Source organism: Diabrotica undecimpunctata, chromosome 4 (genome assembly GCF_040954645.1).
Source record: "Diabrotica undecimpunctata isolate CICGRU chromosome 4, icDiaUnde3, whole genome shotgun sequence".
In the NCBI taxonomy this organism is placed as follows: Eukaryota; Metazoa; Arthropoda; class Insecta; order Coleoptera; family Chrysomelidae; genus Diabrotica; species Diabrotica undecimpunctata.
Genome location: NC_092806.1, coordinates 162,524,763 through 163,014,612, shown reverse-complemented (window position 1 = coordinate 163,014,612; position 489,850 = coordinate 162,524,763). Strand labels below are relative to the sequence as shown.

At 32.6% G+C, this 489,850-nt stretch overlaps 5 protein-coding genes across 11 annotated transcripts; 3 read left to right on the top strand and 2 right to left on the bottom strand.

The window, feature by feature from the left end:
- Positions 1–12,003: 12,003 nt before the first annotated feature.
- Positions 12,004–237,047, top strand: unc-13-4A (BAI1 associated protein 3). Its single transcript, XM_072530868.1, has 18 exons — positions 12,004–12,135; positions 45,158–45,260; positions 53,346–53,639; positions 85,735–85,951; positions 123,675–123,870; positions 132,745–133,075; positions 163,028–163,229; positions 174,062–174,338; positions 174,397–174,582; positions 178,397–178,509; positions 178,659–178,867; positions 200,364–200,640; positions 209,383–209,707; positions 209,766–210,064; positions 210,154–210,489; positions 220,387–220,553; positions 221,807–222,012; positions 225,558–237,047. The coding sequence occupies exons 2-18, from the start codon at positions 45,187–45,189 to the stop codon at positions 225,650–225,652; spliced, it is 3,804 nt and encodes a 1,267-aa protein (XP_072386969.1). The 5' UTR covers positions 12,004–12,135; positions 45,158–45,186; the 3' UTR covers positions 225,653–237,047.
- A 1,514-nt stretch (positions 237,048–238,561) lies between these two features.
- On the bottom strand, positions 238,562–290,777 carry LOC140440394 (twisted gastrulation protein homolog 1-like). 2 transcript variants are annotated; one of them, XM_072530867.1, is made up of 6 exons: positions 290,681–290,777; positions 290,470–290,560; positions 246,904–247,127; positions 242,205–242,405; positions 241,368–241,572; positions 238,562–239,564 (listed from the first exon to the last, which is right to left on the bottom strand). In XM_072530867.1, the coding sequence occupies exons 3-6, from the start codon at positions 247,115–247,117 to the stop codon at positions 239,438–239,440; spliced, it is 747 nt and encodes a 248-aa protein (XP_072386968.1). In that variant the 5' UTR covers positions 247,118–247,127; positions 290,470–290,560; positions 290,681–290,777; the 3' UTR covers positions 238,562–239,437. The 2 variants fall into 2 exon arrangements, with proteins under 2 accessions (XP_072386968.1, XP_072386967.1); XM_072530866.1 differs by lacking the exons at positions 290,470–290,560; positions 290,681–290,777 and adding an exon at positions 253,498–253,725.
- Positions 272,089–285,400, top strand: LOC140438556 (uncharacterized). Of its 4 annotated transcripts, none has more exons than XM_072528219.1 (4): positions 272,089–272,454; positions 272,522–272,584; positions 277,755–278,173; positions 284,966–285,400. In XM_072528219.1, exons 2-4 carry the CDS (start codon positions 272,524–272,526, stop codon positions 285,101–285,103), a joined length of 618 nt encoding a protein of 205 aa, XP_072384320.1. In that variant the 5' UTR covers positions 272,089–272,454; positions 272,522–272,523; the 3' UTR covers positions 285,104–285,400. The 4 variants fall into 4 exon arrangements, with proteins under 4 accessions (XP_072384320.1, XP_072384319.1, XP_072384318.1 ...); XM_072528217.1 differs by having other exon boundaries at positions 272,091–272,454; positions 277,752–278,173; XM_072528218.1 differs by having other exon boundaries at positions 272,089–272,584.
- A 54,025-nt stretch (positions 290,778–344,802) lies between the features above and the next one.
- LOC140440392 (uncharacterized) lies at positions 344,803–361,164 on the top strand. The gene is made up of 2 exons (XM_072530865.1): positions 344,803–345,872; positions 355,952–361,164. The coding sequence occupies exons 1-2, from the start codon at positions 345,059–345,061 to the stop codon at positions 356,212–356,214; spliced, it is 1,077 nt and encodes a 358-aa protein (XP_072386966.1). The 5' UTR covers positions 344,803–345,058; the 3' UTR covers positions 356,215–361,164.
- Positions 361,165–373,065: 11,901 nt separating this feature from the next.
- LOC140438555 (NADH-cytochrome b5 reductase 2-like) lies at positions 373,066–386,707 on the bottom strand. 3 transcript variants are annotated; one of them, XM_072528213.1, is made up of 6 exons: positions 386,567–386,707; positions 385,542–385,667; positions 384,942–385,060; positions 384,157–384,355; positions 373,328–373,525; positions 373,066–373,268 (listed from the first exon to the last, which is right to left on the bottom strand). In XM_072528213.1, exons 1-6 carry the CDS (start codon positions 386,616–386,618, stop codon positions 373,096–373,098), a joined length of 867 nt encoding a protein of 288 aa, XP_072384314.1. In that variant the 5' UTR covers positions 386,619–386,707; the 3' UTR covers positions 373,066–373,095. The 3 variants fall into 3 exon arrangements, with proteins under 3 accessions (XP_072384314.1, XP_072384315.1, XP_072384316.1); XM_072528214.1 differs by having other exon boundaries at positions 373,069–373,268; positions 386,557–386,674; XM_072528215.1 differs by having other exon boundaries at positions 373,069–373,268; positions 386,473–386,568.
- Positions 386,708–489,850: the final 103,143 nt, after the last annotated feature.

Here is a 489,850-nt window from a genome sequence, read left to right as displayed (position 1 = left end):
GTCGTTAAGTTTCGAGAAGTATCTACCATAAACAAATAGGATAGTCACAAATCAACACAGCTGCTGCTACCTGGTTTAGAAACAACTTTATAATGACATGCAGATAAGAAATTATACAATAATTTGGTGGTGACTACTAGTAATAATTGGTTCACCTCAACGGAATATTTATTTCCTTAAAATATAAAAATATTTTCAAATAAAAACTTTTTTATAATGATCTATTTGATCATGGTAATCTCCCTTTTTTTTTAGAAACAAATGTAATTAAACCTCCTTCAAGAAATCCCAAGACCTTTGTAGGTCGTTACCAAAATGGCTAACAATACGGCGTTTTCCCTTTCCACTTGGGGATTTTAATCCTGTCGGTAAACCGTCTAGGAAAGCTTGTAGTTAGTTTTTCACATTTAAATCCTGCCAAATTTTTGTCACAGTATGTACTTCATTCAATTATGTTTTCTTCCATCTCTACGAGATTCTGCTATTGGTTTCAGATACTTTCTGTGCCATAAAATGATTTCTTATTTTTCAATAAGGGTACTATTCCTTTTTATCTTTAAATGAATAAAATTCATTTCACGTAAAGTACATAACAAAACACGTCTTAATATTTTTGGAATATTTTCATTAGATCAAAGAAAAGAAGCATTTTTTTATGTTTGGTAATTACTTTTTGAAATAAAATTTATGTACTGCACCATGAATGGCATGTACTCGAACAATGGCGTTGTTTTCAGTTACACCGCCTTAATCTGCGACGAAATTGTTCATCTAAGATATTATTTACCGTTAGAGAAAGATATAAACTACAACATTGAAGATAACTTCCAAGTTGAATCATACACTGTGACAACGTTACATTTTCCCTAGAACCCAATCTTTGCTAATACATTTGAACAATTTAAAAATAGATCAGTCAAATTATTGAAATGTATTTCATATAAAATGAAATCTCTTTTATCCGAACGTATATTCTTTAAACATTTAGAAAAAGAAGGTTTTTGTCATTTTTTAAAAGATTAAACAAATTTTGCAATAATCCACTAATTTGTCTATAAAACAATTTTCTGCTTTTATCTGAACAAAAATATTTTTTTCTAAAGAGTAAACGTCCAATTTTACTGGCCTATAAAATACGATTAAAACATGAGTCACTCTCTACAATTGTGGTACTTCACTTTAGTTATGGTTTTTTTAGATGTTTGTGGGGAATTGATATCTAGATATCTAGATCTCCTATTTGACAGTTTAATTGCGTGTTTCGTTTTTATATAGAGTTGGTTTTCATACAGTTGGAAGTCTTTGGACATTTTTAAGTATTTAAAATTTTTGATGTTTTTAATTACTATTGCTTCCCCGGTTACTCGTTATGTCCTACTTTCAATGTTAGCTACATCTTTATTACTTTATATTCTGTTCTTATAATATGTTAGTGCTAGATATTAATTTTTTTTCATCTTTCGATGGCATTTCGATGTTCTTCTAGTCTTACCTGTATTCTTCGATTGGTATGTCCAATATACGATTTCTCACAGTAACCACAAGGGATCTTATATACTCATTAAACTACCAACGTAATATTTATTTTTTCAGATAGTAATATTGGTGAAATTTTTTTGTCGATTAAATAGTGTCTATTTTATTTTATCTTATAACTCTACTGATTTTATCTGTCGTGCCCTTAATATATCATATTTTATCTGTCGTATTTAATTTTTGTTAAAAAATTTTAATTTTAAATTGAACATTTTGTATATTAATGTATTGTTTGTTTTTCCTACCTTTTCTTATCTTGCGTGTTAACATAATTGAGTAACAGGTCCCATAAAACTTAATTAACCACAAATTATCCAAACTTTATTCAGACGCCGGTTATTAAGACTTGTTATTCACTTCTATAATTCCTAATAAAAAATTGATTGGTTTCGCTTCTACAGACTTTATTACCGCCATAATAATAATTTGTTTGTCGTGAATATTTCCAACCAAAGCCAACTGTTGATCATAACCCCGACGGAAAATATTTCCTCAAGCGTGTTTCCACAAGGCAAAGAAAATTTGATAGCGTAATAAAATACAAATATCTCAATTCCTAACGAAATTTAAGTCGATATAAATTTAAACAAGAAAACAAGCTAATATAAAGATACTAATAACAAAAAAGTATTTTCGGCACTCTTAAAATATAACGACGAATTTATTCAAGGTTAAATTTTTGGAAGCACTTTTTTACTGCTGCTTAACTTATATTTGATGTTTTTCCTAACAAAGAAGAACTAACAAAGAGTGGGAGTTTATTTTTGACTATGTGTTCTTAGTCAATCATGTTTGAATTCGATACTCGCCTAACTTCTCTTCTTGTTTACTCTTATCTTTTTGGCGTCTGGCATCACTGCCACCGTAGGATAACGTAGGATGGTATGACCAGATGCTGTCAATTGATATTTAGCTATTAGATTGCAAGCTATGAACATAACGTTTTGTTGTAACCTATTTTTAAGAAGTTATTATTCTTTTAACCTTCTTAGAGTGTAGTTAAAGTTCCAGATACGAAGAAACACGGAAATAATCTTATCCTTGTCGTGTACCTTACACCCTATAACCTACCAACCCTTATAAATTTACTTTTACTTCACACCTTTTGAAGGAGCGTTCTAAATTTCCTTTTCCTTTCGTTTTGTAATACATAAATTGTATAAAATAATATTTTGTAATTAAAATTAAATAAAAAATAATTTTATCTTACTTAAGTCTGTACCTACTATTTTGTCAATATTTTCTTTCTTTCTTTCTTACCGACTATTTACGTTTTCTAGTGTTTCGTGTAGAATTTATTCGAACTGATCTTTCTTTGCTCCCTTACTATCATCGGGGTGGGCATATACTCCTCTTCCTTTTATTTTCATATCTACACTAATTATTCTTTCATTTGTGGTTATCCAATCTTTGACATTTTAACAAGAAGTTCAAAGATAAAGACGTCCCAGAATGTGATGGAGAGATAAAATCCAAGCAGATCTCCGGAAAATGAACATTTCATTTGATCCTGGGTTGATGGAAGACCAAACAAATTGGAAAAAAGTTGTACAGTCAGCCAAGACCCACCCAGGGTTGTAGCGCTACGTGATGATGAATTCTTGACATATTTTATATATTTTTTTCTTATTGCTACAGAGACTCCTCTTTTTGTCCATTGGTTTTTATTTAATCTACTATAGCAATGAACAGATTCATCTATTATTTCATTTCCTGTCTTTCACATCTAATTTTGATGCCTTGGCTCATCAAAGTTTTTATTGAAAATTAAAACAAACTGCAGAAATTAATTATTCAATTATTCTAAAAAACGATAAATTGAATAAAACTTTGGAAAAAATTAATATAGTTGATAATTTTACTTGATATGCAAAATAGTTCACTTTTACCATTCCGTCCCATATACACGGTAAAACGGGATTTTCTTTTCTAATAGTTTTTATTGAATAGAGTCACAAGAATAGCATGGATTAAAACTATAAGTAGTAAGAAATAACTTTTATTAATATTACCCCTAACATAATTTCTAATTGACATATAATTCACAGATTAGCAGGTAAAGAGGGGACACCAGACGAATTACTGAAATATTGTGGAGCAGCAATGGCATAACAATTAACAGCATTAATTAATAAAATTATAAAACACAATAAAATACCGAAAGAATGAAGAACGAGCGTACTAATTCTAGTATTCAAAAAAGGAGATAAAAACAGTCAGAAAACTACAGAGTATAAATATTGTTAAATACTATGCTGAAATTTACTAAAATTTTACAAGTGCTAATAAATCAGAGGATAAGTTTAGCAGATGAACAACAAATACCTGGGAATTACAATGTCTCGCTATGGAGACCTGAACAAAGAAGTGAGAGATCAAGAATAACTCTATATTTCGAAACAAACACATTAACACTGATATGAAATCAAAAATTTATAAAGCCAGTGTAAGACCAATAATGAAATGTGGCTCAGAAACAAAACCTAACACAGCCAGAACGTAAAGGCTACTGGAGACTGTAGAAATGAGAGTACTGAGAAGAATTATAGGAAATACGCTGAGAGATCGAAAGAGAAGTAAAGATATTAGAAGAAAATGTAACGTACAGTGTATAAATGGAGGAGACTCGTGTCGTCAAAATTGTAAGAGATAAATCACCAATCGGCAGAAGAAGTATCGGACGACCGCGCAAAAGATGGAGTGACAAGCTTCCATAAAGGTATTAATCCGCCAATAACCAAGCAAAATTTCTTATAAAGAGGAAAAAGAAGATTCACAGATTAAAATTGATTCATCATTCTCGCTATCTACGTCTACACAAGAATTATGACCCAACTGTAGCACGATGAGCATGCTGCCCATTCTTCATGGGAAGTTGAATAAAAGTCTTGACAGTATAAATACTGGGCATCATCTTCAGTGTCACTGGAATCAGTCTATTTTCTTGTCTTTCAGACCTTTACTTAACAACACCCTCTTCTTTTTAACCGCTTTATTTGCTTTGCTTCCTTGGTTCTTGAAGCTAACTTTTCTTTTCAGTCTGGCATAAATATGGCATCCACGAACACTGAGGAAGAATAGGTAGGTGTCCACTATTAGATTCTGCTTTTTTAGAGTTTGTTCCGATGAGTTCAGAACTCATCTTAGCTTACTCAGCTTACTTAGGTACGCAGTTAAGAAATTGCCTACAAAGTCTTCTTTCTATAGTCCGATAAGCTTATTACCCTGGATGTTCAGGATATTTGAGACTCCTGCTAAATAGAATAAGCGAAACTGCACCATTCGAGAACATCAGTTTGGTTTCCGTCAAAAATATTCAACAATTCAACAGTGTTATAGAATAGTAAATAAAATCAAGAAAAGTTTAGAAGAAAAGACTATGTGTGCTTCAGTATTTCTCGATATTCAGTAGGTTTTTGATAAAGTCTGGCACAACGTACATATACATAATATATAGTATCCTAACCTTATCCTAAAGTCCTATATTAACGAACGTTCGTTCCAAGTACGTCACACAGTCGTCACAGTGGAGACTTTAGCCGATGATACAGTCGTTTTAGTTTCAAATAAAGATTCAGACGTAGCATCTGAAAAGCTGCAAAATTAGTTGCATACATTAGAGAATTGGTTAAAAAAATGAAAAATTAAAGTCAATAACGAAAAATCAGTTTAAATTACATTTACAACAAGTGAACGCACTTGTACACAAGTTAGTCTAAAAAATGCTCACATTCCTGCTAGAGACGTTGTGAACAATCTTCGGTTTCATTGGGACCGAAAGCTCACCTAGAAACAACGCATTAACTCCAAAAAACTTAGCTCAATATAAAATTAAAACAAATAAATTGGTTACTTGGCAGAAAGTCACAACTGTCATTGGAGAACAAAATACTGCTTTATTAAGTCATACTAAAATCAATATGGAGCAAGTACAAAAATTCTTCCATCTTCCAATTACCTTCCAATTAAAAATATTGCGTATGATAGCTAACGCCCCTTGGTATGTGAGCAATGCAACCATCAACAATGACCTAGGAGCATCAACCGTAAAAGATGTCATATCACTTCACGCCAACAAGCCAAAATTCTTAATTGAACGCACTACAGCCAAATTATTAGTGAATTATATCAGCCACCAATGGAGGAACGAAGACTGAAGAGGACTTGGTTAGAAGACTTGGTTACATAGGTGAAAATGGAGAACTGTCGCTGGACGGTACTCAAATCCAGTCAATATTTTCATCACATTTACCAATTACTCAATGTACTGTTTATGAGTAGATTCTAAATATGCATTAAAAAAATAATTAAGAAGATAATTAAATGAAAAGAAAGCTAACTTAAATTTTAAATAGTCTATAATAACCTCATTAATAGAAAATTGACAAAGATTTTGTTATACAGCGCGTTCAAAAAATACGTGCAAATATGTATAAAACATTAATTATTTAACTAATATCGAATTCAACGTGTAAATTAGAAAATTTGATTTCTGCGTTAAGATTTCCATAAGCAGATTTCCATCGTAAATTTAAGAACCTATTTTTTCGCCTAAAAAATAAAAGGTAATATTTTTAAACTCAAACCGCAATGAATAATAATGTGAGCACGTAGGCCGAAGAAAACTACGTTTAAAAACTTTTTAACCTAAACTTAAAATCATTACTTGGTGAGTACTTTGGAATTTATACACGTTTCCAGGACATTTCATTAATATGCAGATGCCCCAACTTTGAAGTATAAATTCTAATTTGGAGTCGAAGCTCGACAACTGACATTGGGTCTTATTGATGGGGAATTTCATTTATTTCCATTGAGAGGGCAAAATAGGACGATAAACAAGAAATCACTTAAACTTATACAGGTAGTATTAAACGTTTGATGTTGATTAGTACATTTTTAGTAGTAGTAGTACTAGTAGTAATAGTAGTAGTAATAGGAATAGTAGCATTTTGTAATAATTCGGTTGCGAAATTATTTTACATAGTTCCTGTAGTTAAATTGGTCATTTTTTTTAGTTCGCTCAAAAAAATATTACAATTGGACTAAAAATCAAAATATACACCCCACCTTTGGGCAACTGTGAGCCTGTATGGGGCACATATATTTGTATGGGGACAAACTTGACGTTCAAACAAACATATATATATATATATATATATATATATATATATATATATATATATATATATATATATATACATACTTATAATTCATATTTTGATTACAAATTAAAAAGCTTCGCCGTATACCGTTCCAGCCCGGCCACTGGAAAACAAAAATATAAGCTAAAAATCCCAACACCTTGGACACCGAATGGACAAGAACTCAGCAGCGAAAACGGACAATGAATATAGGATCAATAATATAGAAAATAATAATATAGGAAATATCAAGAAACTTTTACAGAATTAAAACAATGAAAACTGGGCATACAGGTAGGGGAAGACAGGCAGGAATGGATTGGTGAGGCAGATGAGATTTGTAATTTTTCACGCTTGTATTATGGTGCCATTTACGCTGTTTGGTAGTAATCTACGCTCCAATGTAGTTCTGTAACTGGAGCTCACCATTGCTCACTGTCAAGCAAAGGTAGTATTTATAACGTATCTACTTGTGGATTTCAGTTGTGCTTTACATCCTATTCTGTACAACAACCAAGCATTCGTCACACATATATCAACAATATAGCCAAAAATTGCAAGGAACCATTGTTTAACTTTGTGTGGAGACTTGTAAGATCCCAATAATGCATTAGCCATAACTACGCCTCTCATATGTTTATTGTACTGTTTTACAATGGAAGGGAATGCAACATCTATTTTTGTTTTTGAAATTTTACTGTACCTTTTTACTGCATCTACTGATTCTATTCCTAACAATAAAACTTGATTGTCAACTCATTTTACGACTACTTGTTTCTAATGGACATCCACCAACTCTGTTACTTTATAATGTTCCCAAGCTATATAGACCCATTTTTTCCTTTAATTATATAAAAAGTGGTAAGCCTGCAAAATAATTGTCGAAAAAATCTGTTGACTTACTAAGAATGTGTATTGAAGTTTTGTGTTTGTAGCTTGACATGGATAAAAAAATCGGTTGCCTGTAAAGTCGGTTTTACGGGCGAAGATTTTACGTGACAACGTCTTTTTCTCGGTAGAATATTTATTGATATGAATATGTATTATTAAATTGCACAATAGGAACAAGGAATTGAATGAAAATAAGAATTGCACAAATTTTAACTGTAGAAATATATTTTGTTTACTAAAACATTGTACATGTAAACTTAAACTTAACTAATTTCTATTTGAGTGATTTTGTTGAGGATAGGACGATGATAGGAGAAATAGCATCGCACCAGCGGACCGATCATGTTTGAGTGGGAGAGAGACGCAAGGCATTCGCCGGTCCGGCGGGCCTCTCTCTCGTTCGGTGACTCATCGTAACAGACGTGAGCGGGCGTTACACTTTTTCATGAGTGACTCCGAACCACAACCTAATTTAAGACGTTGTCACGTCAAAAATTTATAACACCATTTATGTGGCTTGCTTTTCATATACTGACGTAAATTTCCAGCGTGTGTTCCTTTGTAAGCTACCATAGTTTTATCAATGGAGTATTCATTTTTAGTTTGTAACCTTTTAAAATTTTCTCTAACTTTTTCTAAAAGCGGACGTATTTTGAAAAACCTATCTGTTGTAGTTTGTGTTATATGTTTATTCTTACTGAACTGAATAAATCTTCTCAGAAGTTTAAAAGGTTTAATTGACATCAGGCTTGTTCGATACATGTTACACTGGCCCAATAATCTTCATAGGAAAGAAGTAGTATACAAATATGTAGTAGTTTCATTAACTTTATTTGAGCTTCACTTTATTTGAGTAGTATACAAATATGTCTGCTCAATGATGTAGTCTAAAATATCTAGAGAGAACAGTTTGGTAAAATACTCCAATGGAGGAAATAGTTCCTCATTTATTTCAGGAGCAAACTGTCAGACAAAATGGCAGACGAGAAAAAGACAATGGCCCTCAACTCACAGAAAACCTAATATTATTCAGGTCTAAGCTCCAACAAGTGACAAGTCAGACGAAGAAATCGAAATATTTTATAACAACACAGATGAAATAATGCTACTGACAAAAAGAGGTGAGATAACGACGATCATGGGTGACTTTAACGCTAAAATTGCTCTTGGTACTAAAGGAGACTACATAGGTACCAGGAATAATAGAGGAGATAGACTTGTACAATTCTGCGTAGAAAATAATCTGTTAATAGCCAATACCTTCTTCAAACAACATCCTAGAAGGCTATACACATGGAAATCACCTGCAGACAGAAAAGACAGAATTGTTAAAAATTAAATTGACTTCATTTTGCTCAATAACACTTTTAAGAGTGTATACAATCTACGAAAACATACCCTGGAACTGATATACATATCGATCACAAATGGATTTTAGATTAAAATGATTTCTCAAAGTCAAAAAGAAAACAGTGACAAGAAAAATAGACATCACACAACTGAAGAACCCTGAACAGAAAAAAGAAATAAGTATCAAACTTGAGGAAGAAATAAAAACGATCGAAAACTTGGTACAGACAGACATTGAAGTAACATGGACTTCTCTAAAAACAAAGATACGAGAAGAAGACATCGGGTTCATAAAACACAACAAAAAACAAGAATTGATAACGCAAGAGATCATGGACCTCATGGACGTAAGACGAAAACATAAAACAAGCCCAATAGAAAAAAATGCAGGGAGAAGAAAGAAAACTGGATGTCAACAAAATGTCTAGAAATCGAACAACTTTAGAGAAAATACGACACCTTTAATATTTATAAAAAAGTAAAAGAAATGGCAGGTAGACGCAAAAAGAGAAAAACAACAATATTAAAAAATAATAACGAAATAATTATGAGTACAAAAGACAAACTAGAGAGATGAAAAGAATACATACAAACTCTTTTTGACGACAATAGACCTTGTTCTCCACCATATATGATAATCGAATAAGTCAAAAACGCCCAGAAATAACCAAAGAAGAAGTGATCCACGCAGTAAAATCTCAGAAAGATGGAAAAGCCACCGGTCCAGACAATATCAATGTCGAAATACTAAAAACTAATTGCAGATATCGAAAGTAAAAGCGTAGACTTAATAACAGCACTGTTCAATAAGATATATTACCTTATCCGTGGTCCAGTATTGTTTGTCTGTTAAAATAAATGTCTTGACGGACCCCTAGACGAGAAGCGAGTGTCCTTGTATTTTCCTTCGACGTGTTCTTCTATTAATTATTCGTCTATTTCGTTTTAGGGATATCGCTGTGCATTTGTCTGAGAGAAATAATCTGTACTTATCTGTCTATACTTTTTTAAGGAATATATTATAACCTTTCGAGACTGGCTGAATGACGAAAGTCAATGCCACAAAAAAAAAAAAAAAATAAGATATATGACACAGGTGACCAATAGACTGGCTAAAATCAACATTCGTAGCATTACCAAAAAAATCGAATTCCTCACAATGCGATGATTATCGAATATTAAGCTTGATGTCTCATGTCCTTAAAACTTTTCTCAGAATTATCCATACACGAATTTACAAGAAGTGCGAGTTTCAGATGAGCGACACTCAATTCGGATTTCGAAACGGATTGGGAAAACGAGAGGTTCTTTTTGCTTTAAATGTATTAACGCAACGATGCAGAGACATGAATGTAGATGTATATACATGTTTTATTGACTATCGAAAAGCATTTGACTACTTTAACCATCAAAAGATAATCTAAATTCTGAGAACATCAGGAGTTGACGAACAAGACTTGCGAATTATCTCAGAACTATACTGGCACCAAACGGCAACAATTGAAATAGAGCACACAACATCCGAAGATATACAAATCCGACGAGAAGTGAGACAGGGTTGCGTCTTATCACCGCTAATGTTTAATTTGTATTCGGAGTCTTTATTCAGAGAAGCATTAGGCGAGGTCCAAGGCGGAATTAAGATTAACGGAATCAGCATAGACAACATCATATATGCTGATGATACCGTCTTAATAGCAAGCAACGCACAAGAACTAGAAAATATAATAAATGCGGTAGTTCACGACAGCGAAATGTTCGGTTTACATCTAAATGGTTCCAAAACTAAAACTTTAGTATTTTCAAAGACACCAATAAACGTACATGTGTGTGCCAAGGGTCAAATAATAGAACATGTAAATTCCATAAAATATTTGGGAGCAAATATCAATAGTCAGTGTAATCCAAAAGCAAGGAAAGCATTCATCAACAGGAAAGCATTTCTTACAAGATCAGACCTTAGTCTGCAGCTTAGAATCCGAATGATCAGATGTTACGTTTTTTCTATCTTACTGTATGGCTGTGAAAGTTGAACAATGGACTCAAATAGAAAAAAGAATAGATGCCTTTGAGATGACAGACGAAGGTTGAAAATTCCATGGGTACAAAGAGTTACTAATGTTAAGGTACTTCGTCGCATGTGTAAACAAAAAGAATTACTAAGAATAATCAAAGAGAGGAAAATACAATACTTGGGTCATGTGTTAAGAGGCGTAAAATACGAATTACTTCAAGTTATACTGGAAGGAAAGTACAAAGGAAGGGCAAAAGATCAGTAGGAAGACGCCAGAACTCGTGGCTGAAAGACCTGAGGAGATGGTTCGACCGCTCATCCCCAGAAATCTTGCGCAGCAGTTTCCAAAACTACAATTGCCATTTGGATCGCGAACCTTCGAAAGGAGACGGCGCCATGAGAAGAAGATCCAAGAGGCGTCAAGAGACCAAGAAGACGTCCAAATTTAAGATGGGTCTATGACATAAGAAAATAAGCCGGTACTACATGTCACAGAAAAGCGAATATTAGACAATCGTGGGCAGAAATGAAGAAAAGAAGAGGGATGATGATATATAACGATTCACTATAATGAGTCAATGTAATCTACATTATTTATGATAGAACTTAATCAGAAGGTAGCTCGTCTAGGGCTACAGTAGACAAGAACGCTGAAATATACTATACATGACAATCTCTCAAGTTGTCTCATATAAACCTAACAATATATCTTTCTAAACTAGAACAATAAAAAAAGATTTTAGTTGGTTTAACCGCTAAAAACATTAACTAATTTAGCTAATTTTGTCGTAGTGATCCAACGAGGAGGAATTCATCGATAGGGTAATAATACACCATTCGTTACGTTTCAATCCGGAAAAATGGCTATTGAAAAATGTCATAAAGAGGAGAACATGACAATAATATTTCTCGCATGAAGTAAAAGGATTGTGCGTAAACAATATTACACGCGGGGGGGCCTGAGGGATCTCAAGACGCCAATCAATGATCTGCGCATTTGTGCGTTTGCGCGTCGCACCTGTTTTATATTAGCGCCCATTCGTTTGGCGCTCACTGTTCACTGTGTGTACGTCGCGACGGGATGTGATTGAGTGTTGCCTACTTTCCGCTTGTTGCGATCGTCATCTACTACGAACTTGTTTATAGCTTTATCTTTCTCGATTTTTGACAGAACACCAACAAAACATTGAATGTTTTAAGGTAAGGGACGTTCGACCTTGTAGATATTACAAATTTTTAGCTTATTCGACCGATTTCAACATTATTTTTGATTCCAAATAATTATTATAATGTGCAAAATGATTAAGTAAAATCTTTGAATAAAAATAATATCAAATAATATTAAAATAACAACAAGTAATGACAATTTATAATAAATAAATAAATGATATATGTCAAAACAATTAGCGCTACCTGTGGAGCTCTGTAAACTAGTAAATTATTGTCAATATTAGTTGTAATATATATATATATTAATATATATATATATATATATATATATATATATATATATATATATATATATATATATATATATATATATATATATATATATATATATATATATATATATTGTGAAAAAATAAGGATTTTGTGAAAAAAATATCGGTTCCAGTGTTTAACGAAGCAAATAAATCTTGCTACTTCATTCTTTATTAAAGACGTTTCTTCAATAAAACTTATTAAAGATGATTCAATCGCACTATTAGTGTTTTTTGGATTCTGTTTGTATTCCATATCTGAAAGTATTTTGTTCGTTTTTTTATACTTCTGTTATCTACAAATTTTATATAAAAGATGACTGTTCTGTCTTTTTTAAAACAAATCAACCTTTAATTTCATGGCCCCTGGGTTAAAACTATGCTTCACTATACCATCTTTTTATAGCTGAATATCTTTATGCACTGATGACGTGTAGACATTGATATACGAAACGTCTTTAATAAAGAATAAAGTAGCAAGATCCTTTTTCCAAATTGTGACCAACAACTCTCCCACAAGAATTATTGTAAACTATCAAAATTGATGGTCGTTGGTAACCGATGGTAAGGTCTCGTTTTATGCTGTGGATACGTACCACAGAAAAGCGCTTCTAAAAAAATCGCGTAAAAAAGACATTACTTGCCTTAAAAAAACAGGGATCCGTTCCATACCCTTCTAAAATTACTTAAAACCAAGACAAAAACAAAAAAGTTTGCACAAATTAAAAGAAATAGGTTGCGTTCTCGTTCTGTGTTCTTCATTCCTTTTCTGATAATGTAATCAGTAATTAAACTTTGCGACGATGACGCTAGTAATTTTTTATGTATCTCACAATATCCTGACATGCAGTTCTGCAGCTCACGTTGTAATTTAAAGGATCGTTGAGAATTGAGGTCAGAACAAGTAATGCAATTCAATTACCTAGGAGTAGAGATCACTAGTGACAGGGATATAAGAACAGAGACCACAAGGCAAGCATCAAAAGCGTCAAGAGTAAGTGGTTGCCTCCGAGAAACCATATCGAGAAACAAATATCTGACCACGGAAAGCAAAATGAAAGTATACAAGACAACAGTAAGACCAATCATTACATATGCAGCGGAGACACGGACCGATACAAGAAAGACGAAACAACAATATCGAAATGAAAGTATCAAGATCAATAGCGGGCATATCATTAAGAGACAGACAAACCAACAAAAGTATAAGCGAACAATGCAAAATTTAAAATATTAACAGGTGGATAAAAACAAGAAAAAAAAATGGAACGAACGTGCAAACCGAATGGGACCAGATAGATTAGCAAAATTCTGTAAAAACAACAAGCCGTATAGTAGAAGACCCGTTGGAAGGCCGCCAAAAAGGTAAAAAGATAATGTACAGTCAACAACGACTAAAATAGAATAAGAGGCACACAAACAGGAGTAATATTAGTCGCGCGAAAAAGAAGAAGAATAAGAAAATGAATTTCTAATTTAATGCAAAATTTACGACCTTCTCGAATTAATTTGGCAGTGAGAGGATTTGATTTTTCTTCCTCATCATTATAATCTTCTAGCCATCTAAAGTTAGATCTAAAGTTTGCCTGATTCCCTTTAGAATTTTACACTTTTCTGTCCACTTCCCATTGATAAGGATGGTCGCTGTCAATTAATTTTTTTGAATAATGCTGACATTGCGGCTGTCAACTCCTGTATCTTTTAATATTCTAATTAACTTATCATGATGTATAATATCAAATGCCTTCTCATAATCAATAAAAATGGCAAAGACATCTTAACATTGATCTTGACATTTCTTTAGCGAAACATTCAGTGCAAAAAGTGCTTCTCTAGTTCTCATTCCATTTCTAACTCTAAACTGCGTTTCATGTTGGTCTTCTTTACACTTATTCCCTAATCTGTTGTAGATGATACATAAGAATAACTTTAAAATGTGAACATAAGACTTATAAGTCTATAGTCTCCATAGTGTATCGGATTTTGTTTTTTTTTTTTGTAAAATTATAAATTCAGACCTTAACCAATCTGCTTACCATAATCTGTTTTGCTCTCAGAAATGTTGATATTCCTATTCCTTTAGCAAACTTTTTATTATTTTTCTTTATCCTCTTTAGTTATTATTACGATCTTCAAACTAGTTATCCTTTCTTATCCTACAGTTTTACAGAATTTTCCTTTTTCCTTCCTCGGTATTGAAATATGTACAGATAAATTTAATAATATAGTTCGAGTATTTTTGTGAAATCTTAAACTACTTTCACTTTATTGCTTTGCTTGATACTCTTTTGTATACAATGCTAATTAAAAGTACGTTCCCCCTCGTATCTTTTGAACGGTTATTGTTACATTAGTGTGTATATTCAGTCATAATAATTTTGTTTGAGTTTAAGCTCATTTTGATAAATAAATTAAATAAATACTAAAATTGTAGCTTCTCATTTAATTAATAAATATTTAACAACCAGTTCTTATAGTAAGTGTTGAAAATGTGTTCTATCTACTTCCTGACAGTAATACATCCTTTTCTTACTCTTGCCGTAATTATTCAAATGTGTCGGGGTAAATTGCCCTACATTCTTCAACAATTCGTATTTTTAAAATATCAATATTGTCGGTTGCTGTAGCATAAACTTTAGATTTCAAGTATCTCCACAGAAAAAATCTAATGATGTAAGGTCCGGTGACCGAGCTGGCCATTCTATCGTACCTCGTCGTCCAAATCATCTACCACGATATTCCTCATCTAGATAACGTCTAACTGCACCGTAATGGTGTGCAGGAGCACCATCTTGTCGAAACATTATTTCCAAGTTGACGAATTCATCTGGATTATTGTCCAGAATTTCAAGTAAATATTAACGGTTCAATTACATCTCTAGATACACTTCACCGATTAAGTTAGTATTGAGAAAAACAGGCCCAACTATGTGGTATTTTCTACCTTCATTATTTTTCCCGAAAGGTTATATTCGGTAGTTAATTTTTTATAACTTTCTATATCTTTTTATTTTTAAGCGTTTTTTATTGTCTGAAATAATTTAAAATACTATGTATTTATATTTTCTTTATATCGAAAAATTTGGAAAAATTATATGGACCCTTTTTATCAGTTCGTGTTTGTACTAGTTTTTATTTATTAAAATGTTTGTATAAACCAAAAGATATCTCCTAAATGCTTTGCATTAATTTACCACATAGAGATTTAGGTATTTGAATTCCAGAACAAGCATTATGGTAATTTGACTTGTCTCCATGGCGACAAAGAAGAATAGAAAGCCAAACTCCAAAACTTTGAAATTATTTGAATGCTTACAATGGCACCTGTCGTATCATGAAATATAATACAGGAAAATTGTTTTATTTAACCTATATGTGGTTGACGGTGGTGCCTGGTTATTTTAGGTTAAAACTGATCAAATATTTTATAAAATTAAAAAGGGATAATTTCCAGGAGTTGGCTGTATAACATATAGTTAAAAAACTCAAACATATAATTAAAACACCTCAGTTGTTATTGGTATATTTAATTGAAAATTAAATTTCAAAATACAAAAAAATCAAATTTAGAATGTTTTCGAACTAATCAGTCCATTTTCAGTGAATAGGCTGAGTGAGTACTTGTAGTGAGTACTTACAGTGAGTACTTACTACTTACAGTGAGTACTTGCAGAATAGGCTCAGAACCAAATAGTGGTTGAATTTCAATGGATTAAACCATACTTAAAATTGTTAAATTATCTGGCTATATGACAATGGACTTGAATTACCTACAGGGAACATAAGTCCCTAGACTAGAGTCTACCACAACCCTTGTTGGCCTATAATATCTGTAATTTGAATTCATTGTTAGTGAGGAAACATAATGATAATTGACCTTAAGAGACCCATTAAGATTTTAGGACAATCTTGATTAGCTCTTTTAGATAGGAGCTCGAACAATTTCGAGATAGGTTGACATTCATTAGACTTACTGAAAACTGCTGAGATGCCCATTTCGTCCGTGCAAGTATCTACTGCAGATGGTACAGTTCAGTCTATTACAGGTAAATTTGAAACTGGAATCACAGAATAGAGTTGGCATTTAACTTTACAGTAATTTAACTATACATAAAAATAAATTACTTTCCTAAACAAACAGGTTCAAATGTTACAGAATTTAGCATCTCTCTGCTATTATCATTAATTATTTTTTTTAAATTTTCCAAATTTGTTCTATAATGTTTTCCACGTCTATTAATTTTGTTATAGAAATAGAACCATTTTTTTTAGCTCTAAGATATTTACTACTTTATTTCTTTATCAAAACTTGTCATTTATGTTGTTTTTCAACGACTTTAATATATTTTTTAAAATCTTTATAAGCCCTGTCACTCTGTTTAATTTGTTTCAACAACTCATAATCAAACCAAGGTAATTTTGATTAAAACTGATATTTGAGCAAGCATTTTGGACGTAAAAAGTTGATCATGAGCATGCTACGGCTCAAATCACCTACTAGTTATATATTGTTTTATTTTAAAAACTGTATTACGAAAATTGTCAGAACATTATAGAGCGGATGATGTTTATCTAGTTATTTCGACTCGGATAAGTGTTTTAACTATCAAAAGTTCTGGATAGATTATTGGAAACTTTCTATAATGAGAAGCAGAGAAATGTTGAACTATAGATTTAGTTCTATATCAAAAATAATTTGTTTTGTTTTGTGATAAATGTGTGTAAGAGATATCCTCCTTTGCAAGTTCACGGAAACTCAAATTAACACGTTGAATATCTTATTTATCGCATTTTAACATATTGTTTATCCGACGAAATAAACTTGGTTAAAATGGCTTAAACCTTATAGAAACTTATTGGAGTTTATAAGTTAAACAATCTTATAACTTTCCATAGAATCTTTAAGAGGCTTATTAAAATCTAAGGGATAAATTTGGTAAACGTATTTCTCTATTTTGTTTTAGAGACATGGCATAATCAATAGCACTACAAATTGTATGCTAATGCATTTTTGTTTGTGTATATTGTATATTTGATGGAATCATCTTTGCCTATAGTTAATATTAAGATAGATGAAACAGATGAAACTCACTTTATAGTTCGGGGACAGCGGTCGAAGTTCGTCAGCAAGTGTGACAATGAAAACCTTACACATGTATTGATTAAACCGTAAAACATCCAGTCAAAAAAATGGAATGAAATGGTTGAATCTTTGATACCGATCGAAGGCATGATGAACAGCCAAAAATACAAATCCATGTTGGAACGGCGTTTGAACACAGAACTCCAAAAATGTCAGCCCCAAAGAGGAGTGATTCGTCAACAGGACTCGGCTCACTGTCAAAGTCAAGTCAAAGCAAATGATGGAATTTTTTGAAAATAAGCATATTAATGTTTTAGATTGACCTGTTAATTCACCAGACGTCAACCCCATTGAAAGTTTATGTGCAAAGCTAGATTGGTCATTCATTTTTGGTTTCGAGATGAAAGGATATCTCGAAACTGTAATAATCTCGTAGAATCTATGCCAAAAAGGGTAAAAGCAGTAATTGTAGCCAAAGAGGGATATATTTCTTACTAAAAGATGTAAGTTTTGTCAAAATATAATTTTTTTCTAAATAAACTGACAAATTGACAAACTGATAAATCTAACTTGTTTCAATAAAACAGCCTATAATTCCATTAATTCGCACAGTACTGTAATTAGATCTATTTGTTTTCTGTTACTCTCTGATATATTTATTTTTGATATTTTGAGACTTTTAAAATTTTTTTGAGTATGACTTTGTTGTCAGCTATTACAGGATTGTAGTATGAGCCGATATATGCACTACGCTATGTCGGAACACTGTTTTTAAATCGCTTATTTCTATCTGATTTCTGATTATGTGAGGTAGATAATCTCTTGGTCAATTCCATGTATAAAGCTTTCTCTTGTGTAATTGAAACCAGGTATTTGTTATTATTATATCATGTTCTTGAGAGAACTGGTAAACCCTATCCCCTCGTTCATTGCTCTCTGCTAGTCCGTATTCACCTACCAAGTCAGATCTTAGGTATACATTTTCCACTTTTCGCAATAAAATCACCAAGAATATACGTAACTTCATTTCCTTTTAGTCTTTTATGTGTGTTTTAATTAACTATAAAAATATTTTATTTTATTGTCGTATATTTTTTTTTATTCTTGTCGTTTTTAGATATTCTAGTGAAAATACGAAGCGCCGGTAAAAAAATTGACAGAAAATGTCATAGTACTAAATTTGAAATCTTATATTTGAAATCACAAAAAAACTTAAATTGTAACACTTTGTGTTCCCACTTATTCCTCGGGGTGTAAACTACAGACTGTATGGCTCGTCCAGCATGCCATAGCATGGAGGGTAGAGTGCACGTCATTTTTTACAATTACTTTTTACATTACTTTTGGATTGATTGTTAAAAAATCTATTAATATATTTCAATAAATCTGTGTCAAGATCTTCTACAAAAAGATTTCTCGTAAAGATTTTTATATATAATTTTTTCTAAAAAAAATCCACAAATCTTTTACGAACTGAAACTGGCTCATAACTCTGGAACTAAGTTTTTGCCCTCCTTATAAACGACTCCTTTACAATAGCGTAATTAAAAAACCATAAGACTTCCGTTGGAGTTTTAAGTAAGGCGAAACTTTTGGAAGCTTTTAGATATAATACATTTAATTCTCTTGGGACGACCCTAAATAAATGTAAATAAAATTACAAAATGGTGACAGCCAAATTTCATTTGTAGATTCTAACTTAACCTATTTGTATGGGATACACGTGATGGAAGGAAGGGATTGTGTTGAATAAATTTGCGTAACTACGGTTTTACTATATAAAAGGCTACGCTAAGTTATACGTTAAATAAAAGTGTATAAAAGGTCTATAAAGGTCTATTTTTTTTTGTGACAGTTAATGAAACAAATGCTTTTTTAGGGTTTAAGCGTATGACTAGTCATCAGCGTATCTCATTATTTGCATTGACCTATTAAAGAAAATTGCCTTTTATAATACCTCTACATCTTATCTTTTCCAGGTATATGTCTTTCGAAAAATCACCTTTTACTCGCACTTTACAGACAACTTCACCTATTATTCCTATTACAAACTTTTATCGAGCCTATAAAGTTAATCCATTACTTCGCTGTCAAAGATTGATTTAAAGTTAACAAAGGAGAAAATTTTATTTTGAATTCGTTTATGTGCAGGAATATCTGGTCTATTGTAGATATACATGGTCCAAAACTACTATTATAATAATAGAATCATACTAAAAATATGTTATGATATTTTGATGATAAAATTTGCTATTAAATTACTGAAATATTTCATCGTGTGTAGTTTGGATTTAAAAGAAAAGTTTTTAATTAAGTAAATTAAAAAATCATTACCAAAACATTAATTTAGTATATTTCTACAAACATAACTTGACCAACTAACTTTGCAAACTTCCTCAAACTCTGCGGCAGACACGCTCACGGCGTAAACGCTGTCAAAAACCTCCGTCGATAGTACAGTGGGCAGCTTCTATTTATAGATAATACCCTAATCCCTACCTAGTTTATATAGCAAAAGTTGATTGTCTAAGTTTTTGCCAAAGAAAAGTTTTGACGTGTTTCGGTAGGTATCGCACAACTGCCAATATCTAAATTTCCTGTTTTAGTAAATTTCTTACTAAATATTATTTAGTTAAAACAAAAATGTTTTGGTACATACAAAAAAAAATTTAAAAATAATAAACTGTTCTCTCTTGTTTTTCTTTATTCTTTCATTAAATCTACGATTTAGAATAAACAACAATTAAAAAGTTGGTTTCCTGTTTTATTTAATTCCTTACTAAATATTATTTAGTTAAAACAAAAATGTTTTGGTACATACAAAAAAAATTTAAAAATAATAAACTGTTCTCTCTTGTTTTTCTTTATTCTTTCATTAAATCTACGATTTAGAATAAACAACAATTAAAAAATTGGAAGTCATATTCAAAAATAAATTGTTTAAACATTAATTAAACAGTTTGCTTTGTTATGTATAACAATTTTACTTGGATGAAAGTTTAAACACGGTAAATCTGGCATTAAAACAGATCGTTAGAGTTTAATGTAAAAAAGTGCAAGGGACAAAGAAAATTTAATAAAGGAAAAGTTTATCAGTAGTTTCGAAACAAATAGATGGAAATGAAAACTCTTCCAACAAGCTGTTTTAAGCACTTATGTCAATCTAATAGACCGAGTCTAGTGTTATAATGGACCGAGCTGTTGAAAAGCCATAAAAGTCTCATGAGCCTGATAATATCTATGCAAAAGTGAGTCACGTAGTTATATGATAATGTAATAAAATATTTAACATACTTACCTATATAATAAAACATACGATTCTGGTTAAATACCAGATGGCTAAAACCAATGTTTATCCCACAAGCTAGATACATATCTAAAAAGAACAAGAAACAATCTTGGCAAGAATTTATGTCTTCTATTAATACCAATATGCCTATAAGCACCATATTGAAAAATGTTAGAAAAATATCTGCAAGCAGTACACATAAAAGGATTCCATTCCTATGGAAAAATAAACAGATAGTTACATCTAATAACGACATATCAGACCTACTAGTAAAACAGTTTGAAATGAATTCCAGCAATAACAACTTTTCTAAGAAGTTTATTAATACCAAGACGATTTCGGAAAATTAATTAATAGATTCTGGTTACACTGAAGATAATCCTCTTAATATAACATTTACCATGGAAGAGCTTAATCACTCTTTAAGTACCTGCAAAAAATCTGCACAGAACCAAACGATATTCCTGTTACTTTCTTACATAATCTACTAGATAATGGAAAAAAATATCGTTTTAACCTATACAACAGAATTTGGACAATAACAAGTATCACGAACTGATCCTGATTCCTATAGGCCAATTTCTCTTACCAATACAATGTGCAAAATCTTAGAAAAAATGGTGGAATATATACTAAGATGTTTTTTGGAAAATAATAAATGAATAATCAATGAACAAAGTGGCCTTCACAGAAACGGATCCACCATAGATAATTTAATAGACCTAGAGTCCGAAATACATGAATCATATTGCTGTCTTTTTCGATAAAACGAAAGCGTTTGACATGGCTTAGAGAAACGATATTTTTAACACTAGAACTTCTAACCTAGACATTGGGGTAGCAAAGGTAACATTCTATATTTTATTCATAATTTTCTTAACAGGAGAAAATTTAAGGTTAAGATAAATGGTACAATATCCAGCACTAAGGGCCAAACAAATGGAACACCTCAAGGATCCGTTATTAGCTTAACCCTATTCTTAGTACCGATAAACAAACTATTTGTTAAAACTTGTTAAAGCGAGATTATACGCTGATGATTTGATTACATATTCAAGAGGAAAAATATTTTTAACTTAAAATCTGCAATAAATCACCTAAAGCTGTAGGATTAAAATTTTCTACAACCAAAACCAAATGTATTTTATTTTCAAAAAACGGCACTCTACAAATCCAGATCATCAGTTATATGGAAACAATATAACTTATGTGGAACATATTTACAAATCACTAGTACAGTCAAAACTCGGTATGAATCAGCTGTATACTTATCTGCAAAAAAGACTCTTCTTCTCAACTAGAAGTCATACAAAATACAGCACTAAGACACTACACTAGACTACACTACAGGAGCATTTTGTACTAGCCCCATAAAAAGTCTACAATGTTTAACCAGGGAACCACCTTTAAATTTTATAAGAATGTACTTGTCATTAACATACGCATCATCCACAGGTGAGATAAAATCGCATTCCACTTTCCATCATACTATCGCTGAACGTTTTAAAGTAACATATAAACAAAAAAGGACGAAATCTCCTTTTTACGAGAGAATCATAAGATATCTCTCTTCTATCTACAGTCACACCTTCTCCTGGATTATTCCTCCTGCAATATGTAATCTAACTCTTTGTAAATACAATAAGCTTAAGACCTTCCATGCAACAATTATTTAATCATTTTACAACATATTTGCCTCTTTGCCAAAACATTGTCATAACTATTAATGGTGTAAAATTAGCAGTTATAACTCCGAACGTTGTATTACAGTTTTGATTATCTTCCAGTTGCAGTATCAACTCTGTAGAACTATACTGAATTCTGGACGCCCTCATTTATATACGTATCCAAAAAATTTCAAATTCTGTCGTAACTACCGACTCTCCTAGTGCATTACATAAGATAGAGCAGTTATATACAAGTAATGCCATAGGTATTTTAATAAAAGAATAATTACAAACTTACTGCCTCGTACGTACTACGTATATATATATATATATATATATATATATATATATATATATATATATATATATATATATATATATATATATATATATGTATATATATATATATATATATATATATATATATATATAGAGTGTCTCTTCAGTGTTAGTGAAATTAGTGCCTGTTTCCGACTACAAATCGTTCCTTGAAGAAAAAATGACAAATGAAGAGAAAAACAAATGAAATCTTTCATAATCAACTCTATACATCGCGAAGCCCTCAACCGAATCTTGGTGCGAGATAAATTTAAATCGCCATCTATTTGTTAACCTAACCCGTTTACGTATAGGTCATTGCAAACGAACTCACAGCAACTTAATCTTCAAATTAAATCGCCTTATTTGTGATTTATATAACTGCGACATTAATGTAATACACATCTTAATGGAGTGTCCTGAATATATTAGTGAAAGACAAAAACACGCACTACCTAACAATATAAAAGAAGTCCTAGGAGTAGATTGTAAATTTACAAAAATATGTTTAATTACTGGAAAGATATTAATGGTACTTAACAAAACTATCAAAAATAAAATAGACTATTCAAACAATAAAAAAATATTTGAAAAAGTTACAACAATAAATAACATACCAACTGGTAGTGACCATCGTATAGTTGGGGCGAAAACACAAAAAAATACAGTGGAAGGATCTTTGAAACAAATAAACAACACTAATAGATGTCTTTAAAGTTAGAATAAATGAAGAAGTATTACAGAAGGTCTTAGAGAGTAATTTCGAATTAGATCCTCCGCATAATTAGAACCAAATTGAGGACGTTAACAACAACATAAATCAGAACCTTTTCGAAGCCGAACTACAGGTCGCAAAAAAGCATGAACTAAAGAAGACAAAATAAACAACGAAACCAAACAACTAATGAAGGAAATTGTACAACTATGAGCGGAAAACAAACGCCACACTCAAGAATACGTACTTATAACTAAATAAAACGATAATACCTAACGAAAAAACTAACGACTTAAATAAAAACGAATAGAACTAAAATGTAACATCAAAAAATGGAACGAGAATTTAATGGAGCAAGTCATACAAAATAATAAAAGCTTAAATGTCTAAGATCAACACCGGGTATTCAGAAAATTATTAAAATGAAAGACACTAATAATAAGGAAGAAAGGGACGAATATAAAATAACAACGATAGTTGAAGACAAAAGAAGTTATTAGAGACCTCGGTCTTCTAAAAGAAGAAGAATGGATTCCCCTTCCGACGTAAATTAACAAAAATTTTTACATCGACCCATTTTTTTACGAAGGACTTAAAATCCATATTAAAAAGCATATTTTCAAAGCAAATAAAATTATTTGTCGAGAAAACATATGTAAATATTCTCATCTCTGTACAATAATAAAATCCCTTGCAAAGAGATAATACCGCATCTTGTTTAAAACATTTCCAAAAGGAATTTTAAGCTCTCCTCGTCCCAGTGGTATTTATTCTGTCTGCGAGAGTATGCTCACGTATTCGAACAAGCGAAAGCATTCTGCACTTTGTCCCCAAGCTTAACTATTTTTAAGTTGTTTAAAAATTTATGTAGAAATCGTCAAGTATAAGATTAAGGTAAGTCTGTGTGAATGAAACACGTGAAACATTTCCTGTCGAAATATTTACGAAATTTGTGATAGTCCATTTCAGAAGTTTTAACGTAGATGAAGTGTAACCACAGAATAAAAGACTTATAGGACACTCATGAATCAACGATCAAGAACTTTCTTATTTACTATACCTTGGCGTATTTGAAATATATTAATTCAAAAACAAATATTATTTCATGGCAGTGTAATTACACAAAATAAGATTAAATAAGACCTGTACCGCTGTTTGACGTTTTATTATTTAAGTTCTTCTTCTTCTTGTAGTGCCTATCCGTTTAGAATATTGGTGACCATCATGGCAATCTGTATTTTGCAAACTGCTGTTCTAAAAAGATTTGTGGTTGTTGTGTTCAACCACGGACGTAGACTCTTCAGCCAGGAAATACTTCATCTTCTTCTTCTTCTTCTTTCTCTTTATTGGCAATTCTGCTTGTTCATTGGCGGATGCTATGGAAAGTTGTCATTCCATCTTTTACGTGGTGTCACTCCATTTTGACGACACGCGTATCCTCCATTCTGCTTATGTGGTTATTCCATTCTTTATTTCTATTTTGTGCCCATTTTTCGATCTGTCAGCGTATTCTTGTAATTTTTCTCAGTACTTTCATCTCTGCCGTTTCCAGTAGTCTTTGCGTTGTGGCTGTGTGGAGACATTTCTGAGGCATATGTCATTATTGGTCTTACACTGGCTCTATAAATTCTTGACTTCATCTCAGTGTTAATGGGTCTGTTTATTTCAGTGTTATTTTGTCTGAAGTGTGTAATTTATTTAATAATAAATATCCAGAAATATCCATCACGCAGTCAATAGTAAGTAAGATTGAAAAGAAATTTCGAGAAACTGGTACGGTTGAAAATGCACGCAGATCAGGTCGTCCCTCTGTAAATTATATTACAACATTAGATGTTCTACTTGCTTTTGAAGAAGATGCGCACACTTCTGTTCGTAAGGTTAGTAGTAATCTCGATGTTTGCAAAACAACGGTACACAAAGTACGTAAAAGTAAGTCAAGTAATTAAAAGGCAGAGGATAATCCAGATAAAAGAATACAATTTTGCGAAATAATGATGGATAACAACCACCGAAACCCTCTCTTGGTTCAAAATATTACTTTTTCTGATTAGGCTACATTCAAATTAAATGGCGAGGTCAACCGTCAGAATTGTAGATACTGGGCAAAAGAAAACTCCAACTGGATGCGGGAACATCATACACAATACCCGCAAAAGGTAAACGTGTGGGCTGGCATTGTAAGAAATAAAATCATTGGACCCTACTATTTCGAAGGTAATTTAAACAGGCCAGCATACCTTCAGTTTTGAAGTGGGTATCTCTTACCTACTTTAGTTATTTATTCTCCAGTACAATTAATCTTGGAGGTTTTGATAAAAGTTTATGGTTTTAACAGGATGGTGCGCCTCCGCATTATGCTTTAGATGTTCGAAGGTATATACCTAAACGAAATTTTTCGAACAGGTGGATTGGAAGACGTGGACATATTGAATGGTCAGCGAGGTCGCCAGACCTCAATTCTTTGGGTTATTTTATGTGGAGTCATTTAAAGAATGTTGTTTATAAAACGAAACCCGCAAATATTGAAGACTTAAAAACAAGAATTCGTAAAGAAATAAACAATATTTCTCAAGAAAGCATAAAAAAGGTTCTACAAGAATTTATACAACGTTTGGATTACTGTCAAATACAACAGGGGCTACAATTCGAACATTTAAGATTAAGTCATGTAATAATTAGTGGGTTACTTTCAAGTTATTTATTATAATTTATTTTTAATTTATTAATATTATAAATCAATAAAAATTAATTTTCTAAGCTCATATCTTTCAAATTGTATCCGTTAAATACCCAGTGTTATACTTTTTTGGAATCAGCTAATTTTTATCGATCTAAAAATGTCCTAAAATACAGGGTGTTATATTTAAAAAAAGAACCGATGACGTCATCACTGTAATGTGTATCACTTTCTATAATGAAATTTTATTCTAAAATGTAGAACATTAAATTTAAATATCGACGTGTTTTAGGTTTTTTTAAAAAGGTTTTTCATTTAGGAAATATATCAAATTTATTTCATACTTTATGGACATACTGCATAAATACGTGGTAATTTTCTGTTTTTACCATTCCTTATATACCAGTCCTATTTTCTTAGTTTCAGTTATTGCCAGTATATCTAGTCCTGGTACATAAATTACTATTACTTAATGGTTACAGATGGTGTTTACTATAAATATCATCACTTTTTTTAGTCTAAAATTTCGCTCCTATTTCTACTCAGACTTATTACCTGATATTTATCTGAAAATTTGAATTATGTTTTAAAATTTTTTAATTTCCTCTTGGTCAAAAATATTCTTTTTCGCCGAGAAATCGAATCTTTTCGTTCGCCTTGACAATTAAAATTTGACGAATTCGAAATAACTCATTTTTTCGCCTTCTTCCGCTTCTATCGAATAAAAGATTAAATTTGTAATCAAATATAAGGGATGAGAGAAATGCGAATAGGGCAATGATCGACTCAATTTACAAGTAATAATATCCATTTTCTTAAAATTTATAAATTTTATCGGTATCAGTTGTTAGTATCTCCTAAAATTAGTTAATATAAAGACATACAAGTCAAACAGACAATACAAAAAATAGTAAAAAAAATACAAGGCTTGTTTGATGGGAAAAATTCCTGTCGACAGCTTTCACTTGACTTTACGATCTAATTATACGCTCGGGTGTGGTCAGACTTTGCTAAAGACTAGGAAAACCGGAGACTGTAATTGTGTTTCGGGAAATGAGCTCGTCCGAATGCAGTCAGGGGTTAATTCAAAGAAAGAGTTTCAAAGCGAGAACGGCCATCGAGCTCTCAGCGACACCTGCTAATCATGGAATGGACTGCAAATATTTACCGTCATGAAATTGAAACGAGACTTTTGTTGCCTTGGACACTCTATTATTCTCAATTTAATTAGGTAGGTTTTATAATATAGAGAGACTGTATAGTATATTTCAGCGTTAAAAGCAAAAGTTAATATAAATTTATTTTCGGGTTAATATTTCTATCCATGTGCTTTCTGTGGTTTTCAAAAACCATTGTTTTGACGACATTTCGGCAACGTCGCACTTTTCATTGTCAAGTGATCAGGTATTTACGCTTCTTGCGGTTAGTTTAATTAAACCTTAAGCTTAAGTTAATACTAATACAAAAATTAATATTAAACTCAACAGGCTTCGGGGTTGAACCGCGTTGAGATTTGGACATCCTCTGTATGTCTTCTTCATAGCTTCCGAGATCTTAGTCTTTCGAACTCCCAGACACTACTACGCTGATCACTAATCAATGCATTACTGCTACTGGGAACAGCGGACGATTCATTTATACCATCGATGGTGACGTGGTTTGGGTGGACGTTGGCGTGGGGGTTGGCGTGAGAATTGACGCCAGGGTTAGCGCTATGGTTCTGGAGCTTTCTGGATCAGGCTGCACAAGGAATTTCATAAACGCCGTGTTGTTCATTTGGAATGTTGTTAATTGATCAGAGAAGAATGAAAGTTTTTGTTGGGAGGTAAATATTGTCTTTATTCCTCTTGATTTAAGAATTTTGTATGATAAGGCTCTGAGTATTTAGGTTGAGATTGAATGGGAGATTGATGTCTGTGGATGTAATTTTTGTGTTATTGTCTCTACATCTTCGTAAAAATTTGACTGAATTTTGACAATGTGCCAGTTTCATGTAAAGAATTTCCAATCTCCCAAAATTTTGAATAACGCTGGGCCCATAACGGTTTCATAATTTTGTTCTGAAGCTATTTTCTTGTCTCATTTTAAAGAAGATACTATTTTACTGGGAATTAGCCACAATTGAAGGTTAAAATAATTTTATTGACGTTTCAATTTTCACTTCGGAAATCGTTCTCAAAATACAAATATTCAATTCAATGTTTTCAGAATGTTTAGAGTTTAGAGTTGTGTATAGGATCGTTTTTAAAGAAGAAACGATATCGAAACTGACTAGAATGTTTGTCAGTGAGATCAGGCATCGTGAAGTTTGATAAAATAAAAAGAATTTTTGACGAAGGATGAAGCATTTTCGGCGAGAGTTTGTAGATTTTTGGTCAAGTACTTGGCCAATGGTTGTGTATAGCAGTTGTATGCACTGTCAATGGGACGTAGAAAAAAATCGAGTTTGTAAATTTTGGGTTATTCGAGGTGTTTTAGAAGACTTTTCACGAGAAATTATGGATTGTTTTATATCCGCAGAAAGAAAAGTTTTATTGATAATGGCTTCTGTTGTTTTCTCTAGATGGGTTGTTGGATTATTAGGAAAATTTAAAAGATAATTAGTGTAAGAAAAAGTGTTTAGGATGGCGGTAACATTTCCTTTATTTGCAGGAAGAATGACTAGGTTGAGACTTGACTGAAGTTGTTTCAGGGCTTTTTTCTCGGATTGGCTAATGTTCAGAGTAGGGGGCGTTGAGTTTTTTAAGAACTCTAGCAATGTCTTATGCAGTTGTTTCAGTATCTTCGAAAGTTATGGTGGAAAAAATATTTGAGATGACCAGTCTTGTGTCAGGAGTACTTGGACATCTTACTTTAACTACTGAATTGTTGATAAATATAAATGTATCAGATAAATGGATATGCCATCAGCAATATATTGACGATTTCATTATTAAAGAGGTAAATACAAAGACTGTTATTGGAGATGCGGGAAGCAAATAATATATTTTCTGGTTCTATTACATTTTCTATTCCCCTATAATATATTCGTTTATTTTCACTTCATTGATAGAAATGGTTAAAAAATTTATTAATAATTACATTCAACTTACGTAGTCTTTTAATTTCAATATTGCCGTATTACTTAAAAAAAATGTTATCGGTGGAAATGGTTTACGCCACTGACCTGTTTATATTTCAGAATATGAGTTTGGGAGCAGGTCAAGTGCGTTTCAAATAAAAAACGATTCTCCTTTCTCCTATCCACTTTTTCCATGGTGTTTATCCCGATGGGGTCGTAAAAGTTCGAAAAATGCTGAAAAATTGTTTGGACCTAACCGTTTGATCATGATTTTCTTTTGGAAAAAGACGTAATGGCCTAAATACGTCTTATACAAAAGGTATTAAAAATAAATTCAAGCACTGAGGCTTGAGTTTTTATATTCGGGATTTAAGTTTGTTATTATTTGAGCAGTTTTGTTTGTAATTTTAATATCTATAAATTTTATTCTTTATTTATTATATTTTTATACTTCTATACGTATTCAAGAACTTTGGAATATGCTATACACATCTATCTTCCTAATGTTCCGAAAAACCGCAGAGCATACAATCCAATAGATCGTATCTGCCGTTTCTTTCCCCTTTATTTTTATTTTTACCTTTTTATCCTGCGCGGTAGACCTTTCATGAATTATTTTTTGATATTGCGATTTTTTTGGATGGATTTGGGTTAAATGGCTGAAATAAGAGTAGGGTACGAATTGAATTTTTTATGTTCACTCAATTGGACCACTTCTTGGGGTAGATTTTATTAAACTATTTAAGTGATAAAAATAATATTATGCTAGCAACACATTATACATATTTTCTCTTGGCTCTATGTTTCTCTCTCTCTCTCTATATATATATATATATATATATATATATATATATATATATTAGAGAGAGAGAGAGAGAGAGAGATTTAAGTTGAAAGAATGTGTTTCACATTTGTCGATGAATGAAAGTCGATATCGACATCGTATAGTCGTTTCAAATATCGCTCTATATATTCGTAGATGCGTCTTTTACAATTTTCTAACGGTTTATCGAACATGAATAAAATGCTTGTTCTAATATTTTCATAGCCGAAGCAGACTACATCTAAAATTCGACACCGAGCGTTCAAACTCAAACTCAATAAGGATAAATGCCCTAAAAATATTGTAACATTTTATATATAAAGTCTGCCAATGCGAATAGAATATATCCAAACCACTAAAATTATATATTTATTCTAAAAGCATTTTACCAGAAGGTAAACTAAATCATAAAATAGAAAATTATATAGACTTACACAAAAATTCAAACGTCCAGTTAGTATCGATAATTTTTATTTAGATTTATAAAGAATAAACGTTCAATTGTATGTGGAAAATTACATTGTCAACTAAAGATATTTTAATTATCTTTTTTTAATATTATTATTTAATAATATTAATAATTTTAATAATCATTGGTGGGATGAGAAATGTACATATAACATAAAAAAAAACGATCAGAAGCCTTGAAAGCGTATCGAATGCAAAGTAACCATAAAAATTACATAAACTGTAAAAATATAGTAACCCGAACCAGACGGTTATTTAAAATAAGAAAAAAAGTAGTTATATAATTTTTTTAAATAGTCTGAACAAAAGCACACCTCTCTTAAAAATATGGACTACCGTCAGATCAATTTCCAGTAACTGTCAGTATAACAAATAAACCTCTACTTTCTAAAGATCTTATTAAACAGATGCTGGACCAACTTGCACCTTCATCTGCCTCCGGTAATGTTGTTGGTAGAAAGAAAGATTTTTTTATTTTAATACTAGTATAGATTCCATGTCAAAACCTTTTACTCCTTCAGATTCAGATTCAGATTTTGCACTGAAAAAAGCGGAAATACAGCCCCCGGTTTAGACGGTTTTACTTATATAATATTGGACAAATTGCCGTGAAATGCCAAAGATGTTCTCTTACAAATTTTTAATAGTTGGTGGTTGAAACAAGAATATTACGATACTTTAAATAATATTCATCATATGCCCTTTACTCAAATTTAACTACCCAGAACTTCCATCCTCTTATAAACCCATTTCTTTATAATCATGTGTGACAAAAAAAAGGTTAATAAAATTTAGATTAGAACATTTTATTGAAATTAGTTCAGCTTTTTCCTACTCACACTAAGGATTTCGTAGAGGTCGAGGTATCATTGATGCTCTTATACATTTAGTTACGGATATTTAACTCTGTTTTTGAAAAAACGAATTTACGGTATGTTTGTTTCTAGATTTAAAGGGTGCATATGACGTGGTTGCTTTGGATATATTATATTTAAAAATGGTGGCGTATGGTATTGATAAAAGATGATTTGTAAATATAATAAATTTGTATGTGACTAGAAAAATATACTCACGGGGCCATAGAAATGTATTAAACGGTCCAAAAATATTATATAACGGTCTCGAATCTAAAACTTAGCTATAGTAATATATATAAGTGATTAAAACAAATGGGTTTTAGTATATTACAAACAATCTTCGATTTCACTAGGCGAAGACAAAAAGTCACAGGCAAATGCCAGATAGATGATTATATTTTTCACTTGGCAGAAAGGTATAAGTATCTAGGCATGATCTTAGATGAAAATAACTTTTGTGGTCCAGCCATATAAAGTGTGTAAAACAAAAGTGCGAGCGTGGAATTAACCTTTTGCGTTTCGTTTCTAAGAAAGATGGGGTGCAGATCAATATATCTCTTTATTGTTTTATAGATCCTACATACGATCCATTCTGGTTTATGGTTGTATTTTTTACGGTTCAACATGCAGAACAAATCTATTAACTTCTGAAAGAATAGAATTTATATTAATAAAAATTTATCTAGGAGCTATGATGTTTTCACCAAACTAAGCAGTTCTAGCAGAAGCTCAAGAGCCGCCTTTACACATACGTAGGCAAATGTTAGCCAACAAACGTCTAATAACATACATACCGTTTAATACAACTATGGTTTACAAAATCGGTTTACTTTTGACAGAAACTTAACAAAATCGTACATAAAAATTCTCCTCCTCTTGCAGAATCTTTTATCGATACGAATTCGTTTATATTACAGCCACAAAAATTTCCTTTTTACGAACAAGACTTTGATGTTCTGCCATAAAAACATAGAAATGGTTCTGCAACCGTTAAAATTCCCCTTTTATTCAGACTGCCAATTTTAACTAATATTTAAATCCATACTAAGCAAATTAGGGGAAGATTTAACAATAATTTATACAGATGGATTGAAAACTATTAAAAGTACTGTTTTAGCTTTTTTTAGTTAAACAGCAATTATGTTAAGAAATATCAAATTCCTGAATGTTGCTCTATTTTTACAGCCGAGGCTGTTGCTATAAAGAAAGCACTAACTTGGTGTGTCACTAATTATTGTGAGAACATCGTAATAGTATCAGATTCTCAGGCAGTATTACAAGCTCTGTGGCAAAAAGATTCTTGTCTAATGCCATCTCAGCTATTGAATAAAAACGTAATCCGAGCAAGCCTTCGAATTAGCCTTCCTTTTGTCACTTCTACAAGATTATTTGTACTCGTTCAAAAAAATGGCTTTTAAGATGATCCTGTATATTATCCAAATCTTTAAATTCGATAGTGGATGTTGACTAGGCGTTTGGTTATTGAACTAAACTTCTGCTTGCAGAGTTTGGAAAGCGGGGAGACCATGAGAATGGTAGCAAATAAACGTCTTTAAACTTCAGTTTAAAGGAAAATAGTTTTTAAAATGATTGCAATGTATGATAAATTACTGTATTGGATATTAGAAGTCGGTATTTATGCAATTATAATAAGATTTTTTCGCAGGAAATATTTATATATTAGAAAATAGGTCAAAAGTAAAGTTTTGGCATAAATCATCTTCATAAAGTGGCTGCTTAGAGATTTTGTACAATTCTACAAATCTGTTGAAAATGTAAAGAAATTTACCATTTTCTTATCTCACCATCGCGAACTTTTATGCAGACAAATTTGAACCCTAATTGAAATAAATCTGACTGGCAGGGCGTCAGAAAAAATCCATTAAAATAACTGTCACGTTCTGCAATGTACTAACTCAGGACTTCCAACACTTTAAGAGCTTGGATTAATGAAAGGTTAGCACGCGACGAGCCAACAATCTCACTTAATAAACAGAAGTTTGACAGCGAGAGTTAAGTTATGGTTTAAATTTTTTTATATTTAAATTTTTTACCTTAATTTTACAATGTTTTAATTTTAGTAAAATATTTTTGTTTGAAAATGATTTAGACTTTTCAACTGTTTATAATATACGGCTTATTCTCATTTGTGGAAACGTTTTTGTACATCATTTGGAAGTTTTTTTGACCAAAGTTATTTTTTCTCCAAATGTGTATTTTTATGTTCCCTTTTGTAGTTACAACTTCCCATAATCCGTTATTATATCGCTTAAACTTTTCAAACAAAAAAATACTTCACGCTGAAAATCACATATGGAGTGCTCTTTAACACGCTGAGCCTGTTTTATCTTTTACACTTTTGGCGCGAGCTTTTACCCCCCGGGTGAACGTTTTCGCACCCTACTCAGTCCCAAGAGAGCAATGTTTTTTGCTTTTTGATGTGGTCTGTTTAAAAATGTCTGATTATTTTTAGAAAATCTATATTTAAAGAAAATTCAGGTTTTTTGTTTTTTCAGTTTTTAAATTTTTTAACAAATTTACCTCTGGATGTGAACCATATCCAAAATGGGAACATTTGATAAAAAAGTTTAATGTTTAAAAATTATACTCTACATAGCAATATTGTTCTGAAGCTATTTTCTTGTGGCATTTTAAAGTAATTACTATTTAAATGGGAATAAGCCACAATTAAAGGTTAAAGTACGTTTATTGACGTTTTAATTTCCACTTCGGATTTTTACAGTTATCAGTTCAAAAATTACCTATATTAAAGTGTGACCAAAAGAGATGTTAGTAAAACATTTTAAGTAGAGCTTTCGTATTTATACTTTAAAATAGATTTCTAAAGCAGCACATATTAAATATGGCTTTTTCGAAATAGCAGTCACAGTTAACAATTCGAAGAGTCCATTTATGTGACGAGGAGTGACCGTAATACAACATGCCAACTTTTTCAATTTTATTAAAATCTATAAAAATAATAAGTAAATAATAAATTTACTTTATTTAAAAGAAAAGACAGTTAAGATTTGATTTCACGTACAGTGCGTTTGTATATCCGCTTATACGTATTTCATCCTAAAAGGAATCTTCGGAACGGCTATTCACAACCGCTCTGAACGTGAAAACAATCTTTTCTGTCATAATAGAAGCAACATTAAAATGGCTAAATGGATAAATCACGAAACGAAATCCGAAGATTTCTAATTGTTGAAACCAAATTCAGATTTCTGCTTTAATCTGTGCCTTCTAAGAATTGCAAGGCAAAACAGACGTTAATAAATATGTAATTAGAGACATGGGGATCTAAAATTCCATTCCACAACATATCTCCTCAACTAAGCAAAAATCCTTAGCGAAATTGGTTTTTAGTACTCATAAAGAGTATACCGAAATAAAAGGAAAGACAGTTAAGATTTGATTTCACACACAGTACTTTATTTAATTTGAAATATATTATTTAAATTTCAAAAATACAGAAAACGTAGTATGAAACTTCGCGCTAGCCAACAGTACCACTTTTTTTTGTAATGGGAATTGTCGTTGGAGATGCGGTATACTAAATGATGATCGGTGTTTGGCAGTCCTGATCTAGGTCAACTCGCTAACTCACACAGTGTTGACACCCACTCTTTTCATTTGGCTCACAACGTTATGAGATTTCCCTGACATAAAGACTGACTTAACTTTTTAGGTTTTAATTTTGAGTTTGTGACTTTTATTTCGTTTGACTTTCGGGTAACTTTCAGCAGTCTAATGACAACAATTTAAATAATATAATATAGGTCGTCGTCTACCAAACGTTTTATACTTGTTTATATATAAATATTTATCACGACTCCGTCCAAATGTCACCTTTCAAGCTAATTTTATGCAATTTACTAGTTTTAAAAGCTTTATTTAATGATAGCGTATCACGCAAACCAAAGTTTATGTTCTAAACCGATTAAGTGAATAATCAAGGTATAAATATAAATGACGCTAAATCTTGGCAGCAAGTTCTTAAAAAGGGTTCAGGGATAATTTATAGGCACGCATAACATTGTGTGAAAGAACGCTTATACTTTTTTATTTCAACAAAAATATTAACGTTTAAATTATTTTCGTCGAAAATATGGATATATCGTGTTAAGTTTCGTCTGATAAAGATAAGAGATGTATGATATAATATTTTGTTTGTGTGGTATTTCATGTAATATAATCCTTTTCTTTTAGATTTTGTTCTTGCACGCAATCTTGTATATTAACATCATTTTGTTTGTTTTTCTTATATCCTGGTTTTTATTCTCTTTAATAATTGACTTTCTTTTGTTTTATAAAGCCTTGTGTTAGGTTTTAATAGATTTGGTTTGTTTGAGACAATATTTTTCAAGCTCTTATATTTCCAAAAGTATATTCAAAGGTCACTGTTATATTTTAAATTGGTCTCTGATTAAATTGATCATGTATTTATCTATAGTAAGATGCATGCACGCCATACTCTATCTGTTAGTGATGATGGAGCCTAATTATATTATCTGACCACTTCGTACCGTGCTAAATTTCTTATCTCTGTTTGCTTGTTTCTATCATATTTTTAGACCATATTCCGTACTCATCGTGTCCAATTTATTCATACATTGTTTCAGTTCTTCTGCAGAAACGCCAATATAATCATGCCATATCTTAGGTTTTTGATTTTTCTTCTTATTATTATTATTTTACCTTGTTGTTCTTTAAAAAGTTGACGCCTAATGTGTTTACTGTATATATTGAATATAATGGAAATATATACATATTTAGCCACTTTCCGGTATTCCAGAGTTTGTTGCAGATTCTGTGTTACTTCAATCCCTACCTCTTCCATTTCTTTAAGTGCTCAACTGTATTTTATTTTCCCCTACTGATTTTCTGAATTTTAGCTTTTCTGTTGCTGCCTCAATTTCTGATTTCAGTATTCGTGTTTTTTTTCGTAGCTTATTTCATTCTTTTCTCTTTATTACTATCTGGTCTGGCTAGTTGCTAGAGAATATTATTTCGCAATATTGTTTCCACACCGCTGCGAATTTTCACTGTTATATATATATATATATATATATATATATATATATATATATATATATATATATATATATATACAGCAAGGTCTCTTTTTATGCGGATTATTTATTTGTATTTCATCCAAAAATTTGTATTATAAACACGCCCCTTCGTGAGAATTAAAACAAATATTTATTTGATAGAAAAATCGTGTTATAATAAAAATAAAATTAGTGATCGGCTACCACCAGAAGCAATAGCCCCCAAAATCATTACTTTAACTGTGCTGTGTACATGCCTCCCCGATAGCTCGCCATTATCTACGGTGGCATTCTCGACCATCATGCATTTCTAAAAAAATCACGATTCATCATTGAATGTTACACTATGCCTAATGCTGCAGTTCTTTGCGCCAATTCAAACGTTGATGTCAGTGGTTGGCAGTCAAAGGAAGCATTAGTTGTGGGCGGAATGAAACCAGCCCAAAACAAAGGCTCGAATGCGACGGTATATGTACGCATACTAACAGGTCTACCTTCTACTACAAATCATTGGTTAGCGATTTAGTGCTTAGTAGCAAAACGGTCACGCAAAGCCAGTAGTCTAAATCGCCTATCTTGAAGCTATGTGTTACGCCTCGGTTGATCAGTTGCTCGTGTTTCTCTACCTTCATTTGTCCACACACGCATAACCGTTATTGCCCTACATATAAGACGACGGCCAATTTCGCGATACGGCAAACCCATATCTCTATAGGCAACAATGCTACCTCCGTCGGCTGTTAGCTAAATCGCTAACATGAGGGTCAAAAATTTGGATGTCTTCGAACTCAAGAAATTTTCTTACACTAAATTCTTACAATTAAAATGAGGGATAATTTAAAATTTCTGGACTAGCCAGTCTTCATAAAAAAAAATTAAAGATAAAACTTCATTTTTACAAAAAGTGTAACAGATCAAATATTGATACTGTATCATATCATGCTTTAAATATAGTTATTTTGTTGTTAAAAAGTTAAGTTCTTTCTGAGAAGTAACACTTCTAATATCACTGACTATGATATGATATAAATCATGTTCTTATACTTTTCAACCCAAAACTGCACTCGATTTTTAAATATGACTGTGGCAATATACCAACATGGAAGCTTTAATAATTAGATTGTTCCCAAAATGTCCATGTTTCCGACATTTCCGATATCTTTAATAAAATAATCCCAAATGAAAGAACATCCTTGTTCTTTCCGAATCGTTTTCGTGTACCTAATTTAATAGCTGTTGTCCGCCTCAAAACTTATTAGGTTAATAAAAAAAGTTTTGAACAATAATTAGATTAGAGAGAACAAAAAAAGTTTTTCTGCCAGTAAGTTCTAGATACCGTGAAAACGAAGTTTGGTTTTAAAAATTGTTTTACTCTTGAAAGGATGTTTTCAAGAAATTTTAAATATTTTTTTTTAATTCGAAAACAATTTTTTCCTGACATAAGCAAATCTGTAAATGGTTTTAATAAAGTTCTAAACAAGAACAATTTTAGAAATTAAGAATTAAGTTAATTAAGAAGTACTTATTCAAGATAATCTTTAGAAAAGATCAGATTACCTAAAATATAAAATTAATAAGGTAAATATATGACATTTTATAATGACATACATATCAAACAATTATTTTGCCTTGAAGTAAACTGTTTACCTGTTTTTCTGAACTGTCAAGCATTAAATTCTAGTATTAATTACATAAAATGGTTGCATTTTCCCCCTGTGGTTATCTTTTGTGAATGTATTACTAGCTTTGCTGCCAAGTATTGAAAAAGACATTCAAGTGTTGGAAATATAAATTTTTCCATTCTTGTATTCTTGTTAAAGAATATTCGTGAAAATTTTTTGTATAAACATTTGTTATTTCTTAAAAATGGTTATTTTTCACCTGACATCTTTTCGTCGCTATCCTGAGAAACTTATGACCTCAAAGATTAGCGCCAAATCTATTTAATAAATCTTAAAAAATAGATTTACTTTTCAGTTTACCACATCTTAAGATTCTTTAACAATTAATTTTTAACTTTCAAAAATGCCGAAAATTGTATGGAGCATGTACTTTACAATATTGATTAATGTTAAACTTTAACAGTAATAAATATAATAACCTATTGCTAAAATCCTTTTTTTTGTACAATAATTATTATGTTTGTAAAATGTAAATGATTATTATGTTATAATAATTAAGGCCTAACACGCCTGATGCCTAATATTACTATAAATAATAATTTCACTCTGCGTGAGTTCGAGTTGTAAAATGTAATCTTAAAGCTTTACTAAAAAAGAAAGAAGTAAATAAATTGCATACTAAAGATACAAGCCTCAAGTTTCTCTGGGTCGAAGCAGCAAACAAAAATACTAAAGCAGCTGTAAACGACAACAATATTACCCCAATCTGTATGGATCTAAAAAGCTACTTCATAAAGTATCTGTTCAAGAACTGGAAAAATAAATGGAAATTCACACCATCAAAGCTTTAGGAGATAAACAATAAGATTGGACCATAAAACCACCCGAGGTATCCAGACGAAAGCAAATAATTATTTCCCGTTTACGACTTGGATATACCCAGTTTTCTCATAACAATTGATAGTTCAACAAAAAATGCAATGAAACATTTATATTTAGACAACTCAGAGATTTCTACGACAGTTTTCCAAAGTAAAATCATTAAATGCATCCAGGCGTTTAATTTGACGGTGTTCACTTAAAAACGATCCTACTCAGGTAAATTATTGTGATGGGAGGAGAATTCAAGGAAGCGCGGATATGAACCAACCGAGAATCGCTAATTAGGAAACGATTGTTAAACACCGAGATTCATTGGAACAAAAACTTTTCCGGGTCAATACCCAAATTGAACCGGTCAATCTTTATAAGTTGAGATACACATGGAAAAATAAAAATGAAGAGTTAATATGATATTGTTGTAACTATAAAGCTTCTTGTGATGTTATTATGTTGATTTTTTTCTTCATTCCAGAGATAAGACTAAGAACTAGGGACGTCCCATAACTTTACATTTTTTTTATAATTTTATAATAAATTCCTCACTAGCATCTAAAAGAATAATTTCAAAGTCCACAATTTTTACAAATAGAACAAATATTCAGTTTTGTTTTAGTTTGCAGTATATTGTGGATGTCTAGTTTGTTCTTATTATTTTTAGGTGTTTTGTGTGTTCTAGAAGTATATTAGTAAAAAGGCTAATGATTTCAAAACAAACACAAATGATAAAGAGCACACCATATTTTCTGCAAAAATTAGGAAAAAAAAAATTACAACCACAACAGTTGTTGTGAACTGTTTCCTTTCTACAATATAAGTAGAGAACCAGACGTTGGAACTGGATTAGTATGACGACTTGGATTAAATAATCCGTTGTCGAAACAATTTTTAATTTAAAGTGGTAATAAGAAATGTTTTTTTTTATTTAGCTTTACGTGTCTTGACAGCGTAGGTCACTGACAAAATATAACTTTATTACATTACATTACAAGAATATACAGTAACATTACAATCGATAAAGAAATACATTAAATACTTTAAAAATATGCGTTAAATTATTAATTATCAAATTATAAACTACGTTTCTTCTTCTAAATTTCTTGATAAAGTCTGGTTTCATAGAGGAAATTAATAAGGTTTTGGAATTGATTTGCGAGCTGAGAATATTTTGTAGGTTTCGACTAAAAGATTCTTTTTTTATTGTTGTTGAAATAGGGACAGTATATGACAATATGTTTAACACATAGAATATTACCATAGTGTGTACATGTAGGTGGATCTTGGAAATCATTAAATGTTTATGAGTTAGTCTTGTATGGCTGATTTAAGTCGGCGAATTAAGATTTTGTTTTTTCGTGCCATGGAAGGAAACTCAAACTTTTTAACGCTGGGATGGATATCACGAAGCTTGGAAGGGATTTTATTCCAGTGAACATACTTTTTGAGAGAATAGATATACTAAAGGGTCTGTACATAATATTGCTTTTATATTCTAGTGATATTAAGTTTGTAGCTTGGAGGATAGAGAATAATTTAGCAGTACGTATGCAGCAGAAGAGCGGAAAATTACAAGATATGATTAAATCTGCGTTTGAAGTTACAGCACATTCAACAGCTATAGGACTCTTAGAAGCATCCGTGTATACAATTTAGCATTTAATTCTTGAAAGATTTGCCTTACAGAATTAAGAAATTTTAAATCTGATTGGATAGCTGACATATAAATCAAACTGAAGTAGTCTATTTTAGAACGAATAAGAGATCTATAAATCTAAAGCAAGGAGTCTTCATCTGCACCCCAATGATGATTAGACAAAGTTTTTAATATGTTAAGTATACTGTCGAATGTGAGTCCTAAAATCCATATACTCTTTATTGCAGGTAGACAAGTACCATTTATGATAATTTTAGGATTTGTAATACTGGCTGTTCTGCGAGAAAACTTAAAGATTTTTGACTTTTCAACAATAAAGGTAAATCCATGTACTGAAGTCCATTTAAGCAATTTGTCAGTAGAATTCTGAAGCAGTTTTCAAGTGGCAACAGTATCTTTGTCTCGGCAGAAAAATATTAAATCATCTGCATAGAGTGCAAAATTGATTGGAAGCTCAATTTTTTTTACATATATCGTTTAAAACAAGTATAAAGAGTGTAGGGCTTAATACCGACCCTTGGGGAACACCATCAGTTTGTTTGAAAATCCTAGAGATTTTGTCATTTTCTCTTACGTTAAAGGTTCTATTTGTTAAAAATTTATTAATAAATAAAGATATATTTCCAGATATACTGTACTTTAGTTTAGCTATAATAAGAGGCCTATACAGAGTATCGAATGCTTTTTTGATATCAAACGAAACAGCTATTAGGTCTTGTTTGCACTGAAAGGCGTTAATGATTGATGGTTGGAGAATTGCTAGATTGTCTGCTGTACTTCGATATGATCTAAAACCTGATTGTGCTGAATTTATTATTTTATATTTTTCTAGGAACCACAGGAGTCTTTTTTTGATCATTTTCTGCATAAGTTTGCACATTGTACATGTGAGAGAAATTTGTCTGTAGGAATTTGGATCAGTTGAAGGTTTGCCATGTTTTTTAACAGGAATAATTATGGATTTTTTGCCACAAATTTGGAAATTTTGATCCATATTAAATTGTAAATTTAAAGCAGTTTGGCTAGACTAGACCTTGAAAGATTTTTAATAAAGATAAAGAAAATGTTATTTGGAACTGCAGCTGAATTTTTGCAACAGTACAGTATGTGATAATTCTTTTGATGTAAACGGCATTTATAGAGAAATTTGATCGGATTTTCTGCTCAGATAAACTAGAGTTTAGATTAGTAGACATGGGAAGCTGCCAATTTGAAGAGTAAGTCTATTTGTTGCTTTAAGAAATGTTTGATGAGTTTAAAAGCACGTTATTTTATGTTGCACTATTACAAAAATACTTTGTTACAAACCGTATTTAACTAAGATAAATTATGTTCTTACTTTTCTTTTATATACGAAGATAATTTTATGTAGTACGCGAACAAATTGCAAAATGATTGAAATTACACTGTGATGTTAGCGAGACAAGTGTCCGAGTTGCAATGCGATTATATAAATGCTAAAGTGCCAGGATGTATGTCTTACATGAAACTCGAGAACAGAATTAGTCAAATGCCGCCCCAAACCAATAATTTATAGGAAAAAGCAAAGAATCGTCAATCCCACCGGTTTTAACGTATTTAACAAATTTTAACGTATTTTCATACAGTGGGTTATAATTACAGAAATATGCCAGTTTTACCATATATTGACGAAGAAAATGCATAATATAAAACAATTAAACTTAAATATTTATTACCCTTCTAAGAATTCCGAATACAGTAAACTAACTTACTTCTTGATAAATATTATTACCTATTTTTTAATAAATTTGCAAGCAGTTTAGATACGAGGAAGAAACATTTTATGATCAAGTGTGGTAGAAATGAAAGCTTTTTCGCTAGTTTTTAAATTAAGACAAGAAATTTTAGTGCAAGCATGATATAGAAGCGTGTTTTTCGTATTTTAATTAATAATTGTAACGGAAAGAATAAAGAATTTTGATGGTGTGTTAAGACTTTAACAAGAATGTTAGATAGTTTTTTTCTTGTACTTAATTATAGTGTATTTTTATGTATGAGAGAGTAATAAAACAATAAATTATGTATGCAAATCCCTAAACTGTTGATACGGGTGACTCAATGAAAAACAGATATTTGTCAACAAGTTTACAGAAGTATATAGGAAAACATTTTTAAATTGAGTATGACCACCAGGTATAAAGGTTGAAGCAGAATAGAATACAATAGTTGTGATGAGTACTAATCCCTAAATAAGGTTGCCAGTGTCGGAGTGATGGAGGTTAACAGGTACTAATGAATTTGCAAGAAATGTAAGATGTTTATTTTATTGGTTATATATATCCAATAAAAGTTTAATAAGTACCTACCTATTTGCAAAATAAAGTTTAATTCTTTAGATAAAATAAAACGTTTTATTTTATCTGAAATGAGTGCATTCCACGAAGTAAGGGTTTCAACAATCAAACATTTAATTCTTTAATTCCAGGAATCTACGACAGTAATTGACTAGATAATTACCTTCTAAACTTATTCCACAGAAAATGTGATAGTGGGTTTTTCCATTTTGTATATAGGAAGGTCCAAGTGGCGTATTCAAAATTCTTAACAGTTCACTAAAAGTAGGTACTTCAGTTGCAAGGTGCAGTTTATTGTGTATACTAGTGTTATGGAAAATTTGGAAGTGCCGTGTAAACGCCGAAAAATTGGTCCTCTAACAGTTAATGAAAAAACATTAATATTTAATTGTTTTAAATCATTTACAGACAAACTTTTATGTGAAAGTGTTGATGAGACCGTTGAGTTAGTTAGCAGTACACTTGGTGTTGGGAAATCTACGATTTACAGAGTTATTAAAGAAGAGAAATGTGGTACTTTTCAAATGCCACGTAATGCTCCAGGGAAACCAAAATTTCAAATAGAATATCATTTTAAAGAAGGACTTCGACGGAAAGTGCATGAATTCTTCTTTAGACAAGAATTTCCAACATTGGATAAAGTTCTTGTCTCAGTTTGAGATGATAAGGATTACCCAGAAATGAGTCGAAGTACGTTATGGAAACTTTTAAAAGAAATAGGCTTCCGCTGGAAAAAGAATCCCAGAAAGTCTATTTTATTAGAAAGAAGCGATATTGTCATATGGAGAAGACATTTTCTAAGAACCATAAAGGAAATGAGAAACCAAAAAAGAAAAATATTTTATCTTGATGAAACATGGATCAACGAGGGTCATACACCAAATAAATTTTGGCAGGATGAAACTGTTACAAGTCAAAGGCACGCTTTTGTAAATAACTTATCTACTGGTTTAAACCCACCATCAGGAAAGGGACGCAGGCTGATAATAATACACATTGGCAGTTCAGACGGTTTTGTTGAAGGTGGTTTATTAACTTTTGAATCAACTCGTACCGGTGACTACCATGAAGACATGAACGCTGATGTCTTTCAAGAATGGTTCGAACAAATGATAGATCTTCTTCCTAAGAACTGTGTAATAGTAATGGATAATGCAAGTTATCACTCCAGACTTATAGAAGGACTGCCCACAACCAAGTGGTTAAAAAAAGACTTGCAGAATTGGCTGAGTTCAAAAAATATTACGTACCATCCCGGATCTATAAGAAAGGAACTTTATTCGTTGTGTGCCCTTCATAAAGAAAAATTTAAAAAATACGAAATTGATGAAATTGTCAAAAATCGTGGAATGACAGTACTTAGATCCCCACCATATCATTGTGAATTAAACCCGATTGAACTGGTATGGGCACAGATAAAGAGTGAAGTTTCAAGAAAAAATACCACTTTTAAAATTCATGATGTTAAACAGTTGTTTTTGGAGGCCGTAAATAATGTAAAACCTGAAAACTGGGAAAAGGCAGTAAATCACACTATTAAAGAAGAGAAAAAAATGTGGAAGCTGAACAATATTACTGATAAAATGATCGAGCCAGTTATTATAAATCTTGGTTCTGAAAGTTCATCTTCTGAATCTGATTTGGATTTGTAACAAGTAGCTGTAAGTTTTATATTAATATTTTTATTCATCTATTTAACATACCTTAGACGGTTTTAAAAACTCTTTTTCTCTTTTGTAATTTTTAAAAATTAAAAAAAATGTGAATTTTTTAAAACCCTTTTTAATGTAGGCCAGTCAGTTCTAATATAGTGTGTGATAAAAGAGGTCACTTTTGTTTACATACACATAACACTTTATAACACTGAAATAATTCATTTATTTTTTACAATTATTCAAAGTAATTTTTCAATTAATCTTGAGCACGCCCATGGAGTGGTCGGAGCTACCAGTTAAAATTATGGTAATTACTCTCTCGTTCATAAAAATAAACTATAGTTCTAATCTTACTATTTTATCGTAATCCCAACTATCAAAAATGTTTTACTCTATGTTTGTATTATAAGTCAATAATAAACTATTTGTTCTTAATTTAAAAACAACTATATAAACAAACTATATACATATATTTTGTAAAATATATCTCGTAACATCATATTTTTTTTCTAATTTTAATGCTACGGATTTTAACGTTATATAACATAAGTCCGAAATTATCTGCATAGTTTGACAAATTCAATTTTGTTTGCAGGTTTTGGAATTTTCATCAGAAACAACACCATGAGTTTTCTGAATTCCTTGCAGGAATACGTGAGCAACAGCGTAGCCGGGTTGACTTTAAAAAGTCCAAAAAGGTGAGTCGTTTTATCGTTTTTTTATTTGTAAATTAATTGTCAATTTTTCGCAATTATGAAAAACACAAAATTAGATTAGAATACCAATAATGACGAATAGTAGTTAATTGTTTAATTAAATTGTAAATAGTAATAGATTGTAAATAAAGGAAATGGTTTAATTTGTTAAAGGAAATTGTTAAAGGAAATTGTTAAATAGAATTACTCGAAATATAAAAGATTTGCTTGGAATACTATTTGAAAATTTGTTTTTCTCTAGGAAATTATTTCTTTTTTTTTAAGCATAATGTTTCTTGCTCTTCTATTAAAAGTGAGAGTTAGTTCCTGGTGTATTTATCGATTTTTTTATTGTTTTATTTAATTGCATAGATCATTAATGAAATTTTGAGAAATGAACAAATCACTGGAATTATTTACTCCTATTTACACTTTTTAATCTATCGATTGGAATGTGCCTATCGACGAAAAAAGCATAAATAAAAAAACATCATTTATGTTATAATACCATAAAAACACTAGTAGAGAAGCAACAGTAATAATAAAAAATTAATTGACGATGAATCATTAAAAATTGTAAAGAATCACAAATATCCTCAAAAAAACTTGTTATTGGGGTATATTTTATCATTTTATTTTGCGAAAAACAAAAATTAATACGGTGTTTTGAGAGAAAAACATGTTCCCAAATAGGAACATTGGCATAATATATAGGTCACAACTATATAACAAAGTAATGTCATTGCAGTAAAAACATATTATATTCCATACATAATAACAAAACTCAAAAAATTTAATTTAAAACTATAAACCTGAGGTTACAAAATAAACATTTTCAATTTGGTTAGCAAGCTTTATAATATTTACCATAACAAAAATTTTTATGTTCACACTTTTTATATCATTCTAAACGTGTGTTTCTTTGGCATAGGTACTGTACAGTACATCTTTGTTATTATGTACTTCTTGAAATATGATTTATTCTATCAAATCGTATATCTTAATATGCATATCTTCTGCAGTAGTCATTGCCTAATTGTTCGTCGCCTACTCTTGGTGGCGTGGAAGCTTGAACTTGAACTCCAACCTTCCTCTTTTTCCATGTACTTTAAGCCGATATATTTTCTATCTCGGAAGATTCATAATCATGAGTTTCTACTTCACCAGTTACTTCGTCTGGTCTACATAAGGAATATCAAACACCTGATCGTTCATAATATCCACTGGTTCTGCAGATCTTAAAGCTTGTACGTCGTTTAGTGCACTTTTCCGAAATCTGTGCCTTTTATAGATATGATCTAAGTGTATAAATATATATCTAAGTAGGTACTTATACATTTTTTTACTGCCGCCAACTTGCCATAAAAACTTTTTGGATCCAAAAAAATATTAACTTCTCTACTGAAACGTAACTAAAACTCAACATTTTTATAAACACCACGTGTTTTCTTCAAACAAGTTTGTGGCGACTAATCCAAGCTGTTACAATTGTGCGTGGGCACTCTGTAGAGAACTTTGAATAACAGTGTATCGCTGCTGCCAACGTTCCCATTTTATGAACAATGAATACTGAAAGGTACATAAAGGTGTTTTTTGTAAATATTTATTTTATATGACGCGGGTTTTAGATGAAACCTGTAAATAAAGAAAACATCTCAGCTAAAATAAAGCAAGAATGGGAAATACAGAAAGCATATTTATTAAAATATTTCTAAATATTTCAATCACTTTAAAATCCAACATATTTTTTATCGTGTTCCCAAAATGGAAACGTTGGCATTTAAAAGGTTAACACGAGCGATTGCGAAAGCCGTTCTGATGAGGCCTATTAGGCCGAAATACGTATAAGCGGATGCGCAAGCGCCCTGTACATAAAATCAAATCTTATATCTTTTCCTTTTTTAAAAAATGTATGTTTAATTTTACAAAATATTGTTACCAATAATAAACCAATATTTACAAAGAGTAAAGTTACCAATCTAAAGGTATTTGGCTTTTTCTGTCCACCATCTTATATAAAAGAGAGCCTTTTAAAAATAACGTCGTATATCTTTACTATTCCAAATTTTTTACTTCTGCCACCTATCGCTATAAGGAAAACAATTTTAGTTCAATAAATCAAGTCTTTGTGCGTTCCCTTCGCTCTCCACAGGTAATCACTCATTTTATTTTCCCAAATCTCTTTTATCCTCTGGCAACCTCGAACGGAAATTTCCGCCGGCTTCGGAGCATAAGTTAAAAGCCGACTACCTACAACTAATTGTCGACTTGATGTGGAATTCTTGTTTATTTGAAATGTTTCTTGACGTAAACTTAATAATGATAAATAGTTGCTTTTAGATAATGAAAAACGTCAACTTGTTTAACTAATTGAGTTGAAAGTGTCATAAAAATTTCAGAACGGATTTCCAAAAATTATCAAATTTTGAGTTTGATTCAATATTGAAATATTGAATCTAAATATTGAAATATGATAACATAATAATATTGTGTGGAAGACTCCACGATGTTTTTTATTTCTAATTCTTTAATTAAAGATCCATGAAACTGTCATTTCAAATACACATTGTGGCATCAATTTAACTTAGTTTTCTTTATTGTTTAAATAACCACATGAGACATTTACTTTGGTGAATGACTTGAACTTAAAAGACTAATTGGTATATCGCTTTCTATTGACATCTCTCTCTATTTTGTCGTTTTCCTATTATTGAGGATAGTCATTTCTTCCAATACTCCTAAGGAATTTTTTCCAAAGATCTCTATCTACAGCAGCTCGAAGGATTACGCAGAATAAGTGACCCGCTGAATTCTGAATTTGGTCGACCCTCCGATTGGACCGTCATCTAGATCTCCCTCCTGGAACGTTTCAAGAAACAATTTATTTCTTTCAATTATCTCTTCTGCGAACCACGCAGAGAACTGTAGAATTCAGACATGCTTTAGACATTTTTTTTAATGTCAAGTTATATAAAAAATGAAAACGTTCAGGTTTCCAGTTTTTAATTAACTTTTTAACTGTTTCTGGCATATTTACTAACCTCATCTTGATATTTTAAGAGATAAATATGTCTTTAGAAACTTTAGTTAGGCGATTCATCGCATTTTTTGCCATAACAATCCGTTTCCGCAATTTCCATCGTTGTACTAGATCCGAGTTAGTTGAATCTGTTTATTATCTAATATTTCAGAGCAATTGGTTACTCAGCTGAATAGTGTTGAACCTGGCAGAGCCCTTAGGCCAGACAAAGTTCACATCGAGCTGATTAAACTTATAGATGAAGACAATTTAAACGTAATTTAAACTGCCCTCTCAAATGTGGTGAGATACCTACAGAATGGCTACTATCGACCTTTGTTCCTCTACCAAAAACCAAGAATTCCAAACACTGTAATGACTATAGATTAATTAGCTTAATGTCAAACTATTCAAAATATTTATAAAGGTTAGACATGTAAGAATATTCAGAAAGTATGAAGCGGATATGAGTAATAGACAGCTTGGCTTTCGTAATGGCTTTCACAACTCTTGCTCAAAAATATCAAGACAAAGCAGAATATAACATTCTCATGGAATATCTAAAACGAAACGAACTCGAGAAAAATGATATTAACATAGGGAAAAATCTCTGTTGCCAACAGGCTATGTTAACAGATGGAAATACCACTCATGCGCATCAGATAACGTTGGGAGTTATTCAACTATCTACATTTAGCCATACGGCTCACACTCCCTCTAAGGGGAAAATTCACTCATCCCAGATACCTACGGTAACAAAAAGATTGAGCTCTGGTGGGACTCTTTCCATGTTATCGAGTCCTAGGTGACTTGGTACGTCGGTGTAACCCCCAAAAATTCTCGCACGCATCTGGACATCGAAAGTAGCACAGCTTTCTGCATGATCTTATTTAGATGTTCATTTAGACCTAGCTTTTTTTATGTTTTCGAGGAGGTTATTCGGAATGACTCCAGTGGTAGAAAGGTGTTAGAAAGAATAATAGGTATCGTCTGGGTACTTTTAATTCTCCATTGTCTCCTTATTTGTACTTCCAGATCTCTGTACTTGGCGATGTACTTTTCATTGTACTTAACACGCAGATTATTGTTATTAGGTATCGCTATATCGATTAGTGTTGCTTGCCTCGTTAGTTTAGTAACCAGCGCGAGATCTGGTCTATTAGGTGCTACAGTTTGGTCTGTGGGCACAGTGCGATCCCAGTATAGCTTATTGTTGTTATTCTTAAGCATACTCTCAGGAATGTATTGATAATATGGGAGGTGGTTTGTTTTTAGAAGTCCCAGTTTAAAAGTTATCTCTTGATGGAGGATCTGCCCTACTGAGTCATGCCGTTCCTTATATTCAGTTGCAGCAAAGTCCTGGCAGCCTCCTGTAAGATGTTGGATGGTTTATGGTTTATGCCATATCGGCATTTGTCGTTTTGGACTTGAAGGTCTTTGACGATATATTTCAGGTAATTTTTGGTTAGTACAACCTGATCCTGAATGAGAAGTCATGAACCTTCTGTTTCAGGGAACATCTTTCCTGATGTCGACGCTATATTGTCGACATAGTTTTGACTGCCTTCATTCGGATGTCGCCCGTGCAGAGGTTTACCCATCCAGATACGCATTTTTTCGTTCTTAGTAAGATGGTTTATGCGCATATCTTGTTCTCTCAGCTTGATCGGTGTTGTGTCAACTACTGCACAAATCGCGCGGTATGAGAGTAGATGTCTCCGCCTGAACCTGAAAATAAGTAATAAACGACATGAAAAAGGTCTTCGAGTAAGTAGACCGGTCTTTTTGTACCATCATCATTCTTGTTGCACACTCGAGAGTCTTACACCAACGTTTCTCACAGTTTCGCGCTGACCGTGACCATCTGCTAACGCTGCCACAATTCTTGTCTTCCCAAAACAAAACGAACAAGACTTAGGCTCATTGTAATACACACCCAATGACAGTACAATACAAGCAATATAAAATTGACGCTGAAACCACAGAAACAAAAATTATGCTAATTGTTTTTAGGAATTAGGGTAAGGGGCCTTATTTACCTCAAATGCTTATAGAAATAACAACAACAACAAAATAAATTGTAATTATGGGGTGATCCTAAATTTAATCTCGGCAGTGTATTTTATATAACAGTGAAGACATTTCACATACTCTTTGATAGATAATTTTTGTGAAATTTAAAAAAACATTAATAACGCTCTCACTTCGACTGAAAGTCAATCTAGAAGTAGATTTGTGGGCACACGCCAAGAAAATTAAAACATACTTTACAATTTTAAGATAACCAGCCAGTATTATTTAGCTTACACAACGTAAATGAAATCAATAGCTGCATTCGAAACGTTATCTGAATTTACAAATGTTTGAACACGGTTTCGGTAAACTGATTAGATAAAACTAATTAACTTCAATGTGGGCTAATACTGACAATTCACTTTGAATACCTAAAATGTTTACTGACAACTATGTCAATACGTACCTTTCAGAATATACTCTATAAGCTGTATCGCTTATCTTTATATCAATACATCTTCGATTATATAGGTATATATTATGTCGTCTGTAATAACAGCTTGTTTTTAATAACGTTGACGATAATTGACACGAGAATCTAAATTTCGATAAAGCTTGATATTTTGCAGCACAAAACAAAAACGTCGTTTGTAACAGAGAAATCATTAATTTACGAAATGTCATTATAATAATGTTTAATACTGACTGTTGTACATCTTTATTACTTCCTTGTATAATGATAATATATTTTAAAGTGCTTGACATTAAAAAGTTCTTTAAATATAGAATAATGGTGTAGTGTAATAGCTTTTGTGACATAAAATTAGTGTTAATAAATGTTAAAAGAATGTTAAAATTTATTGAATTATCTCAATGTTTTCATCCGATTCTAATTTTTGATGGACAAACCAACAAACGCGTAATCTTTCTCTTACTTCTTTATCCGTTTGACGATCAACGATTTAGAAAACGGATGCCATAACTTTTTTTATTAACTTTCCTACTGCATCGGAGTTACTTAATATTTCGGTCAACAGTTGTGAACTTAATGTAATTGGATAGAAAGTTTTGAAACCATTTGCAAAGCCTTCGAGGGAATAACCCGTCAGGAAATTGCGAGACTCTAGGAAACACTTGATTAAAGGCCGAACATAACAAGGCCAGAAACTTGATCGTCGAAGTATTGCGATGCTCTTCTCAAACTTCTGTGATTAAAAAATGATTAAAAGATTCTCCGGAATAATCGCTTTCGAGGATTGTTTCTGGACTGTTCGATAATCCATTCTAAATAACGATTTGTATGCTGTATAAATTTTCTATGTCCAAATTGTATTAATATACGTTTTTAAAAATATTTTTAAAGAAACCTGACATTATTTAAAAATGAAAATATTACGATAGGTAATTTGTTATCTTATTTAAGTAAAATTTAAATTTCCAAATGGAAGGAGTCATAATTATTGGTTCGATTTTTAAAAGTCTGTCAATATTTAATATATAAGAGTCTATCAATGCGAGAAAACAAAAAATATTCTTCAAATCGGTACGTGGAACAAAAAATAATCAAAGAACTTTATGAGAAGAATATTGATATCTGTTCACTTAAAAGACAAAAAAACTACTTAACCCTTTAAGTATTGATTTCATTGTAGCTAAATAAAACTGTTTAAGAATGACTTTAATGATATTCGTTGATACCTAGAAACCTAACAAAGTGATTGATTTTTTACATTGTTGCGTGTCCTTGTATCCTTAGAAACGACATGAGACATATATGTCCCATAATTGTTGAATGGTGGGATACATAAATCCCGTCAGTAAAGAAATAAACATATTCAAAATAAAAAAAAGTACATTACACAAAAAAAACCTTACTTCTTATGAATAATGTGGTAAAAATAAACTTTTGCATAGATGCACATTGCACACAGATAGTCGTAGTTCGAGTTTCTGATTTATTTTGTGAACATCTAAAGCACCTTCTCCTTGTAGGTATTTGTTGTGACACATGGTCTCCAACGTTGATCATCTGTTTTTGCAGTTTAGATATTCTTCCAGAACGGCCACTTATTCATCTTTTTACATTTGATTTTGATCTTCAATTAGCTGTTCTGCTAGTGGCGCCAGAAAATTCAAAAGTAAAAATTTTTGATTATCTTGTATACATCATTTATGCAAATCCTTGTTAATAATCCAAGAATTTACAATAGCGTACATAACTAATCTATAAAAAACTTTTCTCCACCATTTCGCAGATTTTCGGTCCATATCATATGAGCTAACGTTTTGATCGGCGAGATCTACTCACCTCATTAAATTATTGTAAAAAATAATTGCTCTAAACAAGTAAACTCAGTTTTTTTTTCAGTTTTCAGCTTTTTGTTAATAATTCCAACAGTTGTACTGTGACAATTGGACATCAGCATCATTTCTTTCGTATTTTTCCATTTAGTCGCTAATATTCCTTCGTATGAAATTAAATACCCCATATCACCCCTTAACATTTTGTTATTTTAAAATTTGCCTACGTTTACTTGATTGGCGATATAGGTTCCTAAACATAAAAAATTTAGGGTATTTATAGTAGTGAAAAATCTATCAAAGCATAGACACACATCTGGTGACCGTGTTTTGATGTTAACTAGAATTTCAACAACTCGTTTTCCTAGAGTTTTAGTAGTTGGTATGGATTCTTTTCCCGAGTAAAGTACTGGCCTCATAGGAAGATACTGCTTCAGGTCAGATCAACAAAAATTGTTTGTAGGGTTGATAATTTACAAGATACAGTGCAAAAACCCTTTGTCTCCTTTTCCCAAGATGGATGCCAAAGTTAAGGGTGATAACCCCATAAACTTGAAATAGAATTATAGCATGATTTTTATGGTTCACAAAAAAGTAATATAAGAGCTTTATAAGAGTGGAAATGAAGAAATTAATAAACTCGAAAAACTTTTTATTCTCTTTAAATAAGAGAATTTTGTTTTTTTTTTTTTTCGAAATAATATTCAAGTTCCTCTATTTTATATTCCATATACTCAAAGTTTCCTTTGTTTCAGATTTTCGCTCTCTCGAACCGAAACAGCAGCCGAAGCTGCAGCTGTACCGTCGGGTTCCCGAAGCAACTCAGCAGATGGCAACGCTCCAGGTTTTCCGAAAGTTATTCCTACTCCGGGTGCCGTCGCCCTCGTCCAACGTCGCAAAAGTAATCTGGAGTGTCCGATTCCCGTAAGCCCTTCGCGTCGACCGGGCTCGTTTCGGCAAAAATCACCGCGTGCTACTCCCGATAAGCAAATCACGTTTTGCTGCAGAAGAACCAGTTGGCCGGAGGTTGACGTTAACGTTAAATCTGGGTAAGTTATATACATATATACCAAAAAAAGGACATCCCAATATACCAGAATCATGGAAAATTTATTTCTTTTGTTTGCATTATGGTGTATTCACATGCAGCCAGAATCATTAATTTATTATTTTAAAAGAAGGATTTAGGAGACCGGATCTGATTTCCGAACCACATAGTGTGTTTAGTTTCAGCTCCAATAAATTCGCACTTTTATACTAGTATTTTCACCATAGTAAATAAAAAAAAGTGATATACCTGTCTATTAAAGTTAGGCGTAAAACGTGAGTAAAAGAATATTAATTAGATTGAATTAATATATTTATTTTGGAAGTCGATCTAAACAAAATAGTCATATCAACACAACACCGGACTGGTTTTTTATTAACAATTAATAACAATTAATTTATATTTAAATGGGAATAAGCCACAATTAAAGGTTAAAATACGTTTATTTACGTTTCAATTTCCACTTCGGAAATCGTTCTCAAAATACAAACATTAGTAAATTAAACAAATTTTGTTTTTTGTTACTTAGTGAAAAATTCTTCTAATAATTTAACTTTATCTGACTCATCTATATTGACAATTCGGACATACCTTATACATTTTAAAGTAGACGACTTTAAAATGATATTGCCAATATTGTTGAGTTGCGTTCCTGGGACGACTTTACTTATAAGTAGACTTCGGCAAATATGCAAATAAAAATGTAGAAAATATGCACATAAATATGCACGTGTTTACCCGAAAATATGCAAATATTTTACAAAATATGCATACAAATAAATAAAAAAATCGTAAAATAGTAACAATTTTATTTAAAAAAAAAGTGTACATAACTAAATATTTCCTACTATTCGTTAAGATTTACATTTATTTTAAGTAACTACATCATTTTTAAGTATGAATAAACTTATTTAGAATTATGGTAACAATAAATGACCAAGTGGTGTTCAAAATTTTCTAACAAAAACTTGTGGCTTCTGTCTGAGTACATATATTTATATATGGAAAAACTTCGTTCAACATCAACTGATGTAACGGGAGCATTTTTCAAACTAACCAAAACATTTGGTTCTAAATTAATTGTTTCCGAAATATTTCCAGCTAGAACACTGACTACTTCAGAAAGAATATGGTAACCTTTATTTTTTTCCATAGTAGCTTCAAATTTTTTTAAAATATCTTTTCCAATATTACCTCTAACGTTCCGACAACATGACGCAAATTCTTTTATTAATGCTGTACTTTCGAACAATGACAGTTTTGGTGATTCTAACTGAGTAATTGTTTTTTGAACAAAACTAAAATTTGATTTTATAAATGAAAGTTCTTGTTGAAGCAAGTTACTCTGAAAAGTTTGTTTAGAATCCAAAAGAGATTGGGAACTTTCATTTGTTAACGTATCAATTATGTTCTTTATTTTAACAAAATGATGTGCATAAAAATTAGCTGCTTCTAACCATGTTCCCCATCGCGTTAAAATAGTTTGTGGTGGAAGAGGAATGTTAGGTAGCATTTCTTTATAAAGTTGAATTCTTATATGAGATTTAAGAAATACTTTTTTGACACTGACAACTTTTTTCGTATTTCCTCTGCAACTCTGTTTAATCCATGCGCTACACAAGTAACATGTATTAAATCTGGGAAAAATATTTTTAAATTTTGTCCTGCTTTCACCATATAAGGAGCAGCATCCGATAAAATAAGCAGTGATTTATTAGAAGGAACAGTTGTCGGAAGAAAAAAAGTTGCTAATGTTTCTTGTATAAAACGCGAAATTGTTAAAGCATTTGTTTTCTCAAGTTGCTGGCATGAAATAAGATGAAATTTTGGTAAGGTATCTTCTTTAAGAACACCAATCAATAAATGAGCAATATACTTTCCTGAGGAATCAGTGGTTTCGTCTACAGATATGTAAAAATAATTATCTGCAATTTCTTCCTTAATATTAATTAACACCGACGAGTATAGCCCGTTCACATTATTTCTTCTTAGAGACCGATCACTTGGAACATTAAGTTTGCAATATTTTTTTAGAAACGAACTAAAATTTACATTTGCTAATTTTGAAAGCGGTATGTTTGCAGACACTAATGCGCGACACAAGTCTTCATTAAAAGTTTCTTGCTCATCTAATTTTTTTGAAGTAGATTGGAAACATTTAGCCATTGAAGTTTGATGTTTTCCTCCTATTTTTCCTTTTTTTGCAATGAGTGAAGCAGTTCTCACATGTTGGTCTATCTGAAATTTCTTCTCACATGCTATCTATAAATAAAAATAAAAACATTTATTTTAACCCAACCTTTAAAATATAAAAATATACAAGGTGTTTTTGGTTAATCAAATAACTGGTTTGGAAAAAAAAACACTCGCTAAGTGTTTTAAATGCAGTATTAATCCACAAATTAGTTTTTGTTGCTAACCATTAGTACATCATATAACTTATTTTAAAATTCAACAAAAGTTTTTTTTTTGTTAATTCAATTACAATAAAAATAATTGTGTTTTAGAATAGCTGACTTCATAAAAAAAAGTAAAGGTGAAAAATTTTTCTAAATACACACCATTGTATTGTACCATGGACAATTTTTTCTCACTAAAGGAAGCTATTTTTCATTTAAAAACAACCTGCGAGTACTAAATGTCAAGTAAATACGTTTATTCTTTTTAAAGTTATTGTTGCTATTAACTAAAAGAATATAATTTTTTTTAATTTTAACACCCTGTATCTCGAAAAGTAAATAAGTTTGACCCCTCATTAACTATATCGTTTTGTTCAATTTTTCGAGAAGTATCTACAGTCAAACGTTGTAAGTGCCATTTGGAAACACCCTGTATGTATGAAATATTAGATATTTAATAGAAAATATTAGATACTTACAATTTTGCCACAGACTGAACAGTAGATTTTTCCCATATCCATAGACAGCTCTTTATAAGGTTTAATCCAAGTTGAAGCACTGGTTGTTTTAGGCATTATAAAATCACAATCTTACTTTTTGTTACGCACAACGAGTGTTTACGCTTTGAATATCAAAACAAAAATGATTTACAAATCTGAGCATCAAATTAGAAATGTTTAGGTACCTAATTCAATAAACTGGGAGATTTTGGAAAATCCCTAAATTAGGAACAAAACTATTAGCCGTTTACCTGCTGTTAAGATACAATAAATTATAGATAGATTTGGGGATTAGATCATAAAATGCAAATGAGCGAACCCTTAGCGATTATCCAATAACTGGATGCCTCAGTGACCGAGACTTTCTAAGAATGTTGAGGGCTACTTAAATTGATCTTCTTTAAAATTGTAAATGTTTTGTACCTGTAGAGATTACGTACTTAGATCATTTCTTGATTAAAATGACTACAAAATTTTATACAAGAATTGAAATAAATTGGTATGAAAATTTTCAAATACAGTATAAAAATCTGAACTTTTATGCACTTTATGCAAACTTTTATACAAATATGCCAAAATATGAAATATTTGCATAAAATATGCACAATATGCAAAATATGCAATATGCATATTTGCCGAAGTCTACTTATAAGATAATTCATTCGATTACATGAAATCAACTTTAACTTGAGAATATCCGTCAGAAAAGATCATAACATGTAATTCGTCTTTAAAAAGACAAATATATGCCATGATGACAGTAAAATTCTCCTGTTAGTGATTCCATAGTAAATTATGAGGGAAAAACCAGGAAAAAAACCTCATAATACTATGCCGACATGGTAAGTATTTGATCGTGCATTTAGTTTACCTTCAATAAACACCAAATTCCGATTTTATATGTTTGTTATTTAAAAAACATAAATGATGTATTCTCTTTACTGACTTACCAATACTGATATTTTTCTTTTAATAACTTCCTCTTTCAATATGGGTAACCAGATCCTACTACATTCTGCTGAGGAATTCGCGACACAATTGGTCTCATTTAGCATAATTAGAGCCGCTTCTTTGATTTTTCTCTTTTTACCATCCGTTTCTTTTAGGACTATATTTGAATCATTCAGAATATAGTAGAATGTAGTAGGATCTGGTTACCCATATTGAAAGAGGAAGTTATTAAAAGAAAAATACCAGTATTGGTAAGTCAGTAACGTATAGAGAATACATCATTTATGTTTTTTAAATAACAAACATATAAAATCGGAATTTGGTGTTTATTGAAGGTAAACTAAATGCACGATCAAATACTTACCATGTCGGGATAGTATTATGAGGTTTTTTTCCTGGTTTTTCCCTCATAATTTACTATGGAATCACTAACAGGAGAATTTTACTGTCATCATGGCATGTATTTGTCTTTTTAAAGACGAATTACATGTTATGATCTTTTCTGACGGATATTCTCAAGTTAAAGTTGATTTCATGTAATCGAATGAACTATCTTATAAGTAAAGTCGTCCCAGGAACGCAACTCAACAATATTGGCAATATCATTTTAAAGTCGTCTACTTTAAAATGTATAAGGTATGTCTGAATTGTCAATATAGATGAGTCAGATAAAATTAAATTATTAGAAGAATTTTTCACTAAGTAACAAAAAACAAAATTTGTTTAATTTACTAATGTTTGTATTTTGAGAACGATTTCCGAAGTGGAAATTGAAACGTCAATAAACGTATTTTAACCTTTAATTGTGGCTTATTCCCATTTAAATATAAATTAATTTAAAATGCCACAAGAAAATAGCTTCAGAACAAAATTAATAACAATATCAATAATACCTATAATAATAATAATTAATACTTCTCAAAGTAATCCAATGTACTCTTCTGTTGTATCTCAACAAACCAGTCCAAAACCATCATATTGTGAAAATGGCAATCGCAACATGTAATTTTGTGAATGGATACTACTTCATGCAGTTTATTATCTAGCTAAGTCGTCGCTAACGAATGCTTCTATCTTCTATTAATTGTTAAATCGGTTTTTTGTTTCTCCACGATTTTATTGGCATAGGTTTACATTCGTGATAATTCTCTGTTGCAATAATGGTATATTTATTTTTAATTGAAAGTTTAGAATTTACTTTGTTTTTTTGTTTTTAGACTATAACCTAATTTCTACAAAATTAACATAAATAAAAACGTTCCGAGAATTTCGCTCTGCCATTATATAATATTAAACTAAACCACTGAACTAATTTACTTGGCTAAATTACTGGACTGTGTTAATCAAATAATTCGGGAAACCGTCTCTCTGGATACACTTATTAGGAAGTGTTTGAACAAAGTCTCCAATGGCTATGAATATGGGTTTAATACCAGGAAATAACACGAAAATGATTGCTGTCTTATCAGGTTACATAAAATATGCAAATTGTTTTGAAGTTCCACTTACCTTTCGGTAGTTTTCAAGGAATCAGGAATCAGGGTGTAAAAATATATTTCATGAGCACAATTTAGTAGTTGGATATCTATATCAAAATAAGTTAGGAAAAATAATCTATAAAATTGATTTATTTACAAAATATACATAATAGTATTATTCAGAGAAAAATGACTGTCAAAATAACTATTTTTAAGTTAAGTTCCAAAAAACAAAAAAAATTTTATTTCATATAGTTTTGGTAACGCCCCACAAATAGTTTGGCTTTTTTTTCACCCATTTTGTTATTAATTGAAGGGCTTAATGTGAAACAATGACAAGCCACACATGAGTTCAAAAAGAGTTAATGCTATGCTCGGTTATAGTAATAGAGTAATAGTATAACAAACCACTAAAAATTTATTTACGCCCTTCTTTAATATATGACGCGATAAACCTATGGTAACACTATTGCATAGGTCTAATTTATTTAATATCTAATCTACATAATGACAAGCCACATCAAAATGGCGAACATGGGTGGAAGCGATTCAGATATTTCTGTGAGTTTTGACGATTCTAGCAAGAAAAATACTGAAGTTAAGTCGACGTTTGATGACAGTGACCGTGATCCTGACTATGTACAATCTAGAAGTGACTCAAATTATGAAAATGGTTATACTTGTTATACTATTGCATTTTGTTGTAGGATAATGAACAAGGTCCGCCAAGAAAAAGAACAAAACCAAACACACCCGAAAAAACTCCAACAAGTCGATGGAGACAAAGGAATAAACACTGTTATTCAAGAAGAAAAATTAGACGAAATTTAGGACAACCACATATTATGTAGACGTCAAAACAAAAAAAAAATTGTGCCTGGTCGAGAATTGGGACCTGAGGTTTTAGACCATGCACAAATTTTTACAAAGAATAATTTTTTTCGTAAAATCTATAATAAAAAATTTTCCCATATGATGCCGACATAATTGGACACACTCTAAATGAAACTTTTATTTAATAGATTTATTCAACATTATTATGATAAATCAATCGGTAATAAGTAGCTGAAATCGAAACTAACTTGTAAGCTTACTAATGAATAATAAAAGATAATACAACTACAACTTTATATTTTTCCTAGAAGAGCACTTATACGGATTATATTGTTATTATATAAAATAAGTGAATATTTATCGTCTGCTCGGGTAACAAAGGCTCAAGGTGATATTTCTTAGTGAATAATACATGTTATGGTGTAGTTCAGCAGAATTTAGCAGAACAAAAACAAAATATACAAACCTTCCCTAAAAAATCAAAGAATAGTTGTCCAAGTGTATCCATAAAGAGTTATAAACTTATTATTTTAAAAAGTAGAATTCATCCATCAGAATAAATTAGTAATTTGTAAGTAAAATTAACATCAGGATATTTGTACAGAATTCAAATTTCTTTTTGTTTAAGTAATAATTAATTAGAGCAAATTTCACATTAAATTAAATAAATCTGATAACAAAATTAAAGATTCTTTTTTTTGGCAATCAGATAAGAAAGTTTGTACATGATAAAGGTTACTAGAACATTTGATCTTTTTATATGTTTTATAGTATAATAAATAAATGGTTTTTATTCTCCTTGATTTCCTGAATAAAACAAGCAACTGATAAATACTAGAAGACACCAAATAAAGGTAATTGATATGATAAATGAGCCCTGAGAATTTTGAATTATTGCATAATTTATTTTATTGTTGATTAGCTTAAACTTAATTTTGTTTACTTGTTACTGCAGGCTATGGCTTCCCATCTTTCAACCCACTCGTTCCACTCTTCAGAACACAATTCAAAAGAATCTACCCATCGATATGGTTTATCTACCTAAACGCTTCCGTATAATCTATTGTCTTGAATGTTGAATTTTTGTATACAAAGATTTCTACTTAAGCATTCAAAGAATTTACAGATAATCTCTCTACCTTTTGGAATTTTCAACAAAAACCATTAAAAAAAAACATTATTATTAACAGTAAAGTGCAATGAGAATATTAATCAATAATTTCCTAAGAATCTGACAGACTATCTGTTCCAAACAGAAAATTTAAAGAAACTGTACTGATTTTGCTAAAAAAAAGGTAAATTTCTCGTAGACAGGTAAAAAAATATGGATGTTTAGCTATAAAATTGCAATGCCTAAACGCTCTTTTTCGGTTTAATTAAATCAATCTACCTGAAAGCATCAACTTAACGTTTTCCCAGCTAAATCGATATTCGTCTTTGAGAGAAAATGCTGGGAAAATTTACATAAAGACAAAATGAGAAATCACAGATTTTATATAACGGCTTATCTAAAATCGTAAATATTAAGAAGATTTTCTTAAAGATATTATTTTTAATTTGTCTTATTTGTCTTAAGACATTTATTTATTTAAAATATTTAGTACCGTAAATGTTATTTCCATAGCTAAATGCTAAATACTTATTTGTTTGTAGTGGTGGTAACAAATTCTTAAGGAAAATTAGAGTTCACTGTAAATAAGGTAGTAACACTGGGAATTGAAAGGATTTTAGAGATCAAATATCTGTCGACTGGACTAATAAGAATTATAAGTATATTATGAAAGGTTAATTTACATTTTACGGTAAAAATCAATAAATCAATGAATAATATTAGATGGATTAGATTATGTAGTAAATAAATGTGTTACCTACATGATTATTTTTATGATTCTCATGAGATGAATACAATGCATTCCTATCATTGACCGACAACTATGAGGTTTCCATAACCTATAGCATGAAATTTTAGTTTTGAGTTTTGGCAACAAATGTAAGGCATTTGAAACATGTAAAATGTAAAACTTTAAATTCTGCGTTTTCAGTCATATTTCAAATGCCTCATATTTGTTAACAAAAATCAAAATTGAGTTTTCATGTTATAGGTTTTGAAGACTGATCTCCAAAAATGAAAATTTCACTACAACCGATTTATAAAAATAATAAACTTTATTAACTTCAAGAGAACCGTAAAATTTGGCAAAAATCGCGCAAAGTTTATTTATTAAACAGCTTTATAGAAACTGACTTCATTTGCGAAAAAATACAAAAACTTTATACAAAAGGTGAACTCTTTACCTTTAAAACACATCTTTATTTTTGTCAATAGGTCACTTGAATCAAAAGATATCGAATTTTTACCGTCGATCTGACATGCAACATCGACGGTCGCTTCAAGCGTTGTCTCTAAGAGAACGGTTCATTCTACACAAAAAATGCTTGTAAACATTTTTATTTAAAATTATCTTAGCTACGTTTTTTATTTAAATCATTATTTTCTACGGTGTACAGATTCTTGATAAATTGATTTTTTTGCGTTTCTACTTCCGTGCGAGTGGGGTTTTAGGGGAAAGCCCGGGGGTGAAAGTGGTAAACTTTTTTGCATCTTTTTTGGGTCCCAAAAAGAATAAACTTGGCAAAATTTAGCTTGTTGGTATCATTTTTAGAGGTTCAGTGGCATTTTCGTCTCTGACGACTGGAGTAATAAGTGTTAAGGGAAGCTTACATATTGGAATTTTAGTCTACAAATAGTCACAATATCATTTCTTGTAAAATCTTAATCTTGGTGCCACAAAACTATCGGAATAATTGGATGTAATAGTGTGTATCGTGTAAGGTTATTAGAAAAATAGGTTTTTCAATGCAATTCCTATTTTCCCTTAAAGGTACTCTAGATATCAATAAATATTCTTGAGCTCTTAAATTGTGTTTGATATGCTGTCCAGTTGTAATGCTTTTTTTGGCTAAGGAATCTGCAATTTCATTGCGACGAAGTCCTAGATGAGCTTTCACCAAAGTGAATTTTAATTCGTATTGACTTTTTTTATTTAAAAACTCTCACTTCTAATTCTCTAATAGAAGAAGAATTTATATCAGAAGCCATTACATTAATTGGGTTAGCGATGCATAAGGGCAGATAAGGAATCACTCAAAAGTGTATTTTTTTTTTTAACTTGCAGCCAAACAGAGTCTTAGGGAAGTATTTTAAACGATTTCTAATCGTTTTGGGGTGTAAAAACTAGCTGATCTATATAACATACATCCGTAGTCCAGGATGGTCCTTATAACAAGTTTATAAAAAGTTAAACACGATTGTGGATCTGCTCCCCACCAGCTTCTCCTTATGAATTTAAAAAAAATTTATACCTTATAAATATTTTGATTCTATACTTTGTATAAATGGTCAATTCTAAGGTAAGTTACCTTATTTGATACTGGATACCATAAAGTATCATTTACACTTATCAATATTCAGTAGGTTATGTCTCGTAAAGATGGAACATTCGATTTTTGAGGCGTTAAGGAAAAACCTAACCATTCAAATTTCAAAGTAGTTAGCTATTTATATGACGTGAGACAAAGTTAGTGACAAAATTATCACCACACTATATACTATTATAAATATGTTGTCCATCGTGTACTACCTAACATTACTACACTTAGGTATATTCAAACTGACACTGCCTGGAATATCCATACAAACAAAATTATAAATTAAACAGCAGAAGTCTAGCAACAAACTGTTACTTACTATAAAGCAATATTTTAAACGATTGTAATTTGTCAACATTGGTTTTTTATCATTTTTTGTCTGATTAATTATTTCAATTTATTGGGAGTATAATTTTATATTTCTTATATTTTTACAGAATAAAAACATTGGAGACTTTATTTCTTAAAAGACGTTCTTTTCGAATTTTTATATCATGTTCTTGACCTTTCCTCGTATCCTTCCTTACTTCGTCAAAGACTTTCATACCCTTTACAAATCCCTTGAAAATCTTTTTGGTCATATCCAAATTTCCCAGAAACCAGTTATTTTTTTAAAATACTGCTTCGTCTCTCGCTGAGTTATTGAGATGTGAAGATAGGAATATCGTCTTTGGCATTCATGTTATTATAGAGGTCCGATTGATTTTAGAATATAAAAAGGTTAAGCTGCAGTCTTTGCTCCCCCACTGTCTTTGGATTTATGAACGGTATATATTATATATGATTTAAGATGTACTTATTTGTTTCAGAAGTTGTTTGTGTTCTTCTGTTTAAACGCATAATGGAATTTTGGATATAATTTATATACTACATCGCATTATACGGGGATTTTTCTAAAACCACTAAATCTAAAATAAATAGCCAATTTTCTTTAAAATAGAATAAAATTTTTGCTCTACTTCGTATAGCCGTAAAAAAAGTGGTTCATTATTAAATTTATGACTCTTAAGAGTAGCTCAAATAGTAGATGCATAAAAGTTCTCCCGCGTTCTCCCTTTTTAGAGTATAGTATTACAGCTATTATAATAGCCACATGTTTTCAAACAGTCACTAATTCATAAAATCTCACACTTATAGCAACCAGAAGTTCTCAACTATTTTTTTACATTAAAAGATGACCAGTGATAAGAATTTTTTTCATTTTGAATTAGAGCACTGATTAGAATCCCTATTGTAACGTTGTGTTAAGTTGTAAATCTACCTTAACATTAGTACCATGTGAAATAGAAAAAGCTGAGAAGTGAAAATATGGACAGACGTGGACAGCTTACAGACACTTATCTTATACTCCTATGGTTCTTAAGATGTAATTATTAGTTTGTCTTTAATAAGTAATATATATTGTTATGGTTTAAATTTATTATAATAAATTAATAATAAAATAAATAATAAAAAATTTAATTCACCGACCGGTAAAGTCGTTTCACCCTATAATGAGGAAAATTAGATTTGTAAGTTTCAAATATTTGAATGAGTAATGGTTTTTCTAATTTAGTAGAAAGTAGGCAGATAGGAGATAGATATTTGTGAGCTAATATACGAAAACAATAGAGGAATTCTCATAAACGATTAATGTTAATAGCCCAAAGACAGCAATTTTAGAATATAAGATTTAAGTCTTTTGTTTACAAAGAAATTGGACAAAGAATTAGAAAGTTTTGTGGTCAGGGATAAGTATACAATAACCGAAGTAGTATTAGCTGTATTGTCTCTAGAAACTTGAAAACAAAGAAAATATCTTATTTATGTAAAATTTGGAAATACTAAGGTTATGTGATATCATAATAGCATTGAACTTGTGTTTTAAAAGCCACAGAATTTGATTGGTCGAAAGGGATGGCTTGGTATGTAGGATGTGTGTGTCTGATTGGTGAAAACAAGGAGGGATTGAAGTGAAGAAAGTCAGGTTTTGCCTGATAAAGGGAAGATTACTGTGATTTAAACGTCGGAAGAAGCAAGTTGTTTTTGTTTTATATGCTGCAGTAAAAGTTAGCAGAGTTCTTGTTAAATAATAATTGTGAAAGGTGTATTGTGTCTATGGAGCGAGCCCAAGGATTGATAGCAGTGAACTGAACTACATTCTGTAATAAACAAAGAGGTCTATAGTATATTTGGTACGAGTCGATTAAGTGAAAAACCTTTCGACTAGAAAGAAATTGGGTTCCTGTGAGATATGAGTTTGGTCCAGAAGCTTTTGGAGAGACTATTGCGGCGATAAAAGTAAAAGATGCTGTCGAACAGGCAGCTAAACTAAAATGGAAATGGGCTGGACATAATAAACGTCTTAAGGATGGCCGATGGAATAAAGAAATCGGGAATTGGCGGCCATATGAAGCTAAAAGATCACGAGGAAGACCGCAAATGCGCTGGAGCGATGATATTAAAAGAACTGCAGGACCAATGTGGAAACGTCTTAAAAACAACAGAGATGAATGGCGAGAATTAGGAGAGGATTTGTTTGATTTGTTGGATTCATTTGTTGAATGCCATCGCTTTTATCTATTCTTCCTTTATATAAGTGCTCACTTTTTCCGGCAGATAATTTATTCTAACTTGCATATTGTTGCGAAAGCTTTGTTAAGTTTAAAACGTCTACGTCAGTTATAAGTTACAAAAATTTATAAAAATACCCTTTTGTCTAATTAATGCTTTGTCCGAGTCTCTGTATCATACCTATACAAGATTCATGCATTTGGAAACCATCACAGATAGCTTTATGCATTGTAGCGAGTCTCAAGATTTACTTTTTAGTGCAATTTCAAAAAACTGTAACTATTTTGAAGCATTAAATTTATTGATCTTTATCTAATTTAAATGTTTACCTTTAGAATTAGTGTGTTGAGTTGTATACGATTTGTTTTTTGGAGATTAGCTATTCACGTTCAACATTTCAAGCTACGAAACCATTATCGTATTGTTCTCTAGTTTCAGCAGAACTAATATTCCCTTTTGTGGATTGATAAATACCCTTCTGTTTGTTTTGAAGCCTTTGTTTTATTTTCCATATACATATGAAGAGAATTTGCAAGCGCGATTCTAATCATCATTACACTATAATTTTAATAACTTTCATTGTTATAGTGAATAAAAAACTTTATGCTGTTGTGTCCTTTCAGCCTAGCTCTAAGGTATATTCAGAGCAATGTAAATTTCGTTATGACTGCTATTAAAAATATATAGAGAAATCCAGGTACAAACAATCATACTTTGCTCAGTAATCTTAAGAAAGTATCTTGAGAGATTTCGCAATGTGTACTCATACTTCTTTAATTTTACCAGGTGACTGGTTACCCTTTTTGTAGACTCGGGATATTAAGGAACTGCTGGTTATAAATAAATAAATGTGTCCTTTTTTGTGTAATTTCAACCATTTAGCTGTGCTTGTTATTAATACTAGAAAGCAGAAGGTCAAATTTAGCATGTGTTGTGATTTGAAGTTATTGTAGTGTTTTTATTTAAGGCAAACTGTAATTTGTTCTCAATGTTTAAACAATGAAACTAAAAAATAAAATTAGATTCTATCGTCTAGAGTTAATAGATATAATTTCTTTAAACTGGGTTTTACACTTCCAGGATAGAATCAAATTGAAACATTTTTGAAGATTTTTTTTAATTCTTCATTTCCTTTATTTTGGGTTTGTAACTCTTAAAAGTCCACAAAGCAATTAGAATAAGATATAAAGCACAAATTAACATAACATTATTCACATATTACCTTTGGCACGCCTAGGCATCCTGGTTTCTTGCAACGACTGTGCTTTTCTGAAAATTTAGTCCAAAAGCCTATTTCGTCTTTCCGTATGTTTTTCTCCGGTAGAAAAGCGATATGTCCTCTTTTCCTTTTCTGATCTATTTCTTGTTATATTATAGATTGACTGGGCCTTCCCCTTTTTTTTGAGCCTCTCTTTACCCTCTTGACAAAGACAAATGGCAATAGATGTTTTGAAATATAAACATTTAGTTCATAGTTTTTTCTTATAATAAGTAACTGTGTTTTTTTCTAAAAAGTAACCAAGCATTCACAACTTTTAAATTAAATATATGGAACACAATGTGGAGGTTCCACTTTTTATAATGAATCTTAGTTCTATATAAAGCCATTAACGAGTCCATTAAGTCCACTCCGCCCATACATTTATTTTAAAACGTTACAATGTTAGGACATTCCACAAGAATGATTTCTTTCTTTGCTTTGTCCCATCTTTGAACTTAACTTGTAGGATACGTGGTTACAAATGAACTCAGTAAATGCACCGGCTTGTTGTCGTACTATTTGACTGCTCTAAGGGGTTATTTCTTCTTTCTTGTAGACAAGTTCTTCAAAACTCTCCCTTTCTTTCTTTTTCATATCTTTGTCGGTAAAGAAATTACATCCTATCAATCTGTTAGGACACACCGTACCTACAGTTTGAATACCCAACTTGTCCAGTTTAATTTGCAATTGTTCTTCTTGTAGTTCCTCCTCCTATCGGAGGTTGGCTATCATCACAGCTATCCGTACCTTATTGGCGGCTGCTTTGAAAAGATCTACTAAGCTGCAACTATACCACTCTCTTAGCCAGAAAATTCTTCGTCTTCCTATGAATCTTTTACCCTTGATTTTACCTTGCACTGTGAGCCTTAATATCTCATATTTTGTACTTCTGGTAATGTGGCCTAAATATTGCAGCTTTCTTGTTTCGATGAGCTTTATGACCTCGCAATCCTTTTGTAGCCTTCTTAACACTTCTGCATTTGTAACTCGTTGGTTTCATGGTATTTTCAAAATCCTTTCATTGCACCACAACTCAAATGATTCCAACTTCTTTATATTATCCACTTTTAGTGTCCAGCTTTACATTCCATACCACAAAGTCGAGAACACGTAGCATATTAAGGCTCTTATCCTCAGCTCCAGAATAAGGTCTCGATTAACAAACATTGTTTTCATTTTTATAAATGCTTGTCTTGCAAGCTTGTCCTTATTTCTAGGTCATTGTTTTCATTTACCCAGGTTTCCAGATATTTGTAGTTATTCACTCTTTCTACTTGTTTTCCCTCGATATCTAGCCTTCCTACTGTATGTTGCTTAGAAATAATCATGCACTTGGTTTTCTTAACGTTCATTTGTAGTCCATATTTTATACTGACATACCTATTCATCAAATATGACCTTGTGACCTTGGCATGTTCAGTGGAAGACAGCTGTCTGTAACCTTATAGAAACAACGGACGTTTACGGAAATATAATGTTTAGAAAGTATTTTATGACTCTTATTCAATATGTAACTTAAGAATTACAAGGGGAAATACAGGGTTGATCTGTTTATAGCTCTCGAGATAGAATACGGTAATTCATACCCTGCTACTAGGTCTTTCTTAGGGTCAGCATTATCAACTATCAAATACAACTTTAACAATTATTTACGTCGATGATAGATGGTGATTTTTTGGCTCTTCGCAGTTCATAAAGCTTTTACAGCGTTTGTGTCTTGATTGACCGAAAAATAGGTATTTTGAATCTGTTAGTTGTTCATTTATACCGTTTATATAACCGTCTTTCTTGTAAGGTGAGCAATGCCAACTAAATAACAAATTTTATTTACACGGTGGTGGTGGATTTTGGATATGACGATATTCATATCTTGAAGTTTAAATCTGTATCTGTTCTATGGTATTGTAAATTTTTTTAGCTATTTAGTGTATCACTCATCTAACTCAACTGCTTTGGCAACTTCTGAACTCAACAATGAGATTGCAAGTTCCCGAAAGAAAAATATAAGAAAAGCAGCTTCCGAAAAGAAAATCTTAGTTGGAGACTTTTAGACAAGACACGTCCGTGAAAGAGACGATTAAAGTTGATATAACTTAAGATGTCATATTACTAACATATATAAAATTTAATTAAAAAAAAACATCCTCTCTTAGGGATAAAAGTATTGAGAATGTATTGAGAAATACAGTTTTAAATTTTGAAAATTAGAAAAAATACATATCCATCCCATTAATATTATTAAAACATCAATAAACTAATAATAAATCTTCCCAAATATCCTCCCACTATTTAATATTTTAACTGTACCAGATGCGCCAAAAAGACCATAAATAATTATAATTACCATGGTTTTCTAATTGTTCTCTAAAGTTACGGAAATTAAGATGAAGTAAATGTGAACATTAATCATTTTGTTCATCGAGAATTTCTAAACAGTAATTGTTAAGGGGAAAATCATTCGCGGTGGAATAGTTAATATATATTTTATGATTAATTGGGTAATTTTTTAAAGACAATACTGTTAAAATATATTATGAGCTGTTACTGTAAATGTGTGTTACTAAAATGTTTTACAATTTAGACAAACAACTTTAATTAGAGTATATATTAGGTATAAATAATTGGAGTCAGAATTTAATCCATATTTATTATTTCAGTGTTAAAGTATATACTATGAAACACTTTATATTGTATAAAATATAATAAAGAAAAATATGCAGTAGCAAGCCAGAAAATGATTAAAATACCGATGATAAAATCACAAGAGAGAAGCTAAAAGATGATTTGGCAAAAACCAAAAGTATCAAGGAATCGATTTATTATAAGTAAACAATAAATAGTCAATAACAAACCATGTAGAAATTCTTAGAAACAATAGCGGAAACATTCAAGTTAACATCCACAAATTCTAACCGTGATAAAAATTTCTTAACATATATAAAGAACAAAATGAAAGTATCCCCATTTATATAGTTAACAATTTATTTATTTATTTATTTATCGTATGGCAATTACATCACATTTAGAACAAATACACAAACACTAGTAATATAGGTATTTAACAAACTTTAAATAGTTACAAACAAACATCAAGTGTATTAATATAATCAATTGACTCTGAAGTTGCTAACAGGAAGTCTTCAGGGCTACCATTATACGATCTTGAGGGACACTCTTCAATAATGTGGTCGATGGTTTGGTTCTCCCCACAGTCACATTGAGGAGACGGGTTCTTTCCCCATTTATGTAGCATGTATGCACATCTGCCATGTCTGGTTCGGATCCTATTTAGAGTGGACCATGTTTTGCGTGGAAGATCAAAACCTGGTGGCTTGTGGGTAATGCAGGGCATGTTATTTTGCCATTCGTTCCATTCTTGGGACCATGTATTCGTGATGTTGAACTCCTCATGTATCATTCTTGCAATTTTCATTGGTGGTTTTCTAGAACGGAGACGGGTATTTCGTGCATCCTCTGTATATTGGTGGATCGGTAGGTTTATATTGTTCATGATCTTTTTGTATTTACGTGTAGGTGCGTCGACTTAATTGTGCCAGCTATCATCCTCATAGTGCTGTGCAGCTGATTGTCGACCTTTTTACGTGTGGACTGTGTAGCCAGACTGGAGCACAATATTCAGCGGTCGAGAAAACAAGGGCTAAGGCAGTAGAGCGGAGAGTGAAAGCCGATGCTTCCCAGGTGGTACCGCAGAGCTTCTGTATAATGTTATTTCTTGTACTCAACTTTTGGGCAGTTTTTGTTAAATGCTCTTTAAATGATAGTGTTCTGTCTAGTGTTACGCCCAGGTGTAATCGATATAAAGAACCGCTATTTTGTGACGCGACCCATGACGCATTTTCCTTGTGGCGCTGGTTCCGTGGCGCTGGTCTCAGCATTTTACTTTAGAGAAAAAGTATTACAACGGCAGTGTAGTAGCTTCGCTTCAATATAGACCTTGAGATGGAAAAAGAGCAAGGAAACGCATAATGAAGTAGCTCTGACTTCAAAAAGATCGTGGCTAACACTAACAAACAACAACTAGGAATGTAAACACTTAAGGGAGGCCTGTGTTTAGTTTTGGACGCAAAAAGACTAAAGAAAATAGAAAAAGACTCCAAAACTCACAATGGCTTGAACTAAAAGACAATAAGTAAAACCATTTTACTTATTTAAAATTATTTGCATTCCCGTGAATTATATTATGATACCTACTTCTATGAGAATATTTTTGACAGGAGAATGTTATTGCTTGTAAATGTTTATTTATGTTTATAAATCAAACACAGAATAATAAATTTTTAATTTATTATACAAATTTATTAAATTAAACGATCTGTTATGGTGCTGAATTGCTTTATTTTTTCAACATGCAACTCAACGCACCAACTGCAACACTTCAAATCAATAGAAAATATTAAACAACGATGCAGACAAAAGAAATGACGTTGTATACTGAAGGGGCGTACAATTTCATAAATCATATATTGAATTCCTGCCTGTTGCATAGATTATAAATGTTTCAGTTGGTTTAATATATTATTCATTGGTTGATGATATCGTTATAGTGGGCAGAAATATGATTAAGCCGGCGTCTACTGAGGAAGATGTACCAAGTTGTTTATGCATTTATTGTGTTAAAAAAGTAAAAAATGGGCTAAAATGTATCAATTGCACCTTATTAGCTTACTGTAGCTGTACAAAAACAATGAAAAATATAAAAATTTATTGACGAAGGCACAATATTCAACTAATTGATTCGTATCTGTTAAATCGTGATCAGTATATTCACTTCAACCAGTGTGACTTTCAAAAACAATCTCTGATGTATGGTATCCCTGAAGACTCAGCTTTGGGTCCGATATTATTTCTCAATTATATTAATTACCTAGTATAGTCTCAAAATGAAGGATTTAACACTGTTTTATTTGCAAAAACAACACGAATTAGAAAATCGGATATAAAAAAGAGTACGAAGATAGCTACTTAGCCTGAAAATCAAAACGTGAAACGTTTTCAATGAAAAAAAAAATTTATAAACATTACGTTGAGACAACGGAAAAAAGTATAAGCCGATCTGCACAATAAAATAAAATACGCTAATATATAATATAAACGAGTCAATCTAAAATAGTCGATCTCGTTTTGGTTTACACGTGTTTGGGATCTGGGAGAGCATTGTAACATAACGGAAAACCAGCAGCAATATATATGTACCGGGCTTTTAAACAGACAATCCATTTTACTGTAATTCCCTTGTGATTCTATTCGCATGACTCTGGAAATTGTAACAAGTGTTACATCAGGCACCTGTGCTGCTGCTATCTGCTGAACTCGATTCTAACAAAAATAAAAATTAATGAACGAGGAAATAAAAACTGATTTTTTCGCATTTGTTTTCACAAAAACAAGTATTGTTTTTTGATTGGTGTATTGGTCTAGTGATTGTATTATTGTCAAATAATGGAAAATTGTATTGGATAATCGAAAAAAATGAATGTATATTCATTGAAACAAATAGTGTATCTCATTCGACATTTTCACAAAAGTAATATGGCAAGTAATTTTTTTCTTCTTTTTTAAATTATCTTTGTTTGCTATTATTGTTCAACATAAAAACGACCGTTAAAGATTGTTTTTAGTCGTGCTACTACCTGCATTGCGATAAAATTAAAGTAATGACGAACCAAGCAAAAAATCTCACAATAACAGTAATTCAACCAAACATAAATTATTATTTATTTCAGATATATATTACACATTTTAAAGTAGACGGCTTTAAAATGATATTGCCAATATTGTCGAGTTGCGCTCCTGGGACGACCTTCGATTACATGAAATCAACTTTAACTTGAGAATATCCGTCCTTTTTTTCTTTTTTCTTTTTTCCCTTTCCTTTTCTTAACTTTCTCTTTTAATATGGGTAACCAGATCCTGTTGCATTCTGCCGAAGAATTTGCAACACAATTAGTCTCATTTAGAATAATTAGAGCAGCTTCTTTGATTTTTCTCTTTTTACCATCTGTTTCTTTTAGAACTATACTTAAATTGTTCCATTGAACCCTATGATCATTATCCCATGAGTGTTTACATATTTGACATCTATTAAATTCTTTATTTTTAATATAAGATTGATGTTCATTTACTCTAACATTTAATAGTCTTGATGTTTTACCTTAATAAAATTGATCTCATTCACAAGGTATTTTATAAACACAATTATTTGTTCTTTCTTGTTCATTGTTAGGTTTAGTTTTAGACAAAATAGATCTCCATGTGTTTGTTCTTTAAATAGTGTCTCTGATAATCCTTTTATTTATGATATTGTTATATTCCTTGTGTATGCTGTATGATCTCGTTCTAGGTTGTTCTGTTTTATTCGGTCGATTGTTGAAAATTCCTTATTTTTAAACTATAAAGGCTAATAATTTTTTAATAAAACATATATTAACACATGTTTCTCCTCTTAGAACTATTTTCGTTAGAACAATTAATTCTGGTTCTTATAAGGATTTAATGATAATATAATAATAGGGCCTACGGTATACAAGGAAGGTAACATGGCCAGTGCTACGCTTCAACCGTCTATTATTACCCCTGGTTTTACCCAAGGTACTCATTTTTATTCAGGCTGAGTCGACCTGGGGCCTATAGACATTTTTAAAATGTCTAGATGTTCTTGCCGGCGGTGGGATTCGAACCCCGGACCACCGGCTTGCGAGGCAAACATCCTACCGCTTGCGCTACGCAGGCCCGCTGGGATTTAATGATTCCCTTTTTAATATTGATGTGATTTGATTTGTAATTTAGATATCTGTTGGTATGTGTTGGCTTTATAGACACCTGAGTCTAAAATCCATATCATTCTTAGAGATTAAAACATCCAGGAAAGGTAGTGTGTTATTATATTCCTTTTCCATGTTAAATATTATTGTCTCTTCTTTATCATTTACATCATTCAGGAATGTGGCTGACAACTCTGATCCATGGGGCCTTATTGAAAATACATCATCTACATATCTCCATCATACTGTGGGTTTTAAATTGTGTTTAGAGATAATATTGATTTCAAAATATTCCTTAATTATATCAGCCAATAATAGAGATAAACGAGCCCAATGCTAGACCAAAATTTAGTTTATAGAATTCATTATTTAGTTAAAAATAGGTATCATCAGTACATAATATCAATTACACCATTATAACTGATATATTTAGTCTTGTTTTAGTTGACAACGTACCATTATTCTCCAATTTTGTAGATTATATTTAAACTCTTATTTATTGGCACATTTGTAAATAAAGTATTTATTTTAAAACTTACTAAAATATTATTTGAATTACGTTCTAAATTCCATAATTTATTTAAAAAATGTTGTTTATTTTTTGTAAATGTGTAATTTTAATTTGCAAATGGTTGTAGAATATTTAATAAAAATTTTGACAGTTCACTATAAGAAGAATTCATGGTACTACAAATACCTCTAAGCGGTGTATTCGTTTTATGAACTTACGGTACTCCATAAAAATGAGGTGTCTTACTGTTATGAGGAATAATTAATCTTCTTTGAGGATTTGTTAAATAATGTTTAAACTTTAATAAAGCTCTGTACTGTTTTCCAAAGGCTTCGTTGGATCCTTTGTTAATTTTGTAAAAGGTCCGTTTGTTATTAGATCTTTAGTTTTGTTTTTATATTGAATTTTATTCATTATCCCAGTTCTACCCTTGTCTGCTGGTAGGATAATGATAGAGTGGTCATTTTTTTTAAGTTTTTGCAAAAAGGGAATAGGTAGAAAGAGGAAGTCATGGCTGCGAAATATTCGAGACTGGACAAACATGACTGTAGACGAATTATTCCACGTTGCAAAAGACAGAGAAGCTTTTAAAAATGTGGTCGCCAACCTCCGTTAATGGGGACGGCATAGGAAGAAGAGAAGTTTCTGACAGATATTCTTGTTTCTCAGCAATATTGGCAATATCATTTTAAAGTCGTCTACTTTAAAATGTATAATATATTATGTCTGAATTGTCAATACGAGTGAGTCAGATAAAATTAAGTTATTAGAAGAATTTTTCATCAAGTAACAAAAAACAAAACTTGTTTAATTTAATAATTTTTTGCATTTTGAGAATTATTTCCGAAGTGGAAATTGAAACGTCAATGAACTTATTTTAAATTTAAATTGTGGCTTATTCTCAATAAAAATAGTAAGCAAGCATAATTTAAGTAAATGATTATAAATTTAACAGTTTTCACAAAAAGAGGCAAGTGCCGAATACAAATAACAAGTATGAGAACGATTAAAGAAAAGGGCAAAGTGTAAATTGATATTTTTATAAGTTTCTTTCTAACAAAATTACAAACTTCTTTTTTTCCATTAAAATATATCTGTTTTAGTGTGCCGTTCTTTTATTGTGCCTTCGATGTAGCAATTAAGTCTTCAATCGAATATAAAAACAAACAGACCAACAGCAAGCGCACTGTTGCTGTCACTTAATCACACTAAAGTGGATGTGAACAAACAACAAATAAAAAATGGATCGAACGCAACCTGTTGCAGTCCTTGTAAAATATAGAGGAGGTTCTCTAAGCATGAATGTAAAGAATGTATCAAAAGAATGATGGCCTTTATTATTCCGTCGGCCGGGTCAGTAGTCAGAAGATTAATGTGATTCTGAGATAGCAGTCATCGCAAAAAATGTCGTAGGGTCTTTTTACATGGTTTAGTAATTTTTGTTATATTAGTTTAAGAAGTTATGTTCTATTAAGCAAATAATTAATTAGTAAATTAAAATTTTATTATTCAATTTTCGTTTTTAATTCAAGTCGTGCTTCTTCTGATTTTTAATATACATTTCTAAACAAACTTTATTATAATAGCATATTTATTGTATTAATATATCAATGTTACAGCTTCAAAAAATTTACCCAATTCAGAGAAGAATTCTTCGTATTGTTGTCTAATCGCGAATGTTCTTAAACTGCTTTCTACTAATTCCTCTGCTGCCCTCACTTTTACCTTTTATGATAAGCTGAAGGATTCTGTTCCGATCTCCTCTAATAACATTCCCTAGGTATGAAATGTTTCTTATTTGAATAGTTTTCAATCACTTACAAACGGTATTTGCTCTATTTAACACAACTTTATTGGTCTACACCACTGTCCAGGTTAATCGGAGCATTTTTCTGTGCAACCGGATTTCAAACGCCTCTAAGCGATTAATCGCATCACCCTTTAGAGTATAGGTCTCGATGCCATGAACACACTGACCAAATATAGCATTTGATCACTCTTTAACGTAATTTTAAGTTTAAGCTGTGTTTACAGAAGAATGATTTTATTTTTTGAAACGTTGGGCGAGCTGCTTCAATTCTTCATTGGCTCTCTTTACTTGGTTGTAGTTGTTCTGTAATGTAGCATCCCATATAGTAAATAAAATAACTCTCTTAATGTTTTGTTAATTTATCTGTACGGAATTTATCATTAGAATGGCGACTAAAAATCATAAATTTTGTCTTAGAAGCATTCAATTTTCAATAACTCTGGAATGACCTGGAGACTATCGCATAAGATAATAGTATCGTCAGCGTGTCTAAAAATATTAATAAATGTAAAACAGCGGGAATAGAATTCATCACTCTCTAACGCCTCTTTAAATGTAACATTGGTTGGTTAATCCTCAATCGACTCGTGTGCTTGCTTTCTGGTTCCAATACAAGTTGTGTATGATACATACTATCAGTGCCTTTGGTTTTTAATATGTTTAAAAGCATTCCATGGTTTACCCTATCGAAAATCTTTTCATAATCGATGAAAGCCACATACCTAAATATTCTAATGTTGATAGCAGCATTTTTGAAGAGGTACATTTAATTTAAAATGTAATTAACCTGTATTCTTTGTCTCTTTTTGCCCTCTGCTTCTTTAGAATAGCTATAACTATAAATACAGACTTTCCTCGGGTATTTCACCAGTAGTATACACGTCATTAAAAAAGTTAATTAGAGCAATGAAGTGGTTTTCCTGTATTATATTTAAAAGTTCAGCTGAGATCCTGTCTGGTTCAGTTACTTTCCTGGTTTTAGCTGATTTTATTGCATAAAGAATTTAAGATTTTAAAATTTTAGCTTATTCTTGATTTGTATTGCTCAGTGCTTGGAACAATTAAATTATAACAATCAATAATAACTTTTCCTGCATTATCTACTAGAGTATTGATGTTTTTGTTATTACGCAGTCCAGCCACTTTACGAACTTTCTTGTGCATATTGAACATCCTATGTTTCTTTTATAATTTCTTTATTTCTGATCATCGATCCGTCAACTATTTTTTCTGCTTTATTCGTCTGCTTTGTCTTTTTATTGATTTTTTTGTTCTACAAGGTCTATTATTTCTTCTGTCATCCCTTTTTGTTTTTTGAATCTATTATTTATACTATGTTCTAGAATCTTGGTCATATTATAACAACAATTGTATAAGTGGGCTTTTGTGGTAAGCACAAATTTAACAAAAATGAGGGGCTGGTTTTCAATACTGAAAATGACACTACCGCAGAGATAAACCGCAGAATTTGCACGGCTAATAGATGCTATTTTGGGCTTAATCTCCTTTTTAAATCTACAGTTATATCAAGAAATACAAAAGTAAAACTCTACAAAACAATAATACGCCCAGTCCTAACATATGGTTCAGAAACCTGGACTTTAACAAAAAGCAATGAAAACATGTTAGGATGTTTCGAAAGAAAAATACTAAGGCGCATCTATGGAGCGGTAAATGAAAATGGTGTCTGGAGAAGACGATACAACTTCGAACTCTATAGGATATACCAGGAACCAGATATCGTAAAACACATAAAGATAGGACGTCTGAGGTGGGTAGGCCATGTTATGCGGATGGAGCAAACCGACCCAGCTAGAAAAACGCTCCTTGATAGACCTATTGGTCAAAGAAGAAGAGGAAGACCCAGAACAAGATTCCTAGATAACATCGATGAAGACATGAGAAATATGGAAATACGTGCTTGGCGGAGGAAGGCGATGGATAGGGACGACTGGAGAAAAATTCTTGGGGAGGCTAGGACCCACACAGGGTTGTAAAGCCAAAATGATGATGATGATGAGGGGCTGGTGGATGCAGTGGTCAATATAACAAAAATGACAGAGATGTGCTCACAATACAATACTGTAAGACTTAATGCCGCTTGGCTAGCAAGCTATGCCAAAGGATGACCAATTAAACTCAGGAAGTATTCGGCCAATTTGCATGCCTCTAAAAGACAGTTGCCTGAAAACGAATATGAACAACTGATAGAATTAGGGCTAAGTAAACAAGGAAAGAGTTCTGAAATAAAGAACGAACTAAAAAGATAATTGTGGGCACCAGGAAAGTATCAAGCTTACTTCCCAAAGTATATTATATTGCTGTAATGGTTGCTTTAATTAATTTATGAAAATATGAGAAAAAATACAAAACAAAGCAATTTAATCCCTACTTTTTTATGGAAAAATATGCAATTTACAATTAATGTTATCTATAATACCATTCACCTATTATGTGCAGTCTAAACCTAACTTTAAATATATTGACATCCTTATTTTTATAAACTATAAACCATTGTATGTAAGTCTTAGCATTAAATTATACCATCATAAAAAAAAATAAATCACTAGCTTTGAAAGTACAACCTAATCGCATACTAGAAAATATTTTTACATTTCGGCATTTGATTAAAAAATATCACATGTGAAACGAGAAACTAATCTGATAAATTAGTCCTCTGACACAATATTTATAAAAAAAATAACCCTCTAGTTAGATGTGTACACAAATAACTTACAAAGAGATCTGAAGGGGTATTACAGCATCCCGTGGTAAATAATTATGTTTAATTAAAATTATATTAAAGAATTATTGTGACTAATATTATGACTATTAATATTATGCAATTCAAGTAGGTAAATATGACAAAAAATTTAATGTGACAAGAACAAACAGATCCTACAGTCGATTTCTCACCTCTAGTCGGGACTGCACTGGAATAAATTCTCACCCAAATACACCAATACTTAATTGAAAGGAAAAAATACACCTCGTTATTTTTATGTATATTTAAATTTAAATATATATTTATTTATATATAAATCGTAATTTACGTAACTAAAAGTTGAAAATCTGCGTTTTTTAAGCTTATTTTAAATTTCTTAATTAATTAAACTTAATTGGACGTAATTGAAACTTTTAATAATAGATCTACTTATTTTCACAAAGAACCAGACACTTTTTAATCGTTAACAATTGGATATCTATAAAATTGTTAATTTCTCATAGCCTACTTTGTGCTTGATTATTAAACTAGGCAGAAAGTGAGGATTTATTGATGAAAAATATGGCTAGTTGTTAAATTACCTAACTTTTTAATTATCCAACATAAGCGAAGGAATCAACAAACAAAATTTCAAGAAAATTTGAGACTATTGTTAAGTTATAACTTCAGTATTTTATAAATCCTAGAATATTACACAGGGTGTTTCAAACTTTTAGATTAAAAAATAGTCTGATTAGTACACCAGGTATGCAATGACAATTTAACTGTCCAGCAAAAATATTATTACAGCCATATTGTTAAAGGATCAGGCCATAACATATTAAAAAGTCACTTAATCGGGTAACAGGTTTAGGAAATTCAAGACATCAAAAATGTCCCATTTTTAAGGTGGTGCGGTAATTTTGCTGTTTATTGTATATATTTTAGCGAGTCTAAAGTTTTAAATAAATATTCCAATTAATAATTCATTCATCTATGTAGGTTCTACGAAATTTCTATATAATCAGCAACTAACTTGAAATAGTATAATATGGTTTGATTACGGTTTGATTGAGTTCATTCAAATCACGCTAATTAGTAGATGTTCCAGTTTATAAACATCGCCTGTTTCTAATTATAAAATTAATAAGGAATAAATGTATGACTAATTTACAGCAGAGGCTACCTATGAATTACATCAAAATCCTTTACAGTCGTGATATTTTTTCCGGTTTCTTCTTTTTCTAATAAATGCAGATTCATTATTAGATGTTAGCGAACATTATGAACATTCTTATTCTGTCTCTAGTGGTACCGGTAGATAAAAGGTGTGTAATATTTATTTGAAACCACTTTATCAAGTTTGTTAACCAGAAGATTCTTCTTCTTCTAGAATTTCTTTTGTTATATATTTTTTCTTGGATTATTAGTTTGAATGTTTCATATATGTTTTCATTTGACATTACGTAACCTAAATATTCGGATTACGTTTATGAACTGTTTAAAGATTTAAAGTAATAAGATTTCCACGTTTTAATATAGTTATCTTCTTAATACATCTTAATTAAATAAATGGTCCTATACAACCAAATTTTAAAAACATTTAATTTTTATATGCTGTACGCCCCTCTCGTTTGTCCTGAAATGTATCGCTTTTATTATTTATTTATTTATTTATTTCATGGGATAACTCCATTAACAGTTTAAATTACAATATACAATATCACAGTTAGGATTCAAAACCTGAAATTACTTATAATATAAAATCAATACAAGAAGATTTTTAAAAACGGACCTAAAAATCCTACATACTAAAAGAAACAAACAAAATATAACAAGAACAAAATTCAACAGTGCCAATATACATATCACAAAGCAAGAGATCTTTTTAACCGAGTTAAAGTTATATTGAAAATATCAAAAGCAAGAACATTTAATAGCTTATGACACACCATGACGGTTTTTAAGTTAGGGTAAACATAATTGAAGTCCGATAGGGAAATAATCATGATTTTTAGTAGTTGTGTGAACATGGTAAGCACAATATCTTTAAACTTTATGCTGGACTCTTTCTAACGTATTAATATTTTTCTGAAAATAGCGTGACCAAATAACTGAACAGTATTCCAAAATAGTTCTAACTAATCAACAATATATTAATCTTGTTGGATCAATGAAGAAATACTTGCAATTCCTAGTAACGAAATCAAAAGGCCTAGATACCTTTATTTGTAGAAAAATATATCACAATTCATAAGTATGATCGTCCAAGTTCAGCTCATGAGTCAATTCTTTCTACAAATGATTTCTCTCCTATAACAAAATATGACTTTCTGTTAAATAAAGTCTTTTTTGAGTTTTCATTAATTTATAACAAGAATCTTAATCTATACATTCTTTGCATTCATAGATCACCTGATTCTTCCACAGAACTATTTTTTCAGAACCTGCTTAATTTGTTAAACAACCTGCCCAATAAAAGCAGAAAAATTGTATGCGGTCACTTGAATATTAATTACGCTGTTGCCTGTGCTACCCAATTATCCTTGGTCAATATATTCGAATAATTTCCTCCTATAAGAATTACTAAAACAACATCTACCATAATTGATTATATTGTCTCAGATTTCTCACTCCTTGATGAACGTGAGGTATATCAAGCACTAAACAATAATCTTTACACTGCCACTGTTTTTGTGGCTATCCCAAAGCTTTTGATTGTGTTAATCACGTCAATTTTATATAAAAAAACTAAATTTTGACGGAATTCGAGGTATTTCTTTCAATAATTCCAATCTTACTTAAGGAATAGGAAACAACTGGTTAGAGCAAATGATACTGACTCTAGTCAAAAAAACTATGTGGAGCACCACCAGGTTCCGTATTGTGTCCTGTAATTTTCCTTATCTTTATAAATGACATCACTAACTTAAAAATTGATGGACAAATTTTTCTTTTTGCTGATGATACCAGTATCACATGGAGGCACTCTAATATTCCAACTCTTCATGCAACTATAACTTCTGATCTACTTACAGTAAAAACCTGGTGCGACTCTTATTTACAGCTATTAGCATTATCCTATCAAGAAGCTCTTTAACCCTTGCTTCTTAATAACAGCCAGATCAGTATCGTTGATTCCGTAAAATTTCTTGGTATTTTTATAGACAGCAACCCTAAATGGTCTCAGTAAGAAACTAGCCTCAGTCTGCTATGCAATAAGATCTGTTTAGAAGAAAATCAATTTAGCATTTTCCAAAATAACATATTATTTCTTTGTTCGAGTCTTATCTTGGATATGGTTTCTTAACGAATAACTAAGAAATTACAGTAGGTTTATATACAAGTAACCAAAGTATTTTTATATATATATTTGGGTGTCACATGCAGCAACTTATTAGTTCGTAAGGTTTTATTATGCAATTTGCTTTCTTTCTTTCTTTCTCCCCTTCCTTTTACCCTATCAGGGTGTCGGATTTGGGCTAGCTATTTTAATTTCCATTTACCCACCTCTTCCATTCTTTTCTGTTTCCTGCCATTATTTAAGTTCTTCTATTTGTTCTACCCATATATCCATTAGTTTCTGCATTTTATTCTCGGAATCTGCTAATAGTATGTCGTCTGCATACATTAAGGACTCTATTGTTACCGGTTGTAATCTGCGGTAACCTATTATTGTCTGTAGTTGATTAGTTCTGACTCTAGTGTTTCTTATAAATTCGTTCATTACTATTATGAATAGCAAAGGGCTGAGACTATCTCCTTGTTTAATACCTCTCTTCCAATTAAATGCTTCCGATGTTTCCCCTGTTATTTGTACCCTTCCTTTTACCTCTTTGTAAGTACTTTCTATAATGTGTATCAATGCATTAGGTACGTTTATTTTCCTCAAGTATTTCCCTATAATATGTCTTTCTATCGTGTCAAATGCTGCTCTTAGTTCTATGAATGCTAATACTAGGTTTTCCCCCGTATCTATGCTTCTATCTATTAGGTTTCTAATGATATATATGTTGTCATTTGTCTGTCTTCCCGGTCTAAATGCCGTTTGTTCTTCTCCCAATACCATTTCTACTTCTTGTCTCAGTCTCTTCTCTATTATTTTCGTATATATTTTAAAGCATACCGATGACAGACATATTGCTCTATAGTTGTCGCAGTTTACATGTTCTCCTTTTTTGTATATTGGCACGATGATATTGTTCTGCCAGTCTTTAGGGATTGTTTGTTTTTTCCACGCCTCTTTATATATTTTCCATAGCCAGTTTATTCCTTCTTCTCCCATGTATTTTACCATTTCCGGTTCAATTTCATCATCTCCACCTGCCTTGCCTATTTTTATATTTGATAATCCTTCTATTACTTCTTCTCTACTTCTTTGCTCTGGCTCTGTGTTTCCTTCGCCTTCATTGATTATATTGTCTTCCTTTATCACTTCGGTATCAAATTTTTTCTCATAATATTCTTTCCATACCTTAGCTATTTGTTCTGGGCTTATTTGTATTTGGTTTGCAATTTGCAATTTATTTAAATTTTGCCATGGATTGTAAATTGTATTATCTTTTATTTCTTTTATTTTGTCATATTGACGATTTATGTAATTTTAGTAAATTTTAAAATATTATTGTTATTTTTCTGACTTTTCGTAAATTTGTTACAATCAAATTGTACAATTTTCAGTGACAATATTTCTATTCTATTCTATTTTATTATTGAAACAGTGTTTATGTGGTCACAAAAAGTAAGCTTCTCATTGAAAATATCACCCAAATCCTGAATAGAAAAAATATAATTCAGTGGCTGATTAATAATAGTATAGCTTATTTCTATTTGACTGAATTTACAAGAAAAACTTATAAAACAACATTTTTTTTCTAATTTTATGTGATTAACAAATATCTTAAAAAGAACTCGAAAAGTGCGGCTACCTTGAGGAACTCCAGATACCACCGAGATATTATCAGACAGATGACAACCTACCTTGACACTTTGACTTTTACCAGATGTAGAGTTTTTAATCCATTCAATAACCCTGACATAAATTACTACATTACTGAAACCTATATTAATTAATTTGTCCAAAAGTATTTAGTGATGTACATGGTCAAATGCTTTGAAAAAATATGTATATATTGCATCTACCTGTTTACGACCTTTAATTGGATCTAATATATCAGATTGATAGCAAACCAAGTTTGTTGTAGTAAAGCTTTTGCTATGAAAACCATGCTGTGATTGAGATACACAACACGTGTTTTTTATTTTAATTTTAATTTTAACACTGTCTCAATGGTTTAGCAATCTTCGTATTTCTCGTATTTCTCAATTCATCGTTTAAATTTTCTCTAATCTTTATTTGAAAAGTTTACTTGAACACCTTCTTTTAATTTTTTTTTGTTTCAATTTAAAATTGGTTACTACTTACGATTAAAGGTATTTTTATTAAAATTCCATTCATTTGTTTATCCATTAGGTTTTCTTTTAGATTTTGAAAAAATTATTTGCTGAAATTTAGCCATTATAATTGTAGTTTGGTGAGCTATTTATATTATAAAATACTATTTTAAAATTAAAAGAATGTAATTTAGTGGATAACTATACATAAAACGTTGTGTACATTTCACTTCTGGTAATTAGATCCGTTTTAATTGCAAATGCTACTTTAAAACCCTGAGTTGTTTTTAATCAACTCTGATTTCATCAGCCGACCATATGCCAATATTTTCCAAACCCTCGACATAGTTGCCAGTATACACCTACGCCTCGTTGGGTCCGACGTAATGAAATTTTTACTGAAACCCAGTTATTTTGACCCTCACATTTACTTTTTGCTCTGTTTTTAGAGAAGCCCTGCTAAAATATAATTTTGAAATACCTGAGACCTGCATTAGTTACAAAGTGAGTTGTTTATGGTTTATCTCCAAAACAAAAATGACATATTTAGACTACATATATAACAAAAATAACTTACATTAAAGTAAATCTATGTAGTAGGATCATTTAATATAATGTCCATATAGCTCATACATTTAAAATGTGCTTGAGTGTATCAAGTGAGAAGTGTTTTAGGAGAATACGAAGAATATCCGTATTCAGTCTTGACTTATCTTAGAGGTAAAGAGGCACAGTATTTTGCTGTTAAGTGATAATTTTTTAAACTGTCCAAATATATTATCAACATATTATTTGTCATACAATGTTTGTCGTAGAAACATAGTTTTTTACAATGCAAGATAAACAATACAACAAAGCTTTGTAGCTATAAACAAAAAGTCAATATTTATTTATAGTGAGATTCTGTGTGAAATATTACGTTATTTTGTAGTTTTAAAGTTTATTTGTCTTTTGTTGAAGTTCAACAGCCAACTTCCATGAAGCTTCTTTATGTAAATTAAATAGAACGTTTCTTTGTTATAATAGTAAGTTATAGTTCTAACTTTCACAAGTTTGCACTGAACTCTCCTTATTAAAGGTAAACATTTTGCATTTAAAAGAAGCAAGTGCTATATATCTAACTCTTTCATAAGTTATTACTATACTATTATAAATAAATAAAGTGTCTTTGCTTTTAAAAATCTGTGTTTCCTGTCTGTTTCCTTTGACTGAACTTAATCTATTAGTCGAATTGAAATTACTCGTATAAGATGGTTTCAACTGGATAAACCACAAGTCTCGTTATTTCAACTTTAGCAACAATTTTACGAAGGATTATTTATAGATTCATTAAAAGTTTCTAAATTCATTTATTAGAAATAGATAGAAGATAGTGGTGGATGGATGGCTGACGATGGTAAAACGTCTTATCACTACTAATGTATGAATAATTACAACAAACAATATATATTTTGTTCGTTGTTAATTAGTTTTTTTGTTTTTATTTTCAGAATTCAAGAAACTGATTGTTCGTACTTCGAAAGTTTTACCGCTCTAGCCTGGGAACAAGAAAACCAAAGATTAAATCTACTGAAACTGTCCGATGCCTCAACATCTGAAGTCCCAGTTCCCGAACCTGACCTGGGAATCTCACCGATTGACTATAATCTATCTCACGACGAAAAGCAGAAGCTCTATGTCGAGATGCTTTACACCATCGCAAATACGGTAAGTGTTGTTTTAATTTTTTTTTTTGTTAAAATAAAAGAGTTTATACAACTTTCGAACATACATCACTATTATATATGTGAAATGTATAATTAAACTCTTAATTTGCCTTTTATTTATAAATAGAATGTTCAAAATATATTTAACAGTTCCTGTGAATAAAACGTATAATTTTTTAAATCTGAACCTGAACCAACTTTATTAAAGATGCTTAAAAAAGGCGATAAAAATTTGCTGTTTTACTTTTTCCAAGCAATGTTCACTTTGATCCGCAATAATACAATAAGAAAAGGTTTTTAAGAAATATTGCATCCCGGGTAGAAATAAAGAGCAAAATTCCAGTGAGTGGAATAGCTGATGTACTAAAAGATTATAAAGAGGCCTATAAAAAGGCGCAATAAAATGAGAGCTTACAGTAAAATGGCTTTTTTCTTTAATTAGGATTAAAGAAATACGAGATTTTAAAGCAAATGGTTTAAATATAGTATAGTACGTATTTTTTAATATTTTTAAAAATCACGCTACAGAGGTAAGTTGTACAAGTAGTGCTCTTAGCGTTTTACGTAGTACTCAAGCTTTATTAAATTAGTATGATATTTATTATGTCATAATAATTATAACAAGAATCTTAATCTTAACATTATAAGCATTTATAGATCACAATTTATACGATCCACAATTATTAATGCAGGACTATCTGATCATAAAGCAGTATATAAAAAGTTTAACACTCTTAACAAACCATCCTCGAATACCCAACATTTAGGTAGGATTTTTTCCGCTCATAACTTTCGTAAATTCCAAAATTTGTGCTTGACTTCTGGGTGACACATTCCCTCTGAGAACGTGGACTATACTTTCAGTGATTTTTTAGATAGGCTTATTTGTATTTCTAATAGGGCATTTCCTTTAATTACAATTAAGTCAAAACATCACAAACCCTGGACTACCAAAGGTATCCGCATATCAGCCAAGAATATGCGTTCACTACTGTACATCAAGAAATCTACTACCAACGTCTTTGTCACTGAATATATCTTAAAAGTACAGATCAACCTATCTAAAACTTATCAAAACAGCTATAAAAATATACTATCAAAATCGTCTGGAAAGCTCTAAAAATGTTGCAAAAGAAATTTGGTCTATCATAAACGATCTTCTAAATAAACCTAAGACAGCTCAAACATTTTCTCTTCCAAACCCTGAAAATCTAAATGAATACTTCATTAATGTGAGTAAAAATATAACACCAGCTATTTTGCCACAACAAGATCCTATTTCCTATCTCCCAATTCAAAAAAGGTCTCGAATTTATTTATTCATTCTATATATATATATATATATATATATATATATATATATATATATATATATATATATATATATATATATATATATAACTGTTTTGGATGGGTTGGAGTCAATAAAAGGGCTATTGGTTAACTATTTTTTATTCTCGAGCTTTCAATTGTGTTTACAATTATTATCAAGAGCTAAAAAAGACAAAATACTTACAAGGTTGAACTAAAAAGAAAAAACAATTTTTGTTAACTTACCAAATAAAAATTAGTTTAGTAAGTAAAAAATTACTGCTAATACATCTTCAAAATATTTAATATAAAAATGTTTTAATCCAATAAATGTTTCTCCGAAAATTTTATAATTTTGAAAACATTTTTTTTAATACAAAAATAATTGAATTTATAAATAAGTTCAAATAGCAAGCAATTACAAATAGCCTCAATGTCATTAATCAATCAGAAGACCTTTTTGTTAAAGTGTAGATCTAATGGAATGACATTGACGCTATTTGTAATTGGTTGCTATTTGAACTTATTTATAAATTCAATTATTTTTGTATTAAAAAAAAATGTTTTCAAAATTATAAAATTTTCGGAGAAACATTTATTGGATTAAAACATTTTTATATTAAATATTTTGAAGATGTATTAGCAGTAATTTTTTACTTACTAAACTAATTTTTATTTGGTAAGTTAACAAAAATTGTTTTTTCTTTTTAGTTCAACCTTGTAAGTATTTTGTCTTTTTTAGCTCTTGATAATAATTGTAAACACAATTGAAAGCTCGAGAATAAAAAATAGTTAAACAATAGCCCTTTTATTGACTCCAACCCATCCAAAACAGTTATATATTTGTTCCAAACGAGTCACAAGTACTTCTTTTTTCTTATTCTTGTATATATATATCATCATCATCATCATCATGTGCAGCTTTATCAACCGTTTCCAATTACGGTGCAGCCTCCCTTATTTCAAAGTTATTCTATGTTCTTATTATTATATAGAATATATATAAAGCTAGAAATGTATTCTTTGACTATAATATTTTACAAAAAAATCAACCGCAAAATGCAAACATACATATATGACTCGAGAAAAGTTGTTGCCTTTTCTGGTATATCATTTCCGTAGCAGCCAGTGTCGTAATCGATTCTATATTTCCGCATTCGTGTTTGACAAATTATTTTATATATATGACAAAAACATTGTGTGCTTTAAAATCCAGAGACGCAATGACAAATATCTACTTTTTTATTATCAAAAATATCTGTAAATGACCAAAACGATATCTAGGGTGGATATAAACTCTGATCATTGTTTATTGGTAGTCGAATTGAGGGTAAAACAAAAGAAACTGAAATACAACATAATCATTCACGATGGACGAAAAATTATTGATTCAGAGGTGAGAACTCAATCATGAACACGACTGTTGGAACAATTTAGAAATTAAGTGAAAATTAGATTAAATGGAATAAAATTGAAGTATCAAATGGGAAAAAATTTAGAACAGAGATAGGTCTATCAAAAATCAATTACAGAGAACAATCAGAGAAGCAAAATTATAAGGCAAAGATGAAACAAGCAAATTTTAGATTCCCCGTTTCTCTCTTTACATCTTTAGCAACGTCTGTTTTGCCTTGCAATTCTTAGAAGGCACAGAATATAGCAAAAATCTGGATTTTGGTTTCGTCAATAGAAATCTTTGGATTTCTACTTTCGTGATTTATTATTAGTTGTCGCTATAGCGATAAAGCCATTTTACTGTTGTTTCCTTTTCGACAGGAAAGATTGTTTTCACGTTCAGAGCTTCTATAAATTGTCGCTCTCATGAGTCCTGTTAGGATAAAATTCGTCATGTTAGGATACCAACTCGCAAAGGATTTTTGCTTAGTTGAGAAGATATGTTGTGGAATGCAATGTCAGATTCTTCATTTCTCTCTTTACATCTTTAGCAACGTCAGTTTTGCCTTGCAATTTTTAGAATGAGCAGATTAAAGCAAAAGTAGTATAATAAAGTAGTAGTATAATATTTAAGTATATTATATAGTTGACAGATTTTTACCATTTAAGTTAAAGTTGGGTCTTAGTATATATTATGAAACTGAAATTTACACCTAAAGTAGATTTTTAATTTATTTAATGTTTACTTTAAATTGATTATGATATCGGGAAACAAACGATTTATATTAGGATGGTATGACATTTATGACTTTTGACATCTATGATGAATTTTGACGTTCGAGAATTGTTACAAATCGAATTTTAGTATCCGTCTTTTATTTTTCTGTATGTTTTACTATCTTTTATTGGCAGATATACTTTTTATTTTTTACTTTTCATTTAATGTCTGTAATTTGTTAGTTATTTTTTATATAGTTTTTAATTTAAATCTGTTTAGAGTAAATATATGATTACTATAAACGAATTGATCGAAAGTAGTGAATCGATGTGAAGGCCCACTGTTGTATGACACTACCATCGAGCAAAAAGACAAAAGAGGGAATGTAAAGGTAGTGGGGGCAAAAATATTGTTAGACAGGAAGTGCCATCTTGAGAGGCCAAATTAAACAAGGAAAGAGAGTCTTTCTTTGTTTAAGAAATCAAATTTAGTTGGGTTATGTTATTATTTGTCCCAACTGTCACATGAAATCTTATTTATATTGAAGTTTTTTAACAATTGTTTCACATTTTAGACTGTTATCGTTAATATTTAATTAAAATTTTCTCGTCTAAGACACATTCTGAAAACTATTTTATAGCTACTGTTAATAAGTGTCGGAAAATTTAAATTTGGCGCATTCGCATTTCCGGATATGTCCGCCATCAGAGGCCACTTTTTTGGTCGCCTTTTCATAACGATTAGATTTCCTCTTTTGTCTTTTTGCTCGATGGACACTACTCGTGACGACGCCATCTTGTGGCTCTACTTCCGTGATGCTCGCCTCGGCATTTTATTATAAAGAAAAAATTTTAGAAGCTTTGCTTAAGACAGACAGATTTGTTGTATAAAAGAAGTACCAGAAAGTAACAACAAAATTGTATAACGAAAACACCACCAACATAGCAGTTATTAAGCTTTTTGTAAAAAATATTTTTTTATTAAATTATTTTAGTTACGGTATGAATAAAATTCTATTTATAGTCATCGTTCTTACGGTTTAATGTTGCAAATAATGATTTTAATTAAGGCAGCCTTAAAGTTAATAGGCTAGAATTGTCGGCATATTTAACAGACTGGTTGGTAAAGTGCTAAACTAAGCCTGTAATACTATTTCCCTTTTACTCAGATTAAATAGTGGGAATAGAGGGTATCGCTTCGTCACAAAACCGGATTAAATCCTAGTGTGAAAATTTTAACATTGTGTTATTTGCCGGTTACTATTTATTATAATTTCATATTTATGTAAGAAACTTCTGATAAAGTACTGTAATTAGTTAACTAATGTTATTGCTTTTTTTGTTAATTATTTAATTTTACTTCTCTCGGCAGTAGTTTTATCTATTAGGATATTTAAGGTTTGTAAATACTTTGAGAGCAAGATTTCATTTAAAAAGTTAATGAGATATCAATATACTTTAGAACTAAATAATTTTTTTAATTAAACTTCTTCTAATGCCATACATTTTTTCAAAAATTTAAACGATTGGCAAAATTATACTAAGAACAGTCCTGTAAACCATTTCGAAACTGACAACGTTATCGGTTACATGATTTCCACGTTGAAAAAGTGAAAAAAACATTGAGATATATTTCCTAAAGGAAAGGTTAACATAGGAACTCGGTGTTTGAAATCTACCCGATGTGTGCTATCGAGTCAGCAGGTGTTGAGAGAAATATCGGATGTGTTCGTTACTTTTTATATAAATGTGTTTTATATCGAAGTAAATTATTGATATACGTCTTTCAGCGTGTTCAGCAAGTTTTCTACTGTTGATGTAATGTTTATAAAATATAATTACGTTACGCGATTTTAAGTTAAAAATTATTTATTACAATCTATGGTATGACCGTTTAGTGACTCTATGACTACACAAGGACGGCTTGTTTTTATTAAAGTAAAATAATTAATTATAAAAGTCGATGCAATATTATTTGAAGTCAAACAAAAATACTTTTTCTACCGAAGGACCAGGCTTGAAAAAAGCGACATAAAAGTATGACGTCTGGCATTCATATTAGTTTTCTGTAGATATTTTCTTGTGACATCTTAATGCAATTTACTATTTTTGTTGGGAATATGCCACAATTTTACTTTAAAATTAACGTTTCGATTTCCTTAACGTTTCGATTTCCTCTTCGGAAATTTCCGAAGTGTAGATCTAAACGTCAAATAAATTTAATTTCAAAGTGAAATTGTGGCTTATTCTTCCCACTATTGACTTCAAATTCACAATATATAAAGTGTTCAGTATTTTAAAATTGGTGGGTGGAACAATTCTTGTGCGTCCGCCATTTTATTGTGTTTGGCTTCTGCGACATCTGTTTTTAGCTGTTCAATAATAAAATTATTAGTGAATACAGTGGAAATTACTCCTAAGAAGTATTTATTTAATTATCTAAATTTATTATGTAAATAATCAGTTATTCTCCACGAGCGGCAAAAACTATAAATTTATATCATTATCACTGTACTACCCGTAAACAGGTGGTAAATCCCGATGCACGTCATTATCTAGGTCAGAGATCTAAGTAGAATAATTTACTTTTAGCCATTTAATCCAATACTGAGTGGTATATCACAACAACTAAATGGTTTTCTTTCTTCAATTGAATACATAGAGAGGTCAAAGTCACATATTCTTCTGAAAAGAATTAAATTTGAGATAGCTTAAGGCATTTATTTTAAATGTGAAGAATATGAAATTGGTTAATAAAAAAATGATTGGGATCTAGAAGGTGAAATGCGTAAGTACAATCTGTTATCCTATTAATAAAAGCCCTTTTGTATTCTGTCATCTGTTTCTTAAAGGTTCTACCTGTTTGACCGATGTAAATTTTTGTTTAGTTGCCTAATCTATGAAAGATGCTTTGATAGGCTGTCAGTTTATATTGTATGAGATGTGATGATGAATGGTGTCAGAATGGATAGGTTTATGGGTCACGGAAAACTCATGTTTCTTTTCAAGTCCGTTAATGATAAAATCTAGAAAATTTATGAATAGATTCTGTTCTGTTTCTATTGTAAATTCAATATGACTATGGAGTGAATTATTATAAGATAAGAATTGGTGAAGTTGTCTATTAGTTCCTGTAAAGTATACCAGTATATCGTCCATGTATCTCCACGAATATAAAACTGTTTAAATACGGGTTGATTTGAAATCTTTGTTTCTAGACGATCTATAAAAATATCTGATAGTAATGAGCTTAGAGGATTACCCATAATAACTCCTGCACTATTATTTGTATATACTATTTGATTATTAAACTGAAAGTAGTCTTGATTTAGATAAACTTCAAAGATCTAAAATTGGATATAACAATTGAATTTATTATACTATGGCCTAAAAGGTTTTCTACTAAAACAAAAGTTTCTGAGGGGGGAATACTAGGAAAAAGTTTTTCTTTAAGTTTACATTAATAGAAATCTTTAAATAAAATTTCTACGAGTATCTAATAAAATAAGTCTAGTGGTTATAGTTCAATGTACTTGGCTAAACGATTCTAAGACAGAACAGACCTACGACTCAAATATTTTATGTTGGTATTATGTGGCGTTTCTTACCATGGCGCGGATGACGTGAATCGGGATTTAAACTGTACCAAATATATACCCTTTTGACTCAGTATGCAAACTTCTAGAAAATTCCCAAAAGAGTTCTGACTAGATTTTTCAAAAAATTCCAAATGCAAGAACAACGTATGCCAGATATTTTGAGATATTTTGCATTCTTGGATTTTCCAAAAGAATTGAAGTGAAGCCTAAAAATTTTAAATACAAATTACTTGAAATTATAAGCTGTGGATTCAGCATCCTTGGACTGGATTTATTTACCAGGTCAGTAGCTTGACGCAAAAAAATTTGTATATTTTTAGACATTTTTTTCGTTTTTTGATATGTATCGTTAAGCCACTAGTAAAAAGGTCTTTGTTTTAATTTCGTTTGATATAATAACATACACATCGGAAACGCTAATAAACTACAGCATTATTTCTTTCTAAAACTACACACATGTTTTAAATTAAATTCGTCGCTATTTTGACGATATTGTGAATTGAGGTGTATCAAACCGAAATGTAAAATTTTTCATGTCTCATTCTCAATGGTGGCGGAAGAGGAGAGAGGAAGTTCAATTCTATTCAATGCAAATACACTGGAAATTGGTTGTGGAATGAATGCAGCAATGCGTCGTCAGTTCAATTTTAATACTGTAAAGTTTAGCGGAGCAATAACAGGAAACTATTATTTCGCGAGTCGTGATTGCTGTACGTAGTTATTTAGTGCTAGAGCTGGATATTTATGTCATCGACAGTACTTGTAAACATATTTTCTTTTTAATAAAGCAAATAAATGAGGGCAAATAGGTTTAATTTACTGTGTAGCTGTTATTTGTAGTTCAATGGAAATTTTTATTTTAACTAACATTCCCGTATATTTTCCCATTTTTAAACAATTTTGTTTTTTATTTTTTTTTTTTAACAATCTCTATTGGAATTTGTTTTTCAGTTAATCTAAAATGATATTTTGAAAACTTGTGGATGCTACACACAAAGAATCTGCTTAAAAACATGTTTTCGTTATATAGAGTTTTTTAAAGAAGTATTACGCGACAATAATCACATAAAACACCGCAGCGTCACATCAGCTAATAACCCGTCAACCAGAATAACGACTAACCAAGAAATTTGAGTTGAGTTTTTCGGAATGAAAATCGTCTGCAAACCAACAGCGGCATTAAAGAAAATTGCTGTGTTTGTCACAACTGTTTCTGTATTCATTCGGGACAATAATGCGGCTTAATAAAGAGTTCATTTTCAGAGAAAGATATTGTTCCATTCGAAAAAAGTAATTTAAGCCCTCTTTTAAAAGCGAACAACATTTGCGGGAAACAATATCGTCGCGTTGGTCGTCTCGAAACTTTAAAAATGGTCTGAAAGGGAATTTGCATATTTTAACAAAGTAGAATAATATGTGCTCTATTTGGTTTGAATTGAGTAAGTGCTAAATATGTAAAAGTAAGTAGGTTCAACACAAAGCTTCTCTCCATCCACAGGTTAATAAAACATTAAATATAAGTATTTTATTAAAGACTGAAAAGTATTTCCACATTTGCTTATTGATTTTTTTATAATATATACTGTATGTATTTTTTCCTGATTCTTTGTAGTAATGACATAGAATCTCTTACAATTAATATATTGTTCATCCCTTTTGCATTTTTGTGTAGTATCGCTTGGTAAATTGCATAGAGTTTTCCTGTTAATATCGTTGCAGTATCTGAAATTCTGTGTTTGAGAATCTGTGCGTTAATTATTGCCACTTCGACTCCATTTTCAGTTTTACATGCGTATGTATAGTTTACTGTGTAATCAGAATAGAAGTTAATTAAATCTCTGAAGATTTTTATGATAGGATTAGAGTTGGTGCAATGTTTTTTTAATTGTAATAGACGGTAATTGACTGTTAGAATTTTTATAATCCAGAGCGAAGATGAAGATATGTTTTTTATTGATGTGAGGGTGTGAATTGCTTCCAGTTAAGTAGGTTCGTTGTATAATACATTATGCGGGAATATGCGAAATTGAACTTTAAAGAGTCGTTAGCCATGGATATGTCTAAAATGTTATTTATTGGAATTATTTTATTTATATTTATGCTAGACGTGTAATTAAGGATTAATAGCTGCCTACGAAGCTCTAGCGTGGGTTCATCTATTTCAGCTTGTATGCTATTTATCGGAGTTGTTCTGTACGCTCCAAGTATAATCCTTAGGAAGGTGTCATGTAACGCATCCAATTAAGCATCTGTATAACATAAGTAGTGTTTTATCATCGGCACTTCAAGTTTTGTGAGCTAGGTACTTTAACAAGTTAAGGTCATATCGACATAAAACTAACTGCTGGATACGACTTTTCCAATTTTACTATTAATCAAATTTCATTCCTAGAATTTTTATTTTGTTTGTATAGAAAAGATTTTGGTTTTCAAGGATTAGGTTCGGTTTTTCTCGATATGTCTTTTTGAAACTATTATACATTTAGTTTTATTAGAGCAAAACCTAAAATCGGTGCTTAGGGACCAATTTACTAGTTTATTTAAATGTTCTTGTAATATTGACGCCATACGATTAACGTTTTTGCATTTGATGTAGGTCATCAGCATATAGTCTTGCCCGAATAGGTTTCGCAATGATTTTTATTATATTGGTTATTGCTAATAAAAATTTAGTAGGGCTAATAATCGATCCTTGTGGGAGTCCGTTTATTTGTTCTCTAAGATAGGATATAGCTTCATTCGCTTGACTTGAAATGTTCTTTGAGTTAAAGAATTATTTATTTAGGCCAAAATATTTCCTTAATATCCCATTTTTTTAGGATAGTTAATATACGGGATTTCCATATTGTATTAAATGTTTTAATTATGTTAAAGTAAATTGCCATACATTTTTGATTATTTTTAAAAGCTTCGTGAACTTCGAGCGTTTTCTAGATCTATAATGTTTTCGTTTGTAGATCTGCATGGTCTAAAGCCAACTTGCTCGATAGTAAGTTAATAATTTTGTTCTAGGTTCCACATTAGTATTTTGTTGACTATTTTTTCCATAAGTTTACATGGAGAACATGTTAATGATATAGATATGAATTTCTGCCTGGATTCTTGTTTGAAAAAAATAAATTAGCCATTCAGTTGTTTTTAATGACGTAAAATAGTCACAATGACGACTATATTTTTAAAAATGTCATATTTTTGCTATACTTACTTTTTTACTACAAAGTTATTACTCCAAAAATACAAAATACAATACAAAAATAAATAACCGATGTATTTTGTACATCGCAAGAGAGCTTTTTTGATGATCAGCCGCATAAAAACCAATTTACTAGAATTCTCCATACGCATCAGAGACATGGACCCTAAGTAAACCAGACGAATCCTTTCTATCGATTTCTGGAAAAAAGCTACTACGCAACATATTCGGAGCATAGATATAACTGTAAACTGTAAAATATTTACAATCATAAGTTTGGTAGAAAAAATATTACAACAATATTTAAAGGAAACCGTCTACAAAGACATGTAGCTCGAACAAGCTCAACAAGATTTTAACGGCGCTGACGGTGGGAATAAGAAGACAAGGCTGAAAAAAGCTGAGGTGAATAGACGGGGATACACTGAGACTGAGAAGATCGGTGTTGCCAACTGAAAAATTCAAACAAGAGACACAGAAGAATAAAGCAGAAAAGTCGAGATTCTTTCTGTAGTACCGTGATGATGATGAATTGGTGTTAATAAATAATAAATGTTAATATCCCGTGGTTTAATCTGATTTACACGACAAAGTTAAATACTTTTATTTTTTAAACAGATGTTTTACTTGCAATATAAGACATATGAGAGATGCCAAGAAATACTAAAATTAAAAAAATTACTTAATATACCTACTCTTTAATGTATCGATATCATCTATCATCGTTCGTCAAATATTTTGAAATTTGCGACTTAAAATTTATATTTTAGAAATAGATATTATGGAAAAGCCATCTGTTCTACACGTGTTAAATATAAAACGTGCTTTAATGTACCACACAATTAATCAATGTTTGTGGTGACTACATTAAACGCATTGCACTTTGTACTTTAAAACTTTTATGTACACCGTAGAATGATTTATTACTAATTGTACCAACTGTATATTATGTAGCTCGCCTTTTTAATGTAAAATCGAAATTGGCAGTGGCGATAGTGTTATTGTATTTCTCGAACGGCATATAAATTTTAACACGCAACACCTTGTTTTTCTTATTTATTGATAAAATTAAGTTTGTGCTACCACAATTATGCCACATATTCCTAAAAATAATTTCCGCGGGAGTTATATGTGCTTTCTATAGTTTTCCGGGTTTGACTCCGCATTGATTAATTTTGGTTTTGATACGAAACATACGAACCAGAAGCCAAGAGGCTTCTTGTGATTGGTCCTGTCCGTGTGTAGGTAGGCAGGGTCCTACTAGTCGGTCTTGTGGTCTGATGTACTTTTGACTTTTTCTTTAATACCATTTTCCATGTTGTTGGAAGCCTTTGAGCATCATCTCTTTGGTTTAGACTGTTGGGATTTATCTTCTATTTCTATTGATTCTCTGATTTCGCGTTTTATTTTAATTTCAATGTTAGCTAACATCGTAGTTTGGTTCAAGTTTATTGTATGTCCTGTGTTTGAGTGAGACATGTTGAGCAAGGGACGAGATTTTTTCTTTTCTTTCGATGGCATTACGATGTTCTTCTCGTCTAACATTGATCTTCCGTTGGTCTGTCCGATATACGTTTTGTCACAGTCCCCACATGGAATCTCGTATACTCCAACAATATTTTTGTTTTTTGGCGGATGGTAAAATGGTTGAGATTTTTCTGTCAGTATTAAATATCGTTTCTATTTTATGTTTTTTTATTTTCTCTGTTGTACCCTTTACATATGGTAGAATGGCTTTTGCAATCGGTTTTTCGTCTTCTGTTGGATCCTTAATTTGTGGATCGTAGAGCTAGCTATAGATATTGGATCGTAGATCTAGCATCGGCTAACAATATGCTTGTAAAGTCTACTATGTTCCAACATAAAAACATTCATAAACAGACTTGGGTCTCTAATGACCACTCCACGCGGAACCAAATTGACCGCGTAATTATCGATGCTAGACATGGAAGTAATGTGCTGGATGTAAGAAGCCTCAGGGAAGCAGATGGAGATACAGACCATCACCTAGTAAGAACAAAAATTAATTACGCAGTCAGCAGAACTAATAATACGGAAAAGTAGGAAGACGACAAGGAAATGGTTGGATAAAGAAATGTCGAGAAAAATTACACGACAGACAGATAAAGCGAAACATTATGCTTCAACAAGGAACCGCAGAAAGTAAAGAAAACTATGCAACTTCATGCTGAGAAACAAAAAAAATAATTAGAGAGAAAAAAAGGAAGTACGAACAACAGAAATATAAAGAAATGGAAAGAAATAGGCAACAGTCAAATAGTCGAGCATTTTACAAATCAGTGTCAAACGAAAAAAAGGCTTCAGATCTAGATGCGCATATGTACTCAGAAGAAATGATGAATTAATAATAAATGAAAAATAACTGCTCCAAACATGGCAAGAATATTTCAAGACTTTACCAAACATACATCAAGAGGAAGATCATGGAGAAAATATATATTTTGGGGTGGACCTACCGGTAGAGGACCCCAAAATAGATCAAACGTTGCAGGCAATTAACAAATTGAAGAACGGAAAAGCTCCAGGCTCTGACAATATACTGGCTGAATTCCTTAAGTACGAAGGAGAAACTCTACATAGACAAATTCACAAACTAATATCACTTAATGGCACGAAAGTGTAATAATCCCCATCCATAAAAAGGGAGACAAAACCCAGTGCTCTAATTATAGAGGCATTTCCCTACTTATACATAGATCAGATCTTTACGCTAAGACAGCTGCTTGAAAAAGGATGGGAATTCAATAGAACTATCCATAAAATCTTCATAGATTTCCGGCAAATCTTCATAGAATTCCGATTCAATTTCAGCTCTCGGTCAACATCATCTTCAGACAGGTTACAAAATTGATTTTGAAAACTCCAGAACCATAGCCCCCATCCGCTTTTATAAACCAAGAATTATCCGAGAAGGCATAGAAATATAAAAAAGACCAAATTGCCTTAATAAAAGAGATGACGCCATACGGTTACCTTCTACATGGAGACCTCTCATAAACAAAATATCGCCCCCTCCATCCTCGAATCAAAATCCCACTGTCGGACTAAATGAACTAAATGAAAATGAACTAAAAAACTCAAATTGCTACACAGAAAAAATAAATAAACGGAGATATCGCAGGTCGGGAAATATTCGGTTCATAAAAAAAGAACTTCTTTACACAATTGCTGATCATGAAACAAGCAACAATAGTATTACTGGTCACTAATCTAATAAACTTATTAGCCAACTTGTTTCTGTCTCTCCAAATACTGTCCACACTTTCCCAGAAATATCATCTGATCCAGGTACTTTCTTTCTTTATTTTTTTTTAAGTGCGTGAACCCCTTCCTGGTTTGTTATTTTGATGGCCATTGCTTTTACTGTCTCCATGAACTCAATTGGTTTTCTGTCAAGTTCGTCATTGAATAAACTGTTAAATGACTTTCTCCATTTCTTTTTGACATCCTTTAAACTGTTTTTTTATTATTATTTTTATCTCAAATACATCTAACCTAGAGATGCAAGGTTAAAAAATATTTTAAATGAATTTAAAAATATAACTTTAGAAAAATTTTAAATTCAAAATAAGGTATATGTAGATGCAAATAAGAAATATTGAGTATGTACTAAAATACGAAGGACAAAATGTTCAATCACCGAACTCATAAAATAATTTTTGAAGAAAACCCTGACTAAAAAACGGCCTCACAAAAGAAAAGTAATAAAACCTTCTTCCATTAAATTATCCAAATTCAAAATGATAAACTTTTATTAGTCTGACCTATTTATTGCGCCATAAAAACAATGCCGTGAAACGGTTCACGGGTTGCCCTCTCTACATCTACCCCATGTTCCATGTTTGTCTAAGACCTTATCCTTCCTTCATAAATAACTATTATTGTTAGTGTCAACTCGTTTACGAGACATTACGATGTATAACTAGGAGCAGAAACCTCATAAATTTTGACAAATTTTCACGAAGCCGTAGGATATATTTTAAGATCCATTTTCTTGGGAACTCCAATCTCGACCTATTGTGCAAACTTCCTTGCGACACTGTGTGAAACAATTAATAATAAACGAGATGCCTCTACTCTTTAGTCCCTCATGTAATTTTCCCACGGCATTAGCATACGAAGAGGTAAATTTTAGTAAAGTCGATATATAGTCAACATAGTAAACTGTATACTAGGGGACAATTAATTTTATAGATTAAAATTAAGTGGAAATAATACTTTTATAAATCAATTTATATACCAGGGCATTAGGATATTTTATAAATAAATAAATAAATCATCTCTCTCTGTCTCTCCATCTGTCTTTATTACTTTTTCTGATACTGTATCTGTCTCTATCTAGTATCTGGATCTCTGTCTTCATTTTTTTTATTTGTCTCTCCTTATACACTCTTTCTCAATTATTTTCGCTCTCCTTCAAATAAAATAGTGCTCATCACACAATTTATATATTAATTTCAAAAGCCAAAAAATAACAGCTATTTAACTGTGCTATGATCTATCCCTTCCCAAAAACTTAAAATGACCGGCTAATCGCCTAGACCATATCCTGAGGGTATAATTTTAACCCTATTTACCCTTTTTATCGGATTATAAATCATTTTAACATACTTACACAAGCTTAAGGTGAAGGTATGTTTAACGATAATGGCACACCACTTTGCATAAGTAGCCGGTAAAAAATGTTTCAGGCTAATGTTGTACACGAACGGCAAGGGTGATACAATTCTCATTACTCCACTTACTCTTCAAGTTTTCGCTTTGTAAACGTTGCCGTTTGAAGCGAGAGTTGTTAGCATTGCAAAAGTAAACGTCGTTGATTTTTTAAGTAGCTTTTACTTAAAGAACTGTTTTCGTAAATAGAAATTTGAACGAATCAAAAACAGCGTGTTTTTAACACGGACTAACCAAAGGTTTTTTTTGTGGACTAACCAAAAGCCACATCAAAAGAGAATTCCGTACTTATATGCTTTTAATTATGTACTTTAGAAAGGAACTACAAGGTAAAAGGATTTCATATAGTCAATGACCACAAATATGAAAAAACCGCGAAGTGCTTTTTTCTACTGTCTTAAGTATATACAGTTTAATTGAAAAAAATTTCTTACCTTAAAAATTGTCATAGTAGAAGGTTATAGATCTTATTTAAAGAAATATAAGGTTGTTTAAAGTTTTGTACTTTTAACGATTTTTGCAGCTGTTTTTCAAATTTCTCATTATAACTCTTTTTGTATATTTATTTATATGCATGACTGAAAAAAAAAGAAAGCTTATTTTCTGTACTTAGCTATTGAAAATTAGCCTAAAATAGCCTATTGAAAATTTTCTAGGACTAACGATAACCAAGATATGGTTCGTCAAATTGTAACGCTTGTAACCATTTGTATATAACTAAATGTAGTAGTTCCCGAGAATGAAGTTTACTTGTAGTCATTCAAGGGAGGAAAAGTCACTTTACTCCCATGTTATACATATGATTTTTCCACCTCCCTCAAATAACAAGTGATTTTTTTATTTTTAAATAATTTATTTATACAACTAACAAAACTTATTAGAGAACTAAAACTGACAAGAACGTACAGTATAACTGTATTTTCATAATTTTATTCTACATATGTTTAATTTGTGGTTGGGCAATTGTGTATATTAATGTTAAATGTGCAATTTTAAGCAGTGGTTATTTAAATAGCACTAGATGTGAGAGCTAGAGGCAACGCAGTTTTCATAATTTTTTTACTAACACTTTTATTATACACTTGGTATCCCCGAAAGTACTCGTATTTAACTGCCATTATACCATCGCCAGAAAAAAGATAAGAGAAGCCAAAGAGAAACAAAAAACAGAACAATGTCAAGAAATCGAGGAGTATTAAAGTCGATATCATAACTTAAATATCCATCAAAAGGTTAAGGAATTAGCTAGAAAATTTTAAAAAGGCGTCAACGGAAAAATAACAGATGGTGAACGCAATCTTGCCATAACCAAAGAAGCTAAAAAGAAAGTATGGGAAGAATACTTGGAGAAACTTTTTCTCGACCTTAGAATAATACAAGAACCCATCATTGAAGAAAATTCAGGTCCTGAAATCCTACCAGAAGAAATAACAGCAGGCGTCAGACAAATGAAGAAGGCACCGGGATTTGATGAAATTCCTGCAGAACTGCTTAAGCTATTAGGTGCAGGATTTGTGAACTCCGTTGGTACGAGAGAAGCTTTATTTAGCGTGCAGGTATTGTTTCAGAAATGTAGAGATGTCACCTGTGATGTTTTTGCATGCCTGATTTTGACTACAATAAGGCTTTCGATAGAGTCGGACATGAACAAATGATGAAAGTAGTGAAGAGGACCGGGATTGACGAAAGAGACCTAAAAATAATAGCTAACCTGTATTGGAATTCATCAGCGGTGCTCCGAACATATGGAGAATACAGATCAGCTCAAAATCTAAAGGGGAGTAAATTTTTGTGAAGAGGCTCTAAAAGATATTGATGAAGACATCTTAATAAATGGAGTTAAGCTCAATAACCTGCGGTATGCGGATGATACAATAATGTTTTCCAATACCATAGAAGGACTGCAAAACTTGATGAACAAAATAACGAAAACGAGTAGAACATTTGAACTGGATATAAACACCAGCAAAACCAAGCTAATGATTATCAGCAAGGAAAACATAGCTGGAGCAAATATGTATGTAAACCAAATGAGAATTGAACGTGTCTCATAGTGCAACTACTTGGGAACTATAATCAATGAGTCGTGGGACAATACCCAAAAAATTAAATCATCAGAAAGGCAAAAAATGTATTATTAACTATGAGCTCTGTGTTCAAGAGCCATGACCTCACCCTAGAATAAAAAATAAGGCTCCTTAAATGTAAGTGTACTGAGTGCTTCTCTAAGGAGTAGAAACGTGGACATTGAAGGCGAAAACTCTACCAAATCTTCAGGCGTTTGAGCTGATACCATGGCCAGACAAAGTCACCAATGAAGAAGTACTACGGAGGATGAAAATAACCGCGAATTTAGTCAACATCGTGTAGGGCCATAAGCTGCAGTACTTAAGAGTTAAAATGAGAAATCAAGGATATGAGCTACTCCAATGCATTTTGCAAGGAAAAATTAAAGGGAAAAGGGCCCCAGGACGAAGAAGAATATCCTGGCTTGCTAACCTGAGAGCATGATATAGAAAGACCTCAACACAGCTATTCCGTATAGCAACCAACAAAGTCATCATAGCCAGAATGATCGACAATTTTCGGAACGGACAGGCACTCTAAGAAGAAGAAGAATTCCATAATTTGGTCTGAAATTTGTTGCTTTTTTGCAAGATATACTCTATATACCCTTCAGAGATATTCGTAAAGAAAGTAAACTTACCGAGGTTCTTCTGAAACTATGCCCGACATAATTTATGGTATTAGGCAGCTTTAAAAATTCTGCAATTGTTGTAGGAATTCTAGCAATAGAATTTTTTTTAACCAGTTGTTTAATACATTTTACTGCTCTATAGCAGACAAATAAACGCGACTGATCCATTTTATGACGTAACAATATATGCTTCCTATAAATGTCAAAAAAAATTATTTTTAACTTTAAAGGCTGACATTTTGATAGAAAATTTAATTTTAAACAACTTTTCGGTAGATGTATATGTGCGAAAATTTCATAAAATTCACTTAAATGTAAATGTACCTTAGTGTATAGAGGCGAATTCACCAATTTTTCAAAAAAGCTTCGTGGTTTTTTTATGTTTGGGAGTCCATTGACCATATATAAAACAATAATTCCCCTTAACGTTACTTTCTAAAGTACATAATTTATAGCCTTCTATAATATAAACAAGAAAGCACCAAAAAGTGTATTTATCAAATACCTTTCCTACGACTGTCAAACTGTTTTATCATCATTATAAACTAGTCAAAAAAAACTATTTATCCTAAAAAAAAAAAGTCGAAATAACGGAAATTATCATGATGGCGTTTGTCTTCGTTATATTCAAGTGAAAATAACCACATTTGTATATTCTGCCCCCTTTGTCGGTTTCAAAGGAAGCCGGATATGTCGACTATTATGTATACATTTATATCATTTTATCTTTTGGTGAGTACACAAAGACCCTAATGTCCTGTAACTCATTTAGACGAGTCGACACGAAAAGAAAATACACGAAAGTTTTTTTATAAAAACAATGTGTAATATTAATGTAACGTAAAAAATGCCTTAAATGGAGCTATTATTTGTTTATTTTCTAACGCGTTATTAAATATTTATCCAACCATATATAGGGGAATATCGTGTAATTTGGACCGCTTAAGAAGAAATTACGGTATATTAAACGTTTTCCATAACAACATATTATTTTTTTGCATGTTCTACTTTTCTGTCCTAATCAATATTACATCCCAGAATGGAGAAAATAGTTGTATTGCATAAAAACATAAATGAAAACTCAATGTATAGTTTGGACTTTCGCCATGCAAATTGATTTTGTTTGTTGTGTAATTAGATTTTACTGGTTTTCAATACAAAAATAATTAATACGAGAAAAAACGCTATACATATAAAATAAAATTTTAATAATTCTTAATTTATATTTATAGCAAAATATGAAGTATAAAGAGGACTAAAACAGAGAGATCCGCTTTCCACAATACTGTTTAATTTCTTGCTGTAGTCAATAATAAGAGAGAGTGGAATAGGAACGAAAGGTATGATTTATGACAACAGAAGCCAGGTCCTAGCCTTTGCGGACGATGTAGTGTTAATGGCAAGAGTTAAAAAGGAAACTCCTGAGGATTTTCAAACTTTTGAAGCAAAGACTAAACAGTATGGACTGATTATTAACAAACAAAAAACAAGGTATATAAAAATGGGGCAGAATATATATGAACGCACACAACTGAAGGCTACCACAAACAACCATAAAGACAACAACAAAGAGTAAAGAGTATTGCTTCAAAAAGGTGAGAGAGTTTGAGTATCTAGGAGTAACCCTAACAAGTAAATGAGAAGAAAGCCAACAAATTGAGAAGCGGATTTCAAGAGAAGCGAAATTGAGCCTATATCGAACAGTGATCCAACCCACGGTCCAGTACAAATGCGAAACATGGGTGATAAACAAAAATCAAGAAAACATACTGAAAATCTGAGAACGGAGTGTTTTAAGTTAGATATTCGGGAGGGTAAAAGACCATGAACACGTTTGGAGGAGATGAACAAATGAAGAGATGAAGAGATCGGCGATCAGTACGGGAAACTAGAAATTAACCAGGTCGTCAGAACAAAAAGACTTAGATGGTAAGGCCATCTTGCAAGAATGGCAGATGAAAGGTGGGCAAAGGACTAGCTGCTGAGAGGGAAAGGAAAGAAGGGAAGAGGAAGACCATGAAAAAGTGGCTAGAAGCGTGTAAGGAAGACCTACAAACAATCGGGATATCAAACTGGAGAACTGCGGCCATGGACAGAAGAAAATGGAGGAAAACAGTGGAAATATTTCAAGTTATAGGCCTCTAGGGCCTGTTGAGCTGTATATTTATATATATAATTTATATTAAAAACATGTCTTGATGGACCCCTAGAGGAGAAATAAATGACCCCGTATATTTTGTGATCGTATTTTCTTTTATTAATTGTCGGGTAAATTTGTATTTGGGATAGAATTGTGTATTTGTCTTATTAGAGGATCTATTGCAATTGGCTAAATGACTAACGTCTATACCATTAAAAAACATTATGTTTTGGCGGTTATCGCAGTAATAATAGTTAACATCGGTTTTATTGGCACATGTTTCATGTACGTACCTATCCCTTACATGTTTTGCACCTAATCTAATCTACTTCTAGTTTTCTCCACAAAATTGGCAATAAGTGTCTTTACTGTGTCATATTTGTAGTATACCGCTTTTTTTATCCGTTTTTTTTTTGTTTTTCCTTTTCTTGTGGATGTACTTGTTGCTGTTCTTCTCCTTTGTTGTTGCTTTGGTTTATTTGTATTTGTTTTTTAAGTTTGTTAAATTTCTAACTGTTCTTTATAGGGTGTTGCAGTTAGAACTACACGTAACGAAGTAGTTCTCTTTGCTTTTTTGATTGTGTAATTATCTACAACGGTAATATTATCACTTTTAATCATAAAATGGTAAATAATAATTTTTTGACAGTTTTTTTTTTGGACCCCATAACTTTTTTTTGTTATTTTACAATAAAATGACATAAGAGAAATATTATAAAGGGTTTTTCAAAGAATAATTTTTACTACAAATTTGTTTAATTTTAATAATTACTCTGGATTTTACAGCACTCCAAAGTTGACCAGGTTCTTGAATACTCGCCGTCTTGGAATAAGGGGTGCAAAGGGTTTTCGCGCTGTATCTCGTAAACTATTTCTATAAAAAAAATTATTAGACATTATTTGTAGAAAATAAAATTTTCTACAATTTTATATCTATTTCATTTTATCGTAAAATGAAAAATAAAAAAGGAATTAACAAAAATAACTAAACATTTTTGAAGAAATTTTCTTGTGGGCATTTTAACTTTTTTTCTGGTCGTTTAACAATAAAAAGACATCGAAACAATATTATAGAGGGTTTTTCAACACATAATTTTTACTACAAATTTAATTCAATTAATTTCTTTGGGTTTTACAGCACTCCGAAGTTGACCAGGTTTTTGAATACTCGTAAGAATACGATAAAAATGAACCATTAGGCTTAGTTTTTTATTATATATTTTTTATTCATATAATTTATCATTTTGTTAACTTTCCTATGTTATTATTAAATTTTTATCGACCTTTTTTCCAAAAACCTATAAGGTAGACTCTTGAGGTGCGTTTTTTTAAGTGGTATCTTAATATAATATTGAGCATAATTATATATTTAAAAAGTTGTTTTCCAGTTATCCAGCAGTCATTTTCGAATTTTTCAAATTAGTCGATTAATTTTGATGTGTCCATGATCTTACTGCAGGTTTCAACAGAACAATTAATGCATAATGCACAGCATTTGATTTGATTTGATTTTCGGCAACTACATATACCTCCACAATTTTCTTTGCATCTACAGAAATTTAAGTTAAGAAGTTCGGGACTGCTGAAGTTTTGAAGGATTGGTATTCAAATTTTTCTTTTTCCAAACCCAATCTTCAAATCGCAGTGTTTCCTGGTGATAAATTCTCAGACTGTGGAAAGGATCTGCATCTTGTGTTAGCGGAAGTTAAATATACTTTTGATCACTGTCTTGGAGAATCGGTTGTATCTCATACTGTCAGAGAATCATCTTTATTTTCAAAATATAAACAGACCAAAAAATGTTCCCCAACGACAGTGAACAAAGATGGCTCAGCTTTCTTACTGAGAAATAATTCTGTTTCCCTAGCAAACTCAGGATGTTTCTGTAAAATTTTGATAAATTTAAGTTTGCCAATAAATATTTTATAAACTTCGTAAATAATTCATTTATAATAGATTTTATATAAAAAAACCAAATTATCATATTCAATTATTTCGAAAAATAATGTTGGTTTATGTAATGTTTTAAAAATAAATAACACCAAATAAATTAGGTTTTGTTTTACCCGTATAAAATTGAAATAAGATTTAGCTTCTGGGTAAAAAATAAACAATGTATTTCAAACGTTAAAGTTTAGATGTACGTCATGTCTATATATTCCGGAACGTAACGGTATATTAATTTGTTTATGGATATTTTAAACTGACTTATGCCATATAAAAGCAAAATGGACTTGCCATTTGTAACTAATTTGTAAACTTTCACCTCATGTTTTTTGTTTTTTAAATTCGATGTCCAATCTATTGAAAAATGGCCTCGAAAAACGTTAAAATCAGCTTTTTGGGTATTTTTAATTGTTTATTTGTATTTTACGTTTAAAGTAAGTATTTTACAAAAAACACACAAGAATAACTTTTGTCTTGAGAATAACTCAAATTATTAAAAGAAGTCTAATATAAAAAAATTATTATGAAGAAGTAAATCATAAATATTTGATTTAAAATAAAAATTACCTCAAGTATCACTAAAAAAAATAAAAAACTGAAAATAAAATTGTTTAAACAAATAAAATAACAAATTTAACAAATTAATTATTTAAATAATACATATTCGTAATATACACAAAAAGTGCATGCAAATTAAAAAAAAACGTAGAAATCCATAAACAAGAACCATTGATACAGTTAATAGCGCCTTCCCCCTCTAACGTTATTTTGAGTTTTAAAGCTGGCAGATTTTGAGGACCACATTTTTGAAGCTTTGTAAAGCATTCCATTAAAATTAAAACTTTTTTGAGTTTTGCACGTTAAAACTTCAAAGTATCTCTTAGTTGGTACAAACAAAGCTGCTATCAGTTTTAAAAGAAGTGATTAACTTCGTCCCTAATTGTCCTAGGTTAACTTTTTTTTACTTTTAAATTTGTAAAAAAAGCAGGCTTTCTTAATATAAAAAAACAATTTTTTACAGGCAATGGTTAAAAAGTTGTTGCTATTGTTTATAAGCAAAAAATGGAAGTGTTTTTGCAATATTTTAAAATTATTTTTATTTAAATTTTTTTTAAATAATATTAATAGAATAAATCTTCTTCTTTCAGAAGCTACCCGTATAATTACTATAACTACATAATTTTCTGACTTTATTGTTGAAAAAAAAAATTATTTGGGATAAACAAATTAAATAACTTTTAAACTATTTGACGGATCAATTTGAAATTTCAATTTTACTTTAAGCACCACAAGACCCAACATTATGTGTAATATAAAGGTGATAAGTTTATTTTTCAAAAAGTACCATTTATAAAAACCGAAATTTTGACATATTTTGTAACTTTCTTAGCAACAAATAAGGATAGGAACGTTAAAAAAACGCTATTTTGCAGGTTTATATATGACTTTATAAGTTTCTTACTCTCAAATTCTTTTCAAATGCTTTACTTTTTGCTGATGGACGAAAAAAGCAAAAATTTTTCGTTTTTAGACCTGAATTTGTTAATTACTAATTAAGTCCAAAAATTTGACTGTATGAAAGATACAGGTCCTTGTTGTAGAGGTCCGTACTACTTAAAACAACTGTCGTTTGCCTGGAGGGACGAGTGCTACGAAAATTCCGCGTATTTCCCTGGGCTAATAAATTTATATATACATCGGTATCTACATACATATACTAGAGAGTTGCTTCATGTTTGCAAATAACATCGAAATGAAATTTAATGTGAATGTGAATATATAGAAGTGCAGTTAATTAATAACGTATTTGTAGAAATTTAATAATTCTCCAAACATTAAATTCTGTTAAAACTTTGTTTTAAACTAGAAGCTATTTCAATATATAGCTTATTGGAATGGAAAATATGCATTATAAGTTATAAAATAGCTGCGTTTGTATTTTGTATGATGTTTAAACTAAATCAAACATCTTAATGACTCATGACGAAACTAAAAACGAGTTTCAGAAAATTTTACGAATAAAAAACAGTTAAATCTTACTGAATTGCAATACCTTGGAGATTAAGTTGTGCTATTTACTACATCAGATAGATAATAAAATATTTGTAATATCGAAGCGGTCCATTTAAATAACTGACTTGATAAAGCGAACATCAAAAGGCACGTAAAGGTCATAAATTTCCCTTTGGAAATCCAAGGCATCTTGGGTACCCTCATTCTGATTTTGATACGTAGTTAGTGGCCCGTTATCCTTCCGAAGAGAATTAGAGGAAACTTCCTACCAATTACAGTTGAAATCCCACGGAATGACATGCCCGATTATTGGAACATTCCTTTAGTATTGGCGGTAAATGACGCTACAATTAGCCATGAACGTGGATGTACTTTATATTTCTGTCTCAAATGATTAAATGATTTTACAACAATGTTTAGCTATTATTTGGTTTTAATGTGGGTTACTGTAAGATAAATACGCAATATCCACAAATCCAAAATCTTATAAAATTACCCCCAGTAATCACAAGCTTCTCACATTGTTAAATCAATTTCAGCCCGCGAATCATTAGAGGAGAAACGTTTAACACCGGATTAGCACTATACGGATAGAACGAAAGACACTTTCAAAAGTAAAAATGCTCTTTGTACTAGAGTGATATACACTCCGATGGCTCTAAATAAAAATACAGCTTGCAAAACATACCGGTTTACGTACCAACAAAATAAAAGACAGCCACATATTTTATATCTTACGTACCTAGTAGAGGAGAAAAGTTCATAATACTCGATATATACTGACAGAAAATAGAAACAGAAATAAAACAACCGATGTAAGAGTGAAACATAGACCCGAAATAAACAGCGATTATTATCTGATAGTAGCAATAATAAAAGAGGAAATAAAAATCTCTCTCTTTAATCTGGACCCCCCTGGTAATCATGATGTCGTGTATTTTCCGTCTCAAAAGATCTCTGTTTCTGGTCATATCTCTTAACTCATGCATAGATTCTTTGCATGTTCCTATAATTTGATCGATCCATCATATTGGGATCTTGCTCGTGATCTTTGACCTTCTACTTTTCCTTGGATAATAAGTATTTCCATGTTTTCTGTTTTTGCTCTTCTAAAAGTATTTTAATTGTTGGAAATAGACTTTGCTAAACAGCTGTTTGCTGACTTTAAGCTCATTTAGAATTAAATTATTTGTCCTGTGGTCTGTCCAAGGAATTCGTAACATTCATCTCTAACAGAAAATTTCAGTGGCGCCTTTCTTCCTTTTTTCCGCTTGCCGTAGGGTCCGAGACTCACATCCGTATGTCAGTATAGGGAATATTAAGAATTTGATCAACCTCGTTGTGAAATTTGAGAGTCCATCCATATTTTGGCCATCTTTCCTACGGCGACTTTCGCTAAATCACGTTTACATCTACGATTAGTTTCTTTCTGTAGTGACCCTGTGTTTGTGATGAATGATCTCGGATATAAGTGTGAGCTTACAACCTCAAACCGGTAATCGTGGTTATGTGTGGATGATTTTTATTTAGTATATCCACTATTATGATCTTTCTCTTTGATATGTTTAACTGCAGACCAAATATTTAAACCAATCGTATGAAATCAATTAACTAGCCTTAACTATTTGCAAGAAGGGCTGTGTCGTCTGCAAAACGTAGGTTATTTATTTTTCGGTCATTTATTGAGATTCCCTTTTCCCTCCCTTCAAGCGCTCTTCTCATAATATGCTCCTTACATATATCAAATAATTAAAGAGACAGTATACATCCTTGTCTGACACTTTGTTGTGCATGTAATTGGTTTGAGAATGTGTCAAGCACTTTAACTGTTCCAATAATGTGTTCGTATAATTCAGTTATAAGCGAAATTAAAATAAAAAATTATTGAGATAAAAATAACAAATTAAAAATAAAATGAAACTGGCATAACAAAACAGTATAAAATGATAAAATCATACCAATTAAAAAGAAAATAATAGCAAAGAAATATGCTGAAGCAATTAATGAAGGAATAGAAATAAGAAACTACAACAAACAAAATATGGAGAAAATATTTACGTAAGAGAACAGGTGAAAACTATAAACTGAATAAAGAGTATATGAAAATAGTAAAAAATGTAATATTTAAAGTAAAACAACGGTGCTGGAAAGAATTTGGAGGCAAACTAGAAGAAGGTAGTAGGAGCAACCAAAAACTATTCTATAAAGTTATAAAAGTTCTAAGAGGTAATCAAAACAAAGAAGTAGCGTCGATAAAGAACGAAAATGGAAACCTATTAATAGAAGAAAAGGCAATAATAAAGAGATGAGATCATTTTTAAAATTTTTACAGCTGGAAACAACAATCACTACAGATTCTCACAAAGAAAAAGCGATAATGAGGAATATGACATTACAAGAAACATTACATATATGAGTATAAAAGTCACAGGTAACAAAAGGAAACAAAAACTGGAATTTGCTCAATATAGCATGGAAAGAGAAAGAAGTACCTACAGACTGGGAAATAGGTTTGATTGTACCTATTCAGAAGAATAGCGATAATAAAAATTGTAATAACTATCGAGGAATCACCCTGCTTACCACAGTTACGAAAAAATTACAAAATTACGGCCAAGGTCAAATGTATGTGAAAGTCTGAAAAGAAGATATATACCGGATAAAAAGAGTTATTCAATCAATATACAAAAACACTAAAAATCGCATAGTAAGTTAAAATATGATATCAGACGAGTTCACAACTATAGAGGGTGTAAAACGAGGGAAAAGTTTAAGTTCTTTATTATTTATTACATTTATGGATAATATCATAAAAGACATAAAAATAAAATATATACTTCTACATATGAGGTACCGAAACCTACAAAAAAACGAAGATGTCATATTGTGTGTATCTAAATAATGTGGAAATACTAGCAATGATAAAAGAAGTGATCCAAAGAAGTGTAAAAATATGGAACAAACTATCAAACAAATTGGGTATGAACATAAACAAGGAGAAATCAACAGTAAATGTCATAGCAAATGATAGAGTGGATATGTAAGTCCAGATTGAAGAAATATAAATTAAACAGGTGAAAATATTTGAATACTTTAAGTGACAATTGAGGAAACTAGCAGGTAAGAATTAGAGATAAACAAAAGGATATATAAATCAAATAGATTATATCAGACACTAGGAAGAACACTTATCAACATGAAAGAAGCAACGAAACAAACTAACAAAGTGTATATAGGTCTATAATATACATCAATTCTTACGTATGGATGTAAGTCCTAGGTACTAAGTAAGCAACAGCAAAGTAAGATACAGACAGCAGAGATGATATGTTTACAAAGGGTACATGGAGTAACTAGAAGAAATCGAGTAAAAAAGTGGCATAAGATAATAATATCTCGAAGAGATTTATACATAGTTGAAATGTGAATGAAATCTTAGAAAGCACCTTTAAATAATTAAAACGGGTTAATACAGGAATTAGCATCAATAGATAGTACCTAAACTGTCTCATATCCACTGATGGCATTGTTTTAATAGTCAATAATACACATGAGTTAATAGTTAAGTCAAGAGGCGGAAAGTGTAAATTTAAAAATAAATTTAAAAGTAAAACAAAGCAAATTTTCAGTAAAGAAGCTAATAAGTATCTATTCAGGGCCCAATAATAGAAAACTTATTAAGAAAAGTTAGAAAAGTTATTAAGTTATATATTGAGCTGTACTTGTTTTTTTAGCGTTAGATTTTACAAATTGTGCTGCTTAGTACAATACGAAGTAACTTAGATGCGTCTCAATATTAAAATCCATTTTTTTTCAATACAATGTTAAATAGTACCTAGAAACCGAAATATTAGATAATTTGACATACTTCAATTCCAAAACGTGCTGTATTCAAAAAAGGTTACCATTTTTATAAATTATTACAATGGAAATTATTTTCTAATTCAAGGTAACATTTAATTTAGAAAATTCGAAAAATCATTGAGTTGTAAATAAAAGAGGCTCTGTTTAATTATCTATGGATGTCGTAGAAATAGAGCATGTTTTTTAACTGCACGTGAGAAACTCTACAAATGGTGACATTATCGACCAATACTATAATTCGACCAATGCTTCAATTGTAGTTCGAAAAAACCAAGAAATACCAGTCTCTAATTGAATTTATGTAAAAATTGTGAGATTGTATAAAGTATTAACAACTACTGTTGGGAGAAGTGTAGGACACGGTAACAAATTAGATTTGGGAGCAAGATTAGACCAGGGCTCAATCAGTCTTATTAGAATAGAAGAAAATTAAGGGTGGTATTTAACGTATGAGGATAATGTTTATTTAGAAAGCTTACATTATAAAATAGATCACAAGAAACAAAAAGCATACTAAATAATAAATAAACATAAAAACTCACTGAAGTAGATCTACTATAAAAGTCAAGTACCCCTTGTGCATGAGACTTATATATTCAAACAAGAAAATTTTAACAAATGTCCAAATATAAATAGTTAGTTAAATATGAGCACTTACAAAAATACATTAATTTTAATTTTAATACAGCATGTGACACAAAATGTGAGTACATGATATAAACTGCAGAGTAAATTCACGAAATGTTTTCTAATACTGTTCTCTGCGTGACTTCATAGGATATAATTCTTCGCTTACTAAGTTCTCCATCTATATAAACGTTGTTGCCTATTTAAAAAATAAATTTATAGGATATTATCTAAACGCCTTTTAATATCATATTTTATAAGTTTATTTAATAATATTTTATGTGAAACAGTGTTTGTATAAGTGCATAATAAATAAATCCAGATTCTATAAGTGCCTAATGAATAAATCAAAGTCTTGAACAGTGAAGATGCGATTATTAAGAATACTTAACGTGACTAATTAGAGCAAAAATTAATTAGAACAAGACTGTGTGTAGCAACTAAGCTAAATTTATAGAGGATAGACTAAAGTGTTAACAACGATGAAGTGATTATCATCCAATATATCGAACTATTTCAGAGGCTTCGATGGACTGGTCATCGAAGGTGGGAGCACGAAGTGACAGGCTAGACGGAGAACCTGGAGAAGATCGGCGCGGGATCGACAAGGTTGGTGGCATAGTTTGGAAGAGACTAAGTCTTGATTGGGCTGTAGCGCCATTGGAGAGAGAGATATCGAATTATTTATGAAGTTTCTGGATAAGGTTGGAGAGGATAACTGAAGAAGTCTTGTGGAGAGAAGGTTAAACAAGACATCTCTATCAGAAGACTTGTTATGACCAATACTGGGCTGATGCAATTTAGAAATATATACATACATAAAGATAAAAACGATAAGTACAATAAATCGGAAACATTTCTCTTGCTTATACTTTTTGTATGCTTGTTTTAAATCAAAATGTTTAAACGCTGCTATTTAACTTGTAGCCCAGTCTATCCCTATATATTTTTTTCCTTCCCTTATTTCATAAACCGAGGAAAGTTCTAACTAGATTCCTGCTGGTCTCTAATTACATGACGAGCTTTAATTTTAGGTATAGCAGAATTAATGGCTTGATAAGATGAGTTTATTGCATTAGAGCTAATAATAAAGCACAAACGTCCATTATAAAACGAGTATATTACCATAATTTTGCTATAACAATATGCTCTTGGGTAAATGCATATTTAACATTTTATTAACACTATTAGCGTTAAATAAATATGGGTAGTTACTACTAATGTATGATAATGCATGCAATATAACAATATCCTGATAGGCAATCGATACGTTTACGTAGATGCGTAACTTGATGAAAGTGACATTATAACTAAAAACACTAAACAAGATTCTGTTTAAATATTGATTAATTATTTATTTTATTTTATTCTAGACATATAATACCAGTATAATTTTTTGAATGTAACATACCGATTAAATATTTTCTTTCATAAGTCTATATAATGGCATTTCAAAAGAATCAACAATTTCCAGTAAGGAGTTGTAAAGCTACATAATTGGCAATTAGCGTTGATCGTTGCAATATTCGTGAAATAAAAATAAAACTGAAGAAAGATATTGGACAATGTAACAAGCAGTTTGTCACATTAAACTGTTGTTTAAAATAGTTGCTTAATTGTTGTTCGTTCGATATTACTTGATATATTTTTTTTTATTTACATTTACGTGCTCAGAAACTATGGCTACTCGTATGGAATCGATTACAAACAGCATTACAAGGGGTATAGTAGCATTAATAAGTTGTCATATAAAATATTTTATGAGTTTATGATACAACAATATTTTTCTGTAAACTGAAGAACTCTGTGTATCTGGTTGAGATCACTGAGAATCCTACATATTGTTAAAATTCGGTTTATCAGATAAGCCGGACATTTGATGCCATTAGGAAGCTGTGTGTTAGTTTGCTGTGGCCTATACAGATTCTTCGTATAATTGTAAAGTTTTGTTTAGATAGTCCCGTAGGGCCAGTGTTTATTGGCTGGAGAATGAGGGCTGGATTTCACGTAATTATGTATTTAAGGAGCTCCAGTGGATTTGCCATAATCTCCTGACGAATCTATATGCTTTTGTTTTTAAATCTTTGCAAATTTGAATGTAAGTTGTTGATGTGGTATCTCTTGAACCCGTTTTAACATGCTGATCTAAGAGTTCGTTGCTGGGTACCAATGTGATATGGAATCCATATAAAGGTAATTTTAGTGTTTAATGTAGAAAGGTAGTGGTAAGGTGATATTTTGGACAAGGGTATGAACGGTAGATAATTCCTAAATTCATAAAATGGAAGTTAGAGAGTTTGTACAAATGGCAATATTTGTTTCCGGAGGTTTATATGCTTTGCAGTCTATAGGACACTATGCAGTATGTACGCTGCACAACAGAGAAATAAAACAATTACAGATAAGATTGTTCTTAGAGTTGACTGAACAGCCAACCCTCAAATTACTTTTGATACATGATCAAAGTGATTATTGTGTATAATTTCAAAAAATGCGTTCTTTAGGTGTGTCGTATTTATTAAATTTTGTTAAACGTGTGTTAGTTTTAGTGAGTGTTGATATATTTAAACATCAGCTGTGCCAATAAATATAAAATGGTATCTTGTATTATTATATAATATAAATTGTATCATTTTGCAATTGTTTGTCCAAAAATTAACAGAAATCTAGTACATAAAATGTATTACAAGTCAACGTTTTAATTTCCCAAGTCAGACTCCATATAAAGTTCTAAACAAAACCTTTTGCCATATTAAATTTTATATTTCAAATTAACAAAACTCATGAATCATAAAATATCCTGTTACGAGATTACCAGGTCGATTTCTACAAACTTTTTATCAAGTCATAATTGAAGCAGTAAATGTGTCTGGTTTAAAAGCTTCAACAACACAAGCCCGACTCTTTTGTGGAGCAAACCGTATGCAAATTCCAAAGTGGATTGAACGAACAGTTTGTTACTCTGTATTATTGCTTTTGTTGCTCGTAGAGAGTCGTTTAGAGCTATATTAAAACTAAAGGCGGTGTCTAAATGCAACTAGTGAAATTCTGTTTATATATTAATTATTCTTTGTGTGGTATCGGTAAACATTGAAGTAAATACTGCTTTTATAGCAAGAGTAATCTTATTGAGAGCTTGAGCTTTCTAACTGAATCAAATAAAAGGAAAAATAAAAGAAGTTCTTTATTCACTTACTAGTATTTGTTACACTTTGAAGACACACTTAGAAACTATAGAGCTGTGTAAAATTTAGAAATCCAGTAATCTAAGATATAATATTATGTTATTTATATATCATCATTAAGTATATCTGTTTTTATTCTTCAAAAAATCACATAATGCTCCCATACTCATAATTACGACATTTATATACCTCGGCATGTTAGTAATGTTATGAAAATATAATTCTAAAATTTGGTGGAATATTTAGTAACTTGATATACAAAAAATTGTTGGCGAATCCACCATTTTTGTACATTTTAACTCACAATTTCTGACTTTCTTCTTGACCCTTTAATTAATGATTTTATTGTAGCTAAATAAAACTGTTTAAAATCACTTTAATGATATTCGTTGATACCTAAAATCCTAACAAAGTGATTGATTTTTATTTCATTTTTCACTCAGTAAAGAACCAAACTTATATTCAAAATAAACAGTTCTTATGAATGATGTGGCAAAAAACAAGCTGTACAAATAGGCGTAGTTCGAGGTTCTGATTTATTTTGTTACTCCTCCTAGTAAGTATTTGTTGTTACAAATGGTGTCCAACGTTGACCATCTGTTTCTATGTTTGGAGATTCGTCCAGAATGGTCACTTATTCATTTTTTACATTTATTTGCTTTCGATCTTCCTAATTTAGCTAGTGGTGCTAGTAGCACTAGAAAATTCAAAAGTAAAAATTTTGTGTTCCATTATTGTACACTTTTTTTTGCAAATTCTTGTATATAATCCAAGAATTTACAATAGCGTAAATAACTAATCTATACAAAACTGTTCTTCGCCATTTCGCATATTTTTGGTCCATATAATATTATGTGGTAACGTTTTAATCGGCGAAATCTACTTATTTCCACAGTTGTACTGTGATAATTAGACATCAGCATCACTTCTTTTATATCTTTCCATTTAGTCGCTAAAATTCTTTCGAATAAAAGTAAAAACTTTATATCATCCCTTTACATTTTATAATTTTTATATTTCGCTATGTTTATCCGATTGGCCATATAGGTTGCCAAACATAGAAAATTAAGGGTGTTTAGTAAGTTGAACTAAGTGAAAAATCTATCTTTTTACTGGCTTCATAGAAAGATACAACTTCAGGGCAGATCTTCCTTTGAAGTTCTTGAAGTCATTGATTCGTCGATGGACTGATGGGAACTCTCAGTCCTCGCCTTTACAAAAGTTTATTTCAAACAAGAAACCACTTCATCGATGTAGTATGTTTTTGATATATTACCATCTCGTTCAGGATTATTCTAGTTGGACTTAGATAGCAGAAATAAACAGCGATGTCTTGAAATAGATTTTTTTATGAGGGTATTCGAAAGTGATTCGTTTTGTGACCAGTAGTGTGAGATAGATGATATAGATACTTTATTTTAACACATAACTATAGTACAACCAATCACTGTCATCATTTCCTACATATCTGTTTTTTCGGTGTTTAATTTTTTACTTCTGTTTTTGGAAGTGGTGCTATTTTTTGGTTTGTAAATCAAGCAATATGCATAAATAAACTACACGGAAAAAATTTAAGAAAAATATTAACAAGACGGGAACCTTTATCAATATTTAGTATTGTTATCCCATTTCTTTGGGTATAAATTTCTTTTTTGAGACAATGTTTGTATTTGGTATATTCCATTGTGCAGTATTCAATCCTTTCAGACTCATCTTTAGATATTTCCGCGTTATCAGAACTTTCTTCGTCGAAAGCAGTGCACCCACACGGTTAGAAGTATTCTCAGGTACTTCATCAGAATCTGAGGCAGCATAAGGTTCTTCCTCGGATTCATTTTCAGAAATATTTGAGAGGTTTTTAATTTTTCTTGAAGCTCTTTTTGTGTTAGAAAACGTCTACGTGCCATATTAGGGCAAAAACAATATCAAAAATAATTATTATATATTACTCACCTGTATTAATCATCCAAATGGGCTTTAGGGACAAACAGATGCCAGCAGATTTTTTGAAATCCGCTGGGACATATATGTTTCCACAGTAATAAAAGAGTTAAACATCCAGTAACTTGTAAAAAAAATGTTGGCGTATCCATCTTTTTGGACATTTTAACACCTACAATAATTTCTGATATTTTTCTTAAACCTTTGCTTTTATAATAGTCTGCTATAACTACCTACTTTGAATTCTTTAACTATTGTCTCTTTGTTCGTAGAATTTAAGTACGCAGATGGCATTAATTTCGATATTCGCGCATTTTTGAATACCCTATTTCAATGTTATCGTTAAAAAAATCTAGTATTATTACTTAACAGGGAAAATAGCATATAGTGTATCTGTTTATTTGTATACTATTTAATTAGTTGTATTTTCCAAACTAATTACCCTCTTTTAACCCCTTTTACTTTAATTAAAAATTCGTACATTGTCCGACCTCCCTTTGCCGTTACTATTTTTATTAGACCACTGATTATCTGCCTCTAATTAAAACGGCGGCATTGACACGTCCCACTGATCCCATTGAGCTACTGATTGAACTCTGTCACTCAATAAGAAAGCAAACTTGAGGCTCAATAATGGGCCTCTAACCGATTTTCTCGGGCGTGCAATTCAATGAGTTAACGATCTGTTAAGCTTACGATACGACTTTAGGCTGGCTCCTGAACAGACTTTCACAAAAACCTGTCAGCATCTTAATCATATCTGTAGGTAGTTCTCTGTAGTACTTTAATGTTAAAAATTTACTTTAATAGAGTATATCTACATAAATATGTTGTCGAGAATGATAATTTTAATGTGGTAGTAGAATTGCATACAGCATCAAATTGCTAAATTTTAAGTTCTTGAAAACATAAAAATAAATAAATAAAAATACTATACCTATATAGCTCTTGTTTTACTAGAACCAACAACTCATTGTTTATTTTAATTGTTGTGTAATATGGTTTTAGCATGGTTCTAATTAATATTCGTTTTATAAGGTATAAAACAGATGAATTATTTTTGTTTCTAGGGGAATTAGGATTTTTTTCGACGAGCCTTTTTTTGTAAAAAAATATACCACAATTAATATGATCATCCAAATTCAGCTCTTGGTGGTACCCTAATTCTTTTTACAAATAATAATTTCTCTCCTATAATATGATAATTTTTTAGTTTTCATTGGTTTATAACAAGAATCTTAATCTGTACATTCTTTTCGATTATAGATCACCTGATTCTTCCACGGAACTATTTTTTCACACGACGACCAACCCAATAAGAGCAGAAAGAGTCTATGCGGTGACTTGAATATTAATTACGCTATTGCTTATGCCACCAAATTATCCTTGGTCAATATATTCAAATCGTATGGTTTCACAATGCTCACAATGCTTTTAATTCTCCTACAATTATATTATCCTAGATTTCTCACCCGTTGATATACGCTCTGCAATTATTAATGCAGGACTATCTGATCATGAAGCAGTGTATACTAAGTTTAACACTCTTAACAAACAATTCTCGAAAACCCACGTTTAGGTAGGATTTTTTCCGCTCAGAACTTTCGTAAATTCCAAAATTTGTGCTTGACTTCTGGGTGGCACTTTCCCTTTAGAGACGTGGACTATAATTTCAGTAATTTTTTAAAAAGGCGTGTCTGTATTTTCAACAAGGCATTTCCTTCAATTACAATTTAGTCAAAACATCACAAATCCTGGACTACCAAAGGTATCCGCTTATCAGCTAAGAATATGCGTTCACTACTGTACATCAAGAAATTGACTACAAACGTCTTTGTCACTCATTATATATCCAAACTTATCAAAACAGCTAAAAAATATATTATCACAATCATCTGGGAAGCTCTAAAAATGTTGTAAGAGAAACTGTATCCAAAATAAACGATCTTTGAAATAAAACTACCATAGCTCAAATATTTTCTCTTCCAAACCCTGAAAATCTAAATGAATACTTCTGCTGAAAAAAAATATAACATCTGCTATTTTGCCACAACAAGATACTATTTTCTATCTCCCCAATTTAAAAACGGTCTCGAATTCATTATTTATAAGACCGGTTGATGAATCTAAACTGATCCAAACAATCAGTAGTATCAAAAGCAAATATTTCTGTAGTACTGAGGGACTATCCATAAAAATTTTCTTAAATCTCCCAAAAAATGTGTTGGAAGAACCCTCCCCTGATGGAAGAACAACTAGTCAGACTGATCACATCTTAATAGATTCAAAACACGGAACGGACAGAACAAACTGCAGAAGTTATAGAGGCGCAAACATAGACTCAGACCATTGTTTAGTGATCTCAACACTAAGGGCTATAATTTCTAATTCCAACAAAAAAAATAGATAGAAAGAAATGGAATGTACAGAAGCTGAGAGATGCAACTGTTGCAACACAGTACTGGGAAAATATTACCAATAGGATAAGGAATCAAAGTCTAAGCGAAGAAGACCAGAGAGATATAGACTTCCACTGGAACAGGATAAAGGAATATATTAAGTCAGCAGCACAAGATGAAATAAGAACAGACTGGTACCCGAAAAAATCACTGGTTTGACGATGAATGCAAAGACGCAATACAGAAAAAAATTGAAGCCTATGCAAGAATGCCTACCCGCCGAACTAGAACAAGTATGGAGAGTTACCACAGACAAAGAGAAGAGAAGAAAAGAAAATACACATAATGAAGAAACGAAACCACTTAAAAAAGGAACTTCAATATATAGAAAACCTCAACAAATAAAAAGAATTCAGAACATTCTAAAGGAGAGTTAACATCAACAGAAAAGAATTCAAGGTAAAGACAAATCAATGTAGAAGTTTCAATGACGATCCATTAACAACAAGAACATACTTACTAAACCGATGGACAAAATATTTTACTCAGATACTTAATATAGAGGAAGAAGAAGTAAACCCGGAAGACGAAAGCTGAGGTAAGCGGAGCAGACGAGAGGGAGGAGGATCCACCAACGATCCTGGAAGTTAAAGACGCTGTAAACAAACTAGCCTGAAACAAATCACCCAGAATAGATAATCTCCTAGCGGAATTATATAAAGAAGGTGGCCACGATATCATAATAGCGCTACAGCAGCTTATAAAAGAAATATGGATACAGAAGTCGCTTCCCAGTGATTGGAATATTGGAATACTTTGCACCATACACAAAAAGCAAGATAGATAGAAAGAATTGAAAACTATTGCTTGTAGTTTGGATAGATAGATTGGTTCTTGTTATTTACTGGCTTCAGCTGAGTAAGATAAAGGTAGTAAAACTAAAATTGCGCTGGTTTTTGTACGTAGATCGATTTCATAAGACGACTTAGCGCAAAAGTTTAGCGATTCTCCAAAATTGACTTATTTGTTGTGAAAGTTGTACAACAGACTAAAATATCATTTTGTTTACGTCCTAAGCTTAAATTGGAGAAAGTCAAAAAGTGAGTGAAGTGATTGTAGATGGTAATTTATTGAAACCTCCGTCGCATGGTGACGGGCAAAATCATTAGTTCTAAATAAATTGACATTCTCACCACTACAATATCGATGCATAAACATTTTTTATGGAATATTTCTTTTATTAATTTACAAGTTATTTTGCTAAATACATAAATATGTATCAATAAAATATTGGCCAATTTTTATCCACTTTTGGATATTTTCCTGATCTATTTTACAGTAACAATAATGAAAAGAAATCAAAGTAAAAAATTAATTAAGATTTTTCAATTTCAACTGAGTCTTTAGTACATTCAGTGATTTAAATTTGTATTTGTGGCGATGAGTCAAAATTAAGTTTGATTTTAATAAAATAGAATCAATTTATCTTGGTAGCTCACTCTATCAGTAGCCTCGTTAATATACTGTGCCGATAACCTCGTGAATATAATTTGAATTTAAATGAATCCATGTAACAGATCGCTTAAAATTAGGTGAGAGGTCCCGTAGAGCCAAATAGAAAGATCAAATTTTATTAACTGCTATTAATACTATGAAAAGGGGGAACTGGTAAGATTGGTAACAGATCGTTTTAACGTTAAGTGTATTTTTCTATATTCAATTTTAAAACGTTTTTATTGGAAGTAAAAATAATATGTGAAAAGAAAAGTTCTCGAGAATTGTTCAAAAATAAGTGTTGAATTAAAGTTGTTTTTAAGTCTGCTAAACTTTACAAAATGCAGACCCTTTTAATGTTATAGACACCCTCGTAAGCCGAGGTTCCGAAAAGGTCCATTCAAAACAACAAATTTCCCTTACTCTGCCAATTGCTACGTGACATAAACCTTTACAAGCGAAATCTACCCAATATAATCTAATAAATTTGTAACGTTTTATTGCAGGTTGGCGCCCCTGCCCCAGGAGGTCAATACGCACATTTTAAAGAGGATCTCTATCTTTATGGGCAAAGGGCATTTGGCATGCCTCCTGATAGGCACTATCATATGCTGAATGTGGCCGGGGAGGAACAACCCCCGATCGTCGTCCTTAGTGTTGTCGTTATTGAAGCCGAGGGACTAGAAGCGAAGGATGCCAATGGTGAGTGAAATAATTTAAATATAAAAATCACTCACGTATAGTAATGGACATTCTATATCTAATGCAGCATGTTCATCAGTCTTAGTCTGTACGAATTACATTTTTATTTTTTTTTTTTTGCTTTAGTTTGCCTTGAAAATAATCATTTCCTAAATAATTTCTAATAGATAAATTTGAAATAGAGGGCCAAATGAAAGGAATGAAAAATAATAAACCATTTGGATGACTTTATATATTGTGCAATAAAAATGATAAAACTTAAAGAAAAATCAATTAATATACTCTAATTAATCAAACCATCACACTAATGCACCTGATTATTAAAAATCTGTACCAGTCCAATATAGCAGTATGACAATTTAAGACCGAGAGGGGTTTTAGACAAGAATGCGTGTTGTCACCTGACATTCAATATTTATGGTAAACATGTCATAAAAATGGCTTTAGATGGATGGGCCGGTGGAGTAACAGTTGTTGGCAGGAAAATTTCCAATTTGTGATTTGCTGATGACACTACCTTTATAGCAGTAAATGACCAAGAAATATTTCTCCTGCTAAAAGTTGAGTACGAAAGTAATAAGGTTGGTCTGAAAATTATAAAGCTAAAACAAAAATATTGGTGGTCGACAGATTCCACACTATTCAACTGACTAACAAGTTACAGGAATACCAGATAGTGGACAGTTTTGTCTATCTTGGGTCTAGTATAACTGATAATGAGTCGCCTAAATAAAGTTTGGAAAGACAGATACATCTCTCAAAATATCAACATAAGACTGGTGAATGCCCTTGTATTCTCAATATTTTTATACTGGGCAGAGAATTGGACTCTTCGCGGACGTGAAAGCCAAAAAATTGATTCCTTTGAGATGCGGTGCTGAGAAAGAATGCTGCGCATACCTTGGACAGCTCATAGGACAAACGTTTTTATTCTAAACCAACTAGAGATTAAAAAAAGGCTGTCCACAATATGTCTGCAACGTATTCTGCAAATTTTTGATCATGTGATTCGCAGAGGTGACGATAGTGTGCAGAGATTAATTGCTTTTGGAAACGTTCCGGGGAGAAGATCAAGAAGACGATCACCAAATAGATGGTCCCACCAAATTAAGATCATTCTGCGAAGCTCTCGGAGCAACCGATGGAGAAAAATTGTTGGGAATATTGGAAGAAATTGCGCTCCTCAGTAATGGGGAGAGAGAGAGAATTAATAAAATATTCGACCTTATTCACTTTACATGTGCAGGTCAAACAACTAAGTAGATGTGGTGAATCTTGTACCCCATCTACACAAGGTATTGTAATCAGCAAAACCGCGATTTATATTTCTTCATATTGGTTCTACACTTATATACTTCAACTCGCAGGCCATTGAGACGCTCTTTACAAAGGGTAGGAAATGTTGCTATCGTCTGGTAGCTCCTCTCGAAGATTGAGATGGCAAAGAACAGCTTCTTTTTATTTGGCAAGACAAGTTCTGTCTGGTGTATCCTGCAGATATGTTGATCTAACGAGAAAGCTTTTTGTCGATTTAACTCTTTATGCTAAATCTAGAGTTTTTTTCTTTCTTTTCAAATTCCTAGCTACTTATCTTCGAATTTCAGGTGATACCTACGATAGAATAGACCTTACATAAGGGTGTGGGTCTCACACATCCACTGATGACTCTTACTGATTCATTGACAGCTACGTCTATGTGTCGAGCGAGTGCTGATGCTTTCCATACTGATGAGGCATATTTGGCAGCAAAAATATAGAGTGCAAGCGTCCACGTTTTATAAGCTTGCCGAAAAGATTGTTTCTGTGTGTCAGTTTGCCTTTTAGTTTTGAAAACAATGTTTTCCTAATGAAAACGTGCGATCCAAAGTAAATCGTAGGTATTTAATAGAAGTACAGTGTTCAAAGGTTATATTATTTCATTGATTGATTAGTTTTCTGCAGGCGTCTCTGTTCCGAAGCATACCTAAATTTTTTCGGGGTTTGTCTTAAGATAGTAGGTTTTAACTTCGACAAAATTTTTTGCTTGTACAACAATAGTTGTATTGTCTGCATATACGAAAGTCCTAGTATCTACTGGTATGGAGTGGTCGATTGTGTAAATGTTATGCAATGTAGTTGCCATTGTGCTACCTTGAGCGAGACCATTCTTTTGAGTTCTTCATGTACTGTTTAGATACGCGGATGATACGGTGGTATTCGCTGACAGTTATAAAGCCCTCCAGGAGTTAATGAATAGAATCACAGAAGTGAGTCAGAAATATGGACTTTCACTGAACATTAAGAAAACAACATCTCTAAAAAGGAACATCAAATTGAAAAAATCAGTGTGAGTAGTCATCCAATAGAAAGAGTAAAAACATACACCTACCTTGGTACGAACGTCAATGAAAACGGGGACCATTCCCTGGAAATAAATTCTTGGATAGAAAGAGCAAGGCTAAGCTATTCAAATGCCACGATTTATCAGTATACATAAAATTCAGGTTACTACGATGTGATATCTTTTCTATACTGTTGTACGGAGTTGAGTCGTGGAGTCTGACACACGCTATCTATAAGAAAATTGAGGCTTTCGAAATGTGGCTTTATCGTAGAATACTGAAAATATCCTACCACATTCCTAACCAGGACGTTTTATTAAGAATGCAAAAAAAGAGTTGTTAACCACAATAAAAAGAGCCAAAATTTAATATCTCGGTCTCGTCAATGGGTTGTTGCAATTGATTTTTCAAGGAATAGTAGAAGGAAAACGAAGACCAGGAAGGCGAAGAATTTTCTGACTAAAAAATCTACGTAAGTGGTTTAACACAATAACCACAAATCTTTTCAGAGCTGCAGTTTGCAAAATACAGCTCTATCAACTGTATAAGGAAACACCCCTGTCAGACTTCATTAGAATACAAAGATTGCAATGGGCCGGACATGTGATACGAATGGGAGAGGATAGGCTACCAAAACGAGCACTGAACGCCAGAATACAGGGAAAGAGACCAGTTGGAAAGCCAAGAAAGCGCTGGGAAGACACAGTAAGCAGCGACGCACAAGCACTTTTAGGAGTCCGTGTATGGAGAAGAGCAGCCACAGACAGACAAGGGTGGAGGCAAAAAATAAAGGAGGCCAAGGCTCATTTTGGGCTGTAGTGCCGTAGAAGAAGAAGTTTGCAAAATACAGATTACCATGATAGTCGCCAACATCCAAAACGGAAAGGCACTATAAAAAGAAGAAGAAACTAGACCAGTTCTTATTATTTTCTCGAGCTGTTCTAGTATAAAAAAATAAACGTTCTGCGTGCTATAGAAGGCGAGATATTGCATATTTTTCCAACGCGCTTAAATTTGAAGTTCCATTCTAAAAAATCAGCTGTACCTATTCACGGATTAATCATAAGCTACCCATTATATACCTTTTAGAATTTTCAAATAGCTATAAAAGATTTTTACCTAAAATCAATGAGTTTTTCATAGATAGACTGAAATATTAACCATTTTTAATATCAAAAATAACAGGAACTAACAGCAACTTAATAAGTCTTAGATTGAGGTTATGACGCTCATTTGCTCTTTGGTATATGATCGTTAACATATTGTTTAATATTATATGGGTCTATTTTGTCCGCCATACTTTCCTCTTATCTCCATATACGTGTATATAATATGAAATTATTGTAGTTCTTGAAACTAGTTATACATTTTTAAGTGGAATAATACTTGAGGGAGAAAAATTAATCTTAGTTTTCGCTACACATTCCGCTGAGATAATTCGTACCAATTTGACGGGGTCTCTTATCTCTACATAATATTATTTTAAATTTAGTTTTAGAACTTGTTTTCGTTATGAGATTATTTGAAATTTATGTGCAATACGTACACCACGGAATTACATCCAATTTATATTGATATTGCAATGCATTCTAAACATCGTAAACAAAGCAATTTCATATAGCTATATGATAAAAGGTAAAATCTGCTTTATTAACGTGTTTGTGAAATATTTTTGAAGCTAAGCTTCTACACTGGCATTGTATTTTAATTTTTTCTCTATAGTGAACTGCTGAAGCAAGCGTCACGGAACTAGCAGCACAAGATGCAGTCATCACGAATAGCGTCATGCAATAGCAGATCTTCATATCTGACATAACAAAAATAACAAAATAACCCAAACAGCTAATAACACGATTAAATGCATTTCCTAACACAAAAATTGCTCCTGTTCTTGTAGATACTAAAAGTACATGTAATTTAATCGAAAAGATAGTAAAACCTCTGCCTATATGTATCTATATAACGTTAACTATAAATTGTAACAGAAAATGTATGATAATTGTATTTTAATCTGAAGATTCTCGAAGAAGATTTTCCGGCCAAGTTAGAATTAAAAGGATAGGCCGTTGTTTAAAAGAGCTAAAGAGTTAAAAAAGATTTTACGATTGATGAAATATTCCTTTTTTTTTAATATCACTTTAGCATCATCGGCTTATAATTAATGAAATGAAATACCGTTCAAAAATTCTTCGTTTATAAGAAATTTTTTTTATCAAATTAATCAACTTTTTTAATGCCATCGATACCTTTTTGTGATAACTCTCAAAGTAAAAGTAGAGTGTGCCTTATTGAGAAGTTAAGATAAATTTTGATTAAGCTTTTTCTGCCTCGTAAGACAAGAATTTATGTTAATTCCGGAAATTATTAAAAAAATTAATATTTTAAAGTAAGTTAAAGCTATTATTTTAGGAAAACTTTATTCGCTATTCTAATATTTTTTAAAATTTACCCTTGTGTGTTAGTATTATCAGTAGGTCATCTGTGCTATTCCGAATATCAGAATAAGTAATTCAATTCAACGGAGTTACATTTTTGCTGGATGCGCAAATATAGTAGAGAGAGGCGCCTGTTTATTTTTTTTTTATTCTTTTTTGTCAAATCTTCTAAATATTATATTCGCCTGGATCTATATTTTTTTTTCTTTATACAAGCAATGTTGATGATTGGTGACTTGTTGCCACTATGGAAGATTGTCACTGCATCTCTTGAGCGGTCTACTGATACTTCTTCTATTACTTGGTGATGTATGCCTTGCTATTTTAACAACCCTTGTATCCACCATTCTACTGATGTGATCGTTTTAATCTTTTTTATATTTACTATCCACTCATTTTATTATTCCTTCTTATCTTCTTCCTTTAATAATGCTCTTTACGACTTTATCCATAAAGACCGTTTGATATTCCATTTTACATTAGATTAGGGCTCGATTTAGTTTTACAGGATATCTGGTAGCTACCGCATTATCAAAAGGACTTTCCAGACAAATTGCTCTCTGATACTGTTGACGTATATCCATTTGTAGAAAGAAAACGTTTTAAACAAAACTGCAGGTACTATATGAAAGAGAAGAACTGACAACCATTTCTGAAGCTATTCATCTTTTATAATTACTTTCAAATGGAGAAATAGAAATGATATCTACTTTCCAGTAAACTGTTAGGCTGTTGAAAGTTTTAGTGACTATGCCTATGTTAACATCCGAATTTGAAAGATGCTTCTCTTTGTTGAAGATGATAAAAACTTTTTTACGCAACTCGATGAAAAAAGAAAGCCTAAGTGCATTGGGAATGTTATCAGCTGAAAAAGTTTTTCTTAACAACATTGAAGAATTTAATAAACGAGTTTTATATACCAAATACCAAATTTAATAAACCAAATATTTGATAGCCAAGATGTTCCTGTTTAATATTTTATTCATAGTTTAGTAGCCTATATCTAATTTTAAAGCCTCTTATCTACTTAATACTCATTTTTTATTTATTCTCGCATTTAGAGATCTTACAGGTTTCAATTTTTTCAAATTTTTAATCAATTGTTTTTTTTTATTTTCTGCTTCGTTTAATCTTAGAATTTAATACACGTAAGATTAACTTGTGAAACGAATTAGTAGTTTTTATGTTCCAACGTAACAAACGTTTCGCTGGTCTTGATTCCACGAACCTTACCTTTATGTTTGTTGGTGTATGAACGAACCGTTCGTTTTCATAGTTGACAATCCAATCATTTAATACTCACATCGTCCTCAAAGTGTTCTATAAATAGAAAATAAAGGTTCGAGACGGCAATCCCAGTAAACCCGAAAATTGATATTGCTGTCGTCATAGTCGTCTTTGTGAATTCGTCTGAACGAAAACAATTACAGTTTTATAGTTTTGTCGACTCTATCTTCTGTGCCAAGATCCTCTCCTAGATCTTTATGTGACGGTCCTATACGTAGGATTATAGTCCAGTAAATTTGGTTTTAATGCGACGATTTTATGGTTCGTTTATAGTACAAAGCGCAAATTATTTCTGGTTTATTTACCTGTAAAATGCTTTAATTTGAGTAGGTAATTAACTACACAATAGTGGTTAATGGTTTTATTCCTATAATTAAATTAATATTACATTTCCATAATTTTAACAATGTGTGATTTGTTTCTTAAGTATTGTTCCACTTAACAATTAGTTTCAAGTAAAGAAGAAATACCAATGGATTTAAATAAATAAACATTTAAAATGAGGTATAGAGCTGATACCATGAATAAATTATCTTCAGATTTGCCATATTAGAGAAAGGATCTGGTTTAACTGAGCCAGGAGATTGTTAACTAAAAATTTTTAAATTTAAAACATTTAAAAAAATTTAAAACAATTTTTCTTAACATTTTGGCACTATGTCTCTTATAGAGGCTGGCGCTAGCATATTAAACTATTCCAATTTTTATCATCGTTGAAACCATTCTTGCTGTTGGGTGTTTATCTACATCATCTATCCATTTTATTCGTGGGCTTTCTGTTTAAGCTTTTTTATTGCTATTGATTTAGGCATGCACACCAATTGATTTGACCAACTTCACTAGCCAACAAGCTCCAGAGCCCCACAATTACTATGAAAACGCTGAAGGGTATTGACAGGACCATATGGATAGCCGCGCGAAAATTCTGTCCCTCAACCGTAGGTACGCCGACGCATATAAACATGCTCCCACTAAAGAGAGTGCTCTGAGTATGATCAGGAGAGTGAAGGAGAGTAACAAAATTGATTAGCTCAGCGACTGAAGCTACAGCTACTCTCTCTACCATAATATATGGCACATGAGTTGAGCCAGAAGTTAAAAGCTCTATTATAGCGGTAACGGTCTTTGTCAGGGCTCTTTACACTTCAAAAGCTCTGCCTGGATTAGCAATCCACAGCGCTACTAGTCGGGGAGAGATTATATCAAGGTAATTTAGTTAAGAGGAAATCTACTGCCAACTAGAATCATCCCGTCAAACCCACCACATGAGCGATCTTAATATTTGAGGTAGAGCCAAAAACAAGATACACGGATGAGACTTTTAAAATACCTGACCTTGTCGCCCAGCAGGGTAATTGTCGCAGATATTGCGATCAGCTGAGAAAGTCCTGATATGGCTGCCGCAAATAAAACAGCGCTACACACTGAGACAACATTCCTTCAGACCATGCAAACTTGATATCCTGGGAAAACTTTTTGCGTGGCACCTTCAATCGTTGAAGCTCGCGGAACATGATGTCAGTCAAATTCTCGTATCCTAAGAATTCTTAACCTTTTACAGTTTGAAGTCCGCAATTTTATCACTAAGGCATTCAAGGCAGCATTCATATTCATAGTCATTTTATGAGGTCTTAGCGTAAGTGGCTTATGAGAATTTTTACTTTAAGTGCAAATACCGGCTTCTTTTCTATCACGGTATCTATGCTCTTCTAGGTAGGGTTTTATCTTATGATCTATTGTATTTTATAAATGTTCTGTGAATGTCCTTTTTACACTTACTTATTTCTTTTTTATTACATTTTGCTAAGCACGAGGATTTGTCGTGCGACGGTAGTATCTGCAGAGGGGATGGTGGAAACTCGTGAAACAGCAGAAAGAGGCCAGATCGATAGACAAGGGTTTAGTTAAGTGATAAACGAAGCAACCCAACCGGATATACCCAGTCTGCAAAATAAAAGAGGTTATGGATACACTCTGATACTCAGTTTTTATTTTAGTTACATTATTAGGTTCTGCATACAGCACCGTTTCTCTTTATAAGTTGTGAATTTGTGCATATACGATATTGGTCTTGAAGTTTACTTGAAAAACTGTTGATTGCTTAAGACTGCAAAATACCTCAATACTTGATGTGCAAAGTGGATGCTTCCTATCATAACATATGGATATCAAACCTGGATCCTAATTAAGGCAAACTAGAACGGACAATGGAAAGTGGAATGTTAGGTAGACGACTGTTAGATAGAAAGAGGAAAGACAGGGTAAGATCAAAAACAAAAGTTGAGGATTTCAAAAAAAAATTGTTAAACTGAAATGCTAGACAAAAGACCAACATTGGAACGCCATAATACAACACTGAAGACCTTGCAAAGATTATGAACAAGAGGAAGACCACAGATGAGAGTATTATAAATTTTATTTTGTATCTTTGGAATACGAGTTTTGATGCAATTAATATATTTATTTTTAACAAAATTTAATTTAACCAAAGTTTTAGAACTTTTAATGTTGTGGCCTGTCCAAATCCTTGTTAGTGGTCTAAGACTTTGTTTATTATTTTGTTTTAAATACCATTGCCTGTTTAGATACATTTAATAAGAAATTCTAAGAAGTGATCTTTAAATATTTAAATCGACACAATACTTTGTCTTCTTTAGTGTATATTTTAATACTCAACAATCATGTAAAAGCTACTAATCTATTGTCTTTTTTAAATCAGTATAATTTAACGATTGTAGAATAATATAATTTTGTCCATCTGAAGAACAATGTGTACACAATCTATTGTAAGTTATAGTTTAAATTAAAATCGACATTAATTGTTGTTTTAGGATTCAGCGATCCGTATTGCATGTTGGGCATCCAACCGAGAGCGGCTCCATCATCTCCCCAACCGTCAACCTCCAGCCGGACGCTTTCTGACGTCGGCTGCGGCTTAAGCAACGATAATCCCCTATCGGTGAATCAGGGAGTCGGCACGAGTGGCAGCGGCAACGAAAAGCTGCGGAAGCACCACAGCTTCAAGCTGAGCTTCAAAAGAAAAGATGGCAGGGTCCGAGAACAAAGGGACAGTATCGGCGGTGCACTGCCCGCGAAATTCATCCGAGCGACTTCAGTCAAACCGCATACCCTCAATCCCAAGTGGAACGAGAAGTTTAGATTGTAAGTAATTTTTTAAATAATATTATTTTAATGTTTTTGATATGTACTGAATGATAAAATTATTATAGATGTAACGCATGAAATTGTAACGTGTTATATGATTGTTCGATAATCTGTAGTTTAACATTGAATAGGGGTTCAATAACAATATGGAACAATATTTCAAATTTCCAATGCATTTAAATAAGCCAATAAATCAATGTACTCCAAATAATTTTTTTTAGCACTGATTATCAGTATCAGTATGTATCAGAATATCAGTAACAATATTGGCCAGGTTTTCATATATGTCGACTTTTTTTCCGAAACCCGAATTGAGAACTATGAATCAGTTTATTAGATTCCAAAAAAAAATTCTAGTCGTTATTGTGATCATTCTTTTGTATGTTTTTAAAACACATGATGCTAAAAAATGGCCATATATGACGATGCTTGATTCTTGGGTTACCTGGCATAAATATGGGAACTAAAATGTAGTTTTTCCATTGCAAAGGTATATCAACTTTATTTAACCAAATCGCAGATTTAAAAGCAAAAGGTTTTCTGATATAGGAATATTAAACAACATAAAAATAATGTATATTATCAAAAACTGGAGCGGTATTGGCAGATTTTTTAAATGCCATGTCTCGTTCTTGAAGTGAAAACTGATTTGTGAGATAATGACTACTAATATCATGTTCTATTATATCTACACAATTAAGAAAGGTTGGATCAGGAGATACAAATGGATGTGAAATTCAGCACGCCATTCATCATGATCTGATTGATTTTGATTAGAATATTTTTGATTTTTAAAGTTAATTACCTTTTCCATATATGTATTCTTTAGAGGGTAGCGATCTATTGAGACATTTACAATAATTTTCCCAACTATCTTTTATTATTTGTTTTTGATATAGCATCAGTTCTTTTATACTCTGAAAAATTATCTAGTGTGGGATTGTTCATAGATTTATGCAAACTGTTTTTTCACTTCTGTACTAAATATTGACATTTTTTATTACACCATTGTTTATTTTTATTTGAACACCGATTTGATTTAAATTTAGGTGTAGAAAGGTTATCTCTGTTTTCCAGTATTCTTATAAAAGAACTTTAATCACCAACTTCTGTTTTACTAAATTGTTCTTGAGACTTCATATAATGTAGATCCCAGTTTGTCTTTTTTATATTATATTTTTTACAAGATAGTAATTTATTAATTTTGGATGCCATATATATTTGTGTAATAGTAGTAAATGTTGTATGCAGGGGGAGATTTTAAAATAATGGAATGATTGATTACAAGTAGGTAGGAGAACAGAGATCTTTAATTCCGTATACAAAAGTTTTGATTTAATAATGATGGCCGTTCCACCGCCACTGCGGTTTAAACGGTCATCCCTCACAATATTGTAACCTGGAAGATTATTATATTTATTATTATGTAAATCTAGTTTCTGACAAGCAAGCCATAATAATGTTTTGATTATTTAACAAATATTGTATATTTTTTCTATTTGAATTTGCCGATTTAAGGTTCCAAAAAATTAATATATTTTTGGTTGATAAAACTATTTGAAAAATGACGTTTAAAATTTTAATGGAATTGTGCGCTGACAACTTTAGGATAGGGAGATAAAGGATAAGATCTTTTACTTATTTTGTCAAATTGTGTAATTGTGCTTGAGAATATGAATGTAAGTTTGATCGTTGAGAAATGGATCGCGTATTGGATTGGTAGGATATTTTTTGTGAAAAGGACTTGGACGATGTAGACGGTAATTGAATATTAACTGAATCTAATGATGAACTTTGTTCTAAATTAGAATTAACTGTTTTATTATCGACTGCATTTAAAGGTTAATGCTTGGATACAATATCTGCATAACTTTTTTTAAGTATACTACTACTGGCATCCTTGAAGAAACAATTTGACTGGGACATCATTTGTTTGATTTGTTCTTTTCTGTTGTATTCTGGGCATACATTAAAATTGTTTGTAAAATGGTTTCCATTAGACGAAAAACATTTTAACGTAAATTCGTCTGATGAGCAGGTAATTGTGTCATGATAAACGGAAAAACTTAATTCTGAATTAGAACTAGACTCAACTATCTTTTCCTTTGATACAATATTATGTTTTTTATTTTTTAAATCCTTAGTATGCTGATTTAATGAAGGAGAATATATAATTAAATTTAAATGATTTGAACCACTTATCTGATTTCCAAGATCTAAATTGTCTGAAGGATCTGGGAGTGACGGGGGTTTCCCCCATTATCCACTTCCGTATGGATGCACTAATCTTTCACAATTCCCTTATAACTGTAACTACATATAATTCATTTTTTAAATAGTTAATATTGTCTACTAAAATGATTGATTGTACGAAACTTTAACAAGACACGTGTAGGCACGGTAACTGTTCACGCACGAATGTGATTAAAATATTTGAAATGATGAATTACAATAAAAGCAATTGGAAGTCTTGTTCTTTTTTTTACCTTTTTATAAATATTTCAGTTAATTATGTAAATATTGATGATGGTTTTATACACCTATCAATATATCGATCTATAAAGTCATATTATTTTAGACTACTAAACAATCCGAGCCATCTCTGTATAAACCCACGTGTCTATAAAAAGATTCTCGTAATTAAGTTAACACATGTTTAAGTTTTAATTTATACTTTAATAAATTTTGATATTTAACATACTCGTTCATAAAGGCACTCCACGTATAACACTCCTGTTGATAACCTGTTAAACCGCTTGGATATTGTCCTCGAAATCGATTTGAAACAAGCTGTTTTGCATTCTGCTACACACAATAGGGCCCTTTTCTCGCTAAACCTCGCTCCAGTCAACACTCCATTCATTCTCATATGCCTTTTGTTTTGTGCTTTGAGAATTTTCAGAGATCCTTCGAAGGATCTGCTTTAGCCTGTCTATTTGTGTATATTTATGGCAGCTTTAGTTCCGTTTCTCAGAACCGTAATGTACACCACTTTTGAGCCCTATTAACTGCACATGTTTCCGCTAGTTTTAATGAGAATGTAGGAACGTATCATTAGTATTGTGTAGGGAAATACAAAACAATATACTTAACAAGCGTATTATTTTACTAGTTAATAGAAAAAATAAGATTGAACGTACGCTTATGATGTAATAAGGTAACTGTATCTTTTATCGATCACTTAAGGTTTTGTTTACAAGCAGATTTAATAATAAGACGAATACATTTTTTTTTTGTCTTTCTATGATTTTTAAAGATAACTTTTGGTCTATTTGATTCAGCTAGTAATCTAGAAAAAATAATATAATTGCACTTTAATTCCTTATAAATGTTTTAATAATTATGTACAATATTTATTATAATGCTCCCTTCACCGACCAGCTTAAAAAACACTCACTTATTACCGGCCGATCTTTTCGCTATTACCAACCACAATTACTTAATTACCGGACAGTTTAGTCCTATCAGCGACCTATTCAGGTGACTACTTATTTAAGAAAGTAGTTATTTATTTAAAAATAACCCTAATAATATTATTTTAAAAATCATCCGATGTGCCAACTGTAGGAGTAATTTTTTCACTACCATTTTATTTGTTTTATTTATTTATTTTTTCAGGCCACAATAAAGCTTTTTTGAAAGGAGTTGCGATATTTTTAAGAAGAGGAGGAATATTTTCCAAGGGCGTCTTCGGTTACTTTTTTTTTCTTTTCTGAAACTTCATCCCCAATAGTTTTTTCTTCTGGTGAGGTATTATACTGCTCTAAAAATAGAAGTTCAATCATTGATAAAAGAGGGTCACTTGTTCAGTTACTAAATGGAAACAGAGTATCTTCCGAAACAATGGAGCTGTCACATTCTGCTTGCTGTACTAAAGTACCATCAGATTGTGCTAGCATGATTTGTCCTTGGTTCCAAATAGAACTATATATTTCTATTTCTATTTAAAATCTCATTATATTTTGGCATATTTGCTTCTAGAGTAACATCATGGGTAGTATTATTTTCATATTAAATGTCTAGTGTTTCGTTTTTACCTCTTCTCCATGAATAGAATAGTATAAAATTATTCTAGAAGTGGTCTGTCAATTCTCTTTTCTGTTTTAATTAAAAATGAACTCTTCTTTAAAACACTTGCTATTTCTTATTGCAATTTTGATTCAACTTAAGTAAGTAGTTTGGTGTAGTCAAAGCCATTCTGATCATATGCAAACAGTCCAAAAGTTCTGAAATCATTTATTATTGTATTCTTGGTAACGGTATCCCTAATACATTTGTCCCTTCTCTTTTAGTTTTTTGGTATTATTTGGTATAACTGGAAAGTTTAAGAAGGCGAAAAATAGCAACATCTAGTGGTTGCAACCGATGTGTAGATTTAGGCAGAAGAGAAATCAGTATAATACCCTTAGTTTTGCAGAACCCGATGACGACCTGAAAGTCTTTAAATTTATTTGCTCATTCTAGACGGCGAACAAGTTCTACAACATATCCCAATGGTTGATTTTTTTACAGAAAAACCAACAGTTTCTAAATATAAAATCCAATTTACTATTGTTGTGTTGTGTTTACTTTGTTCTTCAGCTGCAAACAGGACACAGTGGGCTCCACTTTTAGAACATTTTTCATATTTGTTATGAATTTTATTAACTGGACAACTTAGAACGAAACATATTAAGTTAAACTTACAAAAAATTTCCATGAAGAACAAGTTGCAGATATAATGATCAAATCTCTAACGAAAATATGATTCCAGATCCTTTGCAAGATGAGGCTGATGTAGATGTGAAAAACCTTTTAATTAGGGAAATGATGAAATTTAGTATTAATAGGAATTTTAACTTTGTATTCGTATTATTGTAAGGTCACTGTCAAGTTAGTGTGATATATAACAGTTTTGTATATATAATAAAATCATCACCATTGAAAAAACACATTTCGCCTATTTTATCTTCAATAAATATATAATTCACAAAATTTTAGAAACGATGGAAATTAATACTAATGCCCGAAACATAGAAAACATTGCAATAAGTTACCAAAAAAAGCTTTTTCAATACGTTAATGTGGAGGTTAACCAATAATTCTTAGCCAATAACTGATCAAAATTCTCAATAAGAAGGAAAATTTTTAGTCGATATTATAGTAACAATGAAAATCAGAATATACCTATTAAACGTAATGTAATTTATTTATTGGAATTTAAGGAACAGTTAAAAACATTACACCTATTAAGAAGTAGTTCTGTTTTTTGTATCTAGCTGTCACCCTGTAATTTTTTATATTTACATTTATACATAACACACAAAAACTTCGGAAACTTGTTAAAATTACAGAAAGCGAAATAAATTACGAAAGCATTTTTGTTTCACACGAAAAGTTCGATAAACACACAAACCACACAAGCACGTAAAATAGAGGACGAGGACATTAGAAGAACCTTTTTCCTTCCACTTGTAGGTTGAGTATCTGCAGTTGAACGACGTGTTACATTACTCGAAAAATATTTGATCAATCTGAAAAAATACAGCGGCGAAAATATTGAGTTAAAGATAAAGTTTTACTCTACAAAAAAAATTCATATATTCAGTATTAAAAAAGAGCATCATTAAATATTTGTATAGTAGCTTAAAAGCATAATAACTAAAAATCGTGAGTTTGATTTAGAAATGCGGTAAAGGTTTTAGTGTTTTACCTAGATAATATTTACAATATTTATTTTAAAAATTTATTTTTATATATACCCATTTTCTATATAGACAAGCAATCACTCTAATCAAAAAATGAAAAATATGTTAAGAAGACTACATTAAAAAATGGGATATCAATGAAGGTGCATTCCAAGGTGTTTAACGCCTTCACCTTGTGAAATTGCTTTGTTATTCAGGTAATATTTTGCAACATATTGTAAATATGTTATGTTATGATTTGGATTTATTGACCTTTATGTGCCATTTCTTTGTCCACTTTTCAATGTCCCTAATAGGGCTTTCAAGAGATTCGGTAGCTGTTGTAGGATTATTATCTGTGACTAGCATAGCAGTGTCATCTGCGAATATTGTAGTCGTTACATTTTCATTTGTTGGTATGTCGTTCGTAAATATCAATAGTAATGTAGGACCCAGAGCACTACCTTGAGGGACTCCAGATCGTATAGGGTAAGATTTTGATGTTTCCGATTCAATAAAAGACTCTCGTTCATTTTTATTTTGAAAAGCAAAACTTCATGCTAAGATTTATCAAATGCCTGGCTGTACAAAAAGGGGTGTATGTATGTGAAGTTATTATTATAATTTAAAAGTATGAAAACTGTATTAAATAGGACTGGTTCAAAATATTTAGGAGAGGTAGTAAAGGGTGATACAGATAATAGCCAAATCAAGTTTATAAAGTCTTGTCAATATTGCTGTTACACACACTCGCGGTATTTATAGGTTTCCTATCAAAAAAAAAATTTTGTAAAATTTTAATCGAAATTTTAAATTGCAAAATATTAATCAGTGAAAGTGGATAAATTATCAAACTAAGACCAAGTTTTAATAATATTGATATATTTTTTTACCACTATAATATAAAGTTGTAGATATCAAGGTTCTTTTAATAAACTTCAGTCGACAGTTTGTACAATAAAGATTCTCTTGTGTTTTTTTTTTATTTTTATCCCTTTGCAATCGAAGTAAACTCACATATAAAATAGTTTATAACATATAGTTAAAACCGCCATATCCCGATGTCATTTAATCCCGCAATAACATTGTAAGCGTACGAAACACATCGACGCGTTTTAAAATGCATTGTAAACCTCAGTTTACAGCAGTTGGTTATTGGAATTGGATCGTGAATTATTTTGTACAACGTTGTTATGGTTGGGTAGTTAATATACATACCTAAACAAGGGTAACATCTGTTCAATGTATTCATTTTTTTAATGAACAATATGAACATCAATCGGAGTATTTTACATATCACTATGTATTATTTGAGTTCAAGTATTTATATAATATATGAATTTAATCTTTAATGTAATATTTATTTTAATTTTGTCATTTTTCGCACCAAAAACTAGAGATTCTTTCTTCGTTATTGGTTGTTGATGTCCGTTTAAATGCCAGTAATGCATTGGTTATTGATCAGTGTAGTAGTTTCTGGGGGCTCGGAAGACTTGGACCTCGGAAGCCCTGAAGAAGAAGTCTCCCACTAAATGAGCTTTGAAGTCTGAATTTTTTTTTTTTATTTAAATTAACGTGCAAGTGACATCTATGGTCATTAGCACGAGTTACGATTTACATGGTAATATCATATTAATTACAAAATATTGTAGTTAACATTTAACATAAAGAGAAAATAATAAAAACTTATAATATAACATTTATATTCTGTTGAGCCGTTGACTTTTCTCGAGGAATTTGATAACCTTGTTGATTTGGTCTGTGCTGTTTAGGACCTCTTTGAAGTTAGTGCTGATATCGAGCTGTTGGCTTATTTTGGCATAAAAAGGGCATTCGATAAGTATATGCCTCATTCGGAGAGTCGTATTGCAGTTCTGACATTTTGGTTGTGGAGATGATGTCATCAAGTAGCGATGAGTTAGACGGGTATGTCCTATACGCAATACGCAATTTCATGCAGCGCTGAAGTAACATTATTCCAGTAAATCTGCCAGGTGGATAGATTCAGCTTCTTCATTCTAGCTTTGAGATCGTTGCAAATTTGTATATTGTATATGCGGCTTTTTTGGCAAGGCAATCAGCTTTTTCGTTACCACTAATACCAACATGGGAGGGTACCCATATCAAAGTGATTGTATGTTGGTTTATAAGCAGCTGATATGTGTCATGAATATCTTGGACGATAGGATGGTTGGTGGATATAGCATTAATGGAGTGTATAGAGGAAAGTGAATCAGAGCATATGGCTATGTGTGTATTTGGATATTGTTGGGCATATTTGAAAGCATGTGAGATATCTAGTAGTTCACCAGTGTGGATGCTACACCAAGGAGAAATTTTAGATAGTTCGATAGGCTGTTGTACAGTGGTTACAGAATATCCAACACCACTTTCAGTCTTTGACGCGTCAGTGTAAAGAACTATGTTATATTTATTTTTGTTTATAAGTTCTAGAAAGAGAATTCTTAATGTACTAATACTGGTATTTTTCTTGTTAAACTTGGTAAGGGAAATATCATGATGTGGGAGTATGTTGGTCCAATAGAGATTATTGGAAAATGGTAGAGTTCTGGTTTCAGACAAATTTATATCTTTTAGTAACGGTTGTAGAAGACTAGGAATAGGATTTATAATTAAGTTAGATGAAGGGTTGTTATGGGGATGGTGTGATGATGTAATTAAATGATATACTGCACTTGGACGGATTGGAAGAAATTGCAGCAGCTTAGGAGAGAAGAAGGTTTTCTCGCCTAAGCCATAGAGGAGGTTCATTAGCTTCACAGTAAAGACTTTCCGCCGGACTAGAACGGAATGCTCCAAGACATAGACGAATAGCTGTGTTGTGTACTGTATTTAGTTCATGAATTTGAAATAAGTAAGTTCTTAATAAATCTTTCGGCTAAGGTTGTAAAAATACAAGATTTTCCTTGTAATCCTTAATTTAATATATACCCCATTATATCTATAACGAAAGGTAAATTCCATAGTCTTCATTTTTTCACAAGGAGCATTTATTTGGCAATTCCTTGTTTTTTTTTTAATCGCAAAACACATTCTCAAATTCAAAAATTTTGCCTATACATTCCCTTTGGACAACCATTGAATACTACAGTAAAGGAGGATATCGCATTCCTTTTCCGTTTCTTCCTGAAAAAGTTTTCGAAATCGTCATCGATTGATAGCTCCAGCATGTCTTCTATTGAGAAACTACGATGCAGGCTCAATCACCGAGAATATATTCTTGGTGGATTATACAGTGGAATTTTAAATTTTTCTTCCTAAAAAGATTTTAAATAGCTTTGTAAATCCTTCGATGTGAACAATCATACAAACCGACTCACAATTTCGGACGCTCTCTTTGCTATCGCCTATAACCTTTTTCACTTGATCCAAGATATCCTGACCTGTTGTGGCGACCAGTTTTTCTCAAATCTAATAGCTCCTAATCAGCAAAAAAACGTCGCCTAAAACATCGATATTGATACATCCAAAGCGCGGCTAAATCATGAAACAAATTCATTATTTTGGAAACAATTTATTTTAGACAAAAATCCTGAAATAGGTCGATTTTTAATTTTAACTGCCAATTGTTTTAATAATGTGCGGAAATGAAAATGTCACCAGTTTTGACATTTTTTCTTCACCGTTCATTCACCGTTCATTTTTTTTTAATTGAAATGTGGGTCTTGTAATATTTCATTTGAAATGTCTTTTATTAATGTATCTAGTAGTATCATACATAACTGACTAATGCTTATACAGAAAAATATAAAGTATTTTAATTTAATCAGAGAATAATCTTTTAATAAACGAACTGTAATAATAAATTAATTATTACATAATACTTTTGAGCTAAATTTAATGCTATAAATGTCATAGATTGAAATATGATGTATTGTCACTGAAAATTGTACAATTTTATGGACAAAGCTTACAAAAAGTCAGAAAAATAATAATAACAATTTAAAATTTACTAAAATTACATAAATCGTCAAAATCACAAAATAAAACATAATAAAATATACAATCCATTGCAAAATTTAACTAAATTGCAAATTGCATAATAAAACCTTACAAACTAATAAGTTTAAGTTGCTGCATGGGATACCCAAATATATATAAAAATACTTTAGTTACTTGTATCTAAATGTACTGTGATTTCTTAGTTATTCGTTAAGAAACTCTTCCACTAAATAATATGATCTTTCAGATAGATAGGCTTTTGTCAATTTACGGAAAGTAGTTGCAAAGGGAGATGGTTGTATACTTTTTTTGCCGAACATAATATAGATTTCTTTACTAACTCAGTGGACGGGATCGGGAAATACTCATAGGTTGAATTTCTGGTGGAGTAGTCATGATTAGCTCTTGCTGTAAAAACATGTATGTATGAAAAGATACTGTATGGCTCCTTTTTGCAATTTAAAAATAACATCATATTGGGCAGCTGTACTAGAACCCCAAAAAGAAAGGCCATATCGAAGATGAGACTCGAACAAAGAAAAATATGATGCTAAATTGATTTCCTTCGAAACAGATCTTATTGCATAGCAGGCTGAGGCTACTTTCTTACTTAATAAATTGAAACGAAGGGGCCATTTAAGGTTGCTGTCTATAAAAATGCCAAGAAATTTTACAGAATCAACGATACTGATCTGGCTGTAATTAAGAAGCAAGAGTTGAAGAGCTCCTATATAAGATAATGCTACTGTCTTATCCACGTTAAAAAAAAGTAAATTAGAGTCGGACCAGGTTTTTATTTTAAGTAGATCAGTCATCTACCATTGTCTTCTTCAAATAAGTGTAACATTACGAATAATTTCCGGAGTAATGTCCGGAGTTTATTTTGTCTCTAATTCGGTTTTGCAACTCCTGTAGATTTTGCCGTTTATCTACATAAACCTTTGATGTTAAATAATTCCATAGAAAAAATCAAAAGTTGTGAGATCTGGAGATCTTGGTGGCCACTCTATTAGTCCTCGTCTACCAATCCACCTCCTAGGATAACACTGGTTTAATATAGCGAATATCACGTGCATAATGCGGGGGTGCAGCATCTTGTTGTAACCAGATACTATCATCTGGGAAGTGAAGTTAGGATTGTTGACATTTGGAAACATATTAGTTATTAGTATAACTTTTGTTTGCATAAATTGCACATAACCTTTCCCTGTAAGATTTGCTCCACAAAAATAAGGACCAGTATTCCTGCTTAAATTTCTGATGGTGATGAGTATGATCTTATGAATCCAGTGAGGATTATCCTTACTCCGGTACTTGCAATTTTGACTATTGACTGAACCATTGAGGCAAAATGAAGCCTCATCAGAAATCATATTTTTTTTAATAAAACGTGGGTTACTGTGACATAAATCCTGCAAAATATCATAAAACTTCAAACGTGATCGGGATCATCTTCGCTGAATTCTGGATGCAACGAAATTTTGTACTTTTTGTCTTTCAGAACATGTAATACCGACCGTTGAGATATGCCTGTGTAATTTGACGTCTTTTTGATGAGGATATCTTCAACGCTTAATACAACATTAATTTTCACGTTTTACTGATACCTTATTACTAAATTGTTTCTATATCACAATGTTTCAATAATTTATTTAAGATGCAGAAGATATTTATATCCAAGATAAAGTTGCAGGTAATGATATAGAACGTTAAAATATACTAGACACAAGAATATTAGGGCATACACGTGAATATTATAATATTCAGTATATTAATCTGCTTGCAAAGAAAACAATGGTTACATAAAAATCGTACGTTTTGAATAATTTTTCATTTTAAGCCACATTTAATTTTTTCTATAACCATATACGACCTCCTCCGCGCTTTTAATATAAGCCTCACCAACATTATACTGAACTAGATTATCATTTTTTGTATAATTTCGCATTGTGTTTTTAAAAAGAATCGGCTTATCTCACACTTTGGTAGATTTTCTTTATTATGCGACATGCCGTTCTTGTCTGCACACAAATCCTTTTAATTAGACCAGTAATCTCGGTAGCTTTGTGCACCAGAAGAGGATTATTTGATTGTATATACAGAGTGTCACGAGGTTTGTCACAAGTTATTATTCAAATGAAAACAGTTTACGTTATCAATAAATTGCAAATAAGAAGGGAAACACAAATGATTTATATGGCCTACTTTTTACTTTAGAAGTACTGTAATAGTTAATTAATGATTTAACCGTTTCCTAAGGATTTTAAATGGTGTCGTTTCTATGTCGCACATTATGTTATGAATTATTCAGAAAAATAAAAAGCACAACCTTCACATTTTATAGTAAATTGGTGTTTTTACGACTCGTATTAAGTGATACTTAGAGTTACAGTGAAAAATGTTGACAATATATTATTGTCACGCACCGACGGAAACTTTTGAACTGCGCTTAAGGTTTGATTTTCTTTAGAGAAAAAAAAGTACAGTGACGTGCGATGGTGTTTTTTGATGTGTATTAATTATTATCCAGCTCAGCAGTTCAGCCGATGCTGGTAAGTCTGGCATTGTGAAGAACTGATCTTATAGCTGAAGCCAAATTGGGATATCAATCTTTGGACTAACCTGGACTCTTTAAGAAACAAAAACAGCAATCGTTAATATGATTGGTAAGTAATCGGCATACTACTTTTTTCCCTCTCGTTTATTATACCAATAACACGCTACAGCTAACACAGCCTACATGGGGAGTGGGGAGTCCATTACTTTTTCGCAATTTCTGGAAATAAACCACCTTATAAATTATGTACTTAAATTTCTCCACAAATACAGCATAATTTTGAAACCACAATAAGTTTCACTTGATATTTTCGTTATTAACAAAACTGTTTGCCTTCATAGAACTTATTGGAAACTCAAAATAAGAAATAGTTAGATGATAACTTCAGTAATAATAATTTACTTATCCTCCCTCTTAAATAGGTCGGGAACATTAATTTCGTTGGTCACCTACATATTATTTAGTTCTGTTAGTGCTTTCGTTTCACGATGACTTTGGCTATCGAACAAAAGACCAAAATTCTCGAGTGGATATAGTAGGGAACTAGCTACCGTTTCATTACATTTCATTTTAAAACAGTTCAGTATTGGCAAATCTACCATTACGGGCATTAAGAAGAACAAAGAATAGATCGAAAAGTTCGTCAACGAAACGGAAAGTGGTCTAGGGAAGAGGAAAACCATCAAACCCGCCCGAATATCCGAAGGTGGAAAGTGCGTTATCCATGTGGTTCTTACAACAGCGGAGAAAGCATTTTTCGATTAGTAGTAAAATGTTCTGTGAAACAGCCCGTCATTTCTATCGTGAAATGTCACCAAATCACTAAGCTTTTAGCGCATGAAAGGGTTGGTTGGACAACTTCAAACGATGTCATGGAGTAAGATATCTCAAAATTACTGGTAAGAATAATGCCGACGGCATCGAACCCTTCCAAACTGCATTTGAAGAACTTGTGATTAAAAACAATTTGACACCTGAGCAAATGTCCAATGCAGATAAAAGTGGGTTTTTTGGTGCATGTTACTAGACCACACATGGTGTTATCTCAAGAAAAGAACGCGGCTGGTCAAAAATTTATGAAAGAAAGAATCACCTATACGCCTGCAAATGCTTAAGGGACTCACAAACATCGTTTGCTTGTTGTGGGGACGGCTAACAAGTCTCGTGCATTCAAGTCTGTTGATCTACCCGTATGCTATCGAGGGCAACAAAGTGCATGAGAGTGACAAGAGATCTGTTCTTGGATTGGTTCAAAACTGAATTCATCCCTGATGTTCGTCGTCATCTCGCACGTGTGATCCTACCTCAGGAGGCAGTATTGCTGCTGGACAACTGCCCTGGTCATCCATCCTCTGATGAACTTTGTAGTGAAGATTGTACAATGTTTGCCATGTTCTTACCACCCAACACGACAGCTATGATTCAACCAATGGACCAGAATGTCATCCAGAACACAAAACTGCGTTATCGAAAAGCTTTACTCTTTAACATTCTTGCTGATAAACAAAGTAGAACGGATCTGGTAGTAGCTATAAAGAAAGTTAATCTCAAGGACGTCATTTTAAATTTGGCAAACTGTTGGTCATTCATTTCACAACTTTTGATTCAACTTGAGCCCAAACTTAGTGGCTGTTGATGACTCTTTATCCAACGAAAAAGACATTATTTTAAGCCTCCTTGCCGCTCATCTGGCTCAAGATAACACGAGAATAATTACTGAATCTGAGGTTCGAGAAGGAGCATCAGGTGGCTGTGACAAAGAAATTGACACCCAAGAAATGCTCAAGGATGAAGAAATTGTAAGGGTCCTTCAAAATGAAGAAACGGAAGAGGAGGATGTCGATGATGAACCACCTTCTTCAAAAACTTCTGCTGTTGAAGCTGTTAAAGCCCTGAAGACGGCTAGAAGCCGTTGGGCAGAAGACAACCTCAACAGCAGCGAGTAGATCATGATGCTGATGCGTATAAGAGACTGGCGTCCAGAAAAAAATTACATAATATATAGATAATAATATGTATTTATTAAATATATTGTGTATATATATATATATATATATATATATATATATATATATATATATCTGTATAATATAATATTTCATTAATATACATAAAGCATTTTCAGTAATTTCCATTGTGTTTTTGCAGTTTTTCTTCTCCCGATAAAAAAGTCATAGGTAATCCCAACGATGCGATCATCCGAACAACCCATTTCCCCGATTTCGTTCGTATTAACGCGCTCGTACTGTATACTAAAATTTAGTCGTTTTTTACAGACTCACCCTGGTCTATGAATGAAATATTCTATTTAATGTTATTAACAATATATTTTAAGATTATACTATTGTAGATGTATTATGTATGATTAAACAAAACATCTTTTATAAATGAATCCACATAAATACTTTTGCTGATTGTCCCAAACCGTGTGCCACTGAATTAGTAAAAGTTATTGCGTATGAAAGGGTATGGAATTTCTCAGAATTGGAGAATGTGAAGAATTATGTCAAAGCTAGCGACCCTACTATCCACTTTACTGAACCGACAGGAATAACTTTCAAGAATTTAATAATTCCTCTTCTACGTTGTGAACAGTTGTATAAAAAAAACCTTTAAAAGAGAAAACGCTTTTATGAAAATGGTAAATTTTACCAAGAAAAAACTGTTAAACTAACGTGTTTTATATACACCGGCACGTCGTAGATGATTTTTATTAAAAATTTAAGAGCAGAGGGATACGGTATCGTAAGAGTTTTTGAACTTTTTCGTTCTCCCACATCGACATTTAAAAAACAAATATATAAAAGAACAAAATTATAATGTTATCATATTAGTAAATTTATAATTATTGCCTTTTACTAATTATCATTTTATACTTAATTCCTTAAGTGAATTATTGGCACTAATAAAATTGGTACCGTTGTCATTATATATAGTGTGTGGATTGCCTCGGCGAGAAATAAATCGTTTAAACGTTGCCAAAAAACCGTTAAAGGATAACTCCCTAACTAACTCTAAATGAATGGCTTTTGTAGGCTTGCAAACAAAAATTTCAAAATAACAAGTGTTCGGGCCTTGCGTAGGCCCACTTAGAGGCCCTAATAAACAGAGGACCTGTAAAATCTACACCTACGGTGTAAAAACGAGTGAAATTCTAACTTTATCCAATGGGAATGGAGACATAGGTTGTGAAGCGGCTTGTGCGTTGAATCTATAACATGTAATGCATTTTTTGATAATGCTTTTAACATATTTGAACGCACTTAAATATCGTAGGAGTAAATTGCCTAACACATTTTGAGAACCACTGTGTCTACAGTGTTCCTTTTTAATGAGCAAAGAAACAACATGATCATTTATTAGTTATGATGAATTTATTAGTAAAATCCATATTTGCATTTTGTAAGCGTCCTCCAACACGTACAATTCCAGAGGAGTCTAAAAAAGGATTAAGAGGGAGCAATTTCTTGTCTATAACGAGATCTTTTTCTAATAAGCGTGCTATATCTTTTGCAAATATTGTTTCTGAATAGTTTTAATAATTAAATTATGAGTGCTATCATGATCACTTTACGTGTAAAATTACCCTCAATTTTTTCAGGTTTTATATTATATTTATGAACCTAAATACGAAAGCGACTGCGTTTTTTAATTTTGAAAATTTAGAAAATCTTTTATATCCAATTATTTGGTGAATGATTAACAAAACTAATGACAACAATAACAATAATAAAATATATCTACCAGAATGTCACAACTAGCGTAAGACTACCCGAACAAGAAATAAATAAATTCTGTATTCAGCGAGGAGTACAAAAAGAAGACACCGTCTCTCCAAAGTTATTCACGATGCCTTTAGAACAAACATGTAAGAAGGTAGATCTGAACGAGCATAGTATCAACATAAATGGAGAGAAGCTCAGTCATTTGAGATTTGCAAATGACATGGTCCTTATAGTAATATGATGATGCAATAATAATATTTGAAAAATTATATCACGCTTCCTTGGAGGTCAAACTAAAGATTAATATGAATAAGACGCAAATAATGACTAATCTGGTACTAAATCGATATATTGCTCTTGATGGAAGGGATATTGTGCAGATAGCATCGTATAAGTACTTAGGACATAAAATTCAGTTGGGCAGATATAACCAGCCATGTGAGATCCCACGTCGCATAGGATTGGCCTGGGCAGCGTTTGATAAATTAAACTATGGTATTTAAATCGGACCTACCCATATGCCTCAAAAGGAAAATCTTTGATAAATATGTGTTATCTGTACTCACTTATGTAGCGGAAACATTAACACTCACGAAAAAAGTAGTGAATAAGATTCGCGTGACTCAGAGAGACCAAATCCCAAACGAAGAAATACGTCGTAGAACAAAAACAACAGACACCATCGAAAAAATCGCGTAGCTAAATTGGAATTGGGCAGGACACATTACCAGATTATCAGACAATTGATGGACAAAACGTATTGTCGAGTGAAGGCCAAGACAAGAAGCACTAAGGAGCAGAGCACGCCCACCAACCAGATAAACTGACGACCTGAAACGTGTTAGCACTAACTGGATGTAAGTCGCACAAGACAGAGACAGATGGAAAGAACTGAATGAGACCTTTTCAGGTTCTATTTGTTTGTATAAAATTTATGTCCTACGAAGAAGGCCAAATTACGAACAAAGACTTTCTTTAGCAGGATTACAAATTTTTCAAGCTTGTTGACTTCGTGCTGACTTAATTATCACCTTCCAAATTTTAGAGTATGGATTGTTTGTTTTACTTGTTTATTTTAGATGACCACACCAGACTACGTGGACATAGTTTAAAGTTTAAAAGAAAGGATCCTTTTCATCGATAAGGCGCCAAAATTTTCTGTGTAATCGTATTTTTAGTATCATTTTAGTATATGGAACAGTCTCCCAACGAAAATTATAAACTCTCTATCTATAAATGCATTTAAAATCCAACCAGATTATTATTTGTTTGTAAACTGAACAGTATTGTGTACAATCTACCAGTCTGTAGTTTATTTGCGCAACTGATTATTTTGTAATGTATTATTTCATTTTTCTTGTAAATGGGCTTAAGGGTCTTAATGATTCGAGCCCTTATCACTATGTAATAATAATATATTAATTGTGTTTTTGATTTCTTTTTTGTATAGTCTCTTTACACTTAACCATTCTCTCTTTGTTTTTTGTTTTTTTTTTGCCTATTATCTTTCTTACTGCGTTAATTACTTTGGTTTTGATTTCTTCCCAATATTTTTCGGTGTCTACGCTGCTTGTATTTGTTTCTGTTATTTCTGCCTTATGGTTTTGTTTGATATCTTGTTATCTCAATTTTTGTATAACTAGTTGTTCTGTTGTTTGTTTCTCTTTGTCTCCTTGTTTCTCTAAGTTATGCGTTACAAAAAACTACAGCTTCTAAAATAAGTCAAAATAGTTAATTACGAGATCTGATAATGCAAATGACGAACTTTTTTCAGTGTACAATCTGCTACGTAAATTCAACTTTTATGCCTGTACACCATTAAAGGTTTTATGTCAAAGGGAGCATGTTTATTACATTTCCGTGTCAAATATAATTTACAGTCCATAAAGCAAGGCAAATTGAAACCCTGATTAAAAACTGTCCCATTATAAAACAATCATTGGTTTAATAATGTTCTGGATATTAATTATCCAATGTACTCATTCAAAATAAAAGTGTAGGTATGGCATAAAAACATACACATAAAATCCGTTGCTCTACAAAAAGCAACGCTCTTCTTCTTTCTTTTCATTAGAAGGTTTCGGCATTGTTGGTTGTAGGATATTTTTTATCTCGATGAATGACACTCTTTTCTTATTGTAAATTTAAAATGTTTTATACGACTTCACCTCTACAGTTTTAGTTCATTTGATCCGTTTGGTAAACGTCATTTTATGATATTTTATATCTAAATATAGATATATCTGTTAGAAAGGAATAACACCAGCTAAAACTTGGGCAAATATAATAGAACAACAAGAACCAAAAGAAAAAGCAATTACACAGCGGTGTATACAAACTTAAATGTGGCGACTGTCCAAAAACTTACATAGGTCAAACTGGTAGAACTTTTATCAAACGTATAGCAGAACATGAAATGGCTTTCAATAAAGGAAAAACAGATTCTACGTACGCACTCACAGTCTAGACCATAATCATTCTTTTAATGACGAATTTCAAATTCTTCCCATTCAAAATAAAGGCCTTAAGCTATCTTTATTAGAATCTATGGAAATTAACAAATTAAAAACATAATTTATAATTCTGACATAATTCTGATCCGTTCTGATGTTAATCCGTTTGTATCCATTTGATTATCTTTAACACTTTATGAAAGTACTATAAATAGTCTGACAATAGTTGCAACACACCGAGCGTGGCAATACGTGACGCAGATGCCATTGTTTGTCAATTCTCTCCAGCGTAGCTTGCAACTCGTGTGCATATTGTTTTGTATTCTGGGTGTTTAGAATACTTTACTATTATACTATTCGTATACTATTTTTTGTGAATTTAGCAAACATTGCATGTTTGTTACACCAGTGGTACCAGAACATCATGGAAAAAGCCAAAGACATCTCACCAAGTAAAATAGCGGAAACAAAAACTTTATTATTGAACTATAATCAGTCCAACAGAAAAATAGCATTAATTTCTAAAGTTTCAAAGGCAACTATGGACCGTATAAAGAAAAAACTTGACGAAAATTTGGATTTGACTACTCCACGGCACAGACAAAAATGTGGTCAAAAAAAAATCACGAGATGAAAAAAACAATCGAGATAAACCTTGGAAGGATTTTAACGAAAATAATGCATGAGTCTGACACCAGTAATTTACCAATGACTGCTCGTCGGTGAATAATGGATCTGGAGTTTTCAACCTGTCGGCTTGCAAAAAAGCCGCTACTCACACCAGCAATTAAGAAAAATAGAGTTCAATCGGCTAAAGATCACAAAGATTCTACCATTGATGATTGAAATCAGGTAAATAACATTACTCAACATTGTTTTTTTTTTTTATATGTAGTTTACAATTGATCAATTTGTCCACGATTTTAAATTAATAATAATATTCCAGGTTTGTTTTTCGGACGAATCTACCGTGTAGATCCTCATGGATAGAGCTGAATTTATGAGGAGCAGACCTGGGGAAAAATATAAAGCTACTTGTATTGTAAGGACGGTAAAGCATAAAAATTATACCCCTTGACTACAGTCAAGGAATTGGTAGACCGTAACATTGTCGAAGGAACAATGCGGTAGAACCAGTACTTAAGAGTATTGCAAACAAAAATGCTTTCCCAGGCCCAGGTCCTCAATAAACGTTTTACGTTTATGCATGACTCGGCGTCCTATCACAAGGCAAAAACTGTTACAAAATTCCTTGCTGACAAACAGACAAGTGCCCTGGCCACTCGCCAGATTTTAATCCAATAAAAAATCTTTGGAAGCTCATGACGAAAGAAATTTCTGATGAAATTATAATTACAAAGCGTCAATTCATCGAGCGCTTAATAGAAGTATGGCACAGAAGTGGAACAATTCCACAAAATTGTCAGAAATGCGTAGAAAGTATGTCAAGAAGGTGCCACGCAGTCATTGCTTCAAAGGATGACACTACCAAGTATTAGGCTTAAGCCATAATTTTAAATGTTTTTATGTAAACACTCGTTCCTTTTTTAATATTTGTAAACTTTATAACATTCTTAATCACAGTAAAATAGAACTAAGCACATATATATGTTTTATAGCTCAATTACATACCATTTTTAAACAAAAAGTAAAATTTTATGGGGTGGCTCTAATAATTTGATCACCCGCTGTATGTTTTACATTAAATAAAATCTAACAACGAATTATTCGTCTTTAAAAAACTGCCCTAGTTGTATTTCCCTATATTAGCCAAATTCGCAGACTCATCTTAATAAAATAACAATATCGACCAAGAACAATCAATTAGAGCAAAAGGCGGGAGAAAGCGAAAGGCAAGAAATGTTTGGCTTTCAGATACCCAAACGTAATTAAAATATTCTCAGTAGCTGGAAGACCGAAATTAAGTCCATATATATCTTTCGGATTTTCATAGCTTACAAGCCAATTATACTAAATGCAATTTACCTCCCTACCGCAGAACCTTATCAGAATATATATTAGTTTTCCCACATCCTTTGAGAATTCTTTTTCGTCACGAGGCAGAAATACCGGCTATGGTCTACGTAAAAAGCGGCTCGACTTCATATAAGCCAATATAACTTATTGATCACGTTTGCTATTCATTTACAATTTACTTTTACTATATCTTAAATAATTTTATGGCTTTTTAAAACAATTTGCAAATGACGTACTGAGTATACAATAATGTCAAATACCTAATGATAAATAATTCTGGGAATAACTACCAAAGCTATAACTATGACAGTTTGAAAGGGTATAACTTTCTTTTGATGGTATATAATAATATACTCTACCATGAAAGTTAGAGATCATAACCCTTTAAAGCTTTCTTGAGGATAGTTAAATAACCTTAAACCGGTTTTAAAGTATCATCCTTTATAGACGAGTTTAGCCTTTTTACGAGAGCTTTGTATCTCAAATATATTACTATAAGAATTAGTAGGAGTTGTAGAAGGGAAGTTTAGATAATCCTCTTTTATTTTGATAATTTATTTCTTATCAATATCAATACTCCTAGTCGTCAGAGGAAAATGGCAGTGAACCTGTAAAAATGATACAAAGAAACAAACTGAATTTTGCAGAGAATGGTAATTTTGGGACCCTAAAAAATGATGGAAAAAGTTTAGGAAGAGACAAAAATTAAAATGCGTTTTAAAGATAAAGAGTGTAGCTGTTAAATAAATAAACGTTGCGCGATTTTTGCTATTTTTTAATATTCTCATGAGATCAATAAAATTTGTTACTTTCGTTGACCAGTCACTATGGAATTTATATTGTTAGAGCTTAATCTTCAAAACTTATAGCATGAAATTTCGATTTTGACTTTTGGCAATAAATTAGAGGCATTTTAAATTTGACTAAAAAATACTGAATTTAAACTTTCCATTAAAATCGATCTAAAATGTTTAAAACTGCTTTTTTTTCGATTGCACAAGTACTTTTTTGGAAACTACAAAACTTCGGCTACAAACTCCATCCAATAACGTCTTCGTGGGAAGTATTTCCCGTAATGTTAGATCGTTTGTAATGTGAAAGTTTAAATTAACCGTTTTTAGGCATATTTCAAATGCCTCATATGTGTTGCCAAAACTGAAAATCGAAATTTCATGTTACAGGGTTAGAAGATTAGGCTCAAATAAACAGCTCGATGAAAACTGACTTCATTTGCAATATTAAAATGCATTTTGTTTTTTGTCGATAGGACACTCTGATAAAAAGATATCGAATTTTTACCGTCGATTTAATACAAATTTTATTTGGAAGGTTGAAAACCCTTAACGATTTCTGGTCGATATATGAACTACTTGACTTTCTAACAGTTTCAGTTCAGTTTTGAACATTTCAATCACGATTATGTCTACAGAAATGGTTTGCTATTTAACCTGTGCGCCTCTAATGTACCAGCTGTGTTCTGTTTTGTTCTTTCAAGTGCTGATTGTTATGAAAAAACTATTATTTAGGTAAGTTTTAATTATTTTATCATATTTGTATATACAGAACATTATCACATTGTGTAAAGTAAACGGAATGCAACTTATTAGTGATAAATACTACAAAATATTGTTAGATCTCAAAATTTTTAGGTGATGAGTGCTTTTATTTTTGTTTTAATTTTAAAATGAGTAGTGTTAGTGAAATGTTTTAAGTATATTTTTATTAAGTAAACATTACGTGTATGAAATAAAATCCTAAATTAGTATATACATTTTCGGCTAAGATGTTATTCCATGTTACATCCAGTTCATATCGCCAACCAGTTAGTCCATTTTAAACTGGCTATTATTTATTTTGTCTGTATAATATTGATAGCAATTATTATAACAAAATATTAATTATAAAGTAATGCTAAAAGCAGTAAAATTTTTGTTATAGTAAATGAAATTTCTGTTTCAAAATGTCCAGAATCAGGATTGAACAACTACAAGAACTAGATTCCAATCAACTTTATAAATGGATTGATGGTATAACTGATGACCAAGCCATATACTTAGAAGATGGTGGTAAAAGTGATGCGGAGGATGCTGGAACATACAATATAACAAATGATACATGCACAAGCTCCAATGTGGACGCTCCGTCATGTAAGAATGAATTTATTGGTAGTAGACATAACTACTTACTGATGTTCATTTTATTAGCTTCAGGCAATAGTAACTCTGAAAGTATTCTTTTGCCTGATAGTTCACGACCTAGTTATGAGTTTGAGGAAGCTACAGCATTTGACTCTGATGATACTGATTACGAGATGCCACTAGATGATGACGACGATGGTGATAATATTTCTATTGATGACAATTTCCTTAGGTTGACTCTTCGATGTACATCTTCCACCAACTATTTGGTCAAAATATGTTGCTACACAATTTTTCGAGTAGGGAACGAAGAGGTGGTGTAGCGTCAACATTTCGTAAAATCACAACAAGATTGAAGGACGAATAAGGTATCTACTGATCCTATATTTTGAAGTTCCATGGTTGGTGAACATTTCCTGTAAAAGGTACCTCTCGGCGATATGCTTTCTGTAGCACAGAGAAGAAACGAGATCCATCTCACATGATATGCAAAAAATGTGGTGTTGCCCTTTGTTTGGAATGTTTTCCATCTTTTCATTTATAATTATTGTTTCTTACGAATAAAAAGTGGCATAAAATGGTATTTTTATTTAGTAACGCAATTCCTTTAACTAATTCAACAAGCTTTTGATATTTCAACAAGTGAAATTTTTCAAGTCATTGAAATATTTCGTAAATCGATTTTTTCCGTTCTCGCTCATAGGGACATTTCGGGGGGTATCTAAGAGTGTAAAATTTTTTTGCATCTTTTTGGGTTTCTAAAATTGGCATTCTCAGCAAAATTCAGCTTGTTTGTTTAGTTTTTAGAGATCAAATCTCTAACGACTGGACTACAAACGTCATAAAAAGTTCTATAAATAACTAATGTATCTAAATTAACTACTGTAACAGCCACACCGCTCCATGGCTGAATACCACCGAAGTTGCCATGACAGTGTCCACCGAGAGTGAACGGTGACAAGAGACAGATATATATGTTTGTTGTTGTAAGATGTAGGTTAAATTGTAATACATGGTTTTCCTTTTAATAAAATCGTGTAAATCAATATTCACAGTCATTACCTAACTATTTTAACTAATACCCACATCACAACTGGCACCCAACTTGGGCAAAATAGTTTAAAGTGTAGTTCGTACTGTGAAAATCGTAAAGTTTCATTGTGAACAGGAAAAAGTGTTTTTGCTCCCGCCATTGTAAGGTGATTAGTGGACATTTTCACTTAGTTTAGTGCTTCACAACAATAATAAATCTACTGTGTATGTGACTGCTGTGGAAACTCCGCACAGACCATCCAAAAACATCCTGTGGGAATATCAATCTTCCACTACAGACCATTCAAAACATCCTGTGGGAATATCAATCTTCCACTAGGCCATTCAGAAACATCCTGTGGGAATATCAAGCTTCCATTCAAGGGTATTTACAAGAAATAAGCAACAGAAACTGTAAGCCTTTAATTTTTATTACTATTTTTGTGTTAAACTTGCAATCACGGCAACAAACGATAAACACAGTTATTCGCTTAGGTCGACGACGGTTTTTAGTTCAAGCGAATCAACATCAGCAGAAATGTCTTCGGTAAATTTAACAAGCGAACAGTTTCAAGCCTTATTAAATACAATAGCAAGGCCTATTTCGGACTCAGGTAGTTTAGCAAAATGCGCTTCTCGCTTCGATGGATCAAAGGGGGCTGATGTAAAAGCTTTTATAGATGCGGTCGAGATCTATAAAGAGTGCACCCACGTGTCTGACGCGAACGCATTAAAGGGTATACCCATGCTGCTAGACGGTTTCGCCGCCACGTGGTTTCAAGGTGTTAAAAATACGGTAAACACGTGGGCCAGCGCCATTAATTTATTACGATCGACTTTTGGACATCAAAAACCAGCCTACAGAGTGTATCGGGAACTGTTTTCGACGGAACAAGATGCTAAAACTCCGTGTGACATTTTTGTATGCAAAGCGCGCGCGATAATAGCTCAGTTACCGGCAGATACATTAACCGAAGCCACTCAATTAGATATGGTATACGGTTTGTTGCATAGGAGAATACGTGAAAAAGTAGCACGTGATAAGATCAATACATTTAGCGAACTCTTAAAAGAAGCGAGGCAAACTGAAGAATCGTATGAAAATCCGGAAATAAACATTAAAAACGAAAACGAATCAAAACGGGTACGGTGTAGCTTTTGCAAAAATCCAGGTCACGTGAAGGATGAATGTCGAAAATTGGCCGCAGTCAGAACCAGGGAAGCAGATTCTCGAAAATCTTCGGTTGAGCCCAAACCTAATCCTCCTCTAGTAACTTCTCGTACTAGCCCTAAACCAACCTTTCCTACTTCGAATCAGATTTCGTGTTATGGATGTAAGACTCCTGGATTCATTAAGAGTAATTGTCCAAAATGTAAATCATCCAGTAAATCCTCAGCAGTATCTGAATTTATGCTTGCTGAAACAGTTAATGTCGACCAACAGTTTGCTACAAACCTATCAACTAAACCCATTGTTCAGGTCACTATTGAAGGTCATATAGGTCATTGTTATCTTGATTCGGGAGCACAGTGCAGTATTGCTGGCTCTCAGCTAAGAGATATCCTCTTGAAGGATGAGGTACCCTTTTCCACAAAAAGTGTAGACATGACCCTAGCGGATGGTAGGACTACTTCTACTACTGTTTTGGTCTTTGATTTAGTTGTTATCTTACAAAACCGCTCTCATAGCATTTCCTTAATTTCTGTGCCCACACACACAAATAGTCGTACCTTACTGGGGGCAGACTTCTTAAGAAAAGCTAACATCATTCTAGACATTCCTAATGACTCATGGTTTTATGGTGATTTCCCTAATATCCCCTACTCATTTGCTCCAGATCCAGCTCAGGTCAGCTCTCCTTGCCAGGTCAATAGCGTTACTCTTGCTCATTTAGAACTACGAGTAGATGAAGGAATTTCTCTATCCTTAGAAGAAAGATCCAATCTTAACAACATTGTTAAGGAAAATTCTGATTTATTCGTATATAATATAGACCCTACTCCATATGCTGAACACCCCATTGTATTGGTTGATGATGTACCAATATCTGTTCCACCTTACCGTATGTCAGAGCCCAAAAGGCAATTACTGCGTCAGGAGCTAGATAAACTTTTGGCTCAAGGCATAATCGAAGAGTGTGAGTCCCCATATGCTTCACCCATGGTACTTGTGCCTAAGAGAGATGGAGGTATCAGATTAACAGTAGACTATCGACGCTTAAACGCAATAACACGTGCAGATAAGTACCCTCTGCCACGTATTGAAGATATTTTGCATGCAGCAAAGGAAACCCGATTTATGACTACCCTGACTTAAAATATGGTTATCATCAAATCTCTGTACGAACAGCTGATCGTGACAAAACAGCCTTCGTGTGTCCATTTGGCACCTTTCGTTACACACGCATGCCCTTTGGTATGTGTAACAGTCCCGCTAGTTTCCAAAGGATGATTGATAAATTTCGTGCTGGTCTTCAAAATCTGAATATCCTAGCTTATTTAGATGATCTGATAATATTATCCCCATCCTTCTCTGATCACATAGACGATTTGAAACAAGTATTCAACCGGATGCGCCTATTTAAATTATGTCTAAATAGAGCAAAATGTTCATTCGCCTGTGAGGAAGTCCTATATCTCGGACACATCCTTTCACCTTTGGGTATCCGGCCAAGTGAAAATAAAGTATCTGCCATATTAAACATGACACCACCCCTAAATGTTACTCAACTGCTAAAATTCCTGCAAACATGCTCATGGTTCCGTATATTCATCGAAAATTTCTCCCATGTTGCTAAACCTTTGTCAAATTTAACCAAGAAAAATGTGAAATGGACCTGGGGAGCAGAACAACAAGAGGCCTTTGAATGTCTGAAACAATTATTGTGTTCCGCCCCAATCCTACGACAAGCTGACTGCAATTTACCTTATATACTTCGTACAGATGCTAGCAATTATGCTTTGGGGGCATGTCTTCTCCAGGGGGAGAAAGAGAACGAACGACCTGTAGAGTATGCTTCGAGACTTCTGACTCCTGCTGAACAAAACTATAGCACTACAGAACGAGAAGCTCTCGCTGTGGTTTGGGCAGTGAAGAAATTTCGAGGATACTTAGAAGGCGCTACTACAATAGTGCAAAGTGATCACCAAGCCTTAAAATGGCTAATGACCTTAAAGTCCCCTACTGGACGGTTAGCTCGATGGGCTTTAGAGCTTATGCCATATGACCTAAAAATAGAATATATCACAGGAAGAAAAAATGTAATCGCAGATACTCTATCAAGGCCTCCCATGGCAGAAGTTCCCATCATAGCTGAAGTTCATCTAGTAAGAGTAGATTTTCCAACTCTTAGTGTTGCTGATGTTCGAGAAGAGCAGCTTAATGATCCAGATGTTGCCAAGATTATTAGATGTTTAGAAGATCCCTCTTCTGACACAAGCGTAGATTTCAAGAGGTGGGCAGAAAGAGGATATATCATGAACAATGGGATATTATACCGTTATACTCCTGAAGTAGATGAAGAAGAGCCCCAATTGGTAGCGGCTAGTACACGTATTCCTCACATACTGCATGAGTACCATGATTCCGCTACTGCTGGTCATTATGGAGTGGAGAAGACATATCAAAGAATAATAAAACGCTACTATTGGCCTGGAATGAAGAAAATTATCTCTGACCATGTAAGTAAATGTCTTGAGTGCCAACGCTATAAAGTCTCTAACCTCAAACCCGCTGGTCTCCTACAAACCCCTGTTCAGTCCCAGAGGTTTGAAATGCTATCTATTGATTTATTTGGGCCTTTGCCCCTCTCTCCTCAAGGTTATACATGGATTCTGGTAGTGGAAGACACTGCTAGTCGTTGGGTAGAATTATTCCCGTTAGAATCTGCTACTGCCGCTGCCTGCGCCAAGTGTTTCATAGACAACATAATCTTACGATACGGAATCCCTCGTCGAGTCGTCAGTGACAACGGTACTCAGTTCGTGAGTGCGGTAATGCAGCAAGTGGCGCATTGCTTTGGGTACCAACAGAACCTTATACCTGTATACCACCCGGAAGCTAACCCCGTCGAACGAAAAAATAGAGACATTAAAACTCAGTTAGCTATTCTAACAAATAATGACCATTCGTCTTGGTCTGAAAAGTTACCCGCTATACGGTTCGCGATGAACACTGTGAAGTGCGACTCAACCGGTTTCACTCCTGCGTACCTCACGTTCGGTCGCAAGTTACGAACTCCTGATGATGCAAATCGTGATTTTCGAAGCATCATAGCTAAGGACAACTTCGTGCCACAAATCACGCCCTATCTAATAACTTTGTGTAAAGCTCTTAGTGAAGCCAGCGAGACACATGAACAATCCCAAGATAGACGTAAGAAGTATAAAGACTGCCACCGCCGCTCGGTTTCGTTCGAAGTAGGTGATATTGTGCTAGTCGATTCGCATACACTAAGTGACGCGTCTAAGTCCATAACTTCGAAGTTCGCGCCGCGTCGTGACGGACCCTACAAGGTGACCAAAATGCTGTCCCCTACAACCTATGAAGATCCGTGCCCTGCTCCAGTTCAACCTCTCCGTAGAAGAGGTCGTCCAGTGAAATCCTCAGAAGCCGACCCTCCTGCTCCACTGGTCTCCTGCCCAGAGTCTTTGACCCTTGGGTTAGACGATAGCGAAATGGGCCCCCCTGTTGGAGATGACCTTGCTCAAATTGAAGCTGAATCTGAACCTGACCCTATTGCCAGACGTAGACAACCCCGACCAAAACGTTGTCATTGCTGTCCTGTAGAGCTCTATTCCTGCTTAGACTCTGTTGCCCCACCCGCGAGTCGCCAGGGTGGTGCAAAGGAGGAGGATGTAACAGCCACACCGCTCCATGGCTGAATACCACCGAAGTTGCCATGACAGTGTCCACCGAGAGTGAACGGTGACAAGAGACAGATATATATGTTTGTTGTTGTAAGATGTAGGTTAAATTGTAATACATGGTTTTCCTTTTAATAAAATCGTGTAAATCAATATTCACAGTCATTACCTAACTATTTTAACTAATACCCACATCACACTACTAACTTGCAATTACTACTAATTAACTATCAATCTGTAGGTTCACGTTACTCTATTGAAATGATTATTAATTTTCAATTTGAATTCAATTTCAATTTTAATCAATCATCGTTAGCTGTTATCTTTATGGACTAGAATAGTTTGGTTTTTTAGAAAAGGTTTATAGGGGAATTATTTTATGCAGCATCGAAAACAATTAGTAGCAGTTGTAGAAGAGGAATTTAAATGATTTATTTAAATGGCATTTACTGTTGTGGAATTCATATTTTTTGCACTGTGGCATCTATGGGTTACTATGTCTTGTTAATAGGCAAAGTAACATACATAATTCTGTATAATGGGTTGCCTGTACTTAACTGTCATATTTTTACTGTTTGATTTGATTGTTTTTATCAGTTCATCAGTTGTTCAACAAAAAAAATTCAGTTAAGTATTTTACAAATTTTTTACTAAAGTGCAGGAACAGGTTGTTGGCTGCATTTTACATTAAATAATTATCAATTCGAAACCAAATTATACTTTCCAGGTCATAGGTATATAAATAAAAATTAAGTTGTTACTGTTGGTTAATTTCAAATTGCTTAATTATTTACTAGCATTATTATTAAAATCTCAATTGAAAAAGAATCTACAGATGTTGAAAATAGAAGGAAACAACTGACACGAAATGAGTTTATCTACAAACACAATAATAATATTTCAATTATAAAAGGTTTGAAAGGGGTTGCTTATAATTGATAAATATTGAAAAGGAAATGAATGAACAGGCAGAGCACAATATAATTACAAGTAAGTAACAATATTGCTTTAACTATTTGTTGAATAATATTAGATGGACAAGTCCTAAATCTGATATGATCTGCATGTATTTTTGGTTCTTTTAACTAAGATAAGAAGCAGATTTTTGGTGATACTGGAAAAAGGTGCACAATAGAAACACCTTGTACTTACATATATATACATCTAAGAAGTTTTACAAACTAACTAAAAGAAATATCACAACTAATACATGCCAATAGGTGCTCATGATTGTGTTGGGGGCAAGTTGTACATAGACTACATGCAAAATTTGTAACTCTTGCATTCTGTACCATAAGGAACTTACCTTACAAAACACAATTGATTATCAATTTTATCTTCACAATTTGAATGATGACATTATGATATGCTTTACCTATGAAGAAATGGATGTCAAAAGTCCAAATGAGATTTTTTATTTATACCTAATTAATATTTAAACCTCGACAAAACAGATATTGATAAAAGTAAAATGATATATATTTTTATTTTTTCTAATCGAATTTGTCTAATACTACATCAGTTTTTTGTTTAAATCATAGTTATAGTGACTATTCTATCTGTTTGTTACAGTGACATTGATGACATATCAACAGATTCAATACATTTGGATATATGGGATCATGATGATGAAAGTTCAGTACTGGAAGCTGTCAGCAAGTTAAATGAGATCCGAGGAGTAAGAGGCCTAGGTAGATTCTTTAAACAAGTTTGCCAATCAGCAAGACAAAGTTCTCAGGACGATTTTCTAGGATGTGTAACGATTCCAATACAGGTGAGTTATACTTTGAACATAATTTTACTGAACATCTTTTTTTATATAGATCTTTTGTTGATTTTATGTTTTCTATAAGATTCGTGCATAAAATCAATGATGTCAAGGGTAATAAAAATGTTTAAACGTGACTGTGAGCCCCGTTATGCCCATATTGTTTTTATATAGGTGTCCTCTTATGTGTTTATTTGGTTTATTTCCATGTTTATTTGGTATATGTTCATCTTTGTTAGGTATTAACGATATCATTGTAAAATGTTTCTTAATATTTACCATCATAATACCGAGTTCACTTCTTTATACAGTTGTCTCTTGTAATTATTACATTGCTGGTAATATGTTAAAACTTTTTTATTTATTTGTCAGTTTGTCAAGTTTTGTATGTACCTATGTTTGTTTTGCTAATGATCTTTGTATCTTTGCGATTGTATCACTCTTTAGTTTTGCACTAAAGTGGTACCTCGATATACAAGTGACCTAATAAACTATTGTTTTAAGATATGAGTCACTGTGCAAGCAATATTTACAAATAGGATTTTAAGAGAAAAACTGCAAGAAAAAGTTATCAGTGTGGGCACATCTGTAGGTGTGGGACACCAGGAAAAGGGAAAACCTGGTGTTTGACCTTTCTATTAAAAAATATCTACAGGAAACAACCTACTTATGCAAGTCCTTCTCATCCTCAACAATGCCCCTGCTCACCCACCAAATCTCTAGTGATTTCTAATTTTAAGAAATTGTCACCACCACCACCACACACCAAGCATATTTTTTGGTGCACCTTTTAGGTGATGAAGAACACAAATCTTACCCTTCGAGAGTTCTAGAAGGACCACTTTAACATTGTGATATGCCTGAATAATTGATCAGGCCTGTCTGGGTGTTACAACAAGGATCTTAACCTCTGCATGGAAGAAGCTGTGACCTGAGGTTGTAGCTGCAAGGGAATTTTAATATGAAGTGTCAGTCGTAGGAGAGATTGTTTCTTTGGGAAACTGCATGTTACTTGCGTCTGTATAAGAGAGATGTGAATGAACTTGTCGAGGAAAAGTCTCAGGAGCTGACAGCCGAGTAGTTACATGATCTACACTTGCAGCAGCATACAGTGGTTCAATGAAAAATTGGTTTTGAAGGGGGGCCAAATATGGAGGAGGATATCTACAAGAGATATAAATATGAAATCATTCTCTTAAGAATGTGAAAGAAAGTTGTAGAGTTCGTGGATAAAAATCACCTCGAAAAAGTTACAATATCCTGAAAAGGTCGGAAGAAACAAATCGCCTTGGACAGTCTTTTTAAATGATTTGCAGGTGAAAATGAGCAAAGCGTGATGAAAAAGCAAAGACCAGTAATGAAAATTAAGCACTTCCGTAATCACTTCACTGTTTCTTTTATTATGTTTTTATAGAATATGCATTTGTTATTCATAGATAAATGTTTCTTCTTGAAAACACTTAACAAAAACAACTGAGGTGGTGTTTTGGGAGCAGGAAAGAATAAATGGCATTTCAATGGGAAACAATTTGACCATAAGAGCAAGGTTACGGAACAAATTAAACTCGTATGTCGATGTACCAATGTGTTTGAACATTTATAATTGTCCAGATTTATGGAACATACAATATTGTCCTTAATTTACAATGTTTACTATGATTTTGTTATAAAATCTTTGGATTATTTCTAAAGTGCTTCATTTCGGGCATTTTTAACTTAAGAAAATATATTTATTTATTTTAATCTGTATAATAAACATAAAAAAACAACATCCGTTCCTTCAAATTGAATTTTAAAATATGCAAAGAAAGAAAATATAAAATTATTATAGCCGCTACGACGACGTAAATTATAAGGAAGAGGGTAAAAGAAAATGGAGAAAAAAATTAAGTGCGTGACATAGAAAAGTTTAGGTGTTGTGAATAACGCCCTTCAAATTTTACATTCAAATTTAAGAGACGCTTCAGAGTTTGAGGATTTTTTTACTGTACGTAGAAGCGAAGAACCCTGTTTATGGTATATATGTGCATATATCTCCACATGTGAGTATGTATCAGGCGGGAAATAAATCTAGATACGAGGGGAGTTTGATAGTTACGTGATTAGAGATGTTAAAATGTCCATTTTGAGGTTTATCATTTGTACTAGACGCCATTCTTAAATGTAGCCTCACAGTTTTTATCCATTAAAAACTAGAAGGTGGATTACAATCGCTTTGAGTTAAGTCTTCCAAAATAATTCTATAAAATGGTTTCTGTAGAAGATTCAATATTCGTATTTCAACAACCCATTAGCCCCGAGAAAAGAAAATTCTTTTTATATGTAATAATTTAATTTAAAACTATGTGAAAACAACTTATTTTTCATAAATTTAATCCGAAATAGTTTCAAACATGAAATACAAAACCCCAAGGTTCATTTTTCGCACCTCTTTCTTTTGTCCTCAGGTACCGAGATAATCCAATGATCCTTGCGGTCAAACCTGACGCTATCAGACACTCGAAAATCACTTTTTGATGTTCTTCCTACTTTTCCAGTTCTTTAAGCGAGGACTTTATATATCGTAAGTTGGTTTAAAAATTGAATGACTCGTAGAAATTTTCTGAGTTTGTCTAAATATACTCTTACCAGTTTAAATACTTCTTCTAAACTCTAAGATGCTAATATTCTTCCCTGATTCCGACATATCATCCAAGAATTTTGGAGAACTGCGTTGATGAGTTACGTAAATATTGGCTAGTACCATTTTTTGGAAAGTCGACTCGATAACTGAAAAAAATTACCCATATATTTTCGTTTATAGAAATATTGCTCTTTATTTCTTACCAAGCTGTAGATCAGTCTTCCTAGATCAAATATAAGATTCCTCCCATGCTGTTATTATACTGCGAAAGAAGATATGGCCTAGGTACTTCTTGGTATAGTCCTGTTTTTTTTAGTATGGTTCTACATTTTTGACCGGCTGAATACCGGTCTTCTTATTCAATGTCGAACAAAATTTTCCTCGTGCCCTCTTTTCCATCGTCTTTTTGGAAACAAGTGGATAATTTCTAGGAATTCTATCTATCTATATTCTTATCCCTCACAGTACCCGTAACCTCGTATCCATTAGTTTTCAACGAAAAACTTGTATCTTAGATATTCTTTGTCACTCAATACTTCGATCATATGTACCATGGGAGCTGTAGGTTTTCCTAAATAATTCATTAGATATAAGGATTTTTCTCCAATATACTTCAATGTTTATCAAATATCCACTATAGGTATATTCATACATTACACCTTATGACCAACATTCTTTCCTCTGATAAACTCTTTGCATCTATGGTGCCCAAAGTAGCGTATTATCGCTAAAAGCTGTATTTTCATCTGGAACAAAATGATCTATGAACAATTTTTTTAACATATCTGTAATGGGTCTGAGTTTTGTCATTTTCTCATTTTTATCTATATTATTATTGTCTGCAAAATGGATAAAACGACAAATTTTTAGAAACCTGTCCCGTCTCAGGGTTCGATTGATCTCAGACACTATCATTTCTAGCAACTCGTCAGAAATTACTATTCGGGGATTTGCTCGTCAGAAATTACTATTCAGGGATTTGTAGTAGTTTTTATCTGATTAGAACTATTTACGTTTTGCAAATAGTTATCATAACTAGCTTCTAGGTCTTGATTGTATAGCTGGTTCCTAAAAAAACTGATACGACTCAAAAGCGTATTTTGTAGAAAATTGAGTAGTGTATTTTGAAGGATAAATACTTATTATTACATAATGTCACTATCACTGCCAAATCTTAAAATTTATCTGATAACTTATTCTGTTCAACCTCAAAAAAATGGCTCCACATGCTAGCAAAGAAGTAAAAGCAAGAATTGTAACGAAATTAGAGGATGGTTGGTCACTATCTGCCGTAGCGAACTATTTTAACGTAAGCAAAACAACAGTTTTTAATGTTAATAAAAAATGGAGAGAACAAGAAACTCTCGAAAGAAAGCAAGGTTTTGGAAAACCAAAAATAGAAGAGAATCATTTTGAAGATACGAAAACTGCAAGAATTATGTCACAGTTTCCGGGAAGAAAGACAACAACTTGGCGCAGAATTAAAGCATCGCATCTTAGGTACCGAACTGCAGCAAAAAAAACAAGCTCTTACACCACAGCAGAAGCAATCAAGACTTATATTTGCTTTAAACCATCAGCTACAAAATAAAGATTTTTGGGACAGGTTAATAAATGTAGAAAATTTTTCAATCTTCTAAAAAGATCAAAATTGGGGTGTAGGTATAGACCAGATAATAATAGATTTATTCCTCTATATGTTGATAGATATCGAACAGCTGGTCATTTTAGTGCCAATGTGTGGCGATGGATTTCATCTAGAGGAATGGGAATGGTATGACGTATTGATGGCAGGTTTGTTGGGCAGACTTATCTGAATATTCTAGAAAGCATCATGTTCCCCAGTGTAGAACAGTTGTATCCAGAAAATAATTTTATCCTTCAAACAGGTTTGTCTCTGATCCTTCAAATGTTTTACTGCCTCTGATAATGCCCAGTTATCTTTTAATTTGGTTACAATTCTTGCTTTAATAAATTGTTAAGTCGTTTGTTTTATTCCTTTATAATAATAACAACAACAACAACCCTATTTTCTATTAATTACTATTTAACTGGGAATAAGCCACAATTAAAGGTTAAAATACGTTTATTGACGTTTCAATTTCCACTTCGGAAATCGTTCTCAAAATACAAACATTAGTTTGTAATTTTAATTACTAATGTTTGTATTTAGAGAACGATTTCCGAAGTGGAAATTGAAACGTCAATAAACGTATTTTAACCTTTAATTGTGGCTTATTCCCAGTTAAATAGTAATTAATTTAAAATGCCACAAGAAAATAGCTTCAGAACAACCCTATTTTCTGTAAAAACTATCATTTATATACTCTTTTTAAAATACAGGAATTCAAAATAATATCAAAATTTATGCCTTAATAATTATTACAATTTATGAATTAACATAAATATGTAATCAGTTGTTTGTTGTTTGTTTGTTTATTTTATTATTTGTCGGTCATAATAAATATAATATAATGTCAGACCAGTCAAATACATTGCTCAAAATGATCAAATCTTACTAAGAGTCGTATCAGTTTTTTAGGAACCAGCTGTACATCTCTTATACGTTCAGAGTCTGCAAATACAACTTCTGCACCTGCACGAAGTTGACGAGCATTCAAGTTATTCGTCTAACCACCTTCGTCTTCGTCACCTGAGTCCTCATCCGTAAGGAAATTTGATTCAGGCGGCTCAAAAAAAATGTCTGTTACATCATCTTCATATGCCAAATCTAAAGTTTCCTTTACTGTCAGTCCACTACAATTAAGAAATATAAGTTTTGACTACATAACCGCCGAGTGGGTCCATATGGGTACAGCAATATTTACATGAATTTTTAACTGGGATGTACACTACGTTATATTTTAAGATCTTTTAATATATGAAAAATTGATTTGATCTTAGTATTCCCAAAAAAGGTACTGAAAATATAGTTACATAAATCGGATGTTCAGTATCAAACATTTTTTACTATAAAACGATTTTTTAACTTCCTTCTATTGAGAAATACAACACTGATGAGTATTCATCAATGCGGGTTCAGACAAGTATAAATAAAGTATTCATGCGGTAAACGTAATATTGGTTGCCTACTTTAATATTATTTTATTGTATTGAACGATACTTTTATAGCCCAAGATCCCACTGCATGCTATTACAAACATGGAATAAGAACTGAGTGTGGTAGTGTAAATTTTCATCTCTCGCTTTCATTGCATTTCAATCACGTTGCTTAAGCTAAGTGCCTTTCTAGCTAAAATAAACCTTAAAGCTAATATATGAAGGCAACGAAATGGCAGAAATATAAAATATGACCCTATAATTAAGTAACAAACTCTGTTTTTTTTGCCAAAATATAATCTTTCGTTTGAAGGCCCCCTGTATAACTCACTTTAAATGTCCTAACTGATAATTCAATTGGACTAGCTAAATAAGCGAAAGCCTGTTAATGAAAGATAACGGCATTTAATATATTTTGGGCATTTGATAATATATGCAACATATGAAATATACAATGTAAAATATTTGTTAATATTACCCAGTCAATAAACGCATTATAAAATTTAAAGAGATTTGGATATTTCGATATAAACATTAGTGGATAATTAAAACAGTATGATGTTGGTTAAACAAGGGAGAGATATGCCATGAAAAGAACTACTTCAAAAACTGGAGGTGCTCTATTTCATTTTTCTGTTTGAATAGTAATCTTATTCAAAAACGTTTCGATCTTTGTTATGTATTGGCAATCATATGACTGCTTTGACTGTGATTACATTTCCCAAATTATCTATAATTCATTTAATGGGAATAAACCATAATGTTATTTACTAGTAAGTACTTATCAAAAACAAGGATTTTTAATTAAAATTGTGTTTTATTGCCATTCTATAGAATAGAATATAGGCTATTGTTCCCGAATTACAATCCATACACTCTAGGAATCGATTAATTTTTGCTCGACAACATCAACGATGGGATATACAGGATTTGAGCCAAATTCTGTTTACTGATGAATCGCGGTTCTTTTTGAAGTCTGGTGATGGCCAAGAGAGGGTTTGGAAATAGAGGAATGAAAGATATGTCCAGAATAGAAAGAAAGTTGGGCGGTGGTGATGTCATGGTTTGGGCTGGAATCTTATTTGAAGTTCGAACTGAACTTATTTTTATCAATGGCCCCCTGAATGCTCACCGGTATATAGACAATGTTTTGGCAAAAGCAGTTGTTCTGTTTGGTCCATTCATTGGGGACAATTTCGTCTTTATGCATGATAATGCACGTCCGCATACTGTATTAATAGTGACAAATTACTTTGGGGAAATAGGAATTAACACTCTAGAATGGCCAGCCTGCAGCCCTGATCTATATATCATCGAAAATCTTTGGGATAAACTTCATCGTAGAGTTAGAAGTCAACCAGGCCAGCCAGAAAGTCTTGCAGGACTCCAATACAGGCTTCGTGAAAAATATGAACGTATTCCTCAAGTTTTTATTCAAAATTTTTTCCTTTCCCTGCCAAATAGTATGCAAACGGTTATTGATGTTTTAGGGCATAATATCCGATATTAAACAATTTTTTTAAGTTAACTCGTAATTTTTATTGTTCATAATTCGTTTCGATATTACACTATTTTCTTTTGTAGCCTTCTAATTAAATAAATTATGCTAAGGAATCAAGCAGTAATGGCCATTTTTTGTTTTAAAAATAAAAGAGGTTGAGTATACAGTATGAAACAGTGCATAAAACTTCCAATGAATTGTTATTTTTGGAAATTTATAGGCTGGAAACTTTTTTTGCCGGTCAGTGTAAAATAAAATACACTTACCATAAAATTTAAACTCCAATATAAAATTAGTTGTGAAAACAACTGTTTGTATAATTTCTAAATGCAAAAAGAGGACAAAAAAACAGCAAAAATCCAACAAACTGACAGCCACAAGTAAGCAGAATCGTCAGAAATTGTACTTAAAATTTTAAAAAGGTCCCCAAGCGTCATTTTTGTACATATTATATCTCTTTTCGATATACTAGAGAGTTCATAAAAATAATATGTGTCTTAACTTAATAACAGGCGGTAGCTGATTTGTCTTTAGTTTTATGTGTGGAAGACAATGATGCTAGATAAAAAGTATATGTTTTATCTCGCCAACTGTATAAAATGACATTATCAATATTTTTGAGTGGTGTTCCTGGGACTTTATTGGAAGATAGTTGATTCGATTACATGAATAACTTAAGAATAGTTGTCAGTAAAATCATAGCATGTGATACGTTTTTAAAAAGACAACCGCATGCGATGATGACAGTAAAATTCTCCTGTTAGTGATCCCATAGTAAAATTCTGTTTCAAAAGTTATATTCTTCCTTGTTCGGTTATATAGTACGTCATTCATAGAATTTATAACTTGTATTATATTATTTATTTATTTCCAACATTTTTCCTGCACTAAAACATCACCTGTCCCGTAAAAATTGAGGTCATAACCTTATGTCCTCCCATTGACATTTCTCTGTTGGTTTTTTTATCATAAAACCATCGACATCGTGTCGTTGTCTTACATTTCTATCCGGCCTAGCAGCGAGTCGGTTTTGGTGGCGAACTATAACGTGATTTATTAGAACTTATGTTCGTCTGTTCACCGAGATTGAACTCTCGACAGCGATTTTGTGGGATAGCACTACATATCCCATTCAGCACGGGGAATAGAGGAAGGATTTGCGATTTGATTGCGACGATACGATGGAAATAGCTTCGTGAGTTTAAGGAGATATTTGAATTTTAAATATTGAAAGAAATTGTTTGTGAATAAGAGAAAAGTTAAAATTTAAACAAAAATGTGAAAGGATCTTTTTGTCATGCATTGCATTTGGTTTTTAAAAGTCTTTAGGTACAATTTCCATGAAAATTTAACCTGGATTAAATATTAATTATCTAATATACCTTTAATAACTGTTTCTTTAATTAAATCCGTTGTCTTGGTTGCTGTATATTCTTGTACTTGTTCCTACTCTATTTTTATGTCTACTTCCATTTTCTCTCTCTCTCTCTCTCTCTCTCTCTCTCGACAAAGAGCTCTAAATCATTGTATGTCTTGTTTTCAATAGTTTTGAATATAACTGTTTTATAAGGTTCTTTCATTTAGCTGTCTTTTTCAACATTTTCGTCTTTACGCAGCGCTAATTGCAGGTACTAGTATTCAGTTGTACAACTTACTAACATATACTTTGTTTTCTTAATATATGTTACTAGTGATTTTGCTCCTGACCATGCGTCGGGGTATCCAATCAATTGCCATCTACACTCACTTCACTCAATTTTTTTCTGATTTCCTCCAATTTAAGGCTAAGACGAAAACAAAGTGATATTTTAGTCTGTTGACAACTTTCATAAAAAGTAAATCACTTTTGGAGAACTGCTGAACTTCTGCGTAAAGTCGTCTTATAAAATGGATCTACGTACAAAAACCAGTTCAATTCCAGTTTGGCAATTCGTTTGTTATGCGGAATGGAATGTTCGGATAAATTTCCGAGGTCAGACAAGAGTTGAGACTCACCTCGTTGACCCCTTCACTCGACACTGAGGGGTAGGCAGATTGAGACCTCAGTGCCGTTTGACGGTTCTTGTATTTATACAGAATACGATACTGGTACGTCACGAGTGAGGGGAGTAGGCAGATTCAGAGCGCGAACTCGAACAGAACCGTATCTCAATTTAAAATGGCTCCAAAATAGGTGCCGAAACGTCGAGCACTAAATTCTCAACGCGGTTCTTCCCGAGAACTCAGTAATTTTCATAAGTCTAATTAATTAATGAACACTCAACTTTTTATCAGATATAGCGACTAAACTACTTTTTTTTTTCATAATACCATCATTTTGATTCGCACCCAAAAAAAACGTTATTTGCTACACATGGTACATTAATAATATCGACTATTCATTTTCCTTTTACTTCATTCATCTTTTATTTTAACAAATTGTCTGCATATACTCCTTGAAGTTCTCGTTCTCTGTTCGAAAACTCACAACAGCAATCATTATCACTGTCTCTTTCTCTTTATGTCGTTAGTTTTTAGTACAGGCGTTAGTATTTTACTCCAGTCGATAAACAGTTTAGGTACATCTCTCCAAGGGGACTTTTATCTCTGTCCTTGACATGTATTAAATATTTAGAACAGCTTACACGGGACTGAAGAAGATGGGTTTTATATATATGTAGGTCAGAAACAATGTAAAATGTACAAATGGCATTTTTAACTGAATGAAACAGCTAGTGCTCCAAATTTGATTTACAATAAAAAATGCAGGTGTGCATACATAATTTTGTTGACTTTGTATGAGATTTTCGTAAAAGATGAAAAGTTGCTTTGGAGTAAAAAATATATATAATCGTATTATTCAATGTATGACCTTGCGGTGTAGAGAATACATAGGATGATAATATACAGTAGATCTGCTGAATCTTTGCACACATTGTTTTTATGTGTATTAGAGGAAATAAACTAAAACGTGTGAGCCAAACTTATGTCGGTTATAAGAATTAAAAAATGGCTAAAATTATAATAAACATAATAAGACTAGATCTTATCAAACTAAATTGAAAAAAATGTACGTACAAAAATTAACACTACAAAATTCAAGTAAAGAAACCTAGAGCTAAGATTAATACCATTACAGGAATTAATATTAAAGTCAACAGTCTTTCGGGTTGAACCGCGATAATCATTGCGCCGAGCTTTCGACATCCTCTTCGATGTCTTCTTCAGGGCTTCCGAGGTCTCAGTCTCTCGAGCCTCCAGACACTACTACACTGATCACTAATCAATGTATTACTGTGATTTTTTAAACGTTTTTGTCTCCATTTGATTTTCTTCTCAAGCATAACGTAGAATATTGTAGGAATTTAGGACCTTAGAAACAGCGCAGATTTTAGGACCTTTACTACGCCAATCGTCTGTTTATTTTCGATTCCCTCCTCTAATGATCACCCACTGGTCCGTTGTGTGATTTCCTAAACCAAAAACCTGTTCGATTGTTCGATAATCAGTTTAGAATCCTGCTTCGGGATGTGGTGTCATCATCCTGACTCAACAGAAAAATTGGTGGGCCAGGATCTTTGACTGATTTAAGTAAAGGTACTACTTTTCTACAAATATTCTAAATATTCTACTAGAGCATCTTCAAATTGTAAGAAATATTTTTCATTGTTTCAGGATATCCCTTCAACCGGCTTGGAGGGTTGGTTCAGACTGGAGGCCCGCTCCCAACGCAGTTCCGTCCAGGGCCGTATCAAGTTAAAACTGTGGCTCTCTACCAGAGAAACACGTGGCTCAAGTGAAGACGACAATTGGACAGAAGTCACTCAGCACGAAAACTTGACCGTAGTTTTTATAAACTACGAACTAAAAAACTGGGGTAGAGAGTCGTGGCTTTGGGGCGGAGATTTGCCTGGATTAGCGTTGACCATTTTACATCAACATGCTGTACAAGGTAAGATTCTAATATTTATCCTAAAGTTATTTACTTATATGATTAATTCTTTCCACAGGTGATTTAAACGATCTGCAAATAGCGATGTCGAGGTTTGCTGCGGCGTCCAGAGTGTATATGAAACATCCGCTAGATCCAAGATGGATGCTGCAATTAATGATGAATATTGAGACACATTGGCCTCATTATTCATTGAACAAGGAAGAAGAAATGTGGTTGGCTGAGCGGTTTACATCGATGCAAGGTAAGATATACATTTTACAAAATTAATATTTAAAAGTTTAATTTGACATTTTTATAACTCATTTAATTGAATAAAAGTTCGATTAAACTATTTTTACTATTAATATTAGAGTATTCACGCAAGTTATTAATTAATTTTTGTTTTAATTCGTTTTCGATTCGTAATTGAATCGTTATGATAAAGTTAATAAAGTTTTTAAATGACTATGTATCCATAATGTTACAACCGATCACAAAGTGATTAAAAGTACACTGCAATATTCATGCTCGGACTCAGATTAGTTGCCTCTACTACATAATCGTGTCATCGTAATTACAGTCACTGAATTAAATAGTTTTACCAACGCGTATATAATACGATTGATTAGTGTAGTCAGGTCGAGATTAACCGTGATTTAGAGCATACAAGACGTAACAGAGCCAGTAAACACAAAGGGCCAATCTCTGCGGCTAAATTTCCTTTCTATTAAGACTAGTTACGATAGTCAGTTTCAAATCAGTGCAGAATAACTCACATTGTTGTAAGTATTTTATGATAAATTCGGAGTTGTATCTTTTGATGGTATTCGTTAGTCGATTATATTCAAAAATTAAGCGACTTGTTCATAAAATCTCTTCCTACCAGGCTAATTGATGAAGCTAATCAACGTACTTTATTTGATTAACATTTCAGTAGACGCAGTTGAATTTTGTGTATCAGTAGTCGCACACGGTCTACTACACCGGTCATAAAAATAGTCCTCTGGATGCATTTTGTTTAAATTTCAATAAAATAATCTATTGTTTGCAGTTTTATTTAACATTTTTTATTATTATTGATATATTTTGTTTATTTAAAATGTTTATTTACGTAGCATAAAATATAGTTCACAATTTTTGTAATAGTTTGATTTATTCTCTTTTTTACTAAACAAATTACAATTAATTTAAAATTAGAATATAACATATCAGTCTTCAAGAACTATCTTAAACAAAAAATAAAACATTATTTCACTAAGAGTTATCATAAAAAAATATAATAAAATTAAGCAGGAATATTGTTACAGTCATCGCCCGGGGTTCTTTGAACTGGCACGACATATTTATCCAAATGACAGATCTCCTTATTGTCTTGGGTATATATACATTTTAGCTTTGATTCTTCTGTTGGTTGTACATAAGGCTAAATGCTAAATTTTTGAAAACTTCTCGTCGGGTTTTTGTGGAATTTGGAATGTTACAATAATTGTAAATAAGAAAGGTATTTATTGCTGTAACATTTAAAAAGCTGTACAAAACAACCACAGGCCAGCTTCTACTACAACGTGCCACATCATATTGTGCGCATAATTTATCTACGGTATTAACACTGCTTTTTGTGCTGTTATATCCTAATATAATTTTCTGTTTTCCAGTTACAGGATCAACGTCGTCCCCGTATGGTGCATAGTGAAATATAACAGAACGTTTTTGTTTTTGGTTTATGTGACACTAGTGTTCCTCTTGAACCAAATTAAAATATACTAGAGCCGATAGGTCGTCCTTGATTGTTAGAGAAAAATGCAGGAATTTCTCTTCTATTTACTTTTATTGTTCCCAAGAGAGTTAAACCATTTTCCTTCAAGCTTATACCAAGATCAACGCTGGTGTACCAATTTTCGGTGGTAACATTTCTCTTGATGTCCGATAGAGATGTTGAGATGTGTCTCTCAAGATCCGTAGAGATGTTGAGAGGCCCGTTCCGTCACTGTCTTGGTACTAGTGTCTAGATATTATGGACTACCTTTTTTGTCAAGGTATACTTCTATGTTACTGGTATAAAATAACTTCGTATCAGACAGTGCAAATATTTTTATACCGTATCTATTGGGTTTGCTTGGTATGTATTGGCGAAACGAGCACCGTCCTCTAAAAGTCTCCAACTTTTTGTCCACGATTACGTATTGCGAATGAGAGAAATATTTTTCTGATTTTTGTTCACTTTGGTAATAAGATCTCTTATTGGCGCTATTTATCCAAACTAACTATATCATGCCTTGTATTGATATAATCAGTTCGCATGTACCTTAGTAAATTTCTTAATGGTGTTCATTGTTATTCGGAAAACCTCTATACCAGTGCCGTCCATTTTTCGCAAGTCTGTTGTATTAAGATGACTTGCCTTTCTTACGCCTGCAAGATATAAGAGACCTAAAGGACCACGAATTTCATCAATGTTTGTTGGGTATATATCTCGATCGCGGCTGAACTTCTGCTTTTCTGCTTCTATTTTTGTATTGGTCTCATTAACAAGTATTTGCAGCATGTCAGTATCAAATATATTGTTCCCGATATCTAATATATCGGTTTTCTCTCTGACATATTGTTTTGAACCCGGAAGCTGCACAACAATATTTTCACGAGTTTTGGCGTTCTTAGAAAATATGCCTAGCCTATTTTGTTTTATTATCTTTGCCCAAAAAATATGGACCAATGGCAAAATCTGTCTCATCATCTAATTTCTCATTTTCCTGTTCTATATCGCTTCCCTCCCAGTTTACTTCTACATGATCTTCGCCCGATTCCTCTTCACCATCATACTCATCACCCATCGAAACATCTTCAAAAAGTACTAATAATCTTTTTTGCTCTTTTTCATAATCCATAATATCTGAAAAATAAAGTTTTATTATAAAACAATTACAAGTCACAGAATTCTATTACTTCTCTAGACGTCCACGGTCCACTGCACCGGTTTTTTACAAATTACAAACAGTTTGAGCATCAACACTACAATGATACACAGTCGATAAAAGTACCTTTCAAAAGAAGGTACAGAGCCGGATAAACTTAAAAGCTTCCGATTGGTTTTAGAATTGACCCTCATTGACTCCCACCGGTCTCCTAGACAAGCTGCGTATACTGAAAGGTTAAATCTTAATCCTGTGTATACGTGTAGATTTCCTGTCTCGTTTTTGACAAGTGAAATATAATTTTCAGAGTGTTTTGTCAACGTTTATTTTGGCTTATATCAGTTATTTTAAAATAACATTCCCACAAATGTGGAAGAGATAGGTTATGTTTGAAATAAAATATTTTGTATATATAATATTTTGAAACGATTTCCGAAGTGTAAATTGAAACGCAAATAAACTTATTTTAAACTTAAATTGTTGCTTAGTCCCAATTAAAATAGTAATTGCTTTAATATGCCACAAGAAAATAAAAATAATAGTATTATTTGTTTCATCTTATTACTCGTATTTTTTTGAGTTACATCAAGTTTGCTTCATTTTCGGATTTTAAAATACTTATTTAGTGCAATTTTTCTATTCTCAGATAGCGACTTTTGCCATTCTTTGTCCATCGAAAGTTGATTAAACGCATTAGTGAATCCAAAACTGTATCTATAAGATCGTTGGAAAATATTTGGTTAATTTTGTGCCCACTGAAACCAAAAAAATTCTTATAGTTCGCTTCAGATAATTGCTAATTTGAAATTTTTGTTTTGAACATTTTATTATGTTCATATTAATGATATCTGATTTGTTAAAAGTTGGCAATCATATTGCAGTTTTTCGTATTGTAATACTGGTTGACTATCGACTTGTTTTATATGACAGAAGGAAAAAAATTGTTTTTTGTCCTGTGAAGTTTTTATGATTGAATTTAAGCAAAACCAGTTTTTATAGTTTATTTTATACCAGTCGGTTCACAGCAATTTGCAGTACAGACTGAATTTTATTATATGATTAATTATTTCCCTGTAGAAAGGTTATAAAAGTGCAAATTAACAGGTATACCGAATCATTGTATTTAAATAAGAAAAGTAATAATTCACCTTGTTTGATTTTCAGAGAGATGGCTGCGACAAATACGGCACCATCGTCAATTATTTCCTGCTCTGCATTCGGCGTCTTTAACGAGACTAGAGCATCTTCTAAGATGTTTAGCTTATATGTCGAATATGGTAAGTGAAGTTTGTGTTTTAGTCTTTGTGGACCATTTTAAAACGTTGGAAGAATTATAATTTTTTGGAACTCGTTTGCATTTACATAACTTTTTACTTTTGGCTTTTAAAGTTATCAATACTTCCTATTTTCTACTTTTAATTTGCAGAAAGCTTTTTGGAAGGTCTGTCCATTCAACAAAGAAATTCGGGGTGATATTGTAGCTTCGCTTAGAAAAGGCACTCCTGAATGGTTCAGGTCCTTAAAGTTTTCTGTGATTGCTTCGGACGAATACGATCCTACGTTTGTGGACTTCTGTGCCGAACTCTACATCCAACTCAGACAAGCTTTGTCCCATTATCACCCGATCTTTGAGGGGTAAGTAGAACTTTTTATACAAATGTCGATTGCATGAGATGGGTTAGATCAATATGTTTTGTTTTTAACGTGTATATTCGATTCCTTGCAGTTTTAAATTCTTATTTATTGATTTTATTTTGAATTTGGATAATTATGGTGTGTTAAAATCGAACAATTATTATTTATGTAGTCTTTAGGCATTATAAGATCACTTGCATAAGTTGTTTTGTTTTATTTCTATACCATGTTTTTTTTCGGAGCCTCGACATACCTTGTCCTTATTAATATCCATTTTTTGTAATATGTACACCATTCTTCATGTGTGTGTGTGAGAATATGGCTTGAAAGCAGGTCCCTTAGTCACATACATTTATTTGTTATTTTGTAGCATGATATATTATAGTTTATTTTTATGAACGAGAGAGTAATTAGCATAATTTTAACTGGTAGCTCCGACCACTCCATGGGCGTGCTCAAGATTAATTGAAAAATTACTTTGAATAATTGTAAAAAATAAATGAATTATTTCAGTGTTATAAAGTGTTATGTGTATGTAAACAAAAGTGACCTCTTTTATCACACACTATATTAGAACTGACTGGCGTACATTAAAAAGGGTTTTAAAAAATTCACATTTTTTTTAATTTTTAAAAATTACAAAAGAGAAAAAGAGTTTTTAAAACCGTCTAAGGTATGTTAAATAGATGAATAAAAATATTAATATAAAACTTACAGCTACTTGTTACAAATCCAAATCAGATTCAGAAGATGAACTTTCAGAACCAAGATTTATAATAACTGGCTCGATCATTTTATCAGTAATATTGTCCAGCTTCCACATTTTTTCCTCTTCTTTAATAGTGTGATTTACTGCCTTTTCCCAGTTTTCAGGTTTTACATTATTTACGGCCTCCAAAAACAACTGTTTAACATCATGAATTTTAAAAGTGGTATTTTTTCTTGAAACTTCACTCTTTATCTGTGCCCATACCAGTTCAATCGGGTTTAATTCACAATGATATGGTAGGGATCTAAGTACTGTCATTCCACGATTTTTGGCAATTTCATCAATTTCGTATTTTTTAAATTTTTCTTTATGAAGGGCACACAACGAATAAAGTTCCTTTCTTATAGATCCGGGATGGTACGTAATATTTTTTGAACTCAGCCAATTCTGCAAGTCTTTTTTTAACCACTTGGTTGTGGGCAGTCCTTCTATAAGTCTGGAGTGATAACTTGCATTATCCATTACTATTACACAGTTCTTAGGAAGAAGATCTATCATTTGTTCGAACCATTGTTGAAAGACATCAGCGTTCATGTCTTCATGGTAGTTACCGGTACGAGTTGATTCAAAAGTTAATAAACCACCTTCAACAAAACCGTCTGAACTGCCAATGTGTACTATTATCAGCCTGCGTCCCTTTCCTGATGGTGGGTTTAAACCAGTAGATAAGTTATGATAGAAACCATATGACAATATCGCTTCTTTCTAATAAAATAGACTTTCTGGGATTCTTTTTCCAGCGGAAGCCTATTTCTTTTAAAAGTTTCCATAACGTACTTCGACTCATTTCTGGGTAATCCTTATCATCTCGAACTGAGACAAGAACTTTATCCAATGTTGGAAATTCTTGTCTAAAGAAGAATTCATGCACTTTCCGTCGAAGTCCTTCTTTAAAATGATATTCTATTTGAAATTTTGGTTTCCCTGGAGCATTACGTGGCATTTGAAAACTACCACATTTCTCTTCTTTAATAACTCTGTAAATCGTAGATTTCCCAACACCAAGTGTACTGCTAACTAACTCAACGGTCTCATCAACACTTTCACATAAACGTTTGTCTGTAAATGATTTAAAACAATTAAATATTAATGTTTTTTCATTAACTGTTAAAGGACCAATTTTTCGGCGTTTACACGGCACTTCCAAATTTTCCATAACACTAGTATACACAATAAACTGCACCTTGCAACTGAAGTACCTACTTTTAGTGAACTGTTAAGAATTTTGAATACGCCACTTGGACCTTCCTATATACAAAATAGAAAAACCCAGTACCACATTTTCTGTGGAATAAGTTTAGAAGGTAATTATCTAGTCAATTACTGTCGTAGATTCCTGGAATTAAAGAATTAAATGTTTGATTGTTGAAACCCTTACTTCGTGGAATGCACTCATTTCAGATAAAATAAAACGTTTTATTTTATCTAAAGAATTAAACTTTATTTTGCAAATAGGCAAAGAATTAAACTTTATTTTGCAAATAGATAAAATAAAACGTTTTATTTTATCTAAAGAATTAAACTTTATTTTGCAAATAGGTAGGTACTTATTAAACTTTTATTGGTTATATATAACCAATAAAATAAACATCTTACATTTCTTGCAAATTCATTAGTACCTGTTAACCTCCATCACTCCGACACTGGCAACCTTATTTAAGGATTAGTAACTCTCACAACTATTGTATTCTATTCTGCTTCAACCTTTATACCTGGTGGTCATACTCAATTTAAAATTGTTTTCCTATATACTTCTGTAAACTTGTTGACAAATATCTGTTTTTCATTGAGTCACCCGTATCAACAGTTTAGGGATTTGCATACATAATTTATTGTTTTATTACTCTCTCATACATAAAAATACACTAAAGTTTTGTTTATATTTATCACCTTTTCATTTAAATGGCAATATTTATTTCTTTCAAATAGTCAATCAGTAATTTCATTATCACTCAAACTTAGTAAATACTCTTACTTATACTAATTGGAAAACATATTGTAATATAAAGTGGTCTGTATTTCTCTCGTTAATTTTGCATCCCAGGAAAATATAGTTCAAATCTCAAATAGAAACATTATCACACAAGCAAACTGGTGAATTTACTATTCCTAATTTATGCAGATAACACAGAAAAAACAAAAATAATGATGCAGACGAAAAGAAATATAATCCCATAAAACATTATACATGAAGATGACATTGAAACGGTTGGAAAGTTTACATACCTGGGAGTAGAAATATATGCCGACGGATCAAAAAATGGAGAAATACGGAAGAGAATAACGCAGGCAAACAGAGCTTATTTTGCCCTCTCCCATATATTTCGGTCTAAAAATGTCCACCGAAATACAATAGCATGCTGTTTGATTTTTAGAATCATCTGTTTAAATTACTGTGTAATCCACAAAGTCACTCAGTATAGATTTTAATAAAATAGTGTTTAATTGATTTAATTCTGTATATTTAGGAATTATGATTCCGTCATTCCTCAGATCTTCATGCTATTTCGATATGCATATGTCTGTTTTAATCATACCATACAATCTTACTTATATGGTATTTTAAACGTTTTTTACTTGGCTATATAACGGATGTTTTAAAAATTTGGTATTTAATTACTTTTAATATCAGAATCATGTGGTCATATCTTTTAATATTAAAGTTTGCCCGGTTGAATGGTCTGGTTATTAGTTTCCTTTAAGTCGTCATTGATGCAAGTGCAAGATTCAAGTTCACTTTGCCATAGTCGCATTTGTCCTCTTTTGTATAAATATTGTCATATTTTTAAATTTGCCGGCTACTTATGAATCGTATTCAAGATTTTGCTCTTGACGGGTATCTTTGCTGACGAGATATGGGATCACGTGAGTCACACACTTTTTTTTTCTCAATCTCAGAAATTACTTTCTTTCTGATGTTGAAAAAAGTAATTTCTATTAGAGCGAATATCTTGTAAATCGTGATTGTGAGCCTTACTAAGTAAATGTTGTAGTATTTCTCCTATTATTAAATCAAATCCCGGAGCTTTTTTGGGAATGATATTGCTTTGGATAACTTTGTTTACTTTGTTTGGGGCGGTAGGATTTATTATTCCTTGATCAGTATTGCTCGCATCGTGTTCAGTACTCTGATCATCATCGTTTTGGGCGTGATTATTTTCCATTTCGTGATTTTAGAATACATTCTATAAGTATTAAGCGAATCATCTAATCTTAAGTAAAATACTCTAAATTTTGTTTGTTAAGTATTAAGAGCGTAGGCGCAAAATTTCGGGCCAATGCTTTTTAAATGCATTCTTTTTTTTTTAACTGAGAAAACTAATAAGTATTTTTTAAAAATTTAAACGCAGAATGAAAGAATACATTATTACTGAGGGCCTAAAGTCTCTGAAAACTTCTATAATGTTTATTTTAATAAGTTACAGAGCGCCTACGCTCTTAATACATGTATACCAAGTATTCTGTACGATAAACCCTACTTGTAATATATTTTGTTTGTTTCCTTGTCTTTTCAAAAATAATACATCGGTAATTAGATTATTTTTTTTTATTTGTATTTGTTTTGTTGCTTTGATAAAATGCCCTTAAAAATAACAGTAATCCTCTTAACACAAGTTTTCGTTAATTAAATCACAACACGCTGTATAAGCCTCAACCATAGTATTGTATTTTTCCCACCAAATTATATTAGTACAATTCGGCATTTCCTAGGATCCCTTTAAAGCCAATATTGAAATCAGGCATCCCTACAATGCCGAATTTAGTCGGAAACGAGCATATTTGTCTAGAATCCGTAAGGGAGCTTCTGCTAACTCGATTAGTGGGTACCGAAAAGTCGCCACGTGATAATATTCCCATCAGTTCGTCATCAGTTCCCCGAATTTATATTATATGTAAATTGATTTATTCGATTCCCTTCTAATGTTCAATTTGTTGTTTTGATTAAATGAATATTATTTATCAATTATTGTTTAGAATATTTTCCTATTGTAAATAAATCTGAGGCTACAATACAGTTACTTATTTAATGAAGTAGTGTTACGTTAATTGTTGAGTGTAATATAGTCGTCAGGAAACACTAAGCGTTACAAAATAATGTATTCTGCTTCTGGTTTTGTATAGTTTTTTCTCCATAAAGAAATTCTGTCTACGAAATATTAATAACTGAGCAAGAATCACTCCAGAATATATGTGAAACCTTTGACAAGATCAGAGAAGAACATCTAATAGAAAATAAAGAGAAGATGAAAAGTTGGATAAATGACAACATACTACAACTCCTGGAGAAAGAAGAAAATCAAAGAATAATAAAAGAATGTATAAACATATTAAGAGACAAATAAGAACCGAAATACGAAAGGCCAAAAAATTGGTTAAAATCACAGTTTGAAGAGATAGAGTTGTTCGAACAAGAACACGATAAATTTAATATGCATAAAAAGGTAAAACAAGCAACTGGTCTTCAAAAATCCAACACAGCTGGCAAACGGCAAGATCAGGAACTCTTTGATGATAATAGGTCCGAACAACCCCCGTTCTACATATATAATGACCACTTACAAATCACATCATATGAAGTGGAAAAAGCAATATCACAACTAAAAGATGGCAAAGCTCCTGGACCTGACAATGCATATGCTGAACTATAAAGCTATTTAACACCGACGGTACTCAACGACTAACAAAAATATTCAATGACGTATATTTACATGGAGTAATACCAAGATTATGGCTGAAGTCAACGTTTATTGCTCTACCAAAGAAAACAAAATCCTTATCGTGCAATTATTTCCGAACCAGCAGCTTATTTAAGTTTAGTTATTTCTAAAAATCACATATCAAAGGATATATAGACTATGCGAAGAAAAAATCAGCCGTACATAGTTTGGTTTTCGGAACGCAAAGGGTACGAGAAAGGCTCTCTTTAGCGTACAAGCTTTATTTCAACGATATAGAGATGTAAATTGCGATATTTATGCTTGCTTCATTGATTACCATAAAGCGTTCGATGCAGTAAAATACGAAAAGCTTAACAAATATTGGAATACACAGCTGTGATCTAAGAATTATTAGCAATCTTTACTGGAATCAAACATCTTCTATCCTTACAGAGGCAGGAGATTCCAATGATATCAAAACCAAACGTGGAATGTATACTATCATCCTTACTGTTTAACATATACTCTGAGGAAATCTTTCAAGAAGCACTAGAGGATGTTGAAGCCGGAATTAGAATTAACGGAGAATGTATCAATAACATCAGATACGCGGATGACACGGTGGTATTCGCTGACAGTTATGAAGCCCTCCAGGAGTTAATGATTAGAATCACAGAAATGAGTCAGAGATATGGACTTTCACTGAACATTAAGAAAACAAAATGTGTGATGATCTCTAAGAAGGAACAGCAAATTGAAAGAAACAGTGTGTATGGTCTATCAATAGAAAGAGTAAAAACATACACCTACCTTGGTACGAACGTCAATAAAAATTGGGACCATTCCCTAGAAATAAAATCTAGGATAGAGAAAGCAAGATCTGCATTTCAAAAAATGGCTAAACTATTCAAATGCCATGATTTATCAGTACCCATAAAAATCAAGTTAATACTATGTTATATCTTTTCTACATATACTGTTGTACAGAGTTGAGTCGTGGACTCTGACAGACGTTACCTGCAAGAAAATGGAGACGTTCGAAATGTGGCTTTATCGTCGAATCCTGAAGATATCCTATACCGATCACGTTACTAACTAGGACGTTTTATTCAGAATGCAAAAAGGAAAATAGTTGTTAACCACAATAAAAACAGCCAAAATCGAATACGTCGGTCACATCATGAGGAACAGCGAAAGATATGGGCTGCTGCAATTAATTCTACAAGGAAAAGTAGAAGGAAAACGAGGACCAGAAAGGCGAAGAATTTCCTGGCTGAAAAATATACGTGCAAACACAAATCTTTTCAGAGCAGCAGTTTGCAAAATACAGATTGTCATGATGGTCGCCAACATTCGAAACGGATAGGCACTACAAGAAGAAAAAGAGCAAGAAAGAAAAATCTTGCTCATATAATACAAATTCCATGTAGATTAAACGTTTTCAAGAGCTTGAATCAATTGTAGCTGTGGTAACATATTATATAATAAGCAGAAAATTACACCTGTTGTTGCTGAACAATGTTTAAGTAAGATTTTCAAGATCTGTTTGGGAAGATAAGGTATTAGATCAACATTTGCCTTACAATGTAATTACTATGTGTTTGGTCCAATAAAATAGTCAGTAAAAGGGCATGTGATCGGAATACAGAGATGAAGGTTGTTATTTGGATTTGCCCTTGTAGTCTACAAGCCCATGGGAGATTTCTAATGGGTCATTTAACACAGAATTAATCACATATAACATAATACTACAATATGTAATAACAACTTTAGAAACTATGCCGTCAATTCTTATGTGAGTCGCAGGTAAGAAAAACTTACCACTCAAGGGGGTAAGTTTTTTTTTGGCCAAACATTTTTGTACGGCATTAATAAACTTACGAATGTAAAAAATTTGAAAAATTTTTATTTTCGGAAAAATGTTTCCCCATTTTCTGTAATTTCCTACAGTACTGCATTCATACACAAAATTTCGAATCGGTATATAGATTAATTTTTTTGCAATACCGTACATTTTGGCTGGGACAGGGGTGAGAAATCTAAGGCGCAACCCTTAATTTGAACCCTCACGCTTTATGTACCGTTGGCACTTAATATGATTTGTTTGTAACTGTCATCTAAAATATCAAAAAATCTATTTAAAGAAAACTTTGCTATTGTGTTTAGAAGGAAACATGCCGGAGAATTCTAATATCCATTAAGTACTTAAAAAAATGCCCAGCTGTTTCCATTTCCATCAAATCAATCAGTTGTCCGGAGAACAGAGCCGGATTTATCTGTAAATATATACACATATATATATATATATATATATATATATATATATATATATATATATATATATATATGTATATAATAGCTGAACTTTTTTGGAGAATCGCATAAGTCGTCTTATGAAATCGATATATGATGAGCTCAAATCGATGAAATATTTTCAAAAGAAGGTTAGATCGCACTGTAAGAGATTTTCCTCTTCCTTACAGATCCTCCATTATAAATCCTCATCCTCATTACAGATCCTTCAGAACAGAACGAAAGTTCCAGGACTTCAAAGTTATCGAACAGGTCCTGGACTTTTCAGCATGCCATGTAATGTGGATTGTGTTGACTGAGCTAGACAACTGATTAAGTTGCAATGTAACACTAATCAACTAATATAGCTACACCGCCGCGGGCTCTTTTATTTTGGTGTCCTTCACTGTATATCATTGAGTAATCGTGCAAATTTGTACTCCTTGGAAGTTTTTTTCGTTTCAGTTATGACGGCAGTGTTTGTTTTACGAATTTTTATGTTATCTGTAATTTCTTGTTCGTTTTATCCTAATCCTCTACAATTCCAAGTAGCTATCTTTAATCTATCCGTTATTGCAGCTCGTTTATTCGTAAATTTTTAGTAAAAGCAATTTTATTAATTTTAATATCCCACTGCAAGCAATAGCAGCTTCCGACTTGTCTGATTCTTGAAATGAAATTGGTCTTGATGAACAAAATGTTTGTTTAGTATAAATCCTGGCGAATAGAGAGCGGTCCGCTGCTCACTTGCTAAACTCATTACAGCAAAATGTTAACACAAAGATTACAACTTTGTAACAAGTCCAAGCAGTTTCTAAAAGAGCTTGGGATTAAACGAGAACTAGTTTCTAAAGCAGCTGATGTTAATTGAAGTTTGTAGAACACTTAACAATACATTTTTAGAATTATAACTTTGACAATAGTTTTCTAGTTAATCCATTAACACATATGTAGAATTATTCAATAAGTGTGTGGTATAACAACGAAAATATAATCTCTTTTTTAATACAAAATAGTTTTTTAACAGTAGGTTCATCTAAAATATTTATTGAGAAGATATATTTCAAATTATATATTATAGCAATATTTTCATTCTGGTTCTCACAATAGATAAATATAATAGCGACCAATTTAGAATTAGACAAAAATATTTTCTCTGAGCACTTTGCAAATACACAAATACATGGAGAAAAATCCTGAATACATTTTCTGATATCGTTTTTATTTTCAAAAATTTAATCAATCAGCAACCATGCTAAAACCTATAAATATATATATTTAAATCAGGTAATAAATGTTTAATGTGTTATATTCACACTTCATCTATCTATATGTCACTTTGATATTTAGTTTTATTTTCTTTGATATTATATTTTAAATGCTATGAACGCTCTTTCGAATTTCGAATTTTTCTTCCTAAACAGTTCCAAAAATGATGAGTCGTAAAATTGTCTTAGGTAAATTAATTCGCTCGAAAATCATAAATCATCTCGCTTCAAGCTACGGCGCAAACTGATTTTGGGAGTTTATTACAGTTAGTCAATAAGTCAGATTTTTTAGCAAATATTTGAGGCTAGAGATGTGTCGTTATTACAGTGAGTAAGGTTTATGTTATATACCGAAATACTCACGGAATGAATTAAGAAAACCGCTCCTTAAATTTGGAAAAACAGTTGAGAGAACTAAAATAAGGAAAAAATTGGTACAGTAGGCGGTACTTTAGACTAGCGCGAAGCTTCATGCTATGTTTTCTCTATTGTTAAATTTAAATAATATGTTTAAAATTGAATAAAGTAGTTTTATTTATTTATTATTGTTATAGATTTTAATAAAATTGATAGTGTACGTGTTGTATTACAGTCACCACTCGTCACATAAATGGACTCTTCGAATTTTTTTACTGTGACTACTATTTCGGAAAAGTCCGTATTTAATTTGTGCTGATTTAGAAATCTCTCCCAAAGTATAAATATGAAAGTTCAACTTAAAATGATTTACTAATAACTCTTTTTGTCACACTTTAATACAATTTTTGAACTAATAATTGTAAAAATAGGACATTATATTTATATAAAATAAATTTAAAATGAGTGAAGTGTATAGAATAAAAAGTAAAACCCGATTTCGTAATGACAATTTATAAACCAAACTTTAACTAACGTTCACTTTAGATTAAAGTACACTTTAGTGTCACACCCAGTTTCATAGCAGCTCTTTTTACTATTAAAAGTAAACTTAGGCGTTTAAAGTAGTAGGTTGGTAATTGTTTTTCTATCAATTTTGCTTTATTTTTGTCGAAATAACATTTTTTTTGGTTGTATATTAATTTGTCTGTAAAATTGTTAATTGTTATTAATTATGTCTGTATTAAAAAGAAGTAGCTCTTTAAATATCACAAAAATGGTAACTGATTTATTGAGGAAGTATATAAATATAAATCAATAAAATATAGAAACCAAGAAAAAATATTAACGAAAACTGGAAGTTTTAAATGAAGAGAATAGTCGATAAGAGGACAATGAAGAGAGAGAAAGGCCAACCATGAAAGATATTAAGCAACAATTATTGAAAATCAAAATATTAAAAATTAGATTATAATTAAAACAAAAATTTGCTTAAGAAAATTTATATTAAATAAGTAAATTTAAACTATACACAAATTTTAAGAACACAGTACAGAAATTGCTGAACTAATATATTTATGATTAATGTATGTACAATTATAAAAATGCAAATTGCTGAAATATAAGTATTATTATATCCTATAAAATTTATCTAGATAGAGGTGAAAGTAAGTACATTGTAAATTGCCTCAGAAACAAAATAATTGGTTTAGTAGAAATTTTTTTTTTTTAGAAATTGTAAATCAAGTTCTGCAAAATGTTGTCGAGTACATAATTCACAATAATGTTCCCTCAATTCCACCTTAAAATTTAGGAAATTGTTTTCTTTTTTCCTTTTTATGGCTTTAATTAAAAGGTTTTCTTGTTGATTTGGATTATGATGAAACAAGTATCCATTTTCTATGGTGATGTTATGAAATACTGATGTTGCTATTACATTCATAGTCACTTTCAAATTTAATTCCATTCGATTTTAAAAAATTGGAAATCGTCCTTTCCATACCCTGTGTTGCCTTTCCACAGCATTCCTAGTTCATATGGGAGATTCATTATAAAGATTCTCTGCTTCTGTTCTAGCATGTTGTCTAGCTGTGTCATCAAATATGATTTCAAACTGTAGCCACACTGATCAACTATAAAAAAATAGTACAAATCTAACAAAGTCTATAGCTTCAAACCTTTGTATGCCACTATTATTAAATGCTGTTTGATCATGTACAGAATTTCGCATTTAACAATATTTCTAATTTTTAAACTAGTCAACTACCGATATTTGCATAGCGAGAGTAGTGAATCGATGAGAAGATTCCATGACGCTACTCGTGACGGTATTTCCGTGACGCTCGCCCCAGCATTTCACTATATAGAAAAAAGTAAAATACAACGCCAGTATAAAAGCTTCGCTTCAAAAATTACGTAACGGAGAAATAGCGACTGTAGATCAATCTTTCACGCTGAAATCTTCGCGACCTTAGTCCGTACTCAAGAAATAGTTTATATGGCTTGCCTTAACAGGACCATTTGTATGTACTCTTAACAATCAAGTATCCCTAAAGTCCCTAGAAATACCCAAGTATACGTGCCGAAGAGCTATGAGAGGTTCACTCTGGATGATACGGAGTGGTACAATGGAGTCGCTGTGAGAAGAGGGTCTACCATTTATCTTTTTCTAACCATAATATTCGTAAGGACTTGTATTTTTTATTAAAATGCTTTATTGTATCCCGTATTTATATATAAATGATTTTCTTGATCTTTGAGGTAGTGAATGTTGGTCTTTTGCTTCAGTGGAGAGGGTCTTTCCATTTCAGCTTCCTGAATTTTTCTTTTGTCGGCTTTTATAATAATCTATTTTAATGGCTTTGGTAATCTTCACAACTTAAGTTGTATAAATATGCCGCCGAACAGACGGCATTTAATCTTAATTTTAACATTCTATAAATGCGATCGAAAAGTAGCTTGCTAAATTATTATGTATTTTAAATTTTTTTCATCTTCACGTTGCAACAGGAACTACAATCATGAAATCCCGTTATTTCCTTCTCTATTTGTGGAACCGAGAAATTTAATCTAGTCGAGTGATGTTAAATTTCCTAATGCGTTAAAATGTGTATTCCTTCTTTTAATCTCTAAATCTCTAGTATTGCCGAGGTACTCAATAAACACGAATTTTGTTGAAGTTCGTGGCTGTTTAATTGGAAATTCCCTCCAGCTGCGTCATATTTGAGTTTTCTTGTCAATTTAGGAGGTCTATAAAATTGTATTTGATGTTTAAGGGTTTAAATTAAAAACAAGTTAATCACTTTTGAGTAGTTTGGTAGCTGATTAAAAACACTAACGGGAGAAATATAATAAACTAGAAGGAACTAACAATTGATTTCAAATATTTTTGATGATCATTTAAGTCCATTAAATGTTTTATGTCTATAATGATACATTTTTGGAAGCCTTACTGCGGGCTATATGGAATAGTAAATCTCTAGAGATATTTTCATAATTTCTTTAGACTATGCGTTGAACAGTATTGGCGACAATATATACAGGGATGAGTGCCTTAAGAACCGGCAAAATAACGCAAACGATAGAAAACATAATACGTTGTTAAATAAAAAGAGTTGAAAGTAGTAGAGGTGAGAAATTATCGATTTTTTTTTTAACCTATTCTCTATCCTTCCATTGTTGGATGTAGGTCTCCCCCAGTTCTCTCCATCTTTCCCTATCTTAAGCTGTTCTCTGCCATGTGGGACCTCCTTGTTTCCTGATGTCATCTTTCCACGTCATCTGTGGTCTGCCTCTTGATCTCTTTGCATTGTATGGACGCCACTTTCCGATGGCATTGTTCCATCGTCCGTCTTGGAGACGTTCATTATGTCCAGCCCATTTCCATTTCAGTTTTGCTGCTTGTTCTATTGCGTCTACTGTCTTTGTTCTGGTTCCGATCCACTGGTTACGTTTTCTATCTTTAAGTGATATACCCAACATTTGTCTCTCCATCGCTCTTTGTGCCTTCCTTATCCTATCCAAATTGGCCTGTGTAAATGTCCATGTCTGTGCTCCGTAGGTGAGCACCGGTATTATACAGGAGTTATATACCTTGCTTCGTAAGTATAGAGTGATTGTTTGATTTTTTAGAACGTAAGAAAGTTTGCCGAACGCTGCCCATCCCATTCTTACTCATCTCGATATTTCGGCTGTTTGGTTTTCTCTGTTAGCTCTGAGAATCGAGAAATTATCGGTATTAACCTATAATTTACTTTACATTACATTAGAATTATCGAAAATTTCCCACCTTTAGAACTTAGCTTATGAGCTGGTTGACTTCAGTCATAGTAATACGTATCACGTAATGTAAGTAAAACAGTTTAAGTAGGAGTATTTTTTTATCCAAAATTAAAATATTGATCATTAATAAACTATGATTTGAGACGTCGCATTCTTCAACACATAATTAATTATCAAATTACTACTAATTAAACTGTTTACTTACATTTGCTTTATTGCCATCAATCAGTTTTTACTTTATGCGAAATTTAAAAAATGTAAATATTCGACGTCATACTTGTAATATTATGACTGAAATCAGCTAACGTCTAAAGGTGGGAAACTATCGATAGTCCTAATGTAATTTAATGTAAATTAGAGGTTTCTATCGATAATTTCCCACCTCTACTACTTTCATCTCTTTTTATTTCACAACGTGTTATGTTTTCTATCTTTTGCGTTATTTTGCCGGTTCTTAACTCATCACTGTATATTTCTGCTACGTGTTCTATTTTTTCTTTAACTTATTATTGAGCTACTTATTCTCTTTTTTGCCATTGTAGAACCCATGCTGTTGATGAATTTAAAAAAGGCTCCCTTGGATTATGTTTTCGTACTTTTTCGCTGACGTCCTAAGGATGGCGCGCCCATTATAATAGAAGATGAAACATTGTTTGTAGCTGTTAGTGTTTATGTTTCACAAATTAATTAACCTAATTAGATAACATTGTTTTAAACAAAATTATTTTGATTTAAAGTTTATTTTTAAAGTTGAAGTTGGTAAAATAACAATGTAAAATAACATGTAGTTAGTTAATTAGTGAAATGATCCAGTGGCGGGTAAAACTTTTTAAAAAAATTACCGTTTTATTAATAATTTATTATTTATTTGTCTTGTTGTTTTATTGGCATCATAAATACGTCTGAGCTTATGTGTATACAAATAAGTACTCATTTGTCATCCATTTCATAAAAAACCTATTGTCATTCTATGGCTCTGTGATTTTTTTCTGGGGTATTATAACTTTATAGTTATTCTTCAACATTTATTATTGAAAATTTTTTTCTTTATTGTATCAAATGCAGATTTTAAGTCTATGAATGTTAGTTAATTAACCTAATTAGATAACATTGTTTTAAACAAAATTATTTTGATTTAAAGTTTATTTTTAAAGTTGAAGTTGGTAAAATAACAATGTAAAATAACATGTAGTTAGTTAATTAGTGAAATGATCCAGTGGCGGGTAAAACTTTTTAAAAAAATTACCGTTTTATTAATAATTTATTATTTATTTGTCTTGTTGTTTTATTGGCATCATAAATACGTCTGAGCTTATGTGTATACAAATAAGTACTCATTTGTCATCCATTTCATAAAAAACCTATTGTCATTCTATGGCTCTGTGATTTTTTTCTGGGGTATTATAACTTTATAGTTATTCTTCAACATTTATTATTGAAAATTTTTTTCTTTATTGTATCAAATGCAGATTTTAAGTCTATGAATGTTAGTTAATTAACCTAATTAGATAACATTGTTTTAAACAAAATTATTTTGATTTAAAGTTTATTTTTAAAGTTGAAGTTGGTAAAATAACAATGTAAAATAACATGTAGTTAGTTAATTAGTGAAATGATCCAGTGGCGGGTAAAACTTTTTAAAAAAATTACCGTTTTATTAATAATTTATTATTTATTTGTCTTGTTGTTTTATTGGCATCATAAATACGTCTGAGCTTATGTGTATACAAATAAGTACTCATTTGTCATCCATTTCATAAAAAAACCTATTGTCATTCTATGGCTCTGTGATTTTTTTCTGGGGTATTATAACTTTATAGTTCTTCTTCAACATTTATTATTGAAAATTTTTTTCTTTATTGTATCAAATGCAGATTTTAAGTCTATGAATGTTAGTACTAGTTTTTCCCCTGACTCCATTTTTCTTCCTGTTATGTTTCTCATTTCAGTACAAAAATATCATCCGTTGTCTGTCTCTTCTCGGTTTTTCTCAATTTTGGCTCTTAATTTATTTAAGAATCACAGCACTGGAATATACACACAACAATTGCCTGCGGTTGTAAAAAAGACTATCATTATTGGTTCAACTAAAGCAATTCAATCATCGATGTATAAATAAGAAATTTACATTGTCGAAATAAACAATATCATGAAGAAAAATACTATAAAAAAAGTAAAATATGTATATCAAAAACTTATTGTCGATAGTTTATCTATATTTATCAATTTTCAATAGCTTCCATTGTAAACACATTCTTTGGGAAATAAAGATCATTATAAAGTCAGTAGGAGAAGCGAATCAGTTATAATCCCCATTGTCCACGCAAAGCAAACATGTCTCTTTGTCGATTTGGGTACTGGCCATTCGACCAAAAACTTCTGGCAAAAACTATGAAAGCTCAGTTCTATTTCATTTTCACAAGCGGATGAAAGTATCTGCATCATGGAGCCGTTACCAGTATCTGTCGTGAATTTCAAACAAGGTGTCACTCTGGGGTGTGCAATTAAAACGTGTGGTGTTAAATGTATGGAACTATCATCTGAACTTATGGTGACAGCTTGACTATTACTGTGAAAAAGTTTCGAAAATGTGCGGTGTGACTGCAAAATTTATGACATCCACGAAGAGGACCTGCAAGGCGAACTGAAACCGATACAAAAAAGGAAGAAAAAAAAGTCTAGTCCAATTCACGCGAAAATACTTACGATGAGAAAGTGAAATCTCGGACAAGGCAAATTGTCACATGTATTTTTTTTTTAACACCACCAACCATCGACAGCATAATGACCAGAGTAAAGGATGATGAAGACCTACTAGATTTTTCAAAAACCACGTTTCGTACGCTACAAAATGACGTGAGTTTTGAGTATGGTAAAAGAGGTCGAGATTCGATAATGATGGAAAAAGAAAGATATATCCTGGAGACACAAGTACCTCAGACAAATAAAAAATTGAGGAAAAAAGATAATGTAAATCTTGTTTATATCGATGAGTCTTGGACTAACGTCGGAGCTTCAGTCGAAATGAAATGGATTAACACAACGATCAAGAATCCACGAGATGCCCTCATAAAATGATCTCTACTGGATTGAAAGCTCCAACCCAAAGAGGTCCTCCGTTTGTTCTTCTTAATGCTGGAAGCGAAACTGGTTTTGTGGCACGGGCAGAATTAACTTTCTTGACCAAGAAGGAAACCGCTGATTACCACGACGAAATGGACGGGGATCTATATGAAGAATGGTTTAAGAAGACGTTAATTCTAAACTTGTCAAAAGACAAAGAAAACGTTGTCGGTTTCGGAACAAAAAACAAATCAAAGATTAGCTGACCGAAAAGAAAATTTTCTTTGAGGAAGATTGCCTAAAAAGTGAATTACTGGATACTGCGGCCGCATTTAGAGATGAGTACGACGAGTACAAAATTGAAACAATTGCGGAAAAATATGGCGTTAAGATTTTGAGACTGTCCCCTTGGAATAGTGTGGAGTCAAGTGAAAAGGTATGTGGCTTTAAACAACGTCGATTTTAAAGAAAAACGGTAGAACGGTTGATAAAAGAATTTAGTATTAATTAACGAAAAATATCTCAGATTTAATGCTGAGTGGTATGTCTATAATTTTTTTTTAAACATATCACTTTAAAGTTCTCCCAGTTGATCCATTTTTTAATGTGCTAACTGTGTTTAATATTTAAAACATTCATTAACCTCATGTGAACTCGAACTAGCACGTTGATTATGTATAAATATTGGATCGATATTAATCGTGAAATGTAAACAACGTAATATTAACGAAATAGTGACCACAATCCGGAAAATATTTTGTTTTTGTTTTCATATTGTGAGCAAACGAATAGATTAAAAGTGTAATTTATTCTCATCAGATATTACAGCCGCAGATTTAAAGATCCACGGTCCCTACTCTAAAATTCCCCCTTATGTGTAAAAGTTTTTTTATGTAAATTTGTAATGGATTAATCTTTTTTGGAGATAATTAATATGAAATTTTGCAATAGCCTAAAAAACTCGGGCAGTGTTTAATGCCAAATATAACTGGATATTAACGCTAACATTAAGTACGCTCCTGCTCTAACCTAATTAGAAATGATTCCGCCAACAAAGTTTTGAGATAATTTTAAATGAAGTCAATTTGGGTGCCTAACGAACAAATAAGCTCATAGGATAATTATTTTACTCTCCATCGTTGGATATAAGTTAGTCTTGTTAATTAAATATCATCATATTGTTATTGCGAGAAAATTTAAATTGGTAATTTAATAATTATTTTTAATTAACGAATCATTTATTATTTGAGTCGAGAAACAAAAAGCTTCATTAAAGTGAGGACTTGACATTCAATGGGAACCAATGTGTAGGAAGTTGTTACAATTTTAGACAAATTAAGAAATCGAGGAAATAATAAAATGTGTTAGAAGCGATAAAAAGTCCACAGCAATTTAAAAAAATATATGTAACATTCAAATAAGAATAAAAATAACATGGCCATAGTAACTTTTTATTTCCCAACATAGGAAGAGGTGGAGATAAAAATGTTTTGATAACGTGAAAGCAATAATGTATTATACATCGAAGATACTGATAGGAGACGCGTGTGAAATGGTGAAATTTACAAGCCAATAAAGGGTGACAAAACAAACATGAACACTCCAATTATAGAGGATTAAGTCTAATTAAATTGGTTATATGTGAGAATTATGAGCAGCTATTTTACAATTTCAGTTCATCTAGTAATGGTATTAAAGTGGTTCTACTTTGAATAACACACAACCTGGAGATTGACTTCAAATTCACAAGTTTGAATAGTTGATGTTGATTGAGGACAATATTAGTCGGGTGCTATAGCAGGTTCTTCGTCATCAGATATTTCTTCTATTCTAGTTTATTGTGCGATATTTTACGAAATCTGTTAAAATCTATATCAATGTAACTTCTTTTGCTACTAATTGATGATGAAGCTGTTGATAAGTCTACATCATTATTTCCATCGATATCTAAATTGTTTACTTGTAAAAGAAATATGAAAATACAGAAATTTAGCCTTCAGTGCCTTATAACTAGGCCGCCGATTATATGTAAGTTACATATTTTTACATATATTACATATTTACAGATTTTTTGAAAAAAGTTTATTTTACTCTGCAATTGAAAACCCGAAAACCATTAAGATGTAATTATGCAGGGCCTGTGTTTATTTGTAGGTACTATTTACCTGAGCTCTTAACAATTTTTAATCTCCGAAAATTGAGTTGACCAACTTGGATGGCTTTAACCAGAAATAATCATTAACTGAACTATTATTTATTTTTCATTTATAATTTGAATAGACTTACAGCTTCCAGAACGAATCGTGGCCGATGACAAAAACGCTGTCCTCGGTCGTACACCCACCTAACTTTCAAGCAAACAGTATTGCTTTCCTGGACTTTAGTTCAGCGCTGCTCTTAGTTGAGTGTAAACGTATTTAACAAATTGTTAAGAAAATGCCTAAAGTGAAATGTAATGTGCTGTAGATTAAACCACACGCAGATCTTCAAATGGAAGGTGAAAATGTGTTCTGCACGGCATGTTAAAAAATTGTTAGTAACTTTTAATGAAACAAAAGTTTGCATTTCGTTTATTTTTAATTCGCGTATTTATTAAACATACATCACTCTAAACAGTTATTTAATTTCTTCTTGCTTCAAATTAACATTGATACAAAATTTCATGTGCATCAGCATGTCAAAACAGCCAAACATACTGCAATTATAAAAAGGATTAGAAATGGAGAAAAAAAGTCAACTATCATTGAAAAACTGTTTTAATTCGGGTTCATTAAACACAGAGAAAACACAGTTTAATGAAGATCTGTGCAAGGCAATGGTTGCTTCTAACATTCCATTAAAAAAATTGAATAACGTTTAATCTAAGATCGTTTTTGGAAAAATATTGCAAGTTTAATATTCCGGATGAATCCAGTGAACAACATTAAGTGTCAACTCTATATATAAATCAACAATGATCCAAATACGATAATTACTTTTATGGTATGGTGGACGAAACTACAGACGCCTGTGGAAGATATATTGTTCATTTGCTAATTGGCGCACTAGGGGAAGATGGTCCAGGAAACTAATTTTTAATATCTTCAAAACAACTTAAAAAAGCCAACAATTTGACCGTGACCGATGCATTCAAGACACTTTGACAAACTTCTTTTTGCCTGATGCCGTTCCATTAAATAAATTTGTGATTTTCTTATCGGATGCTGCCCCATATATGGTTAAGGTGGGGAAAATTTAAAAATATTTTATCAGAATCTTTTTCGTATTACTTGTTTAGCTCATGGAGTTAACAGAGTTGCAGAGATTATCAGAGTCCAATTTCCTCGTGTGAACGAATTAATTAACAATGTAAAGAAGGTCTTCCTTAAGGCTCCTTTGCGATTTCAATTATACTCGTGAGGCTTCGCGACGTACCGCTACTTCCCCAACCTGTATTAACTCGATGGGGGACTTGGCCAAGTGCAGCTATTTTTTACGCTGAAAATTATGATAGTATAAAGGACGTAATAAACGACATATCAGACTCTTCACATGATGTCGTATTATCAAAAACAATTTTCGATAATAAGAAGGTGGTAAAATCTTCGTAAGTAAGGGAGGCGTGGCTGACCACCCGTTTAAGGTGGTGTTTTACGGACTTTATTCCCACTTCCCACAATCACCTTGATGTGGAGGTCTATAAATTATGAAATTTTATTGTATTCCACCACGAGCTAAATCAGTTTCGATATGAAGGGCGTTATAAGTTGTGCAATTAATATTCCGACAAATTACAAGTGCTATAATGAAGAAAGACTCTCGTTTTAAAGAAGTTATTATATTTTAGGCGTTTATTTTACGGTAATTTTAACGGTATAACAATAACAAGAGTAATTACAAAAGCTATTCTACATCAGCTATTAATGTATACATGCCGTTAAGTGGGTGATCGACGTGCGAGCCATAATACCGCGGATTTAAGAACGACGGTTTTACTCGCGACTCGTTGGTGGTGATCGACTAGCGAGCAAAACAGACATTGTCAACCGTTTACAGCTAACATGTCGTGTTCAACTGAAAGTGAAGTTTTATGTTACCTCGCTATAGCATACTACGAAATTACAAAAAAAAGAGACGGCCCTAGAGACGTTGGGTATTTAAAAGTTTTAACATATGCAGTAAGTCGAGTTGTTTTGTTTGTGTATTCTGGCGATGTACATTTCCATAAACAAACAGTCTCGTAAACAATATATAAATTCTAATAAAAAGTGCAAAATCTAATAAAAAGGTACAAAAATCCGGATATATAAGACCATAATACGACCAGAAATCGCGTATGGAAGCGAAACATGGACGCTAACAAAAAGAGTAATAAATAAATTGCTGGTGTGGGAACGTAAAATTCTTCGAATTATATATGGCCCTTGCAGAGACAGCGTGACAAACGAATGGAGGGGCAGATACAATAACGAGCTAGAGTCTCTATTCGGAAAAGAAAATCTAGTCAGATATATAAAGGCCAATAGACTCAGATGGGCAGGGCATGTGATACGCAGTAACGACAATCGCCTTATAAACAATGTGTTCTGGAAAGGTCAGAAGGAAGAAGGTCTGTAGGACGACCTAGAAAAAGCTGGAAAGATGCAGTCAAAGAATATCTAGAGAAAATGGGAGTGCGACAATGGGAATTACTGGCACAGGACCGACAAACATGGAAGGCAATAGTAAACGCAGCAAAGACTCACGAAGAGTTGTAGCGCCATTGACGATTATGATGATAATAAAAAGTCGTGGCTGAAAGTTCGCATATCCATGATTAAAAACTGATCTTTTCACTTCTCGTGAAAACGTCGCTGAAAACTGCCGGTTTTGCTCGCCAGTAGTGACACACGCGAGGTTTTAAATGACAAGGCAAGTAAAAAATAAAACAAACTGACGAGCCACAAGCCAAGCTCGTCGGCATATAAAACCGCGGTACTGCAGTGATACACTGGCGAGCTTTATCGACGAGCCACAAAACCGCGGTTTTACTCGCCTGTCGATCAGAGCCTTTAGACTGTCTCTAAATTGAAATGTAAATAAAAAATGGTCAAAACTAATTTTAGCACATACGATGGCCTGCTTTAACGGTATATAAGTAAGTAAAACATAAATATTTTTAATTCATAGTTAATTACCAGAACAATCAGCCGCCGCACTATATCTTAAAGCAGAACTATCAAAACCTACAAATCTGAGTGTTCTACTATCTTTTTTACCGCAACTGTACAGGAAAACACGGCATGTGTTCTTTATTTTATCCAAATATTTTATTACAATTTTTGTTTCAGAACAAACGGCATACCGTATTTCAGCGTAGTGTTCAAGCAAATGGACAGTCTCATAGCTGAAGAAGTCGTGGCGTTTCTACACCAAAATGAACATCCGGACACTGCTTATAATCGGCTGATTTTCTCCGTATATCTGGAAGTCAAGGATTTGGCTTCATTTAGCCAACATCTTCCCGTGGGAGGTGACCATAAGCTACTTTTGTCGCACTGTCATGATTGGTTCGAGCCAGCAGTTAGTTGTTGGCTTACGTCTTGTCGAGGAAGAGCTCTTCAAAGGGTAAGTTGGTATTTTTAATATAATGTCATAATTTTATATTCAAAATAATATGTTAATAAAATTAGCGATCTCAGCCAAAAGTAGCCCAAGAAAGAGAAAGAAGAAAACAAGTTTCTATGGATAGGATCGTGGATATTAAAAAATACGAAAAAAGTCAAGATTCAAAATATATCTGTTAAAAAATGGCTTGTGGTAAAGTCCTGTAAACTATTAGTTATGAAAATAACTGTTCTTATAATAAAAATAACTTCGGAAATTTCACAAATTGTAGTAAAGTAGTTTAAGTAAATATTTCAATGTAATTTATCTAGCTATCTTTTGAAAAATGCACGATCCTACTATAGAAAATGTGTAGGATCAAAAGAGTAACAAATTTAAAAGAAATTTTCAATCTTTAGTTTCTCATATGTTTTCATTTATTTGACATCTAAACAATTATTAGTATCCGTCAATATTAAGATGGATATCAACTTATATTAAAAATAATTTCCCTTAATCAGTTTTTCGTACATTAAGTGTACGGATTTTCGTCCGTCTTTATATTTTTGATTATACGTTACAATATTGTGTTTCTGTATAAGCACAATTTATCAGTGTGTATAATGTTTATTTACATATAAAGATTTATACGTGCAGATGGATGTTTGTGGTTATTTTACTATTAATGTAAGGGTAAAATCTATTTTTGGTCCGCAACCCTTGCTCTGAAATGATTAATAGAAATGAGAGGATGACTTAATGAGTCTGTTTCGTAAAATATAACGAAAAGGCATTCGGTAATAATAAAGTCCCCAGTTTTCATTTAACTGTTTTACATTGATGTTGGTAGTTTTCCTATATACAAGTCGCTAGACCTCAAAACCTTTTTGTTCATGCAAATTCATGTTTTACCATTTTTTTTCCTAGCTTCTCTCTAAGGCGTCGTTATTCGCATCATGTTTTTGTTAGTTTTTGGTAGGGTTGGTCTGTATCTGTAGACTAGAGAGGGCGAGTTAAGTCCCACAGCACTTGGGCCACCACTGTGCATCCTCCCAGGGACCTGTCATCTTTAGCTCATTGTCCATCCTGCCATTTCTAGCAAGGTGGACAAGTCACCAGGGGACATCTTCCTTATGTGGGCAGGTGTGGTCCAGGGCTCACCGAACGCTTACTCTCGTATTAACGATAACTCCGGGCATTGACATAGGACATGTTCAACAGTTTCGTCTTTTCGTTCACACTTCCTACATAGAGGTGTATCTACTAGCCCCAGTATGTGGAGGTGTTAGTTGACAATTACCAGTTAAAAAACCAACTGTCAAGCGTAGGTTTTTCTTGGCCATTCCCAAATACTTCTTTGATTCTGACTTTTCAAGGTTACTTAGTGTTATCTTTGTAAATCTTCATCCTTGTCCTGCTTCCTACATTTTCACGGTTTGGATGTGGGAGTGAAATTTGACCATTTCCGCGATTGTTGTATGCATTGACCAACCAAAAAGATTCCCAGGTCCTAAGTCCCCAGTTGCCTTTATTCCTACTGTGTCCTTTAATCCAACAAAGGATGATTTTATTACCATCCGAAGCTTGAGAGTGACTTGTAACATTTCATTACTAAGCCTGATGTGACACGTGGTCTATTCAAGGTCAGTAGCGCCTGTCTGCTATCTGTGCAGATTATTATAGTTTTCCCGGCTATACCTTTTTGGGTTATCTCTTTTGCGACTATGGAGATACCAGTTCTGTCTTAACTACGCTGGAATTTTTGCTCTCCAAGCAGCTCTTTATTTTTGTTTGCAGACTTTCTTAAACGCTCTGAGGTTTGATTGATAAGAGTCTCAATCCTCTTTGAGTTTGGTGCGTTTTGCTCTATTAAAAGTTGTTCTGGCTGTCTTCCTAAGGTGTTTCAGTTTAGTGCACCACCAAACAGGATTTTTTATAAGCACAGCTTATTTTGTTTTGGTTAGATACCGTATACCTTTTCAATTTTGTATTACTTTCTGGAGTTAAAGCCTTTTCATTCCGCAGAACATCTTCTAAGAGTCGGTTGTAGAGTTTTACATCCATCCTCCTAGGGTCGCGAAATTTAATAAAGCTTTTATGTTAGCCAGCGGTGGTCAGACATAGAGATGTCGTCCTATACCTACCAGTTCTCAATTTGATTCAATATTTTAGCTGTTGCTAGCGTGATGTCTGTGACTGTTTGGCTACGAAGAATAATATATGTAGCTCGGTGGCTCTATATAAGATATACAAATCTTTTCTAATAATATAGTTATAAAGAGGCTTACCGCATTGTTATCTCTGTTGCCCCAGCCTAGATGGTGGGAGTTCCAATCGCAGCCGATAATGAGTTCTTCCTTCTAACTGAGACAATGGTCTACCAAATGCTAGTATTAACTCTTTATTTTTGACCTTTCCCCATGGACATTTTACTTTAATCGCAGTTACGTCTGAGGTGCAAAACTGCGCCATGGGGTAGGCTTTGATTTTCCTGGGAACATATATGGCTGTTCTCGGTTATTGATTGCTTGGTAAGCTGAAAATTTGACCAATTAGCCTGCTAAAACCAGTTATTTTGGTCTTAATTATCCAAGGTATTAGTGTTGGTGTTTCAGCTACGGATGTCGGCACTCATAAGGAAGTACTTACTGATTAAGAGCTTGTATTGTCAAGACATATCAGCAACTAAGTTATAAAAGTTTCTCGAAGTTATCTATCCTAAAATAGGACAAGAATATGTCTTTCTTCTTATGTTGGGAGAGTATTTTGAGCCTTAGCAATATTTAACACCTTTACAGACAGATCTGATCGTCTTCCATAGTGTGATGAGGTGTAATATTTCGAGCCTTACATAATATTGGAAAATTTAGTAAGTAATAGATTATTAGTATTAAATAATATAGAATACTATTTAATACTTATTTTGGTCAAAATTGTGCATTATACAAATATCTACTATTGTTTATATTGTTTTATATTTGTAAATGTAAAGTGTCATGATTATTAAAGCCTCCCTTTTGCTGAGTAAGTACTAGGGTCAGTTGATCAGAATCAGCTTAGATTTCGTCATGTCAAGATGTGTTGTTACTTCCCCGTAACTAACATTGAAAAGACAGCATGTGTTCGTAAATAATACATTGTCTTCCAGCATTATTACAAAACGTTTTTGGTTTTTCTCTTTTTGTGTTCTATTCAATGAATAGCAATGCGTATCAAGTATCTTAATCCAATTATTGCGGACACTCTTAAAAAGAAAAATCTCCCTATCATAAATTTGTAATCACATAGATACATTTTCCATGAAGATTATTATCAACAGACTAAATCCCAAGCTAGGTATATACCAAATACTTGAGCAACCATGATTTAGGTCAGAATATGATACTAATGATCAGTTACAAATCCAATAGTATCTTATATAAACCACTAGTCCTTATATTTGTGGAAATATAATTCAAATTATAACTCTTCAAATGTGGAAAATACAAGTACGTGAAAAAATGGAAAGTTTCGAACTTGGATTTGAGGTTCGAATCTGTTTGTAAATGCCCCTTTGTCCGCTTCTTGTCGTTCGACGATAATAGGTTTAATAAAATTGAAGTTGTGGAGTAAAAGTGTTGATTTATTGACAGCTACTGGTAATTACACAATATGATGTTCGTTAGGTAACTACTTATGATTGACTATACTCAAATGAACTCAAATCCCCAATTTATAATCTCACAAATATTTCATACCTAAGCATCGAGGTTAATGCTTCCTATCATACCATACCAACAAACTTTGCTTACACTACAATTTAATCTACGCCTTAATTGCGACACTTAGGAAGTTCAATTAGAAAATATATTATTCAGCAATTTATTTAGTTGTAGGTAAATGAACTAATTATTAAAATATTATACGAAGTGGTTTTACAATGTCACTTATAAACGGTGAAACTATAATAGATTAAGAAGTTAAGAATAATGTGAAATTACAAATTAAGGGGTTAATTTGTGATTGAACAAATGCCTTAATCAAAAATTTTTCAATTAGAATGTCCTGTCTGTACTTATATACGTTGTAGAAACCGTAACACCTAATCTAGAAACATAGTTACTAAGTTTGTTCTATATCTTTAATAGATCTCATTCGAAATAAAAAAATCTTAGAAATAAAGTACAGGACTCTGGAAATATTACTTTCAAGTGAAATTGGGCAGAATATGGTGGAACAATGGAGCATGATAGCTCGAGAAGATGGCTTTAGAAATGTTCGATGATTTGCGACGTATACCTACAAACTGATCTAAAAAGTAATTATTTAACTAATAAACTAAAAGGTTATATTCGAGTCTTAACTAGAACCAAAATTATTTGAGTGATATTTGAAAAGTTGCAGTCTTACTAAAACACTCTAATCCAGTTTAAAATCAGTATTTTAATGAGGACTAATGATGTCTCGAGAAGTTTGGATAGTCGGAAATCGGCTTGAAATTTTTCAGCGACAACAAAATCTTGTCGGTCTGGAGCAGCAGCTAAAGTGTGCATAAGAATAATCGAAGAGGAGAGTAATTTTACTTTGTAATTTCTTTAATATCTTGAGTAATTACTAGTCTAAGGTGCTGCGACTTTATTAAGATTGATGTTTCATAAATCCATAGTGATAAATCACTTACTTTTGACAATTTTACCGAAGGTAAAAATATAAAATTAACAAAAGTTATAATGAATTTTATAAAATTTTATTTAAAAATAATATATTTTTATTATACTACATACTATTACTACTATTATAAAAGAGACACCTAAATCATTATCTATAATTCATTTTATCTCAAAATATTACGCTGCAATAAGTTTTACAGTTCGATAAAAGAGGGCGTTGCTATTAGCCCAAAGTTTGTTTTGTTATGTTGGTAAACTCTTCATATGAACGTATATGAAGTTTCATTTTAATATGTCAGTTCATTCTTTGTTTACAAGACATTTTATCTAACAATAAAACACTGAAAACTGTTGTTTTCAATACTTCCACAAAATTTATTATAATTTATTATCACTACAGCTGTTTTGGCAGAGTGCCTTTCTGAAGTGATTAATTTTTAGTATGCATTTACACTTTATAGTATTCAAATGAATAAGTTGGGAAGGGGAGAACTGTTTGTCTCAAGTTGGGCCTTCAGAATTATGTCTGTATTTTTTAATTTGTTAATTTCCATAGATTCTAATAAAGATAGCTTATAAGGCATTTATTTTAAATGTGAAGAATTTGAAATTGGTCATTTAACAAATAAATATGGCCTAGAAGGTGAAGTACATACGTGAATCTGTTTTTCTATTATTGAAAGCTCTTTTGTGTTCTGCTATAAGTTTGTTAAAAGTTTTACCAGTTTGACCGATGTAAGTTTTTGGGCAGTTGCCACATTTAAGTTTGTATATACTACTGTGTAAGTGCTTTTTCTTTTGGCTCTTGTTGTTGTTAATATATTTGCCTAAGATGTTGTTTGTTCTAAATGCTGGTGTTATTCCTTTCTTTTTTATGCGTTTGGCTGTTTTTGTTGACTTGCCTGTATATGTAATAAAGCAGAAGGTACTGGGTTTTTTCTCTGGTAGTTGAAATAGTATTTCTGCTTTATTTCTTAACTCAGTCGAGTACTATAAACTAATTCACTAAGAATTTTTGTCTTGTTGAACGACGTAGATTCCCTTGTCGACTAATTCATCAATTTGTCTGCTTTGTATTTTGTAGAAAACTACGCTGGTAAAAATTTTAATTTAGTTTCGCCAAGTAGAAAATCCTAGGATTTCTAATGTCTTTATTAGATGGCGTTGTAACGTCTGTATATAATTATTTTATAATTTTCATAATTTTAACATATAATTTTATTTTATTAATTACCCACAGTTAGACTGCAGTGTCGGTCTTAGGGTGCGCAGTGATGCGGCACAGTGGTAGGTGTGTGGTAGTTTGGCAATATACTGAGAAATCAGGACTGTACGCGCTTCGTTTCAAGAATCTTTACTCATTAATTTAACTGAGTTAAATAAGAGAGTAAACAAAAAAAAAACAAATATTCTATAAAAAATGACTGTATCAATAAAATTTCTAATACCTAGTAAATACTTATATACATATATACAAAAAAATGCAAGTAGTTTACTCTTGCTTATATTTAATTAATACTAATCGCAATCCATATCTAAATCGTCCTCATCCTCTGAATCATCTCCTACTTCCTTCTACTTTCTTGATGTGGTTCACATAATTATGCCTTTGCTCTTTAGATACGCGTTGGTAAGCTTCTTTTATCGACCATTCTACCGTTTTTTCTTTAAAATCGATGTTGTTTGAAGCCGCATACCTTTTCACTTGACTCCACATTATCTTAATCGTGTTCGGCTCGCAATAGTAAGGCGGCAGTCTCAAAATCATAACGTCATATTTTTCCGCAATTGTTTCAATTTTGTGCTTGTCGTACTGTCTCTAAATGCGGCCCCAGTATCCAGTAATTCACTGTTTAGGTAATCTTCCTCGAAGAAAATGTTCTTTTCGATTAGCCAATCCTTGATTTGCTTTTTGCTCCACAATTTTTACGGGAAATCAAATTTGCGGGAGTGTTGTGACGCGTTATCTAAAACGACAACGTTTTCTTTGTCTTTCGGCAAGTTTGGAATTAACGTCTTCTCAAACCATTCTCCGTACAGATCCCTATCCATTTCTTTGTGGTATTTAGCGGTTCTCTTCTTGCCTAAGACTTTTAAAAAACCAGTTTTGCTTCCAGCATGAAGAATAAACCGAGGAACTATTAGGGTTTAAGAGCCCTTCTATGAAGGTATCTCGTGGATTTTTGATCATTGTGTCTCTCCATTCTTTTTTGACTGAAGCACCCACGTTAATCCAAGACTCATCCGTATAAACAAGGTTTACATTATCCTTCTTCCTCAATATTTTTATTTGTCTGAGGTACTTGTGTCTCCAGGATATGATATCTTTTCTTTCCATCATTATGGAATCTCGACCTCTTTTACCATATTCAAAACTCACGTCATTTTGAAGCGTACGGAACGTAGTTTTTGAAAAAGCTGGTAGGTCCTCATCATATTTCACTCTGGTTATTATGCTGTCTACGATTGGTGGTATTTTTTCGAAAAAAAATCATGTACAATTTTTCTTATTTGAGATTTCACTCCCTCATCGTAAGTATTTTCACTGAATGAATTGGACTGGAAATTGTTTTTCTTCCTTTTTTGTACCGCTTTTAGTTCACCTTGCTCGGCCTCTTCTTCATAAATTTTGCGAATACTCATCGCACATTTTCGAAACTTTTTCGAATAGTCAAACTGTCATCATTTTTTGGTTTAACCAAGTTCAGATGATAGTTCAATACATATTATAACACCACACATTTTACTTGCACACTAAGAGTCATTCCTTGTTTGAAATTAACGACAGACACTGGCAACGGCTGCATGATGTGGGTACTTTCATCCGCTTGCGAAAATGAGCTTAGCACATAGTTTTTATCAAGAAGTTTTTGGTCTAATGGCCAGTACCCAAATCGACAGTAGACATGTTTGCTTTTCGAGGACAATAAGGATTAAAATTTATTCGCTTCTCCTAATGACTTTATAATGATCTTTATTTCTCAAAGAATGTGTTTACAATGGAAGCTATTGAAAATTGATAAATATAGATAAGCTATCGATAATGAGTTTTTGATATATTATTTTACTTTTTTTATAGTATTTTTCTTCGTGTTAATGTTTAGTTCGAGAATGTAACTATCTTATTTATACATTGATGATTGAATCATGCTTTAGTTGAAACAATAATGATAGTCTTTTATACAACCTAGGCAATTATTCTGTGCGCGTATATTCCAGTGCTATGATTCTTAAATCCGGTCTTAATGCGCCGATCGGTACAAACCGGCAACTTGGTCGGCCGTTCTCCCGTAAGAAATACATTGTCTATCTTACCTGCACTGAATTCTAACTGTGGCTTCTACTATAGAGAGATTTAATTTCGATTTAGAGCCTCTGTTTATATCGCTTTGATGAGACCTAATATTGTTGAAATATGTATAATCGGATCGCAAATGTCCTGCATTGAAATTAAATATAAAACCGTCTTTTTGCATTACCTATTTTGTTTTTCTTAGTTTCAAATTTTTTACTACAACACTTTATACTTGTTTAAAAAGGTATCCAATAAAATTCCATTCCAATCTATAATACCCACATCTACATTACTGTTTTCCACTTTTTTCCTAACAAAATAACGATTTAAAATATTTTCCCGTAAACCATTATTCAGTAGCTAATGGAAACGTCAATGGAAACTAATGAAAGTATTACAATACGTGTTCCATTTCCAACAAATGTTTTCCGTTCCAATAACGATGTATTCTCTCAACACCTCGCCCTATTCGGTATATTCAAAATTGTTCAGAGCTAATGCCGGTTTGATTCAGATTTAAATGCTTTATCTTGGGTATTAATCTTAACTAATTTGACCAAAATTCATTAGATCCTACTGGATATCGGGCCGTATAATACAATTTGCCCATAGAAAAGGATTTCGGGTTAGAAAGAGATTTCATTAAACGTATTCATTTGCTGAACCGAAAACTTTCCAAATTTGCTGTTACTTTTGATACATGATACTTTTCGGACTCAATGTAGTAACAAACATACTACATTTTGAGTCTGAGTTTTTTTTTATTAACTTTTACTCGTAAATGTTTTCGAAAATGTTGCAATCTCTTTTTAATTTCAGGTTCGAACAGCGGTAATGATCCAAAAAATTTGCGACGGAGAAAAATTCGTTCGACATAGTTCGTCGTCTGTGGATATTGTAACAATGTTTTGTCAATTAAGAGAATTTTGGCGTTACCTACAGTGGCCTAAAGCACAGTCAATACTGTTAGTATCCCAATTGTTGGACTGCATTTGCTCTGCGGCCTTACTTTACGCCGATACCATATACCAAGGACTGATGGAGACTGGATATTTTGATAAACTGGGACCTTTTAGAATTAGCGACGAATTGTGCATATCTGTGAATAATCTCGAATACGTTTATCACTTCGTTTCATTGTTAGGTAAGTGCTTACGAGTTGAAAAGCAAAGTGTACTCTTATGTCGTTCTGTTTGTTTCAGAAAACTATTTCGATTTTCTTACTCTACAATCGTTAACGAGCGATACGCAGTTTTCTCCTTTAACCACCCAACTAAGCAGTACGTTGAGCCAATTCCAAGTCAGAATACGGGACATCATTAGGAGAGCTGGTCTACAAATGCAAGAGACTTTAAGAAAGGCAATGTTCCATGTGGCGTGGTCACCGGATACTTTACCAACAGATCAAGCTGTCGAACCATTGTTCGACTTCCTTAGAGGACATCTGATAGCACTGAATGTGGCTTTGTTAGCGCAGAATTTCCAAAAAATTCTCCAAGAGGTAAATATTTCAGGATAATTTTATACTATATTTTTTACTATTTAACTTGATTGATATATTGCCATCGAATCTCTTTACGATATTTACAGATTTGGGACTTCACCCTCGTTGAATTTAACCATCAAATGGAGAGCGGAGTCAACAGCGACGAACTTCCCGCCATGTTCCACGAGAGACTTCACGCTGCCTTGGAGCTCATCGTAGAATTCTTTCACGCAGACGGCCAAGGCATCAGCATGGACCTTATACGATCTCCGTTTTATCAACAGGTTGAAGAAAAACTGCAGTATCATAGAACCGATACAGAGACTTTAATAGAAATGTTCTACAGTCAACGACTACAGGAACAGATTACCATACAGACCAGTCCGTATGGCTCTTTAGCAGTAAGAGCATATTTCAATCACGATTCGCTGTGCGTTGAGGTAAGTAGATTGAGATTTTAATTACCTACATAAACCTAAATTAAATAAAATAAATATACATAGACTGTTGCGTTTGGATTTAATTCGAGTCTCTGACCATTCTCGAACACGTGTTCCTGGGTCTACCCGTCGCCAGAGAGACTTGTAAGAAGACTGGAACTAAATCAAAATGCACCGACTGGTATAACAAATAGTGTAAAATAATTACCAGAGTATGCTTTTAGCGACCTCTAACGAAGACAGACTCTGCAAAAGGTTCGAGAACAGTCCTATTGGGTAAACAATGAAGATGGTGCCGGAAATGTGAACTGTGTGCAACCAGTATTGGTCGAGTTGGTGAAAAGAGGGCACCCATGAAACAATAATAATGTTGGTAGTTCTATGGAAAGAGTAGAAATCGACATTGCAGGTCAATTACCAGAAACGGATGATGGAAATAAATATATTATGCTGGTACCTATATATTATTTTACCAAATGGTCTAGAGACTATCCGATACAAAATCAACAAACTGCTACCGTTACAGTACTTGTTAAAGAATTCTCATTCAGATAGAATGGTCGAGAAGATGAACCGAGCAATGGGTAAAGTGTAACCTGTCCAAAGTTGTAGATCAAAGAAATTGGGACCAGCACATTCATTTATTCCTAATGGCCTACTGCTCGACGTAAATGAAACTACAGGCCAGACTCCAACCTGCCTGATGTTGGGTTGTGAAGTTCGTTTACCCTGCGACCTAGAGTTTGGCTGCGGACCTACCGAAGAACATGTTGCAAGCGAAGAATATGTTGAACGAATTGTTAAGAATGAACAATATTCATGAACTTGCCCGACAACACTTCCAGTTAGCCAGTGTCCTGAACCAAAGATCAATATTATTCTCAATGCAAGAATGAAATCTTTGAAATAAGTGAATTTGTCTGGCTTTATAATCCACAACGTCGTCGAGGCATTTCTCCTAAAACATAAAGACATGGGAAAGGTCCGTATGAAATTAAAAAGAGAATAAATGACGTAATATGCCGAATTAAGAAGTTGCCAAAAGGTAAACCAAAAGTTGTTCACCATAAATCGTCTTGCACCTTATGCTGGCCCAAATGAAACAAAAGAAGCACGAACCATTAAACATGAGATCAAAGATGAACCAAGACCAAGCTTTACGGAATTCATGTCTAATTACGCAGAAAGAAAGACGGCTAGATTCGGCGTGACCACAGAAGTCGAGCATGATCTATTTAGTGTTCCGGAAAACGTCTCTCTAGCCCACTGTATTGCCCAATACGTGGAGAAGACTAAAGTTGAAAGTGTACCGCGATTAGAAGATGGTCCTCGATCTTTGCTGTAGGAGGAAGACCACAGATGAGATGACTAGACGACATAAAAAGAATGACCGGAACAACTTGGAAGTATGTTGCTCAGAATAGAGATCGATGAAAGGAGTTAGGAGAGGCCTATGTCCAAAAATGGACGATAGAAGGCTAAAAAGAATATATATCATCTACACCTGCAGATTTCCCGTTTTGTAGCCTGTTCATACCATTATTGAGTTTTTTTAGTGTAAATGGAGTTCCTAAGTGGTTTGTTCTCTGATTCAGCCTTCTTCTAGTATTTGGGTCTTTATATTGGTTCTTAGTTCTTCCATTCATAAGTAGTTGAGTAGCGACTTGGTTTGCTGTAAACTTGCAAGGTGGCTTATGTTTCTTAGGATCACCGCTTTCATGCTATCTTGCTACTATGTGTCATGTCCATTTTTTCGGATTTTGATCTTTCCGACTTGACACAGCTGTTGGAGTAGGGCCGTTTCTCAGATGCATAGAGGATTTTGTATGTTCTCATTACTTCTTTCGACTCATTGTTTATCACCGAACATATTGTTGTCTACGTCCCCTAGGGATAACTTTCCTAGGCACGTTATTTATTAATTCTAAAAATTTTCCTAGTTTTATGGTTTTGCTTCAAGACTTAGCAGCTCAAATTTTAACATGTCTACAGACTTTTCCCTGTTTACCTCTTTGAAGTTATATCCCCTTCTAAACAGCAAAGGAGAGAAATCAATGAATCATTTTAATTCAGGAAGAATAGAGAAAGTAGTTCTATATACTCGAGTTAAGAAATACCATAAATCGGTAACAATCGCTATGTATCTTTGTAATAAAAGAGATAAATATGTAAACAAACATTAATCTGCGAATCAGATTTTTTTGCAATGCAAAAGAAAAACAGTTGACATGGTTATCTTATTTCTATGTTATAAACAATTTCTTTGAATATATACTGATCCGCGGTCTATACTGTACTCAGAATATTTAGCTAAATTTTAATAACGAAAATTGTTACCTGCATAATATGCGTTTATTTTCTTTCCTCTAGTTCTTCTTGCAAACTTCCAAGTCTGTTTATTTAGAGAACAAATTTAATAAACATTTTAAAATTGTGCTGGCTCCCGCCTTTCTTGTATGGTTGGCACTCGATGTGCACTACAAAGTTTTTAATTGGCTTGCAACTCGGCTAAAACTAGAAATGGGGGGAAATTTGTTTCCCAACAAAACAAAAAAAATGCGACTAGTTAAAGCGAAAATACATGAGATAATATGTTGATATATCGTGATGATATAAGACGGTGATATAAAATGGAAAGGTAAAAATACAGGTGTAATCTAAAGCTTTTACAGTACTTTACCAATATATGGTCGAGCTGTCAGAGTGCCGTTAATAAGAACTAGAGCTGGTCTGCTTCTCAAACTTTTAGCACCCCATACCATAATGCTTAATTATCTTGCTGTATGACGCTCAACAGCCAAGTTTATATTTCGTCTCTCACCTCGAAAACGTCTTACCCTTACGCCCATCAGAGCCACCCAAACAAAACCTAGATTCATCTCTGAATCAGACAGAATTCCATAGACCATTCTAATTTTGCCGAGCTTTACACCATTAGCGTCGTGCCTTATGCTGTGGCGTTAAAGTTAACACCAAAATCGGACAGTAAGCTCTCAGTTTCATTTCAAGTAATCTTTCATTAACTGTTCTTCTTAAGACTACCTTTCCTGTAGCTGCAACTGAATCATCTCTTACTTGATGTACACTATCCCGTCTATTTCTGAGAGCAAGTAGTCTAGTATAGCGCAAATCGCGAATATTCTAGGGCGCCCAGATCATCCACGATGCCGATAAGTCTCATCATTGGACCACCAACTCAAAACTCTTAACAACGTTTATGGATTAGCTTCAACTCTTCGTGAAATTTTCCTTAAACCAAAACCTTTTATTCCTACAATACGTCCTTTTTCGAAGTCGCTTAAATCCTTAAATGATGAAAATTGCCAACGACCGTGAACTCTTGGCATTTTAAATGTTTTGGAAAAGAAAAAAACTTGATATTGTCAATTAAAAACCCATTAACTTTTTTCTCTGCTGTTTCTGATTCAATACCTTTCAGTACGATTTCCTAAGAGTATGCGTTAAATAATAGAGGTGACTATATATATCCTTGTTTGATATATATAGTCACTTTCCGCATAATTTTGACTTCTTCGTATTTCACGCCTAATTTTAACTAATGTTGTATCTTGTCCGTACATGTTTTTGCTTCTAACAATTTCCAAAATGCTTATTAAATCAAAAATGAAATAGATACACTAAACAATATAATATTTAAACGTAGACAAAATTGAATTTTCAAACGAATCGAATAAATGTCACAACGTAATTTTGTTAAATCCATGGAGTGAACAAATCACAAAACATCACTGAATAATTTAGCAGGTCGTGACATTTCATATGAAACAAACAATACCAAAATTACAATTCGTTCATACCGGGCCCAGTTGATGACAAGCAAATGACATACGCTTCAATTATCGCTCCCCATAAATCATCTGTGGGGGAGAGAAACCGAATTTACTGCTATTTATACCAAAACCGCAAATTTTTACAATTTGCGTAACGACTGATATTTCTCCTTTGTATTTTTATCCGGAGTTTAATAAATAGTAAAATAAATATTTTTTTACTCGCATATATTATTATGTCCTGTGTAATTTCGATCACTGCAGTAGAATGATAGATCTGTGTTTATATGTCCATGAGCTTTACCAATACTACAAAATACATTTGACATTAACTGACAATATTATTGTTTTGATGTCATTTTTCCTCTGGATTTAACGTAATTATGAAAAAATCAACGTATGTTAACATAAGTGAATGCATACCCAGGGTTTAGTGAAATTTTTTTATTGTTGAAAATAAATAAAAAACCATAAGGGAAATGTTTTTAATAAATATTAATAAAAATGCCATATTAATTAATATGGCAACTTATAAAAACATGCCGAGTATAATTTGTTCTTCGACGTATTATTTTATTATTATAATCGACTTAAACTGCAAATTCCATAGGTGGGCCAACTGATATGTGAATGGCCTCGTAGGGGAAAGCCCGGGGAAAAAAGTGGTAAACTTTTTTGGATCTTTTTTAGCGTCCTAAAAATTAATTAATGTAGTATTAATGTTACTGTGTAAATTTTAGCATAGAAATGAAAAAAATACTGGAGAAAACTGCAGAAAAAAACGAAAGTACAGATGGTGGGTCCGTCTATGGATATCACGTCGAAGTATGTTAGGGGCATCTAATAGTTTAAAATAAGAGTCAGCTCTTAAAATCTCATCAAAAGTCAGATATTGGCATGAGAGATGCCATTATCAGCTCGTGTAAAAAGGCAAGTGATATTAAGATTTTTGGCTTCTGGAAATCCATTTGCACATTTATAGTACACATTAAAAGTTTTTTTACTGTGTCCAATATAACCTCAACCATTTTACTTAGAGCATTATCCTTTCATTCCTATCTTTATATGACGGAAGTTTGCAGTTCCATAGGCAACGATATTCTTTGTATTTACATCTCTAAAAACTTTTTTGTTTCCTCTGTCGACCATTTTATTGATGTTTTTGAGCATTTAACTTTTGACATTGTAGAAAAAATTACAAAAACAACGCTTTAAAAACGCAAACTGGCGCCAAGAAATACAACTCTACTTTTTACTTTGCTGGCGCATGGATTAGTGGCGCCAGTTGATTTGAATTGTTTTCATGTGCCAATAAAGTGGCGAAAACTCGGTGCATGTGGAAACCCACGTTGAGTAACAGATTCGCTTCCAATTATAAACTATGTACTATGTTAACCTTTTCGTTTTTCTGGACAGGGTCCGAATTATCGTCGGCTAAACCATTCGACATTGAATCATATGCAAGTCGGCCGCCTGTCTGATCGACATATTATTACTTTGCTTGACAATATTTTTCAGTGTCCTTATTTGTACCAACTGCTTTTACAACCCTTTCGTGTATTTTGGCAAAAGTAATTAATAGTTCTCAACTTTATGCTGCCAACGTCATAAATTTCGATATATTGCAGAGAATATCCGATTTTATGTATTTACAAAGTTATGTTTTACTAGCGAGTTAAATTCCGTAATTGTACCAGTATTAAAATAAATGATTTTACTCTGCAGCGTTATATTTACGAATGGTACATCCTCAGCAAGCCGGCAGGCGTAACCAACGCGCATTCAACCTTGAAATACAAAACGAAATTTGCCAGTCCGTACATTTTATATACCTACAACAACAAAGTCCTGAACAATAATATTTTAGCGATTTATTTTGTGCCTTACTAAACTGAATGTAGTTTCAATTTATTGCTTTACACTGCTATGAAAACCCTGCAAACCCACAAAAAATAACTGCGGACGAACAAAGATTACTAAAATCTCCGAATAAATACAAAATTAGCGAAGAAGATAAACAGTTGCAGATAGATCAACTGTTAACACTTAGTTTATACATTATGTCAAAATAAATTCACCTAATTTTCCATCGACACGCTACACACCCCGTTTTATAAAAAAAATATTTTATTTTCCGATCGATTTCTCTCCTTTTATTATATTTTTCACATTTTGTAAACGCGAAATCGAACACCCGTGTCGTTCAATTTAGAGGAAATTCAATGTATTTAAAAAACATCACACGCGGAATGAACAAACAATCGTTTCACATCATTAGTGCCATTATATCGACTGCGTAGACTATTACAGTAACAACCCACTTGGCTTTGTTCGACAAAACTGCCCTCTTGCAACGTACAATCAGCAATTGGCAACGAGAAAAGCACTTTTAAATCACTTTTAAATGCTTACAGAAAATATCTCTACTGTTGTAAATTTAAATTCATTTTTTATTGATTACTACAATATTTTACTTTTAAATTTGCAACAATTATTTCAAGTTGTTATGGCAAGCAGGGTAAATACGTATTTTTTTTAAAGTCGGTACAAAGACAATATTTTTTTAGTATGTCAAACGTGGTGAGTTCCAAAAAGGTCTGCAAAATAAATTCGCAATTCTTTAATTAAGTTTAAATAGATATAAGTATATTTAAATATCGTTAGATTATTAATTGCCCTATTATCCCTTCTAACGGAAATTAAAAAATTTAGTATACAGGGTGAGTTTTTAGTGCGACATCGGTCAATAATTCCGTTGTGGTACAAAATATCCAAAAAATTTATTTAGAAAAAATGTAAGCAATGATATTCTCCATACTTGGAAAATATGTGCAATTCTACAGGGTGATTAATAACAACGTGGTATAGCAAACATACAATTTTTTAAATGGGACACCCTATCTATTTTTTCATATTTATATTACTCTCATAATTCTTGTTCTTACAATATTGGGTTTTTCATTACTATACAGAGTATTTAACAAGTTATGACCATTTTTATTTCGAAATCATTAGGAAATCAACACCATATATCTAAAGAAGTAGTTCATAAACAATTATTTATTTTATATAATAAAGTAAACAATATATTGTAGTTTTTAAATTAGGTTTAATTGACATCATTGACTAAAATTTGTATACAAAACAAAATTACGATTTTCTCAATTTTTTTTTTAAATGGATCACCCTGTATTTTATTCTTTAGAAATATTCTATTTATGATACTCTTTTATTTTTATTAAGCATTCTCTATACTTAAACTTTATTTAGTAGAAATAAGTATTAAGTATTGAGTGATAATATAACAAAATTATTTGTATTCAATAAGTAACTAACAAAAACTATAAACCATAGTAATATGTAATGAATGTAACAATTAATGTGATATTAAGTAAATAAGTCTAAAGTAAATGTTCAAAATGTCTACCTTCAACGTCTATAGAAGTTTATAACCGATATTCAAATAACCTAGCCACATTTTTTAAAATTTATTTAACCCCACATGAAAAAACAGTTGGTACTCTTCTGCCTATCAAAAGTTATTATTTAGATGATTGTGAATAGGAGCACTGTGGTGAACTACAGCACCGTCGTGTAAAAACCACATTTTTGTTGAATATTAAGCAGTACATTTTGCAATAGTATTGGCAAATGATTATTTAGAAAATCCAGATATATGGCACCGTTCACACGACCGTCAAAAAAATGAGGGCCAATCATATAATCACCAACAATGCCACCCCAAGGCCCAAACATTTATAGAGCACCTAGTTTGACTATGAGAGTTAACAAAATAGGGATTGCTTGATGCATAGTAATGAAAATTATGCCGATTCACCGTTCCATTTTGTGAAATGTAGCCTCATCTCCAAAAAGCACATAATCGAAAAAAATCTGTCTCTTTGCACTTGCTGGTGAGACCATTGACAAAAAGCTAATCTGCGTTGATAATCATCGACTGTCAATTATTGATGTAACTGTATGCGGTGAGGATGCAGATTATGATTACGAATGATTTCTGCTACCGAAGTTTGACTATGTTATGTTAACGTGAAATTTCACGAGTGCTGATGTGGGGATCTTCAGTAGTAGCTATCAGTACATCATATTCCTTTTCTTCACTTAGAACAGTTTTGGTTCTCTCATATATTTTTTCCATATACAACTGACCCAGTGCGAAAAAAACGATCCGTTAATTTTGCAAAAGCTGTTGTGTTTGGCTTCCTCCGTTCAGGATATCTTCTGTGATATATTCTGGATGCAAGTAAGCAATTTCTCGAACTTTCTTCTAATAGAGAGATTGTATCTGTTGACTCTTCTACAGAAAAATTCATTTTTAACAATAAAGACAAGCCACATGGACCCATTAAAAAGTTAATAATATGAAAACTGTCATTTTCAAAGCTTACTATTTTACCTTTGCAACTGCCACAAATGGGCTTTTACTTATTAATAACTGCGCGTCACAATCGACAGTTAGGAATGTTTTATTAAAAATTCCTGGCTTAGAATACTGTTGATATAACAATCTAAAAATTGTTACATCAATTGTATATTGTTTTTCTTTCTGTTTTGTTTGAGTTATTTATTCAATAAAAATAATCTTGTTATATTATTATACAAAACATATTATCTTGTAGGAATTTTAGCAATCTTTTGTTTCATTAAGGAAATATGATCTTTGCATAATATCACATTTATTGATACATTCATTGCATATTGTTATGGTTTATATTTTTTGTTAGTTACTTATTGAATAAAAGTAATTTTGTTTTGTAGTTCATCCTGTATACAAATTTTAGTCAATGATGTCAATTAAACTTAATTTAAAAACTAGAATATATTGTTTACTTTATTATATAAAATAAATAATTGTTTATGAACTACTTCTTTATATATATGGTGTTGATTTCATAGGGATTTCGAAATAAAAATGGTCATAACTTGTTAAATGCTCTGTATAGTAATGCAAAAGCCAATACTATAGTAACAAGAATTATGAGAAGAATACAAATTTGAAAAAATATATAGGGTGTCGCATTTAAAAAATTGTATGTTTGCTATACTGCGTAGTTATTAATCACCCTGTAGAATTCCACATATTTTCCCATGTATGGAAAATATCGTTGCCTACATTTTTTCTAAATAAGTTTTTTTTTGATATTAAATACCATAATGGAATTATCGACCAATGCCTCACTAAAACCTCACCCTATATAGTAAACTTATGAGCTTGTGACTTAACATCCAGAGAAGAAAATGTTCTGGACAACTTCTTAATGTTTTCGCACCCTTTTAGTCCACGTCTACGTTTTCCATGTCTACCACTTCTTACTACTACGTCTACTAAATTTTCTTGCATTTTTCGTACAATAATAAAAGAAAATCCCTTTTCTTTCGAATTTTCATTATATTACTTCATGTTTCACATATATTTCATTATTTTCGATACTGACGTGACAAGATTTTTGCACAAACTCTTTAGATTTTCGCCCACGCGAAATGCCATTCTATACGTGAGTGGTGTACAAGAACAGCAATTCATAGGCGTCGCAATAAATGCAACGGTAGTTATCAACATTTAAGAAATATTTTTAGATTTATTTTATGGAAAATCCTATTGATAATGATATTTGACATTGGTAAAAGATATTTCGCGTTCTTCCTTCATTTTTATATAAACTGAATTGTCTATTGTCAACTACTGTTAATTTGTTATTAAATAATATATATGTTTTCCCTTTCCTACAAACGTCTAATTATTTTATGATGTATCGACAATTTATCGTATATCACCTAGTATGTTTATCTGTCATTTATGCTGGTTCTAGTAGAACTTTCATTTCTAAGCGTTTTTCTAACAGTGAACTAAGGACTTTTTAGCATTCTTCGGTAACAAAAGTCAATATGAAATCGACACTCCTTGTACGTTCGAATTATAAAATGTAATTGAATTGAAGATTGTAATCTAATTTCGGGAGATATATATGAGATAATTAATCTCGTATGCGAACCAGTACCCTGCAACTTAGATTGAAAATATATTACGTTTCTGCATGTCTACATTTTTCGAATTTTGTATATCAATATTGTTGAATTGTTTCAGGTGCTACACGCCAGAGACATCATTCCCCTCGACCCCAATGGCTACAGTGACCCCTTTGTCATTATAGAACTATTGCCGCACAGAATGTTTCCGCTCTGCAGCACTCAACAGACCAACGTCCATAAAAAGACGCTTAACCCCAATTTTGACGAATGTTTTGAGTTTAGGTGAGTAATACAAAAGTGTTCATACGTTTCGAAACTTTTTACACCGAGGTGCAACTATAATTTGTATAAAATTGGAAGATTTTCAGCAGCAAGTTGTGTTATTCGATGGACTCGAGTGAATTTAAAAATATATATGACTTTACTGTATATTGTATGGGCGTGTTTTGTTAGCTTATACCGAACGTAGAGAAGGAACGAACTGCGGAAGAAAGAAATAAATATATTTTTTTGTCTGAACTTAGGTATAACATTTGATAATTATTAATTCACATAAATCTGATTTACACAAATACTAATTTTGTGTCAAATGGAAAAATCGTTTTCTATTTTGGTTCACACTTAAACGGTGAATAAATTTATTGGAAGTGTAGCTTTCCTGTCGCAGGCTACGGACGGAACGGTGGATTGCACTGTGGTGTAGAAAAATAAAACCGACTGTAAAAACTGTAACGACTGTAACGACCCATCGCGCGACCACATACTACGTGGAGTAGTAAATGTAATGCCATACGTGTTTATTAATAAAATAAAATTTACTGTTTTTGATGGGAATACGCCACAATTTAAATTTATAAAATGTTTATTTTTATATAAGTATTTTATAAAATAAAATACCATCGAATCGAATAGATTATTAAATCCTTTAAACAATGTCTCAATAAATTGCAAGCATTCGAAATGTGGATATATCGAAGAATGCTGAGAATCTCCTGGACAGACAGAATAACCAATGAAGAAGTACTAAGAAGAATAGAGAACAGCAGGGAGATACTGGATTCCATCAAAATAAGAAAACTACGATATCTGGGTCATATAACACGTGGTGACAGGTGCTCATGAATTCCTAAAACTAATAATGCAGGGATCCCTCTGGCCAATAGGGTCCCTCTTCTGCGACCTCTTGAATATGAAATTGGTTTTTAAAGTGCCGGTATTCAAATGTTTGTGGGAACTTATTTAAAATTAAAACGTAGTTAAGGCGAGGTCAACTTCGACAACTACGCTGCTAATTCCTCTTTCAGATGATTCGGCAAAAACCTTAAGAAGCAAATAGCTTTTGGTCGCTGTCACGTCATCAGCCAGGGCTTATCAAATAAATTTTTATTTTTAAAGGAGAAATATGCTACAATCTTAGTTCTACTGAGATCGATCCAGTTTCTTTTAATTGTTCACAAATAGTTAACTTTTTGAACTCCTTTAAGCTGTACTATGTTTAATTCTTCCTATTAATTATTTTTAAATTTGTGTTTTAGCGTATCCTTAGAACAATGCCGGCGTCCGGATACTATGATAGGTTTCACAGTGATGGATCATGATGTTATAACTGCCAATGATTTCGCCGGAGAGGCATTTTTATCCTTAGGTAATATACCAGGAGTAGCAGATATCGGGACTGGTGTGGAAAATTTCCATGGACTGAAACCCGTCGAACTGATTTTAATGCAACAACACCAAAGAAGTAAGTTCTCTCTATTTTGGATAATTTGTTTCCAAATTCAAACAATTTTTATTCATTTTATTCTTTAATGGTGACTTCTTTACAGCTCTTAGTCTAAAAGCATTAGTTATCTTTTTATATTGTTCTTCGTTGTTACTATTTCTTTCTAGATTACAACAAAATTCACTCCACGCAAATAATTTAAACAATATTCGCCATACTTCGAGATTGTTTTCCTATTACGTCCCCTTACTTAATGGTAATGGTTCGTAGGTCGTTGTTGGCTAGAGCTGTCGTCAATATTTCCGCGAAAAAAATTTTCCCTACATCTTATAAAAGGTTTGTGTATACAACTTTCACCCCGAACTATCCTCTACTTTTATTTGTCAGAAGAAGAGGATAAATATTTAATCCTACATCCTAATCCTAACATGGTAAAAATTGCTACTTTGAAGGCATGCTCAAATTGTACCGTCAAAACTGCAATAGCAGCCATGAACACAAGAATTCGAGATTAGTTATTAACCGAGTGTACTACAGCTCTCCAAAAAGTCCACATCTCCGAGAAAATGGAAATTTAATTACAGTCAACCAAGAAGTGTGTTTTATTTACTAAATCAGTTTCTTATTAGTACACGGTATAAACGACACTTCACAGCTTGATCACCAAGTTCCAGACAGTCATTGCTGATGACGCCTTCTGCAATACAGTTACAAGATTACTCGTTTTTCGTTGTAAGTTAATTTTTTATCTTACAACTTACAAAAACTTACAAAAATTTAATCTGCAAGTTCACAGGGCTTCCTCTTTCTCCTCGTTCAACGTACTTTCCTCCCGGTTCGATCTTTGTCCAAAGAAAATTATCTCTTATTGAAATAAAATATTGGCAATCAAATGCTGCTGACAAATTTTCAAATCTGGTGGCCTCTCAAAAAGATATCGACAGCCTCGCCTCAGATAATTTGTTGTATTAAAAAAACTTAGAGTTTGTTTGAAAATATCTACTTTTTACTGCGTGGCTGCTACCAAAAACTTACTTAGGTACAATCACTTACAAATAATGTTTAATATTAAGAGCGTAGGTGCAAAATTTCATGCCAGTGCTTTTTAAATGCATTCATTTTTTTCGAATCCTGAGAAAGCTAACAAATATTTCTGAATAATTTAAACACATAATGAAAGATTACATTATTACCGAGGGTCGAAAGTCCCTTAGAATAAACAAAAAATTGTTTTGAATGAGATATTTGAAATTAAAAATTACACTAAATTTTCTCTTTTTTTTTTTCACCCCTGTTACTTATTAAAATAAACATTATAGAAGATTTCAGGAACTTTAGGCCCTCAGTAATAATGTAATCTTTCATTCTGCGTTTAAATTTTTTAAAAATACTTATTAGTTTTCTCAGGATTCGAAAAAAATGAATGCATTTAAAAAGCATTGGCCCGAAATTTTGCTCTTAAAATTTGCAATTAAATACGCTCTTAAGAAGAAACCAAAACCATATTTTAATGTTCAATGTCATTATTCCGTAAAAACTATTATACTGATTTTGTTCTTTCAAATCTATTTATAATTGATCGTTCGTGGAATCATTTTTACTTTGTAAGTACATTTGTACTTACAAAATTAAAATATTGTACTTACATAACTATATAATTTTAATAAGTTAAGTTTTAATGTTTTGTCAATTTAAAAATTTAATGGATTAATCTCAAGTTTTTAAACTAGTTTTATACAATGTTATTTAATTCTAATTTCATTGTATTTACTAATACCATATTTTAGCATATCCTGATGAAGCAAATAAATTTTGCGAAAGCTTGATTAAAGAACAAACAGTTTCACTTTCCCGCCCTATTAATGACTGCATCCTCAAAATAAAACGTTATTTTATATTATATATATATATATATATATATATATATATATATATATATATATATATATATATATATATATATATATATATATATATATATACGAGATAATTGTAATTCCCGATCTCCTCCGACACCACGACAGAAATCAGAAAATCGTTGAGTACGTCATTCGAAGTTTGTTTATTACGTACACTCCATCTAATTTAAATACCGTTGCACGTCATTATCATTGACAGAGATCGAAGTTGACATAGTTGTCAAAGTATAAAAAAATCCTGAATCCATTTTAAATCAAATAGGTCACAATTATTGCAAAAGTGCAAACAACAAAACAAATTAATATTTAATGTAAATAAATAGAAACAAAACAAAAGTTAAAAAATAATCTTGGTATAACAATTTGAGCATCTTGTATGCGTCGTATGAAGATGTAAAATGGAATACTTAAACAAAAACAACACTTTTTTCATTACTTATTAATTTCTAGTCAACACCGCAACTGTCAAATAAGTGTTACCATTTTATGCCAAAATATCACCTTCGTTCGATTACAGTTACAGTGTGTTCCGAACAAATGTTCTTCATAAAAACGCTTTATAATGCATTTATACAAATTAAATGAAACATATTATTGTGTATTTCTTTAAGTTAACATTAATAGAAATCTTTTCTACGCGTATATAATAAAATATATATAGTGGGTGTAATGCCAGTGTACTCGGCAAAGTGATTCTAAAAAAGAACACACCTACCGCCTAAATATTTCGTGTTGGTATCATGTAACCTCACGGACTATGATGCGGATGACGTGCAACGGTTTGTAAATTAGATGAAGTATATGTCCGGTTCATTTCTTAAGTAGTAGCAGTACATAAATTCGATAAAAATACACTGACCTTTGTAAAGCGGTGAATTTGTATCGGTTTTAAATAGTGTGAACAATTTGTTGTAAGTTGAATTAAAAATAAAAGCGCATTTGTTTAAAAAGATAAAACAAAAAATATACTTTTATTGAATATAGAAAATAATTTCTAATAATATATGAAATAATTCTTTATGGTCCACAGAAATGATTTAAATGTATAACCTTTTATGACTGAACAGTATCCCAATCTGTCATAAAAGCTGTCACTTTCCTGGTAACACTTCTTGATTGTGACATTTTCTGCAATTTTCGAGGCAATAACAACTCTCACAATTTTTAACAATATCATGAATTGACTGTACGCAAGGAATTGGTCTCCTCTCAAAGAAACACAGAAAATAAATCTACACACTTTTATCCAGAATTGCCACCACAAAACTATTTTACTATTTGAACTTTTTCTGCCGGCGTATAAACAGACATGTTTACAAACAAATTATTGGCGACGGGTCAACGAAGCAGATTCGTAGAAAGTCGACGGCGCGCATTGTTGCCATTTATAGGGTGTATATCTAATTTAAAACTTAACGTGCTGTAGATTATTGTCCAGGAAATAAATTATACCTATACAAATACAACAGTAAACAATCAAGAGACAGATAAACAAGTACAAACTGTGTTTATCACTCTATGACAATTTAATTGAAACGTATTTATTATGATGAATTATTAAAATTTTAATAAAAATAAAGGTGTAGGAGACACATATACCTTCTGTTATTGTATGTTATATTTATTTCGAACTATATGTTTTAGATCATCCAATTTTGCAAATATTGGAATACAGATCCGGCGACAAAGTCGCTGCCGAATTCGTCAAGAAGCAAAAGCAGCGATTTGCCGTCAAATAAACAACTACTTCATATCTACAACTATCCTAATAAATGTGATGAATGTGTATTTCCCAGCACTGAAATAAATGTATATGTCTATATAAATCTAATTGTATAAAAATATGTATTTACGTAAAAACCGAGAAATGTTTTCGATGAGATATACACAAAGAAATCAAAAATATAACTTTAAATTATAAATAAATAAATGTGGGATAGTTAAAACGATAAAACTTGCTTTGAATTTTAGCTCCACCAGAGGATGTACGTTTTTATAAATAACATTTAACATTAATGAAAAATTTTAATGAGAAAATGGTTTATCCATTAAAATATGATATGTACATCTTTAATATAAACGCCAGAACTGTATGCAACACGTAGTACAAAAATGAGTATTTATGTGTTTTACGTGTTGTCTACCGTGTTGTGCAGCAATGTTTTAGTCCAGGAAACGAAGTTTCCACCTCACAATTTTTTCGGAAAAGATCGATTTACTTGAAAATTTGGAAATACGTAGTAGATGTCCGTATTTAAAAGGGTTAAAATAGTCAACAAGTATAGTTAGTGTATCAGACAATCATTATTTAATTCATCTGAACAAAATTTCACTTTTTTAAGCTTTTTTAAAGATTTTGGCAATAAGGGATAGTTTTCACCCTTAAAGTATAAAAAGTTCCCGCCGGCACAATATATATTTTGTAGAAGAGGGTAAGTTGAACTTAATCCTAAATTTTTATGCAAATCGGTCTTTTCCGAAAACATTTGTGGGGTTTTGTCCTACTTAAACTTGTTTACTGGACTATTTTATTCTACTACTAATGCGATTAGATGAAATCATTTTTTTTTTTAACTAAAGCATGAAACCGTTAATAAGAAGTCGATTAAAAATTTTGCTACGTTTATATTTCCTAAAAAATTTCACTTTTGATTGATTTAAAAATTGCAACCCTCTGTATCTCAGCAACTAAGTCTTTAAAATTAAAAATCCACAATACAGCACTGTGGTTTTATACAATACCATTTGAGTGTCAAAAATATACAAGTTATATATTTTTGACGCTCAAATGGTATTGTAAGAATTAAAACTATTTATGTACCTGCGTATTTAAAATCAAAATATAAATAACATTTAAAATCCCTCTGTATCTCAGCAACTAAGTCTTGGTTAAAAATCCACAATGTAGCACTGTATTGTATATTTTTGACGCCCAAATGGTATTGAAAGAATTAAAACTTTGTATGTACCCGCATATTTAAAATCAAAATATAAATGACATTTAAAATTAATGAAATACTTAACGAGAGAAAAATATTTTTTGTAAATAAAACAGATCACCGAAAACATTTCCGGAAATGCGAAACAAATAATTGAATCGTTAGTCTAACAAGTTAGTAGAAATACTTTTATTTGGATTTTATATGAATCAAACACTGCATATTTTAAGCGTATGAAAATCAAAACAAATATTTTGTATCAACATCAAAATGACTGCCAATCTCTTATAAAAAATCACCTGTGTAGTCACAGCGAAAGAGTTGTTGGTGAAGTTTTCCAAATTTTTATGAGAGTATTCAAATATTTTAGAGGTTGAAATAAGTTGATTGACGTTTCAATCTCTACTTCGGAAATCGTTCTCAAAATACAGTATACGAAGTGGAGATTGAAACGTCAATAAACTTAGTAGTCATACCATTTTCCTGCAGTTGTACCAAGTCTGACCTTATATTAAAGATTGTTTATTACTAGACTATGAATATGCTCTAGCTGAAAAGGGTGCGACATGTCAGGAGAAGGTTTTAGAACGAAAATTCGACATTAATTGTATAACCTTTTATTGCTAATATATAAATAAGTGTCGTCATCATATATACGACAAATTCTTTGGTAATTAAATTCCATAATTAAACAATGCCTATGCAATTAATAAAAAAAATTCGGCAATTGAAAAATTCAGGGCAACTGTTTAAGGGTCGTAAAATGGCCACACCCTATCTCAGTCGTTCTGCAGACGGACTTAGATCTACTGATGTTGTGGGTGTAGACTACATAATATATTTAACAGACATTAGACTGCTCATAGAATTAGACTGGTCATAGTTGAAAGAGTATAGATGCCCGACCTTAGACTTCGTCTTTTCTCAAGTCTTTTAGCCACGAGTTCTGGAGTCTTCCTACTGATCTTTTGCTCTCTCTCCAGTTCCTTCTAATATGATTTTTCATCTCCCAACACATGAACGAAGTATTGTATTTTGCTCTCTTTGGTTACGCTTAGTAATTCTTTTTGTTTGCTCATACGCCGAAGTACCTTATGGTTGGTAACTTTTTGTACCCATGGAATTCTCAGCATCCGTGTATATATATATATATATATATATATATATATATATATATATATATATATATATATATATATATATATATACATTACAAAGGCATCTATTCTTTTTTCTGTTTCAGAGTCCATTGTCCAACTTCCACAACCATACAGTAAGACAGAGAAAACATCTGATCATTCGAATGAGCTCTAGACTAAGGTCTGATCTTGTAAAAATTTTTTTCATGTTCTTGAGTGTTTTCCTGGCGTGTTCGATTCTTGATACGTGTAGAATTTTTTTTCATTATTTCATCTATATTGTTATAAATTTTTCAATTTCTTGCTCTGACTTGTCATTTGTTGGGGCGTAGACCTGGGTACTATTTAGGTTTCTGTGGGTAAGTTCAACATTGCTACTCTATCATTTAAAGAGATGAAGTCTGTGACTAACTGAACTTTAGTTATGTTACAATATGCCGATTGGAATGGAAAAAATAATTTTCGTTAGTTTTAGGTTGAGTACTCGACTTACCGTTACCAACATCATTCCCCTGCACTTCAAGAAGCTGTCTGAAAAAGTAGCGAGACTTTGACATCTACTCTTACACGTGTCTTTAATACCCGTACCACGATTAATTCATACAATACTCTCACTGGCATACAACTTTAAAAAGAATAGTAACAAATAGAGTCGCTGGCAATTATTTCGTCAAACTCAATGTACAAAATACGTATCTACTAATTTGTTAGAAAAATACTTATAAGTGTGTATATATGTATTTCTACCTGCACATCTAGACCTTACTTTGAACAAACATTACGAATTTTTTTTTTAAACTTTCTATATAAACGACTGTATAGTCCCTAAGACCTTTACGACTGCAACAAAAATATAAAATAAATATTTTCATCGCTTACCAAGTACTCTCTCAGATATATATGCCGAATTTAAACGAGCCTGTCAATTTTTTCAAAGTAAGGGGTCCACCAAATACAGGGATTTTCTTACCAAATCCGCATCATGTCATCAATCGGCTTTCTCAACGTTATTTACGCTTTTATAGATTTTTTCAAACATTTCTTTTATTCCAACGTAAGTGACAAATGTTAACGTCATGAGTTTTGCAGTAGTGAAAGTAAAAAAATTATATTACCACAAAGGGACAATTATAATTCTCGTTTTTAATAGTGTATGTAGTTAATAGTTTAATAGTATTGAAAATACAACAAGTTGGTAGTTTCATATAAATGTCGTTTATCACGTGGAGCGGAATTGGTGGGAAGAATAAATTGTATTTAAAAGAAATACACAGCTGTTGCGACAAATTGAATATATTTTATTAGATAAAATATATTAAAATTATAATTATTGATAAATCTATATATAATACGGAATGATATATTTTGAATGAATGGGCTTTATTGAATGTGGGGACCCCTCGGTAATAATTATTAAATTTTGTCCACTATAGGGTCGGTGCTTTATCCATTAAAATATAACAAAATAGCCGGTATAAACTCCGGAATTGTATGCAACTAGTGATATACAAATGAGTATTTATGTGTATTACGCGTTGTCTACCAAAACGAAAATATAATAAAGTAGCCCTTGTCAGTATAAACGCCGGAACTGTATGCAACAGGTAATACACAAATGAGTATTTATGTGTATTACGTGTTGCCTACCATACTACACTTTGCAATGTATATCGGTGCAGCAAGGATTAATTTCTATTATTGATGCAATAACACCGATGCTGACACGAAAGATTTACTTGCAGGTTTATATATGAAATTCCGTATTAACTTCACGAGAAGTAAAGTGTGACTTTACATTGATAAAATATAAGTAAAAAAAATATACATGTCATAATAAATTTACAATAAGATATTTTAAAAATTTTTGCAATTAATTAATTTCTTAGTTGCAAGCTGCGCATGAGCTATATAAGTACTGCAAAACTGGGATGTAGATATAGTATCCACCTATTCAATTCTTTGAGTGTTATGTCCTTCTGAAACATTGAAAACCAATATATTTTGTCTACTGTTCAATACCCTTGACGCATTTTGTGGAGCCACTAGGTTCTTGTTCTGCCTTTTCCACGTTTGCCTTCAAGTTAACCGTTGATTATTTATGCTGCAGTATATTTATTTAATATTTTGCACATGGCCAAACTACTATAATTTTCTGTTCTTAATGTTATTAATTTAGTTTTGATTATTAATTTAGCTTAATAAATACTGATTTTACATTTTTAGCATTCCTCTGCCTACATTTTGAAAGTTTCGTATTTCACTTCAAAGGAAATTGCATTTGTTCTGATACGCCTTGCCTGATACTTTTTAGAATACTATTGGCAATGGAATTAACGTTTCTAATAGTGTAAATTGTTTAAAACAAAAAGTTCTATGTAGGACTATATTCATACGATTCTATGAACTAAATTAAAAATAATATCATTAATAGGTATGTACAATACATCCTATCGCATAGATGTATAGTACATCCTATTTCCTTCGACCACCTTTATTTTAAAATTTTCCATTATCAAAAATCTTCAATTATCATTGGTATACCCCTTCGCCAAGCTGTTTACGCACTAATGTCCTATTTGGTAAATTATTTTAACTTTATTTATAGCATCATCAGTCTTCCTTCGTTCACACTGTAAATTCGTTCATTCTAATTTTTTTTTTTTTTTATTTAATACTCAGTTATTTGTAGCTTCGATTTTGTGTGTGATTTATATTTAGGGAGAATATTCATTTGTTCCGGAATTTTAATGGAGTATGTAAAAAATTATTTTTGTATATATATATAAATCATCATCATTCTGCCTTTACAACCCTGCGTGGGTAATAGCCTCCTCAAGAATTTCTCTCTAGTAGTCTCTATCCATCGCCTTTCTCCTTCGTATTTCCATATTTCTCATGTCTTCATCGATGTTATTATAAAACCTTGTTCTGGGTCTCTCTTCTTCTCTGACCAATGGGTCTATCAAGGAGCGTTTTTCTAGCTGGGTCATTTTGTTCTATCCGCATTACATGCCCTATCCACCTCAGACGTGCTATTTTAATATGTTTTGCGATATCAGGTTCCTGGTGTATTCTCTAAAGTTCGAAGTTGTATCGTTTTCTTTACACTCCATTGTCATTCACTGCTCTATAGATTCGCCGTAGTACTTTTCTTTCGAAACATCTCAACATGTTTTCATTATTGTGTGTCCAGGTCTCTGAATCATTTTCTGAATCTGTTAGGACTGGGCGTATTATTGTTTTGTAGACTTTTATTTTTGTATATCTCAATATAATTGTGGATATAAGTATAAGAGTGAGCCCAAAATAGCATCTGTTGGTCTTAATGGTTATTGGTATTATTTTTAGTTTTAAGAAGCGCTCCAAGTTCAATAATTTTTTTAGATGTGGGAGCGTTTTCTTCTTCGTCTCTTTCATCTCTTATCAGGATATATATTCGGGAGAGAGAGAGAGAGAGAGAGAGAGAGAGAGAGAGAGAGAGAGAGAGAGAGAGAGAGAGAGGACAGGTAACACTCATTTAATAAACCTTTGAAAAGTGAAGCTTGTTTCGATGTGATCGCTATGCTTTGTGGCTGTGCCATTACTACCTCTCGCAGGGTTACCAGGTGTACTGATTTTTCAGTAGATCTACTGATTTCAACTTCAATTTACTGATTTACTGAAACACTATTTCGATCTACTAAAAATTATGTAATGATAAAATCATGTTTAAAAAGCGATCATTATGTCAGTGTTCAATTATAAATTTTGAAAATTGATATATATCCATTATTCTCAATCTACTGAAGAAATAAAATATGACCTGGCAACCTTTCTGGTACGGGTTTAGGGTTCAGTCCCTTTTTTTTCCTTGTCTGAGGAATCCCAAGTTGTAGACAACACACGATACACTTTTTACATTAGGTGTTGCATACAAAGTAGTTCACATTTAATCACTAATTTATAAAACATATATAATTGCATTGTTTTCAGATTTTTTGAGTACGTGACACCGCTTTATTATAAACTTTATAAACAATTTGAATGTTGGTCGTCGTGGAACTGTCGTTACATTCATTATGAATTTGCTTTTATTTTCTGTGATGTTTCGGACGATTTGTGACGAAACTTCTACCAACAGAGAGTTTATATTTATGTTCGCCTGATTTTTTATGTTGACCTAAAGAAACGTTTGCTTTTTTTTTGAATACGCCTTATTTACTACTTACTCATCCGTGGCTTTACACAGCATATTCTGCTAGTCGTTTACCACATCCCATTCGCCATTTCTTCTTGTCATATATATTTTCTTCAGTGCCCCTTCATTTTCCATTGCCCGTTCTACTGTAATCTGGGCCGTCCTCTTTTCCTCCTGTTTTATTTCCTTTGGTAAGTTCTCGGCGGTATTCTTGTCTCGTGCATCCTTTGCATATATCTATACCAGAGTAATTTCTGCTTTTCTATTTCGTCTTTTAGTTTGTCTGCTTCATATTCATTAATTCCATAATTCTTTCAATTTGCAATTTGTCTATTAGTGGTAATCTACAGCTTATTATCCAGAACATAATTTTCGCTGCATTTATTCTGTATCCATTTCGTTTATTTGTCATTCACGTCTCTGATTCATACAATAAAGAGATTTCTACTATAATTTTAAAATTTTGATCTTTAGTTTTGTTTGTAATAGCGTCTCTCCATATAACCGAATGTAAGTGTCGTGTTATTGTCTTTCCTTTCTTTATTATATTTATTATATCCGTTTCATCTGATCATCCTGTAATTGTTAAAATTACCTCCAAATATTTGTATTCATTTATTTGTTTTATTGAGATGTTATTTATATCCAGATCTTCTGAGGTGTTTCAGCTTTTTTTATCTAGTTGTTCTAGTTTTATCATATCCATTTTTACATTCAAGACTGTAGTTTTCGTTCATCTTTAGCTTAACATAATATTTTATTACGGAAATAGTCCAATTGGCAAACAGCCAATGCACTAAGGCACTCATTTTTAAAATTGTAAAGAAGCCAGTCGTTAACTGCAGAAAAATTGCAGATATTTCTAAAAGCTTCCATCGCTTTGTTATCGTTATCTAGTTTTTTATTGATTTCTTTTTACCATATTTTTATTTAATGTCAATTTATATATCGTTGTTTATTTAATTGTATTGCTTTAAGTAAATCCAAAAGTAAAATTAGCACAAATTATATAAATTATTCCTATAATTTTACTATTTTTAGGTTAATGAAGTAAAATCTTTTTGAGTAGACTTCCTTTAATCTAAATGCCTTCGTGTTAGTCAAGACGTAATACATATTTGTATATTTATGTGTATTACTGGTTGTCTAGCGTGTTCGTTTAACTGTTGCAAGGTTCCTATATAGTAGGAAATATAGACCAAAAAATATTATATGCAACACCTAATACACGTATTTCTACTTACTTGTATTACTTGGTGCCTACTATGATAGTTTAAGTTTTAAAAATGTATTTGAGGGTATGAATAATGATAAAGCACTGTTGTTTCTATTAAATACAAGAACATGTTTGTTGAACAATATTTATTCCTTGTAATATACCGCAACATGAACACCCTAGAGCCATATATAAGTATCTTTTTATTTTTGCTACTGCAACTTTTGTGCATTTCTTCCTAGCTTTAACTATAATAATGAAGTTGATTCGTTATTGTAAAGCATGTAATATAAACAATCTGTAATTACCAATTCCTACACTTTTCTACAAAAAAGACGGAATTAGAAACTTTAGAGAGTATTATATGTTTGCCTATTGTATTTACATGAATTATATGAGTATTTTTTTAGCTCTATTCCAATCACAAAAGATATTTGATAGTTAAAAATTTCCTGTTGAAAGGCTTTTTAATAAAATTATTACATATCTTAACAGAAAAGAATATTTCTTAAATATCTATTTAGTTTTTGAATATAAGTACTAATAATATTGTGTACAATTGGGATCTTGAAAATTCAATAAATAATGACTAGAATGTTATGCCAATACTTGATTTAAAATCTTCATGTGGTTGGACATAGTATATAAATTGTTAAATATGGTTGTTTGTGTGTTTTATATTGGCCAGTTTTACAATTGATACATCTGTCTGAATCTGCTTCATTTGCACTTGAGCAAAATTTTATTTTATGCGGATATTATATTCGGAATATTACTTACTATCAGAACAATCTGGCTTTAGAATAGGTGAGCGGTGCTCTCGTAAAAAGATGCTTAGAAACGGAATATACCGACTACATTCTTTTGCATTTCTACCCCACCAAACCTTTTTTTATTCGATAAAGATTTTAAAGCTTTTTATAGAATTGGAACTGATTTAGTAGTTTTTTAGATAAAATTCCCAAAAATTATCAAGTAAGGTATTTTTTAAACAAAATGTTGCAAATAACTCTGGGAAGCATTTTTCGAAAAATTACCAAGAGGGGAAAAGTATTGACTTCGATGAGATACGTCTAAAAAAATTTTATTCGAAACGATTTGGGAAAACGGCTCATTTGGAAAAATAAAAAAAAATACATTTGAACTTGAACAAATAGAATCGAATAAAAATGATTTGGGGCGGAAGAACTACAAAAAAAATTAGTAGGTTTATACTCTGCGTATAGGGGTAAACCGCTCACCTATAAAAATTAAATTTAGAAAACAAATTTGTTTTTTAGTGATAGAAAGTTTTTATGATAGAAACTACGTACACTTGAAACATTGATAACAGTGATTAATAATTTCTAATATATTTGACAGTTACAATAATACACATAAAATATTGCTCAATCTGCAGATTAGCCAAACAGTCAGATATAATTTTTTGATACATAATTTTACTGTACTTTGACTGAAATAGTTTATTATCTTACCCAGGTGTAAACTTAGTTCTACATTTATATATGAATAGTTCAGGGCATTGGACGTGGTTTATTAAAGCATGTAAATATTCATATTCAGATCAGATATGAACACTTTCTACTGTAATATGGGTTTTTATGAGTGTTTCAATAAGGCAGCAATCGAGCAAAGATGTATTCGGTCATCCACCAAAACTGTCAAAGCTTGAAGCTCTTGTCCAGTGTTTGAATAAAACCATAAATCAAAAACTTTGTTTAAAAACAACTTAAAAGTTTTCAAAATTACAAATTTTAATTAGCTACATCTTTGAGCTTCCACTTGTTTGAATTTTATTAATTAATTTGATGAAATGTTGAACTGTTTGGCCCGACACTGCAATAAAGAACTGTAAGTTGCCTATATTTGGCGCAAGTCATTAATAAATATGTCACCTGAATAGCCAGTTTAATTAATTTTAAAAACTCAAGTATGTTTGTATTTTCATTAATGTTTTAGTCATTTTGCCTTCTTGAAATAATTGTAATCGGTACAAAGTCGTCACAGTTTGGGCATGCTTTATTTATTTATTGATCACATAAAAATCACAGATAATACTGGTTTTTAAGGGAGACTCCTATATTTTGCAGATCTTTTTAGCTCAATATTACATCGTTTTCGAGAGTTACGTATGTTAATATTATTTCTTAAAGTCTGATTAGAGTCTGAAGTTTTTGTCCAGATTTAAATATTTATGCTCTGAACTATCCAGTACATGGAGTATAGGTTTTCACGGCCGGTATCTCATAATGATACGTTATTTTCCGGGCTTATATGCCGTGATGTAAAATTATTTTTCTTCTTAAAGTTTCTCAGGAGGCTAAAGTAGACATTATTAAAGACAATGCGGGAACAATTAAGCCCGGAAACGTGTCTAATGATTAAATACATATTTAAAGATTATTTATATTTTGTAGGATACTCTAGAAGATCTGTATATGAAAATTATGGCAATCATTCTCTAAAATATGTGTAAGATGTAGTTTTAGCTTTTACATTTCTTCTCAGAATTATCCTAAATGTACCAAATAACTCAGTCCGTGCTGTTGCTTGCGGTTTTTCTTACTTTTTTTGAATACTTGTTTATTCTATCGAGCTTAATGTACTGTATGTCAATTCAAATAAACAACAAGAGATTTCTCATAGGCTAGATCAAATTTTAAAGTTTTAAATCACTGTGTTGATGCAAATCATATAAAATGTATCCTATATAAATATTATTTTCAATTATTAACATTTACTATCTATGTCTTTTTTCTTCTCTCAGTCCATTTTTAGTTTCTTGATTACTATTACTGTGTCCATACTGTCTACCCAAAGACCTTTTTTGTCCTTTAACTTTACTCTACTTATATTAGGGCTTTTCTTCTTTATAAATCGTAAAATATCGGTAAAAGAAAATCAATTTAATGGGAACATTTATATGATTTACATTTACATGTGTAATTTTTAAGCGATGTTGGTATGGTTTTTATAAGGTGGTCTATTATAATGGAATAAAGAACTCTTTAGGTATCTCCTGCGTTAAATGCAGTGATTAGAATTAGTTTCCCATTTTTATTAAGATTTTTTAGACTTAAATATATTTTTTGTTAGTTTTTCTATTTATCCGTCAATGTAAATTGCATATTTTTAACTCTGTATTCCAAATAGCGCGTTTTACCAATTCTTTCATTAATTTTCGTAAAGGTATATTCCAAAAAGTCAAAGTAAATAATACTTGTCTGCTTACTTTCGACCAATGAACGTCATTTGTAAATAATATAGAAAGAATAAAGAGTATCTTAAAAGATTTTATGTGAATTTTTGTAATTTTAGAAAAATTTGGTTTAAAGTTTATATAATATATAAAAGGAGGAATGTTTTTTGTCATTAAAATTAAATAATCTGTTTAAGTATACAATTATAAAGTGTATATGTGAACATTCAGTTCATGTCCAGTAAAATATTTCTTATTTTTTTTTATTTTAAAACGTTTGACTATGTTTTTCCTAAGACTAGAAAAAATGGAAACGTTTTAAGAGAACTGTAATTTGCTTGTGCCATTGTATTAATAGACCACACGGTATAAAAATAATGTACTGATAAAATTTGATTTAGTCAATACTATAATGGATGTGATAAATCGATATTCTTATTGTCTCCCCTGCAATAAAAAACTGTAAAACCAGAAAATTGTTTTATTCTAAATTTCCATTTAAGAACTGTTTGTTGGCAATTCTTAAAATTTTTACTAGCGTCATTACGGCAAAACCTACGAACTAAGTAGTTCAGCAATTCTTCGAAAGGGAACATTCGTTAAATTTTTACTAGCGCCTCTGCCGCAAAACCTATGAACTATGTAGTTCAGCAAGTCTCCGATAGGGGCGCTATAAAAAACTTTTACTTACGCCACTGCGGCAAAACCTATCAACTATGTACTTCAGCAAGTCTCCGAAAGGGGGCGTTGTAGAAATTTTTACTAGCGCCACTGCGGCAAACCATACGAACTACGTAGTTCAGCAATTCTCCTAAAGAGGGCGCTTAAAAAAAATTTACTAGCGCCACTGCGGCAAACCTATGAACTATGGAGTTCAACAATTCTCCTAAAGGGGGCGCTATAAAAAACTTTTACTAGCGCCACTGCTGCAAAACCTATGAACTATGTACTTCAGCAAGTCTCCGAAAGGGGGCGCTGTAGAAATTTTTACTAGCGCCACTGCGGCAAACCATACGAACTACGTAGTTCAGCAATTCTCCTAAAGAGGGCGCTTAAAAAAATTTACTAGCGCCACTGCGGCAAACCTATGAACTATGGAGTTCAGCAATTCTCCTAAAGAGGGCGCTAAAAAAAAATTTACTAGCGCCACTGCGGCAAACCTATGAACTATGGAGTTCAGCAATTCTCCTAAAGGGGGCGCTATAAAAAACTTTTACTAGCGCCACTGCTGCAAAACCTATGAACTATGTACTTCAGCAAGTCTCCGAAAGGGGGCGCTGTAGAAATTTTTACTAGCGCCACTGCGGCAAACCATACGAACTATGTAGTTCAGCAATCCTCCTAAAGAGGGCACTTAAAAAAAATTTACTAGCGCCACTGCGGCCAAACATACGAACTACGTAGTTCAGCAATTCTCCTAAAGAGGGCGCTTAAAAAAATTTACTAGCGCCACTGCGGCAAACCTATGAACTATGGAGTTCAGCAATTCTCCTAAAGAGGGCGCTAAAAAAAAATTTACTAGCGCCACTGCGGCAAACCTATGAACTATGGAGTTCAGCAATTCTCCTAAAGGGGGCGCTATAAAAAACTTTTACTAGCGCCACTGCGGCAAAACCTATGAACTATGTAGTTCGGCAAGTCTCCGAAAGGGGGCGATGTAAAAAAATTTTTACTAGCGCCACTGCGGCCAAACATACGAACTACGTAGTTCAGCAATTCTCCTAAAGAGGGCGCTTAAAATTTTTAATACGCTATAACTTTAAACTCGATTCATACAAGTGATACAATTATTGTACTAATTTTAAGCACTATTTTATTGTTTTATAAAAAATGTTACGAAATCGTTTTTGCCTCTCCTGTAAAATGGATTTAGCATGTTTAAGTTTACACTTTAAGGTGGCGCTGTGATACTTCTGCCTTCATAAGGATTTTAAAATAGAGGATCTTTTACCAGTTAAAACGTATTAAATAAAACATCTTTTTATTTTTAAAATATTTTTAGTTATCAAATACAAATCTAGAACTTTACAGTTCCCGTTAGTACTTACAAAAAGTAATACAATTTGTTATGGACGGCTGTAATTTTAATATATAAACAACTAATTACATTATATTTAACATATAATTAATAATAGATAACTTATTATTTAAAATATATAGAGAATATCATAATTATACGAATCCTCCGGAATCGGTTTTTGGATTTATGAAAATATGCTGTATATGATTTACGTAAATTAATGCTATTTACTATTTTTATTGGGAGTAAGCTGGGAATTTTACAAGAAACAAGAATTCATTTAACTGTACTCAATTGCCAAAGTAATAATTGAATCTAAAATAAATTAAAATGATGCACAATGTTGTCAACAGTCATAAGTGTCTAAAGCAGTAATAAAATCAATACAAGCCAGTTCACCTCATAACTAAATATAGTATAAATATTTTAGGCATCTAAAATTAGTTATATCATATTATTGTACATATATAAATACCTGTTGCACACAAAATTAACCTGAAAGTCAATATACCTCATTGTTTTCTTAATTCTATTTAATATTAAATCTGCATTAGTTTCTATGGATTAGTTTTATCTTATAAAAAAAAAACAACTTACGTATTTCCTAGCTATTAGTTAATAAATTAAAATTATAGATTAGTCTAACGTTAACTTCAATATGCTGGGATAACAATAATTAAAAAGGAGACATACCACTTTAAAAAAAAAGCCGAATTGGTTGATGATATTAAAGAACTAGCTTTAAAAAAACCATTATCGTACAATGTTGGCTAAAGTAACACTGAACACGGATATAAACGATAAGCTTAAAAAGCTAAACTATTCCTACAACTATCAAAGATTTGGACTGTTGTGTAGATCATCGTCTTCGTCATCGTCATCGTGCTCGCCGTAATCGTAGTCATCCTCGTTATCATCGCTGTCCTGTTTACTTTCTTCGCTTTGAGGACATTCAGAGCATCTAAAACATTAAAAAGTAGTTAACAAAAGTTTGATTCTTTGAACTCAGAAAGGCATGCACAGTAACACATAAGCCGTTAACTACATATTTCTCAGCCTTTATTGCTCTTATACTCTCTTTTAAATTTCAATTTACAGACTTTCACGCATTTTTAACAAACTGCCTTTTACTGTATTTTCTTTTGTATAACAGCTAATAATATATACAGAATGGTTTTGTTGTCAATATGAAATCTGCACACCAAATCTGTTACACCATGAAAAGCAAAGTTATTAAAAGAAAATGATGAACTTCAATTCAATAAAGTCCTGTTTAGTCTTTAATAATTACAACATAGTAATTTATGAAAAATATTGAAAATGAAAAGAAGGAAAATTAATGAAAAATAAGAGACCAATAGATAAATATAGAATGAATTTATTTTGCGAATTGCCCCAAATGTATGCAACTTACATTACTAGAGAACCTACTAACTACTAACCAAAGTATATTATTTTTGGCAATAATTACAGGACGGCTTTAGAACTAGAAATGAAGCTGGAGATGACATGCTTGAATTAGCAACAAGATTAGATATGGTGATTGTTGACACAGGCTTTCAAAAGAGAGAAACTACGTAAACAAGAGAGCGGAATGGTTCATGGTTCATTCGCTTACCAGTGAGATCACAACATAGTGCATGATTTTGTTGTCAATACTTGTAAAAATGTTAATGATATTTGAAAACATATTTTGAATTGTTACCATTTAACTAAATATAGGGAATTCAATGCTTCATTTTATCACGGTAAGGATAGGAATTTGGCAAAAGTCTTAAAAAAAAGTAGAGTGCCGGATTAGTTTGAGGAAAAAATATGGTAAATGGCTCGTAGGAAGCGGACAGCAAAGTTGTGGTACGAGTGGGAGAGGAAGTGCTATGACAGTAATCTGGTAGAGGGTCCCCTAGGGACACATAAACTTGGTGGTGGAACGGTGAAGTGCAAGGGAGAAGAAAGAGGCTAGAAAGGGGTATGAGAGATCTAAAAGAGAGGAAGATAAGAAAACAAGGTAGCAAAACACCTACCTATTTAATCTTGTTGTGGATGTACTGACAGAGAAAGTAAGAGAGTGGCTCTTGGTCAATGCTCTTTGCGAATAATATCGTGTTAGTAAAGAAGACATGTTAAAGTAGAAATTTGACAATTGGAGAAGGGCTATTGAAGAAGGAAGACTTAAGATTAGCAGGTCGAAAACGGAGTATATGTGGTTGAGAGTAATGGAAATGGTTGACATCGAATTACGTAAGGAAAAATAGGACGAGTAGGAGAATTTAAGTATAGGACAGGATGCAGACTAGTTGGTTTAACTGAAAGCGAATGAGTGGTGTACTCTGTGATCGAAAAATTAGGGAAGAGCTAAAAGGAAAGATATACAAGAGTGTGGTGAGGCCTGCGTTGATGTATGGTGGTGAAGTGTGGCCTGTAAGAAAAATTCAAGAAAAGAAGATGAAAGTAACGAATGAAAATTTGGTGGATATTGAGTAAGATTAAAAGGGACAAGATCAGGAATGGAGTGATTAGGGGTGAGTCGGGGTGACTAAAGTCTCGAGAAAGGTTCAAGAACAAAGATTTGGTCATGTCAGATGTAGAAATAAGAATTATATGATACGAAGGATAGAGTTGTTAGAAGTTGAAGGAAGGAGAGGTAGAGGAATACTAAGGAGAAGATGGAAGGACTGTGTGGCAGAGGACTTAAGAAAAAAAGGAAAAGCGATACCTGGAAAGGGAAAACCTGAGGAAGAAGAAGAAGAATGTTATCGCTTACCTGCTTTCGTTGATACCGTACTTGATACAGTATTCTCCTACACACTCGCAGCAGCCATCGTGGAACCATCGGTAGCTAGAGGCACCCATCGACTGGCAACTAGTCTTGCACTTCCTCCAGCTCATACATTGCGCCCAAAAAGCAACTGTACAGTTAACCGTTATGGTGTTCTGCTTGGCTGGGTCCACTTCTTGCTCGACACTTACTAAAAATCACAAGTTATTTACTCTAGGTGAAATCTCTAAGTCTAGTAAAGTTACGTTTGACAATGCGTGACGATAATATACTCTTAACGTCTAGAGTAGTCGTATGTATTTAACAAAACATGTTTGTGTACCGCCTACTCGAGGTATTCTTTGTGTGTTGAACGAAGAATACCTACCAACCTACTACCTACTGATGAAATGAAGAAAATGATGGAAGCAATTGATGTACTGTCTGATAGACGCACTCCTAAGATCAGCATAATATATAAGGCATAGAAAGTTAGATAATTAAAAAATAGGACGAACGTTTAGCAGAAATGAGTAGAATGACAAAAAAGAAAGCTATTAATGCTAAAATGATCATCAACCAATGCTAAGAGGAGCAGGGTCAAGTTGCCGAAGGAAGTACAAAAAAATACAAGGAAAAGGTGGCCCCAATAGCTAGTTTTAAAGTCGCTGTGACCTTTTGAGTGGCAAAATATACAACTGCTAGATGAAAACATACTACAAATTCTTAAACTGATGTTATATCTTAAAGAAATTTGCATTTTTTCCTAATCTGACTCTTTTTTATACATTAATTTGCAAAATTATCAATATTTGAAACTTCAGTAATAATTTATATACTTACACATCGATATTTTGATTTCCTTCTTGGGTTCGTAATAATTCAGTTCCATGTCTATGGGAAACGATTTCGAATCCCATCTTTTGTAAGTGTCCGGAAAGTCGGTTAGGAGAGAAAACAGTTGGGGGACTCCTTCATCGAATTCTTCCACGTGCGATTTTCGGCTCAAATCCGTCGCTGTATCGTTGGGTTTGGGGCATATGTCTAAAAACAACAATACGTCGTTAGTAGTGACTAAACTTTTAAGAATTGTGGAAAGAATTATTTGGAAACTGATCAAAATTAATAAATTTTTTATAATTCTGTATAGGCTTGTAAACAAAAATTTATATAGTTTGCATAATGTGCATACAACTTGAGGCATATATATTGAAACGATCAATAAACAATTCTAAAAACACAATCTTACTTTTGTTTGTATATTAATCGCTTCCAGAACTTTTATTAAGTAGTAAAATTATACAGAAATGCTACAGTAAAATATTTAGAAAGCAAAAATATTCTTCGCTCGGATATCCAGATAATACAGTTTAATAAAATTGGGAAAATGTCTTTAATGTAACTGATTTCATTATATTTGACCAGCCCCGTAAGACGTACATAAAAACCTACTTTAAAATGGTAATTTATAACAGCCATAATTCAGTTGTAATCAATTTTAATCTCAAGAGATTTCTGAAAGTTTAAATAGAAAAAATAGTAATAAAAATAGGCATCCCAGCACTAAAAACTGTGCACAATAAAGAAACAAGTAAGTAGCAAGACAGAGAAAGAAATAAAGACCATGCAATTATATATCGAAATGAAGAAGCTAAAGAAATATCGAATGTTTTAAAAACAAGAATGATTTAAAATCCAGAAGAAAACATAGAAATAAAATGAATAACGCAAGACATCATTAACCTAAAGCATGAAGAACGAAAGCACAAAACCAACCCAACTGAATAGAAGAAAGTCAATAAAATCATTAAGAAAAAGTGCAGCGAAGCTAAATCGGATGTAAACAAAACAAAATGTTAAAAATCGAACACCTTCAGGAAATATACGACACTTTTATCGTTTACAAGAAAATAAAATAAATATCAGGCAGACACAGAAAGCCGCAAGAAGAAAGAAGAGATTATTCATGCATTAAACATACAGAAAATAGAAGTTATAACTAGAGATCAGTATTCAATTCAAGATATATCTCAGGTAAAATATCACCAGGCTAAAGTAGTCATAATAATACCCAAAAAAACGCAAAAATCCAAACATCAGATAGAAAACGCTTAATTTGGATTTAGAAATGAACTGAGAACACAAGTTCTTTTTCCGTAAATATATTAACATGTTTAGGCATGAATGAGGATATATAGCATGTCTTATAAGGCTACAGAAAGGCGTTTGATTGCGTTAACATCAGACAACAATTGAAATTCTAAAAACAATGGGCTCGATAAACAAGGCTATTTATACAGACACTAGGAAGACGTTACTATAATATAAAATTCAAACATACAGATTGGGATTCGGTTTCCGGTACATATGTTGTGTCCAATGAGTACCACCAAATAGAAACCTTATCGGAAGATGACTAGTCAGTCGGGGCTGTGTCTTGTCCTCGTTCCTGTTTAATCTGTGCTCAGGAATCCCTATTTAGTTAAGCATTGGACGTAAAGACGATTTCCTTTTTGGAAAAGTACCACTTCGAGCATAATATGTCAAATTTTCTAGTCATTCGGAACTCATTATTTTAAATCAGGCACCAAAATTGGTGAGGGCGGGGCTTATACTCTCCTTCAAGTCATTCTGCAAGGACAAATCTTTGGAAAGTGAGGTCCAGGAAGAAGAAGAACATCTTGGTTAAAGAACCTCAGAATCTGGTTCAATACAACATTTGTGCAGCTTTTCCGCGCTGATGCAGATAAGATAAAGACTGCCATGATGATCGCCAACATTCGTAACGGATAGGACATCAATAAGAAGAAGACCAAAATTTGCGGAACAAATATGTTAAATTAAACTCGTTGAGTACACTATGATTTTGTTTAGCGATAATCCCACTATACCAGCTACTGAATCTCACTGACTATAGTTTTAGCATGCGAAATAACAATGCTGTGTGAAAGAGTTTATACTATCTCTTTATGGATGATTTCGAATTGATCGCAAAATGACCATCCTTAAGAGGTACTGTATAAAGAACGTTATAATTTTCTGCCATAAAATTGTGCTAATGTGCATTTGAAATATGTGTAGGACTGACTAATATAACCACCAAGTAATAAAATGCTATCAAAAAAGAATGACGAATAACGGATATAAAAATCCCTTTAAATATCTTCGATTTGACACGTCGTGTGGTATCTTCTATAAGTGACTCATTGGAATTATATTACTCTAATACATAATTATATTGTAGTTGAAGACACTACATGAATACATATCACGCCACAGGATTACTATTAATTACTAGTCATAATATTAATAATTATTAAACGAGTAACCTGACACGTAGATTTAATTTTTTTTGACGGATTTTACATCATATCCATAGTTCCAGACATTTGACTAAACTATATAACGAAAACTTCTTTCATCTGAATCTAAAAAACCCTTCGTAAATCAATGTTTTAACGGTGTTTTGTTTGAAACTTAAAGGGGGTGTCCTCCTAGGGGACACGTACCCTTTCACTTGACTCCACACCATTTCTATTGGTTTCAGTTAACAATGATAAGGCGGCAAGTCTTAAGATGTGGACTACGCAGTATTGATCAACGATTGACCAAATGAAAGTTTAAGTATTGAACTATCAATATACATTAAAAAAAAAAACAGAAAAATTTTTTTACAAATCAAAACCCTTTCGTAAAATTACGGTTATTTTTGATTTATAAACATTTAGAATAACTTTTAAACTATTGCTCAAAGATAAAATATTTTTTACATTCGAAAAGCTGACATTTTTACAAGAATTTAAAAAACAAAGTTGTTCTACGATAATTTGGGACAATGTTTTTTTTTTAATTCACACCTAATTTGTTTATACCAATTAAGGAACTCAATTTTCGGCATTTGAAAGAAAGGGATTCGTAGTTTTTGTACAAAAAGTTGTACAAACATTGCACTACAATACGATCCTCTGTGAATTGTCAAAAATTTCAAATGGTGCATTTTTGACCTTAAATTGTTAATAATTTAAAAGCTCCATCAAATACACTGCAGGAAACATAAAGCTTTTGGTTATCGAGGTCCATAAAACTTATCAGATAGTCGGCCGGGTCAAAATCCTCAATAGAGTACTTTTTTACCTCGTTTCTCTGGACTATAAGGAAACACTCTTCAAAACTGCAGACATATTCTAGTCTATACTAATTAATACCACATTAGATTAAATTCAATTAAAAACTTCCTCTTGCAATTTATGTGCTAGAAGAAATACAAAGATGGTAAAGGTATCTGGCGCGTACACTATAATGTAACTGCTACATGATCAAACAAAAAGAATTTGAGACGAAAAATAAATATTCGCATAAAGAAAAATTAAGAAAAGAATATTAGAATTTTCAAACCCAATTTTTTTTATTATCTATATTCTTTTATTATGTATGTATTAAATTATACAGAAGATGAAGGGTCGATATAAAAAATCATAGAGACTAAAAGACAGAGCTAAAAAACAGGTTTAACCCTTTAAGTATCTCTGGTATTTACTCTTATACCACACATTTTCACCAGAGTAAATTTACAAATCAGATTTCCACCTATACCTGTATTTTAATAAGTAATGCATAGATGGCTCTGATTTCGGAACGTTTATTCAACTTGTAAACATTGTAGTGGTACAACATTTGTACCAGTGGATTCTAGTGTGCTTCTTTTTTGCAATTAGCACGTGGCTGAATGTGTTTTGTTATTTTTTCCTCAAAATTTGAGCATCGAGGAGTGCTATAAAAGGTAAGTGTTTTTTAGTACTAATATACGGATATTATATAATAGTTTCAGAATAAAAAATATATATCAAAAGTAAAGAAAATTGAAAACTATTTTGAATATGATATTTTAGAAAAATGTAACCTCAAACTTTCCTCTAAAATAAAAAATATTTATAACCATCACAAATATGCTAAATTGGTTTCGTATACTGTGTTGGTCATTTTTGTACATTTTCATCATACATTATGAACCAATCTATTTGCACTCAGCAAATATTTTCCACAATACCCCAACATGCATGTTTTTTTCAGATGTCCGAAAACTATTCTGATATACAGTATTGGAAGAGGGGCCTTACAACTGAACAGTTAGCATGCAATAACGGATGAACGTAAAAATATTTCGTATGGTGCAAAAAACATTTCGGGACAGAATTGAATGGAGAAGATTTGCCAACCGAATGGACAGAAATATATAGAACGATTTTGGAATGTCATTGTCAAGGCCAAGTTTGACTCAAAGCCAAATCTAGACATTCGCACATTACAAACGTCTCTGGAAAATATTGTAATGCCAGACCTGTAATGCAATCAAGAATGATGCAATCTTCCCTGTCAATGGAAAGAACAAACCTGCCAGATGGTTTTAGAGAAAAAACCCAGATAAAACTTTGAAAATATTTAGTATAGTAGCAGTATTACTCATAAATAAGAATGGTACAAATAGTTATTTGTAAAAAAATAGAAATAACTTCTAAGAATAAAATATGTAAACAAAACTTACCAACACAAGAACAACATTCGCTGTATAGATAACTCAGACAATTGATACATTCTTTGCAGCACGTACAATTCTTCAAGTCGCAGTTGCAGGATTTCGTTAGTAGACATTTGCTGACGACACTACCACAGACGGCCTCGTTGCAGCTTTCTCCTGTGTCTATTAGGAGGAACAGGGATGCCGTTAGCAAAGCTAGCGGTACAAATTGGGTTAACATGGCGAATTTGCTGAAAAAGAAAATTTATGTTATATATTTCGTCAATAAAATAAAATTTAAATGGCAAATAATTTTGTAGTAAAAACAAGATTTTTGAACCTCACAATGATACGACGACAAATTAGAATAGAAAAAGAAAAAATAAAGAAACAAAATAATGATAATTATGTATAACAGAATGTCCACTTTACTCGTATGAACGAAGTATCAACAACATTCCTAAAGGACCAAGTCAGCCTAAAAATGTATTGAACTTTAACATAAAAAAATATGACTTTCTGTTTAATGAAGCCTTTTTTGAATTTTTATTGGTTTATATCAAGAATCTTAATCTATACATTATTCGCATAGATCACCTGATTCTCTTCCACGGCTTTTTATAAAAAGGGTAATATAGTGATCAGGACACGTACATAGATTGTATACCGAAACATTTTTAAAACTCATTTAAGAGAAGATTCTCGCAGAGAAAAGAACAGTGGAGCGTCCTAGAACACAATGGAAAGTTAACATGCAATCAAGTTGATAAACAATAATCACCTCATCGATTTCAGATTCATGGAAAACCGACGCGATGATGATGATAGTAAAAGCAAGGAAATGTTGAACAATTTAAGTATGGGGTCATAAAACTACCTGTCGGCTACACCATGAATATTATCGGATCCTATTATGTGAAGAAACCAAAATATCCGAAAATCAGTGTACGGTAGATCATTCTAATCTAAGGTAAAAAGAATCAAGCGTTAGAGATAAATAAATTTTCATCTCAGAATCGAATTGCATCATTGCTTAGTGATAGTTTGTTATCTATACTCATTGGTGCTGGCTAAAGCATATTGGCTAAATTGATAATCACTTACTTAATACGAACAAAAACCAAATTGAAGTAGGTGGTAGTAGGTGGTTACAATTATGTTGATGCAATGTAAGTCTCTACCCATATTACCCTACTGGCATCATATGAAAACTTATATTAACAAATACTGAAACTTACTAATCACGATGATTGTAAATAGTATACTATAATTATAATCTGGCAGAAAACGTATAAACAGAAAGTGCAACTATTGCAAAATATTTCAATTTGCGTTGTTCTTTGATGAAATCAAATATAGATAAAGTTATTAGTTTTTTGTTCACGTATATTTTGTTTTGACGAAGAAGTGATACTATTATGACACATGTCTATCATCGATTTTTGCTTACTTACATATTGATAAAGTATGTTGAATTTTGCGCATTATGAATTACTTGATTATACTACAAGATTACTGTTACGATAATTGACGAGTGTGTTAACAAATAACACATCAAGCATAAAGGTGTTAGGTTCAATCTTGAAGGCATTTCTTTTCGAAAATACGAATACCTACATTTCTGGGGCTCGAAAATATAAAAATTGTCTACATCAGATGACTGTCCACTAGTATTCTTATTAATGCTGGTTAAAATAGTCTAGATTTAAAAGAACTTGTTGGTTGAAAATCAACTAAAATTGCAAAAGAATATTTGCAGGAAAACGTATCCAAAAAGGTATCTATCGTACAAAAAATTCAATTAATAGGATCGACACCCTTGTCCCCCGGCAACCATTTTGAAAAAAGGGGGGGCAATGGGTTTTCGCGCTCTATCTCGTAAACTAACTACCCTACAGAGAATTACTTCTATTACTTCTAATCGTAAAATGGAAAATAAAAAAGTTATTAACAAAAATAACTAAAAATTTTTAAACAAATTTTCTGTTGGGCAATATTAACACTAAACACTAAATCAATGTTATAGAGGGTTCTTTAACGAATAATGTTTACTACAAATTTGTTTAATTATAGCACAGTTAGTTTTACCGCACTCCGAAGTTGACAGTGTTCTTGACGTTTTTAAAGGGTATCCCCAGGCTTAATTTACTGTCAATTTCCAGGCGAGATAATATTGAGCATAATTATAGATTTAAAAAGTTGTTTTCCAGCTATTGTTTTTTCATTTTGTTTGATGGTCCAGGCTGCGGCTCAGAATCTAATTCAGTATCGAAGGTGAATGTTTGCGAAAGAACGGTAATTAAAATTGGCGTCATTGTGGGTAATTCATCTTCGAATTTTCCGATTAATTTCCATGATGTTACTGCAGGAACACCATGAAGTTTCACTAGAACAATTGGGGCACACTCTAGAGCATTTGAGGCCTAGTTTTCAGCAACCACGCATACTTCCACAGTTTCCCTTGCATCTGCAGAAAATTAATTTCAGAAGTTCGGGTGGTGCTGAAGTTTTGAAAATTTTGATTGATATCCAAATTTTTCCATGCTTTTTTCAGCCCTAATCTTTAGGATCGCAGTGTTTCCTGGTGATAAACTCTACCACTGTGGAAACGAGCTTACATCTTGTGTTGGCGGAAGCGATGATGAAGTTAAATATATTTTTGGTCACTGGCTTGGCGAATCCTTTGTATCTCATGCTGTTAAAAATCATCTTTATTTCCACCATACAAAGAGACGAAAAAACTTTCGCCAATTATAGTGAGCAAACATGGATCAGCTTTCTCACTGAGAAATAATGCTGTTCCGCTAGCTAACTCAGGATGTTACTGTAAAATTTGATGGATTTAGGTTTGCCGATCTTTTAAGCTACTAATGTTCTGTCGCATTCTGAAAAAGCAAAAACGTATCCAGTAAAGGATCTACGATCTAATGTATTGCTTGACCAATCGGCATCTACAATACCTTGCAATTCTAAAGCATCTTTTGAGTAAATCAGAAAATAATTAATAGTGTTTTTTAAATACCTCAATAATCTGCAAGATAGTGAAAGATGTAGAAATCGACATATAGTATAGTGACCCAACTCGAAGTATTATTGTGTTATCTTTTGAACCAACAAAACTCTATGAAGTAAGCTGCGATTTATAGCCCGCAAATATATTTTTCTTGTCAATTTTGGTATTTGATAGATATGTAGTATGAACATCACCAGACGGAAAGCCCAAGAAAAACAAGTTCTAACCACCCAAAAATAGTGCAAAGAACTTGCTTATTACAAAGACAGGAAGGATAAACAAAAAATATATATATTTTGTTAACCTCCTGTACCGACTTACGCAGTTATTCAGTTTGATGAGATATTTTTGGAGTTTGTTATTCAACATACCTTCAAACAGTATTAATCACTAACAGTTTTCGTATACCTGCTTCTATTTTTACTTAGTGTATTAGAATCAAAATTAACTTCCATTTTATTTAATTTTAAAATATTTCAGTGGCAAATAGTTACTAAATACAGTAAATGCATAATCAATTATTTAGATTTGTTGAATTTACAATTCTCAAATTCCACTAGTAGGCAAAACAAAAATTGGAAGAAGTGAACACCCAACTAAAGAGTCGGAAATATTCATTTTCGACATGATATTATTATAGCAACACAAGCAATAGATTATCCAGTAACGAAGAATAACATCATGAATGGTCTCCAAAACTGACAAAATCTTGTATTCGTCTTTAAACGATATATATGTCGAGAGAATATATAATGTCATTTAAAGGAAGTTAAGATTGGTACAATGTAAACTGTCAATTGTATTCACTTTTGGAACAATATAAAGTTAATCTCAACTATATACTCAACTAAATTAAATAAATTGAATTAAATGCTTTCCATTTTCGTGAAAATTAATTGGCAACGGTAGTCTCGTTAGACAATTTACCAGTTTGTTTATAAGTGCATAATTTTACACATACCCTAAACATTGAAGTATAAACAGGTGTTGCTGATAAGTTTATACGATGATAATTACAGAAAACAGAAGAAAGTGCTCTTTAATTTACACAAAAAGTCAATACCAAAACACTTTTACATGATTGTAGTCAGAAACATGTCTATGATTTCTTGTTTGTTGATTACCAACACGCTTTCAATAGCATAAGAAATTGACGTGCAAAATTCTTAAAACTATCTACAAAAAAAAAGAAATCTTCGAAAAATTTTGCACTAATTCGACTTCGTTTAGAAGAAACTCATATTTTAGTAAAAAAAATGAGACAAGAAGGTCTCGATTATATTTTTCTGCTTTTAACACTCCTACAATATAAAGTTGTGATCTTTTGCAATAAAATTTATGCCAACATGCATTTCCAAATCTATTATAGGATATAAGTATACAGGCAAAACATAATAAAATCAAGAGAAGACTTACAAACACACCAACAGTTGTTGGCATGGTGGTATTCAATGACAGTTATCAAGCCCTCCAGGAGTTATGAATAAAATCACAGAAATGAGTCAGAGATATGGACTTTCGCTAAACATTAAGAAAATAAAATGTATGATTTCTAAAGGTGCGTTTTCACCAAAAAAACATCTACACACAAACATTAGCAAACATTTGCTATTGTTTGCCAACACATGTTTGGCACAGTTTGTTAAAAACAAGAACTCGAGAATTTGAGTAAGTTTGCAAACATTTGCAATCGTTCCGTCTTGTTTGTACAAAAAGGCTCCGAGAACAAGATAAGTTATATGTGCGACTAGTTTTATAATCATGTTTGAGTTAGTAAAAAACGAGAATATAAAAAAAGAAGAAATCGTAGATTTTGGATCTCAAATTTTTTAAAAAGAAGAAGTTTAATAGAACTTCTAAATGATTCGTCCACATTATTTCTGTTGCTATTTCACACCAGGCGTCGAATTTTTTAAATTTATTGTAGTATAGCTTGTGACGGGCATTCCATATTTCTAGTTTCTTTTGTAAAATTCAATTAATTCTAAACATTTCTCATTATCCCATTCCATTTTTTTGTAAAAAAACAAATAAGTCTCTACTAATTACTAATCACTCTGCGAAAACAAACTATTCCTTTCTACTATGACAGACTATAAAACCTAGTGTCTCCACCAAACACGCACGAACAACGAATCCCTTTGAAGTGCCGACAGCCGACGGAACCTTGCCAAAGAATTGCAAACGTTTGGGAGCATTCTGAAATCTGTCTACACCAACCAAATAAAATTGTTTGCTAACAGTTGCAATCATTTGCAAACGTTTGCAAACATTTTGCGCGTTTGGTGAAAACGCAATTTAAAAAGCAACAGCGAATTGAAAGAATCAGTGTGAATGGTTAACCAATAGAAAAAGTAAAAACATACACCTATCTTGGTACGAACGTCAATGAAGATTGGGACCATTCCCTAGAAATAAAATGTAGGATAGAGAAAGCAAGATCTGCATTTCAAAAAATGGCTAAACTATTCAAATGCCATGATTTATCAGTACCCATAAAATCAGGTTACTACGACGTTATATCTTTCCTATACTGTTGTACGGAGTTGAGTCATGGACTCTCACAGACGCTACCTGCAAGAAAATTGAGGCTTTATCGTGGAATCCTAAAGATATCCTGTACCGACCACGTTACTAACTAAGACGTTTTATTAAGAATATAAAAAGAAAAAAGCTATTAACCACAATAAAAACAGCCAAAATTGAACGGTCACATTATGAGGAACAGCGAAAGATATGGGTTGCTGCAATTAATTCTACAAGGAAAAGCAGAAGGAAAACGAGGACCAGGATGGCGAAGGATTTCTTGGCTGAAAAATCTACGTACGTAGTTCAACACAACAACCACAAATCTTTTCAGAGCCGCAGTTTGCAAAATACAGATTACCATGATGGTCACGAACATCCGAAACGGATAGGCACTACAAGATGAAGTGTTAATGAGTATCGTGTCCATAAAAACAGCTGTCTTAGAAGCGCGCAATAAAAGAAAACTAAAAGCGAGGAAATTGCATATTTATAGCTTTCATCATAAAGAAAAAAAAAACATAAAAAGCCGAAATTTTTAGTCAAAAGATGGTGAATTTGAAAACGTTAATTAGTTGAATACATAATAGATTGTGATTGTCCTATGAAATATTGATGCATAACACAAAAACACATTAAATATCCCTAATAAATACACGAACTAATATAGAAAAAAAAATAAACAAAAAAATTTAGCCATATAAACCACAAAAAATCCGCAGCAAATTTAAACCCAATTAGCACTCATCATAAAATTTAAATTATATTTATTCTACAGTTATTTGTTCGCAGAACAGGTACGAGAAACATAAGCAGGTGCAACATTACCATATTCAAATCTCTCAATAATAATATTCATTAGATAATAAATAATTACAAGACGACACTTTCTATCTAATTAAATAAAAGACATGATCTTAAAAACAGACATTCACAGTTCATGTTTTCGGCATGTACTCGGCAAACTTCATTAACTCAGTTCACAATTATGTTTTTTAAGTAAACTATATTTTGTTTTTAACAACCGAAAGCATAAACAGTGGCAGTCTCTCTATAACTTTACGATTCTCAAGGTTACTCACGTTGTTTTAAAGATGGAGGTACCTTGAAGGTACCCACTGTTTACCTACATCGGTCACACAATAATTACTAAAACATATTACCAAATGCACTTCTTGTCTTCTATGTTTTAGAACCCGTTATGACACTTCGATTGTACTGAAACACGAAATCTATAGAGAGGTTGTTGATGAAGAATAATCCAGCAGAGGCGTGGAGATTAATAGACGTAACGTAAATGAATGATCGTTGTGCAGCCGCATCCCCTCCCAGAAATGCTTAAAATAAGTGGGTAACTATACGGAGAGAAGGTGAAATGTTCTTGGTGATGTTACGGGGTGATTATGTTTATGAAGCAGATGGGTTGATTTAATTTCATTTATTAATGATTTTTATTGACAGTTATACGAGAATTATTCTATAACATCAACTAAGTAGCCTAAAAAAGAACACGCAAATGTTTTCCCTAAAAACTACATGTCAAAGCATATTTTGTTGATTTCCCCTTAAATTTATACATTTTCTTATCATATTTGTGGGTACATGTGGGCCAATTCAAGATAGGATATGAAGCAATACATAGAGGACTAGGCTTTGCAATTAGAAATGATGCTGGAGATGATTAGCTGGAATTAGCATCAGCATTAGATAGGCCGATTGTTGGTACATTCTTTCAATAGAGAAACTTAACTTATCCCATACAAAACTGAAGATATACATGAGTGTAGGGACTGTAAAGTAATAGTGTAAATTGAAGTAAAAAAGCAAAATGTCGGAGAGGATCACAAAAAATCAAGTGGTAGATGTTCAAAAATGATAAAGAAGGTTTATTTAGTGCAAAAATAGTAGAAAAAATTTGCTGAAACATGGTAGGAAGTCCTAATAAAATTTGGAGCAATATGGCCAGTATTACTAGAGATACTGTTATTGAAATATTTTAAAAACATTCAAGAAAGAAGTTCAAGAATAAAAAGATCTGGTGCACCTATTGCAATTAAAATCAAAGTTCCACTAAATAGATAATAGATAAATGGTAAATAAATAATAATTAAAATAAAGATAGTAGCAAGAGACCTATAGTAATGGAACTTAAAAGAACATAAATAATGAAGCAATCCAAAGACTAGAAGGAACGGACAGTTACTTAAGTAAAAATTACTCCAGGGAGATATAAGACCAGTGAGGAATACTTAAACAACACTTAAGGAAAGCAAGAAAAAAAAGGGTCAGAAAACTTCGCTAAATAATAATAAGCTAAACATAGAACATAAAACATATACTGTAGAAAGCTTAGAATATAGGAGAAAGCAAACACAAAGCGGTATTATGAATAGTAAAATACCTCAAGAAACACGTAAATAAAGAACATGTACTGACAGATCACCAGTAGGTAACGAAAATTATTTAGAAAACATGGCGAAAATTACCAAGACCACAAAAAATACTGCTGCGAAGACAAAAAACTGGGATTATATAAGTTTTATTTAAACATCCTTTATAAAAGGTATATAATAAAGGATACCCTTTTGGCCTACATCAGCTAGAACATTTTCGGACTAAAAACTCGATCATCATTGTATTATATCCAGGTATACTTGAGTCAAGCCAGTAAATTTCTGGGTAAAAACCCTTTAAAAAGTTACAAAATTTGATTTGTTAGATTATTGTTGAAAATGTGTTGTAGTAAAAAGTATTTAACAGATACCTTAACATCACAACATATTTTTAATAATAATGAAACACAAAACAAATTTTGTAACTTTTTAAGGGTTTTTACGCAGATATTTACTGGCTTGACTCATGTATATCTGGTAATAATTCACTGAAGATAAACTTTTTAGTCCGAAAACGTCCTGTGATGTAGCCCGAAAGAGTCATTTTTTTTATTGTTTTTTAAAGTATTTTTATTAATATGTAACATTTTTTACAGCTTATGGGTAAATATATCTATTTTCATGATTTTTGTGTTTTCTGGCGTATTCTTTTCGATATCTTTGAGAGAAATCTTTGTTTAGTTTATTTAAACTTCAGTTCCTTTATGAATTTCAGGGTAAAACTCATTGGCGCCAGCTGAAATATATAAAGACGGTGGCCATGATACCATAATGGCATTACAGCAGTTTATAAAAGAAATATGAACACAGAATCCCTCCCTAGTGATTGGAATATTGGAATACTTTGCACCATACACAAAAAAGGAGATATTTTTTATTAATCTAACCACAGGAATTATACTTCTAAATGCAGCGTATAAAATATTCTCTACAGTACTATGGCACCAAATGCAGAACGGATAATAGGAAAATACCAGGCAGGTGGTAAATCGATAATTCATCAGATTGCACCCCTGAAACAAATTTTGGAAAACATAGCTCATCCGACAAAAATTCAATTCACAGAGAAAACAATTTAGGACTACCAGCAAGGATTCAGGGAAGGCAGATCCACTACAGATGCGATCAAAAACTGAAAAACCAATGGGAAGACCTATAGAGGTCTTGAGAGGTATCAATATCCTTAAAATAAACAACTGAAGGAATCTATGCACAGATCAAGACAAGTGGAAGAAAATTGTAACGAACACCAAGTCATACAACTTTGACAATACACAAGAAGAATTCAGAGTGATTCACTGCAATAAGCGGATCAAAGAGCTCTAAGTAAGGGCGGCAAATATTCGATCAATAATAAAAAGCCTTGATTAACATGTGGTTATTGAACAAATACTATTTGATAACTATTTTTATTTTTTAATTTATAGATTACAGAAAAGATGTATGATAGAGTACAGAAAAAAATCACAAAATCTTAGAATGCCTACCTGAGTATGAATTTTATTACAGTCAAAGGCATTAATTTTTTGGCGCTCGCCAGTCGCAAGAGTCCAAGTCTCTGTCCCGTATAGAAATATTAAGAATACAAGGGCATTCACCAGTCTCATTATTAGTCAGATGAATAGCATGTTGAATAGTGTGGAAACTGTCGTCCACCATTATTTTTGTCTTAGTTTTATTGATTTCATCAGTACCGAGTATTAATAAATTGACCTCATGGCTTAATGTTAATGTAAATAAATTTCCGTATTTTCCGTTAATATACATAGTAAATACGTATTTACTATGTATATTACGTATTTATTTATGTATTATTACGTATTTTCTCAACAACCTCAATAGTTTTTTTTTATAAAATCACCCTGTAAAGAGCACTCAGTTATACAAAACATTTCAAGTACCTTTTACAACCTCTACAAGAAAATTCTTGTATTTTTTTCTATTGAAAAGATCCAACTGACTTTACAACTTAACTGACTTTATGAATGATAACACAGACTTAGATGCTGGCGCTAAATGAGTCATCATCGATTCGACTTGCTTTGATTGAGTCCAGGTATCAAATTTCGGCATTGGACAGGTAAGTTTATATGCTCCTTCTAGGTATTCGACAAAATTAAATAAAATGGCTTTGTTCCTTGGTGGTCGCTTAAGAACTTCCTCGGACCTCGGACCGATGAAGTGCATTCTTATGTACAGCGGCGGGTGTAAAGCTTGGCAGACGTATTGATTATCTTAATGTACCTATATAACAAGGGGTGAATATAAAAAAATGAAGTCATTGTGCACAAGTAAATGAAACTAAAATGACGTAATCCAGAGTGTTACTTCAAATATAGGAAAAAAGTGCCATTGAATTTTTTAGTGATAAATGATTGGCGAGAACATAAATTGTCGTACAAGAAAAGAAAAGAAGATCTAAACGGTTATACATGTTTTGCAAAACATATCTTACTTTAGAATTGATCATATAACAATGCAAAATCTTATGGAGACCTCACAGAATCACATCAAATTAGTCAATTTATTTATACATTTTAGACATTAGACATTTTTGTATTATTAGAATATGTAAAGCAGCATGGGTGGCGTTTTAATATCCAAAACTGACGATGCTTTATTTACAATAATTTGGTATGATTTAAGTGATGAAAAGGACGTAAAGATCCACGGTACCAATTATAATATATTGTTTATACTGCATATTATGTAAAACTAAATATTTATGACTTTTTCCTTAACCGTAAAATTGCTTATTTACGTCTAAAGAGATTATTATATACTGGAATTCTTTTTATCAATTAAATATTACACATTACATCATAATTATAAGTTTTCTTCCAGAACATCAAAAAACATCTAAATGTTATGACCTGTTCAAATAATATAAATCATATTTTTCAACTTTATTTAAATAATATCAACAAAACATTTTGTGTTAACTTCTATTTTAAGTCAGAGTACTAATCAAAGAGTGTACACAACAATCTTCTACATAAATATCGCAAAAGTCGGTCTAATACATATTTTGATCAAAAGTTTGCGTCAGTCGATGAGGTTGAATATTACTGACGTGGAGGAATTTGTATGGTAGTCGAACTAAATATACTGTGATTTATGGAAAATTTGATTTAGGCAAACGATCAAGCAGAACTAGTAGTCTGGAAGATCTCTTTTTAGTTATTCGTAACAATAATCAACCGATATACAACGGTCTGTAAAATCTATACAGTTTACATAATAATAACAAAAGCTCTAAAAAATATTGGGAAAGAAGATTAATAAAATCATCAAGTCACAAAGATTATTAAAAATGCATAACAGATAAAGTTATAGATCAAAAATGAGAAACTATATAGAGAACAAAAAACAGGAGAATCTTAGATGAGATGGAGCGAAAAGCTGAAGAAACATGTTAAAAGAAGAAGTTTTACTTAATTTTGCACATAAAAAAACTCTTATTAGTCATTTATAATCAAACAAATAAAAATATACAGTACATGATAAGTGGCATTACAATTTAATAATCAATCAAATTGAATCACTACTTATTTAAATCCCCCTCTCTGAACTAATACAATCCTAAATTATTTTTATTATTCTAAAACTGAGACGGTTCCCAATAAAAAGACGATCAGTAGGAAGACCACGAAAAGGAACGACAACTTACTAGAGGCACATTGAAAAACAGACAGAGTCATGTCTACATCAAAAGAAGAAGAAGATAAACGAAATTATATTTTAGTCATATATGTTTGTCTTTTGTTATTTTCGAGTATTTTAATAAGATATATACTATATATATTCTCCTATATAAACCCATATAAACGTATTAATAATAATAATATTTCACTCTCTAGTAATTTTAAGAAAACTTCGTCGATGGAAGACTTTATCACTCAGACACCTGAGAGCCTCATTAAAAAAATGGAGTAAAGAAGAAGAAGGGGATTTACTAGGTCCATTTCAGTAATCGGGTAGAAATGTCTTATTATTATAATTATTTAGATCATATATTTTTACTATTCATAAATTGCTCTGAGAGCATAAGTACTTGGGCAAGATGTAATAAAGAACAGTGCTCAATATCTGCCTTTTATTTGAGTAAAGTTCATATATTCGAGCATTTAACCATATATTATTTAATAAAAAAAACTGTCGTAAAATTTCAGTACTTTTCAGTACTCTTTAGTACCATTAATAGACTCTGCGGAAAAGTAATAAAATATAAAATTAAAAGGAACACGAAAAAATCGAATTTGGAGCGGTTAGATCAGACGTGTACGAACTCATCACTTTATAGCATCCCATAAAATTATTAGACCATCTGAGATATAGCAAACTGATCACCGGCATCCTTGAGATCGGTAAACTCATGACCAGCATTTTTGCTCCAAGGCATATTACCTTTAAATCGCTTACCTAAATTGCTTTAAAATTTAACTGATATATTTATATCGGGTGTATCCCTGTGAGTGTCCTATTTGACGGATCTGCCAATCTAAATGGATTTGAAATCTCAAAATCAGCCGCATTGGTTTTTAACAGTGAACTTCCTTATTTTATTTGCATTCGGACCTTAACGGTTTACAACCATTTACCTTCCACGGGGTGCAGGTAGGCCAGTGATCAGTTTGGAAATCTCTCCGGGTCTAGTTTAACATCCCTGCTTTTATTGCGGCGATGAGTTTGTACTATCTACGAGGGCATTTATACTAATTGGTGGTGAGTTCCCGTGTATCCATTAGCGCCCAACCATTTACCCTGTAACACACTCTATTTGAAAGAAGATGGCTTAGACTAAATAATTAAATGTGATATATATATATATATATATATATATATATATATATATATATATATATATATATATATATATATATATATATATATATATATATTGTTATGCTATTTAAATTGTATTATATTGCTTACTTAGGAAAAATCCTGTCTATATTTATTAAATGAACTAATCTCCAATTAATCACAATAAATCAGCATTAATTAATTACAATCTCAGGCTATTTAAATTGTACGATTTACCTTTGATCGTGGATTCAAAATATTTTCCAATTGGCGTCCTAATCGGGATAGGTAATATGACCTGAATAAAATACATAGAATTTCAACTGAACTATATGTGAGATGTTCTTTATTTTAATGAAATTTTATACAACAATCAATCCTGTAATATTTGCAATATACTAACTTTAAATATATGATAAGTTGTTTTCTATCATGGACCCAAATGTTATTTTACATTGATTTTTAATATGTGTTATAACTAAGCTCTTTTTATAATTCCTTTTTTTTTTAAGTGATCGCAAAATTAACTGTCTCTATTATTTATTCAATTTATTTAATTAATAAATGAAAATCACACTCCGGCTCTAAATGAAATTTGACTGACCTTTCCTTCTCTGCCGTTGCAATTCTATGGCCACGCCACAACAAAAAAAAATCCTTTCTCTGCTTCTGCTCCTATTGTGGTCCAGATGACGTACACCTTTCTCCTATCTGTCCTTGTATCTCCAAATGTTTCCGGCTTCGTCTGCTATTAATATTCTTAGGCCCTTTGGTTTTCTATCTCTCTGTACCCCGTTCCTCACACTGGTCAGCTTTTACACCGCAATTAAACACACCCGGTAAATTACGTCTTCGGGACTTCAAACAAACACAAATCACAAAGCTCCTTCCTTCTTGGACGACGAAAACTGACTACCAACCTTTTTTTCTCTCTCCTATCTCATAGCCAAAATCAACCTCCTTGCATTCAAAATTTGACCAATAAAAATCATCCACCTCTTGTGATGTATATCGTTACCACCCAACTCTCTCTATAAAACGTCATTCGGGTAATTCCAGAAAACAAACTTCTTTAATTATTCTAACTAAATCTATCTGCTTTACAAATATTTCTTACTAATAGCTACAAACGATACCTGTTTCTCAATTCAATGTCTTTTGTTAATAAACTTTTACCGATATAATCTTTCGGGGAGAAAACCACCGCAAATCCCGGTCTATTGTTCAACACTCTCTATATACACTTTTATTCCGGGTAAAACCATTCCACAATCACCGACTTATTTAAATTTCTTATCGATAATATTTGAAAGTCTTGTCTCTGAGGCCTAATTAACAATTCTTCGAACAACTTAAAATACATATTTTGTCTTATACAGGATGTTTGAAAATTCATATGCCCGTGTCTTTATGAAATATCAATAATTTTAATTTTTATTTAAGTAATAAAATTTGTATATCGGTTTTTTATTGCTTATGGACATTCAAAAGTACAACAAATCCCCGCCTTTGTAATCGATAAAATTTATCAATTTATGCAACTAAATTTTCTCGAGGCAAAATAAACGCACTTCCTGTATGCTATCTGTACTTATGCTACGTATTATCCTATCCTACTATCTACTTTATACAAATTTAAATCTTCATTCGTGATATTTATATACATCATGGATATTATAAATACCTCTGATCTTTTCAGAATCCATATGTTTCAACTCATAGCTGTTTACTCCATCTTCGTTGTTTACTATGTATGGCCCTTCGAAAACAGGCATCAATTTTGCGCAAATACCGGTCTGAAGATTTGACACTCTTAATGCTCTTACCATTACTTTGTCACCCTTTTGGAAAGTTACTGGTCTTCGTTTCCTATTATGACCCTGTCTCTGGATGTATTTCTCATTGCTTCTTCTTAATCTCCTCTGAACGGTTTCTATAACCTGTCGATACTCTCTTTGTTCTGGATCTTCCCACGGTATTATCGGCATGACGCCTTTCATGATGTATTCTGGTGTTTCTTTCGTTACTGTACTTGGCATGGAATTTAGGTACATCTCTATTTCTCCCAATTTTCTGTCCCATCGCCGATGTTGACCATCCGTTGCAATACGAAGAAATTTCGTTACCTCTTGTATAAATCGCTCAGAAGGATTACTTTGGGGATGCCTGATGCTTACAAAGTTCGTCTCGATTCCCCGTTCTCTAAGCTGTCCCTTGAAACGATCATTTCGGAAGTACGTTGCATTGTCTAGTAAAATTTTTCTTGGGGTTCCTACCGTAGCGATGAAATTGTCTATTTTTCTCAATATTTCTTCCCCTTTTGTGGTGCGGCAACTATATAATTTTACGTATTTTGAGAACACATCCACCATCACCAGAATATGCTTGTTCCTTTGCGTGGTCACAATTAGATCGCTTAACATGTCGATGGCTATAATGTCCAGGTTGTTCCGGGATACAATGCTCTTTGCAATATTTTCGTTTTTAAAATTCCTGCTCTTGTATTTCTGGCATACTTCGCATTTCTGTGTGATCTCTTTTGCAATGCGGTAATCTTGTCGACTGATGTAGTTTTCCCTAAATACAAGCCATACCTTTCTACTGCCAATATGTCCATTTTCCTCGTGTAGTTTCTTGATGATTCTTTCTGCCAATGTCGGTGTCACTAAATATAATTCCTTTCCGTCTATTCTCTTAAAAAATATCTCGTTTTCTAGCTCTGCTCTTCTCTTTTCTCTTTCTTCTAGGCCTTCCTGGTCGGTCCTTATCTCATTTAACGAAAATATCCCTTCGTCTTGTGTCAGTATATTCAATCCCACATGTAATGTAATTGTCTCCTTTTTTCCTGTATCTTCGTCCCGTGTTAAAGCGTCAGCTATTATGTTGTCTTTCCCTTTGATGTATCGAAATTGGAAATCATACTCTTGTAAGAGCAGAATGCCTCTGTGTATTCTGTTATTTACCAATCGATTCTTCATGATGTGTATCAATGCTGCATGATCCGTTTCGATGGTGAATTTAGCTCCCAATAAGTAAAACCTTAATTTGTTTACGCAAAATAGTACACTGGCGAATTCCAACTCGGTGACACTGTATTTTCTCTCATGTGTTTTAGTCACTCGAGATATAAAACATATCGGAACCTCTTGGCCGTTTTGTATTTGCGACAACACTCCTGCAAATTTCTGTATCGACGCATCCGTACGGAGTATAAACGGCAAATTGTAAATAGGGTGATATATTTTGGTTCCTTTAGCAAATTCTTGTTTCAATATTTTGAAAGCTTCCTCCTGTTCTTCTTTCCAATTCCATTTTGTCCCTTTCTTTAACAATTTTATTAAAGGAATTTCTTTTTGGCTTAAATCGGGAATTAATTTCTTGAAATAATTTATCGTACCGAGAAACCCTCGCAATGTTTTTAGATTTGTTGGTCTTGGGTATTCGTCGATGAGCTTTACTCTGTCCTCGGCTAGACTTACAGTTTCGGTGTCAAGTTTGAAACCCAAATAAATCACTTCCTTTTGAAAAAATTGACATTTTTCAATGTTTAGTTTTAATCCCGCTGTGTCCAATTCTTTCAAAATTATTTTGATATGTTCCACATGACTCTGCATATCTTGTGAAAAAATTAATAAATCGTCGATGTAATGGACGATGAACTCTTCATGGTGATTCAAAATGGTATGCAAAGCTCGTACAAGTGCTGCACAGGCGCTTTGTAATCCAAACGGAACTACCTTAAATCGGTATACTATACCATCAATTGAAAAGGCAGTGTAGTTTCTACACTTTTCAGCCAAAGGTATTAACCAAAAACTATGCTTTAGATCAATTTTTGAGAAAATATGTGATCCCGTGATCCTTCCAAAAATGGCCTCGATATTTAACGGTGATTCATATTGTGATACTGTGTGTTGGTTGATATTTCGGGCATCTAAACAGAGTCTTAACTCTCCACTGCTCTTCTTCACTATCACAATTGGGTTAATATAGGGTGAGTCACATCTCTCAATGATTTGATCTTCCAACATTTTTTTGATTTCTTGCTTTACTTCTTGCCGATACTTATAAGGAATTGGATAAGTCTTCGATCGAAAATTTCTCAAGTTTTTCACCTCAAATGAGTGCTCGTATTTTGTGGCCACTCGGTTTTCCTCATTTATCAGCGTTTCATAGTCTCTTAAAATTATACGCAAATCATTTTCTTTGCCTTCTCCACATATCAATTTTTTGTCTCTCCCATCAAATTTTTCGCACATATTCACCGTGTACTCCGTGTCTTCTTCAAACACCACTGTCTCCATTGTGTCCTCTTCATTTTCCTTTGTGTTTTTTTTTGTTGGGCTCGTCTCTTCTTTTGAGGAATCCCAAGTTTTGCTTTTATTTCTTGTCAAAATTTTTCCATCTTCTTCTCCTGAGCTCGTCTCATCTTTTGAGGAATCCCAGGTTTTTTTTTCTTTGATCTTTTTCAGACCTTTTCCCCTCTTTCTTCCTTTTCCTTTCTTCGTCGCCAGGTTCATTTCCACCGTTTGTTCTTTCTCTGATTCGTCCGTAATTTGTTTCTCTTGTTCCTTATCCTGTTCTTCTTCTTTTTCCTTGGTTATTTATAAAAGGCACTGGGTGTATTTTCCTTATATCCCCGCCAAATCGTACTTTTACGTCTTCTGTGCTATGTACGATGACTTCCTTTCTTTCTACTCCTCTTATCTCCATCTCTGCAATTTGTTTAAATCTCCTTTCCGTTTCTTTCCGGTCTTCTTGTAGCGCATTTTCAAATTTTATTTCTATCTGTTCTAATTCCCTTTTTTGCATACTCTGAATATCCTTCATTTTAGTTTCGATTTCTTCTCTCTGCAATTCTATTTTCCTCTCTGTTTCTTCCCTACTTCTTTCTAAACAGACTTTTATTTCGTTTTCATATTTGTCCATACGCGTTTCCATTTTTTGTTCCATTTTTCTTTGGTTTTCTTCCAAATTGTCCAATTTTTGTTCCGTTCTTTGTTGTGATTCATCCATTATGTGTTTTGTTTCCAGTTGATTTTTATCCATTTTTTGTGACGATTCTTGTATTTGTTGTGTCTGTATTTGCATCATAGCTAATAATTTTTCTAACATCCCTGTTTCTTTTCTTTCCTCCATTATTGTAGCATTTCCTTCATTATCCGATCCTTCATCAATAATTGTTTCCTCTTCTATCTTATCCTCTTTCCTTTCTTGCGTTTTGCTTTGACTCCTTGTGGCCGACATGTTCGTTAGATTATTTATCCCCGCCAAATATAAAACTTTGAAATTTGTGCAATAATTTCCCCGCCAAATATAAAATTCTACTGGTCTGTTGCAACAAACGGGACTTTTCCTGTTCAAATGTAATAACTCTTGAGTACGAGTATCAAATTTCAATATCCCACAAATAAATCAAATGGTAAAATATCAAATGTCAAAATCAATCAAATCATTAAAGTATGGTAAAATTATCAAATTTAAATATCACACAAATACATCAATTGAGGAGCAGACTTTCTATATGCATTTTGTCCTTTTTTTGTAATTTTGGCAAATAGAGAAAAACTGTTATGCGTTTGGCAAGGAATTGAACGAAAAACTGATATACCTAAAATATAGATGAAAAATCATTCAAATATTATACCTACATGCTAAAAATCTAGTATTGATAATATCCCAAAAAACTTGAAAAAACTGTTGGACAAACTGCATTTAGATTGTCATCTTTGGACAAAACGCAGTTTGATTGTCTACACCAAGCGGTATGACAGACTTTTGGTAGTAACGATGTAAAAAAACTCAAGTAGCTTCATAAAAATAGTATTTTATTTTTAAATACAAATTAATGTTTAAAAATGAATGGAACAATAATGGCATTTTACATATCATAAAGGTCCCCATGGTCATCGTCATTGCAATCACAGCACTCAAGCTCCTTTGATAACGTCATCATCCTCAGTTTCACCAAGGTTAACTTGATTGTCATTTTGCTCACCAGTGTCAGAAAGAATTGGTTGTAACCATGTTAGCTCAGGATCGTTGACCCAATTCACCCCTGATGGTTCCACTAATAGTTTCGACAGACTCTGGAGTTTTTTTGGTTTAATTTCGTTTTGGAGTTCTACAGCAGGTAAGTGTAAAGTCAAAAGCTTCTTTCCACGTTTCAATAATGTTTGGAATTGTTTGGATGGATCATTTCTGTAGAACAGTTCGGTCTTAAGCAAAATATTGTTGTTATTTTGTGATCTCTTAATAATAATTCGTTTGGCTGCACTGATTCCTTCAATTTTTTTTAAACAGGCTAACGCAGTTTTTATATCATAAACAGTCCAGTCTCTACCAAGTTGTTTAACTTCTCCCTTCTTGGAGTAAATTTCATAATATTGTGTAGGGGTTTTTATTGTACTGTAGGATCGTGTAACTTTTTCTATTTGCCCGAAAACACGGTCCGCTGGCAAATATGAATGTCCGCGTACCGGAAAAATAAGTACCACATATTTAATATTTTGTGGGGCATCTCTGTATAACCATAGCATGAGCATATGCATCATATGTGCATTTTTATTCTGCCCGCACAACCATCTGCGAATAGTGTTAACTGTTTTATACCTGATCCAAATTCAGATTTATTAAGAAAATCACGTAGAGCAGAACTTGTTTCTGCAGATCCCCTTTTTGCTTGATGTTCCATCCAGGTGTAGAAAACTGGCTTTTCAATATCCACGTCGGTTACACAAAAACAATAAAAAGACAACTGCTGGGCGTAAAATGCATCTTGAATGGGCACTTTCGGTAAGACTTGATCCTGCTGAAGGTCAAAACAGTAGGAAACAGTGTGTTCCGGTTTTTCCTTCATTAGTTTAAAAAATTGTTTGGCCCGTATTTTATGTACACGTAGAGAAGTTCTTAGTTTCTCTATTTCAGTTTTGTCTTTACAAAGGCTAATAGAAGTTTGGGTCCTGACACAAAAGCCACATACGTCAGTAGCAGGGCTTCCAAATGCAATATTAAAATGACTATTAAAGATCCTACTAAAATACTTGTAATTTACTTTCAAATTCTCAGCAGTACTTTGATTGTACAGATTCCATAAAATAGTAATATTATTTTCAGATGATAGATAAATGCGCCGAGATTTAGCACGCCCGTAATGACTTTCATGTCCTTTCAAACTGGCTATAAATTTTTTAACAGTTTCAAATTTTTCAACATTCTTGAAAGACCGTTTGTCCCCTCCACGGTTCTCAACAATACCACTGCCAGATTGCATTTTTCGAGCAATAGTATTTACGCGTCTCTGACTGACACTAAATATGGATAAGAATAATTTCTGGCAAATGTAAATTTTTTTTCCATTCTTCCAAATCTAAAATAAAGAATATTACGCAGCAAGGGTCTAGAAAATCAATAAAATTTCGTACAGCAAAGAATTACAGTAAAACTTACATGATATCTTATAAAGAAATTGTGGGATTTTCTTTCTATTTTTCGGTTCCGACTTCTATCTGGTTTTTCAACATCCATAAAATGTCCCAAATGATTATCCTGTATATTTTTGTTTATTGTTTCATAAAACATACTTCTAATTGTCCTAACATCGTCTTCGAATACTTCATTACAGCAAAAATCTTTTCGATTAGGGTGATGACAGGAAAAATCAACAAAATGTTCCAAATTAGGATAATGATTTGAATGCCTTGAAAAGAGAATGATATTAAAATATTAACGACAGCAACATAAGAACTTAAGATGATATTGTGTAAACAATACCAAAATACAAAAGTAACCTATAAGTCATTAAAGCTTACCTAACATTGCTTTTACGCTCTTTAGAAGTTAGATGTCTTTTTCTTTTTCTGCTACCGCGGTCCGTATCACCAACTACATGATCTCCTGTCACAACTACATCCATTATTTTATATTGTTTTGTTGAAAATCGGAAAAACAAACGCACATAAAACAAACATAACAGTATAGACACCAACTATATAACGACAACGACCGCCAACAACAATCAAATCGCAATTAGTCCATAGCGCACGGACAAACTTCATTTAGTTCGTCTACCGTCAATGGACATACAGCACATAGAAAGTCCAAGGTATTTTTTTCATTTAATTTACAGACAACAGAATGCATTTAGAACGTCTTTCGTGACACAAAATGGTGGCTCTATACATATAGTTTGCGAGGCCACCTTTGGTTGAAAATTTGAAAAAATGGACAAAATGCATATAGAAAGTCTGCTCCTCAATTATGGTAACCTATAAATTGTCAATATCACGAATAAATCAATTATGGTAAATTGTATCTTAAAAAAAATATATAATCTTTATGTCCTCAATTTTTACATAATATTTCACTTTATCCCCGGCATATAAACTTTCAAATATCTGCTCGTCTACTCCTATCCTTTCAAATTTGCCAACTAGAAATATTTTTCAAAGCTTTACACGTTGGGGGCCATTTTGTTATGCTATTTAAATTGTATTATATTGCTTACTTAGGAAAAATCCTGTCTATATTTATTAAATGAACTAATCTCCAATTAATCACAATAAATCAGCATTAATTAATTACAATCTCAGGCTATTTAAATTGTACGATTTACCTTTGATCGTGGATTCAAAATATTTTCCAATTGGCGTCCTAATCGGGATAGGTAATATGACCTGAATAAAATACATAGAATTTCAACTGAACTATATGTGAGATGTTCTTTATTTTAATGAAATTTTATACAACAATCAATCCTGTAATATTTGCAATATACTAACTTTAAATATATGATAAGTTGTTTTCTATCATGGACCCAAATGTTATTTTACATTGATTTTTAATATGTGTTATAACTAAGCTCTTTTTATAATTCCTTTTTTTTTTAAGTGATCGCAAAATTAACTGTCTCTATTATTTATTCAATTTATTTAATTAATAAATGAAAATCACACTCCGGCTCTAAATGAAATTTGACTGACCTTTCCTTCTCTGCCGTTGCAATTCTATGGCCACGCCACAACAAAAAAAAATCCTTTCTCTGCTTCTGCTCCTATTGTGGTCCAGATGACGTACACCTTTCTCCTATCTGTCCTTGTATCTCCAAATGTTTCCGGCTTCGTCTGCTATTAATATTCTTAGGCCCTTTGGTTTTCTATCTCTCTGTACCCCGTTCCTCACACTGGTCAGCTTTTACACCGCAATTAAACACACCCGGTAAATTACGTCTTCGGGACTTCAAACAAACACAAATCACAAAGCTCCTTCCTTCTTGGACGACGAAAACTGACTACCAACCTTTTTTTCTCTCTCCTATCTCATAGCCAAAATCAACCTCCTTGCATTCAAAATTTGACCAATAAAAATCATCCACCTCTTGTGATGTATATCGTTACCACCCAACTCTCTCTATAAAACGTCATTCGGGTAATTCCAGAAAACAAACTTCTTTAATTATTCTAACTAAATCTATCTGCTTTACAAATATTTCTTACTAATAGCTACAAACGATACCTGTTTCTCAATTCAATGTCTTTTGTTAATAAACTTTTACCGATATAATCTTTCGGGGAGAAAACCACCGCAAATCCCGGTCTATTGTTCAACACTCTCTATATACACTTTTATTCCGGGTAAAACCATTCCACAATCACCGACTTATTTAAATTTCTTATCGATAATATTTGAAAGTCTTGTCTCTGAGGCCTAATTAACAATTCTTCGAACAACTTAAAATACATATTTTGTCTTATACAGGATGTTTGAAAATTCATATGCCCGTGTCTTTATGAAATATCAATAATTTTAATTTTTATTTAAGTAATAAAATTTGTATATCGGTTTTTTATTGCTTATGGACATTCAAAAGTACAACAATATATATATATATATATATATATATATATATATATATATATATATATATATATATATATATATATATATATGTGTGTGATGTATACAATTTAAAGAAGGTATAAACCACCGCTTCCCAAACCAAACTTTGGGAAGCTATCGAGAAAACAAACATAAGCGTCAATTTAAATTTTTATAAGAACAAGTGTTAATGCCCCGGAAAAGGTAATTTTAGCTTAGTAAATATATGATATGCAAGATTGCCAATGAATGTTAAGATGTGAAGATGCGAAGTAACCGTATAAAAATGAAATAAATTTCTTTATGAGAAATGTAACAGAACTTACTGTCTGTAACAAATAACTTTATTGGTATTGCCATAACCAAAGAATACCTAAAGAAATCCTAATGTGAAAACCTAGAATTGCAAAGTACAGACGTGAAAAGCAACTAATGGATGGCCAGTGCACAGTGGCAATTATATAAAGGAGGACAATATAAATACTGTTAAACTACATATTTACACTAGTAGTTTTCAAAAATTGTGTTACAATAATTTTTCTACGTTCTAGCAAAATATTGTCGATATTATATTATCAAAATTGGCGTTACTTATCGTCCTGTATTATTAACATGTTCTTAATGTAAACTTATGGAAAAAATAGTCAACAAAAGATTAATGTGAAACCTAGAACAAAATGAACAACCATCGAACAAGCTGACTTTAGACCAGGCAGATCTACAAACGACAACATTATAGATTTATAAAACGCTATTCACGAAGCTTTTAAAAATAATCAAAAATGTATGGCAATTTACGGAAACACCCGATATTGAATATTCTAAAAAAATGGGATATCAAGGAAATATTTTGGCCTTCATAAACAATTTTTTAACTCAAAGAACATTTCAAGTCCGATCGAATGGTGTTATATCCTATCTTAGACAACAATAAAACGGAATCCCATCAGTCACTGATTATCAGTCCTACTCTATTTTTATTAGCAATAAACGATATAATAAAAATCATTACGAAATATGTTCAGGCAAGACTATATGCTGATGACCTAATTATATACATCAAAGACAAGAACGTACTTAATCGTAAGAAGACTTAAATAAACTAGTAAATTGGTCCCTAAGTACCGGTTTCAGGTTTTGCTTTAATAAAACAAAATGTATAACATTTTCAAAAAGACATATCGAGGATAAACCGAATTTAATGCTTGAAACCCAAAATCTTTTCTATACAAACGAAATAAAATTTCTAGAAGTAATATTTGGTCAACAGTTAAATTGGAAAAGTCATATCCAGCCATAATTAATTCTTTCATGTCGAAATGGCCATAACTTGTTAAAGTACCTAGCCCACAAAACTTGGGGTACGAATGTGTTGCATATGCATCTGCCAGCACAACAACATTAAAACTTTTGGATACGTTACATAATACCTCCCTATGGATTAGACTTAAAGCGTACAGAACAACTCAATAAATAGCATACAAGCTGAAATAGATGAACCTACGTTAAAGCTTCGTAGGCAGCTATTAATCCTTAATTACACTTCTAGCATAACTCTAAATAAAAGAATTCCAATAAGTAACATTTTAAACATATCCATGGCTAACGACTCTTCAAGGTTCAATATCCCATATTACCGCAGAATTTATGATGCAATGAACCTATTTAAGTGGAAGCAATTTCCACCTTTTCAAAAATATATCTTAATCGTCACCTTGGATTATAAAAATTCCAACAGTCAGTTGCAGTCTATTACAATTCCAAAAACATACCACCAACCCGAATCTTATCATACAACTCTTCAGAAATCTAATTAACTCCCATTCCGATTCAAGCGATACTTGAAACAAATGCAAATAAGATGAACAAAATATTAATCGTGATAGATTCTATGTTATTACTATAAATATTCAGGAAAATATACAAGGAGTATCCATTAGCTTTATTAATAAAGGAAGAACTAAATAAATTGCATAGAAAAGATAGAAGCATCAAGTTTCTCTGGGTCCCATCACACGTTGGAATAGGAGACAAAATGCCAACGGAGCTATAAACGACAACAGTATCATATCATGTCACCCCAATCTGTAAGTATGGATCTAAAAAGCTATTTCATAAAGCACCTGTTCGAGAACTGGAACAATAAATGAAAATCAACACCATCGAAGCATCAGGAGATAAAAAATAAGATTGACGACCTAACGACCCGACGCCGACGTATCCATACGAAACAAATGATTATTTCCCGTTTTTTTTATTTTTTCAAGAAAGAAGAATGCCCAATTTGTGATGGGTGCTGTTCACCCCTTACAGTAAAACATGTGCTAGTGGAAAAGTGCGAAAAGTTCAATCGTCACAGAATTAAAAACCATTTACTAAACGATGTTAAGACATTTTAAATTCAAAAAACACTATAGATAACCTACTTTTGTTTTTAAAAGACTTTGCAAAGTGTAATTAACTGTTAAGGTTCCGGTAAAACCTTATTAGGTTGAAGTGGGTTTTTTTTGTAAATAAAAAAAAGTGTTGTGTAAAATTGACTTAATGTGACTTACGATAATTTGAAAATTTGTTGAAAATTTATGTATTTATATGTTGTATCCCTCGTATTTGTTATTAGCGTAACTAAAACTTTTTGTATAATTTCAACAAACAGGAGGCCAAAAATACAATACAATATTTTTTGCACAAATTGCTTTGTCAGTTTTTGCAGGTGCGAAGACGCGACGATATTTTGGAAAGACCTAGGTAAGTAGGTACACGAACACGATCAATTTTAAACTGTAACCCAGCTGCTATTGCTACGAGTTTACCATTTCGCATTGCATCTTCATTTTATAACGACGTAATAAAATTTTTACAAGTGTTTTTGAACAATATTTAAACGGTTAAAGAAACGTTTAAGTACCATTAAAATAATATTTACTACACTTGCTGTTTATTTGGCAGCATTCAGAATTCAAGGTAAATATTGTTTTTATAGTGTCAATGTCACTTTCTAATTTTTTTTGCATTTTTATCCGTTCATAAGAAATGTTTAGCAGTGGTTTATCGTCTTATTATGACACAACGTACAGCCAAGATATGAGAATCGGTAAGTAAGATAATAAATACATTGTAAATAAGTTTTTGTTGATGCTGACAGTGATTTTTTTCGTACATGATTCATCGCGTTTATTACGAATTTGTTCTTAAATTTGCACTGATTGTTTATTATCTAGAAAATGTCCAATATAAAACATTTTTATTCTGCCTAAATAGATTGTTTTTTTTTTCTTTTTTCATTTTTATTAATTCTACCGGTTTTTACTTCACTTATATACGATGCCATAAAGAAATTTGTACCTATATATACTTCTTACCAATATACACTAAAAAAATTACGAGATCCATTTTTTATACAAATTATGTGGCGTCTTAGTACACAATGGCCAACAAACCTAAAGAACCAATATTTTGTCTGTGTTTCTTGGTTTTTGGAGGAAGAAATCGATATACCGTTTGAAAACTGGTAACAATTGTTGTGCAATGTTTGGGTCTATAAAACATAATCTCTGTATATTTGAAATAGAATCGAAGTGTTCAATAGGGCTTCTTGTGTACCCCTATAAAAAATATTTACGGAATCCAAACTTTGTGCATGATCAGTTGCGCATCTAGAATTTTCCTGGAGGCCGGGGGGAGGGTGGGGGTTTGAGTCCTTAAAATTTGGGTTTTAGTTTAATTTAAAGTACTAAAGATAGCAGATACCAAAGATTCAGGTATCTGTTATCCTGCCTACCAACTAAAACCACCCTCTCCTACTTGTGCGCAGTTGACTGTCGCACGTACCTTACTCCGAAAGTGGGATGGCCGCTGTAAGGCTGACGACATTTTTGGAACACTTCCTTCTCTTATCTAGATCTTATCTCTGTCGTTGGTCCGGTTGGTGTTTCTCTTCTTCTTCTTTCTTTTTAATTACTGTTCGGATGTAATTGTGAACACTATTCCATACCTCCTTACTTCCCGCCATCTTCACGATCATCTCTCTCACAGCCACAGAGTTCATACCTATTTATCTATACATTCTGTTTCTCTCCACTGTACATCTATTACACTCCAACATTGTGTGTGTCGGAGTATTCGCATAGGCATTTATCTTTATCTGTCTTTATGAACTTATGAAGATACTCCCTAAAACAGACAATCTACCCAGTCCTTTAGGCTCGGGACCAGCATCTTGGTCCACTGGGCAACATCTTCCATGTTGTTCCACTCTTCTTGCCATCTTTCCATTGATCTTTCCCTTTATTCTTTTTTATAGCTGTTGTCAAATGCTCACTTCTCTCATAGAGATCTCTCTTTTCTACTGCTAACACATGCAGAGGAACATAACCCGCGATAGCTCACAAGGCCGCAGCAGATACAGTCCTGTAGGCGCATGCTACTCGCAACAGACTCGTTCTGTCTACTCTTATCATGAGCCTAATATTAGATATCTATATCTAAATATAATGAAAAATATTAATTTAAATCCTGTATGAATCCTGTATGTGGTGACAATAACTTCCAATTTGTCCCCGTAAAAAAATTATATTCTTTAGAATATATTTAGAAAGACAGAAATTCTTTATCGTGTACTCCATATCTCGTTATTTAATTATAAAATGTTGTGCACATATCTTTCTGTAATCTCGTAATCCGCAATCCACCTGTGATGCTATTATTTGGACCGATTAACATCATTTTGACATGATATAATATGTAATTGTAGATACGCGTTTGTAAATGAGTCGTTTGTACTTTATGCATTTCTGCATACTGGACATATTTCTGATCTAATTTAAGGTTTGATCTAGACTTTCCATGCTGTATTATGAGATATAAATATCAAATTAATGAAAACAGAACCAGCTTAGTATAGTATGTTTTTTATCGTATACAGTTTGATTATATACTTATATTTTTAACAAATATAAATTCAATTTATCGATTTATTAATATTCACTTATGAGGTCTTCATCTACCTTCATTACTTATTATTGAACTTTTCACATCACGACAGTTTAATTTGATACCATTTCCTGGACTGCTAACTCAGTTGGTTGGTATTCTAACTCAGATTTGGCTAAACTATCATCTGAACTTAAAAAAATGGTGACAGCATGACTATTACTGTGGAAAAAGTTTCGAAAATGTGCGGTATGAGTGTTCGCAAAATTTATGACATCCACGAAGGTGCCCAGCAAGGCCAACTGAAACGGGTACAAAAAAAGGAAGAAAAACATTTTTCAGTCCAATTTACCTGAGAATACTTACGATGAGGGAGTGAAATCTCGAATAAGGAAAATTGTCCATCATTTTTTTTTTGGAAAACATACCATCAACCGTCGCCAGGACAACTTAATGAACATAGTGAAGAAGGATGAGGATCTACCAGATTTTTCAAAAACCACATTTTGTAGGCTACTAAATAACATGGGTTTTGAATATGGTAAAAGAGGTCGAGATTCGATAATGATGGAAAGAAAAGATATCATATCCTGGAGACACAAATACCTCAGACAAATAAAAACATTGAGGAAGAAGGGTAATGTACACCTTGTTTATACTGATCAGGATTAGATTAATTCAGTTAAAAAGAAATGGATAGACACAATGATCAAGAATCCACGAGATGCCTTCATTAAAGGGCTCTCTAATGGACTGAAAGCTCTAACCCTAACCCAAAGAGATCCTCGGTTTGTTCTTCTTCAAGCGAAATTGATTTTGTGGCATTGGCCGAATTAGCTTCGGCTTCGACTTGATTTTTCGAAAAAATTGTAGAACGAAAGGCAAAGCAAGGATTGATTTGCGGAAAAATATGGCGTTAAGATTTTGAGACTGCCGCCTTACCATTGTGAGCTGAACCCGATTGAGATGAGGTGGAGTCAAAGGTATGTGGCTTCAAAGAACGTCGATTTTAGAAGAAAGAAAGAAAAAACGGTAGAACGGTTAAAAAAATAAGCCTACCAACGCATATCTAAAGAGCAGTGGCATAATTATGCGAACCAGGTCAAGAAAGTAGAAGAAAAAATGTATGCGGTGGACAATTTGCAGGAAGATATTGAACCGGTGATAGTTAATATAGCGCCCTTATATGAGAGCGCTCCTTTACACTGAAAATAATACTACCGCAGAGATAAACCACAGAATTTGCACGGCCAACAGATACTATTTTGGGCTTAATCTCCTCCTTAAATCCACAATTATATCGAGAAATAAAAAATAAAACTCTACAAAATAATAATACGCCTAACATTTGGTTCAGAGACCTGGAATCTAAAAAAAATAATGAAAACATGTTAGAATGTTTCGAATGAAAAGTACTAAGGCGAATTTATGGAGCAGTGAATGACAATGGAGTGTGGAGACGACGATACAACTTATACCGTAAACCTGATATCGTAAAATATATTAAGATAGGACGTCTGAGGTGAATAGAGCATGTAATGCGGATGGAACAAAATGACCCAGCTAAAAAAACGCTCCTTGATAGACCCATCGGTCAAAGTAGAAGAGGAAGACCTAGAACAAGGGTCCTTGATAACATCGATGAAGAGATGAGAAATATGAGAATATGTGCTTGACGGAGAAAGGCGATGGATAAGCACGACTGGAGAGAAATTCTTAAGGAGGCTAGGACCCACGTAGAGTTGTAAAGCCAGAATAATGATGATGATGATGATGATAGTTAATATAGGAGATGATTTAGAAGATGAGGATGATTTAGATATGGGCTACTATTAATATTAATTAACCTGCTCATTTTTTTTTAGTACTGTACGTACAGTACATTTCAGTTATGATCTTCTTGTGTATTTTATGAATATATATATATCGTGTCGTATAGGGTAAACTACTTGCATTTTTTTTTGTATATATGTATATAAGTATTTACGAGGTATTAGATATTTTATGTATGCCGGCATCTTTTATAGAATTAATTTGTTTTTCTGGTTTATTGGCTTATTTAACTCGGTTTAATTAATGAGTAAGTATTTTTGAAACGAAGCGCGTACGGTCCTGATTTAACAGTCTATCTTCAAACTACCACACACCTACCACGAAATGAGCGGCATCGCCGCGTACCGTAAGACGAATAATGCATTCAACTGTGGCTTCTACTATAGTACTCAAAATACGAGTAAATAAAGATATAGAAAAGACAGTTAAGATTTGATTTCACGTATAGTGCTTCTACAATTCGCTTATTCATCGTCTGTTTGCTTTCAAAATCGTAGAAAGCACAGATGTGGATGAGTATCTGAATTTTGGTATCGAACAAGTAGTAGCAATCTTCGGATTTTTACTTTTTGCATTTATTTTTAGATGTCGCTGTATGCATCTTTAGAAAGTGATTTCAATATTACTTCCATTGTCGGAAAATATTTGATTTCACGTTTAGAGCTTCCTACTGAGGCGCTCTGGTGAGTCCTAAAAAGTACGAAATACGTATGAGCGAATTGTAGAAGCACTATACGTGAAATAAAATCTTAACTGCCTTTTCTATAGTAAACTGTTGTTTAAAGAAAGCAGAACAGAACTTATGAGGATTTATAAAAATGTGGTACAGGTCGGCCACTATATCTGTGCGTGAATTACTAGATTCAAGTATGCGCTACAAGTAGAGGTGGGTACTATTCGGTAAAGTGGTTGAAATTGTACAGAGCGCTGATTTTGTGAATAACATTATGAATACAGTATGAAATATAATATGGCATTTATTTATAAACAGCTCAAAATTAAACTAAATGGCCAAGCCGGGGAAGTTATTGCTATTCTGATTCAATTTATGCAGATCGAAGCAAAGACTAAGGAACTGGTTATGGAGTTAAAAAAAAGTTCATGAACGTGTAGCAATTTTTTAAAAAATAGTCCAAAAAATGAGATTCGAAAATTACCGTAAGGAGAATTTTCTGTATCTGGCAAAAAAGGAAAAAATTTACGAACACAATTGGACAACTTTGATATTAATGTTACTATGTTATTAATGTTATCTATCATTAACTATTATACCTAAGAAAAGCAACTGCCAACTTTAAAGAAAATTTATCAAAGTTCAGAGTATCAAGAAAATAATAATTATAATGGAATAGAAACCGCCCTGTATTAATGCAATACAGAATAGTGTGTCATATCTCATTTTACCCGAATACTTTCTCTCTCCCGGTCACATGCAACTGGCTAAAATTTTACCCGCACAGACATAATGGTCAACCTTTACTTATACTTTGTTTTAGAAGAAGAACTAAAGGCTCTCCGCGAAGAAGAACGAATATCCAACGCAGAAAAACAGCAACGACGCGAAGAAGCCTTCAATCAAGCTTTTATAGAAAAAACTCAACCAGTATTTAATCTAAAAGGTCTTTATTTCCTATACTTCAACCACATAAAGATAAAATTTTACTTCAAGCCCTCAAATTTTACGAAATATGTCAAGAAAGACGTTAAATTCTACTGCAAACTTGTGTACCGAACGAAATACGAGTGGTGGTATATAAAAATAGATTCGTTTCCGGTGAATTGTAAGAGAAGAATATATTCTATAGTTTCTAAAAGGTTTGTTGACGATACCGAACTTTTCGATGTGATCAAAGCTATACATAAATGTTTACTAATATGGACACGAAATGAAGAAGAATTCCGCCTAGAAAAACGGCAGGTGAGTACAAAAACTATATTGAAGTTTGTACTAGTCTATTGAATGTAATTTATAAAATTAATAACATTAATCACACTTACTCGCTTATATTGATATTAAAGCTGGTTAATGATACAAAGATATAACTCAAAAATCCAAGATAAAGGTATGAAATTTCCAGAAGAATAAAAGGCTCAATTATATCGGAAACAGTTTACACGATTTATATAAATTTTGGTTTGTCAGTGTTTCATAATTTGTAATTTTTTGGTAATTTTCCGTTTTTCTGGAAATAAAATGAACTTTTTATTTTTTATTTCAAATAGATCTCTCTCTTGTTGTTTCCCGAGGATCGTGATTTATTCCAATATTCCTAACAATTTTTCTCCATTGGTCTCTATCTTCAGCTGCTGTGAGAGCTTCGCAGAATGAGTTTCCAGCTGAATTATTAATTTGGTCGGACCATCTAGTTGGTGATTGTCCTCTTGATCTTCTCCCCGGAAGTTTTCCAGAAACAATTAATCTCTCCAAACTATCGTCACGTCTGCGAAACGCGCGACCGAAAAATTGCAGAATACGTTGCTATGTCTGTGTGGACAGCCTTTTTTAATCTCGAGTTGGTTTAGAATGAAAACGTTTGTCCTATGAGCTGTCCAAGGTATGCGCAGCATTCTTCTCCAGCACCACATCTCAAATGCATCAATTTTCGTCCGCTAAGAGTCAATTGTCTGCCTTTTATAGAAATATTTAGAATACAAGGGCATTCATCAGTCTCATCTTGATATTTTGAGAGATATATCTGTCTTTCCTGTCTTTTCCAGTCTCCAGAAAAATTTAAAGTAGGGGCTGAAATAATAGTGGGCAAGATAATAGGACCTTTTTTCATGTTCATCCGTGATTAAATTTATTGGAAAACAGTATTATACCATAATTGGTTCGGTTACTTCTAAATCCAAGTAATTATTTTCCACTGGCTTTTTAGCAGACATTAACATTTTTGTCAGACATTAATACGTTCTCAAACAACAGCATTTGGCTGCAACATAATGGAGATCCTTCTCACTATGCTCGTGAGATTAAGCGATACTTAAATAAGGAATGGATTAGAAAGTGTGGTATTACCGAATGGCACCACGATCACAAGATATGAAATCCTTTAGATTATTTTCTATGAGGTCAGTTAAATAATACCGTTTATAAAACAAAGCCTGCCAATTAAAAGATAATTACCCTAGAGATCACAAGAATTCAGCAGTCAGGCATGTTGCAGAATGTATTGAAAAGTCTTATAACATCGCACGATTTATTACTTTGAAGTAAACCGGTTATACATATTTTGAGCATCTGTTACAACCACCTTTAATTTATAGGTTTTAAAGTTCCCTATTTTTGTTTACCACTTAAAATGTGGATCTTCTTTTAACACGACACAAATAACTGTGTTACAGGTTTTCTGTGCCGTGGAACAAGACCGAGGAAAAACTAGAAAGATATTTTAGTATCTCGACCAACAGTAATTTAGCTAGACCACAGAAAGAGCAGACATATTGAAAGAGCAAGTACAAGAAACAGTTAAAGAAATGAAATTAAAACTATTCAAAATTCCAGAGGGATTCCACATTTTTTCTTCTTTACAGAGGGGAGGTCTGGAATCTTCAATTTCATCTTAGTGCAGGATTCGTTCTTCGTACTCCCTGCGGTAGTTACGCCAGTACTAGTACGTACCTGTTAAACCAGACTCTCCTCTCTCACTGTCACTGTCATCCAGCGATCCGGAAGCGAAATGGCCGCTGTAAGATCGGCATAACTGCCAAAGCACTACCTTCATTGTCCTTCATTCTTCATTTACCGACACATCGACAGACTTTGCTGTCAGCAAAGTGGATCTTTTTTTTTTGAGAGAAACCCCATTCCAAAAAGCGCGTGGAAGACCCTTATCGCTCACACAGCCAGGCATTTCCCCACAGTCTGACTCACACAATTTAATATAATTCATACAATCTAACTCACTTTTCCACAAGGCTTGTATGATAATAATATGGACCTCTGAAATTGTCCTATAACTCCAATACATAAAATGACACTAAAAGCAATCTTAAAGCTATAGGGACTAGGATAGCACCAATAATAAGTGCATTATTAATCTATTAACTCAAATGACTAGCTGGATTCAGTTATAGACGACGACGCATAACGTCCATCACAAGAGTAAATGGATGTTATAATTGCGATAGGATACAAAATAGTACAAAGAAATAAAAAACAAAGCAAGATTGTCAAAAACAAAAGTTATAATTAGTATTTAACGATAGAAAAATATGACAAATGATTTATAATATTATATTCGCAAAGTAAAATCAAAGTTCAAAATACATCGTATGCGCAGTATAGACATCTGCGGTGAGACTAATAATAGAATTTATAAAAGCAGTCTAAAAACAATAAACACCAAAAATTATTGAATCTCATAACACTTTTTCCCATTTCCTATTTGAGAGATTAAATATACCAGTACTAATAATAGTTTTAGAAAGCAACATAGAGGAATGAGTTTCTACGTCTACGTAAAATATACGTCGCAGAAGCAAATAAATCGTTTACTGTGGAATTCATGCAAAAGTTCTATCACGTGATCGACAAGGTTTAATTGTTTCAAAATTATTTTAGCAGTAGCGTCCATCATATATTTATTGAGGGATCTTTAAGCAGAGAAGAAGACTACATACTTTCACATACAAGCGTATAAAAGGTTTCGGCAGCGTAGAATAGTATTAACCATGGAAGAGTATAAAAACATTAGGCAAGCAAAGAAGAGAATTTTCAGAAGGAATAAAAAGTATATATAAAGTATAATAAATACTGGATAATGCTTGGGAGTTCAATTTCAGAGGAACCTCAACTCTGACATCGAACTAATTTTCAATCTAAACAGAGTAAGAAGGAGGGCTAAACTCTAAGGAGCACTATCTGGCAAATTCAGTAGCAGTCAAAATTTCTCACTAGAAAAGATTCTTCTGCACACATCAATCCTACATAAGACGGATAATTGAATACAGGGTGGTTCTTTTCTCCGCACTGAACAACCACCAAATAAATGCCATCACGGCAACTCTCTAATATTCCTACAATAGAGAGCAGAATCCGCTCCTTCGGCAAGAGATACTTTATCACCCTAGAAGCGACGCCACTTTTTAAACCATTTTCTCTATTCGGATTGCCGAATATATATAGGCCTCTTCTAATTCTCGCCATTCATCTCTGTTGTTTGTAAGACGTTTTCACATTGGCCCTGCAGTTCTTTTAATATCGACGCTCCATCGCATTTGCGGTCTTCCTCGTGGTCTTTTGGCTTCATATGGCCGCCAATTCCCGATATCTTTATTCCATCGGCCATCCGTAAGACGTTCGTTATGTCCAGTCCATTTCCATTTCAGTTTAGCTGCCAGTTCGACAGCATCTTTTACTTCTATTCTATTACGAATGTTTTCATTGGTTTTATGGTCTTTGAGTGAGATACCCAGCATCTGTCGTTCCATAGCTCTCTGAGTTTTTCTGATCTTCTCCATGTTTATTTTAGTGAATGTCCAGGTTTGAGCTCCATATGTAAGTACAGGTAGGATACAGGAATTAAATACTTTGGTTCGCAGTCTTTGAGGTATATTTTTATTTTTAAGTACGTATGAGAGTCTGCCGAATGCTGCCAATCCCATTTTTCCACGTCTGCTTATTTCGGTAGTCTGACTTTCTTTGCTTACCTTGAAATTTTGACCCAAATACGTATATTCATCTACGAGTTCTATCTCTGTTCATTCGATGTTTATCATAGGTTTGTCATCTTTGTTTGACATTAGTTTAGTTTTGCTGAAATTCATTTTCAGTCCTTTTTTAGGGATTCTATGTATAGCTCCTCAATCATCGTATTCAGTGTATTCTATTGAATTCACTCTGACTACTGCTTCTTAGCAAACCACCCGTCTTCCTTATCACTCCTACAACAAATACTACAAATTGCATTCGTAGACTGACTTCTGCTATTGGCCCAACCTTTTCCTTGGTAAGGGAGCTCCACACCTTAAAGAGGCGCTCCACCTAAACTAGCTTAAAATAACGTTAGTCTCTCTTAATAATGCTGGTTAATAAGTGTTACTACGACTTGCTAGGACAAATGGCATCAAACTATTAGAAAAATAAAACTGACCGTATGTAGAATACTAATAACATATGAAACGTGATCAGTTACACAGAAAGACCACCAACAACAAACTTTTCGAGCTAAAAGTTCTAAGAAGAAATATGGACGAGTAAAGGAGCAAATATTGTGACGTAGACGTTGCAACTTTGAAAAGTTTTGTGGAGTCTGATCGATAGGGACGTGTACGAACTCATCACTATATAGCCCCTCATAAAATTATTAGACCCTCGGAGATATAGTAAACTGATCACCGGAATCCTTTGGAGATTGGTAAATTCATCACCGCAGATAGGTAAACTCATCACCGGGATTTTTGCCTGGTTTCTAATGCGAAAGATTGCCTCTTACCTGTTATACTTCTCGTTTATGTGATAATTTAATAAATTCAGAAATTTTTTTAAGTAAGTTGCTTTAAAATTTAACTGAGATATTAATATGTCTCACGGTGTGGCCTATTAGACGTATCTGCCAATCTAAATGGTTTTGAGATCTAAAAATTTAGTTGCATAGGATTTCGATAGTGAACTTTAAAATGAAAATATTTCTCAACATGTGCTATTTTTGTTTATTTTGGAAGTAGTCCCAACTTTGTTATTTGATTTTCATTGCATTTTTATATTTCTCATTGAATTCTCGAGATAATTTGTTAAGCATATATTCGGTCTAAGTCTTACTGTTTTGGCGTTATTTGATTATTTTGAAAATAATACACGATTTTGGACAGTTAGTAAATATAAAATATCTGAAAAATAGGAAAAGCTAAAAACTTGAGTGTGCTATTAGTGCATTGAAGTCGAAGGAAACCTAATTTTTTACACGTGCAAAGCTTTACATTTTATGGCATCATTGGCGGAAATTTTTAAATTTGAAGTAATCAGCATGCATTTATTATGACAGAATGTATCAAAATGCTTAAGTACAGCTTCCTGTACTTTATCTTTCAATGACTTGTACAAAGATCCCACAATAAGAGTGCTTTTAAAAGCAATATTTTTATATTTTTTGGTTAGTTTTCGCCATTATTTGTAGGATTCAGATGAGTTGTTCATTTCATTTCATAAACATCATGACAACTAACCTCAATTAGTGTAAGATACAAAATAATCTTTATTCTGTAATTTGTACTAATTTTGTTTATTGTAGCACCCTGATGATGCAAATAGAGATTTGCGAAAGCTTGGTAGTTTAAAAAGAGTACTTCTTTGTCCTATCTTCGGCTGCACATATATAGTTGTGTTTGTAGTCTAACTGATCAGCGTTGACTACAAGCGTTTATCGCTTTTTCAGTATATGTATATAAGGAGTCCAATTAAGTTGGTACCATATGGAAAATTTTTTTATTAATTATTCTCTAGTTCTGAATGATCTAGAATTTCAGTCATCAGAATCAGATATTAGTATTCTTCAGTCATTTACGCGGTTCGTTAAACAACATGAATTTTATTAAGACTTGAGAATATCCACAATTCATTTTTTTTTGACAAACCGCGTATACAACTAAAAAAAATTTTATATCTGATCATTGTATTCTAGGTTTTAGATCATTCAAAACTTTTTATGTAACATAATTATTTTATATAACAAAATTCATAGAACTAAAAATAAAAACAATGTGACTTTAACAATTTAATTAGAAATCTCAAAATATAATATCAGAAAAGGTAATCTACAGCAACAAAGTAATATTATGCCTTGCCTACAAGAAACATCTTATACAGTTAACTTAAAGAACTTAATTACACTGATTTTTTTCTGTTTGATCAGGATTGTTCGCGAAAACCAGTGCGAAACAACTAAACAAAAACGGTATAACATTTCTACTCACCAGTTGTATGACATTTAGCCTTACACCCTTTCGTCGCACAAGTCCACAAAAGGCAATTCGATTTTTTTAGAGTCTTTCGCAATCAATTGAAATTTGAAATTATTGATAACCATCATTTTTTGTCCGCGTTGGCTCAGGACGTAATAAATTAGTAGTTCACTATACATGTTGAAGAAACAAGGGCAAATGAAGAGAAATTTTTCTTTTCGCATGATTTTAGGTAGCTATCAATAGAATTTTGTGGAATTCCCAAATAAAAACCAATAAATTGCAGTTGCATTTAAGACATCTGGATTTGGATTATTCTGTGAAATTACCAAAAACTAGCCGTTTGCTGGGATTTTATGGTCTATACCTGATCCAGGCTGCAGGTAGGCCAGTGATCAGTTTACCAATCTCTTAGGGTCTATTTTGAAAACCCTACTTTTATGGCGGTGATGAGTTTGTACTATGTACGAGGGTATTTATGGTAATTGGTGATGAGTTTACGTGTAGCCATCGATAGAGCATGTAATCTGACGAGAAGACGCAACAATCACAAAATTTTTTGACGAAAGAGAATTGGTGGAACAATGAACCAGAGAAAGACCAGAAATTAGGTACTTAATTTAGAAGACGACATAAAATCTGTCAGAGTTAAAGAGTGGATAAGGGTTGGTCGAAACGAGGCAAAATGAAAAATTGTTCATAGCGGGCTGTAACGCCATTGGTGATAAAAACTAAAAAGTATTTTTTTTTAATTATCCAACTTTTAAATGCTTATTCCAGTATTAAAAAGCATTTTTTTATGTTTCAGAGATTAGAAAGAGGCGAGTTAGACGAATTGGATCTAGATTCTGATGATTGCGATTTAATTTTAACCAAAGAAGAAAAGTCTCGCTTGAAATCTAAACGCCGGGCTATATTGAAGAGAATGATTCCGCCGAAACTCTAGCAGAAATCCAGATATTTATTAGAAAATAAGTGTTATTATATATTGTTATTTGATGTTATATTTACAGTTTACAATTTTTTAGTACTAATAGTATATGAACTTACAGATTGTAGAGGTGAGAAACTTTTAACACATTTGCAGCAATCAAAAGTCCCATTATCGCCTGGTTCTCTAATTCTAAAATCTTTGCTGTTTCGATACCTTTTTAATCTCGAATTTTTCATCTTTCTTGTTGCAGAATTCAGTGTTATTAAACATGTATTTTTCTATTGACGATAAGTCAACATGCTGATTAATTAATATAAAAAATACCGAAAGTTTCTCACCTCTGCACTAATTTACAATATTTTGTCGTTTGTATTATATTCAGATTTTGACATTTTGTAGTTTAATCATATTTAGTATTTTCTATATATTATTATTATAAAAAAGTTTATAATTCAAAGTGTATTTGTGTAATTTACCAGAATAAAAAATATATAATCGTATGCAGACTTCTACAAACTTTTAGTTCAATTGAGTCGCAGCCTGCCTGTAGCAGGGTAGCGCATTCAGCTCTCACTATCCCATTCCTGTATCAGAGTTTGCACCCACTGAGTGTAGTCGCATCATTGTCACCAGCGCCACCTCTTTGATATATGTCTAGAATGGTGATGCTAATAACCAAATTCATCTTGGTGCTGTTTTCATGGAACCTGTTATATTTAGGCAAGCTGTCCGCTGAATATGGTTTAGTTTATTAATCGCTGTTGCCTGTAGCACTTTTGGTACCCAAGCAGTAGCTCCGTAAGTTAGCATTGGCCTAATGACAGCAGTGTAGGTCCAGATCAACCTGGGCCAAAGGCCGCAGGCACGTTCGACCGTGCGTCGACACTATTTATAGGCAATATATGCTCTTTTAGCTCTACCATTTAAGTTGGAGTTCCATGTTAACTTCCTGTCAAGAAAGTCTAGGTATTTCACCTCATCAGAAAAGTTAAGACTGTAGTTTAGAATCCTTGGGGGTATTAAGCCCGTGATTTTTCTTTTTCTGGTGTAAAGGACGATCTTTTTCCTGTTAGAATTTATAGATAGTGAGTATTCCTTGAACCACATTTCTATTAGTCGGAAAACAACTTGTAATCTCTCACATAGTGTGTTCTCAAACTTACCGCTTTGAAGGATAGCAATATCGTTTTAATAGACTATTGTGGAGAACCCGTTGTTGCTGAGTAGTGTAGAACTATGTTCCAGAGGAGTGGTGATAGTACCCCTCCCTGTGGAGACCCCCTCGTAACCATGCCTTTAACAGAAATGTCTTCTACATTTATGCTTATTGCTCCATTAGAGAGCATACTGAATATCTATTCGTTCACGGCCAGCGGAACATTTCTGACATTGAGCTGTTTGTTGTTGGAATGTGGTTTTATCAAACGCTCCCTCAATGTCTATAAATAAATTCTTCCCACTACCTAATGCAGTACAGAATCGGCAAATCTTCCCGAAGTATATGCATGCTAATTTGGGTGAAGTGGGTTATGAACCAGAACTTCATCCTTTATGTAGGTACCTCTCTCATAGCCTTTCCATGGTTTTCAAGAAAAACGATGTTAAGCTAATTGATCGAAAAGCAAACTGTCTTATTTTTAATATTAAAATCTGATCCATGAAACATTAATGTGTATTTCTGAACAAACAATCACATATTGTTGTAAGAAACAAAAAAATACTACAAACCAAATATAAAAGATATTCCATATAAGGCACATCTATATAACTAATATTAAAAAGCTATTGCACAAAGAAGGAGAACTTAAGAAAAATGTTAAAACGTAATGCTTTAAAACAAAAGAAGACAAAACTAAGTACATACGAAATTGGCAAAAGAGTGCTAAAACGAGTTAGGTATAGAATATGAAAAAGAAAATAGACTTTTTGAAACACACTGAGCGGTATGACTATTCATATAATGCATTAAATCAATACATTTCCTTAATAAATTTCTACTAACACGAATAATTGTCATGTATTTTCATGAGGTCAAGTCACTTATGACTGACTGTAAGAGTATCTTAAGATAGAAATTTTAGTAATTTATGTTACGTGCGTTTGCGGTTGGAAATAGAACTAATGCATACTAAATTTTTGAATAAATTTGTCTGTTGTTGTTCTTCGCGTTTATAATTAGCCATAGTTACACTTGGAATAATTTATTTTTGGATATTTCCTTTCAGCTAGTCCTAGTATAATAAAAATATTAATTAATTTTGTATTAAAAAATATATTTATTTATTTAGTATTAAAAAATAGTATTCAAAAATATTTTCATATAAAGCACTGCCTCGATGAGCGTTAATGGTGTTGCATTTTAATTTTGTAACGTCTGAAAAAGTGTTCAGAGGCAACTGAGAACCAAAAGCCGATTTTCAATTTGACTTCCAGACCTTTTTCCATCTACTTTTGGACAAAAGTTCTTGTCTGGCACTAATTTCTATGTCTCTCTTCAATATCTAGTCGCTAAAGTCTATCCATTTTCTCTCTTTCCTGTCTCTATTCCCATGGTCTCTGATATCGTCATGTATTTAAGTTTCTAGTAAATTTTATGGCTTTGTTTGTAACGTTCCTCAGTTTGGTCACCTACCTAACCCATTCAGTTAAATTTGAAATTTGTTGTAACAACACTTTTCTTGGGGCATCCGTAACGTATTATATTACAATCTTTCAGTTATATATCGTGTATCAAATAAAGTAAGTAAATATTTATCTATATTTCTAATTATACCTAATTATTTTTGTTTTTAAAAAGATTAGTAAGAGTCTTAAGTTCTTTTTATTATATTTTTAATCATATAATGTTTTTGATGCATTATATGAATATTTAATGAATTACAATAAAAATTATATTTTTTTTGTGTTATGTTGACGTTTCTATTTTCTATAATTAATATGTTGTATGTTATAAAATACTGTAAAAAATGTTGTAAAATATTACATTTTAAACTTACGCGCCATCTACCGGCGTATCTCGGACCTATTATAGAAACCACAGAATACTCCAGTAGAAACTTTCCTGTGGCGCCATCTTAAAGAGTATCGATTAAGTTCTAAATATAAAATGTAGTTAATTGTAGAGTAATACGTGGTGCCATCTAACGAATAAATCATAAAACAAAGAGAAATGAAGAGAGATTGCTTTAACGATTTCCTGCTTTAAAACTTCTAAGTTAATAAGAAATTATAGATGGGGACAAAACATTATTATGGTTCGTTTTATACAGGGTCGTTAAAGCGTTTCCTATTTTTAAATTTAAAGAAAACAAAGTATTACCTATATCATATTAATATAAGAAAGGATTATATCGCTGGGATGTAATATTTATTTATGCCTATAACACAATAAAAGAAATTAAATAATACAAACAATTAAAGAAGTAGGAATACCAGGAAAATGATCAAATTAGTAAAAATAAAACAGGATTTTAATAAACTCAGAAAAGGATTAAACTTGAAACTGTTCCAACCTCCTCTCACCTTAAGACGACAATCTATTCTACTTTCATATGCTGCATTAACATCCGTAAATTTCTTTAATCCCGTTCATTCCCTAATTACCACAATGTCGACTTCTTTTAATAACAATATCCAACACCTTATTATAAAACCTAAACCTTAATTAATTACAAAATATTGAAGGAGGTCAAAATATTGACCTCCTTCTGATTAGTTCATTTCCTCTTCCTTTATTTCCTCCCTGGGCTAAACACCTTTCTTCAACAGACACCTCACTCATCATCTTTGTCAAATATGAATCTTCTAACATTCTTATAGAGAAAGCATTTATAGAAATTATACAAAAAAAAATCATATGATTTAATTCTCTATACCGATGCTTCTAAAACTACCACTGGTGTTGGCGCTGCAGTAACCACTTAACACGAACGTGTAAGATTATCTGGGTTACCCTTAACATGCAGCGTTTACACTGGTAAACTATATAGTATTCTGTTGGCTTTTAAATGCATCTTTCATCAAAACAGACATATTGCCATTTTTTCGGATTGGCTTTCATCTATTCATTCAATCAATACAATTTTTACTGACCACAAATTAGTTCAAAGCATTCATGACATATACCAATATCTCTGCTCACGATGTAACAGTCTCTTTCATATGCCTGCCTTCTCATACTGGAACTACTGGTACTGAAACAGCAGATCATTTTGCCAAAGAAGCTATCTACCAACCATAGTACTAGAGTCACCAGAATTCAACTAGCTCATGATCTTAAGCTCGTTTCCAAAAAGCCAGTTGAGGATACTTGGCAAAACTTATGGCAAAGAATCAAAACAACTCTTCATGAACTCCAACCGTTTATTGGCCATCTCTCCCTGAACTTCCTAACTAGAAGAGAAGCATCGATTATTAGAAGACACTGAATCAACCAGACCAAACTTACCCATGGTTTCTTGATGTCCTCAGGAACTCGTACAACTTGCCAGCATTGCAATGTTTATCTTTAACTAATCCTCACTGACTGCAAAGAATTCACCAACCGGAATAAAGCACTGGACTGAACAGGAACAGGTGACGAAAACTATACAGATTCTAAAAATCGATTAACCCTATCACAAGGTTTAACCTAATAGACATTAACTTTAATGATATAATTATTTTTTGTTTTCATTATTTATTATATATTTAATATTATTGTTCCTGTACCAATGACCATAGTTGTAAGTTAGTAAGACTTAGCAGGACTTGTAAGTTAGTAAGACTTAGCTTGTAGTTAAGCGAGACTAACAGAAATAGAATCTATAGAACACCAGTAAAATGAAATAAATATCAAAGAAAAAACAAGAATGAACTAAGCTCTACAAAAGAAAGATATCACAGTGGATCAAAGAACAGATGGAATCAATAACCAACTCAATAAAAATTGATTCCAATATAACAGAAACAGTGGAATAAATGAAAAGGTTATACACCTGCGCAAGAGTATCATGTTCGTGTGATAATATGATGGATGTTAAACCACGTTTCTCTATTATATCATCCATAATTTTCAAGGTCTCACCCATTCCCGATTCACATTTTATCTTTCTCATCGGTAACACCCATCGGTTTGTTGATTTCTTAGGAAAGAGTCTTAAACTCACTCATAAACTTTGACCAGCTACACTTATGGTAAACACAATATCATTTAAGATTAAACTTCTGAGACCTAGGCCTCTAAACCTGCTGAGATAAATATACAATAATTCTTTTATTCAAATACCCTTAAAGTCTAATAAATTACTTAACACATCATAATTATATGAATTAAAAACGAAATATATTGATCAACACATCTCATCCAATAGATATTTTGTATAAAAAATTCTACTTACCCATCAAAGATTCGATGATAATCAGACAACGCCTGTCAGGAAAGTCTGTTGTAATTTCTTCGTTGAATCGACAGATCTTCCAAAAAGCTATCTGCAAATCAAAAAAGAATTATTTATATTAGAATTCGACAAAGAAATTGGTAACTTCCAAAAATCTACGTTATATAAATAAAAAAAACTCACTAATAAGTATTTTACAAACTTTACTTACCATCTTCCACATCTAAATACCGTCTGAGATACTACAACTTTACTAAAGAAGCTGCATACGGGCCGACGATGATATTATATTTGTTGCAACCACCCATCTGGAAATAAAACAGAAGTTTATTACTATATTACGTACTCTAAAAAAATTATTCAATATACCTAGGTACCTGTTAATTAGTTACATTTTTAATGTTGATACAGCGAAATAATTAATAAATCTAATAAAACCGGCATGTAATGAAATGTTTTTACTGTAAACAGGCTGGAAATATTCGAGTAAACTATAAAAACTTGATCTATCTGAACTCAATTGCATAAAACAATTACAATATCGGTCCGACAACTTAACAAGTTTTTGTACCTATGTACCTGTTACTTAGTTCCAGTTTTAATGTTTAGACGACGAAATAATTAATAAAATTATTAATAAAACCGGCATGTAATGAAATGTTTGTGTTATAAACCGGCAGGAAATATTTAAGTAAACTATAAAAACTTGTTCGGTTTGAATTGAATTGCATAAAACAATCACAATATCGACCCGACTAGTCAACAAGTTTTTGTACCTGCCACCTAATTCCTGGAGTAACCACCGAACTAATAAAGGCGATAGACAACCAGTATTACGATATGAATGATTTTGCTCGAAAGATATAAAGGACTAGAGAATTGGCAAAAATAAAATAAAGTAATTCATTTAAAATAAATATTTAAACTTGCGAGAAATATTTAAAATTTATGTGTTTCGTTGATAAATTTTTAAAACCGCTAAATTTTGAAATAAGTTAATATGCATATTCTTCTTCACTTTCAAATTTTAAAGGATTTAAAACATTTTCAGTCACCGTCTTCAACGTTTATGTGGCTTTTATTTTTGCTTGGTCTCACTTTACGACATCGAATTTTTGTTTGTAAAAAAAAGTTTATTAGCGTTATTTTGACCAATACTTTCTCATGTTTTCTTGAAAATGTTTTCTTTATTGCTTTATAATTTCTTATATATTTTTTGAATAAATCACATATCAAATCTCTATAATATATAGAATCTGGTATTAAAAGATTAATGAATGTGACCATAGACGATCAACTACCCACTCGTCAAAGAGATTCCTAATGGTGCGAATTCTGAGTGATCAGTATAGATAACACTATAAAAACTGAATAAGAACCGGGGTAGCAGGAGTGAAAACCAATCAAATAAAGTGGTTCATTAGACAGGAGACAGATAAAATTACATTGTTATATGGGTTTTTATTCCCGGTATTATACGCCAAATGAGAATGTAATACCGGGGATAAGAAGAAAAAAATTGTCGAGGCTTTAAATAGGATGAAGAATGGTAAGGCAGTAGAACCTGATTGATTACCTGTGGAGGTTTGGAAGGCTCTAGGAGAGGAAGGGGTTGATGTGTTTTGGCAAATGGTGAGTAGGGTATATGAAGAAGAAAGCATGCCTAATGATTCTAGGGAGAGCGTGATGGTATCACTGTATAAAGATAAAGAGGACATTCAGGAATGTATAAACTATACAGGAATAAAGTTATTGTCACACACAATGAAAATTTGGAAAAGAACTGTAGAGTAAAGGGTAAGGAGAGAGATATCGATAGGAGAATAACAGTTTGGGTTTATGCAAGGAAGGAGGACAACGGATATCTTGTTTACTTTGAGACAATTGATAGAGAAATCCGGCGAGAAATATGAGAGCTACATTTGCTATTTATAGATCTTGAGAGCGCGTAAGACACAGTTCCTAGACAAGAGCAATGAAGATGTATGAGAGAGAAATGGGTTTCTGGAATACGTAAGGCTCGTGAAGAATATGTCTGAGGCCTTGTGTAAGGACTCTAAGGTTCTTCACTGAGTCCTTATCCATTTAATCTTGTTATGGATGTAATGACAAAGAACAGTATGGGTGGGGCTTCCTTAAGCGTTGGACGTAGAACAAAACTGGTCCGAAAATTATGAAATACCGAAAATGAAATAGTAAAGTAAGTAGTAGAATCTGATAGATCTGAGATTTGCAAACATAGTTGAAGCAATAAATATAAGGTGCAGTGGGAAGATTGATGAATAGTTTTAAAAGAACCTGGCAGTAAAAATAGAAAATTTAAAGAAACATTTTACTCTGAAACTGACAGGTCTTTAGTGTACAAGAGATATAGTATGGGTCCAGGTACACTTCCTTGTGGTACCGCTGCACTAATTTTCCTTAGTTCAGAATAAGCATCTTCCTGCTTAATCCTGAAGTATCTCTATGACACATATGAAATTAAGATCTTTGAGTATTGAACAGGAAGAGCCATTTTTATCTTATGCTCCAATCCTTCGTGCCAGACCTTGTCGAAGATCTGTGCTACATCCAAAAATAAGGCTGAGCAAATGTTTTTTTCTTCAAGTGATCTTTCGATCACGTCCGTAATTCGGTGGACTTAATCAATTATAGAGTGCTGATTTCGGAATCCGAATTGGTGATCGGGGCTGAGTAGTCTTTCTTCGATAATAGGTTTCAGCCTCTTAAGCAAGAGCTTTTCGAACAGATTTGACACAATCTGTTGAGTAGCAAGGATATTGGCCGATACCGATGACGTCTTTTCATCATGATGATCTCAGCTACCTTTTGGAACATAATTTAAACGAAACTATGCATTAAATAGATTGGTTAGTTTAACCAGGGCCTTTCTAGGTAGCTAGGCTTAAGGCCCGGTGATCAGATCGTAGCCGGGGGCCTTTTTGAAATTAACGTTGTGTCGATTTCATTTTTAACCTCTTTCGGTGTGGTTAAACGAATAACAACATTATCTTGTCGAACAACTTTTGGGAGAGATTCATCTGTGTCTACTATATATGGATAAAAAACACTTTCGAGATAGTTTGCAAAAACTAATGCGTTTTGTTCGTTGTTTTTCGCCCAACCTTCTTGTTTATTTCTTATAAGAGGCGTTTACATAATTGGTCTCTTTAAATTGTTGGTGGTTTTCTATAGCGAGTATTCAGTACTAAACTCATTTGCCAAATGTATCAGCAATTCACTAATGGATTCATTCTTAAGTTGCCATTTTTTTCTTACTCTTCTTTTTTCATAGACTAATTCTAAGATTTCCTTATCGTAATTACTATTTAAATGGGAATAAGCCACAATTAAAGGTTAAAGTGTGCTTATTGACGTTTCAATTTCCACTTTAGAAATCGTTCTCAAAAAAATTTTTGACACTTGTTAAAAGTGTCGTCCAAATTTCATAGATACATAACGTTTTCGATCTAGCTCAGATAATCCCCAGTGCCTTTTTTGGTACTTGTAGCTAACACCAAAATTGCAGTGGACACATCAATATATGGTTTACATATTTAAATTTAAATTATACTGCGACCCTTATGCGAATTATAAAGGTCGATGACAATGGTTGTAAATGTTAATACTTTCACAGATATATCTTTCAAATGTGCAAAATTGACCAGAGATACCAAGCGGAGACAGCTTCAAAGTGTTCAAGAAAAAAGAAAACTCAGTTCAAAAGCATTATCCACCGAAGAACTATTAAAAATCATCCAGAGCTACGACGAGGAAACCCCCGATGGAGCACAAAAACAGTTTTTTCACCTTTGCTCATTTGAACTTACTTAGAGAGGCAATGAGACCGTAAACTGCAGGATTCACTTTTTCCAGAAGGAATTTGATGTTATGGGAGAATTTACGGGCCGAATTGAATACAACAGCATTTTTTCCAAAACAAATCAAGTCGGTTCGAAAAGTTTGGCAAGCAACAAATGGCTGGTAAGAAATTCATCAAACGAGAATTTATGCCCAGTTATATTTTTGAAATTCATGGAAAAAAGGGGACCAAAGATTTAACCTTTCTTACCGTTCACCCCAACTGGAAGGATGGATCTTGGTTCAAAAACTGGCCACTTGGAGTCAACACCGTACCTAAGTGGACAAAAATGTCAGCTGAAAAAATTGGAATAGAGACAAAAAAAAACATAAAATAACAAACCATTCTCATCAATCTTCAGCTGTGTCAGCCTTGTTCAAGTAAGTTAAATGAACGGGTCACTCAAATGCAAGCTCTCTAAAACCATATCTGCAGGTGGATTCCAGTTACCACCAGAAGTTGATCAAAAATCTCAGAACAACAAATGAAGCTGGACCTTCGAGTTCCCAAATGCTAGAGATCTATAATACACAAAATCATGCTTTGGTAGAAAAGAATGGGCAAACTACTATAGCTTATAATAATTGTGCATTTAATATTGTTAACAGATAAATAAAGATTATATTTCGTTGATATGGTGCATTAATTGTCTCGTGAAATAGTCTTGTCGAATATCATTCGAGAGAAAATTATTTACCGGCAAAATTTTCTTCTGGGTTTATTCAAGTTTATTGCTTTTTGGCAATTTTCGCTTATGAAATTTTGACAAAATCACTCGACTGACGTCTCGTGATGTTACTGTCAAAATTTAATTCGCGAAAATTGCCAGGCAACAAACTTTCATACCAGTCGAAAATATTGCCAGCAAAATTTCCTCTTTTATAATATTATACGATAATAACGATCAACAATATAAAAATGGAGTTGTTTGACTTGAAATTTGTTCTATTATCAGCAAGAATATTGACTATATTTGAAGGACCACAGTATATCTGTTAATAAAAATAATTTTTTTTATCTACACTATTAAATCGTTGTTAGATATGTAATGCATACATAAAACAAAAAGCTCTGATTGTTCTTTTACCCTTCTAAAGCTTGAAGGTAATGATTAATTTACGATTGTTATCTTGAGAAATCAGCCGTAAATAAAAAAATACCCTCTTAGTGCCGCCGCTGTCATTCGACTACAAAAGCCTCGTTCCCTTGTTATTTCAAGCGGTGATAACTGGACAATGTGGTATGTCGTGGATCGAAGGGGGCATTGGAATAATATTGACGCTTGCAGCCTATGAAGTGGTCGCAAAGAGGAGGAGAGACCTAGCCAAGGGTATTGTCATAACGCCCTATTGTCATTGGCCGGGTGACGCCATATTGAGAACTAAAAGGACGAAGTCGGCTGACGTGTGAACCCGCTGTTTGCTTCTAGATTTCAAAAGAGGTTTTTGGTTTCAGAGTCGGAATGGGCACAATCAGTTTTTTAAAAAAATATATCGAAAAGCAATTCGAGGAATTCCAGAATTTTAGTGGTCAGAGAAAAAGAAACTAAGAAGCAGAAAAGTATTATGACAATAGAATCAACACGTGAAAAAAGAAGGCATTGAAAAGAAACAGGTATATCACAAATACTTACAAAGTACACAGAAAACCAAAATATATACATTTCATATACCTAAGGTTGTAGTATAAATATTGTATTTATAGATTTTCAACTTCAACTCTGTCAATATACATAAACTATTTGAAATTATGGAATAAAGAGGATACCCAAGAGGATCTGATTATAAGAATCAAAAGTATGATTAGAAATACACGTACCACAATTAAAATGCAAGCAAATAAAACAAAAACCATACAAACAAAGAAAGTACTATATGTGTTAAGTTCATGGTTCTTTACACGTGCATAATAATTTAAAGCTTACAAAATAAGTTGAAAATTTACTCCACGCAACAGCAAATGACACAAAGTGGCTACTGCCTTATTTCAAAGTATAGATATGTTCAGTAATAGTGGCAAATTTATACTAAATAACAAAAGTATATATATATAGCAGCACTACAAACCCTAGAGGCCCTTGGCTTCAATAGTCTGGACTAGTTTTCTCCACTTTATATGGTCCTTCACTTGTACTTTCCAGCCTCTTGTTCCCATTTCTTCTACGTCAATTCCGATGGCATCAAACCTCTTCCTTCGTGGTCTCCCTCTTCTTTTCTTCCCTCGTTCTCCTACTTGTAGGACTCTTAGCGCGTTTCTTTCTGTTGGCATTCCTAAAAAATGTCCCAACCATCTAACTCGTGTGTGTGTATAGATCTCCATTAGCTAATGGTTTGTTCTTCTGTGCCATTTCCAATTAGCCTCCTTTATTCCACCAAAAACTTTTCTCAGGTTTTTCTCTCCCAAACTTTTTTTCTTCTTTTTGATTCATTGTCGAAGTTTCACATGCATACAATACTGTTGGTCTCACTATTGTTTCATAAGTTCGAATCTTGGCTACCCTGGACACGTTTTTTGCCTTCAACAGTGCGTTTAATGATGTTGCTGCTTTGCTGTCTTTCAACAACCGCTGATCTATTTCTCTCTCTTCACCTCCTCTATTTGTAACTTTTACTCGAAGGTAACATTCGTTCTTAGAGTGATCTATTTATTTTCTTCTCCATTTTTCCCTCTTATTCCATATGCTTGGTTTTTTCTTGATTTATTCTTCTTCTCTTCTTCTACGGTACTACAGCCAAAATTGAGCCTTGACCTCCTTTATTTTTTGCCTCCACCCTTGCTTGTCTGTGGCTGATCTTCTACATACACGGACTCCTAAAAGGGCTTGTGCTTCTCAGTTTACTGTGTCTTCCCAGCGCCTGCTTGGCTTTCTAACCGGTTTCTTTCCCTGCATTCTAGCATTCAGTGCTCTTTTTGGTAGTCCATCCTCTCCCATTCTTATCACATGTCCAGCTCATTGTAATCTTTATATTCTAATGAAGCCTGACAGTGGTGCTTCCTTATAAAGTTGATAAAGCTCGTTGTTGTCTCGACTTCGAAGATTCCGTTTTCCCTCACAGGTCCTAGTATTCCTAGTATCCCTAATACTCCTCAGTATTTTCCTTTTGAATGTGTCGAGTTTCTTTTGGATGTTTCTTTTAGGGCCCATGCTTCACTGCCATATTATGCTATTGGTCGAATTAAGGTTTTATAGATCCTCATCTTTGTATTTCGGTGGACATTTTTACATCGAAATATATGGGAGAGGGCAAAATAAGCTCTGTTTGTCTGCGTTATTCTCTTCCGCATTTCTACATCTTCGGATCCGTCGGCATAAGTATATTTCTACTTTCAGGTATGTAAACTTTCCAACCGTTTCAATGTGATCTTCATGTATAATGTTTTGTGGGAATATATTTCTTCTCGTTTGTATCATTATTTTTGTTAGTTAGTTAATTTCCAGACCTAGCCTTTTTGTTTGCGTTTTTAACTCTGCGTATATTTCCTATGCTCCTGATGATCTGCTCATGATATTATTATCATCGGCTCACCATAAATATCATCAATATCATCATATTTTCTAGTTTTTTCTTCAAATTTGGCAAACATTTTTCGAAGTTCTATTCTTGAACGTGTCAAAAATAACAAGTCATCTGCAAAACCTATGCATTGTTGTCTTTTGTTAAGAATCGTGCCGCTTGTCTGGATCTTGGCTCCTCTAATTATTTTTTCTAGGACTAGGTTGAAATAGTATGTTGACAGGGGATCTCCCTATTTTAATCCTTTATTGACGTTAAACGGATTTGAAAGACTTCCTTCTATTATGACTTTATTTGCTGTATTAGTTAGTGTCATTTTAACTAATCGTATCAGTTTCTCTGATATTTCTAGTGATCTCATTGCTTCGTATAGTCCGTTTTGTGAGATGAAGTTGTAGGTCTGAAACCAGCCTGGTATTCTCTTATTAGCTCTGTCTCGTAGGTTTTTAATCTACAGACAGTTTTATCACCTTTCTTGTGAATTGGGCAGATAAGTGATGTGTTCCATTGCTCTTGCTTTTTTTTGCTTTCCAAAATTGTTATAATAAGTCGGTCTTTTACTGCAGTATATCTCCTCCTACTTTTAATATTTCTGCTGGCATTCCGCTTTCTCCTGCACTTTTATTATTTTTTTAAACTCTTACTTCCGTTACCTTCTGTTCTGTCTGTTCTTGGATTGTTGTTCTGTTTCTTTTTGTGTTCGTTGTTGTATTTCTGTTCCTGTTTGGCTTTATCGTTTAATAATTTATCGAAATACTCTGCCCAACTTTTCAATTTTCTTGTATTATCTCCTGGTAACATGCCATCTTTATTTCTGTAAAACATTGTACTTTTATTTTGTGTCACCCGTGACTTTTTTAATCCTTGATACAAATTTCTGACTTCTTTTTGAACATAGCTGTTTTCTATTATTTCGTGTTGTTTTTTTAGTAATTTTTTCTTAATTTGTCTACATAATCGTTTAGCTTCTCTCCTTTTGGTTTTATAATGCTCTTTACTTTTTTCTGTATTACTTCTAATATTTTCCATTTTTGCATTATTCCTTTGCGCTAGGATTCTTTTGCATTTCTCATCAAACCAGTGTTCTCTCTTTTCTTTTTCTGATTTCCCAATGCTAAGATTGGCGGCTTGTATCATGGCTGTTTGTATTTGTTCCCATTCCTCCTCTAGGTTCCCCGTCGTGATTCTTCCCAAACTCTTCTCTATTTCTTCCACTATTCTTTTTGCTTCCTCTTTATTTTGGAGCTGCTCTACCTGGTATTTTTTCCGTTGTTTTCCTTTTCTTGGTTGTTTGGGAATTCCTTGCTTAAGTGTGGCTATTTTCAATATATGGTCACTATCGACATCTGCTCCCCTGTAGCTTCTAAAATCCGTCACCGATCTATTGTGTTTTCTTTCAATAAGAATATAATCTATTTGGTTTTCCCTTTCTGCCATCAAGAGAGATCCAGGTTATTTTATGTACATCGTTATGATTTTGGTACTTTTCCAATTAGCTCACCAATTTGTTCATAGAACTCATTTTTTATTTCCATGACACCATAAAACCCATGTTCAGGTATCTATTTGTTCCGCCGCTTTTAAAAAGAGTACTTTTTCCAACTTTCAATATCTCGCTTACCAACTGCTTGGTTTCTTGTAAGGCTATTATTTCGATTCTATATTTCTCCCGTATTTCATCTACGTTTCTTAATGCTCCCCCCTCATACGTTCTATGTTCCCACTTTCAATCTATTTTCCATTAATTTCCTTCAATATTATCATCCTTATCGTAGCCATATCGCTACCATTTTTCCTTTATTGCTTACTATTTATAAGTTTTTTGACGATTTGGCAGTTTCCGCTTCATTTATTTCATATAGCTGTTCATACTCTTCATCCCATCTATATTCCCTACCATCTACTGTTAACTTTTTATATCATATTCTTGACATTTTTTCTTTTCCTTTTTCTTCTTTTGCCACTTTGTTTATTATTTCTGTATTTCTTTTTCTTTCATTGTTAGGTCATTGTTTATGTAAACGCGGTCTTTGTGTTTTTTTAACTTGTTCTTGTTTTTCGATATCTTTATTTTTTCTATCATTGTTTCTGTTTCTATACCGCAGAGATTCTCTCCAATCTTTGTGACATTGTTTAATTTCACTTTTACTTGCAGTTTTGACTGAAAAATAAAAGTAATAAAAGAAAAAAAGGATATACATAAGAAACATCGAATTTATTCCATTATGGACCAAAAACATAAAAAATGTCGAATATTCGAGGAATAGTCGATAAACATTCGAAGAGATGATGAGGTAAAAGTGTCCTGATCTGTCTACTTGCATATATGTTAACTTCGTCTAAAAATTATTTATAGCACAGTTTTGATTTTGAATTGATCTAACGACTAATTCCAAAATTATTTGAGTTTTTCTTGTTATAAATGTTGTATTGATTTTAATACACCAATAATTTAAATACCTACATAATCTGTTCAGGCCATAGACATATATGTATTAAATATCTATGGTTTAGGCATCCTAACCTTACCTAACTTAAAATAAGTCTCATATAAAGAATTATAATATCCAAAACAGGCTTTTATCCTAATACAGACTTTTAATACGTGCCTCATTTTTTCGGATCAAACACTTTTTCTTAGTCGATAAAGCAACGAACCTGAAGGCCAAACAGTGCTTCACTCATACCAAGATTCATAGTAAATCCAAATTGATTCTTGTTTCGGATTAATCGACTGATTATCTTATGCTATGAGTATATATCTCCTTTACTTTCCTTGGGTGTGGTAGAAACGTTGATTAAGTCAGTCTTCTGGGAAGGTTTATGAAGACCTTTACTGTCTAAATGTTTTCTTAATTAATAAGTTCTATGACTTCTACATATATTTAGCCTGGACCTGAGTTCTTTCGTGTGTTTTTTGAGTTAACATTTTTAGTAACTTCAAATGGTAATATGTCAAGTATTGTTTCTTGGTTTACATTCATCTGCGATTCTGTCCTTTCCTCACCAAAAAATCCTGAATGAGTCTCATACGTCTCCTACATCTTCTGGATTAGTTAATTTTCGTCTACTAATGACTTTTTCTTCACATTTTTGTGACTTTTTTTTAACATTTTCGTATGCATTAAAGTAGTTATCTGTTTTTAGTAAATCCTTTAGTTAATCACATATTTTGTTCATCCAATCCTTTTTCGCTTTTTTGATGTGCCTTCCTTAAATAATTAAACAACAAATACTGACTTTTATATAAAAAATATCCTAGAAAATAGAGCACACATAGTCTACAAATTGAAAGGCCATAACATTAACCAAAATAGATACGATAAAATAAAATGAAATAACATAGGTAGGCAGATAATTCAAAAATTTCATGTTTGATGTAAAAATGTCTCAAAGAAACATTTAATTCCCAATTTGGCACTAGATACTAGTATTAACGAGAGATAAATTGAAATTAAAGAGAAACCTTGTCTTCAAATCTTGATGTATACAAGAAAGTGATAGTTCCATTGAAGACAACCCTAATATTTCTACAAGAATAATTAAAAAATTCAAAAATGGAAATATTTTTCGTGTACGTAAAACTTTTCTATTAGATTAAAAGCTGAATCTTAAAATTATATTGATACACCCCTGCACAATAGCTACTCTCTAATTGAAAACTGTGATGGACCGACAAAACGTACAGTAAGTATTCTCTTTTCAACCCATTCTCATCAAATGCTGTCAATTCCACCAGCTCGAGTGTTTTTATAGCTGATCTGTGGAAGTACTCAACTGAAATTCTATATTCATAACTTGTTCATATTTGTACTGAGACGGGTAAGTTTTCTTTTTGTACATCGTCCCAAAGCAAATCACACAAATGGACATTTAATTTGTTTATTCTTTTTTTTTATTAATATATACCATTGAGTATAGACCATTGGGCAGCCATGTAGCGGTGACAATGACTTAAGTATTGATTCTTCTTCATAATTGTTAGTTTTAAATGTTTTTCAACGGCAGAATTTTAATTTATACAACGAAAACATGTCAATGTGGTCTAGACGAAGTAAAGAAAATATTTGAAAACCGAAAGTGTTAGGAATAGCTCCCAGTCCAAAGATTGCTGCAGAACAATATTGGTATGCACACATTGTGTTTAAAAATCAAAACATTTTAAGGCAATTTGTCTAGCACACAATTGTTTTTTAACAACCATTAGCTAATTCTCTCCACTCTCCGGTGGCTGAGAAAAACTACAAAAAATGCGATTTTAACTAATTATCTTAATAATGTTCTCTGTTAAAACATGTAAACACCCTATTTTTCAGGGTATCATAATTTACGTGGGAAATTTAAAAAATCACAATGGGGCGAATTCGATCAGGTCTGTGGGGCGAAATTGATCTCCACCGGAGGCGAATTTCATAACATTTTTTCTGAAGAAATCTTAAATTAGTGCTTCCTTTTTAGAAAAAATGGGTCGAAATTATATAGGAAAACTTGGTGATCGTCCATAATATAATGATTATGACAAAGTAAGAGTAGAAAATGCCCGCCAGAAAGTTCTTAAGGAAGGATGATCCTTATATCGCGCGAACGAAGAAAAACCCATTATACAACGTGCTGCAGTATGCGACGAGTGAAGGTTTCCCTTTTAGTTGCGAGATGTAAAATATTTAACCAAAAGTGTCTTTGATGCCCAGGCTCGACGAGTGCCTCTTTTCAAAATCAATTTACCTGTAACCGACTGGATATATTCATTACTGAGACGGCATAAAGGAGAAATTACCCAAAAAGTGGCGACCAATATTAAAAGACCTATAGCTAATATTTCAAAAGAAACTTTAGTTGCTTACTTCGAGAATCTGCGTTATTCCTATCCTAATAACATATTTAATTAGGAGGAGACTAATGTACAAGATAACCCCGGAAATAAGAAAATGATATTTCAACGCGGCACCGAATATCCCGAACAGGTTTTTAATTTTACTAAAGCAGCAACGACTATAATGATGTGCACCATGGATAATTTATAAAGCAGAAAAAATGTGGTTACAATGGAGTGAAAATGGTCCAAAAGAATCACCTTGCTGTACTGACAGATGCTGCTCTGTAGGTTCTCGATATAATCGCACCCATCATGGATGGATAGATTCACAGACATTTACGGATTGGTTTACTTTAACCTTTTTACCACAAGCAAAACGTCCTGAAGGGCGAAAAATCATCATAGGAGATAACCTTTCCTCACATTTTACCGATGAGCTGATATCTTTATGCGAACAAAACAATGTGGGCTTTATATGTTTGGTCAAAAACTCAACATATTTGACCCGACCACTTGATGTAGTTTTCTCCCGTCCCTTTCTAATGTCTCGAAGGGAAACTCTTAGTGATTGGAAAAACTGTTACCCCACATTACTTAACCACAATACATAAGAAAGATTTTCCAAACTTGTTACACACTACCCTTCAGCACATGGACAAAAAAAAAACAAAAACAGCGGACCAAAACAGCGCTGTAAAACGAATTATTGTTTCCTCTTTTGCAACCACGGGAATTTACTCTTTCTCCCCCGAGATAAGTTACCTAGAGACGATGAAGAAATAGAGGGTCAAATCGACAACCTTTTTACATTAACTGAAGGAGAAAAGATATTCAGCTACACCATCCAGGCAAAATGTTAAGCGAACCAAACTAAACGTTGAACCAGGAAAAAGGGTTGTAGCTTAGCAACCTGATGAAACTGAATGCGACAGTGAAGAAGAGCCACCAAGTGATAACGAAAAAGAAAGTGAAACGTCTAACTTGGATGAGTCTGACAATAATGATGGGGTTGAATATTTTGCCTATAACAAGGATGACACCAAAGTAGGAGTTTTTCTGTTAGTAAAGGTATTGGGAGGAAGAAGGAAGAAGCAATACTATCGTTATGTTGCTAACATTCAAAAAGCCAATGAAAAGGACCTAGATGTTGCAGGTTATGATATAAATCTACGGATGAAGTAAAGAAGGTCTTCAAGCTGGTCGAACATGATAAATTTTCGGTTGAAGTGAGTGATATTACCATTTTGCTCTATCCTGAATTTCTCAATTCAGCAGAAACAGCTTCTAGTTTAAAAAATGTTCAAAGATATTTAAAATTATGTTTTTTGATGTTCTACATTGCAGTACTAGCCTAACTTTGTCAGTATTTGGTTTAAGCATATTAAAGTTTACTTTTCATGACTTGTTTCATACGATTACAATTTTTAGAAAATATTAGTTTTTAATGAATATGGCTCTTTGGTCCAGTTTTTTTTAATATCATTAATAACTTTGGTTTGTGAAACCTAATTTAGGGCGTATTAGCATATTTTTGCTTTTTGTGTGAATAAAATAAATCTGTAGAAAAGCAAATTGTAGTTTAAATTGCGATGATCAATGTTGCCATAGTATACATTTTTCAGAATGCTTACATTTTTTGAAAAATATTTCTAACGTGGCGTGAATATGATCGGCCGGCATTATTACATAATATTATGCTATTTTTATTCTCTTAAAAAGGGGTGATCAATTTCGCCCCATTCAGGGTATGAAATTGTTCATCCAGTTGTTTGCATTTTTAGTCAAAAAAATATTCTGAATTAATAATTTTAGAGTGATCAATTTCACCCCATTTTACGGTGCTTAAAATAAAAAAGGTGTGTTAAAATCATCTGCTTTGATCGATAAAGATGATTATCCGTTGTCACTTATGAATACGGAACTTAATCAGTAAGAAAACAAATACAAGGATTAGTGGATTTTATTTAATTTGAAAAAAAACGAAATATATTCTTTTTCTTCTAGTGATAGAGGCAAAAAAACAACTCAGGGCGTTGGGGGATATGAAAAATATCAGATAGTGAGCGCAAATGACGATTATGTATTTTAGAGTAACTTTCACAAAGTTGTGTAAACCAACATAATTGCCAACCTTCAAAGAGTATTCTTCTTTTTTACTGTACTATTTTCGTTTGAAGCTTGATAATCCAAATGACAATTGTACCTTTGAAAACTCCTGTACGAAAAAATTTCTGCAGATATCAAACAAACCATCTCCTCAGGTTTTCAGCAATGAATTCTGGCCTTTTCCTACTGATCTTTTGCCCTGAACTTTACCTACTAGTATGAATCGAAGTAATTCGTATCTTTCACCTCTCAAAATCTCAAAATTTATAACTATGATAAACTCAACATCACAAGTAACAGCAGAAGAAAAAACAGAACAAATAAAAATGCAGAGAGAAGTTAGACAAGGAAATTATGTTTCAGTCAAGCATTTTTACTTTGGCCCTAGAACAATTTTTCGAATTTTAGAATGGAAAAATAAATGAGTGACATTAGAAGATCAAAAGACAAGAATAAATCTATTAAAAACCAAATATCTAACACATAACTTGGATAGACAAAAACAAAATCTAAAGGTCGATATGAACACAAAATCTTTATCAGCCTGGCCAGCATTTGGCCGACTACATACAGTCTTTAAATCTGTAGTTATTTAAATGGTATGTAAACTTCGTTCGAGTGGAGGACTAGCGATTGATGGGAGTAGTATGGAATTGAAAACCCTCAGAAGAAATAAAGTAGAGAAGACCAAACACAAGCTGGGAAATTAATATCAGAAAAGTAATAAGCAAGATAAAATTTAATCAAGAAATGTGTCGAGATGACGAGGAAGTCTAGGGAAGGGACAGCAATAATACGCTCTATTAAACCTTTTTTCTTCTACTTCATTCGAGGTTCCAGGCTTTAATTGGCTGATCTTTCAATAACAGTTGCTCCTTTATAAAAGCCGTCTACTTCTTCTTTCTTTCGATTTATAATTTACTACTTTCGTTTTTCAAATGCCATAATTTTGGTTTTTTTGTCGATCGAAAAATTTCAGAAGCATATAATTCAATGAAGGTCACTAATCAAAGAAACCCTACAGAGAATCTGGAACAAAGATGTTTGGCCAACGGGTGCAGTAGTATCAAAGTTTTTTTGAAGAGAAGGAAGGCAATGTGACTAGCTCCTCTTTAAAAAGTCTTCCTAAAGTTAAAAATTATTTAAAGATCATTCATTATAATGCTCAATCATGGCGTAACCCTTTTCTTGATTTTGAAGTACTGCTCAATGATGTTTTAGCTGATTGGGTCGTAATGACCAGAAAAACGAGAATTGCTGTCAATAATAAAAAGAAGAAAAACTGTTTATCTGGGTCATATATTTCGAAATTCCAAGTACCAGTTCTTAAAAGCTTATTATGGAAGGGAAGATAGAAGGAAAACGGGGCATCGGAAGAAAGAAATACTCATGGCTTAAAAACATAAGGAATTGGACAAACCTCAATGCCCATGCACTCTTTAGAGCCACACAAGACCGAGAGGAGTATGCCAGAATTGTCGCCATCATTCACTAATTGGATAGGGCACCATAAGAAGAAGAAGAAGGGTCTTAATGAGCATTGGTTTGTACCTGTTTTTATATCTGTTCATATCGTTTTAGTCCGCTCAATATTTAATCTAATTAATTTAGCTGATATTAAAGAAGGTTATTATTGAACAACTATCCCACTATTATCATAAAACAGTTATTTTTTGAATTTAGGAAAACAGTAATCAGTTATCTAGGTTCAAGATGGACAATCTTATTGAATTCTAATTGTAGATAAAATTTGTTAAATATTTACTCGACTGTACTCGAAACGTAGAATTGACCGATTTGGACGAAATACAATTTGATAAACACGGACTCTAACAAAAGAAAAACACACGTTGCCAATAACACATAGAATGAGAAACCTAATTTCTAAACTCGAGCGTGTACCCATTGAGTTGTGTTGATTTTATTCAAGGAAAATCCTAAAAAAACATTTTTTCTGTCCGTATGGAATGGCCACAAATGCTTTCGCGCCGAGCTAAAATTAAATCTTTTACGTTGGCACAATTGAAAGATGGATGACAGGTAAAGAGCAGGGCGACGGATGCATATATTTAACCTTTTCCGCGGTATTTATCATCTATTACAGGGTGAGTAATTAATATGTAGATTATCTATCAGAAGGGAAATGAGAAACTGAAATCTTTGTTCAAATTGAAACCTATACTTACGGTTATTGTGAAAAACTCCGCATTTCAACGATAATTCAGTAAAAATAGATGACCATTTGCAGAAGATTGTTCCTTTGGTTAACAGACAGAAGGATAAATTCAAGGCTGCCATCGTTCCAAAGGACAACATGTGCATTGACGAAACTTTAGTGCCTTTTCAAAGGACGACTAAAATTCAAGCAGAATATTGCCAACACGAGGCACAAATTTGGGATAAAATTATTCAAACTTTGTCTGGAAGGTGGTTATACGAGTACCTACGATTTTAACGTATATTGTGGAAAAGAACATGCTGAAGGTACCGTACCAACAAATGTAGTGATCCAACTTATGGATGGACTGCTTGACAAAGGACGAACACTTGCGATTGATAACTGCTACAGTTCTGTCATACTTGCCTATGAACTCCTACACCGAAAAACTTATTTGATTGGTACGCTACGTGCAAATCGCAAATATAATTCCAAAAACATTGTCAATGAAAGCATGACGATTACCAAATTCAAGGAAGAGGTAATTCGGGGTCTATTAGGAGATTTTATTGTCACACCAGTCATTATGGAAAATAGTCACAAACTCAGCGATGTTGGTCGTGCAGGCAGAAGACGATGTACAACGTATTACGCAAAAACGATAGAAGAGAAAGGAAAGCAAGTAGCACAGATAAAAGCAACCGACACCTCATTGACATGTGATGGCTGTAAAAAATTCTATTGCCTTGGCTGTTTTTTTGTCATACATTCCGTGACAAAAAATAAAATTAGTACTTTAGATACAATTTTGATGTACGCAATTGTTACTTATAAATATTATGGGCCATGTGAGTAATCGTTGACATCTCAGAAGCACAGTCCAAGTATGTGTTTTCTAGACTATCTGGCCGGACTCGAAATGTCCCCGTGTATTTTAAATGAGTTCGAGAAGCCGCTGTTGAGCTTCACAGCATTTTCTGACGACCTAGCCCGTGAGTCCACGTCAGCATCACGCTGCCCGTATATAACTTTTATGTATGAGTCCGTGTTGGCCTCTCATGACACTTAATCTGTTAATGCAGCATATATGATGGGAATATTACCAAAGGATAGCTTTATGTCAACATTTATAGCAATTCCAAAAAAGCTAATAAAAAGAAATGCAGCTAAAAGGGAGCTCGTACTATAGCACTAGTGTCCCATATAATGTAACTGTGTTTGAAAATAAGTCACAACACAATTTATAGAAAATGAGTGAGACAAGAATTTGGCTCCAGAGAAGCCCTGTTCGGATTAAATATCCTGGCACATAACAATGCTCTGATATAAATCAAAAAGTTCATGCTCGTATTCTAGATTTCAAAAAGGCTTTTGATAAAGTGTTCGATAACCAGAAAAAGTTACAAATCATAAAGGGTAATGATGTAGGCAGTAAAGAAATAAGAATATTCTCAAAGCTATACTGGATCAGAAAACAAGGAAATGAAAGAAATATAGAAATATATATAGAAAGAAATAACAAATAGAAAGGAGATTCATGGGAGGATGCATATTGTATCCAGGTCTATTCAATCTTTACAGCGAGTCCACCGGTTAAGATCTTGATGATATTCTGGAAGGACTAATAGTCCATATAGTATGTAGTATTAAACAATATAAGATATGCTGGAAATAAAATATTATCGGCAACTTTGTAGGATATGCAACAACTTTTCGAAAGGTCGAATATTATTGGAATAACAAATGGTCTTAATTGACTGCAGATGAAACAGTTAACAACATCATAGATACTACAAATATTTGCGAACTTCGATACCTGATAATTAAAGCTCGGATTATAGGCAAAATGACTTATTTCGCACAAAGATTAAGATATTGACAATTATAAAATAAAGAAAACTTCAGTATTTGGGACATTGGGGGAAAACATATTGACTATTAAGAAATACCATGCAAGGCAAAATAAAAGGAAAGCGAACTGCAGGCCGAAGAAAAATATCCTACCTACGGCACTTTTGCGAATGGTGTAGATGTTATTCAAGTGTTTTTTTTTTAATTCCAATATCTAATATATCCAAATATCCAATTTCCGATAGGGTGGTACTAAAATAAGAAGAAGACGGAAAGGAATTGACAGGAAATGATATAATATTAGACATAAAAAGACAAATGATAATGATACATAAAGAAGTATGAATTTCTTAATGTTAGCTATTTTGTTGTGGCATGTATATCTTAATTGAACGATACTCTATTAAACATCGTTGTATGTTCTTTAAAATAACGATAAATTCGTTCCCCAAAGATTTGTTTCAGATAAAAAAGCTCAAACATAGATTAGTACTTGTCGTCGGTCGTTGATTTGTCGCCGTTAAACGAGTACACGTGTCTCCCGAATGCCAACCGTCGGGCCATTGAGCAAATGCCGGGAGTCGGGACTCTGGCGGCAATTTGTGCCTTTCAAAGTGATGGATGATCATCCCGCTTAAGTTTACACGCCTGCGGGAAAGCCGGAAAATTAATATTTTACGTTTGCTCGAGCTTAATTTGCCAGAATGGCGATTAGGTGAGAAATGTGTCTTGTCGTTTATTTGATTTACTTGTTTTCTTTAGCGTTTAAAACGGGAAGAACTTGACAATGTAAAAACCACTTTCACGGACATTTTTTTTTTATATAAATAAGGACTAAATATATCCACATCCAAACTGTATTAACACACAAAATATCCAAAGTAACTGAGAAACCGTTCATCACAATATATCACTGAATAAGAGTTCACCGTTTTTACCTTTTCTCTTATCTTATGTGAGTTCAATTTTCATTTACATTTACATATTGGTATGTAAAAATAACATCTTTCTCTCACAGTTTGCCTAATATCAATTCCGGTCAACTTTGTATATTCTACTTATTTTTGGTACCAGTGGAACAGTTTAACTTGGCGAACCTGTGTCTCTATTGTCAATACCGTAATGCATTGCATTATCAACTACAGAGGTATAAACTTATTAAATACTACGATAAAACTTACAATTAAATTTTACAAATGCTAAGAAATCAGAGGATAAGTTTAGCAGATGAACAACAGGGTTTTCGTAGTGGAAGATCGTGTACCAATGCAATATTCATGCAATTGTTATAAAGCAAATTACTGAGAAATCACTAAGGTATAATAAACCAGCATTTCCGCGTTTGACAGAGTAAGACTCAAAGATGGAATCCATCTTCTGTATATGAGTAATAGAGAAATTCCCCTAAATATTATAAAAACTATCGAAAACATCTACCAAAACAACAAAATGAAAGTCAGAATAGATGGACAACTTATAGAACCTATAGAAATAGGCAGCGGAATAAGACAAGGGGAATTTGATCATGGATGAAATCATCAAAAGCGTTAACAAAAGAAGAGGATACAGAATGGGAAACAGTCATATACATAGGCAGCAGAATTCATTGAGCCCTATGCAACGAAAGAAGAGGATACAAATTGGAAAACAAAGAAATAAAAATACTCTGTTACGTAATCGACGCAATATTGATAGCCCAAGATAAAGATAGCTTTATAAAAGCTAAAAGAATTTAATATGACAATCTCATCTCAGACAACTAAAATAATAGTAGTCAACAAAGAATCAACCAGATGTAAAATAGAAATTGATGGCATCAGCATTGAACAAGTAATAGAAATAAAATTCCTGGGAATTGCATTGTCTAGCTATGGAGACCTGCACAAAGAAGTGAGTGATCAAGTACAAAAACCAAATAGACTGGCAGGATGTCTTAATAACACTATATGACAAAACAGATACATTAACACTGAGATGAAGTCAATAATTTATAAAGCCAGTGTAAGACCAATAATGACATATGCCTCAGAAACAAGACCCAACACAGCTACAACACAAAGGCTACTGGAAACGGCAGAGATGAGAGTACTGAGAAGAATTGCAGGAAATACGCTGACAGATCGAAAGAGAAGTTAGAAGAATCGAACATTAGAAGAAAATGTAACGTACAGTGTAAATGAATGGACACAAAACAGAAAAAAGAATGGAATAACCACATAATCAGAATGGAGGAGAACCGTGTTGTCAAAATAGCAAGAGATATAAGTCACCAATGGGCAGAAGGCGTATCGGACGACCGCGCAAAAGATGGAGTAACAACCTTGCATAGAGGTGTTAATCCGCCAATGAAAAAGCAAAATTGCTTATAAAGAGGAAGAAGAAGAATCATTTCATTAGATAATTTATGATATTTCTGAATTAAATCCATTTTAAGACCCTTTTTAAGACAAAACTCTTTTAGACCTGCACAGCACAATCATCAAATTTTCAGTCTATTTTGCTCTGAAATAATATCTGAGAACTTTTAATGCGTGACTATGATGTTTAATAGTCTGTCATCCGTGTATGTTATTACATGGTGGTTTATGGCAAGAATTAATATCTGATTTATATACATTCTGGACCAATGAAGTCTTTCAACTTTTGCAACTACATACTTACCGCATTTTCACTTATTGATATGATTTTCCTAACCATTTTCCTCTTCTTATTTTCTTTTTCTTATCAATGGTTTCATAAAATGCATTTTCAATACAGATATTCATAAATTGTTCCATTAAAAATTTCTATCTGGTTTCGTAGATTGTAGCAGCAGATTTAAACGTATTTTCATCAAATTCCGATCTTTCTGTGCTTACCTGGTCAATTATGATTGATATCCATAGACATATAATACAAGATTGATATCAATCTGAGGGTGCAACATAACCAAGAACTACTAAACTGCATGAAGCAGTATATACCAAGTTTAATACTCTTAGCAAACAATCCTCGAAAACCCAACATTTAGGTAGGATTTTTCCGCTCAGAACTTTCGTAAATTCCAAACTTTGTGCATGACTTCTGGGTGGCATTTTTCCTTTGTGGACGTGGACTATAATTTCAGTGATGTTTTAGATAGGCTTGTCTGTATTTTCAATAAGGCATTTCCTTTAATTACAATTAAGTCATAACATCACAAACTCTGGACTACCAAAGGTATTCACATATCAGCCAAGACTATGCGTTCACTACTGTACATCAAGAAATTTACTACCAACGTCTTTGTCACTGAATATATCTGCAAGTACAGAGGAACCTATCTAATACTTATCAAAACAGCTAAAAAACTGCACTATCAGATTCGTCTGGGAAGCTCTGAAAATGTTGCAAGAGAAACTTGGTAAATTTCTGGTGGAGTAGTCATGATGAGACACGAAACTTTTTTCCAGCAAGACCTAATCATGACTACTCCACCAGAAATTCATCCTTTGAGGTGTATTTACCGATCCCCTCCACTGAGTTAGTAAAGAAATCTATATTATATTCGGCAAAAAAATTATACAACCATCTCCCTTTGCAACATAAATCAACTTCTTTCCTTAAGATCCGTAAATTGTCAAAAGTCTATCTATCTGAAAGACCATATTATTCAGTAGCAGAGTTTCTTAACGAATAACTAAGAAATTACAGTTCGTTTAGGTACAGGCAATCTAAGTATTTTTCTATACATTTGGGTATCATATGCAGCAACTTAAACTTATTCGTAAACTAGTTCGTAACGTAAGGTTTTATTATGCAATTTGCAATTTAGTTAAATTTTGCAAAACATTGTATATTTTACTATCTACTATTTTGTGAAATTAACTATGTAATTTTAGTAAATTTTAATTGTTATTGTTATTTTTTTGACTTTTTGTAAGCTTTGTCCATAAAATTGTAGAATTTTCAGTGTCAATAAAGCATATTTCTATTCTAAGTAAGGCTAAGTAAGTCAACTGTCAACAAATTTGACAAAAAATTTGTTAATTTTTAAATTTTTTGTCAAAACAAATGTAAAATTTAATCTCACTACAATCAATTCTTGTTTAGTCATTGAACTTGAACATTCAACAGAAAATAGTTTAAGAACCATCGTAATTCTTGTGAATATACATAATGGTGTAAGATTTTAACTCTATTTAATTTAATTTAATTTAATTTCTTCAGTATAAATTATAATTAGATTTTGATCATTTGCTATTCTGAAATAGGTAAGTAGAATTAAAACTTTTTTCCAAATTAATTTTTTCCAATTAAATAAATCCTGGAGAACATAAAATATACCGAGTTTCCCTTGAGCGGAGGGAGGAAGGAGGAAGGAAACTAAAATAGAATTAAGGGGTTTTATCTCAGACCCGAATACAGGTCCGTGTTGAGTTTTCTGCAATATTACAATGAGAATAGTATAGATAAATATCTAAATCAAATAAAAATATTAATATTTTACGCGATGGTGGACTCAATAAATTCATTTTTGTGAGACTTCTTTATTATGGAATTACAATGCTGGATTCTAATTGTACAAAGACATTCAGTCAACATTTTTCTGAAAATTTATACTAAAATACTACCATTTCGAAACAGCAAAGAAATCTCAAAAACTTTTGTATTCTGATATACAGGGTGATTCATTAACAATGTCCAATTTCTCAGTTGTATCTCTAAATTACTTAATTGGTAAAAAATGGTATATTAATTTAACACTTACTCTTATTATTATCAAATAATACTAAAGGCAAGTTTTATTGCTACACAAACAGTCTAACCGTGATATAAGCCTATTTGAAAAAATTAACGTTAAACCACGGTTAAATTCCTAAATGCATTAACAATGACACAAGCCTACTTGGAAAAGAAAAAAAACGAAAAATTAATTTACGGCTACATTCGCGAATGTAAGGTTTATTTGATATTAAGAAGTCTTTGCGAAACAGACACAGTTGTTTACACAGAGAATAAAAATTTGTATTAAAATTAAAATTCATTGGACTTCGACACCTAACGGTAGAAGAGGAAAGCTTAGGTATATGTATGTATGGACTTTTTAGAAGCAATAAGTAGATAACCGACCGAATTACATGGATCAAACAAGAGTAACTTGTTTTTTTTTTCAGAATTTTGCTTTATATTTTTCTATCATTTTACCCAAAGTTCACCCGAAAAAATATTTTCTTTGATTTATTAAACACAACCAAGTGTAATGCTAAATTAGCAATCCTCATACCAAAAAACCTAAAATTGTCAATTTTTAAAAAGAGATTATGAAAGCATACAAAAGTATAGCGAAAATTAAAATCCATATTTAAATTTTAAACACCCGATATCTCTGACACTAGCAATATTCGTACAAGGTATGTTGGGCAAAATCATCATATTTTAAGGTCTATCTACAACTCACAGATTGGACATTCTTAATGAATTTTAACTGTATAGCAAACCTAATACAAGGACGATTTCAAACTCATGTATTAAGTGAAGGAAGTTTCCAAACTTAAATAATTAAAAGTGTATGAGCTGCATCATGAAACAATAACTTAAAACTACCAACTATTTAAAACAAAAATATAATTTTCCCAATATATAATTTTTCTGTAAGAAAAAGACTAATGAATATCAAGCAAGATTTGAGGTTTCATTTCCATTTAGATTATAAAAAGTACACACAACGGTTCTTCGGTTGATTTTAATTATAGGGATTTTACAAACCGAAACAACCAACATAGTCAAAAGTAAATGTGACAAGTCCGATTCAGTTAGTATGAGCAGTTTAAATACACTTAATGACAACAGTTTTCTTCTTATGTGAGGTTGTAGTGGACTATATTTTGATTGGTTTTGGCCTTCAATTCAATTTAGATTTATATCAGAATAACAATCATTTTAAATCGTAGACAGCCATTTATAGAAACTTATTGAAAAACTGTTTACTTAATCTTCTATTGAGTCTGAAATCTGCAAATTTTTAAGACATTTACAAAGTTTAAATGGTTTCGATGATGTATAGAGATTTTTTGAACACCTTCTAGTACAATTATACAGCAAATCCTTTAATGCCAAAACGCCATGCAGAAAGCTGTATACCTCGCGATGCGACGTCCAAAAATAAAACTAATAATACTAATGGGATCGATACAGAAATTCTTTATCATCACTATCGATATATATTTATTTTGGCTAGCAAATATTAGTCTTAATTAATATGTTTTATTCATCTTTCATATTCAAAAAGCCAAAGTGAAGTATTACTGTTAACGGTGAAACATTGACAAACCCAGAACAAATAGTAAGTAATCTAGAATATCAAATTTGGTGAATATTTTTGTACGTCAGTTAATCAATAAATATTGTTTTATATTTCTAATCCGGAAATTGCTCTCAAAAATTTTTTTAAATAAAAATTGTCAATAATTTTTATTGGCAATTATTGAAACGATAGACAATGAAACAATTCGCGCCCGGAATAACTCTACAAAATAGTAATAAAAATGAGTATAGAAGAAAAAAAACTAAGGAAAATAATAAATAGTCGATAAACAAAAATACTATTGGAATAAAGACTACATAAGGACAAACAAAACATCTACTACCACCAGTGCGATGCACTGAAGCCCTGAAGAAAACGAATAAAAACTTAATGAGAGCGGCTCGTGATAGAAAGGGTTAAAAACGAGGGGACCACTGACGGGTGTCAACCATAAACTTATGATTTATGTAGCAATTGACTTTTCCTACAGCATCATGTGATAATGTTGGATGAATAATTATTTTTATATTAATATGTTTGGTATAAAATCCTGGCCGAAGACTGTCTAAGAATCGGAGCAAACTAAACTCCTTATTAATGAGAAGAAAACATAGTAGGTAGATGGTTAGAAGCAGGAACTTACAGCGCAACATAGAAGCACTATCTGTCAACCAACACAATTTTGAGAAAATTAAAAATCGAAATATTTGTGATGAATGGATAACTGGCTCAAGTTATTAATCAATTTGATAGCGATAAAGCAAGTTAGTAACAGAACGTATTGTGTTGTACTAAATTGATAAAGTCCGTTTACTTATCTGAAATACAAAAAAAATCTACCGCACAATCACAAGTCCAGTTATCGTTTATGTCAGTGAAACATGATTTCTCACGATAATAATACATCGAAGCTAAATTGTTGGGAAAGCTATATTCTCAGAAAGAACTGGAGTGAGACTATTGGTGAGAAAATAATATATCAACAAATTACATAACGATCGGTAGACCAAGAATTAGGTAACTATATAAATGAACGTGGCGACGTCAAATTCAAGACAGAGATGAATGGAAGTACATGATTAAGTACCTTCAGACGAAGATACATACGCAAAGAAGTACGCGAACAGTAGAAAAAGAACTGCATTGGAGATTGTACTTATAAATTTGTTGTGTCAGTGAATAACAATACATTAGTGGAAAGTGGAAAGCAATCTCCGAAACCGGTCCTGCTTCGGTTGGCGATTCAAAATAAACACTGAGTTCCATAAAGCCTTGGCTCCATAATACTCGGGCTCCGAAGTGCCCTCCCTTGTATAAACACTAAAATTCACCGCTTCTAATGCCACTCTCTATTTGCAATGCAATTTGCCCCCTAGAAATTACAAATTAACGACTGAAAGCCGGTCACGCTTCGATGCTTCTTACGGCTTACGACTTGCGGTTTGCGGTTTACGCCTCACGGATGGTGTCTTTCTACCGTGAACAAGACGACGTTTCGCTAAATTTGAGACACATCAGTAAAATTCGAGAGGTAGTTTTAGTTGGTTTGATAGTGCCAATGGGAACTACACACATTTCTTTTTTAGTACAACTTTTTCTATTAAAGTAAAGTGAATAATTCACCCTAAAAATTTATGTACTTCTTGACAATTTTCAATAATAATTATGTTCATTATTAGTTTTCTATGCGACTTATTGCTAATCTGTATTGGAACCAGACAGCAACAGTACATCTTAAAAATTTTAACGAAACAGAAGATTTCTCAATAAAAAAGGGAGTAAGACAAGGTTGTATACTTTCTCCAATGTTGTTTAAATTATGTGTAGAAAAAGCATTCGCAGAAGCAGTGGCAGACTCTAACAAGGCTATTAAAGCAAACGACATATTTATTAACATTAGGTATGCTGATGACATAGAGATCATTATTGTATTGAAGTGTTTATATTAAGTGTTTAAAGAAAAAAATGACAAGGATGAGGTGAACTTCGAAAATGATAAAAAACAAAAAAGTTGAATACTTAAAGCCTATAGCCAGATGTAGCAAATACTGGATACTGCAGGTACTACTCCACTAAAGGTTAGGAGTAAATAAGTAATTGGTAAGAAGAAATACTTCTTTGAAAGGATATCGCCAAATTGTCATGGCGCTACCAACGTCTAAACCAGGGCACGGTACTAAGAAAAAGAAGATCTGAGAAAAATATTAGTAGTATCTGCCTCCAAATTAGGGTTGTGAACAGACTCAGAGATTTAATTATTTCAGAACTTCTATCAATTAAAAGAGTGACCACGCGAAAGAAGTAAGGATACGTTTAGAATTAAAAAGGTTCTGAAACTGTTTTCTTGTGGTATCATCATCATCATTTGGCTCTACAAATCTATGTGAGTCCTGGCCGCGTTTACTATTTGCCTCCATTGTTGTCGGTCCTGAGCAGCTATTTCCTATTGCTGTATTCCCATTTTGCGTAGATCACTGGCTACTGCGTCCTTCTATCTCTTTCTTGGGCGACTAACTGACCTTCTGCCATCGAGCCTTTCCCAGAATGTGGCGTTCAGGAGTCTTTCGTCATTCGATCTTAGTACGTGGCCCGCCCATCTTATTCGGTGTGCTTTAATGTAGCGTACTATAATGTAGCGTACTATGTTTTCTTCTCCATATACTGTCTGAAGTTCATCATTGTGTCTTCTTCCCCATTCTCCTGTTGTATCTTCTCTGCAAGGCCCATTGATAGTCCGCAATATCTTTCTTTCCAATACCAGTAATTTTGTCGTTTCCCGCTAGTTCAGAGTTCAGAGTCCATGTCTCGCTTCCATACGTTATTGTGGGACGAATTATTGTCTTGTACATTCTTATTTTTGCTGGTATTGAGAGTATTTTTGATTTAAGTACGGTCATTGTTGAGTAATATGCCCTGTTTCCTGCAATGATCCTGGCTGCCACTTCCTTTTCATATTTATTTTCAAATGTTATGATCGCTCCCAGGTACTTGAATTCTTTGAAGACTTCAAAGTTCTTGTGGTATGTCAAGTTAAATACTATGTTTATATGGGGATAAGCCACAATTCATTGTAATGACAATAATTACATTTTTCTGACAAGGCTATACCATTTCAACAAAATTGGAGGTTGATTCACTTTTTATCCACGATGTTAACGCCATGTCAAAGTAAAGGGAAAAAGTACCAGTAGTTGGCTATATACTATAGGTTACAATAAAGCTAACAGAGAAGAAAAGACTTTTGGTGTATAATGGTATATGGTATACATTAAAAATATTTAAAATTTATCCAATAGGATCACAGATCTTCAAAACGTTTTCGGTCCAGTTGGACCATCATCAGTGAAACATTTCAAAAGTTGTTGAAACTAGCTAAGAAAATAGGCGTAATAACCTTTGACTTACATGACAATCATCATTAATAGTACCAATATAATGACACGAGGTCGATGTTATTCGCGTTCTCAAACAACTATAGATGGCAGCACTTGTTTTGAAAGATAGCGGACGAAATAGGACGAAAAAAACACTGCAAGAAGAGAATTAGATACGCGTCTAGCAAAACCAGCAGATACTGAGATATTAAAGATATTACTCTCCGGAGCAGAAGATTCAGAATTAAGTCTAACTTTAAAATGTGTGGTTTCTAGACATCAAGACACAAAGTTATATGAGGAAGAAATGCTGCAGATATCTCTATGTCACAGTATTAGTGGCAACAATAAAGTTCTACCAGTCTTTGCTCATACATGTGCTACTGACATTGTACTAGGATATGATTTAGCTATATTTTATACATATAATGTTGAAGTAAGCTACAGTCAATCTGTTGAAATGTATTTAACTACGCTAAACCAAACTGGAGAAGCGTGGAAAAACCTGAGGCGACTGAGAGTAACTGGAACCACTTGTTGCCATTTATTTACATAATAGTAAAAATAAAAACCCAAATTGGCCACTTAAAGTCAACCAATTGTATAATTCCAATTTTAAAGGAAATACTGCAACATTAAATCGGAAAAAGTATGAATCAGTTTCTTTAAAAATGTATGAAAAAATAACTCAAAGTAAAGTTAAACATTTGGGAATTCTTATCTCAATGTTGTGTAGAAATAAAGTGCCCTTTGACAGGCAAAACAAAATCTGTGCAAGCAATTTTACGTGACCTTTAATATTTATGCATTATTGAGGAAAATAATATTACTTTAAATAAAAATCATATGTATTATGGACAAGTACAATTGCAAATGTTGCTAATCGTACTACAAATATGTTATTTTGTAGTGTTTTGTCCATTCGATCCACACTTATTATCACACACTTATTATCAAAGTATCATTTAATGTAGAATTTATACAAAACATGATAACGGTTTTAGTAGGCGTATATTTTTACAATGTATTAGCAGTTTTATTCCAATTGTATAAATAAAAAACTTTTACTTTAAATTTAAAGATTTTTAGCCGTTGTTTACTTCTTTCAACGTTTACTCTTGCTGAAGCAATTTCAGTAGTACAAAGAGCATCTTGCATTGATAATTGTTTTCTTTTTCCCAAAAATGGCGGTCTTATTATGTATTTCCATTTTCTACTCAATGGCTTTATTTTCTATCAAAAAGCCCTTATCTACCATTATAGCATCCTCATTTGGTGTCAATTTGTCCAATAATCTTGATTGAATAAAAATTTCTTTGTCTGAGATACGGCCACCACAAACAGGACTTACAAATGTAATTAAACCAGATGGTTCTATTCCAATCATAACTTTTAATGTGTGATCCCCTTTGTAGTGAGAATAAGTCATTCACGACACTTGAGACACTTGCTTTTTTTGGAAAAGTAATTCTGTGCAGTGCAAAATAATTCTTGCTCCGCTGTAACTGGACTATTTCGGATTGCTTCTAAAACTGCATAATCGCTGTACCTGTGTTAATTTAGATTTCACCTTCTGTAATTGTTGACGTTGTTGGCTCTGAGTTAATCATTACATCTTTTGAAATAGATACTGTACTAGACAGATGCCTTTGTTTTGCTCGTTTTGATCTTTCTTCTCGAGATGTTCTTTCTAAAGAGGACAACACTGTCCAAAGTTCGAACAGGTAGATTCTCAGATGGAATGGAATATTTTTTTAAAAATCGTTTAAGTACCAGTCCTCATTATCTAAAAAATAAGTAAAACGTTATTTCAATGATTAAGAAAGAATCAGGCTGAGACATATTACCTAAATAAATTTCCTATCAAATTTGATTTACCTGGGAAAACGTAATTTGATTTCATAAAGTGTCGGCTGCATACATTCATGAATTTTGTCACAAGTTTCGTAATACGATGAGCTACTTGCCAGATTTTTCGTAATTTATCGTCCTTTGAAAAGTAGTAGAGATGTATATATCTTTCGTACATCGAGCAGAACATTGTGACACTGAACAATATCTATTACTTTTCTTCTTATGGCTCATTATTTTTAAAATTTGATAAAAGTTATACCTGTTTTAAACTTTAATTTATTTAAATTTTTGACATTTATCCCTATTTTATTAGTTATCTATTTTGACAGCAGTTGGCAGCACGGTCGTTTGATAATGCGAATAGGACTTCACATGAAGGGAACATACATCTCTCCTGCTCGAAAGAAGGACGATTTTGTCCAACGGTTAGTAAACCGTTTACACCGTTGTTATACACACCGTTTTTCAACTAAATTATTTAATCATCTTTTTGAAAACGATTTCTGGAGTGGAAATCAAAACGTAAAATTTTTTTTAAAATGTAATTGTTATTACAACTAATTGTACCATATTCTCATATAAATATAGTATTTAATCTAGAGCATTAAAAGTGTCACTAACAACAAGAATATACATTTTGTTTTACTGTAAAGAGTAGAGCTTTGAACAGTAAATGAATACCGCTACAATAATATAAAGGCATTCAAAATGTGGATTTATAGAAAGGTAATGAGAGTCTCTTGCGTGGATAAAGTATCAAATTAGGAAGAAATAAAAAAGAAAGTGATTTACTATGAAAATTGCATCGTCTGGTGGAACAGGTCATAAAGGGTGATAAAGAATAACTTTGGAAAATATTATGCGCGGAAGAATTGTTGTAAGAATAAATACAGAAAACAGAAAAATGACATGACTTCGAAACGGAGATAATTTCTTTTTATATAATGAGTCCTTGAACATAAACACAGGAATAGAATATCTTTAACATGTATACATAATATACTAACAAATGAGGTGTAAATTCCATATTAATACACAAAATGAATGAAACGTTAATTCATATGTGACACGAAATTTTCGAAACCGCCGTACAGCAGTTCTTCTAATTTTATTCCTTACTTCTTCGATTACAAACATTAAGATAGCATCCAAGTGTTTAGTAGATTTCTGAAACGGGCTGACAGTCTGTATATTTTTAATAGTAAAACGGTAACAAACTGGTTCGATGTAGACAGGCCCAAAGTGCTTGAGACTCGAACGTCAAGACCTGATGGAGACCATAAGGGACTCGGTCCCGGGGCCCCTAATATCATCTAAATACGAAAATATATTGTATAAATATATCGCTTTACGTCTATATTTATCTTTAAACAATTTCAAACAGTATAGTGTGTTGGATAAACAACAACAGATCGCGAATCTGTTGGTTTAGGAGTTAGACGATAAAAAAAAACTTTAGAGCAACATAGAAAAAATTGTAGTATAAGTATCATTTTTTTTATATTCTTCGGAAGCATGCATTAATACTTTGCTCACGGTATTTGAGAAACACAACCGTATATACACTCGGACACTCTATGTTTTCTTTGCAAGTTTCATTCAATGCTCTTTACATTGCTTTATAAGTATTTTTTACATGTAGACATATAAAACATATAAAAAATTAAACAAACATAAAAGTACACACATTATGGGCTACTTAAGGCAAAAAAAAAGATGGTTTTTATAGTCTTAGAAATCCTATACACAGTGTGATTTCCAACCAAACACATTTGGAAATGATTGATAGCACAAATTTTATTGCACCTGAGATACAACCCAATATAACATCATAAAACAGTGACGGAGATTTTCTTAAATGAAATATTCAGCATTGTTCTGAAAATGTTTGGGTTTTGCTTAAAATTTTTAATCATATCAGCTTCCTTCAATTCTTGTCTCAAATTTTGTAGTTATTTTAATCAACAAATGATATAACTACGTAATCTTTATAGGGACAAAATATTTACAATTTCCAAAAAGGAGAAAGTTTATTTATAAGCCCTCAACTGTCTTAAGGATTCAAATTTCCAAGCTGCAGAACGTATTTTCAGATTGTGAATCATTTTAGGGTTGTGTTGTTGTTCAATCATCAACAGGTTGTGTCTGTAAAGTCATGTGATTGGAGGCAAATGGAGGCTTTCGTGTAGTTGCCCCAGTTTCTCAATTTCTAAACAGGATCCTTGTAGTCATCGGTCTTTTGCTACTTTAATTATTTTTAGGATTTCTTGATGTATTTCGTTGTATTTTTCTCTGTTTATGGATTTGTACTGCCTCCGAACGTCCATTAAATCTAAGATGTCTTGTGTCATCCAGTGATTTTTAATTATTTGTTGTGATGATGTGATATGATGCAGTCATTATTGTTATTTTCATTTGTTCCCAGCAATCATCTGTGTTGTTGAAATCTTCTAGTTTAATTTCGAGGAATTTGTTAATTTCTTGAGAAACGTTATTTAAAGTGAATGTGATTGTCTCCTCGATTCCTTGGAGACTTCCAAGTATATAGTCTACGTTTTGGTAGAACACCATGTATTCATAATTACAAATTTTTCCTGGTGGCAGAACTGCACCAACCGTTCTCCTCCTTCATTTCGTTGTCCTAGATCGAACTTTCCAGTAATATTGGGAGTACATTCTGATCCTACGTTTGCATTGAAGTTTTCCATGATAAGAGTAAGTTCGTGTTTTTTTGTTATAGCTAAGGTTTCTGATAAAAATCGGTAAAATGTTATAATCACGGTATTTTCTTTGTCTGCAGGTGGTGCGTATACTTATATTATATTTATTCCTACTGGGAAGGCAGCTAATTGAATTAGCATTACTCAATTTGATAATGGGATAAATTCTTTTAGACACTTTGCAAGCGATTTCTTTAATATGACTACTACGCCGTTTTGAACCAGTTTGAATTCGGTTTCGCAAGGTAGAAATCGTTTGATTTCTCTTTTTGTTTTTAGATGGCTTAGTTACGTCCGTAAATAGTTATATTGATAACTATTGGTTTAAGACGAGAAAGATTTTTATTTTGATTCAGAGCAGTGGCTATACCGCTCTGAGGAGACCTAAAGAGGTCGAAATACGTATAAGCGGCTTGCCGCTGCCCTGTATCAACACAACATTTTAACACCGTCATTATGTTAAATAGAGGTATTTTAAAAACTTTAGGATAATTATTACAAGATATTTATTGATTGAATTATTTAAGTTGTTAGAGGATCGATAATTATATTTTTAATAATTTTTCTATTAAATCCATCAGGATCTTTGCTGTTACTATTTTTCTTTTATGAAATGACTAAGTAAAACACGGGATATTTTTCTGTGGTATACTTATACTGTAAATAGTCATCAAGAGCTAGAAATCTTAACTTCCTATATTACTTTCTCAGCACTAGAGAAGTATTAGATATTAAAACTGTTTGCCTGTAGTTTAAGATTGTCAGTGGTATCATTTTTATGTTTTTTACCATTCATAAAGTTTCCACATAGTTCGTTGGATAGTGTTGTACAGTAAAAAGTATTTTTTTAACTACATATACCTATATCAATTTACGTTATCGACCAAATTGCTATTATTTTTTCGTGTTAACAAAAAATATACATTCAACTAACCAGTTCTTTAGTGCGTACAATGCGTTTTGATTCCACAATATGTTACCCGTCCGTTGGTTTTACAACAGCATCCACAATAATTTCTTATCACGTCGAAACAGTAAAGGGCTTACACTATTGTTATTCAATATTGGGTGGATGTTAATGAAACGCCCGTATGATTTGCCGCAAATTTGCTTGCTCAATTTCGAAAAGCTTTTGTCGCCGTTATATCGACTGCGGATCCGAATGCTGATTTTAAGCCACCGGCTTAACTTAATCCCAAATCCTCGCTTTGTTTAATTTTAATGGCTCGGCGGATTTTATTGTAAAGTGGCGAATGAAAAATGTGCAGCGAAAGAGTTATATTAAAAAAATACCGAATAGATAAAACTTTAAAATAACAATGTTTAAACATTTTATGTCATTTAGGTTGTTTACTACTATTAATCTCACAGTCGTTGTTTTATTGTTTATGAAGATTTGAAATTGAATTGAATTGACCAAATTTATTATCCAAATAAACAGCTTTTCTTAGACGAGTCAATGGTTCTTTGGAGAGGACGCTTAACATTAAGACAATATATCAAGAACAAGCGACATAAATTCGGAATAAACTGTATGTATGTTAATTGAACTAAAATTAAGAATATACAATGGAGCAGATAAAGATATGCAGGAAGACATGGGGCATGTCGCTCAGGCCTCATAGTATTTTCATTGATGGGAAATTATTTTGATCAGGGACATTCATTGTTTATTGACAATTATTACAGCCGCCTTGTTCTTAGTAAAGAACTTGTGATAAAAAAACTTACGTAACAGGAACGTTAAGATTAAACAGAAAAGGAAACCCGACAGAAGTTATAACCTCAAAATTGACTAAAAGTCGCAATAGGAAAGTGGCGTGACAAGAGAGAAATATATTATATTTCTACAGAATTTAGCGGTGAAGTGATAAGTCTATAGAACAAGAGAAGACAGATGATCGAAATGCCAAATTGTGCAGTATAACAAATACATGTCAGAGATTAATTGCAAAGATCAGATGTTGTCATACTATGTCAGTGAACGAAAATGATTAGATGGTACAAAAAACTTGGCATTCATAAAATAATGTCAACGATGTTACTAAACAGTTTCCATTTATTCAACAAACACTCTATTAACAAAAATCTCCCATATTACGATTTTCGGCATGAAATTATAAAGATTCTACCATAAGAAGTTGAGCAAAAACTTGCCGATGTAGAAAAAAATAATCTTCAGAGCTCTACTCACTTTTTTAAAATATACCATTCTGATCGCTAGGAAAGACAAATGAGGAAAAGATGTAGAACGTAGACTATGCTATGAAAATAATATACGTAAAAACACTCCATTTTTTGTGCTTTGTGTTTCGATGATAAGCCTGGACTTTGCTTGGAGACTACTTCAGACTATTTCATACTATCAATTTAAACATTTTTCATAGGTTTTTAAATTTGTTGTAGATATAAGGTGGATAAATTTTTGTAAGAAATTTATCTAAGCGGATTTACGCCTGTAGTAATCAAACAATCTTTACCTTCAAAAGATGTTTTTACCAATCGAAAACTTGTACTCAGGAAATTCCGGGTAGCAAACATTCAAAAGGTGGTTTTACCTAACTGATAGAAATTCCGAAGTTGTCCCCAACTAATCCGCTGATAGTCATTGCAATTATAATTTAATTGTACATAGTTTCAAATATGATCACAAACAGGACAATAATCAATACCAAGGACAGTGCACAGCGTATGGGGATAATGTGGTGGTACTAGCGAGAACAAAAAAAAATCTAGAAAAGTTTTTCAGAAGTTTGAAGAAGAAGCGAAAAGATATAGACAAACCAAACAAAAAAAACCAATATATCGAAATGAGGGGAGATATAATAATTGATAGGAAATATATTAAAATAAAACAAGCAGAGGCGGTCTATAATTTTGAAAAAGTGACAGAGTTTAAATACTTAGGAGTAACCATAGCGAACACTGGAAAAGAAGGAAAAGAGATAAAAAAGATTAACTAATGGGGCAGAGGATAGAGTCACTAAATTCAATATTGAAAGCAAAAAATGTGTCTAAGACAGCTAAACTTTGACTCTACGAGCCAATAATCAGAACCACGGTGATGTAAGCCAGCGAAACGTGGATTATGAATCAAAAGAAGAAGAGAAAATAGAGATATGGAAAAGAAAGATGCTTAGAAAAATTTTCGGATGGATAGAGGCCTACGCCAAAAATATAAGCCCAAAGAACTAGATGGCTGCATTGAAATTTATTCAAAAAAGGTAAAGAAATTAAAAGTAATAAAGAAAAAACCGCTGACGTTTTTTCTTAACAGCCTGAGAAAAGGTTTTCATTAGAACGACACCCAAAAACTTTAAAAAGAGACTGTCATAATTATCCAATGAAATCTTTAAATGAATGATTAAATATATCCCTCTAAATATAAACAAAGAACGTTCATTAAGTCAAATTAGAAGATTAAAAAGTGAAGGTATCGGGTTTCGCTGTCATCTGATCTAAATGTAGTGTAAAATGCGGACGTGTCGACGGGCGGTCTCTGAAAGTGTGAGAGAGAATAGATCGAATACGAGATTTCTGATGCATCACTGTTGCTTCAGAAGTGGCAGTTGACTTTTAACATCTGGAGATATTCGAGAAAGGCCAGCGGGATATCCGGACGTTGCAGTTCTTGAATAAACATGGACTTTACTTTGGGAGGTTTCGGGATGAAATTGCAAAAATATTATAAATAGATGAACTGTCGATTTGAAACTTTTGTAGATTTTGTGTAAATGATCAAAAATAACATTAAAAGTGTAAATGTGGATTGCTGCAGTAATTATAAAAAGTTGTTAACAAAACGGTTGTATTGGAACCAGTATTCTTTATGTTGACATAGCGACTAGCTGACCCGGCGAACTTTGTTCCGCCTTAATGGCAATAAATAAGCAGATTGTGTTTTTTTTATTGGAAAAAATACAAAAAAAAATTAAATAACTACATTAATCATTACAATACATTAAGTACCTTGTGATACACGACATTTTTTGTTTTATTATCAGGCGCAAAAACAAACAACGCAGATGGTCTTCCGACCCGTGAACATGCCACGTATAATTGACCATGGGAAAAACATGAATGTTCTAGATTTAAACCACAAACTTTTAAGGATTGGCCTTGTGATTTGTTGATGGTCATGGCAAATGCAAGACGTATCGGAAATTGAAGTCTTTTAAATTCAAACGGCATATTGGTTGGGATTATCGGGATCCTCGGAATGAGAACTTCCTCACCTTTGAATTTTCCTATCATTATCGTAGCGTAAATTACATTGTTATTACATAGCTGTCATTTTACGTCAATTACATAGCTGTCATTTGCGTTTTGTTATTCCAAGTCTGATTCTTTTTTGTTATACCACGTTTTATAGTGACTGACGTTTCATGTCAAGTCACACGGGAACGCTGTCGAACGGGATAAAAAGTATCCTATGTCCGTCTCCTGGCTCTAAGCTACCTCCCTACCAATTTTCAGCCAAATCTGTTCTGCCGTTCTTGAGTTATAAGTGGTGTAACTAACACGACTTTCTTTTATATATATATAATAGATATCTTGTCGGAAAATTGTAAAATAATCTATTTCTTTGATGTTTTTATTTATCATCTTTATCTGTTTATCTATTTATTTTGTTTAGTGTCATCGTTCCATCGCACTTCTTCGTCGATCCCTTAATCTTTTTTTAGTGCGTTGTATTCGACATCCAGGCTCTTTGTTGTATTTTCATATATTGCTTTATGTATTTTCTTCATCGTCCTTAGTCGGTAGCTTGTTTTCAAGCTTCGCGATTTCGTGAAATCTCTTGTACCTATTTTCAATTTCCGCTTCTCGATCGATGTCTTGATCTTCCGCTATTTTTATTGATTGTAGTAGAGTCTTACCTGTTAGTTTCGTAATAAGCGATGTCGATCTTCTTGAACTTCGCTTTGCATGGACTTTTTTCTAATATCGTGGCCGAAGACCTTGGCAATATTATCAGTTAATATGGTATTGATAGTTCAAATACTCTTGACCATGGAGCTGCCCGAAGGCGGAATCAAAATTCACGTATAGGCAGAAAGGTTCTTGGCAATATTATCAGTTACTATAGTACGTAGTCTCTTTTAACAAATTAGTTCTTTTCTCATTCCAAAACACTCTTAGAATTCGACACCAGTGATATATCTAAAGGCATCTATTTTCTTTTTGTTTGTTTGTTTTAGTGTCCACCATTCAGATGCATATAGGAATATAAGGATTTCCGGGCTCTTAACTTTTAAAACTTAAGTTATTAATAGTTTAGTATCTAATTCATGCCCAATTACACATGTTTTCCACAATGTTTTTGCGCCTTTTATGCAACAAAGGTTTTAGCAATAACGCTATGAAGTCATCTAAGCTGGAATATCATCTGAGAAGAAGTTACCCTGGTAAAACAAATAAAGATTTGAAATATTTTCAAACACTTAAATATTCTGTTAATTAAATATGTAATTATTAAGCAACAGATAATATTACTCCTTTTCGTATCGATCGATTGTAGAAAATTTTAAACACGATCATTTTTCAACACATCAAAATCGTTACACCTTCCGCTAGGTACCCGAGAACGAACATAAACAATTTAAAATTCCATATTTTCTTCTTTCTTTAGACAAACAAAAGGCTCGAATTGGCATCCAACCCGAGCATCGTCTGTCCAAATATTATTTCAGGCGATTTTCGCCCCGTAATTAAATTTGCCATTCACCTCATTCATTCCACAATTCCGTCGTAAATTCTAAGGCGATGAGTAGAGGTGCGGGTCCAGGAGCATGAAAAGAGGAGCCAACTACAATTAACCTCTCGATATTAAGTAAACATTTCGAGATGTTGAGGGTGTGATGGACAAAGTACCGTGTCAAATCGAAGACCTGTATTGATTAACTAATCGGGAGAGCAGGTAAACTTTTGGGATTTACGGTTGAATGAATTCAAAATTTCATACAAACTTTACTGTTATCTACACTGTCCAAAAAAATATAGAACTTTTTTAAGCAACAGCGGACAAATAAGATCATATACAATTATTTGTTCGTCTCTTATAAATTATTAGTTTATCTCTAAATAGATTAGTACATAAAAATAAAGATCAGAGCCGTTCCTAGAGCATCTGCCGTCTAAATGCGAGAGTAATTTGGCCGCCCTCCCCAAACCTAACCTTCCCCAAAGCATTTCTAAATCAAAAAGTTAAAATAATTTTACGTTAAAAAAATCCAAAATGTAAGAAGTACCTATACAGAGTTTATTTAATTTATAAACTTTGACTTTCTAGATTTTTTTAAAGCAAATTTTTTAAAAATTTCAAACACCTGTATTTTCTGAAATATATTTTTTAATACTAATGATGAATAAGCCTGAAAGCCTTTTTTTGTCCGATTGTGGATCGTACATAGTTTTTTATTATTTTAAGTTTCGAAACACTTCTTTCCCTACAAACTACTGTCACAGGTAAAGTTAAGAAAATTCGTATGGCAATTACTAAATTTGTAAATAGAAATAACCCACTCAGTTTATTTTGTAGATTGACAAATAAGACCGCTATTCCATTGTTTCAGGCATTTTCTCATTTTAACAAACTACTAATGTTAAGTGAAATATTCTTTCTTAAATTCTTTCGCCGCCTTCCTTAAAAAATCTCAGCTGGGATACCACTTTCCCTTGCCCCTTGCCCTCTAGTTATTTTTTAGGTCCCTTCATCATCATAGTCATTACCATCTTGGCAGATGTGTTGTGGTTCATCATTGAGCTTCGGCAGTTTAAATAGTCTGATCAATGATACTTTTCCATTGGTCGCGGTCATCTGTTACATGTACTATCTCAGCATACTGCTTGTTGAGAAGCTTTTTCGTGATGTCTGGCCATCGCTGTGGAGACCTGCCGCGTTGTCGTTGACTCTGAGGCCTTCCTTGGTCCACCAACTGCTCCATTTTGTAATAACTGGATGAATATAACCGAAGAACTTTAAAATTCTAGAGTAAACAGTTAGACAATCATTATTGTTTCAACTACAGCATGATTAAATTATCGATTATAAATAAGAGAGTTACATTGTCGAAGAACATGAAGAAAAACACTATAGAAAAAAGTAAAATATATCAAAAACTCATTGCCGATAGCTTATCTATATTTATCAATTTTCAATAGCTTCCATTGTAAACACATTCTTTGGAAAAGAAAGATCATTATAAAGTCATTGGTAGGAGCGAATCGGTTTTAATCCCCATTGGCCACGCAAAGCAAACATGTCTCTTTGTCGATTTGGGTACTGGCCATTAGACCAATAACTTGCAAAAACTATGAAAGCTTAGTTCCGTTTCATTTTCGGAAGCGGATGAAAGTATCTACATCATGGAGCCGTTGCCAGTATCTGGCTTGAATTTAAAACAGAGTATGACTCTTAGTGTACAAGTAAAACGTAAAATGTGATGAGTGAGCAAAATTTATTATGACATCCGCGAAGAAGTCCAGCAAGGAGAACTGAAACCGATACAAAAGGGGAAGAAAAACAGTTTCCAGTCAAATTCACGTGAGAATACTTACGATAAGGGAGTGAAATCTCGGATAAGGAAAATTGTACATGATTTTTTTTTTTTTTTTAAAACATACCACGAACCGTTGACAGCATAATGAACAGACAGATTGAAGAATGATGAGGACCTACCAGCTTTTTCAAAAACCACATTTGGTAGGCTACTGAATTACATGGGTTTTGAATATGGTAAAAGAGGTCGAGATTTGATAATGACGGAAAGAAAAGATATCATATTCTGCAGACAAATAAAAACATTGAGGAAGAAGGATAATGTAAACCTTGTTTATAACGATTAGTCTTGGATTAACGTCGGTGCTTCAGTCAAAAACGAATGGAGGGACACAAGGATCAATAATTCACGAGAAGCCTTCATAAAAGGGCTCTGTACTGGACTAAAAGGTCCAACCCAAAGAGGTCCTCGGTTTGTTTTTCTTCATGCTGGAGGCGAAAATGGTTTTGTGGCATGGGCCGAATTTACAGTCTTGGCCAAGAACGGAACCACTGATTACAACGACAAAATGGACGATGATCTATAGGAAGAATGGTTTGAGACGTTAATTTCAAACTTTCGGAAAGACAAAGAATACGTTGCCGTTTTGGATATACCGAAAAAAATTGTGGAACAAAAGGCAAATCAAGGATTGGCTAACTTTTTCTTCGAGGAAGATTACCTAAAAAGTGAATTACTGGATAATGCGACCGCAGTTAGAGGCGAATACAACAAGTACAAAAACGGAAACGTTAAGATTTTTGAGACTGCCGCCTTACCATTGCGAACTGAACCGGATTAGGATGGTGTGGAGTCAAGTGAAAAGGTATGTGGCTTCAAACAACGTCGATTGTAAAGGAAAAACGGTAGATCGGTTGATAAAAGAAGCTTACCAACGCATATCTTAAGAGCAGTGGCACAATTATAGAATCGAGATGTTTGTAAGGCGAGCCGTGTATGGAATTCGAAGCAATTGTCTCCATATCCACATTTCAAAAGCGTCTATGCGTCTATATTGCGTCCATATATTTAATTTCATTATTTCATTTAGAGTGAGTTAATTCCTCGCAAGTCCCTGTTTAATCTTCCTGCCAATTCTCATTTCTCTACAGGTTCTCTTGTTGGCCTGTTTCTAATAGATCTTCAAAATACTCCATCCATCTGTTTAATTATTTTGTAGTTTCTCTTAGAAGTAAACCTTCTTTGTTTCTGCAATACTTTGTATTATTCCTTTTATTTCTTTGAATTTCTTAGTTGCTTGGTAGAAATTTTTTCTCTTAGTTTATGTAGGATTCTTTTATATTTTCCAATTGCTTTTTTAGCTGTTCTCCTTTTTTGCTCCTGCAATTTCTTTTATCTTGTCTTTCGAATCAAATTTTTTCCTGTCGCCTTTTAATTTATTAAGATCTTTCTCTGTCTGCTTCTACTTTATTAAGATCCATCTCATTAAAGGCTGATCATCATTTTATCAATGTTGGATAATTCTCATAAGAAAAAAACAAAGAATAATAAAAGTTGGACTAAACATTCATGCATAAGTTTTAATATTTAATTTCCATTTTTTGTAATTTCTAATATGATTAAGTCAATATTTATGGTCTACAGAGCTCCCACGATTCTTTTGTTGATTGTGTCTCAACTTCCTTGGGCTGCTCTGTACACAAAAATACATAAATTATAAAAATACATCAATAATATTTGTCTCTTTCTAATCGACATACATTTTTCTTTTCAACTTATAATCACGACTTAAAAAGAAAATGTAGGTAATCTATTTGGAAATAGGACTAGGGAATAGAACTATTAAAATATACCTAGTTTATAAAAATATACTCACATAATCGCCCGCAAGAAGGATCATCTGGAACGAATATATGTTTGAATTACTTGTATTATCTAATGTATTTAATGAGAATAAATTAACATTTTAAGTAAAAATAATGTATTTTTGACTTTTTGATTTACATCTTGAAATGCATGAAATAAATTTAAACGTTTAATTTGTATTTTGAGATCGTTAAGCACGAACATTTGGATTCTAGAGTCATATCTTTGTTTTAATCGTTCCGATTGTTCCAATTAGGTGTTTTCTATAATTTTAAATGGTTTGTATTAATCGACTCTGTCTAATGGTTTTTCAAAATCTATGCGTTTTTTGCCTTTTTTTTGACGTGACAACGTCTTAAATTAGGTTGTGGCTCGGAGTCATTCATGAAAAAGTGTAACGCCCGCTCACGTCTGTTACGATGAGTCACCGAACGAGAGAGAGGCCCGCCGGACCGGCGAATGCCTTGCGTCTCTCTCCCACTCAAACATGATCGGTCCGCTGCGCGCGCAGCACTAGAGAATTAGGCGCGTTGAATCGGTGAAAATCACTCAAATAGAAATTAGTTAAGTTTAAGTTTACATGTACAATGTTTTAGTAAACAAAATATATTTCTATAGTTAAAATTTGTGCAATTCTTATTTTCATTCAATTCCTTGTTCCTATTGTGCAATTTAATAATATTCATATCAATAAATATTCTACCGAGAAAAAGACGTTGTCACGTAAAATATTCGCCCGTAAAACCGACTTTACAGGAAACCGATTTTTTTGGAAAACGTGCAGTTTTTTTATTTTATTAAGGGCTTTGGATAACTTGATCCATTCAGCCACGATAATGTATTTGACTACTTGAATTTGTTAATGATATATTGACCTATTGCATTTGTTAACAAAATAGTACTTTGGCTAGAGGTAAATTAAAAATATATTGTAAACATCAGTATCACAAGAATCAGTAGATTGACAAAAAACCATACTTTCATTCGTTACATTTAGGGAGCTAACCTACTTAAAGTGAATATTTAGTACCAACAAGGGATTACACGATATAGGGATAATTTTCACGCTAAGGTGCCTTTCATAGCGACTTTATTACAACACAAGACAGGCAACGGCTAGGAGGTAAATATGTAACATAAGGATGGACAGCGGGAACAAAGCTAGATTTATACATTCACATTACACATTCCGTCCTAAATTTTTCTTTTAATCTTTTTTAAATATCACCAAAAATTTGGTTAGGTCAAATATTACGATGAGAGATATGTAAAATAGAAGATTCAAACTAAGAAAGAGGTATTTGTTCTTTTATCAGATTTTCCAATAGATGCTTAATAGCAGCATCATTATATCTGCACCCGAACATCCAATGATTGATATCGTCAGTGTTACCATTACAATCGCAAAGTTCTGTTTTACTTAAATTAAATCTATGAAGATATGCTTTCACAGTATCATGATTAACAAGGCATCTAACAAACATTGAATATACTCTTTTATTCTATTGGGATGACTTCTTAGTACAGTAGGTAAACGTGCTGTTATTCTCTCATAATGGCTTCTGTAATGTATTTTAATCTATGTTAATCTTCTTCTAAAAGTGCCTATTCTTCTAGTGATGGTGGCAACCACATTGACCCATCTTATTCTATTCACAGCAGCTTGAAATAAGATCAGTTGACGTTAGACCAGTCCATTTCCCAATATGGGCCAGCCAGGATATATGTCTACGACCAGGGCCTCTCTTACACTCAATCTTGCCTTGTGGAATCAACTGTAGACGTCGGTATTTAATCATGGATGAAATTATGAAAAGTGTCAACAAAGAAGGAAAATATAGAATGGGAAACAAAGAAGTAGAAATACTCTGTTACGCAGACGACGCAATATTGATAGCCCAAGATATAGATAGTTTGCAAAGACTGGTCCACAGATTTAACATAAGAGCAAAAGAATTTAATATGACAATTAACTCAGAAAACTAAAACAATAGTAATCAGCAAAGAACCAATCAGCTGTAAAATAAAAATTGATGGCATACTATTAAACAAGTAATGGAAATAAAACACCTTGAACTTACACATGCCGGTTATTAGGGTATCATACGGGACAGCGTGAGCGGGACTCTTGTTCTGTCCCTGTCCCGCTCTTTTTTATCTGTCCCATCACGCTTCCCATCCCACAGGTATTTTTTTCTGAGCATATTTTATGCGGCTTACAAACGAATGGACACTTAATAGAGAAAAATGGATTAACCACATAAACAGAATGGGGGAGACTATTGTGGTCAAAATAGCAAGAGATAAATCACAGCAGAAGAAGAAAACACAAATTTGAATTTGCAGAACTACTATATTATAAAGATGGTAAATACCAATGATTTAGTTAATAAATGTAATTCATTTAACTGATAATAGTCAGTAATAAGAGATTCATTAAAACGCTAATTGCTAAAACCATAAAAAACTTGTTAGAAGACAAAATAATTATATATATTTTTAAATTCTTCGATGTAAGTATAATAAAATTAAACTTACACATATTTTACAAATAATTTGACAAATATATATTTGCTAATTTGGTACTGAATCGAAAAAGCGATATAAAAAAGAATCGTTAATATCGAAACACATACAATAGACAAAATAAATAGATTTTTGAATTGCCAAAATGCCTGCGGGATAGAAAACTGATTGACAGGAAAGAACAGACCGGGAACAAATATAATACAAGGCATGTGAGAAGATGTGTGGCTTCCGTAGACTGTAATAACAAAGAGGGTCGGGTGGTGGGAGAATATCGATGTGTGCCTTTTTGGGGTTTAGGGGGTGAGAGGGATATATGTAAGAGCCAGCCCAAAGTTAATCCAATTTTTCCTAAGGCGGCTGCCGACAAAACAGTCTTAACGATTTTTCTTTCGCTACTGTATTACGTTGAGCTTTTGATTATACAGGGCGATCACGAAGACTAGGAAGAATCTGTTGACTTGACTTGCACCGGTTTTAATCATAGCTATATGGTTGTTGTATGACAAATAGAATCTTAATTTTACATTAAATTTATTTAATTAAACATAATATATTAGCTGGACCCGCAATGTGTAGTTTGTACAATTTGGATAATAACTCTTTGTATGATCCCATGTGTTTTAAATGGATGGGGAAAGCAACTATTATGAATTTTAATTCTAGTAATAGTGGAAGCGTATGATTTGGAAGGAGAAAAGGTTAGGTGAGGAATGCTATTGGGCAGAGTTGGATGACTTGAATAATAGTGACTGTTATGAGCATTAGTAAGAAAAGGTTCTTTTATATTATTACAGATTTTTTAAAGGATTATTTAAATAAAATTTTTTAAACAAGAAATGTTATAGATCTCCTGCGAAGAGTTGAGTGAAAAAGCAATAAAGTTCGTCTTAAAATTAATAATGGTAAGACGAAAATAATGGTGATAGTCAAATTCAACACTATTCAGCTGACTAACCACATTCAGAAATACCAGATAATAAATAGCTTCAAGTATCTCGAATCTTGTATAACTAACGATGGGAACTGCGAAGCAAAAGTTCGGAGACACATTGGTATTGCCTAAAATGCGATGAGTCGCCTGAATAAAGTTTGGAAAGACAGATCTACCTCTCAAAAGTTAAGATGAGACTGGTGAATGCACTTGTATTCTCAATAATTCTATACGGGGCAGAAACTTGAACTCTTCGTATACAAGAATCCAAAAAATTGTTGCCTTACCGCCGAGGTAACGTTGAAAATGAATGCTGCGCATACATTACACAGCCCATGGGGCAAACGTTACATTTCTGAACCAACTTGACATTTTAATGGGTGGTGAAAGGGTGTCCACAACACGTCTTCAGTGAATTCTACAGTTCTTTGGTCACGTGGTTCGCAGAGGTGACGATAATTTGGAGAAATTATTTCTGGAAACGTTCCGGCGTTGATCAAGAGGATGATCACCAACCAGACCAAACTCAGAATTCAGCGGTTTACACATTCTGCAAAACCCTTAGAACAGTTAAAGATAGGGACCAATGGAGAAAATTTGTTTTGAATATAAGAGGAAATCAGAATACTCAGTAAGGGGGTAATGACAAGAGAGAGAGAGAGAGAAAGAGAGAGAGAGGGAAAGTGAGAGAGAGAGAGAGACAACTAAAAAACATACATTTTCAGTAGCAGAAATGTCATAGGTATATAATAAATATAGTATTGATTCTAGAACACTGTCTTGGGGAACTCCTTTAATCAGAGTATTCGCTTTTTTCTTTAACCATAAAGGGTTGTTTATGAAATACTTTTACAATGTCTACGAATATAGTTGAGTATATTCTATTTTCTTCTATAATATTTGTTATACGATATATTCCATCTATTATATTTAATGTTTATCGGAATCATGAATGGGGGAATCAAACTAATATGGAGAAATAGTTTTATATCAATTATAGTTTGTATAGTAGTTAGTAATTATAGTAGTTAATTATTTCCACAAGAAAATAGCTTCAGAACAATATTGTATAGTAGTTGTTGTAAAGTATAGTTTTCCGCAGTAGGTACTGGTATATACTGTAGCCTGAATGCTGCATTTATGAGGTTTGTGAGTTTCATGATTACTTTTCTAGGTGATTTCTATAGCATTTTGCCTGTTATTATGCTGAATCTTATGATCTAGGGATTGATAGCATTTTTAATTAATTCGATTACCTACCTTTTGAGTGTGGTGGATCTTTTTTGACTAGTCCTGGTCGATCTGGTTTATTGTTTTCCCATCTGGCAATAACAATTTTCCTTTGTGTACTTATTTATGCTGAAATTCTAATTGCTCTGTATATGAATTACCAATCACCTTACAAATGATCCTTGATCTTTTGATCATGGATCAGATAAAGACATTTTAATGGACTACTTATTAAAATGTTATGTCAATAAATGATAAGAACAAAAGAAATCAGCTTTTGGTTTGGTGTATCTTGCTTATAACCATGTCTCATATATTAGCATAGTAGTGCTATAGCACATAGCATAATGAACAGAGTAAAGGATGATGAGGATCTACCAGCTTTTTCAAAAACCACATTTCGTAGGCTACTAAATGACATGGGTTTTGAATAAGGTAAGAGAGGTTGAGATTCGATAATGATAAACTAATGATAAAAAGAAAAGGTATCATATCCTGAAGACACAAGTACCTCAGACAAATAAAAAAAAAATAAAAAAATTACGGAAGAAGAATAATGTAAACCTTGTTTATACCAATGAGTCTTGGACTAACCTCGGTGCTTTAGTCAAAAAGGAATAGAGGGACACTACTGAACTGAAAGCTCCAACTCAAAGAGGTCCTCGGTTTGTTCATGCTTGGAGCAAAACTGCTTTTGTGGCATGGGCCGAATTAACTCTCTTGGCAAAGAAGAGAACCGCAGATTACCACGAAGAAATGGACAGGGATATATATGAAGAATCGTTTGAGAAGACGTTAATTCCAAACTTGCTGAAAGACAAAGAAAACATTATCGTTTTGGATAAGGCGTCATACCACTCCTGCAAATTTGATTCCCGAAAAAATTGTGGAACAAAAGGTAAATCAAGGATTGGCCTTTATATAAAATCATATAGAAAAGAACATTTTCTTCGAGGAAGATTACCTAAAAAGTGAATTACTGGATACTGTGGCCGCATTTAGAGACAAGTACGACAAGAACAAAATTGAAATAATTGCAGAAAAATATGGAATTAAGATTTTGTGACTGCCGCCTTACCATTGCTAGCTGAACCCGCTTGAGATGGTATGGAGTCAAGTGAAAGGGTATGTAGCTTCAAACAACGTCGATTTTAAAGAAAAAACGGTAGATCGGTTGATAAAAGACGCTTACCAACGCGTATCTAAAGAGCAGTGGCATAATTATGTGAACCACTTCAAGAAAGTAGAACAATAAATGTTTGCGGTGGACAATTTGAAGGAAGATATTGAACCAGATATTGAACCGATGATAGTTAAATTAGGAGATGATTCAAAGGATGAAGACGATTTAGATATGGATAATTAACAAGAAATAAAAAAAGAGAAATCAAACGATTTCTGCCTAGCGAAATCGAATTCAAATTTTTACCACTGTGTTTCCGAAAATTTGCGAAACAAACAGCTGGATAAATTACTCGGCAAGGGAATCTAAAATTGCATTTCACATGCCGTTCATCCTGGTCAAAATTCGTAGTGAATTCAGTTTCTGGTACTCCAAACGAAGTAAGTAATAAAACATAATGACGGTATTAGATTTTTATTTTGATACAGGGCAGCGACAACCGCTTATACGTATTTCGACCTCTTTAGGTCTCGTCAGAACGGTATAGCCACTGCTCTGAACCAAAACAAAAATCTCTCCCCTCCTAGACAATAGTTATCAAAATAACTATATGCGGACGTAACTACGCCATCTAAAAACAAAAAGAGAACAGAAAGAGAAAATATATGTGTATATATATATATATATAGATATATATATATATATATATATATATATATATATATATATATATATATATATATATATATATACATATATGTGTGTGTATCGTGTCGTATAGGATAAACTACTTGCATTTTTTTTGTATCTATCTATATAAGTATTTACGAGGTATTAGATATTTTATGTGTACAGGCATTTTTATAAAATTTGATTTTTTTTGTTTATTCTCGTATTCAACTCAGTTAAATTTATGAGTGAAGATTTTTGAAACGAAGTGCGTACGGTCATGATTTCTCAGTTTATCGCCAAACTACCACACACCTACCACTGTACCGACATGAGCGGCATCGCTGCGCGCCCCAAGACCAAAACTGCATTCTAACTATGGCTTCTACTATAGCATACACTATTTTAACAATATAAGAGTTGTATAGATAACGCATGTAACTTTCTCTATTTTGTATCTATTTAAAATACCAAAACAATTAATTCCATTAAAATTTATTCGATTTGATTTATCCTTCATTAAAACTTTAATTATTATTTAATTATTTGATAATTAATTTACAATCAATTAATGATTAATTGTAGTTTGGGTAAGTGGTAAATTACATAATATATTATATCAATTTCTATGAATAATTGTTAAATTTTAATGAATTAGTTTGTAAATGTTAAAACAAATAATCATCGGTTTAGGTCTTCATATAATTTTATGGACAAAATTTTTGCATAAACACGTATAAAATTACAATTTATTGGTTCTTACGATATTTTGGTATTTTTTCTGGTTTTGTTCACATAATTAGAATCTAAAAAAGCATTATTATATGATCGCAAGACATTAGATTTAATAATTACAGTTGTTGATGAGTAATCGAGACGATAAAGTGTAATCACTGTTCCGAAACCAAAGGGAATCTTTGTTTAGATTTTCTATCCCAAGACGAACGATTGCAGCTCATAAAAATCGGGATCATCATCTTCATCACAGGTGTTACAACTTTGCTCTGCCACTATTTCCCACTATCTTACCTCCATTTTTTTTTAATTCTCTTTCATCTCTTTTCCTGGTTATTGCTACAGCTCTTCTGCCATCTAGTTTCTCCCAAAACATATTATTTACAAGTCAGCTGTCCCTACTCCGTATTGAATAGATTATAAGTTGCGCTTGTTCTCGATTTGAAAAGGAATGGTGGAACAGTTTTTGTAGTAGATGATTGCAATGGTCTTAATACAGGACTATTCAATGCAGAAAGTTATAAATATCAAAATAGTTCTTGTCTCAGCTTTTTAAAAGAATTTTTAAACACTTCGACAAACTTGGAATACAATACATTATAAGATGCACATACGTGCAATTCTTCGTACTAGTATTTCGTAGAGTTTAAACCGGTTCACCAGTTTCAATATTTCTTAAAAAATTATCTTCATTAATCCATGTTTAATTAAGATAAAAAATTTTTCTGCATTTTCATCTTCTTCGTCCTCTTTATAAGTAATTCTGCTTGTTCATTGGCGGACTGATACCTGCATGGAAATTTGTCACTCCATCTTTTGCGCGGTCGTCCAATACTTCTTCTACCGATTGGTAATTTATTTCTTACTATTTTAACTACATGGGTCTCCCCCATTCTGCTTATGTGGTTATTCCATTCTTTTTTTCTGTTTAGTGTGCATTCGTTTATACACTGTACGTTACATTTTCTTCTAATGTCTTCACTTCTCTTTCGATTTCCCAGCATATTTCCTGTAATTCTTCTCAGTAATCTCATCTCTACCGTTGCCAGTAGTCTTTGTGTTGTGACTGTGTTGGCTCTTGTTTCTAATGCATATTGGTCTTACACTGGTCCCAAAGTCAACGACATAAGTCATAAGGAGGTCCGGAAACCACTACCTACATTAAAGATCGTCAGATTTCCCCTAGAGCAATAACAATGCCACACAATACAGTCAATCACATGACCCCTAGTCCGCGGTGAACCTGTACTGGTCGAGGGATGATTCGAATTCTCGCGAGGAGGAGCCACCCGAATGTTGCAAATAACTATATAGAGAACAAATCCTTTTTAATTTTCGGGACATGAAATGCGAGGAGCTTGTTTGAACAAGGAAAAACGCAAAACACGATTCAGGAACTGCACCTAAGACTGAACCTAGAAATACTAGGCATAAGCCAAATGCGCTGGCCTGGTTCCGGTAAACATTGTCCATGATAAAACGAGATCATCTATAGGGAGTTGGGATAATTATCTACAGGGGAATCCAAACAATCGTTGTAAATTTTGTTCCCTTTTCGGATAGAATGCTGTTATTACAAATACAGGGTAAACCAGTGAACATTAGTATGGTGCACGTGTATGCTCCAACTGCAGATAAATCAGAAGCTGAAATAAAACATTTTTATACACAACTCAAACAACTTTTACAATACACCAGGAAGGAAGAACTAACAATAAAAATTGGCGATGATTATGGTTTAGGAACAAGAAATGCGAGAGGCGATAGATTGCTTCAATTTTGTCAAGAAGAAAACCTGGCGATTGTGAACACATGGTTTCAATTACCATCCCGTAGACTGTATATCTGGAGGTCACCACAAGATAACAAACAAAATTTCATTAGAAATCAGATTGACTTTATACTAACCAATCTTAGATTCAGAAATTCCATTATAAGCGTTAAGACTTACCCTGAAGCAGATATAACACCAGACCGTAACCTCCTGGTCTCAAAAATCAAATTGAGGGTAAAAAAGATAATAACATCCAAAAGTTCTAAGGTGAATTCTTAGTAGTTTGAGATAAACTTGTATAAATCAAGAGATAAAAAGATTAACATTCGAAATGAAAAACACTGAGAATGTGAACATTATGTGGAGCAAAATCAAAGATTCAGTTATAAAGACACAGGAACGAAATTCTACAAAAGAAAGAAGAAAGCCGAAAACATTGGATGACTCAAGAAATACTGGAAATCATGAAACAACGAAGAAAATATAGAAACATAAACCCAAATAAATACAAAGAAAAACATACATTAATAAGGAACAAAATAAAAAAGGCTAAGAAAAAGGCTAATGGAAATAGAAGAATTGCAGGAAAAACATGTTCATTGGAAAAGTCAGAGAGTCAGAGAATTATCTAAAAAATCACCAACAAACACAACTAACCGGTTAATTAACAAAAACAATAAACATCTACTATCTATCTGCTACTATCGTAATGACTATAGATTCATCAGCTTTGTCACAACTATTGAAAAATTTTGAAAGGTTATACATGCAAGAATATTCAGAAAGTGTGAAGCGGATATGAGTAATAGACAGTTTGGCATTCGTAATGGCTTCGGAACGGTAGAAGTTTTTTATAGTTTCACAACTCTTGCCCAAAAATGTCGAGACCAACAAAACGATCTTTTCGTCGCATTTATAGGCTATGAGAAATCTCTATCTCCAAAGAGTTATTTACACAAGCACTTGAAAATTGTACAGAAGGGATCAAGATAAATGGTGAAAATATCAATTAGAATGAAAGAAAGAGAAAGACCTGCAGACGCTACTAAACACAATTTGTTATACTGGAGAACAGTTTGGTTTAACAATAAACATAAAGAAACCAAAAACCAGGGTTATCAGTAAGAAGGATAAAGTCATAATAAGGATTCCGATGAAAAATGAAGATATTGAAGAAGTGGACAAAATGAAGTACTTTGGAGTATAATTACTGAAGATCTAAATACGAAATCAGAAATTCGATCAAGAATAGAGCCATTAAAAGCAGTATTTTTGAAGATGAGGAAATTTCTAGGTAACCAAAGTCTTAATCTGCAAATTCGATATTGTATGGAAAGAGACGACCATTAAAAGGAGAAAGACAGCATATTTGGGACATATACTTAGAAATAAGACGTATCAATAATTGCAGCTGATTATGAAGGGTAAAATCAGAGGAAGAAGGGATCCTGGCAGAAGACAAATATACTGACTGAAAAACATTCGGGACTGGACCGAGTTACTGGAGAACAGGCAGACGCTTTTAAGACAAGCAGAAGATAGAGACGAATTTGCAATGGTTATAGCCAACCTTCATTAGTGGAGTCGACACTAGAAGAAGAAGAATTTTTCTGTCATTGCTCTTTTACATAATTTCAGTAATTCATTTGGTATTCTGTCTTTACCTGCAGATTTTCCATTCTTCAGCTTTTCAAGTGTTTTTCGAACTTTCTGTTTATTTATATTAACTTCTTCATTTGTGGTAATTTCTGGTGTTTCCGATTCTAGTGTCATTTGTTCTTCCTCTGCATAGATCTTTTGTTGATAGTGAATCCATGTATTTTTGTGTCTTGGTTTTCTGTATTTCAGGTAAACTGTCTCTCTTCTTAGTTCTCGAATTGCTCTTAGAATATCGTCTTCTCCAACAAATTATTCTTCTTTCTCTATAGGCACAAATGTCTGCTATCCACAATTTTCAAACGGAGTATAAGCATCATGTGCCACGCCATGAAAATCCTTTTCAAAATAATACAAACCAAAATACACCAAAAATATGATAACTGCAGAAGCTCTGGGATCGGTATTATAAAATAATTGGGAAGTAGATGGAGATCCTTATATAGAATTGGGGCGGGATAGATGAAATCAAAGGAAATGAGTGGTGTGTTGTGAGAAAGATTCCAAAATAAATCTGAAAGGAATGTAATTTATGCAAAATGGAAGAACATAGGTTCTTATAGATTTCTTATACCTAGGTAGTTAAGGTGATTAATATTGATATGCTACAAGATAGAAATTTGTAGAGAAATTTAATTGGACTGATGCATCCCTTGCGTCACTCATCACAGAATACCACTGCAACATAAACAAAAAATGAATTAATGTAAAAAACGCCAAATGTGAGATATGTTACAAGGTAAACAACTAAGAAAATTTGTAGGTCATTATTCGACAAAATCACTACATTTGGAGTAAATACCTAACACCTAAGATATTGGTAGCCATAGGTAATAACAAAAGAGCAGAAAAACGAAGGGAGATCAGATAGACTATGACCTTAGGAAACATGCTGGATAAAGATGTGCTTCAACTGCACTGGATATAAACTGGAGGTAAAGACAAGATCTACATCCACAAACAAAGATTAAATGAAAACCAATACCTGAAGGTTCTATAAAACAGCTTGAGACCATTATCAAGAACACCACTCGATTTAGTGTTATTTTAGGCGCTTTATCTGAAGAATAGATTATAATTTAGATATAAATAAAAAATATTGGAAAATAAAAAGGTATTTTTATAGGTACCTAGTCTAATATTTCATTTTTATCTAGATTTACTATTGTTAAATAATTGTTTATTTAATTAATCGATAATAATAATTAAAAGTTGAAAGATACCTTTAAGGCACATTTTATTGTTTAAATATGATTCTTTTATTTTACAGCAGGGTTAATTTTAAAATCTTACCTTGGTATGACAGATCACAACGTTTAATCCGACAGATAAAAACCAACAGTTTGTTCATCAAAAACACTTTTTCCCGCGTTGCCGTCAGCTAACACGAACTGAACTGCCCAACCTCCCAATCTTCATTAAGCTGCCAGCCAGCTCTCCATTGTCTTTCGACCGTGTCCCTTCTCGTAACGTACACAAAACTTTTGTGTTGGTAAAAATAAAGTAAAAGCCTTAGAATAATTTCTACGAGGGGTTTATTGATATAATATTTCCACTTGCAGAGCGATCTTTTTGCCTAGCAAAAAAATAAGCGCTGGGCGGTGACTAGGCGTCGAGTCGCTGTCATGGTGCATTAGTAAAAGAGGGTGGAGCGTCGCGGTACGATGAATGAGATTGGTGGGGCGAAGCGAGGGAGTGGCGAGAGTTAACTGAATCGCGCATATAACCGCTTTAATTGCTTGGTTCCCCTGCCCTAGCGAGAGGACTGTTTTCACTAGTAACATTGTGTCTCGGCAAGAAGCAACATACACTGTTTTTACTTAATCTCTGTGTAAACCACCCTATGTTGTGTATCATAATATTAAGTGAGCTCCGACTTGTTTTTGGAAGATTGATTGGAATGAAAACACAAAACGTAACGTACTGTTGAAATAACAGTTGGTGTTTTCCTTTTAGAAAACTCCTGACACTTTTCGATTACAACTTGCCCAAGTTTTGTTTATTTTCTTTCGCTGCGGGTTGTGTTTATACAAACAACTAGTGAAAAAACATAATGCATACTATATTTTCTGAGCATCCGACGGCTTACAACCGCTACAGCAGCTACAGTAGTTCGGCTTCGGCAGCTATAACCGCATCGAATCCGTACGCGTACGAGCAGTACTCCCGGTACGGGTATCCTTCGCCATGGCACCACCAGCAACACCCCCTAAGCACTGCCAAAGACATGGTAAAACCTCCTTACAGCTACATAGCTCTGATCGCGATGGCTATACAGAACGCACAAGATAAAAAGATAACTCTAAACGGCATCTACCAATTCATCATGGAACGATTTCCTTACTACAGAGAAAACAAACAGGGCTGGCAGAATTCCATTAGGCACAATTTAAGTCTAAACGAATGCTTTGTGAAGGTTCCTAGAGACGATAAAAAACCGGGCAAAGGTAGTTACTGGACCCTCGATCCCGATTCCTACAATATGTTCGACAACGGTTCGTACCTTAGAAGACGTAGGCGCTTCAAGAAAAAAGACGCTCTTCGAGAAAAAGAAGAACAGCTGAAAAGACAGCAAATCCAGTCCGATTCTCCTATAAACAAACGCGAGGAAAAGCCTTTAGAAGATATCAAAAGCAAGTTAGAATGCAAGCCGAAAAGAGAACCCAACACCGAACTGAGCCACTGTATGAGTACGAAATATGGCGATCCTAAATCGGTGATAGTTCATCAGGAACATGTAATGAGTGACGTTACGGCAAGTCTGCAGGCTATGGACAGTGCGGCGGCTTTTAGTGTGGACAGTTTGATGACCAGTAGAGAACAGGCAATTAGTTACAGTAATTCGGCAAGACTGCATTCTTCAGGAGGTATGTACAGATGCTTTAAAAAACTCTTATAAACATTTCAATGTACAATAAATCGTTTTACTATACGAGGGCCATACGATTATTTTATAAACATTTCAATGTACAATAAATCGTTTTACTATACGAGGGCCATACGATTGTTTTGTTGCCTTTATTCTCCTGGTAGCTTGTCATGGCTTTTTCTAGATTTGTTGGGCACTTTTGATTTCTTCACTAGGTACGTTAATATCTCTTTCTGTCATCACAGTATTGTTAATTATCGTTCTTCATGTCTTCAGTATAATAATATATAAGTTCTAAGGCACAGTTTTATTTCTTTTTAGTTTTACTAATTACCACATATAAGTAGTCTTTGTTGAAGTTGTGTTTAAAAGATATTTATATCTATGAATATGTGGATTTATATCATCGGTACGACACGACAACGATATCATTCTGATTTCTTCTACCATTTACACAAAACGATCAAATTATCAAGTTAGTTTAAGTTAGTTTTAACTTCAGTTTACTTTAAATACATTGTTTTATGGTGTTTTTATTTGTAAATATGAGATAGTTGTTCCAATTGTGAACAAATAAGAAAGATCAGTGATGGTGTTATTAGTAAAGATTGTCGAATTATTATCAAATATGAAAATAATATAGCACACAATGTGCATGCACCATTTATTATCTGTAAAAAATAGTTTTTTCAAAATATAATAATAATAATTTTACCGTATACGGCCCTACTATTATTTAGCTGTCAATGTTAATTTCTTGGCTTTTTTTTTAACATTTTGAAGTTACTTGGCTTTTTAGTGTTGCCTCTTCATTTCTTCAGAAGGTATGTTCGTATCTTTCTAAAGTACATTTTTTATCTTTCTTTGCATTCTTTTAATTATTTGTGCCACACATTTCCTTACCTTATGCTATGCCGGTTTAAAGGAGAATGACAGTGAAAAAACAGAGGCTTACAGACCTTGGTTCGTTAGACATTATTTAATTTTAATCTTCATTTTGTGGTATTTAAAGTCAAAAATAAACTTTACAGTTATTTTGTGACTATATTGCTTAATTAATAGGTCTCAGTGGCAAACTAACCAGTATCCTTTGTGTTTGTTTTCGCTAATATTGATATATTTTCATCTCTATGTATATATAGGCAAATCTATATTATTCAAAACAAATTATTTTGTTTAGTTACCAAGTATACAATACACTTTAAGCATACTATATTTATTATACTTAATATTTTTATATTTTTCGAGGGTGTGAATTTTATACTTTCATAAACTATTTTTTAATACATTTAAAAGTAAAAATAATACTTGATAATACGTTTCATAAATGACTAAACGACAGAACCTCAGGAATACGGGAAGAATATGTTACTTTATTCCCTACATTATTTATCCTACATTCGGACAAGTGAAGCAAAGAATAGGGCTCAAGAAGAACGAAAAATGTGGAGTGGATATTGCAGGAGAATAGACCGGAATATATCTCACAAGACCCTGTGACAATAATAACGGAGGATGTCGAAATCATAGAAGAAGATAAATATAACTAAAGCAGTGAAGCACGCTAAAATCAACAAAGCGCTAGGACCAGGGAACATAAAAATGGAACTGCTGAAATATGGATGTGCATGGATCGTATCCTTTATATGAGTATTACTTAATAGTTTCAAAGCAGGAGAGAAGATTCCAGATGAGTGGAATATATCATAAGTATATGTCCTCCATTTTCAAAACAGGTGACAAAAGGTCAGCAAATGAGAGATCAGTGTAATGCCTTCAATAGCAAGAATCTCTTTTCAGTTATAAAAGAAAAAATAGAACAACACATAGAACACTACAGCTAGGCAATCAAATAACAAAAACAATCACTGCAACAAAAGACCTCAAACAGGAATGTAGTAGTCTATCACCAACATTTTTTAACATATAGATTACGCTTTGAAAAGATGCTATAGAAAATGCGGAACAATGGGCATAGAAGTACAAGAAAATATTTTACATTCACTACTTTTCGCAAACGATCAAATCACCTTGTACAAGACGGGGAAGACATGGAATATATGATAAGGAAATTAAAGAAAGAATATGGAGCTATGGGGACTCAAGATAAATATGTGCAAGACCGAATACTTATGTATTGGATCTGGAAATTTGCTGGACTAAAGATCAATGGAAAGAAAAATCATGCACACAAGACTAAAATATTGACAAAGAAATGAATCAGAAAAGATACGAGAAATATGCAAAATTCCACGAAAAAAATAAATTCCAGAGATGACAGGACTTTTAATAAGAAAGCATATCAATAGGAACGGAACTAATTGGTTCACAAGGGGGTATAATTTGAAAGGGGCCATCACATTTAAATTCTGAAAAATTGTTCTACGAGGGCTGATCAAATAGAATGAAATGGTAAAACATGACTTGACAACTTGATCGCAGCCTTTGTGTTAAATTCCTCATTTCTCTCTAAACATGCATTCTTTTAATTGCTTCTTGCCATAGTTGATTCCTGGGCACACTATCGTATGCTTTTTCCAAGTCGATAAAAGTCATAATATGTATTTTAATATTTTTTCTTTGTTGTTTTGTTTTAATATTTTTCACTTGTCTCTTGATGAATATATTATTTAGACATGATCTGGCTTTTTGGAATCCGGCTTCACCATAATGGTTCATGTGTTCTTCTATGTTTTCTTTTATAACTGTGAAAAAGATTCTTGCTGTTGAATGCATTATACTAGTCCCTTTATCGTTATCTGTTGACCTTTTGTCACCTTTTTTGAAAAATGAGGACATGCATGATATATTCCACTCATCTGGAATGTCCTCTCCTGGTTCTATTTCAACACTCGTATAAAGGATATAATCCTTATGCCTCCATATTTCAGCATTTCAGCTTTAGTACTTTAGATAATATCTTCCTCTATATTATTATTGTCACAGGGTCTTGTGAGACATAAGTACTCTAGTATATTCTGCATTTTTCATTCTTCAGTATAAAATCTGGTTAACATTAACGAAAGTACAAGCTGAATATAGCCGCAAATGTCAACTATGGAACAACATATTTCGGTTTGGCAGTATTGAGATGTTTTTATAATGTATATGTTGTATATTGCAAATATAAAGAGAGAAAGCTTTTAAAAAGTACATTTTGATTATATTGTTTTATGAATTCTGCAATTTTTAATTTATATAAAACAAAAACGAGTAAATATTTGTCTCTTCTACAGTAATTGCGAACATCTGTTGTAATCTGGCAAGTATTGACAAATGTATCCGCTAATCTATTAAAGGGCAATTGCCAAAAAATGTCTAATAATTAACTGCAATTAATCTCAAAACAAACAAATATTTACTAGTTTTTGTTTTATATAAATTAAAAATTGCAGAATTCATAAAATAGTATAATCAAAATGTACTTTTTAAATTTTTTTTCTCTTTATATTTGAACCATATAATATACATTATAAAAACATGCCAACACTGCCAAATCGAAATATTTTGTTCCATGGTTGACATTTGTGGCTATATTCAGCTTGTACTTTTGTTAATATTAACCTAAAATATTTCCAAACATGCCAAAAACCGGAGTTTTTTGTTAACTGTCTATTTAATTTTTTGTTTTCCAGATAGATTTTTAACTCGGTGGTAATTCATCTTTAACTTTATGTATCGTTCGTTTATCATTAATAATAATTTTCCTCTTCTGATACGACGTTTCCTTTTGATACCTCCGTGTATAATCTGATGCAAAAATTATGTTTCCATTATCATATGTATTCATTTATCCATATAACTTTTATTACTTGAGAAACAAAAAGAAACGAAACACATGCAAAATCATCAATGGGAACTGTTTTTGAAGAAATGGAACATGATTTTTATGGTCTGCAAAAGGAAATATGTATGGCAGGTATTTTTTCAGTTGCGTCAGTCATTGTCCAGGCTTCAATTCCATATAAAAAGCAGAGAATAGGTAACATCTCAATACTTTAGTTATAATTTCTTTTCGCATTTTTCAAAAGCTTTTCCGTTAACGTAGATTGTTTCGTCTTAAGTCTTGTTCATACTGACAATCATGATTTTTGTTTTTTTTTTGTGTTCAGAGTCATTCCATACCTCCCGCAGTACTGCGTAGTGCGATCAACCGAAATTTGCAGCTCTTTTCGGCTGTCTGCAAGGAGTATTGTATAGTCTGCATATCTGAGAGTATTCTCTTGTCGTATAGGTATGTCGTCAGGGACAAGTATAGGGTTCCATCAGGAGTTTGAGAATAGGAATTAGAGTTTAGAAGAGCAGGAGTACTGCTCCATTTAGTCGCCGTTTACGACAAGCAGGAGAAACTGTGAAGATATTCTTCTTTGGTGGCCCGTACCCCACATGGGGGCATGATCAAAATAGTAAAAGATAAATCACCAATTGGTAGAAGAAGTACTGGACGACCGCAATACTAGGTTTTGAGAAAATTGTTTTAATTAGGTCCTTTATGTTTTTGTGCATTTGTTCTTTATTTTTGTCTTCACTGTTTTCGTCCATGAGGTTCAATATCGCCCTTGTCATCATCATTGCTGTTTTCCTATTCTTACTGCACTCATGTTTGTTTTCTAAACATTCTTTAATAGGTTTTTTAGACTTCCTCCCAGTTTTAATCAATACTTTTCCCTTTATTTGGTATTCATTTTATATGTTCTTCTAGTATGGTGGTTATTCCTTATATTATTCCATCGTTTGCCATGTTTTTTAAATCTCACATTTTCCTGCCAAAATTTTGTAATTTGTTGGTGTTTCTTCGTTTGTTTATTGATTTACTGCTTTCACCGAGTTTCTATAACGAGCAAGTGAGTCAATTCAGTTACCTGTTACCTAGTAGATGACACCAGTTTCTAGAAAGAGAGGCATTGATCACAAAATGGACCTTGACTAGTGGTTTTAGTATATTTATAATATATGTATTTTCTTTGGTAGAAAAATAGAACTCTATTATCCTAAAAAAAGAACTACATCCATTTCTATTTTGTCTACTGACCTCCCGTAAGTAGCGTAGAGTATATTGAGATCATATATTATTATTTGTAATTATTTACTGGTTTGTACATGTATCTTATATTCCATACATATTTTTCCTCTCCTTAGAAAATGTATTTATAATTCTAACTGATCGGGAGACATAGTACCTCTGCCCCAATAAAAAAAATCTTAAATTTTACATAAATAATGTAGATTGTATGGGACTTCCATTCAGCTTGAACGACTGATAGATCGTACCTTGTAGATATATACCACCCATTAATCATACAAAAGCTTCCCCACAATTGTTTCCTGTTTTCTTCCTTCTTAATCCCCAAACCCTTTTCTGATTCGATTATAATATTGAATACGAAAAGTTTTAATGAATCCATCAACAATACTTACATAACTTATTTAAATGGAGATTTTCGTTCCATGTTACGGAATACATTTCGAATTATATACATATTTATGAAAGTTAAATGTTGATTTCCTGAATTTTTGGTTCGCAAATAATTATTGTTGTTAGTTAAATGATAAGTATTTAATTGAAGGATGTATATTATTATGTTAGATGTGGATTAAATGATGGTTTGGTTTTCATCGGTTAAATGTCTCATAGGGACTAAAAATGAAGGTATAGTATTTATAAAGTCAGTTGAAACACCCAAAAAACTGGTTGCGGACAAACATTAAAAGAATAATATCATATTACCAGACATGGGCGCATCATTTATTTTTATATTCAAATATAGATTAATGAAGAACAGAATAAGGACAATTTTAATTACTTAAAACTGTCGTAAAGTACATAAGTGTATAAAAAAGTTTTTAACATGTCATATTTAGCAACAAAAATAATTTATATATAATGGCAATAGGCCATATTGACAGTATAATGATTTAAAACAGTTATTATACTTCGTAAAATAATAAACATTTTAGCTGTACAGCACTGGCATGAATCAACAGCGTTTCTTATCTGTACACCATCGCCGCCGGCTGGAACCGAACCTCCAAGTAGTCCGTTAAATATTGGTGATTTTGAATAACATATCATTGTCCAATATTTATTTGATGGGATGTATCTTTCATTCTCTCTTGCTTCTATCTCTTTCCAATGAAGTACGGGGATTGTTCAAATACGTTTGAAACATTGACGAGTGTTATTTATACTTTAACTTGATTACCGGTAAATGTAATATTGAACTGCCCTTATAAATCTCGTCGGAGTGAAATGTTTCAACTGACTTTATAAATACTATATATGATACCACAAGTGATATGATTAAAAAGTATGAATACGCTTTATGAAGAAATTACTAATACCATCAAGAAGAAAAAACATTTTTTAGTATAGTTTCGGTGATTTTGCTCTATCAAAAGAAATCACTCTGTCTTCATAACAGTTTGTTATAAAATTAATAACACTAACCAATCAATCTAATACTGACAGCGATCGTAGCCTGGTAAGAATAGAAAACGAAAGAAATAACATCTCAAAAGGAAAAATTAAAGCAAAACAATAGTATTTACTACAAATATAATCAAACAGAGAATACAGGAAGAGGTAATAATTAACGATATTATAAAAGTAGAAATATACACGAAATGTTCCTGGTAGATACAGCGAAATATACGTATATCTCACATAGACAAGACACGTGACAACAAAGGAGGGTTCATCATTGTCTTTGCCTTGCAGGAACTTGCAAACAATTCTTCATATTGGATAATTATCAGACAAGCCATCTATCTTAACTAATTCTCTTTTCTTTTGTCATCAATCGATGCTGCTCCTACGCTTCCCAGTATATCAATTTTTAATTTTATTCTTTTTTGTCACACCACTTATCGATCTAAGAATTCTTATTTCCTCCACATCCATTCATTTTCCTTTTCTGTTAACTGCCAACATTCAGTTCTGTACATCATAGTTGACATATATGGTGTGTTTATATAAATTTTTCTTTGAGGTTTATTATAATTTTTCTGCCACACAATAGATGCTTCTTTGAGCATCTCAATCTATTTCTGCTTTTCTCTGTAAACGTAAACCGATCTGTATATACGTGTATATATGTGTATAATCCTTGTATAGTTGTGAAGGTATCATTGAAGGCGTATTTGATTAACTATGGGTTTGTTGAATGTTTGTCGAAAGAAATGAGGTGGGTTAAGTACTGAGGGTTCTTTATTTGCCATGGAGGAATTGAGGACGATTGGGAGGGAAAGCATTCTGGGAACGTGTAGTTTAATTGATTTAAGTAGCTTTTAATCCTTGCGTAGAAGGGTTTAGCCGTTCTTAGCTTATTTATGAAGAGATTTAAAACTTTTCTGTAAAACAGTTTTGAATAGATGTAAAGATTTGGAGATTCAATCCCCACGAGACATTTAGAAATTCAATCCACTAATAAACTATTTAATTATTTTAAAAAATAAATGATTTTATAACAAGAATACTTAGTCTTTTTAACATATTTTTTGAGTAAGGAGTAGTTTGTCATTAACAAAAAAACTTGAACAGAAAAATTATGACATTAGAATGATCCTGCCTGATAAAGTATTTTTGTAAGTATCACTAATGAATATGTGGGTATGTGAGAATTAGTGCCTATTTGAAAAACAGTATTTGGGAGAAAGAATCTACTTTCAAAATTTAATTTGCATTTAAAAGTAATGCTAGAGAACATTTATCTTCAAAATATGGAGATAGTTGATTGGTTTTATCAGGAGATGCAAACAAGCAAGGAGTATTTGTAATACAGTCAAAATGCCTTAATTTTTGAATTAGCTTGTCTAAACATATAATGAACGTTGATACCTAAAATATTCTTAAATTGAAGTTGTTGGATGATTATCTCTACCAGTCTATCACTTATTAATCCTTGGAATTTCAATTTCGGATTTTTTTAAAATCTTTAAGTGTAGAGATAATATCTTTGCTACATTTAACAGCGACTAACGAAATTGGAAGAAACACTTTGAATAAATATGGATAATGAAAAGGTAACGCTGAACGTCTTTTCACAAACCAAGAGGGAAATTTAGAAACTGCTTTTTTCTATCGCTTGATATAAAACTGGTCCCGAGCTTTCGAGACCAGATTGAGAAATTTCTCCAAGGCTGATAAAAATAGCTTAGCTTCAAACAACTCTACACTAGTTTGACGTTCTATAACCTAGTCTCGCACAAGCTACTAAACCTTTTCTTATTACAGTCTGAACTGTGCATCTTTAAGAGCCTTGGTAACATTAGTATTTTTTTCTGAAAGAATTATTTACTTGATTGGTAATATCTAAACAGTTTCTTACATTAGTCACTGACATAATAGTGCACAATACAAGATTGAATCTGTGACTGGTACAATGAACTTAAATTACAAAAGGGAACAACTCATGTATTTTGGTTAGGCTACCCTTATTCTTGCCACTAATACCAGAGGCACCATCATATTATCTGGGCTACACAATCATTCATGTCCAATTCAAGTTTCGTTATTTATTCTAAAATAGATTTTGCGATGTTTTCACCAGTTAACTTTTCACCTTTTTTTCGTGTTTTTAAGTTACGGGTTTGCCATTGTCATCGCCTCTTAAAAAAGTTCATTTTCACAGCATAATATATTTGTTTCTATAGGTCTTAACCCTTTTTTATTTTCTTCGAGTTCTTTTGCTAGTTGACTATTTAATTGACTAGATATATCTTCTACTTTCTTTGTCATAATGAAATAATGAAATCTGCTCTTAATAAGCTGTTTCGATTAAAGATTATTGTGATTATCAAATTTTTCGATTGCTCAATTCCATCGTTTTTTCGTGATAACATTTTTCTGCTCCAAAAGCTTAATTCTAAAATATGAAGCATACTTTGCAGCAGGATAACAGACGGCAAGATGATCTTTCTTTTTAGAGGATGACAACCAACACTATCTGCCTACCTAACTTGACTGGAATTTCAATTTTTTTATTTAATTCATTTGAAGGAAACTTAAATGGCTGATGATTCAATTATTAATTGAATGACTATTTTAAAAGATTAAATTTCCTCCTAGGCTCATAAATGTTTAAAGATTATTACTATATTTTTACTATGTATATTTAAAAGATTTAAAAAATAAGTGTTAGTTATAAAATGTTCTATGCTCATTTAAAATACAATCTGAAAAGTCATCCAAATACTGTCAAAAAGCAGTATCTGAACACTATTTAAAATAGTTTAAGAGACGTTACTTCCTAAGAAGGTTTTGTGAATAGAACAATAAATAATATTCGATTTGCATCTTCACAATAATCTTCAGAAAAATCAAAATATTTTAAGTTTAAAATAAAATTGTCCAATTTCATCATTATTTGATGTTTCTAGGGGTGTCCGGACCCCCTGGCTACGTCACTGACGTACGTAGAAGGAGAATAGATCTGTCAAAATAGCAGGAGATAAATCGCCAAGCGGTAGAAGTATCTGCAAATTGCAAAAAGATAGAGTGACAACCTTCACTAGAATTGTGCCAATAAACAGACAAGAATTTTAACACAGATATTTCTATCCATTTTTTCGATAGCACAAAAAAAACGTCAAAACTTTTATATTCGTCAAAACCAAACTAAAAATATGAAATAGCTGTTCATGTCAGCATATGTTGGGGACATGTGTATTATACCAATACAATAAAAAGAATCTTAAAATTGACCAATGTACCTACGATTTCCAAGAAATTTGAAAACTCTTTTTTTTTAGGAAATATAGTTGAACTCAAAAGTAGAAAAACAGAATATTTAGAATATTGATTTGAATATGTGAAGTTATTGTTACAAATAAAATGGTAATTTTGTATGATGAAATGTTTGTGAAAAGCAATAGATTTTGGTAGCTTTGATCAATTTCACAAATCATTAATATATTCTATTTTAGTAATGTTTTCCATCTACGCTTTTATAAGATATTTTTTATATACCTATGCGAGATTTTTGTCCAGCTATCTATAATGAACACTCGAGTAGAATAAAAAGAAAACTGACGATATATAGATCAATATTTTGCATTAAAATGAATTACTTGTTTCAGGAATGTACTCCTACTGTCCGTCGGCTACTCCGCAACACCAATACAGTATAGCGGACGAAGCCGCCCCTCGTTACAGCCCTTGGTACAGCCCTGAAACCTCCCCGGAGTCGGCCACCAGCTACCGAGACATCATTTTCGACAACAGTGCCGCCCCCTCCTGCCAACTGGCGGGATTCAGGCATCCCGGCGTTACTCCTAGCCCGCCAAACTATCGCACCACTGCCGCATACTATCAATCGGATTGTGTGGGGCAGAAGTACTGAGGGTATGGAATACTAGATGTAAATATGTAAATAACGAAGACTGATGATTATGGGTGGTTAGCACGAAACGTATATAAGGTTTTCGAGAAATTTGTGTGCAATTTTTGTTAGGTTTTTTACGGGGGAAAGTGGGGAGGTGGATTTCTTCAAATAAACTTAAAAATCTGTGATTTGAAACATAAATCAGTACAGTTGGCCCAAAAAGTTATTTATTAACATTAAACTGAAATTTAAGGAAGAAAAAGTGATTTTATATCTCTTTTTGGAACATGTTTTGCTATTTTCGAGCTTGTTTGTTAATTGATTAAAATAGTTCAACCGATATACCTAGAATTTAAAATTAACCTTTTACATTCTAAAACACAATTATTGCGTAGTACCAAAAAATACGAAATACAAAACTATTCTATTTTAGTACACTTCCTTAATAAATTTTTTTTATTATTTTTTCTGTTCTATGCATTGTTCTTCTCATGTCCAATGTTTATATTTTTTATCATTTGTAAACCTTATTTTTGTTTTTTTTTGTACATTTTAAACATTTTTCTGGGAATATTCTTGGACTTCACAAGGACTCTTAGCGGAATAGACTAGACGCTTCCTTTTGTAATTCTCCTTTATGCTTAAAATGGGATAGTCACTGGGAGATGGCTGTAAACCATGATAGTAATTAAAAAACTTTTACATCGCAGTGAAAACTTCTGTTGTAATTGGTATATTTTTAATTTAAAAATTAAATCAAAAATCCAAATGGATTACAATAGTTGATTTTTTGTTCAGAACGGACGTTTTCAAACTAATTAGTTCATCTTCAGTGAACTTTGAAATAAATACGCTAATAACTGTAACATCAAGCAGTGGGTGGGTTTGAACTGAAAACAACTTGGGTAAAAATATTAAATTATACGACATAATATCGATGAATATAGGTTTAACTATCATCAGTCTTGATCTGCAATAATAAGCCAACTGTTATAGTTTTTCGCAGAAGCAAAAAAGTGCTCATTTTAAAAATAATCTCTTGTCTTACGGTGGATTCGTCCCCACAATATCTGAGATTACTGGATGATTACCAGCCGCCGCTCGAGAAGAGGAACGAAGACTCTTTGTTCCATCTTCTTATTATTTGAGAAATTAGTATAGTCTGGATTGTCATCAGCAAGAAGTTTACCTATCAACGGGGTGCTACTGGCAATATAGGGTACTTTACAAATTCGAAATTTCTTACATTTAAATATATATCTTACATAAAGGTTCAGGAGTACTCTATGCTCAGAAGGCACCTCGATTGTTAAACAGAGATGTCGGTTCCTCCAGTCTCGATGTGCAATCGATACTATTTTTCTCAATGCGTAGAAATACCGGCAGAGCGTTGAAACTTTGTTTCATGAATTGCGAAATAATTCTAAGCCTTTTTCAGACTTTTACTTATTTAGACAATAACGATTCAAACAGCAAAGTACTCACTTTGGATTGTTGCCTTTTGTGAAATAAGTCCCTTCAGACTTCTATTTATTCTTGACTGTTAGTGATATAGCGACGCCCTTTGTCCGTTCGACAATTTGTGAAATAATTCCAAGTCTCTTAGAGTTTTATTTATTTCAAGCAACTGATAAGTGAACGGCGAAGTGTTCACTTCGAGGTGTTTGTTATTTGTGAAATAATTCTGAGAAAAAAAAAAAAGAAATTCTGAGATGAAAAGAAAAGTCCGTTTCAGAATTTTCTTTATTTCCAGCAAATAATATCTTACATCAAATTACAGAATTCCTTCCCTTGTTATTTGCGAATACTCTCGATTGGGTTTCAATCTGGAGTGTAGCTTCGATGCTGTTATTCTGGAGCCACTGGTTTATTATAGTTGCAGTGTGAACAGAACAATTATCTTGTTGGAGGATAAAATTATTTTCTGGACACTGATAACTGTTGTACACTGGGAAACATGTTTTCTAGAATATTCAGATAAGTCTGCCCAACAAACCTGCCATCAATACGTCATACCATTCTCATTCCTCTAGATGAAATCCATCCCCATACATTGGCGCTAAAATGAGCAGCTGCTTGATATCTATCAACATATATAGAGAATTAAATCTATTATTATCTGGTCTATAAACCCAAATTTTGCCCTTTTTAGAAGATTGAAAAATTTTATCTGTAAATATTACCTACCCTGTCTCAAAAATGTTGATTTTGTAGCTGATAGTTTAAAGCAAATATAAGTCTTTATTGCTTCTGTTATGGTAAGAACTTCTTTTTTTGTACAGTTCGGTACCTAAGACGCGATGCTTTAATTCTGCGCCAAGTTGTTGTCTTTCTTCTCGGAAACTGTGACATAATTCTTGCAGTTTTCACATCTTCAAAAGGATTCTCTTCTTCTTCTTTGTAAATCATTTTCCATCCACTACTGAAGGTAGGTCTCTCCCAATTGCTTCCATCTTTCTCTATATTGCGCCAATCTAATCCACTGTTGGCCTGCCACTGCTCTTATGTCATCTACCCATCTTTTTTGAGATCTTCCCATGCTTCTTGTTGTCGTCCTTGGTCTCCATTCTAGAATTCTCCGTGTCCACCTGTTGTCATAATATCGGGCTGCGTGACCTGCCCAGCGCTATTTCATTTTTGTAATTTCTTCCACAATATCCCCAATCTTCGTTCTATGTCTTATCTCGGTGTTTCTAATCTTGTCTCTTAGTGATATTCCAAGCATGATTCGTTCCGTTGTTCTTTGCGTTGTTTCTAAATTTTTAGCAGATTTTTTGTTAAGGGGTACTGTCTCCAAGCCGTAGGTACAAACTGGTAGTATGCATGTGTTATACACTTTTTTGCTAGTTTACAGGAATGGAGGTGTTTTCAAGATATATGCAAGTTTCCCGAAAGCGCTCCATGCCAGTTGTGTTCTTTTAATTTCAGCATCTTGATTTGGTTTTCCCAGTTTGATGGCATGACCTAGATATACATAGTGTTCAACATTTTCTAAGGTATGATTTTGTATTGTTATAGTTGTCTGGTCTCGGCTCAGTATTTTTGTTTTATTGTAGTTCATTTTTAAGCCTACCGCTCCTGAAACTGCATTCAATTGTTGTAACATATCATTTAGTTCCTGGATATTATCGGCTATTAAAACTATGTCATCTGCGAATCTCAAGTGGTTTAAGTATGATCCGTCGACGTTGATACCCTTGTTGTTCCATTCTAGTTTCTTAAAAATGTCTTCTAGAGCAGGGGTAAATAGTTTGGAAGAGATGGTGTCTCCTTGTCTTACTCCCCGTTGTAGTCTTATGGGATTAGTTTTGGTGCTTTCGTCCAGCTGTATCTGCATGGTGGTATTTTCATATATGTTTTTAATTATGTTAGTGTATCTTGAATCTACACGTGCGTTTTCTAGAGTTTTAAGCACTGCCCATAATTCGATGGAATCGAATGCTTTATGGAAATCGACGAACGCCATATGAATTGGAACATTATACTCGGTGCATTTTTCTATCATATCTATAGCATTGTAGCATATCTATTTTCTTCTAATCTCTCCAAAACCGTATGATCTTAATACTTAATCTGCTTACGTTAAAACGGTTCGCTATGATCCTTTAAAATACACTGCTCAATTGTCTCCAAATTACGCTTTAAGAGTTGTATCAGTTTTTTAGGAACCAGCTGTACAACAAGAGATATGAATTGTACCATCAAGCTGCTACGTAATTATATTTACGAAAGAAATTTTTTGGGACCAATCTGTACAGACATTAATGAGACGATGAAGATTAAGATAAAGATATCTATATTATCTGAAAAAGACTAAACAGACAAGGAAAAAGTTTTCATTGATAGTAGGCGAATATAGACTATACGATATTTAATACAAATTTGATCATTTCCCATTTGTTTTCTGTAAGTATAAAACATTTCTCTGCATTTGTTTTACAAATGCAGAGAATTTTTCTTCCTTCATTTTGTTTTAGACCATAAAATATTTAGCAATTATCTTACGATGTCTAGTTGCAGATCAAATAAATATTAGTCATATAAATATTGTTCTGGACAAATTATATTGGATTGATTCTGACTTGACTTTGATTATAATTAAACTGAAAACATTGCTTTGATAGTTCTCCTTTTTGATTGACAAATTAAATACCGAATTATAAATATTTCATTTTGTTGTTTCATTTTACTTTTTCATTATGTAACTAGCTAGTAAAAAATACCTAACAAGCTAAGTGTTAATGACAATATAGATATCTTTACGTTTTACCAAATTCGTTGACAAAAGTCACAAATCTCACGTTACTGCAAAATATTCTATTAGTTTATTGTAGCTAATTTCTGAAAGTATGTGTGCTGAATATTTACTTCCAGAAAGTTAAATATTTAACAACACATGCAACATGGGGTATTATAAAAATTGATAAGCGCCTGGGAAAATAATTGTAGATTGTTCAATTATTGTTGTTCCCTATACCATTTTCATACCTTGCGAACTGCATTTTAAAAGTTGATCCGATATAAACAGTAGGTGATAAAATTTTTAATAACCAACGTACAAAGATTTTATATACATAACATGAGTTTAAAACGATCTGCATCTTCCAATTTCGTATCACCAGACATCTCTATCATTTCAATCACCCTCGTTTATGCCTTCTTCTTTCAAATCTTTGTCTGCTCGGCTTCTCCAACATCGTTGGGATCTTTCGCGTCTTTCTTTCTTTCACCTCTATTGTCCATTTTCTAATGTAAGTTTTATATCGGCATTTTTTGTACATGGCCAAACCAGATTAACTGTTTTTTCTTATATTTCATCGGTTATTGTGTGTCTTACTTGATTTACCTGTCCATTGCTGTTGCTTATAACATTTTTATATTTTTTTCCTTTAATAGCTCATACTTCTGAGCTATGTGTGATTATGCTTTTTACTATTTTGTTTTCTTTGCTTACATTTTTACCCTATAGTACCCTGTTTAATAGTACTATTGCTTTTTTTTCCTTAAATAGTTTTTTCTGTAATGAATTCCTCTAGCGTTCTCTTATAGGTAAAATTAATCACAGGAAATATATTCTTTGTAGTTTGGTTAATTTGTTTCCCTCTAAACTCTGCTGCTTCGTTAATGGATCTTAAATAATCTCTTGTCTCGTGTGAAATTTTGGATAAAATATCTTTTGGTGTTGTCATGCGAATATTTTTTAGAAGACTAAAACTTCCACTACTCCTTTTTCTTCTTAGATACTTGTTTATTTTCGTCCAGTTTCTTTCCAAGCTCCGTTTTTTTCTGGGTGATCTTTCGATTGTGCTTCCTTAAACTGGATTTTATGTTCTTTTTTTTAATCTATAAATTTTTCGTATTTCGGCTTTTAATCTTCTATGTATTTTTCAATATCTTCAATCTATCAATTCGGTTTTCTATTTTTTTTTATTTTTTTCTTGTGGTCGTAGCGCTTCCTCTGCAGCAAAGAGTGTACTGCCTTTAAAGTGTTGATATTGTGCTTTCAAGCTATCAAACGTATGTTTTTCTACAACTTTTCATCTAGTAATCTATTGTACAACCAAATAAAATTTTCTTTCTATATTAACACATTTTTTTAAAAATTGGGTTTAATTTCTTTTAACGAGAGCCTTAACGTTTTTTCTTGTACTATGTTTTGCTTTAAGAAGGTAATGATGGCTGTTACATGTCGGTTCCCTAAGCACTCTTAATTCTTAAAATTTGGCTGTATCATTTATCTTATGGATATCTCATGTACATTCCACGTACCTGTACTCATTATCCGTTTTCTTTTCATCGTTCGGTTTCGGTTTTTAGTCCTCATCCGAGGCTGTCTATCGGTTGTTTTGGCAATTTGACAATGGTTTTTTTACATGTCGTCAGTCTGTTCCTGCCTCCTTTGTCCCGGCTATGGTAGTTTGTAAGTTACTAATCTACCCACGAACTAACCCAAGGTAGAGTTTGTTTTTTATTTGTAAAGACAGTACAGTGTTCTTCTATCTCGTTGTATTTTATTTACTACATCAAACACATTCCCAGTTGCGCGTGAAGACAAATCAAAACTTATCAGTATTTTCTTTGTGCAGACCACCACTCTATCTCTCCAATGGCGCTACAACCCAAATCGAACCTTAGCCTCCTCCAAACTATGCTTCCAACCTTGCCGGTTCATAACGTACTATTGGTCTTCTCATAATTTTGTAGACCTTGATTTTCGATCTCCAGTGTGTGTTTTGCAACGGAACACATGGGCGAGTGTAAAGTAAGCCTTGTTTCCCTTTACTATTGTTCTTTGAATTTCTGCTTCTTCTGTTACATCCATGTTTAATGCAACTCACACATACACGAAACTTTCTAAGTCAACTGTGCGTCTGTTTCCTCTAGCTCTTGCCTGTCTCTTTTGTCTTTTTAATATTTATGTCTAGTTCGGTCTCTTTTATCCGTTTTTAATTGTGAATATATTTCTGCCGCCTCTTTGTTCTGCGAGATATAACACTAATGTCATCTTCATAGGCGGCGATCTGTGTTGATTTATTTGTTAGGAGATTACCTCTTCCGATGAGCTCACTTTGTACTCCATGTCCATTGTTATACCCATTGTGTATATGAGGGATGTTAAAGCTGTGCAATATTTAATATATTTTTTGTCTATTAATTGAGTAGTAAGCCTGTTCGAAATCTATGAATATGTTGTGGAAGTCAATGCCGTATTTCCACAATTTGTTTAGAATTTCTTTCACTGTGAATAGATCTTTCTTGTCGGAAACCGGTTTGATTTTCCCCGACAATATTTTCAGTTAGTTGTTGAAGTTGTTTGTTTAGTATGTAAGTTAAAACTTTGTACGCTGTGCACAAGAGGCTTATGCCGCGATGATTTTTGCATATCAGTTTATCCTGTTTTTTATAGATTGGGCATCTACCGGGTTTTCCCGTCGCTAGAGATTCTTTCATCATTCCAAATCTTGTTCATAAGCATATGCATTTGTCCTACTAGATGTTATCCACCTAATTTACATATCTCTTAGGGGACGTTGTCAAAATGGAGTCTTGTTATTCTATTGTGCTCGTATTGCTTGTTTTACCTCTTCCATCGTCGGGGCTTCTATATTTTCGGTCTCTCCATTAGTGTGATTCATGTCCATATGCTTTTCATTTTCTTGCGTTGCTAGGAGAGTTTGGAAATAGGTGTTTTCCAAACTGATTTTATTTCTTTTAGATCACTGGTTATTTGCCCCTTTTGATTTCTGCATAGATTTGTTCGGGGTGTGTTCTCTTAAATTGCATAGATATCTATATGCTTCTCTTATATTGTTGCTTTGGAGATTTTCTTTCATTTTTTAGATATTAATGTTTTCGTATTTTCTTTTCTCCGCAGGGCATATTTTATCGGCGCTCCGTCTTACATCTTCGTAGCATGCTCTTCTTTTTCTGGTACTTCTTTCTATATATTTCTCTTTGTCTGTATGGCCTTTTACACTCATCATTGAACGATTCTCTTTTTGTTTTTTTTGCCTTTCTTTCTTTATTTGTCTCAATTTTTGTATATCTAGTTGTACTGTTGTTTGTTTCTGTCTGTCCCTCCTGTTTCTCTGAATTCTGCATATGTATTTTATCTGTACTAGGAGATGGTCAGATCCGCAGCATGCTCCTATTCAGCTCTTCACATCTTGTTGCGACCCTTGTGTCTATTAAGACCTGATCAATTTGGTTGGCGGTTGTTCCACCAGGCATAATCTATGTCGTGGTGTGGGAAAAAAGTCGAGCTTATAATCATGGTTTTTCTACTGGCAAAGTTGCTAAATAATTCTTGATTTTCATTTTGATGAAGTAAATGTTTATCAAAACACCAATGGTAATGGAGGATTACTGGCAAAGTTGATACTATGATCATAAGCTAGACTTCCTACAGTCCATAGTTACTGTTAAAACCTTGATAATAACTGATGTATTTTGCTAACTTTATCGATGTACGTTAAGGTTTTTGGCGTGATATTTTTGTTTTTTTTTTATATAATAATAACAGTTATAATGATAATTACATATTAACAAATCTATTAACATATCGAACAGTATGAACAAACTTCACATGACTCTTGTCATGTGAATGTCAAATGTCAAATAATTTTTAGTGAGGAGGATCTAAAATTTCATCGCCTACTGCTATTGAAATATTCTCTAAGTTTATAACAGTAAATGCTCATAATGTTTTTGACAAACCTCGTATATGACTTAACCGATTTTGTTATCTTATTATTGCATGTGGGATTTTAAACCACGTGTATAAACAATACTTTACAAAAATGTGACATATGATGTCTAGATAGATTTTTTATTTTCCTTTATATAGCATAAAAGTTCTGTAAAAAAGTTTCACTTTTAACTCTCGTGATACAATCTTCAATATGAATATATTGCGTAAAGATCCTGTATAAATTTTGGGTTTTTTGTGTCTTGTATTAATAATTTTTGGCTGATTCTTCAACTGGGGAAATCTTTAGATTCCATGCATTCTAAATGTATGCATGTCAAACGCAGTTTGGTTATTCCAGAAATCGTTCTACGTAAAATATGACTATTTCACCGCCAAACCAATAAATTTCTTGCAATCCTAACCCGACACTCAAACCGTTTGTATTTTCCCAAAAATTTGTTTAAACGCTTCCACGCATTTGTATATATTAAAGTAATAAATCTCGCTAAACAGCCATCGTTTTCTTTATTACAATCTGCCAATATTTTGATAGGTTTCAACTAAAAACTAAAAATATCGGTGGCTCAAGTGTGGATACTATTTTTAATTCAATATTTATATTACAATTAAACGGTGTATTTGCGATTAGGAAAGTCCGCTTTTGAAAAAGTTTTCTAGTGCAGCTTTAGTGATTGTTTTAGTAAGCTATTTGCAATTTGCAACAATCTGTAGATAGAAATTCGAATCCACAAAAAAGTCATAATTTTTATTCATTACTTTTATCATGTCCAATTTGATTTGATGATCATTCCTTTATTACCAATTTTATGTATTTGTAAAATTATTTTTATTTTTAATAGAAAAAATTCTGTTATAAGCTTAGATTATTTATTTTATCCACTAAACACATCGATACACAACAATAACATCATACTACATGTACTCGCTAATATCTTATCCAGGCACTGACTTTATTTTTGTGATAAAAAATTAGATTTTAATAAAGAAAAATTTATGTATTATATCAAGTAGCCAAGTTCATTAGGTTTGTCATAAATAGGTTGTAAAAATTCCAGCCTGTCTTTTATTTCAATCGTTTTTTGGCTATTTTCCATAAAATATTTCAATGCATTTAAATATTGATCTAGTATTTATAGCAACAATTTGCCGGATGTCCTTCAAGGTATATTTCAGAAGTGTTGACTAGTTGGTAATACTTTGAACTGATATTTTATTCTAAATGCAGCTTGCATGAAAAATCATGAACACTTTTAAATTTGTATAAAACAGCTGAATGATTTTGTTACTATTTGAACACTTGAAATTATTCGAAATTATTGCTCCCCTGTTATTGATCGTATTCTCTAACTGTATATTATATTAGGCCATAATAGATGCATTAGAAAATAATTGAAAAAACAAACTGAGTAATAGAACGAATTAATTATGACGTGGTGTTAGTAATAAAGACACAGGTAATACTTTGAACTGATATTTTGTTCTAAATGCAGCTTGCATGAAAAATCATGAACACTTTTAAATTTGTATAAGACAGCTGAATGATTTTGTTACTATTTGAACACTTGAAATTATTCGAAATTATTGCTCCCCTGTTATTGATCGTATTCTCTAACTGTATATTATATTAGGCCATAATAGATGCATTAGAAAATAATTGAAAAAACAAACTGAGTAATAGAACGAATTAATTATGACGTGGTGTTAGTAATAAAGACACAGGTAATACTTTGAACTGATATTTTGTTCTAAATGCAGCTTGCATGAAAAATCATGAACACTTTTAAATTTGTATAAGACAGCTGAATGATTTTGTTACTATTTGAACACTTGAAATTATTCGAAATTATTGCTCCCCTGTTATTGATCGTATTCTCTAACTGTATATTATATTAGGTCATAATAGATGCATTAGAAAATAATTGAAAAAACAAACTGAGTAATAGAACGAATTAATTATGACGTGGTGTTAGTATAAAAACTAACTAACAATAAAGACACGATATGTCCAAAAATTTTTGCTGATGGTGTATTTCTGATAGTTGAGACAAAAACAAATCTAAAATTAATGTCTGAAAAACTTAATCGCGATGCTGAAAGAAGAAAAACAAAATAAACTAAAACTCTGAACTAAAAAGTAGAGCTTATAATGCTAACAATTAAATAGATGACAATAGCACTGAATAAAATTCATTGGAAAGACTAGGGAGACCCATGCCTAAAAATGGATCTAATAAAGTATTAAAATTAATTAAAAGTTAACGTACAACGTTAATGTACAACGTTAACAGGCCTTTAACATCATTGCTGGATGGATAATTTCCATCTTTTTCTGTTCTTAGCTATCAGCTTCCAATCTCTGATTCCCATCTCTATGACATCTTCTATCACTACATTTCTCCATTTCTTTCTTGATCTTAGAGCTTAATTATTTTACTCATGGTTCCAGCACATCTGTTGCTCTTGGTCAGTCTCAAATTGATTTCAGTTTTAAGGATACTCTGGTGTTTATTCCTTTTTAACACGAGATTTCCATGTACTTCGATTTATTAATATTAACTTTCAGTCACATTTTAGAGCTTTCCCGAAAAGAACCCAGTTCTTTTCCATTTCTTGCAATGAGAACCACATCATCAGCGTATGCTAAGCATTAGTGCTCTTTGTACAAAATAGTGCTGGACCTCTTTATTCCACTAACCCTTACAATTTTTTCTAGAACTATATTGAATAGCAATGTAGACAACGGGTCTCCTTGGCGAACACCTTTTTTCACTTCGAATTCTTAAGAGACTCTACCGTTGTATTTCACACCACAAATGGTTTGTCTAATTGTCATTTTTACCAATCTTACTATTTTTTCTGGTACTTCTTTTAGCGTTTCTATTAATTTGTTTCTGTCTATTGTATCGTAGGCGGCTTTCTAATCAATGAAAAGTACTTGTGCTGAAATTTTGTATTCATAACAATTGATCAGGATTTGTTTTAGCATAAAAATTTCATCGGTTGTTGATCTTCCTTTCCGAAATCCTCCATGGTAGTCTCCTAGATTCTTCTCTACATATATTTCTAATCGTTTTTTAATTAGTATGGCGATCAGTTTATAGATTACCTCTAATAAGGATATTCCTCTATAGTTTGCACATTCAGTTCTATCTCCCGTTTTGTGTATAGGAATTATAATCGACTTATTCCATTCTTGAGGCATTTCCTCGGCATCCCACACTTCTAGTATTAGCTCACTAAGTTGGTTTTTTTAGGCCTCTTTTCCATATTTTAAGTTCCCTGCCACAATGCCGCACTCCGCGGGGCTTTTTTGATTTTTATATCTTTTATTATTTCTTCAATTTCTTCTCTTGTGGTCTTTGGTATTTCTTCTATTACTATTTGAGGTTTAGGAATATTAATTACTTAAAAGTTATACCGTTTGCAATATTTTTTATTTCAATAGACGAAATAGATCGTCCATAAATAATATCAAACATTACTCCCTTATATGATATCATTTATTATATTCTATTCTATTGTATATGATAGTATATCCAACTGATTTCTAGCGGATAGTATATCCGTCAACTGTAATAGTATAAGATACTTTTCTTTCTTTATTTATTATTATCTGTTTCACCACTCATCTCGAAAATTATTGAATAAATTTATTTGTTATCTGTCTCTTCCCATACATTAGTTTTCTTATTTTTTGTACGTTTGAGAAACAAAATTTAGATATATTTTTTTATATTCTAAACAATGTTAAAAGATTGTTAAAGAACACCATCGATATCTTACTCAAAAGATACTCAAACTATGTTTGAACAGAAGGGTTCGAAATATTATCAAAAAGTATGAAAGGGCATTTGGTATTCACATGAATTGTAAATAAACGTTTGTAATATATGTAGATGTTTCAATAATTATTATAAATATTAGCGTAAGTTGCGTCTGTATATTATTTATTTAAAAATTATGAAAATATAGGTACCTGTGAATTTACATAAAGCGTTTTATTTTTCACCCCATTGTAACGTAGCTGGATGAAATCAATTGTCTCAATGACACTATTCATTAGCGTTTTCACAGTCACAATCAGTCTCGTAATATTGCACAGTCGAGATTGATTAATCTTGCGCAGTATAAGGACAACTGATCCTACATACGTTTAATTGTAAATTGTGAGTGGGAATCCAGGTAATTCCAATGAATTCAAAAACTGTGGAATAATTGACTACGTCATTCTGGTTTATAACTGTGTCAACTGATTTGAACGAGAACAACTTTCTGGAAGAAAATTCTGAATCGTCACATTAATATTATCGACATCTGTATTTTTTGTCTCCAATATTTCTGTTTATTGAACTGTTGCGCTGTATCTGGAAAAATACGCCGAATAAGCTCCTCTTTTGAGTCTGTGAAGTAACAAAGCTGTGGGTAATGTGATGAATTTGGTCGCGGTGTCAATAGCGATTTTTCCATTTCCAATGTCCTAACAACTGATTCAAAAACATTGCACTTTGATCTTGTTGCAAAAACACTCGCATGTTAGTTGACGATCGGAACGACTTTACGTGCCGTCACAAATTGGATAAATTTCGGCATGTGTTTAATTGTCCGTAACAATTGATCAGGGAATAATTGTAAGACGAATAATTGACGAAAATTGCCTGACAATAGATCTCATGCCTACACCAAAAATGTTTTAGTTGTCACAAGTATCTTTCAAAGTTCTGTCCAATATCTAAAATGACCTCTTGTGGACCATCGTATATACATTCGTCTCAAACGAGTAATTTGCATACCTGTAAAATCTTCGTTATTGCGCTATTTTGGCAATATTGCAAACTGGTCTTCCTTCTTGTATGTAGGCTTTAAAGCCTATTTCTTCTTCAATATTAGCCTACTAAATTGTTTAAATTATCGCACCATCTTTTTCTTGGTCTGCCAATACTTCTTCGTCCATTTGGCGACTTATCTTGTGCTATTCGTACTATGCTATGCTCTGCCATTCTACTAATGTGTTCGTTCCATTCCTGTTTCCGTTTTGTCACCCATCCATTTATGTCTTCTATATTGCATGCTCTTCTTATGTTTTCACTTCTTACCTGATATTCGTCGAAGTATTTTCATCTCTGTTGTTTGTAGTGGTCGTCTCGTTTTAGATGTGTCAGGTCGTGTCTCTGCCGTGTATGTTAATATAGGTCTAATTGCTGCTTTATAGATTCTTGTTTATGTAGTCTTGTCTTAGGTGTTTGTTCTTCCAGATTATGCCATTAAGGGATCCCGTGGCTTTACTTGCTTTTAAGCTTTGTTGTCGTACTTCTTCTTCAACATCCCCGTAACTAGTTATATCTATTCCCAGATATCTAAACCTTGCTCCCTTTTTTTATTTTCCCATCAATTTCGATTTTACATCATAGACAAGATATGTGTTAATCTTCGGAGCTCGTCTTCTGTCTCGGCGATAAAAATTTATTATTTAGATAAAACGCAAATTAATGAAGGTCAGTCTGTAGGAAGAATTTGGAAAGATGAAAATATAATAACTGGTTAAGAATCATTTGTACAAGGACATTAAACTGGTCTAAAGGAACCAACCGCTAAGGGTCTCATTTATACTTATACCCATATTGGTAGTGTAAATTGATTTCTCACGGAGAGTTTACTTTTGTTTGAATCAAAGAAAACCTGTGACTATCATGAAGAAATGAACAACGGAGATCTTAGGCGAGTTATCACTTCAGAATAGTTGAACTTTTACCAATTATGCAATGGAAGAAAAATGAAATTCCGACGTGTTTCATATCTTATTGGATTTGTTTTGCTGTGAATGTTAATATAGATAGTCTTCACTTTTAGTTACTTTATAGTCCTCCTCCGCTAACACAGTTCTGTATCATTAGTGTGATTACCAGTTGTTTAAGATAATAAATTTATGTCAGCTCTATATTTGCTAACTTAGTAGTATAACATACGAAATCAATAATAAAGGCGGTACTAATAGTATCATCCCACCAGGTGTATTATACCGTACTCTTATTTTAATTCGTTATTATAACGACAGCGGCACTGGTTGGATACTAATTGATTTTTAAGTACTTCCTTTTTATTTTTAGATCTGATTTGACACATTTTGTAGAAAAGGTACATCCTTATGATTCACCAAGAATTTATTGGACGTGAGCATTTTGAAGGTTTGGCCTGTACATTTTTTGTTTTTGTAGCAGTTGAATTTATAAAGTAATAAATTCTTAGATAGAAGTAACGCATTATTTTTAATTTTTATTATTACTTGTCATTTTTAGATTTAATTTGTAAAGTTTGAAAAGAACGGATAAGAAATCATCTGACATTTCATTATGTTTCAAGAGAATTTAAATAAACCAACATACAAAGTCAAACAATATTTATTTTAAAGCAATTTAGTCACCAATACATAAAAATTGAAGAAACAAATTCTTGAAGCAACAAATTAAAACTATTATTTGTTTTAAAGTCTTCTTCTTCTTCTTTCTTCTTGTCTGTAGGTTTTAAACGTGTTTCTCCTTCAATATTAGCCTCCTAAATTGTTTGAATTATCGCACCATCTTTTTCTTGCTCTGCCAATACTTCTCCGTCCATTTGGTGATTTATCTCGTGCGATTCGTACTATTCTATCCTCTGAAGGGTTCTTCATGAGGTATTTCATCCAGGATGGTTTGCAATTGTTCGTAGAATGCCTCTCGTTCCTCCTTAGGTTTGCAGTCCTCGGGGCTATAGATAGATATGACATTTAGTTTTTGGTAGTCCATTGTGATGTTCATATGTATTATTCTTTCGGAGATACAACGGCAGTTATTTGTGTTATTTTTAAATTTTTGATGGACAAGTATACCTACACCTGCTCGTGCTCGATCTTCTTTCTGTACTCCACTGCATACTAGAAAATATTGGTTATAATCTCTTTGGCCTTTTCTTCTTGGTTTCTTGAATTGCACAAATGTCATTATGTTTTTATTTATCAGTTCGTCTATTATCTCTTGGTCTTTGTTGTTGAAAGAAGTAATGGTCCATGTTGCTAATTTGATTGTGTGCTTATTTTCCTTCTCGTTTACCTTTTATTTGCGTGGTTCGTCATCTTAGGTTCCGTCTGGTTCCGAGGCTATATACCGGTTCTTTGAGCCTTGTTTTCTTTTACAATGGGTAGGATGCTAACTTGGCCCATCAACTCTCGTCTTTTATCCGGGCTTGGAACCGGCTGTGGGTATGAACGCGGCTTCTGAGCTACTCAATTCGCCCAGTCTTCGCGCTCATAACCTCTAGGCAGAGTTTACAAACTGGTGTTTCATTGATTTGCTTGTTCAGTGGTAATTTTAAGGTAGCATTTCATCCGCTTTGTAATAAAGTTGAATGCTCGCCAATGACAATGACAAAATAAGGAACGTTTTTTCTGTCCCTCCTGGAGCATCAAGGAAGTAAATTCGACCAGATCTATTGTTCACAGATCTATTGATTTAATTGCGAAAAATTTGTACGAACTATTTCGGCCAATGCTTTAGTGTTGAACTGTTGTTCTTTTTGTAACTGTTGTTCTCTTTATCCTAGAGTCACAAACAAAATGAACAACATATTGGTTTACTGACAAATATTAATGGTACGTTCAGAAATTTTTTCATGAAGAAATATCAAACTAAATAAAAAATCTATGTCTTATACTAAACTGAAATAACGAAATAAAATAAAAAAAGCAATTGACAGTCCAAACATTTTAATAATTTGAATTTTAATGCTTCTATACATTTTTGTTTAAAATTATCTCGGCTACATTTTTTATTTGAAACATTTTTTTCTTCGTTGTACAGATTCTTGATAAATCGTTTTTTTGTGTTTTTACCCCCTTGCGACGTGGGTTTTAGCGGTAACCCTGGGGATAAAAGTGGTAAACTCTATGCATCTTTTTGGGGTTCCAAAATTAATATTCTCGGCAAAATTCAGCTTGTTCGTCTGATTTTTAGGGGTTAACTCTGTGACGACTGGACTAAATAGGGCACATTTCTACAGATTTAGAGCAAAAACTGAAAGATTGGACACAAGCTCTTAAAGAAAAAAGCCTCAAAGGTGGAGCAGAAAAACAAAGAGTATTATGTTGACATGATGGAATTATTATTAAGAATGATTTAGAGGATAAAATGATTAAATGATTCTAAAAAAATAGAGAAAAACCAGAAACAAAACCTTTAAGGGACGCTTCTTCATTCAGTGTACTAATCACATATTACAGTCAATTTTTGTTTTTAGAAGGTGCTGATTTCTTCTCCACTTTCATCAATTTTCGATCTCTTCTATGGAAGAACTATCCAAATGAATAATTTTAGAAAGAATTCTTAATCAAGTCATAAGTACTTCTTTTTTGTTACCTGACTTGATGTTTTTAAATCTACTATTGATTTCATTTTTCGCACCTATTCTAATGTCTTTTAAAGGTCTCTATATCAAACATATTCACCCATACTTTATTACCATTTTTTAAAAAAGATAGACTTACAAAATCAAAAAGCTTATTACGAAAAATTAAAATAAAATGTCCAAAGTGATATTTTAATGATATGCAAACTATTCAACCCTTCGAATTTTTGTAACCAAGTGTCTTTGTTCATATTGTATAAAAATCACAAATCTTAATTATATTAATGCTTCACTGATATGTTGATAAAATTTATTCAAAAATATCTAGTATACATTTGTTTGCTATAACCCAGATCGATTAATTGTTTTGCCAAAGCTTGAAGCATCGGCCAAGGTCCCGATAGCAAATTTAACGATTCTGGACCTGGTGGAAAAAGATGATCTCTCAGCATATCTTTTGAAACGAACCCTTTGCCGAATCGCCAGTCTAAAATAAAATGTGTGATAAGTGATAAAATAAGTTGGAATTGGATAAGAAAAAATTACCAGGAGGAGGCTCTTCTAGTGTGTGCCAGATTTTTAACCGGCCGCCCTCCATTTTTTTAGCCATGTCGTTTAATTCTTCTTTGCAAATAATGTCTGCTTCCGTTTTGGAAGCATATATTAGAGTACAGTATATGTGGTCTTCAGGGTCGATGATTATTGTCCTCAACATTTGTATTACAGGGGTAATTCCAATTCCACCTGTAGAAATATTAATCATTAGAGGTCGTAAGATGTAATTTTGACAAATTGAATTGCTTTACTCACAAAAAAAAAATCGGTTGCCTGTAAAGTCGGTTTTACGGGCGAAGATTTTACGTGACAACGTCTTTTTCTCGGTAGAATATTTATTGATATGAATATTATTAAATTGCACAATAGGAACAAGGAATTGAATGAAAATAAGAATTGCACAAATTTTAACTATAGAAATATATTTTGTTTACTAAAACATTGTACATGTAAACTTAAACTTAACTAATTTTTATTTGAGTGATTTTGTTGAGGATAGGACGATGATAGGAGAAATATGAAATGAAAGGAAGTGTTTCTGCTGTAATGTGTCTTGAACGCCAAGAACGCTCGAGAAAGACAGAGACCAGTGATGTTCCGTGGAGCTTATCCAATATCGGGAGATGCCTTCGGCAAAATTCGGTAGATTTCGGTAGATCATATGCAATGACGTAAATTATATATATATATATATATATATATATATATATATATATATATATATATATATATATATATATATTGTTGTACTTTTGAATGTCCATAAGCAATAAAACCGATATACAAATTTTATTACTTAAATAAAAATTAAAATTATTGATATTTCATAAAGACACGGGCATATGAATTTTCAAACATCCTGTATAAGACAAAATATGTATTTTAAGTTGTTCGAAGAATTGTTCATTAGGCCTCAGAGACAAGACTTTCAAATATTATCGATAAGAAATTTAAATAAGTCGGTGATTGTGGAATGGTTTTACCCGGAATAAAAGTGTATATAGAAAGTTTTGAACAATAGACCGGGATTTGCGGTGGTTTTCTCCCCGAAAGATTATATCGGTAAAAGTTTATTAACAAAAGACATTGAATTGAGAAACAGGTATCGTTTGTAGCTATTAGTAAGAAATATTTGTAAAACAGATAGATTTAGTTAGAATAATTAAAGAAGTTTGTTTTCTGGAATAACCCGAATGACGTTTTATAGAGAGAGTTGGGTGGTAAGGATATACGTCACAAGAGGTGGATGATTTTTATTGGTCAATTTTTGAATGCAAGGAGGTTGATTTTGGCTATGAGATAGGAGAGAGAAAAAAAAGTTAGTTAGTCAGTTTTCGTCGTCCAAGAAGGAAGGAGCTTTGTGATTTGTGTTTGTTTGAAGTCCCGAAGACGTAATTTACCGGGTGTGTTTATTTGCGGTGTAAAAGCTGACCAGTGTGAGGAACGGGGTACAGAGAGATAGAAAACCAAAGGGCCTAAGAATATTAATAGCAGACGAAGCCGGAAACATTTGGAGATACAAGGACAGATAGGAGAAAGGTGTACGTCATCTGGACCACAATAGGAGCAGAAGCAGAGAAAGGATTTTTTTGTTGTGGCGTGGCCATAGAATTGCAACGGCAGAGAAGGAAAGGTCAGTCAAATTTCATTAGAGCCGGAGTGTGATTTTCATTTATTAATTAAATAAATTGAATAAATAATAGAGACAGTTAATTTTGCGATCACTTAAAAAAAAAAGGAATTATAAAAAGAGCTTAGTTATAACACATATTAAAAATCAATGTAAAATAACATTTGGGTCCATGATAGAAAACAACTTCTCATATATTTAAAGTTAGTATATTGCAAATATTACAGGATTGATTGTTATGTAAAATTTCATTAAAATAAAGGACATCTTACATATAGTTCAGTTGAAATTCTATGTATTTTATTCAGGTCATATTACCTATCCCGATTAGGACGCCAATTGGAAAATATTTTGAATCCACGATCAAAGGTAAATCGTACAATTTAAATAGCATAACAAAATGGCCCCCAACGTGTAAAGCTTTGAAAAATATTTCTAGTTGGCAAATTTGAAAGGATAGGAGTAGACGAGCAGATATTTGAAAGTTTATATGCCGGGGATAAAGTGAAATATTATGTAAAAATTGAGGACATAAAGATTATATATTTTTTTTAAGATACAATTTACCATAATTGATTTATTCGTGATATTGACAATTTATAGGTTACCATAATTGATTTATTTGTGTGATATTTAAATTTGATAATTTTACCATACTTGAATGATTTGATTGATTTTGACATTTGATATTTTACCATTTGATTTATTTGTGGGATATTGAAATTTGATACTCGTACTCAAGAGTTATTACATTTGAACAGGAAAAGTCCCGTTTGTTGCAACAGACCAGTAGAATTTTATATTTGGCGGGGAAATTATTGCACAAATTTCAAAGTTTCATATTTGGCGGGGATAAATAATCTAACGAACATGTCGACCACAAGGAGTCAAAGCAAAACGCAAGAAAGGAAAGAGGATAAGATAGAAGAGGAAACAATTATTGATGAAGGATCGGATAATGAAGGAAATGCTACAATAATGGAGGAAAGAAAAGAAACAGGGATGTTAGAAAAATTATTAGCTATGATGCAAATACAGACACAACAAATACAAGAATCGTCACAAAAAATGGATAAAAATCAACTGGAAACAAAACACATAATGGATGAATCACAACAAAGAACGGAACAAAAATTGGACAATTTGGAAGAAAACCAAAGAAAAATGGAACAAAAAATGGAAACGCGTATGGACAAATATGAAAACGAAATAAAAGTCTGTTTAGAAAGAAGTAGGGAAGAAACAGAGAGGAAAATAGAATTGCAGAGAGAAGAAATCGAAACTAAAATGAAGGATATTCAGAGTATGCAAAAAAGGGAATTAGAACAGATAGAAATAAAATTTGAAAATGCGCTACAAGAAGACCGGAAAGAAACGGAAAGGAGATTTAAACAAATTGCAGAGATGGAGATAAGAGGAGTAGAAAGAAAGGAAGTCATTGTACATAGCACAGAAGACGTAAAAGTACGATTTGGCGGGGATATAAGGAAAATACACCCAGTGCCTTTTATAAATAACCTAAAGGAAAAAGTCAAATACATAGGACCGTTTGCAACAGCAAAGGAAACCATCAGAAACCATCTCACAGAAGAGGCAAATCTTTGGTTTGTCAGCAAGGAAGAAGAATTGGACAATTGGCAAGATTTTGAGAGAAGATTCTTAAATTATTTCGGGGGAAAAATCCAGCAACTACAAGTAAATAAAGAGTTACAAAATGGAAAATACCATGAGAGGATGGGCGTATCAGAAAAGATGTACGCATTACAACTCTATAATAATGCAAAACATTTGCAATATAATTATTCATCAGAACAATTGGTCGAGTTGATATCGCGACATTTTGAAGATACCTTGGAAGACCACATAAATCTCCAAAATTACAAGGACATTGACAGCTTATGTCAATTTTTGCAAATGAGAGAATCACGTAGGCATGAAAGAAGAGAAAGAAGACCGCAAGAAAATTATAGACAAAGAGAAAACCAAGAATATAGAGATAGAGGTCAAAATTTTAGAAGAGATTATACAAGACGAGAATTCATACCTAGACGGGGATATGAAAATAGACCGAACGGAAGAGAGAATTATGAACCCAGAACCCAGAGATGGAATGAAAACAGGGATCGGGAAAATCAGAGTAGAAATAACCGCCCATACCAAGGAAACAGATACAATAACCCACGGAATGAACAGGAATCTCGCGGTAATCGATACGGGAATGATAGACCAAAAGAGAACAGAAGAGAAATAAATAATATGCAAAGAGAAGAAAATGAATATGAGAGAGAAGATGACGGGAGAGAAAACACAGAAGAACAACAGGCGTGTTTTCAAGAAGGCGCTCACTAAAAACGAAGAAACAAACAGGAATTTTTTGTCACCCCAAGGAATTTATTAAACTGGCAGGAAACAATGAAAAGAGAAATGGAGTTAATTTAAAATTTGTGGATGGATTTATAAATGAGAAACCAATTAAAATTATGATAGACACAGGCTCTGAAATAACACTGGTCAACAGAAAATTAATCGAAGAAGTAAATTTAACAAGTCTAATTTATAAAATACCTAGGGTGAATTTAGTGGGCGCAAATAAACGGACATTGGCAACAATAAATGAAGGTATACGAGTAATGGTACGATTGAAAAAAAATATGTATGCACTTCAATGTGTAATAATGCCGAATATGTCACATGACATGATTGTAGGCGTTGACGAATTAACGGAAAAACATGTAGTGATCGACTTCAAAACCAATACGATGAAAATAACCAAGGAAAAAGAAGAAGAACAGGATAAGCAACAAGAGAAACAAATTACGGACGAATCAGAGAAAGAACAAACGGTGGAAATGAACCTGGCGACGAAGAAAGGAAAAGGAAGAAAGAGGGGAAAAGGTCTGAAAAAGATCAAAGAAAAAAAAACCTGGGATTCCTCAAAAGATGAGACGAGCTCAGGAGAAGAAGATGGAAAAATTTTGACAAGAAATAAAAGCAAAACTTGGGATTCCTCAAAAGAAGAGACGAGCCCAACAAAAAAAAAAACAAAGGAAAATGAAGAGGACACAATGGAGACAGTGGTGTTTGAAGAAGACACGGAGTACACGGTGAATATGTGCGAAAAATTTGATGGGAGAGACAAAAAATTGATATGTGGAGAAGGCAAAGAAAATGATTTGCGTATAATTTTAAGAGACTATGAAACGCTGATAAATGAGGAAAACCGAGTGGCCACAAAATACGAGCACTCATTTGAGGTGAAAAACTTGAGAAATTTTCGATCGAAGACTTATCCAATTCCTTATAAGTATCGGCAAGAAGTAAAGCAAGAAATCAAAAAAATGTTGGAAGATCAAATCATTGAGAGATGTGACTCACCCTATATTAACCCAATTGTGATAGTGAAGAAGAGCAGTGGAGAGTTAAGACTCTGTTTAGATGCCCGAAATATCAACCAACACACAGTATCACAATATGAATCACCGTTAAATATCGAGGCCATTTTTGGAAGGATCACGGGATCACATATTTTCTCAAAAATTGATCTAAAGCATAGTTTTTGGTTAATACCTTTGGCTGAAAAGTGTAGAAACTACACTGCCTTTTCAATTGATGGTATAGTATACCGATTTAAGGTAGTTCCGTTTGGATTACAAAGCGCCTGTGCAGCACTTGTACGAGCTTTGCATACCATTTTGAATCACCATGAAGAGTTCATCGTCCATTACATCGACGATTTATTAATTTTTTCACAAGATATGCAGAGTCATGTGGAACATATCAAAATAATTTTGAAAGAATTGGACACAGCGGGATTAAAACTAAACATTGAAAAATGTCAATTTTTTCAAAAGGAAGTGATTTATTTGGGTTTCAAACTTGACACCGAAACTGTAAGTCTAGCCGAGGACAGAGTAAAGCTCATCGACGAATACCCAAGACCAACAAATCTAAAAACATTGCGAGGGTTTCTCGGTACGATAAATTATTTCAAGAAATTAATTCCCGATTTAAGCCAAAAAGAAATTCCTTTAATAAAATTGTTAAAGAAAGGGACAAAATGGAATTGGAAAGAAGAACAGGAGGAAGCTTTCAAAATATTGAAACAAGAATTTGCTAAAGGAACAAAAATATATCACCCTATTTACAATTTGCCGTTTATACTCCGTACGGATGCGTCGATACAGAAATTTGCAGGAGTGTTGTCGCAAATACAAAACGGCCAAGAGGTTCCGATATGTTTTATATCTCGAGTGACTAAAACACATGAGAGAAAATACAGTGTCACCGAGTTGGAATTCGCCAGTGTACTATTTTGCGTAAACAAATTAAGGTTTTACTTATTGGGAGCTAAATTCACCATCGAAACGGATCATGCAGCATTGATACACATCATGAAGAATCGATTGGTAAATAACAGAATACACAGAGGCATTCTGCTCTTACAAGAGTATGATTTCCAATTTCGATACATCAAAGGGAAAGACAACATAATAGCTGACGCTTTAACACGGGACGAAGATACAGGAAAAAAGGAGACAATTACATTACATGTGGGATTGAATATACTGACACAAGACGAAGGGATATTTTCGTTAAATGAGATAAGGACCGACCAGGAAGGCCTAGAAGAAAGAGAAAAGAGAAGAGCAGAGCTAGAAAACGAGATATTTTTTAAGAGAATAGACGGAAAGGAATTATATTTAGTGACACCGACATTGGCAGAAAGAATCATCAAGAAACTACACGAGGAAAATGGACATATTGGCAGTAGAAAGGTATGGCTTGTATTTAGGGAAAACTACATCAGTCGACAAGATTACCGCATTGCAAAAGAGATCACACAGAAATGCGAAGTATGCCAGAAATACAAGAGCAGGAATTTTAAAAACGAAAATATTGCAAAGAGCATTGTATCCCGGAACAACCTGGACATTATAGCCATCGACATGTTAAGCGATCTAATTGTGACCACGCAAAGGAACAAGCATATTCTGGTGATGGTGGATGTGTTCTCAAAATACGTAAAATTATATAGTTGCCGCACCACAAAAGGGGAAGAAATATTGAGAAAAATAGACAATTTCATCGCTACGGTAGGAACCCCAAGAAAAATTTTACTAGACAATGCAACGTACTTTCGAAATGATCGTTTCAAGGGACAGCTTAGAGAACGGGGAATCGAGACGAACTTTGTAAGCATCAGGCATCCCCAAAGTAATCCTTCTGAGCGATTTATACAAGAGGTAACGAAATTTCTTCGTATTGCAACGGATGGTCAACATCGGCGATGGGACAGAAAATTGGGAGAAATAGAGATGTACCTAAATTCCATGCCAAGTACAGTAACGAAAGAAACACCAGAATACATCATGAAAGGCGTCATGCCGATAAGACCGTGGGAAGATCCAGAACAAAGAGAGTATCGACAGGTTATAGAAACCGTTCAGAGGAGATTAAGAAGAAGCAATGAGAAATACATCCAGAGACAGGGTCATAATAGGAAACGAAGACCAGTAACTTTCCAAAAGGGTGACAAAGTAATGGTAAGAGCATTAAGAGTGTCAAATCTTCAGACCGGTATTTGCGCAAAATTGATGCCTGTTTTCGAAGGGCCATACATAGTAAACAACGAAGATGGAGTAAACAGCTATGAGTTGAAACATATGGATTCTGAAAAGATCAGAGGTATTTATAATATCCATGATGTATATAAATATCACGAATGAAGATTTAAATTTGTATAAAGTAGATAGTAGGATAGGATAATACGTAGCATAAGTACAGATAGCATACAGGAAGTGCGTTTATTTTGCCTCGAGAAAATTTAGTTGCATAAATTGATAAATTTTATCGATTACAAAGGCGGGGATTTGTTGTACTTTTGAATGTCCATAAGCAATAAAACCGATATACAAATTTTATTACTTAAATAAAAATTAAAATTATTGATATTTCATAAAGACACGGGCATATGAATTTTCAAACATCCTGTATAAGACAAAATATGTATTTTAAGTTGTTCGAAGAATTGTTCATTAGGCCTCAGAGACAAGACTTTCAAATATTAACGATAAGAAATTTAAATAAGTCGGTGATTGTGGAATGGTTTTACCCGGAATAAAAGTGTATATAGAAAGTTTTGAACAATAGACCGGGATTTGCGGTGGTTTTCTCCCCGAAAGATTATATCGGTAAAAGTTTATTAACAAAAGACATTGAATTGAGAAACAGGTATCGTTTGTAGCTATTAGTAAGAAATATTTGTAAAACAGATAGATTTAGTTAGAATAATTAAAGAAGTTTGTTTTCTGGAATAACCCGAATGACGTTTTATAGAGAGAGTTGGGTGGTAAGGATATACGTCACAAGAGGTGGATGATTTTTATTGGTCAATTTTTGAATGCAAGGAGGTTGATTTTGGCTATGAGATAGGAGAGAGAAAAAAAAGTTAGTTAGTCAGTTTTCGTCGTCCAAGAAGGAAGGAGCTTTGTGATTTGTGTTTGTTTGAAGTCCCGAAGACGTAATTTACCGGGTGTGTTTATTTGCGGTGTAAAAGCTGACCAGTGTGAGGAACGGGGTACAGAGAGATAGAAAACCAAAGGGCCTAAGAATATTAATAGCAGACGAAGCCGGAAACATTTGGAGATACAAGGACAGATAGGAGAAAGGTGTACGTCATCTGGACCACAATAGGAGCAGAAGCAGAGAAAGGATTTTTTTGTTGTGGCGTGGCCATAGAATTGCAACGGCAGAGAAGGAAAGGTCAGTCAAATTTCATTAGAGCCGGAGTGTGATTTTCATTTATTAATTAAATAAATTGAATAAATAATAGAGACAGTTAATTTTGCGATCACTTAAAAAAAAAAGGAATTATAAAAAGAGCTTAGTTATAACACATATTAAAAATCAATGTAAAATAACATTTGGGTCCATGATAGAAAACAACTTCTCATATATTTAAAGTTAGTATATTGCAAATATTACAGGATTGATTGTTATGTAAAATTTCATTAAAATAAAGGACATCTTACATATAGTTCAGTTGAAATTCTATGTATTTTATTCAGGTCATATTACCTATCCCGATTAGGACGCCAATTGGAAAATATTTTGAATCCACGATCAAAGGTAAATCGTACAATTTAAATAGCATAACAATATATATATATATATATATATATATATATATATATATATATATATATATATATATATATATATATATATATTTAATACAGTGCGTCCAATTAAGTGAACACCATAATGGAATTTTTTTTTAGTTTTATGACCTAAAACCTAAAATCAATCATCAATTAAATTTTTTGAGCCATATACACGAGGTTTGTCAAAAAATATAAGTTTTAGATCATTCAGAACTTTTTAGAAAGAATAACTTTTTCCATAAAACTAAAAATAGAAAAGTTTCCCATTATGGTGGCGACTTAATGGTTCAAAAGTTAAAGACCTTAAATAATTATGCTGAACTAATTATTAGAAATAACCATAATTCATTGAATTTTGTTTAATAAATAAAGAATCAAATTATTGGGACCAAATGCTCACATCAGCTATTATGATACAAATAAGGTTTAATAATATTTTGAGAAATAGTTATAGGTCATAATATTTACAGAAAGTTAAAACGTTCTGGTTCAAATAGATGTAACAACCATTATCTGCTAATGGATTAAGTCGACAGTCAAAGAAAACCGACAGCACACATACCGTCATTTAGCTAATAATTTATCACTTGATACTTGAGATTCTTTGAGAATTGAAGAGACGTGTGTGAATGATTATGATTACGGAATGATGTTTATACAATATGTTATTATTAGGTATAAAATTACGAACTTAAATCTCGGGGTATATCAAATGAATTTTAATACAAACGTATTAAAAATACCAAGTATTAGGTTACACTGAAAAGTTTTTTGATGGTAACAGAAATAAAAAGATAAAGTGTATTATCCGAATTTATTTTCAACTCATTGTGATATTTGTTTTAAAATTAGGTAGATTCAAGGGGCAGTTCGGTAGATCGGTAGATAGGAATCAAATTCAGTAGATCTACCGAAAAATCGGTAGACGGAACAACACTGACAGAGACACAAGCACGGAAGCACGCACCGATTAAACGCGCCTAATTCTCTAGTGCTGCGCGCGCAGCGGACCGATCATGTTTGAGTGGGAGAGAGACGCAAGGCATTCGCCGGTCCGGCGGGCCTCTCTCTCGTTCGGTGACTCACTGTAACAGACGTGAGCGGGCGTTACACTTTTTCATGAATGACTCCGAGCCACAACCTAATTTAAGACGTTGTCACGTCAAAAGAAAGGTGGAAAGGGATTTTCTTTAAATGATTGATATATTTTATTCCAGAAATGCAACAATAATAAATTGATATAAGAAATGCACAGCAGGAAACGCATTAAAGCGTTTGATGTAACAATGATGCATTGAAATATTCAAGAAAGATTTATTGGTCACTTATGACTTTCTCCTAGACTATCTAGAGGAAATTATGTTTTCAATTATTTAAAAATTAAAAAATTAATGCTGGGAAAAGAAAAAGTTACATTTAGAAGTAATCATTCTTACTCGACTGATACAACGCTTACGGATGTGGCCTTGGACACAGCTAGTAATTGATGATCATTCATTAGACGAAGTGTCGTTTTAACTTTCTAGAGTATCATACAAGTTTTGATAAATATCTCACACAGAACATTGAGGCATAAGACCAGAAACGGTACACTTCACAATTGTGAAGACAGAGATAAAGATTTACCATTATGATCAGCAAGCTCTAATGAAAAAGAATCACACTTTAAGATAATAGGTAGAAGACATTGAAAAAGTATGGTACAAACTAAGTTGCTAGCGAGACAGGAAATTAGGAATCCAATTAAACGCTAGAATAGAAACCACCACGGATTTGTATTGACAGGAAATTCAATAGTGATGGTTTAATAGTCATCCCATGACAAGGCTGGGTGAAATCAAGACATCATCAAAAAATAAACTAAAATGAAAAATCAGCATCATCGAAAACTTTTGTGAAACGATAGAGACACCTTAAAAATAAAGCAGCAATAGAAAAAAATAAATACAGAAGTAAAAAGGAAATAATATTACATGGATGAGAAAATAATATACAAACAAAATATTCGGACACTAAAAATTCCTTACCTACAATAAATCCAAGTTTTTTGGTGTCTACTACAGCTGTCCCACTTTTATGTGTTATATAGAGTCTACCTCCTCCCTTATAAATAACTTTACCAGAAGGATTAGATACTTTAATTACATCGCCAATTTTCAGACTCTCCAAATACTGTGACATTTTACCACCAGCTGGATATTTCGGATCTTCGTTTTTAAAATAAATCTAAGAAAAATAAATGGGTCACTGAAATATTTGTTGCTTATAGTGATAGAGATGCAAGAACTGGGTAACTCGTTTTTGCAAATGTAAGAACTAGTCAACAACAAGGACCATATATAAATTTTAGTAATTTTTGTGCATTATAGAAAGTGATAAAATGCACTACCACCTCGACTTTACGCTCTAACTCTTCTAACGCCTCTAACAAATGCACTTTTTGTTTATGGCACTTTTATATTAGAATAATATCAATAAAGTTCCAATAAAATAACATCAATTGTTGAAAAAAATGGACCACTTGGGATGTACGAAATATTTGAGTACAACTTTCTATTATTTTGTACGATTATGATCCACCGAATTTAAAATATAATTTCCTTGTTACGTTTGAGAATGACCATACAGTCTTCTCTGCAAGAAACTGATTAAAGTAAGTACAGCAAAAAACTACTAATAATAGGGTTCGACCAAATGAATAATTGGATAAAAAAGAAAACAAAAGAAAACTCCCCGTTTGTATAATATTTAGAAAGTTAAAATTTTGAGATACCTAATCCACGCACCAAGATGGCGATATACTCCGCTTTACCTTTATCATAAATTCAGCATATCCTCTTGTAGAACAAATTGATGTTGGGGTATAAGTTCTTGAAACAGTTTCTCCTCCAATATTGGCATAAAACGAACAGTGTTGTCCACACGAATGGCCTAAAATAATCGTTCTAATTCACAATCTTTTAAACAAGCTGAAAACTTATATTCGTAAATATAAAGCAAGATGAAATATCCAGAACCAACAAGTAGAGTAATAGTTTAGGTTAGGTTAGGTTAGGTTAGGTTAGGTCACTTTAAAAAATGGATAATAATAGAACATCTAGTAGAACCCTCAGTGGAACTAATATGGAACATCAGGCAGTGGAAACACCAAAGAAGAGGGGAATAGACAAAGTAAAAAGATATATTCAGTTTGGATAACTGGAGAGAGGAGCAGACCAGGAAAGAGATGTTTGGACGCGGATGCTGGAGGAGGTTAGGACCTGACTTAAATGTGACGACACAAGAAGAGAGGGAGTGGTCAATGCCAGAAAAACAACTCGTTCAATAACAAACTACAAAAGAATATAAGAGAAAAGTTTGTGAAAAGGAAGAAAATGAGATCACGCAGAATCTGTATAATAAAAACTAATACCTAATACCATGTCATCTTCGGGTAGCTTAAAAGTAAAAATCCTTACATTATGATTCGCATTAACTTTTTTATGTAATGTCAAGTTATATCTTATCTTCGGATCTACCAATAATCTTTTTACTGAATCTAAAAAGTAAGATATATGTAGTTGGTTTTTGGTTTGAAAGGTATTAAACCTAGATGGAGCCTGGTAACTTTAGTTTGATATTTGGTAAGGTCTTTATTAGATGTCATCTATTTTTACTAATTGTTGAAGTTTGGCAGGCTGTAGAAATAATAATATCATGTTTTTAGTTAAGACAAAGAATTAGAAAAAAAAAATGAAGTATATTTCACTGTTTTTCATAGGTAAAAGTCGTAACGAATACTAATAAAAATACTAAATATATCTTTCGTATGTTTTATAAGAAAGCACATTACTTTTAAAGATCAAATTTAATAGAATATTTTTTAATTGAACAGGAAAATCTTTAGAGTCGGAATGAAAAAATATAGTGAATAAGGACATTCTTTTAACTTATTATACGATAAGGATATTTTTTAATTTGAAAATAAAGCCATAGATCATTATCTTATTAATAATATGATAATGCTATCCCAGCACTGGAAATCACAACGAAGAGTTAAAAATGTTCAAGAATCTGCGAATATTGTGAGCAAGTGGAAAAATCGGTTGCAGAATTAGGTTACAGCAGACAAAATATTGTTTATATTTCTTACAGATTCGCTTAAAGACATAATATGTGATTATAGTCAACAATTTTCTAAGGAATGTTCCTCACAAAAACAAAAGTTCATTTTGAACAATTATTAAGTTTTAATCTGGATGTGGCACCTAAACTATGAGAGGTAGAATTGTAATATAAATTATATAAAACTGTGAATACCAAAAATGTGAAAAAGCTTATGGTCTAGAAAAAGTTATGCAAACCAAAATTGATACAAAACTCCAAACTGTTTTCTGTTATACAAATGTGGATTATTATTCATTGTCTATATTAATAAAACATCCTACACTTTCATACTCGAATAATTTCTGCACAAATCACTAAATTTTCTCAATTTTCTACATAACATCGTAAATATTCATATAAATAATATTTTGACAAAAACTGACAATTTGATAGTTTTTTTGGCAGTTGGTTGTCAAAAATTTCATTTATTGATTATTTACTGATTTTTTAATTTACTGATTTTCATGTAAAAATATTTTCTTGTGGCATGTTTCAAACTGATAATGGTGGTATGTAGATGATCTTGGACATCAACTACAAAGAAGTAACTCACTACCATTTCTGGTAGTTCAGTCAGAACACATCATAATATAAATATAAAAGATAGGAGTTTACAGTTGGTAAATCCCAGTTTGCAACCTTGAAATGAAAGACTTCCATGGAATACGAAGAAATGTTCAAGATTGCTTTTAGTCAATTTTAACAAACAGAAGAAAAGATGTTTAAACAAAACAGAAATTTGAGAAGAACTATGAAGTACTTTCGGAACGGAACACCCACTGGTTCCTTATCTCAAAAGATAACCCAGGGCCTTGTCCTCGACAGAGATAATAGCCATAGGAGAAACGTGGACCCAATAAACCGTGCACGAAATAACAATGTGAGCATCGTCTGCCTGCCCCCCTCACTTAAGTCACAAAATGCAGCACTTGGACGCTGCCACAATTAAACAACAACAGTTTCAAAAGGACAGATTTATACCCACCGAACAAACATGTTTTTAGTGATCAGGACTTCCCTATTCACATCGCGGACTCTGCAAATCTACTTCCAGAAGGAGGTCCATCCCAAGCTGAACCACAACTATTCTGTAGCGGTTCTGGGCAAGGTATTCATCAGCCCAGAAGACATAGTCTTGCTTCCACGACTACCCGTAAGGACCACTCTAAGCCAGACAGAATTTGCAAAGCGGATTTAACCACATACACACTCTATAAAGCAAAACTAAATAAGAATATTGCTGGAAAAATCAGCATCTGTAGCCCAGAAACAGTTGTACACAACAATGCGATCTAATTCAAGCCGAAATCTTATAAACGCTAAAAACAAGAAAAATACTTAAAGAAATAGGAAAATAACGACAGAGAGAAACGTTTTAGGTGGAGGTATGGATAAAGGAGTCCTAACAGCAAAAGGAAAACCACCCAAAGTGAAATCCAAATCAAACCAAAATAAAGAGAAAAATATTATGTTAGTGAAACAAACGATGAAGAAGATGATAAAATTTCTCTCCACGACAGTAGCGACGACATGGACGATGATACAAAATGCCTTCTTTGTGGATGTTTGTATTCTTCTGATAAAGAGGGGAGCAATGGAGAAAATGTTGCCGATGGGCTCATGAGGATTGTGGAGCAGATGAAAATAATTTTTTGCTAAAAATCGCTAAAATTTAATAGTACCTAATCAAAGTTTTATTGTGTAATTGTATTGCTCTTTTTTGTAATTTAAAAATAACATCGGATTGGTCAACTGTACTAGAACCCCAAAAAGGAAGGCCATATAGAAGATGAGACTCGAACAAACAAAAATATGTTATTTTGGAAGATGCTAAATTGATTTCCTTTGAAACAGATCTTATTGCATAGCAGGCTAAGGCTAATTTTTTACTTAACAAATCGATATGAAGGGACCATTTAAGGTTGCTGTCTATTAAAATACCAAGATATTTTACAGAATCAACGATACTAATCTATCTGTTATTAAGAAGCAAGAGTTGAAGAGCTGCATTATAGGATAACGCTACTGTCTTATCTACGTTAAAAGAGAGTAAATTAGAGTCGGACCAGGTTTTTATTTTAAGTAGATCAGAAGTTATAATTGCATGAAGAGTTGCAATTTTAGAGTTCCTCCAATTAATACTGGTATCAACAAAAAGAAAAAATTTTCCATCGATTTTTAAGTTGTTTAAGTTAGTTAAGTTGTTTAAGTGATGTCATTTATAAAGATAGCAAAAAGTAAAGGATCCAATACTGAACCTTGTGGTACTCCACATATAATGTTTTTGTGACTTGTGACAAATATCATTTGCTCTAACTAGTTGCTTTCTATTCCTTAAGTAAGATTGGAACCAATTCAAAATAGGTCTATAGTTGTGAAGAGGAATAATAATGGCTGTCTTTAGGAACTCTGGAAATATACCTTTTCAAAGGAATCGTTAATTAGTGAGACCAGGACTTCCAACACATTTTTTGGGAGACTTAAAAAGTTTTTTATGGATATTCCATCAGAATTACAGGAAGATTTGCTTTTGATACCACTGATTATTTGAATCAGTTCAGATTTATCAACTGGTCTTATAAAGAATGAATTCGAGACCTTTTTTGAATAGGGGAGATAGGATATAGGATCTTGTTATGGCAAAATAATTGATGTTATTTTCTACTCACATTAACGTTAACTATTCATTTAAATTTTCAGGGTTTGGAAGAGAAAATGTTTGAGCTGTGTTAGTTTTGTTTTGAATATCGTTTATTATGGACCAAGTTTCTCTTGCAACATTTTTAGAGCTTCCCAGACGATTCTAATAGTATATTTTTTTAGCTGTTTTCATAAGTTTTAGATATGTTCCTCTCTACTTGGAGATATATTCAGTGACAAAGACTTTGGTAGTAAATTTCTTGATGTACAGTAGTGAACGCATTTATGATGTTTTGACTTAATTGTAATTAAAGGAAATGCCTCATTGAAAATACAGACAAGCCTATTTTAACAAATCACTGAAATTATAGTCCACGTCCATAGAGGGAAAGTCGGATAGTCAAGCAAAAATTTTGGAATTTACGAAAGTTTTGAGCGGAAAAAATCCTACCTAAACGTTGGGTTTCGAGTTTTTTGGTAAGAGTGTTAAACTTGGTATATACTGCTTCATGATCACAATATAATCAATTATGGTAGATGTTGTTTTAGTAATTCTTGTAGGAGAATAACCGTGCATTGTGAAACCATCCGTTTAAAGCGTTCTACAATATAAGATTACCGCAACTATATCAGAATATTATTTTTAAATTTAATTGCAAATTTCTTGTTTGCAAAATATACGTACCTATATAATCTTCATCTTGGCAATGCCAAATTATATCTGTCATTTCATGAAATGAAATTTGAAGAATGGATAAATTGCTGACCTTCCCGTCAACGTCGCATTCAATTTCACAACAATTGTCAATGGCTTGATAAAAACAACTAATGCATATATTTTTCTTTTAAGGTTAGAATTCAAACGAGACTTAATATTGTACTAAATTTGAAAAACTTTTAAAAATCAGTAAGCACGATATTATCCCTTATAACATAAAAATTGTGGAATACCCGTTCTTGTTTTAACGAAAATTCGAGTTTATTTGATGTTTTTCCTTAATAAATTCAACACAAGTCTCCCCCTTTTATCATGGTTTACTTGATTTATTTCATCATGCTTCTCCCACATTTAAAATTGTAATTGAGGAAGTCGGAACTTGGTGTTTTTCCTGCGATGAAATCCCGGAAACGCCATTTCCTGCAAACTCACGGAAAAATAAAGACGATGGAAAATCGCCGTCGCCGCAGCGAAATGAGAGAACGGCTTTCGTTTGGCGAAAGAAGCCCTTTCCGCAGTAATATGGCGGGATAATACAGTGCATATTATACAAAACATAATATTATTGTTTCTTAAAACCTTAAAACTCTGAGTTTCTCGTTATCTTTGGAGATCATTTTGTTTTTCGATTCGATATAAATCGTCTTATTATGAAGATTTATTCCATACTGATTGTTTTTATTTACACAAAGCCCGGAACTAAATGTTATGCAAAAATATTAATGTCTTAACGTACTAAGCCGTTAATTATTATTATTCTCTAATACTACAGAGCCATCGAGAAAAATTGTAAAAGACCAAAGTTGGTGGCATTCCCAAATTAAACCGCAATAAATTGTAATAAAATTTACATTTTTTTTTTCGATTTCCAATGCGAAAATGGTTTCAGAACCATGTTAAACTCTAGACCTAGTACAAATGATAAATAATTCTTAAATGATTGGGGTCTTACGATAAATCGATTAATTTTTATTAATACTTTGTTTTATGGAACATTTTGTTTTGAAAGTAATCTAAAATTAAGCCAAAAATGCCGTTTTCTAACGAATTTAATCTATCTGTTTCAACTGCGGTAAACTGGATACAAAAATATGTGACCCGTTCTGTAAACACTGTCTGGTCCATACACAGCGCGGAGTCTGGATAGTTTCTTCGTAAATCTCGAAAATAATCTCTGACAAATCAATAAAAAGTGTGCTTTTTTAGATAAACAGATACGTTCGTTGTATCTAAATATATTTTCTTGATGTGTTGTCTGATTGGCAGAATTCGTCATTGTATAATTTACATTAAAATGGAAAAATTATTAAGTTTCATACAGGCTCTTTATTAGTGTTTTGTTTTTAAATTTCACTTGCATACAAATAATTAGAAATGAGTATAATCTATTCCTAAAAAATAAACTAACAGACTGGGAATGTTTTAGATTAATCCTTGAATATAGAATTGAATTAATAGTACCCTTTAAAAAAAACTGAACAGTTAGATGAAGAACAAGAGTTAGTTGTTCAAAATATACAAAAATCAGCATGGGAAAGCATTCCTACCCTAAAATCAAAAGTAAAAGGAAACAACTACCCGAAATAAATTAAAAAGTTAATTAAAGAGAAAAGAAAACTAGGAAGAAGGTGGCAACAAACCAGAGCTCCTCAAGATTAAATAAATTTGAACAATGCTAGCCAAAAACTTAAAAGAGAGATTCAAAAAATAAAAAATGAATATCAGTTCTTGCCTAAGACAGTTGACGGATGATAGCAGCACTGAGTACTCTCTATGGCAAGCAACAAAAAGCCTAAAAAGACCAGTACTTTATTCTCCATCCATTAAACTGGAAGACTGGCTGAATATATATAATACTAGAATAAAATATTATCTTTAAGAATATTTTCTGGGGTAAAGTTGTAATTCCTGGATAACAACACAGTTAAAGTACTAATTTATAATTAATTGTCGTAATCAGAAGACTTTTTCGAGATTCTTGTTACATATAATTTATATTTGTATCTCTTTGTGAGGTCTTTACGTCAGTTTACACCTATAATTAAAACTTAACTATCTTCCGCGTAGATTAGTCCACTGTGCAACACGATAACAAACATACATATCACCAAGTTTGCATTCCCTAATTCAACCGGAGACGATTTGTATTTTCAAACCGAAGAAAAATAATCGTCAGAAACGACAATAACAGTCAATTTCGATAATTTGTTTTAATACCACCAGTTTGATTATTATATGAGGAACCATTGAAAATAAATACGGGACTTTAATGTATTTTGTCTGAATACACCCGTTTTCTTTCTACAGCGGGGCCTAATAAAACTGGAATAAATCATCAGGATAATATACAAACAGACAGTCCATTGAAATTGATAGTAGAAGGTGAACATGATTTGCAACAATTACTAATTTAAAATAATAGCAAAAAACTAATTATTTTCACATTAAAAATAACATTTTTTTTAATTCTTGAAAAATGGGTTTTAAAGGGAAGCTTCTATATCTACTGGCGAAACTGGCGTTGTATTAGTTTTTCTCTATATAGTAAAATGCTGAGGCAAGCGTCACGGAACTAGCGTCACGGGTAGCGTCACGAAATAGTGATTCTTCACATCGATTCACTACTCTCGATCAATTCGTTTCTAGTCATCAATCTTTATTCTAAGCAGGTTTAAAGTCATTAATGTCATTCAACTAATAATAATATTGAATAATCTGTCATCAAATTTTTATGACACTTCTCGTTTTAAAATAATTTCAAATAAATAAAATTATTATTTTTAAACATCTTATTTAGTTTAAATATTGATTAAATTTACTATCAAATGACATTTATTTATATTTTAATATTAATTTAATATTTCGTTTGAATTTTACAGGTCTGTCAGACAACGTATGCTTTGTTAATACGTCAACAGGTGGCGTTAGGAGTAAACATAATAATTTATTAAATTATTGGAATTTAATATAATTTGTTTAAAATATCAATAATAAATAAGTAATAAAATTACTTTATTCAATTGTAAACATATTATTTAAAATTTAAAAATACAGAAAATTTAGTTTGAAGCTTCGTGCTAGTCTACAGTACCGCCTACTCTAATATCTATTTTTTTTATTTATTCCGTTTTGTATAATGTTTCCATTAAAATCAATGAAGAGTGAGAAAAGCCCTGGACCTGACATGCTTCTTATAGAAATCCTAAAAATTGTAGATGAGAAGCACATTGATGTTTTAGTGAGAATGAAAAAAAAAACACAAGAGAATGCAGCGATTATCGCACTGTTAGCTTGATGTCTCATGTGATAAAGTTACTACTAAAAGTCATCCATAACCGAATATATCACAAACTGGACATAGGCGTTAATGATAGACAATAACTATAATCATAAGCATTCGATAAAGTACGACATGAACAATTAATGAATGTCCTGAAATCAAAGAAGATTGACTACAACGAACTCAGGATCATATCAAATTTATACTATAAACAATGAGCAAAAGTACGTGTTAACGAATAGCTGTCAGAAGAAATTGAAATTAGACGTGGAGTGAGACAGAAATGCGTATTGTCGCCAATTCTTTTTGCCTACTCCGAAGAGATCCTATAAACAGCTCTTGGGTGAAACACCTGGAATAAAGGTAAATGGAGTTCGCATTAACAACATTAGATATGCGGACGACTCTGTGATCTTAGCCGAAAATATTGAAGATCTTCAGAGACTGGTGACCAGAATAACGGAGTATGGAAAAGAGTACCGTCTAACAATAACGTCAAGAAGACAAAATTTATGAAAATATCGAAAACTTAAAGAAATAACGAGAATCTTCTAATAAACAGAACCAACGTCGAACAAGTGGACAAATATGCATATCTGGGGAACAATGATTAAATCAGGAGATTAAAATCAGAATAGAAAAGGCTAGAGCAAATTTCAACAAAATGAGAAGAGTGCTTACAACTTCATTATTTTGACTTTCAGTGTGTTTATATTGTGCTATAACGTCCCCGTTTTAACTTTCTTCACGTTTAGTACCCTCAAAATTATTCAAAGAAGATGCAAAAAGCCTACTCAACAGAAAATAATCTGAAATGTAATATCAGAGGCTTCTTCTTCTTTTTATAGATACATGACTGTGTCTGTTTTTCAATGTGACTCTAGTAAGTTGTCGTTCCATTGTTTTCGTGGCCTTACTACTGATCGTCTTCCTATTGGGGAACCGTCTTTCACCGTCTTTACTAATCTATTTGTTATCATTCGGCTTATATGATCGTTCCATTCTACTCTTCTATTTTTTATCTAGTCCTTGATTTACTCCATCTTGCATTTACGTCGTATATCTGTACTTCTAGCTCTGTCTCATAGTGTCTAACCATCTATTTTTCAGGTATTTTTACCCTTTTAAGTGTTTTCATCTCTGCTGTTTTTAACATCCTTTTTATTGATCTGATGACTGTTTGTAAATTCTGCCATTAATTCCTTTCCCGATATTTTTATTTCTCCATGTTGTTTCATTCAGGCAACCTATTTGCTATATTCACTTGATCTTCTACTTCTGTTTCGAGCTTTCCGTACTAGATAATGCGATGTCTAGATATTTAAACTCCAACATCTTAGTAAATTTGCCGTTATAACCATACATTTTCTCTTTTTTCGGGAAATTAACATGTTAAATTTTCTGGCGGTTATATTGAATTGGTGTAGCATACGTTCTAAATCATCTTGACTTTGAGAGAGTAGTATGGCGTCGAGTAGAGGACTCAAGGAATCTCCCTGTCTTATCCCATGGCCAGCTTCAATATGGTCAGGTAGTTCCTCTTTTTCTTCTACTTTTATTATGTTGTTTTGGTAGATATTTTACATCGTTTTGAGTATTATGTATGTAGTGAGTATGAGTTAAAAAGATCTCATGAATATCGTTCAACAACACAAACAAAAATATAAAAAGATATCTAATCGATGAAAAATCTAAAAATCGCGGAATAACTGTACTTCTTTTACCCTATATCATTGTCAATTTAACCCTATAGAGCTAATATAGGCATAAGTAAATGGTGATGTAAAGAGTAACAGCAATACATTCAAATTGTTGATGTGTAAAGACTTTTTACATTTGTTGAACGTCTCTGGAGTGTTTTTGGACACATTTTTGAATTTATGAGATGCTGCGCTATCAAGCTCAAGAGGACAAAATATAAAAGACAAGAATTTCGCTAGTAGGGAGACTTTCTTCTTACATTAAATAAATTAATTGCATTGATTATTATCATTCTATCTCATCATTTAAGTGATATACAGCCACATGCCTTTGTAAAATAAATAAATAGAAATATAAAAGAGATGAAAATAATAAAATAAAAAAGTAAATAGGAAATTCAGGATAACTTTTCCGTAAAGTAGAAAACCATGATGCTTCCATATAGTTTTAAGTTCAGATATTTCTAATATGTTAAGTACCTAAATAGGAAGGAAACAGTTCGATATCGTTTTTAGTTGTGTTAAAATTCATAAAATATTATTATTTATAGAATATAAAGCTTCTTAATAGATTTATACTTTTTTGGGCTACTCTATACATCAGTATATATCTATGACTATTTGTTTTCGTCTAATCAATACTATTTTTCTTTCCAACTTATAATCGTCAATAGAAATTTTAAAATATACAACTGCAATGTTTAATAAGCAGGTGAATTTGTTTGGAAATCGGACTGTAATATTTAGAGAGAAAATAAATAGTGCGGGAAGGTAATTAAAGATTTTATACGACTTTTCCCACCCAAAACCATTGTATATAAAAAGAGGGGTTTGTACTTACATGATTTGGAACAAGAATCATCTGGAAAGAATATTTGTGTTGGAATTATTTGTAAGAAATTAAACAAATTATAAAACACGACACAATTTAAAAATATGCATTGATAAAGGCGAATTTGAATTTTATTTGCTTGTTTAATATTATTAAAAATAAAAGATATTTGAACTAAATTCTTGTTTAATTTATACTAGCCCTGTCATCTCTGATAACCTATATTAGAGGATTGACAACTGAAATTCCGAAATAATACACAATGTTATAACATTCTGATAGAAACTAGAGAGACGATTAGTCTACGCTACAATTCGAACAAGTGGTAATTCGAGTTACCATATGAGTTATAAACCATATTTGTTTTTTCCTTTCTTTAATAAAACACTTTGTATTTGTAGATTTTAAAAAGATTCACTATAGTGTCCCAATAAATATGACGCAGCAATTTGCCACTAAAGTAAGAAAACGAAGAGTTGTGGTAAGCTCCGTAAAACTCGTTTAAAATTTAAGTACAAGCTGTAAGATGCTGCTAATGCATCTTACAGTGAAGCAGTTGCTCGAACAATTTAAGGAATGGGTTGAATATTCCAGGAAGGATGCCTTTCTAAGGTGACAAAGCTTATGAGAAATTCGAATAATGTTTCTAGTAAAATTGACGAAATTGAAAAAAGCTAAACTGATCAAGAATTTAAAAAAGTTTCTAGAACGTGTGGTAAAATTGGATAGAAGAGAAAAGAAAACAATTATAAATAATGATAACTAATGGGATACCTACGACACACCTATCATAATTTGAGGTAGAGTGACGTATTGAAGATAGGACGTATCTTTGTCCATTTAGCTTAGATAATTTGAAGCTGTTGCGTCGGCAAACCATTGGATAGAAAGGGAAAGGAATAACACCAGCTTTAAAAACAAACAAAAACTGAATACCATAGTACCACAATTATAGCAAGTGAGTCATATTTTCAATGCAGACTTATGCGAGTCTAAGAGGAAATCGACGAATCATAGATGTGCGGAATTATTAAAGAAATAATCAGGATTTTATCAGAACGAATTTATTGTCATAAAAATTAGTTTCTTATTTTATAGATGCCTTAGATGAAGAAAACTAATCGTTGTTTAATATTTTTTTTTTAGAAAATCCGTCTATCCGTTTAAATTAACAAACTTATGACTAATTTAAGGATTAAATTGTCAAATGAGATTTAAGGACTTGAGATTAGAAAACGAGTCGTCTATTAGTAACTTTTAGCATAGGTAAAACTGAATTACTTAAACAATTCTTGGTACTAAACAGTACTAGTAATTTCAATGAGGTTATCAAGGTTCCACATATTCTGATGGTTCAGATAAGGTAAGATGGTTCAAGTATCTTCCGTTAACAAGGATTCTTTTATTTTCCCAGTCTATTAACTTAAAGATATCTTCTAGGGCAGCTGTAAATAATTTTAGAGATATTGTATCTCCTTGTCTTACGCCTCGGTTGATTTTTACTGGTCTTGTTTCGATTCCATTACCCAACGTCACTATTATTTCAGCTTGTTCGTAAATATTATGTATAAATATTCTGTACCTGGAGTCGATCCGGTTGTTGACTAATGCTTCTTCTATTGCCCACAGTTCTACGCCATCAAAAGCTTTTTCATAATCTATAAAAGCCAGACATAATGGGAGATTGTATTCGTTAGTCTTTTCTATTAGGATTTTCAAAGTATATAGAAGGTCACAGGTGCTGTACCCTTTTCTAAATCGGGCTTGTTCTACTGGCTGATATCCGTCAAATTTGATTTTTAACCTGTTTCTAATAATCTTTGTAAAGGTTTTGTAAAGTTGTGAAAGAAGTGAAACTGGTCGATAATTTTTCAGGTCTGTGGTATCTCCCTTTTTGTGTATTAGTATAAAATTTTAATTTTTTATTAAATTAAATATGATACTTCTGTCACTTAATGTTTTCCTATATCAAAAAGGTAAATGAAAAAAAATCACCCAAACCGACACATAATAAAATATTACACAACAATTTTGCTGATTTAATACAAACTCGTGACAGACAGAAAAAATATCGCTTCAAGGGAAATCATTTATGACTTGAAAAAACTGTGTTTTTAAAATAATAATCAACCGAATGTCAATCAATAAAAATTATATTAGAAACTGTTTTTTCATGTCACTCATCATTTGGTTTAATGGGCGAAAGGAGTTGCCCTAATAATTCCAGGTAAATTGTGTATATATCCCAAGGACAAAGTTTCATTATGAGTGGTGGAAGTTTCTAAAAAGGGTTTTGATGACGCAGGTTTTTTTCTTCTTTTTCCTCATTCAAAGAGGTCTTTATAGCTTTCATAGACTATTAAAATGCTTTTGATTGCAAACAATTATGAATACAGAAATGCAGAAATAAAAAGAGGTGCACTTTACTGTATCCCCTCTACTTACTGCCTATGCAGAGGAGATATTACTGATTACTATTTAAATACAAAGGGATAAAAATAAACGGTTCGCGTATAAAAACAATTTTTGTAGATGACACTCTTATACTCGTATATAAGTTAGAGGATTAATTTACAGAATGATGTCGACGAAATGGAAAAAATATGTGATCTAAGAAGCAATATTAATATAAGTTTATAATCCTAAGTTTATAACAGTAATCTTGGGAAATAGTTGATAAGTTCAAAATTCTGTGAAATTTAAATAGGCCAGTAAGGGAAAAAAATCTTATACAGCTCCTTGAAGGTTTTACAATTAGGTATATGAAGGATAGCTGTTGACAAATCCTTGAAGACGCACAGCTGGTTATGCTTTGTTTTTTTTGTGAACAATTATAAAAGGTGAAAAAAACATTTTTGGCTTATCAAACGTTACTTATACATTTTAGAGAAAAATGATAAATATATTTTGGGGTTCTAGCTTCATGTAAACTTATAATTGATATTAAAATTATATAATACGTAAGTTGTCTTCTTCCAATAAGGAGACATCATCATCAGTTTCTTCAATTCCCACAGTAATAATAATTGGATCTATTGTTTTCTCTATTAACATATCGAGTTTCCAGAATCTTTCTTTCTCTGCTATATATATATTATAGCTTTTTGCCAATTGTCAGATGAAATTTTTGATATGGAGTCAGATAATACATAGTTGACGAACATCTTGAAGTTTAAATGTTCTAGTATTTCTTGCGACATTTGAGCCCAGATATGGTGGTAATCGCAATCCATGTTCGTTTGCTATTTCATCTACACCAGATTTCTTAAACTTTGGTGAATATTGTTTGCATACATGCAATAACTCTTTTTTTGAGTAAACCTTCTGCTGGCACTACTATTTCTTTGTTTATTAGCCAATCCAAGAGTTAGTGCTCTTTCCATTTAGTAATTTAATCTTGAATGGTAACTGGCATTGCCCATGACTATTACACAATTGCTCGGTAATAAATCTATCATTTGAGTGTCGTTCGTAGGATTTGAAATAAAATCTAGCAACCCTCCATCGGCGACCTCTACCATTTGGAAATTTTAAGCCGTAGACAAACCTTCTATAAATGCCTGACGATCATTTGTAACCAGTTTATCTCGCTAATTTTTTTTTGCAAAATGTCCTTTATTTATTCATGTTTCATCTAAATAAACAATATGTTTGCCTTCTCTACTCTATTTTTGAATTTCCTTTAAATTATACCTTCTTCAACAAATAGTTTCTTCTTTCTCCTTGAGCGCAGATTTTCTAGTGTTATTATCATAAAAGAATCCTAATTCACGTAAAATTTCTCACAAAGTATGTCTTTTAATGTTTGGCAAAGGTTCGTCTTCATTAATGTCCACTAAAAGTTTATTCAAAGTAGGAATCTTTTTTATAAATAAAATGAGTGAACTTCTTCGAATCGATTATTTCACAGTCTACATGAATGGGTTTTCTCCCTGTTAATGATTTAGGTGCTTTTGTAATATTTACAACCCTTTCGTTGCTTAAAATCTATAAACAGTTGCTTCTCCAACTCCAATCATGTCTTAACACTTAGAAAATATACTCCGACTAGTACTTGTAAAATGATTATGTACAACTGCGTCATGTACATTTAACACTAAAGTTTTCATTGGCACGGTTAAATGACACTTTAATTTCACATGAGTAAAATAAGATGTTTGTGACATTTTTACTACAAAAGTTCACTTATTAATGTCGCTTTTTATTATAGAACTAACAATTCTGCGTGATACTATTACAGGACTTTACAACCACAACCTGTTTATCTTAAATAAAATGATTCATAATCTGCAAAACACGTTCTGCCGCTTGGAAATTTTAATCCTTTCTAAGACAGTTGAGGGCTTATAAATTGACCCTCTTATTTTTGCAAATTATCAATATTTTGTACCTGTAGGGATTACTTACGTACTTACTACCTAAATCAATTGTTCTGTGTAAAAAATTTTATGTAAAACCAAAAAATTTTCAGAAAAATGGTAAATATTTTATTTTAGAAAATCTCCGTCACTGTTTTATGATGTTATATTAGGTTTTATATCACGTGCAATAAAATTTGTAGTACTACTATTAATCATTTTCAAATGTACTATAATTTAACGAAAAAACGGACCATGTGGTCTTGTCTTTGACTTGTTTTGGTTTATTTCCAAGGTGTTTAAGTTAAAACTGTTTAGAGACCTAAAATCTTTTTAAAAATTATCGTATTCCGTAGCACGCAACCATTTTTTTGTGTTAGAAAAAAGCGTGCATGAAGTGTAACCCATAACCCGCGGAGTAAATCGAAGGGGCGGGGAATCGCCGCTTTATTGTGTTTACTCTGGCCCTAACTAAAGTGCTCCGCAAATATGCTTTTCCTATTAAACGACCGAGGACACGATGCCATCATTTACCCGACGAAGGGCTTTCAATGAGCCCTCGCCACACAGGCCGCACCTTCCGCTCCCTCTAAATGCTCGCTCTAATTTGCCCGCTCTAATTTGACGATGGAACTCTGAAATTCTTTTCGATATTGATTGGTAGCAGAAAATTGTGTGTTTTTATATGGGATCAATATATATTATTTCAGCTAAAATCTTTTTATAGTCTTTATTGTGTTTTAACTCTACAAAAAGAACTGTGGATATAAAATTTAATTCCACATGTTTTCGAGATGATTTATAAGGATATTACGAACAACAAAAATACAGTCATGCAAAGGTATATACATGACAAAAGGGAAGAAGCCAATTTGGTTCAATTGACAGGAAATTCACATATTAATTTTTTTTATATAGTTCTGAAACTATTTTTTTTTATCTTTAACAATGAGCATTGAGTTAAATGAAAAGTTTTGTTAATAGTTTGGAGTTCCTCATTAATTTCTATTTAAGATGTCCGACGTTCTAGCAATGCACCTCAAAAATGTTATTAATATCATTATATTTCTACAATTTAAAAATTGTATATTGAAAATTGTATCAAAAGACAAGAAACAGTTTAATAATAATATTGTTTAGTATTGTTTAGACTACATGTTATAGTTTACTTGTTTTAAAATAACTCTTTCACACAATTAGGTAAGTCAAACACATGTTTGATATTAATTTAAAAACACTTTCGACTATAACGTCTCTACTTCATCTAATTAAAAATCAGAAACATATTTTGACAATGTCGCTGGCGTTTGTCCCCTTACAAATATAATCATAACAAAATCCCAAATTTAATACTGTATAGTTTAGATTTACCCAGCATTAAAAGACAGTATGCCTGGATTGTTTACACTATTTTATGATTTGTTTGAAAAAGAGTAAGTGTGTGAAACCTCACACGAAGTCTCAACACTCGCAACGAACTAACATCGGACCAGAACAGAACTGGTGGCGTGTGCATGTGATTTCCTTCAACGTAAATATGGCAACCGATATTTACGAAAGGCACTACAATAAAATTAACCTACTGTTTTATTGTTCGATAACGAGCGCATCTGTGTTTTTGCTGGATATGCGATAGAAATAAAATGCCACAAGAAAATAGAAAGACAAACCTATAAAAAAAGCCCTGAATAATCAAATAAAGTATGAGGCTCGTATAAAAAAATGTATTTTGCTTTTGATTATTTATTATCTTGGAAGTGTGTAATAGAGACTTGTTCATAACTGCAAAATTTAGTAGATTACAGTGTCTAATGTGTCTAGAGCCTTCTAGATAACAAACGAGACTCAACAACAGAGTGTAGGTAAGATACGTACTTTACTACAACCACAGGTTTTATTTACTTACTTAAAAAAATAGGTTATTTGGACACCGATATATCAACAAAAATGATCAGCGGGTTATATATACTAGGAAGATCAAAAATCTGGAAGAATAACAATTTTAGTAATAAATAAATCGATCTAGAGAAAAAACAAAACATCCTGACAAAACATTGTAAATATGTTAAAGCTTTTGATTATGTAAATCACGACATTTTGATAAAACAACTAAATTTTTACGGAATTTGAAGTGCTTCTTTGAATTGGTTCCAATCTTACTTGAGGAATGGGAAACAACTAATTAGAGCAAATGATACTGACTCTAGTCATAAAAGCATTGTATGTGGAAGGAGTACAAGGTTCAGTATTGGGTCATCTACTTTTCCTTATCTTTATAAATGACATCACTAACTTAAAAATCGATGGAAAAATGTGTCTTTTTGCTGATGATACCAGTATCTGATCTACTTAAAATAAAATCCAGGTACGACTCGAATTTACTTTTAACGTGGATAAGACAGTAGCATATAGTTATCCGATAAAGAAGCTCTTCAACCCTTGCTTCTTAATAACAGCAAAATTAATATCATTGATTCTGTAAAATTTTTTGGTATTTTTATAGACAGCAACCTTTAATGGTCCCTTCATATCGATTTGTTAAGTAAGAAACTAGCCTCAACCTGCTATGCAACAAAATCTGTTTCGAAGGAAATCAATTTAGCGTTTTCCTTCCAAAATAACATATTTTTCTTTGTTCTCATCTTCGATATGGTCTTCCTTATCGGTAGGGTATCTTTTCTCAATAGAATGTCACATTGCAGAAGTTACTTCAAAAATCACGGAATTTTAACTCTTCTCTCTTTATATATTTTACAAACTGTTCGTTTAATTCGTTAACACCTGTATGTTTTTCCAGCAAGACCTAATCATGACTGCTCCACCAGAAATTCAACCTGTGATGTGCATTTACCTATCCCGTCCACTGAGTTAGTAAAGAAATCTATATTATATTCGGCAAAAAATTACACAACCCTCTGCCTTTGCAATTTGAATCTGCAACTTCTTTCTTTAAATTTCGTAAAATGACAAAAGCCTGTATATCTGAAAGACCATATTATTCAGTGGAAGATTCTTAATGAATAACTAAGACTTTATAGTACGTTTATGAACAAGTAACTAAATTACCTATTTTTATATACAGTGAACGGTGAACGGCTAAATTATGGAATATTATCATTATTTCGGGAACCGTCGAGTTTTGAGGGAAATCCCGAAACAGGTCGATTTTGTTATAAAATACCCATCTTATAACGTACATGGAGTAGGGATGACGTCACCGGTGTGGGTGTAGTGACATAACCGTTAATTTTTTTAAATAAAAATTGGTATAATGCGACAACCCATTTGAAGGAGAATTTAATTCTGTATTTAACAACATTACATTTTTAACTAAAATATTTTTTTAAGGCTACAAAAACAATTTTTTTTAATTTAAATTACAACTAATGATTTAATTCATAATGTACTTTAAAGTAACCAAATTATGCATAACAATTATTTTAAATTAAATGTTCGAAATGCCATCACTTTCTGAAGTAAATACTTAAAAAAGCAAAAATAATAAAGGACACAAAAAGTTATCTCATAAACACTGAAACTTTTTGTCAAATGTTAATTCAAGCAATGTTAATGTCAAATGTTAATTATGGCTCACCTAAATGAAACACAACGCATAGAAATATTAATTCTTAGCGGATGCGGAGATAAAAAGAACACAGAACGAGGTATGCAATTTATTCAACGCAAAATATCCAGACATACCCATCAGCCAATCAACAGCAAGTAAAATAGTCGCAGCAAATAAACATATTCCAAACGCTGGGCTTCCTAAAATTGAAGACAATGTAAAACTTGATATTTTATTAAATGTACATGGCAATCCTCACAGTAGTTCAACACAAATGGGTGAATATGCTGGAGTTTCCCAACGATCGGTATTACGTATTTAAAAAAAAAAAAAAGAAAAATACCATCCCTACAAAATTCGACTACATCAGGAATTAAACGACGACGATCCCGATCGCCGGCTTCAATTTTCTGAAATTATGCAGGATTTATGTATCCGCAATCCACATTTCATCAATCAAATCCTTTTTTCCGATGAAGCCACATTTTTTATACATGCTACCGTGAATCGTCAAAATTGAAGATATTGAAGTCAAGAAAACCCACATTGGATGACTGAGTCACACACGCGATATCCTCAGAAAGTAAATGTATGGACAGGGATCATTAATGACAGAATCATTGGCCCCTTTTTCTTTGAAGAAAATCTAACAGGAGAACGTTATTTAACTTTTTTGAGAAATCAACTTATACCTGTCCTTGCTAAAATGTATCCAAATGCCAATAATCCAAATTTACCTGTGAAAATATCTGGTTTCAACAAGTATCTGAGTATGAACTCAGACAATCTTTTTTCTACCATGTTGAGTCTGGCTGAATGACTAAAAGTCTATGCCAATAAAAAAAAAAGTATCTGGAGCCCGTTCGCATTACGCACGTGAAGTACGTCAATTTTTAAATCATTACTTTCCCAGGAGGTGGTTCGAAAGACGAGGTTTTATAGAGTGGCCAGCAAGGTCGCCAGATCTAACACCGCTAGACTTTTTCCTGTGGGGTTACATAAAATCAAAAGTTCATGCCAATAAATCCAAAACTTACAGGACTTGAAAGATAGAATTAGGCATGAAATCAGTCTAATTACTCCAGGAGTCATCCGCAATGTACTTGGTGAATGTGTCCGTAGATTCGCATATTGTCAAGAAACCGATGGATGGCATTTCGAACATTTAATTTAAAATAATTATTATGCATAATTTGGTTACTTTAAAGTACATTATTAATTAAATCATCAGTTGTAATTTACTTGAAAAAAAATTGTTTTTGTACCCTAAAAAAATATTTTAGTTAAAAAAAAAATCGGTTGCCTGTAAAGTCGGTTTTACGGGCGAAGATTTTACGTGACAACGTCTTTTTCTCGGTAGAATATTTATTGATATGAATATTATTAAATTGCACAATAGGAACAAGGAATTGAATGAAAATAAGAATTGCACAAATTTTAACTATAGAAATATATTTTGTTTAATAAAACATTGTACATGTAAACTTAAACTTAACTAATTTCTATTTGAGTGATTTTGTTGAGGATAGGACGATGATAGGAGAAATAGCATCGCACCAGCGGACCGATCATGTTTGAGTGGGAGAAAGACGCAAGGCATTCGCCGGTTCGGCGGGCCTCTCTCTCGTTCGGTGACTCATCATAACAGACGTGAGCGGGCGTTACACTTTTTCATGAGTGACTCCGAGCCACAACCTAATTTAAGACGTTGTCACGTCAAAATGTAATATCGTTAAATAGAGAATTAAATTCTCGTTTAAATAAAAATTAATGATTACGTCACTACACCTACACCGGTGACATCATCCCTACTCCATATACGTTATAATTAAGATGGGTATTTTATAACAAAAATCGACCTGTTTCGGGATTTCCCTCAAAACTCGACGGTTCTCGAAATAATGATAATATTCCATAATTTAGCCATCCACTGTACATATATATTTGGGTATCACATGCAGCAGCTTAAACTATAGTTCGTTATGGTTTTATTATGAAATTTGCAATTTATTTAAATTTTGCAATGGATTGTGTATTTTATTATCTTTTATTTTGTGATATGTATTGACGATTTATGTATTTTCAATAAATTTTAAATTGTTATTGTTATTTTTCTGCCTTTGTGTAAGAGTTGTCCATAAAATTGTACAATTTATCAGTGACAATAAAGCATATTTCTATTCTATTCTATTCTATAAACAGAAAAGTCTCTTATACATGCCTTCGCCTAAAAGCCTTTTACCTTTATCTCAAACAATTCCTAAATCTGCTTTTAAGGAATTTTAAGGAGTTACTTTTCCAAGCCTCTGTAAAATTTCTTCTTGTAGCAAGTCAAAAAACTTTTCTGAATTTAAATTTTTTCTCACACAATGGTCCAATAATATTGTGTTTTAATATTCCTAACTACATATTTATTTTTCGACGATATTGGGTGTTGTTTCAATCCTCAGGCTTACTTGTCGACCAAATCCTATAATATTGAACATTTGGTTCAGTATTTAATAAAATGTACATTCATCGCTAAACAAAAGTTGTCTGTTAGCATTGGTCCTCTCTAGTATATCTCGTCTCTTAGCATCTCCTTCTCTTAATTCTTGATTAATTGAAATTTATACAAAAAATGGAATTTATTTCTTTTCAAAGTTTTTAAGGCTGTGGAATTAGGAATGTCAAATTGGTCTGCAATGGTTCGAGAAGTTGTAGGATTTTCAACCACTGTTGTTAATATATTGATTTCGTTTTTATTTTCTTAATTTCTTGGTAACTCAGCAATATAAAATGTATAATATATATTATAAAGAATTACTCCAAGTCATATTGGAAGGTAAAGTACAGGCCAAAAGATCAGTAGGAAGACGCCAGAACTCGTGGCTTAAAGACCTAAGGAGATGGTTTGATCGCTTTCCAAACAGTTTTAAACAGTTTACAAAGCTATAATTGCCATTTGGATCGCCAAACTTCGAAAGGAGACGGCGCAATAAGAAGAAGAACTTTATCTCAGTATATCCGGCTACTATGACTTCAATGTACAGGCAATGTATTTAGGTTGGAAGAATACAGGCTTCCAAAAATCTGTTGAAGGCAAGAATGCAGGGAAAGAAACCTATTAAAAGACCGAGAAAGCGATGGTAGAATGATGTGGATGAGGAATGATGTGGACAGAAATCTCCTTGGCAGTCGATCGTGGAGCAGAATGGCTACAGACCGTAAAAGGTTTGATTAGTGAGACCAGACCTCGAATTGGGCTATAGAGCCATATGATGGATGGACAGAACATGCCCGTGTATACTAGTAGCAACCTTTACATGAGACATCAACTAGTCAGGTGACTTCTCATCGATGGAGTTTTAGGTGAACTGCAAATCCAAGCTTACTTGAACCTATTGGACGATGTTAGGTTAGAAATGACCTTTTATTCTGATAATAGACCTATAGTTTACCGTTGCAAACTACCTAGTCAAACAAACCAAAGTTTAAGTTAATTCAAACGTGATTTGATAAATCATCAAACAAGTGAAATGATTACTTTTCTTGTGAGAAATAAATCGAGAATCTAAACAACCCTTGATAGTCCTCAGTTCGTTTTTCAAGATCATTAAACATATATATATATATATATATATATATATATATATATATATATATATATATATATATATATATATATATATATATATATTACATCCATTTTGCACACGGTTGCATTTGAAAATTTCTATACCTATCATATTTGATCATCCGGAAATATATTGTATATTGTTTCTTATCTTTGGCATTTACGAACTGTTTGTTCTTTAAGCATTTGCTATATACTTATCCCAACAGCTCATTAAAGTCCCTCTTTGTACCAAAGAAACAATCACAAACATGCAAAATTAAAAACCCTGGTAGCGAAGTCAACAATCGACGATTCCCAGGAAATTGGCTGTAACTGGATGCGCGAAGTAACTTTCAACTCGGCCTGCTCTTTGAACTAGACCGCAGTTTTCACATTATTATGAACTTAATGACATACTTATATCATTCAGAATATGTTTGATGGCATCACATCGCAGTGTTTTGTTTACGTCAAACCTTCTCGACCTCAGTGAGAGGAGTTTGATCGGTAACAGATGATAAGCCGTTGATTTTATAAACTTTTCATTCTCTATTCCGACTCTGTTTATATTCACGCAGTGCCGTAGTTAGTTTATACCGACAATCCAGAAGCAGCCAAAAAAATTTCCTGGAAAACCTATACAACAGCGAAAGAAAAAGTTGTGTTCAATTTTTCGCTGAAATTACTTGTTGTCAATTGTATTAAGACACTAACTTAGAATTCTACATAGTTCTTTCAATTAAAGAAAAAGTTTAGTCAAAATTAGGTCAACTGAGGAATTAAACAATTTATCAAAGAAAGTATTTGGCTATTAATGTTCCGCAGAAAACGTGAAAAAATTTAAAATTTTTGATAAAAGAAAAAGTAGCATCCCCATATTTCTGAAGCTTTATTTTTATGCCTTATGCCCTTAAGGGGTGATAATATTTTCAGCGCGTGTTGAAATACTCCGTGCTGATGTAGGATATTTTCGCCACCTGGTAGTTACATATTTACCGATAAGCCAGGGTGTTCTTGCAGCTTATTCGACTAACATTTCTTGAAGAATAGATGAGATTTCTTCATTTTTAAATTCCTCTTTCGAGTCTATATCCTCAATAGTTTCTATAATATGGTAGTCTCTCAAACACCCATCATGATCATCTGGTTCTGCCTCTGAATCCCTCTGAAAAGTTCCCCATGAAGCCGCAACACCCATTCTTGTTCCCTCAAGTAATTCATTATAAACGTATGCCCTAAAATATAATATTGTACCGTTTTAAATAAAACGAGCGGTTCTAATTTATGTAGATATATTTATTTATAAGTTTACAGCACGATAATATCTTATCAACTTCTTCTTCTTCTTCTCGTAGCACTACAACCCGGGGTGGGTTTTGGCTGACTGCACAATTTTCCTCCATCTTGAACGGTCGTCCATAATAGTTGGGACAGTGGGCAACCCCATTGATCTTAGATCTGACCATATATTGTCTCTCCATCGCATTCGTGGACGTCCTAAGGGCCTTCCTCCTGTGGGGGCTTCCTCTCATATTAACTTGGCAAGGCGGTTATTAGGGAGTCTTCTCTGGTCTCTCATCCAGCTGCTGTTTCAAGCAGCTGTCTTAGAGTAAAGATCTGATCTACGGTCGATCTATGTTTTCTGAACCCGGTTTGTCAGCCTACTTAATAGGATGTTCGATAAGATTTTATATGCCGTATTAAGTAGAGAGATGCCTCTATAATTAGAGCACTTGGTTTTGTCTCCCTTTTTATGGATGGAGATTATTACACTTTCGTGCCATTTTGTTGGTATTTTCTCTTCGTTCCATATAAGTGTTATTAGTTTGTGTATTTGTCTATGTAGAGTTTCTCCTCCGTACTTAAGGAATTCAGCCAGTATATTGTCAGAGCCTGAAGCTTTTCCGTTCTTCAATTTGTTAATTGCTTGCAATTCGGGGGTCGGGGTCCTCTACCGGTAGGTCCACCCCAAAATATATATTTTTTCCATGTTCTTCCTCTTGATGTATATTTAGTAAAGTCTTGAAATATTCTTGCCATGTTTGGAGTAGTTCTTTTTCATTTATTATTAATTCATCATTTTTTTTGAGTACAGACACACATCTAGGTCTGAAGCCTTTCTTTTCGTTTGACACTGATTTGTAAAATGCTCGACTATTTGACTGTTACCTATTCCTTTCCATTTCTTCATATTTCTGTTGTTCGTACTTCCTTTTTTCTCTCTAATTAATTTTCTTGTTTCTCGGCGTGAAGTTGAATAGTTTTCTTTACTTTAACACTGTTCCTTGTTGAGGCATAATGTTTCGCTTTATCTGTCTGTCGTGTAGATTTTCTTGACATTCTCTTTTAAACCGTTTTCTTATTCTCTTTCTGCTTTTTCCTATTATTAGTTCTGCTGACTCCGTAATTGATTTTTCCATTTGTTGCCACAGCCTTTCGACATCATTGCTCTGGTTTACTGTATTTAAATGCTGTTTAATTTCTTGTTTGTAATTTTCTCGGATTTCCTCATTTTGCATTTTCTCGATGTTCCACTGTCCCAATGCTTCGTTGGCCTTAGGTTATCTTATCAACTGAACTAACTAATATCAGCGCTGCTTATATATATACAAGTTACTATGTACTAGAATGGGGTACGTTCTTACCTGTAACTATGTAACGACAACTAAAACGTCGGTTTGTGGGACCGAATTGGATATTATATTCAAAATTCCTATTAATCATACACACCATCCACTTGCTAAACTACCACTGAATAGACACAGGCACGTTCGAAAGGTACTGTGATGTGAAGGGGAGATTGAAATAAAAATTAGCGGTGCTTAACCCGCGAAAATCTGTATAGGCCAATAAAGTAAAATCAATAAACAGGACAAAATCCTAATAAGTAAAGCCACAAGGCTGAGGCCCCTCAGGCACGCCCCTAAGGAAAAAGACCCTTCAGGAATAGCCCTTCAGGACTAAGTTGCCACAGGCAACTCGCGAAAACTGAGCATCGAGGTCGTGTGCGACAAGCACGGGCTCGATGGCCAGGCCTATCGATCGCCCAGTCGGCAAGGAGACCAAAACTTGTTTTGCCAAATTGACGACTGTGTGACCGAGCACACAACAACCGAACAGGGGGCCGACAGTTTGCTGTCGACCCCCTGATCGGACACACATTGTTTTAGGGTCACAGAGCCCAAAGTAAAGCCATAGTAAACTCAGTAAAGTAAATAGGGAGAAAAGCTACACTAAGCTACCCCTACAGATAGGTGGCCTAACCACAAGTCATGGAAAACGGAGGGTGTTTCTTTTCCCAAATCGCCCGACGTAACAGTTCAAGCCTCCTCTGCGTATGTCAGACGTAGAGGAGGGGTGGTGGAAAAACCTGGGGGTCAGATAGGTACCGAGCCAAAATGACTTGCTCTTTTGGAACGAGACCGGTCTGATCTTCGGACATGGGGGTCCCACTGTCTAGCAGTGGTACACTCATGTTCCATAGGGGTTGGGATGAACTTATGTGTGTGTGTGTGCCCGCGAAAATTTGAGTCAGTCGGTGGAAGAGACATCAGCTGAAGGTTAAGCAGTGATTTTGTTTCTTATTTCAATTCTTGCATAGATGTGCTCGTAATATTTGTTTGAGTCGTATTAATACCACTGTATTTATTCTTTAATTTTTCATCAGCATATGCTTTTTGTAGATCTCTAAAAACTACATAGATTTTGTGTTTAGTTGCATTATTCTCTAGGGCGATTTTTGAAAATATTTTCAATAGTGAATCGTCCAGATCTGGATACTATTGTTTTTCGAGTTCTTTATCTTTTTCGATTAGGTTTATTATCACTCTATAATATTATCTACCTATGTCAGTATTACTAACATTTTTCCGCAGTTTTTCGGGCTGGATTTGTGCTTTTTTATGAATTGAAGACATGTAGGATTGCTTTCCTGGGATCATTTTCTATTCAAACATTACTGACAATATATTACAATTGAACAAAAAAGGTATTATTATCCAAAAATTAATGAAGAAACCAGATCCTAGAGCAATAATTAATACCTTGTTCATTAAAGTAATTAGTATAACCTATGAAGCATTTATTTGTATTTTATGATAGATTAAATTTTTATTTCATGATAGATTTAATTAGTAGCGGAATACGACCAACAGTGCATTGGCGTAAAGTAGTCTTTACAGTAGAGATCGTGACCTATAAAGAAAAATTTAAGCTAGTGCGAGGCAATACGATACTTTAGTTGTATGTTAGAAAAATCTTACATTCTTACTGGGCTAGACGGTGATAAAAAAGCATTTAGATATCAAATAGCAAGTTAATACTGAAAAGGCTTACTTCAGAATCAACAAAATTTTACTGAAATGATCTACTGTATCTATTGTAGAATATGATGTTTGGGTTGTGCCTAACTGTTTTTCTCTGTTTATAGTACAACTTGAGGAGAAAAATCTGAACTAAAGAGTATCAATCTTGTTAGAACGCTGTTTTAATTCGTACTAAGTTGATTTACTTGCTTTTTTCTCCCTGGGTAGTAAGTGTTCCTATATTCGGACAACGTATCCATAACATTTAAGGTATATTTATTTATATAAAATCCTCTGGTTACTTTATTTAATATTTTAATTGTTATTATTATGTTCTTAAACATTTATTTGATTTCTAATACCGTCATTATGTTTTATTTCTTTACTCTGTTTGGAGTATCAGAAACTGAATTCACTACGAATTTTGACCATATTTTAGATTCCCTTGCCGACTAATCTCTCATCAATCTCTCTGCTTTGCAACTTGTAGAAAGCACAGTGGTAAAGATTTGAATTCAGTTTTGCCAAGTAGGAAATCTTATGATTTCTCTTGTAAGATTTATATTTTGCTCCCATTGCTTCCCATAGTTTCATCACCAGTACAATCCCGTACAGGACATTGTCGTACGGAAACTTACTTTGTCCTCCATTCGTTCCTAACTATAAACGAATATAGTAGAATCACATCCCAGTCCATTAGTTGCATCGACAACATTTTGACAAATTTTTCTGAAAATATCTACAGACTGGGCGTATTTGAACCTTGTTTTTCTGACCATCGAGCTCAATTTTTATTTGAACATAAAGTTGTTGACACTAATCAAACATTCCAACGGTTTATTACTTCTTCTGGTTTACAGAAGCTTAAACTTGCGCTAGCTAGTACAAATATAGACTTTTTCTATGATATTAATAATGATCCTGATTTTTGACCGTCTTTCTTATCGAAACTTGTAACAATTTAGTATTAAAGCATTTTCCATTAAAAAAAGTACAACAAACTGCCGAAAAAACACCCGTGTAATGTTTTAATAATGAATTAAGGTCTTACATATCTAATTTTTCTTTTATTAACGACATTGCAGATGCCACTCAGAATACCGATTTGTTCAAAGTATATAAACAACAATAATTTGAATATAATCGGCAATTACAAATTGCTAAAAAGTCAGCTTACTGTAATTTTATTACTAATTCCAATAATAAACCTAGAGACTGCTGGAAAATAGTAAATTTCGAAATTTCTCTCACCTAAACTATGGTGTAATCAAATGGGGCAATTCAACAAATGTACTTCACTACAAACTTAAAATTATGCCGCTACCTACTCTGTTGATATTTCAAGTTCTAACTGAACTTCACAGAAAACGTGTCCATTTAATAAAGCAGTCTGATGTCCATGTTCACAATACGCGAAACTGTCACTACCTACGAACAAATCGCTGTAGATTAAGTCTTTCAGAAAAAAATCGTCTTAATTATAACTAATACAATATTTAACCAAAATCCACAAGGAAACCAAATTCATGTAGGTGGCTGTATATCACATATTACAAAAAATTTATTTAAAAATTACTTTATAAAAGGTATATATTAAAAAAAACCCTATCGGGCTACATCACAGAACGTTTTCGGAATTAATATTCTGTCATCAATCTTACCTGGATGTACATGTTTTGAACCACCAAATACTTGAGTAAAATTCCTCTAAATGTTAAATTAAATTTGAGTTACATTATTGGATTTTATTTATTCGGATGTTTAAGTTACAACAGGAATAGATAACATGGCAACGTAAGACTCCACTGGAGGTTGCTAGTCCTGAGACAAAGTGTCTACGAGAACTTGTTGATAGCAACTGATTGAAATGACAATGTATTGACAATTAATACTCTACTCTACTCTACTCTTCACTACACTTCTGGTATTTTATTGTGTTTTATAATCTTGTTAATTAATGTTGTCAGTTAATTCGTCATTGCCGCTCCAGTACATTCCAACAATTCATTTGGTAAGCCATCTTTACCTGCAGCTTTTCTGTTCTTTACTTTTTCTAATGTTTTTGTACTTCATTTGTTGTTCTTTTCTGTATAACTTTTTTAAATGCATCTTTTTCGATGGGTTTTTTGTGGTCTCTTAATTTGTTTACCTTCTCGCTTTGATCTCTGTATAGAGCTATATTTCTTTTTGTTAACAAAAAAGATCATGCTCTAGTTCTTTTAAGAAGCGTTTCCTATGCTCCTTTTTAATTCTTCTTACAAGTGCATGTGCCGCATCTTCTTTAGTATTGAGTCTACAATGTATGGACATGCAGTCAGATAGTCTCGTAAGAAAATAAAAAATTGTTTATATTTAATAATGAATTTATAATTGAATATTTAATAAATAACATAGCACTTTATTTTTTTATTATGTTGAAAAATTTTTGAATTATGAGACTTTACTTTGTAGATATCTACTATTTAAATCACACCCGACAAGTCCGACGCCGCTGCATTATCCCCCCAACTTTGTATTTAGCCTTTGATCCATATAGTATTCACTACTATTTCCACGAAGTGTTTGTTTACGGTGAATCATTAATAGTGGTAATTTGTTCATTGCTACTTCTTTGATGTGGGCCGACATTCGTTGCTTAAATTTCCTCTGATGGTCGCCCATATATCAAAGTAAAGTAAAGACGTAAATAGTTTAGCAGCAGGAAAGAGAATACAGCTTTTGGATTCTGTAGTGTTTTTTGATTGCCGATATGCCGATATTGAAAAGTAACTAAATCATTTGAAACGTGTTGAAAATATTTAACGAATGTAAAATAAACAACTGTATGGAATAAATCAAATACATTTACCCTTTGAAATTTTATCAGTGACCGAACATTTTTCGATCCTTGCAATTTTTTCTCGATTATCAGCAAATCATTAAAAGATATAGCTGAATTTTCAAGTCAAGATTATTTCGCAAATTAGGCGATTTTTTATGTCAAGTATTTGTGTTTAAAATGGAAGTCAAAGGCTCATCGCCTACGATAAAAATTCTTTTTATAATCAATCGATAAACATACTCATTCGTCCAATATTGGACAACAACCTCCCCTCATAAAACCATAAGAGAAAATTTTGCCGGCAATATTTTCGGCTGGTATGAAAGTTTGTTGCCTGGCAATTTTCGCAAATTAAATTTTGACAATTAAATAACGAGACGTCAGTTGAGTGAATTTGTCAAAATTGATAAGCGAAAATTGCCAAAAGGGAACAAACTTGAATAAAACCAGAAGAAAATTTTGCCGCTAAATAATTTTCTCTCGAATAATATTCGACAAGACTATTTCACGAGACAATTAACGCGAAATGATCAACGAAACATTAATCTTTATATATTTGTTGACAATATTAAATGTACAATTATTATAAGCTATAGTAGTTTGCCCATTCTTTTCTATAAAACATGATTTTGTTTATTATTGATCTGTAGATTTGGGAACTCGAAGGTCCAGCTTTATTTGTTGTTCTAAGATTTCTTCGATCAGTTCGATCAACTTCTGGTGGTGACTGGAATCCATCTGCAGGTGCAGATATGGTTTTAGAGAGCTTGCATTTGAGTGACCCGTTAATTTAATTAACTCCTGTTCAAAAACAGCTTGCTTGAACAAGGCTGACACAGCTGAAGATCGATGAGAATGGTTTGTTATTTTATGTTTTTTTGTATCTATTCCAATTTTTTCAGCTGACATTTTTTTCCACTTAGATACGGTGTTGATTCCAAGTGGACACTTTTTGAACCAAGATCCATCCTTTCAGTTGCGGTGAACGGTAAGAAAGAGTCTGTCTTATAAAATCTTTGGTCTCCTTTTTTCCATTAATTTCCCAATTTTCGTTTGATGAATTTCTTACCAATCATTTGCTGTTTGCCAAACTTTTCGAACTGCCTTGATTTGTTTTGGAAAAAATGTTGTTGTATTCAATTCGGCTCGCAACTTCACCCAAATTCATTCTGGAAAAAGTGAATCTTGCAGTTTACGGCCTCATTGCCTCTCCAAGCAAGTTCAAATGAGCAAAGGTAAAAAAACTTTTTTGTGCTCCATCGGAGGTTTCCTCGTCGTAGCTTTGAATGACTTTTAATAGTTCTTCGGTAATAATGCTTTTGAACTGAGTTTTCTTTTTTCTTGAACACTTTGCCTTCACTTGGTATCTCTGGCCAATCTTGCACATACGAAAGATATATCTCTGGAAAAGGGTCGATTGTTATGCCGTACTCCGTAAAATATTTTTCTTGTGCCATTTTTACTGTAGTATTTCACATTGATTTTACAGACGACTCTTTATAGTCTTCACCATTACCTTTTTTCATGTTAAAGGTATAATCCTCGAGAATTTTTGCTAGTTGCTTTAGTAGTACACCTTTCAAGCGTAAAATTTCTCACCAGTAGGAACTCCGAAAATTTGGTCCAAATAGAGCTTCTGGACCTCTGCGTGTTCAATGGGACATTTTTCGAAACCAATTTTTTGATTTCTTCTCGTGACTGGCATTCAAATCTTGATTTTTCATCTGGATTCATTATATCTGTCTAAAATTAAATGCGCCTCAATGACGTTTGTCAAACTGACAACAATAGAATTACCAGACACCTTCGTGACGGATCTGTCATAATTTTGTCGCTGAGAAATCACGGACAGGAAGGAGCTTTGTCAGTAGGAAACGTGGCGTTGCTATGAAGTTTTTTCAGTTAAAAATAGTTTAGAGAGATAGTCATTAATAAATGCTTTTCTTTAACAAACAGCTCAACATGCTTCATTACATCTCATACATACTCAATTTGAAAATGAGTGATATCACACAAAATAATATGACCACAATGACAAACTTAAATACAAATCCAATACAACTTCTTCTTCCTTTGGTATCATAACCCTGGATGGTTCTTTGTCTGTCTGGCATTGGCCTTCCATTCAGACCTCTTATGCCCTTCTCTTCCACTGTCTTACATTTATAGTTTTAGCTCGTCTTTGACATCGTTTAATTATGGGTCTTCCTGTTTTTCGTCTTCCTATCGGCTTCCATTGTAATATCTCTTTGTCGATTTTTTTTGTCTCTGGATATTTTCAATCCACGACGGTCACCGACTTTTAAGAAATCTTACAATATCGCACCATTCATTCAATTCACTTATTTCGTCGTTTCTCCTAATTCTCCATGTGTCGTCACCTTCCTCTTGTATTGGGCCGTATACTTTTCTTAGTATATATTTCTCTCGAATATCTTGTTGCGCTTTATATTTTTTTGTCTTTATTCACGGCTCACAACTATTATCCCAGTCGATGAGAAAAAAAAAACTGAAAAAATCTTATACAGATATTTGAATTACTGCCCAAGATTCTTTAAAGCTTCAGTTTTAAAGTGTATTAAAAAAAATTCAACATTTTATTAATTTTTTTATTAAAAACAGTCTGAAAAAGGGACGACTTTTTAGCTTATAAACATTTATAATAACTTTGATATTGTTTATGCCATACACTTATATGTGGGCTTAATCAAAAACTGGTGAAAAAACACACTTTTTAAAAAAACAGAGCCTTCTGTAACCAATAGGAACCAAGTTAGCATTTTATCCTTTAAATCATAGCGTTTTATTCCTAAAATCATACTTCCATTGTATATTAACATTAAGAGCTGAAAATTGAAAGGATTGTAAATGAAGATCTAAGTTTTGTGATTCAACTTAGAGATGGTATATACAGTGAACGAGTAAAAAGTCATAATTCGTTAAAATGGATGCTCGTAAAATACCGCCACGGAAAAGTGGAGCGAAGAACTGTCGAGCTCCATTTTTTTTAAGAATGAAACTAAATTGAAGCACGCTTGCAAAATTTGCAATATCTTGGCTTTTATAGAAACAAAAAGAATGAAGGAAGAAACATAAAGAGATAGCTACACAAGCAGGAAACGGCACTCAACGAATTGGAATGACACTGCACCTAGCAAGTGAAGTAGTTAGAATAGGTTAGTTAATAAAATAGGATAGATAGGTTTAGGAAAAAAATCAAAAATCACATAAATGAGGCATTTAAGGACACTATACACCTGGGAATGCATGCATCATCGCCTAGGTTAAGTACTACTACTTCACACCAATTAATCAACTTTTTCCTGAGTTTTAGGTTATTCAAAAGAGGACAGCAATTTTTTCCACAGGTATCACAGCCATTGTTCGGCACACACAAAACTCCTGTGCAGAGTGCCAGTGAGTAAGGCAAAAACCAAAATTGCTGGCTTGGTAAACGGCCACACATTTGGAGAAGAAGCAATTCTAGAGGTTTCACAAAAATAAAGATAAACCGGGAAGAAAGGCATATAACGCCACCCCTATTAAGGCACTATGACGGCAGGCATCCAACATTAAAACACAAGTAAAACCTCCACAATGTTTGTCTGCGATTGGGGATGGGTGGAGGTAGCTTGGGACCCATCTTCGAACATGATAACACTTTATCCGAGAATCTCATGTTCGCTGGAACTGGGATTTACGTTATTTTGTGTAAGTGTGTTATTTTCCTCTTACTTTATTTCTTAACCGTAATTTTCTTTTTTGGTGTTGTCGATTGCACATATTTTGTACTTGATTTGTCAGATAGTACCTTCTATAATTAGCAAGATGTTTTTCTCCACAGTGCAGGTACTTAGGATGCTCTGGTTTTGGTACCAAAAAATTAGACGTTGGAGATACAGCTATAACGTACGACATTGACTGTTCAGCAGGTAAACAGAAAGAAAACCATCCAAGGAATGCTTCAGAACAGACGAAGAATGCCTAGAATATCAAGTGGTATGACGAAAAGGGCTAAAATAAAAAAAATAGTACATTACGAGAACTGTAGTGTAAACTGTTAATATGCTACCCTGTATTTGTGATATCTCTTGCCTTTTAATAGAAAAACATTGCCGATATATTATCTTCCACCCTGTTTAACAGTGCATTATTAAAACTACTCTAAGCGCAACACGTAAAATCACTCTGGCATTCTAAACAAACAAATCCTTTAGCAAAATATGGGAGTCATATCGCTTGATCCAAACAATGAAAATATATGCTTTTATGTTGTTTTAAAACTGAGTGTATCTATTCATTGGCCTATACTATTGAAATAGATTTATTAAAATATCTGGAATACGAAATCAAGATCTTGGAATAATATGAAATATTTACCGTTTGAGTAAAAGTAAAAATTTATGATCTGCAAAGGAATTTGACCTATTGAGGGCGCTCGATCTTTTTACTTACGTTTATATAACTTTATTTTATATATGAAAATTTATTATATACTTCTCTGTACGAATCTGATATTAGTTTTTACTCTTTCTAACCATTTCTTTTCAAAGGAAAAGGGAAAAATCCTAGTGATTGGCTGTATCCCATAGTTTAAAAAAACTTACAGAGAAGTAAAGACTTCTAAGTATATAATGGTATATTATTTTATTAAAAAACTAGTTGATACGCCGAACTTCGTATGGCCTTAAAATTAAATAATGTATCAAAGTTGAATAAGCTCCTCGTTCGAGTCTGTTAAGTAACAGAAATCTCTGGGTAATGAAATGAATCAGGTCGAGGTGTCAATAGCGACTTTACAATTTCCAATATCTAACAACTGTCTACTCTCGGGAGAACCTGTAACTCCTAGAGAGCGCGTCCCCAGGTGGCGTATAGGGGAATTCCCCACCCGGTTTACCGGTGGGTAGGAGGGAAATAAAATACCTCCCTTGGAACAACAGGTAATTCACCGAATATAGAAGGCAACGAGAAACCACTATATTAAAGATCTCTATGGATATCTCTAGTACAATCATAATGGCTGTACAACACAACACAAACTCGCTTACTGATCATGGAGATCGGAGACCAAGATTCGGCAAGAGAGGTGATTCCCACGACCGCGGGGCCTCCCGGGTCGTTAATATGCAAAATCCCTGTGAAATGCCCAATATCACACCTATAAGAAAAATCCACTCGAATTGTCTAATCAAAGAAATGGAACGCATGAAAATAATAATAATGGACACAAGCGAAATGAGGTGACCTGACTCAAGTTATTGTGACAAAAGAATACAAAGTATACTATTCAGAATCAGAAAATGGTAAATATGAAAATGGAGTCGAAATTATCACACATAAAAGTATAGCCAAACATGTCAACAACTACATACCAGTAAACGATAGAATCCTTTTGTTACAAATAAATACGTCACCGATGAACACTAACATTATACAAGTCTATGCACCCACAGCAGACCACAGAGATGAGGAAATATAGGAATTTTATAAACAAATAAGCCTTATAAGAAATATACCGAGACATGAACTCCTTATAGTCATGGGAGATTTCAATGCTAAAATAGGTAACGGAAAAGAAGAGCAACATATTGATCCTTATGGATTAGGAGAAAGAAACCAACGAGGAGAAACAATGAGTATCTTTGCAGCTGAAAATGAATTAACCGTGCTAAATACATTTTACAAACTACCACCTAGACACCTGTATATGTGGAAATCACCTACAGACAACGGAGAAGACGTTATTATAAGAAACCAAATAGACTATATATACTTGTTAACAAAACATATCGAAATAGTTTCAACAGGGTTAAAACTTACCCGGGCGTTGATATTCAATCTGACCACAATCCTTTAGTGGGCGTGTATAGAACCAAGTTAAAGAAAACAGGCGGACAAAATGTAAAAAAACATGACATAAGAAAACTGAAATGTAGTGAAGTAATAGAAATACTCAGCAAAACAATAAATGGAAAATTCAAAGAAATCGATAATACAACGGAAAGCACAGAAGAGAAGATAGAATCTCTTAATAAAACGATAGACATTAAAGACAATTTTAGGAAGAACAAAGTATGTAAGAGTAAGACGTGGATGACGACAGAGATTCTGCAGCTGAAGGAAGAAAGAAGGAAAAACAAGAACCTTAACTCTATGTATAAAACATTACAACGAGATATATAGAGAAAGATCAGAGAAGCCAAACAGAAAGAACTGGAGAAAAACTGCCAAGAAATCAAAATTCTACAAAGTAAATACGACGACTTCAAGGTGCATAAAAAGGTAAGAGAAATTACAGGCAAATACAAAAAGAGAAGAGTAAGTAAACTTGTTAATTTTTTTTAACTAAAGACACAGAAGTGTACTTACATGAAAATCTGGTCAGTAAGACCAATTATCAATTTGTTTCTAACTTAAATTATTAATGAAATCTTAAAATTAGGTGTCTACTCACTAGTATCTTTCCTATTATTTCTAATAACTAGCATTAAATTTAGCATGCATACTCGCACAACACTTTACTCTGCTTTACACTCACTCATTATACCAGTTCAAAAGGCTTTGTTCTTTTCAGCCTTCTTTCTAGGTTCGTATTGTCGAGGAGCTGGATAGCCTCGACGTTTACATGATGATGGAGTCGTTGTTCATGGCTCCCTGCAAATTTCTTGATTATCTGATTGACGTCTTCCATCTTGAGGTCCCGGTGAAGGTCGTTGTTCCTAACGTACCAAGGCGCATCTACGATGTTCCTCAGTACTTTATTCTGGAATATCTGAATTACTTTGATGTTACTAGGCTTGGCACAGCCCCAGAGTTGGCAGCTATAGGTCCATACTGGTCTCAGTATTTGTTTATAGATTAGGAGTTTATTATTTATGGATAGAGAGGAATGTCTTCCCATTAACCAATACATTTTCTTGTAGCGGATGCCTAGTTCTTCTCTTTTCTTCTTCACGTGAGCTTTCCAGCGAAGTTTCGTATCAAGAGTGATCCCCAAGTACTTTGCTGATGTTGCAATAGGCACTTGGACATCATTTATTCTAATAGGAATATTATTAATTCTCTTGGTAAAATTTATATGGACTGATTTATTCTCATTCAGTTTAATTTTCCATTTTTTTGGTCCATTCATGGATTTTATTGATTGAATTTTGTAGTTTTTCTGTAGCTTCTTCGACGGTGTCACTTCCCGCTAAGACAGCAGTGTCATCTGCGAAGGTAGCTATGGTGTCGTCTTCTAGTTCAGGTATATCATACGTGTATATTAGATATAGGACTGGACCCAATACACTCCCTTGTGGAACACCTGCTTCAATATCCTTGAGATCAGTGTATGCATCTTCTTGTTTAACTCTAAAATGTCTGTTCGCTAGATATGATTGTAATATATTTGAATATTGTTTAGGCATGAATGATTTAAGTTTATGTATCAAACCCTTATGCCAGACTTTATCAAACGCCTGTGCCACATCTAGGAAGGTTGCAGAACAGACTTTTCTTTTCTCTAATGATCTTTCAATTATAGCAGTTATTCTATGCACCTGGTCAATTGTCGAATGCTTATTTCTAAATCCAAATTGATGATCTGGAATTATTTTCTTTTCTTCAATTATTGGTAGCATTCTTCGCAGGAGGAGTTTTTCAAACACCTTGGACATCACAGGTAGGAGTGATATTGGTCTATATGATGTCACCTCATTGGGGGGTTTCCCAGCCTTTGGTATCATGATCACCTCAGCTATCTTCCATAAATCTGGAACATATTGTAGTCTTAAGGCAGCATTTATTAAATTTGTTAATTTTACGATAGCTTTTCTTGGTAGATTTTTTAGCAGTCTTCCGGTAATGAGGTCATAACCTGGTGCTTTATTTGGATCGATTTGTTCTTTAATTAACTCAGCTACTTCTTTTGGGGAAGTTGGCTTGATATTCTCATTTATTTGCTTTGGTTCAGGCCAATCCTGGTCATCGTCTTGGTCATCTTGCAACTTAAATGTGTTCTCTAGATGAGTGGCAAATCTCTCTGCCTTCTGCTGATTATTTCTGGCTCAACTACCGTCTTCCAGTTTTATTGGAGGAGAATGTAATATTGGCCTTTGACAACGGAGAGGTAATCGTGGACAAAGAGAGTATTGATAATACCTGGAAAAATTACATACAAAAGTTATTTTTTGATGATAGGGAGAACCAGTCCCCAATACTTACGGAAACAGGACCACCTATAGTAGAGGCAGAAATAAGAGACTGTAGATTGAATACTGTTAATCTTTTTTAAGGTAGTTTCGCTTGTAGCGTTATAACAAATGCAACTGTAATCTAGTTTACTCCTAATGAGTGATTTATAAACTTAAGTTTATTAATATTTTCGTATCTGCACTCCAAACTTTATTAGACAGAATTTTAAGTATATTTAACCTAGATTGACAGGAATGTTGTAGTTTGTTGATGTACAAGTTCCAATTTAAGGTTCTGGTAAAAGTTAAATATAGAAAACCGAGATCTGTTTTCTAAAAATTTTATATCAAAACATTTCCAGGTTTTAACAAATTAACTATACTTAAGGTATATTTTCTGTACAATTAATACTTGTTCTATAAATGATTGTGCTTTAAATAACATTTGACTTGTGAACATCTTCACGTTATGACTGATCAAATTTTCTTATTTTATTGGGAATTTCAAATCTGTACATTTTGAAAGTGCGTTTTGAAATAATTTTAACCAAAAAAGTGCATTGACAAAAAATTTCCTATATTTACTTAACCTAAAATCTGTGTCCAATTCCCTTATATATTAGCCTGTTTTTTTTTCAGTATTTCATCAGTCGCTGTGCTATTGTTTTAGTTAATGGAACTACATTTAAGGTAAATATATCATTTAGAATTTTGCTGATTTTAGCTTCAATTCGAACTAAAACTTCTCTAGTTCTAATGGAAACTCTTAATTACCGATTTTCCATGTTTGGTATGAAAATAACAGCAGTGGAATGTATCAAGAGCCGGAGGCTGCGAAACGTTTTACTGTGTAGCGCGTATTACACCGCCAGTATTGTTGTACGACCCCCTTTCACCCACCCGGTTTCTCCCGTTTCCCCATATACACGGAAAACTGGAGGGCATTTCGGTAAACGAGGCGGCATTGCGTGCACCAGAGGCGTGGGAGGGGTGTGTGCTACATTGATATGCTCAATTGGCTCCAATCTCTCCAATTAATATGTTTACTTAACTGTAATAAAAATATTTCGAAGCAAATGACAAAAAAGAAAAAAATCAAGACGAATCCTTGGAATGCAACGTTAATCATAACACAAGGAGAAAATCAATGTATTTTTTTCTTTGGTTTTATACGAAGTGCAAAGGATTGTTCTTTTTCCAACGCTGACAAATACTAAACGTTTCTCAGTGTTGATTGTCATTCAATCTCTACACATCTCGGTACATTTCTTCATCCACTTTTCTTCAGTTCATTGTTCTTCTGATGCAATTTTTCAACTTGTTTATGGTCTTTCTTGCTTTCTTCTTTTTGGGGGTTACCAACCGGATTGATACTATGAAGACAACCACGGCAAGAAATAAGGACAAGCAAAAAATATCCAAAACCCAGATGAGAACTACTACATGGAATATCCGATCGCTCAACTCAAGATACCAAAAAATAACCCAAATGCTGAAAAAGAAACAAATATACTGCCCAAATTACCGCCCAATTACACTTCTAAGTATGATCTACAAATTTTTTGAAAAAAGTTTGTATAATAGACTTAACAATAGTCCAACATATACCTGTGAAACAAATAGGGTTTGACCAAACCGCAGCTTCACAGACCAAGACCTAGCACTGACTAACTAGTACTAACTGTATGTAACTACACTGTAGAAACTGTAGAAACAAGCTTTCAAAAAAAAACTAAAAATATCTACGGTTTTCACTGATTTATCAGCAGCGTACGATACCGTTTGAAGTTAAGGGGTAATATAAACTAATGTGAGCGATTCCATGTAGAAAGATCACTAATGTTATTAATGCTATGATTCTGCAAGAAGTCTAATTAAAAGAAACTCCAAGCTAACTGATCGTTGGCGAGAAGATTGGGAGAATAACGCACCGCCTGACACCCGGAATATGCCATGTATCACAAGCAAGCCAGAGGATTTCGACCAACCAAGACGAGGGCTACACTGAAGAGAGTCAGAACAAACTGTGGCAGGTGCTCCGACTTTCTGACTCACTTTTTAGGTGGGACAAAATACCCTCTCCAAACAGTGATTGCGGTGCTGAAAGACCAACGGTTAAACATGTAAATCTATCTTAAATCTTTCAAGTAAAAATTCATAGAGGTGCTTGGTACCCTCTTATTGAGATTTTTTTGTGCTTATCTAGTTAATTTTACTCTATTGAATCTTGAAAGCCTCTCTTCTGAACAGCATTGTGAGATTACAGATATTTTATTAAATAAATTTAGTATACAGCTTATCACCATCTATCGTACTCCAGATAGTGATTTAGATAAATTCTTTACCATTCTGGCTAAAGCCCTTAAAAATATTGACGTGAATAAATCTGTTATTATTAAGGGTAACATTAATGTCCAATTTACTTATCTACAAATTTTGCAACAAAAGTTTGTTATAGACCAATCTCTTCAATTTGAACCAGGTTTTGTTGAATTGCAACTTTAATTTTGTATATATAATGATAATTTGGATATTAATTTAAAACTCAAAATGCTAATTGATGTGTTATAAAATTCCATAAATAGATATTTTTTTCCAGATATTTATTATAGCGTTAAATAAAACAGATTACTCTGCTGATAAACAATTCTGGTAACTCCGAAGAAGCTATGTGGAAACTTATTAATGGCAACAGACAAAAATAATGTCACTTACAATTATTCTAAACTTTCTAAATAGTTCTGCTTTACTGCTGAGAGAATAACAAGAGCTTAAAGTTTGTCAGCTAGATCTTGATGACTATTTGAAGTGTGTACCAGACAAAAATATCCCGTAAGCCAGTGAACTTTAATATTTTTTAATGGATTTAACGCAAAAAATATTAATACTATTAAAAATATAATTGTCCAACATCTAACAATTTTAATAAATCAATCATTATCTGTTAATATGTATTCTAAAGTTTTCAAAACTATAATATAGAGGTAATATGTACCTCTGTTTAAAAATAAAGACTGTATTGATAATTGCAACAATTTTTAACCCATATCTTTGTTGCCCATCTTATCAAAAGTTTATGAACGAATTTTAGAAATAAATTGTTTTACATTTTTAATCTAATAAACATATTATTCTATATACCCGTATGGATTCCGGAAAAATGAAACAACTTTAGCTAGTGATCAGTTCACTAGCAATATTTTGGAAGGGTTTGAAAACTATCTTGACACTCTTGCATCCTTTTTAGATCTCACTAAGGCTTTTGGTTATGTCATACATAGTATTTCGCTAATAAAACTTCCTCGCTATAATTTTCATGGCGAGGCTATTCAACTAATTGATTCGTATCTGTCAAATTTTCCTCAAATCCATCCTGCAAGGAAAAATATTTGGAAAACGAGGTCCAGGAAGAAGAAGAACATCTTGGTTAAAGAACCTCAGAATCTGGTTCAATACAACATCTGTGCAGCTTTTCAGCGCTGCTGCAGATAAGATAAAGATTGCCATGATGATCGCCGGATAGATAGATGAACATTCGTAACGAATAGGCATATCAAGAAGAAGAAGAAATCCTTTGCGGTATGTTAACTTCAACCAGTGTGATTCCCAAAAGCAATCTCTGATGTATGCTTTTGGGCTAGGAAGGCTCGCTTTTGAGTCATACATTTTTTTTTCATTTATATTAATGATCTATAGTCTATACTGAAATTCACATTCAGATGGCAGAGTTACAGAGATAGGCCTCTGCTTTCTATATGTCAAAAATAACTACAATGTTGTTAAAGTTTATATATCCTACGTTATGGGCCGGCTCATATAAAAGAATAATTATAATTTGGGATATGAATGTAAAATGGAAAAATATTACACATCTGTGAAAATTTTTTTTAAATTATATAATTTTTCTGTTGGTATTTTGAAAATAGAAAGTTAGATTTCGAAAATGTGGAATTTTCGGTGTACAAAAAGGGTGTACATATGTGAAATTATGAATATAATTTCAGTTGATGAGGACTGTATTACATAGGGCTGGTTCAAATAAATTAGGATATGTGGTAAAAGGTTATACAGATTATAGCAAATAAAAAGTTTATACAAAGTCTTACCAGTTCTTCTGCTGCACATACACACACTCGCGGTATTTAGAGGCTTCAGTCGCGGTTGTTCTTCATACGGGGAAACTGTCCGGTTACCGGTTTCTGAAGACGTGTTTCGCGGTACTAACACTTAGATCACACGAGATATAGCACATTTGCGTCTGTACACGATTTAAAATAGTACTTGCGGTATTTTTCGCGTAACTATAAGCGAGAGAGATAATTAGAGTAGAGAAAAAGCGTGGTAAGTCTGTACCAAGCGATAGGTAGCGATAGAGAGATTAAACATCTGCCTAGTAGGACTCAGCAGACGAAAGAGAGGACGACTGTTTCTAGCAACAGTCAGCAGTCAAGAGAGAGTGTCCGTTATCATCGAGAGACAACAGGCAAGAGAGTGTGACTTTCTTTGCTATCTTACAACTGTCTGTATTTCTAATGGAGTGGGGTTAAAATGTGAGTAGGAAGGGTTGGAGAACGGGAAATAATTGTAAAATTGTGGTAGAATGGTAGCTAGTAATACAGCGAAAAAATGACATGATTTTTCGCATGTGAAAAAATTGAACATACTGGGGGCGGGCGAGAAGAGTTACGCCACTGGGATAGGGTATCAAATAGTTACTTCGAGAACGAGGGTCAACCAGTATACATTAGGGACATTGTTGTAAAAACTAAGATAACTAAGAACTATTTAAAATCTAGAGAAACTAAAGTCTAGAGAAACTATATACATGTTTGGCAGAAAGTACCACTATTGGTTAAAGGGTAACCTAGCTACTTTCTTTATTGACCTAAGATATTCGCCATTAGGTGTGGATACCCTAACAGTTCGAACAAGAGAGTCTTTGCCTGGGAGCACTTCGATAATCTTTGCCAGAGGCCAGAGGAGTGGGGGAGTCTCTTCATCTTTAATAAGTACAACATCACCTATCTTTAAAGGATCAGTAGCGATGTTCCACTTACTCCTACTTTGGGTCATATGCAAATATTCCACCGACCACCTTTTCCAAAAGGTTTGATGAATTTTCGAGATATGCTGAAAGAGGGAAAGACGGTTCTGTGGTATTTCTGAGAGATCTGGTTCTGGTGGACTTGTGAGACTTTTTCCTACAAGGAAGTGTCCGGGCGTTAAGACTGAGAGATCGTTTGGATCATTTGAGAGCTGAGTGATAGGTCTTGAGTTTAAAATGGCTTCGATTTGACAAATTATTGTATAAAAAACTTCAAAGGTAAAACGAAGATTTCCTACAAGGCGATAAAGATGGTATTTGGCACCTTTAATCCCTACCTCATGCAACCCAAATTGAGAAGGGTTACGAGGCACTCCAAATTTAAAACGAATAGAGTTTTCAGAGCAGAAATTAGTAATCCTCTGCGAGAAGTTCTTACTTTGAAAGAGTTCGTTTAACTCAAGAAGCTGATTGCGGGCACCATAGAAATTAGTAGCATTGTCTGACCATATAATCTCGGGAGCACTCCGCCTTGCAATAAATCTTTTAAGGGTGAGAATAAAAGCATCAGCTGTTAAGCCGGTGACAAGTTCGATATGAACACATTTGGTGGTCATACATATGAAGAAGGCTATGTATGCTTTGTATAATGGAGCCTTTCTAAGATGAGAGGATCGGATCATGAAAAAACCTCCGTAATCTACTGAGACCTTTTGGAAAGGTCTTGTCGAGAGAACACGATCGGGATGGAGATCTGCCATAAGTTGTGTTGACTTGGGTGTCATGAAACGGAAACATTTCACACAGTCGTGTATTATCTTCTTTGTTTGTCTTAGTCCAGAGATAGGCCAATATTTCGAACGAAAATTTGACAACGTGGTCAAGGCACCTGCATGTCCCAATTTAACATGCATTTGTTTTATCATTAATTTGACAACTGAATGATTAGATGGTAGTAGCAAGGGATGTTTTTGTTCGAAAGAGATAGGGGCAAATTCTAATCTACCACCTACATGAAGAAGTCCAGTTTTCTCAGAGAGGAAGGGGTTTAGTGCCCTGATAGTTTTATCAGAGATTATTTTCCGATGTTTTAACTCATGAAATTCTTTAGGAAAGGCCTGTGATTGTATGTACTTAACAATCACAGTGGTGGAGGAGCTTATTTCACAAACTTGCAGTGGTCCTAATTCTAAAGGTGAATTAGTATGTCTTTTTCTTAGATTTGAGAGAAAACGAAAAACATATGCCAGAGTTCTCTAAATTTTTAAAAATGACGAACATTTATTAAAAAGGGTTTCAAGGGTATTATTCACTTGAGATATGTCAGAGGTTGTGCTTAAAGTGACCTGAGTGTGTCTGAGTTCCAGTAAATCTCCCGTCCATTCTTTTATCCTGAATTGAGAGTAGTCTATTACACTGGAAACTAAAAAGGGGGGACCTTCGGTCCAAAATTTTTTTAAATTTGACTGAGTGATATCTGAGGCTCTAGAGGGCAAATCTGCTACGTTTAAAGAGGAACTTACATGATGAAATAAAAAGGATTTACTTAATTCTTTGATTTGACTGACACGATGAAGTACAAATGGATTCCATGTAAATTTAGTTGTTAAAATCCATGTTAAAGCGATGAGGCTGTCTGAGAATATGTGAACTTCAGATATTGTGACGTTTTTTGAAAGAACCTCAAGTACCTTTCTAGTAAGAGTGACACCTAATAAGATACCAGACAATTCTAACCGAGGAATAGTTAGTTTATTTTTTAGTGGAGCTATTCTAGTTTTCGATGCTATGAGGCGAGACGTGACTGTGTTGTCACTATACACGACTCGAAGATAGACACAAGCAGCATAAATGTCCTGAGAGGCATCGGTGAAACAATGTAATTGCATATCCGATTTAGGCAGTGGAAGTGTCAGGCATCTGGGAAATGTAATTATTTTAGATATTGATTGGAATGTATCCAATAATGATTTCCAATCCGGGATCAATAGGTCATCCAGTATATCACTGTACCAGTCTAAGGGCAATGACCAGATAAGTTGTAAGAAAGATTTAGAGTGTACTCTAAAAGATAAGAGTTTTCCTAAGGAGTTATACATTCGAGAACCATAGGTACATAATTTTCTTTTTGTTAAGGGAGGCGCCTCTTCACAAATATGCAACTTAAAAGAAAAATCGTCTTGATAAGGTGACCTGTTAATACCTAGGACCTTAGAGAAGCTACTAACTAAGTCAAGATTAACTTCTGAAGTGAAGATCATATTATGCTCATTTGAAAAGGCACGAGAATTTAAATATATTTTATAGAGTTGGAAACCGTGAATGTTCAGAAGCGAGCGTAGTTGAGAATAAAGTATGTGTAACCTTTCCAAGTTATTGGCGCTGGTCACGATATTGTCGATATTTGCATAATTTTTTATAGTATGAGAGGCTACTGAGTGTGTGGTTTGGTTAACAAAAGTTTGAACCTGAGGGACAGTAAACAACGGAGTAGGGCACGTTACATTAACGTTCACCATATCAGGAGGCGGCAATGCACACTGGGCCTCCAGTAACAGAATATGGTTGGGCACTGCAGGAGCTGTTGTTACTTGGCCCTCTACGAATGGTAGGGCCACGGTAACAGAAGAAAAGGCAGGTTCTACTGAATCTAATGAATTAGATTGTGAGGGGGTATGAGTCAGAACAGTTTGTATTGAGAGAAATTTGATGACATCCGTGTCAATACGAGGCTGTGAGAGGAGTATTTGATTTTCGTGTATTAGTGAAGGAACTATGGATTTATTCCGAGGAGGGATAATTTCCAAAAAATCGACATGTACATCACCTTCTTCACAAGGCGTTGCGATTGATAATAAATCAATAGATTTTTGTGTAGGAATTTTATTGAAATGTAAGAAAGTGGGAGTGAATATATTCTGAGCTTGAATAGAGAGTTTATTAACCTGTCGTATATTTAGAGCATTTAGAGTTTCAGGTTGAGAGATATCTTGAATTTGCATACGAGTTTGGGGAGGTATATTTGCCGATTCCGCTTGCACACCGCAAGAAGGCGGTACTTGAGTTAAGTTTTCAATAACCAAGGGAGACAAATTGACAGTTTTTAGAATAGGAGCAGAGATTAAAATATTTTGTGTATCTAAAACTTGACTTGAAACCAAGGTATTGGATTCTTGTAATATTTGTGGGGGAGAAATGTTAAGAAGCACGGGAGATGCAGATATTACAGTTTCAGTAATCATATTTTGTTCTGGAGTATTTTGAAAAGTGACTGTTTGTGCTGGTAACACATTTTTTAAGAGAGGCTGGCCTATTACATCTTGAGTACTAATGTTATTAGAAGTGTTTTTATAAGTCGGCTTTTGAAGCTCTTGCGTCTGAGCTTGAACAATTGCAGAACTAAACGAAGTACTTATAGTTATTTCTTTCATCTGTTTGAACTGATTGGGGAGTGAGTCAGAGTAAAATGTATTTTTAACTTCTTTTTAGCCATTTATATTCAAATCAGTACTTTTAACAATGTGTTTACTGGAAGTATTCGCCTTAAATTTTGTATCAAATTTAAAAGCCTGTTTAGCTTCCAGTTTTTCTTCTAAGAAACATAAAGCATCCATATATTTTTCATAAGTAATATCTACTTCCTCACTTTCGAGAATAGTTTCGTCGTCAGCCAGGTTTTCCAATGCATCCAAATACGATTTATAAGCTGCCCTAAGCTGAGTAATATATTCTCTAATTCTACAATTAGAGAGGCCTTTTTCATTTGAACTAACAACGTTCGCAATTCTGGCGATATTTCTTTGTGAAACGTGCATTGCATAAAAATATTCTGCAATTTCTGCCATTTTGAATTGGAGTATATTATAGTTATATAGAGTGTAATAAGAGTGTACAAGTCAGAGATGAATGAGAAAGAGAATAAAACCTAGCGACTCTTGGAAAGAGTACAAAGAGCAGAGAGAAAAATATGTATATATAAGAGTGTAATCAGATTATCAGTTTCTTGTTTTTTTGTGTGAAAATTACATTTGGTATCGTGAATTAAATTTAAAATAACACTAATAGAGATAATTGTTGTTGATTTAATAAAGCAATTAATATGCAAATACTTTCTAAGAGCAGAGATTATTGTAAAAATTTAGTTTGTGTCATCGAGCGATTTGAATAAAGCAATTATTATGCTAGGGATTAATGACAATAACAGCGGAGAATTCTTGTAAAAATTTATTATTCAGAACAATAGGACAAAATCCCAAATTATTTACCTAGACATGTACCTATGGCGAAACGTGTCAGAGAACAATACAATTAGTTGGGATTATAATGAGTATCTTTGGTTGACAAAAGGGCTGGAATTTTTACTACGTCACAGGTATCTATCAATGGGTAATTTTACCTGACTTTTTAACGTCCTTTAACAATAGAATCATAAAATTGGAATTTACACAGATAAGAATTATTAAACAACGATCTATCAATATATCGATTTATCAATACATACGTATATACATATATATCAAAGAACATATACACACATATAGAAATACATAATTTCGAAGGACCAAATCTAATGAGATTTACAGCAGAGGTAAGATTTATCTGAACCGAATTAGATCAAAATATGTTCAATCGAGCATGAGATAAAACAGAGAGAATGAGGATTTACATATGACTCAAAAGTGTACCAAACTATGTAGAATCAAGATGTGAGACAGAGAGATAGAGAGTGAGAGAGAGATTATGATATTATGATTTATATCCGACTCGAATAGACCACAATATGTACAAAAAGGGTGTACATATGTGAAATTATGAATATAATTTCAGTTGATGAGGACTGTATTACATAGGGCTGGTTCAAATAAATTAGGATATGTGGTAAAAGGTTATACAGATTATAGCAAATAAAAAGTTTATACAAAGTCTTACCAGTTCTTCTGCTGCACATACACACACTCGCGGTATTTAGAGGCTTCAGTCGCGGTTGTTCTTCATACGGGGAAACTGTCCGGTTACCGGTTTCTGAAGACGTGTTTCGCGGTACTAACACTTAGATCACACGAGATATAGCACATTTGCGTCTGTACACGATTTAAAATAGTACTTGCGGTATTTTTCGCGTAACTATAAGCGAGAGAGATAATTAGAGTAGAGAAAAAGCGTGGTAAGTCTGTACCAAGCGATAGGTAGCGATAGAGAGATTATACGTCTGCCTAGTAGGACTCAGCAGACGAAAGAGAGGACGACTGTTTCTAGCAACAGTCAGCAGTCAAGAGAGAGTGTCCGTTATCATCGAGAGACAACAGGCAAGAGAGTGTGACTTTCTTTGCTATCTTACAACTGTCTGTATTTCTAATGGAGTGGGGTTAAAATGTGAGTAGGAAGGGTTGGAGAACGGGAAATAATTGTAAAATTGTGGTAGAATGGTAGCTAGTAATACAGCGAAAAAATGACATGATTTTTCGCATGTGAAAAAATTGAACATTCGGTTTTATAACTTTTGTTCAAAATTGTTTGCAATTCGTGAAAATTAAATAATTATTTGTATAATCCCTTTTTGGTCTTAATATCCTTTTAATGACACCAAACTTTCTCTGCCTGAATTTACAATTGCAGACATTAAAAAATAATGTAGAATTAAGAAAATATAATTATAAATTCAAAATTATTCTTTCATGTCTGCAATTGTAAATTCAGGTAGATAAAATTTTGGGTCATTAAAAGGATATTTTAGTTGATCTCAGACGTTTGTGTCGTGTGAATGTCAAAATGATCGCAAGTGAAATAAAATTCAAAAACGGTAATTTTTTAAATAGTGGATGCCAAAAAATGTTAAATATTTTTAACTATTTGTCGTAACAATGATTACAGTGTGAGGGAAGTTTCTGCTATGACTAGAATCTCTGAACGGACGATATTCCGATATAGAAGATGAAAGTAAAGTGAAAATAGGCCACTCGTAACTTCCATAAGAGAAAAAGAAAGGGTTATTCGAAAACAAGAAGTAGCTGTTTGGAGACGCCAATTTCTCAGGGAAATAAAGACACTGGGGAATTAAGGAGCCAATATCATTTATATAGACAAATCATGGGTTAATATTGGAACTACCAATGGACAAGTATGACAAGATACAACAATAAAAAATAGACGAAAGGCTTTCATAAATGGACTTAACACAGATTTAAAAACTCCGAGCGGAAAAGGACCAAGATTTGTTTTTTTCTTGCCAAAATGAGAAATGCCAATTGAGAAACGGTTTGAAGACATATCCGAATCTCCCAAAAAATAAAAAGAATGTGATTGTAATCTATAAATTCAAACGTTTACCCAAACAATATTAGGTAAAACGTCAAATTAAGGAATGGCTTTATGAAAAGGATATTTGTTTTGAAGAATATTATTTAAAAAAAGAACTTTTGGAAACTGATCATGCATTTAAAAATATTTATGACAAATACAAAATTGTTTGTAATGTTGAAAAGTACAGGAATCACAGTGACGAACAATACCGCGTAGATGTCCACATCTTAATGAATGAACTGAACCTAATAGAAATGGTGTGGAATAAAGTGAAACGGTACGTGTCCTCTCGGAATTCAAGTTTCAAACAAAACGCCGTTAAAACATTGATTTATGAAGGTTATGATAAAGTACAGAACAATGGACATTGTAAAAATTACCTCGACTATGATATAGAATGGGAGAATAATTTTTGGGCAGGAGATAACATGCAAGATTACATTGAACCTATTACAATTTCATTAAACGATGACTCGAAAGAAGAACTATGTTATGAAAATGAAAATTGTATTTCTGGGGTATTCTCTTAAACCACTTTTATTAAATATTTATTAATAAGTGTTCACTAGAGGTAACTATGTACTATTTCATTCACGAATATTCTATTAAAAATTGTAACTTACCCAAACATCTCTTAGTCTACCCTGAATTTAGCCCTACGTACTTTACAAAAGGAGCAAAATTTATATTGGCAATAGAATTGGCAACGCTGTTATCCTATATCCGTACACTGCCATCTGAATGTGATTTCCACACTCTTAAAATGAGAGAGTTAGAATAACATTGTTCTATATAACTACTGATGGCACTACTTTCTATGTAAGCTATTACCCTTCTGAATTTGACATTTTTGCTTACCAAACATCTGAAAAAAACTCATTCAATTAGTTTCTCTTTTTTGAAAACATTTCAAGCATATCATTTCCAGCTTTATTTCTAGCTCCAAAGCATAGTCCACCATGTATTGCTTCATTCCTGCCTTGGATTGGCCCACAAGTGGTAAGTTTTTAGGCATGTGTTTAGTATTTATTCCATAATAGTATTAAATAGCATTGTATAACCTTTAAATTAAGTAGTCAATGAGTAAAATAGAGGAAATACACGTGTTTGCCTCTCTAGATATAGATTTTCCTACACTAAATATTTAACCAAATGGGGTGCAAAAATATTTTTTATGGGACCAGAACCCTTCTGCTGAAACAAATCGAAAATAAGTAGGACTTAAATTAGGATTTTGTTAATGCCAATAGTATCATGATTTATAAAGACACCTATGCAGTATAATAATGGTGTAATAATTAATCTGAGGTATTATAGATCATGCGCATAAAACGCGTTGATAGTTTATCAACATTCACGGATAATTATAAACACCCCGTATAATCGGAAAAAGCAATTACCGCGAGGTATAGGAACACAAAGTATTCTGCGTGGTGGTGCGGACCGATAATATGGCCACATCTCCATAACAATGCATTTTACTCATCCCGAATTTCACAGCTCACTTTGATATGATAATGAAAGCTTTTGATCTCATTGCTATGCCGATCCGGTCGATTCCATTCTACTCTATCTGCATTCTATTATGGACTGTTATCACAACCGTTTGATTCCTGATGTTTTATTAATTCCGAATCTGCTTTCTCTGAATTATTTGATACAATATTCAGACAAAAATCGACTGGAATAATACGGAGAGGATCTGTATCTGTGGATATTGGCGAGTTTATTTATTAATGTACATTTAGGCAAAGTCAATATGTACCTGTTTATTTATATGCGAATAATACACATTTCTATGTAATACTAGTAAATATAGTATATATGTAATAGGAATAAAGCTGTACATAAATGCCTAAAAGAAGATATTTAAAAATTTATGTTAGACTAACTAACAGGCATTTTATAAAAATAACCCACCAAGCGGTATCTTTCTAATATACCCTCATAATTGTAATTAATTCTTTTTTTTCCTTTAATCGCTTCTAAATATTATTGGATCTGATAATTTCACTATGTGGGCACTTTAAAAGGTGGGCTAAATTTTTTTGTTTCGTTGTTATATCTCAGCAGCTATACATTTTAGAAAAAATTTGTAAGACAAAAAAGTTTTCCAATTAAACTTCCTACCGACAGAATCTGTTGCAAAGTAAAAAAATATTATTATTGATAAGTTGGCAAAAACCGTTAAAAAATAGAACAGTAGGCGGTACGGTAAGAATTGATGTCAAGAACCGCGATTCTATGACGCTACATGTGACGACCCCATCTTATTGCGCTAATTCCGTGTCCTAGCATTTTACTATAGAAAAAACAGTATTACAACGCCAGTATAGAAGCTTTGGTATTATATTAAATTTGTATACCACAACGTTACTACACCCGTCTCGATTTTTCGAGTCACGCTAAATAGGATTTCGGAGCCGTGCAAAACATCCTACCGAGCGATAAGAAGTATTCACTTCAAAAAATGATCATATACATTTTACCCAACCCAAAACAGATTCCGCCTGGTTTATTAGTAAATACTAGTTTTGAGCATTATATTTTTGTTGTTTATTAGAAACTACAGCATTCCAAGTTTTTTGTTGTTGTCTTTTATCTATTTCTAATTGATTTTACTTTATTAAAAAAACTATGAGGAAATACTATGATATAGAAAGAAAGGTGTTGCATTGAGTGCGATATTTAAATTGAACCAAATATATATAGTCTATAAGAAGATTAGACCATTCAATGCGAACAGAAAAAACAGCCTTGACAAGAGTAACACAGTAGCGGCAACCGATGGAAAATATCAAACCAGGATGGTCAAAAAACGATAACAGAAGCGATACTAAAAGAAAATTCTTGAACAGAACAAGGTTGATAATGGAGTGTAGGGCCAGAAAAGGAGTGAAGAAGACTTGGTTTTGGTTTTCTGTGTTTCTGTGTGTAATATTTCTTGACCAATTTTCTTCTATCTTCTTTTTCTTGTTGACTTCAAGGATGAGGTCTGTTCCGTCCTCAGCCTTACCATCTTCTTCGGGCCGTTCCACGTATCTTCTTCCGCGTTGTTGATATTTTACAACCTGCCTTACCACTCTATCTTGCTTAATTCTTTTAATGTGTTCTCTGCATTTTAACGTATTTTGTTGTAATCTCATATTCATCGAGAATATAGTTAATTCGGCCCTTATATATTTTGGTTTCTGATTTGGTCTCTCAATGTGCATCCTTTTGTTTTCCTTAAAAATGGCATTTCGGCTGACTGTATTCTTTGAAAATTGGTATAGGGAAAATCGGTAAATTCATTAGAGATTTTGGCCTAAGGAAAAGAAAAAAAATATAGTTCGATTGAAGTATTCATTGCCGATTCTAACACGGTGGGGACGTACGTTATCGTCCATAAAAATAAAATTAGGTCCTATGAATGGCGTAAAAGGTACCACATTCTCATCTAAACTGGTTTTTTATGTACGTTGCTCCTGTCATAGAACCTCCATCCACACGAACCAAGTCATTACGGGCTTATACCAGCTCAAACCATAACTGAGTCTCCTCGATAGGTTATTCTATCGGCAAAATCGCATTAGGCATTATTCTTGTCTTCTCCAGATTCTTTCGATACCTTCTGGTGACCTCAAGCAATACCTGGACTCATCACAGAACAAAACATTGTTATCATCATCATCTTGGCTCGACAAAGCCTCTGAGGATCATGGCCTGCTTTAAGATTAGTCGCCTTTCTATTCGGTTTCTGGCATTGCCATCTTCTGATCTCTAGTATCCCTAAGTCGGTCTCAACTCCATCTAACCATCTAATTCGCGGTCGGCCCTGCTTCTTCTTCCTATAGGCGTTCATGTCGTTAGCTTTTTAGCAATCACGTTGTCAGGCATTCGTATTATGTGTCCGGCCCATCTATGTTTTAATGAACTTCAATTTAAGTAATTCCAATAATCTTATTCCCTTGCTAAAGCAAGTCGACCTCTGCAGTATTCCACGGATAGCTAAGGACGTAGGGCTGGTCTTCTAGATAATAAATATGCTGGATGAAGTCGTCGTCGAACTGTCCAACTACTTACATCAACATTTCGAACTTCATTCGGGCAATTTGACAGCTCAATTGAAGTTAAATGTCTATTTCTTAATACGAAAAAACCAAAAATTCTAGTATTAAGCCTCCATTTTTTATTAATTCTACGTTTATCCAATCTGGGCCTGCTACTTTTCGTATATCTCGTATTCTCGTATATGTATATACTTTTCTTGTCGTGAAATAGTCAATTTGCGATTGATTTTGTTGAAATAATATAATAATAATAACAATCACAGAATTTGTTAAACTTTTTGTTCGGGCTGTTAGGCCGTTCGTTGCCTTCTGAGATTAGTAAGTTGTCAAAGTTTCGCAAACACTAGTGGTTGGCATCTTCTGGAGATGTTAATGCTTTGCTTGTACGCTGAAACTGTCAGTTTAACAAGTTAGACGATGGCCGTGAAAGTCTAACGCATTTTATCAATCACAGAATAATTATCTTACGAAATCAAAAATTATCGACAATATTGCTCCCTTTTATTGTTTAAAATATGTACCCATTCTAGCAAATTATTCTTTGGAAACATTTTATATGGTGTATAAAATTGTCTTACCCAATTTCTTAGATATTCCGTAATACCATAAAAAATCCATTGTGAGAGTAAAAAAATGAGAATAACCCAAATCCTCAGAAGTATTTGGCAAAGTGGCCAAAGACCACCCAAAGCGAGGGGTGCCTCTCGACAATAGGGTTTTATATGCCCTATTAACCAGAGAGGTAAACACCGAACCCCTGCATCTGGTCAAGTGATGATTAGCCCACAAAAATTTCGAGATATTTGCCGGATATCTTAAATATTTTCAGAATATTTGAATAAATATTTGTTTTGGATTGTGTCCTAATACGTGAATGGAGGAAATTTCATTCATAAAACTGTTCGAAATGGACGGAGATTTCGAGACATGGGTAGACAGATTTACAAGAGAATCCAATTACTTTGGAAGCGGGCCTAAAAAAAGTCAAATATTGCAGCCAACGCTCGTTAAAAAGTAAATAAAAAATTAGCTCCCTATAAAATTTCAGTTTGTATACAAATCAAACATGTCACGCAGTTTTTGATTCATACTCTTTAAATATGAGGAATTACAGGCCTATAAGCAAATACATGCCCCAAATAGGGATGATTTAAACATTTATTTATTTTGCGTAGGGCTACATTACAGTTAAGTTTTGTATACAAGTAAAGAGGACAATACACTACAAAGAGTACATAACAATAATTCATTTTTACAAACAAACATTTGGTTGAAAAATATATTTAATTGCCTCTTTAAACAAGTAAATCAACTGTCAAATATTTATTGCTGTCCATTGCCAATTGTGTGCTGGAAATCGATTATTCTCATCAAAATCAATTTTGGTTTAATTCCATATAAAAATATTTATGTTGTAACAAGAAAACAGTTTCCGAACGATTTTGTGTGCAATGAAAATGATATCATGGCACAACAAATTGAATAATTTAAATTAGAACATCAAACTTAAAACATTCTTTTTGTTCTAAAAAAAATATTTCTCAGTAGTTATTTGCTAGTAAATTCCCCATAATACCACATTATATACAGTTGCCCTTTTTATCATCGACGGTGGTCCCGAATCTGTAAAAGATTATCAGACGGTTAAAGAAATACAACAATCATCCCCGGGCAAGCGTGTGTTAGTAGCATTGAAAGCTTATCAACTGCCTCCAGCATCGACCATTGTTCAATTGACGCCTGTCAAATGGTTACTGAATAAGATGTGTACCCACAAATTACATAGAGCCTTTCCACATGGCTATTAAGACCATTATGAACGTTTCGCTTAAGCTCTATAGACTTGAGTTTGATACAAATAAGTTGTGTAACCTTGGTGTAGAGGGTTTTGCTTGGATTTTTCGGATGCCACTTTTTACACGATTATTTTTATGGTTGAGCGAAAATGTATCATTTAGAATTGTATTATATTTAAATGTGAATAGTATTGTTTCAAATTGTGCAAAATGTAGTTTTATTAAAATTTTAGTTGGGATTTATTTTAAAATTTTGACAGTTATTGAATGAAATAATGGTTTAATAGAAGCAAATTTTATTTGTTCTTAAAAAAAACAAATCACTGTTTATTGCCATAAAAACTCCTGTAACTCCTGTACTCCAGTTTCTCAAAAGTATTTTTTATAGTCCATTTCGCCCCTTTTAGGCGATTTGACATTGAAAACCACTGAAGCAAGATGAAACTGTCAAATCTAATGGCGGATCTAATCAAAGTATCAATGGCGAATAGATATATATATTTACTAAATTAAAATTAGAGTAAAAACGTAGAATGCAAAGCAAAAACTTGGAACGAAACCCTACGAAAAACCCACTAATGAAATAAGGACAATGATTTTGAAATTTGCGTGTGGAATGTAAGAAGTCTCTATCAACCTAGAGTTTCAGCTCTACTCATACAGGAAATTGCATAAAGCCAAAGCAGACGTCATTGCTTTACAGGAGGTGCTGTTAAATGTTTCACATGTGAAAAACCATGTTATATTCTTCGCTGTATTCTTCTTCTTTTTCTATTCACAACAGCTCGAAATAGATCAGTTGACGTTAGACCAGTCCATTTTCTACGATTGGCCAGCCAGGATATACGTCTACGTCCAGGGCCTTTCTTACACCCTCAATCTTGCCCTGTAGAATCAACTGTAGAAGTCGGTATTTATCATTACGCATGATGTAGCGGAAGTAAGCCAATTTTCTGTTCTTTATGGTGTTAATAATTTCTTTGTCTTTTCTTAGCCTCTGGAGAATAGTTATGTTATTTGTGTGGTGTATATATTAGACCCTCAACATACATTACTAGCACCACATTTCAAATGCCTCCAATAGTTTTATGGCATCTTCTGTAAGGCTTCAGCTTTCTACTCCATAGAGGAGGACACTAGAGACGTAACATCTAAGAATTCTTATGCGTACATTGATACTTAAAGATAAGTTGCAGATAATCTTCCTAAGGCTGTTGAAAGAGCTTCTGGCTTTTTCAATACGAGTTTTTATTTAGCTGTGATCCCAAATATCCTTAATATTGCAGCCCAAATAACATATTTTTTCCACTCTTTCTAACGGTGTATCGTTAATTGTAATTTGGGCATTTATGCCGGTGTTCTTACTAATGATCATTATTTTTGTCTTCTTGTAATTTAGTTTTAGGCCGTATTTGTTACATGCTTCTACAACGTTATCAATCATCCTTTGAAGCCCCTGCGCACTATCTACCAGCAACACTATATCGTTTGAATATCTAATGTTCTTTATACCTTGGCCATTTACAGCAATCCCATCTTCTGATTCGTCCAAGGCCTCTCTAAAGATGTTTTTAGAGTATATGTTAAATAATGTCGGTGACAATATGCAACCATGTCTAACTCCTCTGTCATCTTGGACAGTTCATTTTCTAATCGTACTGTTGTTTTTTTTGGTGGAGATATAAGTTTGAGATAAGTCTTATCCTACCATCGAATCCTTATGTTTTTAGGATATCGATTAGTTTCCCATGTGGGACTTTATTAAATGCCTTCTCGAAATTAATGAAATATGAATACACATCGCAGTTGACATCCTTGGCTCTCTGTATTAGAACTTGCAAACTAAAAGGTGCTTCCCTCGTTCCGAGTCCTGCTCTGAATCCAAATTGAACTTCACTCAGGGGTTGTGTAATTTGGTGTATATGCGCGAGTGAATGATAGTAAGGAGTACTTTAAGTACATGGCTCATCAATCTAATTAATCTATGTTCTTCACATTTTCTAGCGTTGGCTTTTTTAGGAAGTGAAATGAATATTGATAGTAGCCAGCCTTTTGGTAAGTAACCAGTCTCGTAGATGTTGTTGAATAGCTTTGTAAGAGCTGTGATTTGGTGTGCCTCTAATAGCTTTAAAATTTCACTATACAACTCATCAGGTCCTGTTGATTTCCCATCTTTAATCCGCTTAATGACCATAGTTACTTCTTCGCTGTATTAATTCCTATAATTCTCAATCTTAATATTAAAAAATAATAAAAATAAGAATATCAGAGAAGATTGTTAGGAATGAAATATTACAAAAGGATAACATCGATAAAAACTTAAAAACAACAAATCGCAGTAACAGAACCATTTGGAAAGAGAAAAATAACGAACACTAACATTATCAAAAAAGAAAACTCCATGGTTTAGAGATAAAGTAAGATCACAAGATCAGATCACAACAAACACAACAGACATACAACCACTATAAAGGAATTAGAAATGAAACGAAGACTTTAGTTAGACAAATAAAAAGGGAACACTGGCAGAGCTTCTCAAAAGAGATGCAACACAGAAAGAAATATGTAGAATGATCAGAGGACAAACTAATAAAAATTAAACACATTCAGAAGGAAACATGGGCAAACTACTTTCGATCCCTATTTGCTAAAGGTGACGATAGGATAATGAACCATTAACACCAAAGCAAAAGACGAAATAAATATTGAAGAGCAAGATGTAAAGGAAGCATTAAGGAAATAAAAAAACAGAAAAGCATCAGGAGAAGACACAATTCTGAACGAACTCCTAAATTTTGGAGGACCAGATCTGACCAAACCACTACTAAAACTAATGCAAAAAATAATATAACAAAACTGAATTCTTCAAGAATGGAGATCAAGCGTCCTAATACGTCTCTTCAAAAAGGGAGATAAATCGGACCCGGAAAATTACAGAGGAATTCATTTATTAAACACTATCAGCCAAAGTGATAACAAATAAACTTGCATATAATACATAATATATAACAAATAACACGTGCAGAAGAACAAGGTTTTAGGCTGGAAATATCATATACCAACGCTATATTTATAATGAGGCAAGCGCATGAGAAATCATTAGAATACAACAACCCGCTTATCTATGTTTCGTGGACCTTGAAGGCTTTGACCGGGTCAAATTAAAGGACGTTAACCACTTATTATACGCAAGAGATATACCTTTAAAAATAATCAAAACTATCGAAAATATCTATCAAAACAACACAATAAAAGTAAAAGTAGAAGAAGAATTAACTGATCCTATTGAAGCTGACAATGGGATAAGACAGTGAGATTCTCTGACTCCTCTATTGTTCAACCTGATTATGTACGAAAAATTAAAAAAATAAGAACTAATAAACAATACCAAATGAGAGAAAAATAACTTAAAATATTCTTCTATGCAGATGACGCATTACTACTCTCTCAAAGTGAAGATAATTTACAACGTATGCTGTACCAATTTAATATAATGGCCAGAAAATTTAACATGTTGATTTCCCCAAAAAAGACAAAATGCATGGTTATAACAGCAAATTTACTAAGATATAAATTGGAGCTGGAAGGCCAGTTAATAGAGCAAATGATGGAGTTATATTATTATCTAGACATCACATTATCTACCTAAGGAAAGCTCGAAAGAGAAGTGGAATAAAGCAAACAGAGTCGCAGGTTGCCTGAATGAAACAAGATGGAGAAGTAAAAATATTGGGAAAGAAATGAAAAGCAGAATTTACAAAACAGTCATCAGACGAATAATGACATACGCGGCAGAAACACGACCTGTCACAGGGAGGACAAAAAGAATTTTAGAAACAGCAGAGATGAAAACATTTAAAAAAAAATTAATAGCAAAACACTATCGGACAGAGCTAGAAGTTAAGATATACGACATAGATGCAAGGAGGGGAACATCAAGCACTGGGTAAGAAATAGAAGAGTAGAATGGAACTATCATACAAGCCGAATTACAACAAATAGAGTAGTAAAGACGGCAAAAGGCAGTTCCCCAATAGGAAGACGATCGGTAGGAAGACCACGAAAACGATGGAATGACAACTTACTGGAGGCATATTGAAAAACAGACAGAGTCATGTCTATATAAAAAGAAGAAGAAGAAGCCTCTGATATTACATTTCAGATTATCTTCTATGTTGACTAGGCTTTTTGCATCTTTTTTTGAAAAATCTTGAGGGTCGCAAACAGGAAGAAAGTTAAAACGAAGATATTAAAGCACAAAGTAACGGAAACTAGACAAAATAGAAGAAAGGTGTATAAAAAATATCTAAACCAAAAAATTAAAACTATCCAAAAATAATACAGTGATAAAAGTTTATAAAGAGAATGGCCTCACCATATTCCCTATGGTGATATTAAAAATCATTACCTTCCTTAATCCAACCCTTAGTAATAATTCCTTCTCCTGCTCTAACCCTACCCTCAAGAAATACAGACATTCCTTGGAAAATAAACTCTATCTTAACTGTTGACTTTCAGTAGCAACAGACGCCTTTCTCTCCAATCTGCGTGTGTCTGTCAAAAACGCATATTTTGACACCTATAAAAACAAGCATTTTTTGACACGAAAATACTGCAAATTCTTCTCTGCTGTTCAATAGCATAGACAGATGCATTGTATTCTCTGATCTTAGTGTTCATGCCGAATAGACGTGCTATTTCGATCGCTCTCTTAGAGTACAAAAAACAGTACCGTGACAGTGGATAAAAACCACCAAAGACAGCTTATCTCGTATAAGAAACAACCGCGTATTAATATCGCGAATGGAAACCTATGCATCAAAATACTGTAACAGCAGGTGTAACAGCAATATTGGTAAGACTTTTATGAACTTGATTATATATTATTTGTATAAGTTTTATTACCTCCCCTAATTACTTTGAGCCAGCACTATTTAATACAGTTCTCATACTCTTTTATTATAATTATACTAATAAATTCACATATGTACACGACTTTTTATACAATATCTACTACAGCGGACACACTACCCGTCACGTATTTATTGTGAGCAGCAGGTTTAAACACAGCGTAATTGACTTCAATGCTTTCAACCACAGTATATATGTGGAATAAGACTTAAAGAAAGTCCTACCGAGTATCCTACCGAGAGTAGTATAAGTGTTCAAAAACTGTTATTAAAGTATTAGCAGGAGACTTTAATGTCAAAGTCGGACGAGAGAGTATATTTTCTCCCACCATCGGTAAAGTGAATCAACACGCTGACTCAAAAGACGGTCGACTGAGATTCATAGACTTTGCTATGATTAAGAATATGGTAATAATAGGTGGGTCACTATTTCTCCACAAAGACATACATAAGGGAACTTGGAAATCTCCTTATAATAGAACGATTTAGAGCATATATATTCATTAATCGATGACACTGTTCCAACATTTTAGATGTTTTTCAAAAGAGCAAACATAGATAGTGATCACTATTTGGTTAAGTCATGATTTAAGGAAGGAAAGAAAATCCAATAAACAAAAAGAAGATTGCAAAAAGGAAGAAAAAATAAATATCTACAAATTAAATGATCCAGACATAGCAAATGTATATAAAGTGCAAATAGAAGATAATATTACGGCCAAAAAGGGTAGAAAAAGAAGAAGATATTAATCAGATATGGATAAAATACGAGATACTCTATTGCAGAAATTGGTTGATATATCGGGTAAAAGCAGGGCAGAAAAAAAGGGTCAATGGTTTGATAATGAGTGCGAGATGATAACAAACAGCAAAAACGCATCATGTAAAAATCTATTGAAGCAGGTTGCACAAGGAGAAAAAAAGAAGAGTATAAAACGCCTCAGAACACAAGAGAAGAGTAGCGTATCCGTCAACTTAAGAAGAAGGGGTGGCGAGTGGCGAACCTGGAGTCTGTAGTGTCAAGTCGCGAGCATGGACTGTCATTTTTGTGATCAAAAAAATGTCTTAATAAAAACTTATGTCATATCCAAGGTAATTAAAATGAATCCCTTGTTTTAGTAAATGATCCTCAATGACTATTTTTATTCTTATGCGATCTTTACCTTAAAACGTCCTAATTTTCTTATTTTTTCATATTGAAGTGCTTACCGACTAGATATAATTTGCAAAAAGCTCTTTATAACCCTCTTTTAAAATTCTATAAATCACTTCTAATTTTTCTTCATATTTTTTGTATTCTGACTCTTTATGATCTGATTTGTTCTCCTTTAAATATACGTGTCTTTTATCTTCAAAGGAAACATAATTTTAAACAAAAACATACAAATGCCTATGCAAAAATTTCACGTAAAATCGCCCGAACTTTAAAAGCAATATCCCAGAAATATTGCAAAGGAAAACAAAACATAAGCTTCCGCTACCGTCACAACCAACCTCCTCATCCTCCGATACAAAAACAGCTTCCTTTTCTCATATTTTCATCACACTTGTTCGGCTATCAAAATATATCCACTTCGCCGATAGACTTTTTAAAGAAAATATTATTCCAAGCGCGCCCTGTATAAAATCATAACGGTTTTGATTTATTTTTGTAAAAAAATGAATGAAACGCAACCTATGATACGGTTTTTATAGTTATTCACACTAAAATCGCGTGATCGATTGAAAAAAACTATTTTTTAAATATTCGCTGGTTAAAATTTCTTTCTATGATGTTATTAGTGTGATTATTTTCTTTTAAAATAATAAGCTAAGCAAAAACTGTAAAAAATAAGCGTCAGATCATAAATGGAAGACTTCCTGAAAAAAAGAATAGAACACGGAATAAAAGGCAAAAACGGTGAACTCCAGACAGAATTTACGACAGGCAATATACACATATCCAAATCGTTTATGGGCAAAGTAATCAAAGAATAATTAAATGGTAATTTGACAATTTATTTGGAAAATATTGAAATTCAATAAATCTGGGCGCTGCTTAACAATAAATAATTGTGAATAACACACAACAACCGGTCTTTGTATACAGAGAGTTTAAAAAATTGAAAAAAATATTTAGGTAAACAAAAATTCTCAACTAAACTTTAATAATAAAGTCATATTAGTAGAGTGTACGATCTGGCACACTTCCTATCAAATTGTCAATAGCTTCTGCTCTTGCTCTTGCGTACAGTTTAATAGTTCTTCCCTTGTTGTCTGAAACAATATCTTAATCCTTGCTGTTGTACTCGTCGTTTTAGCATATAACGTGCTCGATGGGATTGAAGTCGGGGTATTAAGCAGGATTCATGCAGCATGCGGGCGTGCATTATTGTGCATCAGCACAAAAGTTTTTCCGAATTGTGCAGCATATGGACTTTCAATTTTCTAGTTTAATGGCGGGAGGAATGAATAATAGATCTTAGTTTTTTAGTAGCTTTCCATAAAGAATATTTACTGCTGTTTCTTAATGAATTAAGAAGAAGAATATTAACTATTATGTAAAATACAAAAAATGTTTGCTACAAACAAATCTAAAAATTTACGTAAAAATATGATTTTTTACTTGTTTATAAAACCCTTTCAAGTTGTAAGAAGATAGTGGCATATTATTATCCTCCGAACATACATTTTGTGTCACTTGATGGACAAGACAAGACAGACACGTTTCTAAACTTATTTTAAGCAAGCTGACAACTCCGATCCCGAGCGATTAGGCTCAAAACACTAAATAGTGATGAAAAATCAGTAGCGGAACAACTACATAATTTCTTTATATAGAAAATTTTTTATGCAGTATTAAGAAGGGAAATCCCTCTAAAGCTTGAACAGTCAAGTACGTTTGCTATTTTCTCTATAGGGCATATAATTCCAGTATTCTAATCTTCTGGTAAAGCGTGTTGACCATAATGTATTAGGTGCATAAAAATAGCCATTTTACCATCTAACCCCACAAATTATTAAAGATATAAGAGGCAAAACAGTTCTAATATTTTTGTTAATTGTGATAAGAAAATTGGAAATCGAAAGTTATACAATGTTACCCTTAAGTAGTCGGGTGGGGCCTGTGAGACCAGCGACAATTTATTTTTAATGCCTCACTGCTTATTTTATGTCGGAGTGCGCTGCGTTCGTCAATGTTCGGACAAGAAGTTCTAATTCAATTTCATACTTACCAGGTTCAAAAGAAAATGCTTGTCAAGCAGTTGATCCTTTAGAGTATTGGAAATGTTTTATTGATGATAATATTCTCGAAACCATTGTACAGAACACAAACATATTTATTTCTAAACTAAGAAACAATTATGTAGATCCGAATGAAGCCAGACCTACAGACACTGTGGATATAAAGTCGTTATTTGTTCTATTCTACTTATTATTACTATAATTTTGGGCTACTGATGGAACAGGCGAAAAGGTCTTACGAGCTACTATAGCTCATAGGCGATTTGTATTCGTTCTACGTTGCTTGCGTTTTGATGACGTAAATACTAGAGAAGAAAGTAGAACCATAGACAAACTTACATCAATAAGAAACGTTTTCGAAGGTAATCAGAAATGCAAACTTAATTACGTTCCTGGATCTTACTTAACATTAGACGAGATGCTTTTTGCATTCCGTGGACGTTGCGAATTCCGCATGTGCATCCCGAATAAGCCAGCCAAATATGGCATAAAAGTATTTTCGTTAGTGGATGCCAAATAATGTTGTTACATGCTAAATATGGAAGTACACGTTGGAGCTCAGCTTCCAGGCCATATTGCGTTAGTACTAAATCCACCGATTTAGTGGAAAGAATATGTGAGCCAGTGTTTGGATCGTCTAAAAATATAACCATGGATAATTGGTTTACAAGTTACGAAACTGTAAAACGTATGTTGGAGCAACACAAAATTACAATTGTTGGAACAACTTGAAAAAATAAAAGGGAGATTCCAAAGGAACTTCTTGATCCCAGCAGACCACAGTACTCGTCTATGTTTCCATTTTCCAAATCCATTACTTTGGCGTATATTCCAAAGGAAACAAAAGTCGTGACGCTGTTAGCATCTTTTCACTATGATGACTCGATTGATGAAGATTATGGAGATGCCTGTAAGCCCAATATTATTACTTTTTATAACATTACAAAATCGGACGTTGACTCAGTATATCAGAAATGTGCGGCTTATAACGTAGCTAATAGAAACACCCGAAGATGGCCAATGGTCATCTTTTATAATTTACTCAACATTGCAGGCATAAACTCTCACGTCATACATAAACGTATGCAACTGAAAACGACCTAATTTCGAAACGAAGATTGTTTCTGAAACCAATTGCCTTAGCCCTGACAACGGAGAACATGCTAACCAGAGCAAGAGACCCTCATTTACAAAAGGATATCAAAAATTTCGACGAAAAATTTAGCGGAGTAACAACACGATATTTTTGTGTCAAATGCCAAAAATGGCTATGCTTAGAAGAAAAAAAGTACATTTTTGTTAACTTTTAAGTTTGTTTTGAAAACTAGAAAAGCTGCTGCTCTTATTAAGTAGTCAGACCAATATCTTCGGAACATTAAAAAACACTATGAAAAAAAAAAAGAAAATGCTTAAATTTTTTCAATAACTTAAGACGGTTCTATAAGGAAATCGATAATGGGGATATTGATCCCTAAATGAGATTTTTCGTGTTTTTCGCCGATAATAACAATATTTGAGGACGATTATTTTTTTAATCTAAGTCTTAACAAGCAGTCATCAAACGCCACAGGACACCCATTATATATATTTACACAGAACCTGGTACAATACCCCAATGTTCATAATATTAGGATATATATAAATAAATATGGTTAACCTCTACGACTGTTTGTTTTCTTATTAAACAAAGTACGTGAGACGTACCTCCAGCGATTTAAAATGGTATATTTTATGGGACAGCAAAATTGGGAGGTTCGGATTCGGAAACGCATCTTTTCAAAGCAGCGGCGTCGAATGTTTAAGGATAATATTACATTATATTTTTAGATGAAAATTTTACAAAATTGTGTTGTCGTAAGGTTTGTAGAACAAGAACAGAATATCTAGATTGTTGATTTGAAGATGTAGTTACTATTACAAATAAAATGGTAATTTGGACCGGTTCAATAATTTCAAAATCATTAAAAAGCTTTAAATTCTGTTAAAAATAACACTATTTTAGAATTATCTTTTTTGCCTCTGCTGTACCTTTGCATATACCAACAAGGCAATCCGAGTTGGGAAAAACTAGAGATGGTTTGAGTTTAGGCCCTCCCAGGCGTTTTGAAAACATTTTCGTCTACATAAAAAGGACATTAGAGAAGAATTGGCGACCATATGAAGCCAAAAGATCACGAGGAAGACCGCAAGTGCGCTGGAGCGACGATATTAAAAGAACTGCATGACCAATGTGGAAACGTTTTACAAACAACAGAGATGAATGGCGAGAATTAGGAGAGGCCTATATTCGGCAATCCAAATAAAGAGAAAGGCTTAAAAAAAAGGAAGAAATCGTTTAAATCACTGAAGAAGGGTTATAATGCTCAAATTGAGAGAAATCTCAGATTTATTAAACCTGCAATACATCTCTTAATTTTGCCGCAAAAATGTTTAGGTTCACTGCTCTTCTTCTTCTTAAGATGCGGCCTTAAGATTACGTCTTGGTAAAATTCGAAATAAAAAGAAAACACAGGGATCCTTTTTACTCTAAGATTAAGACTAGGTAAAGGAGGAGTTTCAAGAAATTTTCTCACTAATAATAGTGCGCGGAAAGGCGCCCGATTGGAAGTATATCCAGATAACTAAAGAACCGGTAGTAATGGTACCTTGTCAGTGCGTCTTTTGCGAAAACAGATTCGAACGAAAAGAAATATAGTTTAATAATTTAAGTAACTCCTTTTAAAAGAACTTCGTTGTATTTTCCCAAATGGTTACCACAAAGACATGCATTTTCTTTAATAGCGAGGCTAATTGGTATCTCGTTTGCATTCCAGGACATTCTGAGATAAGGACAATGATCAGGCTATAGTATCCACATTTAAAAATTATTGATAGCACAAATTTTATAGCAAATGTCTAAATGCAAAGTTCAAATATAGGAAATTACTTTAATTATTTATATTTATTTTATTATAAAAAAAAACTAAAATGTCAATATTACGTACTCACATTAATTTCTATAAAAATACTAAATATTGGTTTAGTAGGTACATTTCCTTACAATTTAATAAAAAATATATTTCGGGTACTAGCGTCACATAAACTTATAAATAGTAATATAAATATGTAATTATATACCTAAATACATAAGTTGTCTTCCTCCGATAAGGAGGCATCATCATCATCAGTTTTTCCATTTCCCACAGAAATAATAATTGGTTCTATTCTTTCCTTTATTTACATATCGAGTTTCCAGAATGTTTCTTCCCTTGCTATGACAGGTCTCATAGCTTTTTGCCAAACGTTAGATGAAATTTTTGATATGGAGTCAGATAATACATAGTTAACGAACATCTTGAAGTTTAAATGTTGTATTATTCCCCGTGACAATCCCCTCATTTCGGCAGATTAGTTCTATGGGGTTAAGTTTATAGTAATAAGGTGTAATCGCAACACTTTAACTAAATGTTTTTTTTTCTTTTTCATCTACACTATACCTTTTTAATTTTGATGAAAATTGTTTGCATAGCTGCAATAACTCTTTTTTGAGTAAACCTTCTGCTGGAACCACTATTTCTTTGGTCATTAGCCAATCCAAGAGTTCTTGCTTGCTCCATTTAGTGTTAGTTCCTTTAATCTTGAATGGTAACTAGCATTGTCCATGACTATTACAGAATTGGTCAGTAATAAATCTATTATTTGAGTGAGATATTATATATATTGCCCTTCAAATATATGAAAAAGGCCCTTCGATTATCATGTTAAAATAGAGGACAAACAGTTTAGAGTTATTTCAAAGCTACATTGTGGCCAACAGCAGAGGGCATAACGGCTCCTGGTTTCAACGGAAATTTTAAAGTGACATCTGACAACTTGGATGAGTAGTCACAATCATGGTGATATGTACATTTCGAAATTCTATGGCAAAGTGAACATTGACCAAAAGTCCAAGTGACCACTAATATATGAAAAGCCAACTGATTAAATACAAAATTATATTATTTATTACTATATGTCGACTGTATAATCCAGATCTCACACCCAAACCTGTCAGTGATAAGTTAGGTGTTAATTTGGGGGCGAACGAAGTGGACATAGAGTGTAAATATAAGAACTAGACTAAACAATCTGTTAGAGAGTGGTTGGTTTACTACCACAGGTCTACCAAGCACTACCAATACTGTAGAAAAGAAGACATTACAATATTAAATTGAAATACTTCGAATTAAAAATTAAAGTTGAAAATAAAGTGTGCAAACTGAAGTATAATACCACTGGCTTAGTCAAACTTACAGTCAATGGGAAACCATAAAATTGAAAATTTCAAAGCATTACTCAAGACCAACTGACCAATAGTGGAAGATGTTCGAATATACAACTGTGGAAATGGTATATCTAAATTACAAATAGGTATGGAGAGTATAATAATTAATGCCAACTGTAGATCAATTAATCACGAACAAACTAGTTTAGCAAGTTATTAATGATTGAAAAGTTAATACTAATTAAACAGTCGAGCTGGGTCCCGTACAAGGTGAAGCAGCAATCAAATTTTTAAAAATTGGTTTAAATTTAGCACAATTTAAATTAATGTGAGTACTAAGACAGTGAGAGTTTTTATTAGTTTCTTTTGTAATTTCGAAATCCAAAAAAATTAGATTTGCTTACAAAAAGATCCATTGAACAAGTAATTATAAAGGGTCAAGTAGAAGTGCAAAAGTTCTTACTACAGCTATTTTATTTGCCTTATGTATTTTCATCCCTATCCCTATTACTCCAGTCACTGTGGAGGAAAAGAGGTCAATACCTCTAATTTTTTTATAACTGAATCGATTTTGCTAATAATTTGGAATTAGGCTTATCTTACCTCCATCTTCAAAAGTTATATATGCGATAGGTGAGCTTTTTATTTTTAAGGGGTGAAATCACCCCTTATTGAAAATAATGAAAACAATTTATATTAAAGCATTTTATGGATTTAAATCGTTTTAAATTAGGTAATTGAAATATTGTCAATTATATTAATGGATATTTTGTACATTCTCAACCCTTAAATAATCTTAAAAACCACCCCTTTTAATAAAAATAATTGTAAAAAATCGTTTAACAGGTTCAAACGCTTTTATAGTGCATTTATATCATCTACAATGTAATTCTCTGCTTATATAAAATAATTTTGGTTGATTGCAACACTTCAACCCTTAAAAACTACCCCCTATGTCAAAATATATAAAAAAATCTTTTTAAACAACTTCAAAAGTTTTTAATGTACATTTATATTCAAAAATTCCTTTCTTATCAATAAAATATTTTTTGATTGGTTGCTTATTTTCAACCCTTAAAAACCATCTCTATGCTCACGAAATAAATTCCCCTTTGGTAAATGTCTGAATAAAAAATTAAGTATACTCATGATGTTTTTATTGTAAAAAATTATGCATGATAATACTTTACATTAGAAAGTATACAAAATATATTTACAAAAATAAAAATTATTTACAATATATCAAATTATTCATTGTCTGAAACGTCATTCTCGCGGTGTTCTAACTTCACCTCTTCGTCTATTGCAGGACAGTTTTGACAATTGTCGCCAGAGCATGTTCCACACGTAGCATTGCAAAATAGACCTAGTCTACGACAGCCATACGCTGAGCCGCAACCCTTTTTGCAATTGCAAAAAATCAGTTTCAATAGTTCTTCTGGTGCAGGTGAACTTTTCATTTTTATTGGTTGTAAAATATCATGACTCTTGAACCATGCCCAATCCGTTATATCAATCTCTTTGTTTCCAAGCCATATCTGAGTTTGTAAATAAACTCTTTTGATATGCTCATTCAGGGCACTTACAGTTGGTACAAGAGATGATAATTTAACTGCACTATTTTTAGTTGTGGCTTTAATAAACGATTCGTATTGCATTTGTTCAAGTAATGATGAATAATCTTCGACCTTATTAATTTTGTTCATGTGGGTGTCTTTGGCAAGGCCATACAGCAAAATTGTACAGTATCTCCCAGCTTCTACAATGTCTTCGAGATCTGAAGTACTCCTGTCATTGGCACTCATTAGCGGCTTGCCCACGCAACTTCAAAGGAGTATCGCTTGTCTGTGTTAGTTAGTTCTCTGAAGCAAATGTTCAGTTTAGAGGTGCCTATAATACATAACATATATTTATATATATATATATATATATATATATATATATATATATATATATATATATATATATATATATATATATATATGTATGTATGTATTATATACATATTTGTGTGAGTGTTAGTGTGTCTGTTACCAGTTTTTCGAATATACTTGAATAAAGCATTTATATATACAGAAAATAAGTTGATGCTCCAAAATATAAATAACATGCTCCAAAATTTTTTTAGAATAACTCCGTTAATTTTTAAGCTACAGTGTCCATTAAAAAAATATTTTAAAGGTAATTTCAAAAGCTACAAGACTAAGTAGATTAAAATATGTTAAAATTCTTTCTTTTTAAATAGTAAAGGGCCAAAGTGCTGATTACAGGTGTGTCAGCCGCTGTATCTCAAACTTCAATTGGCTATATCTCTATTATTTTTCGAGCTACAACAAAAATAAAAAAATCAAAATTTTTGTTTAGAAAAAAACTACATTTTGGTATAGAACCATTTTTCACGTATCTCTTATAGTTTTAGATTTATTTTAAAAAAATGTAAATTTTTAGATGATTAAAAAAAAGATTTTTTAATTTAAACATGATTTTTTCAAAAAATACGCATTTTAAACAGACTAAACTTTTAAAACTTATAAATAACACTAAAATAAAATGAATTGTAGAAGATATACGTTTAATTTCAATTCTAATCAAAATTGTGTTACTTATACTGCTCGTTTTTTTTTTAAAACGCTAGAGTAATTCAAATTCTTTCCTTCGTATTTCGCTTTGTTTTAATCAAAATGGCTTTTAACATAGCTTATTTTAAAGGTTTTTTCTAGCTCTTTAAAAAGTGTTGTATGAGTTTTTATCAAAAAAGATGTCCATTTTCCGATATTTGATGTTAAATGCATCGAGTATAGTATCCCAAAAACAAAAAGTCATCTTGAAACAATTATAAATCGCTTAGTATTGTACTTATAAAACTTAATAAAAAACAATCTCTTTATTTTTTTATAAGCTTTATTTTTGCTCATTATAGATTTTTCAATAAAACGCTTTGTTTTTGAGTTATTCGTACGAAATCATTGGAAAACATGTTCTTTTTTGCGAAAAGTTTACTTTTTCAAGTGCGTATAACTCAAAAAGTATTAATTTAGCGAAAAAAATTTATATGACATTTTTTGTTTAAAATTTGATTCTATATCAATTCTCGAGGTTATTTTGAGTGTAAAAAGTTCAACCTCCTAGATGGGGTGCCAACCACCCCAGGGGTAGAAGCACACATCGGCACCATATAACTTATGTTTTCTGAGTAATTTACTACCCACTGTAAAAATTTCAGATAAATCGGTACAGTTATAAAAAATTTAAAGGGAAAATGCCACAGTAACTGGACTATATAATATGTTTCTGCTTTTGGACGTTCACTTAGGAGGAATATGTTAAATTAAAACATTTAACATGAAATTCTTGAGACCATTACAATCGTAAAACAAAAAATATAAGGATTTGTTGTCAGTTGTGTAAAGATCATCTTTAATTTCGATTTGAATCTACTCCACTGGTTGGATGATAAGTCAAATAAACAAAGTGTTGCAATAAATATTGTATTTTATTTTAACGCGAAATTCTTTGGAAACTCAAAATATTTGTTAATACTTGCACACTTTGATCCGACGAATTCAAGGAATCGTATACTTAGAGATACAAAATACTCAAGCTAAGTCGGAAAATTCAAGTGTTTGTCCATTTTCAGTGCTTTGCCGGTGAAGAAAGCAGTGGATGAGGAGAGTAGACAAGTTTAAAATCATATTTCGTACTATAATTTACGTTTTATGGACAAAATAAACAAAACACTGAAGAAACTAACACAAATATTATGATAAAGATCAATACCAAGGAAGTTTAAAGAAAAAACATAATATAAAGTATACAAATATCAACTGGGAGTATTAGTAGTATACTAAATCAGCAGTATACTTTATTATACGAATCTGCCATTGCTTTGGGTTATCACTGGGCACTCGACAGCCAAAGGTCCCATGTACTGTAATATGTCCAATGTAATATAAGAAGTCCGTAAGTAAATTGCTCTATAAAGAAACTATGAACTGAGAAATTTCTAAATTGAATTAAAAAAAATCCTATTATAAATCTTTTTTTTTTGCAGTAAGTATTAGTAAGAAGTCATTTACAGTAAATGCTTATGATATAATTCATTATGCTCATTTATGGCGATTACACTTTCGTCCAAAATAATGAGTGTCATAAAAGAAAGTATACATTTTCGTCCAAGCCCCTAATATTGAGGTATACAAGTTCGTCCAAAGGGTCAGATAAATTTTCGTAATGCTTTTCGAAGAAGCAATTAATATTAAATATATAAATATGTACGCATCTTCGAGTTTATTTATTGTGAAAATATTCTCAATTCGTGAATAACTATAAATTCAATTTTGCCGAAAAGTTAAAAAGTGGAGAATCACGCTGGAGATGTCGTACCAAAGATTGTAACGCTGCCGTCTACAGAATTGGGGATGATGTAGTAATTTCTAGACAAAACTTAAATCATTCTCATGAAAGTCTGGAGGCCGACTGCATTCAACAACAGTTTGTAAGAGTACCAGCTAAGCGTAAAGCTGCAGAAGATATAAGGAAAATTTTACATCGCGTTTTAAGTGAAGAAGAAAATACTAATTTAACTATTATGAATTTGAAATCAGTGAAACGAAGTACATATTTATAATGTGAGAAGAAAATTGACTATTATATCTTGTGAGACAAATTTTAGACATTTATGTAAGTGTTTTAGAATATATTATATGGATGGTACATTTAAATATTGCCCAAAATTCTATTATCAAATGTTTACAATTCATGGATACATCTACATAATAATATGAAACATGTTTCAATTTGATAAGGACCAAATGTTCAGAGCTAACTTTAAATTTTCTTCCAAAAGATATTGTCATTGATTTTGAAAAATCAATTCATAAGCCTGTTAGATCAGTTTGGGGTCAATCTAAAATAATCGGATGTAGATTCCATCTTTCGCATTCTTGGTGGCGTAACATTCAAGAACTTGGCTTAACAAATGATTACAAAAACAGAACTGAAGTGGGAAAATGGATTAGTCATTGCTTTGGTCTTCTTTTTCTAGATCACCAAGAAGTCGGTGATTGTTTAGTTTTTGATCTGATCGAAATTATGCCCGAGAATGTCGAACTAACTAAAAATACTTTTGTTGATTATTTAGTTGAGACATATATGTTGATGAAAACTCAACATTTTCACTGATACTCTGGGCTGCAAAATCATCAGAAACTACGAGAAAAACCAATGCATGTGAATCTTTCCATTCACATTTACATAAATCCTTAATACATACCATCCGAATATATTCGTGTTTTTAGGGGCTATCAATCAATATCAAAATGAGATCTACATTAGAATTCAAAGTATTCATAAATGTAACAGACCAAATAATAAAACTGTAGCTCGTGAGAAATTTTTGAAAAGTAAAATAGAAAATTTTAATAAAAATACTATTACTATAAGGCTGGAATATGTTAAATATACATTCTATTATTTTAGTTTTTAAGTAAGTTTATTATTATTTGCTATTTATATTGTAAGTTGTGAATGAAATTCACTAATCTAAGATAATAAATTTTATAACGCAGCAAGACAACTTTTTTTTTTAATTATGGGATTGATCCCTGCGGAGCTCGACCCCTGGACGAAAGTGTATATGCAAAAATATTTGACTTGGATGAAAGTGTTATTTCTTCAGGTAAAAATTTAAGGTAAAATTGAACTCATTACGATATTCCGGACGAAAGTGTATCTGCTCCATATTTAATGCGAAAATGTTTGTTTGCCTGGCAGTTTTACCTTTTTTGCTCAACGTTAAGTACAGTTCCATGTCAATTAAGAAGGTTATGAAAATATTTAGATATTTCTTAATAATGTTCTGAAGCTATTTTCTTGTGACATTTTAAAGTAGTTACTAAGTTTAATAAGAATAAGTCATAATTGAAGGTTAAAATAAGTTTATTGACGTTTCAATCTCCACTTCGGAAATCGTTCTCAAAATACAAACGCAAATTAAACAAATTTTGTTTTTTGTTACTCGGTGAAAAATTATTCTAACAATTTAATTTTATCTGATTCATTTATACTGACAATTCAGACATATATTATATATTTTAAAGTAGGCGACTTTGATATATAGATATGATATTGCCAATATTGTTGAGTTGCGTTCCTGGGACGACTTTACTTGTAAGACAGTTCATTCGATTGCATGATATCAACTTTAACTTGAGAATATCCGTCAAAAACAATCATACCATATAATACGTCTTTAAAAAGACAACCACATGCCATGATGGCAGTAAAACTTTTCTGTTAGTGATTCCATAGTATGAGGAAACAGGCCTGTTTGCCAGATGCTCATTTTACTGTAAATAATTGGAGCCACGTTTTATTTGCCGATAAGCTCAGGTTTACATGGCGGTCTCCAGGTGGCCGTAAGAGAGTATGGCGAAGACCACATGAGCGTTTTGTAGAATGTACCTTCAGTCCTAGGGTAGGTGTGGGCTGGAATTTCCCTAGAGGCACGTACAGAATTGTACATCGTTCCGAGAGCCTCCATAACAGCTGCCAGGTAAGTTGATGAAATTCTCCAAGATTTTGTTATGCCTTACGCTGGTTTTGTTGGAAATGACTTTGTTCTGATGCATGATAATGCCAAGCCTCACAGTGCGAGAATCACTCAACAGTTTTTAAATGAAGTAAACATTCCGGTAATGTATTGGTCAGAATTAAGTGAAGACGCAACAAATCCAATGGAACATGTTTGGGATATGCTTGGGAGAAGGATATGAAGTCGTGTTCATACCTCTTTAACCTTAAATCAGTTACAAGAAGCCCTTTTAGAGGAATGGGAACTTATTCCTCAACAGGACATTTCTCATTTGATTTTAGGCATACCAAGGAGAATTCAGGCAATAATTCGAGCACGTGGAGGCAACATTCATTGTTAAAATCAGTTCCTTCGGACACATTATTTATGCTTTCATTAATTGAGCGTCATTTTGTTACAACATTTACTTACGCTGTTTTCCTTGGTTTTTAAATTATTGTTATCTACTGAAATAGTTCTTTGTTCAAAAGTTAAATTTTTATTAGAAATTATTTAAAACAGTTTATAAAAGTTTAAAGAGAATACAAATTTTAAGTTTTTATTTTAAAAATGCAAGTGCTCCGTTTTCCGTGCCGGTAAGTGAATATGATGATGTGTTGACTATCAACAAACCACGGCTAAGTACTATAGATACTTTTATATCCTTTGAACATTTAATTCCTAAACGTAGTACTTTAAGCATAGGAAGAAGAAGGAGAAGAAGGAGAAGGCTTTCACGTGTTATTACTTTCGTAAAATCTTAAACACATTTCCTTGATTTGTTTGTATCTGTAACATTTACTAGGCTTTATAATTGTCTAACGTTTTTGTAAAACATAGTTATTCCCCTAAACACCACAAATTATAAATCTTTACGTTAATATCAAACGCTCCCATGGAGTTTTAATTATAGACCATCTGTTTGTTTTCTTTAACATGACAAATTAAAATTGTCTGGAATAAAACTGTGCAGGGTACGAAATGTAAAACAGCGCTCATACATTTCCATCTCGCTCGCTCTCCATCGAATCTATTTTCGGTGTAATATTGTAAACAAATTGCTCATTTGGTTTACAATATGATTTCCACTAAGATAATGTTTTCCTCACACACTTAACTTTTATAGTTTTTTATGCGGTGCCACAATCAGCCTCGATTTGATTCTTGAGACGCGAGAATTATGCCAGTGGCAGGAATAGAAAAGGAACGAAAAATTCACTAAAAATATGCGGTGCGTGAAAAGGATTATAAATGTTTGCTTGATTTTTATCGAATTTATCTGTGAAAATAAGCGTATTCTTACTGATAAAATGAAGACCTTAAAGTGTGGTAGTTAACTTAAAAGTATTTTCAAATTTAGTGATAAGTACTTAGATTTAGAATTTAGTTACAGGTACTTAGAAGCGTCTGTCTGTAGGTTATTAAGTGTAATGGGCTCTTGTCGAAGAGAGAAACGAGAGGACTTATTTCTTCAAGTTTGTCGTGGTGAATTAATGATTTTTGGCTTTGGCTTAAGAATTTAGAATAAGATGAAGAATCTGGTGAAGAAGAACAGTGGTGTATGTTATACATTACCTCGGAGTCTCTCGGAATTAGTGACTCTATATGTGAATTATTTCTATAAGAAATTTTTGTAAGATTTCTTAAATCTTGATTAGAATCGACTGGAATTCGACTGGAGTTTGCCTTGCCTGAATCTTACTTCGAAATTATATTCTTCTAAGATTAATCTTCAACGAAAGAGTCTAGAACATGGTTCTTTGACATTGAATAGCCAGATTAAAGGTTTATGATCTGTAGTTATGACGAATTTGGTGGAATAAAGGTAAGGACGAAACAGTTTTACACTCCATATGATGGCTAGAAGTTCTTTTTCTGTTGTTGAATAATTATGCTCATCTTTATTGGGAGTACGACTTGGATAAGCGACTAGAAGATCATTTGGAGGATCCCCTTGATAAAGAACGGAACAACCAATACCGTAGTTGCTTGCGTCTGTAGTTAAATGGAATGTTTTAGAAAAGTCTGGATATTTAAAATAGGCTCAAATTTTCAAGAGTTTCGAATGAGTTCTATTGAAGGCTGGTCCATTTATATTCAACTCTGTTTTTTTTTCAATAACCTAGTAAGAGGATGTACTATCGTAGAGAAATCTTTTATAAATTTTTGGAAATAACCTACTAAACCAAGGAATGATTTGATTTGTTTAGTACACTGAGAAATGGGAAATTCAACGACAGCTTTTATTTAGTTTTGGTCAGGTGTAACACCAATTTCTGTAGTAAGATGTCTGGTTGAATTTTAAGATTATGAGAAGATGAACGTTTGAAAATTTAAACTAAGCGTTTGTTGTGATTTTCGAGACCATAGGGGAAGGTGACCATATTGTCAAGATATAGAAATCATTCAATATTCTGGATCCCGGCGAAGGCATTGTTCATTAACCTTTGAAAAGTGGCAGGTACGTTTTGCAAACAAAATGGCATTCTGTTGGTAATGACCTGTAGGTGAAGAAAATGCGGTTTTCGATGCGCCTTTGGGAGAAACTTTTATTTAGTGAAAGCCTTAGATAAGATCATTCGCCAATCGCTATTAGAAATAACGAAAAATAAGAAAAATCGATATTTATTCACATGTAGTTGAGTTTGTGTGGTAAAAACATGGGGAAAGTTAATTATATATTTTTTAAGGATGTTACGGAGAGAAAATGGCAAATATAACCCCGTTAGTAAAAAGAACGGAAAAATACACGAAAAATATTTATTTAAAGTTTGCTTAAAATACCTACAAAACCTAAAAATTCTTTGAAAAATTCAAATATTTTTCTTAAGCTTAATTTTAATCCAAAAAATCTGAATAACGTGTTTTGGGCATGAAAATATTTAAATGATAATCACCACTCGTAAAAAGGGAGGAGAGAAACAGAAATTGATATTTGTCACATTTAGATGAAGTTATATTTTTAAAACACGGGAAACAATATAAAAAAATGGGTTTTTCGAATTTTAAGGATTTCCGGGAGAGAAAATGAAAAATCTAACCCCGCCATTCAAAATACCGGGAAAAATACACGAAAAATAACGATTTAGAAGTTTTCCAAAAATTACCTACATAACCCAAAATTTTTTTGAAAAATTCAAATATTTTACTGAGCTCAATTTTGATCCAAAAATCTGAAAAGAATCATAGGGATATTGAGCATTAAAATGTAAACTCGTGAATTTTTTGAAAAATAAATTTTTTGCGGTATGCGACCCCAGGGGCTGTCTAGGGAGCTACAAATTTGGCTAAAGAGATTTCTAAATATATGTACTTTCAAGTACTCAACCCTAAATTAAAATCTAGGCCAGTGCAGATTTTAGCATCTTATCCCGCTATAATCTTTGATCAATAGTTTCTCGGGAATTTCTAGGAAAATAGACATTTTTGTTTTTCTGTTTTAAACGCTTTTGAAAGATCAGGATATAGAGACGTAATAAAATAATATTATAAAGAATAATAATTCATCTTACATAAAGAAGATATGTTACATGACTCGTTTGTCCATCGATCCGGAACTTTTTTTACATCTTTAAAGAGAACAAGGAAAATCTGCGTACAGACACCTACAACTCACCCAGGTAGTGTTGGGTTCCTAATACCCTAACGAAGTTGTATCAGGACAAGATGCCCGAGGGAGTTAGACCTTTGACACTTCGTCTCGTCACCACCCCGAAACGGTTGGCGTCTAACGAAAACCTCTCCTCTGTCACTCCAGACATCTTGATGGAAGGGTTGGGTAAGGCAAAATATCTCCCATGATGCCCTGCTATCACCCGATTCCAATTCTTTCTCCCATACATATTTCGGCCTGCAACAGTCCAAACCCCACCGAGGTATCGATCTGGAACTGGAACTTGACCTGGAACTGGAAATTAATGTGAAACTGAAAATTTAATGTAGAGCTGGAAATGGTCGGCTGTTAGTATCTGGATTTAACTGACTGGTAATTATATGTGGCTTGACTTACTTCAGTTGACGGTTTCTTGACTTATTGTACAAGATTTTTCTCAGGATGATTAAAGAGTTGGTGTTTGCAAATTAAAGCTGGTTCAGTAGTGGTTATCCAATTGTACAGTTTACCTTTCTTCGTTGTTTTTTCAATATCTCCACTAGTGGAAACTAAAGAATAATTGCCAGGAAATCACTAATACGTTTCTTCTTATAGTACCATCTTATACTGTTAGTTGAAAAAAATCTCAGTAAATTGATGTATATTTTAAGCAGTTTGAAATAATGAATCTGAGTCCAAATCAATCTAATTTCTTATGTTTTTCAACCAATGTTTACGTCTTTTCAGCCCCCCTTGTTATCTATTTTCTCTTCGATTATTAATTTCAAAAGCCTACTGTTTTTGTAACATGGCTACAGCAGGATTTTTTTTCATTTTCCTCTTCCAAATAAATTCTCTTTTTTTATTAAGCCCTTAATGTATTTTCAAAAGTCCTTATATCCCCATTTCAAAAGCTTCTAACCGTCTTAAAATATTTTCTTGTGCTCACATGAGGGTTCATTCAGGACAAAATTCGAAGAAAAAAGACAGTCATAATATAATTTGATGGCATTAAACATCAAATAAGAAATTAAACCAAAATTAAAACTTTATATTGGAAGACGAAAAAGACTTTATATTAATTAATTAATTCTACGTCACTGATTTTTTCGACGTAAGAGAAACCCTAATGTTCGGCGTGGGACATCGGCGTAGCTATAAATCCCAGATTTTTGGTAAACCGTAATCGTAATACACTTCACACTATCAAGCCTTTTACACCTTGTCAGCTATTTTGGAAAATGTTCTTTAAAACACTCCTTAAGAAATTTTTATGAAGTGAAAATTAGAGGAAATTGTTGGAACGATGGGACACTTCACGTTTACATTCCATTCACCGGCGCTCATTTATTCATTTAGAAACATCTCAAGGGCATTTTTAAGTAGGACTAAGTCAGAAATATATAATTAGTACCTATATAAAAGTTTGTCTGGTTTTGGATTTGAGAGATTCGTTTTCTATTACTAATACATATATAGTGAATGTATTAATCTTAAAGATATGTAAATTAAAAAATCAATGAAATCTAAATATATTCTTATTTTCTTCACATAAATTCACAAATAAAGAGTACCAAAAAACTTCTTCTTATTAAGAATATTATATAACAGTCTCCCATAATGTTCAATTCTAAGCCCTTTATTATTTATTGTTTATACTGCAGATCTGCATGCCTTGATGGATGGCAAATGCATATTTTATAATCTACTCATAAACAGTACATTGAGGTATTAGTAAATGTGATGACAATATTGACTTGATTTGATACCGTCCAGCGATATGTCCCCATTTTCACCTATGTAACCAGGTCTTATGGCCAAGTCCTCTTCAGTCTTCGTTCCTTCATTGGTGGCTGATATAATTCATCGATAATTTGGCTATGGTGCGTTGAATTAAGAATTTTGGCCTTGTTGGCGTGTAGTGATATGGCATCTTTTACGGTTGGTGCTTCTAGGTTGTTGTGGATGGTTGCAATGCTCACATACCAAGGGGAGTTAGCTATCATACGCAGTGTTTTTCATTGGAAGGTCTACAAAATTTTTGTGTTTGAAGGCTTGCTACAGCCTCAGTATGCAGACCCATGACTTTGTAAAGTAGTATTTTGTTCTCCAATGACAGTTGTGACTTTCTGTCAAGTAACCAATTCATTTGTTTTAATTTTATATTGAGCTTTTTTGGCGTTAATGTGTGAAAGCTTCCAGGTCAGCTTTCGGTCCAAATGCATCCCAAGATATTTCACAACGTGTCTAGCAGGAATTGTTATTTGGAATAACTTGTGGACAAGTGAGTCTTCTTGTTGTAATTGTGATTTGTGCTGATTTTTCGTTATTGACTTTAATTTTCCATTTTATAAACCAATTCTCTAATGTATGCAAGTAATTTTGCAGCTTTTCAGATGCTATGTCGGGGTCTTTGTTTGAAACAAAAACGGTTGCATCATCGGCAAAAGTCACCATTATGACGTCATCTGTAATAGGTATGTCAGCAGTAAAGATTAGGTACAGGAAGGTATAAAGTATTTTTGGCATTCATCGCCTGCTACCAGGAAGGAAGTGCGAGCCAAGGATTTGTCTAGAAGGTGAATAAATAGCTGCAACAATCAATGGCTACGAAAATGATTCTATTCTGATTGAATTCCCTTGAATTTTAGGTGTGGAATAACTTTGTAAAATGTTATGTTCAACAGATGATCTGATTATGATTGCCAATCCTGCATGGGCTGTTCCTTTGGGATGGTGGGTAAAATATTTTGTGTAAAATGGAATTTTGACAACTGTTCTATCAGTTAAATGACTCTCTGAAACTATTAATATATCTATTTTGTTAACTTTTAAAAATAAAGTAATTTCTTTCACATGATTTGTTAGGCCGTTTTGCGTTCCAGGCCGATATTCTTATTTACTTAGCCATTAATTTGTTCTTTTGCTTATGGATGTTGTCAGCATGTTGAGGATTATGCTGTTCCGAATAAGCAACTGATTAAATAACATTTTAAATTTATTTAGGAAATCTGAAATTAGCGTAGTTATATTATTACTGTTTTCATTTTGTTTTTGGGGATTTTGGGAATAACTAAATTTATAAGTGATTGGCTGTTTTTTTTAATTAAACTGTATTTTAATTGAAAAATTTTAAGTAATTTTAGTTATAAAACCCGACTTCTTAAAATTTTTAAAGGCATCATTAGATAACATGTGCCTCTGACTGCCTCTTCATTTTTTAAATATTTTGATGGTTTACTTTAAACTAAAAGTAAATAATAATATTTATTATGCAGCAATGTAAACAACATATTATAACATAATTTTTCGCCAAAACTTGTTTGTTTATTTCGACCAGTTTTCAAACTTGATCAAAAAAGAATAAGGGGGCAGTCACATGCACCTCCCCTACTAGAAAATTAAAAAAATTTGTGTGACTGGAAGATAAATATAAATAAATATATTGATAAATCGTTTTTATATTTTTAATATCCGAATAATGATATCTTTGATATGTTTCAGTGTTTTTTGACTCACATTAAGACATAGGGTGTAAGAATAACTCAAAAATAAAGCTTGTACTCAAATTCAGACATTTTTTCTTTTAGATTATAAATATCTACGCAATTGTTCTATATTTTGTTCGAAACTAGATCCATTTGCCTTAATTTTCATCTATTTTCCTCACCTACACAAATAATCCATTCCATGAATGACTAACAGCTTAAATGATGCTTATTATTTTTCTCCGGATCAAAAACAAACTCACTACGAGACCTTAACCTCAGACAACTATGAACACCCGTAAAGAATGATTGTTATTTAATTTAAATGGTGGTTTCAGGCTACAACTATAAGTAAATATTGAAACTGGCTCAAGACAATGTTTTCTATGTAAACAAGGCGTTCAAGTGATACATAATTAGGCCACGGGTTTGTCATACGGATAATCCTGACATGCTCACGGCATTCTGAGCAGGTGCCACGCAAAAAAATATTTTAATGACAAAGTGAATGATGAGCTTATGTAATGGTTACCTGGTAGAGTATTTTAAAAATGTTGCGAAAAAAATTTGGACGTTTTCATTACAGCATGAACAACAAAAATAGATTGCTAACAAAATGCTTTAGGTTTTCTATTTTTAAACGGTTTTTAACTTCTCTATCAATTTCAATTATGATTTTTTTTATTTTTGCTCTGTTTTGTAACTTCCTCATCTTTCTATCAGATATTAAATTCGAGAACAAATTGGCATTCAAATATATAGAGAAATTAATAGCTACAGAATGAATTTACTTTGCTTTATCATCGATTCGTGTGTAGACTTTCTCCTGATTTATTTGTAATAATAAAGTAATACAAATACTCAGTTCATTACTTTGAATTACTGAAATTGAAATAAATAAGTTTGCTAAGATGCATTGAACTGGACGAAAGTTTACTGTCAATTGATCTAATGACTTTCTTTGTACGTCTTTGCCCTTGCAGGCCTCTCTATTTGTTATTATGTATATCTACCTATCATAATAAGATACAATAATTCTGAAGTTTCAAATGTAGAGCATTGTTTTATCAACGAATGTAGTAGTTCACACTTGAAGATTTCATTGAAGTTTACTTAATTTTTTAGCTCTGAAGCTTCCCTCATCATTATCATTATAACAATGCTAGAGCGCTAAAAGGGCCTCGACCTTCTCAAGCTTTCTGTGCCATTCTTCTCTGTCCCTTGCTTGCATTTTTCAGTTGGCAGTACCGATCTTCTCATCCAGAAGCATGCTGTGTCAAGTTATCGATATACCTTAGTTTTCTTATTCCCATCGGCTGATTGTTAAAATTCTTTATATTATGTTCGATTCTGGGGCCTGGGCTACATGTTCTACATAGTGCAGATGGTTTCGCTTGATTTCGATCGTAATATTTTATTAACAAACTCATGTGGACATATGTTTTCCACATTTTAAACAATGAACAGTAATTGCAATTGTAATTGGGTTCAGATTTAGTAAAACTAACGATATTACTACCCTTATCCCACAATTTTACCTGGTCAGACAGGCTACTACTATTTTCTTAATCTCAACACCAACAGGTCGTAAAGAAACATGCATCTAGGGACAGCGAGTATATATTGGGATTCAGTGCGTCTTTTATTAAGATAAGGCAATATAAATCAATTTTAAATCATAACGACTTGCACCGCAGAATGATCATTGTCAACTCTAAGACGTCTCCAAGACGTGTCAAATCCAGGATAAATCAGGACAGACTAAATGGTTTGGTGTTACTTATCATTCATCGCAATACTGACTTGAAACAAAAGAAATCATAGACCTTTTCGCAACAAAAGATCTTAGACGACTCCAACTACATTAAACTGTGAGTAGGCTATATAATTATTAATTTTGAGGATTTAAATTTTAATTGAAATTCAAATTATCCTTTATGGTGTCTCTGGTGAAAATTATTTTAATTTACAGTAATAATAATATATAGATAATTTGAAATTAATAATGGCTTTCACTCGAAACCACCTAGATCAGATGCTCAAAACTAGAAACCTTCTCGAATTATATTAGTATGAATCTCGGAATAGACAAGTTCCGTGTTCTTAATATAGTCAGATTAAAGGTTCCGCCGGAAGGATTCAATATGCAAATTCAATGCAAAATGGCCAAAACATCCAAGCCATGATTGAAACTGATAAGTATAAATATCTCGGAGTAAAGCAAGCCCGGAAAGTTGACTAGAAGCAAATGAAAACTAAGATAACTACGGAGTTTACACGAAGGGTAAAACAGCTGCTTCGTTCACATCTTTACAGTAAAAATTTGTGTAAGGCACTAAATAGCTACGCAGGTTCCGCCCTTAGCTATTCATTTGGTATTGTTAAGTAGACCTAAACGCATATGGAAAATCTTCATTAAAAAGTAAGAACACACCTCACGAAAGCACAAAAACATCATCTTTGTAGTTCAGTTAAAAAAACAACGGCCACGACACTTAAAAGGAAGGGCACTTTTTGATATATGTAAGTGAGCCCTTACAAAAACAGATTGCTAATTTACAACCTGAATGATTGATGGAGCCAGAATTGCGTATAAACCATCTTTTTAAGGTGGAAAAATGGGCACATGGATAGGCATAACGCACACCTCTACATAATCGGCATCTCAATGAAGTCAGCCAAGATTATGTCGACAATACGGCATCAAACTATTGGTTGACATTATGAAAGATGTTCCCCGAAACAGAAGGTTTCTTGCTTGCCATTCAGGATCAGGCTATTCCAACCAAAAGTTTTGGAACGTTTTATTCGCTTATGATTCGCGTAATATTCGGAAGTCCCTATATATTAGCAAATATTCCATAAACTGAACGCTCAATGAAACAGACCAATCATTTCAAGGAAATTATACCAAGATTAGTAATTTAAAGAACAAAATTCATAAACATGCACCAGATCCTCTCTTATATATATTTTTCCTATTCGCATTCATCTAAAACACTGAAATATTGTATATGATCTTTATTTTTGTGAATTTTTAGTATTAGGATGGAAAGTTTTACCAATTCCACAAGCTTTTAAAAATTTGGATGCGAAATACTACGCCTAAACTGGACCAGTAGAATAATAAATGAAGCAATCTTGTAAATTACGAATAACCAACAGCAGCTTGGAAATACAATACTTCGAGAAAACGGTCATATTTGGAATATAAAATAAGGCATGAAGAATATGAGCAGCTGCGATTGATAATAGAAGAACTAATAAAGAAGATTTAGAGTGAAAACACTCTATGTGTGAAAAAAATATGGCATCTAGAAGAAGGAGCCTCTAAATGACATCGTTACAGCAAACCAGAATTTATCTATATTCTTATAAGAGATTGCTTGTTTCCTGGTTGGTATTATTGTATCGATTTTTTCCGTTAAGATAATTTGTTCTGGAGAATTGGGAATCATGGAGAAGACATTGAGAGGAGATAAAATATACTACAGAAATGTCAAGGCTCTATCAAGTTCTCTCAAAGTACCATCAGATAAGAGTTCCCTCGCACCAAGAGGAGTCAGGTGAATGCACTCAGAATGGGAAAGAGACTCTGAAAGAACTTTTTAGGATGCATTTTCCTAAGTCTAAAACAAAACTGAAACCACTCAGCAGCAGACTGGACTGGATACCATGACTGAATATGAAAACTGGTGTGGCAAAAGAAGTGGTAAATCAGGACAAAATCATATCAGTAATAAACTCATTTGAGATTACAAGCCAGCTAAGGATTAGGGTACATAACAATCCATAAAAGCTTATAAGGGTGGTTTTTATACCCAAACCTGGCATTACTAGACAGAAAAAAGTCAAGTTGCTGAGGCCGATAAGTATGAAGCCATTCATACTGAAAAAACTGCTCAACAGGCACAATAGGGATGGTGTAGTGAAAAAAAGTCTTTACACGGCAAGTGTAAAATCATTAAATGTACGAGAAGGAGTAATTTAGAGATATTAGGTCGCCCTAAGCCTAAATGGGAGTTGGATCCATTAGTCAGTTGGTAGTATTGTCATACAATATCGTTTTTCTTCCTATTGACAATTTCGGTGCTTTTGTAAATTTTTGCTTTTTCAACTTTTGCTTGATTATGCTTGAACGCTTAGAAAGTATACAAGAAAAACACTACACTCTTCAAATGCACTGTTAAATAAAACTTTAGTTTCACAGCATTGGACAATTTAATCCTTTCTAAGAAACTTAGCTGCTTCTTTATGATATTTTACAACTGAACAGACTATGTATATATCTACATTATTGGTTGATTAAAATAAATGTAAAATTTGTTTAAACGGAATATATATACAATATATGCAATAAAGTGTATTCGATTTTCCGTTTCATATTTCTGTGCAAGATTTTTTTGTAAGGACACTCAACTAAGTACTTCAAGACTTATCAACAAACTAATATTTCATAACACGCATAATTTCCACGAACACCGTTTTTTTCTGCTAACGTCTATTTAAAATTACCTTTGCGCTAATTTTATCTGACAGAAGAAAGATTCTCCTCAACTACTCAGTCCATTTGACGAGGCTTTTTAAACCGTTTTGTTTTCATCCAGACCAACAATTTTGTTGGTCTCATATTAGTAATTAGTAATTAGTCTTATGTGACAGCCACCAGAGCCAGTCTATTTTCTGTCGAAGCCGAAATTATATTCGGTATGTTCGGGCGTTTCACGAACAGCCAAAATGCAAATGAACTTCAGAATAAAAAAAAGAATGTCCCGAACTAATGATGGATGGTGCTAATGAGCTATGGTACAGCCGGGCTATTATGACAGATTCAGGGGCGTAGTTTTAAATATAAACTGAGATTGAAAGACCTTCAAGAAAAATATTGGTAAAAAAATTAGTTCTCTAAAATATTTTTTATCTATCTTTACCTCTATAAGAAGGGTTTCATATTAATCAGAAATTGATCTGCTTTGTCTTTGCTGTTTGTGTTTGTGTTTTAAACTGTTTCTATATTCGATTTGGAAATACACAAGAGCACAGTTTTTATGGCATACCTCTTAAATTTTGCTGAAAGTAATTTATATAAATGTAAAACAGTGTTTCAGTTTTGAGCCCTTTTCTTTTTGATTTGATTTGTATACTATTGATTTACACCAATTAAGTTTTTATTTGTTTAAAATACTACAGTATGCAGATGACCTCTGAATATAATACTGAAAATATTCAATTTGATACCAATATGGATTATCTTAAAGATATGTTTGGTGTTGTTCATGAATGATTAACATTAAATGGTTTTCAGATTTCCTACTCCAACTCTAAAGTTTGTGTTTTCAGTAGACACATTGTCCTAGGTTTTTATAATTTTCCCCTTAAGGACTCCGTCACATATCTTGGCAAGGTACTTAATAGAAAATTAACATGGAAAATACATATTAATTACCTGACAGACCGATGAATAAAAATAAAATAAAATAAGTGTTTTTTAAAAATGGTCACCAAAATTTGCTGGGGAGCTGGCGTTGAAACCGCTTTACTATTCTATCGTGCCTATATCAGGTCCATAGTGAATTATGGATGTGTCTTGTACGGCTCTATAGTTCACGGATTTTAAACAAAATATATGTCTTACAGAACTCAGTCCTCCGTGTGTGTTTTGGTGTAATGAAGACACCTCTAGTTAAATCTCTCATGTAGAAGCTATTGAGCCTCATTTGAATCACAGAAAGCGGTTACTTGCAAACAAATTCCTTTTTAAAATATCTAAAACCAACAGTAATCTGCATTCAAATATGGTAATATTAAATGAACATAATCTTACAAATAAATAATGGTCGAAGAAAAATTCTTTTCTACTAAGCATCGCATTTCAATCTAATCAATATATCTATAGTGATTTATATTATCCCAGCTCAACTCTTGTCAGATCTTGATGAATACAATTCATTATTTCTGAATATCAAGATTGTAAAATTCTCATATAGTGATAATTTTCACATTAATATTGTTCTGAAGCTATTATTATCATTAACTTATTAAACTCAATACTTGGAACCTTCTAAGAATCTGTGGCAATGTATACTGATGTTTGCAAGTTCAAGGATAGTGTAGGACGTGGATTGCAATCGACGAAGCTTTGACTACGTATTTCTTCTACCTTTATTTCTTTGCTTGTTAACCAATCTAACACATCTTTCTTTTACCAGTTACTGTAGGTAATGGTTTCTTTAATCTTAAATCATAATTGGCAATATCCATGAATACGAAAGAATTGATCGGTAGAAAATGTATAATTTGAGGAAATTATCCTCGAAAACATCGGAAACATATCTTTATGTTGGTTGTGGGTGTGTAGATTTTAAAACAAATTCAGTCATTTAGTAGTTGCAGTGTATAAATGTGGTATTGTTTCTCGCAGCATATTCCTTCATGTGGTTCATTCATTCATATGGTTTATGTCATCACTGTGCTGCCGATTATCAGCTCTGTCATAAAAAGGGTAGTATCAATAATTTTCAAACGAACTATAATATAATTTTAATACTTTTCTATTGAATAATAACTGGTTACCAAGAGAAATAGCCGAAAAAATCAAGACTTCTTGATCTAAAGATTACCATTCACATATTTCCCTATGACATTTCCATATACTTTTAAATAAAACACACCAGCAATAGTGACGCAAATTTTTGTATATATATAAAAACGATGGCGTAATACTAACAAGTTTGTAATTGTTTCTATTTTAATAATATTATTTCTTGCAGAAAAAGTAAATATTTTTGTAATATTTTGTATTTTCAGTTAAATATTATGTAAAACATTTAATGCAAAAACGGTATTGAAAATGCCTTAGAATGTAAACGTCGACCAGGAAATGCACATTTTATATGCGTCAACGATCCATTGGGAAATTTTACAAAAAAATTTTTTATCATTATACTTAATATGCATAAACAAAAAAAATTGCAAGGCAACCGTAAATGCATATTCCTTAGTTGTTGGTTTTCATCAGTATCGTATATTTACTTATGTTTTCGACATTATCTAGGCATGTGGTAGCTAAATGGTATTCAGAATTAAACACAATAAACACAAGATGTTATGATAACTGTTAAAACTGACAATATAGAAGATAAATATTTTTGAATCATTAGCAATTATTACTATAAGTAAACCGCTAACAAAAAAATAAAATATCAGTTAATAGATGTAGTTTCAATTACGCCAGGTGTTTTTCTTCTTCTTCATTTCAGTATAGTACAATTAAGTTAGAATAGATACTCGGTTTAAGACACAATCGGTTTAAAACTCCATATTCCTTCCATTGCCCTTCGTCCTCTAAGTTCTTCACACTAGCGGCTGTACGAATTAAAAAAATTTTCCTTCCTATGCATAGATACCATTTAAATATGTATAGTTAATGTCCACAATCTTTGTAGGTTTCTTTTACATTCGGTGCTATATATTCCACGTCTTCTTTATCACCTGCCAGTGCTGCCTGATTATCTACAAACTGTATGCTAAATACTGTTCTATATGTTAAAAATACTCCCATTCCTGAACATTTATGTTTCTATTTTAGTAATGCTTCTTTAATATAGCTTTTAAAAAGTGTTGGCAATATACAACACCCCTGACGTAATTTCTTTGTCACGGAGAAATCACTGGATAGTTTATTTTCCATTTTTATTTTTGAGGTGGAGTTTTTATAAAGGTTTTTGATAGCATTTATGAGAGTCTGATTAATGGATTTGTTTCGGAATGCCTCCATTAGCTTGCTGGACGATATAATCACAGGCTTTTGAAATGTCAATGAATAGGTGTGCCTTTGTAAGTTAACTGATGATTTTTTATTTATTATCTGTTTTATATAAACTAACAACTTTATCAGATGAACAAGGATTCAGACCCGGAAGATCCTGCGTAGACGCCGTATTTGTACTAAGACAAATCACAAGTTTTCTTCTATAAATTTTGCTTTTATTAGATCTCCCAAAATTTTTCCATACAATCTGCTAATTGTACTTGTGACTGATATACCTCTATAATTCTAACAGTTTTCTTTGTTGCTTATTTTTTTAATGGATGATATGAATTTTTTTTAAATGGATAATTTCATTGGTTAGGAATTTCTTCCTAACTGGTTTAGGAACCACTCAGGTATTTGTTTACCATTTGTGTGAAAGATGTCATCAGGTTCTTCTTGTTTTTTAATAATTCTGGGTTCACTCCCGTTGGTCCGCATGATTTTCCATTTTTTATTTTGTTAATAGCTTTTTACCATTTCTACGTGTATTTACATTTGTTCTTATTGTTAATCGATGTTTCTTTCTTAATATATTGTAGTCTTGTTTCAGTTAATAGGTTTTTGTAGTGTTGTAACCACTGTTCTTCCGATATGTTTGGAAATGATACTTTTTCAGTAGCTGTTGATCTATCACTTTCAATAAATCACCATGCTTCTTCGCTAGTATATTGTCTCTTTAGCTAATTAACTGAGCTTTAAGTATGGCTTCACATACATTTAAAAATATTCCTTGTATCGGCATCATTTAATTTTGCCCTACCAGAGACCTGAGGATGCATAGTAAATTGTAGTATGCGAACCGGTCATGCGTGGTAGAATAAATTAATTGTGAGACTCTTTTTTATTTCGTTTCAACTAAATTGAAATGAAGTGATATAAGGTAGAATGCTCGAATAAATTAGTTTTAATCAAATAAAAGGCAGATATCGAGCACAGTTTTTATTGAATGATTCAGATCAGATTCTCTCTCCTGATGTCACCCAATATGTAGCTTCTTCGAATTTATAATAATTTTAAACTGTTTTTCCTTTGTCTCGTGTTGTGTAAATGTATCAGTGAATGTTTATGACATTCACTATATTGTTGGATAGCCTAATGTTAACGAAATTCCCATGAAGATGCTCTAGGAGCGAAAGTACTTGGGCAAGATTTAATAAAAACTGTGCTCGATATCTGACTTTTATTTGATTAAAATAAGTTAAAATGGACTGACATAGGCACCCTATTCAACACTTAAAAAAGGAGTAAGATATATTTTTGAGGAGGAGATATTTAAGAGAAATTTCAAAACTGAGAAAAGAAGAAAATAAGGAACGACATTCTATAAAAAAAGTTTTGGAATATAAACTAGTTAAAAATGCGTGACAAACGTTTACTACAGGTTTTTCTACTGGATTAAAATTTCCTATTGGTAAAGGTTTGATTATCACTCTTATTGGAGGAGATAAAGGATTCGGTGATTAGAGTTTTTTAGAATTTGTCTCAAACTCTATCAAAGACGAAGACTATTTTGCAATTGATACATTTCCTACTTATTAGAAAAAGAAGAGCTCTTAGTTTGGTTGGTAAGAAAAAAATCATTAAAGTTTAAGTATGTTGTAGATGAAATGACAAGAAATTATCACCAAATTATTGCGAAATTAAACCCCATTGAACTACTCGGCTCAAACGAAGAAATATGTCCCAAGCAACAATTCCACATTTAATCTTGAAGCTATTTGGCAACTACTAACTGAATAAGCATAAAAATCTTATCTGATAATTGGGAAAAACCTATACAGATATATATCATAGCAGAGACAGAAAAATTCCGCAAACTCGCTATTGGAAATAGGGGAGGTTGAGCTCTTAGTTTTAGAAAATTGCCAATGAATTGTTCATTGCTGAGTTGAAATGATGTTTGTAAAAAAACACATTAATAAATTATCTAAATACCTTAGTCCCCGTCAGTGTTACAATATTTTATTTTAAGACGCATTTTCAACAAGAAGCCTTTCAAAAAATATGTATGTATCTTAATACTTAATTTTATTATCAAATTATTAGGACCAATCTTTCATAATTACTCTTAAGTCTTCACTTAGATTCGGTTTTACATTCCCGGATTAATTTTCTCCATTCTATGGCTACGCCTATGAACAAATCTATAATGACAAAGTCACTACATATGTCGGGCCAATCAGTGCTGCTATTTTTATCTATTGCATTTTTTTGTTTATTTTTACACATATGCTCCTGTACCACTAACGGCATTCCTCGATGCTTTTTCTATTTTTTTCCTTTCTCCTTTTACAGTAGAATATATATGGCAATGTAACGGCACAGTTAGATTTGTTTATAAGGGGCGCTTACCAACCATGTACATCCTGTACTGGTAAAGCCATTACGGCCACTACGCTTGAGTCGTAGTGTAAAATGTTAAGGATCGAATTTCCTTACAAGCGTTAAAATTTTTTCTATGTAAAAAATTCTATTCAATTTTATTATTTCTAAAAGCAAATATGGATATATAGCTTAAATATATAGCAACAACAAGTCAATAGATAATTTTGGTCAGATCAGGTAATTGACACAAAAAGAAAGTTCAGACATAAAAACAAGGAATTAAGAATTCCCTGGAATTAAGAAGTTAAATAAAAAGAAAAGCTTTACTTGAGAAAGAAAAACAAACAGTCAAAAAAATAACATTAAATTATTTATTAAACAGAAAACCCTAAAAACGTAAAACCTTCACGAAAATCCTAGTCCTAGATTATATAATTGAACTGTGATAAGTTGATTTTAATAATATGTATAAACGAATATTAATTCATTAGTATATAAGTCCTAATTCCTTAAATGACAACTTCTGCTAAATTAAGAAACCGATGTATATATTTAGACCAACAGAAATAGATGAAAAAGTAATTTCCAAGGGCGTAGGGCAACAAAACAGTCATTTGTTACTATCATCGTCGGCAAGATGTAATATTTAAAGCCGTCATTAGCACGCAAGAATTCCAAACTGAATGCCAGAAAATTGGGAAGGGTGTTCCTCCATTGGGTAGAATAGAATGATATGCGGAAGATAAAAAAAGCTAAGCTTTATACATACCGAGGACGTAATGTGAAAATACATATTATAAAGACACTTAATACTAATAAGAACTTATTACTTTATTAGATTACGATCTGGAAAATAAAAAAACTATTATAGACCGTTCATTATTTTGCTGTTAATTTTTAATCTTCAGTTTTGTTGCCAACTTAAGGAAATATTATTGTTCCGAAGCTATTTTCTCGAAATTTTCAGCAAATAGACATCCAAGTGGAAATTTTTCTCACAAACCGTCAGATGTAGGAAAATTCTGAGTATGGCAGAAGAACGAGCGGCCAATTTTATGTAGGAAATGTGTATTCGCTTGACTCTCGGAACAAAATTGATGCCAATATAGCCGATTAACGAAATTTTATAAAAATCCAATGGTCTACAGTTTTTTCGATTTTCCGGCAAAACGGTGCATAATTTCTGGCCACGTGTTTAGATTTTTTAATCAGCAAGTCACCCTTAATCGAAATAATTCAAATTTCAAACAAAATATACACTTCTAATTTTCTCGAAATTTTCAGCAAATACAGACATCCAAGTGGAAATTTTTCTCACGATCCGTCAGATGTAGGAAAATTCTGAGTATGGCAGAAGAACGAGCGGCCAATTTTATGTAGGAAATGTGTATTCGCTTGACTCTCGGAACAAAATTGATGCCAATATAGCCGATTAACGAAATTTTATAAAAATCCAATGGTCTACAGTTTTTTCGATTTTCCGGCAAAACGGTGCATAATTTCTGGCCACGTGTTTAGATTTTTTTAATCAGCAAGTCACCCTAAATTGAAATAATTCAAATTTGAAACAAAATATACACTTTTAATTTTCTCGAAATTTTCAGCTAATACAGACATACAAGTGGAAATTTTTCTCACGAACCGTCAGATGTAGGAAAATTCTGAGTATGACAGAAGAACGAGCGTCCAATTTTATGTAGGAAATGTCTATTCGCTTGACTCTCTTACCAAAATTGACGCCAATATAGCTGATTAACCAAATTTGATAAAAATCCAAGGGTACCCCCTTGGAAAAATTTTTCCAAATTTTCCAAAAAAAAAAATCGTTTAATGTTTTGGTACATGCACTTGGTCCAGCTTATTCCAAACATGTGTTTTTTTCTGATCCCCTAACCCCAGTTTGGCGGAAAAGAGGATAAATCGAATTAAAAAATCTATTTTTTTCGATTTTCAGGCAAAAGGGTGCATAATTTCTGGCCACGTGTTTAAATCTCTTTAATCAGCAAGTCACCCTTAATCGAAATAATTCAAATTTTAAACAAAATATACACTTTTAATTTTCTCGAAATTTTCAGCTAATACAGACATACAAGTGGAAATTTTTCTCACGAACCGTCAGATGTAGGAAAATTCTGAGTATGGCAGAAGAACGAGCGGCCAATTTTATGTAGGAAATGTGTATTCGCTTGACTCTCGGAACAAAATTGATGCCAATAAAGCCGATTAACGAAATTTTATAAAAATCCAATGGTCTACAGTTTTTTCGATTTTTCGGCAAAACGGTGCATAATTTCTGGCCACGTGTTTAGATTTTTTTAATCAGCAAGTCACCCTAAATTGAAATAATTCAAATTTCAAACAAAATATACACTTTTAATTTTCTCGAAATTTTCAGCGAACAAATACATCCAAGTGGAAATTTTTCTAACGAACGGTTAGATATAGGAAAATTCTGAGTATGGCAGAAGAACGAGCGGTCAATTTTATGTAGGAAATGTCCATTCGCTTGACTCTAGGACCAAAATTGACGCCAACATAGCCGATTAACGAAATTTGATAAAAATCCAATGTTGTACAGTTTTTTCGATTTTCCGGCAAAACGGTGCAGAATTTCTGGCCACGTGTTTAGATTTTTTTAATTAGAAATTCACCCTTAATCGAAATAATTCAAATTTCAAACAAAATACACACTTTTAATTTTCTCGAAATTTTCAGGAAATGCAGACATCCAAGTGGAAATTTTTCTCACGAACCGTCAGATGTAGGAAAATTCTGAGTATGGCAGAAGACCGAGCGGCCAATTTTATGTAGGAAATGTGTATTCGCTTGACTCTCGGACCAAAATTGACGCCAATATAGCCGATTAACCAAATTTGATAAAAATCCAAGGGTACCCCCTTTTAAAAATTTTTCCAAATTTTACAAAAAAAAAATTTTGTTTAATTTTTTGGTACATGCACTTGGTTCAGCTTATTCCAAACATGTGTTTTTTTCTGATCCCTTAACCCCATTTTGCCAAAAAAGAGGAAAAATCGATTTAGAAAATCTACAGTTTTTTCGATTTTCCGGCAAAACGGTGCATATTTTTAGCCATATATTTAGATTTTTTTAATCAGCAAGTCACCCTTAATTGAAATAATTCAAATTTCAAACAATATATCCACTTTTAATTTTCTCGAAATTTTCAGCGAACAAATACATCCAAGTGGAAATTTTTCTCACGAACAGTTAGATATAGGAAAATTGTAAGTATGGCAGAAGAACGAGCGGTCAATTTTATGTAGGAAATGTCCATTCGCTTGACTCTAGGACCAAAATTGACGCCAACATAGCCTATTAACGAAATTTGATAAAAATCCAATGTTCTACAGTTTTTTCGATTTTCCGGCAAAACGGTGCAGAATTTCTGGCCACGTGTTTGGATTTTTTTAATCAGCAAGTCACCCTTAATTGAAATAATTCAAATTTCAAACAAAATATACACTTTTAATTTTCTCGAAATTTTCAGCGAACAAATACATCCAAGTGGAAATTTTTCTCACGAACAGTTAGATATAGGAAAATTCTGAGTATGGCAGAAGAAAGAGCGGTCAATTTTATGTAGGAAATGTCCATTCGCTTGACTCTAGGACCAAAATTGACGCCAACAAAGCCGATTAACGAAATTTGATAAAAATCCAATGTTCTACAGTTTTTTCGATTTTCCGGCAAAACGGTGCAGAATTTCTGGCCACGTGTTGAGATTTTTTTAATTAGCAATTCACCCTTAATCGAAATAATTCAAATTTCAAACAAAATACACACTTTTAATTTTCTCGAAATTTTCAGCAAATACAGGCACCCAAGTGGAAATTTTTCTCACGAACCGTCAGATGTAGGAAAATTCTGAGTATGGCAGAAGACCGAGCGGCCAATTTTATGTAGGAAATGTGTATTCGCTTGACTCTCGGACCAAAATTGACGCCAATATAGCCGATTAACCAAATTTGATAAAAATCCAAGGGTACCCCCTTTTAAAAAATTTTCCAAATTTTCCAAAAAAAAAAAATTTGTTTAACGTTTTGGTACATGCACTTGGTTCAGCTTATTCCAAACATGTGTTTTTTTCTGATCCCTTAACCCCAGTTTGCCGCAAAAGAGGAAAAATCGATTTAAAAAATCTACAGTTTTTTCGATTTTCCGGCAAAACGGTGCATATTTTAGCGATATGTTTAGATTTTTTTAATCAGCAAGTCACCCTTAATTGAAATAATTCAAATTTCAAACAAAATATACACTTTTACTTTTCTCGAAATTTTCAGCGAACAAATACATCCAAGTGGAAATTTTTCTCACGAACAGTTAGATATAGGAAAATTCTGAGTATGGCAGAAGAAAGAGCGGTCAATTTTATGTAGGAAATGTCCATTCGCTTGACTCTAGGACCAAAATTGACTCCAACAAAGCCGATTAACGAAATTTGATAAAAATCCAATGTTCTACAGTTTTTTCGATTTTCCTTCAAAACGGTGCAGAATTTCTGGCCACGTGTTTAGATTTTTTTAATTAGCAATTCACCCTTAATCGAAATAATTCAAATTTTAAACAAAATACACACTTTTAATTTTCTCGAAATTTTCAGCAAATACAGACACCCAAGTGGAAATTTTTCTCACGAACCGTCAGATGTAGGAAAATTCTGAGTATGGCAGAAGACCGAGCGGCCAATTTTATGTAGGAAATGTGTATTCGCTTGACTCTCGGACCAAAATTGACGCCAATATAGCCGATTAACCAAATTTGATAAAAATCCAAGGGTACCCCCTTTTAAAAATTTTTCCAAATTTTCCAAAAAAAAAAAAATTTGTTTAATGTTTTGGTACATGCACTTGGTTCAGCTTATTCCAAACATGTGTTTTTTTCTGATCCCTTAACCCCAGTTTGCCGCAAAAGAGGAAAAATCGATTTAAAAAATCTACAGTTTTTTCGATTTTCAGGCAAAACGTTGCATATTTTAGCGATATGTTTAGATTTTTTTAATCAGCAAGTCACCCTTAATTGAAATAATTCAAATTTCAAACAAAATATACACTTTTACTTTTCTCGAAATTTTCAGCGAACAAATACATCCAAGTGGAAATTTTTCTCACGAACAGTTAGATATAGGAAAATTCTGAGTATGGCAGAAGAAAGAGCGGTCAATTTTATGTAGGAAATGTCCATTCGCTTGACTCTAGGACCAAAATTGACTCCAACAAAGCCGATTAACGAAATTTGATAAAAATCCAATGTTCTACAATTTTTTCGATTTTCCGGCAAAAGGGTGCAGAATTTCTGGCCACGTGTTTAGATTTTTTTAATTAGCAATTCACCCTTAATCGAAATAATTCAAATTTCAAACAAAATACACACTTTTAATTTTCTCGAAATTTTCAGCAAATACAGACACCCAAGTGGAAATTTTTGTCACGAACCGTCAGATGTAGGAAAATTCTGAGTATGACAGAAGACCGAGCGGCCAATTTTATGTAGGAAATGTGTATTCGCTTGACTCTCGGACCAAAATTGACGCCAATATAGCCGATTAACCAAATTTGATAAAAATCCAAGGGTACCCCCTTTTAAAAAATTTTCCAAATTTTCCAAAAAAAAAAAATTTGTTTAACGTTTTGGTACATGCACTTGGTTCAGCTTATTCCAAACATGTGTTTTTTTCTGATCCCTTAACCCCAGTTTGCCGAAAAAGAGGAAAAATCGAATTAAAAAATCTACAGTTTTTTCGATTTTCCGGCAAAACGGTGCATATTTTTAGCCATATGTTTAGATTTTTTTAATCAGCAAGTCACCCTTAATTGAAATAATTCAAATTTCAAACAAAATATACACTTTTAATTTTCTCGAAATTTTCAGCGAATAAATACATCCAAGTGGAAATTTCTCTCACGAACAGTTAGATATACAAAAATTCTGAGTATGGCAGAAGAACGAGCGGTGAATTTTATGTAGGAAATGTCCATTCGCTTGACTCTAGGACCAAAATTGACGCCAACATAGCCGATTAACGAAATTTGATAAAAGTCCAATGATCTACAGTTTTTTCGATTTTCCGGCAAAACTTTGCAGAATTTCTGGCCACGTGTTTAGATGTTTTTAATTAGCAATTCACCCTTAATCGAAATAATTCAAATTTCAAACAAAATACACACTTTTAATTTTCTCGAAATTTTCAGCAAATACAGACATCCAAGTGGAAATTGTTCTTACGAACCGTCAGATGAAGGAAAATTCTGAGTATGGCAGAAGACCCAGCGGCCAATTTTATGTAGGAAATGTGTATTCGCTTGACTCTCGGACCAAAATTGACGCCAATATAGCCGTTTAACCAAATTTCATAAAAATCCAATGGTCTACAGCTTTTTCGATTTTCCGGCAAAACGGTGCATCATTTCTGGCCACGTGTTTAGATTTTTTTAATCAGCAAGTCACTCTTAAATACTTTGACTCTTGTTCTTTTAGATGCAACCACTAACCATGTTATACTCCTACTTGTTAGATTTCCAAGATTCTATGAGCCATTCGTTATTTTCCAAACAATAACAAAATTATACGAAAACGGTTAGTACGTATCATAAACAAATTTTCTTTCCTATTTAAAGAATTTTATCTATGTGAAAGTTTACTTAAAAAGTCCCATATGCTAGTCAAACCAGACATGGTGGCACCAGCCCTCAAGGACTATATATAAACCATAGCCGCGTGTTGAGGGTTTTGTTTACAATTTCTCACCTAAATAAACAATTTTTAACACTTTTTGTCGATCCTAGGGAGCATTACCCTAGGTAACAAGATAGAGTTTTTGAGAGAATTGTTTATTTTTATAGGAACATATATCATTTTTATTGTTTTGATAAAAAATATGTTTGTTTAGGTTTATTACCCTTTCGAATGTGTCTTTAAGTATCTTTATATTGTAACTTTTGACTATAAAAACAGATCAGAAAAATCGAAATGAATAAACAATAGTCTGTTCAGGTCGAAAGAAAATTGTTCCAACTATAGAATAATTCCAGGTCCAAAGATGTACAATTATTCTTCTTCTTCATTTCAGGAACCAGCCATTTATTTTTCGTTTTGACATCAAATTTTCCTCCACCTTTTCAGTGGCGTAGTACACTTCTTTCTTTCGGTTTGTAATAATATTTAATATTTTCATTGAATAGCTTATTTCAGAAACAACCTAAGTCACATTCGGACAGTTTGCAGGAGATGAAAAAAACGTTTTTAGAGTTTATCTGAAAATTTTCACTAAAAGTGAAGTTTCAAGTTAATAGATTACACCCAATGTAAGAATTTATCAAAAACAAAAGCATTCTAAATCGTTACTAAACTCTTTAAATAAACATTTTTAAAATGGACTCCAATACTGCCGGAAGCATCAACGCTGTAAACAAAACTTCTGAGTGTAGGTCTCTCCCAATTGCTTCTATCTTTATCTATCTTGCGACAATCTAGTCCACTGTTTACCTGCCACTGCTCTTATGCTATCTACTCATCTCTTTTGAGTTCTTCCCATGCATCTTGTCGTCTTCCTTGGTCTCCATTCTAGGATTCTTCGTGTCCAACGATATTCATGTCCGTGATATTCCAATGCTCTTTACGTCGTTTCTAATTTTTCAACAGATTTCCTGATGAAGCTACTGTCTCTAACTCCTAGGTACAAACTGGTAGTATGCATGTGTTATACACCTTTTGTTCTTGTTTTCATTTCATCATCTTGATTTGGTTTTCCAAGTTAGACCACATGGCTCAGGTATAATAATGTGTCATAATGTTCAAATAAGTATTTAAAAAAGAAAAGTAAAGCACTCGAGCCAGGTTTTCCTTTGAATAAAAGATCTGTTATAATAAATAAATACGTGATAAAATGGTACCGGTTGAAAATATACGAGTCAATATATTATCTCTTGATCAGATAACAAGAAAATTATAAGATAACATCCATTTCAAGTAGAACCACGATATATTTTCCCTTCTTCTTCTGAAGCTATGTACTTATCTTTATCATTTGGTATATAATATATTTTATGATGATCTATGCGATTAAATACCTTTTCAAAATCTTCCACCTGTACTTGTAGATATAACGATCTGCTAATCCGTCACTGAAATATTTCTTGAGAGGTAGACTGCTAGCTATCTCTCTATTTCTGTGTTGATCTCCGCGGTGGTTGCTTGTAAGCTGGTTTTCCTTTTAGTGTAATTCTTGTCAGCTTGTGCTCCTCCATCCTTTTTACATGATTGTGCTATGCTCTTGGTCTTTGAATACCCTATCTCACTACATCTTGAACACATCATTGTGTCCTGATGATTCTTTTTTCTTGTTCTCTCCTTCTTTTCTTACCTGATATTACTCTTGGTATCTTCACTTCGGTTGTACTTAGCATACTTTTGGTTTTATTACCTACTGTATCTGTATAAATCTACGCCAAGGTATTTGAATTGGTTCAGTTGTTCTATGTGTTTGTTCTCCACTACGAGTTTATCTTTAATTAAATCTTTAGCTATCGTAATGCCATTATCCTTATAAGTCATTCCCATTCTATGCAATTAAGGCTCAGTCATCCGTATAGAACACTATACCAATTGTGTTATGCTGTATCTTAGTCGTAGCGTTTCCACTTCTTCTATTATTTCATCCATTGGGATGTTGAAGAGACACGTGCTGAGACTACTTTCCAGTTTGATGTCACCTGGGGTTGATACTAATGTCAGCAGAAGCTATATATTTTTAAGTTTGACTTTATCAAATGCTTTTGCTAGATCCACGAAGCATACACATGCTGGCTTGTTGTATTCTATCGACTTTTCTTTAATTAGTTTCATAATGCAATTGCGTCAGTCGTCAACCTATCCTTTCCGAAACTTTGTTGTTCTCTGTCTTCTTCTGAAACTTCTCAAATTTCAAAAGTTTATTTGGTATTCCGTCAGTTCTGGCCGATGGATTATTTTAAAGCCTTCAATCTCGCTATTACTTTTTTTATTACTTCATTTGTTTTTGTTTCTTTTTTAGCGATATATCTTTTTTGCGTTTTGTATTCCGGTTCGTCGCTGATTTCATCACTTTTATAAAGTGATCTACCTATTTCTACTTTCTTTGAAATATTTTTCCGGCAATAATATATCTCAGCCGGCATTCTCTTCGTCTGTATAAATTCATTTACTGGTTTTTTCCTGATTTGTAGCATCTTCCATACTTTCTTTTGTGCACCGTAGATGTCGTAATTCATATTCCTTGTGAACTTTATCTAATGTTCTGTTTTTATTACCTTTATTCGCAAGTTTTTTTTGTTTCTGATTTCTGTGTAGATTGCATGTTGTTTGTTCGTACGGACACCTTTGTATGATTGTATGAAATGCAGTGGAACCCCGAGGTAAAAAAAATAAAACCGGATCACAGTATTGTGTTGTGCCAATGCGTCTGACATCCATAAACTGAAGCTGACTGTGATTGGAAAGTCAAAAAATCCTCGCGCTTTCAAAAAACATGAATCAGCAGAATCTCCCAATTCACTATTATAACGAACAAACTGGCTGGATAACTTGTAACATTTTCTAAGATTAGTTCCATAAAAAGTTCATTCCTAAAGTAAAGTCTTGTTAGGAGAAGAAAAGGTTGTCACAAAAGATACTTCTTCTTCTGTATAATTCTGGTGCTCATCCCAATGAGGCAGCCCTAGGACCTGAAGATGGAAATTTCTGTGTTCCCTTTTTCCAGCCAATCGTACATTAATTGCCCAACCAATGGATTAAGATGTTATTAAGGCAATGGAACTCCTCTACCGAAAAGAATTTATGATTAACTTGTTGGATAAAGTTTTGGAAATCGTTGACCAACAAAGATGCAATTTTGACAGTAGTAAATACATGGAGAATGCGTGAAAGGCAATAACGCTAGAGGAAAACGAAAGATTAATGGAATACAATGATAAAGAAACTATCATAGCTAAACTAACTGATGAGCTTGAAGAAATTGTTAAAAAACAAGGGTTGAGACGTGGATATAGTGCGTAAAAAATTAGCCAGGTTATCAACTACTCAGTAAAGACGATATTTTAGAACTAGTTTTGAATTAGTTTGATACATCACCCGATTCATCGGAAAATTAGAGTCAATATGAAGAAAATGATTGTCGCTCTGTCGCTCTATCTGCATTTATATAAAATCAGGTAGTGATCTGTTCCAGTGTTGGCTGTCGTTAAGACTCTGTTTTTAAATGTAAGAAAGCAAAGACGTAAAAGAAAACTTGTTGATGGTAATACTCCCGCAAACGTAGTTGGAAAGAAAACAAAACTTCTCTTCTTTGCATTTAAGCCTGGCCTATAAATCCTAAAAACCATGTATCGCGATAATATGATTGTCAAAAGGCTATATTCGCACAAATTATTCTTCGTGGACCCAGTTTAATATATAATAGCAGTTGTCAATTTATCAAATAGACATTTAAATGCAATGGACAGTTTAATACTGTGAAAAGATTGCTTTGCTGTTACTCATCCATCTATTCCGAAATTAGACATTAGCTGGAGAAAATATCTTAATATTTACCCGCCCACGAAAAAAAGGGATATAGAGTACCTAGTGTGTAAAATTGAATTGGAAAAGTCTAATAAAATTAAACAAAACATAAGCAAGAAGGAATGCTAAAAGGTGGAAGAACTTTAAAAAATGATGACACCATAATTAAAAAATCTGCAAATAAGAGAACTTAGAAGAACATTTTTACCAAGTAACAAAAACAAAGTTTGTTTAATTTGTTAATGTTTTGTACTTTGAGAACGATTTACGAAGAGGAAATCGAAACGTCAAATAAACTTATTTTAAAATTGTGGCTTATTCCCAATAAAAACAGCATATTAGTTTATAAATTTAAATTAAAAATTTACAAAATATCTGTGAGTTATTTTAATAACGTAGCGAAACGTGGCGGGTCAGTGTGTATGTGTGTAAGAGAGAGAATGAGGCAAATATCGATTAAAATAGAAAACAATGACAATAGAAAAAATCATAAATCTGTAAAATTTTGTTATGAATGAAACTGGACGAAATCCACCTTGTACGTTTCACGGATTGTTAGCAAATTGGTTTACACAAATTCCAAAACTGCCAAAACAAAACATTAAATATTTTAATGTGGAATAATTAGGTTTAATAAATGAAACTAATTTATATTATTATTTCAAACCGATAATAGCTTAACTAGCAATAAATTACATCGGTACGTTATATATGTTCGATAAATATTCATTACTCGACAGATTGCTGTATGATTTATTTTGAAAAATACTAAATTTAAATCATGACAATAATTAACAAAAAAATTATTGGTAAATTATTAATTATCGGATGTTGAAATTTCTGCGAAATATTCTGGAACGATGAAATAGATTAGATAGATAGTTAACGGACACTTCAACTGTGCACGTACTATGTATAAGAAATATAAATATGGACATAAACCAAAATCTCAGGGGATTGAAACGTACCTACAAATAATAACTACAATATTATACAAAAACGATTTAAAAATCTTCATGCATAATTCTGGTCAAATTTATTTATGAGAAATTGAATGTGGTTGTGAAAAAGAGTTCCGCATTGGAAACTAAAACGTCAAAAATAAAAAGATTCATCAGAGATTGAATTTCTGTGCAGAAAAGACGCTGTTACGTCTCCTTATATTTTAATTAATTTTATTAGTTAGTTTTTGTATCTGTAATTTTTGACGTTCCTTTGGTAAATTTATTTTCGTATATAATATCATAAGAGAGACTATTTCACTAGACTATTTTTAACTGATAAAACGTCATAATAACGCCACTGACAAAACTCCTTCCTTCCCGTGATTTCTCAGCGACAAAATTATGACAAATCCGTCACGAAAGTGTCTGGTAATTCTATTGTTGTCGAGTCGTAATCAATTTTGGACAGATATAATGAATCCAGACGAAAAATCAAGATTTGGATGCCAGTCAGGTGAAGAAATCAAAAAATTGGTTTCGGAAAATGTCCTATTGAACATGCAGAGGTCCAGAAGCTCTATTTGGACCTAATTTTTGGAGTTCCTACGGGTGAGAAATTTTACGCTTGAAAGATGTACTACCTTACATAACGCAATAAAAAAGAAGAAAGCGAAGACTATAAAGAATCGTCTGTAGAGTCATTGTGGAATACTACAGCAAAAATGGTACAAAAAAAACATTTTACGGAGAACGGCATTAAAATCGACTCTTCCACAGATATATCTTTCAAATGTGCAAGATTGGCCAGAGATACCAAGCGGAGGCAGCTTCAAAGCGTTCAAGAAAAAAGAAAACTCAATTCAAAGCATTATTCACCGAAGAACTATTAAAAATCATCTAAAGCTACGACCAGGAAACCCCGATGGAGCACAAAAAAAGTTTTTTGACCTTTGCTCATTTGAACTTTCTCAAAGAGGCAATGAGGCCGTAGAAGGAATTTGATGTTATGGGAGAATTTACGGGCCAAATTGAATATAACAGCATTTTTTTAAAAACAAATCAAGGCTGTTCGAAAATTTTGGCAAGCAGCAAATCATCATCATTCAATCTTCGCTTATCCACTGCTGCACCTAGATCTCCCTCATAATTTTCCATCTATTTCGATCTTGTGCCTCTTGCATCCAATTCCTATGACAACGTTTTAGATCGTCAGTCCAACGTGTTGGTGGACGACCTCTGCTTCGGTAGGCATCATCTCTTAGTCTCCATTCCAGTATCCGCTTTGTCCATCTATTATCTGTCATTCGAGCCACGTGATCTGCCCAGTTCCATTTCAGTGTTGCTACTCTCTCTACTGCATCAGCCACTCCTGTTCTTTGTCGTAGCTGGCGATTTGGGATCTTGTCTCGTAGTGAAACGCCCAACATAGCACGCTCCATCGCCCTTTGACACACACGGATCTTTTGAACTGTTCTCCTTGTCATGGTCAACGTTTCCGCACCGTAAGTTAACACTGGCAAAACACACTGATTAAATGTTTTTCTTAAAAATAAGCAGCAAATGGCTGATAAGAAATTCATCAAACGAAAATTTATGTCCAGTTAGATTATTTTTGAAATTAATGGAAAAAAGGGGAACAAAGATTTTATCAGACAGACTTTTTCTTACCGTTCACCCCAACTGGAAGAATGGATGTTGGTTCAAAAACTGTCAACTTGGAATCAACACCGTATCTAAGTGGAGAAAAATGTCAGCTGAAAAAATTCAGTCAGCTAAAATAACAAACCATTCTCATCGATCTTCAGCTGTGTCAGCATTGTTGAAGCAAGGTGTTTCTAAACAGCGTTCTAAACAAACGTTCTAAAACCATATCCCATATCTGCAGCTGGATTCCATGTCAGACTGTCTTAGGGAGCAGACCTATCTTTCCCCCGCGATGTTCTTTGATTTCGTTAAGTACTGTAAGCTTACTACAGCCATTATTTATCTTTAGAAAGATCTTAGCTAAAATAATATTAAATCAATTGCTAAGACAAATACAAATTTATTCTCAGTAATTGTTGAATTTGTTATAAATTTAGAGTCAGTGAATTTTCGAGAGGCAGGCGATCAACTACTAGTTACTTATATTACCTTTGAGAAACTTGAGAGTTGCTGGACTTTGGCAAATTCAAGGTCATACCTTTGTCACCTGTTTAATTACTATTAAGTACCAGAATAAATATAGACGGTTACTCGAACTTCAATGTACTAGTCATATAATTTTTTTTTCTTCGGTTATATATTCAGAAACACAGTGTTAAAACAGACGATACAGACACTAACCTACAATAAAATCTTTGATGTCAATCCAATTGCCGTAGGCAGAAACCTTCTTCTTGTTGTAATGGTATTCCGTTTCGGATGTTGGCGACCATCATGGCAATCTCTAATTTGCTCCGAGTTGCTAGATTCTTCAGCCATTAAGTCCTTCGCCTTCCTGGTTCTTGTGTTCCTTGTACTTTTTCCTATAAAATTAGTTGCAGCAATCCATATATTTCGCTGTTCCTCAGGATGTGACCGAGGTATTTGATTTTGGCTGCTTTTCTTGTGATTAACTGCTGTTTCTTTTTGTATTCTTAATACAACGTCCTGATTAATAACGTAATCGCTATAAGATTGTTCTTTGATTTTCTTCTTTCTTCCATGAATTTCAGTATATTGTAATTCATTCAACTTTTCC

Coding starts and splice junctions, on each gene's coding strand:
- unc-13-4A (XM_072530868.1), top strand. CDS start 45,187: ATGAGTTTTCTGAATTCCTTGCAGGAATACGTGAGCAACAGCGTAGCC. Junction 174,583..178,396: donor GCGGTTTACATCGATGCAAG/GTAAGATATACA, acceptor TTTGATTTTCAG/AGAGATGGCTGCGACAAATA. Junction 200,641..209,382: donor GAGGAAGAGCTCTTCAAAGG/GTAAGTTGGTAT, acceptor TTTTAATTTCAG/GTTCGAACAGCGGTAATGAT.
- LOC140440394 (XM_072530867.1), bottom strand. CDS start 247,117: ATGTTAACCCAATTTGTACCGCTAGCTTTGCTAACGGCATCCCTGTTC. Junction 242,406..246,903: donor CGAATGTTGTTCTTGTGTTG/GTAAGTTTTGTT, acceptor TGTTGTTTTTAG/ACATATGCCCCAAACCCAAC. Junction 241,573..242,204: donor GGAAATCAAAATATCGATGT/GTAAGTATATAA, acceptor TGTGATTTTTAG/TAAGTGTCGAGCAAGAAGTG.
- LOC140438556 (XM_072528217.1), top strand. CDS start 272,524: ATGTTTAGCAGTGGTTTATCGTCTTATTATGACACAACGTACAGCCAA. Junction 272,585..277,751: donor CAGCCAAGATATGAGAATCG/GTAAGTAAGATA, acceptor ACTTTGTTTTAG/AAGAAGAACTAAAGGCTCTC. Junction 278,174..284,965: donor TCCGCCTAGAAAAACGGCAG/GTGAGTACAAAA, acceptor TTTATGTTTCAG/AGATTAGAAAGAGGCGAGTT.
- LOC140440392 (XM_072530865.1), top strand. CDS start 345,059: ATGCATACTATATTTTCTGAGCATCCGACGGCTTACAACCGCTACAGC. Junction 345,873..355,951: donor AAGACTGCATTCTTCAGGAG/GTATGTACAGAT, acceptor TACTTGTTTCAG/GAATGTACTCCTACTGTCCG.
- LOC140438555 (XM_072528213.1), bottom strand. CDS start 386,618: ATGTTATGTAGAAAATTGAGAAAATTTAGTGATTTGTGCAGAAATTAT. Junction 385,061..385,541: donor CGAAGATGACATGGTATTAG/GTATTAGTTTTT, acceptor CGATTATTTTAG/GCCATTCGTGTGGACAACAC. Junction 373,526..384,156: donor AAAACTTGGATTTATTGTAG/GTAAGGAATTTT, acceptor ATATTTCTACAG/GTGGAATTGGAATTACCCCT.